The following is a 526918-nucleotide window of genomic DNA, read 5'->3' as shown; positions in this document are numbered from 1 at the left end:
CAAATATGTGCGAATGATAAGACCCTTCAGCAGGTGACCTTTGACCTGAGAACTCATCAAACTCAGTGGAATAAAAATTATGAATATTTTGTTTTTGTTGAAGATATTTCTTTCAATTTAAATGTGAACATCATGGCGGCACAAGTGCTCTAAGAAAGGCTGATAAATAAATACTGTTACTAATCTTCTGCCAGTTTAGTTTTAGAAATGTTGTTTATTTTATAGTTTTAATCCCTTTTGACTCAAACTCAGTGAAGCCAAGTACACACACAGACACACTTCAAAAATAAAATAAAAAAACATTAATAAATGAAGCATGAGCTGCTTAAGAAGTGATAATACAAAGGAAGGAGGGTCCCAGAGGGGACGCTATCGCACAGAAGAACACGTGGTGGAACAACACACATCGACATGTGTTTTTTTTTTGTGTGTAGGCTAATTTAAAAAATTAAAAAAACAGAAAGCAAAAAATAAAAAAATGCTTGGTAATGTTCTGTCACATGAATTCAGGGGAATGTCCTCTGAGTGTATAATGAACCACTGTCTAAATAATACACATCCCTCCTCCCACACACACACTCACTCGCTCAAACACACACCTACACACTACGAGCGAGGTGCTTTTATTTTCACCAATGTCTTCACGTTTAAGGTTTTCTGTTTATCAATGAGTGAGCCAGCAGGTTTTTGTAAACGCCTCCACTCCCTGCTGACTGTCAGAGTGTCTGGGTTTGTGCCACACACACACACACACACACACACAGAAACACAGGAAAGACAAAGCAGGGCTAAAAATACCTCCATCACTTTAGTGCTGTGTTCAAGACGGAGCCATATTTACTGGAAATGAAGCTGCTGAATAAGAGCGGAGGTAACAGAGAAAAGTTCTAATATTGTGAAAAAAGTGGTGAAGCATCGACATTTTCCGTGTTTCTCTGATTAAACTGAACTTCACCACATTTATTCAAAGATTCAAATTTCAGGCCGCTGCAAGTCCACTTCAAATGTAAGCTACAGTGTGGGAATTCTCAGCCTCAGCAGGGCTGATAGTGTGATTTACTGCAGCCTCCGTTCAGCCGCGCTCCATGTTTGGCATCAGCAGATAGTGATATCCGGGCGTGAGCCTGTGCTGGATCTCCTCTCCTCTGCCCTCTGGCCCTCGGCCATCTTTGTCTGGTTGGTATGTGCCTATCCGAGCGTCCCATGACCCGCTGTGGCTCTAAATATAAAGCAGGCGAGCAGGGTGTTCCTCCGCTAAGGTCACATTACATCATCCCGAAGGAGTTTGAAGTGTGTGTGTGTGTGTGGATGCATCGAAAGGCTTGATGGCACCTCGGGTCAAACAAAGACGTCGTCAGAGGGGCGACAACGATGAGACGCAGTTAGAGCGGCGGGCGTGTGAGGGCGAGATGCTGCCGGAGCACCCGGGGACAAAGATCCAATCTGAGGACAGTTTATGAGCTGAAGTTTGTCCTAATTTGATTGATTGATTTTTTTTTTTTGGCAGACATGGGTAATGGAATAAACAAGGTAAAGAGCCGTGCAGTGTGGGTCATGTTTGTTTGTCTGTGCATTTGTCTCTGACTTTTATTTCCTCCCCTCAGGTCCTGCCTGATCTGTATCTGGGAAACATTAAAGGTGAGCTGCCTGCCGTCATGTGACTGAAGAATTGATTTATGTTCAGGATAAAGTGTGTTTCAGTTCCTCATACATGTGGTGAGATGCTACGCTGAGCTCAGTTTCTATAGAGTAGAGGGGTCACTGTGTACATCTGAATGATTGATGTAAAAATAATACCCGTGTGTTTTATATGTGTGCCTGTCAGCAGCTGGGAGGAAACATTATTTCTGCTGTGGGTATGTGAGTGAGTTGCTGCTGTGGGAGGGGACGTCCCACAGCGCGGGGGTGTCCCCGGGCCGAACTGCATTCCACTCGTCTCCATACAGTGATTAAGTTGTTGTTGTTCTTTGACATCTTTACACACGGAGGAAATATCAGAACAATATAAATGACTTTTTGTAAGCGTGACATGTTCAAGGAACTGCTGTGGAATAGAAAATGTGACACCTCTCGGCGCCTCACCTCCTTTAATCCTCATGACTTGTTGAACTTTTCATTTGAGCAGAACAGGAGACATGAAAGACAAACTGTGACGATGACGAGGTCGAAGTGTTTGCATTTTTAGGAAGCTGCCACAGAATTTACTTTCTGTGGAGTAAGAACTCATTATTGATATTAAATGAATCATTAAATGAAACATTTTTAAATCAATGTAATATTTCCAATTTGGTGGATTTGAATATGGGATTAAGAGGAGTGAAGCAGGAGTTAAGTGTAGGTTTTAAAGGAGCAATTTGGAGTCAAGTTGTAGTACCACTCTCTAGACGGTGGGGGCGCTGCTGTTTCTGTTGGTTCCATTTCATCATCATCATATTGTGCTATAACCACTGACAGTGAAAACTATGGACAGAGCTTCCGTGACGTCACCCGTTTGTTTCTGAAGAGCCGTTTTGAGGCTCGGTGGGAGGAGCTCCGGGACGCTCTGACCGCCGCCATGTTTGCAGCGTCACAGTCCGCCAAAACTCCAAATATGGACAAAGAGGGGGAGCACGAGCAGAGTTTAGGGGGGACGGGCGATCGTGGAAGCAGGAAACTCGCGCAGTGATACGGCAACCGTCTGTCGCTCAAGCGGCAACACCCATAATTATGCGAAATTTTAAGTCCGAATACAATTGAAACGAGTGACTTGTAAAAAAATTCACCCCTTGTACAACTGACACTAGAAGAGAACCTATCATCTGAGACCAGAGTGGTTTTTTTGTACCAGGCTGTAAACATGTTCATTTCTGCTGTGAAGTCGGCCATTTTATCATGGGAGTCAATGGGAAATGACTCGCTGCTGGAGCCAGCCCCCAGTGGCTGCAGCGTGAACTACAAGTTTTGACACTTCCACATTGGCTTCAAGTTTGAGCCCCGAAGGCTGCCGCTTGGCTATAACACCGGTGGAGCACTGAATCTTGGTAGTTTTTTATATATATTTATATATATGTATAACACCTGTGAAGCGCAGGAACCAGAAACTAGCACTGAGCTTGATGCAAACACCTCCGCTGTGAGTCTTAGTGCAGCCTGAGCAGCCCGAGGCATGATAGCATCACAATACAGCAAATTTCTTCTTCGATCTGCAGCTTAGATTTCAGAGTTCTTAAAGTGAAGCCGACTTTCTGCAGTTGTTGCTCATTTTAACACCATTTTCACAGTGATCGTACGTCTACACGTCAGGTCCAATATATGAGGCCAAAGTTATCGCCTACTGCCTACTGCCAAGATGTTCCACTCCTGATCAGTGGCGTCGCTGTGTGTTTGGTGTGTGGATGATCAGAGTGCTTTGGTTGCTAATATGACATCATTGCTGCAGTTAGCCAAGAAACTTTGATCAAATAAATTGATGTGAGGATTTTAGAAGAATAAAATTAAAGAAGAATTTCAGCTCGAGGTGTTTTCATATGTCGACATGGAAGAAGTGTGTGTTCATTTCACAGAAGGATCCAATAGATTTTTTAGTATCTTCCTGCTAAACCAGCATCAAAAACCATTATCAATGACAAGCAGCTGGCTCGTTTAAACCACACGAGTGTCAATGGGATCATATAATATATAGGTGTGGAGGTGATGCCTCCTTTCATCAGGCCCACAGGCTCAGCCCGCTCCTGGTCCGTGCAGACCTGCAGAGCCTCGGCTCTGTCTGAAACAGAAGGTCATCTGTGGTTCGCCACCCTGTGATGTGATATCAGCACTCTGACAGCCAATAAAAATACTTCCTTCATGACACATACTCGGGCACTTGTGCCACTCCATGACCTTGAAGCTGCTGGTAAACAGTGACACAGCACTGTGTGTATACACACACACACACACACACACAGACACACACACAGAGTGTGTTTTTTTCTTATTATCTTTATCTTTATTACCACGCAATATGACTTAAACTGGCTGTTGGGAGGTTAGTGCTGGCTGGCATCATGCAGCATCCTGCAGAGCAGAAGAAGAAAAAAAAGCCTCACAGCACATCTGTCCAGGGTAGAAAACATTTGGCTTCCTTTTAAAGAACAAAATTTGATTAAAACAATTACTGTTTCTTGCTTTTGGGCCAAGCTGTTGGACTGTTTTAGAAACACTGGTTTTCCGGTTTTTCTTTCAGTTCAAAACAAGAGCAAAACCCTGAAGCCATAGAAGCCACATTTGCTTGGGAGACATCTAAGGAGGGGGGGAGGTGGTGTTGTTGGGTAGAAAATACTTAATTTAGGCAGCAGGTTTACATGCTGTGAGTTCTGATTGGATGTTGGATTTTTTTGAATTCTCCATTTTGTTTGCAGATGCACGAGACCCGGAGCTGCTGGCGAAGCTCAACATCACCCACATCCTGTCCATCCATGACACAGCTGCACCCGTCCTGGAGGTGAGACTGGCCTGGGTGACCTACTGACCCCCCCCCCCCCCCAGCATCAACTGTAAAAACTCAGCACACTTCCCACAGTACTCATACTGAAAGTGTAAAAAGTCAGAGCAGAGGCGTCTAATCCAAGCTCCAGAAGCTAAAAGCAGCAAAAATAAGCTTAAATCACCTGGATGCTGGTTTAAAAGATCAATACTCAGACTGCTGTTGAAGTCAGATGTTCTTTTTCGTCTGTGTCTCAGTCACAGGACCTGGAATTTTCCAGTTCCACTAAATAGATTTTTTTTGGTTTTTCTGATTGACTGTGAGGCTCCAATATTGTGAATGTATGAAAGTGTGTTGTTTTCAGTTGCTGCAGCTGTGATGCAGATGTAAACCAACGTGCTGGATGTTATAATTTTTCCACAGCTTAAAGTCTTGAAAGTGGAACTGTATTAAAACAGGGTTTTCAATGCTGCTTTTAGACGGGCTGATTTGTGTACGACAGGGCGGGAAAGGTGTGTGAGGAGTCAGTGAATGAGTGTGAGGAGCTCTTATTCCTTTCTGTTGAATTTTCATCTCAGCTCTACCACACCAGATTATAAATGTGGGATTATTTCTGAACTGATCCCCTCTCTGAGCCGGTCAAACGCGCCCCCGGCCTGAGTTCTCTCCTCGGCGGACTCGCTCGCTTTCACAACTTTCATCTCGTCTTGTTGAAAGCGAGCATGAGAAGCACTCAGAGATTTCTCTACACTTTCTCCATCCATGCTCATATGTTTCATTGAACAGTGAAGAGAAACAGCAACTCGTATTACGGTATCACTACCCAAACTGGTCAACCACCAAAACTTTTAGGCCTGGAATGGAGCTGCGCACGTTCTGCCTCCACTCAGCAGCTTTTTTTATTCTCAGATACTAGTCTGGATTTTTTTTTGTTCTTGCATCCATACGGGTGTGACACAGCTTTTTCTCAGCTCGGTGGGTAAATGATGACTCAGGTTTGCTGTAGACCGAATGGCCAGATGGGACGGTGTATTTGCATACCTAACAGTCAAACTGCTGACTGATTGATTTCTTGGAAGACAGTACGATGGGGAGGTAAAATTTGCAACCACCAACTCTCTGAGGTGGGACATGGCATTTACTGTACAGTGTGTGGCCCTAATTAACATACTGCAGAATAAAATGGATGCATGGGGATGTGCATTGTTGTTCAGGAGGGTCAGGATGAGGTACAGAGACGACAAGACTTGTGGGTCATCGTCTGCGTAACCCAAACCCCATCATGTTAATGTGAGTGTGTTACGTGCTCATTAATGTGCCTGGGTGTGTGTGTGTGATCTGACCTGTAGCCTGTACAGTCTGTCCCAGAGGGCCCAGGGGTTTTTGCCGCGCTGCAGTCATACCAGGATGAGGTGGTTTCTGTCCACATGCATGTACCATCAGCTGCCAGGTGCACTGCACTGTCTCTCTCTCTCTCTCACACACATGCACACACACACACACACACACAGAGAGAGAGGCAAACTTCGTTATGTGGTGACCCTCCTGGGTCAAAGGGACAAGGTTTCATAAAATGTGAAAAACAGGAAGTGTGTAAACCCACCCTGAAAGTTTGTTGTCAGAATAAAATGTTTAATTTTTGTGTAAAAGTCTAAACTGCTTCGTCTGTTCCCTCCACAGGACATGACATATCTGTGTATATCTGCAGCTGACCACTCAAAGCAAAACCTGTGAGTGAATACATGTGTGTGTGTCCCTCAGAGCTGCTGCAGGACTCATTGACAAAAAATCCAACCCTTTTCATGCACGTTTCCAAAATTTATCCACCAGCTTGAGAACGTACGTTTTTTTTGTTTCACACCAGGATTCAGTACTTCAGAGACAGCATCATGTTCATCCACGAGTCTCGGCTGAAAGGAGAGGGCTGCCTGGTTCACTGGTGAGCACAGTGTGGATGTGTGTTAACAGGCTTCATCCTAAAGGTCGGGTAGGAGATTTCACTCTGATGCACTTTTTGTTAAATTAGTGTAACTTCTCTTTACAATCCGATAGCAACCGATTAGTTCGGCAGTTTCTCATTAAAACAAAGAATATGAATCATCTGTGGAAGCTATAAAACATAAAAACATCAGCCAATCCTCCGGGTGGACCCTGTAGGAGTATTGGCTGGTTGTCACTCTCTTCCTGCTCTGTGCACCAGAGAGGTACGTGCATGATGGCCGAAGTCACAGACCGCAGCTCGTCTTCAGGTGATGCGCGTCCATGTGATTGGGAGGCGTGGCTTCAGGGTGAGCTCCGAGAGAAAGGGGCGTGTGTTTACTTTGAAATCTGGCTGACTCTCACTGAGTTTTCAGAATCTCCTACCCTACCTTTAAAGTCTCATTCTGGAGCAATATTTGGTTTAAAAGGAGGCTTCATCAATGGGCTGATTAGAATTTAATGGTCAGAAATCAAAGTGACCTTTGATTTCTGACCTTTGAATTTAAAAAAACTAATCGTGACTTAATTAGAGCAAAACCTGCCACAAATCTTTGAGAAGATTAAAATGTGAATATTGAGCTGGAATTGTGGGTATTCAGCTTCACAGTGATTACTGACTCGGGGTCTTCATATTTTATTAAGTTGGTTTTCATTTTCAACCACATCACTGCCACTGAACAGAAGCTTTCTGCCAGAAATTTTGGTTAAAGCTTTCATTGCCGATTTCATCACCTTTCATCTTTTCTCATATCAAACCTGCAGAATCAGGAGAGAAGAGGTTTCACTTCTTTATGTACACTAAAGCAGAGAGTCTGAATATGAGAAGGTTCCTGCTGCAGCAGCCTCTGAAGGTCTGTGTCTCTCTGTGTGTCATGGCAGCGTGGCGGGAGTGTCCCGCAGTGTGACTCTTGTGGTGGCTTACATCATGACGGTGACGGGCCGCGGCTGGGTGGAGGCTCTGGCGGCGGTGAGGTCGGCCAGACCGTGCGCGGGTCCGAACCTGGGCTTCCTGCGGCAGCTGGAGGAGTTTGAGAACACAGAGCTGACGGAGGTGAGTCATAAGTAAACAACAGTAACTATTCAATGCAGCTGTATTGGATTTCTGTTTGTCTCTCTGTGGACTGCGATGAATCATCTCAGGACACAGTTTGTTTAAATCAAACTCATGATCATTCAAAATCAAATAGAATTAAAACAGTTCTCCCCTTCACTGTATTGGTGTCAGACTGTAAACATGTTTTTTCTGCTGTAATGTTGGACATTTTAACATGGAAGTCTGTGAGGATTGATTTACTGTTACAGCCCCTCTAGTGGACACTTAAGGAACTGCAGTTTTTTAAACCTTCATCTCTCAGCGGGGAGTTTTGCCGCTGGGTAAAAAGATGTTTTTATTTTTAAGTGGAAAGAAGTTTGCAAGTTTTGTTTTCTTTTGCAGAATTCAGCTGGATTTATTGCTGAATTTGAAATTAACTTCGGAGCCTTTAAAAGAAGCTGATAGAACAGCAACAGGTTACAAATTGTTATATCATCACGTAGCAGTCAGTCCAACAACAAGCCTCTAAGACGTACCCATCCATGTGTCTGGGGATCCAACAGGAAGTCCTGAATGAGCATCCTCTCAGTTGCCTCTGCTGGACTCTACTGCACATGCTCAATGAGAACTTTACTCTTAATGAGATGAGATGAGAGATGAGAGACTAGTAGAATTAACAATAAATTGAAATTCAATAAAAAAAATCAAATATAAAATAAAAAAGTCTAATTTGACCATTTTAATTAAATTGATCTTAAATATGGAAAAAAGTAAAAAAAAATATTCTTTGTACATTGAGGCTGCTCTGAGTCAGAGGTTAAGATCAACCAGTGTTTGTTTAACACCATGTCTGTGTATCTGTTTTTTAATGGGACAGCGGTGGTGGAGTTGAAGAGGGGACATTGAAGGATGGATCCTCCGCTTATTAATGTCAGATATGATTTGATTTAAATACATTCTGAATAAATCTGCTGTTCAGACCTAGATCACACGGTGAAGGAATGAACACTCTAAACTCACAGACCTCCGTGTTAAAAAGTCTGACATTCTAACAGTCTGGGTCTGTCCTCAGTATCGATCCTGGTGGAAGGAGCGCTACGGGAAGAACACGTTCAATGATGAGGAGGAGGTCGAGACCCTTTTAACCCGCAAATCTACAAACAACGGCAGCAACAGTGAAACCATGACAACCAGCATCACTCCAGCACTGGCCACAAGCAGCATCTAAAACTAAAACACAGCCGAGGACTGCCGGCTTCTGTTCAGACCATTACAGCCACAAAGATCCCAGAGCAGACAGAAAAAGTTCCTTTCACAGAAAACCTGCTGCTGGCATACAGACTCTGTATCGCTATGATAGGCTCAGAGTGTCTGAGCAGCCATGTGACGGGGGGATTTTATGTCATTGTCATCGCTTCCCTTCGCCCTCTAACTGTCAAAACAACATGCAAGGGCAGCCAAGCATGACCCCGAGGAAACATGTATGCACATACAGCACAGCACAGCACAGCACACACTCGGCGTCTGCGCCCCCCGACAGTTCTGTTATGCTGTGTCTTGTACTTGAAGTATGAGTATTACTTTCATGTGAGCTGAAGAAGAACACTGTATATTCCAGTAAAAGGACACCAGAAGCCGTGTTTGTATTGCACTTGTTATTCCTGAATGTAAGCTTTGGATTTGGTGTGTTTAAAGTGTGCAGTTTGTAATTTTAACACTAAACCTTTCCACATGATTTCAATAAACATAAATCGTTTAATTCATCAAGTGAATCATTTTATATTTTTTTTTTAAAGCTGTTGTCAACAACTTGAGAAAATAGACCCTAAATATGTGTTGGTCTGCTTTAATTCTTTCTTTTTTAGGCCTTTTAAAGTCAACAAACAATAAAAAAAAATCATTCAAAGAATGAAAAAAATCTGAAATATTATCAAGGGAACAGTATTACATTATAAATCTGACATCAATAGACTGTGGCTGTTTGGATGAAGCTATGCTAAAGCATGATTCAGGTGTGTGTCTTATTTTGAAGGTTACATCTTAATACTAAAAGAAAAGCTCGAGTGCACCCGGTGATCCAGAAAGTGGCACACACATACATAAAAAAAGGGAATTTGGGAATTTCTGGTCCTCCACTCTCTAAACTGAGGGTCAGAAAATACGTCTAAGGAAATGTGAGGTGATAATTATCCCACAAAAATCGAGGAATATATGATTTTACCTAATGTCTGTATGTGTTTTGGCAAAAGGGCTGGAACATTTGATTACATGTCAGGTTTTTAATACAAAATAAAATAAACATATAGAGGAGGATCAAACCAGCAAATACATTATCTCCAGTACAATGTAAAGTGTTATTTTATTCACATTCACACACTTTTTCATTGATGGATGGATTTCAGAGGTTATTTTTGCTCTCCTGTGTGACTTGCAGTCAGTGGTGGAGGAAGTACTGAAGTTTGGTACTCAAGTAAAAGTACAAATACCCAGCAAAATATATACTCAGTAAAAGTAGAAGTGCTACGTCAACAATCCTACTTAAGTAAAAGTCTTAAGTACTTTTAAATGTACTTAAAGAATTAAAAGTAAAAATACTCATGCACCGAATATATATTATTGATTTCCATTGCAAAGTAGTGGAGTAGAAAGTACAGGTGCAACATGTAATGGAGTAAAAGTATAAAGTATGCACTATTATTTTTACTTAAGTAAAGTAGAAATACATAAAAAATTACTTAAGTATACTTAAGTAATTTTTTTGATGTATTTCTACAAATACTTAGTTACTTTCCACCACTGCTTGCAGTGTGGCCTAAGTGAAGGACCTGGAACCCTGTCTGCATGTTGTTGTGCTTCTGTTCTTCTCTCTAACCAGGCTGTTACAGATTAAAATATAATCTCGTTTCTTCTCTATAATCTTCCAATGGGAACAATGCGCATCACTTCCACAGCAGGACCCCTCCAAAGTAACTTTTCGTAAAGCTTTATCATTTCAAAGAATTGTTTTCGTCTCCGTCCTGCATGATTTTCCACGGTGTGCGGGTGTGTGACTCTGCAGAGTGACGCCGGCAGGGTTTCCCCCGCGCCTTACTGGAGCTCGGCCGCTGTGAGCGCGCTGATAAGCTTCGCAGTAGAGGCGCAGCGGCAGCGGCAGCGGCAGCAGGTGCGTCCTTCTCAGCATCCTGGTGCGCAGTCTCCGCCCCCCCCCCCTCCCTCTGCGCGCTATAGGCCGAGGATTTAAGCGAGCCCGCCGGAATGATGAGGGCTTTCTGTCACTGACTGATTTCAAAACTTGACGGGTTTCGAGTTTCACAGGTAAGAACGGCTTCGATCTGCTTCCAGGGCGCATATTAAAGTTAGTGTGCGTGGGTGCTGAGTGGGTTTAGTGAGTTTTACTTAACGTGTATCTCTCTCTCATGAGTCCACGGGTTTTACATTACAGAGGAGCTTGCTGCATCTTTTTTTTCGGTCTCAGAAGTGATGAACTCCGAGGTGGATTACGGAGGCTCCGGGAGCAGCGGGAACGGAAAGCTGCGCCAGTGGCTGATCGAGCAGGTGGACTGCGGGAAGTATCCCGGGCTGGTGTGGGAGAACGACGAGAAGAGCATCTTCAGGATACCATGGAAACACGCCGGGAAGCAGGACTACAACCGGGATGAGGATGCCGCGCTTTTCAAGGTAAGAGACCCGCAGAGAGCCTCCGGCCAGAGCACAGAACTGGACTTTCAGAATAAAAGCAGCGCGTAAAAGCGCGTCCTCAGACTGCAGCAACACCGCAAGTGTTCTTTATTATAATAACCCTCTTACATTCACCAGGGTTAATAACCTATGTGAGGGTGGTTTATTAACACTGTGAAGCGTGCTGCAGGCTGAACGCATGCGCTGCGTAAACGTGGATGCAAAATATCTGGTCATTGTCTTCTCTTCTAAAGACCCAGAAATCACAGAAACAACTTTTAAAAAGGACGGAAGAAAAATCTGAAATATATCTGACAGGCTGAAACAGTGAATATTAGTCTCTGTGTGTAAACACTCGATGTTCTGTTGGTGGACTTTTTTTGGATGAATTTTCTACCAACACATCTTTCCATGCTTTGAAATGACGTCTTCCATCTTTAAAACGCGCACTCCTACACGCCCCGCGGTAGAACATGAGGGGGTTAAAACCTGGTTCTGTGATGATCTCTGTGGGGCACGTTTTCTAAAGTTCTCCCGGACCCGTGTTTTTCAGGCCTGGGCCCTGTTTAAAGGCAAGTTTCGGGAGGGGATCGACAAGCCGGATCCGCCGACCTGGAAGACGCGGCTCCGCTGCGCCCTCAACAAGAGCAACGACTTCGAGGAGCTGGTGGAGCGGAGCCAGCTGGACATCTCAGACCCCTACAAGGTCTACCGCATCATCCCCGAGGGGGCCAAGAAGAGTCAGTCCCAGAACTTTATCACTACTTATCAAGCTAGGAAATCACAGTCAGATTAAGCCTCTAAGACTTTTTTCTCTCTGTCTTCATGCAGGACCCAGACAGGAGGACAGTCCTCTGAGTCCCGTCAGCTTTCAGATGCATGCCTCCTACCCCGCCATGCAGACTCAGGTGATTTTCATACACATGGAAATGGAGGGGGCGGGGCTTAAGAAGACATATTGTGCATGCATGAATGACCACACAAACATAGATGCTCACTGAGGGCTGCAGGATGCTGATGTGCAGCCAACAAGTGTGACTGCAGCATCAAAAGACGGGCACGTGTAAAGATGAGATTAAACACCTCGAGTAGTTTCAAAGCTCTCTGTGTCCACTCTGGACTTTTTAGCTGCTCGTGCCAGAAGATTTGTACAAATCAAAGTTTATAGATATTAAAATGTGTAACAATAATTTAGTTCTTTGGAGCTAGATCATATTTCTGTGTGCCATCTCATGCACAGCAGCAGATGTACAGTCAGCTAACTGATTGTGTCTACAGGTGCCACAGTACGTGCAGAGTCCAGAGTGTGGCTGGAGGGATTACTGCCAGGAGCCGTCCTCTCTGCCCGAGCTGTCAGGCTTCACCCAGTGTCCCTGTCCCCCCCGGAGCCTGTCGTGGCAGAGCCCGTCCATGGAAAATGGTATGCTCCTGACCAGATGTTCTGCAGTAGCATCCTTAAGGAGGTCGCCTGCTTGTGCTGAAAGCCTTATTTATTCGAGTGCCCTGTGTGTGTGTGTGTGTGTGTGTAGGATATCAGCTCAGAGCCTCCATCTACTCGTACGGTCCTGCAGACAGCCAGCCCTCGCCATTCACACTGGACGCCGGCATCAGATCAGCAGAGGCGCTTTCAGGTAGACCAGCACTTTCATTTCACTTTTTTCCCTCTGCACGCAGTAAAGTCAGGCAGAGGCTCCACTGAGCATGACATCGTTATGATTTTAACTTTCTGAATATGTCACCTTAATTTAGAATATCTGAATCGTTAATGATGCAGACTGCTTCATCCTGAATTATGAAAGTGAAGGCGATAAGTGATACACTGACTGACTCCATGACATAAATGAACAGTTGTTTGCTGCCTGCTCAGACCAAACAACAGGAACATGGCTACTGAAGCAGTTGTTTGGATTGTGTGCTGGCAGGAAAACAGCAGTAATGACTGACTAACCATCTTAACCTAAACTCTGACTTAACGGTGGGTGTTCAAGCTGGACAAGCTTCCAGTAGCTTCAGTTTTCTGTGAAGTTTCTGAATTGATGGCGTGTTTTCAAAAAGCTGTGTAGAGATTGAAAACAGTGGCTGAGAGGACACAGGGGTCCAAAGTTTGAGCTCTGGTCAGTTCACTATAAACCTGACTGATGCTGGACCAGAGAGCTGCAGGAGGCAGCAGCAGGGAGGACGATTAACTCTTGCAGCTACGTTCATTTCTTATTGTATCTGTACAGTTAGCACCTAAATATAGAGCAAGAAATACGGGAAGCAGCTGGTAAACCTGATCCAGAAGTGAAAACGCCAAAGACGGCAAACACTTCTCCTCTACTGAAAGCCTGCAGTTTGATTACTGAAACGTTCGCCAGTTTAATTTCAGTCATTTTAAACCAGATTATCCTTGTTTAACCCTTTCATTGTAGCACAGTGCAGATTAACACACAAAGAATGTATCAAAATATGCCTTCTTCTCCTCCTCCATCCAGACTTCCGCCTGCACGTGTCCATTTATGTACGGGACACTCTGCTGAGGGAGGTGACCACTCTAAGTCCAGAGGGGTGCCACATCACTCCGTGCTCCCCCGAGAAGCAGTACCTGCCATCCGAAGGCCCCGAGGTGGTGCCCCTGCCCATGGACAGCCTCTCGGGACAAAGGAGGGGGGACGAGTGTCCGCCGAGCCCACCGTCGGGCCTGGAGAAGGGGGTTTTACTGTGGATGGGCCCGGACGGACTCTACGCCCGCAGGCTGTGCCAGAGCAGGGTGTACTGGCAGGGAGGCCCATCGATGTACGGAGGAGACAAACTCAACAAGCTGGAGAGGGATGTGACCTGTAAACTGCTGCACACACAGGACTACCTCACAGGTGATACACACATTCAGTCAATAAAATTATAATTAAAGAGCCAGCCACAGGTCATTGAATTTAAACAGCATGGCATGAAAACAAGGAAAAAGACTTTCCTTTCAAAATAAAAGCATGTCATCTCCAGGACACTAGCAGATGGACAGGATGTTCAGTTAAAATAAAATGGTCTAAAAACCAGGAAGTATCTGCACATGAGCAGAACTAAACAGCGTCAGTCAGCAGCAATATAAAGTTCAATTCCCAGCCTCCTTTACTGAATGTCATCTAAGAACACAGCTACTTCCCCACCTCGCTGGGGTTTGAAGTAGTATTTCATGATAAGCCAACAGTCACATGACTTCTGCAGAGCCACATCATCCCTGCCTACACGCTCAGACAGCTGTGACACAGTCTGACAGCTAATACAGTATTTGCATGCTTAATGTAGCCAGGACTTTCCATTCGATTCACCCCAAATGTCATAATGCCACTTCAAGTGAAGTTACTCTGAATCATCTGCCATTTCAAAAAAAATATCAGAGCTGATAATGATGTGAACTCATCTGTTTCTCATCTGACAATCAGAGATCCAGAGTTATGGGCTCCATGGACGGCCGCCGCTGTCTCGCTTCCAGGTCCTGCTGAATTTCGGAGACGAGTGTTTAGACCCACAGAGACAAAGACGGACCCTCACTGTCCAGGTGACCGCTGAGCCCATGTTTAACTGCTGAAACACAGACTACAGCAGATTATGTTAATAATCCTGGTTCAGTGAAACCAGTCTGAAAGTCTGCAGGACCCTCTTCAGACTCATCATGTTTAGTTTGGTTTTTAGTCTGACCTGAGTGCAGAGCTCAGATTTAACTCAAACATTTGAATTTTTAACAGCAATTTTAAGTAAAAACAAAACAGGCTGGAACCTCAAACTAACCACAGCTGAGGTTCAGCTGCCTTCGTCCTGTTTAGTTATCGTCACAGCCAAAACAAAACTGTGATAAATGCATTTATTAAGACCTGAATGCTGCCTTGCTGGTTACATCCCTTGATGTTTTTGGTCACAGAGAGCAGTTCAGGGTGGTTTTCTTGCCACATTTTAAAGATTTGGGGCCAGGTTTTGGTGAAAAAAAGCATTTTAGTGTGTGTGTGTTTATTGTGTGACTAGCAATCCTTTAAAGTTAGAAAACACATACAACATTTTCAACCCTAACTCTGACATAAAGGCAGCTGCTAACCTCGGAGGTATTCCTGTGTTGCAGGTGGAGCCCCTGATTGCCAGGCAGCTCTTGTACTACGCCCAGCAGACGGGCAGCCACTACTACCGCAGCTACGATCACCCGGGAGTCACGGACCACATAAATGCCTCTGAGGACTACCAGAGGGCCATCACGCACCACCACAGCAGCCTGCAGGAGTGAACGGAGTGGCTCTCCAAGTGACTGTTGATAACTTCACAAGGCAGCTGCAGCATTAGCAGCAGGCCTGGAGTCTCTGAGACAAGAAGCGGACATGGTTATACAGAGAAGAATGGACAGTGTGTGCCTTTCTGTGTGTACAGTATGTGTGTGTGGGGGGGGGGGTCTAAAGAAGAAGTATGTTTTTTTCCTCTGATGAATATTTTCCATACTCATTATGCAAATGAAACTGACAGCTGAGGTGATTGTACTGTAGAAAACTGTGAGTAAATTTGACTGAATACTGCCAAATTCTTACAATTTCTGTAGAGCCACAGGAGATGAGAAGACCGCCCATGATATGTAAAGCTGCAACCAGCATGTGGTCATTAGCTTAGCTTATCATAAAGACTAGTGTCAGAAACTCTGGAAGGCTACCAGGCCTCCTCTGGTAGCCTAGCAACTGCACAAAGCCTAAACAAACAAACAAACAAACAAACAAAGCATAAATCTGTGTATTGTCACTGTCACCACTGTGTGAAACATTTTAAGTATTGATCTTTACAGATGCTGGAAGTGACTCATGTTTAGACACGCGACACAGGCGACCCCTCTCTGTCCAGTCTTTATGCTAAGCTAAGATAATCTATGCTAAGCTAAGCTAATCTATGCTAGCTGTTGGATGTGTGAACATGTGTGGTCTTACTCTTCTCTTCCACTTATCTGCAAGAAAGAAGCACATTTCTTAAAAAAAAACTTCAAACCAGTCCATACATATAAATATACATATATTTTTTACAATATTTCTGTTGCTAGGAGACACTATCGCCAACAATTAAGTAAATTATATATGAAGTGCCTGGCTGTGAAAATCTCAGGGAGTTGATTTTAGATAAGCTTTTTTTTTAACGTCAGATATATTACATGATATTTTTTACATTTGAATCTGATCTGAGAATGAAATTGTTGTTTGTATTGTTATAAAAAAATAAACTGTACAAAGTAACAGTGTGTGTTCATAACTGTGTGAGCTCTGCGGGTAACGTCAGTACTATGTCTGAACAGGAAGTGTGGTTGAGATGCAGGATGGGGCTGGTTAATCAAACACCTCGCTATCACAAACAATGTGATGACATCAGAAAGGGCGGAGAGAGAGAGTGTCTGAGAGAGAGAGAGAGAGAGAGGAAGAGGTTGGCCGCGCTTTCCGCACTGCACAGGAGAGAAAGCCTTCCTGACTTCTGCTCACAGATTCGAGTGTGTTTCCATGGAAAACAAGCAGAAAACCCACAAAAACATTTTTGTCACTGCTGCCAAATGTTTTCAGTGATGAGCAAGGACGATGTCATCACTGGATGTGGTTACTTTTGTGACGAGCTGTTTACTTTGAAAGCCTGATGCCTTTTATAAAAGAGCAGGAAGAGGAAAGAAAGTGGTTAAAAATACTGGTGTAACTAACCTGCATCTTTAACTGTCTGTTTTTACTGTAAGTGTTTCTGTACATGCTGGCTAGTGCCCACCTCTATGGCTGTGTCTGAAATCACTCCCTAATCACTACATGATCAATGTATCCCACAATGCATCATGAAAAGTAGTGTCCATCTGAAGGTCACTACTTTTCATAACGGTGCAAATTATACCTGCTAACAACAGAGATTGTTTAGCCGGCAGAGATCGGCTCCTTTAAGTTGCGACAGCAATGATGTCATGAACGAGAGTCAGAAAGCCCTATACACTGAATTCCCTATATAGGGAGTAGTGAGTGAGTGAGTGTGCATTACAATGCAGGAAGAGATCTAAGGCCCCGTTCACAATGGAAAAAATCAATCCAGCTGGAGTAGGATTGAATCCAGATAGCCTTCAAGCTGGATACGTTCAGACCTATTTTCAAATCACACACACGTGTCCGCGCTCAATCCGGCTTAACCCAGCTTGTTTGTTGTCCTCCAAACCGCTAGGTGGCGCCTCGTAATATACAGAGTCCTTCCAAGCCGCAGTAGGACCGCGTGTGCGCATGCGTCGTGCATTTTTTATTTTTGTCCTGTGTCGCTTGTTCCTTCGTTTTTTTTCTGGTTAAAAAGCAGTTTATTCCTTTGTAGCCCTGTCGAAAATAAACTCGGGGCAAAGCTGTCGTAGTTCGATGGTTGTTTACATACGGCTTTTGTACGCGAACCGAACACTGTCCCCGTGAACCAGAAGTATGACGTCGCTAGCCGGTTTCGCTAGCTGCATTTACGTTCAGACCTGAGCCACATTTGAGCTAGATCCACCTCTCAGAGGTGGATTGAAATCAAGCTGGATATAGCCGGATTCGCGGTGTTCACACTCAGAAAAAAAATATCCAGATATATCCAGATACGGCCAGAATCCCGGTCTAGCCGGATTGATTTCCCCAGTGGCAACCAAGACTAGCAGGTCTGGCAGAGAAGAGGGGTGATTTGTTGTTGTCAGCAGAGACATGTCACATTATTTTAGACTCGCATTGAGGTAGCTGGCACACCAGGTTTTGTGAATGGTGAGTTAGGCCCTTGGGTGCAATGCATTCTGGTAAATGTAGGCACCGCAGGACAACACAAAACCTCAGCTTTCCCTGTCAATACGACATGCAAGGAGGAATTTAATGCTTTAAATGAACTATCATCAGCACTGACTCCACGGTTCACCCACTGACCTCATCAGAATACACATTTACAGTGAAGCAAATGTTCATTATTTTCTCAATATACATATATATATATATATATATAATACTAATTTAAATACAAAGACTTCTGCCCACTTTACTACTTTATCTAGACAGAATGGACCAACAAAAGGTGCATATTTTTACAATAATAATATATTATTTTCTATTTTTATCACATTAAAAAACAAACAGAAGTCATAAACGCCCTGTGCCTCATGCTTCTGACTAATCTTTGGAACCTTTGACTGTGTCCAGCTGCACATCATCTGCCCCAGAAACAGGTAGAGTACATGTCTCTACAATAAACGAGGGAGATATAAAAAAAAAAAAGAAAAAAGGTGCTCTGATGTGTTCAATTTCTCCATCCTCATAATTACCTGGCAGATCAAAGGCCAAATGTTTCAGCAGCTCGTATGATCTTGCCTCCTGAATGGAACAGAAATACAAGAGAATAAAACAAAATTAGAAAAAGAAAAAAAACTCCCTCCTCTCATCACTGTTACTGTAAACAGAGCCGGAGAGGAGAGCGGATAAGGTTTTCGGCTTTGAACTTCTTTTGTGAATGAATCCGTGGGAGGACAGAGAGCTAAGTTTAGAACGCAGAGAATCAAAACAACTGTAGTCTGCCCTGCATGGCTTTCCCCTACATGTAGATGGGAAACCAAGTCAGAAAAAAAGGTGTTTGAATGTAGACAACAACACCCAAATGATTACTCAAAAGTACAGGTGTGGTGTCTGCATTCAGAATTTAATGGGTCAACTTATGATACAACACAACAGCACACCCACAACGTCCTCAGTCAACCCCAAGGCTCATCACACTTTCTCATGTTAGCTGTGGGCGTATCTGTCTCCTCCGCCTGAGTGAGTGTAGACCTACCACAACCGTACTTTTCTGAATCCCTACACCCACAACCATGTCATCACAGTGCCTGCCTGCCTGCCTGCCTTGAATAACGGTCCCCAGCATCCCCACCCTGCATACACCCTCTGCTCAGATCTCCTCCCGCAGAGCTAGAAGCTGAACGACGTGCCAGACAGCCTGAGTGAAAGAGTGAGTGGCAGCTCCAGAGATGAATGGCTGAACATGTTGCAGTGCACAGACCAACTGTCTCTACCCGGCACTCATTCAAATTTAGATCAGTAAACAAGCAGGTTACCATAGAAACACACAATATTAGTAACACAATCTTATCTCCAATCTAGCAGCTCTGCCAACAATACTATGATCCATTTCTAAAGACATACTGTAGTACATGTAGCATGCTGAGCAGCCAGCTGAGGGACACACCTCTGAGCAGCCTTGAATGCCCTGTATCACATATTTGAAGGCACTCATCCCGCACTATAGGGTGCACAGCAACTGACACCAACCAACCAACCAATCAATCAATATATAATATACACATCTGGACAAAATTGTTGGTACCCCTCTTTTAAGGAAAGAAAAACACACAATGGTCACAAAAATAACTTACAGTAAATTAACCTTCTAAAGTAACTAGAGCAATTTGCAGATGGACTAGCTACATGCTAAATCAAGAACAGGTGAGAAAGATTTAACACTTACAGTTCCAGGACCACCAATGAAGGGAGTAGTTTTAGCATGGACAGAGGGGACGCGTCCCCACCAATGTCAGAAGCAAATCTGCACCCTTGGAAGGCCACAAGTGTCACATGTGAAACTAAACTGGAGACCAACAGCCAAGGAAAAACACTTTCAGAGTAATTGATCTTGTTTATTTTGGAAGCACAGAAAGATGGCACAAAACAGGAGGAGGAACGTCTCCTCTTTGTTAACGTAGGACACGTTTTTCAGTCAAGAGTACAGACTCCATCTTGTCCCCCATTTCTGATCCAGAACAAGCTTGTTAGCCACTCTGGCTATTAGCTCCATGAGTGGCCGTCCATAATTAGCATAACCAACATGACTGGGACTGTCCTGCACAGTAACAATGAAATCAACTCATTTAGTGTCTTCAAGATTAGATGAACAGACATTTTTATTCATTCCACTAACGCAGAAATTGAAAGTGAGACAGAAAAAAAAACATTATGAGTAAGCTATAAAGTGATAACTGAAAAGATAGAGTTCATAAGCTGATAGAGACAGAGCAGTAAAGAGCAGGAGGAGAAACTGGACTGAAATTATCTCTTGACAGGCTGGATGGAGGAGGGCTGGAAGCAGGTGAGCTGGAGCTGCATGCTGCTCTTAAACTTGTTCAGCAGCTCCTCCAGTAACCTGAAAACAACAGACGAAAAACAGGCGCGTAAACTAAACAAGTCACCTTCACCTGCTCACAAATGTTTTCCCTCAATTATAAGATTTTACTTTTAAAACACATTCAGGTCTGACTTTAAGGCTGCTCGACAGACTTGTGTGACCCCTTATAAAGCAGCCTGCAGCCTTAGATCATCAGGTGGGGTCCAGAGTCGAGGCTGAAATCAAGGAGCGCCTGAGCTTTTGCCATCATAGCTTTAGAAAGGCCTGTCTGAGGAGATGAGGCTCACAGAATCCGACTTATTTACTTTTATACTAATTATTTATTATTTTTTATCCCTGAACAAACAACTGGACAGTTCAATATGTTGGTCTTTTCATACCTACACTACACAAACTGTAGGAGTACATCTGAAAATAAAAAGCTATAAACATGTTAAATGAATTCACAGGAGCATCAGCTTTGCATCATTTGTCTCCACTCTCAACATGCAAGAAAAATACATAGGAAAAAACAGGGCCTCACCTTCTCTCAGATCATAAAATGTGTCAATAACAATCTATAAAAGGTTTCCAAAATGTGTACAATTGCTCATCTTCCTCTTCTCCAATACTAAATATTACTTTAAAGTGTATCAGTGCAGCTTTCTGTTTCCAGTGAAACCAGTCGAGCAGCCTACAGACTGACAAATATGACCATATTCTGCACTCCTAGAAGTGCTTTCAGATGCTATAAATGGGGGTATGAACCATCAATGACAATGTCGGGAAATATTGACCCAGAGACACATGTGACCCAGAGACACCGGTGCAAGTGATGGCATGAAGGATTTAGATCTGAAGATATGTTTCTGAGTTTCTGTTAAGACCAGTGCAGACGACTGGATTTCCTCCTTTAATTCTCATCATCATTACTATTATTATAATTATTATTCTAATGAACTCACTTCTTATCGGCTCCGCTGTGTAACTGGGGCAGGGCGTCCACAGCCATTTTGAAGCTGCCACTACAAATGAAATGCAGGTAAACATTTATACACAGTAGAACTGTCCAGGATGAGTCTGTGTGCCTTCATGCATGTATGCTGACACACACACACACACACACACACACACCACAGTGCACGCACACAACAGAAGCAGATTACTTTCATTTCCTTTCTGTAAGCCACCATCTAACATAAATAGGGATTGTAGTGAGGGATGTGCGACTGCTAAGATTTATGTTTGTGACATTCTCTTCCATAAATCACTGGGGGAACATGCGTGCGACTTCCTGTCTGTGCCACTGTGTGAACATGCTGTTACTTACTTGCTTTCAGCGTTCAGGTACGCGCCTATGGCGTCTCTCAGAGCGCAGAGTTCAAGACGAGCCTGAGCAAGAGAGGATGGGTGAGGTGGGATGGAGGGGTGGGGATGGAGGGGGGGGGATATGTGGGGTGGGGTTGGTGGGTTTGGGGTTACAAAAAAAAAAACAGAAGTCAAGAGATCATCGCCCAACTGTCAGCAGTTGGTATCTTGAGCAGAAATCTATCATGATCAGAAATGACAGGTGAATCCCCCCCCCGACAAGCGTGAGGGTCGACTTATGAGTCGACAGCGAGTGGGAAAATGGCTCGATGACTGTGTGTTACCTGCAGCGCTCCATTTTTACTGAAGGAAGACACACACTGCATGAGGCGACACATCTCGTCCGCAACTGACTCAACTATTTTAGACAAAACACGAGGGACCAGATCCTTTGAAACCGTGAAGACCTGACAGAAAAAAAAAAAAAACGTTGAGTTGACAGAAAACATCTGGATGTGAATGTCGCTCAGAGAATCCGTTCATGGTGTGAGGTGTGTTTGTACCTCAGCGTGAACTGTGATGATGTTGACCAGAGCTTCCTTCAGATAGTTCCGTACACCTGTGGGGGGAGGGGAGGAGAAGGTAGACATGTAACTACATACAAAAGAGCATTTCTCACACACACACGTGTTGACTAAGAGCTCATACGGGGTGCTTACCACTGTCTAGATGCAGTAGTATGCTTAAAATCTGATCACAAAACTAGATCAAACAGGGGAATTCCAAACGATTCCCACCACTAACCATGGCAAACTGTGAACCACTGGTCTGACACTTCATAGAAACACAGGGGACACAGCTGTTCTAGTGTTTTTTTTTAAAAATAATTTTTACATAGTATCACTGACACACTGAAACACAGCACACTGAAATAGAAACAGGCCTGAGCATGTGAGATTTCGCTGACATGACCAAAACCACTGCTATGACCATGTAAATACTAGAAAGGCTATAAAATACCATGACAGTATGTTTAGACCTCACCTCTGCCAGTTATTCTGATATAAATGTGACTAAGCACAAGTTATTTATGTATTTTTATGCAGGTCTAATGACAGTAAGACTGTTACATAATGAAGCTAGGAGGCCGTAGTCAGCATGCTACCTGTAAGTCTAAAAATAACATAACATGTAGTAAACTCTAACGGTGAAACAGTCAAAAGGCAGCAACAGAAAGAAAGTACTGAAACCGGATTTTTAATGCCTTGCAGCACCCCACACGGCATCGCAAGTCCCACACGAAAAGTTCAACAAGTGAAAGTATCATATCCTAGAAGTGTGGTTTGTGTCCAAAATGTTCCTCTTTCACATGTAGCCCGAGCAGAGAAGCTGCAGCAGCAAACCCGAGCACGCCCTGGATCAGCAGCAGCTGGAAATACTGCAGGCTGCTGCTAATATGAAGATTCACGCCGAGCTTTGACATGTTGCTTCATATCCTGTGCTAAGGTAAACCTCACATTTAGGTTTCACCTGTGTTCATAACAAAAAGTCATGTATACACACACACAGCTGCACACCCACAGCACACCATAAAGGCCAAGAGAGCACTGCAGGGGGGCTGAGAGAATGTCTTCAGCTGGGTTTACAGTAAGCAATCAAAGAGCCGTGCTTCACACATGACACATGGGAACCACAACAATACAGATCAGACCAGAGATGTCGTGTTCTCGTCCCACAGGGCTGCTGGGGGATAACTCATGAGCTCACTGGGGTCAGTTAGTGGTTGCTGCAGGTGATCCCCCCCCCCCACCCCCCTCAGCTCAGATTTGTGTCAACACTAGGTACCTGTGGGTGTCCGGCAGTCCCTCCAGTCAAAATATCCAGCGTACATGCCGGGCTCCAGGGAGCCCGCGATGGGGTCTGCTCGCCTCTCGATGTAGGCGTCAAAGAGTTTTCTATCCAGCTCCCGAACTGCATCCACACTCACCTGTAACAAATAAACAAAAAGAAGAAAAAGTGCATGACATCGTTTTGTTGTCATGTGGAAGTCAGGCTGCATCGACTGTACACATCTTTCTGTCATTAGTCACACATACTGGACCTTATATATATCTACAGTGCATTAAATGCAACAACCTAAGGCTGATGCCTTCTATGAATAGATGTAGAGACGTATATTTGCTTTAGCTGTTGGCTGTTTGTTTTTTCTGCTTGTATTTTAAGAGATACTGATGACCTACGTTAATGGAAGAACATCTTGATCATATTAGATTCAATTATTGAGATACAAAACAAACAAAGGACCATGGCTCAGGTCACCTGTTTGGAAGGCACTGAACATGCAAATAATGCAACCAAACCTAACAACATTCAGAAACAGTGCCTATTGGGTTTGCCAGTATATTAAGAACAAACCAAATGTTAGTACCTTTATTTAGTTTGTCTGGAAGCAGACCGAGACCCACAAATACAGACCTGAGCCTGTCCTGAGACTTGTTCGGCATGCTTTGTTTGACACACTGTGAGAGCCCGTCAGCACATTTTAATGACGTCTGATACCGATGGCCAATGATGGTCAGTGGGTTTGTTTAGACATCCAATATTTGGACCAAGCCCGTTTCATTCATCTTTTATGACTAAGCACGTTGAGGTATAAGAACAGAGTTGGAGCTGTGTAACCAAACAAGTTGCCTCACAGTGACAGTTTGAAACACTGCAGAGGTTTCTGCTGATAGATAATCAAGAAACAACAAACTAATAATAATAATTCATATGACCAAAATATGGAAATACTGTTATTGCCTTGTTTTGTAAGAATACGGTGTAATCTCTCTGTAACATGTACGTCTGTATGACAGATGCCTGAAGGGGGAATTCTTATTTTTCACAGTTATTTTATTATTTGTTGATCAATATCTCAACAACACATCAGGCATTCTTAAAATTAATAAGCTTGTAAAAACTGATGTTTCAGAAAAATATCGCCAACTGTTTTACTGGAAAAAAAAATCAACCGCTCTCCTTCTCTGCTTTGTGATTCAGCCATTAGTCATTGTGTGCAGCTGTGTGACTGTGTCTGTCTGTATGTGTGAAGAAAAGAATGAAAATGTTGAAGCTAGCTTTCAAGACAATGACCTTTACTGTTTAAAAAGAAAAGAGTCATATCTGTGCCCAGCATCTCCACTCAGCTTTGTTGCTGATCACACCACAGCACACTTCTCATCAATAAGAGAGAACTGAGTAAGCCCACAATCTGCAGTCGGTGTCATTTAATTTGAACATCTGTCTGTCATACTGACCCGCGTGATCTTCTCTGTTCCTGTGAAGCCATGTTTCTCAAAGTGATCAGCCAGGTTCAGGAAGGTGTGTCTCTCCAGGTACTGGCAGTTGCTCAAGATGATCAGCAGACGCTGCTCCTACACACACACACACACACACACATCTCATATTAAACCTCACCATTACACCAGTGTTAATCTAAACCTGCCTCAGAGAGGGCGTCAGACCTCAGACAACCTTTGAAGAAGTCCTTACCAACCACTGTAGCATCATAAAAATGGGGTGTCACTAGGTTTTCTAAGTAGTGTGGTGATAATAAAAAATGAAAAGCTCTTTTATTGGTCAACCAGAAATGGTACGAATGCAGAATATCATACATCACAGAGCGGAGCTGAATGAAATCAAGCTGTTAGCAGGCTTGATGAATGAATGCATGGCTGCTGGCAGAAGCCAACAGCAGCATGTCCCTGTGACTGTGAGACCAGGCAGGTACACACTCGAATTTTAGCTGATACAAACGCTTCCTGTACAGCCTCTGGAAAAAGTCGAAAAATAATTTGCCTTAAATTCATGCAGGTTATATTTTATTGTTCATTAATTACTGGGAAATTCACGTTCCACCACAGATCAGCATTGAAAACAGTAAGGAGGTAAAAGAAATGTAAAACCTGAAGTGTTTTTTTTTTTCTTCGGTTGCTGTGGCTCAGTTTGCACCATAATTGTGGGAAGTAGTGTCATTTAATGAGCTGGTAGCTTAGCCACCACACTGCCAACCGCCAGTGGAGTCAAACATACACACATTTATTACTCAGGTGGAAGTTTAGATACAGGGATACTATATATATATAATAATACTTTACTGACACAACATGTCTACTTAACTATTCAATATGCTCAACATACAACAGCCACTATAGGTTTGATAGACAGTTTGTGTGTGTGTGCATCGTGTTTCTATTGCCTGTTCATTTGTCACATGCGGAGGAGATGAATCAATAGGATGTCTGAATGGTGTTATTACCCCTTATCGAATAGTGTCTGTGGAGATGGAGCTACAGCTTGGGTGCTTACAAAATCCGGAGCGACCACACTTTTTTGGCTCCCGAGCGACTTTTTACAATAACGATTATGTCAAAAATGACCTACCTACACTGATCAAAATGATCAATTTATATTGACACACAATAGATTTTTATGTTCAGGTTAAAAAAAAGTTTCAGTACAAACATTTTTGAAATTGGCTGACAGCAAGAAGCCAATTTGAAAAGTTTTACTACTTTAGTTAATGTTAATCAGCTCGTCATTGATGGATGGACTCATGTTAGCAGACAGAAGCTAACTAGTTAGCTAACTGACAAGCCAGAGCACCGGCCTCATGATTGAAGGACATTATAGAAACACAGTGTGGAGTGACACCATCACTCTTCATCCACATCCTGAGTCCAGCAGTACAGTCCTGTTTCTCTCGGCCTCAGCTGTCCGTCTGTTTGTTGTCATGGACCAAAAACTTTATATTATTTAAAGATCTTGTATTAACGGTAGGAGCTCTCACTCTCGATCATTCACGCTACTACATACACACAAAAATGCAATGACGCAAACAATTAGAAGAGAGTGGGACATCAGTGTTATAAAACATCTCTGGAGCACTGCGAGGATAGACGATAGACGAACATGAAAACATTTTCTAAAGAGCACAAGATTGACCCGCATCCGGGTAACGAGCCTGTAAGGTAAGGCTAAGTAAGTGTTTTTACTTTATTTGACACCACTGCCAACCACAATGTGCTCTGCTGTCCAAAGATCGTCTTCACTGAGTAATGTGACCTCACTTTTCTTTACCTTTCACTCTAAAAGTCTAGCACTCTTAACACAAAAGTACAAACACAATAATGCAGAGCAATTTATAAACACTGATGGGAATATTGACTGAATGGCTCTCCTCTGTTTTGGCAGACACAAATGATGCCGTCACTGGCAGCAGTCTGTTTTCATGCTCACAGACTTTAGCGGGCTGATCTCCACTGACACTGCTCTTAACTCTGGTCATCTGCTCTCGGTCGGGGACTGGCTGTCTATCCCCTGCTACACATATTCGGGCTGGGGAAACCCCATCTGCACCTTGCTCCATTTCCCTTTACCAGAAGCACTCAACACCCTGCTCTTCCTCTTCGCCGTCCTCCTCCCCTGCGCTTAACCCCCTTCACTAGCATCTCAAAGAAGTTACAGGAAATGAGGACGTATCTGCTTCTTGTCCACAACCAGGAAACAGCCCGATAACATTTCGTGGTTCGTATGAGTGAGACACATGCTTGCCTTGTGTAAAGGAGAGAGAGAGAGAGAGAGAGGAGAGCCCACGCTCTGGTGACGCTGGCAGTCACCACATGTGGGACTTCAGGTGTAGTTACCCCAAACAGTTTAAAGGAAATATGACAAAAAACACACACTGACTTACAGATGTTGGACTGAAGCCCTCCTGAGCAACAGTGTACCGATCCGGAGAGGACAGGTCCACTGAAATGTTGCTGCACACACACAGGAAACATTTTAAGTGATTTCAGAGTTGAGGGCAATAAACAAATGGATTTAAAAAAAAGTAATTACAAACTCACTGAGATGTATCAATATCTCCATCTGTCTTAGTGCTCAGCTGCTCCAAACAGTTTATGAAAACCTGTGATGATGAACACATGAACAAACACGAGCTGTGAAAGACATCCTCAGGTGCTGCACTCACAGCCCTCTACCTGCTAATGAGAGCGAGTTCTCAGCAATATCACTACAGAATGGAAAGTAGGATTCCTGTTTCACCGACCACATCATGCCATCATGAACACAAACATTTCCTTGATTCAGTCTGGAGGAAGCCATCATTTTGGGTTGCTGTGAGGTCTCACCTTCATGATGCTCACACTGAGCTCTGCAGCCTGGTCCTGGACCTGGTCTAACTGCAACACCTGAAGAACAAACAGCGAACATCAGAAAAGTCTGCTGTCCTATTAAATTAGTGTAAATCAGAGTGTGCGTCCTTTGGTTTGTACACTGACGATGCAATGATTGTGTGTTGGATTCTAGTCAACTGAAGGCTAACTGAATCTTGTCTTCAGTCTACACTCAAAGCTTCCAAAAGGCATGGGGCAGAAATACAGGAAGCCAACCACACTTCTTGCAGATGTCTCGTTCTCAACTACAGATCAACCTGAACACTGACGCATGGTATTGTTGAACTGTAAGCCCTTTAAATGAAATGAGGAGACCAGGTGTAGTGCAGGGTATTGGTGTTGGCAGGTCATTGTCTTACATTGATTTCTCCCTGTTTGATTTCCAGGGGCTCTTTGAGTGACTGCAGCATCTGAACCACGCACTGTTCAAACTGTGATGGCTGCAAAAAGTCAGAGACAGAAGACAGAGGAGGTCATACACACGGGCTGCAGAAAAATGCTGCGACGATAATCCCTTCACACTGACAGCAAATGTTAGAAACTGTTTATTTGTGAAAGATGAAGGTTGATGTTTCACAGCTGCCCGCAAAAACATTTATATTGAAAATATAGTTTGAACCATGGAGTACTAACTGATGCAGTCCAACAGTCTTACCAAGCTGGTGATTCCTTCATTATCTACAACCCAGTCCTCCTTCTCAGAAAGCCTCTTGACATCTATGTGCACAAAAAAGCGCAAATGTGAAAAATTAGTTTACTGAACTTCCTGCATATGAAGCCTGATATCTTTCATAAAGGGTCATTACAAATAAAACAATATAAACAGAAGTCGGTTTCTGAGGGAAAACCACATGATATAAAATCGTTCTGTCCAGACCACAATGTTGTTGTGTGTGTTAGTGTGTTAGTGTGTGAATAGCAGGGAGGACAGGAATGGGGGGGGGGGGGGGGGTGCTGAAAACCAGTCACTCTTTTCAAAATGACCATACCTAACCACAAGTGAAACTGAGCATGTCTGGTTTTAGTCTCATAACACTTTCTCCATCACGACCCTGGAAGTCGTGTGAGCCGGAATATACAGACTTTTACCACCATTGATTTTTTTTTAAGAAACTGTAACTTTTAAATTACTGATAATATTATTTCCTGCAAAAAAAAAAATAATAATAATAATAATAGCATGGCTGTGGCCCCAAAACAACACTTGATATAACAGCAGGGACTCAACCAATCAACTGATTTCTTAAAGACTATTCAAGAAGAGAAAGAAAAAATGTTTTGGTAGATAATTGATCCTTTTGCAGGATTTTCTTAGTGGTTTCACTCACATGCAGGTTAGGGTTAGGGTGTGACCCTGGACAGGACAAAGCAAGTTAAGAATATGGATGGATGGATAAGAGGATGCAGATTTTCTTCTTCTTCTTCTGTGTGTGTGTTAAAACTAAATACAATGACTCAGCTTATTTATCTGGAAAACACCCTAGTCATGGTTACCAGCTTCTGCCCTCTATCCTCTTCCACCAAGCAGCGACTCAGTGAGCCCTGTCTCACCTTCTGTTGTGTGCAGCAGAGTGACCATGAGGCAGTGAACTCTCAGCTCCAGCAGCAGATCCTGAATCACCTGTAGAAGATCATTTGGGATCTCCAGAGCAGCCAGAGCCTCATGGCAGCCCCTGTGCGAGCGAGGCACACAGACGGGTCAGTAAAGGTGTGGCCAATGTGAAGTCTAAAATGAAATGCTTTTAACCAGGGGCAGAGCAGCACCTGACAATGTGTATGATCTGTGTGAGCCAGGCTCCAGTCAGCTCAGTCTTGTTCTCCCAGCCTCCGTACAGACTCAGATCGGCTTGTGGCAGGGTGGTGGGGAGGAGGGCACCACGAACGAGCTTCACAAGTCGATTGGTCATCTCTTCGATCATTTTCTACAAAACAAACAGCAAATGTGCAAACAGAAGGCGTTTAACTCACTGAAACCTGAGTAAAAAAACTTAAAATAACAGCTTTAATGTCACAATTTGTTGTACTTTGAAGTCATTCTGTCTCTGCCTGGCGTTCTTCTTGGATTTCTCCACCTGTCCAGATTTCTCCCCAGTCTGCAGGAACAACAAAGACACTCAGTTTAGAATGTCTGTAATGCACCTCAATTGGAACTACTTAATCACATTATTATATTTGACATCCTGAAATGTTTGACGTACTTGTAAAGTAAAAATATAAAACCATTCCATTCATGTCTCATGTTGGATTTTTGTACCTCACTAAAGAGACTTCCATTAACGTAGGAGATCCAAAGCTTCCAGAAGTTAGGCAGCTGACCGATCACCACATCTGAGAGTTTCTCCACAAACTGGACCTTCTGTGGGGTTTCAAAGCGCCAGGCTGCAACAGAGAAACACAATCATACAAACCCAACGACCAGTCAAGACACACAGTATAGGAGGAAACCTTATTGATCTGCTATGTGATTCCTTCAGAATAAATCTGTCTAGATCCGTCTCCCTCTGCAGTCGGCACGTTTGCCTTTCACATTTTGAGATTATTATTTATTTAATAAAAACGATGGCAAAAAGAAAAATCAGCGACCCTTGATCAAATTGCTTCCTGATGGCAAACAAGAGAAAACCAATCAGCTGCATGTGCTACTTTTGTTTTCTCATTGTGAGCCTTTGTGTCAATGCAACAAGGAAGTTTGAAGTTTTTTTTTGCTGAGTAACAGTATTCTTGGCCAACAAATTAACAGCCTGGAGAGTAAGGGACAGGGCAGAATTAAATAAGCTGCCTCTTATTACATTATTTTATTTTTGTTTATTTTTTGTACACAGAGCCACTATGCTCATATTAATCAAGCTAAGTCGAGGTGGTCAAATCAAGAAAAGCAACAGAGCAACATACAGGAATTTATTCCTAAAGTTACCATCAACGCTGACTTGGTGAATTTTCCCTTTTTAATTTGCTATAGCTCTCTCATGTTTCAAGTAATCACACAGCATGTGTCACTCTTGTTTGTGTTGTTATGTGAAGCAGAGAGATTCCCATAAACACTGTACTTGACTATAAGTATTACACACACACATAAACAAACCAGACAGGGAAGCCACCCCCTCGTCACCTAGCATGTGTGAATTTGTGATGTGGTACTCACTGCTAGGTCGAGGCGTGCGCAGACTGCCCCCTCGCTTCAGAGACGCAGTGTGGCTGAGCCTGCTGAGGGCAGATGGCCGAGAATCTCCCTCCAGGTCCAGAGCTCCGATGCCCACTGTCAGACACAATGAAGGGGGGGGGGGAGAAACACATACTTCAGATATCAAATAATCAAATAAGCCATTTTCATAATTCCACATTCCTCAATAAGCTCAGCAGGCTTTCACACCAAACAATCCTTCCTCGGCCCTCTCGGACTTTCTTTATTTGTGTTCTGATCCATCTCTACTCCGGCCCACAGCTGAGAGAATGTCCCGTTGTTTCCAGGGTGAGGAAACAAGAGAAGTGGGCTTTGCGAGTGCTGGGGTGAAGTGGGTTTACACTGGCCACACAGAGCTCTGACGCCACAGGTCCACTAGATGGCAATAAGGAGCCGTGCTGGAGCAATAAATGAGACGGAGCAACCAGACACTCATATCTTAACAGTGCAATATGTGAGATAAGTTTAGGATAACAAGAGGGGGTGAAAGCTGATAAACAGGAATGAAAGTGAAACACCGCAACTCTAGAAGGGGATCGAATCTGCTACAATGAAAATGAAACTTCGTAAGAGAAGGTTCGTGCAATACTGGAGAACGCCTACATGGAGTTTGTCTAAACGAAGGGAGACGGATGGCCACATTTCCAAAACATGTGTCTGACACACACACACAGAAAAGTGTGCTGGTGAGTCACCGCCTGAATGCAGTGTGTAAGCAAGAATTGAGAAATCCCCAAGCAAATGTGGCTGACATGGCCATGCACACAGCACACCCATCCAGTCTAGAAAATGTAAGGAAATTCTGAATTGAGTCAGACTATCTGTAAACAGACCAGGCTTTCTTATACACACACACGCACAACACACACACTCGCACACAACCATATGGAGCAGCGCAGGGTCTGTCTCTGTGATGTTTTCCCATCTTTTTGCAGGGATGAGAGCCGCTGTTGATCCAGGTGTCGACTGAACCCCCCAACGTCTACACAACACACTAGTGTGTGTGTGTGTGTGTGTGTCAGAGAGAGAGAGAGAGAGACATTTTAGGTGCAAGTGTGTGCATAAACTATTCATTATGCTGCTATGCTGTTTCTTGCAAAAAAGTCTGAAGGTTAAAATGTAGGAACCTTTGCGTATGTGTGTCGAAGACAGACAATGTGTGTCATCTATGCGCACTTCCTCATCAGGTCTGAGGCTTCTCTGCAGGTCTGCAGGGTTCCTGTTCCCCCAAGGGGTCACTGACCTTGACCACACACATATTCACGCCTGCTTTCTGTCTAAATGTACACACACACACACACCCTATTAATTCTAGTTTGAATACAGTTTCCTATGCTGTAGCATGGAAATACATACTTCTGATTAACATATTAATTATTAGCCGATAATTATAACATTTGTTGTGGAGAGGTAACGACTTTTATGTGTAAAATCACAACCGCATGTCTCTCATTCAAATATCTGAACACTGAAATCGCTCTAATTGTCCACCGACAAACCTATTTTTCTACGAAACCAAAGAAAAACCCTGCTAATTGTATTGACATTGGCAGAAGACGCAGTGTTCAGGAAATAAGAGTACTGCAGTTTATAATTGAATCGGGCAGAGTCGGATTGCAACACCAGGGCACGATGGGAGTGTTTAGACATACGGAAGCAACTTGCACTGCTATGCTTCCTCACTAGAAAACTTCACGTTTTTGTTCTAACAGAGATGGATGGTTCCATTTCACGTTTCAGGCAATTTATAGGGTAATTAACAGGAATCATAACTACACCAGAACGACCTCTGGCCTCATATTCCTGAATAGGAAACACACAAGACAGAGGAAATGGCACCAGTTACTGCAGATATAGCTGATCCATCACATGAGAGCAGTCAAGCAAGTGTGATGCTGACAATAGCATGACAGATGGCTTATGAATACACTGCGCTGGTAATCATGATATTAGGAGGAAGAGGGGGCCGCCGGCAGAGGAGATGGCTGTGAGGTACCAGTAAAGGGGGTCTTTGGCCATACCAGAGGAAGGGTGGAGGGGGGAATGTAGTGGATGTGGTTTTGTGATGATAGCAAGTGCTGGCTGGGTGGAGGGATGTTTCAGGAGGCACCGGTTTCGAACTTGGGCCAGAGGTGAGGAGCGAAGAGTGTAGAGGGTAAATAGCAACCAGGTGTGAGTAGTAGAGTAATAGAAAAGACAGGAGACAGATGTGACAAAGGCAGAAAAACAGGAAGACTGTGTGAAGCCTTGTGTAATTGTCCTTGTGTGTATGAGGAGGACTGTCTTTGCAAGAATGGCAGCTTTGAGGCCGACTCAAAAATTCACTCAATTAACAGCAGAAACAAAAATGTTTTAAACCTCATTTCAGACTGCAACAGTCGCTGATTGTATGCTGCCTTACGGACACCTGCCCACATCAGCCTGACTCGTGCTCCACTCTTTGTTTATATATGGATTTACCACAAGTTAGGCAGCCAAGATGGCGACAGTGCATCTTTGCAGCACTGAGCTTTGTCCTGCTTGATTTATGGTCTGTGGAGTTTTTGACAGTCAGGATTGCAGATCACATGATGACCACTGGCTCCAAAACAGTGACTTCACATAAGCTTCACATATAAACATCAACAAAAAGACACCAGGACGAGATTCATTAGCGACGATAAATCTATTAGAGAACATAATACAGTAGCCCCGAAAAACGCTTTTTGCTGAATATATATTAAATACGCTTGCTGCGCCACTCAAGTTGTGATCTTGAATGTCAACAGAACTGTGTTTATTTATCAGAAAACTCCACAGGGTAGCTTTAAAATGACCTACATTTATGTTTTCCTTACATGTGAGCTCACAGCACAGTGTTATTCATACCACCACAGGGCCAGGGTGGAGTTACAAATTACAAGACCCTGAGAGCGGAGCCTACAACTCATCTCCCACCTGCTAGAAAACTCAGTTTGGCTTAAAACAAATACAGAAAAGTACAGTTTTATTACATCCAAACAAAGATAGCTGGGGCAGATTAGTCACTCTAATCGCTGAGTCTTATATAAGTCACTGTAATGTGTTTTTTAAAAAGACACTGCTCGTATTAAATCTATGTGTATGTGTTTCTGTGCTTATTTGCAAACCAGGTAACCCTCAGAAATGCACATGACTCCCTCTCTGCCACACGTTGTTCTGCTGTGGAATGCACATGAGAACTGAAAAGGGGCCATCCCTGACATGATAATCAAACCGATATTTGACTGTGGAGAGGCAGGGAACAAACCAACCCCCAGATCCATCAAGCCTGAGCCCCGGAAACCACTGTTACCCTTAGCATTAGACATGTTTATGTTCCAGCTGCGCTATGCGAAGCAGCCACCCACACTCACAATGTATTTGTGTGGGTGCCTTTGTGTAAGGCGTAGGAGTGTGTGTGTGTGTGCATGTATGTGTCTGAGCGTGGTTGGCGAATCGAGCAAGTCTTCCTGAGTGGACGGTTTCACATCCACATTTTTTTGCTGGCTGATTTAACAGAGGAACAGCTTAATTGGGGTTAATTGTTCCAATCCATCTGTGAAGCCGTGTGTGAGTGAGAAAGAGTTTGTGTGTGCAGCAACATGTCGAGCCCTGAAACCCAAATCCAAAGCCAATGCTCCCTCACTTTCATCTTATTCATACATTCATGAAAAAATAAACACGCAGGCCTCAAGCAGAACAGGCTGGGGAGGGTGGTGACGGAGTGGGGAATGCAGGCAAAAAGCTGGTACAGCAGAGAGGCAGCTGGGCTTCTCCTCCCCACCTCCAGGCTCACATGACATCCACCAGCCGCACGACTGGAAATGCTAAATAGGGGCTTTTCACTCTGTGCATTAAAATAACAATAAAAAAAAAGAGTCATCTCACACAAGTGTGCTCTTGTGTGTGCTAACTCACCTCTCTGGCCACTGATGAACTCATCCCTGCAGTTCTGCATCAGCTGCAGGATCCACTTGTGCTGAGCGTCGATGCACTTCCAGGCTGGGTCACCTGGGGCATGCAGGTCAGACAGGTACCTACAGTGCAAACGCAGACATGTGACATGAGGTCATGCAAAGCAGTATGTAGTACTTACTATAGAAAAATAGGGGAAATCATCTAGATAAGACAGAAATCAATGGGAAAAATGACATAAAGACATAGTGATGGTGCTCTCAGGTGTCTGAATTAATTCTTCACTGCGATATAAAGTCCTGCTCCGCTATGGAAACACCACAACTGTGCACAAATCAAGAAAACTCTTTGTTTGTGTGGAGAAGAGACTATTATATCATAAAAATATCCTTTGAGTTTCCAAAAATGTAACTAAACTAAACATCAGTCTAACTTTTGAGTGGCTGTGATAAACAGTGTAATTGTGATCATTTAATAAATATGATTTACTGCATATTCATAAAATACAAATTGACATCTGGAAAAAGTGTACATGTATCCACTACAAAAAGAACTTTTTTTGATCATCTGAACTCCTCAAATGTCCCCATCCTCACAAGTGTATTTCCTGGACATCATTAATGACCTTTTAAACGTCAGATGATTCACTCCTTGAGCCTTGGCCTGTCATCCAATTAACCAGCTGCTCGTTTGTTTCGCATTTGGTGGCATCTTTCAAAAGTTTAAGCCAAGATTCACACGGACTAACAAAATGAGTGCACACACACACACACACACACACACACACACACAGCTCCCACCATCCACGTGAAGAGTAAACAGGAGCTGAGTGGGCGTTCAGAGCCGTGCCTAATGCACAAGGATGAAAGATGTTGCCGTGTGGTTGAGAGCTGGTCTCTGTGATCCTGACAGGTTGGTCTTAACAATAATAAATCCAGAAAGACCACAAGTATGAATGAACACATGGATGAAGGGGGCAGCAGTGGAGTGAGAGAGAAAAATAGAAGCAGAAACAAGAGAGCCAGACAACAGAAAAATGAGAGGATTTGGTGAACAGAGAAAAAAAGTGAGTGGACGGAGGTTAAAGTTCTGGTAAACGAAGCTCCAAACAGACATCAAACAAACCAAAAAGAAAGAGTCTAAGAGATTTGTCATGACTTTATATTGGATGTTTACAGATTGTAGGCAAAGTGTAGGTTGAAAAAAAAGAGGAGAAATAAAATATCTATAAACTAAGACCACAACACGACAAAGCAAATGTAGGATTATAATACTGTAAAGAGACCTGATGTATCTCTTCTGGTCATGAAGTGTCGATGGCGTCTGCAACAGTTTCTCCAACAGGAGACTCCTCAGTGCTCCGATCCTGGTTTCAACCTCAGCATACACTGCAAGCACATTTTTTTTTTTTTTTTTTAAACACGGTGAAGCTTGAAATAATGTTATTTTTCCACTTAATAATTATTTATTTGTTCGTGTATACAAAAAAAAATAAAAAAAAGTTTACCTTTCTTGAAAACTGGGACCTCAGTGTTGCCGAAAAGAGATTTGGCTTTCTCATAGTCATTGATCACCACGTCATAATCACCCTGGAAAGGAAAGAAGTCACTTAATAGGTAATTATTTGAACTCATCAATCATGACACACACGCTGTGTATTTAAGCCTCTCTGGCTCCACCCTCTGGTTGACAGTCGCCCAAGCTGCGCCTTAAAGCAAATATACAACACAAACAGGGGATCCACAGCAGAGGGAACGCTTTATGAAAAAGAGCTGAAACTTTGACATGACAATAACTACAAAGCATCAGGGGACTTTTTAAAATAGACTGAAGCAACCAGGCTTCTGGGTGTTAGTAGAAAATGAGCTCAACAAATATTTATACAGTGTTTTTTGTGTTGCATATTATGTATTTTTTGGGTTGGTGTTAGGAGGGATAAGTGAAAATAAGGTGCCACATGTCTCAGGGTCCATTAGGGTTTATAGAGGGTTGGTTTCAGATTATTTATTTACCAAGAACCATCAAGCCACAGGACAGGACAGTGAAAGCATCTTTTCTCTGCTCCCATATTTTTAGACTGTCCTGTTATGATTTGACGAGGCTTTTTCAACAGCAGATTGAAAACGATAGCATCACAACAACATGTCTGTTCAGCTTGTCGAAAACCTAATACAAAACACAGACCGCTTGAGGCACTTCACATTGGTGTTTGTGAAAGTGGTTCTGTTGTCGTACTCGTTTGTGCAGAGTACCTTCTGAATGTTGCGCTCAATGTTGAGCGGCAGATTGAAGAGGAACTTGAAGCGCTGCAGGACATTGAGTGCGTTGCGTGTGGAGTCGGCTTTGTCTTTCCGCCCCAGGACCTCCTGGAACAGAGTATCTGCAGTATCGCTTGCTCCTACGAGGAAGACAGAGCGAGAGCGAAGGAGGCAGGAGAAAATGAGAAACTGAGATCCTATATAAATAAATGTTGATACCACATTTCCCTCTTATTGCTGGTCTCTGGTTTTTATCCTTCTCTGGATGTTATTTGACAGAGAGAGAGAGAGAGAGAGAGAGAGGAGCAGGAGGCGTAGTGACTGAACTGCTAAGGGAGAAAGTGACAGCTATCTCAGGCTTCAGGCAGGCTGCTTGGTGAAACCTTTGTACAGCTTAGGTCTTCGTGGGTGGCCTTAGATGTGCCGTCAATAGAAAAAAAACTCGAGATCCTCTAATCAAAACAAAAGCCCTACCCCCAAAACAAAATCCCTGAAGGAAAAACAGCACGAGAGCAAACAGAGGAATATTTTTCACTCAGCAATATGAGTGAAGGGGCTTTTCTCTGGGCCATTTTCTGATTGGCTGACTGGGGTTTTTGGTGGTGAACAGTGGCCTGGACCCATTGGCCCATTGGCCCTTAGGTTTAAGTTGTAGGGATGAAAGCTGTGTCTGGCTGGGAGATTTATTTACACTGGACTCCGGGAAAAGGACCAGCTCATTGACCAGCAGTAGCATTACCACGTATGACACAAGTGGGCACATAAATTCTGGTGAGAAATCTGTCCGCTAAAGTGAATTTGTGTCTGGTGTGATGGTCTCTGGCTGCCTCTTCTCATCCATCTGCTATTTGAATGTTTAATATGTTCATTGTAATTGTTATTTAATGACATGTCCTACATATGTGTAGGTAAACTCACTGTTGAGGATGTTTTCTAGTCTCTGTGTCATTGATCCCTCCACCTTCTCTGTCCCGTCAGATTCCAACCTCTGATGGATGGCTGGAAAACAAAAAAGAAATCCAAAATAATTCGTATCATCACAGACAAAATACATTTAAAATAAAACCAGAAGAATTCATGTGAAAATTATTTTAGGTTCCCAACAATGTAGACAGGAACATTTTCAATTTCAGGAACCGAAGGTAAAATAATAAACAGGCCCTACCCCAGTGATAGATGAGAGATAACCTCTCTGCTGTTCCACCCACAGATGCTGCTATTGAACCCCCCCCCCCCCCCCCCCCCCCCCCCCTCCATCCTGAGCCCATTCCCACGCAATATGGACCTGACCTTGTCCCCGTGGTGACTGTACCGCATCAATTCACCTAACCACAGCACAGTTCGGTGGTCTTGGGACATTTGGAGCCCTCTGACCTGAAGGTAATGTGAATCTAAAATGTTTCAATTGTCTGAAAAATAACATTTGGGAAAGAACAGAGCTGGAGGTCTTTTATGCCAAAAAATACTGTTGTAGATGTGGGGAAGGCAGGAATTCTCCGATGGCTTGTATCCATCACTTAGCATGAAGAGCTTAACGCGGGAGAGGGAATTTAAAAAGAGGGAATGAGCAGAGAAAACAGGCGGGAGTGTGGTGGGGCTACCCCAGTGAATAAATAAATGGTGTGCAGTAGTGGGCAGCCGGGTGGTGAGAGGTGCAGTGTGGGTTTATTGACAGAGCCGGAGAGAGGTGGAGAGGGTTTAGGAGACCTTTGCATACATACTTGAGAATGGACTCAAATATGCAACAAGGAGACGTCCAAAGAATGCAGTTAGGAAAGATAAGATACTCTCAGTTTCCTTCTCTCCATGTCCTTGTCATCCTTGCTTCTCCCACAGTTGTTCTACTACACATACAGGCTGTTAGCAGAGCTTGACGGCAGAGGGAGCGGGAGGCAAAGCGAAGGGGGAGAGCTCTGTAAATAAATATGTGGGTCCATTCTGACAGACAGAAGCCTCAAGGCAGGGACTGAGGTATTCCTCAAACACACTGTTCAAACATGCCATTGCCTAATCGGCGTGGACGTCTCTGGCCCCGCTCTTGACCAGCAGAGAATGTGGCCAGATGCAGGTTGGGACAAAAGCATGCAGATGTGGGAGTGTGTATGAAAAAGCAGAGGATTGATAGGGCCGAACACAAAGGCAGACGCACACAACAGCTCTGCTTCGTGTCTCTGCACTCCCCCTCTGCCCTGCTGCCAGCTGTGTGTCCTCTGCATCTGTCACACACTGAGGGGGCTGATGACATCACGGCTAAACTAAACATCAGGTCAGGGTCCAGATAACACACGTAGCCAGGAGCTGAGGAAGAGCCGCAGCTCCTGCTTCACTTCCTGGAACCATTGAGGGGAAAAAAAAAAGAAAAGAATAAGAATAAAAATACAGTGTCCCTGGTTTCTAAAGTTGGAGATGTTTTGACTCCTGCTGGGGCTGGGGACTCGGGTAATAGGCCCTGGGAATCTGGCATTTTTGGAACACGGTAGCCGTTCCGTTTCCTGCATTACTGGGAGACTTCCTTTTCACACAACAATGAAAAACCTCGAATTTCAACATTTTAGTAGCAACAAACCACGAGTCCCTGACAGACTGTCAGTCAGTCAGTCAGCTGGCCAGAATGTCTCCAACACAGGGCTCAAGTTGTCACTCAGGGTCTGTGACCAAACAGCTGCTGTGGCCAAAAGCTTCCATCTCTTTCACCAGTTTGTGTTGGTTCACATGAAGTGTTTACAGAAACATTTTTCTTACTGTAGAAAAACACCATTATTACATGAATAAAATTTGTAAGTGCCAGTGGTATAAGCAGCAGTACTGTCAAATAGAAAACAATTTTAATTCACAGTAACAGTGCTTGAAATGACCTTTTTCCCACCACTTGCTCACTTGGCCACATCATCAAGGCTAAAAGTAAATCCAGAGCCTCCTACCTATGCCACAAAATCTTGTCTGACCATGCATGGACAGAGAAGAGTGGGCTAAACTTTGTTTCGTGAGTTAAGAAGGAGCCCTGTTCATTGTTGTGTTTTTTGGCATGAGGGAGCAACACGTTCCCACTTTCTCCTGTAATTATTGGTTCACATCTTTCCCCAGATCTTTCTGCAATCCAGAATATTTGTTAATAAATGATCAGAATCCAGTGTCCAATGTTTAAATGTAAAAGACAGGATGCTAATCTGGCTCTAGTTCGTCTGCAAATCATTTGGGATCATCCTAAGGCAGGAGATCTCCGACTTGTTTCTCACTAAGTGTATGATCTGCAGACCCAAAAGTGTACATTAAAAAGAAACATGGGATTTTCTTTTGCCATTTCTGTTGGAGATGTTTAGCTACACTGGAGAGCAATTAGGAGGCAATTAGTGCGGACAAGAAAATGAGAGGGGAAAGTAAAAACCTGAGCCCTGTTTGCTCCAAACATTTTCTATCCGCCTCATTTCTTCTCTCACATTTGGCCTCTCTTCCTTGTTTCCACCTTGCCGGCAGCAGTGCACTTACATTATGAAATAACTCCAGTCTTCTATTAAAGTCATCAATAATAATCTCACATGCAAGCAGAACTGAAAATAAACAGGAGGGGAAACCAGAATGTCATGACGGTGACTGAGAGGGCTGGAAGTAAAACACAGCACATTCTGAACTACATGAACACACAGGCTCCCTGTTAATTTCTGTTTTTTTCACGGTTAATTCTTACAGCCTCTTCTCAGGTAATGTTCATTTGGGCTGACTCAGAACAACAGAGACTTGCCAAACACGGCAGAGAAACAAAGAAAGGATTCACAGATTCTCAGACAGCTGTGCTAACCAGGCCTGGCAGTGAACTATTGCAGAGCTGTCTCGGCCACTAGCTGCGTGCCGCCTGGTATGTCGGTTTGGCTGACTGCACCTAGTGTACAGAATATCTCCACTTGTGCTATCCATTCTGGGCCACGGCCTCATTTTTTTTATGATTGAGAGCCAAATCTTGGCCCAAAAAGGATGCTGCAGGGCTGTAATGAGTCATAATGAGAAGACAGGAGTGAGGAAGTTTAAAAAATTAACTTTTCTGTCATGCTGCTGGACCAAATATGAAGTGGGAGAAAAGGAAATGGTGCATTCACCGTGAGCCTTCAAGATAATATTGCCATACTTACAATGGACCCTGTTGGGCTCAGATGCCATCACAGAAACAAATGAATGACAAGGGAAACTAGGTGAAGCCCAGTGGAGAATTGTCACACCCAATAAAATAGAAGGTTCAAGACACACACTTTGGAGATGCATCATTTAAAGTTGAATTACTGATTTTGTTTATCTACTGGGTTAATATTCTGAACAGATACATAACATTCTGAAACACATTTTAATCCACCTGGTAAAGCAAATACAACATTCACTCTTCCAGTGAAATATCTGCTCCATTAGCTGCTAAATGCTCCACTACGTTGAGTAGCTACGGCAGTTTCTAACTGTGTGTACTTAGGTAATTTAAAGATGGTGGATTGAGCTGCCACACGGGAAAATCAAGGAAATGAGTAAAGAAGTACAAAAGGTACAGCACGTGGACCTCAACAGTGTTGCCAGACACTGCTGAAACATCAAAACCACCCTAAAAACAACTAGCATGATGATCAGCATACATCAGACCTGGGCAAAGCACGGCCCGCGGGCCACACCCGGCCCGCTTGCGTCTTCATTGCGGCCCGCGGACCGTGCACACAATATTAAACAAAGGCAGCAAAAGTCAGCTGTCAGCACGGCATTACCGGTAACGTCTTTCCAACCCTCCTTGTCTCTTCCACGCTGCTGTACTGCTTCATCCCATCTACTCTCTGGAGAGACACGGTCGCTGTGTACACTTTAAAAATGCTGCGCGACTATTCTGAAATGTACGGTAAAGCACACAGAAACTCCACGGGGCATTCAGATGTCACCGCGGTGCTGCAGCCGACATGTTTCATCGTCATCTGCTCTTAAAAAGCTCAGATCTTGCCCGACTTTCAGAACTCTGGGATTTGCTACTTTAACTTTGAGTCTAATGGTTTTCTTCTGTAAAAATATCTTCACATCATCTATGCTGCTCTGCACTGTGTGTGTGTTTCAACATACAACCAGCACACACTCAGAGCAGACATGGACACACACAGAGAGGACAGAGGAGGAACCAGTGAATGACAGCAAGAGATTCTTACAATGATGAAAATGGAACAGGAGCATATTTATAAAGGTAGATACTGTGCCAGTGGTCTCCAATTTATTATTTATGACAAAATGTGGCCCTTTGCTTTTCTTACGGAAGTCTATGTGGGCCTAGCAAAAAAATAATTGCCCACCCCTGGCATAGACTGTGCAATGTTAGTTTGCAGCTACATCACTTCCAGAGGCTGAGGTACTGAACAGAACAAACCCTAGCTGGTCAACTCTCCCATTAACCTTGCTCTCTAAGAGAAGAAGAGAATGACAAGAGCAGAAACGGACTGAGTGCAGACTAAATGCTGCATTGACTCACTATCCCATACATACCCACCACATACAGTGTTGTTTCCTAACATGCAGTCCGAAAATGCTCCCATAAAACAGTTGTTCCAAAGAAGGAAGGAGAGGAACTGCAGCCGTCTAATCAGGCCCAGATATATTATACTCAGGCCCAGAAAATTCTATGTAGTCTCATAGGTCATAAATCATCAGTACAGAGTGTCCTTTTGGAGTCACAGGTCACTTGAGTCCTTGCATGGTGCACTGCTTCCTCCATCCCCGGAGACTGTACATTTCCCATTGGGGCAGTGGGCACACAGTAGGCACGCTCAGTCTGAACGTGAGAATGACTGCGCATTGTTCCCATTGGTCATATTGGGGCTGTTATCAGCACTATCAGGCCTAATACTCTGGCTCACATTGTGTTGGGCTGCTCCGTTTATTTAGATTCAGCCACTAACAATGAAAACATTGCCTCTCTTCCAACCGGGGCACAAACATACGGAAAGCAATAATAATAATGATGGAGGCCGAAAAGTGTACGTATAAATAGTAAGGGGAAGTAACTGAGTGGCTATGGTGGGAGCAGAGAGTAAACAGACAAAAGTATGAATGATGAAGTGAACAATTGATTTGAGGTACCTGGCAGAGCGACAGCAGTCAGTCTCTGCTACCTTGAAATCTTTGTGGCATGTGAAGGTCAACGAGTGTGTGTGTGTGTGTTTATATCCACTTTTCAGAGTCTAGTGAGTCTGTGTGTGTGACAGGTGAGAGCTGATCTCATTTTGATGAAGGTGAATTACCCATGTTGTGGTTGGCTGGTGTAACTGTAGTACAAAGTGTAGGCTTTTCACACAGCGTCCAAATGAGCCTCTTTAATCAGCGGCTGCTAAACCACATGTGTGCAGAGGGAGGGGGGGGGGGTCCAACAATGTGCACACTTTCCAAAAATCAAGAGCTTTTTTTTTCTGGACAGAGATGAGGAGTGATGATTTGAAAGTTTGTGTATTAATTGTGGGTCCATTTGGTACAATTCCACAGAACACAGAAATGTGTTAATCCCTCTCACCTGACAGAGCATCCTGCGCCTCGAAGAACGTACTGAGGCCTCCTTTCACGTAGGCCAGACTCCCCTCGTTTTTCTTTGTAGCCTGCTTTTTCAGGTTACTGGCAGCAATCTTCAGCTGCTCAAAGCTGTGGAAACAGCCAAATAACACTGCCATTACAAACATTGACATCAACATTTTAATATCTTGTTTCGTGCACCCAACGTTTCAAAACATATTTATGAGAGGAAAAAAAAAAAAGAAATCCTAAAAAAGGTTCTTCAGTTTTGTACAGGCATGTATTTCTGTATGCAGAGAAGATCAAAATAATCTGGATATATACATGTGCAGACACTGTGGCTACGTGTGTCTGTGTGTCAGCCTCCTGAGTGAGGTTTCCTCCTCAGGAAGAAACAGTCACCCAGTGAGGTCCAAACAGAGGCCCCCCCTGGTCATGTTGGATCCTGGGGGTCTGGGTTACTGGAAGGCTAAGCAGGGGTGGGGGGGGGGGGGGGGGAGGAAGCCAGGAGAGTCCAAAATAACTTTCCTCTGCCCTGACATGACAGTCTTTTGGATCAGCAGCAGGCTGCCCTGTCAACATACCTTAAAAATAACCGACTGGTGATGAGATGAGTTATTGTCATCATCCAACAGTCTGCACCAAAGGACCTTTTATTTTACTTACATCAATTACTCTCTCTATTAACTGACTAATCAATTAATTATTTAATTTGTAACATGTAAGCCAATTGTAAAAACAAAAAAAAAACAAAAAAAACACAGAGATTCTGACCATTAGGAGTCGAAAAATCATTCAAAATTAACTTTTTAGAATATGAGCTTATTTTTGCCTAAAACTTTAAACCACTCTCTACAACCAACAGTTGTGAACAAGGTGAATTCTCATGGATTTCACCAGTGACTGCACCTGGCAACAAGACCTTAAAGACAGCAGACCCTTCTGACAGGGCACAGCAACAAGGCAGCAGCACTGTTCAGCACAGTTACCAGGTCACATCCTTTGTTTTTGTTGCAGTGTGGAGTCAAACTAGTGAGAATAAATCTGGATCAATGATTTGTTTTTACATATTTCTGATTTTAACTTTACAATAAAATAAACAATGATATGCCCAAAGAAAGATAAGCGTTTATTATGAAATTCCATTCCTATTGCATCACTTTTGCATGCACGTGTTTACATTTAAAACTGTACCAGTAACCTGATCCTGTCTTCAGACCTTAAAGTCTTAAACATGTGCGGACCTCCAGTGGATCTATCCTTTTACAATCTCAGCAGTGTTGTAGGTATGTTATATTCTGCTTCTTCTAGTTTCTTAGCAGACGGCTATATATTGTTTGTAAGTTGATGATTTCCTTTGTATTATATTCCATTCATTTTCCTAAGGGCTGACTTATTTAATTGCAGTATTAACTCTTAAACGGGTATATTTAGTTTATGAAACTGTTAAATTGTGCTACTTTATGTACTGTTTGATAGAACTAGTTGTTTGTGGTTCAGGTGCACTGTCTGAGGTACCTGGAGCTGTCCTGCGTACCACAGCCGTGCTTTCCGTCTCAGTAACAACAGCATCACCGACCTCACTGGCCTCCACTTCACCCTGAACTATTTCCTGGTTCAACCATCGAGGCTCGGCTGGCTGAACGTGTCCTTTAACAAAATCTTGCACATCGATCCTGTAGGACTTCAGTATAATCTATCTATAGTCTATAAATAGACTATAATCAGTATATTAAGTGAAAGTTTCTCTTTTTACGATGCTCTCAGACTTCCTCTGTATTACTGACTGGCTTTATTTGAACGCCAGTTTACGTACCTGCATGTGAGTCTGTGCAAGCACTGCGTGTTTTGTACCTCCATGTCAACTGCATCTGTAACCTGTCGGACGTAGATAAGCTGGGACAGCTGGGGCGCCTCACACTGCATGGGAATGCCATTGCATCTGAGAACAACTACAGGTAAAAGGCTCATCTGTATGCTGACGCAACACCCAGTATACAAAACACCGGTGTCAGGCACGTAAAGGCTGAGAACACGATGTTATTGAAAGGGCAGGAGTTTTGGTGTACACACTGTAACCTACCAACAGAAATACTGAGACAGGTGCTCTGAAAATCAAAAGACAGAATTTTTGACTGGCCTTAAATGGCACAGGCTACTTTGGGGTACCTGCACACCTGAACCACAAACAGAGGTTTTCCTTTAATATCTGCATTTACACATCATCAGCTCGGCTGCTGGATTCAACATAGTGTCTATGAACTTGTGTTTTTTTAGGCGGCATGTGATTGCTGCCCTCCCTCCGCTGAAGAAGTTGGACTTCAGCGCTGTGACAAATCGTGAGCGGGCCATGGTAGATATCTGGTGTTCAAAACCTCATCATGGCAAGACCTCCAGTGAAAATACTCTGCAGTAATGATTTCTAATTAAAGTGTTCATCCTCCTCACAAATCTAATTCTCATCGTTATTACATTATTATCTTCTCGAGTGGGATTAGAAATGAACATTTCAGCAAAAACAAGCCGAGATTGACTCACTTGTGACCTGCAGTCATGTGACAACTATGCAAAATGTTTTTTAAAGGTTGTAAAGATGGATTATTTAATATCAATAGCATGTGGAGCTTGTTCCACCAACCCCTGTGGGCTTTTAGATCAGGCACAAAGAGGGACCTACTTGGAGCCTGCATGGTTTTCTATGAGGTACCAGGTGGCAGAGAAGTTCTCACTGGTAAAGTCTCCACTCATTCCAGGAAATATCAGCTCGATGTCCTTTTGTGGAATTTTGCCCCTGGAAGAAGATATGAAAGGTGGATTAATAAAAAAAAATGCACACCTTTGCAGGACATACAGTATTTCTATGTCAACACTCAAATTGTGCATTACAGAATCTGTGGAAAATAAATGGTGAAACAGCCTTTTAATGTGATTTAAGAGGTTAGGTTTTCCAGCAGGGGGCAGTATGCAGCCAGGAAGCACTGAGGCTGGGAGAGCCTGGCGTGGGAAGTGCAGCATGTGACGCCTGGATGCCCCTGGAGGACCCAGCACTCATTAGGGAAGCTTGATCTCTACTAATGACCTGTGGCCTACACAAACCAAACCCCCACCACCACCACCACCACCCACTCAGCAGTTACACACACACGGAACAGTACATAAGTCCGTGTAACACAAACTCCGTCTACAAGGACACACTTGGTGCACTGAAAACCAGAAGGCTCATACACAGACACACTGATTAATACATATGAACAACTTTTTATTTAACAACAGCATCTCTGGAGGTCTTTGCAAATAAGAAACAACTGATTACTACTAATTCTATAAATGTGCTGTGTGTTAAATTTTTGTTTATCTGTGAGCTAATGCCTAAACCCCCCTGACATAAAGCCTAAAGTAACATGAGGTACGTGCACGTGAGAATTTCTTTTAAAATAATTTAGTTTTAAAATAAGATATAATTGAAAAACTTTTCAAAATAAGAAAATAATTAGGCATAAAGTACGGTGGTATGCTAGAATTTAGACTATGTAAGTAATGCTGACATAAACTTGTTATGCTAGCAATATATAACAGTGATGCAGCACATTATGCAACTAATTACAGTGCCAAAGTGATCAATAATCGGTGGAGGGTGACACTCTTCCACACGTTTAAAAGCTCTTAACATGGTCAGTTAGCATGAAAGGTTTTTACTATTTAACCCTCTGCAGGCCTGAGGTGTTGTGGGGGGGGGGGGTAGGGCACCTTAAATTTTATAGGTGGAACTAATTAGTGATTAGTGAACTGTCTTCACTTGTTAGACATAACTGGGCCAAGTATTACGTTATAAGCAGCTGGTGCAAACAGCTACAGCTGAATAACCTTCCAGTCACATCACTACACAAAAATGACACAGCCGCACAGACAGAGCAGGCAGGAGCGATGCTTTTAACGAACCAAACATCTCCTCCTTATTCATGTGCTCGTGTAACACAGATCAATTCTGACTGCTGGTGCACTGATAGCGCGCTTATATGTTGGGGGGCTGGATGTGTTTAATGCATCCCTGGGTAGCGAATGGGAGTGAATGGGTCTTGTCTCTGGCCACGAGCGGTCACTTGCCCCCGGCCCCTTCCAAGCCAAACAAACACTAACCCAGAAACGCCAGGACTTGACAACACAAACTATACATTACAACTTGTGCGCTCCCAGCCAGGAACGTGGGAGGCAGCACCACGCTGCCTGGTCTGAGGGTGGTTTACATGCATGTGGGTCTGCTGCTTTAGTTCGCTTTATCGTCGTCCTTTCTGCTTTAAACACAATGATTCTGTTTCCACTCCCTGTGCGGAGCGGTTAGAGGCTGTTCAGCCATCGCAGTGTTGGCATAATATTTCAAACGCCAGCATATGGGGAGAGTTTGTTTCTGTTTAGGGATGTAAACCATGACTCGATGACTGGAGCGCTTGTGTTTATGGCAGTGTGATTGTGCTGAGCGATTTTTCTTGGTGTGTGTTCACATGTTCTCGGCCCCGTACTTGTCTATATCGATGCCCAATGGATTGCTGGGTCGCAGGGAGAGGGGGGAGATGCCTTTGTTGCGGTCCGTCCTCATGTCGTAGTAGTTCAACTCATCCACCCACACCGCAGACTGCTCCAGGATACCTGCAGGACAGGGCACAGGACAGACGGGGACACAGTCACTAACCTTTTCCCACAGATGTGCTGCCATAAATACAAGCACATAATAAAGCAATTCACTTTAACTTCAGTCATTTCACATATTTTTTCTGTACTTTATAGCATGTTGATGCTTTTTAAAGAGCTCTATGATAAATAAATAAGACTCAGAAACTCCTACCTAACTTCACAACACTGATGCAACATAAAGAAATATTTTGCTTGGAGTTTTACACATTTTACACTAAAATCTGAAGCTTCATTTAACTTTATCATAAAACTGTAATCATGCATCAGAATGTTTCAATTTAAATAAACATCGTTAGTTAAATTTTATTTTAGCAACATCGTTATTGTGTGGTCAACTTCAGCAAATCACACGTGTCCCGGCGTTTTCATCCGGTTTTTTCTCAGAATGTTTCAAGTACAATAAACACCGCTGGTTCATTTTGGAAACATTATTGACGTGTGGTCAGCAAATCACAAATGCCTCAGGGGCTTCATTCTCCGAAATTGTGTTTTACATTTGTTGTTGTCAAAGCGTTACACACTATGTTTTGTATATTTAGAATATATTGTTCCTATGAAAACTCTCATTTTCTTCTAATATGTTGTGTGTGTGTGTGTGTGAACATAAAACATGGATGAAGCTGTACAAAAAAAAAAAACAATATGAGGCCAAATTTGACACCAGCCAACCACAAAAAGTGGGTAAAAAAATTCAGATTTGTGTAATTATATCTACAAATAAGCATATTATACTTGGGAGCTATTTGTACTGGATGAAACAAAAGTGACTTTCAGTGTCCACCGTAACTCCCTTGAGCTCAGCAAATCAAATCAGAGGAGCTGGTCTTCGGATTTTTCACGTGGTGACACATTGCTGATCTTAAGCCACAAAGAGGAAAACATGGCTGACGGTATTGAAGACACCTGTCCTGAAAGCATGATGCAATATAAAGGGCAGTAAAAAAAAAAAACCTGATTGTGGACACTGTACAGTCCTCTTTGGAACACAAGTGGAAATTCCTGTCTACATTTCTTTAACTTGCATTTTTGCCATTTTCATGTTATTGACAATAAGTGAACTGAACAGAACATAAACGGTCTCTTGAGTCTTACCGATCCTCTCCGGCCTGAGCAGTTTGAATGAGACCGTGGAGGTGCCGAGACCTCCCGACTTGGTGGTGACGATGATCTCCCCCTTGTCATCTTTGGCCGGACCCACGCGGCACACTATTTTGCTGGCTGACATCCACTCGGCTGTCAGCAGGCAGTTGTGGCCGCAGATCGACAGACCTGAGACGGAAAGGTGAAAAGGGTGAGAGATACAGACACACCGTGACGGAGCAAATAAACAAAATGTAGCGCAGACACACACACAATATATAACAAGAGGAGCTCACTCAGACAGCACTGATGTCTATCAACAAGTTCAGTCCAACTGCCATTAAGGGTCAAAGTTCAAGTTGGGGTCACGATGGGTGTGGGTGGCCTTGATCTTCCTTCCTCTCACTCAGCTCCTCTAAGCCAACGTGTGTCACTTCAGTGCTAAGTGGCTCATTACTAGCACAACGTGCACTCTGCACTCACATCTGTCAGCCTCTTTTTATACCCTTTGAATATTATTCGGGCACTAGAAGACAGACACAGCCATTACTCTGACATTTCCAGCTGAGGAGATTCACAACGTTTCACACGTGTGTGTGTGATCAAACATTACAAAAGCCTGCAAGAGCTGATCAACAAATAGCCCATAAAACCGTGAATAATATGCCCATTAGGGCCCCATTTCCTGCCTCTGTTCTCTACTGGCCACTTTGTTTGAATACATAAGCACTCACACACATTTGTGCATATCTAATTGTCTAATTCCAGGCCCCAGGGACATTCATGGTCAGAAATAGACCCCATATCGCTGGCCAGTGTGTACGGCTTGCCAAGTGTAGAGCAGAGCACAAGTCCTTTGGACAGCTCCCCGCTTCTTTCGCCACCTCCACTAAAAATGACAGGAGCAGGGACATTTCTATTTTTCAATAAATAATAAATATATTAATAAAGATTTTGAATATTTAGGACATTTCATTGTCTGGAAGAGCTGTGGAAAAGTTATTTGTCACACAAACATGAATTTCACAAGGTGTATATAATCTAAAGAGTCATTAATTAATTTAAATGTATATAAAAATATAAAAATAAATCATGTTAACAATTTAAAAAAAACATGTGATTTTTGTTTAAATTAATTTAAAGAAAAATAAAAATTAGACAGCCCGATAAAATTAAAAATTGCCTGTAATGTATATAAAAAAAATACATTTTAATAAAAAAAAAATATGTTTTTATTTTATGTAAGTAGTGAATACATGTTGAAATTCTTTTTCCAGAGGGGAAGAAATAAGGTATCCTGTCCTGTGCGATATATATATAAACAAAAGCAAACATTACTACAGTGTGCTTGAAAAGGGGGCTGCTGTGGTTAGCTGATGGATATGTTAATTAAAAACATTAATACAGCTGAAATCATAAAAAAAACCCAAAGCAGCCACATTCTCTCAGCATCAGTGTCCCTCTTCAAACCAGTGACTGCCAAAAGAATTACTATTTACAGTAACGCAAAGAAATGTTAATTACAAAACGTCTGTGTGTTTATCTTGACATATTTATATCTACATATATGCATATTTTAGCAAGTAAAAATAAGAAAAACATGACAAAGATAAATATGGATGTCACTCCCCATGAAAATCAATATTGTGTAATGAAAATTAAACAAACGCAGAACATTTTACAGAGGCAGAGCTGTAGACCTGTGCGGTTAGCTGTGTAGTTATAAATGCATTACCGATGAGGTCAGCCGGGCCCGTGCCCAGGTTCTCTCCACGGATGGTGACTTTGGTCCAGGCTGCACCCTCCTTGGGCGAGATGCCTGTGACCAGCGGGGGCTGACGGGCACGGGACATGATGGCCTGAGGCGAACTGACCGGATCAATCAGCACCTGGAAAAAAAAGACAAAGAGAGGTAGACACGGTCAGTAACACAGAACTCTGCAGTGACAGAGACGAGACAGAACATTAATCAAAAGTTTTAATTAGTGTAACGAAGACCGATCAATACTCTAAATAGTTTTATTATTGCAAGTTAAATAACTTAAATACAATAAAGTCTAGGGACATCAACAAATCTGTACAGCAAACATCAACTAAACCCAAAATTCCAGCACTTATTGAGACGCTGAAGATCGCCTTTACGCCAAAAGGATGAAGGATTCATCACACACAAACTTATCCTAATAATCAATAATTCTAATCGACTTTTAATGGACACCCAGGAAAACAGATATTTAGGTTTTATAACCGAGTGGGGAGCAGCGTTTGGCTGGCAGCTCGAGTTAATTTCCCACCCTGTAGGTCCACAAACAACGTATGCATTGCAGCAGTTATCTCTCAGATAATAGGAAAAATAGAGAGGGGAGCCAAGAATGAAGGAGCAGACAGAGAGCAGGGAGGAAAGGAAGAATGTAAACCTCACAGCGCAGGATAAATAAACCTGGCCTCCCCCAATCATTCCACATAAGCCCACACAATACTGTACAGATTATGGTACCAAAGAAGGAGCACCCATGCAAATCAGTTCACGTTGGGTCTGAGTAAAAGGAAGAGCGAGAAAAGGAAAGATTCCAAATGAAAAAATGAAAGGATGTATTTCAGCAGCACAGATGTTTGCTAATAAATTACTGCCAGGTCTCAAAAAAAAAAAAAAAAAAAGACCAATCGAGCCTCTCTGAAGCAGCTTGAGAGACGCTTCCGCCCTTTTGCTCCACAGCCAAAACACGTTCTCCACAAACAATGCAGGAGTTCACACGGACCGGACCTTCAGCCAGTTCAGAGCGGTAATCCTTTGCACAGTAATACGGTCACTAATTACACGTAGGTGTACAAATTAGATGCAATAAGATTCTAACAGAGCCTCTAACATGAGAGGAAATAAAAACTGACAGAGCACAACATTGATTAGTCTACATGTTAAAGACACTTTCCTGTAACAAGTCAAACGCCTACAGCTGACACTGTGTCTACAACAGCCGCATGCACCAGGTTTAGGGCAGCAGCTTATGAATGAATCTATTGTTTGGTTTAATATTAGCTGAATCTGGGAAAATCACCATTGACAAAATGATAAAATACAATTTTTGTTTACCAAATGGGAACAGAAACAAAGATGATGGGGTAAAATATTCTTTCATAACTCATTATTAATTGTCCTTAACAGAACACTAATGTGCATTCATGAAGTTTAAATGATTAGAATGTCACATGCAACAGACACCAGTGGGACAGCAGCACCAACAGGAGCCTATCTCCAATGCTATCTGGGTGGAAACTCCCCCCTTCACACCTCTCTGCTCTGACATTTAAGGGTTAACAAGAAACCTCCAACGGGATTTACCTTATGTTGTTGCTGCTGCCCTGCGCTTGTCAGAGGAAATGGAGGGTCTATGGATCTGACATGAAGATGATAAGAGGTTAACAGGCCTAAAACAAGAGCCGGGTATATCCCTCATCAATCCCACATGTTTGCAGTGGGAGTGGTGAGGGGCTCTTTATTTTGTATAATTCTAATTCTGCTTCCAGGAGTGTTTCTATGCTACCCCCCCCCCCCCCCCTTAATGTTGGAAATACACGTGCACAAACACACAGATAGCCAGCCTGCCCACACACACACACACACACACACACACACACACGCTGGGCAGAATGACAGCTCAGCTAGGTTGCGTGCGAGGGGCCCGAGCTGGTGTTGTGTGGTCTGTGTGTATGCGAGTTGTGGAAGGATCTGCAAAGAGGTCTGGGCAGTGTGTGTGTGTGTGTGTGTGTGTGTGTGTGTGTGTGTGTGTGTGTGTGTGTGTGCGTGTGTGGTCTGGGTGTGTGGTCTCTGGCGCGGGCCTGGGGAGAGCCTGCTGACGGCTGGGATGAGAAAAGAGCCGCTGTGTTTACTTTACTCTGGGGGCTGTGCATGGACACGGGAACACTGCCCAGACCCCTCTCTGTAACACACACACACACACGTGTACACTCACATGATGCATCAAGTCGCACACAAACTAAAGCGACTCTTGCACAAGTTTTATGTCATGCACCATCACAAATACCCTGAAAACAAGGTAATAGAAACTATATACACGCCGAGGCCAAACTGTGAATGATTTTTTCCTGAACAGGAAAACAAAAGATTTCTGAACTGGAAACCTATGAAGTAGGCAGCACTCTTCTCCGAAGGGATAAACCTGCAGGGGGCATTAGAAGATCCCCATAAGATCACACCCCACGCTCTTGCTGATCACTGCAGGCTGAAGCGAATCGATGACAAACAGATTTAACCTCTTTCCTCTTGCTCCTTGCTCTTCCAGCAGTGATGCTGTTAGCCACACGCCCCCCACCCCTAAAATGGCAGGTTTGTTTTCCTTAGAGGCCGACTAACGAACAGCAGGGTTGGCTCTAATCTGCATGGTAGCTGTGGAACTCTGAGGTTTGGGATCTTCTTGCTTTGCTGTGACCACCCTTCCTTGGCTCAGGGCTGCAGCTCGCAGACACAAAGGACAGACTTCATTAAATCTCTAAACAAATCATTTTGTCACATGAAACCATTTCATTTTAACATATCCCGGTACAAAAATGCTGTGTTTATAAAGTTTATTTTTATATTCTCTTTTACCAGACAGAACATTTAATAAGTCCATTTCAGCTGAGAGGAATCTTTCATTTTCCATTCAAGAGTAAATTATTTTTTACTTGTTTCATATTATGATCAATGGCCAATATCTAATAAAATACTAATTATATGTTATAATATCCTTTAATGGTACTGTTCATTGTTAGTAGGGGTTAGCAAACTTTACCCGATACTTAAGAAGAACCTGACAGCAAATCATTCATTTGGACCCCTGGTGTGAATTATTAACATAATGTGATAAAAGTTGAATTAATACACATATACTTGTGATTTGTTGGTAATTATTTATAATGAAAACATGATTTTTCTCTGTGTTGTGTAATTTTACATATTAAACTGGCTGATGAATTAAAAAATACCCGATTAATTTATAGAAAAAGGCAATTACTTATTAGTATGTTCCTGAACCTTATCAAATCTTCTCTCCCTATTTTCTGTATCATAACAAGGGTGAATCATGAAGGGATTAATAGTTCTGTGTTGCTGAGTCAGTTTTTATTCCTGTGCCACTGTGAGCATTTTATACTCGATAAGTGCCTTGAGTGTGTGTTTCCAATTCTTAAAATGAGGCACTCCGTGTAACAAATGAAAAAGTACAGGGACAAATCAGATGCTACTGAGCAGACTGCTCCACCATATGAACACACGGCTATGTCATGAATAAGGTGTTCATACCTTATATCATCTGCACCTCTGAGCTCAGAGGTGACTCACATATGGCAGTGATTTCTGTGTGAAGGTGTAAGAGAGAGTGTGATGGGTTTACTGGGCACAAAGGGACCCATTTAAACAGCTCATCACCCTCAACCCCCTCCATCATCCATCAGAGAATCTAACTCACACACACACACACACACTAACACATTTCACTCTTCAACATTACACAAACACCAGATTCCATCAAAGATCCCCCCTCGACTCTTCTGAATGCACAGAGCCGGCCAAACATCACCCAGCTTGAGATGACTGGCCTGATCACACAGGCAGGGTGGAGCTTTAAACAATCCTCCTCAGTGTTCACTCACACCCAGGCCACCACATGCCCCTAAGATGTGGAGAGGGTAATGCAGCTGATAGCCAAAAATTGACCATAATGTGTGTCGACTGTATCAAATTTCAAATAAATGGATTGCATTAGCATGAACTGTGCAGGCTCTGTTTAGAAGCAACTCTGTGACTGACCAGTCACAGAGTTCCTCCACAGTGAGTCAGCATCTCCAGTCTCAGCCCTCATGGAGACTCTTCCGTGACAGAGAAGGAGGACAGAGTGATCAGATGTGTGTGCCTTTGGCTCACTATCCTACCATCGTGCCGTCTGCCCACAGGGTTTGTTATCTTTCGGGCTATCTGTTTGTTTGTTTGTCAGTCTCAAGTGCTTTGCAGAGTTATGCCTAATGAAGTGAAGTCCCCAATTTCCCATATAAAAGTCCTGTACCAATAAACAGAAAAATGAAGTATATGCCTACAAATGCAGGAAAATGTTTTCAGAGGATTAAGACGCTGGAGACAGACGGCTCTGCCCAATGTCATGGTGAAATGGAGCAGTTTGAACCTTCATGAGGCTTTAACACTGCTGCCCTGGCTAAACACATCTCCACCAGCGTGAGAAACATCCACATATATAACTTATACACTGCAGCCAACAATACAAAACAATACACTTAATATTTTTAGTATTAATTTTGGTTGTGTATGCACAGAGTAATGACAAATATTTGACAGAACTCCTTTTTCTGTTAATTCTAACCATCTAATAACAAAAAATATCCATTTTACTCTAGTTAATGAAACAAAAATGACACAAATGAAAAAGTAATTGTATAAGTGCATATTTGGTACTGGTGTTAAAACCAAAAAGAAACTGTACTTTATCTCATGCAACAATTAAATGTTTTGCTCAACGTGAAATGTGTTTATCAAACAAATGATTATCTCAATTTCCCAGAGCTAACGCCTAAAGCTTCATACTCCTTGTTTTGTCTGACCAAAGAAGCATTTTTAATGAACACAGAACACTAAGAAAATGCTAATTAGCAATTTTGCACCGACTTGTCAAGGTGAAACAAGTGGCACATGAAACAATAATAGTAGACAGACAGCATCTTACAGCCTGTCCTTTTCCTTTTTTTTTTTTTAGCTAAAGCCCCCTCTGTCCATCTAAGCATCTGTCCACCCAGGTCTGACTGGGTCACAGAAACCATAATGTAAAGACCAGTGGCCCAGCAAGCCTGTCAGCAGGAGGGGGCTACCAGGTGGAACAGACAGTGGAGAGCAGACATGGGTAAAGGGAGAAGCGTTGCTTCACAAACTCGGCTTGTCACCCCGAAGGTCTACAGAGCAGCAGCACTGACAAAAAAGCCTCAAAAAAACACACAACCCACCACATTCCACCAAAACAAACAAGCAGGGCCACCCAAAATTTTCAATTAGAGCCCCAGGAGGGGACAGGAAATGGATCAGTGTAGCCTTTTCCCCCCGCCAACACAAATCCCCCCGCGCCACCATCCCCCAGTTTAGGACTACTGACTTTGAGGAAGTGAGGGAGAAGTGATACACAGAGCTCTGTAGGTTCTAACCGCGGAAGGATGATGGACAACATATTTTTAGGACATGGCGCCAGCCCGCTATTGACTTGTCAATCAATTGCTCTCTAATCATTGAGTTAAACAAACACACATGGGATACCATTTACCTGGGAGGAAAAAAAACGATTTAAAGAAAGTATGTTATGACAATATTTAATAAATGTACACAAGAGAGGGATTATAGACGCTTAGGCTCTCTTCTGTTTGAAAACACCACATTTAATGAGGATGAGGTGAGATAAAATGTTTATACAATAACAGGGAGGACTGTAGGTCTGTTAAATAATGTAACGTAATAATGTTTGGAAAATAGAAGATAATTGTGCAGCCTTAGCTGGAACAGTGCTTTGTTCGTCTCTCACTAGATATGAATTAAATAGACATGCGAAACTAACTTAACGTAATGTTTATGTACATGACACCACAATAAAATTTTAAAATTGATATCGTTGGTAATTAAAAGCAAACCCAAACACTTCAAATCAATCTTATCCATAGACGCTAAGGAGAGAAGTCAAGGTTTAAAATGCCAAAAACGTACTGGAAGGGGATTCTGGTCATATTTGTCAGCAGGCCAAATAAAAAAAAAATGTGAACATACATTTCCAATACTGATTAGCTGCATGTCTGTTGAATAATAACAGAAAAACATCTTCATATTGATATGTAATCATGGCTCCTAAATGGATTTATCTCGAACAAGCACACTGTTTATGTGACGAAAGAGCAGGAAAATCATTTTTTTCCCCACATGCCTTGTTAATTAAATTGGTAGCCTGAGGGAATGTTACAGTAAAACAATTAGCGAAGAGGAAGAGCTGACATCCAGCCAACAAGGCATTGTTGCCAGTGATAAACAAATAACTTGGTTCAGTGCAGTCAAGACTGAAAACTGTTTTACTTGTAATCAAGTGGCTCCATGGAACGTCATTAAATACCAATAGTTTACCTCTTACACCCAATGATCTCCATTATCTCTCCCTTAAAATATTTCAATGTTTATTCTCATCACTGTGTCCTAAAATCTGCCTTTTTAAATCATATGATGTCATTTGGTGAGACATTTTTTTGTGTGTGTGTGTGTTCAATCCATTTGTAAACAAGTATAATCAAATATAATGTTTTCCAGGTACAATCAAAGTTAGCGGGGCAGATATTTAACCCTATTACTGCAACGGCTTAAACATTATTAACATTATTAGAAGCAAACAAAAACAAAACTTGCTATACAGTCATCACAATCACACTACATGGTCTGCTTCATCACAACAATCCAAACAATAAACAAGCAAAAGATTGGAGAGTTACTGCTTAATATTTTAGGTCAATAAGATAAAAAATATATTGCAAAGCTGTTCATGGCTTCATCCCTATGATGTGCCACATAAACATCACGTTCTTTAACTGATAGAAAACCAAGTCTGGCTCGGCTAATTTCGTTTTTTTACTATTATCGTGGTGCAAAATGGAATTCGACACGTTTTCCAGTTTGTTTCACAAACCCCGGATAAATACAGACACACTAAAACAAACAACACATCAGTGATATTACACAGTATGACTCCGTTGTTGACAAATTTAACAGCTAGCGTTAGCTTAGCGTCCGCTAGCTGTCAAATATAAGCTATTCCGGAAAGGTATAGAGTGACTGTCATTTGCCTTCAGCGTGACCTTACGAAGCGCGTATATTCCCGCATGTCCTGCCATTACTACGTTAGTCCTACTTTAAGCAGAATGGGAGAAAATGTACTAGAAAAGAAAGCAACTTACAGTTTACAGCAGCTTGCTAGCAGGCAGCGTTTCCTGTATGTATGTGATCAGTACTTCCGGTTCTCCGTTTCCTGTTAAAACTTTCAAAATAAAATAAAATAAAATAAAATAAAATAAAATAAAATAAAATAAAATAAAATAAAATAAAATAAAATAAAATAATGTAAGGCACGATGCATGTATACATGTGAATATTAAATAAAAAAACATTAATTAAAAAAACATTTAAATATCAAATTGAATCTGGTAAAACATGTTGCTTCTCCATCTTTTTTTAATACTGAAAAATATATGTATAAGAGAGAATCAGAATCAGAAATTACTTTATTTATCCCTGAGGGGAAATTCTTGTAAATAAATGTTCTGTCCTACTTAAACTGATGAATTTCTAAGACTTCTACTCAAACTGTACAAGGTAAATTTAGGGGAAATTCTGACACCTTGCCATTTGATAATATGTAAATGACAGATCTAATATCTAGCTTGATCTGAAGACTATTTTGATGTATTCTTTCTTCACTTCGGGTATACTTGGGGAGACTCCGTGCAGCAATTAAAGAAGCCTGCACGCTCCTCTGCAGTGTCAGATGTCCTTCGTGTGAGAATTGTGAAGCCCAGTGGGAGCTTTTGCGTCTTTCCTCGTTTCTCTTTTCACGGTGCATCACTGAGGTATTTCCACTTGTTCTGGGAAAGGCGCAGCATCATTAGAAATGCAACAGAGACCACCCAGGCACACACAAGAGCACCGATACCATTACATTTATCTCACCAAATTGTGCAGGGCAGAAAGAATTTCTGTGATAAGGCAAGGCCCAGTCCCAGGGGAAACCATATTGTCCAATTAGGCAGGGCAATCTGATAATTGAGGGATCAAACTGTGACTTGGGAGTTTGCACAGATGCTGATGTAACACAGAGGCTGTTTGTCTACATAAACATCAGCTTAGAGCAATGACGCTGGAAGATTTGGATCTTGGTCTCTGCGGTGCAGCCTTTGCCAATGAATGAGGACATCCCCTGGCCTGTCACACATTCCACCTGATGAATCTGCACATTAGTCCCTTTCGGTGCATTATATGTTTAAATATTCAATTGTAAAAATAGTCCAGTCGAATATGTATCATCACTCAGCAAAGCCTGGAAACACTGGAAAATGCTGACTTTGTATGAGTGAGGTATTGATCTTTGCAGGGAGCAGTGGACTTTTAAAATAGCACAGACATTGTGAACAGGTGTTGCAGGTGTGCTCTACGGGGACACAGTCGGGTGTGATGATCCTTGCCGTGACCCCCTAAAACCGTCTGTAATCTACATCCCGTAATGGCACATGCTGCGCTGGCACCATTGCTCATCCCTGAACCCTATTGTTCATTGTTTGTCTTCTGCAGTTTTTTCCCATGGGCCCCTGGCCAGTGAGAGGAAAAGGTCACTGTAAATATTGCACTGAAATCCTCCCTCCCTCCCATAGAGCTCCTGAAGATGGAACAGGCGACCAGTGGGTGAGCACTTCCTTCCTGCACAGGGCATTTTCAACTGTAAGACATCAAACAAGTATGAATCCCTCAATGTCAAAGATCGCTGCAGTGAGCTCATACGCTCAGTGTTGATGTTACAATAACCTGGGCAGGTCTTTTAAAAGAATGTCAGGTCTACTGTCCTTCCATCATGTCTCTCTATGCCATTTCGCGGTCTTTGCTTGGTCACCATTACACAATACTTCTACTGAATATACGTGAATCCAATCCCCCATAAAAAAAAAAAACTCAAGATATGTATTCCAAGGGAAATTAAGTGAGGCTTACAAACCCCCGACCCCTAATCACTAGCCTGTAGCACTGCTGTTAATATAAGATGAGGAGATTTTAAATAAACCTCTGATATTTGGGTTTGTTTTGCTTCAGAGTGGTGCTCCATCTCACGCTGCTCCCCTCCCTCCTCCTCCCTCCCGAGAAAAGCCCTGGTTCCCTGGGCTCACATTTTGGGCTCCGGAAATCCAGGCCTGTGCCAGGCTTAGCCTGAAAACCATCCAAATGAACACGGTGCAAGAATTAAAAGCTGAAGGGGAACAGAGAGCCCTTCATGTCTCTTTCGTGACCTCTAAAGGTCGTCAGAAGTGGGCGTCACGTTAAAATGTGAAGATACTTTGTTAGAGAGTTACTGATGAGTGGGAAGAATTTTTCTTTGTAGGACTAAGCTTGACCTCGGACTTCATATTACCATTGATTCCTTAAAGATACATTTGAGATGATTCATGTTTCAGTGTTTTTAAATTAAACCAAAGTTATATAAATAACTGCAAGAGGAAACTGGGACAACATGAATTTTAGTATTTTGGCTGAACTGAGGGTTTTACAATTAAAGGGACAGTACACCCATTTAGAATGTGTTGAGATTTCTGCTTTATCTCAGGTATAATGGAAGTAAATGGATCAAAGGCACCACGGCTACTCAAAAATCCACAGACTGAGAAATTGAACAAAGATCTATTTTCAACTGGAGTACACTCAGAAACCACTGCTGCATGTGAGTCCAGTGTAAAACCTGGTAAAAGCATTGTTTTTACACTGATTGTGAAGCTGCAGTCTAAAAGAAATCTTCTTCACCTTTTTTGCTGGAGGAGCATCTCCACCTTCTTTCAAACACAGTGGAAGTCAATGCCTCAGATATTATAACCTGGTTATATGTCAAACCTTCTGAGGAGCAATTTAACCAGGAACCGTTTTCTACCAACCCACATCCTCCAATGAAAGTGGGAGAATGTTCCATTTACTTCCATTATAGTGGACAGAAGGGACTGTCCACAAATCAAGTGATATTTTTCCTGTGGGCTGTTTTATCCATCAAGTTATGGAGATGTCAGCCATATAGACATTCATTATTTATTTATTTTCCAAACTACACCCAACAACTGAAAATGCTCACAACAAGCTTTGAGCACCACCAGCCAAACACCATTAACTTTCATTATTTTTCAAAGAAAGCAGAAATCTGCATGAACAACAATGTTAATAAAAATTCAAATTAAATGGATGAAAAATATATGAACATTAAATTTTGGGGTGAACTGTCCCTTTTAAGTGTAAAATTCTGCATAAGCGCTGTGGGTGTGAGAGGGTATAAAGGGGCATTTTCCCAAATATGTTCAGGCTTTTACCACCCAGGTTAACATAACATGTTCCTTGCCTTCTCATAACAACGCTCCTTCGACCTCCCCCCCCCCAGGCCAGACAACAGGCTACTGTGTCTCAGGAGGCGCAGTGCAGATCAGCTCAGGGCCGGCTCTCTGGGAAAAGTCTAGAAAAAAAATAAAAAATCAGGACGCTGAAGACAGAGAGCAGAGCCAGGACTACTTCCTCTTATGCAGATCATCTTCCAAAAGATTGTTGTGTAATATGGCCTCTTCTGTTTTGTTTAGTTTTTACTGATACATGTTCATCCCTGCTGGAGTTAAGTTGTATAACTCTGAGAGGAAGCAGCGTCCATCCAGCCGGCTGCAGCCATCCACGCATGCTGCCGCGTGTGCTCCGTCTCTGATGAGAAGTGACAGGTTGGAGTGTATTCATAACTGTTTGTGTTTATAAACAGGTGGACCTGGTTAGTTTGTGTCCTGTTCCAAACGCAATCAGGAGGAGAGCATAATAAAACCACACACACACACACACACACACACACACACACACACACACACTCGCCTGGCTGATGTCATACACCCCAGCTCTGTTTTCTGTCGTCACCGCTCAGATGTTTCTGCCATGTTTTTACATTCCTAAGGGGAGAAACAAATCATTAATATCACTTGATTTAAAACAATATCTGAGAATACACAGATTTCAGTTTTTTTGTCTCTTCATAAATCACATTACAAATTAATTCTAATATAAAATAAATGTTGAATGCTATTTTTTAATGTTAAAAAGTGAAAAAAACATATTATATAATTGATTATATTTTTATAAAGACATTATGGAATTAAAGGGAAACATTAAGGATCAAAAGCACCACATGACACAAACTGAAACTAAAATAAAATCGAACTTTCCACTGTGTGAAAGGAAGAGAAGGTCTTAACTGTAATGCCCACATGGGCTTTCTATCCCATGGATCTGCCTGTAAGGATGTAACACACTCAGTGAATATTAACTGGACTTATTGTGTAGCATGATGGCTCACAAAACTATGATTTAATAATATGTCTTCATTTCCGTTTGTTAAATCAATGACAGTGAGGTTTCAGACCTTGGCAGGCAGCTTCGCTGTGTCCTCAGGATTTTTTCCTTCTATCTGTGCAGTCCAAAAATATTTCCAGAGAACAAAAAAAAAAAAAAGAAGAAGCAGCCTGCTGCAGACCAGCAGGGGGCGCCCAAGAATATCATTTATGAGCTTTGGCTTCACTCCACTGTGAGGTGGAGGAGAGGAGACGTGGACTAAGATGGTAAAGGACATCTGCCTGTACTGCAAAGGATATCAATTATTAGTTATTATTATTACCATTAATCAAATTAACATGATCATTTCTATTATTATTATTATTTACTTTATTGTTAATTAATATAAGATTGCCTTAGCATGAAGTTAGGGGGTGGACAAAGTGTCAAATTTCGTCAGTTAAACAGACTTTGTTGTAATAATTTTAACTTTAATGTTTTATATTTGTTTAAAAAACCTTTCTAGCGAGGAACACAGAGTGAAAGGAGGAGAGTCCAGTCACAAAATATACAGTCTATACATATATATTATAAATAATAAGTCAAACATAAAAAATGAGAAAGAAAGGTGACAAACAATCGTGTAACAGTGACAACTAAATAAACGTTTCAAAGAGTTGCTCATCATTGCACGCAGTGCCTCATTTTTTAAATTTGCCACATCATCACATCATGTAACAAGGCGTGCAGCAGGACAATATTTGTTACCATTAAAAGCTGAAAATGTGCAGATGTCTGCAGACAGGTGAAATAATACGGGCGAGCATAGGTGTAATCAACCAACACATTTCTGACTTATTTGGGTTATAAATACATGTTTGAGAGTGTACTGTATGTGCACACAAATACTGTATGTGTATACATTACAGTGTGTGTCTGTGTGTAGGGGGGGAGTTGAGGCAGAGAGGCTGTTTGTAGTGAAAACAGTGAGAAAGAAGACACAGAGAGGAAGCTAAACACAGGCTGCTCTTTGAAGTACAGAGCGGGGTAAAGCTATTGTGAACAGGTTACTTAACCAAATACATTAAAACAACACATATCTGATCATCGCTCCTGATAGGAGGTGATAAATGGAGGAGTGCTGTATAAATAGTGCTAGACTGGAGGTACGGTGTCGGCTATAAATTGTACAATTAATGGATTGGAGGCGGTGAGAGATTTCCTGTGTTAAGTGGATGAGGTAGTGTGGCATACAGGAAGGGAAATAGCATGTGTGTAGTTCAGCGGGAGGTGCTGTTGGGGGTGGGGGGGGGGGGGGTATAAGGAGAACTATAGGATTGTGTATGTTGGAGAGGTGCAGAGAGCGCCGCAGTGCAAATTGAGGTCAGTTTCAGCCGAGAAGCCTTTTAGCTTTGATCCCTCAGCTGAACTGGATGAAAGACATCCTGCTTCCCTCGCCAAGGAGAGAGGCGAGCAGAGGGAGAGGGGGGGGGGGGGGGGACCTGAGCTTTCTACCTGATACTAAATACAGCCTGATGCAGCACAAACTGTTTCCTCTATCACGCGGATGATCTCTCATTTTCATCTGTCTCGCCTCTGCTCCTCTGGTCGGCTCCTCTCGCCCACGCCGCTCTGTAAATCATCCCCTCTTTTTCCTGCTAGAATAAATCCTGATGGGCTTTATCAATGCTTTGTGTCTCTATCAGCTCTTCCCTGACTCCCTCTATTCTGCTGTTGTCCTTTAGCAATGCATTCAAAATCTGAACTTTGATCCTCCCACAACCTGCCAGACACCAGGCTCAGAGCCTGGAGCGATCTGCCGCTCGTCTGGATGAGTGTGTGTGCAGAAGCATCCATGTTCATGTCCATCACTGCTGTGTGTGTGTCTTCAATGACATTGTGTAGACTTGACTCTGGACTATTCACAGAACGTGTGGTTTCGTTCAGATGCAGAGAAAAGAGAGCGAGGCAGTGAAAGGGTTAAACAGGTTAACTTCAGGTTAGCCAAACAAACACACAGGAGCCACAATGTAGAGCAATGCCAATGTCATTACAAGAGACTGGCCTCCCATTTAAAGCACCTTGTTTGTTGGTTGGTTGTGCGAGCAGCTTATGACACGTACACATGTTTCATTACATCAGCGGCTGAGACACTGTTTGTTGTCACAATGACAGAAGGAAAGGAAGAAGACAAGTGATGTTATATAAGAGCTGAGTTCTCTTGTGGTGAAAGATGTATTTGTTCCTCATTACTGTACTTAAGGAAATGTTTTGTATTTATTGTCGCCTCGATCTGCACAGAAATATGGATTGTGCCTCTGAAGTTTGAACCAATCAGGAGGCTCTATCAGCTCCAGTGATAGCAGAGCTGGTGTTTGGCAGCAGCACAGCAGTGGACAGACTGTCTCTGTCCTCCTGTCCTCTGCAGCTAACCTGACCATAGAACCTGGATCCAGACTCAGCCTCCACTGAGCTGAGCCACCAGTGAGCGTATTTAAAAGACATGTTTGAATTTACAGGGCCCAGAAAGGATTGGTGGCTGTAGCAGAGCATTCCGATTGGGCCTCAAAGAGACGAGCTGCTGGCAGGGATGTCTGTGGAGGCAGAAGTATCACCAGGAGCTACAGCTGTATTCTTTATCAACATGGCTCCACCTTGATATTCCGAGACACTTTTATTTTTAATACTTTAAGTACTTTTAAAAGTACTTAAGACTTTCACTTAAGTAAGAATTGCGCCTGATGCATTTTTCATTAGTAGTAGGAGGAGGAGGAGGATGATGGGTCAACAAAACCACTTATTGAACCAGTGGTGTCACGAATATGGGATTCCAACACGGGACTTGGTGAAGGTCTAAAAACACCCCACCTTCTTACATGGACTTTGGCAGCTATATAAGGGTTTTTTAATATTCTTTCTTAGTCTGTGGAGGTTTTAAAAGTTTACCTACAGCCACTTGAGCTCAGTTTGTGGAGGCTTCTGTATTTCTGTTCACCATCACATCATGACTCCAAAGATGTATCCTCCACCTGATGCATCCTTCACTACAGAGGGCAAGAAGGACACATTTATATTTATACTCCTGTGGCCTAAAGATGTTACTGATCAGTATACATGTTAACAATGAGGCTGTTTCTGCAAAAATTGTAAACAAATATTTCTCCCTGGGGAACTAGTGTCAAACCAATAGCAGTAAAATGTGGTAAAACAAAGAAACCTGGAACCACTCAATCAAACAATGGTGACTTATAGAAGGATGTAAACATTTAGTCATCATTAAAGTGATAATATGTGTCACTTTCATAGTATCCCGACTTTCTCATTAATCTCAAAAAACGTTATAATTTAGATTTAAATATCATCAGAGTCCAGGCCTGCCTATCATTACCTGGGAGGTCAGTCCAGTATTTTGCAGCATGAAACTGTAGGCTTAGTTCCTGAGATGACCAGCAGGCCCCGGTCCTCGTTGTCCTCAGTGTCTGAGAAGGTTCACACAGCAGCACAAGCATGTCAGAAAAGTTTATGGATGCTGAGACATGAACAGATTTACACACAAAAATGTCACTTATCCAGAGTAAAGATTTTAGGACCACGGTGAGCTGTGAGACTGTCACAATGATCTGATCTGCTGGAAGTGAGTGTATGAATGAGTCTCTATATTCCTCTGACTCTGGCTATATTTTTGGAGTGCTAGACAGCCGATGATTTTATGAATTCGACTATAAAAATTTAAGTCAATGTGAATATAAATAGTGGCCAAAACTATGAACAAAGCATGTAGATTTTGTGTTGTTGTCATCACTCACTTCGCCTCCTTTATTTGTCTTCAGGTTTCTGCTTGGAGCTGAAACACTTCAAAATCTTTTCAGTCTGGAAAAAAAACAGACACACACACACATATGGTACATAAACATACATGGAACTATGCGTTCAATACAAATACAATAGTGCTCAGGAACAAAGAGGATTAATAGAAGACGGGCTTCCTGTGGACACGCAGAGCCATAAACGCCCTGCGTGTTCTTCATTTATTTGTCCTTCTCAGAGTGGAGTTGTTAAAGGTGGAAACCGAACATCAGACAGCTGAAGTGACAACAATAAGGTGCACACGGTGATGTTTCAGGACTTTAGGGGAGATGTGCGCGCTAGCTTGGAGCTGGATTAGAGAAGTGGGAGGATGCAAATGAAATAAAAACGGAGCCAACAAAACAAATCTGGAGAGATAATCTGCTCTGATGGGACATTATGGGAATAACTGTAATAATAACTGAGGTGGGAACAAAGAGCATATGCATGACAGTAAACAGGAGGGTGCATTCCTGTGATAAATATCACAACAGTTCACTCTAATGCAAATCTGCAAAGTCATGATGACTCAGACAGGAGGGACGCATGCGAGGAATGCAGTTTGAAAACACAGCATCTGTCACCACGCATGAGTGGCTTCATAAAAACAAGGATCAATTACAGCATGTTTGATTAAAACATTTCTAATCAAGAGCTCATTCTTTGACTGACAGATGCTCGTCATTCAGATGTTCTGTATCTCAGAGCGCACAGAGGGTTTGCATAATGTTAACACAAGTCACCACAGCTGGGGATCGCTCCACACTAATCATCCCTAAACCAACATGATCACTGTGATGACAAATATGTTGTTATAAACAGGTGAGATGCTAAAGAGTCCTGAGTTTGCTGCAGTTTATGTTTAACAGTCATGTTTTTTTAATCTATTGCTGTGTGCACACTGACATGTATTATCCACTTCTTTCATAAAACTCAATTATATTTGTCCACTATGACACAGCTGCTTTATTTTTTGTGACGGGCTTGATGACTGCTGCAGCTGTCACTTCCATCTTGTTTAGCACGTGTGCGTCACAGAAATGATGCATGAAACAGTACATTAAACTATCAAATATTTCACTAGAAATCCTGAAACAATTCAACATACTTCTGCATTTAAAGCACATATTTATGTACATACAACAATGACTCCTTGCATTTCAATCAATCAATCAATCAATCAATCAATCAATCAATCAATCAATCAATCAATCAATCAATCCCAAAAGATGTTCACACCTAATATTAAAATAATACATTAGATTTCATAAACACATTCTGTGCCATCAACTGTAATTGTTCTGAAAAGGGTTTTGAACCTCAGTGTGGACTCTAGATATGTTAGCAGCACCTGAGTCCACCTGAACCTGAACCTGAGTCCTCCTGGTTTATCCAAATATGGGCAACGAGGTGGAGCCCAGGTGAAGCTGAGGCTGGAAGCTGGTAAACTGAGAGCTGGTATAAACGTATCCAAAGAGACCAAAGTCATTTTTCTACCAGGCTGTAAACATGTTAATTTCTGACACCTATGGGAGTTGACGCTAGCTAGTGGCCAGTAGAGGAACTGCAGTTTGTGACACACTCTGCATTTAATCAGTGCACACTGTGCAGGTTTTACTGGATAATTCCAAAATCCATCTCCCACTCCCACATTTAATTAGCGTCTGCACCCACACCACCCACCCCCACCTCCACTGTGTGCAGCAGGAAATGGAATGTAACACATTTTCATTGGTTAATACATTTCATCATAAGTGCAATACTCACGGTATCATTATAGATTAACCATTTCCTCAGTGCACATCCATCATGGCTTTACAGCTGGGAGACAATGCCCCTGTCTGACACACAAACACTCATTACACACATTATCAAGTCAGTTATGATGCACACACTGTTGTGTAATTGTGTTTGGGTTTATACAAACACATGCACAGTGACGCAGAGGCAGAGCTGTGCTGTGTTCTTTCAACCCCCGGGTTGACTGCAGAGAACACAGGGAGGTTTCTTAGATTCTAACATCTGATCCAACCTGTTTCAGCTCATAATGAGGTGACAGTTGGATTGTTATCAGGGAGCCAAACAAAGGCTGGATTGAGACAGCTGGATTGAGTGGGCTGCTCACTGACCTGAAATCTGCACAGCATCAAAGGGCAACATCAAATCTAAACTGTAATCAGTCATATTAATCCACTTTTATTTCACACATAAAGATAGAAAATATAAAGATAAAGGTCTGTTCAGAGGTTTGAGCCAATCATCTGATATACAGCAGTTATCTCCAACAATAACTTTCTTTACCTGATGATGTGCAAAATAGGAACATCCTGTGTTAACTGTGTACTTTGCATAACAGCTGTCTTCACCTGCAGCGTCTGATTTGTTTACTTTTTCATGCAGTAAGCATGTTGCATCAATGGATAGAATACAGATACAAGGGGTAAGAAAAAATCGATTCTGTGAAATATTGCGATATTTTATTTGGATACTGTTATTGTTTTATATATAAGTTGTGGCCAAATGGATTTTTTATTAATTATTTATGAGCAAACATTAATTTCAACATCTTACTTTTGTGGTGCACACTGTCTCTTTCAGCAAAAAAACAACTTGTATGTGAGATACAGTTGCATTTTGCAATGTTCTTATAATTAAAATAATTTTAATTAAACATTTTGTTCTTGTAAAAGATGCATTACTAGTATTCAGATGAGGCTTTCCAAACAAGCTTTCCATACTCTTTAAAAAATATATATATTATCGCAATATATACCGTCTCTGTTACAGTATCGGGATATATCGTATTGTATCGTGATATTTATCGTATCGCCAGATTCTTGCCAATACACAGCCCTAACAGATACAGAATCACTAGCATAAGACGACCTCTAAGAGCCTCCTCTCCATTTACCAGTATGTAAAGAGTTTAAAAGTCATCTCATATGATGAGCCAGGCAGAACATTTTCCTGTCAGGGTAGGTCAGACAGAATCTACATGAAGAAAGAAGGAGAGCTGGAGGAGGAGGGTCAGTCACACAGAACCTTCATCCAGAGTTTGAAGTCCAGGTCTCTGTTACATCACCACCTGTTAAGGCCAGGCTGGACGGTCAGTGTCTGCTCGGTGAAGTGCATACACTTTTGCACAGAGTGAGCACTTCAGTGATTGAAATGTTGCTGTCATTATTATTACTAGAATACTTTTCCCTTTGGTGTGAAAAGGACCATTACAATGCTATTATAATAAATAGTGAGCTGCTGTATAGATAATGTTTAACGGCAGCACTCAAGGCCTCCTTCAGTAATATAAATCTGTTTGCAGCAGCAGCAGCAGCAGCAGCATGGACCTCAGCCTGAGTTTCAGCAGAGGCTGTGTGGTCCTTCAGTCTTCTGCCATTAGTTTGTTTACAGAAGTTAAAGCTGTGAGCTGCTGAGAGCCCGAGGCCAGCATTCCAATACAGTGGCTCATACAAGCATGCACAGACACACTCTGCAATGCTGTTGTCTCCCAGTACAATATATGCTGCAATGAGTAGACGCCCAAATGCCCGGTGCAAGCTTTATCAGTCTGTCTTCTGCAACAGTTCATCCCTCTCCTCCACACACACACAGGTGTAGGGTCTATATTTCAGAAATCCATTGTGACTCATTTCGAATGTCTCCAAGCAACCGTAAACAGATCAGCTGCCCAGCTATGATGTGCAGCGGTCACCTGGTCCATGTGGTCCTCTGAATGGCAGGTGATAGCTGCCGCTTGTTGAAATGAGCCGTTACACATGCATTTGAATGCACGAGTGTGATGTCTCTGGCTGATAGTGCACGCCATGACATTAATAGTGGGCTTGTGTGTGCATCATACACAAATGAGTAATCATCGGCTCAATGCGTCCAACTGTCATGTGAAAGTTCACCTGGGATTGGGTCGACTCCCAGTCCAGTAAATGAAAGGTGCAGGTGATTGATGAGCTGACACGGCTGTAATTAGCTAACTGTTTCAGTCTGAAGGGGAACAGACAAATATGCAGACATCACTAAAAAAATAAATACATTACATTATCTGCCCCCCCATCTGTAACGCTGTCTTATGTAGCTGCCTGTAAAGTGAAAAGGAAGGAATGCAAACAGTTTGTGCACCGAGAGGAACAAATAACAGCCTCAGATGTGCTCTCGGTGCACAGAATCATACACAAGAGAATAAAATTCATGTAACGTCAATGTTTACGACCAAAATCTGATCCGTTAGAGTGAATGTTTAAAGTGAATTTTAAGAAGCTCCATGCAGAAGTTTTAAAAACAATCACATTTGCTGATGTCACCACAGACTGTGACCTTTAACCTCTGCGCACCAAACCTTAATCAATTCATACTCGTGTCCAAATGAGCACTTGTGCCAAGTTTGGAGACTTTCTTTTATTAAAGGACGCTGTACTGCTGTAACCAGGGTCAAAGGTCGTTTAAAAAAAATGCAGTTTGTATTGAAAAGGCTGTATCAGCTGGAATAAAACCATTTCACATGCTGATAAGAACTTCGTTTTCATCTCGGGCTTTGTCTGAATCAGTACAGGTGTTTTACACATGTTGACTCCAGGCCTCAGCTTTGAATAGTTACACACCTGAGTTAGTAATGGACTCACTGTATCTTGTTTAAACAGTTGTGATTGTTGATAGGGAGGCCTGTTCACACCTAGAGACAAGAAACAACACAGCGCCGGCGCTTATCTGCCGTCGTTCCCTCAAACTGCGGTTACATGTAAACCGTTTTCTGCCTTCTTCTAACACATCGCTAGAAACTCGAGCCTCATTTTTAAATTAAACCTCTTCAGCGTCAGGCTCCTGTGAAATGTCACAATTAATCATGACAGAAGTGATCTTTGGCACACCTCACAGCGAGCTGTTGGCCACATTGCACCAATATTTTAATCTCCAATCAACAACCATAAATCTGTCATCTCATTTAGATTAATATGAACACTTAGTCATTCACGCAAAGCACGGAATTGGACAGCGTGCAGGCACACACCCTGCCCTAATGACCCTGGACGCCGTTGGCCACAGGTATTGACTGGCGAATTCCCCTCGCTGTATAGCTTGGCGAAGGCCCAGGTCCTCCAACATGGAGGATGACCTGAGTTTACAGTCAGAGCACTCCAGCCGGCTGCAGTCATGTGAGCAGCAGGCAGATTTCAGCTGTCACTTTATAAAGGTTACAAGTAGTATTTAAACACAGCTGTAATGATCACATGATGACAGACAAAGAAGGAGCATTAAGAAAGTACAATTCAAAAATACATGATGGTATTTTTCTGACATTGTAATGATGTCATCACTGTAATATGTTGAAAATTTGATTTGAAGCTTTTTGAAGCATTTTCATGCAACGTGTTTAATTTTAATAAAGTATTTCTGATTCTGATTTGAACTGCTCATGATGATCTAATATTGTATAAGAAATACACAACAAAAACAATATCATACACTATGTTGACCAAACTATAGGACTGATGATGAGCCAAACCAAATATCCCAAGCAGCAGTACATGTTTTCCATGACGTCTGACGGAAACATTTCCCAACATTTTAATCTAAAACATCCACATGACTCATGGGTGAAGAAGTCCACTGCAGTGGGGGCAGCAGTGGCTCAGTGGTGAGCAGGGTTGTCCAATAACCGGAAGGTCGGCGGTTCGACCCCAGTCATTGTTGTGTGTCCTTGGGCAAGGCACTTTACCCACATTGCCTCCAGTGCACTCACTGGTGTATGAATGCGTATGATGGTGGTCGGAGAGGCCGTAGGCGCACCTTGGCAGCCACGTCTCCGTCAGTCTCCCCCTGGGGAGCTGTGGCTACCACTGGTAGCTCACCACTGCCACTGTGTGAATGTGGTGTGAAAGAATAATGCATCTCAATGTAAGCGCTTTGAGTGCCTGCCCAACAGAGCAGAAAAGCGCAATATAAGACCAATGCATTATTATTATTATTATTAGTCCTTGAGTCCATTCGGACCTTCAGTTCATTCTAAAGATTAGAGTGAGACACAGTGAGCATCCATCAATGCATGCTTACATACAGAAACACACACAGATGGATGGACAACCCAGAAACAAAGTACCACAGGCTGTTGCAGTAAAATATGTATATTTTATACCCATATCAGTTTAAAGTATTATCTAACACTAACCCTGGACCTCAATGCAAGTCTTTGAACAAAAACAATCTTCTAGAACTCTTTAAAACATCATAGAAATTAGATTTCTGGAAATATTAGAATAGCTGCTGCCACGCAGTCGGCTGTGTTTACGATGGTAATCTGAGCAGGATAAACATGACACCTGCTGACCACTGTGATGACGCCTTCCCAGCTCCCCGGGGACGCTGTCTGAATTGCGTGATGCTCATTTATGTAAGTTAGTGTGTTAGTGATCCGGCAATATGGATGACAGGGTCCCATCTCAGATGTGTCGATTCTTATGTAATGTGGATAATTTATATAACCATGTGCACAATATGACATGTAACAGACACCTCGGGAGTCACTCAGAAGCTGGATTGTGTAACTGTCATGTTCCCAGAAGCTGCTTTTGTTTGTAATGTCTCCTGAGAGTGTCTGTGTCTGTATATTGTGTAACTGCCACATGTCCCGAGGCCTCCGCCTATAAAATAACCACTTCTATTTTTGCCACTTTCTCTACAAACCCAACAGGCATCATGTAACACAAAACCGATTCCGTTTTATTGGTTGTGGACTCAAAGCATCTTTAAATTAGTACAGAAGCAGAGTAAGGAGTGGATCCAGTGCTCCACCAGTGAGAAGACAGAACTAGAAACTGAGTCAATGTAAACTCAGCAGCCACCACGGAGAGCGTTACCACACTGAGCTGCATTTCTGGCAGCACCACACCGCTCACAGAAAGCACTGGTCATGTAGATTAGATTAAGATTAAGAAACCTTTTTTAGGGATGTCCAGATCAGGTTTTTTTGCCCTTGAGTCCGAGTCATTTGATTTTGAGTATCTGCCGATACCGAGTCCCGATCCGATACTTTTTGGGTTCTCTACAAAGGTGAATGGCAGGTCACTCATTGCGCTCATTTATGCTGTCTTGGCTGTGCTGTCCTGCGCCTTCACGCTGCCACGGGGCATATAAATGTTACTAAAATGAATTGTATCTGTTATTGCTCATGCATGTGTTTGCATAAGCAAAAATGTGTGTGTGTGGAGATCACTTGCTGCATCAACTGCCCCTTTCCACGGGTACAATACTTCGACAAACTGCCCGAAGCGCATTGCCGCACACTATACAGCCCTAATACATACATAACCGACTCCTTATCTGGAGGTAACGTCCGACTCCGTTCGAGTCTCAAACCACGTAATCGGGCCCGATTTCTGATTACGTGATCAGATTGGGACATCCCTAATGTAGATTATCCAGCATTTTGTTACACAGGTTGTTTTTTCCACTGGCATAATCGCTATCTAATAATTTACTATTAGTTCATTTTTTATGTCCTCTGAACAACTTCAAATTTAAGTCAAATTTAAATCCTTACCCGACTTTTGAGGGATAATAAAGAAGGAAAAGGCCTCAAATTACCTGCTTATATTTCTAGATGAAGAAATTTAAGTGTCACGTGACTTACTCAGAGTTTGTTTAGGTGGTTGACTTCTGCTACAGAATAGCTTTAACAACATCAGCAATAAAGCAAAGTTTACAGTCACAGGATCCTGCACTAAACAACACATAAACATCCTGAGTCATCAGGGTGACACTGTAACATGTTCCTGGAGTTAAAGCAGCAGATTGTGGTGACCACATGTGACAGCATCAGCACTGACGCTGTGTGTATGTCTCAGTCTCAGTAACCATGGGGCAGGTGAAGTAATGCATGTCAGTGAACCCACGCAGGATGGCGTGACTGGCAGAGCCAGCTGCTTCAGAGGTGTCGAAAAGCTTTACTGATTTACTGCCCTGCAGCTCCTCTGCCTCTTTGTTTGCCTTCATGGTTCAACTTTCAGTCTCCATCACAGAGACTCAGAGATGTTGTAACTACACGTCTGTTTCTCAAATGCAGTTATTATTAAGATATCATCTTTTATTTAGGTAACTTCCTGTTGCCTGTGAAATGTGCTATTTATGAGGGCTGTGTATCAGTATCGCTAACAAACAGTTAACAAACAAACAGTTTATTGTCCCTGTTTTGGATCTGAAATCCAGATTTGTGGTAGAAGGGGGTTTCCTCACAGTGAGCTGTACGTTTCACTTGTACTATTTTACTGTTCAAATTTCTAAAATAGATGTAGAGCACAACATGTCAGCACGTTCCAGAGTTTCTTTTAAGGAAAAGTACAAAATAAATGAAAGAATGTGTCATTTGAAGCATTAACTTTGAAGCAGAATGGCCTCTATCAGCATTACTACATGTTATTATTGGAAAAATAGCTGAATAAAGAATCAATAAATCATCAATAAATATACACTGGCATTCTACAGGCTGGGTAAAGAACTGCGGATTCTAGATATGTCATTTTTGGAAGTGTACCTGCTGTGAAAGAATCTTGCAGAAACTTCACCTCGCTCTGATTAGGTTCATTGGTTAGGACATAAACAAACAGAATATTTCTTAATGCTGTGCCCTCCTGACCTCCATCTCCACCCCTTTCCACACACCGTGGGGCCTGAGGGTAAAGGGTGAACCTGCTGAACCACGGAGTTAAATAAGGGCTGGAACAGCGTGTTTTCTTGTACCGTCTTTCTCCGTCTGTCAGTCTGAGCTTTTCACACTCCAGATGCCCTCAGACACACCTAGTATCTCTACAATGTAAAACACCCCCATACGTGAGCAGCTCTCATGGTTCACCTGCAGGACAGGGGAGCTGTGTGTAGCTCTGGTTCGGTGTCAATCAGTCAAGAAGGGGAGGGCGCTCAGGACACCAAAACTAACATGTACCCACACTTAACCTGCGAGTGTTTGAGTGACTGGCTTAACAAAGGCTGGGGGTAACACCCACAGCTTATATGAAGTATCTGCAGTCATTATTCAGGCCTATCTGCTGCTGCTCACACAACAGAGCTGACCTTAGCTGTTGTTCACGGGAGAATGTGATTGTGTTCACGCATTGTATCACTAAATCCAGTCACGAAAGGATTGTTTGCGCAGATAAACAGCCTTCTTGTTTGATATCTCACTTCCAGCCGTCCAGAAAGCACCTGAACACATGCAGTTAACTGTGCGAAAATAACACACACAAATACCTGCTGGCTTTGGGAATGCATGACAAGCTACATGCCACTCAGAAACCTGCTCTTTATTGTGAGAGGTAATAATGCCGTGCATATGCAGAGCGCCGGTGTCTGGCACCTTCTTTGTGCTCTCTATAGAAATGCACTCAAAGCAGCGAGTCACTGAAGAACAGGCCTGCTGTAGATTAGGCGCCGTTACAGCGACCCTTGCGGCTAATCCATGCACGCACGCCACCGGGAATGTTCCACTCCCAAGACACAGGCTTGGATTAAAAGCTGGGAGTTATCAACATGTGCAGCACACACACAAAGAGAGAGCCATTAACATAGAGAACGACATGAGCTGCTCTCCTTTGTGAAGGGGCAGATGAAGCTCCTGCATAAACAGAAGTCCCAGCGAAGGAGCAGCACGAGGAGAAACAGACAGCCACCGTGACAAGTAGTGAAATTTGTTCGCAAACTCCAAACACCCCACACACAGCAGAGCCACATTACAATGACAAAGGCTGGAAACTTTGCTCTTTGTTGTCGTTGCCGTCTTGCACCCTCATAACCTCAGAAAAACATCCTTTCATATTTAAAATATGATTCCTTCAATTTCCCCACGGGGATCATTAAACTTTCATCCTGCTTATAATGACTGAGAACGTTTTTGTGCTCCAGCAACAAAAGCAGCTACAGCAGAGTACACTCCACAGGAGGAAGCTTCTTGTTGATATTAAGTTGCAGATTCCTTTACATGATCCAAATCTCATGATTCAAAGTTTAAAAAGCATGTTTCCGTTTATTTATCTTCTCTGTGGCGGCAGATAATCAATAAATTGTAAAGATAATTTTGCTTTATTTTGTCTGGCCTCTGAGATTTCAACAAATGAACTTTAAAAAAATCATTTTTATATAATTCTTCAATTAGGAGTGGCTGGTCTCTTCCTTAGAGACAGGGTGGGGGGGCTGCACCTCCCCACTGTGTTGAGAGGAGCTAGTTGGGGTAGCTTGGGCATCTGGTTAGTATGTCTCCCTGGTGAGGTTTTCTGAGCATGTCCAGCCCTGAGCTGGCCTTGGGACACCTCAATATGCCCCCGGATGAGTTTGGCAAAGTGGCTAGAGAGAAGGAGGTCTGGGTTTCCCTGCTTAGGCAGCTGCCCCCATGACCTGGCCCCAGATATGCAGAAGAAAATAGATGGTTGGATCTCCAATTAGGCAGAGCTATAAGGGCACAATACTACTAAACTTTTTGATTGCCTTACAAATGTACTGTCATTTTCCTGGTGAGGCAGAGCCGCCATATTCTCAGACTTCTGGGCTTCATCAGCTATACCCTCCAGTGAACTGCCAATCCTGTGATTAGTTCCACCTGAGCCACGACGGTCCACAAGGAGTCCAATCTGAATGTGCTCAGATCTCCAATAGTAACTGCTAGATGTCAATATTACTAAAGGTGAGGCTGCCACTCTGAACAAGATGATTTTTAACAACTTTTTTGAGGCAAAGCCGGCGTGTATGTCAATTATTTTACCTGAAGAAGAGTATTGTTTACTTTCTGTTAATGCAAAAATATGTTCCAACCCAAATCTCTCCTCCAACCTCCAACCTTACAGTAGCTCCAATCCTCTGAGTCCTGTCAAACTGTGGCTCGTCACAGGCCAACATATGGAGTGTGCATTAGGCCTGTGTGCAAACACTCCAACAATTATTCAACAGCTCGTGTTTGTGTTGAGCTCCGGGGGCTCAGGAAAGTTTAGTGACTCATGAAGCTTGGCTGCAGCTGGATGCTAAACAATGTGTTTTCTTCTCCCTCACTCATATTCATTATCTATAGGAAAGGCATTGTGAAACCTGGGAGTATCCCAGCTGCATTAATCCAGCTCCAAGACAAGCTTGTATTAGTCAGTCATCAGGCAAAAGATCCAAACTTCAGCCTTATCTGTGTGACAAATAAATTAACATGTTACCCCAGAAGATAAACCGGTCGTAAAAGACTCACAGCACCATCACCGTTTTTTGTATTTTGGTTTTTGATCTGCAGACTCACACCATAAGCAGGTAACACCAGGTTCTAATGCGCCTTCATGTTGTCGCTAATCTCTGGAAGCAGAGGTGAAGAATGGAGTCTTTTGGTTATGAGTCATTTCGCAACCTTGTTTTGTTGTTCTGGTTGTTTTGTTTACATTTTTGTGACCTTGCATAATTTTCGAGGGATTTGTGAAACCAGCACACACACTCCAAGAATGCCACTTTTGCAACAAGAGGAAACCAACTGAACACGTCAGCCCGTCCTTATGATGAAAACAACACCAGTTAGCCTTCTGTTGTGCTGTAGATGTGTGAATGAAGGTATATCAATTTATGGGTAAGGGCAGAATTTGTTGCCATAGTAACCACCAAAATGGCATAGTAACATTTGGAGAACTGCAGTTCTTCAAGTGGCCACTTGAGGCTGGTTTTAAAATTGAGTCAGTCGCCATAGACATCCATGTTAACATGTCCAACTTTACAGCAGAAATACATGTTTACAGCTGGGTACACAAACTGTAAGACAGGTGTTGTCTCACACTACAAGCTTCAAGGTCTACTACTCTATTTCTTTGCCCATATTTGGATTAACCAGAGGTTAAGTGGACTCAGGTGCCCCTATGGTGATGGTGAGCCTTAAGATCATTTCTTTGAGCTTGTTTATACTGAACAACACACAACGTTCTCATCTAAATCCTAAATACTACAATTCTATGCTCTAAAGCTGCAATTTTACACTGGTTTATCCATCAAATATCAGAGTACGTTGACTGATTAATCATGGAAAATCAATCAATCAAAAAATCAGCTAGCTAACAAGAGTTACACTGTTACAACTAAAATGTGTGTCCATTTAGTGTATGCAGTCAAATTAATGACTCAGCTGAGAAAGGATTATTTAAAAAAAAAATAAAATTTCTATCGGCGAGTGACACAACAGTGAACTACACCTCACATAGAATTGGTATTAGAGCTCACCCACACCCTGATTTAATCATAACCAAGTTTGATTAGGTTACTTTAACTTAATCATTAGCCAACCTGTAAATGTTACAAAACTGCTCTTATCATCACATAAACCAAGTTTGTGATTTTACAATTAATGTTTGCCCATCGAACAAACACCTAATCTGTGTTTAAGGGTTTGTGCTGTTTGCAGATTCTGTGGCGGAAAAAAAAAATAGAAATGACAAAAAAAAATACAACACGACAAAAAGAGTTAAATGTATAATAATCATTCAAATAGTGTAAGAAATTGTGTAACTTTTCAGACCTCTAAACCAGACCTGGCGTTGTTTGGTGTGATTTATTGGAACTTTTAGCTGCACAGACGTGTTGTAAAATAATATCACATATTTTGATAAAGTCGTGAACTTTGTCATGTGTGGCCACGAGCTAATTTATTTACAGACTGCCATTAATCAAGCACAATCGATAATGTTGACGCATATTGTGACACAGAGTGTTTGGAAATCCATCCATCCATCTGCTGAAGCCGCTTTGTCCTGTAGTACAGGGTCACACAAGGGGGCGGAGCCTATCCCAGCTCTGAGGGGAAACATTGTCTATAAACATATATTCATGTATAACTATGTAAATATTTGTTTAATTTTACTCACGTTTAAGGAAATAATGAAAATCTGTTTTTGTTTTTACACTATTACATCATTACCACAACTTCCCTTCTAATCAATATCAGCTTATCAGGCCCAGTAGCTGTGTGTGTGCCAGGATTTACGGTGTCAATCCTGTGCCGCCTGGTTTCTATTACAAATTGTTTAACGAGCGCTCTCGGCCTTGTGAACGCGCTATCAGCGCTGACAAGGAAACAGATGATCTGCAGGTTCAGACCAACACAGTGGCAACAAGCACGGTGGAATGGAAACATTGCTCAATGGGCTGATAATACAGCCTGTGCTATCTCACTCTGTTTTATATAGCAGTGTAATCCAGGGACAGTTTGCTTTGGAGTTTAGCAGATCAAATATGGCCGAATGTCACTGCAGCGCCTCTTATTTATTTTATAATTTTTACAAGAGCATGCGTTCTCATTTTGTATTGATCCTGTTATCTGTGCACATAGAAACGATGATAAAACATGTTATTAAGATTGTCCATGTCAAGTCTGCTGCTGAAATGACAAACAGCTTCACCAGACAAAACCCAAAACGACCTGGATTCACTGAGAACGGATGCTGGATTACAGGCTGTGATGGAGGTTTATGTAATCACACATCCTGGCTGTGATTGTTGTGCCATGTGAAGTGGGTCATGTGGCCCAGCGTGTCACATACACAGGCAAAGCTGTCCCCAGAGAGCACAGAGTCCTTTTATTTGGAGCTGGGTGCAGAAATCAAAGAGCAGGTCAAAAGAGAGACGTCGTGCTCTGATGGATCGAGTTACATCAGAATCAGAAAATATACCTGCAGACTGAGAGAAGGCGATGGTCTCCTGCATGGACCCTGGTCTTTAGTCCACTCCTCAGACCTTCAGTCAGATTTCAGCCAGGTCTTTGTCAGTCATTAACCCTTTGCTCTCCTGGAGCTAGTTCTTCACTAGAAGAGACGTTTGCTTCATCTGTTGCCATGTTGGAGAGAAAACCAGGACCCAGACCCAGTCTGACTGCAGACTGCTTCAGGGTTTCTTTCAGATACTCAGACTTCCACCTCACAGCATCATACTGCCACCACCATGTCTGACTGTATGAAGCCTGTTCTTTGGGTTCTAGCCTCTCCTTTCTGTCTCCACATGAAGACAACATCTCTGTGAGCACAGAGCTCTAGTTCAGCTTCATCTGACCAAAGGACTTCCAGTCTGTGTGCTCTGTCTCCAGGTAGTCTCTAGCAGACTTCAGTCTGTGTGCTCTGTCTCCAGGTGGTCTCTAGCAGACTTCAGTCTGGTTTGGAGGTGTCTTCTCTGCAGTCTGGCAGTCCATTCCTGTGCAGGACTCTAGTGACGGTCTTCTCTGACTCTTCAGGTCCAGACCTGGTTAAATCCTTCACTAGTGTCTCTGCAGCTGTTCTCGGCTCTTCAGACTCATCTCTCAATAGTTTTCTTTCCAGAACCTTCCACAAGTTCCTCTTCCTCTCTCTGACAGTCTGGTTCTGTTTGACTCTCTTTGACCTTCTTAAAATCTAAACTTTCTGTATTTTTTTTACACTTTTGTCATAAAGCTTTCACAAATATAACGTCTTGTACTGTGTGTGAGCTACAAAATCTAAATCATCACACCAATCATTACAGGGTCACTTAAAGCATAGACCACATAGTGTCATTCCATAACAGTGATTTGTACTATGACTACACAAAGAGGACTGTAAATTAGTGGAGTTATGAGTGGGTTCAGTTACACCTGCAGTTACTAAGGACCCAGCTGAAGTTAGTGATGCAGCCATTGTGTTACAGTAGGCTTTGTTTGAACTTACACAGATCATCTGAGTCCAGGAGAAAGATCATCTTATTTTGCAAGAGAAACCTCGGATCACTGATCAAGAGCTTCTTTTGCCAAAATCAGCTCTGAAACCAGAACAGATTTCAGGGCTTTCTGTGCATCTCTTCTCTTCGTCTGGGACCTACAGTAACGAGCCACACAGCGTGGGACAATGTGCCAAATGGGTGGCCTGGGGCAAGGAACACCAAGAAACCATCAAGTTTGGTGGTTTGAGCGTGAGCACGAGGAGCCATCGGTTTGGTTTACATTGAAATTAAGGCAGAGAAATTAGAAACTGCTGTTTACATTTTAGGTGGACTGTTCTCTGTGTTTCCATCCACACCCAGGGAAAACCTAAGACAAGGAGTTATGAAAAATGCATTTTGTAATTGAACAAGTGAAATGTGAAGCAGAGGCTCACCTTGCTTTAGTTTACAATTTTAAATGCAGGCATTATACATTTACTAAAGGTTATTATGTCGTTCAGTCACCGGCACAGAAAACCTTTGGAACTCTCCGAAGGGTTTCCTCCATTGTAAAAAACAGTACACACACACACACACACACACACGGATATATATTTACAGAAGGATAAACAGGGCTGGACTTGCATCTTGGCCCAGATCAGCCCACCACAATCGGTCACACGCACACAAATGTACCAACTACTCTGCTCCCTAAAACCTTTAAAGCCACGTAACTAGCAGCAGGGAATGAAGAATATTAAGAGAGAAGGAAGATGAAAAACTGTTATACCTTTTTGTAATGTATCAGAGTTTATAAACACATTTCCTAGCTTGGGATGAATAAAGTACTTCTATCCCAAATGAGCAGTGTTACTGTGCTCTAACTATTAATCTATGGGATATTTTAGCTCATCAAGGAGCTGAGACATGTAGCCAACATGAAGGTGCCAAAACTGTATCTTAGTAAGTAAATCCACTAAAAACTTTTCAGCTGTTTCTGATACTGTTAATAGTTTCATCTAGTTTGTCCACCACTAGTGCTTATTTTATCAAGGGCCTAGCCTAATGCTAATCATGTAGCATGTGTAGATGATAAATAATGGTGGACAATCCTCATTGCCGGTACGTACATGTTTCTGAAGAGCACTGTGTTTCTGGAAAGATCCAGCTGTCGCCATCTTGGCGATGCCAGAGTCCTCCTAACTGCTGCCTAATTAATTTAAAAAAAACACCCGCTAGAGGCCATTCAAAGAACTGCAGGTTGTGGCACATCCTCCAAGCAGCTTTATCAGTTCTGAACAAACAAAGATGACTGGAGGAACGGTGAAACACCTCTCGCCAAACTCTTGAATCCACTGAGCTCAGTTCTCAGAGGTTGCTTGCTCGCTGGAGATACTGTTTGGACAGCCACTCCTGGTGCCATCTCTCCTCCACCTCCTCACTGAGCCAGCCATCACCGTCATGCACCGGAGCTAGAGAAGCTCCAGCCGCAGATTTGTGCACTAGGAAAGTTCCAGTGAAAAGGCTCATACAGTAAGAGTGCACATATCTCTAAATGATTACTGTCCATATAATTTATCAGTTAAGTTCATTTCCTGAAGGTAATAAATAACCTAATGTTCTTAGGAAGTGAGATGTGAGTGTGTTTGTATTTTTGGTAACCAGCTCAGATTTAATGATCACCTTGAGCATGTTTCAGTAAAGGAGTTGACACCATATATTTACACAGACCACATGAAACAAGGACATACATGTCTATTGTCCTGTCCCCTAATCCTCATAGGTGTGACTCGGTGTCTGTGACAAAATGACCACAGGCTGTTGTATGCAGTGATATGTCACTTCAAACAGGGGGGCCCTGATCTGCCTCTCTGGAAACTGGAAACCCTGTCACCTACACACAACAACGGAACAAGGAGAAAGAGAGCTGACTGGATGGATGTAATCTGCTGCTGTGGACGTGCTCTGAACATGTCAGTCTGTTGGCGTAACTGTTCCCTGAGGAGTTCACTGTCAGTCACATGCTCAGCTACAGTGGGAGAAGCAGGTCAGGACACAGGAGGACTCTGTGGTCCTCGTCATGTGGACAAACTGTACCATCGATCAACGTGATTTTAGATATCAACATTTTTGCAATTAACAGTATATGATGTCACACATAGCTTATTTACACTTGATGCTACTGTTTTGAGTAGTTGCCATGTTGGCAGCACCATATTCCATCACACTGTGAGGCAGCGGTGTCGGCCATACTCGAGCAAAAATCTTTAAAAAGTCTTAAAACAAGTTAAATAAAAGTTGGCCCCTATGCAGGCTGTAAACATGATTATTTCTGCTGTAAAGTTGCACATTTTAACACTGAGGTCACTTTTGGAGCCAGACCCCTAGAGGCCAAGGTGGGAACTGCAGTTTTTGACATTTTATCATGGGCTTCATTTCTGAGCAATTTAAAGACAAAAGTCTGGGAAGAATTTAAAAATATTGTTTTTGTTGTGTTATCAATATATCATAATATCTACAATAACTAAAATATCAGTTATAATAAAATGTGTCTTCTCAGCACTGGGAATTTGTCCTGTTATTGCCTTAACTGCTTGCACACAGGTCAAGTTCTTGGTTTCTGTAAAGAACCTACATGTCACCTACATGAATCAGCCTTTTCACGGTATAAAGTTACAAAAGTCCACATTAGGGGGTAGGAGAGGAGGGGATGTGGATGTTTCCAACTTGCTGCAGACCTTCACCAATCAGTCCCCCCTGCACATTTCTTTTTTTTTCGTTTTCACATGTGGGTTCATGTCAGGCACTAAAACACAACTGGTTAAATTAGATGTTAAAAAACAGGGAAATGATGGTCAGTCCAAATTTGATGCACAAATTGGTGCGTACTGACACAAAAAAGAACAATTTGTCACTGTGCATAAAAACAACTCAAAGCTGTGTGACTATTTCATGTTATGGGATGAGACCGGGCTGGAATAATAAGTATGAAAGGCACAAATTCCCGCTGCCTGCTGCTGCTTTGTCAATATTTGTTTTGCTAATTCAACCTTTTAAAGTTGACATTAACACAAACCTGTAGGTAAAGATCATCTGGACTTTATTAGTGGTTGTATTTAATATACCACTTCACATGGTGGCACAATAAGCAGCTGTTTTATTTCCCAGAATGCTGATGCTTTATCCAGAAAAGGGGCTGAATAAGAAGTCGGAGCGCTTTCTGTGAAAACAGTGACACGGAGGCATGCAGCGCTGCAGGTGTGCGTGCACTCTCGTGCACCTTGGATGACTGTGCCGGCCTCTGTCATCGTGTCGAGCGCACACCGACGGATGGCACGCAAGTTTATTTATATATATCATTTATCTACCATACCATATTTTTTTTTGTGTGTCATACACGGCTGCATACGTGTATGTACGTGTGTATTTATGTGTGTGTGAAAACCCAGGTATGCTCTGCCACCTCTAATTAACTCGGTGTGGATGTGAATGACTCAGCAGCAGTTGACAGGATAATCACCTTGTGGCTCACCTGTTTATACGCGCAAACACACACACACACACACTTCGTAGGTTGACGAACCCTTTGTGAACCCCTGGGAGAGTTCTCACTGAGCATCAGGGTGAAACTCAGAGGCTTCCGTGGCAAATAAACCCAACTATAAAACACAGGCGTGCTGTAACCCATCTGTAAATGCCAGCTGAGATGCATTCTTGCCAGTGTGTGTGTGTGTTTGTCTGTCTGTCTGATGTAACCTGGCAGCTCAGGTGCAAACAGAGGGCAACATGCCGTTTAGGCAACCGGAGCAACCACAGGTTGGCAAGGAAATGAATGTTCAGGGGAATTAATCAGCAGATATTCAAGTCAAATTAAACATAAACAAACAGTTTCACAAAACAGGAAGTTGCTTTTTAATTTCCGCGTGTGTGTTACCTTATCAATTGATTAAGAGGGCTGGATAATAGGTGAGCTTTTTCACAACCTGGATCTCATTCCAGAGCCACTATCTTTCTTTTTAGTTGCAATTATTGGAGTTAATTAAAGTGAAAGTGGTCCACTCAGTTTCTGATTTAAGTGAACTGAGGCTTCTTATTGTATTTACAGTGCATGACCCGTCTCCTCATTGTTCTGTTAGGCACCAGTGTTTAAAGTGGTTCAGCAGCATCTAATGGATGTTTATGCAGTTCTTACATAACCTTGGTTTTGCTTTCATTTCCAAACAAATTTAATAAGTAGGATAATGTAAACTTGGAACCTGTCTGACCACTTGTATTTCTTGTCCTGAGGGACAAATATCTCTGTAGTTTATGTGGTACATAATGAGTTTGCATAATTATTACTAAAACTCATTAAAACAGCAGTCATGGTGTGATGAAAGCGTCTAAATAAAAGTATTAATGCAGTTTAATGTGAAATTCTTCTCCCTCCTGCGTTTGAACGCACCATCCCACTGCTGTGAATACTTGTTATGGCAGCAACACGTGTGTTTATCTTGGAAACAACACTGTCCACTGCTCTGTAACTTTGATAACTTGTCTTATGAACACTACCTGAGGAGTGGACGACTTCACCAACACCACCCAACATCAAATCAGCTTGTGATGGAGCGGCCCTGTCACTGACTGCAGAGGGACAAACACCGCACACACTTATCCAAGTTCCTCATTCAGGCCACTTGTTTCACACACACACACACACACTTGTTCATCTCCATACATTTAAACAGACACTTACTCATTGGCACCGCATGTGCACACACATTCTTATTAAACTCACAGCCAACAGGAAGTAACCATCTAAACAGGAAGTCTTAAAGCAACATGGCTAAGCTGACAATAATTCACTTACTAACCCAAAAACGAGGACACATCACCACCTCTCTGCATCCCTTCCCTCTCTCACCTCTCTCCAAGCTGGTCTGCCATAACATCTTGGTTTCCAACATCTTCTCGGAGAATAAGAAGCTGCATAGCTCCATATTACAGATTGCTGCCAGCTTGTTGTACCTTCGAGCAGCTGGTGACGTGCCTGATGTACACAGGTAATCAGGTTGTGTGTAGTCCCCTTTGTGTTCCTCCATGAAACACACATGGTGATGCAGGTGCTGTGGACCTGATCAAGCTATGGAGGAGTAGGGCTGAACGATTTTAAGAATAAATTCAATTGCGATTTTTCTGGCAAATATTGCGATTTCGATTTCATCCACGATTTTTTTTCAAATCAAGCTTTAGTGCACATGAGCATTTGCAAAGATCACAGAAACTTACATCATAGCTAGGGGTGGGCGATCAATCATGATCACGATTTTGCATGTTTCTGTGTAAATGACGTCAGGTAGCCTGCTCTGTCACTTCTCAAAAACTATCAGTAGATCTAAAAGTAAACTCTGATCACGTGCACTCAGTATTAGTTTTTAATAAACATGAAAATTTAAATAACAATTACAAAACAAAATAAAGTTTTATTTCAAATAGGTTAAAAAGAAGACTAATGTAGTTCTGTAAAGTATTATTTTTTACAGAATTACATAACCTTAGTGTGCCTCTAAGGTTAAACAGTAAATACAGTATTGAGACTTAAGTAACTCTTAAAGTTCAATGTGATTTAGAACAAACGCGGCCCTTCCACTGCGACACACGTCGCGCGCACACACACACAGGCTTAGAAGACGCGCCGCTGCTGCCGGCAGAAACAGTACCGAACATAAAGGTGGAGTTCGTTTTAGGGACCAGTTCCTCCGTTTTCTTTTCGTTTTCAACCGTAGCATTTGACAAAACAAAACCTGATTCAGTTAGGAGCAGTGCGAAAAACCGTGGCTTTGGCGATCTCACAATCGTGTTGTCTGAAATCACAATTTTCGGTCTAAAACGATAGATCGTTCAGCCCTATGCAGGAGAGACGATTCACACTGTTGCTGATATGCCAACATAATCATTTTGCATTCATTAATTAAGGGGAAAAAACTTCATAGACTCCATCTCTTTCAGTGGAAATCAAAGGCTTTGGGTGTCTAACAGAGAAATGTATAAACACTACAGCAACAATAATATTCCTCGAAGTTTAATAGAGTTGTGCAGGCTGAAATTAAACCTGTGCCACAGTAGTCAGACCTGTAGCTTTACTCTAAGCGGTGAGCTACCTGGGTGCTCAAAAAGTGTGAACGTTTAAAGATAATAGGTCTGAAAATGTGGCAGATAAGTGATGGAAACAGAAGCAAAGCACAAAGTACAGAAAGTATAACTCTGCACCTGAACATGTCATGTTCAGAGAGTTCAAAAGGGCTTTTAGTTTCTGTTGCACCTGTTGTTTGACGTGCAGAAATAACACGCAGCGATACTGAATAACAACAGACAGGTGAAACAGTCTGAAATATTCCAATTGCAGTTCATGACCTCCAACGGCATGCTGCAACAATCTCGCCGTGCTTTACCCTGCATCCTTTAGCCTGACCTTAAAAAGATAACAATTCATCGTGTGCCTGGAAGCACCGTCAGCTCTGCCAAGTTCTGGTGAAACTTAAAGAGATGCAGGTGCTGGCACAAAGGATCCTGAACACAGAGCTGCAACGGAAAAGTGTGTTAAAGTCCTCTCATCATGCCAGCGAAGGAACAAAAAGCTTTTCAGAGCAATTATTTTGTGTATAAATAAAATGACAAAACACACAAAAGGGAAGAGGAGACACAGACACCTCGCTCACAGATTTGTTAATCTGTCAAGTCAATATTTGGTAGTTCTGGATATTTATTGCCTTATTGCCTCTAGCTCTCATTAGCAGCTATGTAAACATAACACAAGGTTCCTGTAGGTTTTAGTAAGTTAAATTTAAGACCTTCTTAAGACCTCTCAAGACCATTGTGAATAAAATTTTAGACCAACATGACGCATTACCCAAAACAAGATGCTGCAAATATCAGTACAACTTCTGTATAACAGATGCTTTGTAATTGACTGAAGAATCCAAAGCACCTCCGATTTTGATGTCTCACTGGAACCAAATCGAAGGTCGAAGTGGTGGTGACACTGTGCTGGAGTGCGGAGGGACCGGACGCTGACAAAGGTGAGGGCGGCGGGGGTGATATACAAAACTGGGTGATAGCTTAAAACCACTGAAGGCTTTTTACAGCAAGCTGGTGTTTGTCCACCTTGGAGTGAGACTCAAGCTTTCACACCCAAGGTCCCTAACTGGATGGTCCTCTTGCAAGGTTTACAACGAGCTTGCTGGTTGCAACCAGTTGCTAAAATCGCTGTTATCAAGGCAAGCCTCGTTGAAAACACTTCCCCATGTTTTCTACGACAAGAAGGCGAGGTGACAGGACGCGTAGGCATCTCAAACATGGCGGCAAACTGCCCAGCAGTCAGATTTGTAGTTCCACGTTCCAACAACGGTAGCTATCCAAGCTCCTCAGAAAGAGAGACAATGCAGAATCAGCTTCTGATTGAGGCGTTTTACTCAGAAGAACAAAACCAAAAAAAATACAAATTAAGACTTGACAAGATTGGGTGAAAATTTGCCTTAAATTTAAGATTTTAAAATTTAGACATTTCTAGACTAATTTAAAACCCTACAAGAACCCTGGTAACACCTGGCATATTTCTCATTTTTCTTCAACGTCAGCAGCTTATCCATAAAGCCTGTTTATCATCATTCATGCAACATCTGCCGTCATTCAGCTCTCAGCCTTAAAACAGAAGATATATTAAAAATATGACACCATAACCTACAGGTCACTGACCTCCACTGTTTTCTGCTGTTTACTATTGCTGGTCTGTGGAGTGTGTCTAAAATAAGCTGATCATGCTAATGTGTAACCTGCTCTGCACAGACGTGCTGTACAAACAGCAGTGTGGTTTAATCCTCCCACGCACCGTGATGGCGAGATACAGGGAAAGATTTCTGAAGAAAAGCGAATGGACAATCTCCAGTGTGGGCGGTTATCAGATGCGATCAGATGGAAGTGATGTGTAATAGTCTCTAATGAATCAAAGTAAATCAAATCAACCACAGGGCTCGCACAGATAGGCCCACACAACAATGAAACCTGTTTGTTTAAGTGTAATTGTGGGAGGCGGTGACTCCGGGCCCTGCTGCCCTGGAAACAAAATAATTTAAATGCGGTGTTGTGCAATGCCTCCACGCTGCTGCGTCGGGATCTGTGATGGCAAACCAAAGGGATCGCCAATGCCAAAATCATCAAACAGTTTTATGACTGCACAAAAAAAATGGAGAGAACCTGCTTGTGCACACAGAAACTCTGCATCTTCTACAAATACACCTGGAACACGCCCAGTATACACAGCAACCGGGCCCCAACAACCACTTAAAAGAGGTGTTTGCAGGCTGCATGGATTCTGTACAACCCGGTCAGGTCTGCTGACAATAACTGAACAGCAAAACACGAACCCACAACGTCAGCCTGTTTGATGTTCCTCGGCTGTGTGTGTTTTTTTTTAATCTTTCCTTCAATAGAGGGGAGCCTGAAAGGCAGAGCAGGGATGTTTAAGAACACGGTTTGCGGCGGTAAAATCCACGGATAACAATAAGCGTTTTACACTGAGCAGGAATTCAGAGAACTTGAGGAGAGAAACACAGAGACAATAGTTGGCTGTGAAAGAGTGACGATCACTCTAACATGCTAAATCTCTGCCTTTGTGCCCCGAAGCTTTGATCCCAAACTTCCAGTGAGCCTCTTGTTGAGTCTGTTTGCTCTTATTCAGATATATTAAGACTCTCCATTATGTGCCGACATCAGAAACAGCCTGTGGTATTTACTCAAAGATTAGTTTACTTAAAAGCCCCAAAAAAAGGTCCTGAAATCAGAGGAGAAAACCTTCCATTGACAGAGATGAGAGGTAATCTGTGCAGGCTTCAGTCACTTCAAGGCTGTTCCAGTGTGTGTGTGTGTGTGTTTTCTGTGTGGAGCTTAAAAGAACATGCAGCAGGAGCATAAACTTATTCTTTCACACCCTGAGTTCAAAACACTGTTTACTGAGACACACAGAGGTTAGAGCCAAACAACCTCTGAGGAGCTGTTCTTGTGTGTGTGTGTGCACTTTTAAGGGCTTGTTTGGGTGATTTGTGTGTTTGAATGCTGCCTACCATCAGTGCCGCTCATCCAGCCAGAAGTCAAAGTTCCTTAGGGTCACTGTGGTTCCCTGAGGACACAAGAACATCACTGACCTTTGACCCCTGTCACCTGACCGGCCCTGCCAGTTGACTGACTGTAGCCTCAGGTTCACCAAAGCCAGCCGACGACCTCATAAATATCAGGGTGTACAAATTGAGCATGAAGGACGTTGAGACAGGAGGAAGGTGCACACAGTACGCTGAGGTTCCTGCCAGCGGTGAGAACTGCTGGTTTCCTGACATTGACCTTGATTCTTCTCACTCTAATTTAACTTCTTAGCCTTGAAGACTTTTACAACAATGTCTACCCGTTTTAGCCTCTTTTAGTTCTGTGTTTTGGCTTTTTTGGTTTTTATGGTTTTAAAACCTAACTGCCAGAGAAGACTTATGGTTACATTTGCCAATGACACACATGGACGTATTTTTAAACATACAACAAGTGATCTAATCATGACACCAATAGAAGCATAAAACTCAAGACTGTGGAGGTGGGTGGGGGATGGTGGAGGATATCAAAAACACAGGTTCTCACTCAAGAGTACTAGGATAGACTCCCATCTTGCCCAAAGACACACCAGCATGCTGCCAGAGCCTAGGGACGAACCACCAACCGTTCTACCACCTACACGTCTTTAGTGGTGCAAAAAAAAAGTCAAATGGTGACATTTATGTGTCACTTACACAGAAAAACACATCCTAACACACACACAGGTCAATTACCAGCAAGTCCAAAAATGATATAATTCCTTGTATGTGAGACAAACTAAGACTGAAAAAGTCCAGGAGAACGAGATTAAACGATTAGAGAGTCACTCTAATCTAATGGCAACAACAAGGTGTGTAAAGATACATAGAACAGATAAACAAGCGGAATAAAAGTTTTTATGGAAGGAAGATAATTCCAAAAAATATACTAACAATGTCCAGAAAGTAACAGGGCCATGCTCCACAATCAACGTTCAAAGCAAAACTGTAATTAAGAAAAAACGACATGATCTCTGTGACAGCTGATCCCAGCAGCAGGCGGTGAACAGGCCAGACACAAACACATGGAGCAGACAGACATGGGACGTGTTCACTCCAGCCCAACATATCTATGTGGGCATTAGAGCTGCTGATTGTGCAACATGTGTGTGAATCTAATGGTTTGCATATGAACACGTACACACACGCACATACCATAGCTGTACTCACCTGTGTCATTATGAGCTTTGTTCCCTTCAGAGGAAAGAATGTAACGTCTCAGAAGGCTTCTGTCCCCTCGCTGCCGAGTTATCCATCATCCACTATTACAGCTGCTCAATTCTGCCTGCACTCTGCACACACTGCTGAAAATAATCCATTCAGACGAGCGTCAGGCAGGCCTGTTAGGAGAAAACAAGGTTTGTAATGATGTCCACAAAACAACATTAAAATGACAGAAGTAGTTTTGAATTAGACGTTCACACCCACCAGTCTTTTACCGCAGGCGGCTGGACTCTTGACTCATAACATAAGAGAAAAAAAAATATTAACATAAAACAGAAGCAGTCCTCAGATCCAGTTTCTAATTTGTAGCTTGAAAAAAATGCATCTTTTTGGTCACATGACATGGAAGCTACTGAAAATATCTCAAATGATCTATTAACATGAATTCAAAAGTCTACATTTCACAACAAAATTAGCAAAACCCTCAAATACATAAGTCTTATTTGTGTTTGGTAAAACCTGGTCACATGACATGGAAACTATTAAAAATATTTTTCCATTAAAACAAATGCTGAACTCTAAAACTGAGGCCCTAAAATCCAAGGAAGAAGAGTAATGTGAGAAGTGACCATGCTGGTTATGGCACCTTGTTTTTTCCTCACCTAAGACTGTGAAGTTAAAAAACTTCAGTCTAACACGGAGCGACCGGTCAGGGTGGTTCTTAGTTCTCGTGGGTTCTGGCTGCATGCTGCTGGGTTAGGTAGGATTAAAAGTCGGGCGGCTTCTGAACAGGTTTTCTGTGAGAGATAAGAGTGAAGCAAAAATTGTTCCCAAAACTTCAAAGCAAACCAAAACAATCAGCTGAGAGATGCTAAGATGCTGCAGGGAAGCTAGAAGGAGGGGATGCTTCTCTGTGAGCAGCTCACATCTGAAAGGTGTCATTGTGTGTTGTGAGAGGACGACCTGCTGCACTCTGAAACACTTAAATCACACTTAGGATTGAATGACTTTAAATTAAAGTCAGTTTACATGCAGTAAACAGTACTTGAATGTACAACACTCGGGGTCACGGCGCTCGGAGCAGTTACTCCTCTGCTCTGTTGACATCCGTCAGCGTCTGAAGCGATCACAGCTTGGTTTAAAGGTTACACTGCTTTTTATCCTCTGTCTCAATTACCATGACAGTAACATTGCCCTTCTTGCTGCGCTCAGACTGACTGCTGACCTCTGACCTGCAGAGGTCCTGTGATGACCCCTGGCTGATGTGTTCTGTAACAGAAGAGAGAACTGATGAGACTGTATGTGTCTTCAGGCTTTAGGTAAAAGGTGGACGGTGCTTTTTGGTTATTTGTATTTTAATAAACAGCTCCGTGCCTCTGCTTGTCTTCTCTGCTTGTCTTTATCGCTCAGCAGCACAGTCTCTTCTGGACTGTAAAACATTTCAGTGAAACATTTAAACAATGGTTCCTCAGGAGCTTTAAACAGTGTTTTATAAGAACATTAGGGAGGCCAAAAACTCTCATTTACAGCATCACTGCTGTGAATGTTTCCCTTTTCTTTAAGTCTCACTTGTTTCTTTTTGCTCAGATTTTGTTTTATTGTCTAAAATCTTCTAAAAAACACACATTTTTTGTCCGGACAGACCAGTGAACACTGCGGGCCGAGGGGAGGACCGTGCTGCTGGACTGATCGTTCAGACTCTGCATGAGGATGAAGAGTGAAGTTGTTGCGCTGCGCGCTGTGTTTTTATAATGTCTCTCAGTCATAATAGCGGTGCGCTGGCTCGTTAGTTAGCTTCTGTCTGCTAACATCAGCCCAGCCATGAATGAGGAGCTGATAAACATTTAAACTAAAGGAGGAAAACTTTAGTCCATCTCAATCCATTCATCAGCCTCTCTCTTCACGTCATGCCCACAGCCTGCCCCATGACAGTCCTGACTAGTTGCCCATAACTAGGAAGTCACCTGATTCATTTAGGAACCAAGGAGCTAACAGACCAGATGTTGTCATAGTAACGCTGCCATGAGACTGTAAGGTAACAAACAAATAAACTGATGCCCGGTTTGGGAACCACTGCTGCAAACCAACACAATAACAATCAGTTAAGATAGAAGCAAGTCATAAAGTGTCCAGATGGCTTTGGATAAAATGAATAAGCACAATGTGATGCTGTATTGTCCATCTGAAGGTAAACTGTGAGCACACAAGTACTAAAGCTAAAACCCCCAAAGAACAGACTCCTTAAACTCCTTAAAGCTGGAATTATTTCTACTTTTTCACAAAGAATAGACTTGTTTTTGTTTTTTTGGCACGAGAGTGGACAGGTGTGTCCATGTGCGCAAAGTGCAAGCGAGAAGATAAGCGATCCGGTGGGAGAGCTGCGCCAGGACTCCATCCTGTGATGTAACAGCTAATGACAGTAAATGAGTTGAGCTCTGTGCTCGGGAAGATCGGCGGCTCCCAGAGGAAAAGGAGCCCGCGGCTCACTCTAAGTGCTGTGTTGTTATTTCTGAAGTGAATGGAGTTTGTTATCACAGCTTGGCCCCCCCGTCTCCTCCCTCCTTCAGTTTGCAGAGCGGCAGGGCTAAACCCCTGCTGTGTTTCTCATGCCGGACTACACACACACACACACACACACTCTTATGAGGCGGATGCATGCATGCAACACAGCATTCAGCTGGATGCATGGAGAAACATACATGAAGGTAAAGGAGATGTGCGTGTGTGAGGTTAGAGGAGGAGCTCATGGCGTGCGACTCGCCTTCTACCGCCATGACTCTGCTTACATCTTACTTATCTAATCTGCTTATCACTCTGCTAGACAACAAAACATACACATACACACACACACTTTCTGTAGCATGTTCCAGAGTAACCAGTATTTTGGCAGGTGCTCCCTAGTTTCCTTAATCGTCATAAGATAATCTTCCTCTCTCTCACACACACATGTACTTGAGTATTTAAATGTTGAGACTTAGGTTTTTTTCACACCTTTTTTAGAGAGTTTTATATCAAACTGTTTAAATTTACTTGGAACTACTTTGCTTTTACTTTTAATTTTTTGAGTGACAGGTGACGACTGAAGTGTGTCCAACACCTCAGTATTTAGCTGACAACATAACACATTTAACAATAACATCGACCAGCCGAGCAGGTGAGTCACATCACAAAGTGCTGTGCGTCACCGCGTAGCTTTGTTTCACTCCTCACACTCCATCCGTCGCACAGAGGAATGTCTGGCTCTGCGCACCAGCCCGAGCCTGCATCCGTACGTAGGAGGCCGGCGTGTTTACACTGATATGCCTGTGAACTTGGCAACAACACTGGAGTATCTATTGTCTGACCAGTGGCTTGAAATACCAGATTAGACTGTTAGCTGGAACAGCTCTCAAGTGGTGCATTTATCTGTATTACTCTTGTCAGATTTGATTTGGTGATGTTATTACTGCAAGTGAAGTTCTGGCGTCTGGTTATGATGCAGTTACTGTCTACATGTGGGGCCTGTATTGTCAGAAGATCAATATTCACCCTCAAGATAAATAATCTTCATATGTCAGAAAACAGTCAGTCAGATTCTTCTAAAGTGGGGATGGGGGGGGGGGCTCACATGCTCCTTGCCTTATTGTGGAACATTGGCTAACATTAGCTTATTAGCTACTAACTGTAGCACTGTAACATCAATTTATAAAAGAATAAAGACTCTAGCTGCTAATTTAGTTCATTCATTATGTGCGATTAACAGTCATCAATCCATGCTGGTTTGTGGGTCACATGTGAACATTGGCAAAATGCTACCAGAGCTGGATTTTCTTTAACAACAATAAGTGATGTTACCAGTGCAATAATGATGCAGGGCAGTGAGGTAAATGCTGTCTAGGTATTTAGATATTTATTATATATTTCAATTTATCTTTGATTTCTATTGGTAACAAAAAATAATTTTCCCCGCAGGGATAAATAAAATAATTCTGATTCTGATTTAGTCACAGCATTCACACAGGAGCTGATGTGACCTGTGTACAGAGAAACGTTCACACACACACACAGCATGTTCTGGTCTACAAACGTCAGCTGCTGCATGACAAAAAACAAAAAGATTTATGAGCAGTTGTTTTTGCTTCAAACTACCTGACTCCACTCTGCAGGGCTGATCCTCAGCAAAATATCTGAGTGATATTTGCCCTTTGGGGAAAATGTAGTGCAAATACCTGCACGATTAACGCACACACTGAGCTGTGACGCAGACACAACCGGTACAAGTATGTGGGGTATGCACATGGCCCAGACCATGTGGATCAGCGGAGTGTGATCGCACCTGGGAGACGGGCTCAGGTGAATCCAGACAGAGTCTGTCAATCACAGCACCAGCTGCCCTGCAGCTACCTGCCAGTTCAAATTTACCGCCCTGCTTGGGTTTAAACTTGAGCTCCTGTTCTTCAATCTGTCCTATATAAACATGCAACCACATATTCTACTCTCTAGCAGGAGTGTGTGCACGCACACACACAGGCTCACACAAACATGCACACACACACACACACACTCAGATTATCTTGGATGTTTATACAGAACGACTCGAGCACAGATCTCATCAGGCTTATCTGATCCGAGAGCACAGCTCATTAAATCAAGTGTAAGATATTCTCACGCACCTGTGTGCGGCGCCGAGAACGTGTGTGTTCATTACTACGGCCAGAAGGTGACATAACATATTTATCTCTTTGTTTTTAAATGACTTTGTGCGGCTGTTTTCTGAACTCTTATCTTCACATTCTTTCACCTGTGAGTTCGTCTCTCGCTGGATTCCACGAGCTCTTAGATGTGACAACAGTAACAAATGATACAGCCGCAACAGTCAACTTACAAACACAAACAAAATGAAGTTAAGCTGCTTTATATTTGCAAAAGGATAAGATAATGCTGCCATGCTCTGCTGGGGCACCAGTGGTTGCTATAATCTCATGTGTCTGTTTCCTCGATAAGACTGCAGATATCAACACTTTAACAAGTTACAGGGTTTATTTTGCTAATAGTCTCCAGAGAGCAACAAATTGTGATGATAAGTATCATCACCATGACTATGGACGGTTTATTGAATCCTAGGACAGTCCTGGACCAATTTAAGGCCCAAAATGTCAACATTTTGCAAACTTCCACATTTAAAACTGCTCCAACATGTGTCCAACTAGACAACATGTTACAGTCGCATTTAACTTTGAACACTAAGGCCCCGTTCACACTGGAGAAAGTCATTCCAGCTAGAGTAGGATTGAGCCCAGACAGCCTTTAAGCTGGATGCATTCAGACCTATTTTCAAATCTGGCTAGCACACAGTTGTGTCCGCACTCAATCCGGCTTCATCCAGCGTGTTTGCTGTTCTCCAAACCACTAGGTGGCGCCTCGTAATATGGCTAATAATGTGGCTAGCCGGATTCGCTAGCCACATTTGCGTTCACACCTGAGCCACATTTGAGCCAATCCTGCTAGATCCACCTCTCGAGGGTGGATCTAGCCAGCTTGAAATCAAACTGGATTCAGCCGGATTGGAGGTGTTCACATTCGGAAAAAAACACATCTGGATTGATCTGGATGCGGCCAAATCCTGCTTAAGCCACATTTTTTTCCCCAGTGTGAACGGGGCCTAAGAGGAGTCTGTGACATTTAAATGGAAAGTAAACAAAGTTTCCGGAGACCAGGAACTGTCCAAATATGGAGGTAAAGAACAGTCATGGATTAGCTTTGAGATCAAGATGATGCAGCTACAGAGTTAACATTGATGCTGGTAGCTATCTGTCTAGCTGTAACTGTCAGGTAGCAGGCTAGCTTGATGTACATTGTCAGACAGCTACCAGCTAGCTATCCCAGCTGTCAATAGGTCAAAGGTGGAGGACACCCTGGACACCCAGTCTATCACAGGGCTAACCAGCTACAGCTAATGTCTGAAAAACACATCCAGGAGAATAAACTTAGCTGTGTGTGAAATGACACCTGCAATGATCACTTATCAGCACAGGTGGTGGCGCCAAAACAGAGAACAAAACTTTAAAAAAAGAGGTCTTTAAATCACTTCAAAGTCGAGCTCTCCTGACACAACATCTTACTAACATACAAGTATTTGTAAAGGGAATTTCTCCAAATACATATTATTACTAATTATAAGCAAATGGCTACTTTGTCACTCAGTATTTGTTTTAATTATGTGTGCTCATACCTTAATTTCATGTCATTTATGGATCTTTGCAATATTTAAATATGTGCAGATGATGCCAATTAAAGTCTTGAAGCCCAGACTGTTGATGCAGCAGATTAAAACTGAGATGACACACACAGTGTTCACAGTGTAGTGTGATGTAGTGAAACACACACAGACACAAACACATTTTTTGGCACAGCAGAAAACAACAGTTTGAAGCGTAGTGACGGTATCTGATTGACTGTTAGCAGACTGTGCTGTCATGCTATGCTAAGCAGCGTGCCATGCTCGCTCCACGCTGTCAGATCAGATCTGCAGCCCCGCCCCTGTGACGTCACACGCCTCGCTGAGCGTGCCAGCGCTCCGAGCTGACAGAAGACACCCGCATGCGCTGGCACGTTATTGTCGCATGCGTGATAATCCGGCTGCAGCAGAAACAGAGCGGCGATGAGCTGATAGGCAGCGGCCAGCCGAGCACATCTCAGTTCAGTCAAACAGGAACCAAAGCACTTTTTAGGTGTTTATTTCCTTTAAAAGGGATGAATGATATTACTCCAAACAGTGAAAGCACATTATATTAATTTGCAGAATAACTTCCATTTTGATCAGCATATTTTGTTTCATGTTGTCAGAGAAACATAAAATGTGTGAGCAAAAGTGACAGTGAAGTGACCTTCTGATCTGATGTCACTGTCAAGCTGTTTTTGTCTGTACATGAATCATATATTGATATGGATATGAATGCAGCCGTTCTATGAGGGTGTGGCTGTGATCTGGAGGTTCATGGTGTGTAAACTATAGAAAGACACAACACTGTCTGCTGACTCATCCTCGGCTGATGTCAGCTTCAGAGTTATTTTTGTCTCTGACGCGTTAGGCTTGTTAAACACACTCACTTCCTTCATTCCTTGCTAGTTCTAAAACTCAAATGACACTATATGAGATCCACATGCTGCACAGTTATTAGTGTTTTATAACTGTTACAATGTGTAGTATTATCCTGCTCAGGTAGTGAGACGCAGGCTTCGACTCTGAGGTGTTTCCAGGAGGTTCAGCATGTGCACAGTAGTCTGATAGACTTCAATACAGGCACCAGAAGAAGACGTCTTCAGACCGAACCAAACTTAGTGAAGACAAACAGCTGGACACAACCAAGTGAAACATGAGTGAAGCTTCCTTCATGTGAAACAAACTCATCAAAGACTCAAAGACATGTTTTTATATTTGAGGTCTCCTTGGTGACCGACCAGCACCTTGGACCTCCTAACATGGAGACAGTCTTTGTGCCACTGAAAACTGAAAACTTGTGCATGTATTTATGTGACCAGCTGAATGTAGGATCGCGTTGCCAACTAACGAGGTTACAAACAGGTCAAACTGCTCTGCAGTGGTCCCTTTATCAGATTTATCAGATCCCGGTCCAGTCAGCAACCTGATAACAATTGGATCAGCCACCAGTAACACTTGTCTCGATTGGCACTTATAAGTTGTTTAGTTCAGATGAACCAACTATAGTAAGAGATAAATTGTAATTTGACATTTCATGTTTCCTGGCCTGTCATAGTCCTGCACCCCTCCTCTCACCCTGCACTGCAGGACGAAGCGGGTTCAGATGATGGATGGATGGATCTCATGTTTCCTGAGGAAATCATCAGACTTTGGTGATTCTCACAGGTGTTCAGCCATGGACTGTGGACACTCTATACTGAAGAGTTTTACTTTCAACAAGGCCTGAGGCAGCAGGGAGAGGAGCTCTGAGAGGTGACAATTTATCCTCGGTGCCACACCTTCGCATGCCAACACAACAGTGGATCTATAAATAAACTCATCATTGTTACAGAGGGCCAGAACTTGGTATCAGGTTTTCACAGAAGCCTCAGGATCGATTCTTACTGACATCACAGGCTGCAGTTCTGCACAAAATGTGACAGACTGACAGCAGTCACGCTGTAACTCATCTGGAAAATACACACCGAGACGCACACCATAAATCAGCACAGGTGCTGAGCGAGAGAATGGGAGGAGGGCGTGGAGGGGGGGTGTTAAGGTAAAACCATAATTATGGGTTTTGTGTTATTTTTAGAGTTGCAGTCAGAGCACCAGCACAGAGAATAACAACAATAACAGAAACTTCGGCAGCGCTTAAGCCGCAGACAAACATGTACCTTCGTACCTTGTGTGAGTAACGTCAGATGTGATTCAGCGGCCTGGAATTACAGGCTGAGCCCGAACGCCAAACACAGCCGGAATAAAAGCAGGGAGAGCAGAGGCTTGTTTTTGACCATGGAGGGAACCCCCTGTATCTGGTGATCCCTGTGCTACTGATATCTGTCATAACATTTTAGAAGAACCAGTTTTAATAGCACACACACACACACACACCTAACCTCAACTCCTCAGCACGCACACAATGGCATTCTCTCTACAATGACTCACAGCGATTATCTGACACTATTAAGCATTGTGAAACACTAGCTAGGTTACCCTCAGAGTCTCTCTCTCTCTCTCTCTCTCTCTCACACACACGCACACTGTCAGTCACTGTTTCCTCATATTTCCAGCTAATCCTTTCTTCAGACAAACATGGGCGAGCGGCTAATGTGCACAGGTATGTTTGGACATGTTGAGTGAATGACCAGGCTGCATGAGACAGACGATCTGTCACGCTCACTGTACATAAACTATCAGTGCTCACACTGTTCCACACAACAACTCAGGGCCGCCTGATAAGACGGGGGCAGCGCTACGCCAGGTGATGGGGGGGGGGGGGGCACAAAAACACTCAAGTTATGCAAAATATAAACATTGCATAAACAGAGAGGGGTCTGCTATTGTTGGTGTGAACCCTCACTATTCTTGAAAATAAGGGTCATCTGACGTGTGTGTGTGCGTGTGTGTCATGTATTCTTATACCTGGTAAATATTGAGCCGTTGGCGTGGGTCAGAGGTCGCAGCTGACTGCACCAGCTCTCAGTGATAACTGTAAAATATGAACAAGCAAAGGCCAACAGTCACAGCAAGCAAGAGGAGGTACGAGACAGTGGGAGGATTCAGAAACCCACAAACACTTCTAGCCCTGACCGTCCTTCTGTTGTCATTTGTGTTTGGAGGTGATAAAACTAAAGCAGTTTATTTCCCTACAAACACAAGTGGAGTAGAAAGCGCCACCACTTTGAAATATGGGAGCGAGAGTGTACTGACGGGATAAGGAAGTCGCCATGCTTACACCCCCTGAGCGTCTGTGACTGACTGAAGACACACATTCAGGTCCGTCCAGTCCGACACTCCTGACATCACTTCAGTTAAATGTTTGCTTAAATTCTGTATTGACGACTTGTCTATTAAATATTGATCATCTTTCATTTATTTAAAAACAGCCATGTGACTGAGGCTTTTGTTCCTTAAAACGAAGACAAGCGACTACACAAAGACAATATACATCATTTTTGTTTCTACTTTATACGTTTAAATGTCTGAACACTGACATGAATCAGGTTTCCTGACATGTATATATGTGTACCTGATGCTGGAGAAATCCAGGAATCAAAGCCTGAAGGCTCCAAAAGCCTTGAAACTAAATAAAGATATCATGTAGTGATAGGGACCGTCGTAGGGGATCACTGCTCTTGTGGAGTCCAGCTGCCTTTAATTTCAGCAGGTTATCGTCTATTCTCGTCCTGTTTCATAGTTTCTAATGAAGGCAGCCATGTTGATGGCTGTTTTCACACTCAGGCCAAGTAAGCAGTGGTCTGGTGAGGGAGTGAGACCTTTGCACAAGCTCTGTTAACAAGTAAAATACTAAACATCTTATATTGTGATACAGGCTTATGGGACAGACAGTCATAATGATTTTACTGGAGAAACACAGATTCGGAAAATAAATCATCTCTGGGTGTCTGCTGAGCCGTTTTGAGTCATTTTGTAGGACGCTGTCTGTCTCCGTGTTGGCCAGAGTCCAGATAAACTCCGGGTTAATCCAAATACAGGTAGAGATGGAGTTTAGGTGGAGCTGAGGTCAGGACCCCTGTGATGTGATTCTGCTATCACTCAACGCTCTCACACCATTTATCTTAAGTATTAAAGTATTTAAAATGAGTAAATTCTTCAGTCCTCATGGCAGACAGACTCTAAACGTCTTCTCTTTAGGAGAATTTCAGACTTTTGTTGAGAACCAGACAGCGAGCTCCTGGAATAGGATGATTTGAGGCAGCAGGCCCCCCCCCCCCATCACACATGGACCACCTGGGTGATCTGTTTATAGAAGGCATCCCAGCTTCTGGCCCAGAGCACATTCAAGCTATTCATGGCTGTTTTGTTTAAAGAAAGTCGATTTATAAAGTCTACTGCACCAGCAGTATGCAGATTAGAACCAGAACGACTCATCCAATCAGCTCAATGCTTTCAATCTGGACGTAAAGCAGCTCAGTCCTATAACCAGCGGGACATTAAAGGCTTATTCCACTGTTTTAGATTAACATGAATCCTTTGGTGGATACATATGGAGAGAAATCTGACAAAATGTCTGACTGCTCCCAGAGGACCACAGGACCTTTATGTAAACTTTGATTTAAAAAAAAACAAAAAAAAAACGAGTTGGGAGGAGGGGCTCTGACGTGTGTGCGTTTCGTGCGAGGCCAAAGTGTTTCCACAGGTTAATTTGTAGGGAGCAGCTCCCGCTGTTATCACGCAGTGGTGGAACACTTTGTTTTGCTCCTGCTGTGAAGAGTGTTTTCAAGCTAACCCAAACACGGCCTATAGTAACAGTGATATTATCTACCTGAGCACGCGGGGCCCACCTGCGGGGCTCTGACACAGCGAGAGAGATGTTTTACCTCGTCTGCACGAATGGGCCCGGAGCAGAGGAGGAGGGAGGCAGAGGGGTGAGCAGTGTGTGTGGGAGGAAAGACACGGAGAGGTGGTGGTGGGGGGACAGAGGATTTTACAAGCTAACACGCATGATGCTGTTTGGGCAGGTTGAGCCTGCAGACTCGCTGACTTTTCATCAGCTAGTTTTTCTTTGCCTTAACGGCCACACTATAATTAATCAGATGTCTGGGCTGGATAGGCACGCAAGGGCTGGGTTCAAGACCTTTTGTTTGGATAGATGCCGGGTCAGGTGTGTAGCTGTATAAATAGTTACCGCCTGTTTTCTCACAATGCCTCACAGAGAAAGTTCAATTAGAGCGGTGTGGCAGCGACGCATCTCCTGACATGAAGGAGCTTCACGCTGCAGCAATTATGGTTTTTTAGCATAATTAGAGATCATTGGGAGGCGTGCATGATCCATGGATTCTATTTATACCTCCTCCTGTGACCCCTCAGTGAACTCACTCCACTGTTACACTGACTGTTACAGCTGAAGGTCTCCACCGTCCAGTGACCTCCCCGCCCATTCACCGAGCTGGAGCTCTGTGAATCCACCTCTCCATCCACCTGGCTCTCCCGATTGTTAAACCTGTTTCTCTGGCATGCAGGGGGAGGTAACAATCCTAACAGCACATGCATTTGCTGGACGGATCCATTTCCAAATTAAACAAGAGAGACGGCCAAAAATCGCAACTAGGACTCCAACGGCTCCCCGAAAACATGCGTCTATTCCACATCCTGATGATGACACCGAGGTCCTTCTATGCTTGTTATTTTCATTGAGGAGACAAAAAAGTATCCTGATAGCTGATAAGCTAGATTTGGGCTTTCTGAGTAAAATAAACTGCAGTGAACAGAAAAGAAACACAAAAATGGTGTTTTAATGACACTAAAGGTTGGATATTTGTTCTTCATGGCATTTATAAAAGAATAAAATAAATCAAATGCAGCCTCATTATGTGATAAATGATCAACTGAATGACTGTTACACCACTGTCTACTCATGTTTTCACAGCAGATGGGTGTTACAGCCTGCAGGCTGCTGCTGTTTGCTCCGCTGGATCAATGCTGGAGCGGAGGCAGGACACATTACAGCCGCTCGGGCAGCTGCAGGAGATTAGGCTTTTTTTTTGTCATCAAACTTCCGATTCTTAATGATATTCATTTAGGAATTATCATCAGATCAATATCTAATAGCAGGAACGACAAACAGTAACATCTGCACAGGAGCCCTGGTTTCTAATTACTCATGCAGTGAGCCATGAGTTAAGAAAATAAAACACTGAACTTAAAATGTGGCTCTCAACAAAAATGGCTGATTCCTAAGGATGTTTTTTTTGTAACAGCATCCTTCGCCCTCTGTCTGTGAATTTAATGGTACAATAATTAACTTCTCACTGTGACCAGAAGTAAATGGACACCATGTGCATTTCGAGCCTGCTGCTGGTCTGTTTCTGGCTGTAACTGCAGCTGATTATTGATTGATTGTCCATGATTAATCAATCATTAGATACTTTTGACATTTTTTGGACAAACTAGTGGGAAATGTTGTCCAGACAGTTTCAAACTTCCATTCATTGATTGTTGCATTTAGACGATCACTTCCTGTTTCAACATAAAAGCTCAAAGATTTGATCTTATCAGACGTCTGACCTCATCACCCTTCATCAGATTTAAGGAAGCAGAAAAATGGAGGCCAGCAAACATGTGGCTGTCTGCATACTTTTGTCTTTTGTTGATGGCCTGAGAAGAAAATGAAGCACTTTTTGATGGATTCTCACATAATCAGTGTGAAAAGTACCCGAAATATAACGATGTCTTTGACTTCTGATATTTCAAGGTAACATTTGTACCCAATTTGATTAAGAAGCACCACATAACATAGGTCCACATGCTGGGGCTCAACAGGCTGATGTTGTTATGAAAAGCCTGAAATATTTGTGGTTTAACTCTGTGACGTCACAGTGCATTCAAACCGACAGCCCCTCTTCTTTGCTGTTCATCACAGCGAGGTGGTTCAAATATGAAACTACATGATCAGAGCTTTTTAAAAATTATGGCAAATTTAAAGACTTTTTTTTTTAAATCATAGGTTTTTTTGCAATAACGGATCACCTCCAGCCGAAGCTGTCAGAGTGTCAAGCAGACAAAACACTAGAGTCTATGACTGTCACAGTTTCAGTTAAGCCTGAACTTTGCTTGATGTTATAATGTTATTTTTTAAGACTTTAAAAAGTCAGTTAAAAGCAAAAAATACCTGAGAGCAGCACTGTTTTCATAAGATGAACGATGCTTGTAATCAATACTCTCAACTTGTGAATGAATAAATAGTGACGAATGTTACCATGGATTTTTAATCAATACGAAAATGTTTGTGGAAAAACCTGTAATGGGCAGTAAAAAGTCTCTCCTCCCATTATAAAAAAAAGGAAAAGTACAGGCCTGGCATCGTCCTTTTTACAACCCACAGACATGTTATCAATCAGCAAGTGTGTGTTTAGGTTGTCTGTGGGATGACTCCTTGGTAACCGCTCAAAATCCGTGCTATGTTTGCAGTTAAAGCCCCCAAGCTGGATGTTCCACCTCTCAATCAAAGAAATAAGAGGGGCGGTTAAAGTTCAGACTGTGCAAAAATAGCACCGTACGGAGCCCCGCGGTAGGTTGAGAGGCAGGCAAAGCATTTCGTGCAAACCACTATGCGTGAGTAGAGTGTTTGGATCCTATTTCAAGTTTAGACAGAAAAGGGCTGAACGGCTGCCAGGTAAACAGAGCGGCGCAGGTACTGATTTGGCCCTGTGTTTATGCTTACACAAAAACAGCCTACAGCACTGCTGAATGGAGGTAGGTCCTATCAGCTGCAGCGATAAAGCGAGGTGTCTATGGCTGAGATCAATCATTGCTCCTTTTTCTTTTCACCCACCCACACCCACTGATCTCCCTCCAGCCCGGCGTGCGAGGGGACTCTAGCGTGTGAAGAGCTGAAACGGCCGATAGCGGCAGATAGGGCAGGAGGTATCCAGCCCGTGTGGCCCGCATGGCTGAGGTTCACTGACAGACATGCCCTAACAGTAACATTTTACAGGCAGGATTTAAGGGGTGCGCTCGGGTCTGCTTTCCTTCTGTCGGGGCTGTTTTGAGATTCTGGAGATCGCAGACTGATATCTGATGTGAGGGTTTGATCCAAGTTACTGGAAGTGTTCAGGTGATGGTGCAGAATATAAGAAGAGCAATGTCAGGAGCAGAAGCAGGATTATCCTTCAGACTTCAGAGACTAGAGGAGCTTGTTTATGGTACCTCAAGTAAAAAAGTCAACAGAATCTGACACAATTTCACAATAAAAGCTGAGAATTCTTGAGGAGCTAATTTCATAATTGAAGTGCAGCTCATCTAAAGGCCACTTGAGGCTGGCTCTAACTCTGAATCAATCCCCACAGGCCTCCATGTTAAGGTGTCTAATTTTACAGAGATCTCACACAGAATTTAAACTTAGGTATCCTGAGTAAAAAGGCTGAAGGTGCCTGGATATTCCATCATCACCTTTAAACGTTGACTTTCGTTGGCCTGCTGTGTGGAGGCTATGAGGAGAGAAATGGCCCAAAAAACATGGCTGCACTTTGGAGGAGTAGAGGATAACTTGGAACAAGGGGGTCGATCAGAGAATGGAATCTGTGTGGATCACATGACCACATCTAACCAATGAATGATCGGTACCTCACAGTTCAAATAAATATGGATGAACCCTCCATGACCGTCCGAGGTGCACTTTAACCCAGACTTTGAACTTTGAATCTAGACCACGAGGCAGCAAACACAAACAGAGTTCAGCCCTCCCCTCCGGAGCACCCGAGCAGTACCTGGCTGCCTTTCACCTGCACTTCACCTGTACTTCACCTCTCTCCTTAATTACTTTAATTACACCCTGGTTGGCTCGGTTTATTTATACATATCTATTTTTTTTCCTCTCTGTTGGTCTGGCAGGGTGTGAGCTCCTCAGGTAAGAATGCAGATGAACCCAAAATAGCAACAAGCAGCTGCCAACTGACTTCAGGATACGCCACTTTGTTTTTTTTTTTCCATTTCAGCAGATTTCATTTATTAATCGCTGACACAGAAGAGATTTACGCTCATCAAACCACACATATAAAAACTCTGTGAGTCACTGCCTGTGTGTTGTGTGTGTGTTTATGCGTGTATCACGTGTCAGCACACTCATTTTTGATGTTACATTGTAGAAAGTATCAAAACAGGCTCGTGGGAACTTTTTGTTTGCGACTGATAAGCGCTCAGGTGTGCCTCTGATTATATGGACCGAGCGGCCCCCCCACCATTTATCTTTGAAAAAAAACACAACGCTGTGATTCCACAGAGGCACAACAAAGCAGCCAGCTAACGCTTAGAAGGCCGCATTGTTGGGTAATTACAGTAATCACTGTTTGAAGAATAAACTAGATGGAATGTGTGCATCTTGCTCCTCTATCTCACACACACACTTTCACACCCACGCAGCTGCAGGCGAGCATACGCCCCTGCACACAAACCCCTGAGCTGGTGCCGACTGTGCTGATGGCAGGAATGAGTGGAATTGATGTGGAATGTCTGATCTTTAGATTGGCTGTGAAGTAGACAAACACACACACACACACACACAGTGCTGTACCTACCTGTGTGTGCCCCAGTGAAGCATGTCTACTATCAGCGGCCTCTGTCAGAGCCGCGGGGAATCTTGGGAATCTCAGCTACGCAGCGCCTCTCGTTGCTTGTTCCTCCCTGCCCTCGCACTTTGTTTACACAAAGACATGGGGGCTGGACACCCTTCACTCACAGAGAAGAAAGAAAACAACGATGAGATACAGGTAAGAAGTCAGCCGGAGACATGCAGACAAGGGTTAGCGTGTGAGGGGCAAAGGTGTGGCTATTTTTGGAGCTGCAAAGGATTCACCTGATGAATTTACATAACTGGAATTCCACTCATGTCAGCACTTAAAAGAGATTTCTCCTGCTGCTCAAAGGAGACACTTTACCTCTCAATCACTGAGCTAAACCAACAAAGGGCCAACTTTAAGACAGACATTTTAACACGTTATATAAGCATGATGTTTGTCTTTAGCTGCAATTAAATCAATGTCACTGCATCGCCTTCCATTAGCGCCTAAAGCTAAAATGTGACTCTGACCTTCTCAGATGATGTGACTCTCCAGGCAGGTGAGACGTTATCGATCCCTGTGGGGAAACCGTCTTTCCACTCCTGGGTCCAAATTGCCATGTGGAGGATAAAAACTGAGAACAGGTGTGCTGCCTTTCACACCAAATCACTTCAGCACAGGTGTGTGTGTAGCTGTCTTGGCAGAGCACCTGAAATCAAATACAGTCTCATCACACACACACACACACACACAGAGGCACACCTGCCACCAGCCAAGCAGTGTGAAACTCTCCCAGTGCTGTGCAGTAATGGCGGTGATAATGATAGCGCGCACGCCGCCGCTTCTCTCCGCTCTGGTTTTAGGCTCGCAGCGGTCGGCCTCCTGAGTTTCAACAAAAACATTTTGGTTTCAGCTCCTCCAGCTGCTCCTGCAATGCCCCAGCGGGAGAAGGAAGCAGCTTCCAGAATCTAAATTTGATTATAGGATGAACGACGACCTTTGGTTTCAACAACATCCTTCATCCAACACAGCACTGCAGAATATCAGGACACTTAATGATGCTTTTATTGTTATTATTGTATCTCAGCTTAGTGCCATGCTTTTATTTTTTAAATTAAACTCATCATGAGTTCCTACTTTATGATATGTGGACACGTCACTTCCAGGGAAAGCCTCCAAATATCACAAAGCCAGGTCATGGATCAGTTTTATCTAAAGTTTATTTTAATAAAGATGACATCCAATCATCTGACCAATACAGTCACAAGAGTTTGCATCAGAAGGGAGGGAGGGTATGTTGATGATGGCGAGGGTCAAGACAGCACAGTGGATCTACATGCAGTCCCTTCTCACCATTTTCAGCTATTATTATGGCCACAAGGCTCCGCCTCCATAAACACATAGAGATGAGGCCAGAGAAATATGCACACGTTCAATTTTAAAGGACTCTCATGTTCAGTCTCCCCGGTGACAGGCTGACTTTTGTCACACAGCGGTCATCTTTGTACATTTCACTCAGATTAGAAGGAAATTATTAAAATATTTAAATAAATTTGGTTATACTGAGAGAAGCAGCTCACACTACAGTAAACTAACTTTTCTTTCCTGTCGTACTAAACTGCTGTTTAAATTGACAAACATCATGTGTAATAGTACTAGTAAGTTATCATTGGTCATGTTTTCTCCAAAAAATAAGGTACCATGGTGATCCACTGGAAGAGGCAGAAGAAAGGTTAGATGAAGGCCCAGCTTTGACTCCGGTGCACATGCACAAACAGTACCATTTGTAGGGGGTCAGTTTTAGCTGCTTGAGTGAGTTAGTGCACAAAGTCAGAGGTTCTGAGTGCACCTGCAGTCCGACTTCTTCTCGCAACCAGGAAGAACCTTCAGTTTATCAGACCAACAAAGCAACAATAACACCCACAAATGTTCTAAACAAAGTCACTACTCACAGATTTCTTCCATCTCTCCACAAACACTTGAGCTAAACAGCAACAAACACCTCATTTCTCAGAAGCATCAGGCCTTTCATTAGCTGGAAACAGACTTGAAGCTCGTGTTTACGTAATTAACCTGCATAGCCTCCAAATTCTGTCACTTTCACACACACACACACACAAACAGTTCAGTGTTCTGTCTTTAATCCGCTTGTCATGTTCACCCGAAGTGATAATTAGGCGATAAAACTCCAACATGTCGACACTCAAACGGCTCAGGATGCCAAACACAGATTCATATCTGCCTGCTGGTTTACTCTGACCTTATGCTTTCATGTGGTTTTTCTTTTGCAAAATTGATTAAAGTGTCACTGTAAATCATTGCATGAGCACAGTGTACAGCAGGTGTACGGCAGTTTACAGAGGTGAGCTTACAGAAAGCTGGGCCTCGCAACGTCCAAGCAGCTGGAGGAGGAGGAGGTGGAGGAGACGGTTTAAGTGGCCTGCAGCCAGGCTCGTAACTCATGTTAACTATCCAGCGCGTGGTGTTGACAGGAGAAGAGTTAGTGGGTTCAAGATTTGAGGGGAGTCAGTTTACTTAAAACCTGCAACGACAGCTTCAACGTATATAAGATTATAGAATATAGCCTGAGGCAGTCACTAATATCATGTGTCACTAAATCTGTGTTGCAAGCCTCAGAGTGACTGATGTTTCTGAATCATCTAGATTAGGTTTTACTTCTTACTTCATGATGAGAGCAGGGGGCGCCTCACTAGTGGAACGTTTTATCAGTTCTCTCAGTCAGTTTTAATCTAATTTAATGAGATTAGCTCATTAGAGTTACCCAGAACATGTACACGGTGGATGTCTGTCTGTCCTTTTTGATTATTCCACTAGAGGGCACCACTGATAGAGTGCAGAATAGTTATGTAAAATAGCCTCAAATCTACAAATGAATTGGACATTTTTTTAAAGGTGATTGAAAAAAATATGTATCTAATGCCCTTCTGTGTTCTTTATGTGTGAAATGTCATTTTCAGGCAGTCAAAAAGCTTGTTTTCTAAAACAAACCAAAATCTTTTTCTAAACCGAACCAGGTAGTTTTATTGATGAATGTTCACAGTCGGGCATAAAGCACTTAAATTAGAGGCAGTCTCTGTTTTAAGGGGGCATGAACTGAAGGCTCCTTAAAGCAATCTGGCCAAAACAAGTGGCTTAAAGTCAAAAATCAACTTATTCTGACATATATGTGTGAGGATGTGTTTTTTTTTAAAGAATTTTAAAGCTCCATCTCTCTGATTTTTCAGTCTGGTGTCACCAAAAAGTCTTTTAATGTCTCAGTGATGTGTACCTTTAGCATTTCCTGTATCGTGTCATGCGACTGTAGGTTCCAAATTGACACAGAACAGCAGAAAAAAGGGGAATAGTCTTCCTTCTAAAATGTGTTTCGTATGTTTAAAGGAGAAACTCTTTTACTGTATTTTTAAAGGCCTAACTTTAACCAGCAGTTCATTTTTTCTAACCCTGGCAGTGTTTAACACAATTACCCTGCATGAATTTATTAAAAAATGAACGTTAAATGTTGTGGTGTGAACTTAAATGTCCTTACACTAACAGTATCCAAGCTTTAAGTATAAAAGCACCAAGCAAATTCCAAGTATACTTCAATCTAATCCAAGAAAACAATTTACTGCCTGTACAGGGCAGAAAAAACTATTTAGGAGCTGTGTTGTTAAGGACCTCAGGGTGAAACATTTCTCCCTCCCTGCTCATTTGCATCACAGGTTCAAACACTGACTCTTGTTTTCCACGCAGGCTGCAGTCTTTCCGTGTTTTCTTTGCATGCAGGTGCATTGGTCCTCTCCTCTGAACTTCTCCTGACCTCTCAGGCATCTTTGTGTTGTTGCTTGTTTTTTTTTTTCGTCAGCCCTCTTGTTTAACCTGAGAGCTTACATATCACTCATTGTGCGTTAACGTGGAACGAGTCCAAATCTTAGTTTTATTTCACTTTTGCGTCGGCGTAGCTTCCTCGTTCCAAAGCAGCAGCAGCAGCCGCAGCAGCGCAGGCGGAGGGTGTCAGAGGTCGGAGTGAAAAGCAGCAGCAGCAGCAGCAGCCTGGTCTCTGCTCCAGCCTGTCATCCATCTGTTTTAAGGTTAAAATCCTCCAGCTCTTCAGACAGGGGTTTTTGTTATCTGCGTAAAAAACGTTCTGAACATTAAAGCACGGGCTGAAATTGACTTTTATTATTATTATTTTCTACAAAACTACCTGTAAATTGCAAAATGAATAAAAAAAAATGAAACCAAAATTCTCTTGATATTGCGGGAAAACGAAGCATTGAGCGCATTCTTCTGAACAGGAGAGCAGTTGCGTGTTAGACTAATTGTGCTCTTCATACCTGCCCTGTCTCGCCTCACTTACCCTCCCTCTTTTTTTTTCTTCACTGGCGTGGCATGAACTGTCCAATTGTAAACATACATATAGGCTAGTTTAACACAATCACTTCAATGGATTCGAGCCCGTGGAAACCCCGCCTGTGGGCCGGCCCTCACCGAGGCATTATATTATAAGAAGAGAAGCGTGTCTCCGGAGACAGATCTGAATTCTGCTGCTCCAAACTGAGGCTCAGGGTGCCTCCTGCGCTCCAGACGCGCTCTTACAACTCAGAGACACATTTCTTACACCTGCTGTGCTGCTGCTGCTCAGACACCACTCTGAAGAGGGAGGCACTTCAAAGTTACTGAGGAGAGAAGATCGACTTTCTTTTTGAGGCAAAGATGAAACTTGAAGTTTTCTCAGCGCACCACTTCGCGCAGAAGCCGCTGGAATTGTGCATGGACGCAGACGGGGGAGTCCCGTCTCCTCTATCCGGAGACGAGCTGGGGTCGGACGGGGACTGCGTAGCCAACAGCCCGGCACCTGTCATCCAGAGCGGAGACGGCGGCAAAGGGAAACCCTACACCCGCAGACCCAAGCCACCTTACTCATACATTGCTCTCATCGCCATGGCCATCCGGGAGTCCAGCAGCGGCCGTCTCACTCTGGCTGAAATCAACGACTTCCTGATGAAGAAGTTTCCGTTTTTCCGTGGCAGCTACACCGGCTGGAGGAACTCGGTGCGCCACAACCTGTCACTCAATGACTGCTTCATCAAAGTGCTGCGGGACCCGTCCAGGCCATGGGGCAAGGACAACTACTGGATGCTGAACCCGCACAGCGAGTACACCTTCGCTGACGGGGTGTTCCGCCGCAGGAGGAAGCGCATCGCCAAGAGGGCCCCCAAGGAGCAGGAAACCCCGGACATCCTCAGCGAGGACACCCGCCTCCCCGCCCCGGAGGAGAGGGTGGGGGCAAAGTTCTCCAGCTCCTTCGCCATAGACAGCATCCTCAGCACGCCTTTCAAACGCAGGGAGGACAGCTACGCTGACGCAGAGACCCATGGCCCCCGGCTGTACTGGTCCCCAGGGACCCACATACTGCCTTACACTCTGAACTATCCGGCACAGCACTCTTACCTGTCAGAGGCGGCTTACAGCAGCACAGAGCCCTGCAGGCATGCACCCACATACCTCCAGCAAACAGCAGCGGCCATGGCCGCACCTGAGCCCGCCTTCAAGATGCCCATCAAAGCGCGGGGCTTCCATATAGATTCCCTGCTGTCATGAAACTGGACTGCTGCGTGTGTTTTCAGCCATGATGTGCACTTTTGTGGGCGCCCTTAGCTTTTAGTGCTTTTAACTCAGTCTGTTTCTTCAAGACTACTGTCAGCCATTTTACAGTGAAAACATGGCGTGTGTGTCAGTACTGATCTAAATGTGTGGTGACGAACCAAAACATTAGAGTCACCGCAGGACATTCCACTGTGTGTGTGTGTGTGTGTGTGTGTGTGTGTGTTCATGCATCCATGGTTCATTGGTCATTTCTACTGTAAGACGGCAACCAAGTGCCATGTTGAAACATTAAACTGTCACTATTTATATTTTCATGTTTTGTATGACCTGCTGTATGAATATTGTTGTATATATAAATATAAAAAATGTTGACTGAGCTGCGTAGTGAATCACGTGGCTGCACTAGAAACGCATGGGGGATGGATTGATTGATGCATGCCTGGTATTTTTGTGAATAAAAAGGTGAAACAATGGGAGCCTGATGTTCAGTGAGTTGTTCATTACACACATGAAAAGGGGCGTTGCTGGATCAGAGGCAGGTGTACACACATGTTTGACAGAGGGCCTAACACCTGTTTAACAAAAGAGAAAGACACACACAATGTGGGCAAATATGTCCTAACGTTTGTCTCTGGTTGTTTGATAAAGTAAATCAGACTATCAAGTTCAAAATAAAAGAATTAAGGTTTATGTTCAGCACTGAATCTTACTGAGAATAATTGGCCTTATATTCTTAATGAATCTTCTAGAAATATATTAATAATAATGTTTACATCCACAGTAAAATATCAGACACTATGAACACTTTTGTGGTGATTATTAATTTTTGCTGATGAGGTTTTATTTTTGTGCCAAAAATTCGTCTTCAGAAGTGAGAGAGGAGCGTGAAGTCTGGCACAAATTAAACCTGACAGAGAAATTAAGTGTAATGTTATTTATCATAAGAAATTATTATTATTATTATTTTATGATTGCGTTATTATTATTATTATTATTAGGCTATTGAACTGCTGTACATACACAAATATCTGAAATATTTTGGTGTTGCGGCTGATTTTACGCGCAAAGGTCAATAATAAAAACAATGAGAAACCATGTCCGTGTGTCCTCTCATCTTTTTTTAAATAAATAAATCGTTCTGCTTATTTATAGCCTATTGATCAGATCTGATCAGATTTATATATCCACACATGTGCGCGCACACGCAGCTCTGTAGTTGCTCTCCGCGGTCCTGAAACGGACCCCAGACTCATCAGCTGTTCATTAAAGGAAAAAAAAAACACATCAGAGGCTGAAATAATAAAAAAGCAACGACGAAGAACGAAGTCATTAAAATAAATGTAGGCAGAAATGATCCAGATGTTAAAATGAGTCTGTTCAGAATGAGCTGATTAAATTCGAAATTTTAGTTGTGAGATCAAGTAAACAAAATAAACTTTGATATTTTAAAGTTATTTTTTTAATTCTATTTTATTCAATTATGAATTATGTTAATGACCGAAGTCAGTTGACAAGTTTGAAAAAGTGAATATTTCTCTCACAGTTTGAAGTTTTCTGGTTTTTCAGATGTTACATAATTCAGGGGGTTTGAGAACATTCTGTGATGGAGGATATTCTGATGTCATTTTCTTCGTGTCTTGCACAAACTCTGAGACACAATCAGACATGAACATGTGACAGTGTCCTGTCTGTATGTGGAGCTGGTCGTACAGCGGTCTAAGTGCTCCTCAGGCCGGACAGATTCAGGTTCTGAGCGCAGCAGCCTGACAGGTGACAGGTGAGCCTCCCTCCTGTTTTCAGGGACAATGCTGCAACCTGCAGGTGAAACGCCGGAACAGCACACCTGTCTAAAAAAAAGCGCAGTCACGTGGTGACAAGTGTCTCTATATTTATTTCTTAACGTCCTGTAAAATGCGCATGCATCAACATTTCTGTACATTTTCCGTCACAGCCTTCCAGGCACAAGCAGCAGCTCGGGCCTGCTCACAGGCTCCACGACTAAAGAGCCACTCTGTTATGAAACCAGAGTTTTAGGCAGGCACAATGTTAGGAAGTCCAAACAGTCTGTCACTCCGGCAAACTGAACCGCGCCTGACCTCCCAGAGTCCCGGAGAGGCAGCTCCAAAAGCTGCCGGCACCGCCACAGGAAACACAGGCGGAGCAGCCAGGAGAGCAGCCAGAGGAATATTAGATTACCGCTAAAAGGAGCTCAACTGGCTGTTTGTTATTGTTTTATTTGACGAGGATTGTTTATTCCAGGTCTATATTAAATACATAAAAATTAAAACAAAGCTAATTATTACAGATGTAAACACTGCATGTGTGTATTATCAGGAAACAGATCTGCCTCTTTGTTGATGATTATTCTGAAAATAATTAATAGAGCTAAATGAGTTTAAATGGTTTTTTTTCTATTTAAAGCGTCCTATTGATAGAAAATATGCTGTCAAACACGTTCCTTTTGTTTCGGTAAGTTACCTGAGGTCAGCCAACATTTGCTCTAACTCCACCTAATATTTTCTGGAGGATAAACAACGAATCTCAGCCTCAGCGCGGAAACAAACAGAAGGCCTGACCGTGGCTCACACGGGCCTCCAGCCGAACTCCCTCTCTCTCTCTCTGTCTATAAAAATGACTTCAGAATCACTTGATATTTCCAAACGACTAAATTAGAAGCTCGTATAAGCTCAGTGCGTAAAAGCATGTCGGGTCTTCAAAGCGCTCCCAGAACAAAGATTCCCTCTGCAGGCCGAGGCATCCTGATCTCTGCGGGGGTCATAAGTTTTGATGTCGCAGGAAATTTCTGGGGCCGTTAAGGTCCTCGGAGCTGCAGTGTGTGTGTGTGTGTGTGTGTGTGTGTGTGTGTGTGTGTGTGTGTCACAGCGGAGAATGATTTTATCCACACATCCTTTGTTGTGCAAAAGTGCAAAGGTTAGTGTCGCTGCTGGTTATTGTTTGTGGAAAATCCTCCATCTAAAGTTAAAAAAAGAGAGGGGGGTGTAGGCGCCCACGTGCACACACACACACACACACACACACACACACACACACACACACACACACACACTAAGTAATTGTGGAATAAAAATTAAAAACGTGCATTTTTAAATCAGCTTTAAACGACTTTGTTGTGGTTTGTTTCCCAAAACGCGGAGGCCAAGAGGAAAAGACGCGTTTAAATCGATGGAAATTTGCACCTAAATATTATCCATACGTGGACTATAAAAATAAAAATAAACACACACAACGCGGTCTAAAAACGTTTAAGACGAAACTGTTTTCTGTTCTTCAAAGGCCAATAATCTGCGCTCCGTCGCAGCACGGATGTTGATATTACCTTTATGGGATATATAACTCCATCATGTTGGACAAATCTGTGTGTGATGTCTCCATAGGGGAGGAAACTGTCGACGCCCGCTCGCCTAATTTCGCTTTTCTCTCTCTAATGAACGTGGGGCCCATGGGACCAGCTCTGGCCCGGGGCGGTAAGCTGACACTGGCGCGCTGTGTGTGGTATCCAGGGCCGGGCTTGATGGAAAAAGCCTGCTTCCACTCATGTCAAAGTCATTTACTCAGAGCAACCCCCCGCTTACACACGCACGGTAAAGACCACCACCTCTCCATCTCTCACACTCCTCGGCACCGCGACAGTTTGTTTTTGTTATCCTCTGGACCCGTTTGGGAGGAAATTATGAGCAAAATAACACAAATAATACAAGATGGTTGCGTTTTTATTGCTTCACGTTGATGTGTTCGGGGTATTATCTGCAGTGGAGATCATTCAGGCCCGTGTGAATGTTTTAGGCATCGTGGTGTCGGGTGTTTGCGCATATTGTGGTGGTTTATTCGCGTCAGAGAAATTGATGTTCTGTGGCACCATCAGGCTGAAATCACAGCTTCATATGTGGAGGACCGGAGGAGGGAACGGCTCGTTTTTTAAGTTGTGCGGCTGGCGTGTGGCGTTGTTGATTGGGATGTCTGGTGGAGGTTTGATAGATGGCTTAATTGCGTGTAGTCCGAACTTGGAGAGAGGCGGTGGGAGGGAAGAAAGAAGGCGAGGAGAGGAGAGAATGAGGGGCTTTAACGCTGCTGAGAACGGTAAGTGGACTTGGGCCAGATTTGGCATGAGTGAGGGAGGGGGAGGCTCTGTTCGTCACTGATTTCAGGAAGATTTGCAGGCGCAGAGTGCGGATGAGGAGAAAGGGTGGGTGGGGGGTGGGGGCTCACGCAGAGGGAAGAAAGATTTATGAAATGATAGGTGGTCGGGCTTTGTTTGGCTGGACTGCTGTGCGCAATAAGTCGAAGGGTTTTCGTGTTTCCTCCACTTGAGGGATTATTAAGGCGGTCGATGGCCACCCGGCGCGTCACACAGCGCCACTTAGCGCCGCTGTGACACCCAGTGGAGCCCTTGTGTCGAGCCTCAGCCTCGGACACTCAGTCTCCAGTGGATAACCAGCTCCCCCCACTCTCTCTTCCTCTTCCTCTCTGTCAGTGCGTACCCGCCGTGCGTTCTGCATGCGTCAAAGGAGCACCGTGCGTAACGGGAGAGTCGTGCGTAACTGGAGACAGATTTCACTCCATTTTGCGCTAGGATTCTGGGGACCACTGGCGGTGTAACGCTCACTTGCAAGGACAGTGATCGCTGGAACCCGACATTTTTCTCCTCTGAAACACCTCACTGCTGTTCTTTTTTCCCTCCCTCTCGTCTCTCTACGCCAGTTGTACGTCAGAGCTGACATGACGACCGAGACCCCTCAGCAGCAGCTGGACCCTCCGCCTCCTCTAAGATCCAGCCCGGCGTCCGGCGTCCTGCATCCCGCCATGCTGAGCCCACAGGCCGGCACAGAAAGTTCGTCCACTGCCGTCAAAGGAAAGAAGACAAGCTCCGGCTTAAGGCGACCGGAAAAGCCACCGTACTCCTACATCGCTCTGATCGTTATGGCAATACAGAGCTCGCCCACTAAACGGCTGACACTCAGTGAGATCTACCAGTTCCTCCAAGCTCGCTTCCCATTCTTCAGGGGTTCATATCAGGGCTGGAAAAACTCAGTCCGACATAATCTTTCTCTTAACGAGTGCTTCATCAAGCTGCCCAAGGGGCTCGGCAGGCCGGGGAAAGGCCACTACTGGACCATCGATCCGGGCAGTGAGTTTATGTTCGAGGAGGGTTCGTTTCGTCGCAGACCCAGAGGCTTCAGAAGAAAATGTCAAGCCCTGAAGCCCATGTACCGGATGATGAATGGCATAGGCTTCGGCACCTCCATACTCCCGCAGAGTTTTGACTTCCAGGCTCCATCCGCCACCCTCGCTTGTCACAGTAACAGCTATAACTTGGACATGATGAGCAATTCAATGGCCGGGGGATACGACGGGCTGAGCGGCGGCCACCACGTTCCTCATATGTCTCCGAGCCCCGGCTCCACATACATGGCGAGCTGTCCCGTGCCTCCCAACGGGGAGTACGGGCCGGACAGCAGCAGCAGCCCCGTTCCTTCCTCTCCAGCAATGGCCAGTGCGCTGGACGGCCACTCCCCGTACGCCAGCACATCCGCACACTGGGCGTCCTCCGGCGGGTCTCCTTATATCAAACAGCAGCCTCTAGCCTCCAGCAGCCCAGCATCCTCTGGTTTACACTCCGGCATGTCGCCTTACTCCCTGGAGCAAAGTTATCTGCACCAGAACGGCAGGGACAGCCACTCCACTGACATATCAGGTACCACAGGCCGGCTGGAAGAGGCCTTTTTTTTAATATTAACGTGTTACCATAAAATTAAACTGAAGGTGCAAGATCAAAAGTTAGTGTGCAGCAGAGGCCTGTGCGGAAAATAGAAAAATGTTTTTGCAATAACAAAATTATATTTAATATGATATTTAAAAACTACGCTTGAAAGCAAAAAAAACATCCCAAAGGCAAGCTTGTGCAAGGCCAGCAATAAAATGAAATTTAATATTATTCATTTAAATTATAACATAACATAAAACAGACATAAATAATACCGAATTACCTTTGTTGGAAACAATGAAAGCTCATTACATTTTAAAGCTCAATATAATGAATTATTAACCCAGTTTATAAGATCATATTAAATATTATTTTGGGGGTGAATAATTCAAATATCTGCCGGCAGCATTTCCTTCATCTCATCAGACTTTGCAGGATGTTTTGTTTAATGAATGGATTTTAAAAAGCAGCTATTTTAACTCTCCTCCGCAGTTCACCCTCATTTACTTTAACAGAACACAGTGAGGCTTTACTAAAGTCTGGGGATTTCACCGAGGCGAGTAACCCATGCTGGAGCCCGACAGGGTCTCAGAGGTTACCTAAACAAAGACTGTGCAGGTCGGACCACACCGGCGGCGGATTTCAACCTCGGCGTATCCACAAGAGACGGAAGGCCTTGTTAAACTTTATGCAGCGTCCTAATTGAGCCTGCGTGTTCTGGGCTCTCTGCATATCGGGGTTGGTAACTGTACTGTCAGTCAGTCAAAAAAAAAAGGAGGCCTGTGTGCTGTGTGTGTGAAAACGGGCGCAGGGAGCGAGCTGTGGCCTGGAGGATAAAGCCTGCTGTCTTCTCCTGAAAAACACAGTCACATCTGGAGTCCTTATGACCTTGACGAAGCCACAGCCTCCCCGTTTATTTTTTCTCTTTCTGGAAATAGAGGCTCACTTACAGACAGTGACGCTCACTGAATCAAAAGCTCTGGTGCTTTTAAGAGAATATTGATATTATTTATAAATCTGTAAATTCAAATAATTTTTAAAAGGAGGAGGAGATACTGTTAAAATCAAATAACAAATAACATGACTGATACCGCGCTGTGGACGTGTGGAGGGCAAATGTTATTTAAAAATATAAATACTTAATTTTTTTAACATCTAAATTCAACTATAAATTACAAACCTTTTAATTTTTGTAAATAAATAATAATAACTTCGCTAAAACAAAATGAAACGGTCCAGTTTGTTGAAGGACGGCAGGTTCAGAGGGACTTCTGTGGTGCTGGCTTTTCTCATATTTTATATGAATGGGTCCAGATTTAAACTCAAAACAGCGCAGAGGCGACTTCCTGTTTGATTTATGACGCTAAAACATTCACTTCTGCTCACAACAGCTTTTTACGCACAGAGGCTTCTGCCACCAAACTGCATTTATGTCTGATCTAAGTGAAGTGTCTTCAGCACATGTTCACCTTGTCCTCTCCTTCCTCCTCCTCCTCCAGTGGGGATTCCGCGCTATCAGAGCCACTCCTCGGTGTGCGACAGGAAAGACTTTGTGTTGAACTTTAACGGCATCTCGTCCTTCCACCCCTCGGCCGGCGGATCCTACTATCACCACCACCACCACCACCACCATCCCCAGAGCGTCTGTCAGGACATCAAGCCGTGCGTGATGTGAGCTCTCAGGTCACAGGAGAAGCAGCGACGGTCACAGTCAAACTGCAGGTCCGTCACATCTGAACAAACAAGCGGACTTTTTCTTCTTCTTCTTAATTATTATTATTTTTTTGGAGGATTCCCACCGTGTGCCTTTCACATGTTTGCCTCCTACACGCAGCCAAAATAGATGCTTTTTGGTTGAACTTGAGAAAACTATGCATTGAAGGAAATGAATGAAGAATCCACCAGAGGCCGTTAGAAAAACCACTTTGCCTTTATGAAGCTGACGAGCTTTCTTCTTCAAAAGAAGTTTCAGAAACACATTTTTAAAGTGTTTGCTTTTGTAACACGTGCAAACAAATTATATTCTATGTAACTATGTTCTTATGTTATTACACACACGACGCTTTAGGCTTTTTCATGAACTGCAACAAACCTTTGCACTTATTGTATAATCAAACTTTCTATGTTTTGTCTTGTAAAAGGTTTCAATAAAGCTGATATATATATTTTAGGCTACAGTCTGTGTGAAACGTTGCTTTAAGATGTAGCAGAAACACACATGAGGACATTTCTTTGACACATTTGCTCCAGCCCTCCTCCAGCTCCACCTAAAGCCTGCAGTGATTTCATATAAGGCGTTAAAATGCTGCTTACATGATGCTGCATCAGTGAAACGAATGATAAGATAAAATATGTGTATGCTGCTGTTAATATTTGAGCTTAAATGTAAGATTTTCACTGTTTCCAACACTGTGGCAGGTATTAAATTCTCTAAAATTAGCAGCGGAGCTCCAAAATATTTAATTTAAATCTGTTTTCCCCCTCATATATATTTTATTTTATAGCTGAGAGAGAGATATTTTAATTTTTAACAGTGGCTAAAATCTGAACTTTGTGTCCCTCTGTTTGGGGTGGGGCGTTACAGAGGGAGCACATGTATAAAACACTGATTGTGTGTCAATTCATTTAGGACACACAAGTCCAAACTTTTAAATCTAAAACACACAAATATCTAAAAACACTCAACAGCTGTGAATACATGTAAATGACTGGAAATATAATAATATCAACTATATATCAACTCTTATTTTGAAGGAAGTTGTTGTATATAATCTAAAAAATGTAGCTAATTCTTAAATAAGTAGAGATGCACAAAAGTGGATTTTTTTGCTGATATATTGTTCGACTGCAGATAAAAACATGTAAAGAAAATGTAGAATTCAGTCTTTACATCAGGCAGTGATTAGAAGCCAACATCTAATTTCTGACCTTTTCTCCCCTCGTGTATATTATTTCGGCTCATGCACATAAAGCATTCCTCAGTCAGTGTGCAGATATTTCACTTTAAAGCCTTATTCTGATGGCGTGGAGATATTTTTGTGCATCTCTACAACAAGGATTCAGATTTTATCAACAGCTCACTGCAGCGGAGTGATGTCACTCCCACTGAAACAAAGCATAAGAAGGACAACACTGTCAGAGCAGCACCTCTGTCTGCTTCACAGAGACAAACATGGCGACCTGTGCGGAGGTCAGATTAAAAATATCTCTCCATCTTTTCCATGTATCTTTCTTTTCTTGCGTTATTGTGCATGTTTTACTGTCTGTGTAGCAGCTGAAAGCCGTGCTGCATCCAGAGGCTGCTCCTTTTCCATGTGGACATGCAGGGTTGCCAACATCTGAAGACGGCGTATAAACAAACGAGACGACAGCGCCCTGAGTCTATGGAAATGCAACAACGTGGTATTTTTAGAGTGCGGTAAACAGATCAGACTGACACAGAGCTGCCTCCAAACAGAAAGCAGACTGCTCCAGTTTCTGTCAGCAATGCAGCATCCCAGAACACACACACACACACACACAGCAATGCACCTGAGACCAGGTTTTCTGTCACATTTTCATCATGGTTCCGTGAATTAAACTCTTTTCTGGATTAAAAGAACATTTTCTTTTGTAATCTTGATTCAATGACACAAACAAAGAGGAATAATCTGCCTCCCAATCTGCCATCTGACAGTCTTCATCCTTTGAGTGTTGGTGAGCTTCAGAGGAAAACACAGACTGTCTGAATCATGCTGGTCTTTCTGAAGTGGCCTCCTTTTTGTGCTTTGAGCGCTTTGGACTACAACAAAGTGACATGTGGGATTGTTAAAGAAGGAAAAGACAACGTCAGCAGCCGCATATCACAAAAGAAGAATATCTATATCAACAAAGTCACCACTGATTTACTTATTGTTGCCCTCCATGATGAAAAGTCACAAACCAGCCCTGCAGCAGCTGGATTTTCCCAAACAGGACTCTGTGCGGTCCTGGACTGTCAATACAGTGGAGTACAGCGCCATCTAGTGGTGGAGAGGATTTCTGCAGCTGGGCACATGACGCAGACCACTTGTGCACCAGGTCCACCTGTTGCCGATTGTTCAACACAACATATAATCAACCAATCATATGGCAGCAGCTTAGCGTAGGTCAGCAGGGTGAAGAGGAGCCGCTGAAGCTCAGAGTGAGCATCAGAATGGGGCAGAGAGGTGATCTGACTGACTACATGTGTTATAGCTGTTGGTCTGAGTGTTTCACAAGCCTAGAGCCTTTAAGGAGAACAATCTGAAACAGAAAAAGGGAACAGCAGCTCTTTGTTGATGTCAGAGGCCAGACTGGTTAGAGCTGATAGAAAAGCAACAGAAACTCAAATAGGCACAACCGAGGTCTGAAGAAGAGCATCTCTGAACACACAACAACCTTGATGCAGAGGGTCTACAGCAGGAGAAGAGCACAGCGAGTGCTGCTCCTGTCAGCAAAGAACAGGAAACTGAGGCTACAACCCACACACACTCACCAACATTTGACAACAGAAGAAGAAAAAACCCCGCCTGGTCTGATGAGTCTCCATTTCTGCTGCCACATTCAGAATTTAAACAGCATGGATCACCCAAATCTGCATCAACTCTGTGATGCTAACATGTTAATATGGAGCAAAACCTCTTAAGAATGTTTGCAGCACCTGGTTGAATCTATGACGCCAAGAATTAATGAAAGCGGGGGTCCAACCTGGTACCAGCAGTAAATCAGATGTGACCTCAATCCAGTCTGGAGACAGGTGTGACAGGTGTAAAAGGTGTGTGTGTGTGTCTCAGCGTTACCCTGTGAAAGCTAAAGTGCATCTTAACAGAGAGGACCGCCTGCCAAAACAAAACATTAAACCGCCTGCTAGAAATCTTGGAATCATTTTTGACATCATGACATTTGAACGCCAGATCGCTGACGTGGTACAGTCCAAAGCTTAGCAGAGCTAGAATTACTTTTCCATGTTTTCAGCGTTACATGGAACTCCATCTACTCGTGCCTGAGTCAAGCTTCCAACTAGTCCCAAACTCAGGCAGGATACGAAAACAGAACGAGCTTCATGTCCCACAGCTCCCCTGTCCTCACTTCCTGCCAACAGGAAAACGTAGGATTCACTGTAAAATCATCCTGATCACATTCAGAGCACTGCACAACTTTGCCATCCTCTGTTCACTCAGACTACAAAACCTGCTAAACTTCTGACACTTAAAAGTCATTTTAGGTTATTCCTCCTACAGATGCTTCATATCAGGATCATCCATCCTTCATTCATTCATTTTATTGTGTCTGACTATCTCATTTACTCTTTTGTTTGTCTTTGTTCTGTTTTTCATGTCTTAATGTTTTCTTAGTGCATCATTTTGTACCCCTGCATTTTGAAAAGTGCTGTATAAACAAAGCCTTACCTACTTACGGACTCCTCCCGTGCTGGACTCCATCTCAGCTCAGCCTCTGAAGACTCACAGTTTGAAGAAACACATCTGAATCTGAGACATCTTCTATTCCTGCTCCTGCACATGGAGACAAAGCAGAGAGTCAGGGTGAGGCTGGAGTCTTTCCATCCTCACTGCAGCTGTACATTTTCAAAAGAAACAAAACCTTCCAGGAAAGTTAAAAAAGAATGAACTACAATTATAAGTGATGAAGTATCAGCTTTGTCTCTATGTGTTGTGCTGCAGAGACATCTACTGAAGTTAGCATGCTAACCAGCTACAGTGCCCTCATGTAATACCATTTCAAACCACTAGATGGGCTCAATGTAGCATCATGTCTGCCCTCAGTCCAACCACACACAGACAGACATTTGGTCAGGGGATGGTTTTCAGTACATCCAGCAGCATCCTGTGTGTGATGAGCTGTTGGATGAGCACTGTGACCTCAGCATGCTGTGAGCCCAGGCTCATGTGGACCCGTCAGTCAGTCCTGCAACTCTGATGTTTCCTTCTTGGAATAAACAGGACTACACAGAAGAGATGTTTGTTTTCCCAGAGAGTTCTGGACACCTCCATTCATCTCGTTTGGTGCCAAAAACGATTCCAAATCTGAGATAAGACATTTTCCCAAAGAAATAACTGACTACAGATTGGTCCTTTAAAGGAAGGAGAGGAGGCCATACACTGAAGCCTGGACGAGCTTAAACATTTAAGGAAATAGGTTGCCTCAAACGATTTAAGTCAATTGTAATGAAAACTTAAGTACATTTAATTTAAAGTCCTAATTGCAATACAGTACAATAAAGTCCATGTTGATTTAACCTAAAATCTTTTGCATGGTCAACTGCTTTGCATAATTAGTACACTTAATGTCAACGAGCTCTCATTCATCCAGGCGATGTTATTCCTAAGAGTTTAAATCAGACCAACTGGACTCGTGGATGTTTCACCAGAAAACTGCAGAGCTGTGGAAGCCACTCGGGAGTGGTGAAGAGTCTTCAGAATAAATCCACGAGTCCATTTGTCTCTTGGACGTAACAGAACCTGGATGAATGAGAGCATTCTGCGTCACACTTAACATCTTTCAACTCAATGTACTCAACTCCCATTTACAGGTTACAGACCTAGTTACCTAGTAACATCACTGCAAAAATATCTGTTGGGAAAATAAACCAGTTATATTGCGAACAATCATTTTTTATGTACTTGGGATAGTCCGGTGCAGGACGTACATCAGTCCAAAAAGGACACAAAAAGCCTGAAGAAGGCTGAACAGGACATCTATCACTGCACACCTTTCCAAGATGACTAACCCACTCTGGATGGGATCAGCTCAGGCTCATCAGTGCAAAGCAATCCCACCGGAGTGTGACTCCCCGTCAGTTGCGACCTAACAGAGAAACACAATCAGGTCAGTTGGACAGCACTACTGTTAACAAAAAAAATCACAATGTTTACCATAAAAAACCTGTTTATGTTCATTTCGTGCTGTTTAACAATCACGTGGTTATTTAACTTGTTTTAGTACAAAGTGGGTTCATCAAAAAAATATAAGGAAGAACATGCAGCAACGTTTTGAACAAATTCATTTACTTACAGGACAGGTCTTGAAGAAGGCAGAGAGACCATCACCTAAGATGGCCGACTGTCCCCCGAGGACAGACACACCTGATGTCTGTTGGCTCAGTTGTCTAGAAGATAGTAGACAGCAAATACTACTCAGTTTTTTTAAGGACAGATGTGAATGTGTCAAACACATTCTAGAGACTCCTCACAATTTCTTGTACCAACATTTACAACACTGTACTGAAGTAGAAGAAAGGAAACAACCATGGCGTCTAAACTGCAGAGAAAAGATGACAAAGAGAAACAGGAGATGAAGAGGAGGCAAAAGAAGATGTGACGGGGAGAAACACGGCAGAAGAGGAGGGAGATGAAATAAGACAACAGAAGTAAAACGAACACAAGAACAGAGGAGGGCAAACGGGAGATTAGTGACATAAGGAGATAGGCCTGTGTCACAGGTTGGTGTTCAACCGACTGCATGTAGCTGATTAAAACGATGTTTTTGCTGTTCTTCATCGCCACTCAAGTGAAAAAGCAGCTATATATCAGCTGTGAGGTGGAAAAGTCTGGCTAACTGGGGAACATTCACGGTTTCCTCCCGTTTGCTAACTGCCCCTGTTGGCTAGCTGTGTTAGCTAGCAGGAAGCTAGCTAGGGGCCTGATGTCCGTCGAACTGGTTAAAACGTTTAAATAAAGCGTTCATGGCTCTTTTTATGGGTTAAACAGATCGTCCAATTCCTCCATAACAGTCACTTGAATCCACACTCCAGCCCCGGACTCGGTGGCGGACTTCAGCAGCTTGTGGAGCGCGGGCAGACATTCAAAGCGGTCAAGATCGGTCACATTCCCGTCATGCATTGCAATGATGTCGAGAAAAGAGGCGTGGTCATGACTAAAACTTTTTCTTTTTTTTTATTTCAAAAATAAAATTAATTAAACTTAAAAAAATATTCATACATTTAATTTAGTGGACATTCAGTTTAGTGGACTATACTTAAAATTATTAAGTAAACTTAAATTATTTTAGTGCAAGGAGAAGAGGGTTGATGTTTGCAGGTGAACCACTAGGGGGCAGAGTTCAGCAGCAACATTTCAGATTCCTGCAGCTTTCTTTGATACATTTGACTGATGAACTCTGGTATAAAGCTTGTGATTGACTGATTAAACCTTTTATAAAGTCATGAGATGTCTGCTTACAGTTTAGAGGACACCGTCTTTTAGTTTTTTTTACTTTCGTTTCTGAAGTTCACCATTTAAGGCTATTATTCAAATGATCTGTTTAATCTCAGAGCACTTTGGTCCTGCATGCAGTGCAGCTCAGTTCCTCTGCTCACTTTCTCTGATAATCTTGATTTCATTTGAAATAGCGTGCAAATAAGAACAGATAAGAGCCCAGAGCCCTCTTGTGTTATCGTGTGAGAACATTTTTTTTTTTAGGACAACTAAATCAGAAACAGCACAATCTCTCCTCTGAATGTGACTCTTCAGGGACCCCTCCCCCTCTCTCCTTATTTGGGATTCCAGGGAAACATTGCTCGCTCAGCTGTCTGCTCTCAAATGTCCAGTCTGGGGTTAAAAAAGGGGAGAAGCTGCCACTCTGTGAGGCGCGCTGTGGCCTTGAGAACGCCCTCGCAGCCGGAGCACCAAACAGAAGATGAATGTTTTGCACATGGATGATTGGCAGCTATTTATTTGAAAACCAGCTCTGATGTGCTGTCTGTGTGCTGTGGGCTTTGAGGTTTCTCTGGGATATTTTGGAAATTCATCTGCGTTTAATTAGACACTTAATATAAACACTGGTGTAGACATTGAAGTGGCTACAAAGAATTTCCTGATCAGTCCCACAGGAGAGAGAATTCATCAGGAAACAGCGCCATGATCTCCACTGTGGACCCAGAATTAACACTGGAATGTGATTTTTATTACTATCATCAGTGAAGTGGAGGCTTTACAGGTTTTGTGACCCCTCTCTTGGTGCTGTTAGCGCACATGCGTCAATACGGCAGCAGGGGGCGCTGCGCCATCATTTACCGTGTACAGCGCTCCATGTGGAAGCAGTGTTTATCTTCAGATTACAATGAGCACACGCAGAATACTGCATATTATATTGTGTTATGTTAAACCTGTTACACTCACTTTTAAACTTTAATCACTAATTTATTTTTTCAGTGGATCTGGACACATTATGTGCATTTTAAATGAAGGTTTAAATAGTAACACTATACTTTCTTTCACACAATATGCTTTCTGTCCAAACAAGACACAGAAAAACTTCATGCATTCATTTTCAGTAGGCTAGATTATTGTAACAGTGTCCTCACAGGTCTTAGCAAATAATCAGTCAGGCAGCTGCAGCTGGTCCAAAATGCTGCTGCTAGAGTTCTGAGTAACACCAGGAAAATGGACCACATCACACCGGTCCTCAAATCACTGCACTGGCTTCCTGTGAGTCAAAGGATACATTTCAAAACTTTACTCTTGGTCTACAAAGCACTGAATATAGGACCAAAATACATCCTGGACTTATTGGTTCCTATGAACCATCCAGACCCCTGAGATCATCAGGACTTCTCATTTCATCCTGATTTTATTTGATGTTTTTATGATTTTATTCTTTTATGATTGTAATTTCCTTCTTAATTTAATGTTTTAAAATGTTTTTATTCTGTGATTTCATCTTATGTAAAGCACTCTGAATTGCCTTGTGTATGAATGGTGCTATATAAATAAAGCTTGCCTTGCCTATACTGCATGATACAACTTGACATGAGGGATGTCACATTATCACATTAAAGCCTGCAACCAGGATGGATTTAGTGACTATAACTAAAGGTTTTGGATTTCTTCTTCTCATGTATTGTGTCTCTTTTTTTTGACTGCTATATATGGTGACTAAAAAATTCAAATGCAATTCAATAAGCAAAAACTAAATGTTTCTGTCCTGCACTGTTCTATGCTGTCCACTAGGGGGCAGTAGTGTGTTTTACATCAGGAGAATAACACAACATTCAGCTATGCTGCACTGCTGTCCAGTATGAACACAGTTAACCCGTTCATCTATAGCAGCTGGGCTCTTTAGCAATATTTATATATTATTTCTTCAAAAGATCATTTTGAATTTTTGTGACTGGGCCACACACAGACACACACAGACACACACACACACAGGTGACAGTGTTTGTTCGCTCCTCCTCCTCTGGCAGCAAATCACAGCACAAAGTGCAAAAAATAAAAACACATCATGTATAAAATGAGCTACATTTACAGATGATCATGCAGTTATTTGCATTTTTCATATTTTCTCTGCTGTAGCTGCAAAAAACAACAAATATCTAAAAATAGTTTCTTCCATTTAGAAACAGCCAACAAGTACCCAAACAAGCTGAAATGAGTTTTCACTCACCACCGTCTTCAGTCTGCAGGTCGAGGTCTGTCTGCTCTTCTGTTAAAGGAAGTGATGATTTCCTGTGTTTGGAAATGATCCTGAAAATGAGTCAGGAGAACAGTTCACCTTCAACAATGAACATTAACATTATTTGCACATTATTCGCGGCTTGGAGTCATTTATGAAACTGTATTTTATTGCTGCAGCACAAACAGCACCATAACTCAGAGTTGGGTTAATAACAGCAGGAGGTGATGTACAGTTTTTAAATAATCCCTGATGTTTTGTCAGTAAAATGTTATCTAAAAAAACACAAATAAAATATAAATACATACATAAAATACAAAATATAGTTATTTGTATTGAAACAAGCTGAAAAAAATAATACTGAAAAACAAATAAAAAATAAACATTTCATGAGAATTTTGATTTAAAAAAATAATACAGGTTTTATCAGATTATTATCAGATTATTATTATTATCAGAAACACGTGGATTAACCCCATTAATCAGCTGTATTTGTCTATGTTTTTATCAGATTATTATAAGATTATTATTATTATCAGAAACACGTGGATTAACCCCATTAATCAGCTGTATTTGTCTATGTTTTTATCAAATCATTCCTTTCCCTTCCTCAGTGGATTTGCAACGAAACAGAAAGCTGTGGGAGCTCTGATGACCCTGTTAACACCCGTTTAGTGTGAAAGACATTTGGAGGTCTTCATCTTTAAAAAAAAAAAAAAAATCCCACCTCAGTCTCAGCAGCCGCTCTCCCCCCCGGGAGGCTTTTCTCACCCAGCGCGGCCAAATGATGTTCATTTAACCTTTAATTAGTTTCCACACACACCGCCCACCGGCGCTGTCGGGGAGCAGGAGGCAGCATCCACACTCTTTCATGTCCTGTCTGTTTATTCAGAGGCTCTACCGCAGCTGATGATGATATGTTTCTCACAGACATTCCTAATCGCTAATACTTTGGCTCTAATTGAGGGTTTAATGATACGAAAACATCTTTTAAGGCCGACAGTCTCACTGCAGTGTTCGATATAACAGGTTTGTCAGAAGGGGAATTTTTTGGCGCACTGTTTTCCACTTTTACGCACGGATTTGATATGAAAAGGCGCAGACGTGTGCACAGCAATTTGTTTGGCCTGAAAAGCGCGCACAATAAATCCCCTGTCTGCTTTTCAAAATAGATAATTGTGAGTCATTTTATGAAAAATATAGATGATAATAAATGCATTCAGATTTCGGTCATTAAGTGAAATTTTCATGATTTTTAGGCACACCCTTAAAAACATTTTAATAAGTCCATGTCTGAACTGAGAAGGGGGGGGGGGGGGGGGGAGGAGGAGGCGGAGGAGAGAGGGGTGGGGGAGTAACTTTTATCGCCATGAAGCTTTTCCACAGGTTCATTTCGCCGTCCCATTGGATGGAGCGCGCATTCAGATTCGGGGTGGAGCAGCCAGAGCAGCCAAAAGGGAGGAAAAAATGTGAAGGGTAAAAAAAAAGAAAAAGAAAAAGTGGCTCGCTGTGTAGAGTCGTGCGCCTCCAGCCTTTCAGTTTCCCAAATGTTCAGTGCAGCAGTGCGCGCGCTCTCCGCTCCACGGTGGCGAGCTGTGGTTTAACAAACTTCCAGGCGAGAGAGGACGAAGACAGAACTGCGAGAGAAGCGCTCCAAGTTGCGAGAGTTTTCTGGGGGAAGCAGTTTGGGGAGGTTTTACGCATTGCGCAGGATGCAGGCGCGCTACTCCGTCTCCAGTCCCAACTCTTTGGGAGTCGTACCGTACATCAGCAGCGACCAGAGCTACTACCGGGCCGGCGGTGGATACACCGGAATGCCTGCGCCTATGAGCATGTACTCACATGCGGCCCACGACCAGTACCCGGCCAGCATGGCCCGGGCGTACGGACCGTACACCCCTCAGCACCAGCCGAAGGACATGGTCAAACCTCCGTACAGCTACATCGCCCTCATCACCATGGCGATCCAGAACTCATCGGAGAAAAAGATCACCCTGAACGGGATTTATCAGTTTATCATGGAGAGGTTCCCCTTCTACCGGGACAACAAGCAGGGCTGGCAGAACAGCATACGGCACAACCTGTCACTCAACGAGTGCTTTGTCAAAGTGCCCCGGGACGATAAGAAGCCCGGTAAGGGCAGCTACTGGACCTTGGACCCGGACTCATACAACATGTTTGAGAACGGCAGCTTCCTACGGCGGCGGAGGAGGTTCAAAAAGAAGGACGTGCAGAGGGACAAGGAAGACCGAGGTAGTGTAGGGAAGGACCCCTCTACCCGAACCCCGGCCCGGGAACAGGACCCGCCGGTGCAGGGCTCTCAACCGGTGCGGATCCAGGATATAAAGACTGAGAACGGGACATCCACGCCGCCTCAGGCCGCATCTCCGACCCTGGGCGCCGTACCCAAGATGGAGAGACCCGACAGCAACAGCAGCATGTCCACAGGCAGCCCGCACAGCGTCCCCTCCACCAGGTCACTCAGCATGGAAGGACCCGAGCAGCACCACCACCACGGCCAGGCCCCGCAGGGCTTCAGCGTGGACAACATCATGACCTCCTTGCGGGGATCTCCACAGGCCGAGCTCTCCCCGCCTCTCATCGCCTCCTCTCGGACAGGTATCACCCCTTCACTGTCGCTCAACTATTCCCCCAACCAGACTTCCGCCTACAGCTCCACGACCTGCAACCAGAACGTCATCTCCACGAGCTCCAACGCCACCTATCACTGCAACATGCAAGCCATGAGCCTGTACGCGGGGGACAGATCAGCCGGCGGACACCTGGCGCCGTCCACCTCGGTGGACGAGGCTCTGCCCGACTATTGCATCACCACGACCACCGCGTCCCCACTCGGGCACGGGAACCTGAGCCAGGCGGGCCAGGAGGGCCCCCACGGGCACCAGGGCCGGCTCACGTCCTGGTACGGGGACCTGAGCCACTTGAGCCCGGGTTACCCGGCGCAGCAGCAGAACTTTGTGCGGGAGATGTTTGAGTCCCAGCGGATCGGGCTGAACGGCTCCCCGGTCAACGGGAATAACAGCTGTCAGATGGCGTTCCCGTCCGGCCAGTCCATCTACCGCGCCTCAGGAGCTTTTGTTTATGACTGCAGCAAGTTCTGAAAGCCAAATGTGTCTTTTAAATTAATAACTCTAATATATATTTTCTATATTTTTTGTACTTTTGGTCTTTCATACACACTCCGAATGGACATGAGAGAGTTTTTCTTTTTCTCGTGAGCTGTGTAACACCAAAAACACGTAAGTTTTCCTTCCCTCTCACTTTGAGAATTGTTTTTTAAAGATGGCTCAAATACCAGCTTTTTATGACTAGACTGTAAATTATAGCCTAATATAGTAATTTATTTTTAGGAAAAGGGGGTGGTTGGATTTCGAGGACCAAACACTTTTCCCCCAGTTTTCTTATTGCTGCCTTTAATCGTCCCGGTTCTTGTATAGGAATAGAGGAGGGGACTGTGTAGCCCATACTGACTTATTTTATTCCTTTTGTCTTATTTGTTAAAAATATTTTGAAGGCATTACATTTTGTTTTGTTTAATAAAGTGCCGCCTATTTGATTTTAAATTGGAGTGATTTATTAGTGCCAAACAGAGAGTGATTCAATTCAACATAAAACAGCTGATAGAGCTCAAATCTGCCTGAAATTAAAATAACTCAAAATGTTGAATTTATGGTAAATTTACAGAAACTCGTGGCCACTGAAAATATATTTTAAAAATGTTAAAAACACAGGGACTTTTTTTTAGTCTTCATGCGTTTGAAGAATTAGTTTAAAAAGCCACAAAAGGTTTTTGATTTGTTGAATAAATAATAAAATGGATCCCTAAGATGTCAGATCTACGTGCAGGGCCTGGACCAGCTCCTATATCCAGGTGATGAGTGTGTCACAGACACGCTGGTGTTTTTCAGCTTCATGTTCTGGGCTCGGCTGCTGCTTTTTCTTAATTTGATGTAAATAAATACACGTGTGGCAGCAGCTCAGCAGTTTGAACTCAACAAAAAGGCCTCGTCAGCAAAACAGATCAGTCACCGCAAAGCGAAGCGAGCAGGCTTCCGTCCGCCTGCTGCCGCTGAATGATGCAGAGAACAGGCGCTAACGGTGGAGGTCTGCAGGCCTGACGGTGCTGCATGGATGCAGGAGAGGCACAGCAGCTCCTGACTGGAACACTGCTGCTGTCACAACTTCCTGGATGACGTGAGGCAGCTAACCCCCCCCCCCCCCCCCCCCCCCCCAAAATCAACATCCAAAACAAAAAGACATTTTCTCAGATTGTTCAGATCAATTTTAGGGGAGATATACTTTTGTTTTGATGTCTGCAGGCGGATCAAGATGGCGACGGGCAGGGCCAGTTTTATCCAGATTGTTTCATTTACATTAAATAAAAATAAGTTTAATATTTTAAACAAAATTAGTCAGAAAAATGTCGAAAAAAATAATAGTTTACCCTGAGTAATACTGGAAGAAATTAGCAATAATAATAATAATAATAATGATGTTAGTTAATTTTTATAGTTGTTTACACAGACGCCCCTGTGATCTGTGTGTGCGTGTGTGTGTGTGTGTGTGAGCAGTGAGGGCTGTGCCTTGATAACATTTAAATGAGTCGCTCCTCATGGCCTCCAGTCAGATGAGTCAAGCTCATCAAAGCTAACGTAAACAATGCTCTGCTGGCTCCCCTGCTACACGTATGAAATAAAACATCCCGAACAACCTGCTGCTGCGCAGGAGCAGAGAACGCTGCGTAAAAATGCGCAAAATGCGGCTTATTGCTTGTTAACAAACGTCTGTGTGATTGATGCGCCTCTCAAGAGTCAGGAAGGAAAGCGCAGTCACGCCGGAGAGTCGTTTTTCATTATGAGGACAAGACAGGACGAGGTGATGGAGGTCAATGGAGAGGATGTCAACAATGCACTTTAGGAAAGGGCGGTGAGAAGCCTGCACCGCAGCCTGTCACTGCCGCCCTGTGAGGCCGCCTCAGCGGGGCCGCAGGATTTATTAGGCTGCTGTTGTGTCGCGTTGTGTTGGAGGCTCTTCAGTCCAGTATCACACGCCTGCAGGGATCACACGTTTGTTAGACTGATTTTTTTATGTCCGCAGATGTTCAACATGGCGGCGGACTGATGAGAGAAAGTCACATCAGCGCTGCAGCTTCCTCATTGCGCGCTATATAAAGCAACCTGATAGCCCACAGCGCGATGCGCACTGGAGCTTTGGCAGAGCGCGCAGCTCCTGAAAACATGAGGGCGCCTCTGACATTCACATAGGAGCCATTTTTTACCGTGAGGAGGAACTATTTTCCCATAAAGAGACACCGTGCGACTCCTTAAAATGTCTGTTTTCCACCCAGAAGGAAGCCCAGAGCAGCAGCGGCTTTATCAAGTCAGAACAATGAATATTAAAAACCTGCACGTAGTCCCACAGAATTCAAATTTTAATTGTATTTTTTAAATTGTTAAAAACACACATTTTATTCAGGAACCAGGCCAGTCTCACATGAAGGCGTAAAACCCAAAAGTGAGAGGCTTCTTTTAACCCTCTGCAGGCCTGGGTGCGCTCACTGCGCCTCCTGTGTGTGTTTTCAGCTGCGTCTCAGGGGAGAGCAGCTAAATCCCTTCACGCAGGAGCGATGAGTGAGATCTCGCCTCTCTTTCTGACTCTGAGTCTGCAGCAGAGCTTTGACTCTGAGAGATTTAATTTGTTTAAGTCACGAAGGGCTGACTCTCTCTGATCTGGATCAAACCAGCCAAAGGCCCGTGAAGGGCTGAGGATCAGGCTCAGGGTGGCATCACAGTCTAATATATTAGTTTTACGCCTCAAACAAAGCAGATTGTGAACGTTTGATTTTAACTGAAGCTCAAACCTCCTTTTATTTTCATCTTTCCAAACACTCACAGCCTGATCCAGTGTCGGGTTTATTATTATTATTATTAGTGGATTAGTTTTGAATTTTCAGCCTCAGCTCTGCTACGTCACAGTAGAATGGACGCAAATTTATTTCCTTTAAAAATACAAATTCAATCACATTTAATGCGCTCAAAGTGAATTCCTCCTTTACATGAGGCCTTTTATGAAACCATGCGTCTCCCCAGCAGGAGAAGTAATATCAAATGATACCGTGTGGTTACACTAATGTCATTTCTTTAGAATCCGTTTTTTTAAAATATATTAATATTCTATGATCTTTAAAATGTCTAAAAGCTGCAGAGTAAACCGTGTCTCCGCTTCTCTTCTCCCTCCTGCTGGTTTCATCTGAAGAATTATTTCCCCTAAAATATTCACCGTCCGTCTAATATTCTCTTTTTACGCAGACTCATAAACCCCGCGGCCCCTCTCTGACCGTAAGAGCCGCTTAATCTCATCAAATCGTTTATTTATCCGCATGAACGTTTGTAATTTCTCTATATTCTTGATCCAAGTCGCGATCTGCCTTTTCCTTTCTTTGCGCGCCAGCAGCAGAGCTGCATCACACGACTTGGCTAATTGTTGTTGAGGGATCCGCGCTGCACCTGTGTGAGGCCTCGGGCTCGCTGTGTTTTTGCTTCTCTGGGGCCCAAACAACCTCAGAGCCACATCTGGTTCTGATTGTGAGCGCGCACAGACGCAGCGCTGTCCAGGTCGATCACACACAGAGAGAGAGAGAGAGAGAGGGACGGACCTCTAACCGTCCTTAGGTGTTGTCCCAGAAACAGACCGAGGCTCCGAACCCTCCTCCTCCTCCTCCTCCTCCTCACAGACCGCTCACTGAGACCTGCAGGCTCCGCGCAAGTGGTGGAGTTCTGCAGCTGCTTCTTGGGAATCCTGCACAAACATAACCAATTTAGTAAATTCGAAATATTCTAAAACTGTAATTTCATCACACTGTTAAGTTTAAACTGACTTAAATAACATAACAGTGACAGAAGGCATCCTCTTTGTACGCAGGATTTAATCTCTGGATTATTTCTGTCGTCACAGATTAAGCAGCCACAATTTCTCAGAGAAAAAGCGCAAGAAAAGTTATTAAAGATGAAATAAAATCCAATGACGTCTTTAAGTCTATCACACACATAATGATCCAAGAATATGACGTATATGCTTTGTATTATTGACATTTTGAAGATTTGTAAAATAATAATAATAAATAATAAAAATAAATAATGAGAAATAAGATATGAGTTTATATTCTGTCACTTGCTGAAAAATACATTTTAGGGAGTAAATATTTAAATGGTAGCGTGGCAATTCAGGAGAGGAGAGACATCAGTGGGACTGAATGGTCTCCGTGTGGGTGGGATAATACGGTAAACCCAGAAACCATCATCAGGACCAGAGCCGGTCCATATATGCGGGGCTGTGGGACTCGGTGGTCCGAGAAAAACGCGCTTCCAGGCGAATAAAAGAGCGCAGCGTGCTCGGTAATAAAAATAAAATCCTGGAAACGAAAGGAGAAGAGCCAGGAGACCTCACACACACACACATATACACACACACACACACACACACACACACACCTGGAACAGGACTGGCTGCTTTCATGTCCTTCCACTGTCCTGAAAAACAAACAAACAAACAAACAAACAAACAAGAGAAACAAACTGAAAATCAGCAGCATCCTTCATGTTAATATTACTATCAGCATCACTTTAACACTTCTGTGTATAAAGAAGGACCCCAGGTTAAAATGTCTGCTTTTATTGTACCAAATGGTTCAATTTAATAAAAGATAGATTCTGAACATGACTTTAAATCATCTTTCATGGAGGAATGATTCAGTTTTTCTTCAAATGAATTAACAATCAAACAGAAACAAACACATAAATAACCTCAGCCTTAAAACCTGCCATCTCTATAAATTAGAACATCCTCAGTGTTGAAATGTAAAAAAGGCTTTTCTGCTACCAGACGATAAAACATCAACACAGCTTAAAGGCAATGGAGGGTTCACACTCTGAGAGGCCAGTGAACAAAACAAGGACCGTTACTTCATCTGGGGGAAGATCAGAAAGGTAAAAAAAGAAAGGCGCCCCTGCTGCTGACTGCAGCTTTGCATGATGGGACGCCGGAGTGCTGACGTGGGCGGCCGGGCAGATCTGGCCTCAGGCGTTTGGGTTTTTCTTCATCAGCTCGATGTCTGCGTCCACCATCTCCTTCACCAGCTCCTGCAGGGAGGACAGCAACAAACACTGATCAGAAGTGTGTCAATACGCTTTAAAAAGACACTAAACATCCATACTTTTTATTGGGATTTGCTGATGTAAAAACTTAACTCTAAAAAAAAAAAGATTTATAATGAAAATCTGTTTCTATTAGTGAACAGTGGATTGATTTGACATCCATGTTATTTTCCTTGCATATAAATTAGGTATTTTAAGGCCGATATTTGTATATACATGTGTGTGTATGTTTAGTATTTTTGATACACCCCAATCAATCCCAAAATGTTGGGATGTTGTGAAAGCAACAAGTTAAAAATCATTAATCTTTAGATTTAACTGTTAAAAGAAAGATTTGATACAAACAAACATAAAACTTGTCCCTGCCTCAGCTTTTTTTTTTAAATCAGTTAAATAAGGCTTTAAATGTACATTTAAGAGTTTTTGAGGATATCTATTAATTATTAATTCTATCATTTTATTCAAAGTTTGCTCTTTTATGGTGCTTCCCACAGGGGGAGAGTCGAGGAGGTGAAACTAAAAACACGGACGCACTCCTGCAGCTCAGAGTCAGGCCTGTGAGCCCGGTTCTGGTCGTGTTGTTTGTTGTTGTTGCTGCATCTGTTCTCACTTCTCTGTCTAACACTCAGGAGTGAGGGAGAGCATCGAAACATTCCTCCATCTGTCGGTGAAACACTCTGGACGTCGACCTCATTGTTTGATTCATGATGTCTCTACATGTGTGTGTGTGTGTGTGTGTGTGAAACTGTGATGTCCAGGCTGAGCAGGAGGGTTTTAAACGCACCTCAAAAGTCACCTTTGGCTTCCAACTCAACTGCTGGTACGCTTTGGTGCTGTCACCCTGCAGGTAGTCCTGTTAAAGAGAGAGAGGGGGGAGAGAGGGAGAGAGAGGGAGAGAGAAAAACAAATCATCTGTCATGTCGGAGCTGATGAGGAGGAGCTGATGTGTCATGTGTATGAAGATGTTCTGGATTCAGCTCCAAACGTGACGTCTTCAGCAGGATGGAGGGTGATGATTACTCTCTCGCCCTCTCTCTCTCTCTCTCTCTCTCTCTCTCTCTCTCACACACACACACTTTCTCCTCTCTTGGGGAAAAAGGAGGTCACAGAGTCTCACTGGCCATCAACCCCCCCCTCCCCTCGGCTCCCCTCCTCCGGTCTGTCCAGACAGCCCCCGTCGTTGCCAGAGCATGATGAATTGTGGGACTCTGGTGGTGTAAACCCCCCCTCCCAGGACCCCCCACTCACCCTCCCCCCCCCCCTCTTCCCTCAACCCCTTACTCATTTCCCCCCCTGTTGTGTTTTGCACCGAGTTCAAGATCCAGTGAGACCCTGGTTCAGACCACCAAAGAGACAGAGGGGGGGGGGAGCTCTGCCTGCACCTCGCCTCTGGTTTTAAGGCTTCGTTTCTTTTCCTGACTTCTAGCTACACTTCTTTGTTTCTGGGGATTTTTCAGGAGTCTAACAAAACAATGCGGTGAGAAGACGAAGGCGCTCCTTCACTCTGAGGCCGATATAAAAAAAAGGAAGATTTGAGAAAAGTGTTTAAAACAATGGCTGCTACGGTGCTGAGCACGCCGTGCTGGGCTTCCCCTTCTTCTCTTTCATGTTCTCTCTGCTCTGCATGGAGCTCTGATAACACAAGCTGCACGGCCAAAAGTTTGTGGACAACTACAGAAAAAAAAACACGTCCATGTATGTTCTTAGACTAATTGTGCGTCAAATGAAATGAAATGCTAAATTTAAATGTCATGCTTATGAATAAGAGGCAGAGTGGGGAGGATGCATGCACATACTGCTCAGCAGACAAGATCCAGCATGTGCGCACGCTTTTTAATGACGTAATGTGTGTAAGAGGAGAGCCTGTCAGGGATTTACAACAGCACACCTTCAGGTATTTCTTCAAATATATGTTAGCTCTCGAGAAGGAAAACAACCACGTTAATGTCCGAGTGATGTGAGATTTAAAAGGGAGGCAGCTCAATCAGAGCTAAAGTTCGAAGATTTTTTAGGTTTTCTAGTTTTAGAGCAGACCTTTGAGCTCCAGTTCTTCCTAAAGATGGTGGACAGGTCAGGACTTCCACTTCCTGGCTGTGACGATGGGGGCCACTTCTCAAAGTGCTGGCACAAAACCTAGAAGATCACTAATCTATAACATTTCTATGAACTGCAGCTCAAAGTGTAAACAGAGAGCCGTGCTTCTATCTGAAGCTCCTGAACACGTCCTTTGTGGGTGAAGTTATTCCAGAGGAGCTGGCATAGCCGAGCCTTTCAGAGAGCAGGGACCCACATCTCAGAGAGACTCCACAGCGCTTAATCACACTCTCCTGATTACACACAAAGGCAAGAACCCTGAACACACACGGAGCCAACAAGTACAGGCTGATTCCGCCTCCCGACACTGTTGGGTTTAATATTAGTTGGTTGAATTCCGGGTGAGTGGCGGCCTTCTTTATTTTTACCCTCACATGCTCCACATGCAGCAGGACAAACAGCCCTCTCATGTGAGCAGCTCTGTACATTACACACAGCCACTTTTGGCTCTGAAGCCATAACTGGAAACATTTTCAGACTAATTACCTACAGCATTGAGACATAATTCATCATGGGGCTGAATGTAATTATTATAGGGTGACTTACTCCACAATTACATTAAATAATCCGCTCGCTTCACAATTATATTGATTAGAGTTTGTAATGGGGAACATTTCAGAGCTGGCGTAGAGGAGACATGGACCGGCCTGGTCACGAACGCGTTTACAGTCGGTGTGATAAGACGCCATTTCTGAGCACACCTGTGTACACTGTGTCATGGCAGACCACCACCCCCCCCCCCCCGGTTCCTGCGTCACTCTTACTGACTGCTTGCTAAACATGAGGAGGGCAGGTCCTGTCAGAGCTGGACGCCAAAAAAGGGAAAGAAAACAAATGAAAGACTTTTGAAAAAAAAAATGAAAAGACTCCTGAAGCAGCTTTTTGTTTAATTTCTGTCTGCGTGCACACAGAGTTCAAATGAACTGAAAGAAACTCAGAGCTGCTCCTGATAAAAAACACAAGAGGACCCCAGGAGGACCAGAGACTGCAGCCAACGAGAGCTACGAGCCCTGAACTTTGGTGTTTCATTAGTGAGCAGCCGCTGTCCAGGGACTGTCTTACTTCTGGTTTCAGGTACAGACTGACACACAACAGGCTGACTGTCATTGTCCTGTGGATGACGTGTATGATTTTCCATCGACAAGCTGAGTTCTGAGGAACAACATCTGAGCAGAACAGGTTGACTAAAACCAAAACCTACTGGCAAACAAGGAAAATACAGGAACTTCTCTGCTGCTGTGAAACCTGAAACACACAGAGAACCACCGGTAGGTCCGCACAGGATGCTGATGGGTCTGTATCATCCACGGTCTCACCACAAGCTCAGAACCTGAAGTCTGATTCAGAAAGCTGAAACATCCACACATCAGAACAATGCACCAGTCTGGAGGGGGATTCAGGTGAATTTGTGATCTACGTAATCTCACAAGAATCCAGCAGGACGTGCACGGAAATGGAGGGTTAGCTGGTGACAGACCGGTCGCACAACATCACATTTCAGTTCTTCTACGGCAGCAATACTGTAGAAGAATAAACTCCTCGCAACAGTTCTAATGCACTGTGTTCAAACGATCACACTCGGTGGCCCGGGTCACTTCTGTGCAGCTTCGACCAGCAGTGACCGAGCTGAGTGTTTCTTTGTGTGTTCCAAAGACCTCCACCTTCACGAGGCTCCGTCACATCGCTGCACTTTTGTTCCGCAGTGTTGCACAAATCGGCAAAATCAGCATGGCGGACAGACCCAGTTAGAATGACCTAACCACAAAACTAAGTGTGATGGAAACGGAGAGGGGTGATGGAAACACAGAGCAGCACGCCTCCTTTGTTTTGGCCGCTCTCAGCTGCGGCGCTGCACGTTAGCAAGCTCAGCTAAACTATTTTTGACCCAGAGCCTGGTGTAACCGCGTTTTACTGCCCAGCAGTGTGACTGACTGCTGGGCTGACAGCGCCGTGAGCGGCCCGCAGAGACGAGTTCATAACTGAACCGCGACCAAGAGACACAGCATTTTATTCAGTTGACTTTTACACATCACAGATGACGAACAAAGGTATTTAAGAAGTGTGAGGCCTGACATGCAGGTCGGACTCAACGGGCAAACCGGAAAATCTGGATTTACCACAAACTGCAGGACGGCGCTCATACAGAGTTTATGGCGGCCATGAGGATGCATTGATTAGTTATCACTGCATGGGGCTGCAGCCAGGCTCATTTGAGTGCAGGCTGATGTGACCATGAGGCCGAGGGTTTTATTAAATTGAATGTGAATGACAGCTGAAGGCTGGCTTTCTCTCTGCAGTCACACAATAGGATGAACCGGTGTTATAATCATCGTCTTTGTCACCATCGTTGTCGTGTCCTGCCTCTGAAATCTCCATCTGAGTCTGGCAGGACAACATCTGCTGAAACCAGATTCCTGTCTGCTAAGCCTGCCTTCTTAGCACACAACCACACGGTTCAGCATCCAGGAAGCTAAATCCAGCATCTGGTCTTTCTCAAGCAGGATTTGTGCAGGTGACAGACAGCGTCGGCTGCGCAGGTCTGTCTGCAGAGAACCGCACGGTGAAATAAAAGCTGATTCCGAACTGCTAACAAGAGCCTTCTGCGGCCAAGTGAACTCACCCCAAACAGAGCATGTAGCGAATAATTCAACATGAACTACTAACAGATGGGGGCACAATATAATCTTCATATGGATCCCATTTGGAACCAAACCCAACATTTTGGTGTGTCCTGTTTAAAGCAGCTCTCTGCCCATGTCTGAAAATATGCAGCGGTGATAATAACAAACACACAGGCGGAAGAAAAAAAATCAGCCGTGACCAAACTTCTCATTCTGAGAGCATCACACACATTTTACAGATAAAGACAATATGATCCACACACAGCCAGCAGGTGAGAGCAGGCTGCAGGCGCCGAGCGCTAAGGGGGCACCACTGAAGCTGTTCCTGTCACACAGGCAGTCAAACAAAGGTTTGTAATTGTTATGATGCTTCTGACAAATACAGCAACACAACAGAGGCCACCGCTCATCATCATCATCATCGTCGTCGTCCAGTCGGCACAGTGATTATTGCTCTGGAAGTATTTGTACATGTGTGTTTGGAAGGTTCCAATCAACAAAAGCCTCAGAGCTGAAAGTGTGTCAGGTTTGGAATGTGTTTCCAAACACTGTGGAGTAAATCCAAACCCAGAGCTATGCCCTGCATCACTTAGAGCTTCTACTCATCTGAAACCAGCACAAAATAATAATCATTTTAAATTCTAACACGCTAAAAAACTTTTTTGCTGCAGCTTTGTTGATTTTTTTTAAATTATAGAGGCAAATGTTTTGAGTGTGTTACAGGTCCGGACAGCAGGCGGAGCAGGCCTGGTCCTATAGAGCCGTTCTGTCATAATACATGCAGACTGTGCTTCTTCTTGCTGGCAGCACACTTTAAAACCTGAAGACACTGTGTGTGTGTATTCCAGTTATTCAAGCAAAATGAACCAAAGCATCCTCACAGAGGCTGTGTTCGAAATCACTCACTCCCTACCCCCCATATGGGCAGTTCAATGTAGGGCACCATACAGTGAACTCACTGTGAAAGCATTTTTTAGACATTTCAGACACTATAACCCTCATTTTCTGTCACCGTTAATGACGTCATTGCTGTCGCAAATTAAACAGGCCGATCTTTGCCGGCTAAACTAACTCTGTTGTTAGCAGTTTGTGTCTTTATAGCCCAATGAACGTTTTATGGCAAAGCATGAATAAAACAAACACAGCCGGTCAGGCTGCGTTCTTTAAACCATCATTATATTTAAAGACAGGTGACGTAACGTCCATTCTCGTTCTCTTCACCGGTCTGCGCAATGCATGATGGGACATATTGCTAAAAGTAGTGACCATCGGATGGACACTATTTTTCATGATGCATTGTGGGATACATTGAGGGCCCTATATGGGGTCTATCATTTCTCACTAAGATTTCGGACAGCACTACAAAATGTAACACATGTTTTAGTCCGACCTTTATTGAAACGTGAGACTAATCAAATTCCAAAATGTGAGTTTCGTCCTGTCATCTTTTTATGTTTTCTATGTTTTATCTTCAATAAAGAAGTTGAACTGTGTCTGCATTAAACGTAAAAATCAGAGGACGAGAAGTGAAAGCTACGACCATATTTGATGCCTTTCTTTTCTACAATACACTCTTGCACAATTAATACCTGTTTATAGCACACATGACATGACCTATCCGTCCCTGTATCCCTCTTGTTTTCCTGATACTATCCACTCTAATAAAGATGAGAAGCCATAAAAATAATCCTCCCAAATGTAAAACAGACAGACAAATAGAGTGTGATCATGGTCCATAAAGCACACAGGCAGTAAAAGGCACTCAGAGCAGGCATTTAACGCAAAGGAATTCAACTATCACTGCAAGGCCTTTCAATAAATCACACGGCACACTGGGGCTGACCCTCTAAATACATAAGGGCACACACACACACACGTAGCAACGCGTGAACGCGCACACACACCTACGACAGGAGGAAAAATGCGTCACTAAACCGCATTTATTTTTCTTCCGACTGCTGACCGGCCCGCTTACCGGAGACAGATCAAACATTCTCAAGAAAATGACTCTCTCTCCTCTCCCCTTCCTCTCTCGCTCTCTGAGGGTTGCATGCTGGGAGACTGTGATGTGGTTTTGGAAGTCCAGTAGCGCCTCTGGTATTTGTACAGTAGTGGACATGAGGCTGCAAATACAGAGACTTCAAAGCAAATCAGATAAAGCGGCGAGAACGCTGTGAGAGTCTGGAGCCCACGGTCTCTGTGTCCCCAGCAGACCCAGATGTTCCAACCAGACCCAGATGTTCCGATCCCTGACCCCGCCAAGAGTTTTGATGGAAGAACTCAACCCTGATCCTGGCCTTTTTATACCCAGGATGACTTGCTTATACACTGGAAAGCCCGCTGCCTGTCTGCAGCAACATGGCAGTGTGTGTGTGTGTGTGTGTGTGTGTGTGAGAACAGGTGTGAGCTGTGTGCAGGTGGGGGACACACACTCCCAGCAAAAAGAGACAGCTCCATCATTTCCAAACCGCCTGAACCGACAGTCACAAATCTGTCACTGGTCAATTTCTACCGCACCTCCGCCAGCATCGCCTCAACTTATCACTTCCTTTAAGGCACAAAAGGCCCTCAGTTTCAGCTGGAGGGAGGTGAGGACGGAGGGACGGCTGAAATCAGAGACACACGTGGTCCTGTGTGCTGCACCAGTCTCTGTTCAATGATTAGACTTACAGTGAATCATAATCATTCATCAACTGCGTGGGTGATGAGGTCACAGGACTGGACAGGACAGGACAACAATACTGGTACAGGTTCCTCAACATGTGGGAAAAAATTCAGATGATAATTAGTTTATTATTAATATTATTATTTATTTATTGTTATTTTTGAAGCACAAATGAATTATTTTGCAATTAATTTGAAATTTTGAAGCTGCTGCTTGTTGGAAAGGATTAATTTCCTGTGAATTCCGTCAGGACTTCTGCCTCACATTTGGATATATGATGCAGAAGGTGGCATTTTATTGTCAGTTTATAGGGGCAGAAGTAGTTTTTTATGCAGTAAATCAGGACGAGCAGTTACCATGGTAACCCAGATCATGTGTTTTTTGATTTACTGAACCTATCGGAGTAGTTTTTGCACCTAAACTTTACCAAACAGCACCTAAAAACGCTTTAAAACACCAGAGAAGAAGAACAACATGAGATGATAAATAACTGACCTGAATAATCATTCATTCATTCATCATCTACATTCTTTAAAGATCAATGGAAAAGTTAAAAAAGATGCACCTAAATAGCTACAACACTTACTCTGAACTTATTAGTTTTCATTCATTCATTCATTCGTTAGTCGAGCAGAATTCCATCCTGATCAGTAGAAGCGGGTCAGAACAGACATATGCTCATTTTTGGAGGAACTGATTGATTTAAAGTGCTATAATGAGTAATACACAGATGGAAGTGTTTAAGATTTATTCACACACAGGATTGTATGTGGGATCAGATATGTGTGTTTGATTTGTGCGTCTCCACGGCAACACAAATCAGTGTCATCAAGCCGATAAAGCGTCACTAAAGTAAACTTCAATGAGCTGTGAGCTGCTGCATCTGAAAGAATCTAAGACAGTTATGAGCCACTCCCAGCCTGAGGTCAAAGGTCAGGTCCAGTGTGTGTCTTTCTGCATGTCTCTGTGTGTGTGTGTGTGTGTGAGAGAGAGCTGTGTGAGTTACAGCTCAGGTTTCCTTCCCTGACTCCCCGCGCAGCTTGGCCTGCACACAATGCGCTAAGTGACCTCTAAGGGGTGGCCCTGTCACCCTGATGAGCATGTACACTGCACACATGAACACACACACACACAGACACACACAGAGAAACACCACACCTCAAATCTGAAGAGAGTAAACAGGCATGGCAGCATAAAAACAGGAAACAACAAGGAAAGTGAAGGTCTGATATTTAAACCATCGTCCCTCTCTGATGCTGTGTTGATCGCTCTCCATCACTGCTCTTTAAAATTCCCGGGTTAGCCGTGTGATAAATATTTACGTGGCTGAGGACACACTCCACACACACTCCAAACACACTCGAGTGGCTGGAATGACTGCCGATAGTGTTAAGTGCCCAGAGGCTCTGGTAGAGAGAGAGAGAGAGAGAGAGAGAGGAGTGGTGAGGAGAGATCCGCAGCCCGCCGCATGCTTGCATACGTGAGGCGTTTACTGTCAAGATAACGGGAGGAGGATGAAGATATACGAGCATTAATGGAGGTTGTGTTTCTCTGTGTGTGTCCGTGTCCAGCGATAATCTTTTAATGTGTGAAGTTTATGGAAACAAAGAGGAAAACACGGCACATTCGCACATCTGGATCTAAACACATTTGCAGACACACACACACACGCACACACACAGTGTAACCACAGCGGAGCTGGACTCCTCACTACTGTTCCACTGTTGCCGAACCCCCACCCCCCACCTCCTCCTCCTGTATTCTATTATTCCTGCGGACGGGAAACAGATCATAATTCCAGGAGTCAGCAGAAACCAGCAGACTGAGAGAGTGAGAGCTGGAGGGGAGAGAGAGAGAGAGAGAGAGAGAGAGAGAGAGAGAGAGAGAGAGAGAGAGAGAGAGAGAGAGAGGGGGGGGCTCAGGTGACTGTTCACTTCCACTGAGGTCAAACTGAAACTGCGCAGTTAAGTCATTTCCAGTGAAAGGTGTGTTTAGTCTGTTTGCCTTTGTATAGTGAAGTGTGTGTGTGTGTTTCTGTTTCTGTAAGCCTCTGGGTGTTTCATATTCCAGAAAATGTATAAAGCGTGAACATAATTCCTCTTCTTTAAACAAAAAGTGAGGATGAGGAAAAGAAGCAGGGACCCAGTCTTCCAGTCTTATCTTAATTGCTTTATAATCTCACCAAGGAGACTGTCTTATCTCTGACACCCAGCCTTTGGTAGCAACAAAGCCAAGGCAGCAGTCAGACGCTGCAGTTCCCTCTGCGGCCTGAAAAAGTGACTTGATCCCCACAGACCTCCATCTCAAAACTTTAAAGCAGACATTAGCACAATTAGCACATTTCAAGATTTTTTTTTCTCAAGATTTTAAGATTTAAAATTTCATCACAGAATCTGCCGTCTGCAACTCTCAGCTCCCAACAAACTATTTATCGGTCTCTTGCTCTTTGCTTCTGCATTTTTCACCTCAGCTGCTCTCTGAACATGCTAACGTTCCCTCCTCTCGGACTCTCACCAGTCATCGTTCCCTCTCTGTATCCCAGTCAGGTTGGCTCTGGTAGGAGAGGAATGCTGGGATCGTCTTTGTCTCTCATACATATGCAGCCGAAAACACGCAGTCTGGATGGAGGTGGATAAGGGGAAGAAACCCTTTTAAATGTTGGAATAAAGATGGATGAAACTTCTGTGGTGTAGATAACTTTGGCCATCACCTTAACAGTGCTTTTTATACCATGTTTATTTCTACAGTGTAGTGGAGGTCTGAGGGTATTTACTCATTTTGGAGAGAGCCTCAAGTGGCCATTAGAGGAACTGCTCATTTCTCAGAACTGTAAGTCGCTGCTATGCTCCACCTCCCTTTTCTATGTTAAATTTAAATGTGTAATTTATTTACTGTTCATAAATAAATTGTTGATGAGCATCTCTTAAATCTTTCAAATATTATCTTAGCTACTGTAGAAGAGAATAGAAACCCTTTAGGCAGGGATGAATCTGAGGGACAGTGACATCATTGAAGAGACAGATTTTATTCTGGATCCTGTTATCTTATTATCATCAGGAAGGCGGCCATGTTGTCTGAGAGGACCTGGACTCTGACAGAGGTGTGTCAGAGGAGGACGTGGTCCAAAATCACTGGACTGTCCCTCTCCCCCGCTCCACACTGTGCTGACCAGCTACAGGAGCTCGTTCAGCAACAGACTCCGACTCCCACGATGCACCACTGAGAGACACAGGAAGTCATTCCTGCCTGTCTCAATCAAACTACTGAACTCTGAACTGTGACAGTCACTCAGACACTGCACATTCATACTGGGACATTCATGTCAGGCTCTTTACAATAGTACATATATGTTTTTAGATACAACTCAGGGATTTAAATGCTATCTAGGTATTATATAAATATTATATATTTCTATTTCATATTTCAATTTATCTTTGATTTCTATTGTCTGTAACAAAAAAGAATTTCCCCTCGGGGATAAATAAAGGAATTCTGATTCTGATTATTAATTAAAAAAGGCCAAATTGAAATTTGTTGTTGAATGCTGGACATAATAGAAATTGTCCTTAAAGGTCAGACATCATAGTGAGGGAGTTCAGCAAGTAACTAGAGAGAGTCTAAAATGAAACATAACACACAAGGTGCTGTGAAATGTCATTAGAATTTCATTAGAATAAAATAAAATCCTACAGACCACTGTATTATTGTTATATTTAACAGTAGTATGTTCTAATAGGACCAGTTCCTGGGTTACTTGGTGTATTCCACACACCTCTGTAAACATTTCCAGAGGAAGAACGTTCTTCCAGTGAAAACAGCTCACTAATATATTTGTGGTGACGCCGCTGAATAGAAATGAAGTAAAAACAACAGGAATAGACAGAGAGATAGAAGGAGGGAGCAGAGGGAGGCCTGAATGGGCATGCCCATCGGCTGTGGGTCAACACATTTCAATCCCTGCTTCCTCCTCTTCTTCTTCTTCTTTCTGTGGCACGGAGGGAGACGGAGGGACAGGAAAAAGGGCCGGCGGAGGTGTCGGAGGGGGTGTTGGATGACATACGGGGCAGACAAGGGAGCAGTCTTCTGTATGCTGCATCTGCTCCAGAGCAGCGTTTCCTCTCTGAGCAGCATTCCTCGTCTTATCAGCCCCAATAATCTGCCGTTCTCATCGTGCCCAAACAGGGAGAGCCAAACCTGGGAGTGTGTGTGCAGCTCAGAGAGAGAGAGAGAGGGAGCGAAAAGTCACTCCTTCTCCTCTCACACTCTCTCTCTCTCTCTCTCTCTCTGTCTGTTGGCTGCTGATAGAGTGATAAGGTGGGGAGGAAAACAGCGAGCTGTCTGCCACTCAGAGGAAGTGGTCGCTCCGTCCTGCAGACTGAGCATGCTCCGAAATCAGAGGATTTACAAAGAGGGGAGGAGTGCACGGAAACATAAAGGCACAGACTCCTGCTTCACTTCTGGCCCTTCTATAAATGAGCTTTCCTACAGATGCTGACAAAACATGAGGCTCCCTCAGTTTGACCTCATTTCAATTTCCTCTCAACACAAAGAAAAAAAGAGAGAACACATAAAAAGTGTTGAACATACTGTCCTTTGTTGGCAATGCAAACATACAGGACAGTGTCCTTAAATGCAGACGATTCATGAAGACATCATTGAGATGTGGAGTGTTGTGGAGCATGTGTGTGTTGTTGTGTTTCTTCATCCTTCACCTGTTGTGTCTCACTTCGTGCTGCATCCTTCATGAAGGTGTGGCTCACTGGCAACGCCGAGCGTTAAATGACAAGTTTTACATTAACGGTATAAACTGTCATGATGCCTGTTGCCTAGCAACCTTGACAAGCTGATGCAAATGTTTGGAAGACGGCCGTTACAGTTCTGTTTGTGAAGTCCGCAGGCACTGGCACGCAAACAAATAAATAAGTAAAGATAAATCTCAGGATTGGTCGTGTGTCGGGAATGGTCCGTCTATTGGTGGCTGAGAAAACAAAGGTCACGTTTTATGTGAAGGAGCCGTCCTCAGTGTGTGACTGGTGACGTTGTGTCTAATGTAAACAATGATTTCCTTATTTCTTTTTATTATTTACTTTAAGTACATTTTTAAATAATCCTTACTTTAGTTAATTATGATCTTGGATAACAGGTTGGCTAAATAACCTAAAAAAAGTTTAAAGCTAAATTTCTGCATCTCAGGAATTACATGTCACATTTCAGGTCAGGTAAAGCTGAACCTTTGCGATATAGAATCGTAACATGTTGATGCTGCTTCTTTAACTGAAGGCATCTGACTCCTGGGTCACACAGAGCACTGAGAGGGGAGGCGGGGATGACAGATGACAGATGAGTGAGCTCAGAGAACCACTTGAATGAGAGAGAGAAATAAATTGAGCAAGAGTAAGTGGAGAGAAATGAAAAGTAATGCAACAGAGCAGCCTCAGGGTTACAGGAATGTGGAGGCTCTTGAGTTCAGGCGGGTGTGTGTCTGTCTGTGTGAAATACAGACATGTGAGTGTGTGAACACTGGGCCGACTGAAGAGAGCAGCCCCAGAATTAATTACCCAATCAAGATAACAAGCCAGGGAAAGACATTAGTGAGGTCACACTACAATTAACCTCTGAGGCTAAAGCTCTCCCTCGCTCTCACACACACACACACACACACACACACACACACACACACACACACACACACACACACACACACACACACAGAAAGAGAGAGAGAGAGAGAGAGAGAGAGCAGAAAACAGTGAATAAAAGTCACAGTTTGATATCGCTCCCCTTGACGGACTTTTGTTGACTATAGGACCCGATGTGCTCTTATTTTGAAGTATTTCCTGTGCTCTGTTGTTTTTGGGGGTGCATAGTGACTCTACCTGTCCTGTTCCAGAAACCCTGGCAAAGCCGTGTTGTTTACAGTGGGATATTGAGTGAGTCGGGGGGCTTGAGTGGAGTGGAGTCGGATGTGGTTCACACATTCCACCAGAGACTCAGATTACACTGCAGGAAACACCGGCCCTGCAAGACACACACTGCTCGACTCTGTGATTTATAAACATACTGCTCTATGGGACACACACACTAGAAAAGGCAGCGCTGCTCCTCCATCTCTCACTCACTCTCCTTCCTTCCTGTGATTCTCAGACTTCCAGCTCAAAGCTCCTGTTGTCGCTGCAAACAACACACACCTGATTCTGATTGTGTGACATCACAGCGAGGGTATTCTAGCTGACAACACCAGCACGATGTCAGTTACTGTGTCACACACACACACACCCTGAATCAGCAGGATTCGTCCCGCTCTTCCTGTGGTTGGTGTAATGGTAGATGGCTAGCTGTTGGGTGTTTGTGATGATGCTTTATATGTTCTCATTCCCCATCATAGAGCCGCCTGATATGTACAGTTATTAGAAAGTAAGAGTCTTGATCCAACCTTTAGGTACTGAATCACATTTGCCCATCAGGTCCGAGTCGGCTCTGAAAAGCTCCCCTCCTCTACTGAGAGGACTCTGTGCTCTGTGTACAGTCCGACGGCCGTGTTCCCCTGAAGAACTCTGGGTAATTAAGTCCAGCTGGAACTAAGGGGCAAAGACACAAGCTGACATAACTCACCCTTCTCTCCCTCAGCCTGTCAACAATGCTCTCTCTCTTTCTCCCCCCCCTCCCCGTCTTTCCTCCTCATCTGGCAGGTTTCTCTCGTCAGGCCGTTGGCCCACTGAGGCCGGCTGATAGCGCAGGAATCCCAGCCCCATGGTCCTCAGTGCTCCCCTCGCTATCTTTGGGGCAACACATGTCTGTAAGGTGCTGAGGATACACACCTACCCCACAACACATCAGACATCAGAACCATGCAGCATGTAAATATGGGTGACAGAGAAGCTCTGAGACTCTCAGCCCGTTGGATATCTGCCTACAGCCTGAAGCACAACTGGAGACACTTCCTCAGCTTGGCAGCACCCGGCGTTCCTGCCTTAATAACAACCTTCTTCTCTGTTTGCCACCAGCTTCATCAATGCTTCTTTATATTTGTACACCTTCACATCCAGCGCGGCTGCACACTGCTGCCATGTCTCTCCCTCGCTTTCTCTCTGGGAGCAGTACCGGGTCAGTCTGTGGGTTGGACTGCCGAGGGGCCCAGGGTGGTTCCGCTCTGACGGTAGGAGGAAACTCCTTCAGGAAATACCAAACTGCCAGACACACACACACACACACACACACACACACACTCACACACACTCCACAATCTTTCTTTTCTAGTACGTCGGACTAAAGCACAAACTCTTGGAGTTAGAAGCCCTGAACTCCTCTTTCTGTGTCTTTGTGTGGAGAAAAACACACAGCTCTGTTTGGTGCAGTCTAATATCCTCAGGTATGTCGGTTTGCATGCTAAACCTGTGGCGTTACACAACCCAGAGTTTGGCCGTCAGCCAGGTTTTTTATGGCATCAATTACAGCTAACTTTAACGAGTCAGCTCAATTAAACAATAAATCATCGCAGAGCCAAGTTTCTGCCCCTGAGAGCCCAACCCCCCGCCCCTTCACCCAGACCAGTAAAAGTTGATTGAGCTGTTTCCGACTAGAGGAGTGAGATGATCATGAGCATTAGCATGCAAGAAAAGTGACACCTTTTACAAGAGTTTACAACAGCAGCTGCTGGCCGGCATTTGTTTCTAAAATATATTTTGCACACAAGTTTTTGATGCAAACCTGTGATTCATCTTCTTTGAAATCTGCTCTCGCGCCAGGTGAACTTTCAACATGAACAAGAAAAAGCTTCCAACTTCAGATTTTCTCAGAGCTGCTAATGACAGAAAACAGGATTTCGTGAGGATTATGGAAATTTTTGCCGAGTTGGGGAAGACGGAAAGAGGCCGAGATGCGGCTCCAAAAAAATAAATCATCCCCATCCTCCCCTGACATTATTCAAATCCTTATAGGTTAGCGATGACGCAACGGTCCCGGGCTGTTTTGCATGCTTTTTTTTCACCGCTGATATCAGTGACGCTCAGCTATTCTGTAGAATGAGTGTTCTCTGGAGATAAGCCCAACTCTCATTTTCATATTTTCTTGAAGTCTTATTGGGCTAAAACAATAAAGGGCAAAGACTGAAAATAAACTCTTGATAGAGGCGCCAGATGAAAACCTGTGAGTTGTGGCAGCTTATAGAACAAAGTCAGAGTGATTTCCAGATTTGATTATCTGACAGATTACCCGCACAAGTATGACTGCAACACAAAAGGGAATCAGTAGACTGTAAGATGTCCAGCACAATGAATGTTAGGAGATACAATCAATGCTTTATCACTCTAAAACAGGGGGCGAGGCCCACATAGACTTCCATAAGAAAAGCAAAGGGCCACATTTTTTCATAAATAATCATATAAATTGAGACCACTGGCACAGTATCTACCTTTATAAATATGCTGCTGTTCCATTTTCATCATTGTAAGAATCTCTTGCTGTCATTCACTGGTTCCTCCTCTGTCCTCTCTGTGTGTGTCCATGTCTGCTCTGAGTGTGTGCTGGTTGTATGTTGAAACACACACACAGTGCAGAGCAGCACAGATGATGTGAAGATATTTTTATTTTAGATATTTATTTATTTTTTTATAACCATTAGAGATAAAGTCAAAGTTAAAGTAGCAAATCCCAGAGTTCTGAAAGTCGGGCAAGATCTGAGCTTTTTAAGAGCAGATGACGATGAAACGTGTCGGCTGCAGCACCGTGGTGACATCTGAATGCGCCGTGGAGTTTCTGTGTGCTTTACCGTACATTTCAGAATAGTCGTGCAGCATTTTTAAAGTGTACACAGCGCGACCGTGTCTCTCCAGAGAGTAGATGGGATGAAGCAGTACAGCAGCGTGGAAGAGACAAGGAGGGTTGGGAAGATGTAATGCCGTGCTGACAGCTGACTTTTGCTGCCTTTGTTTAATATATTTGTTTAATATTTGAGTGCAGGTCTGGCCTGGGGGCAACACTTTGCCCAGGTCTGCTCTAAAAGGAGCTGAGTCACACATGATAATCAGTGTAGTTGTGTCAGAGCCTCAGCATTTCATGTAAGTCTAACACAGATTTGCAGGTAAATGAAAGCCTTTACACTCTAAAACTTCTTCTCTACGATGATATGTTGTTATCGAAAGTAAAAAATGTGTATACACAGATTGTAATGAGTTCGATTGTATTTTATACTAGTGAAAAGTGGATGCTTTTGCTTATTCAAGGATCAAAGCAGCCAAAAAATATATTCCGTTAATGTAAAGCCTGAGGCTGGTTGCAGCACCAGGAAGAGAAAAAAGCCACTTTTGAGCAGTTTACTGCGAGGCACACACACACTAACCCGATGAGTCCTGTCACTGCCAGGCTGACTTTAAACGATGCACTGTGACTCTGTATTGTATTAAAATCCTTCCTGTTACCTCTGAAGCCACATTTTCCCTTTCTGTGTGTTGGTGTGACGTAAACTCTGCCGTCAGCCAGTGACTGTGAGGTGCTGCTCAGCTTGTGCTTGCACAGGCCTTTTTGTGAGCAGCACACTTTGAAAAAAGCGCCAACACTGAGCCGAAAGTTAACATAAAAACAAGCAAATGACTTTATGTCCAATGTGTCTCCGTGTGTGTGCTCACTTTGTGTGTTTTCAAGCTGCAGCGCTGCGGCTGACCACAGGAAGTTCTAATCAGCAGTGCGGCGTGGCTGCTACCTTCCCTTTCCCCTGGTGACCTCCTCCTCCTCCTCCTCCTCCTCCTCCTCCTCCTCTTCCTCCCTCCACAATAGAGATACCAGGATCACATTACTGCCTCTGAGGGTTAAGGGTCAATCCCATTTTTCAGCTCTCTCCGTCCCTTTTTCCCCTAACAGATTCTTTTCCCAGGGGTTACAGGATCCTGTCACCTAAATTGACATCAGTTCACGCGTGGCGAGGGAGTGGTATCCATCGGAAACCCTGCATGTCCTCTCCCACGCACACTGCCCCCCCCCACCCCCTTCTTCCTCACCCACATAGCTGTTTTAGTGTCCCCTTTGACAGACAGCCGTGTGATCAGTCACACAAAGGACTGGACATGGTTAAAAACATGTTTAAAACACTGCTGGCTCCTTTGTGTCATTGTGTTGGTGTGTGTCTGTTACACCTCAGTTAAAGTCTGCAGTGGCTCGGGTTACTGGGAGGGAACACTGAGCCCGTGATGACCTCCTGCAGGGGAAACCGACCACTCTGCAGCAGAAATATTAAAAAAGAAGTAGGAGTTATTTCAGGCACAGATGCTTTCAGAAGTGAAACATGTGTTTATTTCCTGAGCGCTTTAGTCGCTTTAGAAGCGACGAGGTCTCAAGAATTCTGAATTTCTAATGACTTTTTCCACGTCCACCTGGTAGGTTTAGAAACGCTGATGATGCCGACTGATCTTTGAAATGATCCTAGAAAGCAGCTAAATAGCAGCAGTTAGCATGAGGGTGGAGGAGAGTTGGTGTCTGAGGCAAACATGAGAATCAAGTCTGCTTTTACTAAAACCAACAAACAGCAAATCAGCAAACTATTTTCTCTCGAACCCGCCTGCCAGAACTCCTTCAGGGGACAATGACTGGCCAGCACCACCGCTGGTTCAGCCACAACCACATATCTTGCAGCCTGGCACACATGTGTTGTATGTGTGGGTTTTTGTTTGTTTGTTAATCTTAAAAATAGAACAGCTCCTCTAGGTGCTCTGCTCCATAGTTGCGAAGGCCTTGATCGGTTGAACACTCCTCCTTTTTGACCTGGTGAGGACGGTGTTAAGTCAAACAAACTGCTGAACTGGCCTCTGAGGATGAGAAACAGAAACTCCTTCAGCAACAAACGGCTCGTCTGTAAGTGCGTCTGATCACAGAAAGCACAGAAGAGTCGAACAGGCCATGATGTACAGATGGCCGGCAGCAGAGCAGCCCCTTAAATCACAGCTTCTATAGAGAAGAAAACCGCACCCATAACTATATAATACAAATCTGCCTCTGATCATGCTGTGGCTTCAAGTACATGATCGCTTTTAATTTGTGGTTTGTCTCTAAATCAAACAGGGAGCAAGAGCTGAATGTCACTGAAACTGACAGGTGATCGTTCACACACACAGACACACACACACAGACACACAAACACGCACACATAGACACAAACACACACACACAGGCACACACACACACACACACACAGACACTCACACACACACACAGACACACAAACACGCACACAGATACACACAGACACACAAACACGCACAAACACACACACACATAGGCACGCACACACACACACACACACACACACAGACACTCACAGACACACACACAAACATGCACACATAGACACAAACACACACACACAGGCACACACACACACACACAGACACTCACACACACACACACAGACACACAAACACGCACACAGATACACACAGACACACAAACACGCACAAACACACACACACACAGGCACGCACACACACACACAGACACTCACAGACACACACACAAACATGCACACATAGACACAAACACACACACACACACACACACACACAGACTCACAGGCACACACACACAGACACACACTCACAGACACATACACAGAGACATACACACACACACACACACACACTCACAGACACATACAGGGGCACACAGACACACAGACACACAGACACACACACACACAGACACACTGCGTGGGTAATGTTGAGCCTTCTACTCTCTGTGTTCCATTCTTCACTCTGTTTACGGTGAACTTTGGTATCATGATGTCAGATCAGTGGAGGGAACGAGCAAGTGGCTTCATGAAGTTGGAGTAAATGATCAGACAGGAAGTGATTGTTGCCCATCGTCAGATAAGCGGGACTATGGAAATGTGAGAACAGAGTGACGCTGTTCCCACCGCAGCACATTAAACAACACTATATAAGCTCTTGTATTCAAAACAGTAAATGTATAATTATACCATAATGTTTACAATGAGGCTCAGCTTTTGTCCAATTTCCTCCGATCTCATTCCACGAAATCAAGTGAGTCCACTAGGTGAGATTTTTGTTAGAAGTAGAAGACTGATGAGAAACTACAAATATAAGAAGAAGGTGTGTTGACTGAGGCGTCAAGAGCTTCTTTATGGCATATAAATTATTAACCCTTAATTCCCTGGTCTGAAAGGGCCACCGCTAACTGCTCAAACTGCTACTAGCTGAATATTCCCAGACAAGGACGCAAGCAGAAGTTTGCCTCATAACATGTTTTAATGTGGGATTCATCGAAAATCTAACCAAACAGCCCTGATCCTGAACAAGAAGTCAAACAAAACCTCCACCCACAGCTGCAGCCACCCCGTTTTCAGCATTTGTTTTAAAAAAAATAAAATATTTTTTTTTCTCATCTTCCTATTTGAAGGTTTTGAACATTATTCAACACTGTGATGCGGCCCACGTTCTACATGCTTCAAACTGCCAACTGCTAAACGACTTCTGAGATATTTGAATATGTATGAAAACTGGCTGACAAGTCATATTGGTCACTGACAGCTTTCAGCTATGAGGGGAAAACGTGTAACCACTTCTGCAACCTTGTCTTTTATCGCTCTCTATCATTTTCCATCCAGGCCAGCACAGAGCCTGGCTGTCAGCGATCTTTCCAGACACTGAATGGCTTTACTGTGGGCCATCTTGGAAAAAGAACCCCCTCAATTCCTCCCTAATATACGGAAACCTTTTAAAATAATGCTAATATTTCATGCTTCCTTTTGTGTGAAAGTACTGTGGGCCTCTGCCAAACATCCGAGCTCAGCGCTGATAGCTCGTTTCGTGTGTCAAGTGTCATAAATTCAGCCGGCGGAGCTCGACAAAGCTTGTTCGATGGATAAATCACGCTGCTCATAAAAGCCATTTGCTTCTTTATGTCTGTCTGGTGTTCAAACATTCACCTCAATCCATCAGTGAGGCAAACTGCTGTCAGAACACAGAGGCCTCTCCTTACCTCGCATTTCCCCTTATCGAGAAGAATCCGAGGAATCCTTGAGCTCATTCCGTTCGCCAACACCCAATATGACAGACTGAAAGGCAGACCCATGCTGCTTTTAATGCGCAGACTAATTTCTGGCACATAAATCACACAAAGTGATCACAGATGCTGGTGCTAACTACTGCTGCTGAGAAACAAGTGTAGGAAAACGCACAATAATTGACAATGATGTGTGAATCTGAGCGCGGGGACGATGTGTGCATGATAATAAAGTCACGCTCTGGCTCACAGCCGACCGCCACCTCGTCTCGTTCTAAGACCTGTAGTATACAGTGTGGGAACTCCACCCAGTGAAATGGGCCGAGCCTGCTGCCTCAGCACTCCTCCGTCCAAATGGCTGCGGTTCAGTTAGAGGTCTCGCTGCCTCGGTCGCGAGATGAAGCACCTCAAGAGAGCCAGCAGTCCTAAGCGGCCCCCCTGGCTTCCAGCGCCGGCCTCTGACTGACACCGCCGCACTGCCAGAGACGTAAAGCAGGATAATAATAGCTGCTCATTCCTCCCTATCCCTGCCGGCCAGACAGGGCCAGATACGTACAAAACCATATTTAACTGAATGATAACTGACAAATGAAGGTGAATACCTCAGCTCACAGCCTGGGTGAAACCAGATCTGTGAATCCAGCTCAACATATTTAGCGGGTCATTATCTTGGCAGGTCGCTGACTCTGACTGATGGATTCTGTGACGGCCTCCTAACGAAAGTCCCTTAAAAGGAAAACTTCTGTTTTATGCATTATAGTGGGGCTACGATTGAGGTCGTTTTAATACTGAACTGTAAAAATTCAAGGTCAGATACTTTTCAGGCTCAGAGCTGACTACATAAAGTTTAGGACTGCTCTGCTGGGTCAAAGGTCAAAATGTAGATGCCTGGATTCTCAAGATGCTGAGCAAGATTCAAAAATGTCCGAGTTAGATTGTTACTTTGAAGTAACACAAACTGTAACGGGTAAAATAAAGTTAGGCAATGGGTACCGGTACTTATTTGGCATGTCTGCACTTAAACCCCCTTCACACTGGGGAAATCAATCTGGCTAGAGCGGGATTCTGGCCGTATCTGGATATATCCACATAGTTTTTTTCGGAGTCTGAACAATGTGAATCCAGATATATCCAGATTGATTTTAGTCCATCTCTCGGAGGTGGATCTAGCAGCTTACTGGCTTACATATGGCTCAGGTCTGAATGCAAATGCAGCTAGTGAATCCCGCTAGCGACAGTGTCCAGGTCGTGTACAAAAGCCGTATGTAAACAACCGTGGAACTACGACAGCTTTGCCCCAAGTTTATTTTCCATAGGGCTACAAAGGAATAAACTGCTTTTAGAACCGAAAAAATAAAAGAACAAGCGACAGGGGTAAAAAAAAAAAAAAACACATGATGCATGTGCACACGTGGTCCTACCACAGCCTGAACGAACTCTGTATATTACGAGGCGCCACCTAGTGGTTTGGAGGACAACAAACAAGCCGGGTTAAGCTGGATTAGGTGTGTGATAGCTAGATAGATAGTCTGAACATTTGGCTATCTGGATTCAATCCTACTCTAGCTGGATTGACTTTCTCTCAGTGTGAACAGGGACTTTGAAAAAGTGTGTAAATTTAGTCAAGTATGTTTGTTGCCTAGATTAAACCAGACAGGGACGGATGGTGACAGAAAACAGCAGAGGTGCAAATGAAGCTCAAGTGGAGAAAAAGCAGGAGACTCCTTACACACAACCTTGTAATTAAAATGCTATGATGACAAAAGTAACAATAAGAGGGCTAGATTCTAAAAGACATGGATTTTATGTGAAGCAGTCGAGTATCAAACAGCTGATGGGGGTTTGAGGGGTTCTTCTGCTTTGAAAAACCTCTCAACTGGTCACATAAAGAGAATCCCGACCTCATGCTGGGAAGCTGAAGCAGCCGCCATATTTCAGGCATCATTAAGCAGCAGATATTATGCAACAAAACAGGCCAACTGTTAAAATCCTCTCTGGGGCACGGGGACAGCGTGTGAGTTACAGCCTTCCAGGAGCCATTATGTTCGGAGCACACGTTTGTGGGGCCGTACCTGTTTTTCTCATCGTTACAATGGAGACTTTCTTCCATGTCTGGCTGTGGCCGCACAATCGCTGCAATCTAACTGCCACTCTAAACTAACAGTGATCTTAGTCCAGAGTAGGAGCAGTAATTGGTGAAGCCGAGGTCGACAGAAACTCGCCTGCCATAGTTGACAGCAGCTCCAACAGAGCCCGGCCTATTCTCTCCAAATCAGAGCAACTACAATATTCACTGTGTGAGCTGGAGACAGCAGTACAAGGACCCTGGGAGTGGATTTATGAGGTCTGGACCGCCTGCAAGGAGGAAAGTGAAACCCAAAACCAGCTCTGCTTCTTCAGTAAGAAGAACCTAGAAACTGCAGCAACAGAAGACACAACACTGATTGTACGGGTCAGCCGAGGTGTCCACAACCTCCCAGCGGGTTTCCATCCTTCAGGTGAACGAATATGTGAGAACAATATGAAGGAATATGAGGAAAGTGAAAATACAATATAATTAAATGGAGCTGCATATATGAGCCCTCTTTAAACTCTTGAACCCTGACTCCAGCCTTGCATTTCATTCTTTAGCTGCTTATTTTCCACCCTCGCATATATATATATATATTACACCTCTGCTTGTTTTTCAACACTTCATTGAAACTATACGGCGCTCGCAGTGAGTGAATTATTCAAACCGCCATGTTTTCATGGCTGCAATTGTGACGTTATGCACACTCATCATTTTATTCACATTTTCCCACAGTTATATTTGGCATGTTTTATATCGCTGGAAATCTTTAAGACCTTGACTAGAAGTTAAAATATAGTTCTGTGTTTATAACTACAGTCGCTGTTGAAAAGGGCTGAAGGGAGGACGTCAAAGACCCCTCAGGGAGAGAAGCTCAGGTCCTGCAGAGTAAAGAGGAAGGTTCCGCTCTACATCACACTTGTCACTGCTTCAGTGTCTTTTTAAACATTCAAACCTCTACTTTATGTTGCAGTCTGTGGTCTGTGAATTCAACCAGGCAGCAGAGAAAACAGTGAGAATCAAAGTTGTACAGTGCCTTGCGAAAGTATTTGGCCCCCTTGAACTTTGTGACCTTTTGCCACATTTCGCCACATTTCAGGCTTCAAACATAAAGATATAAAACTGTAATTTTTTGTGAAGAATCAACAACAAGTGGGACACAATCATGAAGTGGAACGAAATTTATTGGATATTTCAAACTTTTTTAACAAATAAAAAACAGAAAAGTTGGGCGTGCAAAATTATTCAGCCCCTTTACTTTCAGTGCAGCAAACTCTCTCCAGAAGTTCAGTGAGGATCTCTGAATGATCCAATGTTGACCTAAATGACTAATGATGATAAATGGAATCCACCTGTGTGTAATCAAGTCTCCTTATAAATGCACCTGCACTGTGATAGTCTCAGAGGTCCGTTTAAAGCACAGAGAGCGTCATGAAGAACAAGGAACACACCAGGCAGGTCCGAGATACTGTTGTGGAGAAGTTTAAAGCTGGATTTGGATACAAAAAGATTTCCCAAGCTTTAAACATCCCAAGGAGCACTGTGCAAGCGATAATATTGAAATGGAAGGAGTATCAGACCACTGCAAATCTACCAAGACCTGGCCGTCCCACTAAACTTTCAGCTCATACAAGGAGAAGACTGATCAGAGATGCAGCCAAGAGGCCCATGATCACTCTGGATGAACTGCAGAGATCCACAGCTGAGGTGGGAGACTCTGTCCATAGGACAACAATCAGTCGTGTACTGCACAAATCTGGCCTTTATGGAAGAGTGGCAAGAAGAAAGCCATTTCTTAAAGATATCCATAAAAAGTGTCGTTTAAAGTTTGCCACAAGCCACCTGGGAGACACACCAAATATGTGGAAAAAGGTGCTCTGGTCAGATGAAACCAAAATTGAACTTTTTGGCAACAATGCAAAACGTTATGTTTGGCGTAAAAGCAACACAGCTCATCACCCTCAACACACCATCCCCACTGTCAAACATGGCTGTGGCAGCATCATGGTTTGGGCCTGCTTTTCTTCAGCAGGGACAGGGAAGATGGTTAAAATTGATGGGAAGATGGATGGAGCCAAATACAGGACCATTCTGGAAGAAAACCTGATGGAGTCTGCAAAAGACCTGAGACTGGGACGGAGATTTGTCTTCCAACAAGACAATGATCCAAAACATAAAGCAAAATCTACAATGGAATGGTTCACAAATAAACATATCCAGGTGTTAGAATGGCCAAGTCAAAGTCCAGACCTGAATCCAATCGAGAATCTGTGGAAAGATCTGAAAACTGCTGTTCACAAACGCTCTCCATCCAACCTCAATGAGCTCGAGCTGTTTTGCAAGGAGGAATGGGCAAAAATTCCAGTTTCTCGATGTGCAAGACTGATAGAGACATACCCAAAGCGACTTACAGCTGTAATCGCAGCAAAAGGTGGCGCTACAAAGTATTAACTTAAGGGGGCTGAATAATTTTGCACGCCCAATTTTTCTGTTTTTTATTTGTTAAAAAAGTTTGAAATATCCAATAAATTTCGTTCCACTTCATGATTGTGTCCCACTTGTTGTTGATTCTTCACAAAAACTTACAGTTTTATATCTTTATGTTTGAAGCCTGAAATGTGGCAAAAGGTCACAAAGTTCAAGGGGGCCAAATACTTTCGCAAGGCACTGTATCTGTTGGGTGAGAGTGGCAGGACTGCATAGAGCACCTGTGACTTTTACACACCCTCACTCTGCAGGACGTTTGCTCCACGCTGCACATTGAAAAGTGACTAAAACGGCCACCAAATCAAGAATAAGAGGATAAAAGAAAAAGTTCTTGACTTGTTGCACACGCTGTTCGGTGCACAGCTGAGGGAAAGCTGAGATTAAATGAATGTTTCTATTTCAGGAAAGCATATTTCTGTTTGGCTGTGTGTGATACAGGGCTGTGTGGAGGCGTTGGCAGGCTAAAAATAAACTTGTTACTTTCGTTTAAAACATGAAAACACTGTGATGTGGAACTAGCTGGCCTTTGTTCCCACAGATAAACAAGAAAGATTCAGGCCTCAGGTCTGTGGAAGGAGTAAAGAGAGCCAGCCGGGCAGGCAGGTCGCAACACTTCACATCACAAAGCCACGAGGAATGCATTCAAGATCATCGACGATATCTGACTGTATCAGAGTGTCCCCGAGTGGAACCGTCCTTTCAGCTCAATCAAGCTCGACAATGCCAAACATTATTTAGCGACTAGATCAGTCAGGTGTGTCTTTGTCAGCAGGTGGGTCGACTCCCATGCCAACAGTCATTAAAGGTTACCACAACACCCAGCAGCTTTATTCCTGTAGATGACTGGAGCCATTGTCTCAGCTCCTTCATCCAGTGACGACAGGATTGATGACGTATGAGAATATGCAACCGAATGCTATGTTCTGGTGAATTTGTTACGCACATCTCACCGCTGGAATGACAGCAATGCCGTGCACGGAGGAAGTTTAGGAGAGAGACTTTTTGCACATGCGGTTGCAGACGGGCCGTTGACAGATACTGAGGCGTGGTATGTCAACATGGCTATTTTTAGGGGTTGATGTGGGAGCCTTTGACATTTACCTGCAGTCTGGACGCAGGCATGGCAGCTAAAAGCTCACAGGTGTGAATGCGGGATACATTTTTGTAATGTATCATTCCGTGCCAGCATAGAGAACTGTTTCGTTTTTGCATCTGGTGCAGGCTAGTTCACTGTAAGTGCACCTGGCTCTTATGCTAAAAAGCACGTCGTGTATGAACCAATGCATCAAAAAGCAACCAGCCAGTGATTTGAGCAGCAGCAGGAGGCTGCACAGGTTCAAAGCAAAGATAAGAGCAGGATTTATTTGATGGGTGTCTCTGCTCTCTTTGCATGGACATACAGATAAACCTGCAGCAACAGAAAGGATTGGTGTGTGTGTGTGTGTGTGTCTGTTTATGCAGTTGTCACAGTGGTATGAGGCAGTCCTGTGTGTGCCACACAAGAATAAACTTGTATGCCTCAAACAAAAGGATGATCACTCAGGTATTGACAGTGATGCCGGCTCTACGGGGAATGCTGCTACGTGACTCTAACAAAGGCTGATTTACATTTGCGCTTCTTGATACATGGGAACCTCGGATGGTGATTCCTTTCTGTCAATCAAAACATGCCACAGTGATAAATAACCTCCCACACATGCCCATGGAGAAATGCCACAGTGTCAGCAGGAAAACCATGCAATGTTTGGTGCAGTGATTAATAGAAAGGCAGAAAATAAAGCAGTAACATTCATCAAATCAAGGTGACACGCAGATGATATGTGGATATTTGTTGTTTTTCTTTGTATGAACTTGTTGATATGATGATGTGCATCTCTCTACATTCCCTCAATTTTCATATTTTCCAATCTGATCTGATCGATTTCAAAGATGAAATAACAAAACAAACAGCCCCACCTTGTAATTAAATCCTCACTGCCAAGAGGCCGATAACTCACAGATGGAAATCACTCCGCTCTGTCAATGTACAAAGATGACGTCTAGATCTTATCGATACAGACTGCAAGAAAAACCGAGGAGCAACTATGCACAGTGTTAAAACATGGCTGGGAAAAACCCAGCTGCTTTCCACGTGCTGTTTGCTTGGCTTAATGTAAACATGATCATTTTGCCATTTTCTTAGCATCCAGGGAGATGACACCAGTCCTGACAGGAACATTATATGACACAGTGCACAGCTATTCCATCACCTTATAAATAATATTCACTGCTGTTGTCCTGTTGAAGACGGGATGATGAGAGCTACTCGAGCAAAAAGAATATACACTGGCCGCTTTCTGGATGACCTTTGAGCTGCAAAACTAATTTCAGCTGAGGGAACCAGGACTATTTGTGACATTTTGGTCAGCAGAGCGACGAGCCTGTTCGGGCACTTCTGTGACGTTTCTTCCCCTCGCTCTGCCTGTGCAAAGTGTCTGAAGATGCTGAGGCAATGAGCCTGTGTACAGCTTAAAACACGGTCGGGCTATGGGAGCAGCATCCGAGCCTTCTCTTCCCATCAGGACCAATGTAAACACATAGTTGGAGCTCAGATTGTGCAGTGTATGTCCAGCTTAAGATTAGAAGGAAAAACTAGACCAGGTCTCTTTCTTCAGTGTTATACTACATGTGAAGGTTGACCCAAAAGTAAACTAACTAAAAGCAAGCTTAATAAACATGAGGCCAAACATCTGAACAATGCCTGAAGCATCAAAAACGTGTGACACTTAGTGCAGCATAGCGGTGGGAGCATCATGCTATGGTGGTGCTTTTCACTGGCAGCAATGCCCTGTGTAGTTTAAAACTCAGTAATAGATCCACTTATTGGTTTTACATCACTTGCATGCAGTTTGTTTACAGTTGAGAAGTGTCAGAAATAACTGCTGACGGAGTGAGTGTGTAGATGTAGGTGAAACAGGGGCCAAGTCTGTCTCCTCTTTGTCTTAATCTCGCCTGGAAGGACATTCCTGTGTGGCTGACCAGTTCTTCGTGATATAAGTGCAGGGAAGATGACAGTGGAAGAAGGATGGAGCAACATAAAGACAGATTGAGAGACAACGATTCATTTATCTCCTCCTCAGCACAAGAGGTTGGACGAAAACCACAGAGCTGTCACTCAACCCACAGCAGTTTCTACCCTGCAGCGACACATGAACTTGGAAGTATGACAGCAGGGCTGCATTAGCACAGGCATGCACAAGCGCCTACACACACACACACACACACACACACCAACACTGTGACATGAACACAGACAAACACAGTCGCCTTGTTCCAACACTGCATCAACAGTGTTTCCAATACCTGCTGACACAAAGCGCAGTAAATATTCCAGGTTTAAATGAGGCAAAGGAGAGAAACTGAGATTAAAAATCATCTATTATCAGCCATGTTACTAATCAAACCACTGTACTGTATACAGTATGTTGTTGGTTAAGAGGATGATGATGAACCAGAGGGCAAACTATGAAATGTAATTATTACTCAAGATGTCTGAGAATGTCTGCTGTGATTTTACCCATGATAAACTTCTATTTTTTTAATTGAGAGGATCAGACTGAAAGAAAAGAAAAGATGTAACAGGTAGACTTCTACTACAAACACACAGCCAGATGCTATGCAGTAAAGTTTAAGGTGCAACAACAAGGACATGCTTACACAACTTTGTCATGGTGGTCCAGCAGCACAAACAGTCTTCAGGACTAGATAAAGATGCCAGCAGGTGGCAGTAATCTGTGATTGAGAATTGAAAGTTATTTACTATCTGTTGAGAAAGTGAGACGAATAAGCAAATGAGTGATTGCCTTCCGTGTTGCCCTGGTTTGCTGAGCTCAGCAGCCAGTCAGAAGTTAGCAGAGAAGCTAGCAGAGGTACACCCACCGACAACGGTGTGGGGCACACCACAGAAGGGCTGGCAGTGCCAGCTTGGAGCTGGAGGCAGAGGCGAGGGGGCTAGAGGAGGGCTTGAATAGCAAAGTGTATAATTACTGTATTACTCTCCAGCATATCTGTGCTTCTGTTCTGATCTTTCTTTTTAAATCTGTCAATCCAAACTGCTGCAGTAGTCAAGAGCAAAACTTATTTTAGCTTTGCATGCCGAGGATATTCTGCACCAAACTTCCCGTGTCAAAAACAACCTCACTTGAAGGCCCCAGAACCACTGCACACACACATCTTTCCTCCTCCGCCATGTATTTCTGTGCCATTTTGGATTTAGTATCTCTACTACTCTCTTCAAAAATCATGTGGAGTAAACAAAGAGGGATCTCACACATGGATAAGGATCATTCGCAGCCCTTGTAAATCTCTCAACAAACATCCAGACAGAGGAAATTGTCTCATCACACCAGATTCTCGGCTGTATTTTACCTGGAAACCAAAACTAATCATAACCATTAGAGCGCAACACACAGACGCACCTTAAACTCAGGTACAGGCTGCTCACCTGAGCCAAACCACAGCGCTGGCAGAACCCCGGGGGGTGACAGCTGTGACTGACAGCGCTGCAAAACCACGACAGTTGGAGCAGTTTGAAACTTTCCTGTCTTCAAAACAACCCTGACGGAGGAGGTGTGTGGAGAATGCTGGTAGCTTATTCTTTTTATTTTCATTTTAACCTGCAAGTATCAGATCAAGAAAGCTGCTTCCACCGTTGCAGGCGGTGGAGTTTATCTCAAATAAACGTCAACAAGAAGAAGCACGAAGCACAAAGACACACACACACACACACACTGCACACACGTCAAACACACCTGCATGCTGTCCTCATTTCTCCTGTCCTAAGGGACATGTCAGACACACACTGACAGGGATAATGATGAATTGCATATGCATTAACACACAGCCTGAGGAAACACTCCTCCTACACACACACACACACACACACACACCACGACACACATGCACATTTTTTACACCTACACATTAAGCACCATAGACCCTGAGTCAGCTGAATTCTCAGCACACACACACTCTTGATGACAGGTATTTCCACTTGAGGTGAGGCACAATGCTGAGCCCAGTGTCAGTCACTTCCTGTCTGAGGGGTCAGAGGTTAAACACTCTTCAGTCTCTTTAAGCTCCACCATAGAAACACACAGACAATGAGACAGAGCAGATACGTTGGCGGCTGTAACCGAACCGTCAGATCTCTGAGACTCTGCAGATTATTCTGTGGCTTCACCTTTCCCTTAGTGTGTCCACTGAAGCGTGTCCTGCTTTGTCCTGAAACTCTGTGGCTGAGCCATTCTGTGTTCACCAGCGTCATGTTCATTGCAGGGGAGGCATCAACACCACAGTTGTGTCAGTGTTTGTTGACATCTCAGAAAAACCATATCTGACGGTGTCTTTAGTGACAGGACGCGGTCTGGAGCAGTTTTCACAGCAGATTCAGAGTTAGGACCTTGAATACATGAGCGGACCTGCACAGAGAATACTAAACCAGGTGTGTAACCAGCGCTGCCATTCCCTCGGCAGTCAGTCAGCGGGGCCCCCTTACTAATCCTCTGCCATCACTCAACTGGATCTCAATTCTAATCTCACCAGGCCAAAGCTCAGGAGAGGGGTGAGAGGCTGACGGCTAATCTCAGCCACAACACCCCGGGGTAACCCTACACCATCCCCAGGGAGCAGATGCAACACTGCTGAGCCACAGCGATGAGAGAAAGACCCCCCAAAAGCTCAGACACTTCACACCTAAAGAGTGATGGAAGCATAATACGCCGGCTCAGGTTTATGACTGGGTTCTCCACAAGTACAATCAAGTAAAAAAAAAAAGAAGATGCCGATTTTCAAGAGTGACTCAATCCAACACACGCCCTTCACTATCCACATATTCAAGGTTGCCTGCCTGGATATGTGCATCCACTCAGCAGCAGCTGGCAGGACGCAGCCTCCATTAGTCTTACAGAGGCGGACTGGCTGGTTTCCAGCAGTTTGAAAGCATACAATAAGCAGCCTGAGGCTGAGACTGCACCCGCTACAGCTGATAAGTGTATGGACCCAAACACAATGACCGGCGATCAGATACATGGCAGCGAAAACATGTAAGGTCAGGTAGTTACAACAGTATGTATGTGACAGAAGTACATGAATTAGATTACTACATATATCTGTAAAGTACACACAAAGATAAACTGAAACTAATGATTTAAACACAAATACCCAGTTTTTCCCCCAGTTCACACTGGGCTGCTTAAGCCACAAAAATGTGGCTTAAGCAGGATTCGGCCGCATCCTGATCAATCCAGATGTGTTTTTTTCTGAGTATGAACACCTAGAATCCGGCTGTATCCAGTTTGATTTCAATCCGGCTAGATCCACCCACGAGAGGTGGATCTAGCCGGATTGGCTCAGATGTGGCTCAGGTGTGAACGCAAATGTGGCGAGCCAATCCAGCTAGCGACATGCTACTTCGGGTTTAGTGATGGGCTACTTCCGGTTCACGGGGCGCGACACGGGAAAAAAAACCACATGATGCATGCGCACATGCGGTCATACCGCGGCGTGAACGGACTCTGTATATTACGAGGCGCCAGCTAGTGGTTTGGAGGACAGCAAACATGCTGGATGAAGCCGGATTGAGTGTCACACAAGTGTGTGTTAGCCAGATTTGAAAATAGGTCTGAATGCATCCAGTTTAAAGGCTGTCTGGGCTCAATCCCACTCTAGCTGGATTGACTTTGCTTAGCTGGACTTCCTGACTACCTGTAAGGTTGTCAGGAAGTCATACAGTCAGAAGTGAGGAAATGAACATTTAGGAAAAAAGAAATAAATTGAGAAGCAGTTTGTGTCTTCAGCAGCTGGACAGTAGCTGTGTGAAAAGATTAGATTTATATTAGAGATGGATGCACGACTCTCCTCGGCTTTAAGACCTACACTGACCATCAGAACTTGTGTGCTGTCAGAGTTCTTGTGTGACTGATCATTTGTTGCATAAATTAATCTAAATTCATGGTACAGTCCTCATCTTTAACTTGTATATGTCAGCTGACATCACTGTTACAAAAACACACGTATAAACCTGACTTACCACTTCAGTGGGACGGAAGTACTTCGGGTCCACCTTCACATGCACCACTCCTGTCTCCTGGCAACGACCAACCTCCTTCTCATCCTTTCCCTCCCACCTGGAAAGAGACAAAATCTTAACACGTGTTTTTTTTTTCTCCCACACCTGCTCACACCTCCATGATGATTTCTTGTGTAGTTTGTTTGCTTTGAGGTCTTGTGCAGACAAAACATGTCAACTGGGTTTTTTTTTTCCTGGAAACCAACACAACAGTCCAACAGGCCTTCACCACATGTCAGCGTCTTCCAGCACAGAGGAGGGAGGTGAATGAGAGGTGAGGGTGAGGGTGGGGGGGGGTCTCTGCCTCTGACACAAATATGAATAAAGCTGACATGAGTGTTTGTATATACTCACACAATGGTCTTGCCCACATGTTTGAAGGCCTTCTCCACAAACTCCCTCACACTGTGCACCTCCCCCGTTGCTATGACGAAATCCTCTGGCTCCTCCTGTTGCAGCATCAGCCACATAGCCTGAAAAACAGAGACAGGGAGGCTGAGCCACTGAAAGATCGTAAAGACAGCTCGACGCTGCACGCTGGACCCTGCCCAGCTCAGTCCTGACAGACGGGAAGTGAACCTGCGACCTCTGAGTGGGGCATTCGCCCGTACCTCTGTCCTGACGTCACCACAGGGGCTCATGGGACGCATTCCGTGGGAAAGGAGGACAGAGCGCTCCCACGGGCCCCACTGTGCTGCTGCTGGCACACATAAAGATGCACACGTGGCTGCGAATGCACACAAACAGCGTCAAAGCCACCAAGACAAAATAAAACCATTAAAGTCCAGAAGAAAAAAAACAACAAACTCCTGTGTGTCCTTCACTGTTTTTACCACACAGGGCAGGCAGCATTATTATTAGCCTATATACCCCAGTGAAAGCTAATACTTTGGGTCCACTTAATGGACCCTGAACTATATTAAACGGTGAGTGAGGGCGTCTGTGCGCGGTTCCATAATATTTATGGTGAACTGGAGCCAGCAGGTCAGAGTGGCTGACCTCTGGCACATCCAGCATTATTGGAAGAGACTCGCCAGGGACACAAAGACACACAGAACGACGCAGACTGACAGACAGACACATCTACACGCCTGAAAATCACAGAGGAAGGCAGAAAAATTATAAAGACAAAAGCAACGGGTATTATTTTAAAATTTAGACTTGCTTATGAATTCCTGCCTCGGCAACTTAATGGGTCTGGATCACACTTAAGAGTTTTCATATCAATGTCATTCTTCAGTTTTTGCCCCTTTTCAGATCCTGTTATAATCAAACTGATCATAAAACATAGTTACAGTTGGAAAAGTCAGATTTATCCTCCATGGTAAGTGATGACAGCTGATAACGGTTTAAAATCATTGCTGCAGCTTAAAAATTTTGTATAGAGGCAAAATCAAAGCACTCAATAAGCACCTCATTGCATCACATGCATGAAAAAACCATACACAGCTATAAAAAAGTTTACTATAGACACAAATGTGTCCTGTGTGACAGGAGGGAGGTGGAGAATTGGCGTCTTCAGCCTCTGCTGAGGTGACTCTCGCCTTTGTTTCCCTCTCTGAGGAGCATATCAGGACGGTTTATGTGCTCCTCTTGGATTTGTTGTATTGAAGGGAGTGTGTGTGTGTGTGTGTGTGTCTGTGTGAGTTCCATCCACCCACATCTGGATGTTTTATGTGGTAAAGTTGGACAAAGCAGAACTGTCTGTCTCCCTCTGCACATTTAGCAGATGCTCCCTCTGCACTCAGAGGTGTGTCTCAGAGACGTACAGTGGATACAGATTCAGAGGATTAAACCCTGAAATGAACAGTGTTCATGACCTGAAGAGAAAAACAGGCCGGCCAGATTTCAACAGGCTTCAGACGAACTTTGAGTGCAAAAAATTAGGATAATATTATATATATAGATACATATTTATAGTTGTGGTGTTTACTGACGTGTGTATTATGTGTGACGTGTCACCAGGACTGATCATTTGAAGGACTTCGGTTTCGGATTTCACGGCAGCTTGGCCTGCAGTTGTGGACTAAAGTGTCACAAAACAGACTGATGGGCGCAGCAGTGGATGAGTTCTCCTGCTGTTACTGCGAAACGATCTCACCTCCAACAGGTACGCTGTGACACCACTGTGGACTGAGTACTACAGTGGTGTTATTGGTTAAGCACATGGCTTCTCACACACAGACACACACACACCAGCAGTGATGGAATGAACTTCCTCAGGGAGGCGAGGCCATCCTATCTCAGGATCGTTCGGGGTCACCTGACCGCTCAGCGTTGATGACTCCCCTGAGCCTGGCCTCTGACCTCTAACCCTCTGGCCTATGATGAACAAACCAGATTCTCACACTGCTGCATGAGCCAATAATGGCACCTCGCTGCATGAGTGACGGCGGAACAAACCAATCAGAGCAGGTTCATTTTTGCACAACAGGAGCTACGTCTGATTCTGTGTTCGCATCTCCTCGCAGGTTTTCTGCTTGTTAACTTGACGGGAAAATTAAATCATCTCACAAATGTCAGTTTGTCGGTGCGCTGTTGGGAAAGAATGTTTTTCATCTGATGTTGTTCATCTATTCTGCAAGTAAAGAACAATGGCTGAGCTGAGGCAGAAGGAAATGCAGCTTGTGCTACATGCACTCTTTGAGCAGAAAGAAGTCAATATGAGTGATTGACGCATGTCTAAACGGGAAAGCGATCGCTTCAATGACCCCCTTTAGAGTTGGAACTTTTCCGCAGTCCTCAGCAGCTGGGGTCCTTGCATCGAATTACTTTGGAGACAGAAACCAAGGTTGGTCTGTGGACATCTGTGCAGATGCTTTCACATTCTGGTGACAACAATTAGATCAAACAGAACCTTGTGGATGCAAAAAGTAAAAAAACTAGCTTAAAATGAAAAGAGCCAGCATGTTTCCATCACAGGAAAAATGGCTACCCCCCGCGCTGCGTGGTCATTTAAGAGAGGTAGCAGCCTGACGGAGCCATAACAGGTAGAACAAGCTCTGATCCATATTTCCATAATGTCCATTCACTCCAAAAGCTGCATTGTACATGCATGAAAGCTGTGTGATTCCCCTCTTGCTACTCAGGCCACAAACCTATCAATCTCGCCTTGTACATTATGTTTATTTGGCTTATGTCATGAAGCTTGTAGCCCACATATTACACTACAAGATTTAATATAGACGTTGGATCTGAAAGTTTAATCAGCAGCAAATTCCCATTCTGCTGTTTCAGCCTCTTCCATTGGGATGTGAGCAGAATGAATTATCAGTGGAAACAGTAAAATATCAAACACTGACATCTACACTGTAATACTGTTTTGATCCTCTGACTGGCTGATTATTTGAACTTGTAATAAGGCCGGCTATTCCCCTTGTCCTGATGAATGTGCAGCCTGCAGTAAACTGGATGGCTGTGATGATGGGAGTTGGGAACGCAGCGCCTGCTTCTCTTGCAGCCAGAGAAAATGTTTACGTCAGGAGCTGAGTGATATGGCCTCTGCTGATTTTTAACCAGGAAACGTAATAAATAATGTGATGTGTATTTTTCTACTTATTGTATTGGGAATAAAGAGAGGTGAAATCATGGGAGACTGCCGTTTATTCGTCTCAGCCTGCTCTGCAATGAGGACAGCACTGACTTCACTGTGGATGTTCCCACGTTTCCAGCTTTTTCTTGATCTCTTCACATCACCCCACCCTTCCAACTTTTACCTTTTACCCTCTGCTCCTCCTCCTCCTCCTCCCTCTCAGGGTCTCTCAGGATCGCTCTGCTTCATTAGCTATCTGATAAACAGCTCAGAGGTTCAGCCCTTCACACTGAACCCGCACCTTCCTGTTCACATGGCCACAGGATGACCCCCATCACACACACACTTAACTGCAGCTCAGCGACAGATACCGACCCCGGCGACCACCACACAGCCCTCCACCTGAAACGTACTCTGACGTACACAGGGGGAAAATAACGAGTTCAGATGCTGTGGACACACATGGAGGGGATGCATCTGTGACAGTTTCTGATGGGGGGTGGATTCGATTGAAGAAGAATTAAAATATGATTTATTATGCTAAATAACCTGGGTTACTGTCCTGTTACAGCCAACCTTGTAGTCTGGCCAGGCACTCTGCAAAAGTTCTTTCCATGAAGTGGGTCTGGACCCGTTCCAGTCGGTACCCATCCTTACTGTGTATCTCCACTCCACGGCACACTGTTTTTGTTGATACTCGTCTCTGATCAGTCTATGTCTGTCCAAACATGTCCAGCTGGAGTTTATTCTGCGCCTGTTGGTACTGCCCCCCAGGAAATCCAGTGTACTAGACCACATTTAACAATGCTTCAAAATCAATATTTCACATGGCTCTTGTGGGATTTTCTATCTCACAGTGAGGACGTGTCTCTATTTGTCAAATGTCTAATGACCCAAAGATACAAACAAAATATAAACCTTGTATATGTCTGTAGTATTATCAAATAGATTGATTATTTTACACTATATATATCCAATTAGGTCCAGATCCAGACACAAATCAGTGGTCTATGCTTGAGAAACAATAGCATGAACACCCAATCATCATCAAGTAAGTGGTGTATATATATCTCTAATCTCACATTGAGTTTCTACAAGATTCAAAGTAACATTTCAGTACCAATAAACAGAATCTACGGTGCTGCAGGACCTCGAGTAGCAACTTGAGTCAACCCCCACAGACTAACATGTAAAAAATAAACATGTTCACAGCCTGCTACAAACAGCTTCAGTAGCATACAGTGACGTTATGGAGGCTTTGTTCATCCTTATATTCTGAGTTGATATTTAGTCTGTGATATAAATACCTGAGCCTCATGCAAATTCTAAAGAATGAAAAATGAAGCAGTGAATTCTGAGGAATGGCATCACTTTAATGGAGTCGAACAGCTCCCAGCTGTAGTAGCTGCCACCTCTTTTTTCTCTTTATATGTATCATATTTAATCTGTTCCATATGTGAGATAGAGCTCAGACATAACGCCACATAAAGCTGTAAAGCTGTAAGACTGTGGGACGTTCCCAGAACAAACCAATAAGCTGACTCAGAGGACACTTGTACGGGTCACAGAGGGTAACGTCGGCAGGAAATACACTGTCTCAGGTGTGACGGTGGCGTAGTAGCAAAACAGTTTGGAGATGAATGCGGTGGGCCTTTTCAGACTATATCAGAGAGTCCTCAGGATGACGACAGATCCTGACTTGGATTCTTTGCTGTCCAAAAAAAAACGGGCTAAAGTGTCTAAATTAACTTCAAACCACAACTTAGAGTGATGACTAATCTGGATCTCCCTCCTCTGCAGCCAACCGACGCTCTGTCCTCCCACTCCACGTCTAACCTTCCTCCCAGGCTGTTCCAGCTCCTCCTCTTCCTCCTCTCACTGTGGCTGCTTGACTACAGCTGACATGTGGAATGGCTCACAGTAAACACTTAATAGAGCTGCTATTATGGCCCCAAAAAGCCATCAGACCCAATCACAGCCTGCTAATGCCATTAACCCTGGGGTTTCACACACACACACACAGGTATACACGTGGGCAAAACGCACACACGTTCTGCCTCAGCCATGCATGTAAACATAAATGTAAGACTGTTTAAAATGAAATTCACAAATTCTAGGATTTGAATGAAATTATTATGAAATAAAAACTTGAAAACGCACATTGCTTCATCTACATCATTTGTAAGGAGATATTCATTGTAAAAGACGAGAATTTCTTTAAATTATTTCTGCTTTGTGCCATCTTAATGTACAAAGAGCCAGAGGCACACAATCTAATACTTACACATCTGAGCTAATCTCCCAGGTGTTCCCTTTATTATGACACCAGAAGTATTCAGATACACCTTGTGGTTGCTGAGATATACCATGCCATTTTTTAAGCTGATGCCTTAAAAAAAGAGGCTTGGGGTAGAAAGGGTTAAAGTCCTGCACACATCGAAACAGAACAAACTACTTTCAGCATACATGAACGGTCTGTGCTGCTGCTCAGAGAAGCTGCAGGTTCTCCTCAGAGCTGGCTTTTCCAGATCATTTGTAGCTGAAGAGGTTCTCAGCTCTGTTCCACCACATGCTTGCACAGCTGCCAGAAAAGAATGTGAAAGCCTGAAAAATAAGAAGGCAAGCGCTCTTATTTTGGCGGGGGATTGGAGCAGCTCCACCTCTTACCACTGATAATGAGATGAATGACCTGCACTCACAACTATGATGCCTTCACGTGGACGTACACGGAAACGTGCGGTGAGAGGAGAAGTCATGCGTAACGTCACATCACGGCGGTCTCCGTCGCGTACGTCATAAGTCGCTGTTATCTGCTGGTCTTTTCGGACCCACATCCATCACTGGGCCACTACTTCCCGGATATACTGGCAATTATCAGCAGCCATCGTGTACTGAGATTAGGCAAATAGTATTGAAATTACATCTCCAGAATGACCTAGGAGCCGGAGCTGATACCGGCCTGAGGCCAGATAACCTCTGACTACTGCAGATGTTTACATGGGACTATTTTTAACGTCTAATTCATCTTCTTTATAATTATATTACATCACAACGATTCAGGGAACGACAAAGATCAAGGGGTAACTTCCTCTACATTCTCCTACACTGATCTCCATCATACAGTTTGATAATCTTGAAGGCCGAAGTTATGGTCACTAGAAGAGACCTTGTACGAACACACTGTGGAGGCTAAACTAATATTTTTCTCGCAGCTTCGGCCTTCCACACAGAACCACTCATCGCAGTTCAGCCATGCTGCCTTACAGAGGTGGCAGAGAAGAGTCTTAACCTGCCTACAAGCACTCAGCCATGTTTTTAAACTGAAAGTCAATCACATGATGGCGAACCAACATTTTAACCTGTCGAGGTGGAGATCTGTGAAACAACAACCAACATCAGGGTGGCACTGAGTTTTGGTCTTTCCTCATTAGTTAGTCATCATTTTTTTGGCATCAAGTCTCTGCAGTATCGTCCCCTTAAGGCATTTAGGTATTAATTGCATCTCTGCAGTCATAAAAACACACATTAACTCATTTTAAGGAAAGAAAAAAAGAAAAAACCCCCAGTGTGTGTTTGCAGAGAGCGATGGTGTTGTTTGAGTACTGAACGTATCTGCAGGTAAAGACAAACAGCTGTGAGCTCTTCGAAGATGCACACATTCACGGCTGTTTGACAATAGATGTTCTTGTCACCTGAGTATGAAGTGTGACAACACATTCTGTGTGTGTGTGTTAAACAGCATTCCATAACAGTGCAGGATAATCCCAAACACCGGATTAGAGAAGAATGGACACGTCTGACAGCTTCCTCTGAAACTCTGCGCTCAAAGGATCCTTTTGTTCTTTGTGTATCTGCGCTGTACTGCAACACACACACACACACACGCACACACACGCGCACACACACACCTTTTCATGTGTACACCCTTCCTCCAGGGCTCTGACAAGTGGTTTGTAACTGTATCAATATGTGTCTCATCGCCTCTGTAAACAGCGTATCATATAACAGCGTCGCACCGTTGCCAACACAACACTGACACACAATCAATACCAGTACAAACATTTTGACAACAGAACAGAGCAGGTGATACAGGAGGAGGAGAGGCAGCTTAACACATCTGCAGGAAGATGTTTTCAGTTTGTGGCTTTTATTTAAAGCTTATAAAGTGTCTGTTAGACTTCTGTTAGACACTTTGTCAGGTTTCCACATGTACAGGAGAAAGCATGTTTAACAGTTAGAGAGCTCCTTATTTAAGTTATTGACAGTTATGTAATGCTTAGTTTGGCATATTTAAAAAATGCAAAAGGTAAAAAAACATTATATGAAGTATATTCACTTGGGTGAAAATACCACATTTAAATAAGACCCTAGTGAGCGGCTCAAGGCAGCCATCCGCTCTGCTATCAATATGATCACAGTGATCAGGGGAAAGGAGTTTAATGAGTGAGAAATATATTATATTTATATATAAATATAATAAATATATATATATAAATATTTATTTTAAATCGGAGGTATTAGCGTGATCACTTCTAGCATTACATCAGGGGTAGATGTGACTTCCATAAGAAAAGCAAAGGGCCACATGTTTTCATAAATAATAATATAAATTGGAGACCACTGGCACATTGTAAGAATCTCTTGCTGTCATTCACTGGTTCCTCCTCTGTCCTCTCTGTGTGTGTCCATGTCTGCTCTGAGTGTGTGCTGGTTGTATGTTGGAACACACACAGTGCAGAGCAGCACAGATGATGTGAAGATATTTTTACAGAAGAAAACCATTAGAGTTCAAGTCAAAGTTAAAGTAGCAAATCCCAGAGTTCTGAAAGTCGGGCAAGATCTGAGCTTTTTAAGAGCAGATGACGATGAAACATGTCGGCTGCAGCACCGCGGTGACATCTGAATGCCCCGTGGAGTTTCTGTGTGCTTTACCGTACATTTCAGAATAGTCGCGCAGCATTTTTAAAGTGTACACAGCGACCGTGTCTCTCCAGAGAGTAGATGGGATGAAGCAGTACAGCAGCGTGGAAGAGACAAGGAGGGTTGGGAAGACGTTACCGGTGATGCCGTGCTGACAGCTGACTTTTGCTGCCTTTGTTTAATATTGTGTGGGTCCGCGGGCCGCATTGAAGGCGCAAGCGGGCTGAGTGTGGCCCGCGGGCCGTGCTTTGCCCAGGTCTGCTCTACATGTATGTGTCACCTTGTAGATGCTGCTCCGTGAAGCTGGTAATATGGTACTGAGCAGCTACCAGCACAGTGTCAGGAGAGACAAGTAATAAAAGGAATATATCGTGTTGAGTAACAGATGACAGTCCTGCTACTGTTATTATATGAACACAAAACATATGAACTGTGCTGCGTCTTCCAGACTTCAGAGTTCAGGAGTATGTTTAATGGAACATTGGAGACAGTGTTTCCTTCAACATGATTCAAAAGCAGCTCCTTCACAGTTCGAATTAGTTTGCACGCTGCGTGCTGGTAATTGTCCTTAACAACATAACAACACACTGTTTCTCACACTGGTCTTGCAGACATCCCGTCTGAGGCTCTGTGACTAAGTCCTGCCGACCCCATTATAAACCGGCACAGATAAACCCACTGGTAAAAATAACATTTAAATGAATCTTATTTTAGCACATTTCGGGCTTACACATCGAGTCTGCAGGCAACCAGAGGACCAGATATCAGAGCGGAATGCAGATTAGAAGCAGTGAAATGGAGACTGGTGGGCTAACATTCCACGAGTTCCAGAGAACACGACGTTTCATCAGATGAGTTTTCCTTTCCAACATATTTTATGTGACTTAACTTAGTTATGTTTCACTCGGCTCTCTTTCTGTCTGCAGCCCACATTCTCTGATGTCAGTCAGTAAAGGGCAGAGGAGGGCTGGATAGAACCAGTCCAGACCATACTGGGATGAAACGGACCCAACTGGGTTAGACCAGGACAGGCCAAATGAGGCAAAATCAGGGCAGATCGGGCCGAATCAAACCCAAACACAATTGCTGCCCAACAGTTTTCTGCATAAATGCAAGTAAGAGCCTCAATCATTCAATATGGGTCACATTTACACACACACACACACACAGTGACATGCTAGTATGCACAGCTAACTTTCCCAGGCTCCACCTCAGGGAGCACTCATCATCCAAACTGCTGCTATGGAGCTGTGATTTTTAGCAGAACAGCTTTTCTTTTCTTTTTTTTTAACCAAGACCCCTATTTTTAGAGATGGCTGAAATTATTAAACCCCCACCACCAACAACCCTTCACACACACACACACACATTCTTCACTCCCCTCCTCCCTATCCTCCCCCGCCTCTCCTCCCCTGTTGTATTTTGACCAAAAAAGTCAGAGACTGCAGCGTTTTTCCTTGTCAGACGCAGACTGTCTGGACGTTAAGTTTAAGACAGAAGAGGCTATATTTACAGCCTGACTTCATCCTGAACACACACACAGCCTTAACATGGTCGGAGATGACGCAGAGACAACCGCACCTTGGAGCCTCACTTCGGTGGTCAACCTCAAAGGATGCTCTTTAGCAGACAACGGCCCCGAGTCACCCTGCGGAGGTCACAGCGGCTGACAGACGGGGGACATTTCAGTCAATCACAGCACATCCACAGTGAGCTGCTTGTGGTGGGTCCCCTAAAGTCTTTTAAATCAAGTCTGTGTCCAAGAGAGAGGCTTCAACGGAACACATCTGGAGGGTTTTTACTTGAGTCGATGACAAAACCAATCCTGTCGGTCTAACTTGGGTCATACAGCACCGTTCAGTATCAATACATGTTTAATAATTTATATGAAAAACACCTTCAAATGCAAAGATAATGTTGTCATGTTGTTTTTCCCACTTGATCCTTGCAGCCTTTGTGGTGTGATGAGCTAATGAAGGGGTCTAACCATCCAGGATAACTGAAACTATTAATGTACACATGTAACACTGACAGCCTGTTTATAGGCTGGGTGTAGTAAAAAAAAAAAATGGAGGATGCAGCAGAAAAAGCAGCCACAACAACAACGACTGTTCATTGTTTACAGCAAATATGAGTTGTTGCCAACCTGCTGCAGTGTTTGAACTCCAGACTTAATTGGTCGTGAGAACTGTAATTGTGTTTGTAGTCCATTCAAACCACATAATAAAAACCAAAACTGACTTTCATTCAAATATGAATAAAGACTTACTGCTGGTTTCTGTTATGGACTGTACACAAAGCCCTGCTGAAGCTGACAGAAATGTTCTTTCAGTTAAACCCATTCAGAACGGCACGTTCTGCTGTCGGTGATTCACAGATGATACTTATATACAGAACTAAAACCAATTCTGATAATATTATGAGTGGGTTTATGTATCTTAACATCACCAGGGAAGTCCCCCCCCCACACACACACACACACACACTTGATCTTGACTGTGACCTCTGGCTGTATGAGCAGTTCAACAATCTTTCCATGTTTTCACCAGAGGAAGGGAAAGGGTCTCATAAAGACTGTCATTCACTATTTAAACATAAAACACACACACACACACACTCAGGTTGGGCCAAGCTCCATGCGATGTGTACAGAGCTGCTCGGCGATAGCCTCATTTTTACACCGTGAGAACATGAGAAACACATTTCTCAAAGGAGCCCTCTCATTTGCTGTGGGTGTGTTGCCATTTTTGGGGGAGAGGGGGGACAGCCACACACACATACACACAGTCACACATATCCACACAGACATCAGTTATATATAGCAGCTGCATGCTAATCTGTTATCACCGGGTTATGAATAGGCAGCACACAGAGGCTAAAGAGGATGTGAAAGGTGTTTAAGAAAAGCTGCTTCAGATTTTCTGGTGCGTTTTTTTGAATATACTGTGAGACAGTGTCACACATAAGCACATAGGGAAATACATGTGTGTACACACACACACATCCTCAGTTGTCAGTGACAGGGTATCAATAGCAGAAGGTCGAGTGATGCTCGGCCAGAAAAACACTTTATTTATTTAGCGGTCTTTGAAGAGGCAGGAAGAAAAACAAACATGAGCACGGAGAGCAGGAGGAAGAGGAGGAGGAGGAGGGCGATGTGAGCGCTGCCTCCGAACCGAACGGGTCCACTGACTGTTGGGATTTACTTATATATCTTTCATCGTGCACCACAAACTTCAAGCAGAAAGAAAAGCCACAGTCCACACTTCCTGGAGAAAACTCTGCAGAGACATGGAGCATGTGATGCGGCTGCCATGAAAATAAATGAGGACTGTGGACGGGAGGGAGCGTGCGTAAGAGTGGATTTTATCAACAGTGATCATCATGAAAATCATTTAGCAAGTATGTTGTCATACAATCACAATCAGATTAAGTGATGATGAGGTGAACTCTTCATCACAAAGGTTTCTGCTGAGTCAAAATGTCTAAAAACTGAGTCGGCACCATCTTCTCCAGACCATTGCTTTCTCACACAGCTCTCCACTTCAGTATCTGTTTGGGTTAAAGATCAAAATTACTACCACCACTACTCAGGCTGAGAAATAAAGCCTAAAACGTCAACAACTGCAGTTCCTTTAGGGCCCACTTGAGGGCTGGCTCCAAATGTGAGTCAATCCACACAGACCTCCATGTTCTAAATATCTAAATCAGCTCCAATCAAGCTTCGTTTCTTTGCCCATATTCGGAATAAGAGTTGAGGTGGTGCGACTGATACTTCCCACACGAAGATAAGTATTCTTAAGAAAATCTCTTCATGGCGTCATTGATGGTTCATCCATCTTTATCAACAGTCTGCAGCTACAACTGCCACGTCCTACTGAGTAGTTGGTGGAACAAATGACAAATCCCACGTGTGAAGTGCAAGTAACACAAAAACAGAAAAGTGAGTGAGATTCAGAGTGTGTGGAAGTTGAAAAAGCAGTTGCCCCTTTTTCATCCCAACAAACGTTTAAGTGAGAAAACAGAAGCATTGAGGAAAGTAAGGCGCTGGCGAGTAAACTGCACGAGCGTCAGAGTATCTGTGTGAATTGAATTCCCAGACTTCCTTAACAGTTTGAGTCTGAACTTTGACCGTGGAGTCCCATGACCTCTGACCTCTGGAGCCGAAGCCAGGAAAGCACTGCTAGAAAGAGGCTCCGTTTACACTGTAAATACACTGCATACACTGCAATACACCCTCACTGACAAGGCTTCAGAATCTAAGAGTTCATGAACAACCGCCCTGTTATATCATAATACATCGAACTTATATAGCGCTTTTTAGGACACTCAAAGACGCTTTACAGGTGCATTATTCATTCACACCACATTCACACAGTGGCAGTGGTAAACTACAGATGTAGCCACAGCTCCCCAGGGGGAGACTGACAGAGACGTGGCTGCCAAGGTGCCCCTATGGCCTCTCTGACCACCGCCGATTCATTCATACACATTCATACACCAGTGAGTGCACTGGAGGCAATGTGGGTAAAGTGCCTTGCCCAAGGACACACAACAATGACTAGGGCAGAGCTGGGATTGAACCGCCAACCTTCTGATTATTGGACAACCCTGCTCTACCACTGCTGCCCATGACCTGTTCCATATAGACCTGTTCTCTGCAAACATGTTGGCAGGAAAAGCACAGGTGTAATATTCCAGTGAGATGAGCTTTTTCCTGTTCAAATTCAAGTGCTTTTCAAAATAAAATAAATAAATGACTTGATGTAGATCGAGCAAAATAATTTTTATACAGCTAATTTAGTAGTTTAGAGTTTTTAGATGAACTATACATGAAGGTACTTTTTAGTGGCCTCTGCTGGTACTTACAGTGAACGAGGACTCTCACTCTGGAGGCGTAAATCCTGCTGATAAACATGATATTTAAAATTTACGTCATCCTATTTTTTCTTTTTCTTTGAAGTTCACATCATTCTACAGTGCCTGTTGAAGCAATGGTTAAAACAATGAAACTGAAGGTAAAGTGTGTTTGATCTTCATGAACTGACACAACACTGATAAAGCAGAGGGTGACAGAGACGGAGACGGATCCCTGGGGACAGCTGGGAAAGCGCACACTCATCATTTTTTACAAACATTAAATGGGCACAACATAATATTTTTAAAAACAGATAAAACCCACCGCCTGTCCTCCGAATGCTTTATCTCTCTTTTGAGTGCCTGTTGACTCATTAATGTTATCTGACAACCGCAGCAGGAGTGCAGGGAGGGAACACACAAACACACACTCGGTGTTTCCTGAAGCACACACACCGAGCTTCCTGTGGGAATTTATTTTCAAATCAGCCTTTCACCTGCTGCTACTGACAGCCTCATCCTCCAGCTAATGTCAATAAAACATCGACCTCTCACACAGACGGACAGGAAGGGATGAAAGACGGGCAAAGAAGACAGGTGAATAAGGAAGGAGGGATATGATGAGGAAAGAGACCTAAAGGTGATAAATCAGCCATCTTATCTCTTGTTATCTCTCGATATCAGGAAGTAATATGAAGTTGCGCACACCTGACGTGGTTCAGTGATCATGTGGCACCACGTTTAAATATTCTGACCACAGCTGATGATGACTGAGAGGGAAACCTGTGTTGATTTTGGCTGGAGGTTTGAACGCACAGTAGTAAAAGCACTGAATTCCTTCATGTCATTTTTGATATTAAGTCATTTTAAACCTTGGTGATACTTTAAGCTCAACCTTCATTAATGTCATTTAATCTTTTCGTTGTGATTTCTGACTTTTTCATGTAATCAGTCACTGGATGCATTTTAAAGGCAGGATTACCTGCACCAAATGTTCTTATCTGCATGCTGTTTTTCACCTTAATTGTTGCTAAAGCCCTTCTCTTTTCATAGAAAGGCCCACTCTCAGCTTTCTCCGCCTGCCTTGTTGCCCTTATTGAACTCTATGTTATGTCTTGAACTTAACTTAAATCATGCTAATTTGCTTTTATCTCTGGCAGCTCTTTGATGAAAACAAAATATAAAGCATTGAAACTCTGAATCAAGGAGAAACGTCCAGGGCACAAAGAACTGCAGTTCCTTAAATGGCCACTTGAGGCCAGATCCAAAAGGTCCCCATAGACTTCCATGTTTTGACCACTGACAGTAAAAAACTATGCACAAAAGTTCCCTGACATCACTCGTAGCTTTCGTAGTTTTCTAAAGTCCCTGTGGCTCTGAGCGCCGCCATGTTGACGGCGTCACACACTGCCTAAACTCCAAATACAGACAAAGAGGTAGAGCACGAGCGGAGCTAAAGGCGGGACAGCAGGCGCTGCGATATAAGACCCGCCTGTCACTCAAAGTCGACTCACGAGCAGTCACGTCAAAAGAATCGCTCTGATCTATCCCCAGCGTCTAAACAAATACATGAATATAAATAAACTTTATGTCCATATTTTGTCTTCATGTCATTTTATGGTTCATTAAAAATCACATTATCACCTTAGTAACACTGCTGTTAAATAAAAACATCATAACCCGTGTGAACAAAAGGGCACCGATTCACACATGCAGTTAAATACACAAATACAGATTTGACCCTCAAGCACTGCACACACACACACACACACACACACACACACTCTGGTGTTATCAGAGGAGAGCGGCGTCCCTGTTGATACTGAGGTGATAACATCAGGACATTAACACAGAAACTCAGGGCCAAATGACACAGAAAAGGACAAGTGATTACCAGCCAGTGTCATCAAAACAATCCACACCATCGCGCCACTGTCACACACACACAAATCTTTGGACCCATCAGAGGTGTGTGTGTGTTTTTGAAATGTTCCTGTAATGTGTCCAATGAGTAAGATAAGACAGGAGTAGTGTAAACAGCAGAGAGTGTGTGTGTGTGTATGTGTGTGTTGAATGTAGTGCCTCCACATGTTGAGCATAGGAAACAGATGCCTCACCCCTGGCTATGAGAGTGGGAGAGAGAGAGAGAGGGGAGAGAGAGAGAGGCTGTGTTTGTACTGGAGCTTTTCAGCAGGGGCTCCGTAGTCTTGCGGTTGTTGTTCCACATTGTTCCACAGTCGGACACCCAGAGGGGTACACGGATAATAAAGCGGTGGCGAAGTTCGGCCCTTTTCAGTGGTTCATGCTGACCTCTGCAAATTCCTCACATATGGCAGTCTTTGCATTCTCACAGTCGTTGACTCTACAGTACAGTCGATGTATATGTTATAACAGCTACAGCTGACAGTGACGGGCCCCTACTTTTAAATCTCCACCAGCTCAGAACCAACCCAGTCTCCTGTCCAGGCACTGGCAGCTCTTTAAAGTGGTCTTGGTTTAGTACAGAAAAAGGGAGCAGAGGACTTTGCATGCTTTCTGACATTTATTGAAAAACGAGAGAGAGATTGTTCCTAAAATCCAAAACCAAACTGCTTTTGTTCCCTAAATTTAACCACACATAAAACTTGAACCGGAGTACAAACAACGCGTTACAGTCATCCATCTCACGCACATCTGAAAGAACAGATAAACCTCTATTTTAATTAATCAAGTGGTCCACACACTGCACTTTCAAATCCAACATGGAATGGGCATGCAGTTCCTCAAGTGGCCACTTGAGGGTGGCTCCGAAAGTTCATGTTACATCGTGTTGCTGAGCACTATCCTTATATTATGTTATTAACATTTTCTTTCACTGTCTCCGTCTTTATGCACATCTCTGCCATCCTCCTCCTCCTGCAGCCGAACTAAACAGATCCATCCCAGCGATGGCGCCTGAGGGTGCACTAACTCTGCCCTTACACTTCTGCTCCAGCCCTTCCTGTGGAGCTACAGTGGGAGTCACTACAGGAAGCCCTCATCGGAGGACAGCCCACTTCCTCTGGAGAGAAAGAGGGTTGAAAGTGAAATCATTTCAGTGCTGCCTGTTAAAAATGTATCAGCACATACGTCTGCTTAGGCAATTAGAGGTAATTAAAAGGGGACAGATGCTCAGGTTCAAAGCTTTTATTTTGAAGTACTGTTTACTGAATCCGAGCAGATTCAGTTATTTTACATGCACAACACACTTTTCTTGGAATGTTTTTATTTTGTTGGGCACAAAGTCTTAATTTCACTAAATTACATTAAATCAGCATAATTATTATGGATGAATATCCATGCATAGAAGGTAAATACTCGGTTGGTATGTTAATGAGGGAGGAACATTCTGCTGAAGCTGTGATTAAACTGATGGAACGGACTCAACTTTTTTAAAAATCCTGTCATGAGAAAGGTGAGCTGCTGGACGGTGAGCGTGGGTGGTCATGTGCTCGTGTGTGTGTGTGCCAGTAAATTTTATCCAGAAACCTCATTGTTTCCTCACCACGGTCGAGCACAGCTTCTGTCAAACTCTTTGTAATGCTGCATAAATCAGTGGAACCACTTAATATTTCATCTGTAGCTGCTGGCCTTGGCATCTACAGCCACGGATTTCCAGCATTTCAGCTGTATGAGCATGCATAAAGGCTTTGAGTAATGAAACACTGCACCTGCATGTATACACACACACACACACACACACATCTAAAAATACTGCAGACCAAATCAATCCAGCTATGCAGTTAAGACAGGGTTAAACAATTCATCTCTGCAAACAGCCCCCGAACAATAGAGCCAGTGTGATCTGAGGTATGCAAGATGAAAAAAAATGATCTGACATTTTCATTCACTTTCTCTTCTCTGCACACACACACACACTCTCTCTCACTCTGTGTGTGTGTTTCCCCCATTGTACAAAAACCTCAGGACACAGAAAACACACATGAACCGCACTAAAAACAAAAGGACCCTCTGTGAGGTTGTGACAGTTGGCACGGAGCACAACACGGCGGGAGTGTTTTGAATTTGCCTCAGGCACACTCGCTGAGATTTAGTGGGAAATATTTTCCTTCCTATCACACACACAATTGCCTGAGGGTGTTTCCCCTGAATCTAAATATTCAAAGAATCCTTTGTTTTGATAAGATAACAGTTTAACAGACTTGGAGGGAGGCAGCAGCTCGAGTGAGGCACTAATACAACAACAATGCTCCTTGGTGTACTCTGATAAACGGCTCTCTCATCATCTGTATGTGTTGTTCTGAGTTTATTGTAAACACCGGCATGCGCTGCCCTCTTTACTCCTCGCTCCGTCTTTGTTACTGTAAACCAACCATGAGTACGACTTTTTTTTCTTTCCATACCTGGCTCCAGCTGCCCTCCAAACACGATCAGGATCATGTTGTCATGTAACGTAAACTCTAACAAAAGCCCAGCCTGATGTGGGGAAGCATATCAAAGCAGTGGAAGTTACACAGTAAACATGTCTGCTAATCCTCATATAACTGAAGGATGATAATATTTTTGCTTCCACAATTTAAACAAGCTTTAAACAATGAGTCTGCTACTGCGATCCAAGCAGCACTGAATACAAACGGAGCTGTGATGTGGCAGTAATTCATGCAAATGTCCCAATGGATGAAGTGACAGTAACAGCTGTGGTGTAGTGGTGATTCAAAAACCACGGCAGGACATGAGGATACAGCATTTGGCTGTAGAAAAAGTTTTTTTTTTTATTAAAAACATATTGTTTCTTGTGTTTTGTTTATGTGAGAAGGTGCATATGATGTTGTCATGTACAGAAAAGTAGTGATGAAACAAAAAAGGCAAACTGGTCCTGACCAGGAAAGGCGACTAAAACGGCCATGTTGTCTAAGAACATGGGGGAGAAGCTTGTTGCAGATGGGAGACGGCTGCTTTGTAACATGTGTCTGATGTTGTTGAAGGTTAAAATGAACCGAGCAGCTTTGACAACAAAGCGAACTTCAACATCTGCAGGACGATGCTGAGGATGTTCTACGAGTCTGTGGTAGCCAGTGCCATCATGTATGCTGTCGTCTGCTGGGGCAGCAGTCTGAGGGTGAGGGACATAAACAGACTCAACAGAACCATCAGGAAGGCGGCCATGTTGTGGGAGAGGACCTGGACTCTCTGTCAGAGATGTGTCAGAGGAGGACGTGGTCCAAAATAAAGACCATACTGGACTGTCCCTCTCACCCGTTCCACACTGTGCTGACCAGCTACAGGAGCTCGTTCTGCAACAGACTCCGACTCCCACGATGCACCACTGAGAGACACAGGAAGTCATTCCTGCCTGTCTCAATCAAACTACTGAACTCTGAACTGTAACAGTCACTCAGACACTGCACATTCATACTGGGACATTCATGTCATGCTCTTTTAATGTAAAGGTTTTTATACAGCAGTAAATATGTTCTTTAGATACACCTCAGGGATTTAAATGCTGTCTAGGTATTTAGATATTTATTATACATTTCAATTTCATATTTCAAATTATCTTTGATTTCTATTGTCTGTAACAAAAAAGAATTTCCCCTCGGGGATAAATAAAGTAATTCTGAACCGAACAGAGAGGGTGTGGGAGGGAATGTGAAGCCCGGCCTCCACGAGTGGAACACCTCTGTCCTGTTTTACAGACTTCTGATCCTTTATAGTCATCATGTACATCAGCCCTACAGCCAGCTTTGGTATGTTATTTTTGCACTAAGAGAGCATATGACAGTTTAAAGTCAATGACAATCAGGATAGACTGGTGGTCATGCAGCATTTTAAAGAATACTCACCTATAATCTGCAAACCTTACGATCGATCTGTGACATCAGACTGATGTATGTATATGTATATATTTTGCAGAGCTGAAACAAAGTGCTTCAGATGGTCTGATAAATCAGCTGTTGTTAAAAATGTGCACTATTCTGTGCTTAATCATCATTAAGCAGCAACATTAATACAAACTTTCTCAGTAAATAAATACTGACTACAACACTAAATGCAGATTTATGGTTATGTTGCTGCTTTTAATTGTCCTAATGGCACTCAAACAAATTGGGGAAGATGAAAGCTGCAGCAGGAGAGAGAAGGAAGGAGAACAGCGGAGGCGACGGTGCAGGTCTGGAGGAGGTTAACCTTGAGTGGACCTTGCGGGTGGGTGGTATAGAACCAGACCAGCTTCTTTACATACTTGAGTCAAAATCTCGTTAAAAACCAATTAGGCAAAATAATAATCCACGCCAAATTAAACAGAAACTCACAATCAGCAGCTCGGCCTTCTACCAAAATAAAAATGAAAGCGGATCATTTTGAACAAAGGGAATGTGATCTCTAGTAACTGTTTTCCCCTCTCGGTGTGTGTGTGACTTATGTCTGAGCGGAGAGGCTGTTTCCCAGGCCTGTGGACCACCGGAGTGAGCGGGTCGGGCTCAGAGGCAGTAAAAAGCCTGAGGCGCTGTAAAAGAGACAAGCCCAGAACTGGACCGGGTCTTCTTTCAGTGGGACCGTTTATGTGACAGACACGAGGGGCCGTGTGTGAAACTTAAGGGAAGCTAATTGCTGGGATTCCAACGACCTCAACAAATAAAGCAAGTGGTGGTAACAGCACATGGTTGTGATTAGGACGCGGTGATAAGCATCTACAGTAACGCTCCTCTGTGCAGCGCACACCCACAGAGCTGCTTGAAAGAAATGATGCAAAACAGGCATCCACAGATAAGCATCTAATAAACACTCACACCACAAAAGAACGGAGAAACACACCTGTGGTAATGACATCATACAGGTGTGGTGACAGCTAAATGCATGGTTAGCTTTCTGCTAAAAGGAGAAACAATTTCAGGTGCCTGAACCAACAACACTCCATGCACAACCGCACACACCCCGAGGCGGATTCTTTGGTGTGATTGACAACGTGAGCAACAAATTATGGAATAATATGTCTGCTGTTGATTATCATGACTGAATGTAAGCATGCACAGGATGGGTGTTATTAGCATTAGCATTGTATCACAACAACACATTACAACACATGAGTAATGTTTAGATTTACGTAGGTGCTATAAAAAGGTGACTAAAGGGTTAAATCAAAGTTAAACATCTTTTCCTGGGTTATTTATTTTATCCTTTAAACCTCTAAATCATACAGCAATCACTGTATAATAGAAATATCACTTGTGTTTTATTTACTAAGACCAAAACCAGATAAACCAGATAAACACGTTCATGTTTACTGCAACTGTTCACACCTGGAATGCTGCAAAATGGCCGCCTGGCAACCTTTGTGTATTGTTACGGATCACATCAGCCAGAGGCTCGCTGACGTTTGTTGCTAATCGTTTATGACACAAGACGTCAGGCGTGTTTTATAGTTCTGTGTGGAATTCTCAGTGTCTGACATCGCTCTACAAGTAGTGGCAACACAAATTTAATCAACACATCTGCAAAATATGATTTGATATATTTGAAATATATTTCCTCATTCATGTCTCTCAGTGAATGGACAAACACAACATCTAACAGCAGCTGCTCTGACAACAAGATGACGCCACCTGCCTTTAAATACCTATCACCATATTTTCTTGGTTTTTCCAAACTTAACAGTTCTTTCGTTTTCCTGTTACGTGCATGTGCACTTCAGCACATGCACTTTTAACGTAGGTTTTAAGCTTCAAGCACCTGCAACAGACATTTTTTCCTCCACCTCAGGACGAGCAAGGAGCCGTTTTTATATCATCACTTCCGAGACGTTTAAAGCTTCTATTAAATTAGATCCATGTGCTGCTGTGTGAGTGCTGGAGTGAGCGTGTAAATGTTGAAAAATAAATGTGATGGCTTAGACCACGAACATATCAATGACTCCTCACAGCCTTCAAGCTCTTTCTAAAAACCTCTGTTCCAAACTTTATTGGATTTGATGGAAACAAAGTGATGGTCACAGCAAAGCCTTCACAACAGGATGAAAGTAAAACCCAAAAACAGAGTTGTTACAGCAACAAAGGATCGAATGGTGTTTTAATAGATGCACCAGCAGCAGGTTGCCTATAACTTCTCTCACCCCCCTAACGAAGCAAATGCAGAACCTGTTTCCCTCGGCTGCATCTGAAGTGTTCAGCTACACATTCCTGCCCACAATCCCTGTCCTCAAATCCTCGTGCAGACCCCAAAACAACCTCAAGCAACAGAACCCCTGTGACACACACACACAAAGGTTACAGAAGAAGAAGAAGAAGATTTTTAAAAACATGTTTATTTACATTATTAACTTAAAAAAAGAACTAACACATTGACATGTCATTAATTATCTCTGCAAATATCAAGTCCCCCTGTTCAGACACACAGCACAAAACATTGTTATGACTCCACAGCTACAGAAACCGTTCATATATCAAAATGTTCAGCTTCTTCTGCTCTTTTCAGCTATCACTTTTCAGAGTTGTGCTGTTTATAGTTTTCAAATGGTTAACAGTTTTATACCAAGTGGTTTTGAGGTCTCCTCTGAGTTTAACATTAGTGTGCATTACGCAGAATCTTCAAAGGCAGAGTGGGTGATGTCATCGCTCAGAGTGTTATCACAGGGATCATTCTGAGAACCAAACCGTTTTGCCTGTAAAGTCAGCTGTTCGGCGAGAGTGCCGTTTTTTTCCTCATTAACAGCCCATATAAACGGTGCGAAAGAGCAAACCTATTTTCTAACTCGCTGCCATCTCCACATATTTGACTGGATTAACATGAAATCGCTCACATTTGTAGAGAAAACCTTGCTGGTGCCCCCAGTTGCGATTTTTTTTGTCTGAAGGCTTCGGTTTGGACAAAAACAGCAGTTGTTAAGAGGGTGCAACCTGAGAGGAGTAACAGACAGGGAGAGCTGTTACCATGGTGACAGGCTGACAGACAAGAAGCATACAAAACAGCCATATTTGTAGTCTTTATCAGACTTTAAGCATTATATCTGTCATTATATCTGTCTCTATAGTATTCGGCTACTTCTTTATCTATTATTACACATGATATCTGCCATATTCATCGCTATGGAGCTGTTTGCTACATGTCCACATCGCATAGACTGTGTGTAGAGCAACATCTTGTGATTCTGACTGTGTCCATATTTTTTGTCTGAAGGCTTCGGTTGGACAAAAACAGCAGTGTGTTTTTACATTGGAAATGCATTAGGAGGGGGACAGAGAGAGCTACAGTTAGGGGCAGTTGACAACCATTCAGGTTGCCATGGATACAGGCAGGCAGGCCTGTTACCGTGGTGACATCAAAGGCAAAGATCAAAGGTAGTTGCTCCTATAAAGGTGGCTGGTGAACAGTTTCAAAGTTAGACACAGCAGGATATTTTGTGGAGTTCTGTGGAAACGAACCTGAAGTGCAAAGCAATAGGCGTCCTAAAGAGAATCATCTCAAGCGTGACTACTGGACTCAACACGGAGAACAGAAAGATCAGAGAGGAAGAACAAGACACACAGCTGCAGAGGAGGCTAACATCTTAACAGATTTCTTCACACAGTCAGATTCGTGGTGAGTACCAACAGTAGTGAGCGATAAGTGCAACTTCATCGAGTTTATTCAAAGAGAGACACATGCCGTGTGTGTGTGTGTGTGTGTCTGCTCGTATTGGGGCGAACTCCATTCTGCGTGATAGAGAGACCAGAGAAGTGTAAACCCAGGGACTGTAGAGACGGTAGAGCTCTCTGTGACGTTAAATTGAAGTTAGACTCAACTTAAAGAAAATGCTGGGAGAAAGCTATTGTCTACTTAAAGTTACAGTAGATGGTATTATTGGGCTGATGGTCTGTTGTTTGCCATATCTGCGATGGACATAAGGGGAAGGGTTACAGGCTGGAACTAGAAAAGAAAAAGTTTGATTCCTGCAGCTGAAGCATTTCTTTGAATGCTGATGTGAAGGATTGCTCTGAATTGCTGGAGAATCAGAGGAATTGCCTAGCAACGGCAATCAAACTAATTAAAAGTTATCCTGTGAATATACCATATGAAAGGTCTGAGGCTGGAATAATACCATAAGCTTATAAGAAGCACAGGCTGTGTGATTTGAATGTGGAAAAGTAGTATACAGCTGAAGGATGATCAATATGTCAGATATAATGCTTAAAATCTGATAAAGACTACAAATATGGCTGCTTTGTATGCTTCTTGTGTGTCAGCCTGTCACAATAGTAACAGCCCTGCCTCCCTGCCTGTATCCATGATAACCTGAATGTTTATCCCCCTCCTAATGCATTTCCAATGTAAAAACACCCTCTAAACAACTTCCCTGTTTATCAACTGCCCCTAACTGCAGCTCTCTCTGTCCCCTTCCTAATGCATTTCCAATGTTTCCCATCCAGGGTGTGTCGTGTCCTCACAGGGTATACCCCGCCTCTCACCCAAAGCTAGCTGGAAGGCTCCAGGCCCCCGTGACCCTACACTGCAGGACAAGCGGGTTAACAGAAGATGGATGGACGGATGGAAACACCCTCTAAACGATTCCTTTTTTTGTCCAAACGGAAGCCTTCAGACAGAAAACAAGAAGAGAAGCGCGAGATGAAAGAGTGCAAAGAAATAGAGAAGCGCGAGAAGAGAGAGCACCAAGAACAAGAGAAGCGCGAGAAGAAAGAGCACCAAGAACGAGAGAAGCGCGAGAAGAAAGAGCGCCAAGAACGGGAGAAGCGCGAGAAGAAAGAGCACCAAGAACGAGAGAAGCGCGAGAAGAAAGAGCACCAAGAACGAGAGAAGCGCGAGAAGAAAGAGCACCAAGAACGAGAAAAGCGCGAGAAGAAAGAGCGCCAAGAACGGGAGAAGCGCGAGAAGAAAGAGCGCCAAGAACGAGAGAAGCACGAGAAGAAAGAGCGCCAAGAACGAGAGAAGCGCAAAAAGCAAGGACAAACGGTGAAGCAGTTTAGTGTGGAATCAGACGGCTTGATCACTGGACTGGAAAAGGCCAACGGGACCGTCCTCACAAAGGAAAATGAAAACCTCAGAAAGGCTGCTGAAGAACATACCCAGTGTTCTTCCATGTGTGAGGAGCTGGCCAACGAGGTCTGCACTCTGAGGAGTGACCTACAGAAGGCCAACAACACCGTCCACGAAAAAGACGATATGATAATCCAACTGTCAGAGGACAGGTCCTCCTTACTAGATCAGCTGAAATGTGAGCAGGAATCAAGAGAATGCATTAAGAAATACCTTGATGAGCTCGAGAAACAAAACAGCGAAATTCAGTCAGAGGTGGTTTGTAAGGAGTATGCCATTGCTGACCTGTGTGTTGAAAAGGATTATGTCTGCAAAGAACTGGCCAAGAGCAAGGCCAAGGTCGAACAGGTGGAGGAGGGACAGCTGGAATTTGACCATATACTGAGAAGTTTACAACAGTCTCTGGCTCTGCAGCAAGAAGAGACTCTGCAGTTGAGGGTAAACTGTGAACAGCTCACAAAACAAAATGAAAACCTCAGAAAGGCTGCCGAAGAGCACACCCGGTGTTCTTCCAAATGTGAGGAGCTGGCCAACGAGGTCTGCACTCTGAGGAGTGACCTACAGAAGGCCATCAAGACCGTCCAGGAAAAAGACGGTATGATAATCCAACTCTCAGAGGAACCACCGAAGAGTGTAGACCACCAGGAACAAAACAGCCTGAAGATTAGGGATAGCTGTGGAAAGGAGACAGGCCAAAGACAGAAAGGAGGAAAGAAGAAAAAGAAGACATCTAGAAGACAGTGAAGTGACCTAAGTCTCTGAATTTAACCTGTTCATTGTGTGTCTGTCATGTCAATTTATAGCCTTATATTTAGTTTACATTGTTCACTTTCACTTTTATGCATGTTTTATATTATTTACTGTACGAAAGTTGTTTTTAAATAATAAATAATTCATAAATAAACTTGACTTAACCTTATTTACTTGACCTTATTTTATCTTATTTACACTGTTAAAAAAAAGCTGTATAAATTATGGTAAAAAAATGTCAAACAGTATATAACTTTGTTATATAACAAAAAATTTTTGGTCCTCACTTTTAAATGTACAGAACCAAACCATTCAAAAACACATCTTCATTTGTACAAAATGAAGATGTTAAAATATGTTATGTGTTTGTGAAACAAATGTTATACTTACAGTATAGTGTAATAGATTTGTTTTCTGGAAAGAATGTGAAGAAGAAGAAGAAGAAGAAGAAGACCTGCCTGTTCATTAAAGGGGGGGATCGACACTAACAGGCTAAATCAGTACCATGTGGCGCACAGGGAGCCTCCCTGCCCTCTGCTCCTTCAATATAGTGGGATGAACATCAGAAAGGATGGGCTGACGAGATACACATGTCTAACACTATATTACCACATGTGGGTGTACAGCAGCAATCTCTTTGGGTCAGGGGTCTCAAATCTTTCAGCTTGAAATCCAAATTATGTCTAAACAGTGATACCTTGAGACCGCGACGTATTAAAACATCTACAGTTCTTCAGGCATAAACAGACTTCCTGGGATCTGAGGAGGTGATTAAGAAACGTTGCATGACATTGCTTCCAATCTAAACCCAGATCCACAGGTACTGCAGTCTACGTGGCTAGTATTTTTAGCAGATATTATTGCTGTGTCGGCACTCGAGGCGTTTCTCCGTGGAATGCCTGTGTGCTTTCCAGAGAGAAACCGTATCCTCGATGTTCCTGCCTCTGTTAGGCCATCGAAGAACGCCAGAGAGAGAGAGAGAGAGGGAGCCCAGCCCGCCCTGTGCATACCTTCAGCCTCCTTTTTATTAGAAGGCTGGGGTAGCACACGGAGGAAATGCCTGGCATATTCCCAGAACAAAAGGAGCGATGTAGACATCGGGGGCAAAGAGGGAAATATATTGAGTTAAAATTAAAGACATTTTTGTCATATTCAACGCACAAAGTCAAAAATCAGAATCAGATGAGGTTATCCTGGCAGAAGCAAGAAGAGGAGCTAGGTGATATACTCAGCCTGGTTTGGATACAGCTCCAAGTGGTTCAGACACATGTGAGAGTGTGTGTGTGTGAGAGAGAGAGAGTGTGTGCAAGCTTGATGTGTATTGTGACTGGTGAGTGGTGTAGACATTAAGTGGCTGACATTAGATCCAGTCTCGCTGGCTGGGCCACTCGCGTGCCTCCTAAAGTGTGTTTGTGTGTGTGTGTGTGTGTGTGTGTGTGTGTGTGTGTGTGTGCGTGCGTACACCAAAGCTTTCCAGAGCGTGCACCTGTGTCATATAAATCCGCCATGAGCTTGCTCCCGTAGCAGCGCTACATTTCCAATAACAGTTACAGAGAGGGCTGGAGGCGAGGGGTGGAGAGATGGCTACTGTACGTCGCTGTAATGGAGCACAGCTGTGTGTGCACGGGTGTGTGTGTTGCGATTGTCAGAGTGCTCTGCACACGAGTGAGGAGGACGAAGGCTGGCGAGAGAAATTAGCTTTTGATTGCATTTGGCTGCAGCTGCAGAAAGATAGGAAGCCAAAACGACAATAAACGTCTCAGAATCTCTGTCATAAAGCAGAGCGCTTCTTTCTGGAGGCTTTCCTTTGCTAAAAATAAAGTGTAAAGAAAATCTGCTGTTCGGTTTGTTCTGTCCAATCAAAGAAGTGTGATTATTTTTTTTTTTTTGAAAATACTGACGGTAACAACCTTCAGCATGTAAATGTACATTTACATTGTATAGATCCTCTCATAATCATCCATGAGAATTTTATTAGTGAATTAAATAACCTCTTCTAACCTCTAAAATTACATATCTGGAATGTTTTGATGCTCATATCCACAGCGTCTGCATTTTGGCTACGCTCACAAGGCTTTGGAATATAGACACGCATCAAAAATACTGATGCGTCCAGTCGGGTACTTCTGCCCTACAAGTTCACATAAAGTTCACGTTATGTTTTTATGCTTTTTAATGGACAGAGCAGCAATAATGAAATCCAGATCAAAGCCAGTTACATCTCAAATCTAATATTTCAACAGAACGTTTACTTCCTGGTGGATACATTTAAACTGAAGTTTTAGTAAACACGGTGGTTCCAGTGTCTCTGAGAGATGAACCCATACATGAACACATGAAAACAAAGTTGAACTAAAAAAAGAAGAGAGAGAGGACAGAGAGAGGACAGAGAGAGGACAGAGAGAGGACAGAGAGGACAGACAGGGGACCTCCTCGCATCACAGCCTGTAGCAGCAGGCTGTGTGAGGGCCCAGGATGCCTCTCTGTGTTTTAACTCTGTGGTTCTTCTTCTCTCCTGGGAAATAAAAACATTCTTGTTTTTCCTCCAAATGAGCGTTCTGGGGGCAGCCAGATGTGCAGGACAGGAGGAGGAGGAGGAGGAGGAGGAGGAGGAGGAGGAGGAGGAGGAGGAGGAGGCGGCTCCTCTCCTCTCAGACTAAACTGAGGGGCTAGGCGAGGGATCCTCCAACACCAGCTCCTCTCTTTCAGGAGAAGCAGCCCGCAACCTCGCCTTTCACCTCCGACCTCTCCCCCCTGACTTGCAGGGATGCAGATGGGAGTGAGGGGGGGCTGTGGAAAGCTCAGAGAGTGTAAACAGCCAATCGCCACATACAGAGTGAGTTTCTGAGGTGATTTCTTGGACGACTGCCCAGGAGATGATACAGATATGTTTTACTTAGTGTAACTTGATTTGCTCATATGAATACACATATGTGAGTGAGAGTGTGTGTGTGTGTGTGGAGGGGGGGGTGTCCCTCTGTTCTTCTTATTTTGGCCGTCCACACTCCCTGAGGTAATTGAGAGAATTGCGTCAGCCATCTATTCCAGCCTGCTGGACGCTGAGGAGGAGAATGCATCAATTCTTACGGGACTTTGTGAGAGACCACCGGCTAACACAGAGAAGCTGTTGGGAGGAGGAGGAGGAGGAGGAGGAGGAGAGGGAGGAGGACAGGGGTAGTGAGATGGAGGGAGGGGAAGATGCAGTCAGATAAGAAGGTGAGGGAGAGAAGGACGGAAGGGAAGAGATGTGAGGTGTTTAGAAACTCAGGATGATACGAGAGCGAGGGAGCTGAGAGAAGGGTATGAGGTAAAAGAGAGCAGGGAGGAGGGAAAAGGAGGAAAGGAAGGATGGAGGAGGCCTCAGGGGAGCAGACTCAGTACAGGACGTCCTAATGTAGTGGAATGCTACTTCGATTCCTCCACGTCTCCACGTTGTAACTGATCTCAAGCTAATTCAGCTAAACTGCTATAACTGTCTGACGGGAAGAGTCTGGTGTGTGTTGAGCTAACATGTTTCGGCAGAAGGCATTTGTCAGGGTGTTTCATAGGATTACTAAAAACACAGCTAGAAACCAATATTCATACCACAAGAGTCTTTATCAATTATCAACAGTTCAAAGTGACTACAGTTTTCCAAATCAACCAGGGGGCCGTTAAGCATTAGGTGGACAGCAGCGCATGTGTAAAATAATGTGGTTTGTCTGCACAAATGTCTGTGAGATCAGTCTATGGTAGAGGACAGGTGCTTCTGGAGGAATAAACAGGAGATGGAGAAGTCATTTCAACAAGTTAAATCAAAGATTGTCTGAGTCAGTTTGCATAAAAGACACACAACGACCAACAAAACTCATACATCAGGGGTGGGCAAGTATTATTTTGCGAGGGCCACATAAAGAAAGAAAGCAAAGGGCCACATTTTTTCATAAATAATCATATAAATCGGAGACCACTGGCACAGTATCTACCTTTATAAATATGCTCCTGTTCCATTTTCATCATTGTAAGAATCTCTTGCTGTCATTCACTGGTTCCTCCTCTGTCCTCTCTGTGTGTGTCCATGTCTGCTCTGAGTGTGTGCTGGTTGTATGTTGAAACACGCACAGTGCAGAGCAGCACAGATGATGTGAAGATATTTTTACAGAAGAAAACCATTAGAATCAAAGTTAAAGTAGCAAATCCCAGAGTTCTGAAAGTCGGGCAAGATCTGAGCTTTTTAAGAGCAGATGACGATGAAACATGTCGGCTGCAGCACCGCGGTGACATCTGAATGCGCCGTGGAGTTTCTGTGTGCTTTACCGTACATTTCAGAATAGTTGCGCAGCATTTTTAAAGTGTACACAGCCCGACCGTGTCTCTCCAGAGAGTAGATGGGATGAAGCAGTACAGCAGCGTGGAAGAGACAAGGAGGGTTGGGAAGACGTTACCGGTGATGCCGTGCTGACAGCTGACTTTTGCTGCCTTAGTTTAATATTGTGTGCACGGTCCGCGGGCCGCATTGAAGACGCAAGCGGGCCAGGTGTGCTTTACCCAGGTCTGACATGGACTGACGTCCATATTGCCAGTGGGTCCTTACAGGACCTTTACCTTTTTAATACTGCAAAGGTACAAGTGGGTGCAACAAGAAATATGTTACTGAACAGAAATAACTGGCCCAAAACACATTACAACTCATGCATATTTCAAACTGCAGCTACTCTTGTACTTTGTGCATTTGAACTCATGATATATGCAGAAATGGCTCTTGGAAGGGGTGTTGGCTGTATGCATGAAAACCATTGAAGTCCCGTGGCTAGTTCTATTCAAGCTGGTTCCGTTCACCAGATAAAATTTAGGGTAGTTCCTAAGCCCCTGGGAACTGTTGGTGTGGCTGGCTGCAGTACAGACACAACAAAACGATGGCTGCACATTTTCATAGATGCAGTGAAAAGAGCCAGAAAATAGCTGCAGCCACAGAAAGCAGAACACAAACCTCTTTCCTTTTTTTTCCTTTTTCTTAAGAAAAGGGGGACCTGTTTTGCTCTTTTCTACCTCGAGGTACAGGTCAATAAAAAAAGCAGCTCAGAGGGCAACAGTCCAACATTTACTTCACAACCTCTCACACTAACAGAGTGAGACTGTTGAGAGTCAGATAGCTGGCACGGCATTCTTCTCGACAGGAAGTGGCTCTTTTCTCTGCACTCCCAGACCTGGTATGCTAGGAAATCAATGCACTGCCCTCATAAAAGCCTTCACTTCCTGTCTATACAGGAAACAGTCACTCACTCGCTCGCTCCTGATATCCTGCAGGTCTCACTCTGTCTGTGAGATTGTTCTGCCAATCAAAACATGTTTATCAATCAAAACAAGCGCAGGAATGCGACCTTATCGGGACGTCATTTGTTGTCTGAGCGCGGAGTGCCGAGATTGAATCACGTTGTGTGATGGATGCAGTGTAAGGCAATAAAAAGCAATGATACATAAACTGTGCAGTCACGGACATATCAGTCCTCGGGGAGCTGACTGCTGGTTAAATGTGGCTGCACTGAACGTACACAAAGGTTTCCTCCCACACAGTATCAGTCTGTCTTTACAGCTCGCTCTCCTTCCTTCCTCTTACACTGCAGTGTTTTCCATCAACCTAAAGTTCCTTTTTTCTATTGTTTCTTTCTTTCTTTTTTTTTTACAGTCACTCAACCTCATCTCTCCATTTTTCCCAGCAAGACTCGGTCTCAGGTTACCAGCAGCCGAAAAGATATTAGCTGACGTAAAATGAAATGGAGCGCTAACAATAAACTCTACTCCTGCCTTCTGCAAACAATCAGCACCCGGTGCTCACGTCTGACGGTCTGCATGGGACAGAAAAATCACAGAGTTAAGGCGCAGAGACAGAATCCCCCCCCCCCCCCACCAGCTCCTCCTGTGGGAATCGTTTTATTCTGAAATTCTTCTATATGACTGTGTCCCAGCGACTCCCACACCAGAGGTGCTAATCCAACCACGGCTATAAACCAGTTGGATGGATGTCAGCCCCGTTTCCTTTTCAGGTGAAATATGCCCCCCCCCTCCCTCCAAATCAATTACCCCCCTCCCCCTCCCTTTCTGCTGCTCAGCGCTTATTTATGGGCTGAACCTGGAGCCTGGGATTATGGCAACATTTGACCTCCCACCTTCGCCCTTCCAAGACGACCTTGTGCGCCATTAAACTGCCTCTCTCCCGCTATTACCCAATCTGATGACTCACTTAAGGGGGATTGCAGGTAACATGAGAACAAGATGGCAGATCTACCTGCTATAACAGCAGCTGGAGAAAAATGGTTCCCAATTTAAGAGGACGAGAAGGAGATCATCAACGGCTAACGGACACCAGCACACGTCTCACTTTACATCGCTGTGGTTTGCCACCAAGTGAAGCCGCATAAGAGGATGAAAATCCTGAAAGCATATTAAGTGTTAGAGCATGGTGTCTGCACTCTGTCACACTACAAGTGAAAAAGCATCATATTAGTATGACGTTACTGAATGTTATGAGGCATACAGTTTAGCTCAGATCGAGCTAGAAAGCTAAGTTTAGCTTGTAAAAACACAGTAATACATTCAGGGCTGATCTGCTCTAGTTTGAATGAGATCAGTGCTGTTCAGCTAATTAACAGCTAGTTGGCTAACAGCCTCTGTTTGCATGCACATTTGCAAAGTACAGGTGAAGGGATACATTGAAGGCAGGGTAGGAGATTCTGAAAACTCAGTGAGAGTCAGCCAGATTTGGAAAGTAAACACACGCCCCTTTCTCTCGGAGCTCATCCCGAAGCCACGCCTCCCGATCACATGGACGCGCATCACCTGAAGACGAGCTGCGGTCTGTGACTTCGGCCATCATGCACGTACCTCTCTGGTGCACACAGAGCAGGAAGAGAGTGACAACCAGCCAATACTCCGTGCAGGGTCTCCCCTACCTTTAAGTGTTTTTGGAACTTCAGCCTGCTGTCCACAACTAAGCCACACAGCCTTGGTTTATTATTGTTGGCTGATCATAACATTAGCTTCAAACAATAAGCTAATATATGATATTCAATAAGGGCTTCTAGAAAAATGACACAAAATTTGTGCGAAAATCAGAAGTGAAAAAAAATACTGAAGACGGGGAAAGCAGAGAGAGAGAGAGAGACTGACTGCTCTCACCCCACATGGCCTGGTCATGTTTATTATTACCATTATCCAGTGGTAATGGGGAAAAGTTGAAACAAACACTGCTGCACCTGTTAATTCCTCCCCCAGGGGAAACGAGCCCACAATCTCTCCAGCTATTTCCTGTGGCCTTAGGGAGGGTGCTCCGTGGGCAAGCAGAACCAGATGATGGGCTGTTTGGAGGCTGTGTTCAGGCCGCAGGAGTGGGTGTGCGGCTCAGGGTGCAGTGGCCATCAGGGAGGGGGGGTAAAGGTCGGGGTGAGAGTGCAGAGCCACACCCGGTAGGACAAGAGGAGGCTGGGAAACTGGGGCCAGAGAAGAAGACCTGAGCCCTTCATGTGAATCTGTTCCAGACACACAGCTAAATGACAGTATATTGAATCCAGACATGAGCGGCTGTGAGAGAATGTCTGTATCTTACACAGTGTACGCGTTACATTTAAGACCTCACACCATGAGTAACTGTGTGTGATTGTAGCCATTATTCGGTGCCAGTTCATGCTGAAAGTCTGTAAAATTATACAGGGTGTGGTGTCAATGAAGATTCAATTTGTTGCTGGTCCTTACTTTTATTTCACATTTTCACCTTGTTATTAACATCATGAATCAGAAAAAAAGAAAGTGTCATGAGTCAAAGAGTGGTCTGAAATCCATCATGATTAATGGAAAGTTCAGACTTCAGAATCCTCCTCATCCATCATCTGACTCAAACGAGACATGTTCCCTTAATTTATTTACTTTTCCTGCACAAATGACTGAATAAATTAGCAAAGCAAACTGCTTTTCATGGATTTTAATTGAATCAACACAGTAAGGAAGGATGAGTTGTGTTCTCCAGGGAACCTCAGCTGTGTGTAAGCCATGGTGCCAGCAGCCTTTGCCCATTATTTGTAGGTAAGATCGAAGAATAATTGCACCCAGTCATAATTTCTGTGTGAGTGCACATCTACTAAACATGCACATGTATGTTTTTGAGCTTGTGTTTTCTTGTGTGTCTGCGGCCCTTGTTTTTAGTAATGTCATGATTTTCCCAGAGCTCAGAAACTAAAGGCCAAATCATGGTTTCCGCATCTGAGGACAGCTGCAGACATGCACATGCTGCAATACTGACAACAATCATGGGGTGTGTGAATGGGTGTGCAGACCAGCTTCAACACATGCAACAGAAAACATGACGGCAACCTTCTACAAGCCACAAATGCTCCTATGTTTACAACAAGTTGAAGACAAACAGTCCCTGTACTGCACATCATGGCATACGACCATGCAAGTGTTCACTGGGGGTCCAAACTGACCTTGACGGGTGCCACCTACTAAGGGAACCTTGTTTAATAGAATAATTCACCTATTAATAATCTGTGAAAGTTCTTAATGAAGACACAAGTTGCCATGACTACCATCTTCTGGCTTCATGTACCTCTGGGCCTTCGGGCCTGGAGATAAAACTTTCAGTGCTGATATATGCTCTGCTTCAGCCCACCCGCCTGCGTCCCTTCAGTGTGAAAACACGATTCCCTCACCCTCATCATCCTCCACCCCCTTTTCCTCCTCCTCCTCCTCTCCTCTCTCCCCCCCCCCTGCTGCTCTGTGCTGAGGGGAATTAGAAAGCATAACAGCCGAGAGGTCCACTATCATGGAACACCCAGGTTGCTCTCTTCTGCCCCCCCTCCCCGTCCCCTCTGCTCCACCTCCTCTCAGCTTCCTGCTCACACAGCAGGCCCTTTCTTTTCCCAGGCCCGTGTTTCAGGAGGAGCCAGTTCACCGATGCACCACATACTGGTGAAGCCGGGCCATAAAAAGGCCTCTGAGCTGCAGGGATGGACCGGTTGGTGAAATTGAGCATGGCGGCATTAAATCAATCACACAAACAGCGAAGGGGGATGCACATAAACACAGGCTAAAGAAGACATGGGGGGGGGGGAGACTGTGGGGGAAGAAGGAAAACAAGATGAAGGACTGAGCGAGCAGAAGACTCTGCAGTGGCTGAAATAGCAAAACACTGGCATGTGTCGGAGCTCCTCCTCATATAAATCTACATTAAATCAACACCTCAGAATTACTGCAGACACAGCAGAAGACCTGTGATCTGTCAGCTGGCTTTAGCTTTAGACAGCTTGCTACATGCTTGCAGATGGCTCAGACAAAATCTGCATCATGCCAGGTACCGTATTTTCCGGACTATAAATCACACTTTTTTCCATCCTTTGGCTGGGTATGCGACTTATTCTCAGGTGCGACTTATCTATGAAAAATATACAATTAGTTATCCTTGTGTCCTGATGTCCTGACTGTCTAAAATGCTTTCTAACCACCCAAAGAGACATCACATGGACTGAATTAAAATTATAATGAAGTGATCTACAGAAATGTATATGTAAGTCACTGTATACAGAACAAGATGAAACGTTGCATCATAAAACAGTTCTTACATGTTTGTAGGAGAAGGTGTGCAAGTAAACTACAGAAGTAATGATCCGGCTCAAATGCCAGTTTGCTGGATTGTTTTTATCCGTTTTAAAATCTTACCTAAACAATCAGATGCTAGTTTGGGAGCCGCCTTTTCTGTCGTCTGTGTGAGGATGTTTTGATCCGGTCAGAAAGTTTTCAGCAGTGTAAACCGAGAAGTCGAGTGCTGCATCACGTTGCGGCATAAAAATCCATCGTCCTGCTCACAGCTGAATCAATTTCAGACATTCATATTTAAGTTGGATTAACAGAAGATTTGGGGTTTACCTTTAACTAACCCTTTAACAGAGCAACAAGCTTCTCTGCCATTTTTACACTCTGATTGGATTTGAATATTTACATGCATTTATTCACACAACAGCAGGACTGGACAGTTGTTTTAGAAATTTCACCTCATGTAATTGTGTTAATATGATTTGTCCTGTTTCAGCTTTGTAAGCCACAGGTTATGAGAAGATTGAGTTAATAAAAAAACAACAAAAGAATGCTCTGAAGATAAAAACACACGAGGAGACGGTGCAACACGATCCAGGAGCAGTGGAGCACCTTGAAAAAGAAAAAGTATCTCAGGTCTCAGTGGGTAAGTGTGTAAAGAAGCTCATTAAGTCATTTAACACCTCATCGGTGCAGGAGCCGGGGGCCAATGTGAGCCACTGGGCCCTGTGACAGAGCCGTTTTCATGGGCTCTCTGTCTGTCAGTGAGTGTGGGGCCTCGGAGAGGAGGGCACACTGACAGACGGGACGGAGTGTGAAAGCACAGAAGAGAGTACGGGCGGAGAGACAAGGGTGAGGAAGAGAAGGAGGATGAAGAGAAAGCGGAAGACAAATTGGCAAAAAAAAAAAGAGAATGGTATGTTGTTCCATTTTAAGGAGGAGAGCAGGAGATGATTTACATGAGCTGTGAGAATCCCTCCAAACACGAGCTGACCAGACGAGCACAAATCATCGCTCAGTGGACGGCTGCCATGAATTAACCCTCCTATTTCAGACCCACGGCATGTGCTAAAGTTGTAGCTGAAGTACGTTACATTTTACCCATCCATTATGTCTCATCTCTGCTGGACCTTCCAGTTAGGAGGAGTGGATTCAAGAGGACTGCTATGTCTTCCTGCTCACACCTGTGCAAGGAATTCATCTCTTGTGTCTGTATGTGTGTGTGTGTGTGTGTGTGTGGGAATGTAAGAACGTTAGTCAATAGCCAGTTCAGAGAAACATTACTCTTCGAGGTTGATACCAGCCTCATGACCCTGGCACCAGCTTCATCGCTATGGAGATTACCAATCCTGATTTATGACCCCGACCCTAGCCAGAAATCCTGCTGGTAACATCACTCACACACACCGACAGACACACACACACACACACACACACACCTGTCCCTGACCAGCTGTGAAAAATCACTTTTACAAATGGTGTCATTCCCTCCCTGCGTGTGTGTAAAGCCCTCTTTGCATTCGAAAAGAGGGACTCAGCACACAGCAGCCTAATCATTTAATGTGGGAGACTGACCATGGGAATTTACAATATGCTGGCAGCTGATTTCTGTCAGAGGGGTATGAGAGCTGGTGGACGAGTGACGCTGGTGGAGTTCCTGTGTATGTGGTGAGAAGTAGCGGCAACACAGACAGAAAGCTGCACATGAACACACCACTAATGCTAACGAGTGTGTGCAGGTTATGAGTGTGTGACAATAGCAAGAAGCAAATGTCCATTAACACCACAATATTAGTTTGGTTTTAGTAAAAATGGTGTCCAACGTGATAACTACTATTGGCTACTTTTTAAAGATGGGATGTTAAAATTCCTGTGCTGTGATTTGTTGATGTAAACAAGCTTGTGACAGGCGGTGTGGCTCATTTTTTAGGCTCCTGGCCTGCTAAGCAAACAGCTAATCAGTCTGATCTCTCTCACTGATGGGCTTTGCTGGCTTCTGCCAACACTATGTGACACACTGCAAAATACTACAGACGCTCTGGCAAAGGATCCGTTTACTCCTGGGCTCTCTTCTCACCACTCCCTCTCAGGAGTCAACCAAACAGACGACTGTCCCTTTAAAAATGTGAGTGCGACCTCTGACCCTGGACACGGACTGGGTGGGGTGTCACGATATAACCCTAACGCTCCTGCTGGAGCCGGGATTTCACGGTCAGCACATGCAGCAGCAAATGGTAACCGCCAGCCATGTTGGCCTCTGACAGTTCCGCGCTCATCTTCGTCTGAGACAGGAGGACGGACTGAAGACTCCCAAACAGTTGAAGAGGGGGGGGGTCATGTGCCACATAACCTTACCCTAAATCCTTTCACAGAGAGTAACAGAGAGACGACAGATGGCGGTTTGTGTTACGCACACATGCTAACACACATGCTCAGAGACTCACAATCTGAAAGCCATCTATCAGGCATGATTCATGACCTGAGGATTCACAGGGGAGCAACAAACACATCGGACACACTTCACTCGTGTGTCGTGCGTGAGACAAGTAACCACAGATTCTGTGAGGCACGGCGACTCCACACTGTCCATGCAGACAGCATTCACACTCCGTTACAAGCCACTGTGCTGCTTTTCATGAAGGTAAAATATCTTTACATACAAAGCCGTTTATACATCTATTGTAGTCATATTTTAGCCACTCACATACACAAACACTACTGATATGTAGCAGTCCAAGCTGCAGGCTGCAAGAAGCAAGCCAGCAAACATCACGGCTCAGACGCATCAACCACATCGATGTTCTTCCAAAACACATCCAACAACAACAAAGATCCCGAAAGGAGCTATGAATGGGACATTTCTCTGCATGAAAGGTCTTCATGGTTTCATTTAGTCTTCAAGTCAGCTGCTGAGGTTTATAGATTCAGGGTGTTCGGTCAAAACCTGGACAGGCGTGCACATCGGCACCTGACGGGCAAGAGTCAGCACTGAGAGTCTGACAGACAGGTGAGCAGATGTGCTGTGTAGATTGTGGGTGGGATATTCACTAAAGGAGACGTCTGTACATGTAGTGAAGGACAAGATGCCCAACAGCACCGTGAGCATTAGCTTACAGACATTTGACATAAGTATTGGAAATAAATCAATAATATAATACATACATAAAACCATGTCATACAGTTGTAGAGAGTCTTCTGGGTGCTGAACGGAGACAGGCCGAGATGTTAGTGTGCTGTCAGGTGATTGTTGAAGGTGTGTGTCGACATGCTTTGCTGCAGGCCGCTTGTCATCAGTTCTCTCTGCGGCAAAGTGGAGTAGACAGAACAGTGCTAACGCTTGGACAGACACACACAAGACTCTCAGTTAGAGATGAGCTGTGAGCCCGTCACAATTCACTGCTCCGCTTTCAGCACTCCGGACTCTGCTGCAGGCTTCTGCACGACACTCAACACCGCACTACAACGCAGCGCACACAAACCCTGTGACAAGCAGTTTTATTGTGCACAAGGTCAGTGACGGGGGCTCTACACACACACACACACACACACCTGTCTTCACTTAACCAGCATGTACATCAGTGAATGGCTATTGTAGCTCCTTCAGAGACTGCGGAAAGATGCTCACATTTCACACACAATAAAGAAGAAATAGATCTGATGCTGTGTAGAAAACAGGCCGTCAAATTCACACTCAGCACTCAGACAGAGACAAAAAGAGGAGTCAGCTCTTACCTGATGATGGAAAAGAGACGGAGTGGAGTCGGATCACAGGCAGCAGCAGGCAGGGGGCAAGAGGAAGAAAAAAAAACAAGGTCAGCATTTCTACACAAATATTCTCATAAAGCAGCATTTATGTCCATTATGATACTTCTACTATCTTCTCTGATGTAATATTGGCCTCTGTTATGGATTCCTACATCGGCCTATGCATTGTATCAAGTCTGATGTTAATAAAGTGGAACATTTGTGAACATTCTGGTGCATCCCTCCATCGGATACAAGAGGTTTAATGACAGAAACAATGAGGGTGTCGCCAAATGTCCGAGTGTTTCCTCTATAAAATATATGCTGAGCAGTATGTCTGACAGTAGGCTGAGGATGATGTCACTGTGGTCACATGATTCTCAACCAAAGCAATGGGCTCTGATGTTTTGTCTTTTTGTGTGTTGTAGTAGCTAAGGAGCTGACAGCAGAGAATCACAGCAGACACTGCGGTCAACATGATGTCAGTGGTCAAACAGCTGCTCACATGCAGAGAGAATCACACAGTTCTAACCACCAATATCCACTCTGCTGCTCACACACACATCAATAATCCGGTTCGGTCTCAAGCAGACCAGTTCCAGCTCATTGGCCGTGATTAATCGTCTGCCGTGTTTTTCCCATGATTCTCAGCGTCGGCAGGCAGAAACGGTCAGACATTCTGGGAGTGGACTCCGGCAGCACTTCCCATCAGAGCCATGAGCTCTCCTTCTAACCCTCCACTGCCAACCCCCTTTAACCTTTCCACTCTGCCCCCCCAGTGGGTTCAGGATGGGCCGGCGGGGCTCGGGGTGAGGGTCCTGCGGTGGTGAGTTATGTTCCCGAGCAAGGACGCGGTCAACATGCCAAGATTTCTCATGCAGGCTGAGAGGCATGGCAATTACGATTATAGCCAATAATTGAAGTCTAATGAAGATGGATGGGGTCAGCGTGGAACGCAGCCGGGTCACATCGCAGGCTAATTCACTACATTTATTTCAGGAGCACAGCTAATAGCTGCGATTCAACAGGTGACTGGGAGAAAGCCCATCCCTGCACCCAGATGGTAAACATGCAAACAGTTAGCATCTGCTACGAGTGCATTCATGTGGAGAAGGAGAGCATCTAAGGGTATAGACCTATACATGATTCTCTTAGCTGTGAACAGAATATAACATGTTTCCACACAGTGATGCAGATCTTATTCTATCATATGTTTAATTCAGGCTGCTGTTTCTTCCTGTTTCTTTTGGGGATCGTGAAGTTTCTATCCAGCCCTCCTGTCCATGTGTGTCCCGAAGCTGTCCTGTAAAATGTGCATCATCCAAAAGAAACACGCTACGCACACCGGTACCAGGTACAACTGGCTGTTATGGCCTCCTTCTGCTACTTATGCCTACCGTATTAAGTCGTACTTTTTTTCATCCTTTGGCTGGATATGCAACTTATACTCAGGTGTGACTTATATATGAAAAAATATTAGTTAGCCTTGTGTCCTGATGTCCCATTACAAATATAATGGCAGCTGTTCTGTCCCCCTCCTGATGGTTCTCTTCCACCTCCAGCTTGTCCACACTTTGCATTCGGAGCATAGGTGACTTTACGCTAAAAGCGTAGTGATTTCCGCTGGCCCGCTGGTGCGACCTATAATAATAATAATAATGCATTGGTCTTATATTGCGCTTTTCTGCTCTGTTGGGCAGGCACTCAAAGCGCTTACATTGAGATGCATTATTCTTTCACACTTCCACATTCACACAGTGGCAGTGGTAAGCTACCCAGTGGTAGCCACAGCTCCCCAGGGGGAGACTGACGGAGACGTGGCTGCCAAGGTGCGCCTACGGCCTCTCCGACCACCGCCATACGCATTCATACACCAGTGAGTGCACTGGAGGCAATACGGGTAAAGTTCCTTGCCCAAGGACACACAACAATGACTAGGGAGGAGCTGGGGTCGAACCGCCGACCTTCTGGTTATTGGTAATTCCACAGTAATTCCACTGTCTTCTGCTGGTATAAGCAGCCCTTCAAGTTCCATCCAGCACTTTTGCAGGTACATTACTGGATTGTTCATTAACACATACAATCACTTCTAACTGTACAAATCTGCTTCAGTAATGGCAAAGTTCCCCTTTAACCTTATCAACGTAGGGGACACGAAAGTAATCCACGAGGGATTTACATTTGCAATTCTGCCAAAAACACACATTATTCCAACTCCAAACAACCACAGTTGGATTGTTTAGACCCTGGTAAGGACCACTGTCCTGAAGTTCTTAAAATGTGACATCAATGTTGTTGGTGAGCTGAAGCCCGGGCTCCAAAAACAGCACCAAAATCCCCTTCATGCCTGACAAAAGAAAATAGACACTGTCTGAGATAACATGTTCACATGCTGTCCACAGTGAGGCCATATGAAATATAATACGTCAGAATTTCATCCATAGTCTGAGCTCAGTCGGCTTTAATCTCTTCATATCTCGGAGTAATGCCTAGTAATATGAACAAGAGACAAGTCTTGGAGTCTCTCCTCCATGAGTAAATATACAACAACCTGGTTCTCATATCTGACCCGAACACACTAACAGTCTAACACAGGACCATCTGTGGATCTTTGGAAAGACATCGATGCCTTATTGGCTTCCTGTGAGTGTGTGTGTGTGTGTGATAGAGAGAGGGCCACAGCCAGCCTCTGCCATGCCCTGCCCAGAGGAAAGAGCGGAGTGGGTGAGTTGGGGATTCAGTCGCGTCGGGAGGCTCTGGTTCTGCCTGGTGGTCTCACAGCGGGCTCATCAAACATGATTACACAGCAAACTAGTAACTATTCTTTAATCTTTTCTTTTTTTGGTTAAATGAAAAACAAAATGTCCCAAGATTTCTGTAAACTGTGTGCATGCATGCATAGTGTGAACTGAACCTGAACCCAGCTCAGTGTCTGTTTAAACTAAACGTTCCAAGTTAATGCGAACAAATATCCACTGAGCTGCTCAGAGGTTTCCTCATATCCTGCCTTAGCCCACACACAATATATAGGAGCGCACACACACACACACACACACCCCAAGAAGGGGCCCCATGGCTACTGTAACAGTGTACAACCATTCCTGTAGCAGTCGTGAGAGCCAGAGTCAGATCCCTCCATCAACAATGCCCTTTGTTTCTGGGAGCAGGATGTATTTTTAAAGATGGCGTCTGGTCTCGTTTGTCAAAATCAATATTTTTGCGGCTCTTAAACAGCGCAGCTTTCCCTCCTCTCTGAGACTCTGGGCGTACCTCGCGTGTGACTTTGCCAAAGCTTGTACAACTGCTTGGTAAAATAGTCCAAAATGCAGTCTGAATAGCCTGCCAGTGCGTTCAGCTACAAGCTGCCAGCATGTTCCTCCGACAGTGACCCACTGTGTTCTAATGTGGCGCTGCCTGCCAAGGGTCACTTTCCATTTGGCTTCGACGGCCTGAGACTCAAACTGAGAGAGACGTGGGGAGAGAGAGAGAGGGAAGATGCAGACGGACGGAGCAGCCCAACAGGCATCTGCTGCTGTTTAAGCAGGAAACACCCTTCCTCTGTGACAAACACATGAACGCACCCACCTCACACTTTTCCCCTAATCAATAATTCAACAGTGACCTCATATGAATAGAAACAAGCTTTGAAAATTTAATGAGCACAACTTTGTCCTGCTCAGCCAAACAGATGTCATGCAGTCAAAATATTTCAATCCTACTAACGACGTTGTGCCGTTAATTTAACTGCTGTGAAGATATGAGAATGTAACACCCCGGGGTGTCAGCAGCCTGACATCCACTGCTCCAAGTGTTTACAAAAGCTAATTCTCATGTCAAACGGAGCTCTTTCTCACAGCTCCCGAATGCTTCTTTGTCGATTTCTGTCTGCATCTGTCTTCCACAGAGCTCAGCAGGAGGTCAACGACGACTCGTCCTCAGAGGCCTGATATCAATCTGCTTTAGCATCAGACTGACGTCTGAGAACGAAAACAGAGCGCGGAGAATCTGGTCTGTGGGCTGAGAATGTCAGGACACACGCCGACGACGTCAGAAGCAAACAGTGGACTGGAAACTGCTCATTTTGGTCTTCGTAAAGAGAAACAATACCAGCTGAGAGAGAGAGAGAGAGAGACAGAGAGAGGCTGACAGGGTGAGGAATGATAGATAGCTTTCCATGCAGAGGCCGTCCGTTTTCCACAGGCTATAAACAGACACGACAATGAGGCTGACTTACTTTCAGATATTTAAACTGAATATGTGCTGAGCCCTAAAACTGGAAACAGCAACCAAAGGATGTTCCAGGTTGTTACAGCACATGTCTGAATTTCCTAGTATTGGTGATGATTTGCTGATGAGGCAGAAAACACGTGGAGTGAGACAGCAGAAAAATGTGCACGCCAAGTATGAGAGTCCCACCGTGAAGACTCGTGAGACGTCTACGCTCCCACGCCAGCGGCGGGGGCGGGATTCGTCGCCCCCCAAACGGTGAAAGTGGAGCTTTCTGTGGTTAAGACCGTGGACGGGTGTACTGGGAACCCGAATCATTAACTTTTCCTAAACTTAACTGAGCTGCAACCGACAAAGAAAGAAATCGGGGACGATCTGACAGCATCACATACAGACATGCATGGAGGCATGGCGTTAGATTTCAGCTTCCAAACCTAACCAAAGGAGCATGACCCGACAGGTCTGGTTAAAATGTGATATGAGGACTGTAGCATACACTGAGCAGAGCTGGAGTGATGACAGGTGCAAGTAATATATCAAACTGAAACAGTTGTTTGTGTTTTGCTGTCATTTCTTGTGGATCTGGGCCTGCGGTGGTCACACAAAACTTTACATCTCTCCCCAGCTCCACCAAATCTACTGCAGTCAGACCCCCAACAGAGGCACCACCCACTCTACTTTACTTCTGATGCCAACTGGAGATATAAGGAGCAAAAACTACTGAGTCTAAGGATGAGAGAGAGTGTGTGTTTAAGTGTGTGTGTGTGTGTCTTGGTCATGAATAATGTATAAGTGGCAGGTCTGATTGATGTGGGGTATAAGATTTCTAGCCAGCCAACGAAGGGGCTGTGTGTCCGTGCCCAAACCCCAACACACTGTGCAGCCGACTTCAAAGGGTGTGGTCTGGACTCGCTCATATACAAACACAAACTCTCTGTCTCTCTCTCTCTCTCACACACACACACACACACACACACACACACACACTCACACACACACACACACTCACTTACTTATTCAGTCACTCTCTCACACACACTTTACACGCTCAACAACTCACATTGACACACATCTGCACGCTCCAATTTCCACACGAATTTCCACACTTGCATATGCAAACACACAGACACACACAGACACACACAGACACACACAGACACACACAGACACACACAGACACACACACAGACTCTGGACTTCCTGTGCTTCCAAACAGGAACACACAGGGTGCTGTGTGCTGGATGGTGGGTCTGGGGTTTTGGGTGGAGGTAGGCCTCGCTTTCCACACCTGTGTTTGCAGCAGTAATTAGGGGCGCTTGCTATTTTCGGGCATCCGTGCGCTCACACACACTGTGCAGCACACAGAGGGAGCTCTCAGCGGCGGAGGCGTACAGTACACGTAGGCTGGTGTGTGTGTTTTTTTTTTCTGGTTAGAGAGTGTGAACGCCAGTGGAAAGCTCTAACTGGCCTGTAAATACAAACAGTCATATTTCCAGTTCCAGGTCATTAAAGAGCTCATCATGGTCTGCCCACGCAGGCCTTTATGACATGACGGACAGCCGGCTCAAACGTATCTGCTGTTCAACGGTGGTGGAGAAAAGGACTGTGACATTGTGCGCAGCTTCTCAAAGAGGAGCTACTCCTCCTCCAGCACCCGATAAGGGTTCAGAGGTTTACCGAACAAAGCCAGCTGGGTGTAGATGCCACGACCGAGCGGGGACACAGCAGATGTAGGAGCAGCTGACAGAAGAAGAAGAGGAGGAGGAGGAGACAAAAAAAGGTCTCTGCTCCACCTGTTGCTACGGCAACCCTGGAGAACCAAGCCACTGAAAGAATGGATAGATCCATGTAATATTTCGATATTTTAAAAAACTAAAATGACTACATGTAATGTGAAAGGGTCTAATTTTGCGTCCCTGCGTGGCTTTTAAGCCCTTTTTAGATCATTGTTTTGGTTTTGCAGACTGTTCTTTGGTTCTGCCTCAGCGCTCACAGTTTTTAGAACCACATCGCTCAGATTAGACGACCTCTGCGAGCCTTTTCAGTAGATAATCACACACCTTTCTAAGCATCTATTCTACTCTGAATTTCTATGTGGAGTATTTTTGAATCCTCTCAGCCGCCACATGGCCTGCACATGATCAGACCGAGCTACCCACCTCACGGCATGTCACTCCAAGCCCGTAGCTGAAAACCTCGAGGAATAAAACAAGCATGACAGGCCGTGACAGTCACCGATCTGCCAGCTCTATACTTTGAGGTTGTGCTGGTTTGGAGGGCAACGAGGCAAACTATTGCCCTGTGAAAAACGCAAGATTTGTGAAGACAGGGAGTAAACACAGGCAGGGTGCTTATTCATTCTCTTTCCTCCTCGCTCCCTCGCAATCTCGTAAACACACGCGAACGGTAATTACGCCTCATTAGAGTGCTCGGGGCCTTTTATGTAGCTGCTGAACATGGCCACCGTCTCTCCCCTCTGGCCCACAGGCATAAACAAACACTTGAGCTGGCCAGCCCCCTGGAGCCATGGAGCCTCCGCTTCACAGTAAAGTGCTAGGGATTCCCCTTCGCCGTGGCGCATGTCCCCACCTCTCTCTCGCTCCACGGCGCCACCCACAATGTTTCTCCTCTACTTTCTTTTCCTGTGCTTTCTGTAAAAAAAACGAAACGAAAACAGCAACAGAAAGAAAGAAAGAAAAAAAAAGCTGAAAACTGAGAAAGAAAAGCAGAAGTCAGAGTGCTGCCTGGCTGCTGTGGGTCTGTAATGATATAATGAGAGGACTGCAGTGTTTAGTGGGCAGCTCTTTTTATAGCAACTGTCAGGACAGATGTGCAATCATTCTCTTTGATTGAGTGAATGCATGCACGTGTACGTGCACAGGTCTCGGTGTGACGGGAAGCTGACTAAGGAATTGTGAGGTGAAGGAGAGAAAGGGAGGGAAAACCAGCAAATGGAAATGGAAGGCGAGGATATGACTGAAGGAAAAAGAAAAGGTGAAAACGTCAACAGAGAGGTGTCACTATGAGATTTAAAAAAAAGAAGAAGAAGAAGAAGAAGCAGAGGGGTCAGAGAGAGGTGACGGCCGGGTCACGCTGAGGTCAAATAAGGTGCAAAACCAGTAACTCTGGGGCAAGTTTAGAATGAAAACAAACCAGTGCTATCACTGCAGGTCACAGACAGGGCCTCCCCTCAGGTTACACACACACACACACACACACTCTCATATTGCTGGGGCCTCTTAATTAAAAAAGAGATCCCTGGCACTCCCTCAGAAAGTCCCACCTTCTAAAAGCAAATACACAGCTCTCCATCGCGGCTGTTTTAATAAGGATAAAGTTCAATGCGAGCAGCGTGGAGTGAAAGCCTCATTGTGGTGCAGAGAGCGCGGCTCTGAATGCCGTGTCAGTTCTCTCCTCATCCATCACACCAACACCTCGGCGCTGCATTTCTTCACCAATTACGTTCTGGCCTCAGACCCCGCTGTACATGTATGTAACTGTGGTCGTTCGGCGTTGAACAATGTTAACACAAGTGCAGCGTGTTGTTTATTACTGTGACCATGTTCTTCAAATTGCCCCCATGGCACATTAAACACATGTGTGTCTGTGCTTGCCAGCATGTTTGTAAAGTATCTGTGTGTGTGTGTGTGTGTGTGTGTGTGTGGGGCGTTCAGGGACTTACCCCCGATTTAATACTATAAACCTGTGTGAATGTAGATCTGCAATAAGTTTAATAAAAAACAGACAACATGGGGAAGCCATTTGGCCCTGAGAGAGAAGGGAAGACAGGCTTTCAGTGCTGTGACCCAACAAATGTTTCCATTCCATCTGAGCCACTGAGCCTGTTTGAAGTGATCTGGTTCGGGATGCTGTTTGTGCCACGCTCAATCGGCTCCAGGCAGCTCTCAGCTCTCAGCCTGTACCTGAAACTGAGCTCAGACTCATAATAAAACAAATGTGCTTAAATATTAACCCTTAGGTCTGAGAACACACAGGTGGAAAGATTTCTTCCACAGGGTGTCATCAGAGCGGGACAGTGAGCAATAAAACGAGGAAAATATTTCTTATCGCATGTCCTGAAATAAAAAAATATTTAACTGTGAGGTTTTAAGTTTGCTCTTTTCATATTGATAATGTTAAAGTATTTTCACAGACTCAGCAAAAAAGAGAGGAGGATGCCTGCACCTGGAATCACATGGTTAGAAAAATGGGATGACAGAGGGGTGAAAATCTATTTCCAACTCACACTAATTATCAGCGAAATGACCCTAGGACATTTTGCGATCAACCCAGACATTCATTTATAATAACAGTTCTACCACTCTCATATTCAGCCTGTCCTCAGTTTCTGAGGCTGCTGTTTGGCAAGTGACTTTGTGATGGGAATGTTTTTCCTTGTAAAATGTATTAAATGTTATACATACGTTAACATATATACATTTGTGTGTTTAAAGATCATTTTTTTAATTATTTTTGTTTTCAATGTCTAAACTTGACCAGTAGTTTTTAATGCCAAATCAAACCAACAGGCCAAAACTAAACAGCTCATGTTGTCAAGGGGACTCGAACCCTGGACTTGGTCACATGATCGGATGTGTTGCCATACAAAAAGAAGTTACTATGTTAAATCTCATATCAGGATGCAAACATGCCGCATGGGATCTATGTATTAATGTTCCCATGTAAGCGTACACACTCACGTCCAATGCTTTAATTCATGTGCACGCAAACACACGAAGACTTGAAGGGGTCAGTCAGCCAGACAGCAATGTAATCGAGAGAGAGACTGAGAGAGCAAAGAGCCGAGACTGTGACTGAGCTCTTGTGATATTTGGCTCAATTTCGACAATCTGGACCGAGAATCTTCCCACGAGCCGCTGGACCGTCTGACAGAGCGAGAAACACACACACACACAGCGCGAGAGCGAGGGAGTGTGAAGGAGCGAGAGAGGAGGTCACACACATTCCAGTCCCAAAGAGTCGGCCAGACTCCTCAGACAATTAAAACAAGATGACCTCCACCACCCTGAACCTTCCAAACATCCCTCTGCTCCATCAGCCCTGTCTGCTGGACCACTTCACTCCCTCTGCTCAAACCGGTCCTCCCTAAATTGTAACTACATGAGACTCAGCCTTTTCTCTGTGGCAACACACACACACACACACAGTGGAGGAGGGATTATTGCATTAAAGTGCCTCTCACACTTGTGCTTCCCAATCAGGGAGTGTCTCAGTTTCACAGGCCAGCTGTGGACTCCCTACCTACTGAATGCTGATTTATTGGCATCACTAAAGCCGGCTATCAAATCAGTCAGCACCTGATGGGGGGGGGAGGAGGGGGGAGGAGAAGACAATCATGAAGAAATAGGAGGAAGAGGAGGAAAAGAACACTGAGGCAGAAGTGGAAGAGGAGGAAAAGAAAAATGAGGAAGAGGCAGAGGAGAAGGAGAAAAAAGGGACAATGAGGAAGAACGGAGAAGAAAAAAGGAAGTGGAAGAAGAATGAGATGAAGGAGGAAAAAGAAAAGGAAGAAGAAATCATAAAAGAGAGAAGAGGAGGAAGGAGCGGCTGCCAGTGTAACATTAAAATGTTTCCATCTTTATTTCCATTTTTTTGGCTTCTGCCTCCAAAGCCTCCCTCTCTCACCCTCCTGCTCTACAGCCCAGCTGACTGACTCCCTCCCTCCCTCCCTCCCGCTCTAGTCTGTTAAACCCCAGCAGGACACCCGACCCCCACCACACCACCACCACCCCCAACATCATCAGCCTGTCTGTTTCCCCCCTGCTCCGTCACCTTCTCCCTGCCCTGCTCTCTCCTTCCAGGTGGGAGGTATACATTCCCTTTTGCATGTGTGGGGACATCACTCCACCCACAAGTCCTGTCACCTACCAAACCCACACTGAGGCGAGGTCACAGCCTTTTGTTTCCTGCAGAGGCACACACACACACACACACACACACACACTGCAATCAAGTCACGAGCGTCAAAACCTTTGACTCACTTTACCGTCAGTTTCTCAGTTTTGTGCTTCCTGATTTACATCATACTGTTTTATATAATATATACAGTATTATCATATAAGTAACAATAAACACTGATCCACATCAGCTCAGTTTGACATTTTTAAAATCAAGGAAATATGTTTATGTTTGTTCCACAGAAGAAGGCAGCAAACATGTCAGTCAGGACTCCAGGGTGCAAACCATCCTGCCGGCTCCATATGAAAGCAGAGGATTCTGGTTACACAGGGCAGCGAGGAGAAAGGAGAGAAAAACAGTGCGGGAGAAGAAGGAGCAGAGCATCTGCTTTCATCCTCAACCCAGCAGGGGAGAGCTTAGGCCTGTCAGACTGAGAGAGATGGCCCAGCTGCTGCTGCTGCTGCTGCTGCTGCTGCTGCAGCGCACACACACCATCACAGTTTGGAGAACACACTGAATATTCTGGAGTGCTATTGAACCTCAGTGCTATCATCATGTCTCTCATTTGCATTATTATACAGACGTTTTTCTAAAGCCTAAGCTATAAAAACACAAGGGAAGTAAAACTTCTACTGTGTCCAAAAAGCTCCTTCAACATGAAGGACTTTCAACATCTCCAGACCAACAGACGGACAATCTTCATACCGAATCATCCAGCTGGACTGACATCTGTCTGTTCCAAAGCCAAAGCAAAGCCTGCCTTCATATGTTCTTAACTTTTTCGGGCAGAAAAATACATTCATCTTCTTCTTCTTCAATTCCAAAAACGTAAAAATAAAAACATTTTGCTCTAACAATCAATACTGCAATAAAACCCCATGAAATCTGACATAAAACTGCATTACAACTTCCAAAAGCTGTTCTTAACCCTGGGATGGCAGCTGATTTTGGTACGCGCTCTACATTCGCTGTGTTTTATTGAGTGAAACAGCCTTGAAACAGGAAAATAAAGTCATTACTTGTGTCAAAGTTAGTTAACTTCATTGCCTCTTCTTGCTAAAGGGGGATAATGAGTGCTAGTCGGCTCATTTTTTTTAAAGGGATGGTAAACCCAAAAACTCATAAACGCCGACCAGTGAGGCCGCAGAGTCAAACTAAGCAACAACAAGCTAATTTAGTTACAGAGAAAAAGAGCTGACAAAGCACTTTCATCACAAAGCCTCTTCAGCAGCTTCCTTTTGATTCTATCCGACTCTTCCAGATGAAATTTACAGCTTCTAGTTCAAATTTCCATTTTCTCTGGCTCCTACTCATTTATGTTGGACCAAAGGTTGAAGCTAAAACTTTATTCTTGCATAACACTTTTATCCTGTTTTTTTTTTTACAAACAGCTGTCCCCTAAGAAAACAACAGTCCAAATAAATCCATCTTAATGTGTTCAAATCAACACGGATTAAAAGTATATTTGTTGCAGTGCTTTAAAGCTGATTATACACTTAGTGCCAGAGACTGTTACTAATCACAACACACTGCAGCTCTCTTCACAAGCTGTCCTCCAGACAATCACAGCGGAGGACCAAAGCTTTCAGCCAATCAGGTGGAGCTGTGGAGGTAAGAATGGAAGCCGACAAACAAGAGCAGAGCGAACGGCCTTGACTCTCACTCTGAAAATGAGCAGAGCTGGCCCAGGTTCGTGTCTGCCTGTGAAGCTGCAGGTGAAATTTCAACACATGCACACGTCAAGTGTTGCCCTGACACAACCTCTGAGAACCTCTGCTATCACGGATCTGTCTGTTACCTCTTCTTCTTTTGTTAAAGCAGCAGGGAGTCGGTTTTACACAATCATCCTCCATTTATCTGCCGGTCGGTTAAAATGTTCCAACATTTCTCCGCCTCCCTCTGCAGCTCTGCGTCTGTCCCTCTGGTGCGATGCCACAGTAAACACTCATCCTGTGTCTGATGATTGAGGATGATTTTGGACTCTGATGGGGTAAGAGTGCCTCCTTGGAGATCTATTTTAAGTCTCTCACTTAATTCATCTTTCCCATCATCATAACTCAACTCCTACGCTGTTTCTCAGAGTGTTATCCAGGTCCAGCTCCCCTCTCCTCTACCTGTGTACTTTATGTTTTATGACTGAAAATTCCGGAGATTTTGTGTAGTTGTGCAACTTATGAAATAAGAAGAAATAAAATGTTACCACAGACTACCACAAGGTTCAGAAACAGGACAGAAATTCAAACTGACTTCGATATAAAAACACAATAATTTAATAATTCTTAAAGAAATACATGGTGGTTTTTATTTCTCTCTTCAATGTAAAATTTAAAACATCTACAGATGTTTTTAAGGTAAACTCTAAAGCTCTTTGTGACCAGAAAATGACAAAACAACCCTTAAATATCTGCTAGTAATTTTCTTTTATTACAATAACAGGGGAAAATATATTTTAAAAAACTACAATCCCTCATAACTCCGTGCGCCCTGAAGCTCCCTGTATGATGGAAAGTCTATATTTAGGCCCATTATCCAAATGACAGATTTTAGAGGCTCTTTGGGGGCTAACCTGGGATCAGATACCCTCACCAGAGTCCTTTATAAGGAATAAAGTTTTCTGCCATCACGCTGTGTGAATGTACATGTTGGTGAAATAAGCCCCATGTGTGTGAGCGCGTGTGTGTTCATGCGTGTAGAAGGTTTGTGAGAGGATCAGTGAGGTTTTATTACTCTGAAACAGAACGGGGGGGGCAAAGCTGGTGGTAAGGCTGAGGGTCAAATTTCACCTGAAACGAACACCCCCGCAAAAAAGACCCACCTACACACACACACACACACACACACAGCTGCTGTCATTTACTCATCCTGCGTGTGTGGGATGCCGAGTCAACACAACTTTTGTTCAACTGATTCACACCTGTGTGGATGTGGGTGAGTGTGTGTGTGAGCTGGGAGAGCAGGAGGAGTTGAGGGGGTTTCAGCCAGGAGGTCGCAGTGATGAAACCTAACGCCCCCTCTCCTCTGCCCTATTAGCTCCCATTTTAGCCCTTTACCACTCCAGCTGTGTTTATTAAAACCCTACAGAGCGGGCAGAGGTATTTATCAGCTCCCTGAATCACTGCCGTAAAAATGTAGGCAGGCAACACACACACACACACACACACATTTGTGCCACTGTGTGGAAGGGAGAGAGGGGGACAGCGCCCTCTATGAAACAAGCTAGTAGCACAGGGATATCTCCCAAAATCCACAGCTGTAATGAGTACCTTCTGCTCTCTGGGTGCATCATAAAAATTGGACACATTCATATTTATAAGTGCAGACTCTGCAGTCTTAAACATCATATGTCTCATCTCCTCAGCCAAACGTCCAGGTGTCCATCGAGTTCCCAAAAAATGTCAGAATCTGGCGATGAGGCTCAGGATAACCGCCTGAGCAAAAACTTCAAACTGTGGATGTAAATCTTCTTCCCTTACTGTATGAATACGCCGGGCCTGCCCCCACTGTCACCTTCCCGGCCAAAAACATGTGATGAATGGCCCCCGGCTCTCATCAATCATCTGTGATTGGCCCTGATCTACGCTGTGATTGGTTAATTAGCCTCATCTGTAACCATTACTGCACAGAGAGGCAGCTGCGGGTGGATAAGAAAAATAAAAGGAGGTGAAAAATGACACCCTTAAGGGCTGTCCTGTCACCTCGCTGTCTCCACATAATGCCAGGAGTCAAACGGCAAACTGCAACACACACACACACCTGAACACTGCAGAGGAACACCTTCCACAGGTAATTATTGTGAAAACAAATGTGAGAACGAGACAAGTGAAGGAAGGAGGGGGTGTGTCAGCGGGTCAGCTGCATCTCATCTGGCAATGGTTTCTCCTCAACAGCAGAGAGAACAGCAGCGCCAGCTCCAGTCAGGGGAAAAATAAGAGCGGGTTGTCGGACATCAGAGGGAAACATCTAGCAACAGGGTGGTAACTACTCGCCAAACGAGCGCTGTGATGGTTTGGTGGAGTCTAGTGACGCAGCTTTTTAGGAGTACAAAACATTTAAAAGAGGCAGGAGGGACCTGAAGAATAAAGAGAGGAAACAAAAAGACAGCAAGAAAGTTCAGCAGGATGGAGCCCGAGGGGGGGTGGAAAGGGCCAAAACCACCAAGCCGACTCCCGCTCCCGCTCCCTCCCAGCCAGCCCTCCGCTCTGCACAGGAAATGGCTCAGTGCAGCCAGAAGGGGCGGAGATGTAAGGGGGCTCCAAACAGCTGTACCCACCATGGGCCAAGTCAGGGTGGGGGCACAGGCTGGGACGAGAAGGAGGAGGGCAGTCTTTGGTTAAGATGGCCGACTACTACATCTTTATCTGCTCAGATAGAGCCTTCGGTGGACGTCTGCTGTGGGGTTTTTTTTTCTCCTCCTTGGCATGTATCAGTCAGAAATTTGTTCTGCGTCTCCAAATCCAGGAGAACCGCACTCTGGAAAAAAAAAGGCCAGTCAGATGTTTGAGAAAGTCCAAAGCTGAACCCCTTTGAGGAAAATGAGATCAGGAGGATTTAAATCATTTTATCTGCTGATTTTATACCAAAGCGTTCAGCTCCCGGCATCTATTTCATAATGCCATCATAATAATAAAGGGTTCCATTGAGAGTAGCTGGGCAGCTCCAGGTCTGTCTGCCTGCCTGCCTGGGTCGGACACCCGATACCTGGCTGAGACGATGCCCAGCCAGCCGCACGCCTTCAGACGTCGTTAGAGCAGACACACAGCACGCCCCTCCTGCCACCCGCAATCCATCCACAGCCAATTACATGCAATTTCCCTGTCCTGGGTGGGGTGAGGAGAGCGGGGGAGAGAGAGAGAGGCAGGAAAAGCAGTTGTCAGCCTAAAGCAGACACACATGGTTCTGTTTACAAATTGCCAGTTGTTTGGCTTTGCCATGGCAACGCAGTGGCTGGATGGAGATTTCAAAGTGGGACAGAGAGGTGGGGGTCATGGTGACAGTCGCGGCCTTTGATGGTCTGCTGGGTGGGGTGAGCTTTCAGCAGGAGAGATGGTTCACTTATGCATAATGTACAAACGTCCCACAAACAAGCGTCTGTTTAACTTCTCCTTTCTGACTCCCTCCCCTCTCATCCCTCTCTCTCGGTTCCCCTCAGCACCTCCAGCTTCTGTTTGGCTTCCCGAAATCCGCCTTTTCCGAAACAGGAGACGCACAGCGAGGAGGTGCCTGATTCACCAGAGCTGGAATGTTCCCGGTTCCCACAGGAAACCTGGAGCGTCTCAAGACAGGGTGCCCCGGACAGGCAAGTGCACACACACACACACACACACACACACACACACACACACACACACACACACACACAAGTCTGGCAACACAACATGGCACGTACACAACTGGGCAGACGGATTACCACATCAAGACAAGGAGACCAAACAACCAACAGTTTACCAGTCTGATATACAGCAATTTTATATTTAATCCTATATTTCTCAACATGGCAGCACAAATGTAATATGGCCATCTGGTATGGCAAGCATGATCTACCCTAAGATATCAGTGAGTTTAGCATGTTAAATAGTGATTTAGATCTACTGTCACACTACAGGTGCTGCTACGAGGGCAGCAGTGGCTCAGTGGTGGAGCAGGGTAGTAATCAGAAGGTTGGCGGTTCGATCCCAGCTCTGCCCTAGTTATTGTTGTGTGTCCTTGGGCAAGGCACTTTACCCACACAGTCCACTCATACTGGTGTATGAATGTGTATGAATGAATCGGCAGTGGTCGGAGAGGCTGTAGCCACGTCTGCGGCAAGGGGAGAGGTGAACTGTGGCTACACCTGTTTACCACTGCCACTGTGTGAATGTGGTGTGAATGATTAATGCATCTGTAAAGCAACTTTGAGTGTCCTAGAATATATAAGTTCGATGTATTATTATTATTATTATTATTATTGTTACATAATACCCCTGAGCATCAGCAGCTGGGATCAATAACGGGTCTATGACATGTAGAATATCCGAACACCAAGAAAGCCATAAATCATAATTCATTCAGAATTAACTTTCACCTCAGTCATTTAGACTTTTTCCTCACTTTATTGCCACTGAAGTGACTGAATAATTAATTTTTATTCACCACTGTTCCAACTGCCTAAACAGATGTTAGCTGTAGCTAACAAGCGTCTCATAATTTGCCAGTTCTATTTATCTGAAACATCACTCATAAAAGTGTCACTTCCTTAGTGCTTCACAGTTGTTTCCTTATTTTGTTGGTTCATTCCTAACATCCAAGTCGGACTTTCTGCCACAGGAGCCAAACATTATTCAGTGCGGTTGCTGGGATGTGACTGATCAACGGTCTTCCTGTAATCACACGGAGGCTGCTGCTTCACTGACGCCATCGATGCCTCCGCGCCGCGCCTTAACAGCGTGAACCATGGCCGCACAGCCTCTCTCAGCCTCTCGGCTCTGACGCAGTGACCTCACACTGAGATGTTCAGTTAAAGCGAGCTTCCCCACAGTAACCTCTTCACCCCCGCTCCCATCTCAAAGAGCACCCCCTACTACCTCCGCCACCATCACCTCCTAATAATAACACAGGCCGCTGTAAGGGGTCTGCTGTCAGACATGGCAACCCGTTGAGTCTTTCATCTCGACACACACACACACACACACACACTGTTCGTCTCATCTCTCTGCTCCTTTCTCTGCTTGCCGCTGGCACCGTTACGTTTAACACAAACACAGTATTTCTGTCATCGTCGCTGGGACGCGGTGTTCCCTTAATATCTTTCTTTCTTTCTTCTGCTGGCGTTCAGGGAATGGCGATGGGGGCCTGGAGGGATCTGGGACATGGTTGAGTTGTGGGAAACCAAAGTGCAGTCTGTGGCCTCGCAGCATGTGGCCCTCTCCCTCTCCCTTTTAGCTGCCCCTCTCTTTCTCTATCTCCGTTTCTCTTTTGGCAGAAAATCACAGGAGGCTTCATGCAGATCACATATTGCAGCCTCAAATGATCTGGGAAAACATGCCCTGTAAATGCTATGTGCATATCTGAACCCTGTTCAACTCTGAGGCGGTGCACGCACAGTTGCATGTGTGTATGAGTTTTGTGTCTTTCGCTCGTCACGTGTGTCTGTGTGTGTGTTTTACCTCTACATAGTCTTTGGCGTGGCCCCAGTCCCTTTTGGAGTCCAGGTTGCCCAGACTGAAGCTCTCCAGTTGGCCCAGGTGAATCTTTGCCACAGAGCGGCTGATCTTACGCGTCACAAAGTTTGAACCTAAAACACACACATGAAAAATGCTTTTTTGGCATTTTATGAATTCAATTACAGTTTACACAAAATATAAATGTTACAGAGATTCGGTTTGATCCAATACATACAAATGGAGAAGAGCAGATAAGTGAAATCAAGTCTTTTTTGTCAAAGATTGACTTTAGAGACACACACACACACTGACAGCTTTCCAAACCTCCACTATTCTTCCAAGCCCTCTTTAGCCAAAGCAAAAAACTCAAATAAAAACTCAACCCGGAGTCAAATGAATTCGTTACCACCTCACATCACTGCGCCTTTCAGAATTCTCTCCCATTTTCCTCTAATTCACTGTTGCAGTGTCAAACCTGGGCTGGAATCCAAGACAAATCTCAGAGCATCAGTCTATCGACACTGACAAAAAAAAAAGCAGTAGGGAGTTCCACAGAAAAATGACAACCAAACAGGACCACCCTGGCTCTGCCGGGCTCAGCGTCCAGTCCAGCATCACCACATCGACAGGCGGTTCATCTGCCAGATAGCCCAGCGGTGCTACTCAGCTGAGTCGACACACGTGGCGATATTATCTGCGGGAAAACAAATGAGCCTCTAATGACTATTTCTGTGCGGCTAGAAGGGCTCGAGATGCTTTTGGGGGTTTTGGCGGGACACTGTGGGCTGGTGTCGTGTTCTCGACTCATGCTGTGAGGGAAAAGATGCTGTGAATAAGTGGTCCGGCCCTCCAACCCAAATACTGCATTATACTGATGGAAATCAACACTAAATATCAGGGTGTCACGTCCAATAATCCCACCGTCTTTGTTGAAACGGCTTATTAGAGCCTGACTCTGGCTAGTCTCTTCTGTCTAATGTTCAAAGGGAAAAAAAATGGAAGATGCGTGGGGATGCATGTTGAAATTTCAAAGGAAAGCTTGAAGCTTGCATCAAAGTGTTGACTATTTTTAGTTAATACAACATCTGTGCTGTGCATAAATCTCCCACAACCTTGCATGAACCTCTTTGAGAACCCTTAAGAGCTCCTACATGCTGCTTTTGAAACTCATCAGGCTAAAGATGAATGTTGCCTTTTAGCTCTGCGCCCATCCAGGCCATAATAGCAGAGCTCTGTCTCCACACTGTATCACTGTTCCCCTGACATGGAGCAGAGCCTCCATTTAGACACAGGAAAATCCCATGAACCCAATCATGCGAATGCACCAAATTTGTAGTAATTATTTCATAGGAAAGCGACAGCCCTGGGCAGGCTGAGCAGAAACAGAACAGGGAAGGTTAGACACGCTTATTTAAGAAAATACAGCATGTTGTGTGTTGGTAGTGGGTCACATGGCCCCCATGTCAGCGCTGCTCTGCGGCCATGTTGACCTGGAGTTTATAAAATGAGGCCTCTGTCCATTCTCTGGATCAAACTACAATTATTAAACATTTTTTATTTTTTTGGGGTTTTGACACATATTTGAAAATAGCGCATGTCCACAAAGCGTAGATAAAAGGTCTCTGGAAACCCCCTCTGATGTCAGTCCAGTCCTGTCTTTGCGTGATCCTCTCATCAGGCCTCGGGGCCGTGCTCTAACCTGGCAGATACCACCACCACCGCTGCTGCTGCTGCTGCAACAATTATTCATCTGACACATACGTGACTGTCAGCTTTGCTCTCATCCATGTCAGATAGACAGGCTCTTTTCCCGTCACTAGGTGTGGGAAAGCCAGCACACAGTCATGCTATAACATGATGCTGAACTTTTGGACGAAATGCACTCACTTTCACAGACTCTCTAAAGATCTGGGCCTTTCTGCCAATGCATGAATGAACATTTATAGAGTTTTGTAGCATGAAAGCTTGTTGCAGATGAGAAACCTTTGTATTTTAAATTTAGCTTGATTAAGTATAAAGAGAAAAATTCATTTTTAACTTCTTAATTTTTTTTGTTTTAGTGATTTTTTTTTTTCCGGTCAGTATCTTCAGGTTTGCAACTCATACAGTCTGAAAATGCCACTTTGATTTCTGGGAACTCATGATGAGCATTTTCCATCATTTCTAACTGAATAAGCAGTAAAAACATACAAAGATTACATGATAATTACATTTTCATTAGCAGCAGGTTTCAGGACCTGATGGAGACACGGCAGTGAGTGTAACTACAGACCGTGTGGGTAACTGCAGTAAATTAGAAGGCAGGGGTCTGATTTGATCCAGCGTCCAAGGGAAACTGGAGTTTGCAGGTTAAACACAGGTTGTCAAAACTCTGCAGAGCCGGGTTGGCTCATATAAATGTGGCAGAGGGATACAGTGAAGCACAGAACCCCAATCAGTAATAAAGTCCATTATTTCCCCCTGAGCACACCTGTAGTCTCCTTGTAAAGCTCACACCTCTGTTTGGAGTGGCCCTGCTCCCTGCCTGCTCTAATTGGTACAGCGTAGACCGGAGTGTGGGCCTAATGGACCGGCCTGCCTGTCCGTGGACAAAGCCTGCTCTGTTACTGGCCCGGGTGTTAATGTGTTTCCTTTACTGGCAGCAGCACTGCAGGACAGCCAGGAGGAGGAGGGGGAGGAGGAGGGGGGAGGTGGGAGGTGGGCAAAGGGGAGCTGGTGGGATGGGATGAGGGGGGGCTAACAGGTTCTGAGGTTCTGAGCCCAAATGGGGCAGTGGTGGCCGTTTAACCTTGCCCGCGGCCCGGCGGAAAGTCTAATAAAACCACGGGCCGTGAAAACTGAGCAGACAGCAAAACCCATGCCAGAAACTGACACTCTCTCCCTCACTCTCTCTCTCCCTTTCTCCCTCTCTCTCCCTCTCTCCTCTCTTTCTCTCTTTCTCATTCTCACTTAAGCGTTTCTTTTCTTTTTTTTCCATCATTCCTTTTCATTTTTTGGCAAGAGAAGCAACAGGAAAAACGTAACACTCAGGCTTCGTTGGCACAGCTGGGCTGAAGTGTGGGGAGGAAAAGGAGGAGGAGGAGGAGGAGAAATGTATGGAGATGTCTCCCATCCAGAGCCAGGCCATGTGGGCCCAGACAGGATGGGGACAGGAGCTGTCAGCTGGGGGCTTTGGTCTGGGGGGTGGCGGGGCGGGGCGAAGGGGGTGTACTTTGGCTCGAGCCGCCCCGGTTACTCAACAGATTCTGTTGTTAACGCGGTGCTGCTAAAGAAAGGTGACTTATGAAGTCTCAAACTGTGTGACGGCGTAGACCTAACACACCCAGACCTCAAGCTCTCTGACTCACACTCATTTATATTGCGTCTGCCAGTGTATTTATGTGCATTTACTGATTGAGATTCAACCGCAGTGCGATTTGTAACATTTATTCTGAAGACATAATGCGTGGCCGCGGCTCAGCTGAATGGTACATTAGCTCTGGAAAAACTGAAAATCTGCGTCAAATCCTGTCAAACATTTATCAAGTTGATCTTTAATGCTACATTTGCACAGGTAGAACATCTACTTCCTTCCTAAGCCGTGGCTGCTCCTTCAGCTTTAGAGCTGGCATATGTTTTTCATCACCACATAAAAAAAAAAAATCTGTTCCAAGGTGACTCTCAGGATGTTACCAAGCTCTCCCCCTTTTTTTTAATAAAACAGAGGAATGGCTCAGTAACCCAGACTGTTTAAATGAACCGCATTCTAAAAATAGGACTGTGGATCACTTACTTTTCTTGAAAACAAAGACTCATGCCAACTATTTTCCAGATACTTGACAGCCGAGTCCCGTCGGCTTGTCTGAACTGGCTGCGTTTTGGGGTAAAATAGCCAAAACATGATTTTGATTGGCACAGGGTTGTCATGGAAACTCCTCGCTTACCTCAATAGAGGGTTTACACACCTGTTTTGGAATTCAACCAGAACTGCAAATCCCATAATCCCACTCTGTCTTTGAGAAATGGCCCGAGGGAGTGAAAGGCTTTGTGGTAGATTTAAAGTGAAAAATGCAACCCTTAATTTCCATCTGCACTCCCACACGTTTAAGGATTTAGGTCAGCTTTGGCACCTATTTGCATCCAAACGAGTTCATCTCACCACCATCATCATCGTCTTTATCTGTGTTCTGAGTTATGAACAAAATACCTGACTTGCAGGAGCACTGAGTGATTCTGCAGGAGGAATCTTCCCCGGGTCAGGGGTTGGCCAAATTCCACTCCAGACCAAAGACCTGTCAGTGTCTGCCATCGCCGTTATTGCACAATTCACATTCTGACTGATCTCTGGAGCCTCAGCGAGGAGAGAATACTTGTGTTACATCCAAGATAGGTCATGTGTTCAGCTTCGCCAACATTGTGTCTATTCACACCTGACAGACACTGCTGCCCTCTCTCTGGGCTGATTCAACTGACGGGGAGGGCGCAGAGAGAAAGATGATGCAAGGAGATTTGAAACGGAGCTGGAGGGCTGTGAAGTAAAAGACAAAAACCAGGAAAGTCACTAAAAAAAAAAATGAGTGGATGGAGGGCACACAGCTAGTCCCACCTCAACACCGATGAAGTTTAGTATCGAAACGAAACATCTAACTTTGCCAGACTGGATCGAGTTATTCGTTTTTTTTTTTGAAGGTTTGCTCCTTCAGGGCTCTGCCGGAGGCTGAGAGACGCGACAAGGCGTCCTCCTCCCACTTACGATGCTATTGCACCACTCAAAATACTCAGTCAACAAGATTCTTGGTTACCATGGTGATCGGGGACAACAAACATTGATATGCGAGGGCGTTAGTGGAGATGATTGAGGGTAGAAACTTCACTGACCACGTGACATGTCTGATGCTACTGAGGAAAGCACCTTTGTGGCCGGCGTAAAGCATGAAGGGAGGCGAGGACTCTGTCATCGGCTTTAGACTCTGCTTTTCACCTGGCCGTAGTTCAGCTCATGTTTGGGCTGCGCTCACTAAGCTCTTTCTCATCAACACCCAAAGAAACTAAAGCTCTGTCCTGGTTTCCGTCTTAAAAGATACTGCCAAATCCCCATGACGATCGCTGACCGAGTCATTCCCATCTGAGGATTTCCTTTGAAAATAACCTCTCCAATAAATGGAAAACATATCCTCTTACAAATCTATCATATGATCTGACCTTTTGGGCTCAATCTCAAGGAAAGCAGAAAGATGAAGCGGAGGCATGTCAAGCGCTGAGCGCCTGTGTGTGCGTGTGTGTGTGTTGTGGGGCAGCATTGACTTTGGCAGTGCTATTCTAACTTCCCCAATGTTAACCGGTCTTCTCTCCTAACATAACAGTATATTATTCTATACTGCCAAGCGTGAACCACAGAGCTCTCAGGGAGGGGAGATGGATGGGACTTCCCCAAATAAACCCAGGAACCAGCCTACAACTGGAGCTGGTCAGTCGGATCAACTGTGTACACACACACATAAAACGCATTACGGTGCTGATTTACTGCACAGACTTACACCAACACACTGCTAATAACTTTAAATTAAACTTTTACTGTCAAAATTAGATTTTTGGGTGCTTTCAGGTGCTGTATGTTATTGAATGTGATGACCAAATAAACATATGAGCTGGTTATTTGAACAGGTTCGCTGATGATTACTCTTTCCGAGAGACCGGAGCGCTTCACTGTCTCATATGTCACAGCAATGTGGAGTCTATTTAGCACCCCTGCTAACGCTAATCCCGCTCTTCAGAGTCAGTGTGTTTGTTATGGCTAACGACTAAGCTAACCAGAAAGCAGTGAGCTGCTGTGTGAACCGGCCTGCAGATGCAGCCCTCTGTTTGCTTTGCTTCACGCCGGATTTGCACCGGGTTATTTTTCCTTCCTGATTCCGACTTTTTGCCACAGAACAATAAAAGATCGACTGTTTGTTGGTGGAGCAGTCAGGTGTTTACAAGAGCCGTAAGAATAACCTGAAGCACATTCCTGCTGAGATTAAGTCATCCAGAGCAATGAAGGGACAGTAAGTCTGAGAGAGGCTGGGGTAAAAGTCCCTTTTTTTCTGCCTTTCCCAGCAACTGCCTGATCATCCTGTGTGAGACACCGCGCCACACGGTGCCTTGGTAATGACTGGCTACTGTTAGGTCCCACTTTCACTCTGAGGTTGTTGGTATAAGGAAAAGTCCCTCATGAAGGCAAACATTAACAGCATTTCTCTCTCACACACACATCTACTAACATCCTGAGGTGATGACATCACAGTTTCTCCTGTGTGTGTGTGTGTGTGTGGGAGGGTAATAGTGGCTTCAGGGTCTGGTGAAAGTGACATCACCAAGCCCTGGTGACTAATTATTCAGACGTTCATTAAGTTTTGTAACAGATGAGGCGGGGCAGCATGCAGGTAATGAACAATGTACGCATGTGTTCAGTGGATTCTGATGCTCAGGGTGTGACTGAGAGTCATGAACACGCCTCTGGCTCTGGTGATCCGTCAGATGTTTTAAGATCTTATGAGTCAAAAAATGGCCTGGTCACTATGAGTTTTATTTGAGTTATTTTAGGGACTCTCTCTATCTTTCTTTTCCAGAACTGTTAATTAAAGAAGTGGATGACTGTTGTAAGAATGAAATTATTCAAAACAATGACCACGAGAGAGAGAGAGAGAGAGAGAGAGAGAGAGAGAGCTGACCATCATCATCATCTGCACAGGATGAACACTTGAGTATTACAAACTCCTTTTAACTCTTCCGGCGGTTTGCTGATGTTTGGAGTTTTTAGCTTCCTCTCTTACAGGTTTCAGTATCACACTCCTGTAAAGCAGTTTGTTTAGATAGATAACCTCAGGAGTGGGGGATCTTAGCTTGGCCCACATTGTGTATGCTTCTGCTGGTGGAATTTCCACATAGGAGCCAATTCAGGGCCTTTTTGGAAGAGAAATACTGACCTGCTATTGGTGGGGCACTGCTGAGTGGCCCTGAAAAACAGCTTAATGCTGAATGGTTCAACCTACTGCCTAATCATAAAGGTAAAAAAGGACAAGTTGAAGATCAGCAGAACAAAGAAGAAGGAGATGGAAAGGAAGTGTTGTAAACTCAACTTAATGTGAAAACACTGAATCAGTATTCTCTCTGTACAGTAACATGCATTGCTGCTGTGGTTAGGAGGGTGTTTTAAAATCCTCCCTCCTGTGAGTGAGTGAGTGCACGGCCAAACGCCCCCTCGGTGTGGCAGCAGCAGGGTCACGGTGGGCCCTGGGGGCTTGGGTAAACACTGGGCCGGTCCAGCCAACACAAGCGCCACACTGGGTTGTGCAAGGCAGCCGTGGGACATCTGGCCACATCACAGCGCAGCGTTCCTGCTTTATGAGCAGCAACAGCCGTAATTTTGAGAATAGAAGTGGCAGGATAAACCCCGAGGACTGCCGGAGAAATGCTGACTGTGGAGAAAGGATGGAGTGAAGAAAGGAGAGGGAGTGTGTGTGTGTGTGTGTGTGTGTGGCAGGATGGGAAGATGGAGTCAGAGAGGAAGATGAGAAAGAGCTGACGGACATCATGACATCAGTAGGAGGGCACGGTTTGCCCTTATACGGTCATAATGCGGTCAGAACACAGCTCTGATTTTACATGATGTGTACAAAATGTCAAAGCATCATCACTTCAAAATAAAAGCCTGGAATGAGAAATCATTCATTTACACTGGACACAGTGTTTCTGCACCACTCATCCATCAGTCGAACCATTATTCCCACTGTCTGCGTCACACACTATTCCCACTATTACCCCACTCAGCGCTCGGCGGTGGCCACCCCATCTTTGCTTGTAACCCACACCGGTTCCCACACATATCTGTCTGTGGTAACCCATTAGGGTTTACTGGGTGACCCCCGACCTTGGCCGAGGTCGTGGCCGGGGCCTTCATTAGGGGATAAATCATAAACACCTGAGCGGCTGACCTGGGCACAGTGCTGGGGCTGCAGCCATGTGGTATTCATTTTGAGTGGCGGTGGCGTGTAAATCGGGTTAAACCAGCGCCTGCGACCCTCGGGGCTCAGAGTACATATTAAAAATGTGACCACAACCCACTCACTATGTGTCAGAACATGTGTGTGTGAGTGTGTGTCAAATGGTTATGAGAAACCTGGCTCCACTGGTGAATGAATATGACTTTATATAGAGCATGTAATTGAATAGCTTTACACAATGCAGCGATGGTTTACCGTCTGTTTTCCAGCTTTATTGTGGGTTCAGCCTGTTAGTCGGGCTAAATGATGTCAGGCTGTTTTCACCTTGTAATTGTAGCTTCAAAAAACAAACTGGCGAATGAGGAGATAATTACTCCTAACTGGCAAAAAGTGAATTAATGTTCCACCTAATTAAAACCACATTAGAAGCTTTTAATACTGTATTTTATGAAACGTACTGGTTCACTGAGACAAGTTAAATTATGATATTTAAGCAAATTCGGGTTTATCTTACAGCCTCGTCTGGGTTAAAACTTCCTCCAGGTTATAAGTGAACCTCGTTCAGAGGAAATGCTTGATGAGATGTTGAGCTGCGGCTTCAGGGTGAGATTTGATTTCAGAATAATGTGTGCTTTTGTACTTCATTCATTAACAGTGCTTTGTTGTGAGTAATGGGTCTTTGTGAGTTTTCTTACACACCCAGTGATGATGGATGACTGAATAAAAAAAAAAAAAAATCAGAACCCTCTTGTGGTCATCTAATGAAAGTTAACTTGGCAGATATATAACCAAAGGATTAAAAAATGTTGGACTAAGGAGCAAGACTGTTCTGTCATTCTACAGTCTTTCTCTAGAGAGGGCCATTACTGTTTCTGCTCCTTAACGGGACTTCTGCAGCTCCTGTCGGTCCTCGGCGTCGCCGGTTGCCACCTAACCTTGTACTTTTCTAAATAAAGCTCCATTTGCTCATAATAAACAATTTTACCAGTCCTGTAATCTCCCGGTCAACTGGTCGATTTATTGGTCGATACGTTTTTGTAGGGTTAATTTTATCAGGAGGAATGTACCAAGTGCTAATGGGGCGTTTTCAGAGCACCCGTTTCACAGGTAACAGTCGATCTTTGAACACCCCCCTTGTTTAGCCCGACACATTAGAGTACCGGCCTGGTGGTTTGCTGAATATTTATGTAGTTTTGACTGTGTCATTTAAATCAGTCCTCCTCTATCATGTCAGAGACATCTGCAGTGTGGCAGCGTTTTATGGAAAAAAGTTTGCATCCTGAATTTCCCCTCGCGGATCAATAAAGTGCCGGTCTGTCACAGCTACAACTATATCAGCTAAACACGGAAAGCTGCCTTGTCTGTGTTAGGCTGCCCCGTCCACTTTGAGCACATGAACATTGACGTATTTCAATGTTTTAGTCTAATAAATTGTTTTATAACTGTAGGCGCACCCGCTCGCTTCAGATGACCACACGATGTCATTCAGCGAAGCTGCGCTCCTGTGTTCAGTGTCGCTCTGTGCACAGGACATGTGCAGAGCGACATGATGGTGTAAATATTATAACATGACAAAAACAATTGTGTAAATATTCCTCAACAGGTTTTGTGCTGATGTCACTAGATGAGGGTATATTTTTCAGAAATCCAGAGCTGTGATATTGCGCAGATGCACGTGATGCAAATGCAGCTTTATTTACCTTTATTTACCCCCCCGTGCGATTAGTCGATTTTTAGTCAAAACTTAAGGGTTTCACTCGACTAAGACTTTCTTTGGTTGATTACAGCCCTACTAATTAAACAATTTCTCAGCTCCATCAATGCCTATTGTGCTTTTTGCTCACCTCTCCTTGGGCTCTCGTGGTTAAAGAGGATCCCGTTGACAGCAAACATGTTGTAGGCCTCCCGGAAATTCACCACGATCCAGTAGGCGTAGAGCTTAGCAGCTCCTAAAGGAAAGCAGAACCAAACAGAAACATCTTAGCATAAATTATATATGCATAGAATTTATTTCAACAGCAAGGATAAAAGATATCAATTGATAACTTCTGATGATGATTTTAATCCTTTAAAAAAGAAACTAGTCTAAGCAGAGAGAGAGCTGCTGAAAATTCTTTTCATTCAACTCAAACACTCCACTAGAAAAAAAGAGAGAGAGAGAAACACTTCATGTCAAAGTTGAGCACAGTATTCCCACAGATCATATTTCAACGTCAGGAGCGTGAACTGCAGACTGCTGCTGATTGACCAAAAGCAGGCTTGTGCAAAACGTTCTCCCCTCCCTCCCCCTCCTCCTCCTCCTGTGATGAGGGGAATACCACAGCAAATGAAGGGAGGTGCCCATTGATTAAACCACAGGTCAGGATGTACACTGGAGGTGAAGGGAGGTCGCCATGGAACCCCCTTTCCCTCCTTCTTAACTCTTAATTAATAGAGGAGCAGCCCTTCTTCTTCAGCTCGGGACGGTATGTGCCTCCCATGCAGCCTCAGATTGAGTGCTGACAGATGGGGAAAGTGTCAGCGAGGAGAGCATTTAGACAACAGAGAACATGAAACCTGATCACACACACACGTGTACAGCCTGTGTGTGTGTGTGTTGAAACTAAGTGCTGAGTGCTGTGGATATAAAGGTGTCTTTGTTAAAGTGAGAGCCACTCCAGTCCGCAGTCAGACATTTGGCCTCGGGGTGTGTGGAGAGCTCAGACTGAACCCCCCCCCCATCACTCATATTTACTCATTCTCTCACACACACACACACACTCCAGAAAAAAGTGATGCAGAGACATCAAGCAATCAGAGATCGTATGCCCTTACAAGGACACGTGAGAGCGTCTGACAAATGGTGCAAAGATAGAAAAAAAAGTTAGGATCTACAGCATGCTACGTGTGTGTGTGTGAGTGTTCTTGTGGATCTACAGCATGCTACGTGTGTGTGTGTGAGTGTTCTTGTGGATCTACAGCATGCTACGTGTGTGTGTTACCATAAGGTGAGCGGGGGTAGAAGGGAGTGGTTTCCTTCTGAGGGATCTCCTGGACTTTGCCGTACAGCTCACTGGTGGAGGCCTGGTAGAACTTTACACTGTTGGTCAGACCGCACGTCTTTATGGCATCCAGGAGGCGCAGCGTGCCCACGCCGTCCACGTTAGCGGTGTACTCGGCCAATTCAAAGGAGATCTGAGGGGGGAAGGAAAACATTTTTTTTCTATTTGTTGGTGTGTTTGTCCGTTTGAATGATCCACAAACACGAATCTCTGCCTTTTGCCCGGGCTGTGCCACCTGACTGCAGCACATTTATACCATTCATTGATGTTATTGATGTTAAATGTGAAGTATCAGAGAGTGCATGGATGCAAAATAATGCACAGTAGGTAGGAACAATAACAACCTAAACATGCTAAGAGTGCCACCTTTTGAATTGCACCATATAACTGTCATCAGTTACAGGTCACCTAAATCCTGAGGTGGAAGGAAAAGGTGAGAGTGGGGCTGTTTCTGTTGCCCATCAGAGCCAATCAGGGAGCTCATATCTCAAACTTAACACTCCAACTCCCAGAATTCAGCAGAGAGCCAAGAGAGGAGGGGGAAGGAAACTTAATGAACACTTGGGGGGAATTTAAAGTTTAAAAAAGAAATGAATGTGTGTGTGTGTGTGTGTGTGTGTGTGTACATGTGTGTAATTCACGAGGACTGTGTGTGCTTGTGTGTGTCTGCCAGGTCGGCCTCAGGCTCCAAATCAGGCGTGACGGTTAAAAGCTGAGCTGGTTAGTGGTCACCACACCTGGAGCGAGCGGCATGAGCCACGTCTGTGTGGAGGAAACGCTTCGGCCCTTTAGTGCTTTCACACCAGAGCAGTGCACGCGGCCAGATAAAGACCCCTTATTTAAAACTGGGACCCTAGAACACTGGGCCTCTATTCCACTCACACACACACACACACAGTGAGCAGGTTTGATCAGGTTCAATTACACTGAGCTGCAGAGTGTAATTAGCTGTGACGCTCCACTCATGCTTTTACTTTGCATTCTGGCATTTTCATTTACATTTACATCATTTACAAGAGAAAGTGAGGGGCACTCACACACAGACACACACTGTACGTTACATTATGGCATTTTTTCTACAGCAGAAAACACTGAAAGTGAGCAGAATAATGGCAACCTGTACAATCTAACGTAATTAAAAACAACCCAAAATATGATGAACTGAGACTTAAAGGACACTGAACATTATGAGCATCACAGACTCAGGCTGTTGTTTAACAGTGACTGTTGTTGAACTCAAAAAGCAGTCGTACAGTTCATATGGAGTCTGAGAAATGATTTGTCAAAGTTGTCATAAAATATTTTCCCTTCAGTAAACAGAGAAATAAATATATCCCGACAGCTGTAACTGAACTAAAGGCTTCTTAGACCTTAGGACATAATTAGCCTGCAGTTAATAAAGTGTGACTGTGTGCGACAGAAAGGAAAAAATAAACACTGTTTTATTGCATTACAATCCTGCTCATTGCAGGGATATTACCAAAAACAGCAGGAAGGAAATAAACAACAACTTTCTCAAGTACTCAGACTTATAGGTGGAGATGGAGTGAAATTGAAATGTTATTCCTATTGATTAGATTGTGCTTCGGCATCTTTTTTAAAAGGTTTGTAGGTAGATAGATACTTTATGGATCACCAGGGATCAGCAGTATTTAAACAGACAACACAGCATGCATGTAAAGTAGTTCTAGTGGCTCCCAATGAATCAGACAAAGGCTAAATTCATGGCCACTTAAAGGAACAAAGTCTCTTACACACACAAAGTCAAGTTTCTCTTCAGACCAGTTTGTTCTGGTCCACCTGCGGTACAGATTTTCCTCCTTCACTCCCCCATTACCTTCTCATTCTTCTTCTTCTACTCAGTCAATCTAACTCTGCTCACTGATCTAACAGCAGAGCTGCTCACTCTCCATGGATGTCATAAACGACATTCCACGCTGCTCCACTCCTCACCGAGACCCCCTCTGCTGCCGTCTGCATGTGTGTGAGGCCTTTTCTCTTGTTTTCCCTCCACCGACAAGGTCTACGACACACACAGACACACACACACAGGGTATCAAAACCAGCTGAGAGGGGCAGGGTCCAGGACGCCTTGACAACTTAAATCAAACAAATTGCCTTAATGCCTCCATTCTCTGTCATTATGTAAGGCAGGGCCTGAGCGCTGACGGTTTAAAGGCCAGACGTTTGTGTACACCACCGTGTGTGAGTGTGTGTGTGTGTCTGGGGGGCTCCTGGGCCCCTCAGTCGACCTGGCAGATATTGTTCTGCTCTGGGAAGTCAGCCAGGCTCTGTCAGCATTGGGGGTCTGCCGCCGAAGCAAATATCCCAACCCCAAAAAAACGTACAGGATATACGTGCCGCGTTTGGCGGTTTCATTTCTTTCCTACTCACACAAGGCCGGTTGAAATGCATGCTTGAGACTGGGGAATGTGACTCCATATGTGTGTGTGCACTCACGTATACCAGAGTGTCGGTGTGTGTCTTTACAGATGTATAAATACGAGTTACATTTATTCAGCCGTGGCCTCCCTCTGAATACCTGCATGGCCTTACACAGTGGATATTATGCAGGCCTTCAGCAGTGTGACTACACAAGGGTAGAAGAGTATAGATATACACTCCCTACATTCATTGTTGTCACCTAAAGGGACAGTTCACCCTAAAATCAAATGCTCAAAAATAAATCCTTAAAAATAAAAGTTTAAATTGCAGTGTTTCTTAATTAAAGCTGCAAGCAGCATCGCGGGCCCTCGCACACCTTGCGATCCACAGGGCCATCGCTGTCTCCTCTCATTTCCAGACACGTACAACAAACACATGTTTACGAGAGAAAGTTCCTGTTGCCAGTAGGTGGCGCTATGACCGTATCATCCTATTAGCATATATATCTGTTCAGACTCGGGTCCATAGCAGTACTGTAAGATTGTGTCCACATTGCATGAAGTATATGGGTAGTACTGCAGAAAATAGAGCGAGTTTCTTTGTAATGGCGAATGGTCAACTTTGAGGCCACGCCCCGGCCACGCCATAACACTTTTGAAAGAGTTTTGGAATGCGTCTATTCCCTATGGTGACCTGAGTGGACACAGTGAATTTCAGCTCGATTGGATGAAATATGCGAGGCGTGAAAAGTTTTGTAGGAGGGTCAGACATGACCACAAAATTCAAAATGGCGGACTTCCTGTTGGGTTTGGGGGGGGGGGGGGTTTGTGCATCTTGGGGTGATACATATGTGTGCCAAATTTCATGATTCTGTAGCAAACTGGCCAGAGGGGCTACGCGTTAGGGGGCGCTATAGAGCCACTTTCCCATGTGCGTTTCAAAAGACAGCAAATTTTTCTACCAAGTTTGGTGAGTTTTGGGGCATGTTAAGGCCCCCAAAAATGCGATCATTGAGTCGGGAAAAAAAAATTATAATCCCTAGGGTTTCAATAGGGCACTCGCACTGTTCGGTGCTCGGGCCCTAAATATCTAACTTTTCCTTTAATTTAACTGTGATCAGACACATCACCACTGATACAGCAGATTATTAGCCTCTGTGGTAAAGTGTCTTCATACCAGACATTCCACAGAAAATTACAGGAGAATTTAATGAAAGCAGCTGGACGGAACATCTACTGTATGAGTGTCACTTTCTCAAACACTGAAACTCACACACATTCCTGCAAACCGCAAGCACCCAAATACAGAAATCACCGAGACGCCCTGGAGGTGGAGAAGACGTGTGAGAGGAGGAGAGGCAGGTATGGAAGAGATGAAAAATAGAAACGGAGAGAAAGTGTGTATCTGTGTGTGTGTGTATCTAAGCATGGGTGGTGGTTCTGCGGAGAAAACCACAGTCAATTACACCGTTACTCATCACATTACAGGCCAACTGAAATTAGAGCAGTCGTGTGTTAACAGAGCAAAGACAAACAGGCTGCATTCCCTCCAGGAGAAGAGAGAGAGCTTCAGATCCAACCTGGCAACCCACGCACTGCCAGACAGATCAATTGCTTTGTTTTCATCAACTCAGCTACACTCATCAGTGTGAAGCCAAAAGAGACCCAAAGACCTTTTCACATCACAGACGCCTACAGGGTCAGTTCTTAGTCTTTGATAACGTATTAGGAGGTGCTGTCTAGTGGGTCATGCAGCATTATAAATGTGGCCTTAGTCAAACAAGAAGGACTAAGATTGAGAGTCCAATGTGGGGCTGTTTGGTTCCATCATACTGAACAGAAGAAGAAACGTCTACTGATGATGTTACCATAATTCTACAACTCACACCAAAACAATCACGATGTATAAAAATACGACTTACAGAAAACAATGATTATCGGGTGAACTGTCCCTTTAATCTACCACCATGTTTCTTCAGAAGAACATTGTATGAGCTTTAATTTTTTTTCAGCCCGTCCTCACCAAAAAGTGGGGTCAATTTTTTAAGATGCCCATGGTCAGTGGGGAATCTATCGCCCCCTTGTGGCAGTTGGATTGTAGTGCACGTCGAAAGAGGACTCGACACCGTGAAAATCAAGAAAATGACGTGAAAGTACAAAAACAAAAGTGGGGATTCACAAAGTGAGCAAGACGTGTAAAGTCTGACAGCCTCCAACCACCTCTGCATACTTCTGGCAGCCTTTATAGCCGGGCCACAGATAAACGCGATCCCCGGCACCACAAATCAGCTTCTAAAAAACTATCAAAATATATTCACACTAATATTCTGGAGACAATTTTAGAGAAATCTGTTTTGAGTTTTCCGCTGTAGCCTAAGCTACTGTTGCTGTATTCGGGCCCACGCTAACAGCCCACTCTCCAAACACAGTTGTATTTCCATCTCCATGTGTTGTTGTTGTGATGAAAGTTGAGGGGGAATCTCTGCACTCTGCTCCAGTTCTGTCTTGTTGGAATTGTGTCACCCAAGCTTGTCTGTGCGCACACACCTGCTAGAAAAACACAAGTGCTATTTCCCCCCACGCTGTGCCAAACTGCCTTTCCCATGGAAGCAGACAGACACAATGCAATTCAAAAACAATTGGGAGAATGAGAGATGTGCTCAGTGATGGAGGCGTGGGGTTACAGCGCTGCATCATCGAGCTGGTTTCATGCTTCTGCTTTCATCTGTCTGGGAACTGAGTGTTCTTAAAAAGGCTCACAATAACAACATCGCTCCCCCGCCGGCGTTACACCAGGTAAGACTACAGGTATGACAGCTTGACGTGAACGTCCATCACTGCTTCCAAACATTATAAGCATGTCGGCAACCCTCCAATGACACAATATACAACACAGACAGTCAGACACCTGCCTCATACCAAGAATTCTGTTCTGACAAAATTCTTCATGATGATGAGGTGACACTCGGAGGCTAAATATAGACACAGGTGACAGGCGGAAACAGTACGAGTACGAGCTTTCATTTAGTGCACACCTGAAGGAAATCCGCAGTTTACAATAAGGCCCCGTTCACAATGGAGAAAGTCATTCCAGCTAGAGTAGGATTGTATCTGGATAGTCTTTAAACTGGATACGTTCAGACCTATTTTCAAATCTGGCTATCACACAAGCGTGTCCACACTCAATCCAGCTTAATCCGGCTTTTTTGCAGTCCTCCAAACCACTAGGTGGCGCCTCGTAATATACAGAGTCCGTTCAGGCCGCGGTAGGACCGCGTGTGCGCATGCGTCGTGCGGTTTTTTGTAACCGGAAGTATCACGTCTCTAGCCGGATTCGCTAGCCACATTTGTGTTCACACCTGAGCCACATTTGAGCCAATCCGGCTAGATCCACCTCTCGTAGGTGGATCTAGCTGGATTGAAATCAAACTGGATACAGCCGGATTCGAGGTGTTCACACTCAGAAAAAAACCATCTGGATACATCTGGATGCGGCCCTAATCCCGCTTTAGTCAGATTTATTTCCCCAGTGTGAATGGGGTATAATAGAGCCTCTGTTCGAGATAAGCTCCTAGAACTGCATAGTTCACATGTTTGAAGTGGTTTACACGAGCTGCTTGGATTGACAACGAGCTCCACCTAAATTTCAGCTGTTCCAAAAAGCACAAGTGGACAGCTGGAGTCAATTTAACATGAAGATTTTAGAGCCAAGTGGTAATGTGAGGAACTGCAGTCTTTTTGTGCAGGTTGCTGCTGTATTTAACAGAGACTTTGTCAGGTAACTGGATACAAATCACTCCTGTCCTCCACACCTGGCTCTCTCCACCCTCACATGTACCATCTGCAATAAATACACCAGCACCAGAAGGAAACATTGGTGCAAGATTAAGGGATTTAGAGCAGGTATGTCATTGGAATCGGAAATTCCAAGAACCAAAACAGACAAGTAAACAACTGCTTTAATTGTCTTTGATTTGTTACTGGATTTAAACGGCTTTTACTGTTTGATTATTGCACACACTCTCTTTGTCTGGCCCTTCAGTGAATTAACTTTATTCCTAACACCACTGTGAATGAAGCTGAAGCTGCTACAGTTGTTGTATAGTTTGTGTTTGAGCAGCGTTCCTTGGCCAGCAGAAAGCAGCAGGAACGTATTTGTGGCTCTGAACAGGCCTGATTTAGAGCATGGATGAGTGCACTGTAAAACCAGAGGTAAGGCTCCTAAAAACAAGTTGCGTAAAAAAGTGGACTTGCCCCGGGAGACTTGAAAAACAGCTCAGAGCCACTAAATTTAGATATCACAGTTACAGCAGCGGCTTTCTTCACTGTGTTCCTGACACAGAGTGTTTGTGTGAGGATAAAAGTGAGAAGATGTGCTTGTTTTCTCAGACGACAGGTTTAGTTCCAGTGAGGATTAACTTCGTGACGGGATGAGAATTGTTGTTAAAATTGGTTTTTATGTTTCTTGACAACCTCCTTTCACACAGAAAATGAATTGCACCAGCAGGATTTTAAAACAGATTTCATCCCTCATTTACTCAGGTGTTTCTTTTACTGTGGCTATTCAAAGGGGATGTGAGAGCGAGCACTGAAACGCTGAGCCACTTAAAGAGAGCTTAAAAGATAGGATTAAAAAAATAAACTTCAGTGCCTGAAACATAAAGGAGAGGTCAAGGTGAGCAATGATTTTTCACATGTGGGATCTGCAGATGGCATGACATGCATCCGCCCTCTAATCCCCACCCGCCCGATGTTCACTCATCATTACGATCATGTCACAATCTCTGTATTTTTGTGTCTAATTACAGGCGTCTTGTGCTCAGTTTAGCGCTGCAGCTATGGCAATGAACAAATACAAGTACACAGATCAGGTGGATGTGAAAGAGACGTGGGAGGGAGGGAAGCGCACGTGTGGAGAGATGCGTGCTGTGATTATGAACTGAATGTCAGGGCAGGTACACGGAGAAGCTGGAGATTGACTGTCAAACTCTGGATTTATGCAACCGAGTCTGGAAAGTCCCTGTCTGCCTCCGGCACTGCGCTCTCCCTCTCACTCCTCCTCCTCCTCTTTTCTCTTAGACACAGTGATGTGAACAGGTGGCGGCCAGTCGGTGCACCGCTGCTGCTGCTGCTGCTGCTGCTGCTGCCCTGCTCCCTCGCCGTCTCTCAGGGCACAGAGAGGCAGGAGGCAGGAGGGGCGTCTGAGCCAATGCAATCACTGTTTGGTCCAAAACTCATCATTTCATTCAGGTAGCGTTCCAAGTACAACTGCCAGATGCACGTCTTTGCAAACGACCCATGTGGCAGAGGTTGAATGTAGGTTACACAACCTTAATGAAGCAATGTGATGACAAGAAGGTATCAACAGGCCTCTTGAACTATTCCAGGCAGTCACAGTTTGATCAAAACATGTTTCCGTTGTCATCCATCCTAAAGATTTCAAATTCTTTAAAAAGCTTTTCAAACGTTTATATAAAGGGCAGACAGGAAGCAATGAGAAAGTTGGAGTGTGTTGACAACACAGCAGCAAAGTGTGCAGGCTGGAATCAAACCGGTGCCACCATGGTGAAGATTAGACCATCAGGGGCCTTCTCCACAGGCTAACACCTGCTGTAATCACACATCAACTCATACAAGGAGCTGCCAGGATAACATCCTGCCGTCAACGTCGGGTCTAACTGAACCTCATACTGCATTTATGAGTGAAAGTTACCAGTTAGCAAACAGTAAATCAGTAGTTACTTTGAATGGTGTCTTAACAACACGTAGAGTTACTGCAACATGGTTAGTGGCTAAACTCTACAAAATCATGATCAGTTACAAGGCTGTAAAATCACAGGATGATAAAACCGACTGATACCATAATGCTGCAGAACAGCATTAGGCTAGTTTAGATGTGCTGAATATCAAAAGTCAAAAACTGTTCAAATAAGCTCCAGTATTTTATTCAAGAATGTGAAAAAGACGTCAGGAGAGCAGACAGCTGAGGTGCATTCATGCACCCCATTCCTATAGCATTGCATCAGTACGCCTGGAAGAGGAACTCCCTGGAAAAGTGACTCACGAAAAGAAGAAGAAGAAGAAGAAGAGCCCTTCATTCCTCCTTTCCCTCAATCGCCTGATCTACCCTGCAGACATGTGCCACCAATCAATCATTCCCACCTCGCAAATATAAACACGCATGTAAACATGGCAACAGATCTCAGTGCAGCGGGCTGCGGCCGTGCCCGGAGGGCGGTGTGGAGCAATCATGACACAAAGTGAGCGCACTGACACACAAGAATACACAGGCAGGCTTTTTCAAGGATTTCACTGAAGCATTCTGGGAGTGAGATTAGATCTATACTGCAGGCAAGTATAGAAAAATCTGGATGACGGCAAATTTATGAGATATGAAGTGGATTATGTGTAATTATTGCTACCTGTTAAACCGACTGACACGTATTTCAGGACGTACTGTTTAGACATTTCAGCGCCTACTGAAGATTGAGTGTCTCACAGGTGTTAAATGAGACTCTTACACTCATTCACCATTTCTTTGACTGACTAAAAATTCATTTTAACTATGGGGAAGATAAAACGTGTTACTAAATGCACCTACAAATATAATGCAACTACACTCATCCTTTTAAAATACAACAATTTAAAGGTCGGGTAGGAGATTTCACTCTGATGCACTTTTTGTTAAATTAGTGTAACTTCTCTTTACAATCCGATAGCAACCAATTAGTTCGGCAGTTTCTCATTAAAGCGAAGAATATGAATCATCTGTGGAAGCTATATAACGCTAAAAACATCAGCCAATCCTCCGGGTGGACCCTGCGCGGAGTATTGGCTGGTTGTCACTCTCTTCCTGCTCTGTGCGCACCAGAGAGGTACGTGCATGATGGCCGAAGTCACAGACCGCAGCTCGTCTTCAGGTGATGCGCGTCCATGTGATTGGGAGGCGTGGCTTCGGGGTGAGCTCCGAGAGAAAGGGGCGTGTGTTTACTTTCCAAATCTGGCTGACTCTCACTGAGTTTTCAAAATCTCCTACCCTACCTTTAATATCTATAAGCTCCATGGCTCTGTTAACCAGATGAATTCTAGTCTCATTTAGACAAACGGTGAAGCAACATTGTTTTGTATTAAGAGGCTGTAAACCAAGATTGAAATACATGTGGTGCATCCTGGGATATTTATGCAATTCACTAATGGCTGAACATTGGGCTTACTCTGTGATACCATGCGCACACACAGGTCTTCACTTGTGACAGAGGTTCTAAACTGTAACCCCCGTGTCCCCACTCTCCAGCCTTTATAAATACACTTCAATGTGTCGACCTGCAGTGCACTTCATTAAGGTCGACACTGAACCCCACTCGGTCTCAGCAGCTTCCTAAATGAGAGATAATGCCTCTCTGGTGTGTTACTCCTCACACTTTTTATCAGCTGCTCAGAACCAGATGACTTCAAAGGGAGCGCTCAGAGGAGAGGTGATGAAGGACCTCCCACATCTCAGACCCCCTGACAGGACCAAACTGATCCCCTTTACACCTCCACCCACCATCCTTTACTCCCACCTTCTACCCCCCTCCAACTCAAGCTGCTGCTACTGCTCTCCCATTTGGCTGCAATCAGCATTATCTCTGATTAGAGAAGGTGGGGGTGGTGAGAGGAAAGACTTGGCAAATTGGCACATTCTTCCCCTCCTTTACCCCTCTCTCACACACCCACAGACCCCACTTAAATCTGGCAGCACCCCTGTGGACCCCCCACCCACCCATCCTGCACCACTCACTTGATGAATGCTGTCCTTGTGAGCGTAGGAAGCCACCAGCACACACCCCACCCCTCCACATGCACACACACACACACACCTCATCCTGCTTCCATGAACCTTAAATAGAAGTGAAGTTTGGGGACCACCGCCCCTGCAGGTGCTACCACTCTTTGGTTTCACACATACACGCACAAATACACTTACACAGATTCTGATTCTGCACCAAAAAGAACACACTCCCATAAATATACGCAGACCACAGTTGGCCACAATAACGCATACCAACACACACTGGCTGCCCTGGTAGCTGTCACAGCGCCATGCGACCAAAATGGAGCCCAGATTCTGATCCAACATTATGCCTGATTTACACAACCTCCCTCTCTCTCTCTCTGCTCTCCTCCTCAAACAGGGCCCCCTGGACAGAGGCAGCACAACAGCTGTGCGTGCGTGTGTGTGTGTGTGTGTGTGTGTGTGTGTGTGTGTGTCGTAGAGTAGGGACAACGAGCAGTATTCCAGGTTATGGCCAGGCAGTTACATGGTGCCTGTTCTGGTTATAAATACCTTCTCGTTTGTCCTGCAGAATCACTGAAAGTGTCTTTTTAGAGATGTTTACGATGTGTATGTTGTCCTGGTTGTGAGTGGAGGTGGTTTTAGTGTAGCAGAGCTGAGCACTATAATGTGTGATGGAACAGGAGACTGGTCAGAAGAAGGCTGGAAACAACCAGAAAGTTTGCAGACACCTAATCATCAGGATTTTTCTGGACTTATCTAAACAAGAAAGCTAATTTCCCAAAATAAATATGTTCTGTACAACATCAATGGTTTAAAGTCTTATGCCACCTTTTCCTGGCTCACAGAGACAAAGCAGCATTTCATAATCCCAGATGTGATGTTGCATCAATGCATCACATGGCGTGTTGTAGTGCGCCACCTTTCCCGTTCACCCAGTTATCGATTCACCAACTCATATTGCTGTTGTGGCATACAGCTGCAACAACGCCCCATGTCATGCTTTGTACCTGTCACACACTGCTATATCTTTACCCTTTATGCTAAGAACAAAGCTGTTGTGATGCCACCTCTGCGTGCACTCTCAGAGTATGCTGGTGTGTCATATTCAAAGGTGTGACACGCAGGTGTACAAACAACACTGAATGGTGAGGTGGAGTAAAGGTAACTCCACCTTGAACAGGTTCTTTAAATACGATCCACATTATTGAATTACACTCAATTACACTGGTATGTGTGCTATTATTGTTTTCACAAATATTCAAATCATTTTTCACATATGCTAGTGCTAGGACTGATAAATGTCTTCTTCTGCAGTCGAGACGACTGAAAATGATGTGGAGTTTTACTTTCTGCACCCCAAATACGCAAAGTCCATCATGAATGTGTGAGTGCACACCAATTTACAGGCAATGAGTAACTGTGCTTCCATGATATTTTCTTCCTTCCAGTTAATCAGGCCTCTCTGTGCTTGTAAACATGGTGTCGGAGACAGAGGCAGGGAGCTGGTGATGTACAGAAACCTGCAGAGCCTCCCTGCAGCTGGCACACGAGCTGAGAATGCAGCAAGGGCTGGGTGAACGAAACTGACGCTCCACCTCGGCCTCTTGGTGCATGTTTGTGACTGTGTTGCTGCTTCTATTTCTATGGAGATGTGTTGTGAACAACATGAAGGAGGATCATAAAAGATGGTGTGATGTAGGAGTGGCCAACCTTTCCCAACCCCGTCACACCAACAGCTTTCATCTGGAGGGGATTAGAGACATTAGCACTTTCTTATCTCTACACCTTCCTCCATGTCTTTCGCCCCCACCCCCCCGCCCCTGTTTCCTCCCACATAATAGCTGCTCGCTTTATTTCTATATCTCAGCACACACACTCCTAAAACACTGCTGGAATGGTGTGGTAAAGGGAAGAGAAGGGACAACTTGCTCCACTCTTATTATTAAACTATTATACTTGCATTAATAAATATCTGGCTTCAATACAGGCATATAAATCAGCACTGCTCTGTTTAAAACACAAAGTATTTGGCTCTGCAATGGGAAGAGAGGTTGATCAATCAAAATCCTGACAGTGGGTGTGCACACAGACACACATATTCAAGCATTGTGGATCATAATCACAAGTGGCCCTGCTACAATATGTTGTGTTTTTGTGTGTTGCTGGAGGAATGTGCAACAGGCTTATGGACATTACACGAGTACTTGGACAGAGGCTAAAATTAACCCGACGCTTACAAACACACACACACAGCTTTGTAATCCACATTAATACTGGTCATCAATCTTGAGATGATGGCATGTTAGGCTGTCCTTATTGGGAAGAGATATCGCAGTGTGTTTAATGGGAGTACATGTTGCAGAGGCCCGGGCCGTGATGGGAATTTAATCTTTGTCATCTATCTCTATTAACAATGGCTCCAGATAGGAGATAGATGGGTTTGACACTGGTCAGACACACACTGCTGACTCCAAAGATCACACTGCATGGACAAGACTGAGGCGATGACGACAAGCACCGCCGTCATCCAAATGGACAAGAATCAAGAGGTGACCACCCAGCTGGATGTTGCTGGATATTCCCTTTAAATGTCCCCACTATCCCTCATCATCATGTCATTTTTTTTGGTGTTGGTGTAACAAATTGAGATGCACTTTGGCAGAGGTTTCATCACATTCTCCAGCTGTCACCATCTTGGCAGTACACAACTCCACCTGAATGAGAGCCATGCCAAGAGTCAAGGTTTGCATCAACAGGGTCTGACGTTTACATGCTTCGTTTTTGTAGTCCTAAAGTTTCCCTTTTAGCAGTCTGACACCTGTCACATCTTTAATTATGCATAACCTGGGGAGTCATATAGGCCCCGTGCACACTGGAGAAAGTCAATCCAGCTGGAGTAGGATTGTATCTTGGTAGTCTTTAAGCTGGATACGTTCAGACCTATTTTCAAATCTGGCACGCATGTCCACACTCAATCCAGCTTAATCCGGGTTGTTTGCTGTCCTCCAAACCGCTAGGTGGCGCCTCGTAATATACAGACTCTGTTCAGGCTGCGGTAGGACCGCGTGTGCACATGCACACGCATGCACATGCACATTTTTTGTCCCGTGTCGCTCGTTCTTTCGTCGTTTTCGGTTCAAAAGCAGTTTATTCCTTTGTAGCCCTGTGGAAAATAAACTCGGGGCAAAGCTGTCGTAGTCTGATGGTTGTTTACATACAGCTTTTGTACACGACCCGGACACTGTCCCTGTGACCCGGAAGTATCACGTCACTAGCCGGATTCGCTAGCTGCATTTGCGTTCAGACCTGAGCCACATTTGAGCTAATCCGGCTAGATCCACCTCCGAAAGGTGGATTGAAATCAAGCTGGATATAGCCGGATTCGCAGTGTTCACACTCAGAAAAAAATACCACCCGAATCCTGCTCTAGCCGGATTGATTTCCCCAGTGTGAATGGGGTATTAGAGGCCCTGCAATTGACTGGCAACTGGTCCAGGGGGCACCCTTCCTCTCATTAACCCTGTGTTGGATAAAGGAGGTAGAATTGAGGGAAGGTGATGTGTTGCTTACATTTTGTTTTATATCTTTAATTTCTTTGTCTTGATTAATGCTTGAAGAACTTATTATCCAGGAAATATAATCTCCTCCACTGATACTCATCTCAGCTGGACACAATCTTTTCCAAATCCACTGCCCTGAACATGACTCGTCTGTTATTACCGTAACAATAACGTTTCCCTCTGTGTGGCCCGCATATCTGTCTGCGTCACATGACCCGAAATACCATCAACATATCATCAGTAGAAACTCATGATTCACACTTTTACAGATCCACGTGGACACACACACACACAGGCAGAAAGGTTAGAGCAAGACAATTGCCTGAGTTCACGTCCAACCCAGCTCCACCCGCCTCTCTGACCAGGGCGGGAACGTTGGAGCAGGGGTCGGCATGCCGGGTCGGAGCGTTTGCAGATTTGTGGGTCTTTGAAGGAGGCCTGTGGCAGGGAAGGGTTTTCGGGAAGGGGAAGCGCTCAGCTGGAGGTTTTAGATATCAATGGAAAGGCTTTCTCTGCTACGCGGGGCAGCAGGGTGGCTTCCCTTTATCCTCCAATACTAATCCCACCACGACGGAAAGACAATGTCAAAGAAACATGTGGCAGGAACATTTCCAGGAAGGAACAGCCTAAACAACTGCAATCTAAACCCGGGAAGGACAGATGCATGTGGAATATGTCGTCTGTAACATGCATCTGAAGAAAAACAGCCTATGTGACATTGTGAAACATTCAGTCGCTGGCTAATGCACCGATCATGATCAGCCCACAGGAGCACACGAAGGAAGAAATTCTGCTGATCCGAACTATCCCACGATCCAGCAGCAACCTGGCAAAACCACAAGCACAACCTCTGGCTGTCCAGCTGTTTGCTCTGCAACATAATTATCCTCTCACAAACTCCAGCAGGGAGGGGACAGACAGACGAGGCTGAAATGTCTTCTGTAAGACTTAATGTACACTTTTCAGAGCAGCTTGCAGAATTATCCTGATTCTGGTCCTCCTCTGTTCTCTTTGAGACCACACCTAAAAACTGCAAACACCGAGGACACTGATGTGATTCATCTGTCAAGATGCACTGTGGCATAAAAAGACACAAGAGGAGTGTGGAGACACAAAAATATGGCCACACTTGGAGCCGAAAGCTTGATTTCAGATATTTTGGGAACCCAGTCAATCCGGCAGAAATCCAGCAGGCGCTCATTTGTTTCTCTGCCATCAGATGACATATATCTGAATCTAATAAATACATAGCATCTAAGTAGAAACGCAGGCGGCCACTATCCTCGCCTAATTCTGGTTAATCCAAAAATGAAGCGATGAAGTCGTCTACAAGTCCACACAAATGGTCAACAATCTTTGATGGTACCCACACCAGTGGTAATTTTGGCAGCAATTTTTGATCTAGTTTTTATTTTAGTCTTGTGACTAAAATGTCATTTAATTTTAGTCATCAACATTTTTTAACTTTTAGTCTAGTTTGAGTCGACTAAATATCAAAGAATTTTAGTCGACTAAATCTGCCGTGGATTTAGTCGACTAAAATTCGATGATGTATTTGTCATGAAAAAATTAAGGTTTGATTGTGCAATATAAACACAGCTTTAGCTTTTGTTATTTGAACAAACATCTCTTTTTAATTACCTTTTCACAAAAGAACAAAAGCACCAGAGAACAGTGAGCTGCTCTCCCTGAATGTTCAGTCATGACCTTCTTCATGAATACTCCATAACTACAGCAAAATACTTCAGTGACAACTTAGAAACAGTGCACGTGCTGTAAAACCATCACGTTTTTGTCACGTTTATCTTTGAACATTTTTTTTTTTGTCATGTGTATCCTTGAACGGAAGTTAAGATGACTCGTCTGCAAATGTCGCTTCAGGTTTGTTGTGTTTTTACCGCCGATAGTCGCTCCACATGGTTTACAAACCGTCTTGTTTGTCTTGACATCAAACGTGTCCGTGAGTCTGTTCTTCTACCGTTCATGAGTACGCCTTCTTCCAGCATCGCAGGGTTACGTCAAATGTGTGCGTAATGTCCCTACGACGCAGAAAGATCACTTCTGATTGGCTCTCTGCCGCTGTTTTGTGACTCGTCCCTCTCTTCCCCAAACAAAATTTCCTCTGATTGGATCTCGTCTCCATCAATAATTTCGTCTCGTTTTTTTATTCGTTGACGAAAGTGTCAATACATTCCGTCTTCGTTTTTGGCATCAGCAGAAAAAGGTTGTTAACGAAAACTATGACGAAAATGATTCGTCAACAAAATTAACTCTGACCCACACCTTTAATTTTATGCAGGAATTATGTGCTCTAAAATGTAAATACCGACAATCAAACATCCGACATTGGTCAAGCTGGTACGGTCAACAGGCACACAGTGACTTCAATACATGCAGTCATACATCAACAAGTGGTCCCAAGAGGACGTTGCACACATCCTCCAGAGCCCACTGCCGGTTTATGCAGACACAGGTCCACCACCCTCATATCTGGTGTCTGCCTTGTTTATGTTTTCACAGAGTCCTCTGTCCTCACCTCAGCTCCGCTCCTCCGCCACAGTAGCCAGAGCAACAAAACTCTCACCTCTCGGACGCTCTGATTTCCCAGGAAGGCTGACCACAACCTGTCCAGGCCGGAGTCGCCTTACCCGTTTGCGGCATGGGAGCGGATACAGAGCGGTGCTCACATGGACCCGTTCAAAGCCTCGCATATGAAATGTCTTCCTCTGCAGTGATACCTTACACTTCATCTGCATATTCAGAGCCCACTTCCTGTCTGTGCGAGATAGAGCTGGTGTGTTTTTACTGGTTCTCAAAGGGGGCACGGGGCAGCACAGCGTCTCGCACAAAACTCCTCAGACTAGCCGGGCACCGACGCTTAAAATTAACCCTCCGAACGCCAAACAAAGGGCATTTTTCACTCCTGCCACATTAATCAAAGTCATCTGGAAACAACACAATCGTGGCTACAAGTCAAGACAAAATAAGGTTGTTTCTTTTTAATTTGATTTTACATAAATTGATTCAAGTTATTTGAAAATGATTTTTCTTGGACTTAGCAATAATCTTACGGAAATTTTAAAAGTGCAACAGCACCTGGCTGTGATGGATGGCGTAACTGTACCATCTAACCGGAACTCAAACAAACCAAGGGTTGGACTAGCTGATACAGTATCAAGCCAAATATTTCCTACTCATTCCTTAACAGACGCCGATTTGTTTTCTACTACCACTTTAACTGCCATTTGTGGAATTCTGCAGAGACCTGCCCATCACGTAGCCGCCACGGATCATCTCTCAATCCGACAGCAAGTATCAACAGACGCACACATGGAGAAATGAGAGCTCCTATTGTGTCTGTGACAATCTCCCAGTGCGGTTACACTTGTAAGCAAACAACAACATACCACAATGACACTCCTGGTGCGCTGCCAAGTCGGGCCTGGCAGCCGCTCCTCTCGGCTAATCACAGCCTCATTGAGGTTGATGGTTTTTTTATACTTGTTTTCTGTTCATACATGTGGAAAATGTCTGCCATGGTTAGGATGCAGATCAACGTGTTCGTTCCCAGCGTGTTGACATGTACGGTCGCTGATCCCATCAGTCCTCTATTCAGAGCTTCTTCTTTTTTTGGGGGGGGTCTGACGTATGATAGTGTTCTGGATTCTTTAAATGTTTGGCAGTAAAAACAAATCCTCCTCATCAGAGAGGTTTCACGCAGGTGACTTAAAAGGAGGAAAACATCCATTTAGATGGCTCTGATAAGAAAGGCGTGAATTCAGGACGGGTTTCCTGGACAGATCTACATCTAGTCTGGAGCTAACTGATCTGGGCTTGCTCTAGGACTAAGAAGAACTTTACTTAAGAATGTCTGCAGCTCTGATCATTCATGGTTTCTGCTTTTGTGTCCTTCTTTCTTCCATTGTTTGCTCTACTCCGATTTCTCTGAATCCACAAAATGTGGTCTGCCGAAAAATTAGGGAAACATTCAAGCAGTGCACATCAGAGTGAACATCAGCAGGACCGTTACACCTTCATTCCATATACGGGAAAGACTCGGACGTAACAGGACTAAAAAAGGCAAACAAAGACCCCATGAAGGAGGAGAGGAGGAGGAAGCAGCATTACAGCACAGCCACTATGTGAAAGGAACCATTTTCTTTTTTTAAAATGAGTATCTGATAAAGAATGTTCATTATTTTGTTCTTTTAATTTACAGCTCATGCAGTGCTGATTGTACCATTCCTTCCCTTCACCTTTTAATTAAAAAATAAAATTTAGTTCATGAAAAAAAATTAACTTTAATGCTACAAAATAATAAAACAAGTTTTCTTTTCAAATTTAGTTTTTTCTGAAATTGTGTGTGATTTTTTCTTGTGTTATTTTCTAATAAATGTCAGTTTGTTCTGTATATTTGATGTATTTTTTTAAACAGATGAAGCTATTTGTTAGCTGTTTTTTTGGCCTTTTTAAATATTTAAATTTGCTCTTTGATAAATAAAGAGAATTAGAGACAGCAAACCTTCAGTTTGTTTAGAAGTATAATGATTTTATATACACCACTAATTCTGTAATTATTAAAATTATATATACATTCTGTAAATAATAGAATAAGTGTCTTATTAGTGTCATAGTCCTAATTCCCTTTGAGGAAAAACAAGACAGTGACAGTAAGGACTCTTTGCAAACACTATGGTAACATTTACAATAATCCAGAAATCTGCAGAAAATAAGGACCAGTAGCGTTGAGACTTCACATGTGGTTATGATGGGCCATATTTTCTTACTTAACCCACAAGTCAAAGCCAATAAATGAGAAAAGAACCAAGTCTAACCGTAAAACAGGCCTGCAACACTGCAGCTACCTCTGTGGAACCGTGTGTGTGTGTGTGTGTGTCTGTGTGTGTGTTGTTGTTGTGGCTCTCCCCAGGGCAGCGAGGTGCTGACTGACACTTGGTAATGCCTCCATGTCTCTTAAACCCGAGCAGGGTCTACACACACCAAATGAAGACATGTCACTGAAAGAGAGAGAGAAACATCTGGCTCGGAGAAGTTCTCGCTCGCTCGCTTTGCTCTCAAAGGGCTCGGCTGCCAAAACGATACAAGTTAAGACACAATCCAGAGAAACAAAAGTCGGCGGAGAGAACTCCAAAACTATTCAGCAACAGCAGGCATCACCAGCTGTGGAAGCTCCGGCTGCACCCCGCAAATATTTTTACACTCGGCCGACGACACACAAATAATTGGATGTTGATTGATACAGTCGTTTGATTAATGTTAGTGTACTAGCATTAAAAATAGACATATTATTTCATTAGCTTCAGTGTTTGGAACTTTTTTAACTGTGAAAATGTGACACTAACATTTTCAGCATTTGGATTTTGGATGTCATATTTATTATGACCCTGCACAGGTCTATGAGTCCTACACAAAGCACTTGGTTCTCTTTTTTTAAATAAATTAAAGGTTAAAGTTTAATCAACAACTATATAAAGTTCAAATCATCAATGCTTTTGAGACATTTTTTTTTGCCTTTTCATAACCTCCAACTTTAACCCTTTCCACCCCAAGCTTAAGCTTATGTTTAAGGCCTCAGCCTGAAAATGACATGCCCAAAATAAGTAAAAGTATTAGATTGTTTGCCTCTGGCTCTGTGTCAATCAAAATGGCACACAGCAAAAAGGGGTGAAAAAAATTATTTAAAAAAATCATACTTTTACAATTAATTTCTCCTTGATGCAGTTATGTCTATATCTATATAAATCTATCTATCTATATAAAGTTACATCAGGCTGTAGCTAACCTTGTGGACATTATTTCTGCCAAGTTTCATTTCATCCTAACAAAGGGAAACACAATTACAGAGGATTTAGTCCAACCTATGTAATTTCCAAAAGGGTTAATTTAGGGTCTAATATTTAAAACATGAATGTATCCACGGACTAAACTGTTTATGTGCAACAAAAAAGATAAAAAGAGGATTAAATGAAAACATAAAATCCGAATGTTTTCAGTATCCGTACTGAAGACGTATGTCACCGCTCTTATTTTTGGTTTGGTTTCAACAGGTGATTTAAGCACTGTGCTTACAGAACCTTTGGTGTCTTCCCACCAGCGTCTCTGCACGCTATCACACCTGTGCACGATGGCGGCGGAGGATCTGGCGAGTGTTTGTGAAGTTCCACAGTTTATAGCCTCTCTGCCCGAGGCACGACAGTTTAATTAGACTATAATAAGTTCAGCACAACACGTTGGTTCCAGTGCACCAGGCGGGACGCTTGATTTTTATTACAACAGGCATCACTTGGAGACTATTATTGTAAACGTTTAGCTGTGGTGGTGGCCTGCGCCGGCCACACATGTGTAAACACTGCGAGCTTAGGAAACCACGCCAGGGCAGATCTTACCATAGACCTTACCAGCACAGGGACGTAGGAAAGATTTAGCACGGGAAGAGAATAATCCCAGGTGTGTGTGTGTGTGTTTGTGTGTGTTCTCAGTATCAAAATGACTGACTGATCAGAGGAAAGTGTGAATGCTTCTCTGGCCCTGGCGTTTGTGGATCTATGGCTTTTTTCCCCATCATTATGTTTCGATAATTGCAGGAAGGAATGCTTTGGGGAACTGTTGGGACGTCAGGGGACCCTCCAGCTTTGCTGCCCTGCGACAGCAGTGACGGGTTCACCTACAGCAGAGAGGGAAGGAGAGAAACTCTGAACGTGGTGGAGATCTGCACAAAAACACCCACACTACGCTGTGTCATTTCTTGCCTAACTGTCTGTAATTGTTTTTGTGTGTGTGTGTGTGTGTGTGTGTGTGTGTGTGTGTGTGTAAGAGTGTGCAGAGAGCAAAGAAAAGTAAAGAAAACAGTGGAGTGTTTTCTTTGGAGTTTAACCACACGGCTCACAGACGGAGGAGAGCGCAGATTATCTCCTGACAAATCATGTTCAGCTCTCTGTGTGATGGTACTAATCATCGCCCACTCACAAACCCCTCCCCCCCACCACTCTTCGTCATCCTCATCATCAGCGTCGCGCATGCATGTCAACTCAAAGGTACGCACAGAGGGATGCAAACGGACGCTCAGGCCGGCACACATGGCTGCACATCAACACAAACGTGCACCGTCTGACAGATGTACGCAGGAATATCAGGCGTATCTCGGGGTCACTAACTGCAGCTTAGGCATGTCTGCGACGCGCCATCCGCTAAGAGGGCACTTTCCAAAGCCATTTACACGCCTCAGAAGGGGCCCGCCACGGTCTCATCCTAAAGAAAACAGCTCTGAGATATTTTCGACTTCAATGGTTTTCCGAACATCCTGACTCAGCACCGTGGTTTCCTTCACTAAACAGATATGTGGCGCTAACACGACCGTTTAATCAATCAATTTAAGGAAATGTCAGGTTGTCAAATGTGAACGCTTGCTTTGTTGAATAAAAAGCCATCATTCTTGGAAAACAGAAAACATAACGACCATTATTATGGTTATATTGCATTCTATAAACATTATTTATAATATTATTTAAACCCCCCCAAAGACTGAAGTACACCTCAGTCACTGTTGAGACTGATGACGATGAGCTAAATAAGCACAGTGTTCCCCGCTTTATGCAGTCGGGCTAGTTAGCAGCTAACTCCTAGTGCAGGTAAACTTAGCAGCTAAAGTGTAGCTCTGCATCAATTCCCTTTTTTAACTTAAAGAAGGACTGTTTGTACCTCAATAAATAAATACTGTACGATTTATTTTTACTTTTAACCCTCAAAAGATTCAACTCAAAGTCTACGTCTATGAATTGATACATCAGCGGGCCTACAGATAACCTCGGTGTGGTTCCTCTTTATGTAAAGCGATTACACCCCTGACGGCTGATTTATGTGATAATGACGATAAAACCAGGCTGGATTCAAACAAAAACAACGACAGGAATCTCTCAGCGTGATGAGCTCAGGAAGACCGAGAGGTTACGAGCTCTCCGTCAACAGGCTGGAAGTCGGCGGGCTCCCGGCGCTTCAGCGTTCATCTGCCTCACCCCGTCCGTCCGTCAGCCTAACCTGCCCCACCAGACGCCAGCGCTGATGATTGATGGTACCGCGGAAAACCGAAAACCATTCTTCTCAGTGACAGGATCAACATTCATAAATAACACGGACGTTTATCACACTGCGCTACCAGCTTCTCACACTGCTGGAGACTCATTAACACCCTTGATACCGGTGCTAATGACCATAATAATCATGATCTTACGTGCAGCAGCCTGAAGGCAAGGAGCAGGGAGGAATCAGGTTTTTTCAGGGGCACAGTGGGACAAAGGGAGCAGTAAAAAGAACTATTTCTCCTTTGTCAGGACTAGTATCTCTTTCAAAAGGTATAATTTCACTGACTTACTGAAAAGAAACACTGAAGCACCTACAGTCACCTTTTGATTCCTCGAAGCGTGTGAAAACTACTCATACTAAAAGCACCTGCCGACTGAACAACTACTCTGTTTCAGAGCTCAGAGAAAAACAAATAGCATCTAAAAATTCCACTGCAGCAAAGATGGAAAATGTGAGGAGCAAAGGAGAGAGGCAGGAAGGCCCAGAGAAACAATGAAGGAGTGCTGAGAGTTTGATTAATGATCTTGTTTCTGTTTGCCACTCATGTGTCTGGCAGCACCAAAGCGCTGGGCCGAAGGTACGGGTAGACGGGCCATATGGGAGGCCACACAATAACACGGGGATTCACACACACGCACAAAAAAAAACAGGTAACGATACATGAATGGATCACTTTTTTTTTTTTTTTTTTTTTTTTTTTATGGTCGACGCTTCAATCAATCATCATATTTTGTCCTGATAGGATCTAAGTGACAGTTTACAGAGGAACCATCACCGGATCGCTTCTGGACGAACTGAAATATAACTGCATCAAGGAGAAATTAATTGTAAAAGTATGATTTTTTTAAATCATTTTTTTCACCCATTTTTGCTGTGTGCCATTTTGATTGACACAGAGCCAGAGGCAAACAATCTAATACTTTTACTTATTTTGGGCATGTCATTTTCAGGCTGAGGCCTTAAACATAAGCTTAAGCTTGGGGTGGAAAGGGTTAAAGTTGGAGGTTATGAAAAGGCAAGTCCAGTTCCCCTGCTTCAAGCTGCTAAATGACAAATAGATGGCTGAGCCAACGTGATATGATGACATGATGCTGACTGACGGATGTTTCATCCAATCACCTGCCAGAGGGCGTCGGCTCACCAGTTAGTTAACGGGCTACTCAGTCACTTGATTGAGAGTCAAACTACGTCATGTAATTATACAACAATCTGAGCTACTTTAGCAGGTGCAGCCATTAGCCAGGCACTTGATTCAATTTACTGAACCACAAAAACAAGTAACCTGCCAAGATCTTGTTCCTGTGTCTGGTCTCTGTCTTCTTAGGTGGCTGCACTCTGTGCACTCTGCTGCCCTCTGTGTCGCGGCTTCAGTGAAGTTTACAATCTACCTCCTCTGCTCCTTTTTCTGGCCAACCACCTCCTTTTAGTCATATTCATAACTATTTATTTCTATTTATTATTTCACTGGACTTTATTAATGTCATTTTTTATATATTTCTTTTGTTTTATTTAAGCTACATATCTTTTTATCTTGCTGTTGTTAGTATTATTAAGTTATTCTAAATATTCTTATTGTTTGATTTTATTGATTTCTTTGGTTTTGTGTCGTTTTAGGTTTTATTTTCATTTCCTCAGTGTTTCCTCACACCACAAAACCTGGTGAAAGTAACGCCGTTTCCTTGGTCTGTGCGTCTTATCCTGTTCTTTTGTGTGTGTGTGGTGGTGAAGGTTTAACTTCTGCAACTTCTAAAAAGCTTTGTTACAGAGCTTTTGTATAAAAGGTGCTAAATAAATAAAGTTTGATTGATTGAAACCAACCTGGGTTACATAACTGTGCTTTATGTAACTGTAACTGTGTGTAATAATACAAAGTTCATGCATTAAAGCCGAGCTCATCTGCTGATGAATATTTCACTTAGCAGTTGTGCTCACTGTTTATTGTGCCTGAGCATCCCACACTTTCTGAGAATAAAGGCCTGTTTGTTTGGTTGAAAGGAGACGAAGTAAGAGTGGCCCAACCCTTCATGAAGGTATGACAGCCTGATTTAGAGCTTCAATTAAAAGACGCACTGAGCAGGTATAACAGACATATTAAAACGTCCTCGCTGTAGGAAAAGATCCTCATCAAGTCAACCGAAGACAAAAACAATTACGCTCATAAAGATTAGTATCCAGTGTTGTAACTCGTCCACTTCTCATCGCTCTCTCTCTCTCTCTTTGTGTTCATCATTCCACGACGTGATGCAAACAAGTGAGATCATACCTCATTACAGCAGGCTTTTGTAAATAGATTACAATCCTCAAATTACCCAACAGACACATATTTGTGAGCAGGGAACATGGAGTCCACCCACACACACACACAGACACACACACAGACACACACACAGACACACACACACAGACACACACACGTCTAACCGAGGTAATAAAGGGGATGCTTTCTGGAACGATTACAGATTGTGACACTGTTAAAAAGAGAATTCACAGATTGTGAAAGAACGTTTTCATCGCCCACCTTTCATCCCTGATGGAACTTCATCATTTTCTTTAGGAACAAACAGCTTCTGAGCTGTCTGCAGCTGAGATCTGACTGCAGGCCTCGCTGGGAGGAGAAACTCCAAACAAGCGGCAGAATTACACAAACATGCCATTAGCAGGGGAAGTGTGTGTGTGTGTGTGTGTGTGTTGTATCTATGAGGGTGTGAGCACAGCAGCAGCAGCAGCAGTCAGGACTTGTGTTCACAGATTAGCAACAATGTTTACTGTGAGTAATGAGCTTATGTCACTTATGGAAGGATTGAGCGAGGCTGCATCTTCTCACTGTGTGACACAGCCGGCCGGTGTGGGTGTTTGGGGATACGGTGTAATTAAGAGGCCGAGCTGATGACAGAAGAAGGAGATATTATGATCAAACAGCAATAATAATAATAAAGTCTAGGCCTTGTCTGAGAGACACCTGTGAAACAAACTAATACAACAACTGGTGCATCTTTACTAAGCCTCTCTGCTCCTGGGTATGTATAGAGTCAGTGAGTCTGCTCACTGAAATCCCTTTGTACACATGATACAATGACTGTGTAAACACCACACCAGAGAAAAATACCAATACGGCCAAATCTCTGTGTCAACCTGAGCTGTGTAAACTCATTTCGACTCAACACAGGTGAGATTGTGTACTATGCCAACGTCAGCCAACACAAGCTCACAATGATGCCTCTCTGCATGGCACTCAGAACCTCTTCAGGAGCTCCAGGCTCACTGAGGGCTCGTAAGGTGAAGCCTGGGACCTCCGGTGTTTGTTCTATGTGCGGTATAACTCTTTAGACTATTAGAAAAATCACATAAAAAGACTTTTTTTATGAAAATAAAACATAAAAAAGATCAAACTGAATTAAAAAAAACGAATAATTTCAAACATTTTTTCACCACAGGTGTAAAAAAAATAGAAGCACCAACAACCACTTCCTGTTTCCTATTTACCTTTTTGCACTTTTACAGCCTGCAAACACTCCACTCTCCACATCAGCTGAAAAAACCTGCAGCTCAGCTAAATACTCGCTCATGACTGCTGCTCACATGTCCATCATGGCTTCCTTGTGTTTTTTTGTTCTGAACAGATCACTTTTTGGCAAATTTTTAAATGAAAGATCATAATTGAACAATTTCACATGATGCATTCAGGGACCATCGTAATGCCCTTTGTTCAGTTCCTGTCTACAAAGAATAAGGTACTTTTGTTATATTTTTTTTTAAATAAATCATGCATGCAAACTTTTGTTGCATATTTACATTGCATATATGATTTAGGGACATCAAAACCTTCTCCAGAAATCCCAAAATACATGCTTAAACATACACCCAGATATTTATATAGGGATGATAATAATTCTACAAACGCATAAGACTCTAATTGTAGGTTTGGAAAAAATAAAAAGTTTCATGCTGGACTACATTCTCATAAAAGCAGATTTCTTGGAATTAGCCGACAGCCATGACACACACACAAACAACACACAGCTCCAGATAAATCATTACAGAGCATCCAGCATTTCCAAATGTCTTCCTGGAGGACATAGCAACAGAAACAAGAGCAGTGATGAGCTTAATAAATATTTAGTGTGATCCCTGGATACCGTCTTATTTCTTCTTTTCTTACTAACCACACGGAGCTAATTAAACAAACAATCCCAACTTTGCGGCGAGACTCGTAACAACATACACGCTACGGGCGACTGTCGATCACTCCCCACAGGTGAAAAATGAAATAAATGACGTGCGGTAATAGAGAGGAAGAAAGAAGACAGGATGCAGCAGCTGAGATAAACTGTTAGATTATTTTCAGGACCAGAAAAATGTTTTTACAAACTCTAACAGTTCTGAACACTTATCTCACTGCACTCGTCTCATTTCCTTTCTTTGTATTTATTTAAAATAACAGCTGCTATCTCCTCATTTATCTGTAGTGGGTGTGTAATGACGCATGCCAGCCTGCAGAGGGCCTCGTTCTGTGCTGGCTTTAGTATCAGATCTTCACAATCTGGTGTTTGTGTTTGAACAGTAGATTCTGGAAAATTATGGGGAAACATTTTTTAAACTAAAAATTAAAAGAGGATTGTTTTTTTATTACCAGTTATTTTTCTGTTTTTCCCTCTTTTAAGACTTTAATTCAACAAACGAATAAAATAAAATAACATTGTTCTTCTATATCTCTTATATTATTATATATTCTTCCTCGATATCAAGTTGGAAATGGGATTTTATCTTAAATTTTGAATTAATCTGATTGACTTGTTAATAAATCTGTTTTAAACATGTCAGAAAAATATCAAAGTAATCAGACTACATCTTCCCTTTGTTTGCTTTCCTCAAAATTATAAATTCTATTTACAGTGACAGTGAAAGTGGTCAAATCTGGACAGTCGGATTCAGCAAATGTAATAATTTTATAATTTTATTTATTTCATAATTGTTTAAAATGACAGAAAATCGGACATTTATAAATCTCCCTGCTCTTGATTTTACATTTAAACTGATTAAATGGTGAAGCTTTACCTTCAAATATTACTAAATATATTCTTAATCAATGTAAGAATTAATCAGTTACTATGCTTTAATATTCTACTAATCAACAGTGTTCTGAGGTGGCCAGAGATGATCAGAGAACATTTGATGTAACCTGACTGACACTAGCTGGGTTAGAGTGATCCAGTGTGGCTCACTGCTGCCATCTATAAGCCACAGGTCAAACTGCATGGCACAGTTTATCTTGGCTTCTGTCCGTCACGCCGAGAGGCAGCTGATGTGGAATATTTGGGGTTTGATTTAAGATACAGACTTAGATGCAATCATATTTAACTTTGCGATACTATTTATTGACTCAGTGTATTTACTTAACAAACCTCAAAAAGCCCCCCCCCACCACCACCACCACCACCACCCGTGTCCTCCCCCCTCTTCTTCTTTCTTCCTTCTATCTTTTCCCAAACTGCATGTTTCCATGTGTTACAATCTTGCTGGAAAACAGAAAAAGAACTGAGTCATGAGTGGAGAAACAAATCTGACCCACAAAGCACAACCACAAAACATTCCCTGACTCTGAATGAGGAAAGTGCAGACGTGTTTCTCTTGGCAGACAGAAGTCTATTCTTAAGCTAAAGTTCAGTTTCAAACCCATCTGAGCCCGGCAGGCTGCCCCTGTATGAAGGTCTAACCTTTAAAAACAGGGGTTGGCCTGCTCAGGGAGCCGTTCTGACCACCGGCTACCAGGCCACCAACGCAACACGGTCCCGTTCCTGCTCATTCAATGGGCGGTACGCCTGAGAAAATGTGGGCACAGAGATTATACTGCGTCTCCGTTTGGCCAAAACCACCAGAATTCTGATCCTGACAGGCAATTTTCAAACAATGGAAAACATGGCACCTTAAACGCACGCAAACCACACACACACACACACACAGTTAATGAGTCCTACGAGACAGAACACACACGCTTCAGTGGGGAATGCACTAATTTGGTTCCACAGAGTTTTGATTTGATGTGTGAGACGCACACACGGCGCTGCAAGCGTGCCGCTGCGGACTGATTGGACGATGGTAATGTAAACACCAATCAGAGAGTGAGTAAACCTGGCCAATGGACTGTTACTGAGACAAGACCGCTCATCATTCACAGAGGGGGTTTACCAAACGATGGTCCTGTTCTGTCCTGTGAAAAACCACCAGAACTCTTTGTGTTCTTATCTTGTTTTAGGTTAAATGCTGTTTAGGGAAACGGGTGAAAATCAAATTGTAGCTGTTCATAAGCCTAAAAAAAGACGCATAGAGGACGAAGAGGACTGAGAGAATCTCAGGGTTTTGGAGTTTCTTTTGGCTCGGAGCGAGTAAATTGTGAAAGCCATGTTCTCAAAAATGTAAAAGTAAAGAGGAGGATGACTACGATTAACAGTAAGCACGATCAGACCGTGTACAGTGATGATGAGACACTGTTATCTTACTGGACAGAGATCTGACCTGTGGATAAATAATGCTGAAGCAGAAGCCCCTAAACTGAAGCGGTAGTCCTCCTCATTGCAGAAGTTTGACTTCATGACCGCAGTGCTCCGCTGTAGGTCACCGCCTTCACTCTACACCCAGCGCTTTCTGTCTCTCACCACTAACAACTATCAACTAGAGCCCAAACGACTGAATATAAGTGGTGTGCCATGATTCTTGGGAGAGGCTGGGACACCTGTGGATCCTTCTCTGCCAAGGAAAAGAAGGCCGCATTTGACAGAGCCTTCAAAACACACCGGTCTTCAAAAGCACCTCCTCCTACACCGACATAGCCTGGTCAGCCATCACAATTCTTTTCTATACTATACAAAGGGGCAATACCATCCATCCATCCATCTTCAATGGGCGATGGACATACAACCAATCAGAGAAACGAAGCATATGACATAAGCAGAGCCACAGCCAGACTAGTATCAACAGAGGACATCTAAGACATTGTGCAGTAGGGTAGGTAAACCAGTGAATGATCCAAGGTGTTATTAGCAATTCTGCAAATATAAATATAAAGTGAATGTATATGGCTGGCCAGGCTAGAACGGAGACACAGGCATCTGCTTAGGACGACATGTCCAAAACAAGAGCCTCAGTATCTGCTCATGTTCAACTACAGAAAGGTCACACCTTTGCAAAAGGCGTCTTAAGTCAGGATAAAGTCTCAAATAATGGACGGAACGACAGAATATTTTGTCCATGTAAGTGCAGCCTGTACGTTTTTGTTGCTATCCAGAAAACATGTTTCTCAAAGATATCTTATGAGTTGCAAGCCTCGTGACAATCTAATAGGTTTTTAAAGAGAGTTTTATTACTCTCAGATGAGTTATTTAAACCCATAAAGGCCTTGATTGCTCCAGTTAATCTGAAAAAAAAAAAAAAGAAATCTCCAAATTTGGAAAAGAATAGTTTTCACTGGAAAGCAAAGTTATACTTTTTTTGGAAAAGAACTGGCAAGTGTAGAGTTTTAACTGCAGGCTTACCACTAAAGAGAGCTAATAAGGCAGGAAATTGTAGGTCCAAACACTGCCATACCTTCTACCCACACATACTACTGAATGACACAGGGGGGGGAGTCAAAACAACTGAATCGCCTTACTAACAAGCTACAAGGATTGCATAACAAACCCACAAACTGTAGTAAGTCGAGGCATTGCCACCTCTGTCTGAGAGGCGACTGCTGGCAGGCCACACAATAGACACTTTAGGCCTATAAATGCATCAACACAGCCAACAAACAGCGCAGAGCTTTGTGGGGAAATAGCCGTGTTAAATCCTGTGTGCGTGGGAGCCTCGGCAAACCCGGATGGGGGAGAGACCAAAGGGTAACAGAGAGAGAAGGAGCTGTAAGAAGATAATGGGATGATGATTAGTCTTTCTGAGGAGGAATTCAGATATGGATAATAAAGGATATAGATGAAGGAAGTCTGTCTCCTGAGCGCCATCTGCACTTTTGTCTTCAAAAGCCATCAGCAACAATAAAGTGGAAACCTACTGTGCTACATACAGAACAGCCTCTCTCCATCTTCTCTCTCTCTCTCTCTCTTCCCCCCCGCCCTCATTCTCCCTGTCACGTCAGCTTCCCTGTCATGAGCGTGGTGTGTTAATAATTCAGCCTGTGTGTGTGTGTGTGTGTGTGTGTGCTGCGACAGCTGCAGGTGGGAAAGCTCGCACACAGAGAGCAGCGTGAAGTTTGTTTGTTCGTGCCCTTCCTGTGAAGCGCTTCAGTGGGAGAACACAAAGGGATCGTGTTGAACCTTCAGATGCAGAACAGATTAGTGCGAGCACTTCCCCATTCGAATTCGTTGTTCATGCATATTTCACAAGCATAATTTCCAAATGATTCCGTTTTATAGCCAGAAATATACACACATAATTCTCTCATTACTTATTTATTTCCTTGTTTTTAATAAAGTCTGGACGGCCTCTGTATCTGGTCTGGTAATGTGGTGAATAATACAACCAAATTTAGACTGACGTTTAAATTTTTTGCAAATAAAATGATGTATCTCTAAAGCATAAACTACGGTACATTAAGTTACAAATATATATATATATATCCAATCTAATCATCTTTTGTCAGTGAAGCTCTCAAACTACAAGCAACGGCACTATTTACAAAGTTTTTCTGAACAACAGAAGCAACACAATAACAGGACGAGGTCTACATAAAACACTAGTGACTTTGTTGAATCAACATGTTGATGACTGTGTCTGTTTCTTGAGGTGTGTCCTGCACTGTTAATACGTACTGGACCACTGCTGGTCCACCCAGCTGAACATGTTGGGAGATGAGTCTCTGTTCACCTCATAAGCTCCTCTTCGCCTGTATTTGGATTAACCGGGAGATCAGGTGGACGCCGCAGGGCCTGATGGCCTTTCTACACTGTGTGATTTTTAGCGATCTTATAAGACCATTGCATGACACACTATGCGACATGAATCTAATAAACTTTGGTACGACATCAATTTTGATGCGTACAGATTGTGCGATTACCATTCACTGAATCGCAAGCGATCGCAGGTTACGAGGTACGTCATCACGTGAGGAGGAGAAAGACGTGGATGCGGGGTCACAGGTCGTAGCAGCTGTCACACTGTGAGACAGTCATCCTAAATTTCTGACACCACTCAGCTCAGCTTGTCTTTGGTCGCAAGACGCTGACAACGGCCATCGTGGAACCTGTCTCACAGTGCGACGTAAGACCACCGATTTAGAGCCACGACCAAAGATATCTCCACGATTCTCCTACGATGGTCGTCTTTCGTATGCGACAGCCCAAAATCGCACAGTGTAAACCGGGCATTAGACAGGGACTTCTCCCTTATTTATTTCTTCTCACACAGGCACAGATTACATCAGTCTTTGTTGTATGTTCAAGTTCTACTCACCTAAAAACCCAAATGGAATCATTTTTTAAACAAATATTGTATTTCCGATGCAGAATTAGTGCTAATTAGTAAGTCTTTGCATGAAATTTAGCACAAAGAAAGAACTTGACCATCACTGGTTGTACAATTAGTCTTCTGGGATTAAAGTACATTCTGATGTTGTAACTTGGCCACAATCTATAACCACAGGATTTACTATTAGAACTATTCACCAGAGGTTCACAGAGAAAATGCTTTTTACAACCTGTTTTTTTTTTACCAAGTATTTTGGCCATCTTTCCTGTGGGTCATGATGACATCTTTGGAACATTACTTTAGGGAAAGGCGCCTGAACACTAAGATCAAATTGATCGTCTCCTCCGCTGACAGAAGATATAAAACACACAGTCCCTTCTGTTTGGTTTGCATGCTGATCGTTTGATATTGCAGCTGGCTGCCTCTCTGGGCCCTTCAGTGTCAGTCCACTATTCCCTGTCCACCTCCACCCCTGCAGCATTAGAAAATAACCCTCACTCTGTTCTCAGTGATGACTCTGTTCAGCGGAAACCAGCACCCACACACCCCGTCTCAGACCAGCGCTACAACTTAAGCTGTCTGAGGCCCATGAACAAGCCGGCCTCAGAAAGGATTCCCTGTAAGACGGCAGCAGGGAGACAGGGCTGGTGGGAAGAGAAGAGACAGAGAGAGAGAGATGCTGAGTGGCGGGAGTGAGTGATCTTTTCCTCTGTGGCGGGGACGGACTGGAAATTGCTCCACATCACTGCTGCCAGTAATCCAGCAGCCTCAGCTGTTCAGAGTGGGCAGCATGTGGCGAGGAGCCGGGTTTATTGGTGTGAAAACAAATAAACACAGCAGAGACTTGCGCAGGTAGAGGGATTTTCTGACACTCTGAGTGTGTGTGTGTGTGTGTGTGTGGCCTGAGGATGATTGCCAGAGTGGTAGGTGGGAGCAGAGTCATGACCTCTGGCCACAAAAGGATGTGGAGAGGAGAGTCATCACTCTCCCACCCTCTTCTTTTGCTTGTCATTCCTTTTTTTTTTTTTTGGTTTTCATGCTTTCATTTTCACACACACTTTTACTTTAGTGTCTCTTCTATTGGCAATGTCTCTCATAGAACAAGCCTGTTCCTGCTTCAGTTTTCCAGGATATTCATTGGGTCGCTTTCACAGACCTATACAGTCAAATCAGCTCTGACGGAGAGTCCCTGCTTAGCAAATGTGCAACTTCATCATGTAAAGTACCAGATATTTTTCCTCAGGAGCTGTATTACACTTCACCATGTGGCTGGCTCATCACAAATATACCTCTCTTTTGGCTGGACGCAGCAACATGGCAACCACAACAACATTTACAGTCCATTAACAGCCACTAAATAGTATTAAATAAAATGCTTTTAACAAAGATATTTACAACCAAAGAGAGCTGCCAATACTCAGAGCAGGCAAGAGCGCTTTAGCTACCACACAGTCTGCCATCTTGATGGTAAACAGGCCGTGTAATAATCATAACTGTATCTGGATTAAAACCCAAAAGATACCCAGACACCGGAGGTCTCATCCCTTTTTTTTGGCAGCAATGGGTCCCATGCTGTGATGAAACTCTACCACGACCAACAAAAACATACGCACACAGTACGCAGGTCCTGCTGCTGCCCCCTGATGACCAGTCAAACTCTGGCCAGTAAATATGATTTGATGATATGTAGTAGAAAAGACTGACTCACAGCGCTTTATACTGGGCACAACCATACAAGGCAACAATGTGCTTCTTCCTCCAAGTAGCCAAAAAAGTACCAAATGTAGTTGTATTATTTCTTCCATACTAATGTCATAACAACCAGTCAGAGCAGACTCAAAGCTCAGAGATGAGCAGGCTCTTTAACTGAGGAATTTAAAGAGAAGACCCTAATAAAACCGTGGATGGATTTAATTAAAGAGCTACTATTACTGAAACAGAGCTCATCTCATGTTCACATTACAGGAGATGCTGCTTATTGCTTATTATCTATGATCTGACTAAGTCTTCGGCTCTATATCCCACCAAAACCACCGTGATGAAGGAGGATCAGCGCTGCCTGGAGACTGTGTGTCAGATCCCAAAGTGGACGGGCAGGAGGAGGGGGCGGCGGCGCCAAGGGATCTCCTGGGATCACCGTAGAGTTTCAAGACAAAAGGGACATTGTGGCACGGTCTGACCCATCCAAGAGCACATTACTTCCTGTCCCAGCAGCTCCCGCATCCTCCGCACATGAACTGCTCACTTCCCAGAACTGAAAGTCCCCTTTTTATCATCTGCTGTTAACCGTTTCCAGCAGCAGCAGCAGCAGCAGCAGCGCTCAGGTCTGACCGTATGCAGACACAGTAACCATGTTTGCTGACGGACTTGACAAATAAAGGCTGAGATCATGATGGAATTTTACCGTATAACTGGCTGCTAAGACGCAGACGCTGTGAAGCTCTGATCTGAGCGGCTGTTGATTTGTAGGTTCTGGGGTCGGTGACTCTAATGAACTAATTCTCTGCAGCAGAAGTCGACTACACTTGATGCATTCAAAGTCCTTTTTCCAGGTCCCCTGACCTTCGTGTCTTAAAATAAGGATGGGTTGGACAGAGAACTGTGTACTAACGCTACATCTGTAGAGCTGACGGCGTCAAACACAGCAAAAGGGTTAAAAAAAAATCCTCATATTAACTCATGAAGCCGACATACAAAGATCCAAGACTGAAGAGTTAACTCACAAAGTTTATATAATCAGGACTTAAAGCCAGGAATCAAACAAAAGATGAATTTCTTTAAAATGAAACAAAAAGCTCAAAAGCACCTCTAAGTTAAACCATCATTATTAACTAGTGAGTGATCGGGTCAGATTTAAGAGTAACTTTATTCATACGTTCCTGATCTAACGGCGCGGTTATTACAGTATGCGGCTGGAATGCATATTCACTATTATCAAGCTACTTATCAGCTCTTTTCCCTTTGTGTCAGTCTTCAAAACAAACCCACTGCAGTGCTTCCAAGGAATGGGAAGCCAGTTAAAATGATAATAGGAAAAGTGGTGTCAGAGAGAGGTGGTCTTTCTTCGAAGGGACTCGGTGCACACGGACTAAGGACTAACGACAGCAGGACGTGTGTTTGATCACTCTACCTTGACGTGACTCTGAGCGCCCAGGTTGTAGATCTCTGTGGGCTTCACCTGGTTGATGATCTTCACCAGACACGTGCTGTCGGTCAGGTCGCCGTAATGCAGCTTCATGTCTGTCAATGGATAAAACCGCATCATTCACCTTACCCAGAGACTTTTCACCTTTATCATCGTCATCACCTCATTCTATGTGTTATTTACACAAACACAGAAAACATCTGCCCTCTGTCTCCTTCACGTATGGCTGCATACTTACTGCCCTCAGTGTGAGTCTGTGGGTTTTGGTAAAGATGCTCAATGCGACCTGTGTTGAAGGAGCTGGAGCGCCTCAAAATACCATGAACCTGACGAGGGAGAGACAGAGAAGGTGAACAATCACCATAAAAAACAAACACAGATGAAGACCTGATCATGGAAATACACACAGTACGTCACAGGTAACAGACATGATCAAATAATCATCATAATAATCAGAAAGATAAGATCAATAGGCCTCCTTTGCTTTGTTCACTTTGAGGGTTTATTCCTTTGCTTTCTTATCTTTGATCTTCCGTTTTGCATGACAGCAGTTGATCTGCCAGCGTTAGGTCTCACGGCTGCAGCTCACTGTTCCTTGTTGCTGCCTGTGATGTGTGATCTGTACTCCATGTTCTGAAGGGGGAATGTACAAGGAAGGTCTGCTCGGGGAAGATAACAGGACCTGATCCAAGGGGAGTCCATTAGTGGGACAGCGCTGTGCCCTGACCTCACTTCCTTTATTCACTGTGCACTTCCTGCCTGCCTGCGCGCTCCTCTTTAATGCTTCAGTACCCCTCACCCCCACCACCACCACCACCACCACCACCACCACCAGCACCAGCACCAGCACCAGCACCACCCCTTCCACATCAGCGCCCCCAACCTGGACTACGTCCACTTCCTCTCCCTGCTGTCTGTGAGGCAGGCTGAAGCTGAGATGAAGGAGAGAGCCTCTGCCACGCATGTAAGGGGAAATTAAGTCACGCAGCTACTGTCAGGAAAACACTGCTGCTATGTGCACGTTTGTCTCATCACAACCAGACTCGTGTTTGTAGTGACTTTGAAACTTTCACCTCGGACCTTTTGGACATAAAATGTCATCAATTGATCCTTTTATTAAATTAAAAATTAACTTGTAATGACTTAGTTAAGGCCACAGAGACCTTTGAACGCCAGATTCACATCAGTTCATCCTTTTCTAGCCAATATGAAGTGACGCCATGTAATCAGCTGTGTCTACAAAAACAGAACCAACATTTCCTAAAGCCACTGCACATCACAAACACAAAGTTGTGCCAAATAGATTCCACATACATCAGTGAGACCTCTACAGCCACTTCTCCTTCTTGGGCTGAGCCCACTAAAAGCACACATGACTTCCATGACTTCCTGTTGGCTCAGGACTCACACAGCGTTCCTGGACGGAATGGAGGATTTCTGATGCTGACTTTGTGAATGCTCCTCTTCCAAAGACTGAAGATGAAGACTATTTTACCTTCTCTCTCGCCCACATGCAAGACCTGACTTTTATAATGGACCTGTCCACAAAAAAAAAAAAACGAAAGTAACCGCTGGTTCACCTCTGTGTCCATCAACAGGCTTTTGACAGGCTCCTAAAAACACATCGAGCAGCAGGTGAAAGTTAGTGACCTCACTCGTATGACTGTATAATAACAACCATTCCCCCCGTTATGGTCTGACCCAGAGGTAAAAGTTCGGGGGTTAAAAAGCTCGTGCAACACACAGGGTCTTATCAGGGTGAGGTGTGAGTCAGTCAGTGCGACTGTCGAGTTACGTCATGATCCCTGTGGAGTTCCCACACTGCTGAGGCTGGATGCAGCTTATCGAGGGAATGTTGCTCTGTGTGTGTGTGTGTGTGTGTGTGTGTGTGTGTGTGTGTTGGCATGCATGAGTGTCTGGATTCGGACAGACACAGTCAAAGACAGCCCTGGTTCTGTACAGTGTTTTTTTCCCCTCACCTCGTATCCTTTAGCGAGCAGGAACTCAGCCAGGTAGGAACCATCCTGAAAAGACAGAACACCTGTTAATACCTGTAAATAAACTGTGCCGTGCACATATGCTGATTTCTTGGAGTGGAACTGAATCCAAGCAACGCCACCAAAACACGATAAAACATTCACAGCCAATTTTGGCAAAATTGAGTCAAGTAGTACAAGTGATTCACGTGCAGGAAAAAAAGCTTCGGCATATTAAATTGTACTGTACATGTGAACGGCCATGACGATGCTACAGTGTGTTACAGTCACACAGTGTGTGTGTGTGTGTGTGTGTGTGTGTACTGTGTGTGGACGTGAGTCTGCGAGCGCTGTCAATAAGGTCTTGTTCCCCTCACCCGTGCTACTCCTCGTCTTTTTTCCCTGCTCAGACTTTCCGACCGCACATTCTGGAACACTGTGGAACATTCCGACCTAGTCATGGCAGTCATCCCTCAATCCACCTCTCACATGTGCGCATGCACACACACACACACGGGGGTCACTGTGCCAGTATGCCAGCCCTATGCTTCCTGTTCAGGTCTGGGGGTAAGAGTGGAGGTGGAGGCCAGGGAGCGTGCTGAATGTTGCCGTTGGCACAAAGAAGGTCAAGTCTACAGATTTACATGACAGCATGGCGTGCTCATGGTGTGTTCAAATCAAACCAGTTTGTTCAACATGCAGTTTTAACTCATCTTTAGGCACATGTGGGGAAATCTGTTCTGAACCGCCAAGGCAGCAGGTGGGTATGGTGCGGACCCTACCCCCCTGCTGCTGCCCTGCCAGGATTCAGGGGCTGCATTGTTTAAAGGACGCGTCGCCCTAGTGACCAAGTGATTATGTCCTATCAATCCTAATCCTTTTGATAAAACAAAAAAATTGAGAATTTTGCCCAAACTAAACTAAACTAAAAATAAAACATGCATTTAAATTGTCACTTTTTAAGCTAAACATATAAATAAAATGACTATAACAGCAAATGATCATCAACTTAATATTATTAATATAAATATTTTATAAATAAATGTAAGCTGCTGCCCTCATTTAAGACCTGCAGGTTGAGCACCTTGGCGGTCAGCTGGCACTGATGCCCAACCTGGGGGGACGGGGGGTGGACCCTGGCCCTGGCCCTGGCAGCCCCTAACCCGTCCCCACGGTGTTCAAAGCTCCGGTCGGTGTCATGTTTTCCTGCCCCTGTGCCAGGGTCAAAGTGTTCCATGCCAGACCAATATGGAAAACAAGCCTGAAGAGCTGCAGCTCTGTTTCAAAACAAGAAGCTCCTTTGAGGCCGTATTAGCCCGTAAACCCTGGCCTCACCTCACCGTTTCCTGTTATGGGGAGATGGCAACTCACCGAGAGGCAAGGGGCAGACACACTCGCACACAAACACACAACTACATGTTCACCTGCCAGGTCAGTGCCACAAGACAAAGTCCCCAAAGACTTGTTTAGGCCTCTGACACAAAATGATCTCTTTACTCTGAAGCCACACTGTGTTTAAAAGACACAGAGGACCGTCTCAGTGAGTCCCTCCTCTGAATCTCAAGGAGGATCTGCGGTAGACATATTGTCGACAGGAGGAATAAAAAAAACCCATTTTAATACCACAACTTTTACATGAATGACATCAAATCAGGGGTCCTCACTAAACACTCAGACAAAAAGTGATGTTAAACCAGTCCATGTGTCTGAAAAAATGTTAACAATGTTGATCAGAGCTGCTGCAGGAGTGCAATCATTTGCTTTAATCAACATTCCATCATCATCATTATCACATCATCATGATTGGTGGTTTCACAGGGAAGCCGGATACACATGATCCAGATCAGAAAGTGGCACTTCAGTCTGTGTTCTCCCAGGAAACCAAATCAGCTTTTACTCAAAAACATTTCCTCTATGTTCTGCTTAGAATGTCACCGCAGACACCAGGTGTGGACATCAACAGGTGACATGAAGGGCCACAACAAGACCACCTTAACTGACCTGGTTCATTCCATTACGTCTAAGATCCACCGGGTTCAGGAGGAATGCAGGAGGCCTGTTAGTTCCTGCAGTCCATGCATGTCAACCTCATTAAATGAAGATCTGGCTAATTTCTCTCATCATTATCGTTTATAATAAAAACTGCTGAAATGTTAAACTTGTCATCTGATTAAAAAATGTTTTGAAGGCAACATTCTCTTCTTCAGTGTCTCAATGATTCACTTAACTCTGAAGAAAGCAGACTAGAAGTTGTGTTTCAACTAATCACTGATTATTTTAATAGATAAATCTGTTATAAGTTGTGTTCTAGATTAAGCTGGTACAAAACAGTAAAATTTATGTTTACATCAAATATTTTCTTTTTGAATAATGCAGACAGATCAGTGTGTGTTTTAAACTGTAGTAAAGACTGTGACTTCATTAGCCCTCGGGGATATAAACAGGGAATGTGTGTGAGTCATGGAGAAACACCAGCACCTGGGAGTCTGGTACCCCCTGCTGGTGAAAGGCTGAACTGAACATTGAAAGCCTTCACTAAGCCCAGGTCAGCTCTGTGACCTCTGATGAGATCATTGAAGAGAACAAAGATGACATGGAAAACATTTGTACTCTGGTCCAACATTTACATTATTATGATTCGTGTGATATTTATGTAAACACAGATGCTGCATGTGTATTTATTTGTCATTGAGCGTAAGCTACAAATGAATCACGTTAATGTGTTTTCTTTAGACCACAGGCAGAAGCTGCCAAGCACACCACTGGTCTGCAATTAGGCTCGATATGGTGTAATGAAACTGTAATCACAGACCACAGACACACACAGACACACAGACACACACACACACACACACACACACACACAGACACACACAGACACACACACACACACACACAGACACACACAGACACACACAGACACACACAGACACACACACACACACACACACACACACACAGACACACACACACACACACAGACACACACAGACACACACAGACACACACAGACACACACACACACACACACACACACACACACAGACACACACACAGACACACACACAGACACACACACAGGCAGCGTTAAGTAGGAACATTTGGAGTGCTGTGTGTGAGGAGTAGTCTGATTCTGCCTCCTCTGCTTTAGAAGCACTCGGGAGTGATACTGACAGTACATGTGGTGAGCAGCGGTGAATCTCTCAGATGTTGCAGGACAAACAATATTCTGTCTTCATGCATGACAACAGGTTGGTAAGATAAAATAACAGAGGTGGGCAAATGTAGCATGACTGTAATGAAAATGGCTGACTTATTGGTGACTGTCCTAAAGTAGAGGGAGCTCTTGTGACATTTCTGAGTCAGGATATCAAACATTTCTAATGAACACTTCTCTGCCACACAATGGACATGGTGACAAATAAGGGTGAAGAAGAGGAACCTGATGCACCATGATGTGTCAAACTAGGACTTCATCTGAGGATGCCAGCTGGAAAGGGCCGGCGATTTGAAATATCGATGGTGACTGGCTGGATGAACGACCTGTCGCTGCCTATTACAAGCTACCTTCAGCCAGTCAGATCAACAAATCACATCAAGTCGCTGATGTCCTAAAGCTTGGAGTGCCAGTACTTCTTTTGCGGATGTTGCTTGGTCCGCGCCACCAGTGGTTTGGCCACAGCACCAAGCCTGAAAGACGGATTTGTGCGAGTCTGTGATCTCACCAATCTCACGAGATTCCAGCTGCCTTACAAAGTAAGACGCGGGGTGATGGATTCACACATTCAGTGTCTCTGTGTTTTCCATTTTCTGACTAGAACGGGTTCAAATCTATTTTGTCTACTGCACAGAGACATGATGGTACGAGAAAGACGACTGCTTTACTCTGCCCCTTATCATCATCATCATCATCATAAACTGCACTGCTCAGTTTAAGCCTGCACCATTCCCCTGTGACCTCAAATTAATTTTTTTACAGCTAACTGCAGCTGAACCTGCAGCTCTGTTCCTGTACAAACAGAAGTTGCCAGACTTCGCTCAGAGGAGGATTCGGCCTTTATGGAGCCATCAGCAGGCGTTATGAGCGACAGAGGAGATGTGAGCGTGGATTCTTAGCTTTATGATTATTATTGCTGGCGCTCGCTCAGACTCGATCCTGTGCTGCTAACAGTGGAGTCATTGGAAGGAGGTGAGGAAGGAATGAGAGAGCAATCAAACGCCAACAAAGATGAAGAAAAGGAGGCTTGTAGGATGAACATCAAACAGCTGGAGGGGCCGTGCTGCAACGCAGTGTTGTTTTCCCAACTGGAGGAGCTGAAGAAAGAAGTGTGAACCTCAAAGCCAAAGTAAAGTTTTACCGTCGAACAGAGAGGGTGAACCTGTCCTCTCTGTGACCCGGCCTCGTAAAAAAAAAAACACCGCTATCAAGCCAGAGCCCCTGCCCGGCTCTGCAGCTTTGCCTTGGCACTCAGGTGGTCTCCCATAACTCACACCCTCTCATCCCAACACTTCACACTGAGACAGCAGTCAGAAATATTCAGACAGAGCCGCATGCTGCCATGAAATTTATGAACAGTAGTTAGCCAAGAGATTGATGGCATCACTCTGACCCCAGTGGCCCAACTAGTGACTTCTGAGATGGTGTATCCAGATGCCTCACCCCCCCTTCCTGCATAGGCAGTCAGCATTCAACAGTAAGAGCCATGACAGACAAAATAAAAATGAATTAACGCTGTTATTCCTCTTTGCCGTTAAAGAGGGCGAGGGGAGATGGAGACTGCTTCACAGAGGAATGCAGGACGGTGAAAATGACTTTCCAAGGCTCGTGGCGGCCGTCTCTCCAGGGCGGTCAACTGACAACTTACACCTCGCACTATGAACGATCCCTCAGGTTTCTGCTTATTTGCTCTGATGCAAATCATCTGGCAGAAAGAGACATTACTGCTCAACATGTGCATGCTACTATATTATGTATAATGACTTTGACAGGTTTATGTTGCTGCCACCTGTTTGAGCAATGTGGTAAAACTCACACAGTGTTATTTGGCCTGAAGAGAGCAGAACCACCACACTGCTACACAAACTACAAATATATACATCTCTAAACATATTTTGAGTTTTAGTACATCTTTCCACTCTTCTTGAGAAAATATCTTTAGAACATCTTTGTGGAGTTTCTTCAAATTTAGAGCAAATATCGTCTTTAACTCAAAGATTATAGTTCAAAGGTCACTGTGACTTCCTCCATTTCTTGCAAAAACTAATTGTATTAAATGTAGGGTAGGAGATTTTGAAAACTCTCAGTGAGAGTCAGCCAGATTTGGAAAGTAAACACACGCCCCTTTCTCTCGGAGCTCACCCCGAAGCCACGCCTCCCAATCACATGGACGCATCACCTGAAGACGAGCTGCGGTCTGTGACTTCAGCCATCATGCACGTACCTCTCTGGTGCACAGAGCAGGAAGAGAGTGACAACCAGCCAATACTCCTACAGGGTCCACCCGGAGGATTGGCTGATGTTTTTAGTGTTTTATAGCTTCCACAGATGATTCATATTCTTCGTTTTAATGAGAAACTGCCGAACTAATCGGTTGCTATCGGATTGTAAAGAGAAGTTGCGTCAGAATGAAATCTCCTACCCGACCTTTAACACTGCCTAACAGACAAGAGACACACCTCTGACTGTGCTGACGTCCTTTCAAAGCGGTTTTTATGTCTGAAAAAAAGCAAGAAGAGCACAAAGAGGAACTAAAAGTGCGGCGTTTATGCTGCAATCTGTGTGAAGATAACTACAGCCTCTCAGGAATGTCCCGAGGGACCCAGAGTGGATTCAAGGATGGACGCCATATTTCAAGAATTTATACAATCTTCATGCCAATATTCTAATATTAAAGACAGGTACACAGAGGCTGTTCCATTTCACAGGCTTCAGGGAGCCTCTTTGCTTTGGATGCAGTAAGTGGATCTCTTGTGACCCAGGCTTGCTGATGTTTATTGCAACAACACAATGGCGCACCGTCCTCCACCTCCAGGCCAGGTAGCAACGAATACTACAAAAGCAACATGAGAGTAACATGAGCCACCATCTTTGATAATATCATCACTGTGGTAGTATCACCTGATGTCAGGCTGACGTCATTCATTCTGTACAAAGACACCAGGACCACCTGCTACTGTAATTCAAATAGCTGCGTCTGAGGAGTCTCTTGGACACATAACATAGGTCTTCCATTAAAAATGAATACAACTTTCCATAGAATAAAATATGAACATACAGAGAAGAGATCCACTTAAAAGAGGTGTGCTTATTTGTTTCTTAAAGAAACAAATAAGACTCATGAAGGAACTTAACTAATTCTACTTAAATCTTCCATTAAAATTGACAGAAGAATCATTTAAATCCAGTGCAAACAGGTGTGTCTTACTGGACTTTTGTAAGACTCTTCTTCTTTGTCACTTGAAATAAAAGCTAATAAAAATACACACACTTCAAAAACACGAAATTAATTTGGATTTTTTTTGAAAAGTGTGTGTAATTAGTTTAGTTTTTCATTAAAATATTGATAGAAATTAAAGAACACAGAGGACTGTCTTATTGGACTTCTAATAGGGCACATGACATGGGAAGTATCGTCAAATATATTGATCACACATTAAAAATCGACATAGGTGAGCTAAATTTGTCCATTTCCCTCTAATATTTTTAGCATAATTTTCGCACCATGTCAGAAAACAACAGTGGCTGTCACTGATTTATTGACGGTCCCTAAAGAGAGAGACGCCTGACCCGGGTCAGACCTGTCCCCTGAATCCTCCCCTCGTGATTCCTGCAGCTGGAGCAGGTGGAGCTGCCACACCGGCAGCCTGACACCACCTTAGTCTCCACCACAGTCCCAGCCGCGCCGTGCAGACGTGCATTTACAGCACACTACGAGTTTACCGTAAAACAAACTGTCGCACCGCGCAGCTGACGTTGAGAGCGTTTTACCTGCCCGGTGATGCCGGTGATAACGGCCACCTTCCTCTCCCTCCTCAGCTCTCCGTTCACCGCGGAGCCGGCGTCTGCAGCCTCGGAGCACTCAGCCATGTCTGACCGGATAAACGTTTACAATCTGCAGCCACACTGACGCCAACAGAACCGAGCAGAACCGCTACAAACACACAAGCGACAGATCCGCTTCAGCATCCGTAAACCAAACTACACACAAGAGTGTTACGTAGCAGGAAGTTATGTTAGATCAGCCAATGGGAGGAGGGCTTGAGTGGCACAGCAGAGGAAGCGCAGAGAAATGAGAGAAAGGCCACCGAGAGGATTGTTTGTCACAGCGACACTTAAAGGAGGGAGGGAGAACTGCAGCTGCGTGTTTTATCTCAAAAAATGGCACAAAGGAGCAATTTACTTTGTAAATAATGCTGTTTTTAAACTATACTGGCTCGTTATCAAATATGTAAAAAACCTCACAGTTAAATGGCCACTGAAACATACAAGGAAGTTAATTTTACCGGTCTATTAAACAAATAAACAACAATGACCCTCTTTCCTGTTGTGCTCAACAAAATAATTCTAAAATTAAGTAAAATATTATATACAAAAACGTATTGATTATGATTAAATGACACTTTGTGCATTAAATAATGTGTGGAATTACTGTGAACCAGTAACCAAAGCTTCCCAAAAGCTTGTTTATTTTACTTATACATCACCTGAAAACATTTTTTTTAACCATGTGCTGAGATGGCCTTTTCTGTGTGTGTGTGTGTGTGTGTGTACAAACACTCAAACATACACCAGCACTGCAGGTGGTCCGATATAAAAAGGCCTCATAAAGGTTTCCTGCCAATGTTTTGTGTGGCTGTGGTTCACCACAGCACCTTGTCGAGTGATACAAGAAAGGAAGTGTCCTATTTATAGGGAACAAATAAGCAGGTGCAGCTTGCCAGCAGGAAAGACAGGCGACTGGTTAAAACTCCGGTCAAGATGGTGCCGCGCCCAAAGGACCGACAAACACTAAGCTGAAGCAGCAGGATACCTCCCTAGAGGCGCCACCTGACTTTAATTACAAAAAGAAAATGAAGCTTTCTGTTGTTGCTAAAATTATATATATAATCATAAGATACATCAGAATTTCAGAGGTTGTACTTTTACTTGTCAATGTTTTTATTTTAGTAAAGATTATTGAATATTGCTGTTTAATAATGTTGTAAATTATTAGCAAAGTCATTTTTCAGGAGACAGACTCAGGTCTGGGTTTAGATTTTTCCAGTTTGCCAAACTAAACACCACCCAGGAGCAGAAGCTGATACTCTGACTCCAACAGAGGATTTGTTCCTGAACAGTCAGTGCAGCTCCTGAGCTCTGATTGTTCTCATGCATGTGATCGTGACAACATCTGCTCCAGCTGAGAGCTTCTTGTGAAAGTGTTCTTTCCAGAGAGCACAGCGTGATGGAGAGGTGTGATTTCATTACAGTCCTAAGTAAACACTGTCATGCAGAGAGCAGTAAATTTGACCCTGTGTGAGGCAGCCTGCTGTTTGGATCATTGATTGGCAAAGAGGGAGCAGTCGGGCCTAGCGAACCTGGGACCCACCAGCTTCAGAGCACTGACACTGACCCCGGTCACAAAGACACCCGGACCTCCACGTCTGCAGCAACTTCCTCCAGCTTCTCCTGGGTGATCCTCAGCCAGCTCCATCTCAGCTCTCTGCACAGCTGACCATGGCTCTAAGGGATCCTTGAGTTCAGGTCACCAAAGTGGATAAAATGACATCAAAAGAAGAAGAAGAAGAAGACACGGTACAAAACAGAGCATATGTTTCCTGGTGTGCTTTATTAATTAACTTATTTATGTCCTACATTTATTAATGTCTCATCATTACACAAGAAAACTTGAAAAAAAAGTATCATAAATTCAAAAAAACAAGTAATCGGATCACAAAGCTTTTCCTTTTCCAAACAGACCGTCCAACAGCTGATCGTCAAACATTCATCCAGCTTCCCGTCACTCTGACAGACAAGGACAACAAAGCAAAGACTCCTCTGCTCTGTCGCTGACTGCAGTTAACTGAACTGTGCAGTCACACATTCCGTTTGTCTCCCCCGCGTCAAACAAAAAGAACAAAAAACATCACATCTCGGATTAAAGCTTTGTACTTCAAGTACAGTCTGGTGTTGAACCAGGAAATAAATGAACATAAGAATCCACTTCAGTCATAAACATGAATCATTCTTAGGTAGTATTCTGTTGTTCGTTATGCCTTCATGGAAGGTGAAAAGGGGGCTACTCCAAACTGTCGAAACCATGTGAGCTGGCGGCATGAACGCGCACAGAAAGAAGGGAAATGTTTGTGAACTATGAGCGTGAACCAGGATGTACAGTCACCTTTCAGTGAGGGGGAATGAGGCCTGTGCAGTGGTTGTGATATATACATAATAAATAAATATCGTGACTTTTCAACTATTTTTCATTATTTCCAAGAAAGAAACATTTTATAAGACTTAAAAGAAAGAAAGAAAATCTGTTTACACAAAAATATATTAAACAACAACATCCAGTTTACATTTGTGTGGATGAATCTGGGAGAAAGAGGCCGAAGAGTGCAAAGCATGCAAGAAAAAAAAAAACAACTGATCAATCAGTGGAAAAAAGAAGAACGTGTTTGTTGGATGCTAAACAGTCAGGTTCTGCAGACAGTACAGAGAGTCCTCACGACTTCAGTCTGATGTGTTTCCTGTGGGCCTTTCACACTGTCGGAAGCTGTGGAGCTAAGCTAACATGAGGATGCGAGGCAGAGAGTAGTTATCCAGTGGCTATACAGGTACAGCAGCATTGGTCCATTGTTGGGCTCCACGGCCCCGCATTGTCAAAAAGGGGGCATGCTGAGGGCCTCACAGTGATTCTGAGAGGGAGACAGGAAAACAAGTGTCAGGAGAGAGGAGCAGGGATGTCAGAAGATACAGATGAAACCTATGATCTCACCTGTCTAGCTCTCTGGAGGAGGAGCACGTGTGGAGTGGCACTTGTTTCGCTGTAATAAGAGGATTCACAGAGACAGTTTGTAATGTTAAACGTTTGTAAAGTTAATTAGCTACATTTCTAAGAGGTGTGACCATAGACATAATGCATATAAAGACACTTTTACACCTTCACCCATTGCACAAAAGTCACGCAAAAATGTCTCACTCATGGGCCCTGCCATGTTGGAAAAGACACCATCTTCTGACTACATCACTCCCTCTCTCCAGCTTGGCTGCTGTATTGGCTGCTGGACGGGTTGTTACTTATTTTTTTTGGCCTACAATAACTACCACCCACCCACCAGAGGACAATCCAGATGTTTTGGCCCTTTGTGGAGCTGTCATGGCGTCCATCTTTATTCAGGTTATGGGTGTGAATGATACATTTGCTGCCTAAGACAGAAGGTCAACTCTTTCAGTGATTATCTCCAAATAACCACAGCATTAGCTCACTTCAAACTCATGGATGAGACTTGTGTCCACCACTTCCAACCAGTCCAATCCAAAAAGTGGAAACAGTTTCCAAATCAGTAACGTCTGCAGTGAGGTGATGGTGTCACCACGGGTTCAAAGCCTTTTACCTTCTGATTTAGCCGATAGTGGAGACTCCGGTCTGACAGCCAGGGGTGTCTGAGTGACTCTGTGGCGCTCATCCTCCAGCTCTTGCTCTTCACCAGCAGACGTGTGATGAAGTCTTTGGCTTCTTCAGAAATGTCTGCGAACTCCTCCTCCTCAAAGTTCCACTGACAGGCCAGGATGTTGTTCAGTGTCTCGTTGTCATCGTCCCCCAGAAACGGAGACAAGCCGCTGAGCCTGCGCAGACAGAAGACAGAGGTCAGAGGCATGATGGGCAGCGTCTTCTACTGTGTGTGTGTGTGTGTGTGTGTGTGTGGAGTGAGTGATATCCACTCACAGCATGTAAGTGATGACTCCAAGGCTCCACATGTCTGTGGGGAATGAAACAAACTCATAGTTGATGACTTCTGGAGCGAGGAATTCAGGCGTCCCAAAGTTGACCCTGAGCTTCTCCCTGGGTTTGTACCTGATAAAGACACAACAGTAGAACCATGAGAGACCAACACAAGGCCCAAAGAGTCAAGTTATGAAAGATGAGTGTGATTTTTACCTCCTGGCCAGGCCAAAGTCAATAATTTTGATCTTGTTAGTAGCTCTGCTGACACACAGAATGTTCTCAGGCTGGAAAGAAGCAAAAAAAATCTGGCTTTAAAGACAAATTCTTTGAGCTAAAACAAATAGAAATGACATTAATCAGGGTTTTACCTTGAGGTCAAGATGTAGGATATACATTTTATGCATGTATTGCAGCCCCTCACAGATCTGGCGTATAAACAGCACCGTGTCCAGCTCTGTCAGGTTGTAGTTCTCATCAATGATGCGGTCAAACAGCTCTCCTCCTTCCACACTGCAGCACACAGAGACACACACACACAGTCAGAGGCTGTAGTTCTGCTGCATGAGAACACACACACACACACACACACAGACACCACGAGGTGGACTTACTACTCCATGACCAAAATGATATCATGGCGCGACTCAAAGGCGGCATACAGCTGGATGAGGTTGGCGTGGTTCAGCTGGTTCATCACCTGGATCTCATTCCTCACCACCTCCTGCAAAGACAGACAGAATGATGGATTATTACTTAAGTATAAAAGTGAAAAAGAAAGAAGCAGGAATGTGTACAAAATCTGCTGAGATCTGATTGGCAGAAAAAGCTTTACTGGCTACTCTGCATTTAAAGGTACGGTAGGAGGTTTTGAAAACTCAGTGAGAGTCAGCCAGATTTGGAAAGTAAACACACGCCCCTTTCTCTCGGAGCTCACCCTGAAGCCACGCCTCCCAATCACATGGACGCACATCACCTGAAGACGAGCTGCGGTCTGTGACTTCGGCCATCATGCACGTACCTCTCTGGTGCTCAGAGCAGGTAGAGAGTGACAACCAGCCAATACTCCGCGCAGGGTCCACCCGGAGGATTGGCTGATGTTTTTAGTGTTTTATAGCTTCCACAGATGATTCATATTCTTCGTTTTAATGAGAAACTGACGAACTAATCGGTTGCTATCGGATTGTAAAGAGAAGTTACACTAATTTAACAAAAAGTGCATCAGAATAAAATCTCCTACCTGAGTAATAATCACACACCTTACAACCACTTTTTATGTCAATTAAAAATCAGCATCAACATTTGCCGTTGTATCAAATATAAAATCTCCTCAGTGCACCTAGGACGCCATACTCACTCATAACCAGGAGTCACATGACAAACATTGAGAGTGTCTCACTGTGTGAAGACTTTCTATAGCAAATGTGAGTGATCTTTAATATTTAATAAAAGCAACACGATCATGACACTAAGTAAGAAATTTTATGCTTTCTGTCTTTTTGGCTGTTATTTGAGTTCTGTCATATTGTTCATATTGTCATGATCGTGTTGCTTCCACAGCAGGACACAGTGAAAAATGAGCCCCACTGACCTAAAACGTAACAGGAGTGATGGGATTAAATGTTGCAAAGAATCAAAAACAGGTTAGACAGGTAGGTATCAGATCTCCAGATTATCTTGAAATGTGGGCAAATCTTTCATAGTGTCGATAAAGTTTGTGCATTGTCTGTGAGTGATGGCGACATGAGCCTTCTCAGGATTTGGCTCTGAGTTTGATGAAGACTTCAGATGATAATGGAACCACACAGCTAGGCTCAGACCACATCACTGACTGAGAGACATAGGCCCCGTTCACATTGGGGAAAAAATGTGGCTTAAGCAGGATTTGGCCGCATCCAGATCAATCCAGATGTGTTTTTTTCCGAGTGTGAACACCTCCAATCCAGCTGAATCCAGTTTGATTTCAAGCCGGCTAGATCCACCCTCGAGAGGTGGATCTAGCAGGATTGGCTCAAATGTGGCTCAGGTGTGAACGCAAATGTGGCTAGCGAATCCGGCTTGCCACATTATTAGCCATATTACGAGGCGCCACCTAGTGGTTTGGAGAACAGCAAACACGCTGGATGAAGCCAGATTGAGTGCGGACACAACTGTGTGCTAGCCAGATTTGAAAATAGGTCTGAACGCATCCAGCTTAAAGGCTGTCTGGGCTCAATCCTACTCTAGCTGGAATGACTTTCTCCAGTGTGAACGGGGCCATAAAGACACAATGAGCGCTGACAAATTGCCACATGCCCCCACCCTGTGCCTATTTTTAAAGTCTGATCCTTTATGGTCCTTAGCTATGATAAACGTAACCATCCATTAGAGCGACGGGGCAAACTGACATCCCAGCAACATTGCTGAACATGCATTCTATTATTGCTGCACCTTCTCTTTCTGGCTCCTGGCTTTGATGATCTTGGCAGCCAGAGTCAGACCAGATGAATTCTCGATGCACTTGTGGACCTGCCCAAAGCGCCCCCTAATGAAAGGTAAGCAAACACAAAGAGCAGTCAAACGAACTGGACTGAAAAAGTGGACATTTAAAATTAAGAGTAAACAAACTGAAGAGCAAAATCACACAAAAAACATCCTCTGCTGTAAGTTTTTAAGGTTTTTAAATCATAAAATGTGGCCAGACCTAGTAGAAGACTCTGGACCAAAAATCATTTACCATAAAACTGCTTTATAATTGGCTGTGTCTGTTAGTTCCTACTTAGTTCTTTAGAAGGTCTGGTCTGGTTCATTATGTTAGTGATGTGAAAAATGTGCTTGCGTGCTGCGACTAATCTTCAGTTTGAGAGACAGGATTTAGAACCGGTCTATTACATCAGAGAGGCCCGCTGTTTCGCAAAGGCCCCCTGAGGTTCGCCATCATTTGCCCTTTAGGGGGCAACATACGTTCTTGGAAAAAAAAACTATTTGCCAGCCCCTCTGCACATGGTGTGAGATCTCTGTTATTTCATTAGAGAGGACCGACGCATACAAGCGTCTGTGGCAGTGAAGTGAAAATAAACTGTTGTAATAAGAGACGGATATTCTGTGGTTCTCCAGTCACTCACCCTCCCAGGACCTCGTCCCTGTTGATGGTGTAGTAGGTGGAAATCTGGTGGGGTTTGGGAGTCACGATACGGTGGTCAAAAGGTGCCAGCGGCGGAGGACTGAGGTCTGAATACAGAAAGACAGACAGACAGAGAGTGACGAAAAGGGCCTCCCTCCCCCAGAAACAGAGTGGATCTAAAATAGCCAGCGTCTCATTCATTATCTGCACTCCCAGCTGTGCTGACTGACATGCTGGTGACGCTGGAACATGCATGGTGTTATGACACTGAAGTCTGAGGAACGTTAAGTCAAATGTCATAAAGCCAGCCGAGTCCACGCAGACAGACGCTGATATGTGGCTCTGGCAGCAAAGCAGATTCACTGAGGACATTTTCCTAGCTTTGTTTTTTAAATAAACATTGTGTAAATAGATACATGTATTTGGCTAGCATTCCATTTGCAAATTACTTAGCATTAGCTAATGTTTGGACAAGAGGAAATCGGCTACATTAATTTAGCTTCTGCACCTAATTATAATAATAATAATAATCATCAATAATTGAAACCTTTATTAGTCCCACAATGGGGAAATTGCTTAAAGTGTCTTGCCCAAGGACACACAACAGTGACTAGGGAGGAGTTGGGATCAAACCACCAACCTTCCAGTTACGGGACAACCCTGCTATACCACTGAGCCACTCACAGGCAATCTACATTTACACACATTTAATATCTCACCAATGACAAACTCCTTCTCTGCTGACTCCTCCTCCTTCCCCTCCTCTTCTTCACCTTCCGTCTTTGCTTCATCAGATTTGGAAGCCTGTGGCTCGGACACCTCCACCACCTCCACCTGTTCTTCAGCATTTTCTACTTTCCTATCTTCCACTCTGCTTTTCTTGAGGTCATCCTTCACGAGGTCTTCTTCTGTCACACGACGTTTGCTACACGTGGCAACATCGCAGACTTCCTCAGAGCTTCACAGAGTGAAAGAGGCCATGTTAGTTCATTCAGATTTCTCGTTTGTATTCCCACAAATACACAAAGTAAAGCATAACTATGGCATAAATACCTTTGCTGTGGTTGGACACAGGTCTTGCAGATATCTGAATTGACGCTGGAGGTCTTTTCTGACTCTTCCTCCTCTCCTTTGTGCCTTTTCTTCACATCCTCTTCCACCTTCTCACCCTGTTCTGCTCTAAGATCCTCTGCCTTCAGCTGTCTTTCCTCAGGCTCTGACTCTTCAAAGATGTCCCCCTGCTCTTCCTCATGCTTCTTCTTTTCCTTTGACTGGTCAGCAGAGGTGCATGGTCCATCCAGGATCAGTTCTGCAGGCTCTTGTCTTCTCTCCTCTCCCCTCTGGACGTCGGCCTCTGTGTTTATATGGGAATGCTCGGTGTTCTGCCTGTTGAGCTTCTCCACCTGTTCCTGCAGTGCAGGCTCATTCAGCAAGGAGGTGTCTGAACAGGGGAAAACAGACACAGCTATGATGTTTATCCATAATTTCTGGTATTGTGGTGTAGATGTTCCATTTTTATTTAACCCAGTCACAGTTTACATTGGTCTATGTGTACATAAAGTTTTTACTGTTATCTCGGGTACTACAGGTGACTGTGGACGTACCTGTAGTGTCCTGGGGTGTCCTCTTCTTTTGGGCCTTTAGGCCCTTCAGGCTCACTTTGGCTTTATCCTTGTCATCTTTCACCTTAGAAACAAGACACAAAGTTCAGGCATTAGACATCCAAAATTCACCGTGAGACCAACACAAACAAAACCTGAAAAGTCTTGTATTGACTTTCCCCTTGTTTGAGGTAACTTCCTGACTGTGCCGGCAGGAGTCTGAGGGCAACAGAATAGTTATAAATGCTACATGTGTTCGTATGTACAGTACAGAAAGCTTGTTTGTTTCTGTTGCTATGGCTGCACCCCTGTGATTCAAGGGTGATGTTCTGCTGAGCGGATGCCTCCTGCAGGAGAGAGAGGAAAGGTCACATATCATCTGTGGGGGGGGGGGGGGGGGCGGCGTACAACACAAGAATCAGATTTACACTTTCCATGTTGAGAATGTACCGGAAATATCAATAAAAGGCAAAAAAATGTAATGAACAATACAAATGTTTTCCTGCTGCTCTTCCTCTTGTCATTCAACATGTCTCACAGAGAGAGGCCACATGGTGTAATAAATCTGTTCACAACAGCCCCGTTCCTAGAAACAAACCCCTGAATCAGCAGAATAATCAAGTGTTTTCTCATGTAATGACAAACATGTGACGTATACTGTGTGTTAGAACATCTAATCAATTGCTGCATTCATGTCACCTACTCAGAGCAGGCTGGACCAGAGCTAAAGTGAGTCTGTGCAGCTGGAGTACAGCCTGATAAGGACACAGTGTGGGGGAGATACCAAGTCTGACTGTAATCACTGACACCTCAGAGGCAGAAGACGAGGTCTGCACAGAGGAAAAGTACTTAACATTACACAGAACCAGAATCAGAATCAGAGGAATGCGCAGAGAACTTCATACTGTGGTGAGCTGACAGGAGGATGCTATTCGCAACCCTTCAGGCAGCAGCTAATGCACAAAGTCACAGAAACAACAAATGACACCTTCATCACACAATGCAGGTGAAAACTCCTCACCTTCCTGTTGCCTTTGCTTCCAGGCTGTTTGAACAGAAGCTCCACCAGTCTGGAGCTCTTCACCACCTCCCCAATGAAGCTGATCACCTGCTGGGTGCCCTCCACCAGCTTCTCCACCCTATCCAACCTGCGTCCCTGACTCTCTATGCGCTCGCTGGCCTTCTCCATGGCCCCACATAGATCCCTGCACATTGCCTCTACCCCTGAACTGCGCCTCACACCCTGGTCTTCCTCATGCATAGAAGCCTTGTCCTGACCCATTCCTCTGACATCCTGGGACAGGCCATCCAGCCGGGTCAGAACCACCTGCTGCATGTTGAGCAAGCGCTCCATCTGAGTGCTCAGGGAGTCCATTCGGCTCTCCACGCAGTGCAGGGCAGCATCATGAGCTGAGGGAGGCGATGATGAAGGAGCAGCTTGAGACTTGTCTGATCCATTCAAGGAGAGTTTCCGTCCTCCAGGCTTCTGGCCATGAAGAGGGTTCGGATCATAAACTTTGGCTAAAGAGTTGACGAGGCTGGAGCTCATGACTGACTCAAATGTCCTTATAAACTACAACAACAAAACACTTCAAACAAAAACCATGTTACCACACAAAGCTACAGTCTGAAGAGAAGCAACAGAGAGCGAGCAGATATCTCCTCCAACGCTGAAGCACGGAGTTGATTTTATGAATAGCAATTGGTTGTTGTCCAAATTAAAGTGCAGCCCTCTGTGGACGTCAGGGGCTGAGTGACCAGTGATAAGAGCCGAGGGGCTCGGGTGCGCAGTTGGGGATTTAAGGGGGGGGTGGTGGTTAGAAGTGAGGGGTGGGGCTGTGGAGGGCATCGCTATGTGACATTTGAGACACTTCAAAAGCCCTTCAGCTGGGTGTCAGAATCCCAAGAATCTGGGCCTGAAATATGACGCCGTAAAAAGTAAAACAAACAAATAAAATGTGCGGCCAATAGAAAAACAACACACGATCTCCAAATCTGGCTCAGGTCATACTTCACCAGGTGGAGTAGTTTATTGTGTAATTATATTTTTAGGGTGGAAGTGTGATGGTTTTTACACACATGGGAAGAAAGGTGGCAGGTGCAAGGCCTCAAAACTTTATGATCCACTTGAACCCATGTTAAAGACACAAGGGCATGACATTTACTAAGATGGCAAATACCTATTTGAAGTACAAAAATGTGGCTCAATATATATACAACAAATTAACCTTATCTGTTTTTGTGAGAGGTTTTTCTTTTGCTTTCAATGCTGTGTTTAATAACAGATAAAAGGCCGAGTGAAGAATCCAGTCTTCTTGAGGCTGCAGGGTTGGTTTCACTTGCAGTTCATCAATTGGAAAAATCCTGCAATGTTCCCAATATAGGCCATGGAACATGAGGGATGAGAACACAACGGAAGCAAACAGGAAACAGGTGACACTACTGACACCTAAGAACTGTTTATATAGAGCAAGGGGGATTGTGGGAGAGGAAACTGACTGCGCACGTGTTGCTCGTACTGATACAGGTTGATGCATAAGTTCATAATGGTGGACGGACTGTCTCTGATTGAGACACATCTGACTCACACACGCTGACCTCAAACTTTTCCAGGTCTCAGTGCAGTGCTATCTGGAGAAAGCAGGCGCCTATATACTGCCACTCATCTGTCAGCACCGGAAAAACTTGACCTATACTCTGTCTCTTTGCCCTGTTTGTCAGCTGCCGGGGTTAACACTCGTATCCCCAGCGTCAATTTACCAAGGTGAGAAGGGAAGGGGATACTGTGCAAGTGCAGAAAAAGTGCAGGACATAATGTGGAAATGCACGGAATGGACAAAGGACATCAGTTTGTAAACATTCATACAGTATAGTTTAATAGAAAAGAAACACTTCTTTCAAAACTAACATGCTACTGTTCAGTTTGTGACTTCTCAAAACACCACAGATCAAAGATATGTGGCTTATTGTTGCAACCCATATCCAACATATGGTCATGAGAGATGTGGCTGTCACTGCTACTGAGTCATGCAGCTGCTTTCTTAATTACGTTGACATGTTTTGACCGATCCAAGGCAGCAGGACAACATAAATATAACATATAGCACCTCATAAAGCTGTTATGGAAAACATGTTTTCCAGCACTTCGTCTAAACGTCTATAATTACACATCAAGCAAACATTATTCTGACACACTGAATCAAAACATCATCAGTATTACATCACACATTTTACTTTTAGCAGAATAAAATCAATGATTTTAAACAAAAAACTATTGAAAAGAGTCGAATTATGCTAATCCTGACAACAAGTCTGTCACTTCCTGTCTCCTGTTGCAGTGACCTGTGTGGTTTATATAGACTGTGGGTAGGCTTGAGTGAACTTATGAAGAAATGATGAATTTATAATTGCTTTTGCTAATGACTGATGTCAGATAAGACACAGTAAACACCCAAATCGCATATTCATGGTCTGAAAGCATCACATGTACTGTATGAAGCTGAGGTAGCGACTCAATGGTACTCAACATGCTTCATAGCTACCTTTTTTTTGTGCACAATGCAAGCAGCTTGCCCACAGACAACAACGGCTCTACCACCTCAGCCACAACCACCACTTTTTGATGAGGGGACTTGAAAATGTTTTAGCAGCCACGACACAGCGCCTCCTTTTCAGCCAGTGAATTATACTGTAGAACAGGCAGAGATGCAAACTACCCTAATCAGTTAGCTGCTGATGATTAAAAAAACATCATTAATGCTTTTACCTCAGCCCAGTAAGCTGTCTGGCAACAGGTGATACAGTGATGTCTAAAATACATCCAACAAACTACAGACTACTACAGCGCGCTATAGGAGCCGGGTGGTGGCTGATTGCTCTGGTGTTGAGGGGCAGTGGGAGGTTTAACTGTACCCTGATGGACAATCTCTGAAATCCCCCATCAGAAAAGGTTACATGGTAAGACGAGAGCTGGTGTGTGTGTGTGTGTGTGGTATAGGAGAATTGTTTGGGAATGAGACTGAAGCAGCCAAACCGCTCTCACCACATACAGAGTTACTCAGTAGGAAGACAGAGACAATACATAATGCTTCTTCTACCGCCGCAGGCTTTTCCAGTAATCCAGTATCACTCCGTTGCATCCAACATGGATGCAACAAGCTTTATCCCCAGAGCCACAATTATAGACTGCGTCACACACAACGAATGTGCGCCTCGAGGCTATGGCTGCTCAGTCCACATTTAACAGTACTGTAGCTTGGCAAGGCGAAGCTTAGGTGGACTACGTCAACAGTTTGTCTAAACTAGTCTAAAAGGCATTTTCAGTGTTTAAAAAATAGCACAGAATATTTTGCAATACAATGAAAAAAAAGCTTTGTCAGAAGAGCCTCATTTCATTTCAGTGTGACATGCTAAACGTCTCTCCTGCCACAAATGGAGCCTAGTAATAGATGAGACATTTTGGGCCCACTGACAGCAGCTTAGTGACAGCTCCCTCTGATCTCAGGCATGTCCAGGGCCCCGGTCCAGCTCAAAGGCCCCTGAATCATTCCAGGGTTTCCCTTCTAAAATGGCATCCCTGCCCACATAGGATTCACCATCGTTAACATCCGCCACAGTGATGCCAGAAATAGCATCGAAAACTACAGAGCAACCACTGTGGAAAAAAACATGGAAAGAAACATGTTCATCTGCTGGGATGTATCAATCATGATGGGTTTATGTGACAGTAAATAACCCTATACTCACAAAAAGGCATCAAAATGACTCGATCAGCTGCAGGAAAGATACTGTGGCAGGTGCAGAGAGAGTGCAGAGAGATTTTCAAAATAAAGGCATGAGCAACATGCAAAGCTGCCGGTTTAAAGGGTTGAACATTTGAACATTTTCTCTCTCTGCGGCTCCGCCTGCCTGACGGACCTCTTTGTGTCACCACAGGCTGATGACAGTCTGTTCTTTCACAGTTCAGCTGCCACGATAACGCCCGTCCGGCTCTCTCTCTCTCTGCTTATGACCTCGGCGAGACACTAAAAATTTCTTTTCGTGGAACGGAGGCGCCACGTGACGTCAACGCAGCATGTGGCATGCAGGGCAATTAGACCCTGGCCTGTAAATATATTACATAAGCTGCACAACAGACACTTAAACAGACACAAACCAACTTATTTATATAGCACCATTCATACACAAGGCAATTCAGAGTGAATAATTCATTCATAAAAACATAAACACTCGAGTTATCCGGAGTTTGCTGCTCGCTGTCAGTGTTATATAACACACATGGGCCTGACAGGGGATTGGATGATAAATGATGACCTCTGACCTAGTGGAATGACCATCAGTCTTGGCGCCCCAAAAACACACACACACACAAATCAGCACAGCTTAGTGGACAATTAAAGCAAAGACTCTCATATGTCAGTCTCTCAGTGTCACATGTAAGTATAAATTAGTAATGTAATACTTCATCTTCATGAAAAATATTTAAACCTTTAACAGTTTCACATGGAAAAATATGCCCAACAGTGTGTAGTGTAAATAGTTTCCTATTATAAGATCTCACTTAATCTAATGAGAAAATAAATATTCATGTTTAATTTAAATGCTTCATTGTGCCTTAACATGCTTAGATGAAACAAAATTTAAAAAAAAAATGAAATTAATGTGTAAATGAACAATGTTCTGTACATAAAAATATAAATAAAAATATGAATCCATAAATGTATCTGTAAAAAGTAGAAAAACATTAAAGGCTGAAACTGAGCAGGAAACAAGCTCCAAGGTGCAAAAATCACCATCACAAGACACACCTCTATATTATCACCACTAGGTGGCAGAAGAGAACCACAGACCCATGTCTGTGACTGAACTAATAATGACTACCTGAGACTTTGAAAGCTATTGCATTCTGCTGTAGAGCATCAGCCAGCCGTTCTCTGGTTACTTTGAGCCCTGACCTACATACACACACCCCACTGTGCACACTTGTACTCACAAGTCGTCAATGCTTGCCATGAAAGATCTACTGTACATGGTGACAGATCATAAACACAACCTGCAGTCCAATATCAATATGACTGACAGCTGTGCCTTCATGTGGGCCTCAATTTCAATTTTGATTTTACATGATGTATGACCTAATTTTTGAGTTTAACATTACTGTGTATTGCACGAAACCTTCAAAGGCAGAGTGGGTGATGTCATCGAGTGCGGGAGGGAAAAAAATTAAACCAGTTTCTGCGTTCTATCCTGCTGTCACGTCTGCACCTTTTATCTAACAGGGATAATTTTGCCACCAGTTCGAAGGAAAACTTCTTAGCTTTCTGATGGTGTCACTCTTAAAACTGAGAACCAAACCGTTGTGCCTGTAAAGTCAGATGTTCGAGGAGAGTGCCGGTCTTTTCCTCATTAACAGCCCATATAAACGGTGAAGTGACTGGACCAGAGTAAACCTATTTTCTAACTCGCCGCCATTTCCACATCTTTTACAGGATCAACATGAAATCACACACATTTGTAGAGCAAACACTTGTGATGCTCACGGTTTAAATTTTTTGTCTGAGTGCTTCGGTTTGGACACACCAAGCAGTTGTTCAGAAGGTGCAACCTGAGAGGAGTAACAGGAGGCTGACACACCTCTCTCTCCAACATTAATTAAGCTTAATCAGGCAGGCAGAGCTGTTACCATGGTGACAGGCTGACAGACCAGAAGCATACAAAACAGCCATATTTGTAGTCTTTATCAGACTTTAAACATTATATCTGTCATATTGATCATCCTTCAGCTCTATAGTATTCGGCTACTTCTTTATCTATTATTACACATGATATCTGCCATATTCATCGCTATGGAGCTGTTTGCTACATGTCCATATCGCATAGACTGTGTGTAGAGCAACATCTTGTGATTCTGACTGTGTCCATATTTTTTGTCTGAAGGCTTCAGTTGGACAAAAACAACAGTTGTTTAGAGGGTGTTTTTACATTGGAAATGCATTAGGAGGGGGACAGAGAGAGCTACAGTTAGGGGCAGTTGAGAACCATTCAGGTTGCCATGGATACAGGCAGGCAGGCAGGGCTGTTACCGTGGTGACATCAAAGGCAAAGATCAAAGGTAGGTGCTCCTATAAAGGTGGCTGGTGAACAGTTTCAAACTTAGACACAGCAGGATATTTTGGGGAGTTTTGTGGAAACGAACCTGAAGTGCAAAGCAATAGGCGTCCTAAAGAGAATCATCTCAAGCGTGACTACTGGACTCAACACGGAGAACAGAAAGATCAGAGAGGAAGAACAAGACACACAGCTGCAGAGGAGGCTAACATCTTAACAGATTTCTTCACACAGTCAGATTCGTGGTGAGTACCAACAGTAGTGAGCGATAAGTGCATCGCGTTTATTCAAAGAGAGAGAAGGAGAGAGAGTCGTGCGCATTTACGCACATGCCATGTGTGTATGTGTGTGTGTGTGTGTGTGTCTGCTCGTATTGGGGCGAACTCCATGCTGCGTGATAGAGAGACCAGAGAAGTGTAAACCCAGGGACTGTAGAGACAGTAGAGCTCTCTGTGACGTTAGTCTGAAGTTAGACTCCACTTAAAGAAAATGCTTGTCTACTTAAAGTTACAGTAGATGGTATTATTGGGCTGATGGTCTGTTGTTTGCCATATCTGCGATGGGCATAAGGGGAAGGGTTACAGGCTGGAACTAGAAAAGAAAAAGTTTGATTCCTGCAGCTGAAGCATTTCTTTGAATGCTGATGTGAAGGATTGCTCTGAATTGCTGAAGAATCAGAGGAATTGCCTAGCAACGGCAATCAAACTAATTAAAAGTTAGCCTGTGAATATACCATATGAAAGGTCTGAGGCTGGAATAATACCATAAGCGTATAAAAAGTACAGGCTGTGTGATTTGAATGTGGAAAAGTAGTATACAGCTGAAGGATGATCAATATGACAGATATAATGCTTAAAAACTGATAAAGACTACAAATATGGCTGCTTTGTATGCTTCTTGTGTGTCAGCCTGTATCCATGATAACCTGAATGTTTATCCCCCTCCTAATGCATTTCCAATGTAAAAACACCCTCTAAACAACTTCCCTGTTTATCAACTGCCCCTAACTGCAGCTCTCTCTGTCCCCTTCCTAATGCATTTCCAATGTTTCCCATCCAGGGTGTGTCGTGTCCTCACAGGGTATACCCCGCCTCTCACCCAAAGCTAGCTGGAAGGCTCCAGGCCCCCGTGACCCTACACTGCAGGACAAGCGGGTTAACAGAAGATGGATGGACGGATGGAAACACCCTCTAAACGATTCCTTTTTTTGTCCAAACGGAAGCCTTCAGACAGAAAACAAGAAGAGAAGCGCGAGATGAAAGAGTGCAAAGAAATAGAGAAGCGCGAGAAGAGAGAGCACCAAGAACAAGAGAAGCACGAGAAGAAAGAGCGCCAAGAACGAGAGAAGCGCGAGAAGAAAGAGCACCAAGAACGAGAGAAGAGCGAGAAGAAAGAGCGCCAAGAACGGGAGAAGAGCGAGAAGAAAGAGCGCCAAGAACGGGAGAAGAGCGAGAAGAAAGAGCGCCAAGAACGAGAGAAGAGCGAGAAGAAAGAGCGCCAAGAACGAGAGAAGCGCGAGAAGAAAGAGCGCCAAGAACGAGAGAAGAGCGAGAAGAAAGAGCGCCAAGAACGAGAGAAGCGCGAAAAGCAAGGACAAACGTTGAAGCAGTTTAGTGTGGAATCAGACGGCTTGATCACTGGACTGGAAAAGGCCAACGGGACCGTCCTCACAAAGGAAAATGAAAACCTCAGAAAGGCTGCTGAAGAACATACCCAGTGTTCTTCCATGTGTGAGGAGCTGGCCAACGAGGTCTGCAATCTGAGGAGTGACCTACAGAAGGCCAACAACACCGTCCACGAAAAAGACGATATGATAATCCAACTGTCAGAGGACAGGTCCTCCTTACTAGATCAGCTGAAATGTGAGCAGGAATCAAGAGAATGCATTAAGAAATACCTTGATGAGCTCGAGAAACAAAACAGCGAAATTCAGTCAGAGGTGGTTTGTAAGGAGTATGCCATTGCTGACCTGTGTGATGAAAAGGATTATGTCTACAAAGAACTGGCCAAGAGCAAGGCCAAGGTCGAACAGGTGGAGGAGGGACAGCTGGAATTTGACCATATACTGAGAAGTTTACAACAGTCTCTGGCTCTGCAGCAAGAAGAGACTCTGCAGTTGAGGGTAAACTGTGAACAGCTCACAAAACAAAATGAAAACCTCAGAAAGGCTGCCGAAGAGCACACCCGGTGTTCTTCCAAATGTGAGGAGCTGGCCAACGAGGTCTGCAATCTGAGGAGTGACCTACAGAAGGCCATCAAGACCGTCCAGGAAAAAGACGGTATGATAATCCAACTCTCAGAGGAACCACCGAAGAGTGTAGACCACCAGGAACAAAACAGCCTGAAGATTAGGGATAGCTGTGGAAAGGAGACAGGCCAAAGACAGAAAGGAGGAAAGAAGAAAAAGAAGACATCTAGAAGACAGTGAAGTGACCTAAGTCTCTGAATTTAACCTGTTCATTGTGTGTCTGTCATGTCAATTTATAGCCTTATATTTAGTTTACATTGTTCACTTTCACTTTTATGCATGTTTTATATTATTTACTGTACTTTGATTATTTTACTTAATTTTATGATTTTATTAATACATGACTGACTCATGTCTACAGCACTTTTAAACCATAAATAATTCATAAATAAACTTGACTTGACCTTATTTACTTGACCTTATTTTATCTTATTTACACTGTTAAAAAAAGCTGTTTAAATTACAGTAAAAAAGCACATGGAATTACTCTAAATCAAAAAACAGTATGTAACTTTGTTAATCAAGGGTTTCATTAGATGCATGAGGTGTGCTTGAGACAGACGCCTGCACTGTTGCACTGACGTTTGATTGCATGTTGGAAATATATAATGCTAGAGACCACAGTTCTGCTGAGGTATTTGAATTGTTGTTGTCTGATTTGTTAATTGCAAACATTAAGTAGTGCAGTGGGGCTGAATCATTTGGATTGTGCTTGGAGATTTGCAGACTTTATGTCAGCAATGAACCTGCCCTCACACTGCTAACAAACCTTCATGGAGGGAAGTCCTCTGACCACAACATGATGAATTCTTTGATTTAGTTCAGTCATTTAGAGAGTGTGTGTGTGTCCTGCACTATGTATAGTGCAATGTGTTATGCAAACGCCTGAAAGTGGACACCAACCGAGAGGCTGGAGGAGTCGAAGTGAAAACAGCACATTCCCTGAGAGTCCTCATACCAGAGACAGAGACAGAGAGAGACAGCAGGCTGAAAAGAGGGCCGTGGAGCCGAGGGCAGAAGAGTGGGCTCCATTAAAAAAATGATGCAGAGACACTGCAGCGGGTAACGTCTGAGCCACTGATCCATACATACTGTGTGTTGTACGAGCTGGTAACAAAAAGGCACTTTGGCAACACTCAGCCATCCAAACACTCACTTCCAAGTAAGAATACGTGCAGCTCATGCATTCAAGCTAATAATACCGGAGTATGTGAGACCTGCCCTCTGCTGAGGAGACATCAACACAAAAAATGACGACTGCAGAGTGACTGTTCATGGTCAGTTCTTATCTGATTTAGGAGATTTTTAATCTCATTAAAATACTTAAAATTAAACAAGACTGTTTAACAGAAGAAAAACACACTGAAAGCTCCTCTTCGAATTTTCGAATCTTCCACTATAACATGTTTTTAGGGTGTATTAAATGATCAATAAAGATACATTTCTATTTTTTTAAATAATTAATTTAACTGAATTATTTTTCAGTGTAAATGAGATGACAGTCAAACAGCTTGGATTCCATGCTTCTGTGTGCCTTTCACATACAGATGCTTGGTTGCATCATCTGAAGGCTTCACGGGCTCGCCTCGCTCCCTCCTGTATTTGTTTGTGTGCTAATTTTGTCTGAGCCATGTGAGTGTGAGAAGAATCTGAAGCAGGAGCAACCCTCCTCACATTAGTCATGCTCACACACATTAACACAATCTATCAGAACTTTGTACAAGGAAGACTAAGTCTCTCTCTCTCTCTGCCTCTTCTTCTCAGGCTCTGGGTCTCTGTCCTTTCTGGGTTAGGGTTAGGGTCCTTTCCGCCCCTCACCTGTGGAACAACCTTCCTGAGGTCTGCTCAAACAGTCACTTTATTTAAGTCAGGCCTGAAAATTAAATTGTCTCACTGCACTCTTCTCATTAAATGTTATGTTTTTATGAATGAATTATTCACTCTGAATTGCCTTGTGTATGAATGGTGCTATATAAATAAACCTTGCCTTGCAACAGTCAGAGAATACTGAATTAAGTTTGATGTAAGACAACCTTGAGTGTCCAGAAAGGTGCCTACAAGTACAATTTACAATTATTATTATTATTATTAAGTCACTGATTTGACTCGTTATTCTGGATCTAAAGATACAATTAAGTCGCCGTTTCCGACTCTTACAATACATTTTAAAGAATGAATACAAAATAAAGCATCCCCAGTCCAGTTAAAGGCAGGGTAGGAGATTTTAAAAACTCAGTGAGAGTCAGCCAGATTTGGAAAGTAAACACACGCCCCTTTCTCTCGGAGCTCACCCCGAAGCCACGCCTCCCAATCACATGGACAGCTCGTCATTACCTGAAGACGAGCTGCGGTCTGTGACTTCGGCCATCATGCACGTACCTCTGTGGAGCGCGCAGAGCAGGAAGAGAGTGACAACCAGCCAATACTCCGCGCAGGGTCCACCCGGAGGATTGGCTGATGTTTTTAGTGTTTTATAGCTTCCACAGATGATTCATATTCTTCATTTTAATGTGAAACTGCCGAACTAATCGGTTGCTATCAGATTGTAAAGAGAAGTTACACTAATTTAACAAAAAGTGCATCAGAATGAAATCTCCTACCCGACCTTTAAATTAACTATTTACATTACTTTTAGAATAGTTAAAATAACTCTTACGTGCTCGTAGAAAAGAAGGTCTGGTCTGGTGTTTGCATTTAGTGTCAGCAGACAGACTTCTTGCAGTTTAGATGCTTTAAAATGTGTTTTACAGTTTATTGCTGTTTGAATGAATCCATGTTCAGACAGCGTGCACCAGAGTCGAGGCAGCTAAACAATGAATTTGATCAAATACACTCATAAACACAATAAAACCTGCAAAGCCAGTTTAATTACTAACCTGTTGAGTTCTATTTCTACTTCTCTTCCACATGCACATCATCTCCATATGTAACCTAAAGGTGAAGGAGAAATGCTCCTGTTTCAACTCAGGTTGTTCCCATGTCTTTTCAGGATAGTGGACTAAGTAGTGGATTTAAATATGAACTGAGGGTCTGCAGGAATGAAGCACTCTTGTGGGCCAACTTTAAAGACGTCACAGTGCAATGAGCAGAAATAAAAAGCACGAGTTTGACTATAAACTAACACTACTGCACTCATTTCAGGCATCCAACCATGAACACATTCAAAGAAGCTATCAGCTCTGAGACAAGGTGACCAAAAGTGACCGAACAGTTTTTGATCTCACTTAAAGCAGATTAAGCTGCTGCTCCTGAGTTTAGATTTCACCGTTCATCCGTCTTTTCCGTCCTTTTATCCCATGTGTGTCTGAACTGAATCCTTACACTGGCAACACGCTGACACGTCTGGATACCCACAGCAGTGTAAATGAGAGGTTTAAATCTGACAGCAATAAGCCCACTGTCAGTGTGACAGTGTGAGCAATAAAGCTGACGCTGACAGGCATTAACTGCTGAAAAGCACCACAGCTCCCTGTTTTATGAGGAGTCAGTTACACCTGCTTCCTGCTGGATAATGTCAGCGTAATAAACTGGTTCATGTAGGACTCAGCGTGTGTGTGTGATACAGTAAAGCAACGGTGGATTCAAGTGTTGTTAAGTAGAATTTAGATGTCACTTTTGGTGACGCCTGTGTGATGACGTTATGTGGTGGGATGAAACGTGACTTGGCGTGCCAGATCCTGCTGTTGTTGCATTGTTCTGTCAGAGCAGCAGCTTTAATGTGTTCAGCAGTTCAGTTACAGATGCCAGAGATATCTCAGCTGATTACTTTTACTGACATATTACAGTCAGACAGCTCGACACTCCACACACACACACACACACCTCTTTAGTCAATAATGCTTCACTTTATCCAGGGGAAGGCTGATTCTGGGCCCATGTAACATAGCCAAAGATGTGATCATCAAAATATCAAGATGACAGAAGCTGCTACAACCTGCTACTGGAGCCAGAGCAATGGCACGAGCCAGACGGAACATCAGAACATCTGAACAACACACACATGTAAACCTTCTAAACCAACATGCCACTAAAATTTCTGTCAAGAATGAACAAGAACACTCAGACCAGAGGGTTTCTGTGTGGAGATTCACACTGTCCCAGAGTAAGAACTAAGAAATGCTTCAGGATAGACCTTTTTTATGTAGTCTGAAGTTCTTCAATGTCATTGTAAGCTTATTTTACCTCAAATACGTGTGTCTATGGGATTAAAGAACATACAAACTAAGCAAGTTTGCTTATTTGCAGACATCTTTATCCAGGCTTTTGTCTGAGGGGAGGCTCACAGAGGCTGATCTGAACAAAACTGAGTTGAAGTGTATTGAGTTTTTTTAACCTGACCCTTATAAATATGCTGAACAAGTAACATTTTGTCAAAACAAGTAGAATATTTCATGAACAAGGACGTGCAAAGATGGATGTTAACCCTCTTCCATCTCAGCTACTATTTTCCACATGAAAACACTAGAAACTATTAGAAGCAACACATACTAAGCTCTGTGTCAATATCTAAAGTGCTTCAGCATCTAAACAGTTTCATTATATATGATGCCTGATTTCACTTCAGGCCTGTAAGTCGCCGGTGTCTGCTGTAACGTGACTGATCATTCAGACTGAATGGACCCCTGCCATGCTCCCACAGGTGCACACACACCTGGCTTGCTGTGTTTTACCTCTGTGTCTGCAGAAGCTGAGCTTCTTCCCTTGATCTTGACAGAGAATAATTTCCACAGCCGTCGCCATAGAAAGGTTGCCACCAGGCACACGCTCCCTAATATCCAGATATCTTTATCCTTTAGGAGGGTCTCCATGATGGAACCCTTCCACTTCCTGGTATGTATCTGCAGAGTTTTATTTCAGCCTCTCTGCCGCCTGTGGCGAAGGAGTCCTGGGCGGCCACGACAAAATGTTGACATGGGTTTAGACAGCAGCGGTTACTTATGAAATAGCTGGCTGCTGCACTGGTGCAGGGAAAGCTCACTACAAGGCAAGGACAGGGTTCCTGTGCTGTCAAGGCACCCACCCACCCACCCGGCCACCCATTCACCCTCCACCCGCACCTCACCTCCCACCACAGGACCAAAAAGGAGAGGACATGCTGTCTCTGAGACGAGAAGGGACAGGTGGTGTTGGGTTCAGGGTGTCGTTGCTGTACGCAGAATCAGATGCCTGCTGCTGCTGCTGCTGCTGCTGCTGGCATGTCAGTGAGACCCCGGTAGAGCGCGGTATCCTTTAACTTCAGACACAGCACTTCATGCATGCTTCTCAGTATAGCAGTCATTTTTCCCCCTCTTTATGTCGCACGAACACACACCATCCTGCATTCACCATTGCATATAATGATGCATAACGAGCACACGCGTGTAAACAAACCCCTGCACGTGTGTGCTGCTATATTTATCCTTTCTGTTGCAACTACAACTGGAGTAGATGTCTCTCTCAGAGTATTAGTGTGCACACTGTGTGGGAAAGTGAAAGTAAAAATCATTGTTTAAATGCCAGGCAGTGATGTGGAAATACACAGCAAACAACATTCCTGCTCCTCCTATGTAGGCACACTGGGTATTCAGCACACACCAGCACCTATAGATAAGCAGGAGCCCGTCCACTCTGTTAGTGTTGTCAGCAGAGGACTGCAGTTTCCTTTTTGGACTGTAAGTGACTCTGTGTGTGTGCGACAGCTATCTGTCTGAATGGAGCTGATGATTTAAACCAGAGAGTGGAATGTAAGGTGGGGGGGGGGGGGGGGTGGCGGGATCAGGTCCCTGCTCATGTCAGTTTACAGTGGGGACAACTTTTAACTTCAACCTTTACATGTGAACTCTTTGTTTATCCATTTACTGGAAAACATGCACACCTGTATCATGATTTAAAAAAAAAAGAGTTCAGAATTCTTCATAGTGGTCTTTAAAAGACTCTAAAGCAAGCTACATTTAACAAACAACAACAGCTGGGGGGTTCAGAGGCCACAGGGGTTACAGAGCAGAACCCCCGGGAGGACAAATATTCCCCAGAGGGAATCTGAGCAGAACTTCTGCACAGCGCAGAGCTGGACTGGCAGCATGTAGCCATGGAGTCAGTGGATCTGGTGACCGGCCTGCATATCTCAGTGTGTTAATATTTAGATACCAAGAGTTCTAATAACAGGTAAGGGTGGGTGGATGATGGGGAACAGAGAAAGAGGAGAGTAAAAAGCACAGCCAGGTGGTGGAGCAGGTGCAGCAGAGGTCAGAGATCAGAGAGAGAGTTCACAGGGCTCTGTGATAGAACGAGGTTATCAGGTTACACACTGGTGCCTCCCATCAAACCGGGACAGCAGAGCCTGGTGCTCACCACTGATTACTGGGTGGACTAAACTAATATTCAATAATAAGATGAGTAAAGTTTATTTTCCCTCGCCCACGTTGGGGATTATAGAGTTAACACAAAATCATCTCTGTACATGTGGACTCTAATCTATAATAAATTAAAAAATGAATCTTGGTAGTTTAAGAGTACCTCCAAACAGTCACAGTGTCACAGTTTGATCACCTGAAATTACAAGCTGGCATATTACAAGAGCCAATTGGTTCAGGGGCGCCATCTGGTGGCAAAAAGATCTGTACCTTTAACCAAAAGCCAAACATTCATTTCAGTCTGCGGTTTTATGTCTGTGTGTGTCTGTGTGTGTGTGTGTGAGAGAGAGAGAAGCTGAGGAGGTTTAAACAGCCGGTAGAAAACATTACAAGCTCTGCAGCTCCCTCTAGTGAGCCAGCAGTATTCCACATGTCAGGGTGTGTTGTGCCATCCAACAGGTGCTGAGGACCGGAATAGTGCTGCCTGTGTGTAATTTTAGTTGCATTTTTTTCCTGTCCCTGCACATACAGATGATTGTGGCTTTAGCTGAACACATGTGCTGCCATCAGGAGGCTCAGCAGTGACATGATTCAGCATCACTAAACAGACAGACTGGGGGGGGGGGGGGGTGTATTCAGTACCTGCTGGTTGCCTCCCTCCAGCTCCACATGTTTGAGCTCCCAGAAACAGCGCATGGTCTCCACTTTCTCCAGGTGTCGGTAGAAGGCCAGTCGGCCCAGGCGGAGGCTGTTGCTGCGGTTACGGATGGCCTTCAGTCCCTCCATCTTTTCAACAATGGGGGACATGGGTATGGGCGGTGGTACTGCTGACGAGGGGAGCTTTCCATTCTTCTTTCCAGACTCATTACATGGAGTCTTCTTGTCTGACCTGAAAATGGAAACATGCTTTTAAACATATATCTGTGCATTCAACATCAGTGTCTACAAATCCTCAAAGTAAAATCATGCATTCATGTGATACAAATGCCTTGCTTGCCATATTGACTCATTTTTGGTCTTACAGTGGCGACCTAGAGTTCAATTAAAGCTAAACCACTTTATTGACTGTGAGTAAAACTCTTTAATAGTAAGTTAAATATTTGAAAACTCAGCATATTGCATGCAAAACTCCTGCAAGTCTAATAATATCAAGTGGTTTTGTACTGTGATTTGCACCATTGCTTTCACTTGCATAAGGGATTGCTCCCTTGGCAGTAATCTGCTCTGCTGAAATAGCTGTGCAGCCAGGAGGCTTTGATCCAGCTCTCCTGTGGGCAAGCAGGATCTCGGATCCAAATGAGATGACTGATGGTGTGGTGAAGAAATCTGCCCTGACGCTGGCTGGCGACAGCTGGCTTTCTGCTGCACTCTACCTGTTGGGCCTCTGGGGGAGTCATGGGAGATCACTGGGGATATATTTATACCTCTGGAGTGTAAATGTCCGTGCCTTTGCTTGACAATTACAGAGGTCAAAGAGCGGCTGTAGTTTCAGTGCTGTGCATGAGCCTCTAATGCAGACACTGCATGTAACAGCCAGGGCTGTTCTTTAGCATCAGAGGCTTTCTCAGGGTAGGATTTCAGCTGCAGTGCTAAAACCATAAGAGTGGCCTGGATGCACCTGTCACTGCTCCTTATGTTGGCCTTTTTCCACTTATGCTGATTTATTTACAGTGGGCAGAGTTTCAGGTACTCGGACATTGTTTTTTTTTTTCTTACTTCTTTCCTTTGCACATAAATAAGTGGACATGGATTCAGACTGTTCAACCATCTCTGTGTGTCACTACGGTGCCTAAACAGGCATGCATGCCCAGAAATGTAGTATAAATATAAAATATTTTGCAAAAAACGATATAAATCTACACACCTGCTTTTGTATTTGAACTTTTTTTTTGCACATATAACCACATACTCACTGTAATAACCTCATAGTGTAGTGGGGATATATCGCTGAGGTGTACCAGAGTGAAACTGATACACGGTTATGAGTAGCAACAAGTGTCCCACACAGAACACAACACAGCTTCACATGTTGTTTTGCTGATGCCTTATTTTACACCAACAACAAGCACAGTGCACAGTGCAGTCAGCATTTTAAATGCATTTAACAATCAGGTTTATGACATAAAATGTCTGAGGTTATAAGAGACTAATCTGTTTCCACGTGTTTTATCACTGATTTCTGTTTCAGGTGTTTTAATGCATCATAGGTTAAAAGTAGATGCTGATTTTCTCTTCAGTATTCAAGGCCAGAGATATTTGTCTAATTCTCCCTCTGACCACAAACAGTTGCTTTGATTTGAGACATGCATCTCTGCACTAGCCTCGCCACAGAGATGACCGTAAATGGGCCGTGTGCTGCAACAAAAATATAAAATGTTCACATATTCTGTGAAACTTTTTCCTAAAACCTGACTAATACTTGCATATCTCTCATCTCAGTGAGGCGCCTAATTCAACAGAACATGATGCATATCAAAGACAGAAGCATATTTTGTATAATTATGCAAAAAAAGTGTGAAATCTGAAGATAATTTTCTGGTCGTCCATGCAGTCTTTTATGAAAATACAAGCGATATAACTAGAATATATATATATATATATATAAGTCACTGTGCCCACCACCCAGACAGTCCCTTTGAATGTGGTCTTTTGAAGAGGGCCCAGTTTTGATGACGTCAGCTGGTGGACCCTGGGTCACTCACTTTAAACGGCTTTATTTTGGGTGCTCCATAGTACAGGGTGACGGTCAAAGGGCACGCTATCACCAGAAATGGAAAACGTCCGTTGGTAAAAAACCGTTAGCAGGCAGGAGCTGTCCTGATGCTTGTTGCGAGGCAGACAGGAATTAACGCTGGTCAGATCTCATTCCAGTTGTTGTTTTAACCACCTGTTACATAAGGGTATTGTGATTGGTATGTGGCCGTGTGTACTGTCCAAGCAATGCTGTAGTTTGTGTATGTTTGCTTTGCTTGGCGGCCATTGGTAATCCCTCTCTATAAAGCAGCAGGGGGGGTTCCTATCTGTCTTCTCCATCATAATCCTTCCATGTAACTGATAGGAAGAACTGCATGTGTCTCATAACTCTTAAAGTAGCAATGAATCATGAAGACCCCGAGGGCTGTGTGAGTCCACAAGTGTATGTTTAGATGAGTAAAGTGCAGCAGGAAAAAAGCTGGGAGGATTGGCATCCCTCAAATCCCCCCCTAAAACGCACAAGAGCACGGTGATCAGAGGGAAAACAGCCTCTGAAAGCCAAGCCACAGGCATTAAATGTCCCAAAAATGTATTCAAGATGGCTCTTTCTAGAAGAAGAGCGTGGATTTCTGTCATGTTAATTGGCAGAGACACCCGTTTGAAGTGTCAATTTGTTTCTTCATAGTCAGGACTGCAGCCAAATGCAGCATCAAAGTCTCCACATAGCTGTGGGTTTAATGTAACAGGCTAATTGTGCAAGGTACAAGCTGGTGACGATGAAGTACATCGAACAGAGAGACGCCATGAAAGACAGTAGCAACAGGTGACAATGCAACACTCCTCTGCGTCACTCACTATGAATGGCGCAGGAGTCATAAAAGGTATAAAAGGAACAGCTCTGCTGGAGATATATGGTGGTGCTAACTGCTAACCAGGCCTTACTTTGTGACCCGGCCCACAGGTTACACTACAGCCGCTGCTAATCATTTGTCATAACCATACTCTTGGTATATTTGAATTTAGACATCAGTTCATTCTCTGGTGTAATGATGTATTTGGGGTATCTTTAGCCTAGCTTAGCTCTTCACAGGACTCTTAAGCATGCTGATTAATATATGTTTATAATATAGAAATACAAATATGACACTGTGTGCTTATGAACTTTTTTCATTAGCAGCTGTTCCCAGTATAAACTTAACAACTTAATGAAGTGAAATGTGTGTGGATGGTGTGTTTGAGTCCTACATGTGGTGCACTATGAGTACCTGTGTGCAGGGGGGCCCACAGTTTTTTAGGCCCACAGCATCTATAAGGTGCCTGTTCGGTTTGTCATCCAAAAATCATGCAAGTTGTTTAAAGAGCTTGTATTAACAGTAAGAGCTCTCACTCCTTCAATCATTCACGCTACTACATACATAAACAAACAAGCGATCAGGAGAGAGTGGGACATCAGTGTTATAAAAAAAATCTTTGGAACGCCACAAGGATAGATGACAGATGAACTTTAAAACATTTTCTGAACGGTACACGATCGACCCGCAGCCCCTTCACGATCAATGCAATGCTTAACATTTAACTGTGACAGCTGTTGTTAGCAAGGTTACCCAGTTAAACTGCATCTTTGGTAGCAACGCTAACCTGTTAAAACTTTGCAAGTACACTGTAGCACATGTTAGTCTACTTAATGGAGTATCCATTAACCATCCATGTACCGTATTTTCCAGATTATAGGTCGCACCGGAGTACAAGTCGCACCATCCAAAAAATGTGCAATGAAGAAGAAAAAAAACATAGATAGTCGCACCAGCGGGCCAGCGTGAATCACTACGTTTTTAGCGTAACGTTGCCTCTTGAATTCCTCTTAACTTAAGTGGTGCGGCTGCAGGACATCGAGAGTGAGACACACGCATTTCAACAAGTCCTCACGCGGAGAAATGATTAGCTTCACCGCACAGAAACTCCTATAAACATCCTGTAAATGAGTCAAAGGCAGACTGCTGTGCGCTCATATAGCTGTCTGGAATTAGCGACATATCGACCACGCACGTCACCTATGCTCCGAATGCAAAGTGTGGACAAGCTGGAGGTGGAAGAGAACCGTCAGGAGAGGGACAGAACAGCTGCCATTGTATTTGTAATGGGACATCAGGGCACAAGGATAACTAATTTTATATTTGTTTATAGATACGTCGCACCTGAGAATAAGTTGCATACTCAGCCAAAGGATGAAAAAAAGTGCGGTACGGTACTCTACATGAAGGTATAGTACACATCATCCCACACAAACATGACTCGAAGATTGCACAGTAAATCGAGATAAAGCAGCTCTATCGACATATCATGTAGCACAAATGAAAATCTGGACATTATCTCAGCTTCTTCTTCTTTGTGTATCTGCTGCTAGGTAAACAGACACTATAGTCGCTCTCAACTGAGATAACATTAAGTGGTGTGGGGAGACAAAGTGTCTGCTGCATGTCCGTTTGTCTGTGTTGTGCACACATGTGCACGCATCTATGTATGTAGACTGTCCTTATGTAAAAGTAATCTAACGCTGTGGGGGGTTTGTTTGTTCCATGTGAGGATGGTACAGAAACAGCAACAGGGCAGATTAAGAGACCTTTTTTAAGTATTAGGCCAGGACAGAGGGTCTAGTACCAGTCAGCCTGAATAGGAAGGGGCAGCAGTCTTCACCCAAGGGTGCTATCTTTCTCCTGGGGGGCCTCTCTGCTGTCCTGGTTTAGTAGTGGCATGGAAAGAGGCATCAAAGCCTATAAACCATAGGCATGCGTGGGAGGTGTCAGGGTGTGAGAATAGTACAGGACATTATCATCCGTCTGTTGTCTCACCTCAAAACCCAAAGTTCAAATCAAAAAAACACAGTTTAAACCCGCCTCATGTTCATGTTCAGCTCTTCCTCCTTAAAGAACTTGAGCCCAGATTGAAAAGAGCTTCATTAAAAGAGGATACTCAAGGGACCTCTGCCACTGAAAACTAATTGGCATCAAATTTAAAGTGCTGACTGCTGGACACCAAAATATCCGGTGATCAGCAGGTTTATTTTTCTCCATCTAAACTCGGCTTTCTCTTCTTTTCGGCCTGCTGCGCTCATCAACACCTGAAGCCAAGTCACCGTCAGCCATCGCTCTCTGAAGTGCCCGATGCAAATACTTGGACTAGGTTGGTTTCTGAACCCAGACCAAGTGCCATATACAAAGCGCACACTCACACACACGTGAATGAAAGCATGCGTGGTGCACAGAAAATCTCTACAGGCCTCTTAGAAAATGCACAAATTCTGTATAATCATTGCAGTAGAATTAGAACAATTAGACACACACACATGCAGGGCAACACACCCAATTTGAGCCACACAAACATGCCCACAGCACCCCCCCCACCATACCACCCCTGTCCTTCACACTGACAACAACTCCGCTACCTCTGCAGAAGAGTGTAACTGTAGAGCTTCCGCCAAATGTACTTTCCCCATTTCGCCAAGAACAAAGCAGAGCTGGTATTTAAGTCTACAGCTTCTAGAGTCGCTTTCTGCTTTGCAACACAAGTCCATCTGAACCAGTAACGATAACAGTGTTTTTATTATTTAGTCTTTTATTTCTGCCCACTTCATAAAAGCATGCACTGGCACGCCTCTGCCTGTGCCATGGAGGTGTCTTTTTGCAGTTTTTAAAAACTCCACTAGCCGATTTTTCAGGTTGTTTTGTTTTTTGGTCTTTAAAATACACATATTGAAGATATAAGAGTTAAGTTCTTAGTCCAGTTTCAAAGGAGGTCTGCATGGCCTATTAAATGTGCACTAAATAACTCCGCGTACAGGGTAACTTGACAAGTGGCACCTTGCACTAGATGCAACTGATACCACAGCAGTCGAGGTGTCAGAATGTGAAACATGGTCATTATGTGATTTTAAGATTGTCTGGCATTTGAAAAGAATAACAAAAATATTCAGAGTAATTTGGCAGTAAAGCTGGTGAAACCTCCGAACACTCACCCTTGATAGTGGGGCACATTGGCAATCACCAAAATCGTCTTCTCCTTTCCTCCCATATTTCTCATGGGTGTGATGGAGGCGGTCTCACCAGGTTTCCTCCTCTGGTTTGTGTGTGTCCAGGTCCCTGTTGCTGGATGTTCTTTTCCTCCTTAACTGACCCGGTGTGGCTGTAGCAGCTCGATGGGAAGCTCTGGCTGCTTGGAGCTCTCTGCGCTGGAAGCCACAGGCGCCCTGGGATAAGCACCACAGGGGCGGGTGAGGGAAAGAGAGGGTGTATGGGAGGAGGTAAGGCAGCAGGAGGAGGGGGGTGGGGGGTGGGGTGAGGTGGGTGTCTGCTCTGGAACTGAGGAACCACAAGCAGGGGCAGAGGAAGTGTTCCAGGGAATGTGGCTTGTTATAATGGAATGAGTGGAATGCCAGAGTGCAATGTGTCTCTCCAAGAGGAGGGATGATAGACGGAGGCAAGTAGACAGATACAGAGAGGAGGGGGAGGTGGCTTTTAAAAATGTCTGCCTCGTTTGTTGTTTACAGCTTGTTTAACTTCCATTAGCTGACTTTTTTTTTTGGTAATTGGCAATCATGGTTTTTCCTAGTAACAATTACCATGTTGACAAAATGACAAATACGTAGAGCCACCGTGGAAGTGTTCAAACTTGCAGTTCACGCCGCAGCCTGTAGGGCCTGGCTGCAAAAGTGAGTCAATCTCTACAGACGATTTTGAAAACTCAGTGAGAGTCAGCCAGATTTGGAAAGTAAACACACGCCCCTTTCTCTCGGAGCTCACCCCGAAGCCACGCCTCCCAATCACATGGACGCACATCACCTGAAGACGAGCTGCGGTCTGTGACTTCGGCCATCATGCACGTACCTCTCTGGTGCGCAGAGCAGGAAGAGAGTGACAACCAGCCAATACTCCTACAGGGTCCACCCGGAGGATTGGCTGATGTTTTTAGTGTTTTATAGCTTCAGATGATTCATATTCTTCGTTTTAATGATAAACTGCCGAACTAATTGGTTGCTATCGGATTGTAAAGAGAAGTTACACTAATGCAACATCAGAATGAAATCTTCTACCCTACCTTTAAAACAAACAACTTCAGAGCAGAAACACATGTTTACAGCCTGGGTCAGAAAAAGATTCTGGTCTGTATTGATAAGGTCACTAATTTTAATCATATTTGGACTTTAAATTACGCATAATAATGGGTGCGATCCACTTTGAGTGAACGATGGTTGCTATATCACAGCGTGAGTTTCTGTATTTAGAGCTTTGGAAGACTGTGGCGCTGCCAACATGGCGACGGTCGAAGTGTCCCACAGCCTCAAAACAGCTCTTCAGAAACAAACGGGCAACATCGCAGAAGCTTCGTCCATAGTTTTTAACGGGTTTATCCCATATTTTAAAGCACAGTTTTGATTTACTGATGTTACACAAGTTGCCAGATCAGCTATGACATAGCACAGGTTACACACAATCATCTAAGCAAAATGTTTGGGGGTCTCCCACTGTAGCCAGGGAAAATCCAAATAACCATCTGGGCCAGCACTGCCTGCTATGTGAGCCGATCATTGTTTACAATCTACTAGCAACCTTAGACGCAAGACTCATGCTGGAGTTGAAAGAACGTGTCCACTGTTAACTGTCGACTCGGCCAACAGCGGACACCACCGCAGGTTTGTGTAAGAAACACTCTGTTGACCTGCACTCCAGACTCAAATGTGACTGATGAATAATGTGCCGACCACTCAGAAAGCAGCCATTACACATATACACATACAGTAGACTCAGGATGGGCAGAGAGTGCAACAGTAAACAAACACAGCTATCTTAAGAAACATCACCAAGATAAAAGGCTTTAGGGATCAGTGATTCCCCTGCCTGAAGCCAATCATCTACAAGCCAGCAGCTGTTCCACCAATCACTGCCTCATCCTCTCACACTCCAACACACACACACACACACGCAGATTCCAAAATAGAAAAACAGACTGTTCTTGATTATTACCTTCGTTTGTTGTGCAACAATAATGTATTCTTTGCCTTTTTCACAATTACACTGTTGCAAAATCCTTGTAAGACAGCAGTGACTTAAAGTAGCTGTATTAATTATGATGGTTTGTCAAAAACAAAGGAGGAAGTCATCAAATTTGAGGGATTTGGGGTATTTTTCAAAGGCATAGCAAACATCTATGTTAAATCTTTATCCACACACACAGTTTGTCTTCTGAACATTCTTCAGACATCCCGTCCAGCACACCAGCTTCTTGCCGGATTGTCTCATTATCATCTGTTGTGTTTATCACCATCATCTGTTGTTCTCTTGACCTTCTCATTAGTGAGCTGCGACTTTACTCTCCCGGTCCCGACACTGAATCCTTCCTCACTCCTCGGTCGCCGTCCTGTCCCTCTACCTTCTGTGCTAATTAACTACACTGGTGCCGGTTGCTTTAGGGTTTAACAGCGCTTTACGTCTGCCCAGCAGCGTCGCCCTGGGCCGAATGTTTGCGTTCCACTTGGACTATATTTAGCTCACACTCAATTTGATTATCTTGGGACAATAGTAGTGTTTGCCAGATGGCAACATGGAGTATTGTCACACTATGTGTATGTCACAGTTATCGTTTATGAACAATAACGGCTCAATAATATTCAGGGTTGATACATTAACTGTCTGTTTCAGGCAGGAAAACCCGAATAACAACGTTCTGTGTAACAAGAGCAGACACATTTGTACCTGTGAATACCGTGATACCACAGTTAAACAGCCGGCTGTTGGCTGACCTGACCACAACCACCTGCCCTCACCCTCATAGTCTGGTTTAAACCGGGCAGCCCAAGAACCAACATGTCCACTTTCACCACATAACCACAAAATGTCTGCTGCTCATACACAGTTCTCCCCAGTCCTCACATTACGTCTTAGGAAAAAAGTTGTCAATATAAGCTGAAACATAGGTGGCCATGAGATTGTAGAATTAACCTATGGACCCACATCTGAAGCTACAATACAGACCGACAACCCACAAGAAAAGAGCTATGCTAGCCCAGCTTGGACCAAAGAGAGTCTAATACTTGAGAGTCTCTGTACTCCTGATTCTGTGATGCATTTCACCTCCATGGCCTCTGTCTTCAGCTTTGCTAACACAATGTCATGATCATGTGAGACGTTTAGCTGGTCAGCCCTGTGTGAACACGCGTGGTATGGACTTAAATGTAGCAGCTGTTCTTTTATATGGAAGTGCTCTGAATTATAGCTGTAAGTGATTCTGTTTTTATCTCCAGGTCTGTGTTTGACCTCGTCGTTGTTGACAATAACAAATATATCAAAACTACTTGTTGTTTACAAAAAATAAGAGGAAATGTATATTCAAGGTCACCATACATCAAAATTCAATTCAGATCAGCACTCTGGATTGTTTCACGGTGCTTAACAGAGACCCAGAGCCTGAACAACCTTAAGAGCACACAGTTGGATCCATGCAGCTCTGCACTGCTCTGCGAGAGATACTGGTTCTATATTAGAGATGTGTCACGCCTAAGACCCCATTTTACACCAACCAGATTGAGCAGGCAGGAAGAAAGGCACCAGAACACCAGAGACAATCCGGTAGATTTTCAAAATAAACACCATGACCAAACTCTTCCTCATTTAACATCGCAACCGGCAGAGAAACATTTTATAACATCATTTATAAAACATGACTTTTATAAGAATAACATCCTGTGTGTACCTTCGTTAATGGAGTCAACAGAGTTTTCAGTAACTGCTCTGTAACCCAGCCTGATACATGTAGAGAGGACATTAACCCTATCCACCCCACGGCCCCCAAATTTGGGGGCTTTTTCATGCACCCAAAAAATAAAAGCCATATAACACTGTACTAACCATGTAAAGAATAATCATATTGCATATCAATTTAAACATTAGAAACTCTACTACAAGCACATATAAGCCATATTTACACACATCAAACATAACTTCAACACCATGCAAATCAATTATCACTCATCAAAATAAAACTCTCATATCAAAGTCGACCCTCTTGCCACATGGGTATTGCTAGCTCTCTGATACTTCAAGTCACACAAACAAACAAGGTGTCATATGAAAGCTGAGACTTTACCAATTGACACTGTTACCGTTGTTTTGCTATATTATAAATATTTGGTAAATTCGAATATAAACACCAGGTAAACTACATGAGTTTGTGAATCTCGCGGGAGCTTGTGACATTCGCATGGACGCTCTACACTTCAGAAACACGGCTGGTGTGAACTGGTATCAGGTAAAGAAGGAGAAGAAAAGGTAGACAGGGCAGAGAGGATGATATGGAACAGGAAAAGTCCAACACTGTGTGTCACACTGTGTGACAGGCAGTGTAACAGTTAGGTCGTTTTTTTAGGAGCTGCGTTTACTGCTTGGTATTTTCAGCCTAATAATGCTGCATAAACTGTCTGGAATGGTTGCGGCACAGTTTTAAAGATGTACGGTATCATATCACGATTCCGGCGAGGGCCACTCACGTCGCCTGAAGCGTAAATCTTTTCCGGTGCTGAGTGCACGCTACCTGCATAACAAAAGAAGCACACTTCGGAGGGGTCGACGGGTGACACACTGTACACTTGACACAGATTTCCAGGGGCCACACTTAATCTTACGTGGAATCTCAATCAGGACGGCAGATTCCGTGGTGATCCCTGAGAAGGTCACAGCTGTGTGGGCACACAATGAGGCTGGCATACCAGCTACGCTACTTCCCTCCACTGACAGAATCGCGGGCACTTGTGTTTGCTTTGACATGAGGCGCGATCATCGAGGACGATGATGATGATGATGATGTGGCACACCACCATGACCTCATGTCCAGAAATCTGCAGCACATTTTTGCTTCTGCTGCCTAGTTACTGTGATGAAATGGTTAATAAAAAGACCGCCCTTTTTTATTTTCAAAATACGTCAGCATGTTCTTTCAAAGTTGGGAACAAAGTAACATTTTGTGAGTCATTTTAAGAGGGTCATGATTGATAAATTTACATTTGTTGTTGATATATTAGTCAAAATGTTTAAGCTACAGACATCCGAAATATTTCTTTATTAAATATAAAAAGTTAAAAAGTTGTGGCGCCTTTCTCTAAAATGTTGTTTCTGTTTCTTTAAAACACTCCATAGATACAGCCCTGTGTTGCCAGGTTCTTGCAAAAAAAAAAAAAAAAAAGTGCAGCAGTGTTTCAACTCCATATATAACTCCATATTCTCCTATATATGGGTAACCCAACTTTTTCCAGGGAAGAAGCACAACTGTGCCAAATGCTGGCTGGGGTTTGTTTTTAGCCAAGCATTGAATGCTCCTCTTGCTGGGCTTCTGCTTCCTGTTTCACCGCTCGGACATCAGATACCGAGGAGAAATAGCAGCATTATCAATTACACGGATTGTTGTTAAATGATTTCTACACTAGAAACATAACACCCATGACACTATTTCTTCCTCTCCTGCTGGGGTGAGGACAGATGAGTCCGCTGGCTCTAGTCCATCTAGTGGATCAAAGGGGGTAGGACATGAGGGTGTGGTCCTGCACTTGCTGGTTAACATGCAAGTTTTTCTTCATAACTTTGCAACACAGAAGCATCTTATGCTTTATATTCTGGAATTTGTTGACACCCATTAAAATGTATACATTATTTTGTTTGTCTTCATGTCAGCAGACTTGGTGAGAGGCCAGCAGAGCTTTTCTTTGCTGCGTGATCCTCAGTGCTGGCATCAAATCTGCCATCTAAGCTATATCCCCTGCACACAAGAGCATGTAATTACAAACAAGGGCTTTGATGGACGTGTATTTTCTGAGCTAACTAGTCGAACACTGAACAGACAGGAACACAGTGTTCTATACTCGTTGGTCAGAAGTGGGTCAGAATATGTATCAAGTGCGTAGCACCTTATTTAATTGCATCTTGGGGGAGCGTCAGTGTTGAGAGTGATGAGGTCAGCATTGCTAACGTGCAGCTGAGTGCTGTCATGGGTGCTGTGTGTCCAGCATGTATCCAGTCAGATAACACACACAGCACATTTAAACTCACTAACCTGATGCACATGAACAATTTCTCGTCAATGCTGACTGAACCAACAGAGAATTAACGCCCAGCCCTGCAGCTACACCGAGTATTTTAGCTTCTTTTAGACACTGGTTTAAGTTTACTACACATTTGCTGGTTGGTTTAGTCTCAGTCTTTCAGCAGAAGCCACCAAATTACCATTACTGGTAATGCTGGTAACAACCCACACCACATCCACAACTCACAGGACTTTGTGAGCAAGGTGGAGAAGATCCGAGATGACACCATGGTCTCATTTGACGTGACCTCCTTGTTCACCTGCATCCACACGTCAGAAGCCTCAGAGATGGTAAGGAGATGCCTCACACAAGACAGCACCCTCAAGGAAAGAACCAACCTCACACCAGACCACATCTGTGACCTGCTGGACCTCTGCCTGGACACCACTTACTTCCAGTACAATGGGAACTTTTACAGACTCAGACATCATCTTTCTACCACATACAATGCAGCTTCCATCCATTCGTAGGAAGTTTCACTCCAAGTCACATGCTCACAGCACCTGTCCCACCACCACAGCCCCCCTGTAGTCTCATAGTCGTTAGACACACCTGACACAGTCAGTCAGACCAACACAGGTAAGTATGAAGACATTTAGAGCTATTGTTGGTGACCCACCCACTGAGGTCCTCCACCACACCTGTTGCAAATAAAACGTGCTGATCTCAGCTGGCTAAACAAACTAAGTTGTTAACAATTATAATTTGGGTTGTAACAGCCCAATAAATGTTTTATGGCAAAACAGATAACGTCTGTTCCTGTTCTTCTCGCCGGTCCGTGCAATGCATGATGGTACATATCTCTAATTGTAGTGACTATTGTGGGATACAATGAGGGCCCTACAACTGGTCTAAAAATTCTCACTACACATTCAGACAGCACTAAAAAAATGGTGAAGGCACTAGAACATCAGAGATTTGTTGCGAGTCGCAGGTTGCAATTTCATGATGTAATGAAACCTTCCAATAAAAGTTTCTGAAATGAGACGGCAGGCTGTTAGCATGGCTTAGAATAGCTTAGCACTAAGACTGGAATCGAGGGGACGCCATTCTATCCATGTTAGATTTTATTCATGTGATCTGTACACACACAGTTTACTCTGTATGTTACATCCAAGATTCATATAATAATCTTTTCTTTTCACTCTTTGAAAGAAAGCAAATCGTTGTTGAGCTGCTCCTTTGATTCAGCTTCAAAAGGTAAAGTAGGGCCACGAGCACATCAACCTCTGTAACCTCATTCTCTGACCAAGACCTGTCTACTGAGGACAGCTCAGGGTTAGGATCAGGTTATATTTGAAGTCATAAATTTATGTTGGTAAGCTGTTGGACCTTGGCAAACACTTCATCGGTGCATCTGTTTGTGCTCCTGCTTATGTTTTTTTCCACAACACCTCCTTCTTTAGGCTTCATTTCTCCCTGCTGTGGTCTTCTGGGTCATGACTGTCACAGCCCAGGGAGCCGGCTTTAGAGGGGATACGGGCCTTTATTTGTTTTGTAATTTGTGCTCCAGGAGCAGCAGATCATTTAAGCCATTGACGCTGAGAGTTTATGTCTGTTTAACCATGCGTCCGGGGCATTAGCATGACCTCCATGTGCCTGCTGAAGGACGGAGGTTAAACGATGTGATACACACTCCTCACCACAACCCTCCCACTCACACTCGTAAAGAAGTCCAAATACCTATGATGAGATTTATGAAAGGTCAGACACACTGCCAGCAGGCCCTCACAGGGGTCCTACCACTATGGAGCTGGCAAAAAAGGAAATGGACACACCTATATAGTATGTGCTAACTTAGGAGTCATTTGTATGATTATAAGTTTAAAGGTACTGTGTCTGAAGTTAGCATGCTAATCAGCTAGCCTTGGACTGTACCATTACCTTACAAGAGGTAGAGGTCTCGGCAGAGTGTATGAACAATGAAGCATGTGCCTAAAATAGAATTTATCCAACAACCAGCCACCATGATGATGCACTGGATAAACTAGGGGTTCTCAGCTTGCTGAGGGGATCAGTCCTTCCAGCCTTGGCATCACAGGATGCTGCTGGCTCCTGGTAAGATGTGTCATAAGCCATGTACAAGGAGGCAGATCAGTGGTTATGGGCCAAGGACCCATGCTAGGCTAAAAACTAAACTAAACCTCTAATCCACCCTGAGCTCCATCTTCCCCTTGTACGCGCACAGTGGAGAAGAGAAGTGGAGCTCCAGGCAAGTGTTTCTGGTAGTTCCTGGTTAGCTCCTGTTGCTGTTGTTGTGGATCAACTCTGCAGATCATTTTACAGCCATGTATGATGCAACACACACACACACACGTGTACATCATAGCACATCATGATAAAAAGTATCTCTGCCTAAGCACTACTACCTTAAATCTGCAAGTTGCCATTTGGGGGCACCACAAACATGTTAACATTTTCAGTTAACATGGTAAAGTTACTGTGTGCTTATCTGCACATCCATCAGGTAATGAACATTTTCAGTTCATTGATATCACTCTGCTAAATGCTCAAACACACTCAACAGCTTGTTGCGAACTGTTTTTTAGAAAGAAATCCAAAATATCAGGGCACATTACAGAGGGATGTAATATGATCCATCAATTATTCTGAGAGGACTGGGGAGAGGGGGGCACGTGACTCATTTGCATCACCGCGAGGATCTTACTTTAAATACACATGTTTACTATGTAATTCACTTCATTTTCTATTACTACAAGAGAGAAAATCATCTTCATGTCAAGTGACTTTTTGACAACTTTTTCCACATGAGATCTGACATTGCCTCCATGTTTAGCTCATGGCTGAGTATGACGAGCATGTGATGATGGATCACGTTGACAGGACACAAAGATGCTACTGCTAATGGAAATGCCAATGTCAACTCAGAGAGAGAGAGAGAGAGTTCCCACTCACTCAGATGAGTGTTAGCATGAGGACAAACTGGGGATGGTAATGGAGTCCCACACTCAGAGAAAGAACCACCGACTCTGTGTCCTGTGCTCATGCAAAATAATATAAAACAATTGCTTCAGCATTCAAGATGGAAAATAGACAAATATATTAGAATATAATGTGTGTGTCAATATTATAGAACATAAGATACATCTTCTTATAGAAACCATGGGAAATATAAAACATTTTAAATCATTTTAAACGGGCTAATACTAGTTTAGTCTTTAAATTTTGCCCGATAGCTTGTATGATTTCAAATTCAAATAAACTGTCAACAAGGTCATCATTTCATTCTTTCTGTAGCGCTGTGGAGTGATTATTTAAAAGATTTACAATATCCTCAGGTTAAAGTTTATATTTAGGGGTGCTACACGTTGCCCATAGCAACACATCACTGTGGCTCCCTCTTGTGGAAGATACACAAACAAACGATTCTGGTCTGGCTCATGTTTAGTCACAGTTTACATGTGATCATAATTTATGATTTTAAATGAAACATTTGTGTGTGTGTGTTAATTATTGTGTATTACTTTAGTTTGTTCACTTTTTTCCCTTTGTCTGTCAATCCACTAAATTGGGAGTGTGAGTTAATATTGATCTGTTCATGGATCGATGGTTCTCACTATATTTGTGGTTAAAAAAATAAGTAGTCTAAAAATAATTCTTATTCTTGTTCCTAATTGGTTCCACTGAGACACAGGTGAACATTTTCTATTAGGCCTCAAAAGGAGACAGTTGTGCTACTCAAATATTAAGTTAAAAACGGTAACATCTATCTGTTCTGTTGGCGTCTTACCTTGGCTTATCACAGAGGCCAGTGTCTGAATCCACAAATAAATGATGCACAATTTAATTATTGGATGCATTTTATCATCATTACCCCTGAACCACTGAAGAAGAAAAGCCCCCAGTCAAACTACAGGCAGGTTTTGTTTTTTAGATATGAACTGATGTTCCCCGTGTGCTTACTGTGTTACTCAATCACTTCCTGGTAATCATTTGCAAGAATCAACAGAGCAAAGAAAATGCACTGAAATACTGAGTCTCCCTGTAATAAACAGAGGAGGCAACATTTTGGCCTGAGAAGGGAAGTGTGAAAAGGTGCAGTTCCTTATGTGACCACTAGAGGGATGCTCTAATTATAAGTCAATCCTCACCAAGGTCGCCATGTTAAAATGGCCAAATCTTCTTCTTTTGGAGTCTAGTAGGCGCTTTGATTGAACCTGAATTTAGACTCTTTATAAAAAGCACTTTGAGGGATAAAAGGACATTTTTGGTGGTTCTTACAATTTAGGACCATTTCAAATGACTCTGAGGTTTAAGCCTTGATAAAAGTTTGAATTAGGTTTTGGTTAGGATGGAAGTGAAGGACTTGAAGACGAGACTACAGGAAACAAAAAGTTAACTTCACAAATACATCTCTGAACTGGATACCTCCCTGCAAAATCCCAAAACTGGACACTGACCCATTTTACATATATTTATTATAAGGTAAGAAAATAACTATTAGAGCAAATTCAGAGTTAGAAACGTAGCACAATGCAGGACTTACTGTGGAAACTGCTACCTTTACCCTTAAATGTTTCATCAAGTGCTCACTAACTGAAGCTTCTGCTGATGAGTTAGTATTCCCCCTCTGAAATCCTCCTGTTTCTTTAGAAATGTACACAAACATGATGAAGACCTTCTACAGGAGCACCTCTCCTGAAACGCTACCTTCACCCCCTCACCCCTTCCTCTCCTCCTCCTCCTCCTCCTCCTACTAACAAGAGGTATAGGCCAATAAACGTTAAAAAAATTGGCTTTTATCATCTGCCAAAAAGTGATTGTGGCCCCCAGTCAGCCCAGGGGCTTATTTCTGCCTGAAAAGGACTTGATTTCATTCTTGTCTGTGACATTTACCAGATTATCTTCCAACCAGCCTATCTTTACCTGTTAACACACCTTTACAGAGCCAATACACCTCATAAAACTGAATGAAACACTGATTAAGGCTTCTACAGAACGCCTGAGTGGTTATTTCTGCCGCAAATTTACTTGAATTCATTCTTATTAATTAAGTTCTCAACAGAGAGTCTGACTGGTTATTTCTGTCTAACATAATGTACTCAACTGAGCATGGTAGCATTAGCATAACAAAAAAAAACACTGCTTGTTACACCTGTTAATACGTCACAGTGTTGTCCACTTCACTTCCAGTTAGCTTTAGCTTTTACTGGCAGGAGGGAACCCACCACCATCCCTCTGGCACTCAACAACTTCACAAATCCTTAATATGCTGGACAGGAAACCAGAACCATGGAGGCAGGGTGTGTCTGCTATTAGCTTAACAACATATCTGACTGGAGTAGAAGTGAATATCCGAACATCAGGGATAATGAGTAGAAGTGTGATCTGTTTAACCAGCACACACACACACGAGACGGTGGAAGCAAGAATCTGACTGAACATGTTGTATTAAAATGACTGAAGAAGACACAGAAAGGCCAGGCTTTGATCATCCAGCAGGCTCACATGCAGTCAAAATAACTTCTATACACAAGTGGGTAGACGTAAGACGCCATCATCACACCTCTGATGCATCGCCACATTGCCGTCTGCTCTCCCTCTAGTACACGCAAAAGTGACATATTCTCCATGAGTCAGATACAGTTTTATGTCGTGACTATAACGGAATTGAATGTCATGTGCATTCATGGCCGCCTGATCCACGAAGCAGGGCTCTGCAGGAGTCGACAGATAAACGCCAGTCTTTTAAAGTGTTACACAGTAAGCGCATGATGACGCATATAAAGTGAACTGTGCCGGACTTAAGTTACTTACTTAGGCATTTTATTTCTCCAATCCATTCACCGTTGATGCATGTCATGTATGGCTCACCCTCCATAGTGTAAAACCTCTGACAGGAGTATTCAACCCTCTCATTAGAGTTGTAGAGGAAACTAACTGATGCCACGATGTCTCCGTTTAGAAGATGTGTTGGATTCCTACATGTTAAAGGAGCTGCAAGAATGTGGCAGAAGTTTAAGTATCACTGTATGAAAACCTAATATTTACCTCTGACATGGGGGAGACAGTAAGTCTCTACAGTTTTATGCCGTTAGTGAAACGCATACAGAACTAACTTACCTCCACATGTTGGAAAGGAATCATTCCACTGTCCGTTGCCCAGACATTCGACTGATTCACTCCCGTGAATTATTTGTCCATGCAGAGGGCACTCAAACCTTAACGTTTCTCCCTTCCTGAGTCGACTACCTGGCAGAGATGTGATGATGGAAGTGGTGCCTGGAACTTCTGTGACTTCGCATTTCTCTGCGTGGAGAAGAAATCAGGTTTACAGTACAGATTTGTCTGCAGTCAATAACTGACGAGGTCGTTCTGATTCACTTAATTGCAACACTGACTAAGGCCCCGTTCACACTGGGGGAAAAAATGTGGCTTAAGCAGGATTTGGCCGCATCCAGATCAATCCAGATGTGTGTGAACACCTCCAATCCGACTGAATCCAGTTTGATTTCAAGCCGGCTAGATCCACCCTCGAGAGGTGGATCTAGCAGGATTGGCTCAAATGTGGCTCAGGTGTGAACGCAAATGTGGCTAGCGAATCCGGCTAGCCACCACACACCAGCACTGAACTGCCCTGCAGATGCTTCTCAGCGCTGTCACAGCCGAATGTGAGGATGTTATCTGGGAGGATCGGGCCGTTGTTTCCTGGTAAACCTTTAACGATGAGGCCGTCACTTACAGGAGGGGGATCACAGTCAGAAGCTGACCCTAGAAGCAGGTCACAATAATATTCAATGACTGGGTGGTGAGGAAACACAACAGAAGGGCTTTGGACTTACTGTGGCAGGATCCCTGGCTGACTGCCAAGCACACATACTTGATGGTCAGGCTTGATGTGTAACCAGTTTCACAAGTGAAGTGTATGATGTCTCCTTCTTGATACTTGGCTTTACTGGTTGCTTCTGTCATGTAGGCGTGAGGAACACGTGGTAGGGCTGAACATGCTAACAGGAAAAAAAGCATCCGTGTACTAAACGTGTGTGATCACTGCTGCCGTGTAGCGAGCTCTGTATCTGTAACATTTTTAATGTCACAGTTCGACATTAAAAACAAAAAGTTCGACAGCACGTGCATTTCAAAGTTACAACAACAGCAGGATCCCCGGCCAATAGTCCAATAACCGGCCGGCCGGTTATTGGACAACCCTGCTATACCACTGCGCCACTGTTGTCTCCTTCCTGGTACTCAGCTTTGTTGGTTTCTTTAGACACACGGGCATGAGGGACTTCTGGGAGCTGTGAACAGGCTACAAGATAAATAATGATAAATATAAATTATATAGCAAAAGGTTACAGAGGGCAAAAGAATAATTGCTTAGTCACAAATTTACCATAAAATACATAGCAAGCTGAATTTAGGGGTAGAATTCTTCAGCTAAATACATTTAAATTTATTTTTTCCTGCTGTATTTTCAAAAAAAATAAACAAATAAAATAAAGACATATCCACCAGTGTATAATTTTACAAGTTTTCTTAGCAACACATACATTTAATAGAAAAACAGGAAATGTAGAGAGGACAAAAGACTAAAATACATTTTAAAATTTACAACAGTACATGATGTAAATTGACATTTATTGTAAGACCTCACACACACACTAATCCCTGTCATTCAGGGACTCTACCCTAAAAAATATTTTTCATAAAGTTTAAAATTGACTCTTACCGTTATCTGACAAAGACACGTCCACTCCTGTCCACAGCAGAAAAAGTAGGATTACATACAGTTTCATGCTTCTTTAAGAAAATGTCAAAGTGTTTCCCAGGTCAAGTTTTAATTAATTAATGTGGACGGTCAGAAACTGGACCGGCCAGCGGGATTGTACAACACAGAAATTTAAAAAGCCTCCCAGTGTGTGTAGTCTGTATTCAAACACAACCTTTGCCTTGGTATTATTGATCGACACATAACATGTTTCTCTCTGAGGAAACACGCTGGATCGCCTGCTGCATCCCGTCCAGATGAGGAGATGCTGGAAGCGGGGTGTGAGCAGGAAGTCTGGGTGGGCAAGCAGCTAGCTCACACAGACCTGCAACACCATCCCTAATTCTGGCAAACATGAGATCACTGGTCAACCAAATGGATCACATCAAACTCCTAAGGTCTGTGCAGCGTGATCTGTGTATCACACCGAACACGGTCTGAGGAGAAACCTTAAATAAACAACACTTATCCATATATTCTGCACTTTAAAAGGAAATAATCTGTGTGGATTATTTACCATCGCAGACTTGGAGTCCACACCACAGACCCTTCTTACATCTGGTTTCACCCCGCAAGCCTTTAGTGAAAGACTTATAGACTTCATCACAGACAATGTACACTTTGTTGTTGTGTTATGAATTAAAAAATAAGCATTTTATACTAAGACACAACATACAAGTATCTCACAAATAATGGTGGTGTATTAAAAAAGAGGGTGTGATACAAATTAAGGCCCCGAGAGGGTGTAAACTTGTAGTAAAAAAAAAGACTTTTCCTGAGATTAAAGTCAGAATTATTATTTTTAAATCCTCCTCTGTACATACGCATTGTCCATTTAGCTATCTGTTTATGTGGAGGTGGAATAAAAAAGCTATGAAACATCAAAACTCACCAGAGAGTTGCTGAGTACCAACCAAAGCTCAAACTGTAGCACACAGGTGAATCCAGCATCCTCCATGGAAGTCACGGGAGGTTTTAAACCCACGAAGAAGACATGCTGGATGCCCATTGGATCAGAGCGCTGATGACCCCAAAGACACGTGACCACAACAGTATCGCCTGGGTGCGTCAACGCTTAAAACCAACAGCGCCCCTTGTTGTCCGGAGCGATTAATTGACGCTAATAATAATAACTTGCCAAAAATGGATCCAGTGTTCAATCCGCCGCTTCACAGGCAGAGACATCAGTTTGTCCTCGACTTTGTGAAGAAAAACAAACCGAAGAAGGTAGCTTCAAAAAAAAAAAAAACGTTAGCTTCAAATCTATAGCTTGTTTTAGCAGCGTCTGCTAACGGCAACTGAAAGCTAATTACTAGCTAATTAAGCTAGCTAACATAACCGTTTTTAAATCATAACTTCTTACAGATGGCTGTCCAGGATGAAACGGGTTAGTTTTTTAAACTGACAGTGTGTGGTGTTCTGTTCTGTAGGTGGTGGACTTAGGCTGCAGTGACTGCACGCTCCTCAAAAAGCTCAAGTTTCATCGTGAAATTGAGCTGCTGGCTGGTGTGGACATCAACGGTGCTACAGTCAAGAAAAAGATGTGAGTAAATAATATTGGAAAAAAAAGTATGACGATTACGTTAATGTGTGCAAGATCAGATGAACTTCATGGAGGGCCTAGAGAGCTGCTGTGTGTGTGTGTGTGTGTGTGTGTGTGTGTGTGTGTGTCACAGTGATCAGCTGATGTGATGATTCCCTGCATGGTGTGTTTGTGTTTGTGTTCAGGCGCGCACTCGCTCCTATGTCCACTGACTATCTGCAGCCCACCTATGATCAGCTGCGTGTTGAACTGTACCAGGGCTCAGTCACACAGCGAGACGCCCGCCTCCGAGGATTTGACCTGGTGACCTGCATAGAGCTGTAAGACTGTCATTAATAATGTTTTGATTTGTGCCTCCTCCTCTGCTGTTTACATGCTGTTTACACTTCCTTTCTGTTCTTGTCTCTCTGCCACCATCATTCCTCTGCGGCTGTGTGCAGCATCGAGCATCTCACCCTTGCTGATGTAGAACTCTTCTCTGCAGTGGTGTTTGGTTACATGACCCCAAAGGCTGTCATCATCAGCACCCCGAACTCTGAGTTCAACGCCCTGTTTCCTGGAGTGACAGGCTTCCGCCACAGCGACCACAAGTTTGAGTGGACCAGAGCTGAGTTCAGATCCTGGTACGTTAAGTTTAACATTATATAACGTTAATGAAAAGATCCAATAACATTTGAATGTTTTATTTATATATATATATATATATGTTTGTGTCCTCAGGGCTATGAAGGTGTGTTTAGACCATGACTATGAGGTGGAGTTCACTGGCGTCGGTAAGGCCTCACCAGGCCAGCAGGAGAGCATCGGATTCTGCTCCCAGATCGGTGTGTTTCACCGGCTCGGGCTGAGAGATAGCTGCAACACGGCCCTTGCTGACAGTGGAGACGATGTGTGTTCGTACACATTAGTGAGTAAATTGTGTTCTGGATGAATGGTTCCTGCAAGCTTCAGCTGTATCATTGCCCATTTTAGCAGAATCAAACTTTTTTAAGCAGCTTAATTCCTGTTGAACTTTAAGTAGCAATTGTGTCAAATCACACCCTGAACAAAATAAATTATAGTGTCATCTGCAAACACTAATTTATTTTGTTCAGGTTTAGCCCTCCTTGAAGCACCGCCTTACCTTGGTGGAGGGGTTTGAGTGCCCGAATGATCCTAGGAGCTATGTTGTCGGGGGCTGACTTGCCTTTTTCAGCCCCTCAGAGATATTTTGTGGTTATTAAATCCCGTGGGGCCGCAGAAATCTCTCACATTTTCCCCGTAGCGATCCTTGAATACGACTTCAAGGTCCAATGTCCTTCTTTGTTTGTTTTTAAGCTGCACAGCATAAACTACCCCACACTGCGAGACAACAACACCATGCGGCGGGTCCTGGTGAGTGAAGTGCTTTACTGGGCCGAAAAGCTGAAGAACAGATGGATGGAGGAGATGACTTTCGGTCTGACTGAGAGCGAGCAGTGCATGGAGGAGATGGAGGAGATGCAGACAGGTGGTAAATAGCTGAAATTAAACTTTCTGGCCGTCTACTGAAACATGTGTAGAATTTAGATGTGTTTAATTAATATCTCCAGCATGTGGTGGCAAAGAAATGACAACTGAAGTGGAGCAGTGTGATGAAGTGCTGGATCTTTCTGAATCACACAGGTACGTTTTCTCGCCTTTACAACACGATACTGTAGTTAATTCAAACCCAACTTTATTCACAACACAACACACATTCATCAGCATTTCTGTCTGTACTGGCAGGTGTGTCTCCATCCCCTTGGCTGTGCTTTGGTCCTCGTGTCCTAAAGTCTGTGCTTTGAGTGGAAGTCTCACTAATCTGAGACACATACTGATGGACAACCCTGAAATCAAACTGAACCAGGACGGCTCTGCTGTGCTGGTACAGTACCAGGAAGACGGTAAGATGGGAAAGAAATACAGTGAAGCTGGATGTTTTCGATACAGTATCAGCAGTTTAGAATCCATATTGTTTCAGATCACTGCAGCACAGCCTGTGAGGATGTGTTCAATAGGAGGATGCAGTTACAATAGTGACAATGACAGGGACAACTCGTTAAAACGATGCAGTACCAAAGGTTGGCCAGCAGATGCCACTACTAAACAAGTTTTAACAGTGACATGCAACAACATAGAAATGATTGGACTTCTGTTGTAGTAGAAGTATGAAGTGGCTGCAGGCCCAGAGACAGTAGGCTGCTGCAACTCCCGAGTAATATGGTGAAGAAAAAAACCTATGAAATGCTAAAAAAAAGTTGCAGACGTTTCAGAAATAGAAGATAATTTGCACGCAGAGGAAGGACTAGAACAGGGGTCGGCAACCTTCAGCATTAAAAGAGCCATTTGGGCCGGTTTCCCACTGAATAAAGCACACTTGGAGCCACAAACCCCTCACTACTAATCTACACCTATCTGACCACTAAATTGAAGGTAATATTAATCTATATATAGGCCTAATATAGACAGATATTTTATCTGAACAAAAAATGCCAGTTTGTTATTTTGATTTCAGTGTGCCGTCATTAATTTCCTCTATGCCGTGGGCTACAGTAGTCAACCTGAATATGAAACACGTCGTTCAGGGTCCGATATAAAAATATGTATTTTCAGAACAACAGCAGTGATTATTTCTTTCAGCTCGTTAATGTAAGTTCTGCTCTTGAACTTCACTGCACAGCGTATCGTATCCATTTCAGGGCTGTAAGACGTCGCTTTGATTTTCACGAAGGACTGAGCTCTCATCTGTGAGCCTGGAGCGACTTTTTTCATGTAGTTCATGATGGAAAACACCAGCTCGCACAAATATGAGGATCCAAAGATCGACAGGACTCCAAATGCAAACTTTTCCATGTTCATATAAGTGTCAGGAATGTCATTCCATGTAGGCTGTCGAACGCGAGTTTGTCCTGTGTCACAGGTACAGGACGTGACCGTGATGCATATTTTGACAAAATATTAAAAGTTTTATTTTAATGTCACGATTTGTGTTCTTAGACCGAGATACAGAAGAGGTTGACGTTGATTTGGATGACAGCGGGTTTGCAGAGACCAGACGGTTCTCCCACCCTGCAGAGCAAGAAGACTGGGATGCAGAGGCTGCTGCAGCTTTGTGACTAAATACATAAACAAAACAATAAACACCCAGCATCCAGAGCATGCTTATATTGTCATTGCTGCACTTGTACACACACACACACACACACACACACACACAAGTTGAGGCCAGGCACACTGAGCTTTTTAAACTGTTTTATTCAACAGTGCAAGGTAGACATTGTAAGCATCCAGTACACTTGTTAAGGAAGCAAATGTTGGTCAAAAGTACAATTCTGTAACAGGAAACACTGGACAGTGTCAGAACAGCGCAGAACATCACTTTTACAGGTTTATATAGACAACAGCTTCACAGAAGAGAAGAAGCAACCATGTCTGTAACAACATGTTAGGTACCAAGATGAACATACCTGCATCACACAGGTCAGATATACAAAAAGACAACAAAAACACCCACTGATCAGATATTTGGTAGCTGTCAATCATACACTTACCACTGTCACTGTCGTGAAAGTCTCTCTTTTCTGTAACAATAAAATATTCATTAGCAAAAATATGGCACAATATCAGCAATGGAAGATTCAACGACAACAAAGACTGATTTTTTTTTTAACATCTAAACCAAAACACGAGAGGAGAACACTGCTTTACAGTCACATCATATGTTGATGGTTGTGCAGATTTGATTCCTACATTCTAAATAAGCACGTTAACAAACCGCTCCTTCAGTCTGGAAATTGATGGAAACAAAAAATGAGGAAAAACATATCAAAGCTTAGAAATTAAAAGGACACCATAATCATGCAAAAGATAAAAACAGAACACTGACACAGAGTTAAAACACAGTACACTGATGACACTTGTGCAGGTATTAATATAAGATGTATATCTGGAAGAGGCCTTCATCCACCTCTGCTATGGCTTACGACAGGAGACAGAAGATTACAGATGCTGTACAGTCTGCTTCACTAGTTCTGTGTTAAATATTCTTATAATGCATAGGCCTGACAGTCTCCCAGGTAATAACTGTGTGTGTGTGTGTGTGTGTGTGTACTTTGGCTAGTTTGTTCTAATAAATTCTGCACTTTTAACTCCTACAATCAGTCTACATGCGTGACTCAAAACGTTTGTAGTAGATTAGATTTGTCTTCTGCTCCTATTTTGAGTGTAACATGAAAAACTATTCAGTTCTAACTGTTGGTATGAAGCTACTGTAGGTAATATACACACAACACCACTGTATTACTCTGGGTCTTTTTAAATACAGGTGCTGTTAAGCGTTAACTTCATGGCAGTGGATTACTTAACTAGTCCTTCAGTGTACAGTTCTAAGGTAAAACAAACCACAGTGTGCATCAGTTCAGCTAGTTGATGCGTCACAGGTTCTTTCATTACATGTAAGCTCCCCGAGTTGCAGAGCCAAGGTGCACAACAGAGCCACTGATTTCTTTCTTTAGTAAAATTAGTCTTAGAAGCCCCCCCCCCCCCCCCCAATTATGTTTGCCGTGCAGTACAAAGAACAGTAACCACAGGAGAAATGTTTTTGCTCGTTAACGTCTGTCAGGATTCTCAGACAGAAACCTGATGGTGTTTGTCGGTTTTTGGGCTTGTTTGAGTTCCTCCCCTGTTCTCACACTCGATCATTAAAAACCTGCTACCTAAGAAGAAGCCACTGAAGGAGTCACTCACACAGTATGAGTGTTAAACGTCTGCAGGAAACTCAGGTATATATCGTTTTCCAGCACTTGGTTAACCTCTGAGGGACTCGTCACTCCCATCTGAGTGGAGCTGGCTGCTCTCACTGAGTAAACTCGAGCTGAGTGGATCCTTTCAGTGAGCCGGAAAAAGAACCGAATATTAGATGTCTGCTAAAAGCACAAGAACGTCTCACTCCATCCTGCTGCATTTTGTAGAGATGTTCTCTGGCTGTTTGGACCCACAGTCTCTTCAACGCAGCAGAAGAGAGAGCAAAAGGTATCTAACCCTAACCTCTTCAAATTTGGTGTCACACACCGTGATGGATATGAGACGGTCCAAGATTAAAAGAGGATAATGTGTACTACTTCAATATGCTGTTTTAATATATATATTATTACTGTTACTACTGATAAAAGTGGTTTTAGCAAACAACAAAAAACCATGTTCACACATCAAATAGCTCAAGTCTGATGTTTCTGTACTAAAATAACCTTTAAAAACACAGCAGCTGTCAGTGTGACAACAGTTACAGCTTTTCAGCAGCTATTAGGCCGATATATTATAATAATGCATCCCTTTGTAAAAGGATGAACACAGAGAGACACAAAAGGAATGTATTAAGAACACAACATGTGTGTTTTAGTTTGTCCGATGATGCACACAGTTCATCCTCCCGTTGTGTGTATGGTTAATCGTTTCCTTCCAGATCCAAAGAGGTTAAAGCTTTCTGCTCCCAGAAGGAAGGGACAGTTTCCACACAGGGAGTGAGACAAGAGCAATAATCCGAATATCACAGATGTGTGATGTCATCTGTCCAACTCCTGCTCCTAAATATATCTATATATATAACGGCTGCAGGGTCACGTAGGCGATATGAACACAAGAGGGCGCTTTTGTAATGTTGATGGGTCACTGAGTGATCAGGTGAGAAGCAGCGCTGACCAGCTAGGGTTAAAGATCAACACTGTACAGATGTTATCGGCGTCTGTCCATCACTCAGAGGCTGCAGGTCTTTAACGCTTTATCACTACCTGCTCATAGGCTCCAGCACCGACCCTGAGGGAACATGGGGGAAATGAATCAGCAATGTCATGTCATGAAAGATCAAGAAGGTGATCATTTAAAAGCAGTGGAGACAAAGTACGTCAATAAATGATCTAGAAAGTTCCAGTCCTGTTGGTGGCAAGTTCTGTTCCATCTTCAGTTTAAGAGCTCCTATTAGTTTGGAACCTAATTTAATTAGAGAAGTACCGTATTTTCCGGACTACAAGTCACACTTTTTTTTCATCCTTTGGCTGGTTATGCTTATACTCAGGTGCGACTTATATATTAAAATATACAGTTAGTTATCCTTGTGTCCTGACGTCCCATTACAGATATAATGGCAGCTGTTCTGTCCCTCTCCTGACGGTTCTCTTCCACCTCCAGCTTGTCCACATGTTGCATTCCGAGCATAGGTGATGTGCGTGGTCGATAAGTCGCTAATTCCAGACAGCTATATGAGCGCACAGCAGTCTGCCTTTGACTCATTCACAGGATGTTTATAGGAGTTTCTGTGCGGTGAAGCTAATCATTTCTCCGCGTGAGGACTTGTTGAAATGCGTGTGTCTCACTCTCGATGTCCTGCAGCCGCACCACTTAAGTTAAGAGGAATTCAAGAGGCAACGTAGTGATTCACGCTGGAACGCTGGTGCAACTAATAGTCCGGTGTGACCTATCTATGGTTTTTTCTTCTTCATTACGCATTTTTTGGCCGGTGTGACTTATACTCAGGTGCGACCTATAGTCCGGAAAATACGGTACATATAGTAGAGATTTTGTCTACTTACATCATCCTCACACAGCATAACATAACATGGTGTTTCTGTCCTCGTCCACGTCTTTTAGTGGCTGGACATGCTGTCTCTAACTAACCAACCACTCCCTCAATCATTCGACTAAATACTGAATATGTAAAGTGTGCAAAGCTGGCATTTAGCGGCCATATTTCACAGGTTCTTTGAGCAGTAGCTTGGCTTATTGCTGTAGTGTGTCTTCAGGTGACTGTTTGAAGATGCTCACCTGGTGGGAAGATGATGGCTTCCAAGCGCTGTACTTCCTCCAGGCCCCACGAACAGACGCAGGCCTTCCTCTGAAACAGGCAGTCGTGGTAATGTTTGGTCAGTACACACACACACACACAGAGAGAGAGAGAGAGAGAGAGCTCCCGCATCCTCCTGCATAATTCTTGTCATGAGGAGCAGCCAGTTGCTAGGCAATCTAAAAATAATCATGTATTGACAGCAGCTCTCTTTTTCTATCTTTGAGCTGGATGAGACCTTGGAAAGAAAAACAATGCTCTGCCCAAAGTACACACAATGACTTATGAGGCAACAGACTGGTGCTATCTTAATTAGTGTCTCATGCAAACTAGCTGTGGCTTCAGCACAAAGGGTTGTGCGCCTGAATGAGGATGCAGCCAGTGAGTACTTGTGTTACTTTTCTCGTAAATGCATATTAATGAGATGGATTATTAATAGAAAGCCTAGAGACCTCAGCATGTCATCCATTTTTGTAGTGTATGCTACCTTCAGCACTGGAGTCCAGCAGGCTGGGCGTAAAGTCCTGGCTCTGAAGAATCTTCTCCACCACATCGTCAGCATCCACCCGTGTGTCGTCCATTCTCTTCAGCTGGGACTCCATGGAGTCCTGCTTCACCGGGTGTCTAAGAGGTGGATACAAGTCATGTTTGTGTGCGTTTGAATACTAATTGCTTCATGTTACGTACTTTACATGTGGTTTTGTGCCATACTTTGGTACACAATCCCTTTATCGTTGCAGTCACCTGTCACAAACACTCCAGCTGTCTGAACTGGTGACATGATGACATCAACACTTGTAGATGAAAGCTGATCAGATCAGCACGACAAATGACTTGTTTTTAATTGTATCTGACAAAACCCAGGATGTTAGTAAAATGTGCTTACTCGCTTCCTGCTGAGGTTCTTACGCTACGGTAGGTTAGGAACTGTGTCTTGACTCGTGCACTAACTTCCTGTCTTGTTGCCACGGTGAGGTTTCTCAGTAATCACTGGAGACTCATACTGCTACTGGTAGATACGTTTAGATTTATGTCCAGATGTAAGTCTGGGCAAAGACATGGTGAAGTAAACTTCTCAAAATGCTGAAGTATTCCTCAGAAACACTCAAAATATGACCTGAGACATGAGTGACCTGAGAACTACCGGACTAAAACAAAGTGCACCTTCCACCGACTTCAAACTATCCCCAGTCAAGCTTCTCAGTTTGAGTCACAATTGGACATTTTTAGATTCTACAAACACAATGACTCAGGTTTTTATAAAGAGGACCCCTGTTGACACCACAAAATGGACCTATAAATACACCTCTGCTGCTCTGCCTCACTGGTCTTTACTGCCTGACAGCTGCTTCCTGAAACGTGACACAGGTCTCAGGTGTGGTCACGTTATGATAAAAGTCTTTTACCTTCCCTAAAATATCTCCTGCTGCCTTTTACTCAAAGCGTCACCTGTTGAGCCGCTCGCAGGACGAGGCGCTGCGCACAGGCGTGCCCTGTGGGTTGCTGGACGTGGCTGTGGGGCCCGGGTGTTCGGGCAGAGCAGGACAGGTTCTGGACTCTCGGTCCTCGGTCGGCTCTGGGATGCTTCCAATACCCGTCGAAGCGCTGCCCACCGAGTGATTTCTCCGGTGGCTGAACTCTGACATGCTGGAGGAGCGGGAGTGACCTGTGCTGTAGCCTGACAGGGAACAGGTAGCCATGTTAAAAACAACTCTAGAACTTTTTGCTCCTTACTTACCTCGGAGGTTCTTTGACATTTAAATTAAATACATCATATAGTTGTTGTCTTTGTCTTAACCTACAGTCCCACAGGATCGCCAATATAATAACATTAAGTACCCTAACTGTAAAAAAACAGCTACTGAGATGGTCTAATTTGCATCCAAACATTAATGAGAGATCAATCTGACACAAGACCAACTATAACAGCATTTGTAACTGATCTGGATGTGATGTCCAGCAGATTCCAACATGCTGTCTGTTTCATGATTTAGCACCGACAGCCACAAACACTCACATGCTGCTCGTGTCTGCAGGAAAGCAGCTAATGCACGACACATCCCAGCACATCAGTTCGTTCTGCTGCACACCAATGAGAGGAACGAACAAATCTATCAAGAGCTGCACGTGGCAGGAAATACATTTTTAAATTCTATATGAGAGAGCCATTAGAGCTGTTCTCAGTGCATCCCTTCACTTCCTCTGCTTCTTTATTACAGTCATCTGATCTGCCTGTAATGGAAACTTGAGCCCCAGCTCTGGACTGCACCAGAGAAGTGTCACTGAAACAATATTTTATCATTTTCCTCCTCAGTCTTTTTAGTCTCACTTTGACCTTGATATTAGCAGCTTAGAGCTGGAGTTTAGAATAGCTCGTATATTTGACTACTTTGTCACTACAAAAAGTGAACTCTGTCCACTCCATAATGCTCCGTGCGGTTACCTGACAGTTTGGACTGCTGGCTGGCATAGCTGGACGTTCGTGAGTGGCCGCAGCCGCCGTCGTCTGACACAACAGGACACTTCCCTTCCCGACTCTCTGCTGGGTTAGAAAGGACGAAGACAAATGTGGGACAATGAGAAAGGCTCAACAACAAAATCCAAACATGTACTATGTCTATTAAACCTTCATGTGTAGTCAGAAACAAGCATCTCCTCATTTGGTGCCAGTGACTCAGTCTCATTTCAAAACATTTGTGGTATTGAAAGTAATACTTTGAAATGAAAGCAGGGGCAACATAAGAAAACTATGTGTGTTCAAAGTGAAAGGCCTGTGGTTAGATGTAGACCGTCAAAAAAAAAAACTCTGCACCTGGTTCCTTTTCCAAAATGTATCAACAACACACTGCTGTGCCCTTTGCAGACAGTTTGACATGAACAGAAACCACCAGCCAGACATGTAATGTGATGAAGTGAGACCTGAGACAAGACAAGTTTCAATTCAGACCACACACGCACACACATTCTTCCTCTGGTTTGTTGCATATAAACTTAATGCTGGTGTATATTTCCTGTAACCAAAACAATGTTGCTAGGTGCTGATTTATTTTTATTTATATTTGTTTCAATTGGCAACCGCTAAACCAACCTTAAAAACGCCCCCTCTGTGGCTTTTGCAAACCTGCCTTCTGGTCAGCATCTCAAGCGTTAATGAGAAGGTGACCACAGCTGGCAGATGTGTGGACACAGAATCACGTGTGCTCAGGCAAAGACCAAACATGTTTGAAGAAGGTATGGGAATCCATAGTGGAAGAGTCCAAAGTGGAAGAAAAAAGCAGTGACAGCTTGGACAGCTGAGATAAAACAGTCTGTGCACAATCACCCCACAAGTCTTAAAAAAAACATGTGAGCCACGTTTTTAAATGTCAAACAGTCAAACTGCCAAATGTTTGAGTTCAAATGTCTGCAGGAGATATCTCCACAATAAGTAACAGACACCACAGTAAGAGATATTAACTCGGAGGAGGTGGAAAAACGTACAAATTCCAAGCTACGATTGTGCATGCACAGCCAAGAGATGATGGCGTTGATAGAAAAGAGCATCGTCCAACAGATACACTTCTGATGTGTGCGCACATGTATGCCAACACATGCACACACACAACCCCCCACAGACAGACGTGCACTGCACACAGTCCTATTTTTAACCCAGTAAGAGCCTACAGGGTCAGAGCAGATTGTAGTTAATCTAAAAGAGAGCTAGTTTAAATTATACATGAAAGAGCCCTGCGACGCTTTAAAGCTTCCAGCAAGAACAAGCATACAACACTGCAATGTGTTCACACATGATGACACACACTGAACAAGAGGGAGCACAGGCGGGGGGGACAGGGAGAAAGAGAACAGCAGAACAGGGACAGAGGCTGGAAGACACAATTTTTTTTTTTTTGGTGGAAAAGAGATAAGTAGCAGCTACACAAGAAGAAAAATCACAGCACAGATAAATGCTGGTGCTGATGCATGGAGGACGTGTTGGGACATTCGTCCATCACCTACAGGTTCTCTAACCACTCAGCTAATACACCAACAATACCATTCTTCAATGTGTCATTAGAACTGTATTTTAATTACCTATATAATTAATATGAGGCAGCAGCAGTAAGGGCTGAGTGTTGTTTAAGGGTTGGAAACTAGAACATGAGTCAGGTAGGATACACACTGGCTGACATAAGTCTTGTCCCATACGCACATAGTAACTTCATGTGTTAATTATTTGTATTTCTAATCACTTATTTGTTATAATTAATGGTTCATTTTTATGCCAAGAGACTCTACATCAACAGGGTGCAAAATGAAACCATCAAAAAGTGCCATGAGCCCATGGCCTCTGTTTTTACATGGACAAAAGTCTTGTCTCATTTTCATATGACTCAACCAATCACATGTTAGAGCTTCACCTGTGACAAATGATGTAATGAATACTAGACCTTCATATGAAGTGCAAACTGAGCTCTGACAACATGCCAAAGATTCAACCACAGAACAAAGTGCTGATCATCAAGAGCATGAAGACCGAGTCTGCTGATGTGGTGGCAGAAATTTTTAATGTATCTAAAAGAAACTGGTGATGTTCATGACAAGCCCAGGTCAGGAAGACCCTGTAAGACAACTGCTCGAGATCACCGCTTGTTCCAAGGCCAATCCTTTTATAACTGCAGAAAAGCTAAATAAGGCCTGGGCACCAGAAAATCACGTATGCACAAGAACATTTAGTCGAATTCTTTCACACAGTGGTCTCCATAGGAGAATTACTGCTAGGAAACTGGCATGAGACAACAAAAAAGGCGTGTTGTATTTGCCACGACCCACAGCTTGCATAGAGGATGGACAGAAGACAGTCAAGTTTGGTGGTGGGAAAATCATGGTTTCCACACACCAAACCACAAGAGAATGCACATTTGGGATAAGACTTATGTCAGCCAGTGTATGTTAATGGCAGGTGAGGAAGTTATAGTTTGAATCCAAGCATGTGTCTGCAGTAAACTGCCATTTAGGGAGTGGTAGTTTCCAAACAAGGGTCATACATGGGTTAAGAAACAGAGTGCATTAACATTTAGCCATGTGTACCCAGATTATAAACACTGAAATCCAATGTTTTACTCAGGTTTAGAAGTAGACATCTTTTTCACTGGACAGATGCAACAAAAAGGAAAAAAGGAAGGAAGTGCTGTGTCAGTATAATAACAAGCTAAAATACCTGGAAGCTCTGAGAGCTATTCTAATGTAAATCCACAGCATTGGTCACCAGGACCAGTTCAAACATGCATGTTATCTAAATATCAAACACAATCATAGAAGTAGAACAACAGTCTGACTGGACACCAGACTGTGTCAGGTGGAAATGAAAAGCCAGTGAGGTGGCACAGCAGAGCGGAGGAGGAGTGTGGTGTGGCCGTGATCAGCCTCACCAGAACAGCCAGTCTGTGAGTCCCCTCCCTTCCTCTCCTCCAGCAGGCTCTCTCCATCACCCTGGATCCCAATCACTGTGGCTGTGGAGGGAGGCCTGGTGACACAGGAAAGACAATGTAGCTTTATTTTCTGGCTTGTGTAGTGCAAAGGTCGATGGCAGGCCAATGCTGAGGAAGGATGAGAAAACATGACTTGACAGATTATACAATTTTTCAAATCAGGAAAGCATTAAGGGTAAAGCTGCGTACACGGTAGATTCTATCAAGTATACACAGTAAAACAAGATGCAGCTTTTGGCACAAGCGTACAGCACTGAATAATTTTTAGGTCATATTTCAGCCTCGGGTAGAGCAGCATATTTCTAGCAGAAGAACAAATGCAACAACCTAACATGTAATCAGTGGTGAAAAGTAACTAAGTATTTGTACTTCGTTACTGTACTTAAGTAAATTTTTATGTAAAATAATAGTGCATACTTTATACTTTTACTCCATTACATTTTGCAGCTATTATCTGTACTTTCTACTCCACTACAAATTTTAAAATGTCTGTAGTTACAAGTACATTGATGAATACAGTTGTGTTCATACAGCTGTGCTGGACTGATGTGAGGTCAGACTCTGCATGGAGGTGGTGTCACGCTGCCAGCTGTGTTTCTATAATGAGCCTCAGTCATGATGCCGGTGCTCTGGCTCAGTTAGCTAACTAGTTAGCTGCTGTCTGCTAACACAGGTCCATCCATTAATGTCTGATTAACATGAATCACAACATGAATCTACAGCAGGAACACTGACACAGTAAACATGCTGAATGCCTGTTTGTTATCAGCAGCCTCTCTGTTCACTTGATGCCCACAGCCTGCCTCATGACACACAGACCTGTCCACAGCTGCTTCTGGACTGAACATGGACATTAACTACACATGGTCCATTTTCATTTGATTATTTTAACCTGTTCAGATCCTTTGCAATGGAAATCAATCATATGCATACTTTAAGTACATTTAAAAGTACTTAAGACTTTTACTTAAGTAGGATTGTTGACTTCTACTTTTACTTGAGTATATATTTTGCTGGTTATTTGTACTTTAAGTGCCAAGCTTCAGTACTTCCTCCACCTCTGCACGTAATGCTGGTGAATAGTTACTTTGGCCTTTATTATCTTGTATGAAAACTTTGACAAAGCACAGTGTTGACAGTAGAACCACACCTACAGCTACAGCTAGAGTTCCTGGAACAGCTCCCACACAAACACAGCCAGCAGCAGATTATAAAGAAACGTCTGAGGACAGAATCTGCCAAGTTATACTAAACAATTTAAAAAGATGAATCCTTGTAAAGGGCCAAATAATCATCACGGTGGTACTTAAACTGTATCTGTTCTGGAGGAACAACAAAGGCTTTAAATTACAGTGCAGTGGAGGTTCATGGGTTTGTTTTGGTTTCCTGTGAGTACTCAGATATGAAAGGTTCAGTGGTGAGCAAACTGAATGTCACACAAAGTCTGTTCCTTCACACAGGTCAGACCTCAACCTCACTGACCAATCAGAAAAGCAGAAAAAAGTGACTTACGTTTTAAAACAGGGATCTCCTGACATGAGCTGTGTACTGATGATAACCTGAAAACAAACAAAAGAAAATCTGTGAGTTGTATTTGTAGTCAGTCAAAAAACAAAGTCTGAAATATGTAAACATAAAAAGAGACTGGAACAAGGGTATGAAAGGAGGAATTGAAACAATAGGATACAGCGAGCTACAATAACATTTAATGAAGAGAACAAAAGTCAAAACATCAAAGTAATTTGTACCAAAGGTTGTTTTTTTTCTTTAATAACCCCAGAAGGGAAATTGTTTAAAGGTCGGGTAGGAGATTTCACTCTGATGCACTTTTTGTTAAATTAGTGTAACTTCTCTTTACAATCCGATAGCAACCGATTAGTTCGGCAGTTTCTCATTAAAACGAAGAATATGAATCATCTGTGGAAGCTATAAAACACTAAAAACATCAGCCAATCCTCCGGGTGGACCCTGCGTGGAGTATTGTCTGGTTGTCACTCTCTTCCTGCTCTGCGCACACCAGAGAGGTACGTGCATGATGGCCGAAGACGCAGCTCGTCTTCAGGTGATGCGAGTCCATGTGATTGGGAGGCGTGGCTTTGGGGTGAGCGCCAAGAGAAAGGGGCGTGTGTTTACTTTCAAATCTGGCTGACTCTCACTGAGTTTTCAAAGGCCACCCTCGAGAGGTGGATCTAGCAGGATTGGCTCAAATGTGGCTCAGGTGTGAACGCAAATGTGGCTAGCGAATCCGGCTAGCCACATTATTAGCCATATTACGAGGCGCCACCTAGTGGTTTGGAGAACAGCAAACACGCTGGATGAAGCCGGATTGAGTGCGGACACAACTGTGTGCTAGCCAGATTTGGTCTCAACGCATCCAGCTTAAAGGCTGTCTGGGCTCAATCCTACTCTAGCTGGAATGACTTTCTCCAGTGTGAACGGGGCCAAACTCTCCTATCCTACCTTTAAGGCTGCCAGCAAGTAGAACCACACACCAGTGAGTGCACTGGAGGCAAAGTGCCTTGCCCAAGGACACACAACAATGACTAGGGAGGAGTTGGGATTGAACCACCAACCTTCTGGTTATTGGACAACCCTGCGCAACCACTGCCCAACATGGTTAACATAGAGGTTAGAGTCAACTGTAACTACATTTTAACTTCGAGCTTTTGTCAAATAAGTTCTCAGAATGCTTCTTAAGCCTATCGTCGTCACTTTAATTTGACAGTTTGGTGTCTTTGACAACATTACCCTGTTGATGAATTGACAAAGAGAAACAGAGCAGGCTAAAGCAGACAGGAGTATGGTAGAAGCTGTCCAGGAAGCAACCAAGACAAGCGTCCAACCCTCCAGATAACAGAGAAGTGGCTGAGTATGTGTGTAGCAGACTGACAATCTCAAGAAGCTAAGTTTCCCTGCCCTGGTCTGACCGAGCAAAAATACCAGTGCCCCTGATGCCAGTGTCAGTAGAAAAGAGAACAACTCTTGTGGTGAGTGAGTTTAATTCTGTCCAGTGTTGTTGTTCGCAAACGTTTATGCAAAAACTTGCATGCATGCATTGTTCCCAGGCTTATATTCAACATTACGGACCTCAGACCGGTGCGGGTGCTTCAAAAGTACCTTGAGAATGGAGTTATCCTGCCGAGTATTTTTGGTGTCGTAGCCTTCCAGCAGACATCTGCGGGTTGTATTCCCTGAGCCGGCAAACTCTGCTAAATTCAGATCTGCAAAACCAAGCTGAAGGAGACACAATGGCACAGGGTCAGCTTTGTTTCCTCTCTGGAGGGTGCGCTTTTGTCTTAGTCAGCAACGTGGCGATCTCCAGATGGAAAATGACAGCACGCAGGACATGAGGGGAAACTTCATCTCACAGCTCATTTTTACTCCATACTTCACTATTAGCGAAAATGATATTAACCAGTTAAGAACCAGACGTTTAGAGGGTTCAATGAGTAATTACATTTCAAACAATGGAAGTGAGAACACATGACATGATGAGCCGAGCTGTCCTGCAGGCTGTAAAGGCCATCTGTTTACTACAAGCCTACAGAGCTCACCGCATCAATATGACTAATCTCTACAAATCATGGTGACATGTAAGTCATTGCAGGGTATGGGGTTTACCTTTGCATATGCCTTTCCTCCTTTTAGCTCCTGTGAAAGAAAAGCACAAACACTGAAATTAAAACATTACTAAGTGATGGGTAATTAAGGGAGAAAAGACCTTAATGAGTCTGTTCGTATTGCAGTTTGCTGCACAACAATTAGCCGTATATATAACGCACCTTTCGGACAGACACTCGACACACACAGGGGTCCAGCACACCTGTCCCTGCATTGGCGCTCATCTTGCAAGGGAAGGTGAACTGCTTCCTCCATCGAACACAGTTCGCCTGCACCGGCTCCCTGTAAGGAGACAAGGATTTACATCACATTTAAGCACTTGACAAAGAAATCTGATTCAACATGTTAATCCTTGTGTAGCAGACTATAACTCCCATTATTATTACTGATGATTAACATAATACTGGATCATATTAAATATTCCCTAAAACGGGAAGGAATGTAAAACTATCCACACAAAATGACTGATCAAACAGCTCTGACGAGCCAGCTAATGGCTTTGTGAAAACTCAACACCCAGATGAACTGTTCTCTTATTGTGATTCTTTAATGACTGTTAGCCCATATCTTCAAGCTGTGGGAGAACAGTCATTCATTTTAATATGACTATTACATAACACATAAAACCACTTAGTCTGAATGACTTCTGCACGAATGATCCTCCACATCTCCTCCCTGTTTAAGGTTACTGGTCCAGGCATCCAATACGAGCTCATGTTCTTATGCTCCAATTTTTTTTTTTTTTTTTACCCCCAGGCACTCAATTAACAAGCTAATCAAGCCCAGTCCTGTATTCACGTATTGATTTATTTAACTACTCAATCCACAGCAAGGAGAAACACACACACACTCTCGACTGTATAGGAGGTTAAAATGATTCTCTCAGTATAAAGGGCTTGGAGTGAAAGAGAAGGACGAGTGTGCGTAGGCAGAATTACGATACCACAGATGGCTTCTCTTTCGCTGGTGTCCTCTCCTCTCCCACTCACCTAACCATCTCCCATCTGTTAATACAGCCAGCATTGCCATTCATCTCATTGCCGGGTTCAAACACAAGCAGAGCTGATGCTGGACACGGTAAACTAATGCAACAAGTCAATTTGCATCAGAAATTGAGACAAAAACACACAGAGGGGAAGGAGAAAATGTAGCACGAGGAGTGTTTATGACAAGACGATTAAGAGCATGTGCAAATCCTTGGTAAGATGGTTAAGACTGCCCGAATATACAGGCTTGTGTTTTGCATCCTCACTCTCACAAAGCAGCAGATGTGTGACTAATGTTTTACAAATGCTGACTTCATCCCGAGGTTGATACGTTTCAGAGAGTGAACTCCCAGAGTCTGACAGGGAACTCCCAGCCAGCTGGACACAGTGTGCTTTGGGAAAACTGGCTTCATTTCACTGACTTCCAGTCAGTGAACTGTACTTCCACAGTACTTCTCAGTGCAGCAAAATCCTCTTAGGTAGTGTGGTAAGTCTGGTTTTTAAGCTTAAACAGAGGACATCTCTCTCTCATCTCTCTACATGGGTCAGATATCTTGTTAAAGTACAGCTGCTCTCCTTTCAGAGGCAGCTGCAGTCTGAGGCAGAAACATCTTTTGATGTGAATTTGATGCAATGTTTTCACACATCAGCCCTAGATTTACCCAGTCTGAATATGTCCAAAAGAAGCTGATTTTGGGCTGGAAGAGTAGGGATGACGGGAAGAAAGCCTCATAACACAACAAGTCACACTTCCCTTACACTTACAGCTGGGATGACTCAAAGGAGAGTGAGAGGAAATCTAGTTTCGGGGGGTCTAACAAACTAATCTCCTGCAGAACAAGTCAAAGACTTGTGACCACATCAGCCTAGGAAATAAAACAACAAAGAGTTGGAGTTTTAATTAGAATCTGAACCTTACTGCCCCGTTTATGGGATTAAATGAACGTCTTACTTATTTCACTGAAGCAGTTGAAGCTGCAATAAAAAAAAAAAAAGACCCTTCATCCATGACCTCAGAAACATCCTAACTCTGCCTGCACAGACTGGGCTTTTTTATATGAGCTACTTTACTGTGGAGCAAACAGAAGGCTTGTTATATAATCCAAGCGAAGCCATCTAATCCCTGCAGCCTCACACAAGAACAAAGCTTTCCCCTTTGTCCAGGACTAATGTAAGAGTAAAAAAGTCCAGCACAGGTAACACACAGAAGAGGAGGACTTTACTCGTCTCAACAGCAATGACAGCATTATCGCGGCACAGTTGTGTAATACAGGATGACACTGAATTATGGCTATCGCAGTTCACTTCCTTCCACGGCTACAACAACCCTTTTCCTGTACACATCAACAATGTCTTGTCATGCACCAAATTTTAGCTTCAGCATCCCAGTCTGTCTTGTCTGCTGAGTCCCACAGACTTATCAGGGGATGTTAAGTGCACATCTTGTGCCATTTGTTTGTCTCCACACACCCACCTATCTTGGATTTACCAAAAAACACATGTAGACCTATAATCTGTATCGACATGAGACCAAGTTTGTTCACTTTTTAACAGACATCTGAACTGGTCTGAGCTACAGTGTCGTTCCTTCTGCTTGTAATCATTCACAAACTTTGATTTACCCACAACTAACTATTTGTTTTCACACTGCTCTTGTTTAATCCCTGATTTGACAAATGTCTTGTGTGCAAAACTGTAGCTGTTGATACCGAAAACACTCTTGAAAGATGACTCTGTCTCTTTATTATAATAACACTAAACAAAAACATGTATTCTTTAGCAGCAAGTGGTTGGAAATAAGAAGCTACAGCTGCACAGGAAATGTGTGAGTCTGAGGTTGAGGTTCGCTAGTGTCACAGGAAATTGGCTATTTCTATGTATGTTTAATTGAACATTTGGACTATAACTCAGGAAAATAATAATAAATAATAATAATATTAATAGATAATGATACGTGTGAGGTATTACTCTGGTAGTTGTGCTGTGATCGGACGTTCAGACTGTGGTAAATGACATGTTTTTTTATGTGTGACAGCCGAAATCTCTTTGCTGGTCTCAACAGAGCTGTCAGGGTGACACTTCTGTTCTCTATAGACCACAGGGTGACACCAAATAATGAGCCCAACTATGATGTAGCTGTGACATTAACAAGCTCTCCACTGCGACAGACCGCTGTCACCTTCTCCTCATTCATCTGAGAAACTGAATGAAACATGTTACTCCTACTGTAAAGGAGGGTTCACTGTATCCATGCTCCTTTGACAGAAAGGACTGGTTGATGGTCTAATCAATAGCAAATTGATTAAACCACAGTCAAGACACAATCCAAGCTACTTCACTAAAACTTCATGGGGATCAAATATAATCCAGCACCTGAAGGGACATTATAGAAAAGCTCAAAGAGCCATTTTGACTTTAAGGCAGTGATTACTGACTAATTGATTACAGGCTTCTGAAAGCACAGTAATCAATTCCACAACTGTTAAACACAACCATATGTTGGCTTTAATGCGAAGAAGAAAATGCCAACGAGTTGTAATTAACACCTGAGATAGTTTGATCAGATTTATCAGAGGCAATTGTACTCAGTCACCTGATCTGTAAATTAGCATCTGCTGTTGAAAACATTAGCATAACATCTTAAACTGGCAACTGACTGATGTTAGCTAGTTTCTTAGCCTACTAGCTAGTTAGCAATTGACTGTTCTTTGACATTCTGAAGTTGCAGGGCTGGTTTTAACCTGCGGACTAAGAACCAGCCATTGTTTGAAGGTCTGTATTCAAAACATCCTCACCGAGAGGACTCCTCGGAGAACCCGCCGTCCAGCAGCCTGACTTTACAGAAGAGGACACCGTTGACAAAGGGGACCGACGACAGCTCGTCCAGCTCAAAATCCACCTTAAACTTGAATTTCTTTTTCTTCATCATCATTAAATCCATGCACAGTCTCAAGAGTCCGCAGAAGATGCTCTGAACTCGCCCGTCGCTGACATTACAGCCCCATTGTGTTGTGGTTCGGCTACAGTGGAGTGTGTTGTGGGGAGGATGGGGGAGCGCTGCTGGTGACAACAATCCGAGAAGGACCGAAACTAACCGAAGCAGAAAACGGCGCCATTTCCTCTCCGGGATTTTCAAAATAAAATGATCTATTTAAAACAAATGTCTTAAAAAATCCACTCACGGTTACTTTTCCTTCTCACTTTATTTCTCATAATTTTTTTAAATGCCAGCTTTTGGTTAATTTTGCTTGTTTTGTGTTTGCCTAGTTGTGGCAAGCTGAGACACAAAGAAGCAATTAAGATTAAGATTTACTTTATTAATCCCTGTGGGGAAATTAAGTTGTAGATGATGATGATTTTTCAGTCAGCCTAAAACATGTAATATATATTAACACTGTATGTGTATAGAATAGAATATACTTTCTTAATCCCTTTGGGAAGGTCCTCAGGGAAATTTGGGGATATGGAAGGGAAACATAACATGTCAACCATTGCATTGAGTTGTGTATTTTCTGTTTTTCCAAAACAGTACATTCAAATTGTGTTACATATTATTGATCTTTGTTAATCACAGACTAGATACAACTGTATCAGAAAGGAGGATAAATATTTGTTTTGCATGTTTGAGATTGTCCAAGGAATTTACGCAATGATCCACAAGGAGCCCAAAGGTCAGATGAACTCCCTATAGCCCTAAAGTTATAATCTCTCATATAAATAAAATGCTTCCATAGGTTGCCGGTTTTATCTCTTTATTAATATGTTTTAAATGGTTCTTCCTATTTTCATTTCGTTTTGGTAACTTATTTCAACATTCCATGCCTGATATTTATGCTTTTATTTTGGGAAAATCATTGATTAACCGGTTATGTGCTGACGACAGTATTCAGCTTAATGAGTGTCAAACGCAGCCCTCCTCCTCTGGCTCTCTCGCTCTATCGCCACCTGGCGGTCAATGAGGAGACAGCAGAAATGAATGGACAGATTAATTCGACCGAGTGAAACCAGCTGCTGTTATGTAACATATGCCGCCACCTCCTGGTACAAATTAGGAACTGCAGCACAATCCTCTCTCAAATCATAAAAAAAAATGTATACATACACTTTTTTTTTAAAAAACAAAGGCACAAAATAAGGGTTAATCTGATGGAACTCGCTGCAAAATAAAGATGCGCAAATACACAAAGATGCACTTCAAAGGCTTTATTTACCTTTTTTTTTGGATTGAGGAATCTTTTAAAAAAAAAGCATACAAAAGCCAACAACACAACATCTACACTCTAAGAAGAAATGGGCACACACTTTAAATCTTTAGGGAATAAACGTTGTGTGGAGCAGCTGTCGGATTCCTGTGACTATGACTCACTGACTTACTATGGAGCCGACAGTGGAGGGCAGGATACGGCATAAGTGTATCTGAGAGAGTGTGTGTGGGGATGTTGCACCACAAACCACAACACACCACACAACAGAACTATTAAGTCACAATAAAGCACTAAGGATGGAAAGGATGCGTAAAGTACGCGCCAGTATACAGCATGAACACACACTTAAAACACAGTAGTGTGTGTGTGTTTTGTTGTAAAGGGTGTGTCTGTGTGCGCGCAGTAAAAAGAGGAGGTATTCTCAGGCAAGTCTCTCCACCCTTCAGCCCGGTTCTTCCAGCCCTACCTCATCCGTAAATCCACAAATCTTTCGTTTTCTCCCAGGATTCCACACTAAACCACCGCATGAGGACTTTTCCAGCAGCTCCTGCTCAATCTGCGCTGCGGAAATCTCTCTGAAAGCACACGGGACGATCCAACTCCTTCAAACCAGAAGTACCGACCACAGGAACCGCTCTGTGCCTGTGTGTGTGTGTGTGTGAGTGTGTTTCCACGGCAGTATAATTGCCCAGTGTGTGTCTGGCTGCCTGTGTGAAGCTCTCCGGGCCTCATTAGAAACATGTACCAAGCCGTGAGGAAGCTGTTTTTTACGGACTGTCGTTGCGCAGAAGATGCGTCGAAGACGTACGCGGAGCTTTTCGCCAAACTGGACACGAACAAGGATGGAAAAGTGGATGTGGCCGAGCTGAAGGCAGGCCTGGATGGAATGGGGATCAAATCCGTGCAGGGGGCAGCTCAGGTAGAGCATAAGCTATAGTAAACACTCCACAGGAATGCCTTGTATAGAGAGAAAGTCAGAACACATATTGATTATAGTGCTACGTTCCAGTGGGAGCTGAGCAGGGCGCAGTGTGTCCGTTTATAACAATAACTCTCAAAGGAGGAAGTGCATTCACTCCATTCTTGCACTATGGATGGTGTAGACCTCACCACTGATCATAAATAAAGCAGTGACCATGCACATGTGGGCTTTAACCAAGATTTTATATCATAAAAAAAACAAGAGAACTCACTCACTGGACCTTTCACTATATAATATGGGTATTTCCCAGAGTCAAGTACAAGTAACGAAGTACAAATACGTCGTTACCTGAGTTAAGTAGAAATATTGGGTATCTATACTTTACTGGAGTAATTATTTTTCAGCTCACTTTTTACTTTTACTCCTTACATTTAAAAAATAGAATATTTTATTTCAGCTTGTAGGAGCCATGTGTGATCGTGTACTAGTGAGTCATTTTGTTAGTGTGGTTGTCATGGTGATGGGAATATTTATTAATATAATATTATAATCACTATGGCCAACAAAAAACAACACATTTGTCTTTTTTCTATGAGGTACAGTGGTACAGCCTAAACCTTTATCCTTAATACACCCCCCCCCCACACACACGTTACTTTTACTTTTATACTTTAAGTACTTTTACACTTTTACTTGAGTAAAAAGCTTGAGTTGATACTTTAACTTCTAAAGAAGTCTTTTTAAACCCTAGTATCTATACTTCTACTCAAGTAATGAATGTGAATACATTTGACACCACTGGGGCTTCACAATAAGAGATCTTTGCCAATGTTCAGCTCATTTTTGTGAATAATGATATATTTTCCATCTTATTGCAGAAAAGTGTCTCTTGTATTGACATATTAAGATTATGATCCATGCTGTGCAGCCATTACAAATATCATCATCATCATCATCATCATGCATCCCAAGATTCTGAGTCTCTGGTCCGATGGATCTGAAAGTGATCCCTGTAGCATGAAACTCACTGACGTTACCTTTCTGCTGTTAACCTCTCCATTAAAGCAGATGGAGCAGGGAGAACCTTTAATGTGTCTTTGTCAAAGGTCAATGAAGAATCAGCTGTGAAAGTATATCGATTGGAGGAGATTTCACTCTGATGCACTTTTTGTTAAATTAGTGTAACTTCTCTTTACAATCCGATAGCAACCGATTAGTCCGGCAGTTTCTCTTTAAAACGAAGAATATGAATCATCTGAAGCTATAAAACACTAAAAACATCAGCCAATCCTCCGGGTGGACCCTGTGCGGAGTATTGGCTGGTTGTCACTCTCTTCCTGCTCTGTGTGCACCAGAGAGGTACGTGCATGATGGCCGAAGTCACAGACTGGTTGGGAGGCGTGGCTTCGGGGTGAGCTCCGAGAGAAAGGGGCGTGTGTTTACTTTCCAAATCTGGCTGACTCTCACTGAGTTTTCAAAATCTCCTACCCTACCTTTAGGAATATATATAGTATTCTCCACTTTAATGTGGAGCAAGGCACTAAACGCCCAACTGCGTCTGTTCAGATTCAACCACATAACTGTGGTTCATCTTGTTTCTTCAAAAATCTAACACAGGTCCTTGGGATGTGCAGACATTTGGTGCCATAATTTACCAGCATATCTTTCTCAGTTTCATGATAAGGAAACACAAGAAGCATTTCATTGAGCTCTCACACAGCTCACCCAACAGTCGGCGTCATGTTGGAAGCTGAAGCATCTCCTGACTTTCTGAAAATGTCTCAAAGTTCAAACAGTAGGTGAACGTTTATGGCAGCCAGTGAGGGCATGAGACGAAGGTCCCACCTCTGCTGATCAAATATAATATTGCATTCCTCACACTCATTAGTGAGTCAGGAAAAAAAGTGAGGTGTGAGCAACCAGGTGCTATAAAAACAGACGATAACAACAACGATAACAGGCAGTAAACATGCACTCTGGCTGCTTCAAACTTCACTGTAACCTGAAGCAGTTTGTATTTACTCATTTCATCTTGATCAAATCTGCTCTACGGGTCTCTTTTTGAATGGGGACATCATCCCTAGATCTTGCATTAGCACATTTTTGTGAGGTTATGCAACATTGTGTACGTGAGTAACAACACTAATGACTGAAATTCTTCCCTGATCTTAGATAATCCCTATACAAACTAAGGGAGTCTATATAAAAGCACTTTAAAAAGCAGTTTAAGGTAAAAGCAGATGCAGGGAAGAGTGTGGCCAAACTTATTGGCCTCAATAATATTAATAACAATAATAAGAATCTGCAGCATATCTCTATAAAGATCAGCATCGGCCATTAAAAACGTTAAAACTGGACTTATTTTAAGGGACAGATGATGACACAATCTAAATGTGCACACAGGAAGTGAGTTCACATAAAGTCAGAAAGGGTTTCTGTGTTTTTCTGCCACCGGCTGGCAGAACCGAGCAGCTGCTGTTTGAGAAGGAGATGGTGGAATCATCTCCCGTCACAGTGGAACTCAAAGCTCTGCCTTCACCTCACGATGAGGTCAGACAGCCAGCAGCAAACAGGTCAGAAACATACCACATGGAGGGACTGGATCTGCTAACATTCTGTGTGGTTTCCTTCAGAAAATTATTTCCTCTGGAGACCAAAACAAAGACGAGGGGCTGGACTTCAAAGAGTTCACAAAGTACCTGAAGGAGCACGAGAAGAAGCTGCGGCTGACCTTCAAGAGCCTGGATAAAAACAGCGATGGTACGCTGTTATTCTCTTATCAGGGACACATCATGACTTTTGGACCTAGATTCACTTCTGTTTTTTTTTTCCCACAGGTCGAATAGACTTCACAGAAATCCGGCAGTCACTTGCTGATCTGGGGCTGGAAATCAGCAAGGAGGACGCACAGAAAATCCTTCAGAGGTATTTCAGTTCTGCTTCTGATACTTGAAAAAAAACCTGAGAGTTCTTAACTAAAAGTGAAAGAAAGCAGCTTGATGCAGCAGAAGTTTAAGGTGGAGACCAGTGTGAGGGACTGATAACCAGCACAGCGGCCTGGAGGACAGCTGAGGGCTCATGATAGAAGAGCTGACGGAGATGGAGGCTGTGTTTGTGTTCAAAGAGAAGGAGAGTCTGCACATAACAAAACGTGTTTTTCTTGCATTTGTATGTGATATTCTTATAATAATACTGAGCGTACAATTAGGATTCAGTTTAAAAAAATAAAAGTCTCAGCATAATGTGAGAGACAATAAATAGATATTCACTGAAGTTAGCATGCTAACATGCTAGCCATGGATGGTGCATCTGCAGCATCTGATCTGTCCTCAGTCAAACATATAAGTAAGACATGTGTCAATCATGTTGATGGACAGGAAGTCACAAAATAAAACAGTTCACATATTCTTCATAAAAACCCTGTATTTGTTACTAAAGACTAAAGAGACGACTGATTGCCATCGTGCCTTCATTTCATGTTTTGATGACAGTACATCTGGATATAAAGACACAGTCAGGTGATATGATCCTCCACATGTGTGCGATTACAACACAGCACAGTAATTTGCATAACCAAATATGAAGCCACACATGGCAGAAGCAGGATGTGCATGAAGGTGAGGTTTGTTCAGAGTGATGGATGAATGTCAAACAGAGCAGAGCAGTGAGGACAGACGATCAGTTTATGATGACTGACAGTCTTCATGAATTGTAAACCTAATCTCTGTTTGCATGTTTCCAGCAGTATCTGTTATCGCTCTCTGTAAATGAAATGGAAATGATCTACAGTATTGCTTTAAATAAACATATCATATCATGGTGGCTAAAGGGTTAAATGATCAGAGGCATTCTCAATATACAATTGTGATTTTAAGTTTTAATTTGAGGGCCAACAAGAGGGGGAAATGGCCAAATAAGTAAATTAGGTTCTATAAAACTTCCATATATTCTTTTAAGTACGATATTTGATGTGTGCATTTGATGTAATATACATTATGACTTAATTCTAGCTCACATGAGACATTGTGTGTGTCCGTCTTTGTACAGTATCGATGTGGACGGCACCATGACTGTGGACTGGAACGAATGGAGGGAGCACTTCCTGTTTAACCCGGCCACCAGCCTGCAGGAAATAATCCGCTACTGGAAGCACTCAACGGTAAGAGCAGCACAGAGTGTGTGTGTGTGTTTCTATATGCATGTCTGCGATCACAGGTTCTCTACAAACAACACAGCCCTGAACACTAGGATTCTGTCAAATGATATCACCAGTCCGTCATATGGATTCAGATGTGCAGGCAAAACTGTCCGTCGTCAGTGTCCTTTTGACTGCCCCGCACTTCAAATGAACAATTACAGCATCAAAAGGGGGAAAGTCGTGACAGACTTACTGGATTTAGAAGCGAGCTTTGGCAGCAGATCAACATGTCTACGTCAGCAGATTAGATTCATTCAAACTTGGAGCAGAGGTGAGAAAAGGAGGAGGAGGAGGAGGAGGAAACGCAGGAATTTATGAATCTGCATATAAAGGGTGGGAAAAGAGGCTCAGCATGGCAGAAAACCTTTTTGATTGGTTTTTGGTTTGGCTACAAAACTGGTCTTTAATATAATCAGCATTATCTACTGATACATTTACGGGGAATTTTCTGGCAGAATAGCAGCACAGTTGCATGCTAGAAACACAGCCAGTTCCAGTCAATGGCTAATCTCTGACATTCGCTGCCTCTGTTCACTGGCAGGTTAATTTAACCTGCGACTTCTAAGCTCAGCAGAGATAAGCTAATTTCAGACTGACCTGTGGGTGGATTAGCTCGTCAGGATGAGGTGAGAGGAAGCGAGTCTAGATGAGAACAGGACAGGAGAGGAGAGTCAGACTGAAGCTGTTCATGGTGACATTGATGGCAGAGAGAGCCTTCCAGGTGGTTCCTGGCAGCCCTGGATTCAGACTCTCTGGACACTTGATTAGAAGGATCCCGATCAGCCTGTGAACAGGAGAGAGATTGTGTAAACCAGGAGTTTATCGCACAGAACCAGCAGCTTTGTTTTTTTAAAGGGTTCAGATGGCCATGGCTCTGCTGCAGCCTCAGCAGCAGCAGAGGACCTGGTTCTTCCTCGACTTAGAGGACGATGGGGGGATCTATGAGGTGGAGGTGGACATGGTAGGTGTTATTAGGTCATGAGAGAACACGCAAATACTGTACGTAGGTGTTGGCAGATGAAACTAGAAGATATAGTTTATTATGTTTTTAGTGTTGGTAAGGACACTATGCTGTTGTTTTAAAATAATTCAACAGTAACTTCAGTATTTTTGTAAGCTGGATCAGCTTTGGGCCTGTAGTTGGTTGTGAAGTTGCCATGGTTACAAATTCATCATAGGTCACTCCGTAACATTCCCACAATAACTGTGAAACAACCACAATATTAGAAAAGGTTTGATTGCTGCAGCTGAAGCATTGCTCTAAATTGCTGGAGAATCAGACCTAAAAAACCACTCCAACTTTGAGAGCCTGGCGTGCGGAAACGATTCAGAACTAGAAAATTCTGAATACAAGTTTGATAGAGCAGCATCTAATGAGCGTTTTAAGACTAAAATGGAGTCTGTAGCTTGAAATTTGTAGGAGGAGATACATTTGGCAGATGACCCTCGTTGAAGGGCTCTCTCATAGACTCCCATGTTAAAAATGACACCGAAATTGCTTAATATTTGAAAAATTATAATTTTTTGAAAATTCAATTTTTTTGATAGTTGAATGGCTGAAATCGGTCAATGTACAGAACGTACGGAAGAATAAGAAAGAAGAAGAATGAGAAAGAAGAAGAAGAAGAAAGAAGAGAGAACAAGAGTTTGATTGCCTAGCAACGGCAATCAAACTAATTAGCCTCTAAGCATCACAGAATCTGAAATTAAACAGCAGGATTTAATGATGCACTTTATACACAATGGTAGAAAACAGTCACTAGCTACATCATCACAATGATGAATCATATTCTGAAGATATTCATATTCACATGGAGTCCTCTGTGTGTATAAAGATACAAATACTGTCTGTTAGCTGCTGCTGTTTGCATGACAGTGTTATTTATGGTTTGTGGTCTGACTCAAAGAAGAGGCCGTGCTGGAGCTGGTCCTGAACACAGTTTTCCGATTTAGATGTCATGTCACCGTTACATCAGTGCTGAGCAATCACGACGTAATTAATCTCACGGCATGGTGGTGGTTATGCAAGTCTTTGACGAGTAGGCGGCCTGTGTGCCAGGAAGCAAGGCATTAACTTCAAGGTGAAGCTGTGAACTCACAGAGATTTAGACAAGTGTCCTGTGACTCGACTGTGTTGTCCAGGTTTTGGACATCGGTGACAGCCTCGCCATCCCAGATGAGTTCACCGAGGAGGAGAAGACAACTGGTTTGTGGTGGAGGCAGCTGGCGGCAGGAGCCATGGCAGGGGCCGTGTCCCGTACAGGAACCGCCCCGCTGGACAGGATGAAGGTCTTCATGCAGGTAATTTTATTATTTTAATCAAGCGTCTTCATCATGGACTTCATTATTTCTAGATATCACATCCATGAACCTGCAACACAAACTTTTTTTTTTTGCAGGTGCATGCTTCTAAAAGCAATAAAATCAGCCTGGTTGGTGGTTTTAAGCAAATGTTGAAAGAAGGAGGGGTGCTGTCTTTGTGGAGAGGAAACGGCATTAATGTCCTGAAGATCGCCCCGGAGACGGCCATTAAATTCATGGCTTATGAACAGGTACTTGTTTCCTCCTCAGCATGTCTGATGATCATAGTACTATTAACGCAAAAGTCAAATTCATGATGACAAAGTTGTGTTTTGGCAGTATAAAAAGCTGCTGTCCAGTGAACCAGGGAAGGTAAAGACCCACGAGAGGTTCATTTCAGGATCACTGGCTGGAGCCACAGCACAGACCGCCATCTACCCCATGGAGGTAAGAAGAGGTTTAACAGGAAGGGTATTATCAAGGATAAAAAAATGACATTTTTAAAGCAACACTGGGGAGTTTTTAGAGAAATTGCTTACAGTCAGATGACTGCTTCAAAGCTGGAGCTGTGTGTCTCACACAAAAGGCTCCTTCAGCTCGCTCCTTTTCTTGGTTTGATTCACTTAAACCTACTCAGGCTGCTGTGGGCCGCAGCTACACCAACACGCATGCGCACGCACCTTCACACAGAACCCGGAAGACAACCGCTGCCAGCTAACTGCTGCTAATCACAGCCATCAATGTCGGAACTCAATAAAACGGCGCAAATACAATGAATGCAGGCAGTAAGACAGGTAACCAGTTAAACGTCCATCAGTTTAAACGTGTATTTAATCAATATTACCTTATTTCAGCCGGCTTTCATTCAAAAGAACCGCGGATTCGCTGTCCTCGTCTGTCCTGAGCCCTGTTAGGCTACCTAACGGACCGGTATCCGACCGGAACTGCCACCTGCGTCGATAGGACAACGGTTTTTTTCCAGTTCTTGCCAATATTAATTAATTGTTTACTTTCTTTAATTTATTAGCTGCTTCAGCCATGACTTTAAACTTTGCCTCCACCTCCTCCCGCGTTTGTTGTTAAAATGAGAGAGGCGGATGTGACGTAGGCTGTGCCGTAAAGTACCGGTAGGAACATCTTGTAGTCTTCTTTATGTACGGGGGTACCATCAGAGTGATTTTGGAAATACACTTGGAGGCTGAAGACCTCCATAGTGTTGCTTTAGGATGTGTTAGTTTTTTTATAAATTCTTAAATGTATTGATTATGACAAATATATCACTGATGATCTGTTCAGGTGATGAAAACCCGTCTGACCCTGAGGAAGACCGGACAGTACTCAGGAATGTTTGACTGTGCCAAGAAAATCCTGAAGAAAGAGGGCGTGAAGGCGTTTTATAAGGGCTACGTTCCCAATATACTGGGCATCATCCCCTACGCCGGGATAGATCTGGCAGTGTATGAGGTATGTTTTTAATTATATTTAAAATATGTTCAATAAAATGTAAAAAAATGACCTCAGATCAGCTCAGCCACCTCTGCTTTCTTCTCAAACCCTAAACCCTCCTCAGAGCATGAAGAACATCTGGTTGTCCCGCTACGCCAAAGACACAGCCAACCCAGGGGTTCTGGTGCTGCTGGGCTGTGGTACCATCTCCAGCACCTGTGGCCAGCTGGCCAGCTACCCCTTGGCTCTAATCCGCACCCGGATGCAGGCACAAGGTAAGTGGTGAACGAAACATTTATGTAATGTGTAATGTTTACACAGACAAAAATACAAGTGAAATAAAAGTGAAACTCTTTTTTCCTCAGCTTCTGTGGAGGGCTCAGAGCAGCTGCCCATGAACCTGATGGTAAAGAAGATCCTGGAGAAGGAGGGCTTCTTTGGACTTTACCGTGGCATCCTGCCTAATTTCATGAAGGTTATACCAGCTGTCAGCATCAGCTACGTGGTGTACGAGTACACACGGTCCGCCCTGGGTATTCAGAAGTAACTCAGAGTAATAGCATGTGCAGCGTCTGTTTCTATTTTTCATTTTACAACACTTTCCTCCTTTCATCTGGCATTTAAAGAAATTGTAGATCACCAAAGTCTGGACTCAAACTGGTGCACATGACACCGTGGTGGAGGGTTTTAAAGTGACTGCAGGCCTGGCTTATCTGTGATGTTACTTTAAGAGAACAACAACAACAACTTTTCTACAAGGTGTCATGTATGTTTTTGTCCAGACTGTGTTTACACGCACATCCTTAAGGGCTCAGCGAGGCTCAGGACGCAAACAGCAACACTCAGAGGTTCACTTCTGTTTGGTTTAATGGTCAAATATTAGAGTCACATGTTCTTCAAATATTTGACCAACAAAGCACCTTTTTGTACCAGTTTTAATCCTGATAGGAAGTCAAAGATATATATAAATATATATATATATATTCTGTCATTATCAAAGATAATCAGACTAAAAGCTGAAAAAGTCCGTTTTCTATAATTGTCCAAATATTGTGTAAGATTTCCCTTGTGCATGGAAGCCTAGAACAGATGTGTTTGCAGTGTTTGCTGTTATCTGAAATCATTTAAATTAACGCTAATCTGTCTGTGACAGAAAACAGAAGACAGATTTCTCTAGATGAGGGGTTAAATTATCACGCGGGAGAGAATTGCCAGCTAAAAAAGTCACAATTGTTTTCCTGATATGATCTCATGGTCATGAGTTAATCACTTTAAAAGCTTGTTTTCATGTCATAATCCCTGGGTTTATCCTGTTTCCATAAGAAAACAAAGGATTGTTTCCTCATCAGTAAAGCAGCTAGTTTATCAAATTCTCATCTAAACCATATTACCAATATTATACTAAAAAAAAAAGACACTATAATACATATTTAGGTATGTATTCACACTAATTTCTTCTCCAGTTCTCCGAAATCCTCCTCGTGATCTCAAGAAAACAAAAGTTTCTGCTGATACAGATTTATGTGTATAAACTTGACATAACAGCGATTCTTGGCTTCCATGTGAACAGGGAGCTGTTTCACTAAGAAATCTGAGGAAACTTGTTAAGTGCAATACTGTATTTCCACATCGGTCATTCATGTTTGAGAGAAACATTTAGCCTGGGAGTGGATTTCATTAGAGTGTTGAGTAAACTTTGTCTTCATGTTGGACATTACTGGACCTCTTCAGAGAGGTTGCTGAATGTAGGAGAAATGTGCCTTATGTGTTTTTTTTCTCAGATATCCGTGGGCTTGTGCACCCTTCCCGTTCGTTCTCTTGCCTTTCTTTCCAATATTTGGTTTATAGATTCTGGTGTTTACATTATTAAAAACATTTGAATACAAATGTAAGAAGATGTCAACGCATTTTTTTGTCCCTGAAATTGCGGTGTTGATCAATATGAGAATAAACTAAGCACATTGGGATCTCACACTTTCAGAAGAAAATTGCATGAACTCCAAACAGAGCACAAGCTTTCACTGAAGCCTTGTGTGTCATTTGATGAGATATAGTTGAGCCCTGAGGCTTTCAGTACAGATTACTCCCATTTAGATGTTATGTAATGCCCCTTTTCCAGTGAGGTCAGTACTCCTTTCTTTAGCTGTCTGATCCCAGACACACAAAGGGACACGGTAACAGTGGATCTGCTAATTTGTTGAGGAATGAGAATAATTAACTCAAATCCTGTGTCTTCACAAAATACACTCAGAGCACCCTTGTTCTAAAGAGTCACAGTAAACTTGCATTTATTAGATAAACCTTATTTTCAGTCCAAAAAATATCGTTTACTGACTTCTATGACTTCTAGAGGTAGAATTTAAAATCACTGTTTCATATGTTTTGGGTTACGTCATGTACATTTTTGGGGAACATGCAGAATGTTAAACGAAACATGGATCTTTTCAGTTTGTGCCATGACTTAACAAAAGCACCTGATAGGCATCTGATTGAGCCAAAAAATAGTAAAAACCTGTTAGACAGTCATCTCTTGTCTACTCAAAATACTGTCAGTCCCAGAAAATCTTCTTCTCAGGGTATAAACTGCTCACTATGAGAGTACCAAGCAGAGAAAAAAATGCCACAATTGTCAGGGTGGCGCGCAGGGCTTTGAACCAGCTTGGGTAAGTGGGCAGCAAAGACAGGTCATAATGCAACGAGATTCCAAGTCCCATGATGACCATGATGAAAGCAGGAGCAATGCTGTCACTCATCAGCATGGTCACCCAGGCTATCAGGGAGGGAACCACGCTGTTGGCCAGGTTCATCCAGTCAGGTTTGGCTGGGCTGCTCTCAGGAAGTGCAAATCCCCATCGAGCTCCACCCAGGAAAGAAACAATGGAGGCGGAGTAAGCTAACTGTGCATACGCCAGCTCTGGGTAGTAGTTTTCAGTCATAGCCATGAACAGAGTGGGAGAGACAAAGGGAATCAGCCCTGCAAAACCCAGGTAGAGGGCGGGTTTGGGGCTTTGCCACAAGTTCTTCATGTCATAGCGCAGCAGATCCAGCTCCCTAGGAGGGGGCACAGGCTGCACTCGCTTCTTCATCCTCACAGCAGAGGAGTGAAAGTCCTGGTTCCTCTCAAGAAACAAAGCATCATGAGTGTGGGTCCTCTGGAAGAGCTTAGTTCTCCCAACACCAAGGACAGCACAAGGTTTTACAGTTCCAGTGTTCCTTCCTGTAGACTGGTGCTTGGGTGTTGAGACCCAGCAGGAGGAGACAGACACCGCTCCAGACACTGTGGTCAGAGCTGACGTCCAGCATCTTTGTGGAGGTCCCACACAATGCAGTACCTAAAAGACATGCATGATTACATTATTTTATTTTAGATGTATAAGGTTTTGTTTAATTGGAAAATCACATGAGTATTTTACCTTCTGCACTGCGAAGGTGCTCCTTCTAAATATAACGGAGAGCATCTGTTAAAAATGAAACAAAGGTTTAAAATACAAATAACATGTAATGAAGTAAGGGCACGCAACATAAACTCTTCCTCATCGATAAATATTAGTTCTACTTTTACTGATACCAAACTGCTGCAAATAACACAAGAAAATGTAAAAAAAAAAAAAACACATGTTCATGTATATTTATTTACCCCTTAAAACGACCACTAACATACCGAGACTAATGATACAAACACAAAATAATACAGGATTCAAAATCTATCATTAACTTTGCATAAGGCCTACACAGGAAATGAATGGCCCACTGTTTGGCTAACGTTTGACTCATAAACAGGTGACGGTAAGCAGCTGAAACTCCTACATTCACGGTACTTGAGCACATTAACAAAAAACAAGAAAAAATCTAATTACCTTAGGTCCAGATTTAAAACTTCATACTTTAAACAGAGTTATTTTTATCCTGGGTCAACTGTCAGGGAATCACCCCTACTTTAGCTGGGAGCACGATCACGGTCCGCGGTTTATTCCTTCCGTGTTTGCCGTGTTCTCCGGAACTTCAGTTCCACGACGGTACAGAAACTCTTCTTCTTCAAAAACAGCAAGCCTACAATAAATATTATTGATGAAGAAAAAAAGTCTTGGATAACAGAATAATTTACATAAATCATTGTAAACCAGACGCGTTTTTTTATTATTATTTGTTAGCATCGCCAATAAATGCTCTGTAGTCGATTAGCAAGACTGATGACTGAGCGCATCGTTCAGCATATTATTATTAGTACGACGTAAAAAAGTTGATCTATCATTAGCAAATTACTTTAGTAAGTCTTGTCTAAGTCTGCTGGGCAAAAACAAAACGTGTGTAAATAGATCAATAAAATGAAATAAATTGTTTAAGTCTGATATATCTTAAATAGAGATGTGAAAAGTAGATTTAGGTAAAAAGGCTGTGTTAAAAATTTTTTTGCAAAAAAACAAAAACAAAAAAAACATTGCTCTTTAAATAACATCAGTCATTATAAAGAATATTTTATTGGTGGTTTTAGATACATGGTAGTCTGGTTTACATCTGCCCCCAGCAGGTGGGGGTCATGCAACACAATAGTTCTGAACAGAAAGACTCCTTGTATGTCTGTCTTTATATATTTTACTATACAAGAATATTGATGTTCTGCTTTATTATACTTTATATAAAACATGAACTTTAGATGAAATGATCATTTATACTGCTGAAACAATGCATAAGTAAAAAATATATAAAATGGTGAAAAAGGATTAGCTAGAAAGTGACATCCGTTTAAGAGAATTCTGAGACATCAGTTTTTGAAAGACAATAAACATGAAACCATTAAAAAGCTCTGTCATTTCCACAGTGGTTGTTTTACTCTGGAATCAATGAGCTCCTGTTCAGAAACGTGCAGCATAAAAGAAAGACCCTCATCTTCTAAATAAATACAGGAGCGATAACTGCTTTCAGCCACAGGAAGTGTTTAGACAGATTCGTTGCTCTGAAAAACAAACAATATTATATATTGAAACCTGCAGTTAGAAGGACAACGTATACCGTACAACAATAAACATTTAGATTTTTCCCCCTCTACATTGCAATCATTTGCTGAGATACACAGACTCGGCTGTGACTCAGTGACTATCAGGCTGGATACTGACCCCTCCACAGCAGCAATCCCCACACAGAGCTCCCAGCAGGCCGTTCACCACCTGGGTGGCACACAACGCCATCTGGATCAACCCCATGATCAGCAGCACGGAGAACAGAGAAAGATGCCAGGACACCACGCCAACTGGCTCTACGCATCTGGACCACAAATCTTTGTCAGACAGGTAGTCTCTGAGAGGATGAGAAGGTGAGAAAGAGACAGAAGATATTTATCTGTAGATAAATAAAACTTTTAAAGGGTTAACATCCAATAATAATGATATAATAATATATAATATAAGAATTATTATTAATAATAATAAAAATACAAATACAATCTAATAAAATAAATAAAAATGGCAGGTAAAATCAGGTCAAAATGTCAACATCTTTTGTTGTACCAAAGGCCAAATGAGGAGGAGGTACAGAGGAGGCCTGTCTACTGTGCAACAGCAGGTCATTCCATAGTTTTAGTGCTGCCACCGCAAAAGCCCGATCCCCTCTGAGCTTCCAATGGGTCTTGGGCACGCTCAGGAGGAGCTGGTCAGCTGACCTGAGTGACCAATAGGGCGTGTAGGGATGGAGAAGCTCAGAGAGGTACAGAGGGGGCAACAACCATTCAGACACTTAAAAGCAAATAAAATGTATTAAATAATATAAATTAAAAAAAAAAATCTAAGAAACTAAATCCTGTTCAATTAGGCTTCACAAAGGGTCAAGCATGGCAGACTGTTAACCAAAGACATTTTTTTTTCAGAAGCAGAAGTGGCTCAGTGGTAGAGCAGGGTTGTCCATTGTCATTGTTGTGTGTCCTGTGGTGTTCCTTGCTGGTCATTGCATGACACTGCTTGGCAGCAGCTGTAAGCAATGTCCCTCTGGGATTATTAAAGTATTTAAAATTAAATTAAAATTTTAAAAAAAATAGAATAAGAAATGGATCCTGAGGTGCACAGGCAGCCAGATTAACTATTTCTAAGGATTTTCAGATTTTTCCGTCCAAACCTTGAACAGTTTAATGTGTCTCACCCGTCAGAGAAGGGATACTCCCACACTGGGCTGGTGGAGTTAGTGTTACAGACAGGCCCTTTGTTGATGGCCACAGCAGAAACTATAACAGAGTAACCAGCTCCGACAACACCGACAGCTGCAAACAGTATAGAAGTCAGCATCTGCAGAGAAGGAGAGCAGGGAGAGGCAGAGAGCCGTCACTCACACTGGAAATCAATACATTCAACAGTCGCACTTTAAACAATGACAACAATAAAGTTATTCTCTCGGAGATCAGGCTGAGGGTCATGAACGCAGCCAATGCATCTGAGAAAGTGTGAGTGTGTGTAATCTGACAGACTTTTGTTTGCTGATTCTATCCTCACACACACACACACCTACACATTCCTGAAGTATTGATCAGTGTGAGTCTGTGGAAGAACAAAACCAGTTCTGTGTTAGAAAGTCATGGAATTCCCATCAGAGGAACGTCTTGTAACAGTAATCGATTCCCATTCATGTGTGATTCAAAAGGTGAACTGAAATGCGACTCCTCAGTTCTATCAAAGCCATGTTGTTGTGACAGTGAAACAAGCATTGATCAGCCATAAAGAGCCACAACAGTTCCGACTCCATGATAGTTCGCCCACTCTGGTGAAGCAAAGCTTTTGGTTTACAGTAAAAATAATATAACGTGCACTTCCAGTTCCAAATGCCGATACTGGAACAAGGCTCCAGTAATGAGTCCTAAAGGCTGGAAGTGCGTTGTTCATGTTCATATAATACGCTGCTGAAGACCTTAAAAAAGTCCTCCAGCTGTAAATAATCATTTGATTATGTTGAGAAGTTGAACAGGGAATTATATTATTCTCACCGCAAATCTCCGCCCACAGCTTTCGTTGCCGCAGCAACCGCAGCAGTCATTGTTCTTCAGACCCAGGAAGACCAGAGCTGGGAAGATCATCTGTCATCGAAAGAGCGGACGAGATAATGAACAATTTGTTTCTTTACTCAGCGCAGGAGGAAATTATGACATTATGGCCTTATGGCCTGCAGTATCATATAACAAGCTCCTGTCCTGTCCTTTAGGCAGCAACCCATTAATACAGGATTAATAATCAATCTAAGAAAGATTCTGAAAAGAAAGATGTGACAATTTACCTTTTATATCCTGTAATATGCAGAACTGTGCTTTTATATCTATCAACGTTCAGATTAATCAATACCAACACTAACAGCCTACCACACAGAACATTGTATATTTTTCATCACACTTGCACAGACGCACTCACCAGCAGTCCAGATCCCAGAATGCCTCCAAAGTACCAGACCTCCTGTGTGATGTGTTCGCTGTCCACAGACTTTCCACTGGGGAAGAAGAGCAGGATGTTGCACAGCACACACACAATCATCAGCGGCATCAAACTGATCCCGAGACATTTGGCAAAACCGCCTGAACACATTTTCTCCTACGACTCCTTTTCCTGAAACACCTTTGTGATATTGTGGATCACGTCCAGCCTCTGTTCACTCCGAGAAGGTCACGGCACACAATTCCCACCTGTTGTCCTTAGGAAAAGTCTCTAGTTTACAGAGTGATGCTGTCTGCTTCACCTGTCCTGTCCTCTGTGGTAGGTGGATGCCTCATTTGAGCCTTTATAGCCCCCCCGCCCCTGCCTGCCTCTCTGTAATCGCATGGCTTTACTGTAACATCAGGCAGATGTAATAAAGCAGGACCTCTCATTCACACACACACACACACACAATATGCAAACATGCATGCTGCCCACACCATGCAAACACACACACATTATGACCTTAATGCAGAATTACATACCTGTGTGTGCACAGACGGACCAGTGAAAACTCAGTGGTCACAGCAGTTAATGTTTTACAGTGTGTTTTGTGTACATGGAGACAGAAGAGGAAGTAGCAGCTCCCTACAGCAGGGCCCTCATGGATGAGCTGCACCTATCTGAGGTCCAGCGGTTAGCTGTGGGTGGACCTTTTATTCATGAAAAATACCACGGAGGTGTCAAAAACTGGAAAAACTAGAGGACCAGAAGCCTGCCCAGCAATCAATCATCTGCCAGCGTACCATGTTACATTATTATTATTATAAAATTACAGTATTTTCCATAAATACAAAGAAATAAATATTTAGAAGAATTATTCCAGCTCTGCTTGTTATTTGTCTTTTTAATCTGTTGCTTCTTGCAGCTAGAATCGATGTGATCTGTGAGCTACCTCTCATTTCTCACCCTGGTCGAGCCAAACTCAATCAATACCCGAGAAATCGATCGGAAGTTGAAAGTCCATAAACGTCTTAAGTTTGCACTGTTTTTTTTGCTCTGTTTTTGACTGTAGTTGCTTGCAGGCAAAGCCGGATGGGTACCGACCTGACTTTCTCCTCTCGTCGGTCCCCAGTGGTGTGTTTGCGCGGCTGTGTGGCGTCCAGCCAACCGTTAGCTTCGTGTATAGGACTGGGTGAGTGGGGGCGGGTATAGCTAACAGTAGCTAACTGTAGCTAACAAACTACACTAAACATCAGAGTACAGCACTCCAAAAGAGGGAAAAATCAGAGATTGATTGATAGATATTTAAAAACAACAATAATAAACATATACTAGTTGTAATATATATTTCTAAAATAAAATAATAATAATCAAGAATTCAAGGAAAGACCAGGAAACAGGTGCTGCAGGGAGTCTAAGTAAAGTTGTTTATAAGACAATATCCACACACATCTGCAATACAAGTATTAAAGGCCACAAATTATTCACAACTTCTGAGTTATGAAATTATGATTCAACTAATTAGTTAATAATTTAATTTGATGTAGATTTGCACCTTCAGCTAAGTCAACACCTGGTGATGTGTGTGTCCAGATGTCCTGAAGCGCGGTGGCAATGCTGCAGATGCTGCGGTGGCCGTGGCAGCAGCTCTGGCGGTGACTGAGCCGTGCAGCACCGGGCCTGGTGGAGACGCCTTCTGCTTGTTCTACAACGGAAACACTGGAGAGATCAGAGGGATTAATGGCAGGTGGAGGCTCAACGGTTGCTTTTGTTCCAGTGTCACTCACAGACTAATCAGCTGATCAGCCTCGCTCTCTCTCTCTGTGTGTGTGTGTGTGTGTGTCCTCAGTGGTCGTTCACCCGGAGCTCAGACCTTGGACTTACTGGAAGGACGTGGCTACACTGCAGAGGCCCCTCCACCTGTGTTTGATGCTTTGAATGTTACAGTACCAGGGGCCCCTGCATGCTGGTGTGACACTGTGCAGCTGTTTGGAAGTCACAAGGTTTGTGTTTGTGTTGGAGTTGTTCCCTCAAGACGACACACTGTGCCTTTGTGTGTGTGTGTGTGTGTGTGTGTTAACACATCTCAAACCGAGTTAGACACTTTCAAAGATGTTTTCTCACCCTCACACATAAAAAGAGAGAAAACCCTTAAAGGAAAGTGCAAATCAGCATCCACACATTTCTTCTTAAAAACAATGACTCATCCTTCCTGTACAGAGTGTGTTTCCTGTAACGAGCGTGTGTTTCCTCGGCCTGTTTCCTCAGCTGTCTTTGCAGGAGGTCCTGAGTGGGGCAGTAGAGCTAGCCGAGGTGGGGTTTCCTGTTGCCGAGGTAACAGCTCACCAGTGGGCGAAGTGGGTGGCTCTTCTGAGAGAAGCTGGGAAGGAACTAGGTGGGGCCTTGCTGATTGATGGTCACACACCCAAATGTGGACAAGTATTCAAAAACAAGGCCCTGGCTCAAACCCTGAAGGTAATCCTTGAAACTAAGGTCATGTGAGCAGCACTGTGACTTTTTTTTGTGAGTTGTAACACAATGTAGAACCCCTGAGAAGCCCTCCTGTGCCCTGATATGCTTTTCTAAACTTGACTTAGCCTCCTATATCGGGATACTTTGGGTGACCCTGAGGACCTGCTGGGCAGTTAACCTTGAACTCAATTGTGAGTTAGACTCGATAATGAAGGAAAACAGAGATGATAGAGAGTGGGAAGAGCATAGATTGTGAAGGAGTAAGCAAAGTGGAAGGATGGGAGGAAATAAATAGACATCAATGAGGAAGTGGTTAAAATAATTCAAGTCAACTGAGGTTAGCTCATAGGAAGCGTGCAGGCACCACCCATTACACTAAAACAACTCACAGTTAAAGAATGTAGCATTGATAATTATTGGGACAATGGCAACTGTCAAGCTGTGGTTAAATATTAAACAACAAGTAAACAGTTAATTCTTTAATATAAGGATCTGAGTGGTCCATGGAACACCTGTGATGGGGCTAAGTGACCCACAAACTCCCCGTTTTTGGGCCTAACAGGTTCCAGTGCTATGCCTATGTATACTATTCTTATAGAAAATTAAAAATAGTTTAAAAAAAGCGGCGAGCTAACATAGCAACTGCAATGTTTATAATTGTTCCACGACACACAGTTTCGATGTTTGGCACAACTTTCCTTTTACAGCATGAATGTGTGACCATGACTCTGTTTCCGTGTGGATAATGTTATATTTATAAAACTACATTTCACTCTTTCCTGTCTGTAGGAATTCAATAGGACTAAGGCTGCGGCCACAGTGTGTGTGTGTGTGTGTCACAGCTTAAGTATGCACTGATTGATGCACGGCTGTATAACTACAGGCCCTTTGTAACACAGGGAAACATGCCTCATATCTACAAACACACACTCATACAGACTCTGCCTCACGTTCCTGTGTCAGGAGGAACAATAGCAGTGACCTCAGCCTCATTGATGGCCGGTTTCCATGGCACCATGATGACCATTCCTTGACGATGAGGGTGTGTCATTTCCTCGCGGAGCAAAATCACACATTCGCACACACCCTCCAATTCATTCGATAACATTGACTGGACTGGTACATACACATTGTAGTAGTCAGCCCTCTCAAACGCCGCAATCCTGTGGCATTACATCATGCTAACCGCCACGTTTAAAAGGTATTAAAACATAGAGAATACAAACAGATGAACTGTATATTGGTGTATCATCGATGTATCACCAGGAGCTCGGTGAACGTGGCAAAGCGGCTTTCTACCAGGGCAGAGTGGCACAAGCCATCGTTGACGTCATCCGTCAGAATGGAGGAGTCATGACCCTGGATGACCTCAGCAGCCATGACAGTGAGGTCGTTACCCCGATAAGCACCGAGTACAAGGTCAACCATGCTTCTTATTATGGTTTTTGTCTGTATATTTGTGCTGTGGTCAGCAGGCTGAACGACTGTCTTGTGCCTTCAGGGTGTGCGTCTGTGGGAGCTTCCTCCTAACAGTCAGGGACTGGCTGCCCTGCTGTTGCTCAATATCCTGGAGAACTTCCCTCAGCTCAGAGGTAACCAGAGGGACACTGAGGCACAGAAAGTAGAGCGATTGTTGTTTAAAATTCCAACAAGTTGCAGTGTTACACTTAGGTGCTACAAGCTATTCAATCATGGGAGGTATGGGGAAACAAATTGAAATATGTTTCTTTGTGTGTGTGTGTGTGTGTGTAGCTGCAGGTCATAACAGCTCTGACTACATCCATATATTTGTGGAGGCTGTGCGTTTGGCACTAACAGATGCTATGTGTTACCTTGGCGACCCGGACCATGGCACCATCCCTTTGCAAACCTTACTGGACAAGAGCTACAGCCACCAGCGAGCACAGCACATCAGCATGGACAGGTGTGTGTCTGCTCGTACCAGTGTGTACCAGTCGCTCTCTGTTGACTCTAGATAGGGCTGTAGACTTTTACTTCCCCTGACCTTAACGCCCATCCCTTTGGGGCGCATCCTTCACATACACAATGTGTGTGTGGGTGTATGTTTTGGCAGCAGTGTGTTGACTTGTTAGTGCTGTAGACTTTGAACTTTAGGTTTTTATCTTTTATAAGGCAAATACACAAACAAACTATAAAAGTATAAATTAACATAATAATCTTTAACATCTGTGGTATTACATAAACCCCCTCATCCCATTAAGCGTGCAGTTTACTCGTTATATATGTTATTATTATACTGTTATCTGTCTTTTTAAGCATGTGTTGCTCTCCTGTTTCATTTGTGTGTGTGTGTGTGTGTACCTGCAGGGCCATGGAGCGAGGGGAGCCTGGCCCGACGACAGGCAGCGACACCGTCTATTTCTGTGTGATTGACAGTCAGGGAAACGCATGCTCCTTTGTCAACAGCACCTATTTGGGCTTTGGGACCGGGCTGGTCCCTAAGGACTGTGGATTCTCACTGCAGGTCGGAGGGAACATGTGCTGTTAGGTCCTACAAAAATAATCAACAATAACGTTATTAATATAACTGCATTTATAACATTTCTAATATATTGATGACAACAAGTGAAACCAAGCAAGAAAGCTGCACATTTTTATATTCCATGATCCTGTTTGGCATGATAAGATTTACCCTGTGAGAGCAGGGATGAACAGCTTCTTTGAGTTATGCAACTGTCATATAGTGTCTAAGATAGTTATGGTGACATTATTTTCATAAAACGGAACCATTTATCCTGCAGCATTTCTGACTCTCTCACAGAATCGGGGTGCCAACTTTTCTCTCCGTCGTAACCACATGAACTGTGTTGCTGGGGGGAAGCGGCCGTATCACACCATAATACCTGCACTGCTCACTGACGCTGCAGTCCAGTCGGAAAAACCACAACTCCTGGCTGCACTCGGGGTGATGGGAGCCTTTATGCAACCACAAGGACACATCCAGGTATGCAGGGCAGACACTCACACACACACACACACATATAAGTGCTAATAAGAGATGTTTCTGTTTGAAGGTGTTGTTGAACATGTTGGAGTTTGGGATGAATCCTCAACAAGCCCTGGATGCACCGAGAGTCTATGTACACTATGACCACAAAAGTACACACACACACACCCTAACCTGCAATAAAATATCACCTCATTAATGTGTGTTTTTAGTCAAAACAGTGATTACATGGGTCATTCTGACATGGTAGCGTCAGTGCTACCTTAAATATATTAAACAGCCATAGATGTATATATTGATAATTATTGAAACATGCTTTTACTATTTCTTGTGCCTGTAGAGCACTTTGAATTTAAACTACAGAAACATTTTCTGATTGGTTGTGTGTCTTTCCAGCTGAGCAGTGGTTTGTCAGTTTGGAGGAGGGGATCCATCAGGAAGTAGCTGAGGAGCTGAGGCGACGAGGCCACAGTGTTGACTGGCCTGTCACTGGTACGTTGTTTATGTAACTGCGTGTGATGATGATCATTCTCTTGTACATTATTTAAGATTTCCTTTGACTGAAAAGTCATTATGTTGCATTTATTGTTATGTTTATGTACGGTAACACTCTAATAACGGCCATAAACAGAAGGAACCTGTGGTGAAACTGCTGGTACATTCAAATCGGTGTCATTAGGCTGCAGTGTCCATAAACTCCTTGCTTCCTACAGGAAGCTTTAACAACCTCTGTTCCTCTTCCCTTTGAGGTATTAGCAGACATTTTATGTTCCCATTTACTTCCTATTATTGCCGGTGTACCAAAGCTGTCAGGGCGAGATAGTCCTGAAATGAATATTATATCCAATACATAATTGATGCCACTTAACATAACGCCAGTTCCAATACACAATCGATCATTTTATACATAATGCTAATGGATGCTGATCGGTCAGTTCAGCTTAGAATCGGCTGCAGCCGGAGACCCTGTTTTTGATGGGAGCTGGTGTAGGGGCTCTGCTGCTGCTCTTTGGATGCCTCAAGGTGCATTTGTTTTTTTTTATACTACACACAGGCCACAACAGGTCTCACTTTGGGCGGGGGCAGATCATCACAGTGGGAGATTGGTGGAATCCGTCCGTCACTCGTCAAGCTGCTCGTACATCCAGGGTGCTGTGGGCGGGGTCAGACCCCAGAGCGGACGGGTGCGCCCAGGGATACTAGGAATATGTGATTGAAGAGATGACATTTACAGCTAAGATGATATTTTTGATAATTTATTTTGTGATTTAGCCAAATTATTATAATTTATATTGATTACCATGTAACACGTCAGGTTCTCGTCGCCTTCGTGAGTTGCCTTATTTGATTCTCCTGATGTATGTTTGCCGTTAGTACACAGACACTGGATGTAATCTGTGATTTATAAGAAAAAGTGTTGGTGGACTACACGGTCTGCTCTGAGCCAGACAGGAGCAGACAGAGCAGGAGGATTGGGCTCTGAGTTCTGTTAGATTAACGCCAAAGATGACCTTAACAGATGATTTAGATTGATATCATCTATTGTTAAACCTGAACTGTAAGTAGTTGCTGCTGATTCAGTGCAGTCTGTAGCTGAAGGAGAAAATCTAGCACATTTAGTTTCACGGAGTTCAAATCCACATTTTGTTGAAAACAAATCGAATTAAAATCCATATTTCGATCACTACATGTTTGCAGGTGACGAATAAGTTTGAATTCTCTGCTCATAGACTGTGAAATCTTTGCACGCATCATGCATCAACTGCACTGCACGTTTTCAAGCATCCTGGAGGAAGTTTATGTTTTTCATGTAATCCTTATCTCTTGCTGATTAGTTTTTAAATCTGTCAGGAAACTCCCTGCTGCCCATTAAACAAACAGCACACACAGACAGGATTAATTATTTTACAATAGATCTGGTGGTTTGAAGAAAACCCGTAAACAACATGTACTCTGTTTTCACCACAACACAAATCTCTGGATGTAGAAACATGATGCTGAACTTTGTTTCTGTGCTGATCTCCTTACAGCTCCAAACCCACCCTAGTACCACTCATAAAGCGCCATGTGTCCTGTCACCCAAACACACACACTGTTTTACATAATCTGTCCTAATCAACACAGCTCGTTAGCGCAGGTCGTTAGTGGTCAGTTCCAGCTTACATCCAGGTTTATCTGGATTCCAGCTGGATTATAATACGGCTCTCAGTATGGTGGGCCACCCTAAACACACACACACAGACACACACATTTACACTCTTTACTGGCTTTCTGATGCAGCACTATTAGGAGTCCAGGTCTGTCCTATTGGCCTGCATAGACCTGCTAAACTGTTGTATCATCACAACCCAGACAGACAAAGATCAGTGTCTGCAGCCAACAAACTACAACTGATTTCAGTTCTCGTCAAGTGACAAGCCAAAAGGAAAGAATGCAGATAACAGCAGCAAACAAACAAAATCAAATCAGCTCCTCTTTCCTGGGGTCCACGGTACACAACAATGACACAAAAGCAAGAAAAGAAATGAGTCACTATACGAATAAATCCATCGTAAAACTTTGAAATGTTGAACAACGTGGAAATATCTGGAGTTCAGCTTACTCAAACAAAATACTCAAGTGTGTGTACATAATACCAAACATAAGATAGAGAAACAACCAAAAACCAACACACCTGCCTGCTGCAGAGGGAGTGTGTGTGCACAGCCAGTGCTCTTAAAGCCTTCAGATAGAAAAGCCCAACTCCAGGAGCCACCATCAATATCAATAAACCATCAATAAAATGCCGAGGGTAAATCAAAGTAGCGCCACAAGATGGTAGAGGAGGACAGTGTCATAAGAGCAGAGGTGGCATTCATCAGGGACCCCCACCAAACCCCCCTGAAGATGCTCTGCCCACAGTCACCACCAAACTAGAGTTCATGCAATGGGTTCCCTGAACAGAACCCATTGCTCAAACATGAAACACATCATCATCAAACAATCTCCCAACTGTGTCCACTAATACAAACTCTCACAGACAAAGTGGCACTCAAAGTGTTTACGAAAAGGCAAACAACCAGCCAGACAGCAACTGGACGAGCCCACCAAGAAAAATGTGTTAAACACGAGCGTGTGTGTGTATAAACATGAGATAAAGAAACCCAAGAAAAGTAACTAAAAGCCAACAAACACACTCACACTGCCTGCTGGGGGGGAAAGAGTGTGTGAGCCCAGCCAGCCCTCTGAAAGCCTGCTGATGGATTTGGACCTGGTGAATCTGGCGGCCACACCCTGATCACACCTAAAAGGAAAAGACACAATATGCATATATTTAAAGTAGGAGAAGTTATGATCTGGGTCATTATTGGATCAAAGATGTCTACACACAGACAATAACTTAATCATGGATTCAACGGTCTGTATCCTCAGGAGGGATTAAGGAAAAAGCACTGATTATGTATTTAAACATGTCAACCTGCTGTTATGAGTGAGTCACTCTGAGGAAATTAATTCTTTAGAGTGCCCTGCTGTCTAAGAGGCTGTGGGAAACACACACACACACATTTGTGGGATTTTCATATCTCTGGCTGAGCTCCTCTAGTCATTGGTCAGTCCCTTTTCCTGTGAGTGTGTGTCATAGCAGAACCCCCCTCTGTAAAAGGAAGGAGATTCATTCAAGTCTTAAACACTAACACACACACACACACACACACACACACAGGACTCTCGTCACTTGTTTTCGTTTCCTGGCTCCCCAGCTGCTCTGACCCTTCCCTCCCCTCTTCTACTCCGTCTCGGCCCTCCTCAGTCCATTCCAGCTCTCTCCTCCTCGCGGGTTGTCAGAGTTTTTCGGGCGAGCCATGTGTTGTTCGGTGGGTTTTGCCAGGTCTCTGGGCCTGGCTTTGTTTCCTCTGGCCCTCTGTTGCATCCTGGCCAACCTGCTGCTGCTGTTTCCTATGGGAGAAACCAGCTACATCCAGCAGGACCGGCTGGCCAGCTACATCTGGTACTTCGGTGGACTAGGAGGTGGAGGTCTGGTGGTGAGTAAAAAAAAACAGCACTTAATAATGTTACAGTTGTTATTTGTTATACTTTAGGCTGATCATCAGATTTCATCCAGCATCACAATGTTACAGTATTGAGCTGCCAACTTCTCCAACTCGTTCACAGTGTGTATGATCACCTTTCTTCAACTTCAGTATCAACTAAATTTGTTTTAAATTTTCACCTAAATTTGAATCCTTGTAATTTTACACCTTATATTTACCAAAGTTCTACAGTTGATGCTAATCAATAATCAAGAAATGTGAAGAAAATGAGTTTTGTTTGTACAACATGAGATTTTAGGAAAAGAATTCATCTTAATTTTGCACCCTTCTTGCTTTTTCTGCTGCTTAAACGTGGGTTTACATGTATATATAACAAATTTATATAGAGATTAATATGCTATAATCTTGATAAATCTTGACCTATACTTCTGAAGGGTTTGGCCATATTTATTGGAGAGACCCAGCATTTCTTTAAACTGTCTGACCTGAGAATAAAGAGCCTGATAATCGAACTGTACTGCACACTAAAATTGTGATAAAAGTGAAAGTGACTGTTCCAAATAATCCCATTGGATTATTTTGCCTGGCAGAGGCTGAACAGATTTAGTGGACACAGGTTTTGCTCCACATGTTTCAATTCATCACTTTTAAGGTCAGATCTGAAACAAACTGTGAAGCCAAACGGAGTGTAATCAATGTTTCACGGCTGCATGCGACACGATTTGTCCGATTGAAAAGAAAATGAATGAGAATCTTTCAGAGCATTCGCACCATGTGACTCCTCAGTTCGTCCCCTCCTTCCTCTTTCAGTAAGGAGGCAGCATTAATGTTTGTCGTCTGAAGTCGATGTAATGACATAAAAACACATTTTTCTTCAGATTATTATTAAATATGAGTTGTTTCCTCTTCAGCAGTGTTCAATCTGTGTGTATTTGCAGTTGTTCGTGGAGAACAATGGCGTGTTGTGTGAACGCACAGTTAATCCGTCTGCTCCGCATGCTGCTGATCTGATGGGTTTATGCCTCGACCGAGCAGAAAGGAGCTGTTCTTTGAGTTTGGTTTTATGGAGGGACAGAGGAGAGATTGTATTTGTCCTCAGACTAGATTAACCCTGCTGAACACTTGTGCTGGGTGCAATGAACGTCTCTAAAATGTTTGCTTCTTTGTAGAGATGCTCACAGACTGTGCTGAAAAATACATCCCACACTGTGCTGCCAGTCTCAAACACAAACTTAAACCTCGAGCCAAACAAATGCCAGTAAAAGGTTCTACATGTAGGTATCTCAGAACCTTTACTAGGGGCTGTTATAGTGAGCATGCTCAGTTCAATCGATTCTCCCGCTCTAGTCTTACACTCCACATCAGCTCAAAGCTGTGGTCACAGCTAAGCCATTTGTATCCAGAGGTGGAGGAAGTACTGAAGCTTGGTACTTAAGTAAAAGTGCAAATAACCAGCAAAATATATACTCAAGTAAAAGTAGAAGTCAACAACCCTACTTAAGTAAAAGTCTTAAGTACTTTTAAATGTACTTAAAGTAATAAAAGTAAAAGTACTCATGCACTGAATATATATGATTGATTCCCATTGCAAAGGATCTGAACAGGTTAAAATAATTAAAGAAATCATCTTAAATGAAAATGGACCATGTGTAGTTAATGTGTAGTTACATGTTCAGTCCAGAAGCAGCTATGGACAGGTCTGTGTGTCATGAGGCAGGCTGTGGGCATCAAGTGAACAGAGAGGCTGCTGATAACAAACAGGCATTCAGCATGTTTACTGTGTCAGTGTTCCTGCTGTAGATTCATGTTATGATTCATGTTAATCAGACATTAATGGATGGACCTGTGTTAGCAGACAGCAGCTAACTAGTTAGCTAACTGAGCCAGAGCACCGGCATCATGACTGAGGCTCATTATAGAAACACAGCTGGCAGCGTGACACCACCTCCATGCAGAGTCTGACCTCACATCAGTCCAGCAGTATGAACACAACTGTATTCATAAATGTACTTGTAACTACAGACATTGTAAAAAAAAATTGTAGTGGAGTAGAAAGTACAGACAACAGCTGCAACATGTAATGGAGTAAACGTATTAAGTATGCACTATTATCTTTACTTAAGTATAAATACATAAAAACTTACTTAAGTACAGTAACGAAGTACAAATACTTAGTTACTTTCCACCACTGTTTGTATCATTCTTACTAGCAAAAGTTACACACTGAGCACCTTTTGCTGGTGATAACATTCCTCCACCAGGAACACACAGCATGAGGTTGATGTTTCAGTCCTTGAAAGCAGAACATGTGCAGACTGTGCATCTTCATGGGCTCTAACCTCTTACCTAACAACAAAACGGCTCACAGTATCAGGGGGACTCAACCCTGGACTCCTGAGTGAAAGGCTGCCACATTGCATGAACCCCCCCCACCCCCTCACATGGACTTTTGTGGCTGTATTGATCCTATGATTGGATGATGTTGGGCAATCTGTATAAGTTCTGTTAGCATAAATGTAACCATGTGTCGTATCTGGCTGAGGTATTATTGACCAAAAGACGTAGGCTGCAGGCCAAACCTAAACACAAATGAAAGGTGTGACATATAAGAACAGATATAGATCATGTTAATCAATCAAGCAGCACGTTGTCTTTGGTGGATTTGCTGGTTGGCTCGCTGAGAAATGGACTGGTCTTTTTATTGTATCTGTTATTGCAGAAGGATCCTTTATAGTAACTTAATCATGTATCGCTTCTTTGCCTCTTGTCCTTGTTTTCTTCCTCTTTGTGGAAACAACAGGACCCCGAAGAGTCAAAGAGCAAACTGAACTCCTCTGAGAGAAGTCTATCTTTAGCTCGTTCCTTTCCTCTCCCTCCTTTTTTCTTCTCCCCTCCATGTTGTCAGTGTCTCTAAATGACAGGGATTTAGAGGGACATCCAGGAAGTGTGACTGTGCTCTGATCTGTTTGTTTGTGTGTAAAAACCTTGGGAACTTCCCTCCTCCTGTTAGACTTAAAGAGGGGGAGGGGGGAAAAGGGAGGGAGAGAAAAATAAAGCATCAGTTTGGTCCATACAACTTTGGTCTAAATGTGGACCAGAGTAAAAGAATTGCGTTGTAAATAAATGGTTGCAGTGGTATAGCAGGGTTGTCCCGTAACCGGAAGGTTGGTGGTTCGATCCCAACTCCTCTCTAGTCACTGTTGTGTGTCAATAAAAATGGCAAACTTATTGTAAAAAGAACATACAAAGAGAGCCGCTCTCTGAGGCTGTTGTCTCCATCCCTGATGTTGTTATTAACACTTGGATTTAATAAGGGATTAGGTGTCTGTGCCTGTGCTTTGTCAATAATCGCCAGAAAAACAAATACAAACTCTACTTTTTTGTACTTACAGATGTTGATTCCAGCCGTGTCCTTCACCACTCTGGGTAAATGTGGCTGCTGCTGGAATGAGAGCTTAATGGTAAGACATGCTTTAAAATGTGCAGCTGGTACAGTCTGATGTAAATCAAGGACACTCTGTTCACTACACAAACTGTAACTCTACTGTAACTGTAACTCTACTAACTGTAAATTATGTTGTTCAAAGCAACACTGTGGCCTTAGGAGGGAGAATGCTAATGCTAATCCGGCTATGGTCATTTAACAAGGCTCCCTTTGTTAGGTAACACAAAGTAAGCTTGGCTCATAGCACTCAAGACAGCTGCACTGTGTGTGTGTGTGCGGCAGCTGCCTCTGTCTGAATAAGTGAAGCCGCTTTACATTCTTTCTTTTACACAGTTGAGCATCTGAACATGTGCGCATGTTTCCCTAAAACTCCCTCTGTGCTGCTCTGTACAGATGTGCGGCTCAGCGTTGGCAGCTGTGGTCGGCCTGGTGGGGTCAGGCTACTGTTTCGTCATGTCAGGCTTTGCCCTGGTGCAGGGTCCCCAGTGCTTCACCTCATTCGGGTGGACGTATCCCTTTGCAGACCAGGGGGGCAGGTAAGCCATCCATAAAATCTGTCGGAAAATAAAAGGTGACAATTTGAAATCAAACACATATCCTCAACAGCTGGATTGTCGAGATAAAAGAAGGCCTCTGACTGTTGCCATGTTGGCGACCCCTAATGAACTTTTAAATCAAAATAATTAAAATAAGTGAGTTATACACAATTCAAACCCCCTGTATGGTCGTCGAACTTATCAGCAGAAATAAAGACTGTAAACATGTTTATTTCTGCTGTAAAGTTGAACATTTTACATAAAGGTCTATAGGAAGTGACTCAATTTTGAAGACTGCCCCCAGAGGCTGTGGGTGGAATTGCAGTCTATGACACTTTGGACCTCTAATCTCAGAGATTACACCTGAAAGCAAAACATCAAACCAATTTCTGCAATTTGCTTCTGTGCTACGATTTTGACACACACACACACACTTTCTCTCCCATGTGGTATTCCAGCAAAATATTTCATGAATGTGACACCTCATTTTTACTGAAAATCTTTTACATTTTTGCATTGGGTTCATTCCTGACTGATCATGCTGTGTGTTTTTGTCTCAGGTATCTATTGCAGCCGGAGACTTGGTCGCGGTGCCTCCAGCCGGTCCACATCGTGGAGTGGAACGTCACTCTGCTGTGTGTGTTACTGGGCCTGGCTGTGCTGCAGTTCATCATCTGCCTCCTACAGCTGGGGAACGGATTAGTGAACGCAGTCTGCCGACCCTGCTGCTACAAGCAGGAGTACAGCCTCAACGCTTAGGCGCACACACACACACACACAAGTTTCCCACCTACACAGCTATACTGCATGTGGACACAGTTAAAGAAGAAACCCCCACACACACACACCATGCATGCACAGTACATGAATGGACATGTGCATAGGCTGAAGTCTGCACACACACACCTCAATGTGTATGTGTGCATAACACAACAACCAAGTGGCAAAGTTATTGATGACCGCAGGATATTTGTTCACAATAATAAAGACATGTGTGTCCTTTACTTTCTGTATGATGAGGAGGACACACTTTATTTGCTCAGGTGGTGAAAAGAGGCTCAGCAAGCAGACAATGAGACAGAAAATGAGTTTTCTTAATCACAATAATATAATATCCAGGTGCACTGGATTAATGCAGCCAGCTAAACACAACGGGGAGTCACCAGCACACACACAGTAACATGGCAGCCAGGTGGAAGCTGTCTTTTTTTCCCTCTAAAGTGTCCTTCCTGTCTAGTTTTTATATTTTGTGTTCCCAGCATATTTCCACTGTGTTGGGCTCACATGTGCAACACGAGCAGTGTGTGTGTGTTTGTACATGTTGTTGTAAATTGTTTTCTTAATGTCGTGTCGGATGCTAGTCCAGCGTTAGCGTACATTTTATATATATATTTTAGTTACATATTTTTATAATGTACGGTTTTGTTTGAGCTGCATTGAATAATAAAAAAAAGAAGTATTTCATTTTATTTATCCACGGTTTTGTTGTTCTTCTTTCATACACCACACAGACAGCAGTGGCCTCCTCCTTATTACTGTATATGGATTGTATCGATTACCTTCTTTCTTTTTGCTCCTCACTCTTACAGATAAGGAGGGTCACCGACACAGATTAGCTCACATGTGATTGGTCAGAATGTGTGTTGATTCCTGGATATGACTGTGTGTGCTGGAGTTTCCAGAGTCGCATTTTATTGATTTGTTTGGCCAAATTCTTACAGTGTCACAGAGAATTGTTTCCTTTGATTACTGATGGAATATCAGGGATAAAATGTATAATTCACAAAAAAACAGCCTGTTATTCTAAACTGATTTAGTCCACAACACATTTAAGTAGTTAATAGTGGACGGCAGTATTGACTGGATCAAAGGTTAAAGGGATTTTTAACCCCTGAATGACACAGAGACATGATTTCCAACTGCAGAGAAATCCTTAAAAAGAGATGAAGTCTGAATTCTTACTTTTTTTAGAGCATGATTCACACAGTCACCTATCTACAATGAATAATTGTATTAAAAGTATAAAAAAAAGTATTGAACCGTGTAAACCCTTGTAACATGCAGTATACGTGTGTGATGAGAGTGCACACACAGTTTGACAGAAAGTTGTGAACCTTTCCTGTTATTTATAGGAGCAGCCTATAAACGAACGAGCTGCTGAAAGTGTTTCAAAAAAAAAAAAGTTTGTTCTTATGCAAGACCAACCTGCTGATTAAACAACCGCTGTCTGATGGTCAGTGACCCCTTCCAGCTGTCTGGCAGCTGACGCAGTATAAAGACACAGAGGGTCTGAGGCAGACTGCTTGTCATCGCTCGTCTTCATCTTCATCATCTGCTGGACAGAAACAACAAGTTCATCTCTGTCTCTTTGGACTCCTATCCCTGGAAATAGCAGCTTTGAATATTGTCACGATGTGTAGGTTGGGGTTCGGGGTTGTGTTGGTGGTGTGTTGTGCAGTACTGTGTGTGTCTGGGATGAGGAGAGACTACTTCATCAGGATAGAGGAGGTGTCGTGGAACTACGCTCCGACTGGGATGAATGTCATGCAGAACGTTACGCTGCAGGAGGACGAGTAAGTGCACGCTGAATTCCTATTTTGTACTTATCTTGTATTTATGTAGGATGGAAGATTTAGAGACTTAAACAAAAACAAGTCAACATTTAACCAGATGTTTTCTCTTCCATGAGAACACTCACCTCTCTCTCATCTCTTTGTAGGGTGGCCACTGTCTTCTTAACAAAAGGCCCCCAGCGCATCGGTCCCACCTACAAGAAGGCTGTGTATAAGCAGTACACCGACGCCACCTACAGGACGGAGGTGTTAAAGCCAGAGTGGCTGGGGTACATGGGACCTCTGCTGATGGCTGAGGAGGGAGACACGGTGTTCATCCAGCTGAGGAACGCCGCATCCCGGCCGTACAGCATCCACCCACACGGACTCAACTACAGCAAAGGCAACGAGGGTGAGAAGAGAAGGATCAGTGCACACAGACAGACTAATACAGGCTAATATGATACACTGTGTGTGTGTGTGTTCAGGAGCCCTGTATCCAGACGGCACAGGCCCAGAGCTGAAGCGTGACGACTCCGTGGCTCCTGGTAGGACGGTGATCTATGAGTGGACGCTCCCAGAATCACACAGCCCAACACCAGAGGACAGCAACTGTTTGACCAGATTCTACCACTCCCACGTTTCTGCACCAAAAGACATCAACTCAGGACTGATAGGACCCCTCATCACCTGTAAGAGAGGTACAGATTTAATCAGATCATTTATATTCAGAGGCAGAACTACACTCCACAAAGGAGGCCCTTTAGGGTGAGTTTAACCCTCACTGTGTCCCCTCTTCTCCCCTGCAGGAACCTTGGATGTCCATGGCGACCGTTCGGGAGACTACCTGTATGCTCTGCTGTTCATGGTGACAGACGAGAACTTCAGCTGGTACCTGGATGAAAACATCAGAACGCACATCACCAATCCTGCCAGAGGCCTGAAGGAGGACGAAGACTTCATTGAGAGCAACAAAATGCACGGTGAGGGATCAGGGACTGATGTTACACACACAAACACACACAGAGAGACACACACACACTAATCCTGAGTGTGTGTTGCAGGTATAAATGGTTTCCTGTATGGGAATCTGCCCGGACTGAGCATGTGCCAAGGCAACAAGATCCACTGGCATTTAATGGCCTTGGGCAACGAGGTAACTGCTGAATTATAATTATTACTGTACTTTTGAGTCATTTTGTCAACACTTCAAAATAATAGAGGAGGCGTATTTTGTGTTTTATGTTGAAAGATTGAAGAGACTATTAACTAACCTGTGGGCCTCAAAGTTGTCATTCAAAATCTAAGGTTTGAATGTTGTGTATCGACAGGTGGACATGCATTCTATTCATTTCCACGGTCAGATCCTGACCGTTGCGAACCGCCACACAGACACGGTCAGCCTGTTCCCGGCCTCAAGCACCACAGCTGAAATGGTGGCTGATAACCCGGGACACTGGCTGCTGACGTGCACCGTCAATGACCATCTGATGGGTGAGATCTTCAGTCTCTGTGGACTTTTACACACACACACACACTGGTTGGTGTTTATTTAATTGTGTTGTTGTGGTGTTTGTCTTTAGCTGGCATGCAGGCTATATTTGAGATTAAGAAGTGTTTCCCCAACGTCCACAAACCCCGGCCTCATGGTGAGCTCAGACAGTTCTTCATTGCTGCTGAGGAAGAGGTCTGGGATTACGCTCCAAATGTGCCTACTGATGGGTCCGTTACTGTACACACACACACACTGAATTCACATGGTTCAGATATTATTCACGTTTCTGCAGCTCCTGTTTGTGTTTCTAATGTACAGAGAGGCAGATACGTTTGTAACCAGAGGACCAAACCGCATCGGAAGCCGCTATAAGAAGGTTCGCTACGTGGAATACACAGACAACACCTTCACAACAAAGATGCTGCGCAGCCCGGATGAACAGCACCTTGGAATTCTGGGTAATTCAGTCTGTATTTTGGTCAGTCACAGCTGTGAGCCATCTCCCAGCATGCCAACTAGAATTTCCAACAATCTCTGTGTGTGTGTGTGTGTGTGCAGGTCCTGTGCTCCGAGCTGAAGAGAAAGACACCATCAAGGTGGTTTTTAAGAACAAAGCCAGCCGGCCGTACACGATACAGCCACACGGAGTGCAGTACAGCGTGGAGCAGGATGGAACACGCTATTACAACGAACTGGAAGGTTAATACATGCACATACAAAATACTGTTATCACTGAGCTACGTCCATCCTCCACCTGAACACCCCTTTATCTCCTCAGAGACATACACAGCAAAGAAGCTGCGAGAGCTAAAGGGAGAGCAAAGTGAGTCACAGTCTGGAGTACAGTGAGTTACTGACTCTCTTCTTCTGCCATCATTCTGATTATTTACGTCACTTGTTTGGATTTCAGGAGTGGTGACTCCTCCACCTGCTGCCCTGGTCAGACCTGGGACTGTCCACACCTATGAGTGGATGGTGCCTGTGGGTGCTGGACCTGTGCAGGGGGAGCCGGACTGCCTGACCTACATGTACTACTCTGCAGTGGAGCCTGTTAAAGACACCAACTCTGGACTGGTTGGGCCGCTCCTTATCTGTCGACCTCGTTCTCTGAAGAAAGGGGTGCAGGTGAGGACAATCTATCAGATCTAGCTATCGGATAATAAACCCTGATAGATCAAGGAAATCACACTCTTTGTTTTGTGAGAGCTCTAATTGGCGAACCAAGAAAGCAAAAATGTACTAAAGAAAGGAACTAACACTCAGTGGTGGAGGAAGTACTGAAGCTTGGTACTTAAGTAAAAGTACAAATACCCAGCAAAATATATACTTAAGTAAAAGTGCTACATCAGCAATCCTACTTAAGTAAAAGTCTTAAGTACTTACTTTTAAATGTACTTAAAGTATTAAAAGTAAAAGTACTCATGCATTGAATATATATGATTGATTTCCATTGCAAAGGATCTGAACAGGTTAAAATAATCAAAGAAATCATCTTAAATGAAAATGGACCATGTGTAGTTAATGTACATGTTCAGTCCAGAAGCAGCTATGGACAGGTCTGTGTGTCATGAAGCAGGCTGTGGGCATCAAGTGAACAGAGAGGCTGCTGATAACAAACAGGCATTCAGCATGTTTACTGTCAGTGTTCCTGCTGTAGATTCATGTTATGATTCATGTTAATCAGACATTAATGGATGGACCTGTGTTAGCAGACAGCAGCTAACTAGTTAGCTAACTGAGCCAGAGCACCGGCATCATGACTGAGGCTCATTATAGAAACACAGCTGGCAGCGTGACACCACCTCCATGCAGAGTCTGACCTCACATCAGTCCAGCACAGCTGTATGAACACAACTGTATTCATAAATGTACTTTTAGTACTTTGTAGTGGAGGAGAAAGTACAGATAACAGCTGCAAGTATAAAAGTATAAAGTATGCACTATTATTGTTACTTAAGTATAAATACATAAAAACTTACTAGTACAGTAACGAAGTACAAATACTTAGTTACATTCCACCAGTGCAAACAATCAACAAACCAAACAAACACTGGAGACATGGAGGACACAGGAAAGACACAGTATAAACAGACAAAGAGGAGGACAAGACAAGAACTGAACAAGAGGTGAAAAGGATCAGGGCTGAGCAGGTCACCAGAATGGAGGGAAACACAAGAGGAAGCAAAACACAAGGGAATCCACACTGAACACAAGACTTTCAAAATAAAACAGGAAGTAGAACTAAAACCAGGCAAACAACCAAGACAAACAACAGAAAACTGAACAAGAGTCCATGGATCACGATATTAACTCTTCGTCTGTCTGTCTTCTGGTCACTTAGAAAAACTATGATAAGGAGTTTCACCTGCTGGCTACAGTGTTTGATGAAAACCTGAGCTGGTATCTGGATGAGAACATTAGGACTTTTACCACTGCACCGAACACGGTCAACAAGGAGGACGAGGGCTTCATGGAGAGCAACAAAATGCATGGTGACTATTGTTTTAACCATTAAGAGGATGTAGATGTTTATTTTTCTGTCAGTTATTATCAAGTATATACATATAGCTACCCCTTCTGCTCTTATCAGATATGTGTGTGATATTTCTTTGGTTCTCCTTTAGCCATCAACGGCTTTGTGTACAGGACCCTCCCAGGCCTGACCATGTGTAAGGGGGACAGGGTAACATGGCACCTGTCAGGACTGGGATCAGAGATGGACATCAACAGCCTTTACTTCGAGGGCAACCGTTTCCTCTACCGTCAGAACAGACAAGACTCCATCAGCGTTTTCCCTCACATCTCACACACCGTTACCATGGAGCCGGACAGCATGGGTATGTCGATCAACTAACAACTGTTGCTATACTGTCGAGATTAGCAATGCTAATATTTATATAATTTAAATGTATCATTTATATTTTAAAAGGTAGAGAAAAGCCATATTTATCCATGACACTCCAAGCAGCCATCATGTTTATCTCTGCAGACACTGTTCCTTTGTCCCGATCTTTAAAGAAACCACTTGAAAACTGAAGTGAAAACACTTGAGGAGTGCCCCGGCCCTGCAGGGTCTGATGCTCTAATTGAATAGTTGAAAAGATAAAACAACAAGAAAGAGCTCTCAGGAGAAGAGGATCCAAGTGGAAGCAGGTGGTTTATTGTCACATGCAAAGCACAAGCTTCCATGCAGGTTGGTAGACAGGCGAACAAAACCTTCAGAAAGGCAGAGACGGAAAGAAAAACCTGAATATACCATCAGATGGAAGAATGATAGCTCAAGATGCAACACACAAAGCAATACAGCGGAATGAGTGCATGTAGAGAGCAGGTAAAGTGCTTAAAGGACGGCTCAGCTGCTCCACATGGTAGCAGGATGCTGCAGCAGAGGACATCTGAGGACATCTGGTGGGACATGGTAACCTGTGATGAAGCCTGAGAAATGAATCTCATTGGGACCCTGACATTTATGGCTTTTAATGGGTCTGGCTCTTTTGTACATGTGTGTATTTCAGGTCAGTTTGAAGTGGTTTCTCCCACTGTGAACAATTACCGCGGCGGGATGCGAGCCAACTACACGGTGGCCAAGTGCAGCCTTCTTCAGCGTCAGGGCGAAGTGATGATCCACTCAAAAACATACTACATCGCTGCCTTAGAAATGGACTGGGACTACTCTCCTAATCGCACCTGGGAGGAGGAGATGTTCCGCGGCCAGGAGAGGTATCACCTGTGTAGCATCATACTGTAGTTACACACAAAGAAGTTTGCTGAGACATTTTTCTCCCTGCTGCAGTCCTGCTACCGTCTTTCTGGACAAGCAGGGTGGGTTTATAGGCTCACGCTACAAGAAGGTCGTCTACCGGCAGTTCACCAACGACAAGTTTACCAAGCAGGTGGAAAGGACAGCTGATATGGAGCACCTGGGCATTATGGGTAAGCTTTCCAGACAGCAGTCACACATGAGCATTCATATTCAAACTTAACTATGAGAACGTTTCCCGTTAATTCAGGTCCAATGATTCATGCTGACGTGGGAGACAAAGTTAAGGTGGTTTTTAAGAATATGGCGTCCAGACCTTATTCTATCCACGCACATGGAGTCAAGACAGAAACCCCAGATGTCCACCAAACCCAGCCAGGTACGGCAATACTGAAAATAAACAGGAAATGAGAGGGTGTGCATTGATACAGATTAAATCTTTACATGACCTCAGGAAGCATAAAAAAAAGCATGATTTTTTCCCCCCGTTGTGTTTTCATCATGTGCCGCAGGTGAAACTCACACTTACAACTGGTACGTCAACAAGAACACTGGGCCGACCAATGAGCAAGAGAACTGCGCTGTTTCAGCATACTACTCCACTGTGGATGTAGCTAAGGTACGCCGATACACCGCAAAGACATCCGAGGGTGCATGTTCACACATTTACATGTTGCCTTCTCACCTCCAAGGATCTTTACAGCGGGCTGATTGGTCCGTTGGTGATATGCCGCCGTAGCTGGGCCAGGTGAGTGTTCCTGCACACACCAAGGCGTTATACATGCCAGCAGTGGCTCAGTAGTAGAGTAGGGTTGTCCAATAACTGGAAGGTTGGTGGTTGGATCCCAACTCCTCCCTTGGGCAAGGCACTTTACCCGCCCTGCCTCCAGTGCACTCACTGGTGTGGCGCTCCTTGCTGGTCATTGTATGACACTGCTTGGCAGCAGCCTTAAGCAATTTCCCTCTGGGATTATTAAAGTATCTAAAATAAAATGTATTTATTTATTAACATTAAATGTTTTATACTTTACCTCTTTATCCCTCTTTATCCTCTTTATACATATGATAACAGGAGTCTTGGATTGAAGAAGGAAGTCGAAGAATTTGTGCTGCTCTTCCTGGTTTTTGATGAGAATGAAAGCTGGTAGGTTGTTTAAACAACGGCAGGTTAGACCGAGCAAAAGCAGAACTTGAAGCTGTCCCTCACACCTCAGGTATCTGGACGAAAACATCAGGACACACATCAGGAGTCCCCGCGCCAACCTGAAGGACGATGAAACCTTTATTGAGAGCAACAAGATGCACGGTGAGAAAAAACACACTCAGCACGGCAGGATCATCATCTCCACCACCATCAAATGATGCACTGACCTTTCCTCTCCGATACCTGTGCACAGCCATTAATGGTTATATGTACGGTAACCTGAACGGCCTGAACATGGAGGTGGGCGATAAGGTGTACTGGTACCTGATGGGAATGGGCAATGACGTGGATATACACACTGCGCACTGGCATGGCCACAGTGTGGAATATAAGGTGTGTAATAACACACACACACACACACACAACAAACAAGTCACATGATGCAAATGAGTTCAATAACACATGTTCTTTGCAGCTGGGTGGAGGTCCTCACCGCACGGACGTCTTCGAGCTGTTTCCAGCCACCTTCCAGGTAAAACCGTGGACTCTTGGTTGTGTGTTCATTATTCATTATATATGCCTTTAATCACTGAGTCTTGTTGTCTTGTTGCAGACGGTGAAGATGCGCCCTCAGTATCCTGGAACATGGCTGCTGCACTGTCACGTCACTGACCACATCAAATCTGGCATGGAGGCCATGTACACAGTGGCTGACGAAGGTAAAGAAGCAATTCAGACAAATAAAAACGAGGAGGATGTAATGGAAGTGACAACTGGTTTGTTTCTATTTGACAGCAAAAAAGAGGGGAATCTTTGGCTGAAGAAGAAAATGGACCCAGATCGAAGCGAAACAGACGATTTCAATGTCTTATTTACTAAAAGGAGAAGTAAGAATAAAGGGAAAATAGCAACAAATAACAGGACTGTCAGGACTAACTTCTGCAAAGCGTCAACATCTTAAATTAAAAGGAAAGTTTAAACACAAACAAGCAGCACAGGCAGGCAAAAAATGACCCGCTGGCACTGCCCGCCTCTCTGCTCCCAGTCTTTGTACCCCAGACCCTGTTAAACAACAGGAACCACCTGGTCCAGGAGGAACACAGGAGGGAGGGAAAGACCCAGTTCTCACTCAAATCATATTAACTGTTTATATAGATCATTGATGGAGAGCAGAATATACACATCATGCTTCCTGTGAGCATTCTATCAACATAATAACTGACACATATACAAGTGTATGCACAAATATACAAATATTGACTTCCATCTGGCTAAGAAAGGATATATGGTCCTCCACTAGGTGGCAGCAGATTTGCATCTTTATTGAACACAGGAAGCAGCAGCATCCGTCACAGATCAGCGTGATGATTTGACACTAAGATAATGATACGCTGTATGGATGCATGGTGCATCAATGAGTTTAACTGCACTGAGTGTGTGTGTGAGGCTCCAGTGCTGCCACAGACACACAAACTTAAAGGACTTTAAAGTGATGCACCTGTGAGCCTTTAAGCCTGTCAGTGTCCCACAGTGAGACCTTTAGGAGGGTTGGAAAGTTCCGATGAGGAATTGAACAACTTCATTCACACACAGCCAGAACCCTACAACTCCTTCTGACCCCTCAGCACATTTTTAATATTCTGTAAACAGTTTCACAACAAAAAAAAATCACATTTGATGCCCCCATGCTCAAGATAAACACATTTTAAGAGTAAATATGCAGTTGGACGGGCTTGTGAGGCGCCACTTTATTCTGATTTTGCCCTTTCATTGTTCAAGCATCTGAGATTGTAAAGATTGCTTATCGTCAGCGAACACACTCCCTCCATAAATACACACACACACACTGTACTGAGTGCACATCAGTGTCTAAGCAGCCACCTGCAGTGCTCCATTAGCTGGCACGGAAATGGAATTTAAAAAGATTCAGACCATGAAATGTGGCCGATAATGCCACCTCCGATCTGAACCTGCGCTGAATCTCAATGCTGTGCTAACAGCTCTGTCACAGTCAACTAGTGAGAACTCACCTGACACTCACTCCCACACTCCAAACCATGATGGCTTCACACCAGAATCTTGTGTTGTCTACTAGCAAGCAGCATTTATGAAACGTTAGCGGGATAAAAGTTTACTTTCTGCACAGTGACCACTTTAAGACTAACTCAGAGTCTTTTTTCAAGGTTGGTTTTCTCAGCCTTGTTAAATAATGAGAAACAAAAAGCCACAAATTTGGAGAGTTTTGTACTTTTTGGTTCCTGGTCACCTGGTCATGTATCAGGAAGGAGGAGGCAGCAACAACAATTTTAAGGTCAGCATTCATCAAAGATGTATCTGTTTTAAACCCTAACGTGAAAGGAAGAGGAGTGTTTGATGTGTTTGAGCAGAGCTGTAAAGGGATGAAGGCGGCCGTGAGTAACGCTCGACAACAGATGGCTCTCGCACAAAGAGAGCAGAGGCGCAGGCCCACGGCGGAAGTGGAAGGACAGATTCAGGTCTCCAGCCTCCAGACGGACACATGAGGGATCAGAGTTATGGTGCCTTTGAATGGTGGAGGGATTTTAGTGCCGACTGTTGAGGACTGCAGGTTTATTTACTTTTGCTGACAGGTGGTCGTTTGCTGTTTTCCTGTAATGGTGGTGGAGCAAAAATATCAATGTGAGTTTTTTTTTTAAATTTTGAAATACTTTAATAATCCCATCAGGGAAACTGCTTAAGGCTGCCCAGCAAAGAGCACCACACACCAGTGAGTGCAGGTGATGTGCCTTGACCAAGGACAAACGATGACTAGGGAGGAGTTGGGGTCGAACCACCAACCTTCCAGTTATTGGACAACCCTGCTCTACCACTGAGCCACTGCTGCCCTGAATTCATATATATATTCAGCACCAAGACCACACATGCTGCCCCCCTTCCCTGCTATCGGACCTGCTCTCTTTCCATGAAAACAACCCAACTGTGTTTCTTTAGAGGGGGGCCGGAGGAACTATTTCTTCTTCTGTGGACCAAACAAGGAGCCCTCAAACTGCAAAAGTGTAAATATCTCAATACTAAGGGGGTCCTAGACCCCTGTGAGTCTGTCTCCAGTGTGCCTGTTTAGAAATCCATCTAGTAGTTTGGATGACAGAGGTCATTTAGTCATTTTATTCCTCCACACAGACTAAGCATCTTACAGATGGCAACTTCCTCTAGATTTAAGAACAAGCGGCTGCTCCCTGTAGTGTGACCGCTCACAGGCACCACAGCCTTCAATAAACATCTGCTTTGTTCACTTGGTAGTTCTGCAACTTCTGTCCTCACTCACGCTGCGCTGATCTGAGTAGGTGTGAGAGGCAAAGAGAGAGAGACAGAAAAGGGGAGCATGTGTTCAGAAATCCCTTTCCTATCTATTACTAGCCAGTCTAGCTCTTCCATTCACGTCTGTCTCCGCGCTCCTTTTAACGCCTCTGCAGTTATCAAATCATTAATTAAGCTTATGTTGAAGCTACCCTGGGATCCTGGCGTGGGAGAGAGATAGGACCGCAGGCACCGGCAGCCATCTGTTTCCAACATGCTGATGTCGCGGGTGATCGGTCCTAATAGGCCCTCTGTCCAGGCAGAGCCAGAACAAGCATGTGCTTCTGCAGCCCTGTGTGGAATAGAGAGTCTCTGCGAGACAGAGACGCCACTACAAAAAATATCAAGCACGTGCAAACCCTACATTTATATATGAGGGATATTTGTACATATTCAGCCAAAACATGCAGCTCACAGTTGGTCACAGACATTTGACTGACAGATTAATACTGCAGTGTGTGTGTTTTTGTCATTTTCAAAGAGTTTGCTGCAGAAAGGTCATCTGAGGTGGCTCAGGCAGTCGATGCCTCTAGGATGTCTTCCTTTTAGAGGGTTTGTGTGTACAGCGACTGGCAGGAGGTCTCCGGAGCACACAAAAGGAATTCTATCTCTCAGCTGGCCTGGGAAAGCATTTAGTCCAGAGAGCATCCTGCAAAGTTTTCTTTATACACCTCATTCCTGACCTTTAAGCAAGTTTGTTTGTTTACATTTTTATATACAGGCTGGTGTTTTTTTATGCCAAACTACAATCCTCTTTTTAATCTTGAAGGAAGCCGGCATCGTCTCCCCCTTCTGGCAATAAGAACAATTACATTTAATAATAATAATTAAACCAGCCCATCTATATCACGACAAATGAAACACAAGGTTGATTTTTTCAGTACTACTTCACCACTTATCCTGTTTTTAATGTCTATCCTTAACCAGCAGCTTTTTTAAAATGCCAAACCCTACTGCCTACATCAGGTGAAAACAAAACACCCTGTGGTGTCAGGGGGACTCGAACCCCAGTCCACTGCAGTTTATGTAACCTCAGCATACTTAATGGGACTTTTGTGACTGTATTGGTTCCATGATCGGATCATATGTTCCATTGACGTAAATGTATCATAATGTCATATGTTGTGCAGTAGGTCCATATGAGCCTTTAACTGCACACCTGTCCACATAATAGACTTGGTTTGTGTTTATTGTTTATGCAGTGAATGAAAACCCTGTCACATCTCCTCCCTGGCTGACGAATACAACATAAATATGAGCATTTTCCTAGAGAGTACCAGTGTCCACATTAGGGCTGCAACGATTACTAGAGTAATATTTGAGGACAAAATGCATCGATGACTAATTTAGTATTCGATGACTCATTAGTGACGTCATTGAGAATGATTCTCTCATGGCGCAGCGGGATGATCAGCGTTTTGGGCGCCGGGCATGGAGGCGGTCGCGGACTGAGCCAATGACGCTGCAGCCGTATCTATGGGAAAACTATGACATTTACGCGTGATCCGAGTACTCGAATAATCGCAAAAAGAATCAGCAAAATACCAAAATACTCGTTTGTTGCAGCCCTAGTCCACATACTTTTGTCTTCATGCTAAAACATCCAGTGTAACAATGATCGTGTGTCACCTTGCTCACATGGAAATCACTGATCATTAGAAGCTGATTAAAGATCATATGACAGCAAGATAATTTCCTAATTTCTCTCTTCGGAAGGAATGTTAACCAGACGTTCTGACTGTTAAGCAGACACACACACACACACACACACACACACACACACACACACACACACAGAGCAGTGTAATTAAAAGATTTAATTTTAGATAAGGACAAGAGCAGTACTTGTAGCAACAAACACTCACACTTCTTTCACAGTGCCAGATCATTACCACACCACGTCTTAAAGGTGCACAGATGTTGATTAATCCAGTTCTCTCCTTTAGGATTTAATTCTTGTTTGTTTCAGTATTACCGAATAAATAAAGGGGACTTTAAAGTCTGGGGACTTTAAAGTCCTGCTAGAATCTGAAAGCTTGTTTTGTTTCTTTTTTTTAGTGAAAGCTGGTCATCCTGTATAAAACAAAGAGAGTTTAGCCAAGGACATGTGCGCACGCTGACATCTCTGTTCTCTGCAGTCTCCTGACGAGAAGGGGAAAAAAAAAATAAGTCGAGAAAAACCTCTGGTGTGTGTTGTTGTGTTTGAACGACCTTGAGTCAGTTTGCTGGTGTGAAACTTTGAAACAATGTGCTGCTGGTGGATCTGGGGACTTTGAATCTTAAGACACATTTTTTCAGTACTTTCAACAACAGCAGCAGATTAAGACTCCGTGGAGATGTGAACATCCATTGCTGTTAGATGTCCAGACTGTTTCTCAGCTAATTTAGAACAAACAGGCTTCATTAGAGACTATTGATTCACACGTTTAAAGGGCTTGGTGTTAACATAGACTCTGTCTGCCCCGAATTAATGTTAGTTTCTCTCCAAATGGTCACTCTGTTTCAGGTCACTGACAGCCATTCTGCCCCTCTTTAAGTAATTTAGGAATTCATTGTTGGGGTCATAAATTAGTTCTGTCCTCTGCACTGAGCTTGATCGCACTAAATGGGGCGTATTTGATGTGGAGGATTTCCTTCTTTAGACCCGCTCATTAAGGTGCGAAGTGTTAAAAGGGAGTTAATGAAGAAATGAACAGGTGAGCATAAAATGATCCATTGAGGAGCCTCTAAACCTGATCCTCATAGACTCCCATGTTAAAACCTGCGTCAGACATAAACATGTTTACAGCCTGCTGCTCCTTGTGCTGCTTCGAACAACAGGCATATGACAGATGATTGTGAGGGACTGCCTGCCAGAAGTATTCAGTTACAGAATACAGATTACATGCCCTAAAAGGTAATTTGTAATGTATTCTAAATACTTGGATTACTTACTGAATTGCATTTTAAGTGATAGAGTGCAACAATCAGCCCCTGCTTACTACAGAGGACGCTATAAAACATTCAATAGAAAATGTCCAGATTGTTCCAGCTGACTGCATTCAGTGTTATTAGTTATTCTATTTAGAAACAGAAACAGAACATAATGATGTCAGAATAATATATTTTTTAAACAACGTAACCAAAAGTCATTTTACACACACAAAAAAAACTATGTACATCAAACAGACTCATTTTACCATAAAACCAGCTGACTGCACACGTTCGTACTTAAATGTTAATCAGCCTCCGTTTTGGACAGAGTTAGCTAGCAGCTAACAGCTAACTAGCTCACTCCTTCAAGTGACGCTAACAGTGTACCGGCATCATGACTGAGGAGCATTAAGCACGCAGCGCTTCATCCTCATCCTCAGACTCTGACCCCCATCAGTCCGGCTGCTCTGTCCTCTCTGTCGCCCGCAGCTTTCTGTCCAGTTTGCTGAACCAAAAACTTTAGCTTTGATCAAAGATGTTGTATTGACGGTAAGAGCTCTCACTCCAATGACTATTCACCATCATACAAACGTATATGACCACACAATGAGACCAGCGACAAGGAGAGTCAGACATCTGCCGTAAACAGACAAAATGTTTTATGTGACTTGTTTCATCCAGCAGAGTGACAAAACACATGAAAGTACCGTCGTGTAATCCACCGATTTGAACAATGTAACTGTATTCTGATTACCATCTCTTTAGAGTGTTACTGTAACAGAATACAGTTACTATTTTTTTGTATTCTAATTACATAACGTTGGTACATGTAATCCGTTACTCCCCAACACTGACAACAGGCCACCAACTTATTATGTCCTTAACTTATGTATTATAAAATATTAAAAAATGAAACACACAGATTAAGCTCCTGCTACCCCCATATAACTCACTGTCACATATGGCACCCCGTCATTGCATTATTTCAGCTTTGCTGGAAGTGTTACTGTTAATAAAAAGCTTAATATAATAAAATAAAGTCTGACGGGAACAGGCAAAAAACAGCTGAATGTCCCTTTAATAAGGATAAATTCTGTAAACAGGCTTTCAGCCTTGCAAATGCTGCCAAGCCCAGACATTGTTCCATTGTGTCTCATTGTCTTTGGTTGACTTTTATTAATTTATTTATTCATTTAAATCCTTTTTTTTCCTCAGCTAAGTTTCTGGTTAGATGCAGCAAAGAGCAGCACTATACAAAATCTGTTGGCAGAACTCCCAGGGTGCTTCGCTCAGCCGAAGCTTTCTGGTTGAGTGACTGCTAAAAGAGCTCCGTGGAGACTGGTGTCATCCAAAGGTTTATCACAGACAAACAGCAGCCAAATCTTCACTGTATGTTGCAATAAATTATTTTATTCCACTCTGATCCACTCTGACAGCCAACTTGTAAAGTCTTTTCCCCAAACTACCTTTAAATGTGTAACTTTGTTGTCAAGGAGCCGCTCTGTTCTGTGGAATTAGAAGCCTCCACTGCTGTCCTTGATTCATCCCTCAAGGATCTTCTTTCATTTACAAGCTCCCATCCTTTTTTTTTTTTTTTACTAAAAGTTGTCCTTGAGTCAAGAAAAATCTATTGGAGAGGATTGTGTGGAATAATAGAGAAATTAATTTGATCTATAAAGTTCTAATACTGTATCAGGCAAATCTTCTGATTTGTAGTCATTCCAACGCACAACACAATACACACTGCAACAACTACTGCAACACTCCAACGGTCCGAGAAATGTTAAGAAATAAAACAAAAACATCCACCCATGCTTACACTAAGACATAACATAACAAAAACATTGGAGCAGATACTACAAGCTAAAGGCAACACATCAGAACTAACTAAACCAGTGGTCAGTTGTTAAAAGCCAATGACTGACGGAGGACTCAAAAGCACGACAGGTACCATGGTTACAGTCTTAAAGGTAGGGTAGGAGATTTCACTCTGATGCACTTTTTGTTAAAATAGTGTAACTTCTCTTTACAATCCGATAGCAACCAATCAATTGCAGTTTCTCATTAAAACGAAGAATATTAATCATCTGTGGAAGCTATAAAACACTAAAAACATCAGCCAATCCTCCGGGTGGACCCTGCACGGAGTATTGGCTGGTTGTCACTCTCTTCCTGCTCTGTGTGCACCAGAGAGGTACGTGCATGATGGCCGAAGTCACAGACCACAGCTCGTCTTCAGGTGATGCGCGTCCATGTGATTGGGAGGCGTGGCTTCGGGGTGAGCTCCGAGAGAAAGGGGCGTGTGTTTACTTTCCAAATCTGGCTGACTCTCACTGAGTTTTCAAAATCTCCTACCCAACCTTTAATAGGGATGTCCAGATCTGATCATGGGATCGGAAATCGGGCCTGAATTACGTGGTTCCAGACTCGATCGGAATCGGACGTTACCTCCCGATCAGGACTTGGATCAGGGCTCTCAAAGTTAACACGTTTCCACGGATTAATCCAGCATAAAGATTCATTTTATTTAAAACATTAACACATCTGCAGCACAGGATGACTCTCTGGCTTGTTGTCTAGAGGTATGATTGTTGCTTTGGGTGCGAGAGGTCCTAGGATCGAGACTCGGATGAGCCGTTTCCTTTGCAAAATTTCCTGTAATGAATTGGACTCGAGGGCAAAAAAACCTGATCGGGACATCCCTAGTCTTAACTAAAAACTCTTTAGTCACAGGAAGAGACGGCAAAACAGGATCGGGTATCCAAAACCCTGAAGGTCAAGAAAATCACTGAACACAAATATGTGTAAATAAAGATCATCAGGACAACGGCTGTTTCAGACTCATTTCATTGTTTTCTGTCCAACACACAAACATCTGAGGCATCTGAAGAGATGTTCCTATTTATGTGCCGCTGTCGATCAGCAGAATGCCCTTTCTGCTTCATTCTCATTTACTCAACTCGTCTGCCGTCATTCACCGAGACAGAGCATCAGAGAAAATTGGCACCTTTGCCCTCGATGTGCAGAGAATGAAAATGAAGTGATCAAACATTTAGAGTCCAGACGCTTTTCCTTCATTGTAATGTGGAGCTGCAGGTTTGCTATTCACTGCATGTTCGCCTCAACCTGGCTGAAATCCACAGGCTGCAATGACGTTAGCATGAACACACACACACACACTTCAGATCAGATGGAGCATTTTAAGCATCAACAGATTCCTGTTAAATCAATAGCTCTATGGCAGGCAGTGGTTAATACAGCAGCCTCTGTCTCATGTGTCACAGTAAACTTTCTTCTTGGAAGACAATGGACAGCCATGCATGAAGTATGTAAGGACGTACCAACACAATGACTGCAGTATAAGTCATGGTACGAACGGAGTTACTTCTGCACTAACCAGAAAAACTATGGTGTAAAAGCAATTTTCCCCTGGGATTAATAAAGTATTTCTGATTCTGATTTAAACTTAATTAAAAGCAAACATTAAATGGTTGGCTAACAGGAAACAACACTGACATTTCCCTTGTTTTTCCAATTTTGTTTTTCCACAGTTATTATTATTATTATCATCATTATCTGCCGTTTTGTTTGTCTGTCTGAACGCAGCACAATTATTCAAACACAAACTAGCACTGTGTGTTTTTGCCCTTTTAAACCACAAAATATATTGACAGCTGATGATACCCACGTATAACACACAGTCGCTGTCCACTGTCCGCTGTCTCGCAGAGACCACAAGACGTGTCATGTGTTGGATCGGTTGTTAAGTTTGGTTCTAGAAAGAAATAAATATTTAAATGTTTGGTTCTTCACTTCTCAGCCCTGGAAGGTCTCCTTAAAACACCCACAAACTTCTAATCTGTAACAAACTTCTCTGCCATTTTCTTGGTCACCATGTTCACTAACTTACAACGTCCACAAGAGGGCACATATCCATATAAACACCAATGATTTAAAATGTTAAACCTTATTGTTTTGTCCTACTTTAACACACAGTCATGTGATTTTCATGTTGCCTTTGTGTGTCTGTGTTCACATCCTCACTAAAATGCTCTAAAAGCTGCAGCACTGCAAAAAACAACATTTAGATGCTGAACATCTTTTCTTATCATTAGTGGATTTTTTATCAAACTCACTGCAGACCAAACAAGCTACAGTATCTTAATGGAGATCTCAGTTTGTGGCTGGATCAGCTGTTGGCCCTCATCACATTAACACCCTCTAAAATGAAAGGATGGCCATGATTTAAAATAAATGTCACAAGCACTCATAAACAGAAGATTTAATTACAGCAAAGCTCAGCCTGAGCTGAGTCAGACATGTTTTTCAGCCTTGTTATTCTTGTCCAGACCTTACTGATGTGGGGAATCCCTGAATGTGAGCAGCATTAGCAGGTAGTAGTTTTAATGTGATCAATAATTCTCATCTTCTTCTGCTGCTCCTCAAAAAACTTCAGATGAAATCAGACTTTATATTTACCATCAGCGGACAAATAAACAGCCCGTCCTCACAGTCTTCCAGCAGCCCTGTTGACATTACACATGCCCACTGTAATGCATGGAGGTAAGCCCCGGCTGACATGGACTAAAGACCTGTCTGTTCTGTGCCTGTATTCTCTGTTTAATGAACCCTCTGGTGGACTTAACTGCATGTCAACACATTCACCCCGGCTGGTATTCCCACTGGGTTATGAGCAGAGGGGTGGTGCTGCTGAGCCGCACATACATCACTGTGGGCGGTGTAATCATCATGCAAAGCTGATCGTAGCAGTCAGAGGTAAGGCTGTGTTTGACTGTGGATACAGTGTGTGTGTGTGTGTGTGTGTGTGTGGCGATGGACAACACACATGCTCCTCCATCCCTCGCTGGTTTAGACTGTATATTATGAAGCCGTTTAATGAAACATGCATGGATGTGGTGGAGTTACAGTGACGCGCCTCTCTGATGGTGATTCCTGCTGGTCTGAGGGCTGCAGCTGCTGCTGCTGCATGAATGGGCAAGAATAACTTCTTTCCAATAAAACACAATATCTGTCTGGGATCTCCAAACGGCTCGGGCACTGAGGATATTAACATTTCTTCTCCTCTAAATATAAAAATGTAATTGTGCCTCCTTTGGGATTTCCATTATTCATGTTTTTGTGAGCTGTGGTCAGGCTGGGGATCCAAAGATCAGAGTAATTACAGTATGAGGGATGACCGACCCAAGCGTCAGACAGAAGTGATTTTCTCCCAAGGTCCCCGCATTATTTTTACACTTCCATACACCAGCTCCCTCGTAGATCACAGTAGCTGCAGCATTACTCTGCTATTACCGAGCGTTAGCTTCACTAGGTTTCTTTATCAGAATAACAATTGAATCATGGCTAAGTTTCAGCTTCCAGAGCAGAAGTAAGAAGTAAGTTTATCACCTCAAGTAGTGGCAGGGGGTCTGCTGTTATCAGTGAAGAGTGTTGAAAATGCTCAGAGTGGTGTGGTCCCTGACGGAGGATGTGTGCTAAAATGATCAGATAGACTCACTGGATATTGTGGGAATGACGCTTTGGCATAAATTGTGGCACAAACGTAGACAACAAAAGGACAAAAATGACCAGCAAAAGATAATAATAATAATAATAATGCATTGGTCTTATATTGCGCTTTTCTGCTCTGTTGGGCAGGCACTCAAAGCGCTTACATTGAGATGCATTATTCTTTCACGCCACATTCACACAGTGGCAGTGGTGAGCTACCAGTGGTAGCCACAGCTCCCCAGGGGGAGACTGACGGAGACGTGGCTGCCAAGGTGCGCCTACGGCCTCTCCGAACACCGCCGATTCATTCATACGCAGATGCGCAAGATGAGCATGAATAAAAAAAGGCAACTAAAAAAAAAACTATCAAGCCAGAAGAAAAACCAAAGCTACAACAGCTTACATATATTAAAGAACTCAAACAAAGCAGATATCAAACGCTTGGGGAAACAGACAAACACTGGCAAACAGATGAAGGAAAAGCACAGGACAGAACAATCAGGGCGGGGCAGCCAATCAGCACCAGAGACAAGGGGGAAACACAAGAGACTGTAACACAAAAACAGCCACACAAGGAAACAAGACTTTCAAAATAACAAGAAACTAAAGTCATAACTAACACGGTTTACAACCAACACAGTTGCAACTGAACCCGTCATGAAGCAGTTATAATGCTAAAACAGCTGATTTCACATCACGTCATACGAGGAAACAGACGATGATGATGAATCTCTCTGTGATAAACACCAGGACGGTCGAAGCAACAAAACACAAATCTCTGCATGTGCGTGTTTATTAGGACATTCTGAGAGTTTCTGAGACACAGCAGACACCCCATCCATCATGATGTCTTACATTCTGCACAAAGCAACTAAAAAAAGCTAAAACTGTCAGCGTCATCCAAAAAAAATGTCCCAGGTTTCACTGTCTTTATGATGAATGGCTCCATCGGAACATCTGCTTGCACATCGGTTTCTCTTTAGCTGCCATCTGCCTGTTTACACACATGTAGTCATGCAGACTGTCATGGTGCTGTCCTCTTGTTTTGTGCCGTGTCTGACAGTCGGCTCGCGCACGTGTCGGCACATCGGTCCGTTCTGGTTTCCCAGAAGGATCAGCTCGCATGTCAAAGGGAAATCGCAGTGACAGGAGGACGTCTGAAGCCCCGACGACCCTCCTCTGCTCCTTCATGCTGCCGACCTTTCACATCTACAGTATCAGCACTTATTCTGTTGAGCAGCATTTTTTACCCTGCATTCTGTTTGGAAAAAAAAAAAAGAGACAAAGACCGAAGGAGACAAAGGCTTTAACAAACATGGCTGCTGCTGTTTATTAAAGCATCCTCAAAAATCGAAGACCCAGGATGGAGTTCACCTCGAGGGAGAGCTTCACCGGGTCTAATCTTTGTTTGAGAATGAATACCTCTCACAGATGATCAAACTGAACCAGCCAGGATGATGCGACGAATACTCAGCAAGACACAATTTCACCATCAGCATCACAGGTTCCTGCCGAGTGCACTGAAAGCCTGCATGAATGGATCCATCTGATCTGATCGGCTCATTATGTCCATTTCTTATAAGACATGTTGCACCTGAGACAGATTCAACAATACAAGTTTTAACTCTCAAACAATCACAGTGTTTTAGGAGGGTGGCATTAAATCAGAAAAATAAATAAATAATCTGACTGGACTGAGACTACACATACATAAATCAGCTGCCCAATTGCTTCAAGAGATTAAAAGCAAAAGTTCCAGTTGGTAAAAGAAGGAGCATCACAAGGTCACATCCTTACCCTTAAAGGTTGTGCGACAGGCAACAGTATCATACTGTTTACATATATTATTATATTATTAGCAGGGTGACGACAGGTCAGGAAAATGTAAATGTGAGGTCACAGCGTTGACCCGGTTGACCCGTGCTGTCAGATAAACAGGGGCTTCTCTCCCATTGAAATGCAGTCTCTTTGCTTTTTTGGACTCTGCTGGACTTTGAGTTACTTTGAAGTTGTAAAAAATTCAGCTAATATTTAATCACAAGCACACCAGAGCTTTATTCAGTGAACATGCACGTCGGCTCTCAGTGGAAGGCCGCAGCATAATGTGGTATCTGCATTCAGCCCAACTGCTTCCTCATCTCTCTCTTGGTCAAAAGGATAGTCAGTGCTGGTCTCAGAAGGATTAATTATAATCCCCTGAACAAAACAATCTAATGAAAACCTGTCAATCTGTCTGCTCGTCTCTGCTCATTAGGATGACACAAGAAAACAGGAGAAGAAGTGAAGAACTAGCCGTCATGCTAAATCCAGAGTTGAGCCATGTTTTTTTTATTTATTTTTTTTAGATATTCTTTACAGTGTTATACAATGACTAGCAAGGCACGCCACAGGCTAGGGTGAAGTGTCTTGCCCAAGAACACACAACAGTGACTAGGGAGGAGTTGGGATCGAACCACCAACCTTCCGGTTACTAGACAACCCTGCTATACCACTGCGCCACTGTTGTCCCTGATGTTGTGGTGGAAGAGGCTTTTTACTGTGGAGCTCAGAACTAAAGGTGAACACTGCTGTAAGGAGCTGGAGCTCAGGGAGAGAATTACGATGCTGTGTCACTCATTCTGTGCTGTTTAATAACATTCTATACGTTTGGAAGACACACACACACTCCTCCCCTGCTAACGCTTTCTCATTGACATTCATTGAAAATGTTTGAGGTAGCAGACTTTTGCTCCATGATTTCACAGAAATAAACTTGTGGATTTCCCGTCGCTTTTATACTCAACTTGAACACTGTTATTTTGTCTCTGTGAGACGTCTTTGGACCCGGACAATAAGCGGGCTCCAGGAATATTGATGTCTGACACAGGAGATGCAGTGATCTCTCTCCTCCGTCCACAGCAACACGCCACCTCTGCCGATATTAAAGCTGCATGTCCTGAGGCGCCCCCGGGTCATCCTAATTGTTCACGGGTGTCTGAATCTCTGTAACCACCCCTTGGCTTCTGAGAAGGCTATGATGAAATAGATGGCGAATGCACTTACAAGGAAGTCAAAAGGCTGCTGCTGGAAAAATGCAACATGAATTATGTGGAGCAGAAAGTGCGGGTGTGGAGGAGGTGAGAGGCCAAGGCTTTTCTACCACCAGGCAAGGCTGTGCAATTTTCTTTCAGGATTGATTTTCAGAAAGTTTGAGACAACTTATGAATATTTTAATTTTCATTTCTTCCCCTTGATGCCATGGCCCTGTTACAAAACACTTCTGCCCTCCAGCAGCCATGCTTTCTTATTTCTTATTATTTCTTATAACAGACCTCTGCCATGTAAAAATCATTTGCAAATCAAATCCTTGTCCAGTATGTATTGTGTTTTAATTCTACAGGTTTCAAATAACAATAAAATATACATTTTTTTTCACTTTATTCATGAAACAAATGCTCATGGCATCGTCCCTCAATTCTGGTGAAGCGCCTAATTGCTGTCACAACAGCTTGGTTCATTGCTCATTGGTCCCCTGGACACCCATGGTCAATGAACTGATGGAGGCAGTAACCGATAGGGGAGCCCGTCCCCCCTGGACGCCCAGTACTTCATGACTCATGCATTATGGGATGAGACTTTGAGCTGGCATTTATGAAAAAGGGTTTCTGTACTTGTAGCTGAACGTGACCATCTATTTTTGTCCTTAAACAAGTTTCTATACAAACATATTAAGGAGGGCTTCTGTCAGAGCTCAGATGCTGGCATCGTGTTCAGACAGAGACCAGAGGGGAATAAAAGGAAGAAAAATAAAGCTATATTCACCGAACCCCAGCTGGTCCATGCAAGACGAAGACAAAAGGACACAACCAGGCCCCTGCAGAAGCAGATCAGGAGGAAGCTGACATTTAATTTTAGCCTCAGAAACACCACTTAAACGGTCTGAGAAGGCACCTGAGGGATAGGAAGTCATTATTGATCGGTAGTGAAAGTGCATCATCCACTGCAGGCTGCAAGTCTCTTGAAGGCCTCTTAAACCTAACTAGAAAAAGAGCCTAACACTTACAGTGCACCTGGTAGACGTAACAAGCTTGGGCAAGTGTGCTTCATGTTCTTGATGAAAGACACATTCAATGACTAAATATAACAGATGTACAACAACAATTTAAGGCATATCAGAAAGGCTGAGAGGCTGAGAACACCTCGGGACAGGTGCAGACAGCCCAAATCAGACAAACTCCAAGCAGAGAGCAGGCAAACATCCAAACACCAGAGAACAAAGCTGACCCATGGAGACAATCAATAGGAAAACACATGAGGATGAGCACAGATGACCTGGCAAAGGAACAGGGAAACCAGGAGAGCAAAGTTACGGGGGGCAGGAGTGGGTAACCAGCAGGGGCAGCAACTGAAGTGACAGGAATTTATTTCAGAATAAAACAAGAGATGAAACTGATATAATGGGATGTTACACATGGGGGATTTATTGGATTCATGTCACGTTAATGTGGTAATCCTTCCAGCCCAGGCTGCCACTGGCAGTTACGGGAGGGGGGTCATGGGATTGTGATTAGCTTGTGAGGTTTGGTCACATCTTCCTCCCATAGGACCAAAAACAGAAAAACAAAGTCGATATTAGTAACCAGGAGGTGAGCAAAGATTGATGCGTCCATGCTTTAATGATCTCCACTTTCTCCAGGGAGTGCGTTTTATTCAATCAGATCTCCTCTTCACCACAGTAATGTGCATCTAAACTGCTGAGGGATCTTCCTCCCTGTCCACACTGCTTCATGTCCATGCCTGTGCTTTGTGTGACTCAGGGAGACCACAGGAAAACTTGACCTTCTGGGGAGAAATGGACCTGTCTTCTAGTGCGAGCTGAACTTTTTTCCTGAGCGCTCCTGGTTGGATGGTGTGCGGCTACACTGCAATATTTCAGTGACTCAGTCAGGAACAGTTGCGTGTGCCGTCTGCTGCTGAGTGGGAGTGGTAACAGGACTCCAAGATGGAGCAGCCCAGCTCTAATTACTCCCTGGGAGGGATAGAACCAAACTCCATTGTGCACATGTGTGTGTGCGCTACAATAAATGAGAGTCTGGGGACAAGGGGGGCCAGATGTTCTCTTTCTCCCTGAACACTTTCTAAATCTAGACTTTCAAAAGAAGGCTGATGTTCTCTCACAACGATGAAAACAATGCTCAGAAATGAGCAGGTATCACTGCAGAAATCAACGGAACATATTCAAAATAGACAGTTCATAGCTATGGAGAAAGTCTCTCTAGGTGTCTGAGGAACCGCTTTGAGTCTCTGTGGGAGGCCCCAACTGTCACCATGTTGCTGCAGTGTCATAGTCCACCTAAACTCCTAATGCAGGCAAGGAGGTGGAGCACAAGTGGATGTGAAGCAGCCAGGCAGGTGCAGAAGTAGTCAGCTTTCACCGTGAATCAGCAACCACCACCTGTCTCTTAAAGTGGCCACGTCCATCCATCCATCATCTGAACCCGCTTCGTCCTACAGTGCAGGGTCACAGGGGGGGCTGGAGCCTATCCCAGCTATCTAGAGAGGTGGGGTACACCCTGGACAAGTCACCAGTCCATCGCAGGGCTGGCTACGTCTAGAACTATGCAAACTTTTAAGCCTTAATATAATTAAGTGCTTATAAAAAAAAAATCTTCATCCCAAACCAATAACAAGGAACATAATTACAGTGAAACACTACCAGGATGTGGATTCCCCTTGGAAAGGTATTGCTAATTTAGACTTTGATAATATACAGAGCTAACCATCCGTCTAATTCAGCTTAGATGTATATCTGACCCTACCCAGATAGCAAAATTGGTGTGGCCCAAATCTGGCTCGCTTCTGCACTCTTATGGTTTGGAATGAGGCAGATTACCCTGAGTTTACTGTGCCACATCTTAGCCAAAAGAGGCCCACATTAAACATGATATGAAGCCAAATGTGGGTGAGATCCAGACTGTAATCACAGGCAGACTTAATCTGACTGTTGTCTCAGCTTAGATTTGTTTTGTGTTTACCTCAGTGGGACTAATTAAATCAAATAAAGGCCTAATTGGCTTTGAAAGGGTTATAACACAGTCAGAAGAAGCGATGTTGGGAAGCCGGAGGGTTTGTTGTCCCATCATGATAACACGTGAGCTTCTTCATGTCTACAGTTGTGTTCTTGAACTTTTCCATTTTCACGCTTATCACAGCCTCCTGCAGGAGCCGCAGATTAATCTGCCTGCCCACAGTGAGAGTTTATCTGTGTTTTCAGGGGGTCATTTCTTATCTTGTATGATGGTGCTCTGAATCACAAGGGCATACTGAGGACTAGTGGACACAACAATAAGTCAAAACACACGGATGATAAAATGTTCAGCAGAATCTTTAATATTGACATCTGACCATGAAGTTTTCCTCTCTCCTCTTCTAAAATATATTAGTGATCAACCTGCACTGATCAATCTTTAATTTAGTTTCACCTTAAATAATTATAAAATCTATATTTGAATTTTAATTAAAGCTCTTTGTTCTTGTTAGAAGTAAAAAACTATGGATCGATAAGGGAAAAAAAATGGATTCATCAATAATTTAGCTAAATATGAGTAAATATATGTTAGGACTGACAGGGAGAGACCCAGGAGCACGACTCTCAGACAAAAATCACACTTCAGGAGTTTGCTCTGTGAAGTTATGACGACAGTACAAAGAGGATCGGGCAAAAAACAGGCTGAGAGATCCATACACAAAAGGCAAAGAGGCAAAAACGAGAACTGCAACAACAGATAAAAAGCCATACACGAGTTAATCACACTGGAATCAGAAGGCTGGAACGTTCACACCTAAAGCACGCAGCAGGAAGGAGGACATTGGACACAATGGTGATCAGGTACCAGGGAAAAAAGAGGCAAAACTACAAGGAACCAGCGTAAGGAAGAATACAAAATAAAACAGGAAATGACAAATCTTTCACCATAAAATGCAGACTACTACTGGAATCCTAACTATAAACACACAGATCGAGTGGGAGTAGAAAATGACGAGCGAGCTTATAGATGACATTAATGTCTTCCTCACATCTGTGGAAGGAGTGATATTTAGGTGTGCAGGTGGGGTTTGTGTGCTCATTGAAAACAAATATAAAAGGTCATGAAAATGTCAAGATGTGCACTGTTCAGAGATGTTTCCAGAATATTGAAAGTTCCACTAATTGACCTGTCCTTTGTTGGCCTATATGATGCTGACAGTGCTTAGTCCAAATCCCATGAAACAGCCCACTGTGCTGAGGGAATAACATCCTGTAAAGCAGCACAAAATAAAGGGCATGATGCCCTTTATTTCACATCTAAGTGAATCTGACACAGGTCTGAGGTTAACCTTTTAGTAATCTTTTCTATGATTAGAAGAGAGAAAAGGAGCATTAGAAAGTCAAAGGAAGGAAAGAGGAACACGTTACATCCATCCATTCACTGAGGAAACACAGACAAGACTAAAATTACATGACTCCTCCTGAAAGAGCTGCATTTTTGTGGGTCTGCTGCGATGAAGTTCCAGTGGTCTGATTTTAAAAGTAGCTTATCTCCTGGATTGTTTTATAAAGGGGGCTTCTGTGTATCGTATGCTAACAGAGTTTAGGAGAATTCATGCAGCTCTACCTCCCTACACTCTCTGCACTTTATTTAAATAAGTGAGAATGACACCACATGAACTGTAGCGTGAGCAGATTTTTTGGTGAACTCTGATTTTTTTTGGTGTTTACAAATAATATGCCACTGCTACCACTCTGCTGTGTGAACGGACTGCGGCCCTGAAGTGACCCGCATGCGATACGATAATGTCCGATCGTAGCCAACATAATTACAACCAAATAATATTAATAAGAACGCTGAGAAGGAAGAGAGCAGCAGCTGCAGCGTCTGTGCAGAGATGTGTGTGGGTGCGGGGTGGTGGGATAGTGATGTGACTGCTTTTAGCGACACTGACTTCATTCATAATTTCAGAATGACGAGAACCTTTGAATTCGTCTGCGAGCGCCTTTCTGTAGCACTTTCACAGCAAGACAGTCGACATCTCCCTCATTTGTGAGCGAGTACGTTGGAGTTCATTGGAGGGCTCTACTTCCTGGCAACAGGCGCTTGTTGCTAACACCGCTTGTCTGCTCGCTCCTGTCTCGCAGAATTGTGACGTCTGTCGCCTTTCACTGATGCAAAATTCGGATATATGCCGCATAGCCGTTCAGACTGAGGTCGCATTGCAAAAAATCGGATACGTATCTGATTTAGGACCACATATGAAAGTGGCCTGGGTCGGATATAAAAAAAAATAAAAAAAATCGGAATTGAGCTGTTCAGACTGTCTTGACAATATCAGATACAGGTCACATTCGTGCAAAAAAATTTGGATTTGGGTCACTTCAGCCTGCAGTCTGAACATAGCCTTAGACACAAAGGCTTAAAATTATGCGAGGGGCAGCTGGGTCCTGACGTCACAGACACTTTCTCTATGGTGGGGAGCAGTTACTGGTTGAGTCCGGTACACCTCTGTGTGTCTCAGGATCAATACAACGTATCGTATTAATAGGTTGTTTTACCTTAGTGATTGAAACAAATGTGGCATTTCTTTACGTCGTTTAGTGCAACACACTGACAGCATGGTCTCCAAGCTACAGCGCATCGAAGCACAGGAGTCGATCTGAATCGGCTCCAAGGCCCAGCTGGCTGACACTAACTTCACCTGATGTAGCACAACAATAACCCTTAAAGTGACGGCCTTCAACTTCATTAACTGTCCATAAATCTGTAGATTAACTTCACAAATGGTCCCCACCGTTGCCTTGAAGCATTTATTCCAAATCATTAACCGAGAGGGCGTTCTTCATCACTGTAAACGACTCCTGCTACGGCTGCCTCTTTTCCACGACTCTCCGCTCGGAGCACCACAGTAAACAACGCTCACACCTCCCCATAATGCACCTCTCCTCTCATAAGGTGCTGCATAATAACTTCCTGAAATATGTTTATATAAACTCAAGCAGAGAAGAACATAAATTCTGGAGCCTGAAATACATTATGATCAGCAGAGTCAGGAGTATGCAGAGCTATGTGAAACCCTGGTGGGAAATAATGAAGGGAACGGTCATAAACAGTGGCCGCAGCCAGCTTTACGGCCACGTCAGGCGGGAAAGAAACTCTGTTCTATCCTTAACAGGCATCTTCTTGCCATCTAAATTATGTACAGCTCATCCATCCCCCTGAATGCTGAAATAATTATACAACAGTACATATTAAAAAAGGAGTTTTGTTGGCATTATTTTTGCAGAAAATGTCACACAGAGACATTTGTGTTCAGTCGCATAGACCAGAATTAACCTTGTGATCTAGAAACTGACCTCCCACAGGGATGAGACTGAGCAGAAATGGGTCTCCGTGCTGAGTGGCCACATGAACAGCTCACAAAATGCAAATCCAAGCTGCGTTTAATGATTTCTGTTTCAGCCTTGAGGAGCAAAACAAATTCCTACAATAATTTAAAAGAGCCTGTTTAAATAAATATATTTACTTAAAAAAGCTCATTATTCTCCATCTTTCACTTCCCTCTCAGCTGCTGGATCACTTATTGTAACGCAGTCATCGGTGAGGTGAATGATGTGTTGAGTTTGTGATCCCTCAAAGGAAAAACTGCCCAAGAGAAGGACAAGAAAGCAGGTATTTAAAAAGAGTTGAAAAGTTGCTTAGTGTGTTTGGATAACGGTGGCTGAGAGAGGGAGCTCATGAATTTTGCATGGGATCTTATGACTCCATTAAGTGTGATATATGCAACTTTGAGCCAGCCAGCATGAAATGATGCAGTTTAATGTGGCTTTAAAAGAGTATTTATCATGTTCACATCAGGGAGTGAGGCTGTAAGGAAGGACTGAGACACAGAGGAGAGAGCCAGCAGAAGGAAAAACAGGAACTCCCCCCCAAAAAATGGAGATCAACAACGCAGACTAGTGTTGCCACTTCTTTTAAAAATCACGTTCGAACGAATCTAGAAAAAAACGTATATGTTCGAATATATTCAAACACCATGAACATATTGCCTTAATGCCTGTCGCTGTAAGTGTCAAAGTGTCGCTGTGTTACCAGTGACAGCGGAAGAGCAGCTGAAAAAAAACTCCCTGAACCAAACATATATCACAGATAACGGGAGGCGCTTCGACAGCTTTGTAGCAAGTTTAAACAGGGCAACAGTCGAACTTTACTAACCGAATCACTTTCTGATATTATTTGCAAGAAACACGAGTTTATCAACGTGATCGGGATCAAGTGCGGCTCTTTTTTTGTTCACACTATTGTCTGCCGATGAGAACACGCGACTTTATCGTCCAATGTGTAGAAACCAAAATACCTCCACACGCCGCTTCTCATGTGTGTTGGCGTTGTGATTTTCCGCCCAGGGCGGCTTTCCTCTTTATTATCCATTTAGCAAAAAGTGGCTTAATGTTGCTGATCTTTACTGCGGCTGCAGGTAAAGAGGGCCACTATGACATGTAAAATACGATAGTAGCGCCCTCTACCGGAATACAATGCACACTACTTCAATGAATACGAACTTTTCGCCCCTCGTTCGAACTCATGTTCGAATATCGAATAAAAACTGACAGCCTTAACGTAGACACCAAATGGAAGCAGTATTTAAGGTTGTAGAATACGCATTCATACTTGGTGTTAATGACAAAGGAACACTAAACCGTATTTAAATGCACACCGTGAGCCATTTTGAAACGGTTGATGTGTTTAGCTCATCCACAGTCAGTGTTCGATCAGAGCAAAACAAAACAAAAACAGCTCAACTGTACAAACCAAGTAATTAAAGTTAATTTCACGCATCTGCAGTTTGTGATCCACCAGACATGGAGGCATTAATCATAATTAGTTAAGATGCTCCGATGCCCTCTAGTCCTATCAATCAGCAGGCCACCTCTGGCCCCCCCGATGCAGAGAGCCAGAGTCGCTGTCTGCACTGCTGAGCAGGTCAGAAGCCGTCAGCCAAGAGTCGGACGCCACAGAAATAACAACAACAACAAAAAAAAAGGGCCAGCGAGGACCGCCACCGCCGCAGCAACCACCTGTTTGAAAAGCCTTCCACAGGGAGACAGGAACCATCCAGACACACCACCTGCTCTCTCAGAAGCTTCTCGCCAAAACCCGCCACAGAACTGACACCAGGATTCGCCCACACGATGCTGTCGGTGTGCCTTGTTGTTGTCATAAATGATGACCCCCTTTTTGTAATCAGCCTTGTGTTATTTATTGCTGAAAACACTCTGAAAAATGAGTACAATTCATTTTTAGGAGAAATGACTGCAGCCTGCAGGAGCTTTAAAGAACAGACACGTTTTCTCATCTGGCTTCTGTCAATACTTATATACACATGCTGAATACAATATTTCATTCAAAGCAACACAACGGTTAGAAGAGCCAGTGCATCATTTTCTGCATAGTCCTGTCAGTTATTTACACAGTGGGACTAGTGGTCTTGGAGCGAACAGATTCCTTCTAGCTAGAAGTCTCCAGGAAGTCGTCCATAGCAGCAAATCCGTTTAAGGTGGAACCAAACGCAGAAAAACTCAACAGACTAGTAAGTTCAACAAAGGTTTAGCTTTAAGAAGCCACATAAAAACCAGTAAACTCCAAAATAACCAAGTACAGGCAAAAGCATCCAAGGAAAAAGACTGAAAGAACCCAAACCAAGGGTCGGTTAATCCACTGGGAGACCAGGGAAGTGGAAGACGGGTATGACAGAAACATGGCAGAACACAGCATGGACACAATACAGATAGACAGAGGGGTAACATAACCCAGAAGAACACCATCAGGGTGGGGCAGGGAATCACAAAAGGAAGTAAAACACAAGGAAAGCAAGACTTTCAAAATAAAACAGGACAAAGTAAACCAGCCAAATACAACTACACTTAAATAACTGAGTAAACCAAGGACTTAACTGAGAACAAATGAAGGCAGGATCATGACAGTACTGATGCATGTTTTGTAGAAGAATACCTGGAGAAAACATGGAAACGTGCACACTCCACACAGAAAGGCAAGACCAGGAACCAGGAACTGTAAGGTGACAGTGCTAACCACTGCACCACCACCGCACCCATAACCAGAACACCACCAGCACCAAACATGGTTTCTTGACGTGCACCGTGTCAGGTCCAAGCAGTTTCATGGTGCAGCAGGCTTGTTTCCGAGGCCTGTGCCATCTTTTTATTTGATAACGTCACGGATCTTGTTCTGCTTCCTCGATTCACACCTCATTAGATGTGGTATCCTGATACTACACCACACATTAACATAATGAACCTAGAGAATATTGAAAGAAGCTGTTCTAACACCGAGCACTTCCACCCGGGAAACCATCCTCTGGGAAATTTGTGTTGAAATTTAAATTTCAGCATAACTCAAATTAAATATATGTTCTGTCTTATTAAATGAAACTGACTGAATTTCTTCATCTAAACAATTAGATCCTCTGTCTAGAGACTGCTTCTGTAATAGACTGTGTAATCAAATGTAAAAAAAAATATATTTTATTGTTTTTCATATTCAAACTTTAATTATTCCAACAATAAGCCAAGAAAACCTCCTCTCATTTGTTCCACATTAGCAGAATATTGCAGAAAGCCCATAGGAGCACAGCGCTCAGCTGCACCTGTGGACTTAAGCACATTTCACAACTGAAGAGTTCTCTCTCGACGGGGGGGGGGGGGGGGGGGGGGGGGGGGGGGGGGATCCCGCTGGTGGACTGGATGGCAGCTGCCTGCTGAGGACCAGCCCAGTCTTTTATTTTGTGCCCCTGATTGAGTTCCTTGCTGCCATTAAAACAACCACTGAAGGAGGCTTCTGCTGTGAGCGCTTTGTCGCAAGTGTTCAGCTTGTATTAACCCTTCAAAAACTTTGCTGTGTAGCACACTGCAGACACAATCTCAGCACACTGCACCTCCACAACCACATCTGCTATCCATCATACGTCATCCATCCATGTGTTTTGTGCAAAGAGTCACTAAGAGTGTGGTTTGAAGTTAAGGAGGATCTAAATCCCCTAAAAATATCCAACCAAATCACAACAAAGGGAGAGACACACAAAGAAGCACTACTTTCAAAATGAAACAGGAAATCCATTAGAACACTAAATAAACTACAAAAATCAGATTTATATGAAAACAAACTGGATCATGACAAAGAGGCTCATAGCTGATTAAACAAATATGTATACATGTAATATCCCAATGGACTGCTGGACTCAGTTGTAGAGAGGACACAAGCACACCTAAGACAACGGAAGGTCCACAAACCAGATACTTTAAGCCACAGGCCAGGATCTGGCCAAAACTCCAAAAACACAGTCCACAAAAGAACAACAACAGGCAACAACCAAAATCCAAACAAAGCAGGCAGGGATGACCAAAGACAGTCAAATGGATCAGGCAAAGGTACAAGTGAGGAAAAGTCAAACACAGACCTGTTGACAGGAAAACTCACTGGAGAAGGCTGGATGGTACGACACGCCGAGGCAGCACAAACAATCAGGCAAAGACACATGGTTGAAGAGAAGAAGGCCTATATGAAAGCACAGGTTGAACAGGTCAAGGGAGCAGGGGCAAAATCAACAGAGCACAGGATCACAGACCCAACAGGAAACTGAACAAACATAACAAAATAAAACAGGAAATGCATCCAAAACCTTACAACAACTGTCCAACTATACACAAATAAACATTTTAAAGCTAAATGTTCGGTGGTGACTTAAAATAAACCTCCCTTGTAATAATATTACAACAAAAGCTTTTGGGTCCTCCCCTCAGCTCCACCTCTGTGCTTGTGTAGGTGGTTTGGTGGCCTCAGGATGTGGCCTCTGGCTCTTGGCTTACCTGGTAGAACTCCTTGCTCAGGCTGCTGCCCCCACAACCCAGCCACAGATGAGTGGAAGACAATGGATGGATGCCCTGCTTTCAATTCACTTCACACATATCCAATCACACTCAAACAGAGGGGCCGAGCCGTCTCTCTACCCCAGACAGACCTTATTCCACTCCGTGCAGGAAATCATCCAGAAATCTTCAGCAGGGAAGAAGGATGAGCACCGTGTGAAGTGTGTGTACGTATCTATGGATTCAAGGAAAAGTGTCTCGACCCACTCATTACTCTTGAAGGCAGCGGGGAGAAAAGCCATATCAGGAGGAGTGACGGGTTGCTGTATCTTCTGAGAATATATATAGTTTATGTACAGTATGTATGCCTCTGTGTGTGTGTGTGTGCTGCTGTGTTTGTATGTTTGCGATCAATCAGCGGAGTCTGCCACCTCTACAGGTATCTCATTTATATATGTGGCTAACTGTTTGACAGCACGATTTATAAAAGAAAATCTGATCCAGCTGGCTTTTGTGTTTTCATCTGTCTCTGTGAGACTTCCACAGCATGCAGCCAACAAGCGGACTCAGTGGACTGCTGTGTGTCCATAGATCTCCAGTATAACACTGAATCCTGCTAATGCAGATGAGCACACATGAGAACATGCCTGATTGTTTTTGGCCCCAAAAATCAAAAGAGCTAAGATCAGTGCTGACTCCATGTCACTGAAGGTCACAAACCAAGCCAGAAATCTCAGTGTAATAGTCGACTCAGACCTGAGCCTTTACACCCATGTAAAAGCCATTACTATGTCTGCCTATTACCACCTGAAAAACATTGCTAGGATCAAAGGCCTTTCTGTCCAAACAAGACACAGAAAGACTTATTCATGCATTTATTTTCAGTAGGCTAGAGTTCTGAGTAACACCAGGAAAATGGACCACATCACACCGGTCCTCAAATCCCTGCACTGGCTCCCTGTGAGTCAAAGGATACATTTCAAAACTTTTCTCCTGGTCTACAAAGCACTGAATGGTCTAGGACCAAAATACATCCTGGACTTATTGGTTCCCTATGAACCATCCAGACGCCTGAGATCATCAGGGACAGGCCTACTGTGTGTACCCAGGGTCAGAACCAGAAGTGAAGCTGGATTCAGTTATTCTGCCCCTCACCTGTGGAACAGCCTTCCTGAACACCTGAGGTCTGCTCAGACAGTCACAGTATTTAAGTCAGGCCTGAAAACACATTTGTTTACTGTAGCTTGACTGCATTACTTGACTGCACTCTTCTCATTTAATCACCCTGATTTTATTTGATGTTTTTATGATTTTATTCTTTTTATGATTGTAATTTCCGTCTTAATTTAATGTTTTAAAATGTTTTTATTCTGTGATTTCATCTTATGTAAAGCACTCTGAATTGCCTTGTGTATGAATGGTGCTATATAAATAAAGCTTGCCTTGCCTTGCCTTGCTGGCGGTCATGACCTGCCACATTTGGCCAGGCACATAGTTTAAAGACCATATTGTCATTTTTAATTTGTTTAAAGTAAATTATCACAGCTACTGTTAGGCTCCTGCTCCTGATTGCTGCATGTTAACCCTCTATTTACAAGATATCTATAATTATACACACACAGTGGATAGTAATTGACCTCTTCATCAGATAAAATGTGGCCCTCCCTGGTAATCAGGACTGTTTCCATAGCAACAACACATGGTAACTAGAAAAGGGCATTGAAGAAGAAAATGCTTGAAGTTTGATTGCTGCAGCTGAAGCATTGCTTTGAATGCTGATGTGAAGGATTGCTCTGAATTGCTGGAGAATCAGAGCAATTCAGAGCTTTGTATGCCTCTGTGTGTCAGCCTGTCACCATGGTAACAGCAGAGGAGACCTCAACCACTCCAACTTTGAGAGCCTGGTGTGCGGAAACGATTCGGAATTAGAAAATTCTGAATACAAGTTTGATAGAGCAGTATCTAATGAGCGTTTTAAGACTAAAATGGTCTGTAGCTTGAAATTTGTAGGAGGAGATATATTTGGCAGATGACCCTCTTTGAGGGGCTCTCTCATAGACTCCCATGTTAAAAATGACACTGAACTTGCTTAATATTTGAAAAACTATAATTTCTTGAAAAGAACTTGAAGACCCGGAATGTCCTCTGTGAGATGAACATTTTGATAGTTGAATGGCTGAAATTGGTCAATGTATGCTGAAGATACGCTGCGCCAAAAAACGTACGGAAGAATAAAAAAGAAGAAGAAGAAAGAGGGTGAAGAACAAGAGTTTGATTGTTGCCGGCAACGGCAATCAAACTAATAACGGAATGTAACATTAAAAGAAATGCAGTGATTAAATAATTTATGCTTAAATGTGGCTGCAACAATCACATGTAAACACAAAATATACAATATATATAAATAGTGAACTCCTCCCTTGTTTGATGACACAAGTGCAGAGAAACAAACACCTGCTGCACCTTGAGGGCTCCCTGACAGGCCTGACAGCTCATTTCAAGCCTTGTTCCATAGCACACAGACTCTATCAACCCACTCCTCGCCTGACTCCAGCAGCACTGCTGTCTCACCCCAAACTCTCACATTAAACTTGTGCACACCTTCTCTCTCCCTCCCTCAGGCTCCTGATCAGCTGATTTTCTTTACTTGCAACAAGCTCTAGCAGTTTCACAGCTTTTCTTCTAAAGTCCTGTTTCATTTTATGCCCCAGTCCTGCACTCGGGTCGCTCTGCAGGGATTCATCCCTACAGTCTGCCCTGCTAACCCTTTGTTTTTTGTTTTCCTCTGGCTGTATACCTACAGAACATTTTCCATTGACCCATGTCATCAAAGGTCGAGCAGAAGGTAGATGGGATAAGACGTGCTTTTTATTTGTCTCTGAACTGAGGAAAATGAAACACTTTTGTTTCTTTCTACTTCTACAAAACTGCTTTTACCTGAATCTTAAAATTCTACAGGTGACAAAACACTGAGGAAGAAAAAAACATACACACCCTGATATGAAAACCTCATCACAATTATGCAATATGTGACTTCTCTTAACCCTTTCTGTTGAATTCTTTTACTCCGCACATCCATTGTAGATGCTACCAGATGTTCAATGAGTTGTGGTCACATGACTCCTTGTCAGAAGCCAGTCACTCTTGGCTTTGCAAGCTGCAGTGATGGATTTTACATTAAATAAATAAAGTACCGGTAGATATTATGATGACGTGATTGGATCTCTACCAACATCTCTGATTTCTCATGCAGCAGTGATGAGGACAACTGAAGGTGATTCAGACCCCTCCATAAGACATGATGTAAAATGGGCACTGTGTGGTCTAACAGCAGGTTCATGGCTGGGGCGTGAATGGCTTTTGATTTTGCTGTGATGGACAGACGTGTCGGCAGGTCTGACAGCTTTTAGACATTAAAGGAGAAAATAGGTTTTTATACTCTTGTATTCTGGCGGAGTTTCTGTGGCGTTGGCTCATCCTGAAAGGTTTAATAACAGACAACCAGCCTCCTCAGAGACATACCGAGGTTTGTTTCTATTAATTAATTGCCAGCACACACATTTGAGAGAAATCTGGGCGTGGAAATCGACTCTGACAGAGGGGAGAGAGAGGAGCTTTGAGGCAGATTAACTCTGGTTTGAGGGGCAGCTGGAGGGAAAGCTAAGTAGAAATGTGGGAAGAACTACTCATAAAAAATGCATAGATGAGAGTGACAACTAAGGTTTGTCCCGAGAGAAAAGAGAGTGTAGAAAAGGGTAGGAAGCGATACCTCGCCTACTTCCTGTGTGATAACGGACAAATATCTGAAACTTAATTAGATAAGGTGGTTAATATGTAGCTGGATTTTAAAGTTTCTATAGAGTCCCTTTGCTGCCCAGTCAGTAGCAAATGTCCAAAAGTGCACCAACTGTCTGAAGTCAGACCATCCTCACACCTCCAAACCTTCTGGTCTGACAGGGTGAGTCACAGTGACACCGTGAAACTCGAAACTCCTTAAAAAGGTTTCAGCAGTGTCCACCTCTCACTGTCCTGACGTGTGAATTCACTCCTTCATTAAAAGGAATGATGTGTCCCACTGAGGCAGGAGGAAACTAAATCCAACACAGAGTGAATCAAAGGACCACATTTTTTTTTCTGGTCTCACTTCATGTTGTTGTTAAATGTGCTTTAAATAAATCTAAATTTAAAGGTTTAGATTTTATGATTGCTCTGTATTAAGTCGTGAAACAGGAAATCAATTCCATGTGTCACAACCAAGCGGCAGCCTCCGGGGCTCAGACTTGAAGCCCATGCGGAAGTGTCAAAACTTGTAGTTCACGCCACAACCACTGGGGGCTGGCTCCAGCAGCGAGTCATTTCCCATAGACTCCCATGTTAAAATGGCCGACTTCACAGCAGAAAAGAACATGTTTACAGCCTGGTACAAAAAACACTCTGGTCTCAGATGATAGGTTCTCTTCTAGTGTCAATTGTACGGGGGGTGAATTTTTTTACAACTCACTCTTTTCAATTGTATTCGGACTTCAAATTAAGCATAATTATGGGCGTTGCCGCTTGAGCGACAGACGGTTGCCGTATCACGGCGTGAGTTTCCTGCTTCCACAATCACCCGCCCCCCTAAACCCCGCTCGTGCTCCCTCCCTTTGTCCATATTTGGAGTTTTGGCGGACGTGGCGCTGCCAACGTGGTGTTGGTCAGCATGTCCCGGAGCTCCTCCCACCGAGCCTCAGAACGGCTCTTCAGAAACAAACAGACGTCACGGAAGCTCTGTCCATAGTTTTTACTGTCAATGGTCACAACCAGGTCCCCCTGCTGGCAGGGAGGGAGAACAACAACAACAATACATCATAACACGTCATCTCCATCTTCTAAAGAGTGAGTGAAGGTTTCAAGGACTCGGTGTGTATCTGTAGTGTGTACTGAGGCAGACAAGCTCTCGCTGAGATGTTTGTCAATACTGTGATTCTTTGCCAACAGCTACTTCCCCACCGAACTCATGAGTCATGCAGCCACTAACACCTGATCAATGCCGTGCTGGTTGCTCCGCTTCAGAAAGAGGAGCTGAGATGAGGGAAGCTGCTCACCTGCCTTCTCCTCTCCAGTGTCTCTCCTCTTGTATTCCACGAGGGAGAAAAGGTCACAGGTGACAGTCTGCCTCGGCGTGCCCGCTTAAACTTCATTATGCAGATTCCCTCCATTTTGTAATTCAAATTCCTCGTCCACCATCACCCCTGCAGGGTCTGGGTGTTGAATCATTAAAGGTTGGCAAACAGCAGCGATGTCACTGTGTAAATACATCTCTGAAGATACATTTGTAGGAAACAGTTATCACACTAATAAAATGGACTGCACATATTCATCACTTTTAGATAACAGTGGTTTGAAATGCAGCATGCAGACTTTGCCTCTCAGTCACACAGTTGGGTTCAGTATCTCGTCTGAGGACATTTTATGACATGGATGGGAAAACCTGGGGATTAAACCCACTGAACCTGGTGACCCCTGAGAAGCCTGGTGGGTCAGACAGCTAATGATGTTGGCTATCATCCTATTTGGACCCATAAAAGAGACAAAGCTTACGCCAAGCACTGTAAATTTTAATTAAGGTGAAACCAACGTGCTGATGATGTACAAGCTGCCAGTGATTAAAAAAAATATATAATGGCAACCAACAGAAAAGTATCAGCCTGTCTAGCTTCCACTTTCCATTTTCCATTTGTCATTGTGTGCTGTGAATTGAACACTCCACAGTTTATTGGGGCAGTAAGCAGGCTTTACTCTGTTACTTGTACTTTGCGGCAACATCGCAGCTGTGGGACCAATCGGCCTTTTTTCCACTGCAGGAACACCGGGGTAGGTACAAGGTGGTCTTGTACACAAGAACTGCCCTGTTGTTTTCAGCTTTGTGTCCACTGTTACACAGACACCCTGCTTGTCTCTGCTTGTATGTCTACTTTTACTTTTAAACAATCGGATGTTTTTAGTGTCTCACAGGAGTTCCTACTCCACGGCTGACACTAGAAGTAACAGCCAGCCATGGGAACATACAGCCTGATAGTTCCTGCAGTGGAAAAAAAAACACAAAAGTGTATTTAGACCAATAAAATAGACAAATAGTGAGCTAATGCTATCCAACAACAGTAGACAGTAGTGTTCCTAGCAACACAAGTGCTAAAATGTCAGTCAGCCGTTGCCATGGTGACCCCATCAACAGCCAGAGGGCTTGTCCCTGTTTCCACTGTCTTGACAAAAAGGCTAATCTCCTTCTTTATGTAAAATGCAAATGTGTGCACAAAACATCTACAGTGTGAAGATACTGTTTACATTTCTTTACACAGGAAATGAGGACACTGCATGTTGGCCCACTTCATAATCTGTAAGCTGTCTGTTAAGAAGCATAAGAAGCGATTTTATTTAGAGACTAATGCACAGCTCACGATCAAAAAAATGGTTCTTGCACAATGAAAATATGATATCGAGGATTACACTGTGAATTATTTCAGGCTTTTTTGTTGTTGTTGTTGTTGTTGTTGTGTTAGTGTGTCAGTGGGAGGGATACGGTGAGAGGCTTCTCTAATTGGCAAGATGACGTTCACACAATTGAGCCAATTCAGAAGATATTGAAAAGAAACATTAAACTAAGAATGCACATTTATTGAATATCTCAGCCTTTCAGGGTTATGGCAAACAGAGTGGGTGGCAGGCAAGAGAATGTAGATGAAGAGAAGATGAATATGAGGGGGCAAGGTCTGAGGAGAGAATACCATCATCTGTGCTTCATGCAAGAAGCTACTCGTCTGAACAGATTTGCAAAGTGGGACATAAGTGGTGCTGTCTTGAGAGTCATTAGCAGATATTCTGCCTCTTATCAGAGTGGATAAAAAAAAACAAAAAAAACTTTTTTGGCTTTTTTTTTTCATCATCTAGCAGCAACCTACACAGTCCAGTAATCACAAGGAAGAGTCTGCCTCTCCAGATAGTGTTAATGCAAATTACTACCCGGGATCACCCTCCGCTGCACCCGACAGCGTAACATCCTGTATATCACCCTCTCACTGTGGAGAGTATACGACACATTAAGCATGCCGGCATTAACTAATTCATTGGTGTATATGTGTGAGGGCCACTCTGTGGATGCATTCCAGGTGAGACTTAATGAAAATGTGTGCCTGTATCTGCCAAACAGTATGTAAATGATGCATCCAGCCTTACCTTTGAATTCACTCAGAAATGTACTTAATGAGCACTCACCCAGACAGATTTACCATATTTTTTTGGATGCAAGAACGATCCTGCATTAATTTATGCTTTTTACGCCTCTACATACAGAGGCCCTGCTTCCTTAAAATTCTCATGAGTCTTCTGCATCCTGCTGTAAAGCTGACATCCTAAATGGTTAAATAAAAACAAAGTGGTCCGCCTGAAATATGAATTTAATTTAATAATATTTTAATATAAGGACACGGACAGCCTTATTTCCCCTGGAAATTCCCCTAATATGTGGAAGTAAGCACACTTCTTACCTGAGTAAAGGTTACACTGTCAGCTTTGATTTCCCTCTCTCATGCACCTTCTGAATGCACCGTGATCTCCGATGCTTGGTTAATAAAAGGAGTCTTACCTAATGTGCTTACATGGATCTGCAGTAAAATCAGAAAAGCTGTTTGTGTCCACGGTGTTGATTTGATTCTTTCTCCAATCACAGATGTGTCCATCTGTATCCAGGAAGCCTTCAGCAGATGGTGCCGGTATGACACACGATTCCCTTCAGAAGCCAGTGTTTTCAAACCAATCAGCCACAGGGCTCTTCAGCTGGCACGACAAGACGTGCGATGGTGTGTGTGTGTGTACTGCTATTCTGATTTTAATGTATATTTCTGCATGCAGCTTCGTACCTCATGGTTTACAGTGTTTGTGTTTCTCACCCACTAATGCTGGCCCACGGTCATATGAAGCCATATTTGTAGGTCACAGTGCCACCACACAGCAATCACCATGTGATTCTGGAGCCCTGAGCTCCTGATCCAGGGCTGACGTGTGCCATAAACACACACATATATATATATATACCTACACTCAAACACCTATGACAAGGAGTAAGTGCTGCTCTCACATGAATCACCACCTGGTACTACAGACAGACAAGTTGCATAACATCCAGAAATTTAATAATGTTTGTTAAAGAACGCTGTGATGTGATGAAGTGATGATGAAGAAGAAGAAGACATCATGCATCAAGGAGTGTCCCATATGACTAAAAGTAAACGGACACCATGTGCTATAAGATTATTTCTGACATACAAATGAGGTGAAAGGTCACGAAATCAGGGTCTGAGGTCTTATATTAGACTTTAATATCATATAGACTTCTGCTTCTAGTCCACAGCTGCACCTCTTTGGTCAATATTAGCTCCATTATTATTAATGTTTGACTTCTGGGTGGGCAGTTTGTTCATTTGACTTTCATGCTCTGGACCTGTAACCTGGGTCAATTATCTTGTATTTTCCCGTTAAGCTTCTAACAGGGCTTTGAGTCGGGCGGTTGGCCTTTTATGAGCATGCTGGGTGAATAGAGAAGTAGTTCACTGTACAGCCTCACTGGGGGTATTTAAGAGACGCAGAGAGGGATAAAAGGGCAGGAAGGCAACCCTGACAAATTTCTGATACAATATTGATCAGCAAATGAAGAAGCATTTCACACACACACACTTCACAACAACAACAAAAATAATAACAATAATCTAAAGGATTACAATGCATTTAAACTTCACTAAAGCACATTGAAGTGCTTTATTAGTGGGATGCTCCTGAATTCTGATAGAAAATGTCGTCATATCATCAATATCCGTTATTTAACCCCGCGTTGTATTAAGCGTGTGGGTATAAATCTGATTTGTTGCATATTTCAGGAGAACAGGTTAATATTTGCATGTCTCATTTGGTGGTGACATTATCAAAACATGCAAATTAGCAGGTTTGATTCTTATTCTGTCAGGCACATCCTGAGGTCTCCTCTCCTAAGAATCTAATACATACATTGTTTGTTTTTTTATAATGTTGGTAATGTGTTTGTTTGACTTCATGAAACTGATAAACTGGCTGTGGGTTAAGTTCAGGTGGACCCACATGCAGACACGAAAGCATTAATCCGAACAAAAAGCAAGCTTTAACAAATAAAGCCAACAAAGGTCCTAAAGAAAAATCCAATAATCCAAAAAGTCCAGCACAAACAGAAAAAGACACATTTCAACCAAGAGATCCAAAAACTGAAAACTAACCAGGAAGTACAACTGACAAGGACACACAAGGAAGACAGGACTTTCAGAATAAAACAGGAAGTTGAATGATGGCTAAATGTAGTGTTTTGTTGCCTAAACCCAACTAAGCAGCATCTAACACAGACAGTATATCTGCTTCATGGCCACGTGACATCACTGTGAACAGTCTGTTTTCCTTCCTGTTCTGTTAATTCACTTTTTTACTCTAAGCTCGTAGCCTTAAGACTTTTCTAGAAACTCCCAAACCTGGTTCCTCTCCTCAGATGGGGCTTTCTTTGAAGCTGTCAAAGCCCCGAGGAGCACTGAACTGTGCCAACGTAGGTTAAACCCCAGAGACTGCAGCTGCAAACAACACATTTAAAACGGCAGCAAAGTTGGAGGCAGAGGTAACGAAAGCCTTTGTTTTATATGTGCATTCAACTGAATCGTGGCTGAACAAGAAGCCTGCGGCGAAAACAAACTTTAAAGTTCAAGGTGGATGTCAGGAGATCTCCTGCAGCAGTCTGAACTTCCTTTCATGTAAAATGACGCTCAGCAGCCGATCATTTGTGAAAACCAACCTGTCTTTAAGATGGAGGGAGACTGAAGAACACAGCGGCGCTGCTGTGGAAGAAACGAGATTCTCTTATGTGTGGTTGTGTTTACAGTACAACGTTTACAAAATGTGTCACTGTCACAGTGAGTTCAAAGCTTTGGTAACTATTAATCCATCAGGCTCGGCTCCCTGAGCTGATCTGCTCCGACCTTGGGCAATAAACAGCATTACAGATGTACAGCGGGAACAGAGGCCCAGTGATTACCCGGAGGAGTGGAGGGAGGAAATGTGCAGCATGGTGGCTCAGATGGGTGCAGTGTATGTCATTCAGGCAAATTGGTGTTGGTGGGGATGACAAGCAACAAGAATCAATGATACCCGAATGATTATTAGACTATAGAGAAACCGGAAGTTGACATATGAGCCGTGTTCTAACATGAGAATCCAGATGTGGACCCAGCCTGTGTGCGTGTGTGCAGACACAAATACTAAATAATAAAAATACATTATAAATATTAAAATGAGTGAGTTGTCACAGTGCAGTGTGTTTTAATCACTGGCTGCCAAAACAGGCTGTTGAGACGTGGAATGATCCTGAGACGGTGTGGGAGGTTGAGACAGCAGCTAGGTGTAGACTTTGTTCCACTCTGGAACGAGGAGATGGTAGAGCAGGCTTACAATAACGACACAAAATATAATGTCGGAAGCTGCATAAGAGTGGATAATCATGTTTATAGTAAATTAACTATATGATGTGATGGCAGAAAAATAAGAAATAATCTAGAGAGGTATTCACACTGTCAGTGGTGCACACAGTATCTGTGAGCTAACAAGCTAACAGGCTAACAAACACTGAGCAGAAGTACCTTGTGTAATGTGTTTGCTTTCTTTTTTAGTGTGTGTGTGTGTGTTTTTGTGAGGAAGCAGTGTGTGACAGCACCTCTGCACACATGTGACCTTCTTCCCAGCATGCAGAGGGAAAGAGCAGGCGCAGCATCCATTGTGTCTCTGGTTCATTCAATGCCTGACGGTGAAAATAAACTGTATTCCTGGGCCCCACCTGGGCCGGGCTGCTTCTACAGCTGTGCCTCCGTGTCTGAACAAACAAACAGCACAAACTACTCTTATACATTATATATTTATTTGCAGTAATCTGGAACATGTTCTGACATCTGGTCCAGTGATCCTGCAGCTTTATGTGGGATCAGAAAACATTACAAATTCATAGTGATAATGACGTCGCCGTGCCTGTAGCATCCAGTTTAAAACACCATCTAACCTTTTTGTGTTAAAAGATGAAGCTGCTGGAACGACTACTTTTAATTTGATTTAAATGTAGCCAGAAGAACAGCAAACACTGGAAGACAGACAGAAAACTCTTCAGCACTTTAAGATACCCTCCAAACTTTCCGCTGAAGTGCAGCAGTTTCTTACATTAAACTGTCCTCAGGGCCCAGGAAGCCTTGGTGGGGCACTGAACTGTGCCAGGTGGGACTGAAAAACAACAAATCACACCACAGCAAGGCCACAGTCCACAGTGGGAGACAGTGGAGGCAGCGTCAACAGGCTCGTTCATTAACATAATCTCACTATACTTATACATGATCCAGCTTATAATAGACATCCAGTGCAGGCCGGGTGAGTTTAAGGTTAAGTGGATGGTAGCCACAAATTAAACACTCATTGCTGCGGCAAGCTTCACTGGACCAATTATCATCATCAACGCTGCGATGTAGAAAGTTGTGTTGGTGCACAGAAGCAGCCATGAAACAGAAGCAGTGTGATTTTTCTGCACTTGTATACCTTGTGTGAGCACCTTCGTTCTGCATGTCGCTACAACACGTCCAGCCTCCATCATCTGTCAAACATTTGGAGGTTGAGGAGGTGAGACTGAGGTCTGGCTGACATCCTGAGAGATGAGCAGAGGGACAAACTCCCAGCTGTTTGCAGGCAGAATATCAATAAAACATGAGGTGTTTACAGACTCTGTGTCCGCCAGATCACTTTTATTTATGGAGCTTCTTCTGCATAATGCTGCTGAAGATGTTATCAGCAGAGCAGCAAAGCACCGTGATCTATGTCTGCAGTCTTATCGGGTCATTGAGGGGTGGAGCGCTGGCTGGAGGAACAGGAGCAGAGGCATGAGATGAACCTCATCTCTGCACCTGTTCCTAATTAATAGTGGGCGTTGTTGTGTAGATGTTGCGGTGTCAAAAATCGACCTTTGCCCTTCACCGTCTTCTGCTTCCACATCAAGAGGCACAGTGATGCTGAAAAATGTTGCAGAGAAATTAATTTATCGCCCAACACAGAGTTCCCAAGGCGGCTTGTTGGAGACAGATGTGTATCAGGAGGAACATTACATCCTCGCCTGGAGGCGGGCGGAGAACCCTGTTAGCCACGGTCACACAGTGGTTCGTTCATACAGAACTTAACCAAGTAGTTTTATGGTCAAACCAACAACAAAATCTCTGGATAACTATCTGAGGTTTAAAACCAACCACACACATGCTCCAGACTTTAACCTGCTGGCTCCACTGAAGAAAGATTCAGGCAGTGTCCCTATCCTTTGTTTGGCCACACAGCCAGATTAGGTGGATTAGTGTGAGTTTTTGTCTGTATAGACACACAATCCAGGATCATGAATCCATCTTGGGTCACTTCTGGATGTGGTCCTACATTTGGATTTGTACGAGTTGTAGCAATGTGATATGAATGAGAACAAGAAGCATGCAGCTTTCCTGCTTACATGCATGGGCAGTGCTTTGTCATCATTAGTCTGCACCTGTCAAGCAACTTGTGAACGATAGACGTGCAAACAACAGCTCACTTTGCTTCCTTGTCTCACGAATATCGTGTTTTCTGTTGTTGAAGAAACAGATGACACGTGTGACCGGATCAATACGGTCAATGCAAAGGTGTGTTCAAAATGACACAGTGATGTTCACAGAGGGAAAAAAAAATGTGAGTACAACCTTTGTGATCCTGAGCTCCAAATAACAGTGTTCATGGATGTGTTCACCCAATATCAGAGGGCCACTGAACAGAGGGACAGACTCCTGTGTGTGAGGCCTTTGATGCACAGATAACACCTCACCGGTCAGATCCCTAAAGCAGGAGTGCATATTGATGAGATGTATCTGTGCTGCATGAAGGAGCGCTGGTGTTAGACCTGCCTGCTTAACCGCGTGTTTTAAACTTGACACTGTTTTGCCACCAGAGCAGCCACGTTGCTATTCCAGATCAATTTTCCAGAACAATTATGATGGATACAAACTAACAACAGAGGTCTGCGGCGTCGTTTATAATCAGGCGGGGCGGCGATGTGTTTTCTGCCTATAGTGCTGCAGTCTCATCAGATCACTAATCAGGAAGATGGCTGCTGGTAATTACCCAGCCCACCTCCACAGTGCAGCAGAGTGTCGGCGCACTCTCCACCCGCCTCTCCTCTCACTCCTGATTGCTGCTGTGTCATCTGCACCGAGACGCATTAATCAACTCTCCTCGTTCAGGTGAGAGCACATTTATTCATAACACTTGACTCCAACCTTGAGTGATCGTGTTAAATTCAATTATCATTGCAGTGAGCCGTGGAATGTCTTTGCCCACATGTGACGTTAGAGATGAGAAGAGATCCGAATGGTACTTGGGTGATTTTGAATCATGTAAGCATGCAGTGATACAAAGCGATTATTCAGAAATGACAGCGGTCTGAGGGACTGTAAAATAATCTGACTGAAAAGTGAAACGCTCAAAATGAAGAAAGCAGCAGGAACAAAAACAAGCAGCGCTGAACACACACAGAGGTCCACAGAGGTCCACGTGTTAATGTGGACAAGTCAAACTGTCAAGTAAGCACAGAGAGCGGTTTCATTTGGAAATGGATTATAAATGAGGAGTCACACTGAGAAGGAGGCCTCCTAATTAACTTTAAAAAAAGCCTCTCTGCAACTGTAACATGAGTAATAACTTAAAAAAGAAAATGTGTTGGTTTATAGAATAAACCTGCATGGCTCCATGTCTGTGTTGTTAAGGTGATGCAGGGTGCTCAGTGCTCAGGGAGCTGCTGATGAGAAGCCTGAATTACTCCCGCTGGGTAAATAAAGTACTGGAAGATCATCTGATGACAGCATCAGCTGATAGAGCCCAGGCGTGGAGCTGCATACTAACCACAGCACACACGAGAGAATGAATGAACAGAGACTGAACTCCGTTTCAATGGGTGGTGAACGATGCTCCATCACCAGCTCCATCAAAGAGGTGAACCTTCACATGAACATGAGCATGTGAAGTCTGCCACATGTGGGGGAATTCAAGTGTCCGGTAGCTGATGAAGAACACACGATGCCTCAAGTCACACAAAACAAAACAATAAATAAACACAATACTACTAATACAGTGCCCACATGAAGAGGAAGGAATGACCTCCTCACTATGTCACTATATACCCATGAAGCTTGCTGTATAATGTGTGCATTGTGGGCATCTAAACCTTGAGTTATGCTACGTCATGGGGCCCAGGGCCGGCCCAAGGCATATGCAAAATATGCGGTCTCTTAGGGCCCCCAAGAGCACCAGAAATCCATGATAAAATATATATTTTATATTTTAAAAAATAACATTGATCAATACAAACGAGATGGTATGGTAATGATAGTGGGTATGTTACACACACAGTGCAGCCTATAGGTTGATAAAGCATCTGATGCTGAGGTGGTGGTATGAAACTTTGCTTAGGGCCCCATAAAGGCTTGGGCCGGCCCTGATGGGGCCTAAAACTGAGCAGTTAGTGCTGAACGTGTGGCTGATACATGTTACACAACAGTTACACTGAGACAGAGAGATGTCTCAGCAGATGGTGGGGGAGGATACAGTTCAGGCGTCTTGTCCGAACATTGAAAGACGTGGACGAGGAAACGGCAGATTTTTTTGTGTGTCACTGTGGCTCCAAATACAGCAAAACCTGCTCAGGAGGCATGCAAGTAATGTGACGGTTCTGATGGGACAGGAAGTAAAAAACAGGGATCCAAAAGGGGACACAAACCTCTAACTCATCGTCTCACCTCATGTAGATTCATTCAACTCGACCCAGCTGCTGTATCGTTCTCACAGCTGAACTGAAACAAGCCACTAAAAGGTCTTCTGAGTACAAGTAGAAAACTATATTCATGAGTTTTTGTCTTCATTTCTTTTACAGCTGTCGTCCCCATGCTTCCATTAAAGGATAATTAAATGTCGACACTTTCTGTCCGTCTAACCTCACGCAGACAATAATAAAATGCTAAGTTTTGCTTCATGAAAATCAAACAGACTGAGATGAGTGAAACAAATTTATAAAACTGGCTGGAAGCCTGTCCAGAGAACAAGCCACCGGATTTAGTAACATTTGATCTTTTGTCTGTGTCATCTCCTGATTCATGTTTTAATAGAAAAGCCTGTGGTCGGCGATGTGGACACGCTGTGTCTGCTTCACTGAAACATCTGAGATATCGTACAGATTTCTGTCAGTGTGAATGGAAACGATAAAATACAAATAAAAGAGAATGATGATTAAACAGACTTATAGTGGCACTTCAAAGGTTTTTTTTTTATAAAATCCAACTTTTAAATCATATTCAGATAAAACAGGCGTTCTTATACTTTACTGAAAGTCATTATAACACTGTGAAGAAGGTTGAAGCATTATAGACCCTCAGAGACAGAAGTGTCCCTCATCCAGTTCAGTTATATCAGGAGCTGGTTTATTGAGATAAAGAGATGATGATGCCAATTGTGCCTCAAAATGGAAACCAACAACATAAATAAAATAAAAAAACGTGAAGAATGATGTGGAGCAAAAGTAGAATTTTTTTTACTGTCCTAATTCAAACAGCGCTGAAACAAACAGAACTGTCAGCAGCAGTAAAGCCTCCAACGCACTGTGCCATTTGGGGGAAGTCTGTGTTTAACACCGACTCACACAGCACGAATAAAACGCATGCGATGTCAAGTCAAAGGTCACGATGTACGTGCTCACACTGTGCGGTGTGACGGTCGGCTGTGGCGTCACTGCCCACACTGCACGTGACTTCAGGTGCTCAGGTGATCACACTGAACTGGAAATTAAACATGTCTAACCCGGAGCTGTTGCTGTTTCAATGAAAAAATCCAAGTCAGTCAGAGTTCGTGCTGCGTGTTGCTGCCTCAGCTCATCAAACATGGCCTCCATCAGTTCTTTCCAATGCCGTGTGGGCGCCGCCATGTTTGTTATTGTCTGAAACAATTTCCTGTAGACGCAGTGACGTCGAGCGTGTTCGGCAAATGCATGCGCAGTGGAGGAAAAACACAGACTTTGGGCCGTATCTCTGCTTAAACTGTGCGATACTCTCACGAAGGGCGACAAAAATATTAAACATGTCAGAAATTCAACCGATCATCCGATCGCTGTTCATGCGACGTTAATCGCCTCTCCTGAGCCCCAGTACACTGCGCGATTAAAGACGCACGACAAAGCTGAAATTCGGCCCAACCCCCAAAAAATCGTACAAAATTTGGATCAAAATCGGACCAAAAAACGCACGCAGGTGTTTGCACTTCTCATCAGGACTCCCAGCAGCTTAAACAAACCTGTGATGAGAATGGACACAACATTTCTATTTTCTTTCTTCAAGTTCGGAGAATTTTGGAGTTTTTTGCGAAATTGCTTTGACATTTCATCTTCTTAATGTTACAATTTCAATCTTCTAGTCAGCCTTTTTATCTCTGCTCTGCAGACAGAAACATATTAATACCATCAATAATGTCATGTAGTGCATAAAAAAAAACGTTTCTATGCACAGCAACAATCTGGAATGTAAATTTATGTTAATTTAATTTGCTCTGGAGAGAAAGTGTTGCTGTGTTTCAGCTCCATTTAACAGGGAAACAAAAGCTGCCGCTGATCACTGTTTTTCTGCTACGGTGCAGAATCCACGAAAGTTTACTGAAAGGGTATGAGTGATAATAATGAGTTAATCCAACATATAAAGACAGGTCCAAACGTATTTTTAAGGACCTGCGGTTCATAAAGCTCCATCTGACTGGTAATGACTCTCCTCATTAATAACAAGAGCAGCTCAATCTGTCATAATGAGTCTCAGCAGCAGATAAAAAGCTTCAATCTGAAGAACCCAGAGAGACAGGGAGGTGCTAAGCAGCTGTTAAAAGGCTGGTTTGCATGACTGATATTATGGTATAATTTTCTGTAGTTGGACCCAGGAGGAAATGCATTAACCTCTTTAACCACCCGAGAGTTCAGCCCTTGGCAGACGACTCGCTCGGTCGATGCCTGCCTCCTACAGCAGCTGCAACCACAACGAGCGGCTGCTCCATGAATGCCGCGGAGGAATAAACATGGCTCTGCATTCAGTGGTGGGAGTGAGTCTTTGTGACAAGTATAAATAGAGGATGAATAGGTTTCACTTGTGCATAAAGACACTGAGGCAGCATTCAGTTCGAGGGTCATTCTTGTTTTGGTTTAGCATTTACTGTCAATAAGTAGCAGCGTGTAGGACAGCAGGGCACACACGTTTAAAGGAGCATCTCAATTTAATCATCTCCAGAACAACTGCACAGCCCTAAATGTAAACTGTCTCATTTCAATACCTTTTGTTGGTTTCACCTCCAACTGACACACAAAAAGCTGCGAATGCTTTGGCATGGCATGCAAAACGTGCCCAAAGTGGTACGCTACTTACACAATATTCCATAATGTTGCATATGTCACTCCACCAGCATCTATGTGGCTGTATATTCTCTATAACCCACCCTGAATGAAGAAAAATGCACCGAGCAGATTTATACCCTAGATCAGACCTGGGCAAAGCATGGCCCGCGGGCCACACCCGGCCCGCTTGCGTCTTCAATGCGGCCCGTGGACCATGCACACAATATTAAACAAAGGCAGCAAAAGTCAGATGTTGAGCACGTCATTACCAGTAACGTCTTCCTAACCCTCCTTGTCTCTTCCACGCTGCTGTACTGCGTCTTCCCATCTACTCTCTGGAGAGACATCTGTGCTGCTCTGCACTGTGTGTGTTTCAACATACAACCAGCACACACTCAGAGCAGACATGGACACACACAGAGAGGACAGAGGAGGAACCAGTAAATGACAGCAAGAGATTCTTACAATGATGAAACTGTAACAGGAGCATATTTATAAAGGTAGATACTGTGCCAGTGGTCTCCAATTTATATTATTATGAAAAAATGTGGCCCTTTGCTTTTCTTATGGAAGTCTATGTGGCCCTCGCAAAAAATAGCTGCCCACCCCTGCCACAGATTTGTTACATCCTGCCCTGGATTTCATTGTTTTATAGAGAAAGAGGACTATGAATAACAATTTTTAATATTGGGTTGGGTTTTATGGCGTCATTGATTAGCCTACCAATCGAGCACTAACAGATGTTTCTGCAAAAACACATGAAACGTGTGCAGAGGAGGAGGAGGTGACGTACAGCTGGTTTTTTTTACGGTCTGTGCAGCTTAAAGCTTCACTGTTGGTATTTGTGAGAGTTCTGCTCGCTGCAGGAAGTAAAAGTAAAAACTTCATCGCTCACTGTAAAGTTTTTATTTTGGTGATAAATGGGAGGAAAAAAGCACAGCAGGCAGCCTAAAAGCTCTGAATGACCAAGTGCACACAGAAAGTTTCAGAGTAACTTTAATTTTGTATTCATATATACAGCAGGTGTGAAATTATGCTGAGTTATAACAGATGGATTTGAGTCGACTCGGACTGTGCTTCAGCCGTGAGCCACAGTTAAGTCTTTCCACATTGTCCTTGTAGAAAAGTGCTGTGTATGAATCAAACCCAAAGGTCTGAACGGGAACAAAGCGGCTGTCTGATCAGAACCTTTTTCACTTTTAATAAATTTTAGTAACATTTCAGAATGGCAGAGAAATTAGGCGACTGTATAACCACACACATCATTATGTACAATATGTTACAGCATCAGTAACTTCTTATTTAGGACTGGGATTCAAGACTTTTGTCTGTATTTACTGAGCAAAGTGTCAAGTATTTACAAAAAAGGGGAATAATTAACGACAGATTGTTGTGTTTCTTCACATCTTGTTGATCCACAGGTGCCGGTGGCTGAGGGGGCTCTGTGGTCTCTGTGGTAAAGGAGGTGTGGCCCCCTCTCTCTCTCTCCTGTCAGGTCAGTGCGAGGTCAGGGACTCCTGCTAAATAAAATACTCCTTTTGGTTTTGACTAGGGGCACTCGGAGAGTCCGCCTGACTGCTGAACGGAAACTCGTGGCCGTCTTCAGGCTGCGCAGCTTTCACCTCCTGGCTCCGATACGTCTCCTTCCTGCTGCAGATGAATCTGAGCATCACCACCGACGCCGACACGGCGAGGAAAATCACCACGGCGATCACCCCTAAAAAAAAAAAACCATTAGAAACATTATCATTAAAACTGTTGATCATAACCATGTCAAGGTTCTGTCTGAAGTTTCTGAGTCATATCTGGAGGCAAGCAGCAGAAATCGGATGACTTCCATGTTTGTTTACTTCTTGTGCTTCTTCCTCTTCCTTCATCTTCTCTGAGATGGACTGCCTTACCTCCTATCAGAGCCGAGTCACTCCTGATGGCGTTGACTAAAGGTTGACCTGGATCCACTGAACTGGGCTGGTCTGTAAGCATTGATGAAGGATGCAGAGATGAGAGGGAGAGAAAAAGAAAGAAGAGAAGATGAACTGAAGCTGAGGAGGAAGACAGCAGCAGGGACAGAAGCTGGTGAGGTCCATCAGTCAGTGCAGGCAGCTGATTGTCAGCCTCAGCACAGCCTTACAGGACTTCACTACAGTTGTCTGACTAATCTCATCTGTCGCTGTGCCGTCACGCTGCTGTCTGCTTACTGACTGAGGATGGTTAATGAGCCCACGAGAAAGTCTAATGAACAGAAGAATAATATTAAAGGCATACCACATCAGGAGAGGGTGGGGCCGTCACCCACTGATATGCATAAGATGAGCCTGCTCTGTTCACCTGATAAAGAGTGTGTGGTTTCTGCTGCGTAGGGATTGGCTGGAGAGGAGAAAGCACAGCTTGATGGTACCAGTGGACCGGTGACGATAACGGGGCTGTCAGGATGGAGCAGAGCAGCTTTCAGAGGACTGATGGAGTTGAAACGAACACCTGACAGGCAGCCAGTGAACCCGAGAGAGGCCAGCCCGGTCAGCTCTGCACCCGATCCATCAGGCTCTGAACAGGGAGGGAGGAGCACAGAGACAGCAGACAGGTCTATTATCAGCGCAGTCCAATCACACAACTCTCACAACTCAAAACTTACAGCAGGGATATCTTTATCTTGATGAGACTGTGATGGTATCTGCTTTAATCGAATGAATTTTAATATCCATTTTGATGTTGCAAATAATTTAAATAAAACCCTGATAGTGGATGATGATGGACGACCACTGAGATCTGTACTTTCTCTTGATGTGCAACATCAGGTTAAAGAACAAGTGTGTGAGTGGGAGCCTGCTGTAAATACAAGCTAGGAAGTCCATTAACCCTATCCACCCCACGGCCCCCAAATTTGGGGGCTTTTTCATGCACCCAAAAAATAAAAGCCATATAACACTGTACTAACCATGTAAAGAATCATAATCATCATCATATTGCATATCAAATTAAACAGGAGAAACTTTACTACAAGCACATATATAATCCATATTTACACACATCAAACATAACTTCAACACCATGCAAATCAATTATCACTCATCAAAATAAAATTCTCATATCAAAGTCGACCCTCTTGCCACATTCTTATTGCTAGCTCTCTGATACTTCAAGTCACACAAACAAACAAGGGGCCATATGAAAGCTGAGACTTTACCAATTGACACTGTTACCGTTGTTTTGCTATATTATAAATATTTGGTAAATTAGAATATAAAGAATGTAAAAGTAAAAAATCACGAGTAAGAAAAAATTCTGTCTTTCTTCTGTAAATTTGCAATAATCAGTCATATTTGAGGGCAATAAATGCTTGGTTCAGATAGACCAACATGTCTGTGTTTATTCAAGACTAAAAATATTAGGATTAGACATTTATTATGTTTGTGGAGGACTTTTTTGGGGGGAGAATGTGTCAACGGTCGTTTAGCTTAAAATGCATTTTCTTCCATGTGGCTGGTCATTGGTGAGTCTAGCACTAATATTACTACTACCTGTCAAATCTATTGGTTCTGACCTTTTAATAGAGGTGTCAATCACCCTAATCAACCCGTCCATTGCGAAGTTATGAGCCTGCATATTTGTCGAGGTAATAGCTTAGCATTAGGTAACGGATAGGGATGTCCAGATCCGATTGAAAATCTGGCCTGACGCGGTATACATATATATCCGAGTCCTGATCAGGAGGTAACGTCCGATTCCGATCGAGTCTGAAACCACGTAATCGGGCCCGATTTCCGATCACGTGATTGGATCTGGACATCCTTAATGAGCACCATGGCTAGCAATAACACACAAAGTGAAGGTGAACACTCAGTTTTACTCTGAATGCATCACACATGGACACTTGATGAGGGCCTCATTATCATTATCTAAAGTCACACTCCACCCCAACAGACTTCAGTGTAAGTGCTCACGCTCCAATAAAACATGGTGTAACACCATGACAAATTAGGTGCAAAAATGCAATAATCATAAAGCAATACTAATCATCTGGATGAAAGCCCCGTGTGGCTCGCCTGCCCTCCTCTCAATGTCGACATTACAGCGGTCTGTCTTCAACCTGCACTACCTGAAAAATAAATGTAATGGCTGATACTGCTTCCATCGATCGTTGATTGATCCCAAAAAAATCCAGATCAGAGCAACTGCGCCGCATGTAGGAGGGGGATTCAAAAAGTTCATGGCTAAAAATTATGTGCAGGGATTCTGATCTCAATGCTCCAATGCTTTTTCGCTCAAGTCCAAGCTTGAGTTTTACCTGGAGTCTTCTGACTTTCTGGACTTTTCGCAATTAACTGCATATTTAAGACAAGAACAAATGAATAAGAGCCCCCCTCTACTTTCCCATTTGCACTTTGTCATGTTTACCTCTGAAGACACTGACACTTTTCTCTATATTTTCATACCTTCACATTAAGACGCTCCAAGCGAGTCCTGCTTGTAGCTAATGTACTCACAGCCTCATTATTTGTGAAAGCAGGTGCTACATAAAATCCTAAGCAGCTATAAATGTCAGTGTGAAGCACAGTTATTTCTGCAGCGCAGTTTGATCACAGAGCAGATCATCGAAGTTATTACTACAGGGATTCACTGAGACACTGCGCTCTGGCATCATCTACACATTCGATCAGACTTTTTATCAGTGTGATCCTATCAGCTGTGGGGGCTAATTTCACACATACATATATGATCAATTAATATCCAAAATGATAGTCAGAGCAAAAGCCGCTAATGGATGTTTGTGTACGATGCCCCTGCGGTGACAGCGCTGGCCTTGCATTTGTGAGCTCAGCTCTCCACCTCTAACTCTCTCCTTCCGTCTCCCTGTGAGCGTCTCCGTCTCTCCGTTCTTTCCTGCTCCATTAGTTAGGCTGATGGATGACAGGGCTGGCAGGCAGTGACAGTATATCAACTATCTTGCTGCCTCTCTGATACTGATATGACCATCTGAGTCTTCTCGGCTCGGCAGGGCAGCGGCTGGATCACATACTGCATGGCCTACAGGTCATCGATGGAAAAAAAAATAAGGGTGAAGCTAAAAACAGCATCCGCATTGATTTATATCTTTTTTTTTCTGAGCGGTGTTCTGTTTGGGATTGTCTTGTCATGAAATAATTTGTTTTAAAGCTGTCGATTATTTGTGCAGTTGGGGTTAGGCATCAAAAAACAGGGTTTAGATAAAGGTTGAGGATGCATTGACAACATTAAACACATTTTACATGTCCAAAACTTTCCGCTGGATACCTCCAATAACACATATGACAGGCTAAGACCAGTTAAGCCACTTTGAGTCCCTGTGGGAGGGTCTAAACATCACCATGTTAGCTTAAACTCTCCATAGGCAGAGAGGCAACGTACAAGTGGAGCTCAGCAGCTGCAAAAGCAGGAGGGCTTGCACTATGATGTACTATCTTACAACCTTTATATTTAAGTCATAATATTATTAAAATGACACAAAAGTTGCATAAAAGAATGGACTGAACCGTGCACAGCAGAACACAGAAGGACTCAGCTGTCCACCTACATCTTGAAGGGTTCTTCTGTGAACAACAAAGGTCGGCCTCTCAGGTCCACTTAAAGAAGCCTTCAACTAAACAAAGGAGGCGATCTGAGACACCACCTGTCTGCCACTTGAGACCCCCTCTCCACAAAGACTAACACCAATTCACACCTGGAGGTGTAGACTCAACAGCTCTGTTTCTGACCTCAGCAATTCTTAATGACACCACAAGAGAAGAAACACCTGTGACTCAGAACTGCTGAGCGATTTCAGATGAGAGGAGAAAACATCTTTAAAGTCCAGCTGCCTTCAGAGACAAGAAACAACCATAATGAGAAGATCAGATAAAGGCCACGGTATGCCGGAGCTCATGTTTGTTTGCCCAACACTATAGCAGTAGTTCTTTAAGTATTTATGCAGCTAACTGTTGGTCAATATATGAAGTTATGGGCTGGAAGATCTTCTCAGGATCCTTCTTTTGGTGCCCTGCGAGATCCAAGGATCTAATTCAACAGAAACCTCCATCACCCCCACACACGCACATCAATATGTGGGGGGAGCTGAAGTCAAAATAAATATAGTAGTATAGTTTATTCATTTGTCCAATAATAGAAGCAGAAGGAAACAACAATGAGGATGGACCAACTGTCTGACTTCCTGGTTTTACTTTGACCCCGACTGCATCAGCTGAGACACATTGGCTGTTCCGCTGAATTGCAGCGTGCTGACTCCAATCTCCTAAGTAATTTGTTCTTTTCAATCTCTCCTCATTACCATACAAAGTGAAGGACCTTGTTGTGTTATTACTATTACAGTCGTCCGAGTCCCTGCTCAGGCAGACAGACATAAAGATGCAGATAGACGTGCACAAACATTAACACTGTAGTTTCTGAGCAGGGGGTGGCTTTACCCTCAGCCATTTCTCACTCAGGTTGTTGTCTCCACCACAAAGTGCTGTGACCGTTTGAATATGGATGTAAACTTAAAAAAAGTAGAAAAAAACATCACAGCTGCTGCTCAGGCAGCTGCACTCCCTCTGGTCCACCCTGCATGATGAAGAGAAAAACAGCAGAAGGCTCCACAACAACATTTTGTCGCATGAGGCCCGAATATCTCAGTGCTGTTATTCAAATGAGTCTGTCTCACTAAAGCTTCTCTTACCCTGCACTCTGCCCAGGGTGACTGATTTGATGCTGTTGAATTCCACATCAGACGTCAGGTTGAAGTCCTCTCTGGCATTCTGGTCAATCTGAAACATCATGCAGGACAAACAAACACTGTATGATGACAAACACAAGTGTTTTAATGAGGCTGCAGAGACACAAATCATGTAAACTCAGCTGGAGGCTCCACCTCCGGTCTGATCTGCATATTCAAATGAGATTCAACCCCAAAGCTGGACACCGACAGAGTCTCCACGGTTCTCAGCGGCTGAGCCGAATTGGAGCAGATTCAAAGAAACAATGAGTGTTGGTTGCAAACCCTGAGATTTGGGGCTTCGGTGCCATTCATCAATAAGACATTAGCTAAGGCTGATAAAGCAGACACTGGTGGGTGGAAGCACAGAATAGAAGAGCAACAGAAAAAAGCTTGATGACAGAAAAACAACAGAAAAGATCCAAAAGTGTCCAAACTTTGGATGCTCACACCAGATCATGGCAATCACTGATAACTACACAAGAACACTAATGTAGTGGTCCGGAGTCAATCAAGAAGAAAAAACTTCTGATCTACTTCCTTGATTTACTCAGGAGTCTCAAGCTGAGGATGTATTTATGTACACAGAATACCATCTAATGCTGGACTGGATTGTTTCACCACTCACAATTCTGCTCCAGTGTCAGTTCAGTATTTTGGGGTACTTTTAGGGTAATTTAGGGTACCTCCCATACGGACGTTAGGAGTTTTAAATAATCGTAATAGTTCTGGAATTCACCTCTCCATGGACCGCCACCTTATCGTGGTGGAGGGGTTTGAGTGGCCAGGTGATCCTAGGAGCTATGTTGTCGGGGGCTTAATGCCCCCAGCAGGGTATCCCAAGGCAAACGGGTCCTGGGTGATGTGTCAGACTAAGAGCGGTCCAAAAACCCCTTATGAAGAGAGGTCACACAAGGACCGTGACGTTGCCCGGTATGGTGCAGCCGGTGCCCCACCCTGGAGCCAGGGTGAGATCGCGAATAATAAGCAGCCGAAATGAGTTTCCTTCGAAGGGTGGCTGGGCGCACCCTTAGAGATAGGGTGAGAAGCTCAGTCACCAGAGAGGAGCTCAGAGTAGAGCCGCTGCTCCTTCACATCGAGAGGAGCCAGCTGAGGTGGCTGAGGTGAGGTCTGATAAGGGTGATTTCTTTGAGCTTTGTTGTACCACTGTTGAAAGGAACTCTAAACACTCATCATATGCTCTAAAGCTGCAACCAGTACTCAGTGAGGAGAAGTTTGGACCATCTCAGGACATTTCTTCACTGGTTTGTCCTTAAAATGTCAGAATACATTGATTGAATTGTCACGGATCAATCTTCAGCTGTAGATCTAATAAAAAGCAGCTTTAAGATTTTTCACCTCCAGGACTAAAAACAGAGCAGCAGTACACTGAAGTCACACATTTGCCTCTGGTCTCATATACATTCTTTGATAGCAGGGAAATAAACCAAAATAAGATATGACTGCATGCACATGGCCACAGTCTGCCTGCAGGTTCCCCTCAGCACCAGGTGTTTAGAGCACAATTTGGTGGTTAGTCTGCCAGATTACATTGAAAAATAAAATCTCCCCCCTCTTTGCAACCTTTCCAGCTCTAAAAACAGCCCTTGTGTGTGTGTGTGTGTGTGAGAGAGAGAGAGTGTGTTTACCTGCACAGAGACAGCCTCTGCCAGCCGCCTGACAGTCACCGAGTGCAGATGTCCATCAGCCAAGTTCCTGACTCTGCTGCTCCACACCTCCACATCCCTGCTGCTGTGCAACTTGTACCTCAGTTCTAGCTCATCTGTTCACAGACAAAGACGTCACTGCAGCCATGTTGCAACATGGCAAAAGATTTCAGAAGCAAGTAGCAATACTGAATAAATTCCCACTGCATGTAATGAGAGCTATATCTGGTTATACTTTAGGCCACAAACTGCAGTCACACCTCCTATATGGCATCTATTTCCCCTTTCAAAGAAAAAAAAAACATTTTGGAGTCACTTATGTGGAACTAAGAAGCACCAAACCATTTAAGTCAGGATTAATACTTTATCTCTAAGAATGAGACTCCATGATATAAAATTAATTTACAGTTTTTTTATGATGTTCTGCTTAAATCCTGTGTCCCTGAGATAATTTGAATAGTCTGACATTTATGCAGAAGTGATAGAAAATAATCTTCACACATAATAACACCCTATCCTATCTTCTAATTATTATTATTCACTTATTTTTTTTCTAAAGGCACTCTGATAAGGAGCCATTGTCGTATCATACGGTCACATCTTGGTAATGAAAACAGTCATGGAGAGGCCACAGGGTTTTTTATATATATATAAAATATGTGTGTGAAGCAGCTGATACTTCAAAAAAATAAATAAATAAAAATAATATAAATTTAATTGGATACTTTGGAGAGAGTGCAGATACGTGACGATGAGTTCATCTGCTATTCAAAAATATGCTTCTCGTCTAAGACACATAAACAACAGAACGACACATCTACTAACAGGAGAGTTTAAATAAAAGTGGCTTTAGACTGGAAAAACTCCTCGTGGTTGCTCGGAAATGTATCCTACAAAACTGGATTAAACCCTCTTATCTGTCACCCAGTGGTACACAGAAATATTTAGTATTCTTCCCTCTGAATGATTACAAGCTGTATTGAAAGGTAAAGATGACCTATTCTTAGACATTTATTTTTGCAATTACTCGAGTACTCGGATCACACGTAATGTCATAGTTTTTCCATAGACAGGCTGCATCTAGCAGCAGGCTGCCTGCTTTGGACCGCTGCAGTGTCATTGCTTCGGCGCGCGACTGCCTCCATGCCTCTTGCGCCCAAAACACTGATCATCCCCGCTACGCCACAAGAGAATCATCCCCAATGACGTCACTAAACGAGTCAGCGAGTACTAAATTAGCTGTCGAGGCATTTTGTCCTCGAATATTACTCGAGTACTTGAGTAATTGTTGCAGCCCTATTGGACACCTTTTATAAATTATATTCCTCCAGACCTAAAGAACCTATTATTAATGGGAAGGCCATTTTCTGAGTGGAACAAAACTCCTTTATGTGGACCATAAACTGGAAAATATGTAACATGCTGTAGATGACTGGTTACACATGACCTTTAAAACACACTGTGGGTTTTTTTCTCTACAATTAAATTATTTACTCATTTACTATTATTACTAGTATTATTTTTTGTTGTATGTAATTATGGAGAATGTTAGTTACATGGTAACTGTTGTACCATGTGTTGTGTTGTTGATTTTCAAACGAAAAACATCAATAAAATGCTTGATATATAAAAAAAATAAAATAAAAGTGGCTTTAGAGGATCCATCCAAATATTTCCATCTGAGTTTCAGCCACCCTGACAGCAGAAACACCTGAGCTCTGCTCACACCAGTTAAAAATAACACGTCATGGCAGCGACACTGGATAATGGCAAATCCTATTATACCAAGTAAGAATGCTGCAATTGTTCTCTTACTGAAGGTTTTTCTGGGGAGTGTGATCTGAATTTGAATACAGTAAATAACCATAGAGACAAAGAACAATGGGATGGAGATGGCTGAATTATCATTTAATGGCAACGGCACCAAATATTTTCAGCGAGCCTGACTCTCAGACAGGCTGCAGTGAAAAAGGAGTCAGCAGAGGATGACGGCAAGATTCAGGAGGAGGAAAAAAAGACACAAAATGAGAGGAGGAGGTAATTGCAGAAACAACGAGATGAGAGAAAGGGCAGCGGAATTAAAAGTGAGTGACAAAAAAAAAAGCCACCTGAGAGTCCTCACCATGTTTGTTAATGAGCAGGCTCAGAGACTCTCTGTAGAAAGAGCTGGCGTAGAGCAGCAGAGCAGGACTCTGACTGGTCCTGAAGCTCAGCGAGATGTTTTCTCCTCTCAGCGTGATGTCTGAGTAGATGGATGAAGGCGCGGCACTGCTGTTCCTGCTCGGTTCAAAGGGCTCCTGGAGGACGTAGGTGACGGATGTTGTGGACTGAAAGCTGGCTGAAACCTCTGAGGGGTTAAAAGTTAGAGAGAGAGAGAGAGAGAGGCGTCAGTGCTGAAGCTGACACTGTCATCCAGTGAGCATAAATACGGTACTACTAATCTGCATTGTTTTCCTCTATCAGATGATAATGAGGCGGTCTGTGTGGATGGTGGGTGAGAGTTCAGACTATGACAAGTATACAATTATGTTTGACAGAAACAGGTTGAGTAACATTGTGGCTCTGATTAAATGTAAATAAAATCACATTTGCATCAGCATTAATTCTTGTACATTTAGTCAGTACATTTAAATAGACACAGGCAGTATTTTTTCTAATCTTGCCACTACTCTACAGGACTTCTTTATCCACATCGCAACATATAAGGAAACAAACATAACCCTCAATTCTGTTTTTTTTTCAGCTTTTCAGCCTTTATGACATCATCATGGTGACAAACCCCGCAAAAAAAATCACAAAAACGAATGGTAGGCTGTATTTTTGACAGCATTAATCCACTACCATGCTTTCACAGAGGTATAGGGGTACCGACACTGACATAGCTAGCATACAGACACGGCAGAAATACTGAAAGGGGCGACACATCCTCATGAATAAAGGTCACGTGGTCACATGGCAGCGGAGACAAGCATGATGTGACAACATTTCTATGCATGGGATGGTAAGAGTTAATACATCAGACTTCTTTCTACCACCACATCAGGTACTGATGTACAGTAGGTGTTGTTCTTGTGAATGTCACTGACTGCTCATATCAAACTGGCAAACAAATCTCTGCCTCTTTATTTGAAGAGCCTCCGGATACGGTGCACGGACTGAAATGTCAAAATAAAACGCAATAAAAGTCAGCAGGTGCAGTAGGCTGCTGTTCAAACAACCACTCATATTATACTGGCATTATATGAGAGGAATACAGTCACCTGTGAGTGCCAAAAAATAAAATAAGTTAGAGTAGGAGTAATAACTTTGTGAGAAAGTAAAGCAGGAGGATTGAGACTTCGAATCCTGAGAAACAGAAAAGCTCCACGAGTTATTATTCAGCTCTATAACAACCAGGTACTTTCAGTGTCTCTTTATATTACAGGAGAAAGAGAAAGGACACTCCTTTGAGGACAACAATGTCCACATCCTAGACAGAGAGGAAAGGTGGTCTGACAGGAGTCAAGGAAGCTGGAAGAACCTTCCCTTAACAGAGGCGCTGGCCTCAGACATCATCTTTCTACCACATACAATGCAGCTTCCATCCATTCCCAGGAGGTTTCACTCCCAGTCACATGCTCACAGCAAGAACAAAGGGCTGTCAGCCTGTCTCAGCACCACAGCCCCCTGTGGACACACCAGACACAGTCAGTCAGACCCACACAGCTAAGTATGGAGACATTTAGAGCGATTGTTTGTGACCTGCTCCTCCACCACATATAAACCATGTTTATATGCAGAGAAACATCTTCAAGAGAACTCTACAAGAGTCCTGCCCCTTAAGAGCAACAGGGGCAGGAAAAAAACTCCCTGCTGACAGTCGGCCGGGTAGAGGAGGAGAAGAAGAGGGAGACAGGACAGAGAGGATGAAGGGGAGACAGAGAACATGCAGTATAACCATATAATTCCATTTTGTTCCCTTACCATATAAATGATCCAGTATCATCAGTAATGACTGTCATACCAGGACTAATTAATCATTTTATTTAATAACAAAAAAAGAGAAGACATTTCATTTCAGTGGATACCAACGCCTGGCCAGCCAGTCTATTTCCTTTTCTATTCTATAAAAAAGAATCAGTCTGCTCTCTGTGGAGCTGGGTTTGTGTCAATGGACATAGAATGAAACTTCCTGTTCACTTCATTAGAAATGAAGCATGTGACGAAAGCAGTGTGACACATAAGTATAAACGATGGTGTGCAGAGGAAGAGGAACACTGTCCCTGTCAGCCATCGCCACAACCAAACATCTGTCTCCACATATACTCTGCATCCTCTTCTCTTCATGTCTTCTTTTAGGACATCCATGAACAGTGTCTCCTCTTTGACCTCTCTCCCCTAGTGGCTCCACTTCCAGCATCCTTCTATCAATTTAAACCACCATCCCTCTTGTCGCTTTTTCTATAAAACTTGAAAATCTAAGGTTCTGCAAACAGCAGGTCATGGCATCAAAAGCTCGCTCCATTTTAGATAAATGCTTCCAATTGGTGTGAGAAGGTTTCTAGTGAGTGGAACTGGCGGGGAAGCAGAGGGATGTCAGTGACAGAATTTTCACAATGAGTGGGTCCGGCTGGCCAGGCAAGAATTATGTGTCCTGATATTGTCTGAGGTCCATGTAAAAAGGATCTATAGTCATTACTAGCTCAGGATGGAAGCCTGTGTTTCTGTACCTGAATGGCAGAAGGCTCCAGTGTATGCAGACGGGCCGCAGTCACAGGAGAAGCCGCTGACTCGTTCCACACAGCGACCCTGGTTCTGACAGAGCTGGCCGTAGCTGCTGCAGTGGCCTGGGCACCCAGGTCGCACCCCGGGGGTGATCTTCGCCCTCTCCTCCAGGTCCAGGGTGAGGCCGTTGAGCTTCAGAGAGCGGATGCAGCCCAAAAAGCCTTTCTGTCTGGATGCAGTGCCTCCTGACAATAAAAAAAATAATAAATAACAGTTACAGTGACTGAAAAGGAGAACGTCCAACACAACGACAGCCACTCTGCTCCTGCATGACTGTAAATCTATACATTTTCTCTGGAGGAAATTGTGATTGACAGCCTCATGTTGCCACGGTAGCACAGCCAGGCCATGGCTGCCTTGCAGGGCAGAGACGCCTGACCCGGCCCTGCACTGTCTGCCTTGTGATTGGCTGTAGCTACTTGGGTTTATGAACCATCTGGCGTCTGATACCACACTCATTCCACAACACGCAGAAAATTTCTTTCACCTGGTAATTACCATTCAGCCCAACACAGGAGCCTCGCACACAGTTCTGTCATGGCATGTGACATTTCTCCTGGAGCTCCAAGCTGGCAAAGTCTGACTTAATATCCCTTTTTGACAGCTGTTATTGTTTTTGTAGATTGGAACTGGCAGGGTGTTACTTGCGCAGTTTGAGCTTTTTCATGAGCATTACTAACCTGTGTGTGATTCTACTTTCATTCTACACAGACAACTCATTAAGAGCATGAAGGGTGGAAATTTGATTAAGCTTCTGGAAACAACCCCGTACAAAAAGTCAGAAAGTATCGGCTGTAACAGTGAAGGATTAAATCACAGTTTTACAACAGAAAAAGAGCCAAAGATGTGTGGCTTAAAGGTAGGGTAGGAGAATTTGAAAACTCAGTGAGTGTCAGCCAGATTTGGAAAGTAAACACACGCCCCTTTCTCTCGGAGCTCACCCTGAAGCCACGCCTCCCAATCACATGGACGCGCATTACCTGAAGACGAGCTGCGGTCTGTGACTTCGGCCATCATGCACGTACCTCTCTGGTGCACAGAGCAGGAAGAGAGTGACAACCAGCCAATACTCCTACAGGGTCCACCCGGAGGATTGGCTGATGTTTTTAGTGTTTTATAGCTTCAGATGATTCATATTCTTCGTTTTAATGAGAAACTGCCGAACTAATCGGTTGCTATCGGATTGTGAAGAGAAGTTACACTAATTTAACAAAAAGTGCATCAGAATGAAATCTCCTACCCGACCTTTAAGTAGCTGTATGAGGTGCAAAGACTGTTATGATCACATCTAATCACACGAACAACCTGACAGATGGAAAAATGACATGTTTTTCTGCAGGGTGGCGCCACTTCAGCAGCACAAATCTGCAGCCATGTGTATAAAGGAACCTAATCAGACTGATTCACCGGCACATGTTTCAAACACAATAAATGTCGGTGCTGATTTCAATTTAAATGCATCTATTGGTGTGGAAGGTTTGATTAAAACAAAATTAAAATGCCTGAAATTAACATTTCAGGCATTTTCCTGTTAGTTCCTCCCACTTGCACTCGCTGGTGCAACATATGAAGGACTACAGTGTTTCATCAACACTGTAAAATGCACCAGTGTGCTCAGCAGATGATGCATTAAATCAGAACCCTCACTAAAACCTACGGTGAGTAACAATAATATGTGTACTTTTTGTGTACATTAAATTGAAATACAACAACAAGCTTCCATTCCTGCATACTGGGTCTCACCATATGGTTTGCAGTGTGACACATAGGCAACAATATAATGTTATTTTTATGAGTATTTAGCTGCAGTTGAACTAGAATTATGTGTGTTATTCACCTTAGGCAATATTATAGCCTATTGATAAACTGGGATATTCAGTCTTATTAAACGCACTATTACAACCAATACCTTTAGTACTGTGAGGTATGATTTCACAGACAGCGTGCTGCTAGCATTATGGACTAAGGATAAGTCAGCAGGAGGAGAGTAAACACACAAACAATGATGTTCTGCTGTAAACAAACTCTTCAGTTATCCTCCACCAGCTCACTGCTGTCCAGCTGTTAATTACGAACACTGCCAGTCCACCCTCAGCCCTCTGCAGCTCGCCAGTCTCATCATTATTTGTTGGGTTTTCCCTCAAACTAGATGTTTACAAACATCCATAATATTTGCAGAAAGGTGAAGCTTCATAACACAAGACGGACAAAGTGTTGGGAAGCTACTTCCTCGTCTAGCATGGTCCATGACTTCTACTGCACAGACTCTGGTTCCAAGATGGCAGCGCTCTTAACTGAACTACTTTGCAGTTCCCTTAATGGCCACAGGTGTCAGCATTAGCAGAATTAACCTGAAATTGTAATGTATGTACCTGATTAATTAGCATGACGCTTGTTTTAATCCTTAACCCTCACTGTGAGTGGAAAATGTAGATGCAATATTCACAATGGTAATAAAGCACTTCACCACAATAGAGCCAAGTTCATGAATGTCTTTAAAGGTCATGTTGAGTTTACAATGTAAAGTTATATTTATCTATCTATCATTCAGAGTTGCTCCCTTATACCAGGTTACTGTAAATACTCACCAGAGTCTGTCGGAAATTTTCTCCTGTCTGACTGGCTGAAAACGACCCAGCACAGCTGCTTTTGGTTACATTAGGTTTGGTTTTTAATAAAACTACAAGTGACCCATTTTAACAGATCTACAATGGCTCTGCTAAGATAAAGGAACATTTTATAGGCTAACACACACAACTCCTGGCCATTGTGGACGATGCCACTCATCCTCTGCACACTGTCATCAGCGCTCAGAGGAGCCTGAACAGTCACAGGCTGCTCCTCCCCAAGAGCAGGACCAACAGACTCAGAGACTCCTTTGTCCCCCGATCCATCAAACTTTACAACTCTGCTTTTGGCAGGAGGGGGAGAAGGAGGGAGGAGTACAGCCCGCCTGATACAACACACGTGCAATCATTTATATGTGCAATAACTCATCTGTACCATCTATGCTGCTGTGCAATGTCTGTACATAATTCCGCTTATCCTTATTTTTACTGTACTATATTCTACTTTATTCTATTTAATTGCTGCTTTGTCTGTCCGTGTTTGTATTGCTGCTGGTACCCGAATTTCCCTGAGGGACCTTCCCAAAGGGATTAATAAAGTCTATTCTATTCTAAAACACTATATAATCCACCCTTCCAGGACACACGACTATGAGATCATTATTGTTCAGTATTGTGAAAGCAAGGACTCAGCATCTCAGTTATGCAGTAAAGCATTTCTCAGTGCAGCTAATAGCAGCACTGCCCGATACTCTCTGAGCACCTCAGGCCAGCTGGATTATAAAGGATGCAGCCTGAACTCCAGCAGCTGTCCTTGTGGGACCCAGGTAGTCCAGCAGCAAAACATTCACCTGACAGCTGTTGGAAAAAGTTTCCGGAGTTTACATTCATCAGTAGGTCTTCAGATGTGTGTGCTTGTTCATGGACACATTTGCATGCTTGTTTATAAGAGTGTGTCTAGAGATTAAGTGAGATTAGATATGACGGTAATTATCCCTGACATGCACCTGCTAATGAGGGAAATGTTCATGTGCTTATCACCCATCACCTCTTTACTGAGTGCTTACATCCACTCATGGTATCACACTGCTGCACCTCCTCACCAATGAATAACTGGCTGTTGAGCTGCAGATGAATGAGTCCGTCAGCGGGAGCTTCCTGTGCTGCAGCGGGGAAATCGTCGACCTGTAGCGACGCTTCCTTCACGTTCCTCTCGGCTCGCACGCTGTGCCAGCGGTTGTCGTTCAGCGGGAGGCTCGTCTCCACTCGTACCTCCAGCGGCCCGTTCCCCACATCGAAAGAGAAGACGACCTCCGTGGAAGCTGCAGCGGAGAGCAGACAGAAACAGACAAAAAGAGGAACAGTGGTGAAGTTTAAGAAGCATGCGTGTGTCACAGCAGTTCCACTTGTTCCTGACTGATTAAGAAATCTCTAAGAGTGATACAGCTCCATCACTGCACTAAACACAATGAACACATTAAACACATGCTTATATTCAGATTATTGACGTAAACATTTATTCTTTATTATCTGTTTGAGAGATAACAAGCTTTAGAACCACAAATATCCCTCAGTTTTCTGGTTTTAAAATAACATAAAAGCAACAGATTCAGACTCTTTATAAAATCTGGTCCTTGGTCTTGGTAGAAAAAGTATCCCCCCCCAACCTGACCACATAATCCTTCAAAAAAACCATTAGTCAGCTGTGCTGCTCCATCATCATATGCTGGCAGAAGTGTGAAGTGACTTCCTCTGACCCGTCCATCTGCTAGCGGATGGACAGACAGAGAGCTGGGCACGGATCTGAGATGATTTAGAGAGCGACTCAGGGCAGGAAGAAAGAAAGAAAGAAAGGCTGCGGCTGCACACGTGTGTGTTCATGATAATACATGAAGAGAAGCGGTTCACCTGGCAGCGGTAGTGTTCGCTACACAAACAGCATTTATGGGTCAGTTAGTTATGCGAGTGATTGGACATTATTGATTTACATATAGTTATAGATTTTCCCATCGTCTCTATCACAGCAATGCACTTTCTTCTAACCCTCTGACAGCAGCAAGGAATTTTTTCATATCTCTCTTTTTTGCCCTTTTTTGGTGGAATAGCACAGGGTTCTTGCAGGTTTTAGTAAGTTAAGTTAAGTTAAGACCTTTTTAAGACCTTTCAAGAACATTGTGAATGAAATTTTAGGCCCGGAGGGACCGGGCGCTGACAAAGGTGAGGGCGGTGGGGCTGATACACAAAACTGGGTGATAGCTGGAGTTTGTCGCCATGGAGTGAGACTCAAGCACTTTCACAATCAAGGTCCCTAACTGGATGGTCCTCTTGCAAAGTTTACAGCGAGCTTGCTGAGAACCGCTTACAACCAGCTGCGAAAATCACTGTTATCAAGCCAAGCATTCCCCATGTTTTCTACAACAAGAAGGCGAAGTGACTGAACACACACACACACAAATTAAGACTTGACAGGATTAAATTTAAGACCTTTGGGTGAAAATCTGGTTGTTTTAAGACTTTTTAAGACCCTGCAAGAACCCTGAATAAAATATGTAAATCTCGTGGACCGCTCAATAATGGTGTCCGAAATGAATCGGATCATACTTGGATTTTTATCGATATAAAGATGTCTTTACTCCCTGTGTGTTCCCCTGGAGGTTCTCTGGGGGTCTTTGCTGTTGGAGCAGACTGTTCATAGAGAAACATTTATGAATATTTTATATTTCATATCATTTATTGTTGCCAGTGCACATTTTGTTCTCATTTTTTCATTTGGCTTTTTTTGCTTTGTTGCTATATATGGATAAACTTTATTATTATTGTAATCGTGTTAGCATGCTGAACCAGCATTGGGCCCACCACTACACTCTGAGTCTGAGTATAGCCTCCAAAAGCCAATAAAACAGTTGTGGCTCTTATCTGCCATTTCACCACTAATCCAGTGAACCATAACATCTTAAAGATGGCATTCACATCTTCCAGAGGCAACATATTTAGAGACATAATCCCTTCCTTTGAGACAGGTATTAGTATGTGCTAATAATGTAGGTTAGCATGCTGTAGTCATTAATCTTTACAGCATTTACACAGCACTAATAGGCTGGAAACATTAACCTGTAATAAGGAGAGGTGAGCTGGAGGCCATGCAGAGACCATTCATCCATCATCACACTGCCAGCGAGCCCACGCTCTGCATTTAGAGGGTGAAGCTAGCCGAGCAGCGACATCTGCGTCTGTACCAAACATCATCCCTCATGGACGCTGCACACAGTGGATGGAGGAGCAAAACCTGAGCTCTAACTTCATTTGAGAAGCTGCTGCTGAGCGGCTGCAGCCATGCAAGCAGCAGTAATAATGACACAGACTCCAGCTGTCATAAGAGACTTGAAATGTGCTCTGGTGCAGCCATGAGGGGGGTCTCCCCTCAAGAGGAAGAGTACAATGTGTCCTACAGTGTGTGTGTGTGTGTGTATAAGAACACATAAGAAAACACAAAGTATTGTTTTCTTCTACTCCATTTACTAAATTAGGGGATAAATGTAACCAATATACAGAGCTATATGTGGTCCAGGCAGCCATCAGTACATCACAGTGTTCTATAGACTGTATATAAAGATGGATAACATGACAGCTTCCCAGGAATCGACTCCTGGCGGCTGGCTGCAGTATAGATATAAACCCGACCTCCACCATGTTAGTGAAGGGGACAAATCCCAACTCATCCACCCCTTACAATCAGTGACTGATGACCTTCTGACCTACAGTGGAAGGACTTCATCTGGAAATTTGAAGTTGCAGCATGTGTGTGTGTGTGAACAGAAAGCCCTGGAGACTTTGCTCCTTAAGTTACTGAACCTTCAGAAAGTCATTTAATTTCTTTCCTTTGCCAAAACACTGAACGATTTTTTTTGAGTTCCACAAAAGGTTCTTAGTCCCTCTGAGAAAGATCCTCTAATGGAAACATTCGGTACTGTAAGAACAGCAGGCTAGACCAGGACCGGTTCTGAAACTGATTGTATGTAAACTCAGCAGGTATTCAGGAAAAATCCTTTGATAAGCTCTAACTTACAGCTGAGCTCGATCCGGATGAAGTCCTTGATGCCCAGATTTTCCAGGAAGACCCCGGAGGTGGACGTCGTCTTGAACAGGAAGGAGATGTCTGCGCTCAGCTCTCCGTGGAAGGTGGGAAAGTGGAGGTAGGACGTCTCTTTGTCAAAAAACGCAGCGTTCCAGAAGTTTTCTGTGAGGCAGAAAAAGTCCCTTCTATAAAACATGACATACCTTCTTCTGTTTTAACATAAAGTGATGGAAAACTTTGTTTTTTTCTAAAACTGGATGTCAGGCTGGAACAAAGCTTATTAAAAGAAAACTCATTATGATGGCTGCATAATGAAAATCGTGTAGTAAACAAATGAGCCAACTGTTCGGCTAATTAGTCGCGAACAAAGGCACAACTCCAGCTATGCTATCTCATTTATGCTGATTTATCTTGCGAGGCATTTATTTATTTACCCAGTAATCTGAATTCTGAAATTAGGAGCAATTAAAACAAGGTAACAATATGTCACTTATGTCACTTTTATTATAAATCTTTGCATTAGCAGCGGTGAGGAAAGAGTACAAATAGAGTCATATTTTAGCTGCTGCTGATTAGCAAGTGTAATTAGCTGCAGCCTGTTTTGCTATTAACAAGCTAAATGGCAGAAATGAGATTAGATACACAGGTTTCCCTCTCATTCAGTGTTATGCCATCAATGTGGAAAGAAAAATAATCTGATGTTTACTTACTGTCTCCATGACAACGCAGGGGTCCCACCTTGTATGCGGCCTCTGAACCTGGCCGGTGGACGTCACCTAACACCAGAGACCTGACAGGGAGGGTCTCCTTATGTGTGAGCAGGCCGGAGTCATCAGTCCTGAGGTAGATGAGAAGGAGAAGGAGGAAGATGACGATGGTGAAGTGGATAAATAGAGACAAAGAAGGTAAAGGAGGAGGAGGTGAGTAATTAGCACGCATACAGAGTGAGTGTGAAACACTGAGCCCACCTGAACTGAAACTGTTTGAAAAAGTGGGACAAACTGTGTTTAGATTAGGAACACTCCATCTCTCCACTGCACCTTTGTTCTCTGAGGTTTCCTGGTAGACGGAGGAAAGCGCTTCAGCTGACACACACATACACACACAAAACAATGTTTGGTGGAACTGAACGTACGCCGGTCGAGAGATTCATCTGCACATTCGCTGCGGTGTTTCACATTCCTGCTTTGTTGCCGCAAAATGTAGTCAAAAAATAAATCTAGGTCTGTGGGCGCGTACAGCGGGATCTGATGAGGTATTGACGGCAGGAGAAAGTCTATAAAAATAGAGTTAGGCTAAGAGATAATGGAAGGAAGGACTTTTGGCTATGCAGACGACGGCAGGGCTGGTTTCATTATGAGAGAACAGGTCTAACTTGAATAGAATTGGACACAGGACTGTGGAAGGTGACCTAAATACTGAGCTTCTTACAGGATTTAAAGAGAGAATGGGAGAAAACGGAGAGGGGAGTTTAAATACCTCCTGTTCTGGTGTGAAAGTAAACAACTGGTTTTACTGAAGCAATTCGTTGCATGTATTATTTTAAAATATATATAAACATAATATATACTTCAACAAGCGTGTCTAATATCTGCTCTCAACTGAAGGTTTTTTTTTTTTTTTAAGAAACTGAAGCTGAACTGTATGAAAAATATTATTTATTATGTCCAGGGTGTATCCTGCCTCTCGCCCATGGATAGCTGGGATAGACTCCAGCCCCCTGTGATCCTGTACTACAGGACAAAAGTGGGGTCAGAAGATGGATGGATGGATGAAAGGCAGAGGGTGATGCGGTGGCTAATACTCTTTAGAACCAAGCTGGTGTTTTCTAAGCATATATTTCAATTACACTACAAGTCTCTCTACAGCAGGTAAATGTATAAAACATTAAGTACAAGTAACCATGGAAACGATGCTTATTTTTCACACTACATTACCAGCTCAGGTGGAAAACACACATATGCACATGTACTGTACATAACGTGGGCTAACCATCCATTGTACATTTTACCCAAGCGGCAGCCTCCGGGGCTCAGACTTGAAGCCCATGCGGAAGTGTCAAAACTTGTAGTTCACGCTGCAACCACTGGGGGCTGGCTCCAGCAGCGAGTCATTTCCCATAGACTCCCATGTTAAAATGACCGACTTCACAGCAGAAATGAACATGTTTACAGCCTGGTAAAAAAAAATTCTGGTCTCAGATGATAGGTTCTCTTCCAGTGTCAGTTGTACGGAGGTGAATTATTTTTACAACTCACTCGATAACTTAATTATACTCGGACTTAAAATCACGCATAATTATGGCCGTTGTCGCTTGAGTGACAGTCGGTTGCTGTATCACAGCACAAGTTTCCTGCTTCCACGATCGCCCGATCGGTTGGGCCTATGGATTCAGCCCCCAGAGGCCACTAGTGGAACTGCAGTTTTTCACATCTCAGCCTTTGAGGCTGCTGCTTAATCACTTCCTTTTTTTTAGATTTTTTGTTATATTTCATATGAAGCCAGAGATTGCTTGTTTTATTTAATCTGGAGCTTTAGACCCTTTTCTTGGACGAGTTTTTACTCCTGTTAGCAAACCAGTCACTGCGTAAATGCACTGCTACCACTGCTTTAAAACTCTGGTACACAGCATAATGCAGATTCACCACACAGGGGCTTGGGTGTAACAGAAGCTCGAGGCAGTGTTTATTTGAATAATAACAGCATGATGAGGTACGGTACCATTGGTCGTAGTCGGCGTCACAGTTGCAGTAGTGGGTTGGATCCAAACAGCTGTCCTGCAGGCCGCAGGCGCACTGCCGGCTGCCAGGCAGAGCTCCACCCCAGTGTGTCTGGACCTGACCTGGATCTGGACCTGGACCTCCCACCCACCAGCTGAATGGAGCACCCTCTTCAAAACACAGACAAAAACACACACATGTTAATCATTTTTTTCTTTTCTCTCTGTAGAGAACATGAACACACTGCTTTTCAAACATCATATGTAAGAAACAGACTTCCATTTACTTCCATTTGTGTGTCTCTTTAGGATTTCAATAAAAGCATCACCCCTCTTTCTGCCCAGCCTTGACCATGTATCACTGCTGCACTCCTGATAAAAAGCAGCTCCTCTCTCCATCACAAACCTCCTGATGTCAGGCTCTGTTAGTGTGCAGAGCTACAAGTCAGAAGAGGATGGGATACTTCTCCCTCTGAGAAACGGGCAGCAGATGTTCATTTGAAACCAAAAACATTTTGTGTTTATTCAGTATTAAGGTAAAAAAAAGAAAACGAAACAGCAGCTGGAGCTAAAAGCAGAGGAGAGAGTGGACAACAGAACCGTTACCGATGTTTTAATTAGTTTAATTAACTGAGAAATCCACAGCACTCAGCTGAGGTTCCACAGATCTGTGCTTGTACATCAGATATTATAAAGTCCTCTGGACCTTACCCAGCGTATTGAGAAGGCGGGACTTCCTGCAGTGATAGGACAGCTCCTGCTCGCAGTGCTGCGATAGGCCGATGATGCCTCCTAACTGCTCCTCCTCAGAGGAGTAGTCAAAGTGGGCGAAGTGCTGGCTTCCCTCTGACGACGCCTGAACTCTGGTCAGCTCCGTGTTATTGTGCTGGATCACCGTCCACGTCCTGTCCTCTGTGAGGCCGCCAAGACGGAGAAAAAAGCGATGATGCCGGTTTCCAGACTGACAGATACGACCCACAGTGCATGTGTGCATCTTACCTGTCATATTACAGTAAATGAGCTGCGGTTTGATTGGTCCGCTGCCGTCCACGTCTACATAATAATGTCCTGATGCGTTGCCTTTGTGTTTGTACGCCTCACATGACTGTTTGTAGGTTGCTGAAGAGGAGAATGTGATGAAGGTTTACATTTACTGTCCAAAAACACTGCATCAACACTGCTTATAGAGAGGTGAAAGAAAGTTTAGAAGCACACACAGACCAATTCAAAACAATTACGTAACAATAATAAGCAGGCAATTTCTGCCAGCTGATATGAGGCTTGTGGTACAAAATTTAATTATTTATCATATTGACTATTGTCAGACAATATGGTCAAATGCTAAAAGAAAAAGAAGATTGAAATAAACTCCAGATAATGCAGAATAAGGCTGCCCGTGTGGCATTAAATTGTTCTTATAGGACCAATATAAACACCATGCATGCAAATCTTGGCTGGATAAAAGCTCATGATAGGGCATTAGCTTCACTATTACTGTCAATGGGGAAAATCTTAAAAAAATCACACTCCAATGTTTTTATTTCTCCAATTCAAGACAAATTTAGAGGGTCATGGATAATTCCAAGGGCTAAAACTAACTTCCTTAAATGCACTTTTACCTACAGAGCAATGAAAGGATGGAACTCTTTGCCACTAACTCTCATCAAAATCGGAAAGAAGTCTGTTTTTAAAATGCACCTGAAAAGGTTTTTAGGAGCAACTTATCAAACATTGATATGACATGTCAAACATTTTTCTGAATTTTTATTGTATAATGTATGTTTTTAACAATGGACCCCAGGAAGTGTAGCTGGGTGTAAAACCACAGCTAATGGGGATCCAATAATAAACAATAAACAATAAGGAAAAAGTAATTATGTGAAGCCCCCCTGTTATATAAGAGTTCCTCTGTAGACTACAAACATAGTCAACCTATACGAGCAGCAGGGAAAAGTCTGCACACCTTTCCCAAAACGCTGCTTTGAAACGGCTCAGGAGACCAACCACAGCGCTGAGCAGCATGTCAAACTGAATTAGCCGTCATCCACCTCAGAGCTGATCACACCACCAGAGCGTAGAAAGATTCAATCAGTGCTCGGCAGTGTGATCACAGCTACGATCTCTCTAATTTCTAATTTGACTCACCTAAAATACTGTAGGCGCCCTCTGAGTTCAAATCCATTTATGCGGAGAGAACGGCGCGCCTCAGGACACGCTCCGCTCTCGTCCTGACTCCCTCTTTATCTTCCTCTGCTCTAATCATCATTTCTGTTTTTTGGTTTCATGCTTATTATCTCTTTGTCGTCTCAGTCATTTTTTTTTCAGGAGGGAGTTTCAGCTTTGTTCTGAAATGTTTTGACCTATATAACAATACGGCAAACTCTTCACACAGAGAATTTACAGGCATTTCTGCTTCTGGTCTGCCTTCACCCAGTCATCCACTTCCTCTGTCTCAGGAGGAAGGACGCAGTGACAAAGACAAACATGTCCAAAAGAGCCTGGAGGTTGAACCCCTGTGGAAGGTTGCTCAACCTGGCCAGTCACACCTATGCACCTGATCAAAACTGCAGCAACTGTTGATTAGTATTGTTGATTTCTTGAGACGTCTAAGAGAGGAAATAAGATTTAAAGTGGAGGGAGACACCCTCCAGGACTACACGTCAGCCCACAGATGGCTCCACTTCTCTCCTTTAATAACAACATTATTTTAGCACCTGGAACTCTCACACATTTAAAACCAAAATATTAAACAAGTAGAAGGAGGAAGTGGTTTTACAGCCGGGCACTGAAGCTGCGTCTCTTTGAAGTGAGGAGTGGGAGAAAAGTGTTGCTTTCATCTACAGCAGGATGCCATCCCTTTGTTCTTTCCTCGGCTCTCCCTCAGCGGATAAAGTGACACTTTATTTATTATTTCTGCATTATGTATCACCACACCAACCTGGCTATTTTTGTTGTGAAGCTGCATCTTGCAGGCCAAACACACGTCTCCACAGGTACCACAGGTACACACATCACTATGTTTTGAGCTCATTTCGCATTTGTTTGTCTTCATTCTGTTTAATGCAGTCGGAGGAACACAGTCTGTCCTCACCAGGAAAATGCTGCATGCGGTCGATATTTCTGCCTTTAAAAATGGAACCATGGCTCCTGAAAACAGTGACTGTGTGTTAACCAAATTACAAATAAAACCCTGAACTGCTGAGTGAAGGTCCGGCGCTGCTGGACGTCTTAAGTGTTGATAGCAGAAACTTAGCCCTGAGCTGTATCCGCCGGATGTGCTGATTTTTTTGTGAGGACATGTTGAGTTAACAGGTTGCTTTAATTGTGGGTCTGTGTACTGTATAACACTGCAGTTGCCTACGCACACACACACAAACTGTGGACTACAGCAGGGATAAGCCCCCGCTCTCCCCAGTCTGTATCAGTGGGAAAGATGTGGACATAGTCTCATCTTACAAGTTCCTGGGTGTCCAACTGGACAATAAACTGGAGTGGTCCACAAACACTGAGGCTGTGTACAAGAAGGGCATGAGCAGACTGTACTTCCTGAGGAGGCCCAGGTCCTTCAACGTCTGCAGCAGGATGCTCCACATGTTCTACCAGTCTGTCATGGCGAGCACCATCTTCTTTGCTGTGGTTTGCTGGGGATCAGGCATTAAAGCAAAGGACGCCAACAGACTGGACAAACTCATTAAAAAGGCCGGGTCTGTTGTTGGCTTTAAGCTCGCCAACCTGGAGGAGGTGGCGAGGGAAAGAGTGCTGGCTAAACTGCTGTCAATCATGGACAATCCCACCCACCCTCTCCACAACACTGTGGACAGACTGAGAAGCAGCTTCAGCAACAGACTCCTGCTGCCCCGCTGCTCTGAGGAACGGTACAGGAAGTCATTCCTGCCATCCGCCATCAGACTGTATAACTCCTCTGTGACAGAACTCGGACTGAAGCATCATCACAGGTGCATTTCAAAGTACTCAGTTACATTGACTGTGTTTTTATGCTTCTATCTTAGCTTCTCCCCGTTAATCTGCTTTATGTGTGTGTGTACATATTCTTCATGTATGTGTATATAAGAGTTTTTGTTGTGTTTACTGTATTTATCCTTTTAAAATGCTGCTACTACAACTTAATTTCCCCACGGGGATTAATAAAGTAAATCTTAAACACACACACACAAACTCACCTATGATCTATTTAAAAAGAACAAATAAAATAAGAACACACACTGGAGGATCTGCAGGTATCACAAAGCAAAAAAAAGAGCTTTTAAGACTTTGAAATTAAATGGAAGTCTAATTTACTCAGCTTAATGAAGTACCACCAATCAGTGTGTTCTATTCCCGATTCAACACAGCTAATTAAAGTTCTGAAACAATGGTGTGAGGGAAAAGGAAATGAACTGTTGGGAGTCATGCAGCCTCTGTGTTATTAAAGCAGGTCCAATAAAAACATGTTTGGAATATTAACCTTAATTCCTCACAGGAAACATGCAGGGCTGAGTGTCTGAGCATGTGAAGCACCATAAACATCGTTAGGTGTTTGTGTGTTTAAGAGGTCTGAACTGCCCTCAGGCAGACAGTAGGTGCAGTAAAGTAGCTCCGTGGGCCATTTCTGCTGCTTCATGTCACAACATTTTAACATCGTTTGCGCTCTCTGAGCCAGTCGGTCTCTGATAATAAACCTCATTGTGAATCTGTCTCTGCCTTTCTGACCAGCTGAAGTCTCCGCCAGCCATCTGCTAACTCCACTCCAACACCACCAGCGCTTAGACTCCGGGGGGGAGGGGGGGGGGGTCTCCTCTCCATCACTACTTTCATCTGAGACTCGGCACCATATTGTTGCTTCACATCAAAGTGTAACTGCACTAAAACCACTTCCATCACATCCTTGTCACTTCAATACATTTGTCTCTTTACTTCCTAATCTTCAGGCAGCAATAAAGATGAATGTGATGTGTTTAAAGGAATAATGACAAAACTCTTGACCTATCTACTGTATGCTTTCATTTGATGACATAAATATTAGTACAAAACATATATACAAACTTACAGCAACATAGCATCCACAGACAGATCTAATCTAATGTGTTTGACTGTCTATTATACAGTATATACCCATCCATCCGAAATAAGACATGAAAATGGTTACTCACAGCTGTGGCAGGTGGCTCCTGTGTAGCCGCTGTTGGAGCAGTTACAGTGGAAGGTCCTCCAGGACTGAGTGCATCTACCTCCGTGCTCACAATAACTGGGGGAACACCTGGGAGACAGACACAGACAGAGAAACAGACAGACAGACAGACAGAGACAAAAGAGACAGACAGTGAGAGAGAACCGTATCGCATCTCATGCTTCTCAAGAATATCCAGGTACAAAACTATTGAACTACAAACTAACCCGATGCTCAAAAACGTCTCATTTTATTGTTTGTTTTTTCATATTTTGGAGCCATGTTTCATTTTAATCTGCAGAGGTGTTGTTTTTCTTAACACGCTCTGAGGTGTCACAGACAGCTTCAGATCATTTTCTTCTCATCGTTACAAACTGTGTGGCTTTCATTTTAATTCACTTCTGCCTTTGTTTTACCTGTCTTTGGCCCAGTCAACCAACCCCTCCTTTTTACTGCATAACTCTGTATCAAAAAAGAGAAAAGCTGGACTTCGGGGAACAGAGAGCACATCATTTACCAGAGGAGGAGAATGTGCTGTGACGCTGCCATCAGAGATGAGCAGAGATCTGAGCTACTGTCGCTCATATCTGTAACAAAGTGCAGTTAAATAAACTGTGGCTCTCCGTTAATAAGCTCATTTGCATTCTTAGAATGTGCACTTGACACACACACAGTGTCCATGCACTCACAGTATTATTCAGTCAGTTTTAAATCAAATGTTCAACTCTTTTCTCTCAGAACACTCAGGATGACATCATTTAAAGGTAAGTCTAAGTAAGTGCCTCTGAAACATTTAGCTCTACAGCAGTTAGCATAAACAAATAAGCATTATCTATTGTGTGGCATTTTCTACCACTTACCTTTATGTAACTGGAGGGTTCGGCTCTTTTCGACAGACTTTGAAGGACGATATTTGGGGATTTAGTCCTCGTTTAAAGTTATAGTTTTTATTTTCTAGCCATCGCTCACTAAAACAAGGGGGCACGCAGAGGCACAGAGCGCGGTTTTACTTGTACTGCTAAAGGTACACTTGTACCCATGATAAGCCCTAACATTATATTCTAACATTATGTGCTGCTTGTGATGGCTACAGTGTGACCACAGCTGTCCACACCTCTGGGTTTCCCTCACAGCGCCCCCTGGCCTCATTTCCTAATCCAGATTTCCAGTCTCACTTTGCATCCCTGCTGCTCTCTTCATCCACCCCCCCCCCTCCATCTTCCTCAGCACCTCAGCCTCACCTCCCTCCTTCCCAGCTTTCCTTTCCCTTTACCCTGCACCAACTTAAATCCTCTTTCATCCTTTTTTTGGTAGCTTCTTTATGCTTGTGTGTGTGTGTGTGTGTGTGTGTTGCTCTCGGTGAGGAGCAGTGTGATTTCTACCTTCAGAGTGAAGGTAGCGTGAGGTGATCGTGCTTCGGGAAATGTTTTGCCGCTCAAGAGAATGCAAGTACACGTGTGACTCTGTGTGTGTTGACAGTCCTTGAAGAAAATGGATTTTAGAGGAAAAGTTGTTGTGGAGCATTTTGTTTCACACTTGAGAGTTAACATCATTCAGGGCTGTTTTCTTCAGTGTGTTCAGGCATGCTGAGGTGTTTGCTGACATTAGAGTGGATAAAAGGGAAAACTCTTGTTAAACAGACTGAGCTTCAGCTTCTCCCTGATGATAACACCTGGTGTACACACACACATCCTTATTATCAACACTGTCGTCAGTGAATCTGTCCTTAACTCATGCAAGCTGATTATAAGGTGTCTATTTGTCCCTCTGCATTTGTGTGGACATTTATGTCGACCGAGGCGGAACTCCTCACTGTAGAAAACAGATGGTGGAGAAGCTTGTTGCAGATGGAACAAGTCTGCCTTTAAGTCTATTTAATGTTGTTGAACAGAGTCCGACACAGCACACAAAGCCCAGTCCTCTGGAAAACTGTCGTAGGACGTAGGTTAATTTTGCCACCGCCACACACTGTGCACATAAAGTTTTATCGAAGCTCAAGAATTATTATTATCATACCGTAACACCTTGTATAGATGTGCATCTAAAATCCTTGTGTTGGTCTTTTCAGATGATAACTCTGTGAAAAACCTCCCCATTGATCACAATGACATCGATTTAGCGACAGAAGCGTTCACTCTGATCAGCCACATACCAAACAAACAGTGAAACCAGGATCAGGTGGTGAAACAACCTCAAATGTAACAAGTACCCAACTACAGCTCTGTTCAGTTTGCAGCTTCAAACACAGTGATGATCTGACCCACAGCCTTTATCACTAAATCCACTCTGAACATTCTCAGGACTAAAGTCTGAGTTTTGCAAACACTTTGTCCTCTGTTAAACTCCAGAGGGCTCCGAGCTTGACTACAAAATTTGCAATGCAACATGGGTGGCATATACTGCACCACTGAACTCCTGGATTAACAGAGAGACGAGAGACTTTGTAGCTTATCTAACACTTGGTGTGACAGTGACCTATAATGAAGCTTGGATCACAGGGTTTGCATCCAATCTCCCAGGTTTATATTACTGCCTCTAGCTAACCAGCACAGCACTGCCCCCCCACCCTTCCCTGAACTGCACCCTATTACTGGACAGGTGGACCAGAGTGTCCTACAAAGACTTCAAATAACTGCAGTCTAACAGCATGAGTGTGAGAGGGGGAAGGTGTGAGGTTCTATCCTTTCAGTGTGTTCTGCACCTGCTGCTGCACACACACACACACGGAGGAGAGTGACAGGGTAAGATGTATGTTCCCGGTCACACTGATCACCAGGCGAGTCATGAAGTCCGACAGACGGACGCACAGACAGTCAGGCACAACAAGAAGAGTGACCCTCCTGGTGACCCGTGTTTCTTTTTACTCATGATTGTGTGTGTGTGTGTGTGTGTGCGCTTCGACAAGGCGTATTATTAAGTTGTCAGGTACGTGACAGAAGCAAAGAGGTCAGAATTACTGCCTTCTGACAGCTTCATCTATCTTGCTTCAACACATTCACACACGCCGAGGAGTGAGGTTGGCGGTGTAGGTGGTGCTAAATTCTGAAACTTCATAACAACTGTTGTGCCTGTCTGAAAACCCCTTCAATTATTTCATGTCAAATGTTGGTTTTAAACATTTTTTATCAGGAAACATGTCACTTTGTGTACGTGGAATCAAGTGTGCATCCCCCATTTATGTGACTTATATATAATGGCAGAGGAGGCTTTTACAGGTACAAACTGCTAGCCTAAAAAACACTCAAAACTAAGATTATTTACAGAATGTGACACTTCCTGTCTTCTCTGTTGCCATGGTAGCCAAAAATGGAAACCAGAGAAAGGAGTGGTTTTCCTTGCAGGGAACCCCTAACCCCTGTTCTTTTAACACCTAACCTTGACCACTAGTTTTTAATGCCTAACCCCATCTCAAAAGCAGCATGCAGGGTGGTGGTGGTGCAGAGTGGTGGCGCAGAGTGGTGATGTGAACCTTGAATTTCTGAGTATGCATGCTAACCAACTAGCCTACTAGCCTAACGAGAGAAGAGAGAAATGTAGCACTGCCTGGAGAGTCAATGGCAAAACAAACAAACAAAACAACCTCATATGTAAACACGTGTCCACAGAGCATCCATCCATCATCTGAACCCACTTCGTCCTGCAGTGCAGGGTCACAGGGGGGTGGAGCCTATCCCAGCTATCTACAGTGAGAGGCGGGGAACACCCTGGACAAACACACTTGAGTAAAAACAAAGATGTTTCTGTCCGTGCTGCAGAATTTTCTCTCTGACACATCATGTCCTACTCCTCATGGAATGACAGACACCACCAGAACAAGTTCTGATTTTCAAGTTCCACACATATGACGGCTGTAAGCTTAGAATCAGCATCTTTTGAAAAAGTTCAGAGATTTTCATGCCAACATGTTTGGAGCTGACATAAAAGCAGGAAAAAGCCTCACGTTGTGAACGATTGAACAAAGAAAAATAAAAAAAGACTCAGGCTGAGACTCCATGGTTAGAAACTACTCTCTATTTTTCCATTTTATAATCACCAGTACTAAAATAAGACTAATGTGCATGTGAATGCCATTCATTCACTCTTCAGTCTCTCTGTGGTAAATGGCTAAGAGGTAGAGCTTGGATTAGAGAATGGCTGCCTGTGGTCTCTTTTTAATTTCTTATTTCAAAGACGGTGACTTCTGTGCCTCTGAATGGATTTTCTATCAACGTGTTTTCCATTCTATGTTATAGACACGTGACCACCATTCCAGAGAGATGTACAGATGTGTGTATTAAAAGAAGTTTCTTATCATATCTAAAACCTTAATTGAAAAACCACTGTCTGAAATGATATCACTGACCACATTAAGGGACAATACACCTGGCATCAAAATGCTACCTACATGCTTATGTGGCATCACACTCACACCAACATGTTACTTTTAGAGACTAACCTGTCGATGATTCCGCACATATCAATCTGCAGGTGGCTGTAGTTTCCCAGCAGCCTTTGCTGCACTTTGATTAGTTCGATAGTTTGGTCATCCATGGTCAAGAGACGCATGCATCCCTGAAAGACTTCGAAGGGGTTCCTGCACTGCTGACCGCTTGTCTGAGCAGGACAACCTGGACATGAAAAACAAAGGTTTATAAACATTAATAAACATAATTACATAAAAACCAGAGGGGACCAGGAACACAGATCTGATCAGATGACCCACAGTACACTGCACTGGTTACACTGAAACATAAGTCCATCATCATCATCATCATCATCTGTCTTCATGTGAGGAGCTGGATGTCACATTTCACTGCAATGTGATGTACTGTGAGACCGATACTAAGTAAGTAAACAGAGTTTAACATATTTATTTTTACATCCCAGTGTGAATTCCTTCCAGGCTGTGAACAACGCTGAATATTTCATACAAAACAAAAGTATCTCTTGACATATGATAGGCTGCCGAACACTATAATCTCACCCAGAGAGCAGCTCCAAGCATGCACATATTTCTGCTGTAAAATTAGGAGGCGGGAGCAGGACTGACACACTGTTAGAGTCACCTTCAAGTGGTCACATAAGGAATTACATTAGCTGCAATTTCCGCCGTGGCCATAAAAGTCGTAACTTTTTTAAATTTAACACAACTCCTCCCAAATGTTGTGGAAACACTTGAGCGCACTGAGATCTTTAGGAAGGTCTTATTCCACTATTTGTTGAGCTGATGAGCATAAACATGCTCATGTTTCCCCTTCAGAAACTCCTCATTTTGACGAAAACGTTCAGTTGTTAGCTTCCCTCAGACTGTTTTTGTCACCACTCCATTATCCCAGCCTGCGTGATGAGCCTTGACTCCGCTGTTATAGCCTTTGTGTTGATGCTCAGTGCTAAGCTCTGAGTGCAGGCAGACCTGAGGTGTCTGTCAGATTTAAACAACTCTTTGCCAAATCTTGTGAAAGAGCTCCATGTCTCATCCATCAGTGACTCATGCATGAAGCTGATCCTGGATGATGGCATTCTGCGGCCAAATACAGCCTTTCAGCTCCAGGCACACCACTGCTCTAATTACAGCCAGCCCATCAGACGCAGAGTTCAGCACTTCCCAACAAAAGAGGGAGGGGGGGGGGGCAGATGAGTGGCTGCTCATATAGACTTTACATTACATTATTATAATGACAAAGATCTATCTATCCATCCATCCATCCATCCATCCATCCAGCCAGCCATCCATCCATCCATCCATCCATCCATCCATCCATCCATCCATCCATAGCAGTCACCCACCGTAGGTGAGCAATGAGCTTGTGTTGTGATCTGTGTATCCACACCTGTACTACAATGTCACTGCATGCAGCCATGAAATACTGAGTCAATGATAAACTGACCTTGGATTCATTTACAGTTACACATTATAAACCATTTGGTTCTATATTGCTTATAAGAGATAAACAGGGTCAATCTTACTGTGAACTTCCATGTGACTGTCAAAGGCCAAGCCCTCATCAATAAAACATGGTGTATATCATGGTAATGTTATGAATATATCTACAAAATACAGCTTATTTGCATATGTGCACCAGAACAGGAGGGAGAAGGAAAGACCTGCAGTGACAGATAGGAGAGAGAAACTTCGTCGTCAGTGAGAGAAGGAGAGGGAGAGGAGGGAGCAGAGGGGTCTTCAATCCTCTCTGGGTGGTACTAAACCTCCAAAGCAGACCTGATGAGATGATAATTATTACCTGCATGAATTTTAACCAGCCCTAAAAGTCCATGTCAGCAGTTTCCCCAGTCCTTTAGAGCAAAATACCTCAGGAACACTTTAGAGTTTCTGACAACAGAAGGTGTTTAGCAGCATTTAGAAATTCATGGAAAATCTGTTGCACATGTATTATAACTGATGTGATGTCTTCTTACCACCAAAGAAGAGCTGGCTGTCTGAGGTTAGAAGAAGTGCGATGTTGGTGTGAGCGGTGGCTCCTTCATCTTTGTCCACTGTGATGCTCAGATGATCTGGTCGGAAGTTCAGCTCCACAGAATGCCACTGACCATCATTCAGGCCTGAGCCTGAGAACACACACACACACACACACACACATCAATTGAATGATTGATATTATAATTTGACCACGATCGTCTTACTGCTATGCTGAACGGCTCAGCTCTGCTACCTTCGATTCATTTTTGGGTGGTTGTTCTGATCTCCTTTGCCGTCCAGACCAGCTGCTTTGAAAGGACATGGTGACCTGGACTGAAGCTACTTTAACCAGGTCTGGGTTTAGCAGATTGATCTTTAAGGTGAATGTTTATGTGATTGTGTCTCCTTCTCCTGTGGTTAACCCTTGTGCAACATTCGCAAACACTACTCTTTCGTGTTGTTCGGGACAAAAACGTCCTCTAACTTTAAAGGTTTTTAACCCTTTAGCTGCAGGCCTGTGCTTATGTAGTGTAGCTTCTGGCTTGTATGTGGAGTTATAGGGAGTATTTTAGCACATAACTGTGTGTGCATGTTAGAGAGAAAGGGAGCCATTTGCACCCTGACCTTGTTGTGTGTGAGCACATCTTCATAGTAAACTTTTAGTGTGGAGTAGTAAATATCTTTAATAAAGTATATACAGTATTTTCCCACACAGTGGTACTCTGTAAACAGATGAACAAGTGGGTCGACGGTCTGATCCTGATTTGACCTACCTGTGCTGAGCTCCAGAGGAGCCCTGCCAGCCTGATGGATCTGCAGACGAAGTCTGGCCTCACTCAGGTACAAGAAGACAACGCCATCCTGCTCCGGGAGGTCAAAGGTCAAGAGCAGCCCTGCCTTGTTCCACGTCCTGAACTGCATCGTTACAGAAACAACCCCTGATGACCACGATGTCAGCCCGGGCAGCTGGAGGAAACTCTGAGAGTCGGTGAACGTCACGGCGACTGAGACTGGCTCAGCACATGAAAAGGTCACATTGCCCTGAGAAAAAAAAAGAGAGAGAGAGAAATGATTATAAAGAGATAATAAAACATGAATATTCATCAGCTGCAAAGCTGACTGGGTTTGACTGGATGTCACAGAGGTCTCATCAGCATCTTGCTGAAAAAGGACACCTGTATTACCATACTGATAACAGCTGAGACATCAGGGTCACACAGTGTTTCCAGCCAATTTCACTATCCGTTTCCCATCTCCTAATCTCTACATTGATCATGAAACTGAAATGAGACACCAAAAAAAATAATGGAAAACTAACATTTAGCATTAGCATGTCCAAAAATTTCCATAACACAATTATAAAAAAAACGGAGAACAGACCCTGGAAGAGAAGAAAGACACTCATCAGTGTCTAATGCGACATTATTATTATTAGAATTATAAATTGTACATTGATTCCTGCTGCCAAACTTCTTTGATTCATGCTCTCTTCTTTTCCATTTCTTCACTTTTCTTTGGCTTCAGGGTTGGTAGAAATGTAGATGTGATGACACTGACGATGATAATGAAGGAGATTATGATGATGCTAATGGTGCTGATGATGATGAAGACAAGTGTAAAACTCAAGAGGATGATGATGCAGATGATGAAAATAATGATGGTAATAATAATCATGACAGTGACCATTAGCGTCATAATGACACTGATGCAGAGAAGGGAAGAAGAAGAGGAGGAGGAGAGTGTGAGGAAGAGCAGAGAAAAAGAAAGATCAACTTCCAAGTTTCTCACCAAGACAGTTTGATTATGGTGTTGATAACTGCTGTTAACAGCTGACAGATGTAATTAATTACCACCATGATGAAGAGATAGCTCAGGGCCAAGAGGAGCTGAATGATAAGATCATTTTTTCTTTGCAAAAGAAGCTTTGTGTCCTTGGTAACCAGAAAAACACACTTAAACTAAACGCAAAAAACAGCTTTATGGTCATAATTTTGTACACTGCAACTGTGGCTTACAATAAAACTACAATGAAGAATGTGCATAAGAATCCATAGGCCCTTCTTATCTGTTCTGTTTATTGGCATTTGATCATGTTAGTTAGTATAAGAGGATATTCCTAGTTAGTGCCAAAAGAACCTGACCTCTATATTTGTATCTGCCATGTCTGCATTGACGCATCGGTGCAGACCCAGTGAGAGGAAACGCTCGAGAAATGGAAACTGGCCAAACAAAGATGTCTGACATCCAGATGTCCAGCGGTTGTCCTTGCTTCTCCACATCACATGACCACAGGAAGCAGAAAGTGAGGCCAACTCTTAAACGGGTCACATGGTTTTAAAAATCAGCACAGCAAAGCATTAAAGCGGATCCCTAGCTTTGGTTGAAGTACTTTGGTGCCACTATCCTTGATTCTTTTTTAGGTTCAGTTCTCCGATCGGTTGTCATAGCAACAAATCTGTGATATCAAACCTACAGTACTTGTAGATTTATTCAGCATGACCAAGATTACATGACTTGAACAGTGTTGTTTGATGAGCAGCTGCACATTCTGTGTGGGAGGAAGCAGATGGATTGATGATGGGGTTTCAGTGTTGTGTCTCCAACATCGATCTACAGTACAATCTACATAATCAGGTCATTGACGTCGGGTGCATGCTATCATCAAGAATAAACTGGATTAGGGTCACTAGCAGTAAAGTTCCCATGAGCCTCTGAGGCAAATCCTAACATATTCAGAACATTTCAGCAAGCCATTTTACTCTCCACGTGAGTTTGCTTCATTCATTCTGGCCGCTGTTTACATCTCGCCCGGTGCGGACGTGCACGAGGCTCAGCGTGCACTCGCGGATCAGATCCTGTGTTTGGAGCAAACATATCCGGACTCCTTAATTATTGTCTTTGGTGACTTTAATAAAGGAAACCTGAGCAAAGAACTCCCGAAGTACAAACAGCTGATCAAATGCCCGACCAGAGAGGAGAACACACTGGATCACTGTTACACCACAATAAGCGAGGCATATCGCGCAGTGCCCCGTGCTGCTCTTGGACTATCTGACCACGTGATGGTCCATCTGATTCCTGCATACAGACAGAGGCTGAAGCTCTCCAAACCTGTGGTGAGGACATCTAAAAAGTGGACCAGCCAGGCTGTGGAGGAGCTTCGCTCCTGTTTTGAGACAACGGACTGGGAGGTGTTCAGGGCTGCCACTGATAGTCTTGATGAGTATACAGACACTGTGACGTCATATATACAGTACTGTGAGGACAGTATTGTGCCAACACGCACCAGGGTGAGTTATAACAATGACAAACCCTGGTTCACAGCTAAACTCAGACAGCTGAGGCTAGAGAAGGAGGCTGCTTTCAGAAGTGGGGACAGAGACTGCTACAAACAGGCCAAGTACAGGTTTAGCAAGGAGGTGAGAAGTGCTAAATCACTGTACTCTGAGAAAATCCAGCAGCAGTTCTCTGCTAACAACTCTGCCTCTGTGTGGAAAGGACTGAGGCAGATCACCAACTACAAGCCCAAAGCCCCCCACTCAGCTGACGACCTGCAATTAGCCAACAGTCTGAACGAGTTCTACTGCCGCTTTGATGGACTATCAGCCAGCCCTGACACCTCTCCACACACCTCTCCACACCCCATCAACACGGACATCCACATCAAAGATACCCCATCAGAGTCCTCCTTGCCCCCCTCCTCCTCCCCCTCAGCTGCCCTCTCAATCCTGGAGGAGGATGTTAACAGGCTGTTCAGGAGACTGAACCCCCGCAAGGCTCCTGGACCTGATGGTGTGTCCCCCTCCTCCCTAAGACACTGTGCAGACGAGCTGACTCCAGTGCTCACAGACATCTTTAACACCTCTCTGGAGTCATGCCATGTGCCAGCCTGCTTCAAATCCTCCACCATTGTTCCAGTTCCCAAGAAACCAAGGATCACTGGTCTTAATGACTTCAGACCTGTGGCACTGACGTCTGTAGTCATGAAGTCCTTTGAGCGCCTGGTACTGTCCCACCTCAAGACCATCACAGCCCCCCTCCTGGACCCCCTGCAGTTCGCCTACAGAGCTAACAGATCTGTGGACGACCTGTCAACCTGGCCCTTCACTACATCCTGCAGCATCTGGACACCCCGGGAACCTATGCTAGGATCCTGTTTGTGGACTTCAGCTCTGCTTTCAACACAATCCGCCCAGCTCTCCTCCAAGACAAGCTGTCCCTGCTGCATGTTCCAGACTCCATCTGCCGGTGGATCACTGACCTCCTGACAGACAGGAGACAGCATGTGAGGCTGGGGACGAATGTCTCGGAAACAAGGACCATCAGCACCGGTACCCCCCAAGGCTGTGTACTTTCCCCTCTGCTCTTCTCCCTGTACACCAACTGCTGCACCTCCAGCCACCAGTCTGTCAAGCTGATTAAGTTTGCTGACGACACCACCCTCACTGGACTCATCTCAGACGGGGATGAGTCTGCCTACAGGATGGAGGTGGACCGTCTGGTGTCCTGGTGTGCTGACAACAACCTGGAGCTGAATGCCCAGAAGACAGTGGAGATGACGGTAGACTTTCGGAAAGTGCCAGCTCCATCACCCCCCCTCACCCTGACAGACACCCCCATCTCCACAGTGGACTCTTTCCGCTTCCTGGGTACCACCATCACCCAGGACCTCAAGTGGGAGCTCACCATCAGCTCCCTCATCAAAAAGGCCCAGCAGAGGATGTACTTCCTGCGGCAGCTGAGGAAACTCAAGGTGCCAGCCAGGATGATGGTTCAGTTCTACACGGCCATCATTGAGTCCATCCTCACCTCCTCCATCACAGTGTGGTACGCTGGGGCCACTGCCAGGGACAGGCACAGACTGCAGCGTGTTGTGCGCTCTGCTGAGAAGGTGATCGGCTGCAGCCTGCCATCTATCGAGGACCTGTACGTCTCCAGGACTCTGAGGCGTGCAGGTCGGATCACAGCTGACCCTTCTCACCCTGGACACGGACTCTTTGAGCCACTCCCCTCAGGCAGGAGGTTACGGTCCATTCGGACCAGAACCTCACGCCACAAGAACAGCTTCTTCCCCTCTGCTGTTGGACTGTTAAACTGTAATTAATGCACTGCTCTGCACTGTCTTCAGAAGGTCACTTTAGTATAGTCACTGCACAATGACGACTATTTGCACTGTTTACTCCATCTTGCACTACTTGCACACGAGTACCACCTCACCGATCCATGTGGTACCTGTTACATTATTACATTATTACACTGTTCCATTCGATCATATAAGGGTCTATGTTTACCATTTCATCTGCACAGTATTTTATGTTCTGTTCATTGTATGTCTGTTACGCCATGTCTGTCATGTAAATTTAGCCTTACTTTAGTTTATTAACTTAATTTTATCTTAGTTTTTATCTTATTGCATGTTAATTATTATATGTTCTTTGTATGCACCAATCACTAAGGCAAATTCCTAGTAATGTGAACCCCCTTCACTTACATGGCAATAAACATGATTCTGATTCTGATTCTGATTCTTTTGTACTCCTCCATGACAGAACTTCATGCCTTACTGAGCAGCTGTTTTATACCATATAAGGCGCCTGTGTTGTATGTTTGGATGTCTATCAGAGAAGAGCTCTGTGCTCATGACTGAGTGCAGGTGGATGTGCTGTGAGGGAAAGGGAGTATAATATTGTCTATGGAAGTCTTAGTAAAATGAATGTGGCCCCGCAATTTGGCCCTTGAACTAATAATAATAATAATAATGCATTGGTCTTATATTGCGTTTTTCTGCTCTGTTGGGCAGGCACTCAAAGCGCTTACATTGAGATGTATTATTCATTCACACCACATTCACACAGTGGCAGTGTTAAACTACAGATGTAGCCACAGCTCCCCAGGGGGAGACTGACAGAGACGTGGCTGCCAAGGTGCACCTACGGCCTCTCTGACCACCGCCGATTCATTCATACACCAGTGAGTGCACTGGAGGCAATGCGGGTAAAGTGCCTTGCCTAAGGACACACAACAATGACTAGGGAGGAGCTGGGGTCGAACCACCGACCTTCCGGTTATTGGACAACCCTGCTTTAATGAGCCACTGCTGCCCACTAATAAATGTAGGTGATGTTTACATGCTGAAAGACAGATGAACCTGAAACACAATAACTCACCACCACAGTGACCTGGGGGCTGTTCTGTTTGGCCAGGTCTATCAGGCTGATGTCACCATACAGCAGGTTCTCCAAGCAGCCGTGAAAGTTCCTGTTGGACAGGATGGGTTTCTGCAGTCCGTGGCTCTGGGCTGCTGCCAAACTCAGCTGCAAGTGAAAGAAAGATTTGTGGTCTGTCACGTCAAACATCTGCAGAAACACCTCAAATCCTCCAACAACAACTTTCTGCAAACTACATGAGCTACAGGACTGTTGTCCTCACATGGCCGGCCATACAAAACAAAACTTCTGGAGGTGTTTGTGACTCAAAGATCATCACTGTGTGTGTTTTTCCCCCTCTCACCGTGTGCATGTGCCAGTGGCTGAGCTCAGCTGGCACGTGAACCTGCTGTGTGTTTTTATCCACGGTGAGGTTGAGGTGAGTGCTGAGCCGCTCCAGCTTTACATGGTGCCAGTGCTGGTCGTCCAGCAGACTACCCAGACAAACAAGCAGCTGACCGCCAGAGGATGAACTCACACCTGTGACACAGAAGGAGAAGGAAACATTCATGTTGGTGCATTTGTTAGAAGATTCTCCAGCAGAAACTCTTTTTTTATGTTCACGTCTAGATGAGAATCTTTGATTTTTTTTCCACTCTGAGGTGTATTACCTCCAAAACATTTCAAGGTCAGCATCCCTGTGTGTCCTCCTCCATAAAACATTTTTAACAAGGACGAACAAGCTTGAAGAAACTAGTCAATACCCCTCATTTCTTGCAGCAAGCAAAGCCTAAAGGAGAGTTCATGTTTGATCTATCAAACCACAAAAAGACCAGCAGAGCTCCGGTGGAGTATTTTCCATCTTTGTTTTGAGCAGGCGGCAGGTCGCCGAGGTCAGCCACCCGGTCTCTCATTAGAAAGAGAGAGAGAGAGAGAGCATATCTGTATGCTGAGAGGGAGGAGGACAGCGTGCGATAAATGATGATGCTGCAAAATGATAGCAGGACATAATTAATGACAGATCCAACACCAGCAGGTCTAAATTGGTGGATCCATCTTTACATTCCCCAATGTGTCGGGAGGGGAAAGAGCTTCTGCTGACAGAAAGAGGTGCAACAGAAGGAGAGGGGTGCACCGAGTCATTAATTACAAAGGGCACAGACAGACAGACAGACATGTACAAGACAGAAAGTTCAGTTCTCTCATTGCACCATTAACTTGGTTAGGTTATGTTAAAATATTCCTTTTTTTAATCAATTATCATTTGGAGGTTGCCAGGGTAACAGATGGTAGGTCATCCAGAGCCAGCTGGAATCACATGACACACTTGTCATTAAACTTCGCACTTGTTGCTGAACACTGGTGATGCAGGCTGTATAAAAAGTTTAAACGTTCCCATGTATCATACAGACAAAACTTTATGTTCCCTCCCATACACTGTACACGCCTCCATTATACAAAAGTAGAAGTCAAAATGTCTCACTCGAGGTGCTGCCATCATCACATATTACTACAAAGTGTAGGCTAACTCGAACTGAGCTGCATTAAATCATTGACATTTTTGCATAATCCTGGTTTTCTCAGTTAATCAAAAGAGTTCTTGGATTGGTTGTCATAGAAACATATCTGTGAGGTCAGACCCACTGTGTTGCTAAGTGGGTAGCATCTTTGTGTGCTGGAACTTTGTACCTGCTCCAGGTATGCTCATGTGACATACGACACATATTTGTGAGTAGGATTTGATTAGATTTGTTTAATCCCTGTTGTTCACACCTCACGGTGGATTATATCCTGTCACTGCTGACAGAATACACTCCTCCTCTTTCCTGTGTCCTCACTGACACGCCGACTTTGTTACTGCAAACTGTATGTCACCTGAAAGAACCACTGAGTTCTGAGAGGAACTCTTGGCTCCTGTCTGTTTTATTTGTCTTGACAGACAGATTAGGATTAAGCAGTGTCTGCATCAAAGGGAAAAACAATGAGGAAGCGACTGTTTGTCTACTAGCTGATACATTTACTGAGAAGTTTTTAGAAATCAGTCTGTGGTGATGTGTGCACCCGAAGTAACTGTCACCGTTACTGTCAAAGTCTGTGTTACACTGCAATAGCTGCTGATTTATCTGGGCTGAATGGACTAATATTGAATGTTCATGTCTTTGAGCCGAGGGGTCTGCAGTGACTGCTGTTCCAGACAGCTCCCCCAGGCAATATCACCTCATCATATCCTGTCTGCGCTTCCATTTGGGCTCTTTGCTGGCTCTAACTCTCTTTATGAAAGATGACAATGACAGGTCTTATCAGAAGGCATACTGTTATAATTATTCTCAGGACTTTTAGTGTCACATGGTGCCCATTTGAAATTCAGCGTTGCAGCAGAAGTAATGTACTTCCTTTAAAACCAATTCTCAGCTTTAGTCACAGTGAGGAAATTGAGTTTATTACCATAAGAAGCACAGAGATGTTCCTGCTAATAATGTCAGCTGTATCTCCCTCTCTCCCTCTGTCCCTCTACTATTTAAGGCAATCTTTAAAAAAAATGTGAATGATACAATGAATGCAAAAGAAGCAGCTAGCATAGGGTGACATGTGTAGTATCCACAAATATCAAGACTTGGAACACCACTCCAGCAGTAGTGGGCATCTTACCTGACTTATTAATTGTGTGTGCCATCAGAGGTCACAAGGAAGACAGCAGGTGTTGACACCTCATCAGATTTATGTCTCTTGGTTGGAACCACAGACTGTATCTAACAATGAACAGACTGTCCATGATGTCACCCACAGGAGTGTGAAGAGCTGTTCTGAGTCCCTGTGGGAGGCTCTGACCATCACCATGAGGGCAGCATTATTGTCCACCTAAACTCCCATTAATTCCAAAAGCAGGCAAAGATGTGGAGGTCACAACAGCTTTGGTGGATGTTTCACTAATAATGTATGATTAACTTGCCAAGTTCTTAACACTGCTATTACTATGCGTTGTAAGTCATTTCATGCCACTTTAGTTCGCACTAATTTGCAATGAAACAGTATCATGGCAACAGAAAGACAGGACAAACCCTGATCTTTACCTCATCCACTACTTGGTGAAAACACATGTTTACCACCACTGAAAATTAAACTTAACTATGTGAAAACAAAACCCAATCAGCAAGTAAAAACAAAACAAAAAGTCCACAGCATTATACAACCACCACCACCCCTTATCTTTTAATGAGTATCCAATACATCACCACTGTTGTTTTTTTAGCCAGAAATGGTGTGGAATAATAGTTTAAAATGCGAGTTAATGTTGCAAAACAACATCAAAGTAATACACAGACACCTTAAAATGCACAGTTACCACAGTTAGAAAGTTATTTAACACCATGGCATTACACCGGGCAGCCAGTGGTGGCACCTGCCTGTCACTCAAAGCTGCCCTATGCCCTTAGTTATGCACAGATTCAAATCTTATTTTAATTAAATTAAGTGAAATGTAGAAGAACTTGTCATGAAAACTCTTATTAATAAAGTGTTTTTGTAGCAGGCTGTAAAAATGTTTATTTCTGTATAGCCCCTTGAGGTCATAAAGGGAACAGCATTTTCAACACCTTCTTAAAGGTAGGGTAGGAGATTTTGAAAACCAGATTTGGAAAGTAAACCCACGCCCCTTTCTCTCAGAGCTCACCCTGAAGCCACGCCTCCCAATCACATGGACGCGCATCACCTGAAGACGAGCTGCGGTCTGTGACTTCGGCCATCATGCACGTACCTCTCTGGTGCGCGCAGAGCAGGAAGAGAGTGACAACCAGCCAATACTCCGCGCAGGGTCCGCCCGGAGGATTGGCTGATGTTTTTAGTGTTTTATAGCTTCCACAGATGATTCATATTCTTCGTTTTAATGAGAAACTGCCGAACTAATTGGTTTCTATTGGATTGTAAAGAGAAGTTACACTAATTTAACAAAAAGTGCATCAGAAGGAAATCTCCTACCCGACCTTTAAGGGCTTCATTTCTCAGGCCTGACTCAGAGATGTAGTGCATCATCCACATGCACACAGTCCATGTTATGAGACTGGCCCTTCTCTGCCTTAACCTTGTATTACCTCTTTACATTAGAGTCAGTTTCTCACTTTCCTGCTTAAACTGTATACATTTCCAATATTAGCTTACGCAGCTCTTATTGTAAAATTCACACACTGTGTTGTTACGGCACAGGACTCAGCAGCAAACAACCTATTATACAGCAGTGGGGGGTGCAGCACAGTAAGAGTGTCATAACAATCCTCCACATTTTCAGGCCGCTCTGAAACTCTTATGAGGCTGTTTACAACAGAAGCTCCCAGAGCGTCCCCGCAAATCACCGCAGACAAAGTGGAAGAGAACAAGCAAGTGCAACAGTAATCACAGCAGTCCATAGTCTCCTGTTTCCTCTGCCAACTGGCACATGTATCCCAGAGAGATTCAGCAGCAATCTGGCTTTTGTCGCTGAGCAAACGCCTGATTGTGCTGATGTTTCGTTACTGTAAAAATCGGAAATATCTTCGATTCCATCAAAACAAAGCTGGCAATCGCAGTACAGTGAGACATACAGAGAAAGCAAAGTCTAACACTTAACACGCAGCTCGCCCTGCACGCTCCTCTGATGCCATCCTAATTTAGCACCATTTGTCCAGGAGGCACCGGAGCAGGACACACAGTGAGTTTACCGCTGTGTCTTACAGCTTCCTGGTGACACTTCAGAATTGTACTGAATTATGAAGCAGCGAGCTACATTATAGCAACTTGACATTTTGATAAATGTAAAGCACAGAGGAAATGAGATGGTTTTGGATAGAGGACATAAATCTTAATGAGCCAGTCAATTTATTCCAACCGCTCGTACAGCCACAGGCAGAAAGAATCCAGCGGTCTGCCTGCATCTGTCTGTCTGCATCTGTCTGTCTGCATCTGTCTGTCTGCCTGTCTGTCTGTCTGCTTGGTCCCTGTGTATCCGCCTGTCTGTCTTCATTCTGACATTACTTTATGCTAATGTGATGATCATATCCACTCTGGCTGAGCTTGTTGTGTTTGTGTGTTTATTAGCTGTAACATAATGCTCGGTGTTAGTCATCATCAGCCATCTTTATCTCCTCGCCAGGTTGTTTTTCTCATAATGTGACATGCATCAGTGTTAAAGAGAAGACCAGGACTGACAGGATCAGGCTGCCAAATGGGAGAGATTAGTCTGTGAATCCCTCACACTCTCCTATGGAGACAATACATCTCAGCCTTCAGGTGTTATCTTGGCTCCAATAGCCTCTGTCTTCTTTTCTTTCTTCCTCTCCTTCTACTCTCCTCTCAGTTGTGGACTCTGTCCTCTCCTCTCGTAGCTGTGGACTCTCTCCTCTCCTCTCTCCTCTCATAGCTGTGGAGACTCTCCTCTCCTCTCCTCTCCTCTCCTCTCCTCTCCTCTCTCCTCTCTCCTCTCCTCTCCTCTCCTCTCCTCTCCTCTCCTCTCCTCTCCTCTCCTCTCCTCTCCTCTCCTCTCCTCTCCAGCATGCAGTGGCTCATGGTGGATGATCCAAGCTATTGATCTAAATTACACTGTCTGCAGACTGCAAACTCTGGGGAGAGCCAAAGGAAGGGAGGGATTGAGTTTGTGAAAAAGGGAGAAAGTAAAAAAACAAAGAATGCAGGTGGAAAAAAAACAAGTTTAATCAGGCAAAACTGGGGTAATGTATGTGAACCGCAGTGATAAGAACTAAATGACTGAGAGGAAAACAGAAGGTTAAAAGGGAATGAAGCCTGCTGCGCCAGCGCTGTGACGAGAGGAGATTTATTTCCAGTATTAGCCATATCACTGGATTATCATGGCTCAGTCTAATCTCTGCCCTGTCACGGCAACAGGGCAGAGTTTATTATGTGTGTTTATTATGCTTCACGGCTATCCATGAGTTCTTTGAGCACTTTGTTGACTCTCAGCCCAAGACATGTGACAGGCGTCACTCAGGGAGCCGATATCAGACTGGTGACTTTTGCAGATGACACGTCTGCGGCGCTGACAGACAGCACACGATACCACCAGGGAAATAATACACTTCCACCTCCATCCCAGGAGGACAATATTCTCTGTTTATTATAAGCATGTAGACAGGGAGCGGTGGAGGAAGGTGTGCAGCACAACAATTCAGCATTTTAAAAATAGTTGATGTCTGTTTGAAAGATGCCTTCAAAAAATACTTGACTCTAGGTATTATGTTCATGCACACAACATCAATGACCTTTCATGTAGCTGAACAACTGGATCACCCACACATACAAGCAAGTGCAAAGTGGCTTTCACTCCACAGAGTGTGCAGCATACACAGCCTCAGGCCAACACTGGAATGTAAACCTTTCCACATTTTAGGCAGATAGGTCAGAAGTTTGGGGAATTTTCTGCTCTCTGCTAAATCGAATAAACGTATTTGATGCATTTATCTAACCTGCTCTATCTTTGAGGCTTGACCCACATAGCTTCATCTAACACACCAGGACCAGTCAACTTTCTCAACACTTATCCTAAGAATAGGCACCATTTGACCATTTTACTTTAAAAAGGAACTGATTACAACTAAACCATAGTGTTCATATGTTAGATCAATGTTTTACTCATAAGGGCTGCCTGCAAGGTTTCAGATTTCAACCCTGGTTCTAATGTATCTGAGCAGGCCCCTAAAGGGTGTCCCTTTTTGTAGTGATTACACACTGTAGATCAGTGGGTCCCTCCTAGGAGAGAGCGAGTCCCCCCCAGTCGTATCTTTGGAAGGCTGAGGCTCCCCTAGCACACAACAAAGACACCAATAGTGTCTAATCCTTACTAGCAAAAAGACCCCTCAAAAACAGTAAACATGTCCAGGGTTTATACCCCCTGACACCATGAATTGTTCTGTTTTCACCTGCTAATTTTCACAGCAAATACAGACTTGTCTGATCATCTTTCTTAGATGCTATCTAATTATCAAATGCCTCACTGTTTATCACTGCAGCAGGTATTCAATAATTTAACATTTGAGATTAACATTAATGATTACCTATTAGCAACATAAGTATCGATTTTATTCTCCCTAAAGTAGTGTTATAATGGTGAGAATGGCCTTGGAACCAGACCGAGCCTTGGTTTACTGTGGGGCGAGACAAATGTGTCAAGATTATGCTCAAGGTTCAACGACGCTCAGTGTCGAATGTGAAGTGGGTCAAACAAAAATAAGCCCATTATCAAAACAGACACAAGCTACATAAGCTCTGAACTAGTTCACATTTCACTTCAACATCTCGAATGTGAAAATCGACACAGTCTCAGAAAGTGTAAATTAACAGGAAAACTTTCATCCCTAACTGATGGGAAGGCAGCCTGGTACTCCGGCAGCCAGATGGCATGGTTGATGAGAGGTTTGCCATATGGTGATAATACGATGGCCTGGCAGAGCGACAGCACCTCAGGTTTAACCTTGTTGATGCCAAAACACACACACACAAACACAGACACACAGTGCACTCGTCTGAGCAGGCAGAGGCCATGAATCTTGCTATCCCACTGTGCTTCACATCCGTAACACATGTTGCTACCATCTATCATAGATTAAAAGAGATAGAATCTGAGAGAGGATGCCAAGCTGTGAGAAAACCCGCGAGAACAAGAGGGACGAACTAGATCGACACTGAGAAAAACAACAACAACCACAACCACCACAAGCCAAAAGTAAACATGTTTTTTTCATCAAATGATTCTTTTTCTCCTTCGTAGTCAAATTAGCATCATTTAATTAACCTGTAACTTCAAGGCTGTGATGAAAAAATCATCCAATTCCCAAATTTCTCCAAAATCTGATTAGTTCTGTTTGAAACATTGCTCGAGACATATGGATACACAAATAAACAGGGTAGTAAGCTAAGTGGCATTTGTAGAAAGATGCAGAAATCTCCTGAGTTCCCTCAAAATGAGATCTGTGCTATCGAACTAAATCACATCTGACAAACGTGCAGATGGATGGAGACTGACTTCAAGCTCGCTCCACTTCATTATGGGGACAAAATGTGCAAGATATTAAATTCCACATATAGAGACGGGATGGTGGGAGCTCTGGAGTGGGTGCATAATTAGGCTGTATGGTTTGGGTGTTTAGCTGACATTTACACAGAGCTCTGAACAATAAGTGAGCAGGTAGACGGAGCTGCCGAGTCACTCACAAGAACTCCTAAAATAATTTGATTTACATATGCAAAAGTCTCAGCCACCCTGCAGCACAGGTCTTCAATCCCTGTCCCCAGGAGGTCGACTACTGCTGCTTTCTGCCCTGACAATTAAAAAAAAAATACTCACACACGTTGGAGAGGTGTTTAAAATAATCTCTAATTACATCCAGGAAGAAGAAGCAGAACTAAATGTAAAAAAATAAATGATGACTGTTTATACTAATATCATCAGACGTCATGAACAAACACGCTGTTTGGCAGTCTGAATCAAGCTCAACAAAAATCAGATGGATCTGGTTTGATATTTATCTCAGTTCTGATGGAGGAGATTTCACACACATATTGATGGAGTTAGAAAAGGAGTCATCGTGCTTGTGCAAGATTGTCTGTATGTTGCACTGTGTGAAGACATAAAGAGGGAGAATGAAATATAAATGAACACAACCCTCTTTGCAGCCACTAGAGACACATTACCACAGTGTGTTACACTACAGTGTATTTACTTATCTTTAATGCGAGCTATTAACCCTAACTGAGCATCACTGACAGCACATATGTGTGTGATGTGTTATTTGCATGGTGCAGTGTTACTCTGATTGAACAGAACATTCCTTCACTTCTGCAGCGTAGCCAAGATGGCAGCCATCTTTCTCTCTTTTTGATGGTCATGTGAACACTGTCCAGGAGTTACCACTCTGAATCATAGACGGTAGCTGTAGATGAAGTGTCCATGGCGTCACTCATAGGTTGCTACTTGGTGTGAATGCACTTAACATAGAAAGCGTGTCTTATGGATGACAGTATTGATGGAGCACTGACCAGGCTTAGCCCTACCCCTCACCCAGTGCCAGCTGTTTTAGTTCTAGTTTTCGATGAATAATGGAGGGGAGAAACCTGAAAACCCCTCCCTGTGTTCTAGAGTACTTTTGCTTTACTGAAAATGATGATCAAAATTCAGACATCACTGCTGTGTGCTCAGTGTGGAAGATAGGGTCACAGCGTCCTACCCTGTTGGTGGTAAAGCAGCAGCTTTCCCTTCTCTAACACCAGAGTGAGGCTGTGATCTCTCTGCCCCTCCGCATGAAGCAGCGTGCCAGAGTTCTTCAGGGTTTTAAACTTCAGAGAGATGATCTCTTTGGTCGTCCAGCTCGGTCTTACGCTCAGTCTATAGACCAGGCGGCTGCTGCTGCCATCAAAGCTCGCCACATCAGAAGCTACGGAGCAAAAAAACAGGCGGAAAGAAGAAAAGTTTTATTCCACAATTCACATTATACACAGTGAGTGAAAGTAAAGAGACCATCGCATTGTGTTTATTTCTCCCCGTGTTTAGAGAGTAACATTAGCTAACCGGCAGTGACAGCTTTGACGATGACTACCAAGCTGAAAGTGATACAAGGGAGGTCACATGTTCTGACTCTGGATGCAGAGAGGAATTTTTAGAGTCAACAAGCAGAGAAAGATTCTTCACTTTGTCTTTTAAGTGGCATGTGGTTCACTGGCTGACCGTGCTACGAAACATCTGTCGTGACCACCGTGTAAGCGGACACCATGATTCGACTCACTATGTGGTATTATAAGACTGGGTGTACAGGTCATTCAACTTAATCAGCTGTTAGCATTTAGCAGCAAGGTGTAGCAGTAAGGAAACAGTAGTAGACCTGTGTCACCATTGTTTCCACTCAGACATGTAAACAAGTAAAAAGCTTCATTGATGATGTGTGATATTGACCTTCTGAACCACAAGCAAAAACCCCCATACGAGTTAATGACTTACTATATCGGCAGCCGTATATTTCCAGTCTGAGTCCAATCCTCCCAGTGGGGTTCCAGTCCAGTGGGATCAAGCGAAGATAGCGAGCTATTACTGGCTGCTCCAGTTTGTACTGGACCACAGTGTCAGCATTACTGTTACCTGGAAAAGCCTGAAGCAGCAGAACTACAGGTTAGTTTACTTCACTGCCGGTTGATACAGGAAGAGGACGATCACTGCAACAACTGCAAACATGTACGACAACCACACATTCACATGTGTCACCTGTAAATGCTCGGTCAGGTACACCTGAGTGTCATATTGTAGTGTCTCAGTAGCTTTAGTGTCCAATGTGCAGGATAATGAAACATCCTGTAGTCCATTGACCGGAAGGGGGCAGGATTAGAACGTTCATCCAGACGACTAGATTTCCACATGAAACCATTTCTTTTGTTTCCTTTTTAAAGTGAGCTGTGGCCCGTGACCCCGTATGAGAGGACAGAATATGGATGGACCACTGGTTGCCACCCAGAGTCTAATGCTCATCACCTGGTTAATCCAAATGCGGGCAAAGCGGTGGACTGTGAGCTCAAGTAGTATATGAGTATGTTGACAGCACTAAAAGTGCCCCTGTTAACCTGTCACCCTGATATAATGTTATTTTTAAGTTATAAGGTTGATTTTAAATATTTAACATGGAGGTCTATGGGGATTGGCATAATTTTAAAGCCAGCCCTCAAGTGGCCACTTAAGGAACTGCAGTTCTGCAACATTTACCGGTCACCATAAGAGCGTTAGTGCTGATAGCTACATCACATTATTGACCTTTGACTTTCTAATATAAAATAAGAGACATTTCTTCAACATTGAATGAACAGCCAACATATTTTCTTACTGTTATAGCCCCCTTCCAGTAGGGGGAGCTGTAGTCTCTTCGGCATGCCTTCTAGTATTTCAGACATCCACACTAAAATATACTTTGATGCATTGATCATTATGTCTCATAATGTCCTCTTTTAAGTCCTCTAAAGTTTTACGGCCCTTCTCAAGGATACAGTCCTTGAAACGTCTGAGATAAATGTACAATATTCAGGCAAAGCCATAATTTCAGCCTAAAGATCTTCAACTTGAAGAGGGGCTGCCTCAGTTAGGAGAAAAAGTCATTTACATTAGTATGAGGAGCAAATACAAGCTGCAGTTCACACGTGCATGTCTTCTGCTTGTGTCTGTCCTCCTTACTCATGAGTGTGTGACACCACCTGTGCGTGTGCTAAAGTGATGTGGCTATTTGAGGGAAATTGGCTTCCCTGCCACTGCGTAATTGTGATCTCAGTGCCATCGTCGGTGCTTTGAAGGGCTGAGCCGGCTGGGCAGCGGAGCGTTGAGCTCAACAAATGGCTATGTTTCCTGCTGAGGAGGCTGAGGAGAGACGCATCTCATTTACTAGGCCAAGTCTCTTTGAAATATGAGTAGCCTCAGTCAAGCCTTCAGTCAAGGCGAGGAGAGAGAGAGAGAGAGACGGACGAAGAAGAGGCGGCGAAGACGTGAGAGAGGATCACAGGGAAACAGAATCTGAACCCAGTCGAAGCATAAATAAAACAGAAATGTATAAACACACTGAATATAAAGTCATAAAGATGCCTGATAACCATAAACACACATACACTGCCTTGAGAATCTGCAGTAAAATAATGTGTTTGTCCCGTTAGAATGAGTACAAGAACAGCGAGATCAATGAAAAGCAACATGGACTGTGTCCGTGGTATCCTAATAATAAACTGTAGCTGTGGAAGGCTTTAAGATGTGAGTGTGTGCATGTGTCTGTGCATCCTGTAAACATTGCATTAAAGGTAGGGTAGGAGATTTTGAAAACTCAGTGAGAGTCAGCCAGATTTGGAAAGTAAACACACGCCCCTTTCTCTCGGAGATCACCCCGAAACCACGCCCCCAACCACGCCCCCTATAAAACACTAAAAACATCAGCCAATCCTACGAGGCGTACCTACGCGGAGTATTGGCTGGTTGTCACTCTCTTCCTGCTCTGCGTGCACCAGAGAGGTACGTGCATGATGCCTGAAGTCACAGACTGGTTGGGAGGCGTGGCTTTGGGGTGAGCTCCGAGAGAAAGGGGCGTGTATTTACTTTCAAAATCTGGCTGACTCTCACTGAGCTTTCAAATTCTCCTACCCTACCTTTAACATCGCCATTTCCAGGCAACAAATCATTTTTAGATAGAGGGGGATTATGTGGCAGTGGTGACAAAGACAATGGAGGAGAAGTTTGTTGTAGATGGATGAAGTTTCCTTTTTAATCCACTGGAAGTCCTGAACACTACACTACCAAGATTGGCCACTTGAGGCTGGCTCCAAAAGTGAGACAATATCCATAAACCTCTGTGTTAATTATCCACCTGTAATGACCATTTCTCTTTTTATAACAAGAGGGAGGCCATTTTTATACAGGTCACTTATTTAAATCGCATTAATGCCTAAAGTTCTGCTTAATCATTTGTGTCACCTGAAGTGACAGATGCTGCCACAGGTTCAATCTTATTTAGGTTCGCCGGGGACGGAGCGAGCCCTTTCCATGACTTCTTGACGGAGGCTGCGCTTCAGATTCAGCTGTCAGATTCTTGGTGTTGGAAAAGTACATTGAAAGTGGCTGTCAAGGCAGACAGCAATTTCCTTTGCAATATCAGAGAAGTGCCGGAATATCTCCTTAATCACAGTGGCTGCAAAAAAACAAAGATCTTCAGAGATCTTTTGTATCTTCTCCTGCATTAAAAAGAGGCCTTTTTCCATTCAGTTCAACATTTACTAAACAGCATGTCGCTTTCAAGAGGCGGCAGCTTCTGTTAGAGTGGCAGCTCTCTTACAGGTTTATCCATGGTGATGACATTGTTTTATTATTGATATATGGATATTTGTTTCTCCATCCTCTCAGATGTCCGACACGTGTAACACCTATAGGCCCGGCATTAGTCTTCTTCTTGGTAAGTTCATGTTAGCAAGACATTTGCAACAATTTCATTCTATAATCGAATGTGCAGCCTATAAAGTCAGACAATTACTGACTGTAGCTGTGCTTGAATATATATTATTATATCACTCTTTGAAGAATAAAGAAGCGTAAAACCCAGCATAAATTATTTGGCAAAAAACATACTTAAGTATGTAATTTTCCAGGCATGCAGTGCAAAGGGAGGAAGATCTAAGCAGTCAGTGAGAAGCTGTGACTGACACAGCTGTAAAATCTACACCTTCACAGTGACACTAAGCTGGCCTGACTAATAAATGCAGCTTAAAAACACTCTGGAAGCTGATCTGGATTCATCACCTTTCATACTGGGTGTCAAATCAACAAGTTTTTAAGCTGCAAGAAGTTATGCTCTCTTTTTAGTGATGACTTGCAGGGCTTTGGAGAGTCTGTCTCCTTCACTGCGACACGACCGTATCCAAAAGTTGCTCTTCAGGCAGATACTGTAACGAGAAGGCTGCACTTTCATCCACAGAGGAGGGAGGAGATGCCCGACTGCTTCTGAATCACATCCAATGTTGTTCAGTCAAGTGAAGCCTGCATGGCTTCCTGTCAGTCTGACATCAGTACTTTGGTGATCAGTCATTCTGCAGACTTTTTTTTTTCTTAGAGTTTTAAAATGCTGGAAAACATCATTTCAGCAGGAGCAGGAGAATGAAAGAAGAGAAGGAGGGGAAAGAAAGACAAGGAGGGAGGAAGGGGAAGAATGAAGGAAGATGAAGACAATGAAGACAAAGTGGAGGAGAGGGAGAAAGAAAAGAAAGAAAAAGGAAGAGGAAGAGGAAGAGGAACCCAGTAGATGAAGAGAAACAGGTGGAATGAAGACAGAAGAATGAAAATGAAGGAAGAGAAGTAAAAGAGAGAAAAGCAAGAATGAAAGAGAAAAGAAAGAAGATGTAAAGTTAGTGAAAGTATAAAGAAGAGAGGAAAGAGCAAGAAAGAAGGAGAAGTGCATAAAGGGGAAGAGGCGCAAAGCAGGAGAAGGAGAGAGGCGAGCTCAAGAAAAAGAAGAGACAGAAAGGAAACTGGAAGAGGAAATAAGAAGGAAGAAGAGGGTAGGAGAAAGAAGGAGGAATGAGGAGGAAGTGAAGGAAGAAAAGGCAGAAGGAACAGAAACAGTAAGGAAGAGTAGGAAGAAAAAGATAAAGTAAGAATGAAGGAGAAGGATGAGGGGAACACGTGCAGACGTCACACGTGCCTCTCTGCCTGCATCCTCACTGATTCCTCACATTTACATTTCAGGTGCAGCGCTGACACTCCCACCGGCTCACACTGACGGAGCTCTAAGTGAACCTTAGTCAGCGACTCGGTGACGGACACCTTCGCCGCAGCACGGAGCACGACAACAGGCGGTCTAACAGCAGCAGCCTCCGTCAGCAGAGGTTAAACTGTTCGACAGCAGCTTCATGCCATCAACAGAACCTGGCCCTGGTCCCTTTCATTGTTTCATCCATTATTAATGCAGAGTGAAAGGCTGCTGCTGAGCAGGCATGCAGCTGCAGGCAGTCCCCACACGAAATTATGTCTATGACAATGAGGCCAAGTGTATTTTAACTGCAGAGAACTGGGCAGTGTGAGCTCCTCTCAAACTATTAGACTGAATTTACCGTATTTTCACGACCATAAGGCGCACCTAAAAGTCTAACATTTTCTCAAAAGTCGGCCCTGCGCCTTATAATACGGTGCGCCTTGTGTATGGGTTGAGTACCAGACACGGGGACATGATACGTAAAGTACGTACGCTGGCAGCAAATCACCAATCAGCTGAACGCTACGTCATATGTACACTACGCACGCTAGCAGCGATGAACCAATCAGATGGATACTACGTAACACACCGGTGCTACGGTACTGGCGCAGCAACTTCCAGCGGATTACAGCTTCCGCCTTATGCAGTGACAACATTGCCAGCAAAAACATCCAGCCCAGCCACATCACCAACATGGATGAAGTCCACCTCACTTTCGACATCCCCGTGAACCAAACTGTGGAGAGAATGGGGACCAGCACGGTATCAATACGGACTGTAGTGGTGGACTGGATGGTAATGGACAGAAACTTCCGCCTATGGAAGAGAAAGACTCTGCCTAAAGAAATGTTTCCAGCAGGAGTCTTTGTTAAGGAGAAATGAGGAGACGAAGAGTGGCTCAGGGAAGTTTATGTAAAGAGACCGGATGGTTTTTTTCACGCATCACCCTCGCTGCTGATCCGTGACTCCGCGTACGCCCGTCTCACCGCTGGTGTAAAAATACAGGCGAAGCAGATGAATTCATAGCTTGCCGTAATCCCGGGAGGGTTAACAAAGAACTCCAACCGCTGGACATCGGCGTAAACAGGGCGTTCAAAGTAAAGTTGCGAGCGGTGTGGGAGCGATGGATGGCGGACAGCGAGCACAGCTTTACTGCGAGGCAGCGCCGGGCGAGTTACGTCAGTTATGTGAATGGATTGTGGACGCATGGGCTCATGTTTCTGCAGTGACTGTTGTTCGAGCTTTTGTGAAAGCCGGCGTAATTTCAGAACAGCCAGCCGGCAACGACAGTGACTCTGACAGCGATGAGAGGGAAGCTGGTATGCAAGCACTGGCACAGTTGTTTTATTCTGACGCTGAAGATGAGGACTTTGATGGGTTTGCGGGAGAGGATTGATTAAAATGTGATTGTATTGTACATAGCTGTAATAAATTTCGACTTAACTCTATGTTTTTGTCCCGTTACCTTTTTATTTACGTACTGGTATGTTTTAGTGTAGCATGCGTCTTAGCGTCTCAGTGACTGTTGTCCGAGCTTTTGTGAAAGCCGGCATAATTTCAGAGCAATAATGAATTAGGAATCACTGTGGTGCAATTTATATCCAAAGATGGTCTTTATTTGTTAATAAAGTGTAAAGATAAAGTTGGAATCACAACAGGCATTCAGCAGCAGCCACTGTTCTGCCCATAGAAACACACACGCTGTTTCTCTGTCGCTGCCACCGTCGAGAGAGCGGCTGCACCGGCTCCTCGCTGATATCCAGCCGGTTTTTACTGAATTTACATACTGGTATGTTTTAGCGTAACCTGCGCCTTATAGTACGGTGCGCCTTGTGTATGCGCTGAGGACAGAAATAGACCGTGTAACTGACACTGCGCCTTATAATGCGGTGCGCCTTATGGTCGTGAAAATACGGTATGTATAAAACAGAATTTGAGTCAAATTTCTCTACATACTCTGAATCAGTTGGGGGAGCTGCACAACTTAAATATCCAAACATTGTTTTTATGTATTTATTTTACAGTATGTTTGATCTAAAGGATCCAAAATGTATTGATACCCAGTAAAACAAAAAAAACATTACCCCCAAGCTGTCTTCCTGCCGGTGTTGTCTCCAGTTGTGTCCTGTGTCGCTGAACATCAACAGGTAGGACGTCAGCCAGTCAGAGCTGCCGTAGCGGCCCTGTGTGGCGACCGCGGTGATTTGGGTTCGCCTCCCCAGGTCCACCTCCAGCCACTGGTATCTGTCCGAGCTGAGAGGAGACCAACCGCCAGCTCCTGCACACGGGACCGAGACAAAAAGGTTTAACGACAGAAATATTCATGTGATAATTCAGTCGTTTTTGTAAAGTTGGTGGACACCACGCTGTTGGGTGTGTTTGCTGGCCTCCATTTTTCGGGGTCTCTGTCGAGCTCATTAAGCATTTGTACAGTCTGACGGATCAGTACAGGGTGATGAGGTCAGGACATACACGTTATTTTACCTCACAGAGCATCTTTCTTTCCGTTTCTGATGTTCTGCTATAAAACAATAAAAATGAACTGAGATAACTATAATAGTGCTTTTTAGGCCACGTTCACACCAAAGAAAGTCATTCCAGCTAGAGTAGGATTGAGCCCAGACAGCCTTTAAGCTGGATGCGTTCAGACCAAGCGGCAACCGTCAGGGCTCAAAGTTGAAGCCCATGCGGAAGTGTCAAAACTTGTAATTCATGCCGCAACTGCTGGGGGTTGGCTCCAAAAGCGAGTAATTTCCCATAGACTCCCATGTTAAAATGGCCGACTTCACGGCAGAAAAAAACATGTTTACAGCCTGGTACAAAAAACCACTCTGGTCTCAGATGATAGGTTCTCTTCTAGTGTCAATTGTAGGGGGGGTGAATTTTTTTACAACTCACTCGTTTTAATGGTATTCTGACTTGAAATTACGCATAATTATGGGCGTTGCCGCTTGAGTAACAGACAGTTGACGTATCACAGCGTGAGTTTCCTGCTTCCACGATCGCCCGCCCCCCTAAACCCCACTCGTGCTCCCCCTTTTTGTCCATATTTGGAGTTTTGGCAGACGTGACGCTGCCAACATGGACGCGGTCATCAACGTCCTGGAACCTCCCACTGAGCCTCAGAACGGCTCTTCAGAAACAAACGGGTGACGTCACGGAAGTTCTGTCCATAGTTTTTACTGTCAATGGTTCAGACCTATTTTCAAATCTGGCTAGCACACACCTGTGTCCGCACTCGATCCGGCTTCATCCAGCATGTTTGCTGTCCTCCAAACCACTAGGTGGTGCCTCATAATATACAGTCTGTTCACACCGCGGTAAGACCGCGTGTGCGCATGCGTCATGCGTTTTTTTTTTTTATCCCGTGTCGCGCCCTGTGAACCGGAAGTAGCACATTGCTAACCGGAAGTAGCATGCCGCTAGCCGGATTCGCTAGCCACATTTGCGTTCACACCTGAGCCACATTTGAGCCAATCATCAATCATTGATTTCAATCCGAAATCAAACTGAAATCAAACTGGATACAGCCGGATTCGAGGTGTTCACACTCAGAAAAAAACACATCTGGATTGATCTGGATGCAGCTGAATCCTGCTTAAGCCACATTTTTTTCCCCAGTGTGAACAGGGTATTAGAGTTAGGCTGGTTCCGGGTAACTCGCCAGTTGTTTATATGTGTCCTCTGAAGTGAGGAAACAGATGGCCGATTCAGAGGTGACAGAAAAAAGTTGCACAATTCCATCCATTAGATTTCAATCTGTGTGCAATGAAACTTTAAATTTGTGAATTTATAGTTTGGAGCATACCCTGCGTGTGGGGATTTTTAAGCTGGCCAATAATAAATGTCAGTTTTGATATGAATACAAAGTGCTTGTTTATACGTTTGAGTAATGTCCACAGATTAGTGTTTGCAGATGAGCAGAATGCCAAACAGAGGTGTGTTAGAAACATTACAGAACGCCGTGCGCTCTCTGCTTTTAAAGGAAAACATCGCAAAATGCAGCATAAATGTGCTTTTCTGAATTTAGGTCCTATGCTCACAGGCATGAACCTCTGCAGTGTGTAGAAACACTTCAGCTGCTTTCATGGTGATAAATAATAAATCCTCATAATCAAAGACATTAAGTGGGAAATATTTGGGTCACATACCCCTGAAGAGAAATAGATTACATGATGGAGCCCAGAATGTTATTTAAAGTGATCTGAGAATCTCACATGTCATGAAGCATTCTGCTTTTTAATGTGCTGGTCTGCTGAGACTGCTATTGGGTAACAACAATATGAGGGTTTTTTTAACCTTTATTCCTAATTTGAGGAGCATGATGATGATTTTGCGGGGTAACAGGCTCCAGTTTTGTCCTGTAACAGCTGTTTCAGCAGCTGGAGAGGACATCCTGGGATGAATGAGATGAACTCACACTGTGCTTATAATGTGGTCTGAAAGCAGCGAGTCCTACAGTGGAAACATCTGAAATATCAACACTGATTTTAGGAAGCAGGAAACTGGAACAGCATTGAACACACTTATACACACTTATAAATCCTCACAGAGAGTAGTATGAAGCTATGTCTAGCTATGTAAGTACTGTGTGGTTTTTATCTGTAAGTGAAAAAGTTTGATTTTTAAGCTTTGTCAGCTTGCCATTTACAAACCATATGAAAGTATTGCACCTTTATGATGTGATGTTTTGTGACTGGTGGTGCCCGATTTATGACTATTCTGACCTCTATCAGCTGTGTCAACCACAAAAATGAATGCCATGATGAGTGGGCCTGCAACCATTTAAAAAAATGACACCTACTTTAAATAAATGACACATTTTCACAGCCTGTCCATGCCAGAAAACCATAGCATAACAATATTTCAGTCCTTGAAAACAGCACATGTGCATATTTCTCTGGCTGCATGGTTCATGGGGGACTTGTTGCAATGGTAGCTGATTTTTGCCTGTGTTTAGGTAACATCAGGCTAGGGCTGCAACAGTTACTCGAGTATTATTCAAGGGCAAAATGCATCGACAACTAATGTAGTACTCGATGACTCATTAGTGACGTCATTGGGGGTGATTTTCTCGTGGCGTAGCGGGATGATCAGTGTTTTGGGCGTAAGAGGCCCCGGGTTCGAAACGCTGATGAGCCACACACGCGCGGTTTTGGCGCCGGGCATGGAGGCGATCGCGGGCTGAAGCAATGACACTGCACTGCTCCAAAGCAGGTATCTATGGAAAAACTATGACATTTACGCATGATCCGAGTAATCGCAAAAATAATCGGCGAGTATCCAAGTATCAAAATACTCGTTTGTTGCAGCCCTACATCAGGCAATGCATTTATATATTGTGTTAGCATCAAGGTAATCATGGTTCTTATCTGGCAGGTGTATTATCAACCAAATGTGGCACTTTTTTCATTAGGGCGTGTTGCAGTTTTTAACCATATGATCTGCCCCTAGAGGCTATGGAGGGAACTGCAGTTTTTGACGCTCCATGTCCTTACGGCCCCTGAGGTTCCTGCCTGTTGTCTACAGGTATAAGGACTGATAGAAGTGAAGGTGTAGTTTGTGGTGTGCTTCATAGAGTCAGTTTTTATATGGAGGCAGCATTTTAGTGAAATCTAACCTGAAAGGTTTCAGATTTTATCAACAAATAACGATGTGAAAGTTGCAGATTTTTGCCAGCTCTTTTTAAAAGGAATAGATGATTAAAGTGACTTCACAGATTTTCACATCTCCAGGCATCAAAAAGATCTGCTCCCTGATGGAAAGGTTCACAGAGATTGTAGTAAACACCGTTCTCTGGCAATAAAAATGATGGAAAGTATGCTAATGTTAAAAACACTGCATATATGCAGTTTTTTTTAACTCGAACTTTCTTTTGCTACTGGATGAGTCCTCTTTGTGTGCAGACAAACATGCACTTGTTGGTGATGCTGATGTGTGAGGACATGCTGCTTCATGCCAGTTAGTGTCCTCAAGTGTTCTAATTTAATATCTTGGCACAGACAAGTTGTGTGTGGTATTTAAAACTGATGCCTCAGCAGAAAAGCCGAGCTAGAGTCACAAAATGCTCCATTTGAAGGCCTGACTTTTTTTAGATTAATCTCAATGAGTTGTCCGATTTTAAACAAGAAACGTTCCAAGAATAATAAGCCCCTCAGGATTTACGCACTCAGACGATGCATTTGTTTGCTGAACCTGTTGCAGAGGCTCTGTGGGGGGGAGGAGGTGGGTGCAGGGCCAGGAAGCAGAGCACAGGGAGGCACTGACAGACACATATACACAGTTGTGCCTTAATATAGTTGCTAACCTTTGCAGACACATTTCCAAAAAAAATAAAAAAAATCACCCAGCTGCAATTTCACTTCTACTTTGGATGCTGCTGGCATCTCTGACTCAAAGGAGTGTGTGTTACTGTGAGCATCACACACTCTTTACTGTGAGTGTGTGAATGAGAAGGAGAGAGAGAGAGAGAGAGCAGGAGGAGCTCTGGCCAGACCTGATTATGAAGAAACATTGGAGGTGATGGAAAAGGCTGCTACAAGATAACGACACTTGGAATACTGAGAGGAAAGAGAGTGTGTGTGTGTGTGTGTGTGTGTGTGTGTGTGTGTGTGTGTGCACGCATGAAACAAGTGCTGAGTCAGCACAAAGCAAATCCATGGTGCCCAAGCACCAGATGGAAGTATTTTTCCCCCCACAGAGCGCGCACACACACACACACACACACTCACGCCTGATAAAACAGCCAGCCCAAAGAGCACTCGAGACTGTGTTGCCAAGGTGATGTCATGCTGATATAATGACAATACAAATCAATACTGCACACACTTCAGACAAGTGGACACACACTAGCTTCTCATGGCATCAATTATAAAGCCTCTTTGTTTTTGAATAGTGCAGTAAATCAACCCACCATGAACTCCATTAACATGGTTCCACATAACGTGCTGCTGGACTCGTAGAACTGTGGAGTCGGGCGGCGGGCGGTACGAAAGTGTCAATTAGTTTGATGTAGAGTGAAATAATAAGAAACAAAGAACGTCCGCCCGGCTTCAGGCTGTCAGTCTCTGCTGTGCATACGTTGTTAGCAATAAACTTTCCTCTGAGAAAATACGCCAGTAATACCTATTATCATTTTGTTCAATTTGCTCCTTTTGTCCTATATATGTTATATTTTGATATACAGGCACAGCGGCAAAAAGGGCACCGTTTTTTTTAGGGTTTAATGTCATGAATGTGTGTGGTTTAAGACAAACTATGATCTTTAAACCTCTAAACCTGTTTTTAACCCTCCTAAAACGGAGCTTTTACTGGCAGCAGTGCTGTTTAAAACTACCGTAGCTCTGGTTATGTTCACACTATTGATCTATATTACATTCAGTACGGTAATGAGCACAATGCGTGTGTGCCAGGGGCGGGAGTTTTGTGGAGCATAGGAGAGTTGATGTAAGACAGTTTGAGTTTAATCTTTGTAATCTCTTGTTGTCTTGTTGCTGAACATTTATAGTTGTTTATAAAGAGAAATTAGATGAAAATTCAAATCCGTTTTTTTACTTTTCTTGTTATTACACACAGTTCTGAACATTTAGAACATAATAACACATATGTGGCAGCTTTTGAAGGTTATATTTAATCTGTCAAGAAAAACAGGTCAAATAATTAATACAAAGAACATTTTCTGACAGAATCATTAAAAAAAAGAAGCGAACTGTTATCGTTATAGTGGTGAAAGGGTTAAACACCTGGCCAAACTTTGACAACAATTGTTTTAATTTATTTTATGATCAGGCAAAGTTCCAAAATAACATACGAGCAGCTTAAAATACACATAAAGCGAGCGTTTTACAACATTTTCTCTCTGCCTTTTGGTGTTAGTGGGAAAAATTGGAATATTTTTCAGATCAGCCGAACAGTGAATTTCTGTGCACTGATCTACTTTCACTCTTTTTTCCTACAAACTCCTGTTTGTGCAAACAGACGGTGACCTGGCAGCATCAGCATGGGATGAGGTTAAGCGTCGCCCTGTTCTAACTTTTGTGTTGCTGCCATCAAATTCCACATGAGCTAACATTTTCTATCAAATGGTAAAAATCTCTCAGTTTATTTACATTTCACACAGCGTCACAACTTTGTTTTGGACGTGCTGTTGTATTTTTATCTTCACTTTTTTTTCCTCTATAGGTGTGGAAGGAAAAATCCTGCTCCATGACTGAGGTTCTTTCTTCTCCCCCTTGCTGTGCTTCCAGTGCTCATTAGGGCAGTGGCTAAAGGCCAGAGCTAATAAGTACCTCAGTAACAGACATGGACGCTGACAGCACAACAGCAGAGAGCAGACACACTGACCTTTACTCATTACAGCTGGATGGGAGAGGAAAGAAACCATGAATACAGACAAAGGAAAGGAAGAGTGAGGGAGGAAGGCAGATGAACCGACTGCAAAGAAGGTGGAGGTGAGAAACAGAGAGAGGGAGGCTGATGCTGCTGCTCATCATCGACAGCAGGAGAAATCAAAGACAAGCACGCACACGTCAAATCCATGTGCAAAAGATGATTCACCAAATCCCACTTGTTAGTCACACGTTGTTTGATCAACAAAACAATATTTTCTGTCAGGCACGCCTGTCACTCCTGATCCACTAATCTGCTTGTTTCTCTGCCTAACCGCCCCGTAATTACACCCAATGGATTTTCACTGTAAAGGTAATTGAAGTCAAAGACACACAGGGAGCTTTGCAATGCTGCTCTGATGGACATTTAAATTACCATGTTTCAATAATCAGGAGAGAGCACAACTTTGGAGGAGAGAAGCAGGTGGTCCACCAAAGTTGGAAATGTTGGAAAGATGGTCATCAATCAAGAGAAAAGTGTGTGGACAGTAACCCCCACATTTAATACCATTCAGGCACTGAGCCTGTTAAGTGTGGAAATGATTAAAAACAAGCTCAAAGTGATGGTTAAAGTGTGGCACCAGTTTTATGTAAACCTGCAGCGTATGTAAACCCACACACTTAACTTAATGAATGAATAAGCAGGCTCATAAATAACACACACTTCCTGTGAGAGTACTGGGCTAATCATAGAATCTGTCTAACAAGCTTTAGAGTGTGTTCTGTAAGGATGTGTGTGTGTGTGTGTGTGTGTGTGTGTGTGTAAGTCGATAAAAAACAATTGGGCAGCTGAAGTCAATGCAGCTTTCATGAGTACAAGGCTGCTGAGCTGAAACCAATGTTAAAATCAGGCTAAATTGCAGAGTTTACTTTAAAGTGTTAAGAAATTAAAATATTCATCTGAACAGATTTTCATATTAAAAGGTCAACGCTGTGCTAATCCGCCGAGGATACGCCCAGTTTGTCTCCAACAAAAAATGAGAACGTTCCAAATAAGTAAATATGTGTCATTGCTGCTATAATCATACACGGGTTTATTTGGGCTAGCCTGAAAGCATCAAAGGGAATGTTATTTTGGATGCCTCCTCCTGGCTCAGTGTGAGGATACAGGCCAAGGATGTGTGGCATCAGTGAAGGATTATGACTTTTTTATGGCAGCAGGAGTGGGAGAGTCGGTGCAGAAACTCGCACATAACAAGTTGAGTTCCCACAGCAGCGGCTTTGTGCCCATCAGAAACTCCCAGTGTTTTACAAGTGTCCTTGAGTAACTCCGAGTAAGAACACCGCATCAGTTTAAATCCCAATAAGATCCTGCATTAGCTGGGAAACCTCCACACATCACTGGGATTAGCTAAAAAATGTGGAGCAGATTTTATGAATCAGCATATGGTTTCCTTCTATAATATTTTGTTACATACGAGGAAAAGCGCAGAAATCTGACACCTGGATCAGGCTTGTGGACCTTCAACTTTAAGCCACTAAACTTTTATAATCCCATGTGTAGCACTATATGAGTAATATTCATGCTTTATTTTATCACGATACATGATGCATCCATCCATCCTCTTAAACTGTTTAAGCCTTTGTCTCGGCTTTTTCTTTGTCTTCGTCTTCTACTTTGGGCTGGGTGAATGGGTGGCCGTCTTACACACACCTCCGACACATCTTTTATATTCCATTTCGTGTTTTATTTTCAAAGCTGAACAAAAGGTCTTAATAAATACAAAGTAATTTAACTCAAATGAAAACCACTCAAAACAAATAAATAACGCTTAGCCAAAGGTGGTCAAGAAACTGTTTGCCACCTTCTTCCACCCCCCTGGCTCACTCCAAACATTTCCATTCATAAAAATCCTGGCGCTGCCCTTATGACGTCACCTCCACTTCCCGTAAAACCCTTACTAAACATAAATGTAGATTTGTTATGTGTATCAAAATAATAATAATGGCACAGCTTTCAAATATACTAAATAACCCAAAACAATATTGTACAGTGCCAAATAATCAAAAAATGGCTACAACATTCCGGCCCCTAATTCTTGTACAACAAGTAATTACATTACATTCTATAAGTAGCCATTTCATCAACTTAAAAAAGGCTCCATCTTAGATGCCTATTGAAATCTTCCTCAAAAACAAAGGTTCCAAACGTCAACAAATGTCTTGTACTTGCAGAGTCAGAGGTTATACCATGACTCACAGAAGGCAAACATTTACAGCTGCCTTTACACTGCCTCCATAAGAAGGCAGATCTTACTAATGGGCTTCTCCAGTTCGCTTGTTTGTGTCTTGATACAAACACGCCGAACAAATCCTTTGGAATCTGCCATGACTTTTATGATGCGTCCAACTGTCCAAGAATTTCTTGGAGCAGAGCCATCTACGATAAGCACAATATCCCCCACAGCAAAATTCCTTTTAACTTTGTTCCATTTTTGCCGCTCCTGCAACATTGGAAGGTATTCTTGAATCCATCTTTTCCAGAATAGATCGGCAATGTACTGAACCTGCCTCCAGCGTCTCCGAATGTACAGGTCCTCCTTTCTGAACAGTCCAGGTGGCAGTATTGGTTTGCCTTTTAGCTGCAGTATGTGGTTGGGAGTTAAAGCTTCCATATCATTCGGATCATCTGAGGAGGGAGTGATTGGGCGATCATTCAGTATTGCCTCTACCTCACAAAGAATGGTCTGCAGAGATTCATCATCAAGTGTTTGCTGTTTTAACACTGAGTTTAACACTTTCTTGATTTCCTGCACTCCCACACGCCTCCATGATGGGCTCCATATGGTGGATTGAATGTCCATTTTATACCATCTAGTATTAAAATGTTTTGGATTTTGCTTTGATTTAGTTCTGAAATGGCCTGCTTTAACTCTCGATTTGAGCTGACGAAATTGGTTCCGTTATCAGATCGGATTTCCTTTACTTGGCCCCTGCGGCACACAAATCTTCTTATTGCACTTATGCAGGAATCTGTGTCAAGGGAATGTGCCACCTCCAGGTGAACTGCACGACAAACAAGGCAGGTGAACAATACTCCATATCTTTTGACAGTGCTCCTTCCTCTCTTTATTTCTATGGGTCCAAAATAGTCTAGGCCAACATTTGTAAACGGTGGAGAATCAGCTGATATTCTGTCAGCAGGGAGATCAGCCATTTTTTGTTCACCTGGTTTTTGTCGCTGTTGACACACCATACATTCTCTAATGATTCTTCTTGCTGCAGAGTTTGCGTGTGGGATCCAGTAACGCCGACGAAGGGTGGAAAGCATATGATTTCTTCCTCTATGGCTGACCTTTTGGTGGACATAGTGTAGAATGAGGTTTGACACATGACTTGCTTTTGGCAGTATAGCAGGATGCTTTGCTTCTTCAGGCAAGGCTGATTTGCTCAGCCTCCCACCCACTCTTAGCACTCCATCAGCAATAACTGGATCAAGTTTATATAGGTGGCTTGATTTTTTAACAGTTCCACTGCCCAGGGCGTCTATCTCATCTCCATAATGTTTTCTCTGGACAAAGCACACAATGGCCTCTTCCGCTATAGAGATGTCATCAGCTGAGAGCTGTGGGCTCTCCTTGTTATCTTTCTTTACACCTGCTAGGTTTCCACACTGTGTGTTTTTATCAAGCGGCAACCTTCGGGGCTCAAAGTGGAAGCCCATGCGGAAGTGTCAAAACTTGTAATTCACGCCGCAACAGCTGGGGGTTGGCTCCAAAAGCGAGTCATTTCCCATAGACTCCCATGTTAAAATGGCCGACTTCACAGCAGAAAAAAACATGTTTACAGCCTGGTACAAAAAACCACTCTGGTCTCAGATGATAGGTTCTCTGCTAGTGTCAATTGTAGGGGGGGTGAATTTTTTTACAATTCACTCGTTTCAATTGTATTCGGACTTAAAATTACGCCTAATTATGGGCGTTGCCGCTTGAGTGACAGACAGTTGACGTATCACAGTGTGAGTTTCCTGCTTCCACGATCGCCCGCCCCCTAAACCCCGCTCGTGCCCCCCCCCTCTTTGTCCATATTCGGAGTTTTAGTCGACGTGACGCTGCCAACATGGCGGCGGTCATCAACGTCCCGGAACCTCCCACTGATACTCAAAACGGCTCTTCAGAAACAAACGGGTGACGTCACGGAGGCTCTGTCCATAGTTTTTACTGTCAATGGTTTTTATCACTTTGTCTGTTCTGTGTTTGTAGTTGAAGCCTTTTCTTAAGCCTTAGCATCCAAGCCACAGCCCGTCTTAGCTTAGTCCAGCTGGAAAAGTATGTTAGCAGCTTAGTGGTAGGACATGTCTCTTGCTTCAACACAGCTGCACAAGACAGGAACCATCTTTTATCTTTGAGTCAGCATCTATATGGGCAGACACTTTACCATCCAAGACTACAGGCCACTGACAAGGAGGTTTACTAAGAAAATCAGGGCCACTGATCCAGCAAGAGTTTAGGAAAGGGCCCACCTTCATGCCCCGAGAGGCTGCATCTGCAGGATTCAGTTTGGTGTTAATGTGTCTCCACTGAGTGACACTAGAGAGAGCTGTAATAATGGACACTCTGTTGGCCACATAGGTTTTAAACCGTGTGGTTGTGTTTGCAATATACTTCAAAACAGTCATGCTGTCTGACCAGAAGACGGATTCACTCAGGTTAAGTTCCAGTTGAGTTGATAGCATTTTGTCTAAACGCACAGCCAAAACTGCAGCTGCAAGCTCCAACCGGGGTATAGTGACTTGTTTAAGTGGTGCCACTCTTGCCTTTCCAATGACGAAGGCAACACACACTTCCTGCTTGATATTTGACAGTCGAAGATATGACACAGCACCAAATCCACCGTCACTGGCATCACAAAAGTGATGCAGCTGTGCCACTGTTATTTCCCCAAAGGCTTTGGGCATGAAACAGCGACCTACACTGAATGAATCAAGCAGTTCTAAGTCCTCCATCCATCTCTTCCAAGTCTGCGCCATCTCCACTGGAATTGCTTCATCCCAACCAAATCTCATCTTACACAGGTTTTGCAAAATTTGCTTTGCAGTGAGAATGACTGGAGCTAAAAAACCCAAAGGATCAAATATGGAACTTACAGTAGACAGAATTCCACGCCTTGTCGCTGGCTTGTGTTTGCTTGTGATGCTGAAGGTGAAGACGTCCTGTTCAACATCCCACTGGACTCCCAAAGCTCTTTCCATAGGAAGGTGGTCCTGGGTGAGGTCCAGCGTCTTTGCTCCTTTAGCTCTGTTTTCCTCAGGAATCACAGACAGGACAGAACGATGATTGCAAACCCACTTATTGAGTACAAAGCCCCCTTTAGCACACACTTCAGTAAGTTGATGGTACAGGCATATGGCTTGTTGCACAGACTGTACAGACTTTAGACAATCATCAACATAAAAGTTCTGCCTGATTGTGTTTATGACATGCTCTGGATAGAGGCTCTCATTGTCACCGGCAGTTTTTAACAGAGCATATGAGGCACAGCTGGGAGAGGACACTGCTCCAAAAATGTGAACTAACATTCTGTGTTCAGTAAGGTCTCTAGAGATGTCACCATCAGGCCACCAGAGAAAGCGCAGATAATTTATGTCTTCCTCAGCCACTCTGACCTGGTGAAACATGCCTTTAATATCTGTCATAAGGGCTATAGGACCTTGACGAAAGCGAAGGAGCACTCCTAACAAGCTGTTTGTCAAATCTGGCCCCTGTAACAGCTCCTTGTTTAGAGATGTTCCAGCAAAGGTTGAGGCACAGTCATATACAACACGCAGTGTTTTCTTTTGGGGGTGATAGACCCCATGATGGGGGATGTACCACACCTTTCCATCTTCATGCTCCAGCTGATCAGGTGGTATAATCTCTGCATGGCCTTCAGCACAGACATTACTCATGAAGTCTTTGTATTCTTCAAAGAAAGGCAGATTTCTTTTAAATCTTTTCAACAGGTATTGCGCCCTCTGCTGGGCCACCTGTCTATTGTTGGGCATTCTTACTTCAGGGTTACGAAAGGGCAGCTTCAAATGGTAGTGGCCATCTTTGAGCTCTGCTGATGTAGACATTATGTCCATAAACTGCTTATCTTCTACAGACATCTCTGTGCGTTCATCACAGTGCTGCTCCACAAAGTCTTGGTTATACTGTCTTTGAAACATTTCTTCCAGGTTACTTATAGAGATCCTGTTGACTTGAACAGAAGTAACATCACTTTCGCTCTCTTCACTAAGAGTGAGTGGTCCATTGATGACCCACCCAAGACGAGTTAGCACAGCATAGGGTCCACTACCCTCACTGTTAACAATTCTTAAAGGTTCCAATGCCTTGGGTGCATTCACGCCAATAAGCAGCCCAATGCTTGCATCTATTGGCATTATTTCCACCTGATTCAGGTAAGGCCATTTTCTTACATCTTCCTCTTTAGGGATGTTTTCTTCTGTGACAGGAATTGACTTTTGTGAATAAACATCAGGGAGCCTAAGAAATGTGCTTTCTTTTAAAGCAGCTACTTCCAAACCAGAGACCCTATAGCTACCTACAGGTCCTTCTTGCCCCATGGTCTTGAGCAGTATTTCCACCTTTTTTCCAATTGCATTTAACTGCATCATTAGCGCCTCAGTGCAAAATGTTGCAGAGCTGCCTGGATCAAGAAAGGCATAAGTCTCCACAACTTTGTTTCCTTTTTCTAATTTTACTTTCACAGGCACAACCGACAATGCACATTCACTTATTCCGGCCCCGGTATGGCTCTCTGCATTTAAGGAAACCAGAGCACTGGACATGGATGCTTCCTTTGACTCCATCTTCACTTGGGACTGTCTTGGCGTTTCAATGTGCAGGACTGTTGGGTGATTCTTTTGGCAGGTCTGGCAGGACATACGCTGTGGACAGCTTTTACTCATGTGCCCTTTTTTTAAACAGCCAAAGCATAAACCATTGGTCTTAATGAATTGTATTTTTTCTTTATTGGACTTCTGTTGAAAGGCATTACACTTCTCCAGGAAGTGATCTTTGTTACAAAACAAGCAATAAGTTTGACAAACTATGGCAGACTCAAGATTTGACTGGTTATGGTCAAACTTGACTTTGTTACTGGGCTGCTCTGCCACTGGAGCTACAGATGTAGCAAAACTACTGCTTTTAGCTTTGTAAACTGGCTTTGTTGCTTTTGAGATTACCCTTTCTCTTGGGCACTCACCAAAGACAGGATCTAATGCAGCTCTCACTTGCTTTTCCAGGAACTCCAGAAGATCTTTAAGTTTTGCTCTGCGGTGACGCTTTTCGTTTAAGTTGCAAACCACCATCCTCCACTTATCACAAATCCTGAAAGGCAACTTAGACACAAGAATTCTCATGTTAGTTGAGTTTTCTAGCTCGTCAACAAATCCTGCTTCATCCATGGTGTTAAAGCAACTTCTCAGGAAGAATGTATAGGACCGTAAAGCTCCAACATCATCTGGTTTTACAACTGACCAATTCAGTGCTTTATCCACAAATGCAGATGTTATTTTGAATCTGTTACCAAAGTTCCATTCAAGCTGCTCCTTTGCCTTTTCATATCCAGTCTGTGGATTCATGTGCATGCAGCTCCGCACAAGATTTCTGGGCTGCCCAGTTGTAAATTGCTCTAAGTAACAAATCCTATCCTGCATATTGTCAGTTTTGGCTTCAACTCCTTGTTCAAATGCTTTAATGAAGGATCTAAACTGTAAAGGATCACCATCAAAGATGGGAATTTGAACACATGGAAGAAGTGCTAGTTTTTGCTGCTTTACAATCATTTCGGTTAACTCATTCTGCTTTCTCATCACTTCAGCAATAGCGCTGCTGCCAAAGTTAGTAGTGTCACCTAGAGTGTGAATTTGTGTGGTACTCTCTTCTGCTTTCAGCGGTAATGATTGAGGTGAAGTACTTGGTTGCAATGACAAGAGAGGTACTACAGGTGGCGACATTTTACTTGTTCTCTGAGTCTTTTGCGCTGTTGCAAGGGGTTTAAACTCAGTGGATGCTTCTGATGCGGCTGTAAATATACTGTCCAGTCCAATTTGAGTCCTGGAATCCTCCACATGTTCTTGCAGCGATGTGTAGACCTGCACCTTTGCATCGGCCACAGCCAGATCAGTCATTACTGCCAAAGCTTCCTTTCGTGCCTTTAACTGGGCTTCTTCGAGATCCAGAGCATGCTTCTTTTCCAGAGCTTCCGCCTGCGCTCTTAAAGTGGCTCTTTCCACCTCGGCTTGTATGCGCGCTGCAGATGCCTTAGACACTGTGCTTTTCTTGCTTGAGGCTGTACTGCTAGCAGAGCTCTTACTAGAAGTCCTGCTGGTTGCCTTGGCGGAAGGCTGATCAGCGGCCTTGCCCTTACATTCTGTTTCTCCGATTTGAGATATAGAATCCTGAGGCTCCACAGCATTTGAATCACCATCTGATGCTTCACCATTTTCATCCATCCAGATGTGAACCTTTTCCACAAACGCTTTAAAATGAAGCAATTTAGGTTCGTACCAATCACTGTGGTCCGCGTCTCTTTCATCTTCATTCAACAAACTTTGAACTGCAACTTGCAAATCCATAAATTGTTCCAAATAAGTATCAAACATCTGCATAGTTTCTTTGATTACATCTTTGGGTTGCCCAGCATCAATTAAAGCATCAATTTCATTTCTTTTTCGAGTGAGGAATCCGAGCTTCCCTCTGCGCGACTTAATCAAACTTAGGAGCTCCCGTTCCTTTTCCATTTCTTGCTCAGCGTCCTCATCCATATTATCTTCAAATTTCGATTTACTTAGTCTTTCATTGTTCATCAAAATAGTTTAATTTTACCACAGAGTTGCCGGTCCAACGAAATCCAAACGTCCAACATCCAATAATTACATGCCGCCAGGTGAAGCGTTCACTCACGCTGCGCGTCCTCTCCAACAATCCAGCTATTTCAGGGAAAACTCCAAAAAGTCCCAACAGTTCTTGACTTAGATGTCTCGGCTTTTTCTTTGTCTTCGTCTTCTACTTTGGGCTGGGTGAATGGGTGGCCGTCTTACACACACCTCCGACACATCTTTTATATTCCATTTCGTGTTTTATTTTCAAAGCTGAACAAAAGGTCTTAATAAATACAAAGTAATTTAACTCAAATGAAAACCACTCAAAACAAATAAATAACGCTTAGCCAAAGGTGGTCAAGAAACTGTTTGCCACCTTCTTCCACCCCCCTGGCTCACTCCAAACATTTCCATTCATAAAAATCCTGGCGCTGCCCTTATGACGTCACCTCCACTTCCCGTAAAACCCTTACTAAACATAAATGTAGATTTGTTATGTGTATCAAAATAATAATAATGGCACAGCTTTCAAATATACTAAATAACCCAAAACAATATTGTACAGTGCCAAATAATCAAAAAATGGCTACAACAGACTTCACTTCTCAACTTAGTGCAGCATAGCAGCATTAATTTTTTTGTACAATGCAAAGCTGAAAATAGACCTCACTCTGGCTGAACCAGATGTAGTTCTGCTAAAAGCAATAATTTCCAGTCTCTTAAAAATAAACAAACAAACAAAAACAAAAGAAGACCTACTTTGGTCTTCTTGGTTTCCCCATTCAGGGCAACAGTACTAAATCATGTAAAGACTTAAAACATTAGAGACGTGAAGATGACATGAGCAGATCAGGCTGCTCACCTCAGCTCTACTTATAATCAGCTTCAAAGCTGTTCAACATAACCCTGTGCAGGACTTATTAAATATGTCTCTTTATCTGCTTTCTACAGTTCAGACTTAGACTACTGCAGTTACACAAAAGCCACGATGTATAAGCTTGTTCTAGTAAAGAGAGTTTTAGATAATGGACCGTTAGAAAACGCTGTTTCTTTTCGCTGACAGCGTGTATGTAGTCAGTCACTTCCTGTACACACAGTGGCCTCACTGTAGATTCTGTCGATAAAACAGTTTCTGTGCACTTGCTCCCCGTTTGTCATTGAATATTTTACACTGAGTGCCCTGTAAATGTGGTGAATGTGTGTCAAACTCGCACTCCTACAGTGCACATTGATTAGAGGTCTGAGTTTTCTTCAAAAGATAAAATCCTCACTATGTTCCGTTCAGTGGCACGTTGCCACACAAAGAACAGCCATAGTACAGTACTGTATGTTCTGTAGATTCATGAGCCTGGGCCACAGAGACCATTCAAGCTTTTGTAGCACCACACAATAAGCTGGTCCCTCCTGGTGTTACACAAGAGCTATATCTCTACGAGGAGAATTAACTTGAGCCTTTGTCTCGGCTAATAAGTCAGTACATCCTGCACACCATTTACACCCTTTCTCTTCTAATTGCATTCTCCTCTGTGTTAGTGTCAGCTGGGAAATAGATGGCGACACAACTCTTTGTCAGGGCAATGGCTTCACAAGTGGGAGCAGATGTGCGAGCCAGATAGATGTAATGTTTGGTAAGCGCTGGTGCACAGTTGTTCCACCCAGTGGCAAGTGAAGGAAAGGTGAGAGAGGAAGACGTCAACAGGACCCATGGGGAAAAGGATACAAGCCATTACAAGAGGGGGGAAACCTCAGTAGCTCTGTTATTTTCAGGTCAAGATTTTTAAATGTGTCTGAGCTCGGGGGAATTGAAAGGTTTTTAAGCTGATTTAAAGCATGAGATAGTGACTGTGAATTTAAAGGAACAGCCTACGGTGTGTTTCTGACACATGCAGCTATATAAATGACTCAGCGCAGGAACAAATATACTACATGTGACCAAAAGGAAACGGACACAGTATACAACCTGCATATACTGCTGGTTTGGTTTTTACTTCATCGATCCATCCATCAATCTATACATTTTCTTCGACTTATGAAGGTGAAATGGTGGAAGCAGCCTAAGCAGGGAAACCCAGACCTCCCTCTTCCCAGCCACCCCACGCCAGGGTTTCCCAGGTCGGCTGACAAAAATAATCCCTCCAACACGTCCCGGGTCTGATCTGGGGCCTCATCTGGGGCCTCATCTTGGTTAAACACACCTCACAGCGAAGGTGCCCGTGGGGATTCTAACCAGAAGCCCGAACCATCTCAACTGGCTCCCCTCAATATGGAGGAGCAATAACTCAACACTGAGCTACTCCCAGATCCCTGACCCTTTCACCCTCTCTCTAAGACCAGAGACCAGCCACCTCTCTGTGGCTAACTGCAGCCTACAGCCTGATCATGAGGTGTGTATGCAGATGCTCTCTGAAACCCTTTATTTTCTTCTTCCTGATGCAACAGAACAAAATTCAAGTTTAGACATATCGAGCAGAGATAGTTTAGCAGCAGCAGCAGGAAATTGGGTGGTGGTTGGTGGCAAAGAGAAAAAAATGGCTTTTTTTAATGAGCTGTCAAGGATTAGCAACCCTGGCTATTTTCAGCAAACAGAGTGAGGGATGTAGAAGCAAAGATGAGAGGCTTTTAGCTGAATTTTGTCAAGGAATCAGGCAATATTTACCCATATAATTAGATTTATGGAGAGAGTGACTACCCGAGATTAAGAGGATTGGAGCGGAGGAGCTGTGGAATTTAACCAGATAAAGAGTGTAAGAGCAGCATTAAATGGGCACCTGGAGAGGCAGAGGTGGCACATAAACATCACACAAAGATCAATACCCGATTCCATGGTTCACTTCACACTTTTAATTCCAACCTACAGCCCCCTGCTAATATTACACCCCCCACCCCCACCCTTTTCCAAGCCTAAATTAGTACTTCCAGAAAAGGATTGTTGGGAACTGATGAAGTGTTCCAAGCCTATTTCCATATAATTACAGTGCAATTAACAGTAAGGCCTACTGAAGAACAGCAACCGTCTAGATGTTAAATACAGCCATTAACATTTGCCTATAAATGTTAAATGCTGTCATTAACATTTGGCTATAAGACTGAATGGAGTTATCTCAATGTTTTCCTGGCAGTCCAAATGGGGCAGAATTAAAATCACAATTAAAGAGACGTCCTGAAACAGAGCCCGGAGAGCTGAAGGTTCAACGATCAGAAGATCTCAAGGACACGCGTCTCTATTTTTAACATGGCCAGCACTCATTTCAGCTCTGAGTCTGTGCAGCCTGAAAATTAAACACAAGTATGCAGCCGGTTAATATGGATGGATCAGGATAAATCCTAATTTGGAGTGCCCCTCTTTTTTTAAAGCTCCAACAGCTCATAGTGAGTTCACTGACTCAATAAAGGCACAAGCAATTCTTCAAGTCACAGACCAAGACCTCCACTGGGACAGACTACAAGACAGTCAGAACAATGGCAACACAACATTCAATGCTACAGCCCTGCTTTGTTTTGTTTAGTCCCTCACCAGGCCCCTCTGCACAGACCTCAACCTGCTAGTTGGAGAAGAAAGTGAGCTCCATGCTGAAGGCAGTAGCAGCACAGTGCAGCACAGATCAGCTTATATAAAGAGCACCTGCTGCCAGAACATTAACCTGAGTGAACCTCAGAGCCTGGCTGCCACTGAGCAGAAGATTGGATATGTACAGCTAATGTAATGTTTTTCTGCATTATAAAGTTGAGGACAGCTCAGACAAACTCAGTCTGTGTTCATATTTTTTGCATCATAAACTCTGGTAAAATTAATCCAATCTGCTTCAATAGGTTTAGTGACTCATAATGCAAATAAGTCAGTATAAATGGACTTGCTTGTGCCCAGATGCACTTGCACTTTTTCTCTGGTTGCTTCCTTTGGCATAAATGCCAAGTCCAGGCTATAGTTTAGAAAGCATGGCTAAAACAGGTTAGGTGAGGGCACGTTGAGTGAATCTTGACACGGAAACTGCTTGAAAAAAGTCTGGTTCATAAGATCCTAGAAGAACCAAGCCTAAAACATCCATAAACTGCTATCTTGTCACAGTATGTTGATCAATGTGCTTGCCAGATTATCTAGTGATCCATTTAGAAAACTGCTGCCTGTCGACACACCCTTATTCTTTGAATGAGTGTGCTCCATGTAAGTGATCCCTTTTTCCCAGTAGAGTTTCTTCCCTCTTGTTCAGCATGAAGCCGAGAGTGGCTCTTTGGCCTTTGAATCGGAGCATTCTGCTTCTAGGACCCCTGCTGAGCTCAGTGTCTGTGCCTCTGAACCAGGGCTGATGATGTGAAAGTGTCAAAAACTGCACTTTCCCCTGTGGCCTCTGGGGACTGGCTCCAAACAAGAGTCATTCGCTGTAGGTAGAACTCCATTTTAAAAAGTCCAACTTAACAAACATGTTTACAGCCTGCTACAAAAACTGCCATTTATTTATGGGTACTCTGACTTCCTCCCATATTCTAAAGACGCACATGTTAGGCTAATGGGGGACTCTAAATGGGCCGACAGAGTGAAGGCGTGTGTGACTGATCATTTGTCTCTCTATGTTAGCCCTGAGACAGACTGACAACTTGTCCAGGGTGTAACTTGCCTTTCAGATGATTAATTGTGGGGAAAGTCTCCAACCATATTACAGATTAGAAATTGGAAAGATGAATGGGCTTTTTGGCTAGTGTGGCATCAACTTTCCATGCCAGGACATTTCCCAGTCCTCTTTGCATCAGTATGGTTTGTCTTTACACCATGCAGCATACTCTCTATATGGAGCAACAACAGCGGGGGTCTTGAAGGCTCTGTGGTGCAGAAATGGCATTTACAGGCCACCATGTGTGAGCAGTTCAACCGTTGCCGGTCCCCATATGGGCTGACCAGCCACCATGAGCTTAAATAGCAGCAGTCAGGGTCGAGGGGGCGTCTGTAACCTCTGAAGCCCAGATGGCTCCTCTGTTTCCAGCAAAGAGTTTAACTATATTGTGATAGACCCAACTTCTCAAGAAATCCACATTCTGCTGACACATTTTTCTCCATGATGATCAATTTATTCCTACAGTGATAGTAAGAGTGGCAGAAATCCCCGACGCCCTGATGATTCTCTGCTCAGCCACTGAGCTCTGTAAATGCTTCCTTACAAAGGCTCTGAAACAAGCCACACCAGCCCTCCACAAAGACTGCATCAGCATCCAGTGGAGAGCTCCCTCTAGATTTTTTACTGCAGCAGGTGAATCACAACTCAGTTTTATGCCCCAGTTGAGAGGAGGTGGCCCTGTACAAGGGTTTTGATGTAGTAGTGTAATATAATTCCAATGCATTTCTTTATACCGTGCATCTATCTATCTGAATCATTTTTGAATTTTTGTCTCTACAGAGAGACCACATTGGATGGTCACACTCAGCATCCTGCAGAAAGGCAGAGCCCCACAGAAAGCAGCACACATCAGAGTAAGATTCAGCCACGGGACATTGATTCTCCTCAGTTGGTTCCCACCGTTTCACCGGCCTGAAGGTGCTTCTTGACAGTTGATATCAACAACAGGCCAAGTGTATAAAGTTTGAAGCAACACAAGCCGAAACTTTTTTAGTCCAAACGCTCTCACTGTTCATGCTTTCAAAAAGAGCCGTGAAAAATGGAAAAGGTCACTGCTGTAAGGGGAAAAGGGTAGAGAAGAATGATAAGCATGCAGCTCCAGCAGACAGGAACCTCCCGTATCCAGACCTTTTGGACCAAATAGTTCTTCAAGTAACTCTCTCCTGACGGCTGAGACCTAGTGACAGTTTGGTGTTTATGCATCTTTTCTTCTGTGGTCATTAAATGCAGCTTTGCAGAATACATTTGATTTCTAAAAAGAGACGTCTGGATGTTTTAGAAAGTGACACACCCGCTGCCTCAAACTCTGTCCTCCTCACATAAATCATCAACTTGTTAAATTTGAGTTCAGTTCATGGTTTCTTAAAAAATTCTGTAGAAAATTGTGGAAGCCGAAGGAAAGATCAACAAACAGCAGCCCCCGGGGCCCATCTTTACAAACTGGTAAATATGGGCTCCATTGGGCCTCTATTGATAAGATGAGAAAGTTGCCCAATTTAGGGCATGATTGGTTTGAGCAACAGGCCTGCAAGGTGCCAGCTTCTGTGACAGTCCGGTGGCCTACAGCTCCACCCATGCTCTGCTTCATTGCTTGTATATGTATTAAGTTAGAGTTGGATTAACTGCCACAATAATGATGGTCAAGCCTCCCACAGAGACCTCAGAAATGTCCACAGCCACAGTATGTAGCACACCACGTACAGACAGAAAAATATGTAATCATCTACAACACTGTCTGGAGCTTGACACTCTTTCAACCTCTGGATAAAAGAAGATCTCACAATAGCAGAACTCTTTACAGACTACATACACAAATAACACACCCAAGCATGGAATACAGTACAGACATCACAAAAAACGCACACATTCCAACCTTTGTCTCATCACATATGGACGCTCTATAGTCACATCACAAGCCAGATTGTTCAATCCGGAGTTTTTAAGCTTTTGATTCAGATCTGATCACATTCTAAAGTGACTCAAGTCTGATTCAAAAACCTGATTGATTTGTGGATTGTGTGTCCATACAGACTAGAAAAAAAATCTCATTTGTCTCCTTCTGCCTCATATTACAACTCTATGTCTGCCCTTTAGCATCGCTGTTCAGTTATATGTTCACTTTAACTTATTTGTTTGAAGATTTAGGGACCCTCCACCAGGGCTTGACTCTGGCACCTGGGGTCTAATCCTGCCTCCAAAGCCACTTTTAAGACTTTTTTAATGCACATTGCAGAGGAGGAAGCTGGGTCTCAAACATTTAGCTGTACACTAACTTTACAGGTCAGTGGTTGGGAACAGAATTTTATGACTCATGGATCCACTCATGTGGAATTGGTCTGCAAATCAAATTGGTCAAGAAGGTCATGTTTATCCAAGTGAAATTGTTCTTGGCTTGCCAGAGAGAAAAGAAATGACCTCCTAAACTTTGTGAGTGAGCATTTCCAACAAGTCCAGCAAGGGAAGTCAAGGGATTTTACTGCTTTGTCAGATTAAGTCCGAGTGATGAATTCTGGGTAATAAAGCCACACTTTTATAACGTAAACCACCTCTAAGCCTGGATCAGCTTATTCATCACTTATGAAAACAGGTTTTAATTCGTCTTGTGCTGCTGGTGTGCAATAGCAATGAAGCACTCCTCACCTTCTCTCCTGTTGACCTTAGCATAGACCGGCCCATGACTGCTGGACAGCTGGGAGGAGCTTCTGAAGGACGACAGCGGCAGACTGGACACAAGCGGGCTGTCACACACCTCTGTCGACCAATCACAGAGCAGAAAGAAAACAATGTTTAGAATCAAGGATAGATTCATCGAACGAATAAACATTAATGTGTCAACATGTCAGTGTGTTATCTGAAGACACTTCTCCCCTAATTGAAAGGTTAAACCTGACGGATTGCTGAAAACAGATGTAGTTGTAGGCTGTTACAGATAATGGTTTATAAAAGGCAGCTGAAGGAAGAAGACAGCTTGGTTTCACTGGGAGGGGAAACCAGATGAGACCTTTTCATGCCTCATACACTCTGTGAATGTCAAGGACGAGAAGCTGAGTACAAATTTAATGTGAATTAGTGACTCATGAACAGCAAATAAATCAATGTTGCAGTGCGTAAAAAGATTGAAATGATTATTTTGAGGCAGTGTGTGATTATGATGTATGTACACAAAACACTGAGACACAAGCAAACGACACCGAGGCAAGACTGCTTTCACTGGGACTTCAAAATAAAGGACACGAAACCAAGCGGCAGCCTTCGGGGCTCAGACTTGAAGCCCATGCGGAAGTGTCAAAACTTGTAGTTCACGCTGCAACCACTGCAGCTCTTCAGAAACAAACGGGTGACGTCGCGGAAGCTCTGTCCATATTTTTTACTGTCAATGCACAAAACCTAATATCAATATATACCACACTGCAAAGTCAGAAGGAAAATCAGGGGTCATGTGACAGGAAGAGGTCATTATGACACCTTTTCCTTCTGAGAGTTTCACCACTGTGCCTCTGAATGTTCTCCTCCACACAACCTGACCAATTTTAGCTGTATTAGCCGATTCCTCAGTCCCTACACAGATGTCCGAAGGGTTAAAAACCCAACCTAAATCCTTATTTTTAATGGATTTCCCCTGACTGAGAACAGAGCCAGTTCAAATTATTCACAGTCCCGTCAGAGGTGCTCGGTCCTGTCTCCCTACGCTGACAACAAGGCTTCAGCTGAGATTACTTTGTCAACATTATTGTACTTCATTTCAAGCACAGAGAGATTTTCATTACCCGAGACTATAAACCACAGACCGTTGACAGTTTAGAACGGCCTGTCATTTCCAAGTGAAACTCCACTCCTCGATGTGAGCACTTCAGTGTTTGTCAGTGCTTTGCTCTTCAAGTTTTCAGATGCAAATAAAAACTGTGATATGAAATATAACCAACGCTTGCTCAAAGGATTTTTGTGGTTTGGCTGTGCCCTATTCAGACATGCACTCCTTCAGGATAACCTGACAGATTCAGAACGTGTTCTGAATGAGCACTTTTGTCAAGTCATTATTATTTAAAACAGATAATGATGCACATGATCACAAACAACAGAAGAATTCCAGCTATCAGCAGGTTCCTGAGCACCCGTGCACGGGGACATGGTGGAAACAACAACACATATATTTATGCTAATAGAACATATGGACGCATTGCCCAATATCTTCCAATCATGGGAGCAATACAAAAGTCAGAGTAAGAAAGCTGGCTGGGGACTGTGGAGGCTTCTGCAACATGGTGGACTTTTACTCAGGACGGACTCTGATGTTCGAATCCCCCGGACACCACAAGCTGTGCTGTTTTCTTAGACATCATAAGGTGTTAGGTAAAAAAACGATGTGGCTGGAGAAATATGCTCACATGTTCTGTTTTTAAGGACTGAAACATCAACCATGTCATGTTTTCCTTGAGAGAAGAGGCTGCTTTTGGCAAACATACACTTTTAATGAAAATGTGTCCAAATCAGAAGGAAAAGGTGGACAGGGTTCACAGGGAACCATTTAAAACCGTTATCCTACTGCTTACTGTGAAGCTGTATGTGATATTGTGCAAAAAAAAAATACATGTGTGCACATAATAGTTAGCTTACAATGCACAGTAACCACTGCAACATCACCTTTTGATGGGAAATGACTATAAATGGGCCTCTAACCTTGACCTGTGGAGGCGTGTTAAATCTGTGAGGCTGCAATAGAAAACTGTTAGAGCAGAATGCTCCGATGAACCATCTGTCATCGCTCACAGAAAAGCTTTTAAAGCTTAGCAAGTAGCAGCTAGTAGGATGCTGACTGGGTCCCAACATACACTATGTGACCAAAAGTAAATGGACATTATGTGCAATATCAGCATATTGCTGCTCTGTATTTAGTTCTAAATGTAGGGAATCTCACTGTTTACTAGGTCTGCAGCTAATGATTGTATTTTTGATTGTCCGCGGTAATCAGTCAATGCCGATTAACTAGTAATAATCAATTTATTGACTAATAATTGGAGCTTTAGAGCCTATGAGTATTTAGATGTTGAACTTTGTGTATTTGTTGGCACAGAAAAGCCCAAAAACATTTGCCTGTCCTGACCTCAGAGTCCCCCAACACCAGGGTTCGATGTCAGAGAACCAGAACCTGTAATGTCCAAATAGACTGGTTAACTCAGATTAACAATCCAGATACTTTAATCCAGAGGTAGGGATGTCCCGATCCGATCACGTGATCGCAAATCGGGCCCGATTACGTGATTTCAGACTCGATCGGAATCGGACATTACCTCCCGATCAGGACTCGGATATATATTTATCAGGGCTGTCAAAGTTAATGCCTTCTATGCAGGGTGGCTCTGTGTCTTGTAGTGTAGGGGTATGACAGCTGCTTTTGGTGCGAGAGGTCCTGGGTTCGAGACTTTGATGCGTGTGTGAAATCTCTCAGTGTGGCGGTAGCACGACACACACACACACACAGACACATTTTGCTGCAACGAGTGCCTTTATAGAGTCCTGAAAGTATCGGATCGGGACTCGGTATCGGCAGATACTCAAAATCAAATGACTCGGCTCGAGGGCAAAAAAACCTGATCAGGACATCCCTATCCACAGGTTATAGCACAGGTCATGCCCTAAAGCGCTTATTGGTCTATAAGGGAGTTTGTTTAGCCGGCAGAGATCGGCACGTTTATTTGTGACAGCAATGACGTCATTAACGGCGACAAAACATATGGAGGTAGTGTCGAGTGTGGTGCCCTACATTGACCTTCCCATATGAGGGAGTGAGTGAGTGATTTCGGACACAGCCATGGTTGAAGAAGACCTGTATGTATGCACAGGTTGAACAAGTCAAGGAAACAGGGGCAATCAAAAAAGAACACAGACCAAACAGGAAACTGAACACACACACAACAAAACCTTACAACATCCAACCAGTTACCCTTATGACATCTTGCATATAAGCAAAGAAAGAACACTTACGTGCCTCTTTGAGCTAATGTTAAACACACATCCAGCATCGTTGGTGGAACACAGCCTTTAAAAATGCCAGAGTTTGTGATGCATGTGAAATTTCTCTTGTGTGCAACAGCTCCACTTCTAATTCACTCTGAAGGATGCGATGTTATGCATTGTTGAATTTAATTATGGGAAAGTTACTTCACTTTTCTTGTACAAAGGAAAAACTTGACTTTTTCTAACCACAAGCGCAGGTACATTCCTGACTTCAGAGTGTAGTTTGAAAGTTAAACACACTTCAGACTAACAGCCTGCAGCAATAGATGCTACTGGACCTGCTCATAATTCTGCTGTTGCATCCTCTCTCAGTCCAGTTCAGGTCTGAAGCTGAAGGAGACACAGAGCAGCTGCAAGATGCAGTTCAATTGGAATAGAGGTAAAGTGAGCGCTGCGAAACCTCGGTGGATAAATGTGTCACGAGAGCGCGGCCTTGACAAGAAAACCTGGAGAGCAGCAGCAGCAGAGCTGCTCGAGCAGACGAGGCTGTGACATTTAAAAAGGTGACTGTGAAAAGAGGTGAAGTACAAATGCAGGAACGCTTAAAGGAAAATGAAGGTAAAAGGGTTCTGAAGTCCCGCCACTGAGAGGGGCTTTGTTAGACTAAGACAGAGCTACAAGGAAGGCACAGTGCATTCACGATATCACAGGAGGAAACACAACTGCAGTGTAGCACTGACACACAGGCCGCTCAAACTAAGGCTGTGTTTGTATCTTAACATGGGGGTCTATGGGGACTGACCCTTTTTTGGAGTGGCCATCAAGTGGCCATTCAAGGAATTGCACTGCGGTACTGTTTGCTTGGTTTAAAAAAAAAAAAAAAAAAAAACATCACTAAACATGGTGTCTGACGTCACAGAGGGTGTGTGTGGGCTTTGACAGGGCAGGATCAGAGTAGCACTCACATGAAGCAGCAATAAAAAAGGGGGGGCTTTGTTTCATGAACATTTTGAAGTTGCAAACCTACATCAGCGACTTAACAAGAGCCTGGAGACTGATGATGGAGTGCTAGCTGCAGCTAAAAAGACCATGTGAGGAGTGGACAGTGATGTTTCTCCTGGTTCTATTATATACATGGGACCAGGCAACATTCAGCATGCTTCATGCTTCAGCATAAATAATGATTTGTCCAACAACAATTGTGTGCATCATACAATAGATGATCTCCAAACTTAAACACAGAGGTTTCAAAAATCGAAGACATCTCACAACATTTTATTTTAAGAGTAATTTAAGAGAAGCTCTAATTTATGCTTTCAAATATAATTTTGCCTTTTTTTTCAAGGTCGATGTGACGAAGGGTGACTGCAACAATTGTACAGTAATTACTAGATAGAGAGACACGCGTCAAATATTCAATAACATCAAATTTACCATGACACCGGTTGTCATGGTGAATCGACATCTTTTCTGGTACTCACTTCTCAAAAGGAAGAAACTTCATTTGGAGGGTGGGGGGGGTCAACCCGCTCCACCCCCGCAGGCAGCCTGTGATAATGAACCTGCTGCTTGTTTTCTGCCTTCCCTGAATCATCCTACCAACAGTTCATCTTGTCTGTATAGCATGTTGAGTATGAGCTACCAACCCAGTCCTATCACACAAAGTGAGATTTAGATCATATGGTTTTGCCCACATGGGCATAAGTAGTCTATGGAGATTCTTCCCATTTCAGCATTCTAAGATAAAAGGAGATGGCCGGGGAGAGGGAGGGCGGGGTGCTGCCATCGCCACCTGACCCCGGGAGAAAATGCATGGAAGCCATGTTGGGAGCTACAGACATCAAATGATGGAAGTCAAAGGAAAGTACTCATGATAAGGAGAGGAGAGAGCAAGAAAAGACCAATGAATCTCTATCAACGTTACTGAAATGACACAAAGATCCAGACACACTGAACACAGAGTCCCATCCATCATTTCACAAACCAAAGGTAAGAGAGATCAACACAATGTGATGCCCTACACACCCAGTCTCTCTCTCTCTCTCTCTCTCTCTCTCTCTCTCTCTCTCTCTCTCTCTCTCTCTCTCTCTCTCTCTCTCTCTCTCTCTCTCTCTCTCTCTCTCTCTCTCTCTCTCTCTCTCTCTCTCTCAGCAGCACAATGAGACAGCGTGATGCTTGTTTGTGCAGAAAGCAGCTGTGCTTGTTTTTGGTCTGTTAGTTTGTGTCTTTACAAACTTCTCTCCAAAGAGGTGCCACAACACACAAAGGTTTATCTGCAGTATACACACAGTGTGACTGTACAACAAGACTAAAAGAAGCACCAGAGCAGAAGCATCCAGCAACACTAAGGCTAATTTAAAAAAAAACGTAAAGAAAATAAAAATCAATAAATCCACCTGCAAACATCCCTGGAGAACATCCTGTTTCTTGTTAATGGATATAAACAAAAAGAGGCTGTTTGCATTGTTTGCCATTTGTTATTGGAAATCTTATATCTAGATTAGCATCGCCCTAAGACCTCCGGGGTTTAGAGACAAATGAAGTGGGTCAAAGTAGAAAAGGCTGCGTGGTTAAGCAGGTGAGGAGCAGTGCAGAGTCTCAGCCCGACCTAAAGATGCCTCCTGCAGAACAAAGCACTGGGACAGACAGACTTCTGAGTGACACGTCACACTGCATCATTTGTGAAGCCTTGTCATCTTCGTGTCAGTGTGTCTCACAAACCACGTCACCCCAGAACTGATGTGTGGAATATAAAAAAAGCAGCTACACCTAAAGGAAGTGGCTCTGTGCGGATGCGACAGCAGCACGACGAAGTCTGCCGTTCACAGATGTGAAGAACTTTGCAGGTTCTTTTGTGTTTTAAGAAAAATAATGAAAACATAATCAGCATCAGCCGTATTTTGTCTTCAGCCATCAACCCGGGGACATGTTGACTGACCTGTGCAGACAGCTGCAGCTGCATGTATTTCACAAATTATCAGGCAACCCTGGTTTCACCAACTAAAGTCATGTAGGTGTGCTTAATTATTAACAATTAACAAGTATTCAGTTTTCTGGTTGCTCGCAGATGCCCTCAAAAAGGGTAAAACCATGGGTAAGAACCAGGTCAACTATCCGACTATAGTCCTCAGCTGCTGCAGGTCTGGGTCTGATTCCAGCCTGTGGCCATTAGACCGTGGTCCTCATACACCACATAGCTTCCTGTCTATCTTCACTGTCCTCTGTCAGTTAAAACCAGGACTGTTTGGAGATAAGTTATTTAGAGGACTTAGAGGCATTTGAATCAATAACTATGTGTGTATCTGGCGCCCTCCAGTGGTTGTAGGTACCGTATGCGTTGTTAAGGGCAGGTCTCTTCCCCATAGTGGTTAAAAAGTGTGCAGAGACTGGAGACTTTTTCTAAACCTGATCAAGAATTTTCAATGTCTAACCATAAGTAGATTTAATATCTATTTAATAGATTTATTAACCCTGAATGTGAAGTCAAACTGATGGGTCATGAGGCACTCAAATAAAAGGAGGTGGCTCCACAGGGAGCAACATGATCTCCAGCCTTTTGGATGAAGGTCTGGCACACACCATCCACTCCTCCACCTTATTGGACCTTTGGTGGCCTTTATACAACTTTAAAGTCTACCACATGGTCAGAGTACACAAGCCAAACACTCACATGAGCCCTTCTGGCCATCCACCCCATTGTGTGACGATTCATTAGTGAGGATATGATGCCTGAAAAAGACAATTTAAGGACTTTTTAGTTGAATAGAATATTCTATGAAGAGTATTATGCTGTGGACTGATTGGAAATGACTGATACTTGAAGCTTAAACTGAGGCCGAGCTGTGATTGACGGCTTCTCAGAGCCTTCAGAGTTAAATTCACTTCTCCGTCTGTGACTCTCTCTCTTGCTTCTCCCTTAGAGAGACGTGTGCTGTTACTTCATCCGTAATCATCTGTATTTTGTGGCTGTGCGAGTCAAAATAATAGCTTGCCTGGTACTACAGTTTGAGCTGAGACTGATGTGAGTCCTGTGTCTGCTTTGGCTGCAGTCTGACAGCCTGACAGCTCTGCAGACTGCTAACAACCACACAAACGTTTGTTCCTCCTCTCCCATCTGTTAGCGACACACACACGGTGGCCCGATAATTCTGCTGACTCCCACCTCCGGCGTCAGAAAATTACATCTATAGTACACAGGTCGATACAGTGTTCTCTGAGACATAATTAACTGCTGCTTCCTTTAAATAGTATGAGAGCACTGTTGGCATTTCTTCCCTGCAAACTACAACAATGTGTGACTTTCTGGGAGGCAGAGGCTGGCAACAAAGCAGCAATTAAAGCGGTAATATGTGAAGTTTAACCCTCATCACATTATGCTGAGTGCTGAAACAAAAGTCCAAAGCATGAAGGCTCACATTACTAATGAGAAGAGAAACCCATTCACAGGGAAATATGTCAGTCTTATGTAGATTTGGAGGAATTGCTGCAGGTTACATCACTTGTACTAATGGACCCAAGAGGAGACGAGCGGAGCATGTGATGAGAATCTCATTAATGGATCATATTTGCATTTCAAAATAGGCTAAAAAGATACTGAATGGCATTCCTCTTTACAATGAGAATCACTTTGTTGGGAAAAAACACAAGCATTTTGCAAATTATTATGCTCTTCCTCCGTTTCTTTTTTGCCTATAGCGCAGAGGCCTGGCTCTCCCTGAGGGCAGACGGCAGCGGAAGATTTTTTAAGTCATCATACAAAGCGCTGCATTTTTTTCCTAAACGACAAAAAGTATTTGTGCTCGACTTCAGTTCCACAGATCGACAAAATATCCCCTTTGAACAAGAGCCGCAACCATTTGTGTGTAAAAGCACACACAAGTCCGTCTATTATATTTAATGCAGATTTTCACATTTGCTAAAACACTAAATTTCATCGTCTGTGTTTGCAGCACATCCTCACTCACCAGAACACACTGACGCACTTTGGATGTTGAGCTGGAACCACAGGTGGCAGAAGTTTCACTTAATTCCAACACAGTTCACACACACACACAGATCACTATGTGATGTGATGAAGCCAGATAAAGTGCATAAACAGGCTGAAGAGTGAGCGTTGTTACTCGTTTATCAATTGCTTTTATCCTAGGAGCCCTCTGCCGGCCTTTAAACTATTCCAAAAGTGAAAACAAGCACTCACAGAGTTGTCATTATATTTCTACGGCCTGCCTGAAGGCCTGAGCGCAGCAGCTGCGGTGGACATCTTTAAAAGCAAACTCAAGACCTTCCATTTTTTTACCTTGGCTTTTAGTTAAGTTATAATCCTTCATTCTAACTTTTTTTTACTTCTGAAAAGCACTTTGTGTTACAAAGATGCTAAATAAATAACGTTTGATTGATTAAAGGTGGCAGAGAAGACAAAACGGGAGGAGGGTCTGTGTGACAGGTGACGGATCAGGAGGAAGAGGATGAGGAAGACCAAGAACAGCAACCTCGATAAGCCGCGTTCTTGTTCTGAAGGGTCCATCGCTTTCACGTTTTATATTCTTTTCCTGTGAACGCCATGCAATGCATCCTGGGTGTGTCGCATGTGAGTTAAGAGTTGATCCAATGAGGTCAGTCGAAGTGAATGAGCTGTGCGTTTTTTGGACATTCACCGACATAGTAAATACATAAAGCACAGATAGCTAGCAATGTAGCTTAGCGGTTGCAGTCTGTCAACCTGATGAGGGTCTGAGCATGTCAGCGTCCTGAAGCGACGCAGCAAACCATGGAACTCCAGACGCCAGTGTGCACGAGTCGTTTATGTTGTGACTGTCAACGTGATGATCTGAGAACAGAGTTTGACTGAGCTCAGAGATGTTTTGATGAGGTTTATGAATCTAGTGCAGAGAAAAGAATGGAAGGTTTTCACAAATGTGTCTTAGCAAATGTGATAATCTGAATAATTTGGCTCCCTGGTTGCATCAGTGATCACTTCTGCATATCCTCTTATGTGTAAAAAAAAAATCAAACAGATGGAGAGATGCTTAAACTGAAGACTTATTTTACAATCTGAAGTGTCTTATTTTGTGGTTTGGAGCATCAGTCGAGCTTTAATAACACAAAAACCAGTTTGTCCAGCTGGAAATCAAAAAGAAAACACTGATCCCCAAAGCTACAGATACAAGAGGATGAAGAGTGATGATGAACAGAAGTCATTAAACTGTAAACAGGGAAGGTTAAACAAAGTGTGTATTTCAAATGAATGTAGCAGCTGTTTAATTGATTGAGAAGAGAAGCATTGGGGAGACCAAAGAAGAACATTACAACAACGAGCTGCACGCTAATCTACATATCTGATTTAAAGTGAATTAAAAAAAGAAAAAGGGCAGAATTTGCAAGCCTACATTTAATCATTTAATAACCTCGTTTAAACACCCCCACACTGATGAGTCAGTGATGTCAGATAAATTGCCAAAAAGGCTGGACGGCAACTTGCTGATAACACACAGCAGAGAGGTCCATGTAGCCAACAATACAGACAAAGGTGTGATAAAAATGACAAAAATATCCACCGACCCGACACAGAGGGTGTGTTTAGGAAAGACAGTGTGTGTGTGTGTGTCAAAATAGCAACAAGTCCTGCAAACACCACAAGCACCCACCAGCAGAAACAAATTGGCGCCCCTGTCTGTGATTAGCATTGATGCTTGTGGTCCGTTCAGTGGTGGAAACACTTCTGCATCATCAGCAGGTGTCTCAGGGTCACTGGTGTTTCGCCCCTGAAGCCTGAACACCTCGCCTCAGCAGGGCCAGCCAAGACCAGCTGGGACTCGCCTGCAGAAGGGTTCCAACTGTGGGCTCTCATCAGCCACAGCCACAGCGAGCTGGTGTCAGTCTCTCTCTCTCTCTTATGGCCTCCTTTAGTTGTTTTGATTCGAGGCCGAGTTTCTCCAAGAAAAATGTATGCAGTGATGTTGCTGGGAATCCGCAGCAGCCGACCTCGATTGGGGACGATGGTTGCATTCCATCCTTAGATGAGAGCCACACCTGAGCTCGTCAAACAAGTGACAAAACAACCACCCAGGATAAAATCACATCCAGGTGAGTGTGTTTAAAACACCTGTCGCAGTAAAGGCGAGAAAGCAAGGCCGCGGTGCACGAGAACAAACTATTTACTGCAGAAACTCCTGTTACTGTGCACCACAGAGCTGCAGCTGTGTGAAGGTGAGATGAGGGGAGGCAGGCGAATGGATCCGACGACACACACACACACACACACAAAGGAAAGCCACTGATGGGTGAAATGAGAGAAGGAGCCGGGAGTGTCAGTGCACGGCTTAAAGACGGAGGGCACCAGCTCTGAATGACCACACAGGGCACTGAAGCAAACCTCCTCCACTGTTTTCTACACTTCACTCCTGCTGCTACACCACCTTCTCCTGCTTTATTCTCTCCCAACACACACACACACACACACACTGTTTTACACCAAATGTCTGAGATAATGATAAATGGCTCCAGTGGTTATGTCAAAGATGTTTCACACAGTCACAAACTCAGACCAGCTACTCTCCTCGTTTCTACTAATTAAACATCTTTCAGCTCTTTGTTTTGGTTTCACAGCCTGGCACTGGCTCCTGTTCAGCACATTAAAGCTCAGACAGACCAAGTTAGCAACGTGCTCCACTCTTAAGGAGTTTTTAGTGGTGTCTGGTTCAAACCCAACCTTTGAACAGCATATTTTATGAGTTAATATCGTCCCATCCCTCTTCAGCATCAGGTAAATGACACACAAACCAACCACATCTGATGCTTTCCTGACAAGGCTGTGGATTCTTTAGGGCTGCAATGAGTACTCGAGTAATATTCAAGGACAAAATGCATCGACAACTAATTTAGTACTCGATGACTCATTAGTGACGTCATTGGGAATGAGTTTCTCGTGGCGCAACTTGTTTGTTGCAGCCCTAGTATTCTGGAACAACCACAAACAAAACATTCTAATCTGATCACACATCCTGTGTTAGCTTAGCCGACTAGCATGTCATAAGCAACAGTGATCAAAACAACACAAGCTCCCATTCCACTGGTGGAAGTCGCAAACACAAGTCATCATCTGAAATCACTCCACATAGCACACGGTGTGTTTTTGCTAATAGCTGATGTCTACACTTTCTACTTTCCCGCTGCATGCTCTAGTGACAGTGAACAGTGACCTCAGCAGAATGTGGCTGGTTCTTGGACCGATAACAAGTCATCCGATATAATGACAGGGCCGGTTGATGAATGGGTCTGTTTTTAGGGAGGCTGGCATCCACTGGGGAGCTGGCCTTGGGCAAACACAAAATCCCACAGGTCACAAAGGCAGATGGATGGACTGCAGTTTTCTGTCACTTTTATCACTTAAATACTCGTCCCTGGATTAATAAATCTAGCTTCATAACTGGCAGCTACAGGCTCACACCGCCAGCCGCTGCCACCTTTATGTCACCTTGGCTTTATGATATTCAACAAAACACAAAATATAAGGGTGATTTATCCTCCACTGTTTCCTTCATACTGGTTCTCATGATGCACAGACGGCAGGAAGGGTCCTCACATATGCACATCCAATTGATCTTATTCACAGGTTTATGTTCTCCTCAGTGCAAACCAGCAGCTCATTGAAAAGTGATAAATTCTGATGAGACAGCGCTGTTCGCATACGAATCAGGGAGCCGGGCCCAAATTCAAATCAAATTCTCTCCAAACATATTTTTCACCAACTTATTCTCTGTCTGGCTGCGGACCGGAAGAGATGAATTTCTAACCGCTCTGTGAAAATAACAACAGCCCATCCTCCCAGCTGTAAATAAACATGGAAGCCGCCCACAGTCTCAGCCATCTGAGAGATCAAATGCTCACCGGGTTACCTGGCTGCCTTCAGCCGGCACCACAATCAAAATGCAGACAAAATGTATGTGTCTACTGGGATGGTGTGAGAGAGGTGATGAGGACTGTTGACTGCAAGAAAAATGGCAGCACAACACACACACACATACACACACACACACCACGATTGGCCAGATGTAGGTTTGATTTCCTACATGGCTCGAAGACACATGGAACAAACAAGCAGCTGAGAAATGAAGCCATGCAGAAGTGTCAAAAGCTGCAGTTTCCCCCCTTGGCCTCTAGGGGTCCGGTTCAAAAAGTGAGTCAGTCCCCGGTTCGTCTATAATGTCCAACACCACAGCAGAAATAAGCAGTCTGATACTAAATAAATTAATAATAAATAATTTATTTAGTTCTAGTATTTAGTATAATAAATATTTTTTTTAGGCTAATTAGAGCGCGGCTGCTTTGAGTGACGCCCTCTCGGGTTTAAGCAGTTCTTCCACACGTAATCAGAAACTACAATTCCCACCACATCCTCACACATAAATAAATGGGACGATGTGTATAACAGTTGGCTGCAGTAGTCAGTACTATGACAAAGTCCACAAACAGAGGAAGTGGGCAGGTAGGTGGCATTACATCCACACCTTTATATTAAGATACTGTTGATTAGACAAAACTGAGCCTTAAAAAAAAAGAAAGAAAGACATTACAAAGCTAACTTTTCTTGGTGACAAGATCTTGCAGTTCTTCACATGACCACACGAGGGCAGACGAGCAGCAAAAACCACTACAGCTATTTATTTTTCTGATCTGTACGAAAGTATGAATGAATTCATATTCGCTTTTTTAGACTTCAGACACATTTAATAAAAACTGTTTAGGAATTTTTTTTTTGCACTCTTTTTGGCTAATACATGCACTTTTTCACCTAAACTGCAGAGAACATCAAGCCTTTTTTCATCTTACAGTCCAATATTTACCGATATCGACCGATAATCACTGAAGATGAGTCACTAGTGTGTGTGTGTATTTATATAGTAGAAAGCATGATGAATGACGTGACGGGTGGAATCGGGATAAATGTGGATGATGAAGACTCTCACTGAGGAGAATTATACACACTGCTGCGAAGCACAATATATGAAGCACAGTGTGTATTTGCAGGTTTTCCATGTGCCGGGGGAATGATTGCCTCTGAGCCAAAACAATGCACACATTTGAATTTGGGTCAATAATACTATGAATACCACCTCCTTTTATAAAGCTGTTGTGTTTCCACACAATCAATACCCTCGAAGCCCCTCTGCTGTCCCGTCCTCCACCCTGATCCATCTTTCTCTTGGAACATTGATTTCTAAACTTGACTGTCTCCAGCCTGCGTGTGTGAACACCTCCTGATCCTGAAGAGATTTCTTTTCCCCTGTCAAGTTGGACTGTCACATCCTTTATTTACAGCGTCACTGCCAAATCAGTACAGTGATTATAGAGCAGAGGATACTGGAACTATTCGTTAAACCTCCCTGAAGACACTCACACACACACACACCCAGGGACTCACAAACAGCAGGGAACTGGAGATCTGTTGCAGATGAGAAGATTCTTGTTCCTAAAAATCATTGATCTTATACAAGCAAAACTTCAACTCACTTTTCAGGATCAATTTCTATAAAACTGGAGGCAAAAAGAAGAAACAACATCCTCCTGTGCAGCTCCTCAGAGAGACCACAGCCTCCTCCTTACACCCACGAGACAATCTTAGAATGCTTGAAATAACTTGGGGAAAACAGGAAGGTAAGTTTGGGAGAATTACGTTTTAAGAGATAAACGAAAAGTCAGGTCTGAAGCAGCCAGATGTTTAATTCACTGCTGCTTATTCCCAACACAAACTGACCCTAACTCTCGCAGCTTCCTGCTCTCAGTTGCGCAAAAAGGTTAAATATAAAATTAATCAATTCACGTCGTCACTTTCTTTGAAAAGTCATATTTAAAAACCAAAGTTGCAGCTTTCTAAAACTGTGTGACATTTTTTCTTTCTCTGTTGGCTAAATGGTTTCATCACTTCAAACTTGCAGTGTGTGTGTGTGTGTGAGCAGCCAGCCAAACAGCAGGCTGAATACAGCTAAAGTAAAGCGACAATAAACCACGGGGGTCACTTCCAGCACCATGACGCTCCACATCCTTCCCAAACGGCGCCAGAAGCGCACGGAGCTGCTCACCTTCTCCACCTGTCCCACAGGCGCCGAGCAGCAGAGAGCCGATCAGCGCAGTAATCCCAGCGAGGCTCTTACTCCCCAGAGGCATGTTGAAGCCACGGGATGCTGCAATGTGTAATCCCACCTGTCTGAGGGGAGACAGTCGCCTTTTCTTCTTCTTCCTCCTCCTCCACCACCTCTCCTCTTCTCCTCTCCTCTCCTGTTCGCTTGTCTGTTCTGCTCTCCTCCAGCTCCAGCTCCAGCTCCGCTCCGGTGCGCTGCGCTGCAGTAGCCTCACTGCCACAGTGTGTAAGTCGCTGGCTGGTACCCAGTGGGGAGGAGGAGGAGGAGGAGGAGGAGGAGGATGCTCTCACACCGCCTGCCCTCCGTCAACTGATGGAGGGGAAAGGATAGAGCCAGATAAAGAAGGGGGAGGGTTTTTTTTTGTAAAGGGGAGCGTCACGGGTCCGAGCTCAGCGCACCGCCACCTCCCCCCTCCTCACAGAGATCCTGAAGAAGTTCCAGCGCAGTGAGCGCATGTTCATCAGCACAACTGTCCCATTTCCTCGGATAAAACTACGGATGCAGAGAACTTGAAACAATGGATCCCCTCTGAGTCCATGCTGGAGCAAGACACGAAACAGAACACAGTACACCGGCTTTGTACCACGTCTTGGTCTTCAGGCTTCAGTTTTGCATGTCCTCAGAAGTGCTTGTAATTCTCCCAAATCCACCTTTTGTCCTCAAGTTTTTAAACTCAGATTTAAGTTCACAGCACATAAAAAGTGTCTCCTTCAGCAGATGAAGGCGCCCTGTCAAAGTCTGCACATACATCACTCTGCAGCGGAGGTCAAGCACCATGATATACAATACTGCCTCACAAAGGAGGACAACTGGAATCATTAGTGACACAATGGTGTCTTCTTGATGCCTATGCCCTAATGTTACTCTTCTTTTACATAATATTAATGCAAATGATCAGGCAGCTTTACATTAAATACTCAACCAAAGGAACAGTTCAACTCATTTTTCACTGGGAATCTATACACCTTCCATGGATTGCAAAGCTATACTTGAGTTTTTCACTGCATCATCCAGGTTGTTTGCATACAACAGGATATAACCCTGGTATATGTAGGCATCATACAACCTCTCATCACCTGGAAAACTTAATGATATTACAGTCACTGTGTACTTGTCTCCAACCCACATGTCCCATGTGTTGTTGAGGCTTGAACTCATCACCATGGTACCCAAAAAGATGGCAGAAAAGAATGTTTTCTCTTTGGACACATATGGAATCTATGATCTGTGCCCTGTTTTTAACACCTAACTTTAACCAACCTAACCCCAAGCACAGCTGAAAAAGTCTCATTCATGAGGAACGTAACCAAACTAAAGGGGAACATGACCCCCAGTTTCCTGGGTAAGAGCTGGCGTCAATCCCTCAGACCTTCTTTGCAGCTTCATTTTGTCCAATGATGTTGGACCATAGGTCCATGTGTTCTGTTCTGCCCATCAGGGATAAATATGTCATTTCTAAAGAATTGAACTTTATGAACTTTAACTGAGAACAAATTCCATCAACGCTAACCTAACATCATTTTTCTCTTTAACACACAGCTGTTCGGTGTCAGTCAGTGGCTCGGCAAGCTACAAAGCAACCTGGACCTTCACTGTGAGCTGATCTGATTCCAGATATATGTGTGAATTAAACACAATAATCAGCAAATCTTTGCACAATGTTCAAAGCCCAGGTGAAAAGAGTAATCAGAACAAAACCGTACTAATTGAAAACCATCTCCTCTCAATGAGGTCAGCATACAAATACTCAACTGAGAGGTCATGGCCACTCATGGACAAAGAAAACTCACGGCCATCTCCGCTGGGATTTCAGGGAAAGTGCTGCTTTATAAATAAAGTTCCTATTCAAGAAGACACTGAAGGAGGTGAAAGGCTGGATTTGACCCTGTGACCTCACAGCTTCAAAACACTCGAGTGTCTCAAATAAAGACACTTTTCACAACTGAAGAAGATGGCCTCCTCTTAGCTGCTCTTACTCAGCGAGTCGGAACATTTTTCAGACCTCACATTAATGAATATTCTAGTCTGACTCACCTCATCAGTCATTTTGATGTGCTGGAGGGAGGTGAAATGCCAAGTACGCTGTTTGGCACTAAGTGTCTGAGCACTTGATAATTAGACTTTTCAGCATATACTCGTCTTAAGAGTTATAAACAAGGTGTCCATCAATCAAATCTACTTTTACCCTCCAAGGACACATGTGCACAAATACATCACAAACACACCAAGAGAAAAATCTCTCCACTGACCTTCAGAGTGGGCAGAAACAGCGCTCCGGATGGTCCACGTGGAGGTCGGCAGCAGTTTAGCCTGGTAACCTTTGACCTGCGCTCTCCGTGGCGTGCTGTTTCTTATCAAGGTCGTGCGTCTCCACAGCTGCTCTTTGTTGAAGGTCTCTCACTACAAAACAGAGGTTTCGTTGACCCTGTGCGAAGCTTGTTTGTTCAAACACAAGGAGGAATAAAAAAAAAAAAAAGTCACGGATCAGGTCGGTTCAGGCAGATCTACTTCTGACACAAAACATCCAAGAGCTGCCTCACAGGAAACATGCATTTTATCTGTATGATAAATCACCCACAGAGCAGCCATAAGTGTCTCTTATAACGAGACTCTATTTGATCTTATTAGATGCAAGCACAGGCTACAAATACACACATCTGCAGTTCAGCTGCTCTTCAGGAAGAACAACAGCAAAACAGGTAGTTTAAAGAACTTCAGAGTGTTTTGAGTCCACTTCATACTGACTGCAGGAAGTGGTGGCTAACGATCCAAATGCACTCACAGTACGGACCGGCTGAGGGGTGGAAGGAGGACACATGGAGGCAGGAATAACCGGACATGTGAGGGACTTACCGGCTGTGGTTGGTTTTTAGATGTTGGAGAAAATCTCCCAACATGCTGCAGACCAGCAGTCAACAGCAGCTGCACACACACCTGTGCAGCTTCCAGGCAGGAGGCCCCGCCCACAGAGCCAAACGTATTACACACTGTAGCTGTGTCTCATTTCAGGGTCTGCATCCTTCGGAGTGCGCATTTTAAGGCCGCTTACGTCACAAAGCTGCGCGAAGGCTGTCCCAATTCGCCAAAAGTCGAAGGGTCCTTCAAATGCGTCCTCCAAATGCGTCCTCCTTTTGCCTGAATTTGGAGGACGCATCGCTACCATCCTTCGTGGCCTTAAATATCCCACAATGCTTTGCGGGCCTACTTTTTGTCCAATAGTACAATGACGGACCAAGCGAGCGGCAGCGGCAGGAGTGCCGAATTCACATTTAAATGTAAGTAAAGAGCAGTAGTTCGAGAGTTTTAAAATGCTAGTAGTGACAGCGGCATTAAAAAAATGAGTTTTATATTTACAAACATGACGTCCTGTTGATACGAGGCGCTGTGAACTAAACGTTTTGATTGGATGTTGTTTCTGGACTGTTTACTGTAGTATAGTATAAAGTATAGTTCACGTGAGGAGCAATATTATCGTTATTATATCAAACGGTCATTCTGCCTGTTGGCATTTTGTTGTAGGAGGAGCAGAGAGAAACAGAAGAAACCTGACAACTGATAACGGAGGAGATGAGGCTGGAGAGGGAGGGAGAGGAGAGAGAGAGGGAGAGAGAGAGAGGAGAGAGAGAGGGAGAGAGAGGGAGAGAGAGAGAGAGAGGGGGAGAGAGAGAGGGAGGGAGAGAGAGAGAGGGGGAGAGAGCAGAGAGAGAACGGACAGACCTCAGCTCACACAGAGGATGTGGACAGCAGTGATTTTATGTTCTGTGTTATTTAAATGTTACTTATTAAATTGTGTATTAAATCGTTCTTGTCTCTGTGTTCTTAAACTCTTCTAACCTTGTTACATCATGTGTTTCATTACCTATTTATAATTGAAGTAAACTTTTGAACAACTTCTCAGTGGCCACAGTAAATCATTTATTGTTCTGTTATGTACAATATTTACAAAGACACAGTTTGAACATTTCTAACTATTTACCAGTGGGCATTATGAAAATGTACAGTTTATTATTTATAAAAATCAGCAGAAAATACTATTCACAAAGAACATATATATAAATGTTTGGCTGAGCAGGAGTCCTTGGTGCTGCTGGACTGGATGATGCCACGGTGAAGACCTTGGAGTCCTCTGGCTGTGAGTGGGACATCATCTGGGGGAGGGGGGTGTCTGTCTCCTCTGTCCACCACATCGTCCATCAGGGTTTGCAGAGCTGACGATCGGCGGCTGCCATGTTACTAAAGATGTTTTTAAAAAGGGCAAAAATAAAAATAATAACTTCCACAGAGCGGCTTCCAACGCAGCTTAAAATATGAAAAGCTATAAAATATGTATCCTCACCCTCCAGAGGTGATGATGGTCAGTACACCTCCTCCAGGACAGACAGCTGGTCCTGCAGGGAGCCCCACTCTCCTCCACCCAGCAGTAATTCTCTGGTGCAGTGACAGACCTGATGCTTAATGACACATTAAAGCAGTGATTTCAGGGTTATTTGCAGGGTTCTTGCACATTTAGCTATTTAATTTAAAGTATTCAAATTACAAACAGACCCTGTATCAAGTCTTACAATTGAATCAAATATAAATTACATTTAATCATATTTGTCTATCTACTGGTTATATATCTAGCGTTTGCTCAGTAACCGGTATATTAATTATGATCAATAATATGGTTAAACAGCAGCTTACCGTCACCTCCCCACTGCGCTCTCCCAGCCTGAAGAAAATGAGCCGTCACCGGTTTTGCTGCCGCTGGAGCCGCCTCTCCTCTTCCTCCAACAACAAATAAATATATTTAAAAATTCCAAATTTCTAAATCCACACTTTTGTCCCGCTTGTTGTGTAGTCCGTGTTGTGTCGCTGTCGCTGCTTTTGTTTTTCCCGGGGCAAAATTTATGACGTCGCGCCATAATCAGGAAGTGCTTTGAAGGCCAGACCGTCCCATTTACCAACGGTGGAGGATCCTCCGAAGGATCCTCAGGAGGACGCGGCCTCCTGAGACCGCGTAGGCTGCGTCCTCCGAAGGATGCAGACCCTGAAATGAGACACAGCGGCTGTGTCTCATTTCAGGGTCTGCATCCTTCGGAGTGCGCATTTTAAGGCCGCTTACGTCACAAAGCTGCGCGAAGGCTGTCCCAATTCGCCAAAAGTCGAAGGGTCCTTCAAATGCGTCCTCCA

General features: G+C 43.6%; 17 protein-coding genes and 3 long non-coding RNA genes across 27 annotated transcripts; 10 read left to right on the top strand and 10 right to left on the bottom strand.

Moving 5' to 3' along the window:
• Nucleotides 1-1270: 1270 nt before the first annotated feature.
• Nucleotides 1271-9220, top strand: LOC114434617 (dual specificity protein phosphatase 22-B-like). Of its 2 annotated transcripts, none has more exons than XM_028403935.1 (7): nt 1271-1530; nt 1605-1638; nt 4380-4462; nt 6125-6174; nt 6309-6383; nt 7304-7475; nt 8530-9220. In XM_028403935.1, the coding sequence occupies exons 1-7, from the start codon at nt 1510-1512 to the stop codon at nt 8683-8685; spliced, it is 591 nt and encodes a 196-aa protein (XP_028259736.1). In that variant the 5' UTR covers nt 1271-1509; the 3' UTR covers nt 8686-9220. The 2 variants fall into 2 exon arrangements, with proteins under 2 accessions (XP_028259736.1, XP_028259737.1); XM_028403936.1 differs by having other exon boundaries at nt 8513-9220.
• Nucleotides 9221-10672: 1452 nt separating this feature from the next.
• Nucleotides 10673-16239, top strand: LOC114435073 (interferon regulatory factor 4-like). Of its 2 annotated transcripts, none has more exons than XM_028404610.1 (9): nt 10673-10772; nt 10900-11135; nt 11689-11875; nt 11967-12043; nt 12414-12555; nt 12665-12766; nt 13610-13987; nt 14555-14670; nt 15226-16239. In XM_028404610.1, the coding sequence occupies exons 2-9, from the start codon at nt 10938-10940 to the stop codon at nt 15382-15384; spliced, it is 1359 nt and encodes a 452-aa protein (XP_028260411.1). In that variant the 5' UTR covers nt 10673-10772; nt 10900-10937; the 3' UTR covers nt 15385-16239. The 2 variants fall into 2 exon arrangements, with proteins under 2 accessions (XP_028260411.1, XP_028260412.1); XM_028404611.1 differs by having other exon boundaries at nt 10715-10772; nt 10933-11135.
• Nucleotides 16240-19761: 3522 nt separating this feature from the next.
• On the bottom strand, nt 19762-58483 carry exoc2 (exocyst complex component 2). Of its 2 annotated transcripts, XM_028404094.1 has the most exons (28): nt 58388-58483; nt 51144-51297; nt 49421-49597; nt 48157-48283; nt 46317-46430; nt 43644-43768; nt 38048-38128; nt 37124-37269; nt 36379-36460; nt 36157-36259; nt 34875-34993; nt 30918-31031; nt 30030-30154; nt 29800-29868; nt 29540-29697; nt 29327-29448; nt 28431-28492; nt 28135-28215; nt 27731-27790; nt 27446-27507; nt 27289-27358; nt 24854-24970; nt 23400-23541; nt 22118-22173; nt 21899-22021; nt 21577-21638; nt 21212-21271; nt 19762-20285 (listed from the first exon to the last, which is right to left on the bottom strand). In XM_028404094.1, exons 2-28 carry the CDS (start codon nt 51259-51261, stop codon nt 20192-20194), a joined length of 2769 nt encoding a protein of 922 aa, XP_028259895.1. In that variant the 5' UTR covers nt 51262-51297; nt 58388-58483; the 3' UTR covers nt 19762-20191. The 2 variants fall into 2 exon arrangements, with proteins under 2 accessions (XP_028259895.1, XP_028259896.1); XM_028404095.1 differs by lacking the exons at nt 51144-51297; nt 58388-58483 and adding an exon at nt 49705-50484.
• Nucleotides 58484-65925: 7442 nt separating this feature from the next.
• LOC114434947 (uncharacterized) lies at nt 65926-68217 on the bottom strand. The gene is made up of 3 exons (XR_003670524.1): nt 68145-68217; nt 66338-66401; nt 65926-66010 (listed from the first exon to the last, which is right to left on the bottom strand). It is a non-coding gene; the product is annotated as an uncharacterized LOC114434947 (long non-coding RNA).
• Nucleotides 68218-100461: 32244 nt separating this feature from the next.
• On the bottom strand, nt 100462-107728 carry LOC114435075 (uncharacterized). The gene is made up of 3 exons (XR_003670533.1): nt 107569-107728; nt 107057-107207; nt 100462-100509 (listed from the first exon to the last, which is right to left on the bottom strand). It is a non-coding gene; the product is annotated as an uncharacterized LOC114435075 (long non-coding RNA).
• Nucleotides 107729-111578: 3850 nt separating this feature from the next.
• On the top strand, nt 111579-123158 carry foxq1b (forkhead box Q1b). 2 transcript variants are annotated; one of them, XR_003670527.1, is made up of 2 exons: nt 111579-112869; nt 123145-123158. XR_003670527.1 is itself a non-coding variant. In XM_028404465.1 (1 exon), the coding sequence occupies exon 1, from the start codon at nt 111755-111757 to the stop codon at nt 112640-112642; it is 888 nt and encodes a 295-aa protein (XP_028260266.1). In that variant the 5' UTR covers nt 111579-111754; the 3' UTR covers nt 112643-113121. The 2 variants fall into 2 exon arrangements, 1 of the variants encoding a protein (XP_028260266.1); XM_028404465.1 differs by lacking the exon at nt 123145-123158 and having other exon boundaries at nt 111579-113121.
• On the top strand, nt 116897-120540 carry foxf2b (forkhead box F2b). The gene is made up of 2 exons (XM_028404464.1): nt 116897-118361; nt 119870-120540. Exons 1-2 carry the CDS (start codon nt 117386-117388, stop codon nt 120043-120045), a joined length of 1152 nt encoding a protein of 383 aa, XP_028260265.1. The 5' UTR covers nt 116897-117385; the 3' UTR covers nt 120046-120540.
• A 7034-nt stretch (nt 123159-130192) lies between the features above and the next one.
• Nucleotides 130193-132367, top strand: foxc1b (forkhead box C1b). The gene has a single exon (XM_028403735.1). It carries the CDS (start codon nt 130496-130498, stop codon nt 131903-131905), a length of 1410 nt encoding a protein of 469 aa, XP_028259536.1. The 5' UTR covers nt 130193-130495; the 3' UTR covers nt 131906-132367.
• Nucleotides 132368-136459: 4092 nt separating this feature from the next.
• On the bottom strand, nt 136460-279268 carry gmds (GDP-mannose 4,6-dehydratase). The gene is made up of 11 exons (XM_028403763.1): nt 279050-279268; nt 272065-272109; nt 270324-270411; nt 270071-270180; nt 235607-235799; nt 234470-234574; nt 224668-224795; nt 169366-169484; nt 168973-169069; nt 137742-137810; nt 136460-136942 (listed from the first exon to the last, which is right to left on the bottom strand). The coding sequence occupies exons 1-11, from the start codon at nt 279146-279148 to the stop codon at nt 136880-136882; spliced, it is 1116 nt and encodes a 371-aa protein (XP_028259564.1). The 5' UTR covers nt 279149-279268; the 3' UTR covers nt 136460-136879.
• A 1602-nt stretch (nt 279269-280870) lies between these two features.
• Nucleotides 280871-322677, bottom strand: mylk4b (myosin light chain kinase family, member 4b). Of its 3 annotated transcripts, XM_028403448.1 has the most exons (14): nt 322279-322677; nt 304020-304266; nt 287694-287775; nt 287143-287530; nt 286809-287047; nt 286091-286196; nt 285417-285510; nt 283601-283710; nt 283358-283499; nt 283203-283273; nt 282990-283118; nt 282658-282889; nt 282039-282087; nt 280871-281958 (listed from the first exon to the last, which is right to left on the bottom strand). In XM_028403448.1, exons 1-13 carry the CDS (start codon nt 322284-322286, stop codon nt 282043-282045), a joined length of 1893 nt encoding a protein of 630 aa, XP_028259249.1. In that variant the 5' UTR covers nt 322287-322677; the 3' UTR covers nt 280871-281958; nt 282039-282042. The 3 variants fall into 3 exon arrangements, with proteins under 3 accessions (XP_028259249.1, XP_028259251.1, XP_028259248.1); XM_028403450.1 differs by lacking the exons at nt 304020-304266; nt 322279-322677 and adding an exon at nt 301716-302041; XM_028403447.1 differs by lacking the exons at nt 304020-304266; nt 322279-322677 and adding an exon at nt 288712-289337.
• Nucleotides 322678-322898: 221 nt separating this feature from the next.
• Nucleotides 322899-324079, bottom strand: LOC114434323 (uncharacterized). The gene is made up of 3 exons (XR_003670491.1): nt 323885-324079; nt 322998-323464; nt 322899-322926 (listed from the first exon to the last, which is right to left on the bottom strand). It is a non-coding gene; the product is annotated as an uncharacterized LOC114434323 (long non-coding RNA).
• A 987-nt stretch (nt 324080-325066) lies between these two features.
• henmt1 (HEN methyltransferase 1) lies at nt 325067-328582 on the top strand. The gene is made up of 9 exons (XM_028403969.1): nt 325067-325150; nt 325354-325466; nt 325652-325786; nt 325907-326089; nt 326187-326373; nt 326784-326955; nt 327038-327110; nt 327213-327370; nt 328464-328582. The coding sequence occupies exons 1-9, from the start codon at nt 325067-325069 to the stop codon at nt 328580-328582; spliced, it is 1224 nt and encodes a 407-aa protein (XP_028259770.1).
• Nucleotides 328583-328720: 138 nt separating this feature from the next.
• LOC114434084 (protein FAM102B-like) lies at nt 328721-345425 on the bottom strand. 2 transcript variants are annotated; one of them, XM_028402960.1, is made up of 11 exons: nt 345172-345425; nt 341552-341672; nt 341391-341420; nt 340887-341003; nt 339282-339328; nt 337710-337804; nt 334745-334843; nt 333751-333979; nt 332789-332925; nt 332283-332352; nt 328721-331277 (listed from the first exon to the last, which is right to left on the bottom strand). In XM_028402960.1, exons 1-11 carry the CDS (start codon nt 345315-345317, stop codon nt 331235-331237), a joined length of 1134 nt encoding a protein of 377 aa, XP_028258761.1. In that variant the 5' UTR covers nt 345318-345425; the 3' UTR covers nt 328721-331234. The 2 variants fall into 2 exon arrangements, with proteins under 2 accessions (XP_028258761.1, XP_028258762.1); XM_028402961.1 differs by having other exon boundaries at nt 334745-334840.
• A 1561-nt stretch (nt 345426-346986) lies between these two features.
• Nucleotides 346987-357335, top strand: LOC114434083 (calcium-binding mitochondrial carrier protein SCaMC-1). The gene is made up of 10 exons (XM_028402959.1): nt 346987-347500; nt 350137-350263; nt 350341-350428; nt 351551-351662; nt 353844-354002; nt 354101-354253; nt 354342-354449; nt 355299-355466; nt 355573-355723; nt 355814-357335. Exons 1-10 carry the CDS (start codon nt 347321-347323, stop codon nt 355993-355995), a joined length of 1428 nt encoding a protein of 475 aa, XP_028258760.1. The 5' UTR covers nt 346987-347320; the 3' UTR covers nt 355996-357335.
• Nucleotides 357336-357709: 374 nt separating this feature from the next.
• LOC114435093 (transmembrane protein 69-like) lies at nt 357710-359422 on the bottom strand. Its single transcript, XM_028404636.1, has 3 exons — nt 359306-359422; nt 358862-358906; nt 357710-358780 (listed from the first exon to the last, which is right to left on the bottom strand). The coding sequence occupies exons 2-3, from the start codon at nt 358904-358906 to the stop codon at nt 357998-358000; spliced, it is 828 nt and encodes a 275-aa protein (XP_028260437.1). The 5' UTR covers nt 359306-359422; the 3' UTR covers nt 357710-357997.
• A 485-nt stretch (nt 359423-359907) lies between these two features.
• Nucleotides 359908-364487, bottom strand: tm4sf4 (transmembrane 4 L six family member 4). The gene is made up of 5 exons (XM_028404637.1): nt 362831-364487; nt 362413-362502; nt 361578-361720; nt 360563-360743; nt 359908-360402 (listed from the first exon to the last, which is right to left on the bottom strand). Exons 1-5 carry the CDS (start codon nt 362999-363001, stop codon nt 360385-360387), a joined length of 603 nt encoding a protein of 200 aa, XP_028260438.1. The 5' UTR covers nt 363002-364487; the 3' UTR covers nt 359908-360384.
• On the top strand, nt 363926-370059 carry LOC114435096 (glutathione hydrolase-like YwrD proenzyme). Its single transcript, XM_028404639.1, has 12 exons — nt 363926-364025; nt 364427-364580; nt 364683-364836; nt 365102-365308; nt 366572-366724; nt 366807-366897; nt 367058-367229; nt 367634-367790; nt 368088-368270; nt 368341-368425; nt 368670-368765; nt 369328-370059. Exons 1-12 carry the CDS (start codon nt 363926-363928, stop codon nt 369474-369476), a joined length of 1701 nt encoding a protein of 566 aa, XP_028260440.1. The 3' UTR covers nt 369477-370059.
• A 125-nt stretch (nt 370060-370184) lies between these two features.
• Nucleotides 370185-377758, top strand: tm4sf18 (transmembrane 4 L six family member 18). Its single transcript, XM_028404638.1, has 4 exons — nt 370185-372295; nt 375697-375765; nt 376143-376285; nt 376846-377758. Exons 1-4 carry the CDS (start codon nt 372116-372118, stop codon nt 377042-377044), a joined length of 591 nt encoding a protein of 196 aa, XP_028260439.1. The 5' UTR covers nt 370185-372115; the 3' UTR covers nt 377045-377758.
• Nucleotides 377759-378697: 939 nt separating this feature from the next.
• Nucleotides 378698-386154, top strand: cp (ceruloplasmin). The gene is made up of 24 exons (XM_028404635.1): nt 378698-378858; nt 379005-379249; nt 379326-379538; nt 379647-379820; nt 379902-379993; nt 380169-380331; nt 380421-380559; nt 380651-380790; nt 380891-381031; nt 381111-381155; nt 381243-381457; nt 382674-382824; nt 382957-383169; nt 383848-384052; nt 384126-384265; nt 384343-384471; nt 384605-384711; nt 384785-384840; nt 385165-385236; nt 385307-385398; nt 385490-385629; nt 385712-385768; nt 385850-385955; nt 386032-386154. Exons 1-24 carry the CDS (start codon nt 378698-378700, stop codon nt 386055-386057), a joined length of 3222 nt encoding a protein of 1073 aa, XP_028260436.1. The 3' UTR covers nt 386058-386154.
• A 43508-nt stretch (nt 386155-429662) lies between these two features.
• On the bottom strand, nt 429663-521771 carry LOC114434642 (contactin-associated protein-like 4). The gene is made up of 24 exons (XM_028403968.1): nt 521687-521771; nt 507294-507404; nt 484935-485128; nt 478590-478737; nt 477823-478029; nt 468981-469156; nt 468638-468784; nt 463244-463511; nt 462470-462619; nt 460509-460680; nt 456057-456163; nt 451906-452025; nt 451618-451818; nt 450909-451077; nt 448898-449025; nt 448179-448349; nt 445216-445434; nt 441491-441730; nt 438904-439128; nt 436764-436897; nt 435079-435166; nt 430719-430934; nt 430292-430363; nt 429663-430107 (listed from the first exon to the last, which is right to left on the bottom strand). Exons 1-24 carry the CDS (start codon nt 521769-521771, stop codon nt 429911-429913), a joined length of 3945 nt encoding a protein of 1314 aa, XP_028259769.1. The 3' UTR covers nt 429663-429910.
• Nucleotides 521772-526918: the final 5147 nt, after the last annotated feature.

The sequence above is a fragment of the Parambassis ranga genome, chromosome 4 (genome assembly GCF_900634625.1).
Source record: "Parambassis ranga chromosome 4, fParRan2.1, whole genome shotgun sequence".
NCBI lineage: Eukaryota > Metazoa > Chordata > Actinopteri > Ambassidae > Parambassis > Parambassis ranga.
Note: the sequence above shows the minus strand (reverse complement) of the source record. Positions and strands in the feature narration are given on the sequence as shown.

Excerpts from the sequence above, each read along its gene's own strand:
- LOC114434617 (XM_028403935.1), top strand. The coding sequence starts at position 1,510 with ATGGGTAATGGAATAAACAAG. Across the intron at positions 1,531-1,604 it reads TGGGTAATGGAATAAACAAG|GTCCTGCCTGATCTGTATCT; the intron begins GTAAAGAGCCGT and ends TCCTCCCCTCAG. Across the intron at positions 1,639-4,379 it reads GTATCTGGGAAACATTAAAG|ATGCACGAGACCCGGAGCTG; the intron begins GTGAGCTGCCTG and ends TTTTGTTTGCAG.
- LOC114435073 (XM_028404610.1), top strand. The coding sequence starts at position 10,938 with ATGAACTCCGAGGTGGATTACGGAGGCTCCGGGAGCAGCGGGAACGGA. Across the intron at positions 12,044-12,413 it reads ACCCCGCCATGCAGACTCAG|GTGCCACAGTACGTGCAGAG; the intron begins GTGATTTTCATA and ends TTGTGTCTACAG. Across the intron at positions 12,556-12,664 it reads GAGCCCGTCCATGGAAAATG|GATATCAGCTCAGAGCCTCC; the intron begins GTATGCTCCTGA and ends GTGTGTGTGTAG.
- exoc2 (XM_028404094.1), bottom strand. The coding sequence starts at position 51,261 with ATGTCCCGTGCCCGTCAGCCCCCGCTGGTCACAGGCATCTCGCCCAAG. Across the intron at positions 37,270-38,047 it reads ACTAGAAAACATCCTCAACA|GAGCAAGCGATACTGCAGAT; the intron begins GTGAGTTTACCT and ends TCTTCCTCGTAG. Across the intron at positions 29,698-29,799 it reads AGAGACAGAATGACTTCAAA|AAAATGATCGAAGAGATGAC; the intron begins GTACAACAAATT and ends TTTGTTTTGTAG.
- foxq1b (XM_028404465.1), top strand. The coding sequence starts at position 111,755 with ATGAAACTTGAAGTTTTCTCAGCGCACCACTTCGCGCAGAAGCCGCTG.
- foxf2b (XM_028404464.1), top strand. The coding sequence starts at position 117,386 with ATGACGACCGAGACCCCTCAGCAGCAGCTGGACCCTCCGCCTCCTCTA. Across the intron at positions 118,362-119,869 it reads CCACTCCACTGACATATCAG|TGGGGATTCCGCGCTATCAG; the intron begins GTACCACAGGCC and ends CTCCTCCTCCAG.
- foxc1b (XM_028403735.1), top strand. The coding sequence starts at position 130,496 with ATGCAGGCGCGCTACTCCGTCTCCAGTCCCAACTCTTTGGGAGTCGTA.
- gmds (XM_028403763.1), bottom strand. The coding sequence starts at position 279,148 with ATGGCTGAGTGCTCCGAGGCTGCAGACGCCGGCTCCGCGGTGAACGGA. Across the intron at positions 234,575-235,606 it reads CTACCCCCGCTCACCTTATG|GAGCTGCTAAGCTCTACGCC; the intron begins GTAACACACACA and ends GCTTTCCTTTAG. Across the intron at positions 169,485-224,667 it reads ACGCCAAAGACTATGTAGAG|GCTATGTGGCTGATGCTGCA; the intron begins GTAAAACACACA and ends TCTGTTTTTCAG.
- mylk4b (XM_028403447.1), bottom strand. The coding sequence starts at position 289,239 with ATGAGCTCCAGCCTCGTCAACTCTTTAGCCAAAGTTTATGATCCGAAC. Across the intron at positions 283,274-283,357 it reads TCCTACATCTTGACCTCAAG|CCTGAGAACATTCTGTGTGT; the intron begins GTAAAACCCTGA and ends GCTTCTTTCCAG. Across the intron at positions 282,088-282,657 it reads ACTATCGGCTAAATCAGAAG|CGAAACAAGTGCCACTCCAC; the intron begins GTAAAAGGCTTT and ends CTCTTATTACAG.
- henmt1 (XM_028403969.1), top strand. The coding sequence starts at position 325,067 with ATGGATCCAGTGTTCAATCCGCCGCTTCACAGGCAGAGACATCAGTTT. Across the intron at positions 325,151-325,353 it reads AGAAAAACAAACCGAAGAAG|GTGGTGGACTTAGGCTGCAG; the intron begins GTAGCTTCAAAA and ends TCTGTTCTGTAG. Across the intron at positions 325,787-325,906 it reads CTGGTGACCTGCATAGAGCT|CATCGAGCATCTCACCCTTG; the intron begins GTAAGACTGTCA and ends GGCTGTGTGCAG.
- LOC114434084 (XM_028402960.1), bottom strand. The coding sequence starts at position 345,317 with ATGGATTTAATGATGATGAAGAAAAAGAAATTCAAGTTTAAGGTGGAT. Across the intron at positions 341,673-345,171 it reads TTCTCCGAGGAGTCCTCTCG|GGAGCCGGTGCAGGCGAACT; the intron begins GTGAGGATGTTT and ends GTCTCCTTACAG. Across the intron at positions 332,353-332,788 it reads GCTGGACTCCAGTGCTGAAG|AGGAAGGCCTGCGTCTGTTC; the intron begins GTAGCATACACT and ends TGCCTGTTTCAG.
- LOC114434083 (XM_028402959.1), top strand. The coding sequence starts at position 347,321 with ATGTACCAAGCCGTGAGGAAGCTGTTTTTTACGGACTGTCGTTGCGCA. Across the intron at positions 347,501-350,136 it reads CCGTGCAGGGGGCAGCTCAG|AAAATTATTTCCTCTGGAGA; the intron begins GTAGAGCATAAG and ends GGTTTCCTTCAG. Across the intron at positions 351,663-353,843 it reads GCTACTGGAAGCACTCAACG|GTTTTGGACATCGGTGACAG; the intron begins GTAAGAGCAGCA and ends TGTGTTGTCCAG.
- LOC114435093 (XM_028404636.1), bottom strand. The coding sequence starts at position 358,906 with ATGCTCTCCGTTATATTTAGAAGGAGCACCTTCGCAGTGCAGAAG. Across the intron at positions 358,781-358,861 it reads GCACCTTCGCAGTGCAGAAG|GTACTGCATTGTGTGGGACC; the intron begins GTAAAATACTCA and ends CATGTCTTTTAG.
- tm4sf4 (XM_028404637.1), bottom strand. The coding sequence starts at position 363,001 with ATGTGTTCAGGCGGTTTTGCCAAATGTCTCGGGATCAGTTTGATGCCG. Across the intron at positions 361,721-362,412 it reads GCTGTGGGCGGAGATTTGCG|ATGCTGACTTCTATACTGTT; the intron begins GTGAGAATAATA and ends CCTTCTCTGCAG. Across the intron at positions 360,744-361,577 it reads GAGTATCCCTTCTCTGACGG|AGACTACCTGTCTGACAAAG; the intron begins GTGAGACACATT and ends TCATCCTCTCAG.
- LOC114435096 (XM_028404639.1), top strand. The coding sequence starts at position 363,926 with ATGGGTACCGACCTGACTTTCTCCTCTCGTCGGTCCCCAGTGGTGTGT. Across the intron at positions 366,725-366,806 it reads CGATAAGCACCGAGTACAAG|GGTGTGCGTCTGTGGGAGCT; the intron begins GTCAACCATGCT and ends TTGTGCCTTCAG. Across the intron at positions 368,426-368,669 it reads TGTACACTATGACCACAAAA|CTGAGCAGTGGTTTGTCAGT; the intron begins GTACACACACAC and ends GTGTCTTTCCAG.
- tm4sf18 (XM_028404638.1), top strand. The coding sequence starts at position 372,116 with ATGTGTTGTTCGGTGGGTTTTGCCAGGTCTCTGGGCCTGGCTTTGTTT. Across the intron at positions 375,766-376,142 it reads GCTGGAATGAGAGCTTAATG|ATGTGCGGCTCAGCGTTGGC; the intron begins GTAAGACATGCT and ends TGCTCTGTACAG. Across the intron at positions 376,286-376,845 it reads TTTGCAGACCAGGGGGGCAG|GTATCTATTGCAGCCGGAGA; the intron begins GTAAGCCATCCA and ends TTTTTGTCTCAG.
- cp (XM_028404635.1), top strand. The coding sequence starts at position 378,698 with ATGTGTAGGTTGGGGTTCGGGGTTGTGTTGGTGGTGTGTTGTGCAGTA. Across the intron at positions 381,032-381,110 it reads CTATTACAACGAACTGGAAG|AGACATACACAGCAAAGAAG; the intron begins GTTAATACATGC and ends TTATCTCCTCAG. Across the intron at positions 384,053-384,125 it reads ATGTTCCGCGGCCAGGAGAG|TCCTGCTACCGTCTTTCTGG; the intron begins GTATCACCTGTG and ends TCCCTGCTGCAG.
- LOC114434642 (XM_028403968.1), bottom strand. The coding sequence starts at position 521,771 with ATGCCTCTGGGGAGTAAGAGCCTCGCTGGGATTACTGCGCTGATCGGC. Across the intron at positions 478,738-484,934 it reads GGCAGGAAGACAGCTTGGGG|GCTTTTCCAGGTAACAGTAA; the intron begins GTAATGTTTTTT and ends CTGCTGCTTCAG. Across the intron at positions 449,026-450,908 it reads GACGCCGACTACGACCAATG|GACTGATGACTCCGGCCTGC; the intron begins GTACCGTACCTC and ends CATCTACCTCAG.